We start from the raw sequence: 541,328 nt of genomic DNA on the forward strand, positions 1-541,328 counted from the left end.
ATAGCGGGATTCATGGGGGTAGTATCCACCACCGCGAATGACCTCACCACATCAAGGGTCTCTACAGGCATTGCAGTAGCGGTGGCTCCCACTATCGTTACAAACCACGTTCCGAGATCGAAATTTCGCTATCAATCTGTCCAGTTCCTGCTTGAGAAGATAGATCAAAAACTAAACTGGATGTCCTTCGTCGGTCCCGGAGGCGAAGCAGTCGACCCCTGTGCGCCTACATCCTCCTCCGCGCCCTTCCAGGGCCTCCATCGATGGTGGCCGACAAATAAGCCTGAATTCACTGGGACCAAAGATGAGCAGATCCCCGACAGATACCTTGAAAGGATGCCGGAGGTGAGTCTTGCAACGCTATATGATACTAGGTGAAGCATCAGGCTGACAAACATATCCCTCTAAAGCCCGATGAAAGTCTTCCGATCACTATCAACGGTCAAGATAACTGCTACTACTCGAGCGACGGCGCGCAAAAGACTTGGATCGAGTGTGACGACAAGCATTTTGAACACTGTGGTTTCGACCCGCAGATCAAAGATCCGGAGATACACTGTGATAACGGCCGTCGGTACCGTCGCGTGTTCTTTTGCGACTTTGATGAAGAGGTGCCTAAGGAATCATCCTAGCATTGGGCTGTCTGAAGAGAGTGGCTAGAGGCGCTGGGGGTAGCACTTGCCGGATCCAGGTCCTTCCAATTACACCCTTTTTGTTCATACCTGCTAGCATGAATGCCCGTTGTACTACCAGCCGCATTTCCTCTTAGCCATAGTTGATACTGTATAGGAACATGAGACTGTGAGACATGGAAGAGCCCGCTATTCATTCAGTCTTGGTGTTACTGTGATACCTAGGTACGTTACCCGACTTACCCAGGTAGGTGCTCTACGCAGTATCAGAACATGACGCAATAATCGCGCCACGTGCTGCCCGATCACATGATCACAGCACTCTTCACCCTTGACGTTCGCACTCACTGTTGGCAGGCCCCCGGTTGCTGCTTCCCCACTTGCACTTCCATCATACACGATCATCAGTCACTCACCAATATAAGCTTGGGCGCTAGTTTACTCGGCTCTCACCTTTGCCCGCACTTTCTTTCTGCTCTACAAAACCTGATCAAGCTACTGCCACTCAACCGCCCAACTTACACTCGTCATGTTGTCGTGGCTCCCTTTCCTCGTTTGGCTTGTCGCGTGTCTGGTCGCGCCAGGTATCGCGGCACCTCTCGAGGTACCTAGCCCGCACGCACTCTCGAACAGTACATCAATGGCAACATCTGATGGAGCGATGGTCAGTACTTCATTTCAGTGCTCCTCAACAAAGCAAGACTGACCTTAGTACAAGCATATCCGCGACCCCAGAAAACTGAACTCCATCCAAATTATCCTCAGGAAGCAATCTCGGCTCTCAGCAAGAACAGAATACTATTATCACTTCTATGAGGGCCCTTCTGGTATGGCCGCGCCACTCTGCAGCCTGGGATATGGCATGAAAGACTTCCACCCTGTCGAATCTATGGGTCCATACTACTACAAAGGCGACCCAATCAAGAAGCCCCCGTTTCCGCCGGAGGTGAGTCTGCAGACCACTGGCATGATCTGTGTCTTTTATCGATTCGTTATGAGCAGGTACTGACTTTACGCGGTATAGATGACTTTCCCTTTGGATCTCCCAGGCAAATATGTCGGCTGTCAATATACCTCAACAGGCGGCGATCCAGGCTGGCTTGACTGCGGCCCGGGTCGTGACATTCTGCATTTCGACCAAGATGAACGGTATTTAGAACCAGCCCAGGAATGCGACTGGAGAGAGAAGGCATGGGATCATCGCGGTTTCTTCGTGGATACTTAGGCTCGTCTATCAATAAGACGTTGTGCTCGAGGATGGCTGAGGCTGAAACATGCGCACAGCGCAGAGCGGAGATACTCTACATTGTGCGAAGGAATGCATGCATATGCCGCTCAGTCTCTCCTCCGTTTACTACAGTGCAATGTCTTCATACTTCCATACTACGTTTACCATTACTAGTGAAAGACCCTGTGTTTGTTTGCAACATTCCTTTGTCTCCCGCAAACGCTCGACCGCTGCTCTTCACAGCTCACCGCTTCTCTACCCCACTTTGAAGACTGATTACTTCAAGTCATCGACAAGCATTTAATCCACATCAAAGCTTCTCATCCAGCTCTCTTCCTCTAATCAGCGAAACACAAGACCCAGATCAACTTCCAATTCGCCATGCTCAACTGGCTTACTTCACTTGTCTGGCTACTTGCCTGCTTAAGCCTTGTATTAGCAGTGCCTGTCGACACGCCTGCCGGTAATGTCACATCTATAGCAAGGCGCAATACTGCGAGTGTATGTTTATTAGCCCTTTTGATACAATTTTGTAGCACTCTTGCTAATAAAGCTGACTACGCACTTCAGTATCCGTACTCCCTCCAGCTCATCCTAAGTAAATTCCCTGTTCGCCGATACAACTGGTTCATCTTCCAGGGACCCCAAGGAATCGCAGTGGATCCTTGCCTGGACCCTAAAGATGATCCAAACTTCGAGCGGGTCTACTTCGGAAGGGAACTCGCGGGCAAGGAGGACGACATCGCCCATCCGCCGTTTCCCCCTCTCAGTGTAAGTGGAATATTCTTAAACTCTTTGCTGAGTATCGCATGCTAACTCGCACTCTCTTATAGGTATACGCTGACATCGAGTATTCCGAAGACTGCCATTACATTGGTAGCGGCGTCGACGCTGGTCAGTTTCGATGCGGAGATTACTACATCATCGATTGTGCGAAAGACCCGCGCTACAACGAGGCAACCTTCAGATGTCCGGATGGTCGGGAATATCACCGCGGATATAACTGCGAGTTCTGAGGAGGCAGGCTAGATGGACCCGGGCTGATGGCAAGCGTATGTAAGGGTTAACCGTATGGTTCAAGTAGGCTTATCTAAGTGGTCATTTCACCCAACGTATGCACGTACGGTGAGGAATGCACTCGTCCTCAAGCAATATATTCGTCCTCAAGTAATGTATTTGTCCTTAAGAAATGTCCTCTTCCTCAAGAAGTGTAAGCGTGGAGATGGGCTCCCATGCGTATTCTGACGCGTTATCCGCCCTCTGACCATATCTTAGCGACTGCCGTTTGCTTCATCTGAGACTAACTGCAATCGGCTCCACACACGTGCTACTCTTGCGCGGTTGCCTACTTAACGCACTCACTTCTCACCACGAGCTTGTCGAGATATCGAGCTCCAGCGCCAATTCAGAATATCGCGTCTCTGTCCATACACACTTCATCAACTCGACAGAGCCTGCCTACGAATCAATAGCAACTATGTCCTCCTTAGTCACCTACCTCGTGTGGCTCTTCGTCGGCCTCGGCTTCGTTCTTGCCGCACCCGCTGAGCAGTTTGCAGACCACCCCACTGCCGTGAGTGCGCGATGGTGTTGAAGTCAAGCATTGTACTGACTGCGTTCAAGGGCCAGGGTCCGTATCCGTACTCCCTCCAGATCCAAGTCGAGGAGGTAGACACCAAGTACTACGTGTGGGACATCTTCCAAGGACCTAGCGGCGTAGCCGTAAACCCTTGTGGAGACACTCGCTTCGAGAAGGTCTATCACGGCGAGCCTGGATGGCACACCAACAAGCCAGACATGGACAGCCCTCCTTACCCTCAGAACTACTTGCCGTTCGTCCCCGAGGTGAGTTGGCTGCTATCCTTAGACGCGCACCGTACATGCACTGACTCACTTCTAGTTCGAGGTCCCAATCGAGTACGGCAACCGCGGCGACTGTGCCTACCACGCCACTGGCAAGGATGCGGGCCAGTTCCGTTGCGGCGACTACTACATAATCGACTGCGCCAAGGACCCTCGATATGGACAACAAGTTTCCTGCGGTAACCCGCGTCCACGCTACGCTGTGGCCTGGTACTGCGAGTTCTAGAGGTTGGATAAAGAACCTGATGAAGAGCGATCGTGAGGGTGGGCAAGGCGCAGCTTGAGGTGTGACTACAAGTCTCCTGCCTCCTATAGATATGGGAATACTGAGCCATTCTACGTAGAACCAATGAATGTATGAAGAACGCTCTCATTATCGCTCTCGGTCTCGCTCTAATCACCCTGTACGTCAAAGCGCGAAGACCTGTCGCCTAACTTGGTCGTTTGCACGTCCCCTTCCGCCCGCCTTTTTGCCTGCCTTAATTTTGCCCACTAGAGCCGTCAGGTGCTCGCTTCTTAGCCAAGAGATCATAGAATATATATGTAGCTCACAATGGCTCTCGCTCAGCCTCTATCCCTAACACAAAGCTTATCCTGAAGACCTGGACGAAACGCACAACAATATCCCCCTCAACATGCTCGCGTGGCTCACCCTCCTCATGGGCCTTTCCATCAGTCTACTGTTCGGCGCGACCACTGCAACATCTGCCCAGTTCTTGAGCCCCGAGGCGCAGGCTAATCGCACCGCACATGGTCTGGTACGTATGCATTATGTTCTGGGACGCGGTGCTCTACTGACCTTATGTTAGCAAGCTGATGTGTTCACAAATTCGGTTCAGATTATCCTTGAGCGTTACTCGATTGCGGACTTCTACTGGTCGTTGTATCTAGGTCCTTATGGTGTGAAGATGAATGCCTGCAAACCAGGAGACTTCAAGCTCGGCTCGCAGATAGGTGATTTCGACTACGATCGCAACGACATCGACAACCCCCCAAACCCACCCGCGGTAAGTGAATTCATCGATTGCAGCTTGGAATTGCACATGAAACTGACCACAGCGTAGACGGAGCTACCAGTTCCCGAGTGGATGGGCCGCAAGGACTGCAACTGGAAGACCAACGGTCACGGTGATGTCGGTCAGTTCGTATGTGGCGACTGGATGATCTACGACTGTGAGCGAGATGCGAGTTGGAACGATGGAGCGATCTCATGTACCGGCCAAGGTTGGTCGTACCATCGGGGATACGCCTGCAATTTCTAGGCTGGGGTACTTCGTGCGCTGCATAACTTGGCAAAAGAGTCTTCTGTCGCTTGAGTAATGTGGTGGACGGTCTTGGGATTGGGATCTTTCTGTCTGCAACAGGGCGGAACATTTGATTTCCTCTTAGAAGCCGGACAGCTGGTTACCATCTTAGATACTTGGTGAATCGAATTGGGTATCGCTTCCAGATACCTAGGTACGCATGCTTATATTCTACTCGCTTCAAGGTGTGCTAGTGGCCGAAAGAAAGCGCTTCCCTATTTGTTTGCTTGTATGGTCTCGGTGTGTGTTGTTCGTCTCTCGAGGGTGTCACTGCCTACGTGGCAACCAATCGGTTCACTTTCGCTTACAGTACATAAACTCGTCCCGCTGCTCGAGCCAACTCTCCTCTCCCTAACGGCTCTCAAAATCAAGAAGCAAGTAGCACGTTGACTTCTACGCCGTTAGACATGCGGACGCTCGCCACATTGCTTGTCAGCCCAGTCGCCATCTTCCTCGGCACGACTTCTGCTACCCCCGTCAAGTACACCGGCGTACAGAGATCCGAAAATGGTACCGATTGGCGCCCCTCAGTGGGTATCCTGAGTACCAAGATCGACTTCATCACTAAATACGAGGTAGGACTACTACGACTCCTCGGTCCAGATCCTCCTCCTCCGATCCTCCGGTACAGAGTACTATTGGCAAATGTACCAAGGCCCAGCCCTAGTATCCGTGGATCCCTGCGGCTACCCAGACCCCTTCAAGGTCGCGGAGTTTCAAGGGGTGTACCATTACGGACGAGACGCGATTGACAATCCTCCGCAAGCTCCTGCCGTAAGTCATAATATCTCTTGCACAAGCTTATGCCAGATCATAGAGATACGCTGTAGCTGATAGCACATTCTTAGATGGATCTCAAGTTGTTGAAGTGGATGGACCATGATGATTGCGTGTGGAGAACGCAAGGTAACGGAGACGTTGGGCATGTGGTTTGTGGTGATTGGTTGGATATGCCCTGCGAGGTGGATGGGTCGTACAACCAAGGCGTGCTGAACTGCCATGGGAGGTCTTTCCATCGTATGTACGCTTGTAGGTACTAAGCGCGGGTGAACGAGGTGCTGGTTGCAAGCGGGCCAACTTCGGGGTCGCATCAGTAGGGATCTTCCCCAGATTCCATGTCAAATCCTTTGACTTTCGTAGTCACAATTTCACATGTCGTTGCCCATGCTGTCAACCGATTGGTGGCGGACATAAGCTCTGGCTAGTATCTTGGTATTTCCGAATGTCTCCCCGCATCTCATGGATGTTTCCAAGGCTTGAACTGGTCAGACCCACTCATGGCCTTCTTTCCAGAGAGAACGGGAGTCGAATGTGGAGTGATTCAGGTACTTGACAATATAAATAAGCTTTCGCATTCGTCTATGGGTCCCGACGCGGCGGGCGCCAAATTCAGCGCCGAGGCTCCGAACTTGCGTGTGAATGGCCGTACCTGACTGATGGTAGAACTTGGCACTCACGACCAATCGGCACGCCTCTAGTCTGGCTCGTTAATGGGAGGCAACCAATCGGCCAGTCGTTAGTGAACCATGCTCGTGTAGTCCTCGAAATGCTCATGTGACGACATGAAGGGGTTTTGGTACCTAAGGCCAGAGGTTGTTGTTTAGTTTTCTGAACGAGAAGAGGAAGAGATATGCATATAAGGGGGATGTTCTTGCGCACATAGAAGGCATCGCTACCATCGCATTCCCTTACGCATCGCATTCCATTCTACCCAACATGAGGACTTCTGCTATCAAGACGGCGCTTTTTGCGCTGGTCGGACTTGCTGCTGCCGCTCCTAGACCTGGCCTACTTGGTTCACTCCTTGGAGCTGGAGGCAGCGCCCCCATTCCTCCCTCTGATGATCCATTTTACACGCCACCTGCTGGCTTTGAGTCGGCAAAACCTGGTGCCATCCTGAGAAGCCGACCAGTACCCAGCGCCCTTTCGCTATTCCAAACCATCCCTCTTAACTTGCAGGGTGCATGGCAACTGCTGTACAGGACCACCGACTCCCTCGGGAACCCAGTGGCTACAGTCACCACTGTCATGGTACCAAAGAACGCGAATCCCAAGAAACTGCTCTCGTACCAGGTCGCCGAAGACAGCGGTGGTGAAATCAACTGCGCACCGTCTTACACTCTCCAAACCAAGTCCAACACCACATATGCCGGAACCGGAGGCATCGAAGCAGCTCTTATTGCTGCCTCGCTCAACCAAGGCTGGATCGTGAACTCGCCAGATTGGGAAGGACCCAAGTCAACCTTTGTCGCTGGATTCCAAGCAGGCTACGCTACTCTCGATGGTATTCGTGCGGCGCTCGCGTCCGGCGCTACCACCGGCGTTGATTCTTCTGCGAAGGTCCAGATGTGGGGATACAGTGGAGGCGCTCTGGCTTCCGAATGGGCTGCTGAGCTTCAAGCAAACTACGCTCCAGAGATCCCCTTTGTCGGCATGGCCATCGGCGGTGTAACTCCCAACGTTGAAAATGTTTTCAACACCATCAACAAGGGACTCTTCGCTGGTCTTAGTGCTGCCGGCTTCTTGGGCTTGGGAAACGCGTACCCTGATTTCGGAAAGTACGTCCAAGACAGCCTCAAGCCAGAGAAGGCTGATGCTTTCAACCAAGCTGGTCGCCAGTGCTTCTACGCCGACGTCAAGACGTACGCGGGACAGGACGTCTTCACGTACTTCAAGCAAGGACAAGCGGTCTTCGATGGTATGTACCCGTTCTGGGAGACGTTAATCCTGACAATGACACTGACTTACAAATGTTCACAGACCCTATCGCGGAAAACACCATCAGGACCGGTGCGACCATGGGTCTTCACGGCACTCCATCCATGCCGATCTTCGTATACAAGGCCGTCAAGGACGAGATCTCGCCCATCGCTGACACTGATGCGCTCGTGGACCAATTCTGCAAGGCGGGCGTTTCCATCACATACGTCCGAGACTCTTTCGGCGAGCACTTCACCCAGGCGGCGACCAGCACCGGTGATGTTCTCAACTACCTCACCGACAGATTCAACGGTGTTCCCATCTCGGGCTGCAGCATCCGCAACGAGTTCTTGGATCTTCTCGATGCTGGCTCCCCTGGAAAGCTTGGTATTTCGCTTGTCATGGTTCTTCTGAACGCCTTAGGTGTTCCGCTTGGCCCTAACCACTTCTAGTGGTAGTCTATGGGCAGAAGAAGGATGGGAGTCGATGTACATAGTTGTGGTATCTTCTTCAGGTAGCGGTAAAACTCGTTCGTAGAATTACTCGCTAGCATCTCGCAGTTGAGTAGCAGTAGAGTCTTTCACCAATGTTAAGAGAGTAATCTGTCAGCAACACACCGCTCCGTTCAGATCATATCGGTGTACTCTTTGTGAAGTGCCGATGTTCCATTGATGGTCAAAAGTACTGCCATCATGATCGCCTTGGTCACGGCTGAGACTCAGTGCGGTGGATAAATTGAGTTAGCGGCGTTGTTGGCGAATGGCTGGGTATGTGGCTTTTAGACCTAGCCCGAAATCGGTCGTCGTATGGTCAACGCCGAGATAGGTGGTACCTAGACATGTTAACAGCCGGGATATCGCGCAGTTCAGTGCACCAAGAAAGTATGTATATCAATAGTTCAGATTTGGCAGAGTCGATGCCGACTTGCGCTCGGCATTTCATTCTCGGTCTACGTACAGAGACCATGGGCATATTCCATCCCAGGCCTCTGCCATCTTGTCCCTACGTAGACCTTCCAGTATTGCGAAACCAGTTTCCAACTCTTGCATTCTCTTTTGCGCATGTAGCGACCGTATAGATCAATTTAGATCTGGAGGCGCTCGACCTTGTCCTTGAGGGTGCGGATCTGGCCCATGAGGTCGGAAGCCTCGTTGGTGGTGATGCTAGCAGCGATGACGGGCCTTGCGACACCGCAGGCGCGGCCGAGAGCCATCTTGGAGGGGACGTAGACGTAGGGAACGTTCTTGTCCTCGCAGAGAAGAGGCAAGTGGAGGAGGATAGCGAGCGGGGAGGTGTCGGCCGCGAGGATGATCAACTCGCTGATACCACGGTTGAGTGTCTTGGTGGCCTCGTTGGCTCCCTTCTTGAGTTGGCCTAGGTTCACGAAGTCAGTCTTTGTCTCACATGCGGTTCGCACATCTCTTACGGTAGTGGGTAGCCTGCTGAACGAGGTCGAGGATCTCCTGGGAGAGAGCTTGGTCGGCTTGGGGCCAGGCGGCGCTGTTGTCTTCGGCCATCTTGTTGGAGGTGGAGGTGGAGGTGTGGTAGGTGGAAGGGTTCACTGCTAAAGCTCGTCCGAATGAGGATTCCTGTAATGTGTTAGCTATGCGACGCAGGTGTGAATATGCGACTGAAGCTCGTGTGAACGGTTGACGTTGTCGGTGAACGACGAGTGTCGAGTTATCGAAAAAGAAATAGCTAGGCGACTTACACTGCTTGCTCGCCCGGGATAAATTTGTGGTGGAGTTGCGGTGGTTTGGAAAATCGAGAAAATCAAAAAGTTCGTAGCTGGGATTATTACTTGGCACACCTCACGTGTGGCGCTAGTGACGAACTAGGTATAGGGCAAAACCGAGCGACGTCCAGCTCTTCGCCAACCATCGTCACCACTCCTCGACATCACAACCGCCCCCGTCGCCGCATCCACGACTCCCGTCCATCTCAATAAAGATCTCGACACCCTTCTAGACGTCTCGTCGAATACATACATCACCGCAAAGATGGTCTCCGAACTTTGGTGAGTGAACACGGAGCTCCCTTGTTGAGCATGCAGATAGCTCCAGCTTGCCTCTCTGGAGATAAGCTGGGCATGCGACTGTTGCATGAGCATCGGAGGAGCTTCTCCGTTATCACCTCATACGTACAATAGCTAACATGATGGATGCAGCCCCGTCTATGCCGTAAGTCCTCGGACCAACCTCCGCTTCGCCTCCCGACGCGACAGCACCGCGTCGACCCGTCCATCGTCATAGCTAATAAACAACTAGCCCTTCTTCGGCGCGATGGGCTGCACGTCAGCTATCGTCTTCGCCTGCTTTGGCGCGGCTTACGGAACCGCGAAGGCCGGTGTTGGTGTGTCAGCCATGGGTGTCCTCCGCCCTGACCTGATCGTCAAGAGTACGTGATGAACCGCTCGCCAGATGTCGCAATGTCCAGCACGCAGCTAACACACTTCAGACATTATTCCCGTTGTCATGGCGGGTATTATTGGTATCTACGGTCTCGTCGTGTCCGTCCTGATTTCCAACGGTCTCTCGCAAGAGTCTTCGCTCTTCGCCAACTTCATCCAGCTCGGTGCCGGTCTCGCCGTCGGTCTGTCCGGTATGGCCGCTGGTTTCGCCATCGGTATTGTCGGTGACGCTGGTGTACGAGGAACTGCCCAACAGCCCAGGTTGTTCGTCGGAATGATCTTGATTCTCATTTTCGCCGAAGTTTTGGGTACGTCGCTCGAAACTCAACAAGAAGCTTGCACTAACACATGCCAGGTCTTTACGGACTCATTGTTGCCCTGCTCATGAACTCCAAGGCTAGCGACGCTCACTGCTAGACGATTACGTACGTTCGATTGCAGATACGACAACACAGAACTGCAACACTCAAGCAACGGCATCGATACGCAAAGTCGTTCAGCAATCTACGCATATGACGCGCAATACCCACATGCGCGGCATGTCTCACGTCTCCATGTATTATTCGAACGGACGGACAACGAGGGCTTCGAAGTTGGGAAGCGAGTTGGTAAATAATGGCATCGGTCGAGGTGCACTTGCGATCCATTTGACGGCGTGTATTTTAGGGTCTCATCAATTTCATTCTGCGCTTGTAAACGAAATGCATTGGTTTCATTTAGACATTCTGCGCCTTGATCTTGCTTATACTCTGACTGACGTGAGATAGCCGTGCGCATGTTATCAAGTGATGCGATTACAACTCCATGCCACTCTCACGGCTGCAGGACGACCTTCGGATCATCGCGACCATACGAACGTCCCGGCGTTCCTGCTAGCTCTGCTGGCTCCCTACACCCCATCTCTACGGCTGCATTCCCGCCATACAGTTCGCTGGGCGCCACCGAAGGATAATGTTGCGCTTCCAGATTTTTCTCGTCGATAGCGCTGGGCGACAGCTCCACTGTCGCAGCCTGCTCCTGACGTCTTTTTCTCTTCAGCTTCCATGCTAACAGAGTAACAAGTACTGCCAATATAGCTATCGATCCTGCACCGACACCGATTCCTGCGCGCGCACCAACACTGAGCGTCTGCGACGTGGTCGAATTGTCTGATCTTGAGGAGGCTGGATCTGCGCTGTTGCTTGGCGATGAGTGTGGGACAGGTGGTGATGCGCTCGCGTTCGATGACGCTGAAGCGTCTGATGTTGGCGCGGATGTTGCAGATGTCAATGTCCATGACGAAGTCGAAGATGCAGTCTCGCCCACGGTCGGTGCCAGTGTAAACCGCTTCGTTTCATCACTACAACAGCTCGGATTTCCACAACACCAACTATTCTCCCCACACTTCCTCACCGGCGCGTTCTCGTCCTGCCACTACAGCCCATCAGCACCACCAACCATGGTCCAGCATAGAGTACTTCACTCACCGTACTATTATTACAAACACTCCCCAAGCACTCCGCACTTTGCCACGTCGGATCCGTACACCCATTTCGCCACCATAACTTCACGTTTGCGTTCGTTCCATCGAAAGCTTCGTAGTTCTGACATAGGCCGTTGCTTTCACATACATCGTCGGCGACGTTTGTTTGGCCCGCGCCTTGATGGTTGGTGCCGCAGCAGAAAGAGTGGCGGTCAGGTTCGCTGAGGCAGGGTTGGTAGGATATATCGGTTATTGGGCTGCCGTCGCGGTTGAAGCAGGTGCGGTTTGTGGATGCCATGGGGGATCGCGGATGGTGTTTAGGTTTGATTTGACGAGAAGAGAAGAGGCGGATGACGAGAAGAAAGGGCGGAAGTGGTCGCAATAACGTGTATTCTTCATCCTTGCTGTGTTATGATGTATTCGTTGCTCTGCAAGGGGCTCAATTTCACGACTTACCCTCTCACGGGAGCGCAGCCACTGTGCATAACCGCCGGAAGTTTGGTCTCAGCATATGCGGCTCGCCATTGGATTGTTCGTCTGGTCTTCAATTCTGTTTCCCTCCCATGCTCTCACGTTCCTGCTATGCGGCGTAGTGCTTGCTTGAAGTCCATGGGGCTCTTTTCATACTGAGATCTGCATTTTAGTATCCGGGTGATCAAGCAAAGACTAGATCGTTAAGAAGCAAGATACAAGGTTTTGGTTACCCATACTATTATCTTCTCGCGTCGCACTGTTCCTGCATCGATCCAAGTCCAATAGAGTGCACCCGCAGACGGTTGGGGCGGGAACCAAGAGCAGACTAGCGTGATTGACCAACATCACGAAGGGCTCCTCCTTGCTTTGCGCAGATCATCAACACACCATGATGTATTAACAGCAATGCGCCTACCAATCGATTTGTTGATTGATGATGAATTAGGAGACTTCGAGTGCTGCTTGCGTCGTAGATGACCTTATGACGCTGGATCGGGCTAGCTCCTTGGCGATCTTGTCTCCATCCCGCAGCCGCAGGAGTGTCCTCGCTATAACCATCGTCTTTCATCCCAGTACGACTCACCCACACCGTCGCGCGCCCGCATGCAACGACACTCGCTTTAGAAGACATCGACTGGACAAGAATCACACGCGGAGCAAGGGCATCACACGATGGATGTCAGATTCGTTAAGTATTAACAGCCATAAGAAGAAGACAGACTCCGCAAGCACCAGTAACAGTGGCTGGCCCGTGCCGCACATTTCACAAGGCCAGATTCGCACGTTGTCGACACTCAGAGGCCTGTAGCTTGGAGCCCATACTCTAGCTCGGGGTACTCCTTCTTCAGATACCGGACCATTTCATCATCATGATACTTCCAATTCGATCCTATGGGCGGTACAAACCCTTCAATCAGCGCCATTCGTGGTGACTCGAGGTTCAGATGCCGACCGGTGAATATCTGGCCCAGTCGCTGAGGTTGCTGAGCTGTCGGTAGGCGATGTAAAGACACTATCGTAAGATTTCTGAAAAAGATATCGAGCTGACAAGCGATGCCACGAGGAAGGATATACTGGTGTTTTAGTGAGGGCGCGCTGACGATAGAGACATCGACGTTGTAGTGGCTGAAACAGTCGCGGTCTATCGCGCCGTACATGGTTAGCCTGAACGTAGCAGACTCGACCAGGTAATTGGGATATGGCGGTACGGAATCTAGTCCAGAAGTGTTGAGTGCGATGACCCAGCTACTGGTATCTCCGACACGACGCTGGGAGAGCAGGGTGTTCCTTTCTTTCTCCTCCAAGGCGTCTTGACGTTTCAGAGGGAACATGTCGAGGCCTAACGATTCTGTGTCGACCCATTCGGAAGTGGTCAATTTTGTGGGGTGTCGTAAAAGATAACCCCTCTTGTCTATGAATGTCTCATGTGGAAAGACAGAATAGGCGCGATTCCAGGTGATAAGGTTGCTCAGAGAGGTCGATGAGGGCAGTAGCGCTTCGAGAACCGGAATCTCTCCTTCCACGATATTGACTTCGCTACACTTTCCATCGGAACTGATTCGACTCATTGTCACTCGAAGCTTCTGGGAGGGGTTAGCGAGACACGCGTGGATCATACGAAGTAGCCGAGCGCATTCGAACTTACTGAAAGCTCTTTATCCTTGGGCGTGGGAGTATCGAGACGTTCATAACCATCTTTCTCGAGGAAGGTGCGTAATGCATCAGCATTGGAGCCTTTCTGAACAAGGAGGCTATACAGCCCAATTTTACCGCCAGTCTTTACGACCGGCTTTCTCGCCATGAATTCGTATGCGAAATTTCGTCCTATGAGGACGTTATGTCGGGCTTGAAGAGCGCGGAACTCGATGGGAGAAGTGACGAAGTGCTTCAACCGGTCGTTGATGTTGAATTGAGTGCGCTCCACCAGCTTGACGAAGCCCATGAAAGGCTTTGTGGTCTTACTGAGCGAAATGACGTCGGCTATGTCGAGTTGCGCGAAGACGGCATCCTGGACTGGAGCATATCGAGTCAGTAAGTCCACAATCGGAGGTGTTTTCTTCGGTTGCCACCATGACTTGACTAGCTTGAACAGACTCTTATCCCTAAGAGATACGCCAGCCAGGGAAAAGATGAAGATGATCATGGGAGTCAAACAAGAAATGAAGGAGAACATATTGGAGACTTTCGACGTTGAGTTGCTCGTGGAGGAAGGTTGAGCGACAATTGGTGTAGAGTGTATACTGAGATGATCAGGGGCTTCTATATACAGGAGGGGAGTCTGAGCAGGAGCTGTGGCCTACCAGGCGCAACATCCTTGCCACTATATTCACTACGCAGCTCTTTCCTCCGATTCGAGAACCAACAATCCAAGAACAAGAGTGAAGAAGGGTGCTTACCGAGTATACAATGACGCGTTTTACCTTGAGCGACATCGCTACCAAGACAAACGCGATACTCCATCTACATGACCAAAGGCAAACGCAAACTGCGTCAAAGACGTCACAAGTACACTATCCCCTCATCTTCTCTCACCAAACACGAAGTCACGCTGGAAAGCAAGCGTCTCTCACCTCGGGAATTGCTCCACCCACAGAGATATAAAGTCGTCTCCCTCCGCGCCTTCCCTCCTCCTTTCTCTTCCTATCAACATAGACATTGAGGCAACTTCGGCAATATCCAGACTCTACTATATCTGATTCACTTCCTTCAATTCGAACCAACTTCTATATATCCTTTCCAACCTTAACTTACCAATTTCAACATCAACATCAACACCATGTCCAGTCCTCCAGGAAACCAGCCTTCCAGGCGCGGCGGCGCTTCCTCATCTGGTAGCCCATACAACGCTCCTCGCCACGGTCGAATCCCCTCCCGCACTGGAATCGAGCCCCTGTCCCCGCCTCAAGCCCAGCAGCCTTCTATGCCCAACCACCGCGCTCCACCAACAGTCCACCATCTTCGGGAAGAAGAGCCAAACCCCCTCCAACGCTGGAACGGCTCTTCTGTAAGCCCCTTCATGCGCTGGGCCTACGCGGTTACCGATGCCCGAGGTGCCGTTCGTCCAAACTACAACTACGATCCGGATATGAACAACGCCATTTACTTGAGCGAGACAATCGTAAGTACCCTTTCACTTCCTCTCCACCCGCACGCACACCTCTAGCAAGCCTCATACTAACACCACCCCACAGGACGACTTCGACCGCAATCCCTCCCTCGTCCACGAACTCGTCCTCCGCATCGCGAACCCAGACCTCGGCCACCCCTCCATGGACTGGATCCGCGCCAACCGTTCTCTCGTCGACATCTTACTTTACCGCCACTACCAGCGCTACGGCGGTCTGATGTTACCCCCGACGGCGGCAGCGCTCCAAGCCATGCAGCAGCACGAGGCCGCCATCGCTGCCGCTAGAGCCGCCGGTGTACATCCAGACAACTATCCACACATCATGTTCCCGGCCTTTGGTCCGCCGCCGCCGGGAGAGGGCGAGGTGGGCTCGCCTGGAGGGAAGGGAAAGGGGAAGATGACACCGGGGAAGCCGTCTGGATCGCCTCCGGGTAAGGGTAACCCGTTTGGTAGTATCGGAGACAGGGGTGGGTTTGGCCGTGGAGGTCCGAGTGGTGGTGGGGTTTACTACTGAGTAAGTTGTACACCTAGGATATCGTGTGTCGGTTGAGGTTCTCGAAGACCTTTGTGACCTCCTGGCTGCAGTGTAGCACTGCTTTGAAGGATCGCAAAGACTTTAAAGACCTCCTGGCTACTCGACACTACAACTGTTTGGACATTTTTTATGAAGCCTGGCTAACTTCGAGTAGTTCACCCGAGAACGAGATGGCAGGAAGAAATACAAATTATGTACTACAAATATGACTTGAGACGGCTTATTGCTGAGCGTTTATAAGATGGGATGGCGACATAGCTTGAATGAGATGGTTTCATAAATATAGACATGGAGAACTAGAAGTTGAATATTGGAATATCATTCGTATCATTACTATCATCTGACCATTACCAAGCTTTTGATATCTACAACCCACTCTTCTCGTTCTTCTCATCCCTAACACTAAGAGTCTCAACATTCTCCGCATCGCCAATCTCACGGCCGCCCACGTACTTGCTCTCCTTCATGTTGTTCATAGCATCTTCCTGAGCATCTGCCTTGCGGAAGGTGAGGTAGAAACCAATACCACCGAACATGGCAACAACAGCAACGGAACCATAGTTCCATACGAGAAGAGGGTCCTCAGACAGACTGACAAAGGCCTGGCCGAGAGCGGCGGAGACAGCGGAGGTGGAGAGGGCAACGGCTTGAATGGTAGACTTCATGTTGTTGGGTGCCTTGGTGTACGCGTACTCGAGCTTGGTGATGGAAGCGAGAATCTCGGACATACCGATCAGACCGTAGGGGAAGGCTTGGACCCAGACGGAGATGTCGGCGTTGCAGTCTTTGCGTTCCTTGCTGAGAGCGTTGATGTTGCTGCCGCAGGGTGACATCTTGTAGATGTAGTATTGGATGACGCAGGCTGACACCATGGCGAACGAGGAAAGAGCGAAACCAGCGGTGATCTTCTTGATGGGCGAGAGGTTGACACCAGCCTTGCGGAGAGTAGGGTAGACAAAGAAGTCCATGATTGGGATAAGGATGACGATGAAGATGGGGTTCAGCTTCGAGACAATGTCGTTGGGTGTCTTTCCGAGGTTCATGGTGTTGGCTTGGGAGACAAGGTTGTTGGTCATCTGGTTGTATGCGAGCCAGTAGAGGGGGTACCACAAGAAGACCTTGCAAGCGAGGATACCGCGCTTGACTTCATCAACCCAGGCATCGTCGAAGGTCATCCAGTCAGGGACAGTCTGGCCGCTGGCGCGGAGAGCAGTAGGCTTGATCCTGTCCCAGAAACCATCGTCCTTGAATGTGTTCTTGCGGGGCGACTGCTTGATACCGAGACCGATGAGCTTGAAAGCCTTGCCCATGACGGATCCAGTGGGTGGCGAGAGCTTGTAGTGCTTCTTCATCGTGATGAGAATGATGGGGCAGAGGAGGTAGCAGATAGTTGGTAGCGTGTAAGAGAGCCAGAAACCGACGAAATGCTGGATGACGTTAGTGTATGCACGCACTACAGTATGACAGTATACATACCTCTGAGTAAACCATGGCGATGGAACCACAGATAGAACCACAGTTGATCAGGAAGTAAAAGTAGATGTAGATACGCGCAGTGGTAGTGGCGGGGTCGACAATCTCCTTCTGTCCATTCTTCCTGACACGGACGTAGGCCTTTTGATCCTTGTACTGTTCGGCGATGAGTGGAGAGATGTTACTCTTGAAACCACCAGTTCCGAAACCCATAACGACGAGGCCGACAGCGAAGACACCGATGGCGACATTAGGCTTGACGATAACTGCGGGGATAGCAGACATGATCAGAATAATGTGGCCGATAAGAGCGATAAGGTTAGAGTACTGGATGGTTTTGTAACGTCCCCAGTACTCGTCAGCGAGCCAGGCACCACCGAGAGGCGTGATGTAAGACCAGAACTGGTTAAACATGGTGAGACCGGTGGAGGCACGTTGGCCCATGTCCAGAGCACCGGAACTGACGCCCTTCTTCAAGAAACCAGCACCAGTTGTAGAACCAGGAGGCAATGGCTTTTGAATGAAGTCTGGTAACAGTCAGTGTATGCCCAGATATACGAGCTATCAATCAACTTACTGACGAAGACAGCGCTGGTACCGTAGTAACTGAAGCGCTCAACGAATTCAACAGCAGCCACAGTCCATGCTTGCCACGGGATGCGACCAGCAACCCTGGGAAGAGTCGCCCACTCCTCCTCAGTAGGGAAGGGACCCAAGAGGTTGGTGTTCTCATCGAAAGAACCAGTGGAGCTGGTGTCGAGTGGGATAGGGTCCATAGCAGTGGCGCCCTTGGTGATCTCAAGAGACGCCTTGACGTTGGTGTTGGCCGCCATTGTGCTGGAGAGAACTTGAACTAAGTTCAGGTAGAACAAAGGTAACAAGGTACGACCGCGAAATTGAATGCGCGGGCGGTGGAATCAAGTAGACGCAACGGGCGATGAACTTGAGTGCCTGCGGTCCAGACAGGTGTACCATGCCCCTCTTCATATACACCCAAGCAAACTCCAAGACCGAAGCTCTGGACAAGAGTTGCACAAGGGTCGCACGCGACTATCGAGCGTGTCCACTCTCGCCATGGCATTTCGTTCGCTCGGTTCCCGCGTTATCATAGCAACATGCACATAACAGCCATCCAAGACCATGGAACGGCGCCTAGTCCGGTCGGAGGATCATACAAACCATACCTTCAGGCATACTGCCGCAATTAAGCGCGTTGGTTAGAGGCATCCAAGGCCATGGTAGCCCCAGGATCAGGATAAGATAGGAATGAGCGAAGAACCCACGCGCCAATACGAGCAACCAGCCTTGCTCCATGGGCGCGGCGGAACGTTCGAAAAAGACGTGCCAAGCTGGGCTAAGCAGGAAAAGATAACGCTCAGGGAAGCTTCCCATGCGGGCGCGCAGGACGCGCCAAGCCAGTATCCATCTCTTGGTCTTGTCACCTCCCCTTCTGGCCCTAGTCACGATTGCGACGCGCCTGAATGGATCTAGGATCTCCGCCCGGATGGTAGCCAAGGCCTTGGACGTAGGGTTATCAGTATAAGCGTTTCATCACGGTTACCTCCTTCTGCAATGGATCACGCGCGAGATGATGGCTGATGGGGCGTGGTTGCGACGGGGCGTTGGAAAGTTGGAGAGGTTGGTGTTGAAGCGGCGGGTATAATTGGTGTTCAGATAAACCTCACGCTATCAATGAAGCACGGACCTGCTAGCGGAAAACTGGCGGAAGGCGTGGCGGAATGATCACCGCACCAACGAACTTCTTTTGATTTGACATCTATGGGTTCTACTGCCGAGAGGATGGAGGTGGTGACATCCACTGAGGCGAATCACTATCAGATGCCGACCACCATTTTTCCAAAACTTTTGCCCTTATCTCTTCTCTTCTCGGTCTCACCGAAATCTCACTTGCCGGAAAAACTCGTCTCACTTCCAATCAGCCGTCCCGGATCAGTTGTAGCCATTGTTGGATCCTGCTGGTAGTCAGTGACATGGGCGTTGCAGAACTGATTTGGTGGGTATCCGAACCTGGATAGAACTCTTCCGCGTCTGGGCGAGGCACATGAGTGCTTGCACCTGATCCTGAAGGTGGTTGCTGAGGACGACTTGGAAGACCTTGAGACGGCGCCTGGCCTTGGCCTTGTTGACTTCCTGAAGATCCGCGACCACGTTGAGCAGTTTGTCCTTGATAACCCGGAAGGCCGACTTGCTGCTGCGGCATTGTGAAACCGCTGCTTGCTCCCGTCTGCGAAGAGTAATCTTGGTGGCTGGAGTACATCATCTGGCTACCAGTCCAGCCACCAGGATACTGCTGTTGGTAGGGCTGCATAGGATAGCCACCCATAGCCGGCGCAGCCATGTAAGGATTACCATACCCATACTGGTAAGTTGGGTAGCCATACATTCCCGGAGGTGGGTTTGAAGGGAACTGAGATGGCGTCTGTTGCATGTTTGGAGGAACATTTGGTCCTTGGTTGAAACGACCACCGCGGTCCGAACGTCCAACGAAGTCGCCACGAGGCTGCGAAGGCCGACCTCTTCCACGACCGTTTCCGCGACCATTTCCACGACCACGCTCAGCCTGAAGGCTGGCCAGTTCCCTCTCCAGTGTCGCATTCCTAGCTTCAAGCACCGCGACAGAAGTCGCGCGCGCTGGGACAGCTTCAGCTGGAGATGTGATGGACGGCCTAGTACTAGTATGTCCTGCTCGAGGGAACTCCGGACTCGGGTCGTCTCCTAAGGAATACAGCATGTACGATCCGTGTACAATGGCGTGGCGAATGAAGATACGGAGGCAGTGCAGGCTGCCTCTCTCAGTGACAGGGATGAACTGCGACATTTCCGCCGGTGTTAAGAGCTCTGAGTTGAGGAGGCAGAGGCGGAGACGTTCAATCGTGAACGGGAAGTCTTGGTATTGATCCTGGGGTGTATGCGTCAGTACTTACGATAAGGTGATGGCGGCGTGGCTGTTTTATGACCCAGGTGCACTTCACGTATTTTCCCACCGTTGTGTGGCTTGGTGTAAACGCAATGTGTGCTCTTGGGCCGACTGATGCGGAGTAAGTTGGCGTTCGGGTTACTTACAAGCCAATCCAGGTGTGCCCTTCCGAGGACGACCTGGCGGTTCCACTCCATTGTGGTCTTACGCTCCTCTGGGTAGACGCGCTGAAGGAAGGGAATCAGTTCAGCGTCGACCCAATCTTGGTCGATCGGCGCAGTGGAGGAGTTGAAGACTGCAGGGGGGGTTCGGCCCGTCATTGTAGCAAGAGAGTAGCTTTGAAGGTGGAGAGAAGATTGAGTCAAGTATCAAGTCGAAATGGAGGAAGGTCAAGTATACTTGGTTCCAGTCTGTCAAGTCCCGAAGGTGTCGTGTGTGGAGAGGAAGAAAGAAGTATACTCCTGACAGTATCAATAGATTATATACGCACTAGCAAGTGAAGGACCCAGCAGGTAGCCGCATTGTTCATCGATTTATCTTGCTCACTCCCTCCTTCACTTTGTTGTTTCGACGTCAGTGCCGCAGTCACCCGCGCGTTTTTGCTCACTTTGACGAGCACGCAATTGCTTGCGTCGGCGCCACGTTAAGTCCGAGCAAACGCAGTCCTTTACTGCGACCACTGCAACGAGCCTTATCTCCGGTTTCGGTGAAGGAGTAGTTGGAGAGTTGGTCTTTCACTGTTCTTGGCATTGGTGGGGAGGAGGTGAAGGACAATTCACGAGATTCGTTACATCAGTACAAAACCATGTCCTGAGTGAGAACGATCGTAGATATGGAGGGATGCATATAGCTTTCGTTTCAATGACCAATACATGACAAGTTTTAGAACAAAGAAATAACTTTGGTATCGAAACTACACTCAGAAGAGAAGACCGACCCTAGGAAGAAACTAGGAGTAGAGGACCTAGGTCAAGAGAGAAGAAAAGCAGAAAGAAGATAACCCTGGCCCACCCGATGCGGCCTTTTGCCCTTCATCAGACCCCAAATCTATCCCTACCTTGCATCAAAGCGCAAAACTCCGCCTCCCCCTCTCAACATCCTCAATCCACTCCCTGAGCACACCCATCCTATCCTCCTCCAGCCCCTCCGCATCCCTGCCCCCATCAACGTCCGTCTCTCCCCGTCTCCCCCTACTAGTAACCATCTCGCTCCTCGCAAAACTAACCCTAGACCCATTCCCTTTCAATTGGCCCAACCTACCCAGTGCACTTGCTTTCTAAGCCCCAGGATTAGGCGTCGTACTGCGATCCCTCCTGAGTAACCCCCTGCGCTCCGCGGTCTTGGGTCGCGGACTCACGCTACCAGATGGACTGCCTCCGCTCTCGCTAGGCGTGAAGCTACTGCGTATGCTCACCATGCCTTTACCCACACCAACGTTTTGCTCTGCGCCGCTACCCTGGTCTGAGATGGTGAATTGGGTTTCACCCAACTCCTCGTCTCTGCCGAATTTACTGTGGTCTTTGACCACGAGTTTGAAGAAGGCATCGGCCGTGCAGTTCGTCTTGAAGCTCTCTTCCGAGGGGTCGAACTGGACGGAGCCTTGAGGTGCTTTGATGTGGTCGGTCTTGTGGATTTCCTTTTTGCCGAGCGAGATGTGCACGCGCAGGTTGGTGCCGGCAGGGAAGCCGTCGGCGGAGAGGACGGTGATGTTGGCGGTGCCTTGTTCGGCGCCGCCGGGGCCGGCGTTGTCGCCGAAGCGGCTGTGGAAGCTTTGAGCGCCCCAGCTGCGGTGGCGGTTGTGGTTGTTGGAGTCTTTTGTGGGGGTGTTGGGCTCGCCTTCGATGGATATCATGGGTGTGTCGGCGGAGGGACGGTCGGATGTGGAGGGGCGTGCGAGATCTTCTTCGTCGGGGGCTTCACCGCGAGACTTTCTGCGCTTGAAACCACGACCTAGGAAGGTACCCGCGCGGACTACGTTGCCACCGACAAAGGCCGCTCCTTTACCAACTCCCTTTACGGGCGCGCCAATGACTTTGCCGGGGACAGCAAAGGTGCCGGAGAAGGTACTGGAGCCTTGACGAGATCGAACGACGTAGTCTGGCTTGAACAACATTCTAAGTCGGATGGCGCCTGACTTACCGTCGAGGGCAAGCGTAACTTCTTGTTGCTGGAAGGGCTCGAGGATTTCCAGGTTGATAGATGATTTGCCGAGGAAGTCAGCCTTATCACCGAAGTCCCAGTCGTAAACGTTGACGACGAAGTCAGCTGCTGTTCGACTTCGTACTGGTACTTCGAAGTACTCGTTCCATGCTGGGTGGAGCGTCTTCTTCTGCGTCTTGGTCTTGTACACCTCCTTGTCGTTGAGCATAAACTTGCAGTAAGGATCCGAGAAACCGTTGCGGTCCGCAGCTGGAAGATCTGCCGCATCGAGTACATCGACTCGGAGCGTACCCTGGTTGTTGAAGGATTCGCTGGGATCGAGACGCATCTTGACAGGAATGTACTTAAGCATGACCGTGATCTTGTTATCGCGTCCATTCTTGTCCTTGAGCGTGAACTGAGTAGGCGTGTGAAGAGACCTTCGTAGCGTATCAATCGTGTTTCCTGTCAGCTTAGCAATGACGTGATCTCCATGATCGTCGCCGTCGTTATCGATGTGCTCGATAATTCGGAGGGTGATCTTGGAAAAGTCGAGCTCGCGGATCATCGTGTCGCCAACTGCATCTCGTTAGCTTGGTACATCATGAAGGACTTCACACAACCCACCATCGTTGAAAGTCATCTTGTTGCTGCGGATCTTCGTGCTAGAATAGCTGGCATACGCCATGTCATCCATAATAACATCGACGTGGCCACCAGTTCTTGCGAATTCACCTTCAATGAGCTTGAACACAAGCAGACCAGATTCTACGTCACGTTAGCCAAGACTCGTAAATATGATGTAAGAATACGGGGTCAGGTTGCAGGTCAGGGTGAACCAACTGAACAAGCCAAACTCCACTGTATCCTCATAGTCGGCATGCGACCTACCATACTGCTGCAGATCGTCCGCAGTAAGCTTCAGCTTCTCGATCTTCGGCTTTTCGGGAATCGACTCTGCTTGCTGGAGCTCGTTCTTCTCAAGCTCCTTGGCCATGTCCTTCTCGTTCGACTTGAGTGATGAGATAGTACCTGCGGTCTCCGACCTGGCAATGGTCGAAGCGTTGGATACAACACGTTGGTGGCTGAGCTTAGACCCGTTGGACACAGGCCGGGCGGCGCCGTTGGATTTAGTCTCCTCCTCTTCTTCCTCGTCCTCTTCGGGGTCCCATGTGGGATATGTAGGGTAGAAGGAGCAGGTGTAGTTGAGAGTGCCCTTGGGCTGAGAAGAACCAGCCAATCGGAGAGCTCCTGCGGTAGGCTGCTTCTGTTCATGTTCGATGTACTCGCCATTCTCGTTTTGTTGAATATAGTCGCCAGCCGAAAGCTCGATATGTCCCAGGGGACGATCCTTGCCGAGATTCTCCTCGTCCATGACCTCCAGTGTAAGCTTCTCGCGGACAGTGTGGACAGGGACATAGACAACCTCATCCCAGTCAGGGTCGAGGTTGTTCTTGAAAACGACGGTTCGGCCCTTCTCAATACCAGAGAGTAGCACACGGACGTATGGATCCGACTTGCCCAGGGCTTCGAGGTTACGAAGTCCGCGCGCGCTCTGGAAGTGCAGTCGCATCACACCGATGGGAGTAAGATAACCACTGGAAGAGACAGCACCCTTTAGAGCAACGGGCTTCCAATCAAGCTTCATCTTCACGCGGCCACTCGATGTACCTGCGAGGTTGTACCACTCATGACCCTTGGCCATGAGCTCAAGCATGTCGTCCATCGTGATTTGGTAGGTACCAAGAATAGGGTCAGCTGCGAGGTCACGGTCGTCCTTGATGACTAGACCCAGCTTAGCCTTCTTGCGGTCGGTGATGAGCATTTCCTTTGTTGCGTCTGGCCAGATAGGTTGGTTTGTCCTCTTCATGACCCGGGACTTGTGAATCTCATGGCCATTCAAGAGGAGGACGGCGTATGGGCTGAGCTGCCCGATCATGCTCTTGCTACCATCCATATCCTTGGCCTGTTCAACAGTGAACTTGCAGATACCCGTGCGCGACTCTGGTGGAGGCTCCTTGGTACCATCTTCCAGCGTAGTGCCTTCCAGAACAGGGAAGAAGCGTACATCCGCTGTCACGAGACCACGGGCGCGACCTCCTGACATGACCTCTAGTTGCATGTTCTCGTGGTCAGGATCCTCCTCTAGCTGTTCTAGCGCAAAGGTAGCGGTACCGAGCTCCTTGTCCTTGCGAATGTCGTTGTAATCGAAAAGATTGATAGTAAGCGAATCCTTGAGGGAAGTTACGATGATGTTGACAGTCTCATTCCAGCGAGGATTGGCACTCTCGTGCACCGTCTTGGTACGTGCAAGCACGTTGCGGTTGTTGATGGAGACCGTGGCATAGGGATCAGGAGTACCAGAGAACTTGTCGGGGTTCTTGAGGCCTTGAGCACCGTGAAAGTGGACTTGCAGAACACCGATAGCTTGGTCGACAGGGTTACCCGCAAGCATCTTGGCGATCTCGATAGGGAACACGTTCGGGTCGTACATCATTGGGCCCAGGTTGGCGTGAATCTGCTCCATGATGAAAGTCTCCAATCCGGGGATGAAGTTGATGTCGAAACCAAAGGTCTCTCCACCCAAGGGCTTGCAGACGTAGTCGATGGTCGGGCGCTCCAAGAAAGACATCTCGACTTTCTCGATGTGAGGGAACGGAAGCTGTAGCTTAAACTTCAGGCGCATCAGACCGGAAAAGGCCATGTCTTCGACGATAACATCCAGACCCTTGCTGACTAGGCCCTTTCCGATGCGGATCTCTAGGACAATCTTGGGGTTAATCTTGTTCTTGATCTGCCTCGCGGTAAGATCAGCTACGTCGTTGGGTGTGAAGCTAAACTTCCAGTCCATAAGAACAATATCGTCCTGCGTTTTCGGGTATGTCTTTACATGCTCCAGTCGCGGGGGCTTCGTTCCGAGGACGAAGGTCTTCATCTTTAGACTGTCCAAAAACGCCGGGGTCGAGGTCGAGAGAACCTGGTCCACGGTGCCCACAATGGTGTCACACAGAACGGGCGCGTAGATGGGCCAGAACTTGACGAGGAAGCTGTTGATCCACTCCAAGCTCTCTGTGTCCGTCTCCAGCTTGTTCTTGGCCATCTCGCGGTTGAGGTCGTCGCGCGCATTGCGGCGCACGCGACGGATCGAGGTACGGTAGTAGGTGCCGCAGACGGCCATGAAGATCATGATCCAGCCCAGGCCACCACCGAGGATACCGACGACCCACGAGCTCAAGCACGCGAAGATGATGATGCCCGTGTTGTGGTACCAGTCGCCGAAGAACTTGTCCTCTATCCTGCCTTCCAGCCATGTCTGGTGGTCGGCCAGGGAGGCTTCTTCCTCCTCCTTGTTCTCGGAGCCGGGCATGCCGAATCGCGGCGCCCATCCGACGCGATCCCACCGCGCATCGTCGTCGAGTTGTTCGGGCGCGTGGCCATTGGCTTTGGCTTCCTCGGGTGTCTCTATGGCGCCCGCTTTGGTAGGCGAGGGGAGGTCGTATTCACCCGGGCCGTTGTCGTCGGCATCGGATACGAGGGCCGTCGCGTTCTTGTTGCGCTCGTGGTGGAAGTTTGCGGGGACACGCGCTCGTGCCTGGGCCCGCTTCTGCTCAGGACTCGCATCGGGGTCGAATTGAAAGGCAGCGCTGCCGCCCGCCTGCGCCTGATCGACGAGGGATCTCTCCGCCTGGTTCGCCGTGATGGAGGAATTGGGGTCTTTGGCGGCGTCGAGCAGTCCTTGCTGCTTCAGCTCGGATTCGCGCGATGCGGTAGCCATGTCGGCGATGTGGAGCGGAGGTCCGACCCGCTGACGTTCCGCTGCAGTTGCAAGATGGCTGGCGTGCAATTGAATGCTCGCGGTCGAGGGAGGGGCGTGACTTGGGTGAGGAACCCCAGGAAGGTGAGAATAGAAGAGAGAGCGAGCGGCTGGGAGGTGTTGGGGTTCTGGAAACCTGTTGTTTGGCTGGTTAGCTTTCCTTGGTAGACGGCGGCAGCTATGCTTTAGCGATACTGCAGCTGTACGCGGATGGCTGGCACTAACTCGCCGAAGTAATTCCTGGTTCCCGGTGAGAACGGGAGAAAAAAACAAAGGAAAGGCCGAAGGAAGGGCTATAGGTCAAGGTTCATGAGAAATTGATGAAGAATTGAATCGCACGCGGTCCTACTCGCAATCAGGAGCTCGCGAGAGGTGTTGGTTAGCAGCTGCGTCGAGCGATGACTAGCATCCCTCACGGCGATCCCCGAGCTCCCCTGCACAGCCACGCTTATGACATAGCGATCCACGCGTAATCAGCGACACGAACCATTCCGATGTTTTCCCATTAATCTACTGCCGTCAGCCATTCACGCGTCGATTGCAACAACCCCGTCTACACTCCCGTCTATCGTGACACTATCCTTCTGCAGGGCTCGCATGGCGTTCCCATTGATTTGGCTAATCAGTAGCTCAGGGTCCATCCCGCACAGCTAGTTGGTGCCAAACGCGCGCCTCCGCACTATCTCGAGCAACCGTTACACCCCATACAGGTAAGAAACTCGGCAGGTCTCTGTAGGTTACACGAAGACAACACACGCAAATTGAAGGTTATGATGTCACTGCAGGTTTCTACTTGTATACAATATCCCTACCATAACACGTTATACCTAGCAAGCAACGTCGCTAGTGTCCAAGGTTGTTTTCTAATTTGGACATATGGCACGTGAATGCTGTCCACCACCTCCCGAGGTCTCCTCGCGTACCTGGGCCGTGCACCACAAGTAACTGTTACACCGCCCCATCATCTCCGAACACTTTCCCTCCACCTTGCAGAAAGAAAGAACCGGAACAGGTATCTCTGTTCTTACCGCAACTTGTCAGAGCGAAGGCTACTGCAATACCTGCACAGAAAAACAATCGTGCAGTCTGCAGATCATATGCAGGTGCAGCCACGGGTCCTTAAACCGTGTGTCACACAATGTATTGAATTCGATACCAAGTCTATGTATTACTAGCGTTCCGGTGTCACCACACGTGCATCGTCAGTGTTGCATCGTGCAAGCTCTTTGCGAGCTGAAATGAACGTACCCGGCCCACTGCGCCACAGATCATCCAGACCAACCCATCCAACTCCATAGACCCCACCATCACCACCCACACGGCATAGCCGATGGGTCGAACAAAGCCTTCGAGAACCCACCGATCCATCCCACTTGATAAACTGTTCCTGCTCAAAATTCTTTAAGCAGCCTCATAAACTGGCCCCTAACACTCTGACTCCTGCTACAACAAAAATCTTAGTAAATGAAATCCTACAACAAAAAGCTTAAGCGACAGGATATTTCCGGCCAGACACACCGTCCTGCACCCCGGACACATACCTATGCACGCGGGGATCTCGCACCCGGTCTCTCTCTCGATCTCGATCTCGATCTCTTTCGCGACTGTCGTCTCTGTCTCTGTCTCGGTCCTCGTAGCTGGAGTTGCGCTTATTGCGGTCCCTGTCTCTATCCCTATCTCGGTCGCGGTCGCGGTCTCTATCTCGACTTCGATCATGGCGATCGTCCCACTCGTCTTTGACTCTATCGTGACTGCGTGTGCGGGCTGAATCGCGGGTGCGCTCGCGCGGGTATTCAACATCTTCCGAGTGGCGGCGGTGGGAGCGGCTGCTACCGCTTCCCATGGCGTAAGGATCGCGGTCGCGATGGTGTCTCTCTCTGTCGCGATCGCGCTCCCGTTCGCGCTCACGGATGTAGGGTGGTTCAGCGTCGCGAGGTGGACTTACAGGGTGTACAGTTTGGGGACCCCATCGCACGCTGCTGGATGGGACGGGTCTATAGCTTGTGCGTGGCGGCATGACGGGTCGTGAGAGGTAGTATTGTTGTTTTTGTGCTTCGCGCTGGGCTTGCGCGACTTGAGTTGCGAAGAGTGGGGATTGAGTTGGTACATATACATGTTGGGGAGATGTCGCTGTTGAAGTTCCTTCATACAGTCGGACTGGGTCGTGCTGGTTTGAGTAACGGCGCGCCTCATTGTAGGCGGGGAAGTAGCCCGGCTGCGATACGGGCGGCTCGTGAGATCGATGGGTACGCAGTACAGGATTTTGTCGCCGGGGAGATGGGCGATCTGGATCGGAGTCGGAGTCCGTTGTTGATAACGAGGATTCGCGTCGCGGTGGGTGTGGACGCTTATGGGCGGAATATCGGGGACCTGGTTGAGGAACAGGCGCAATGGGTGTGGCATCTTCGTCTGAGTACCCGTCGCTTCCGTACCCGGTGCGGTCTGGAATAATCCTCTTTCCGGCGATTCTAGTACTGAGAGGGTTCAGCATGTGTCTCACCCTTGAGATAATAGCCCCCGGCCTTCCATGGTCCTCTGCGGGCCTTGGAGATTGCTTCGAGACATGGCGCATGAAGGTCGGCCGTGGTCTTCCATTCCGGTAGAGCGGGTCTTCAAAGTAGCGGTACGCGCCGGACTTGTCATCGGCAGAATTTCCCTCGCTGTCCGTCGAAGTACGCGGTTTTGGCTCTTCAGCCGCACTGCCCCCATTCAGTTCCTCTTCCGCCTCCTTCTTAAGCCTGGCGGCAACGCTCTGATACCATGTCTCCATCGCATCATCCGGTTTCTCGGGGAAGCACTCCTTGGGTAGGATTTTAGGGAAGGTGCCCCCCGTTTCCAGATCGGGTATGTCATCTAGCTCCACCGCCTTCTGTAGGAAAGGCACATGCTCTTCTGGCCCTAGCAGCAACTGTATTGTCTGCCATGTCACAAAGCCGTCCTTCTTCAGCGCAGGTATGGTAGGACTCGAGTAGCCGTCGTCGTCTGGTGCTGGTTGCAGGCTGTGGAATGCGCCGAGTGACCGATATATGAATGCGACGGATGACGGCGGGGTGTCTGTGAATAGTACGTCGTAGTCGCCCCCAACACTGCGATACCAGGCTGCGATTTGCGACGGCGTAAGATCAGGCGAGTCGCTTGATCCGAACTTCTGGCTCTACCGTGGCGCATTAGCTTGAGGTCTCCCAGTGGACATCTGAAAGCTACACTCAACTCACAATGACGTAGGCGATGCCCTTCAACAGGCGATCCAGCAACGGGGTCCCGCATTTATCTTCCTTGAAAAGGTAACCCCAGAAATCGTATGCTTCGCGATGCGCCGCATCCGCTTGCGCTAGGTTCGCGGCGCGTTCGTCCTGGAACTCGTTATGTGGCATAGGTTCGGGTGACATTCTGTCGATAGGTGGGAGCAATCGCTATTAATGGGCTCAGGCATGCAAATCTTCGGCTCGATGCTCGGAGCTGATGCTCGTCAGGTTGCGATCAACCCCGCTGCGTGCGACGCGAGGATGCAGGCGTGTGGAACGCGACAAAACGGCGTCAGGAAGCCACGGCTGCTTATACCAGGTGCTGCTCGCCGCTATCAGCAGGCATCATCGCTATGTAAGATACAGGTGACTGGCCGACTGCGCCTCTGCACTGCGCAGGAACCGGGAGATTGGTGGGGGTTGTTGTTCGCGGGTTGGGTTGGCTGCGTGGCTGGTGACATTCTGACATCACCGCGGTAGGGCCGCAAGGCTGAGATGGCGTGAGGCCGCAATCAGGCACCATTTCTTGGAAGTAATAAGCTGCAGATGGGTCAGTTCTTTGGGTTGACATGGATCTTCTCCATACTGGAGATTAGCTTACTACTAACCACATCTTACTAGCTTCAAACACAGCGTGTGGTGAACTCAAACAACAACAAATGGATCATTATGGATTGTATTCAAGATGCATTTTGTCTATGATGATACGTGAATCATGGACATGCGTGACTATTACGCCCCATTACCGCCTGAGTCTTTTGCTCAAGTACGTTGCAATGCAGTCATCCCTCGTTACCAGTGGCTAAAGAAGACCTGTATCCTCAAAAAATCTATAAGAACTGTGAAGAAAATGTCGACAACCACTCTAGTGCTCGAGCAGCCTGAGCGAACCCTGGACGACGACGTTCTCGAGGATGGAACCCGGGGGAATGTCGATGGTGGAGCCCTCGGTCGCAACAATGATGACAGTGCCCTTGAGGGTGACACCACGGCCAAGGTTGACGGGACCGGTGATGGTCAGATGGTCAAGCTCGACAATCTTGGGGATGGAGGGGATGCGGGCCTGGAAGCTGGAAACCTTCTTGAAGTCGCTGCCGAGCTTGATCAAGGGAGCAGGGCCGAATCGGTTGGGGTCAATCACCAGCTGGCCGTGCTGCAGTGTGTACAGATCCGACTTGACGAGCATCAGGTCAGAGCAGGTCTTGACGGGCAAGAAACGTTTTCGGGGAACGTTGACACCGTGCGCGTTCTTGAAGTGCTTGATGGCGGCACCGACAGCGGTCTCGAGCTGGAGAACCGAGATGTCGGCCTCGCCCTTCTTGTCGGCAGGGATGGACTTGCCGTTGGGGATAATCTCCATGGCAAGCTCGTTGGCCTCAACAACGCGCTTGATGGCGGCGAGGTTCATCCAGATGTTGTTGGTGTTGAAGTACTTGAACTTCTTGATCGACTTGAACTCGTTGACGTGCTCCTTGGGAACCTGGGCGATTTCAAGCAGACGGACAGAGCCCTCGTAGTCAATGATGGTTCCACCCTTGACATCAGCCTTGGTCTTGTCTGTCAGCTCCATGATGTACTCGGCCTGAGAGTCGACCATGTGCTGGAGAATGCGGAGATCGACAACGGCACCCAAGTTGTCGGCGTTGGAAAGGAAGATGTACTCGATACCACGGTCCATGAGCTTGTCAATCATGCCGGTGTTGTAGAGAGACTCGAAAACGTCACCGTGACCAGGGGGGTACCAGTTGGCGATGTCGGACTTGTTCTCCTTGGGAGCGGGCAGGAGCGAGTCCTTGAGGATACGGGGGTATCTTGACTGGTTGAAGGTGAGGATGTCGATGTTGTGGCCCTCGTACTTCTTGATGATGCTGGCAGTGTCGGTGTCGGTGTTGAACGAGTTCATCAGCACGAACGGCACGTTGACATCGTATGTGCGGTTGAGGTACTCGATCTGTCGTACTGACAGGTCCAAGAAGGACATGCCATCACGGACCTCGATGACGGACTTGGGGCCAACGCAACCCATGGAGGTACCGAGGCCACCGTTGAGCTTGACAACCGCCAACTTGTTCAGGTATTCGACAGCCTCGGTGTTGGCCAACTCATCGTAGCTGACGACCTGCTCGGCCTTCGGGGGAGCGATGCGGTTCCAGTCAATGGCAGTGCCCTTGGCCTTGTCGTTGAGGTATCGGCGGAACAGAGCGAAGAAGTTGTCCATCTCAGTCTCGAAGTACTGTAGTGGGTCAGTATACGCTCAGAATGACGTATTCTCCAAATGCCCCTCCAAACACGTTCACAGCTTGTAGTCGCGGGATTGAACCACGCAAGCATATCGAAATGTATAGGTGGCAGATGAAGATGGAGGGGTATAGAAGGATTGCGACTGACCTTCTTCTCAGCGGGGTCTGTGACGGTGTCGGCGAGCTTGTTGAGCGCGTTGCGCATTTGCGAGGCGGCGACATTGGTGGATGTGTTCTCGAAAGCCTGCAAAGTCGTTGTTAGTTGATTGAAATCGAATTCGAGGTGTTGGAGTTGTTGAGACGGTACGTGTTGTCACCACGACATCACTCCCGCGGGGAGTAGGCGATGCGAATGCGGGGCCAATACTCGAGAGTGGCAGCGAACACCAAACAGATGGATCGCCTAGTCCGCTCGTAGGAAATCGCCTTGACGTCTGGCCGAACGGCGTATTGCGATCGACCAGCAATCGTGGCCGCTCAATGCCAGCTCTCCTCGGTCCCCACCATACCCATGTCGAGACAACGGGAAGCGGTGAGGATAGCTGCGTCCGCTGTGCAGCAACAAAACCAATGCAAGCAAGCAGCGCTGGAAAAAGCAAGACGCACGCCGGACAACTGCAGAAACAGAGAGAAAGAGTACTTACCACGTGGGACTGCGACTTGCCGTGATGGCGTTGGGATGAGAAGCCACCCTCGCCGCCCTCAGCAGCGGAGGGCTTCAAGTGAGATGGAATCGCGCGAGACGCCATTGTGTATATGTGAGGAGAAAAGAGGTTGTTCCGTGAGGAGAGAGTGGTGTAGGGGACAACAAGTGTTGGGGAGCTGGTCTCCTTAAAGGCAATGGGTCGCGCTTGGCGTTGAACGTGGGGCAAGTCGAGAACAAGCTATGGCCTGGTAACGAGAACAGGCTCGGGGTTTGATGGGGATGGTGAAGAGACGGTGTGAATTTGCCTTTTATACATGCAGGTCATTGCCGCTCAAGTACTAGAAGGGCAGTTACGACCGCAGCATCTCTGCATGGCAACGGCCACGCCACCAATAGTGCCTGCCCACGACGAAGTTTTGATACTTGCTTTCACACCATCAATGCAGCCATTACACCCATTGTACAATGGCTTGGGCTAGTAGCTATTTTCGCTCCAGCTATTCTGGTATCAGAATACAGCCCTCGAGCTGTTTCATCCAGCTTCTCACTCAGCTCTCACTCAGATCTGACCACGTTACTGTATCGTGGCTTCATAACAGTTACACTTCCAAGTCCTCACACCATCCCGCGTCTGCCCGAGCCAACGATGACTATCGAATGGCTGCGCGGCCGCCTATCTGCTCGACCTCACGATGCACAATTGTTGAATAACTTTTCGGAGAGCTATGTCGATAAATTGAAAAGCCCCTCATCTGGCCGCCGCGCTAGCAGGGGGCTGCAGTCAGCTTGACGTCGCGAGGAGACCGCTCTTCCGACTTGCTCCCCAACAGACTTCCCCGGCTGGGAAAGTTGCATTTTTTTCCACAGTGGCGACTGCGCGATGCAACGCGGAGGCGAATGCAGCGGGGTTTCGGATGATCAAGGGTCTTTTGCATCTGCATATTGCGGAAGTGACTTGGGATGAAAGATAGTGGCTGCAGAAGTGGAAAGTGGCAGTGGCGCAGGTACACGTCTGCATCGCTTGGACCACGTGGGGGATCTTCTGCTACTAAGTCGGTGTATTCACACAACAACGATGCCCATGCTACAACGCAGCCTCAAGAACGCCATCTCCACTACACATGCCCGGGTTGAAAGTTTGCGGGAATTTAGTTAGACCATTACTCGAAACCCGACAAGGCCTATTGACTGCATTGTGCCCAACAACAAGAATATCATTCGGGTGTACCAATGGCCCAGTCTGGAGGAACTCGCGATACCAGGAACCGAGATGGCAGAAGCTTCTAACAAACTTAGACGCTTGGCAGTTCCCGACTTCACGCCGTCAGGCTGTAAGACAGGGACAGCTATGGAAGTGGAGACCGAATCGGTACCGGTTGCGCTAACGTACCTCCCCTAGCACAAGTCAGGAACAGACATCGTTAGCTGTGCCCGTGGCTGGCGTCCGAGAAAACCTGCAGACGTTTCCACAGTCACGGCGACGCTTTGACTCGCTGCGGCAGTTTGCTAGTGACACCACCCCACCCTAGCTCGACCGTACGGGTCGTGTTATCTCGACGGCTGGCGCATCTGCAAAGGGTACCGCATGGGGCTTGCTAATTCTCAGCTTGATCCACGCGTTCTGGTCCGCCTCTTCTGTGAAGAATCTCTGCCTGAGCTCGTCGACCAACCATGCAAGCAGGCTTTCGATCGTTTGGAATGTAGAGCCAGATATCAACTACGCTGGTCAGTCGGTGTGTACGTTCACATTGTGCTGTGCATACCTCGAATAAGAAAGTTTCTAGCTGAGGGTATCCCTCCACACGAGAGTCAGCCATGTTGTCAACCCAGACATTGAGGACCACGGGCTGTTTCTGCAGTCTCTCATTGGAGTTGACGCCAATCAGGCACGGGATGCGGACGTTGCGCAGGTACAGTACGTTCGAGCTGGTGCCAGACCCTTCGACGCGCGAGGTGATGTGTCCAGCGCCTTCGCCAAACATACTGCCTTTCAGGTAGCAGACGTCGGTTTCGATCGCGTATACGTCTGTCGAGCCTGCCACATCGCGAACGCATTGAGAGACGGCATTTGATAGAGCGACGGTTGACATCCATGCCATAGAATCATCTTTGAAGCGTGCTTGTATCGCCTTACTGAGCGTACCGTAGTGCACAGTGCTGTCATCGACGGAGTCCGTAGAAGAAGCTGACGTGAATTGCTTTCCGAGTGTCAATGTGACACTGATCAAGGCCCGCTGCTTCTTCTCGCGTCCCCAAACATCTTTTCCTGCGTTGACGACGACCTCGAGATTCTGGACCATAATCTTGTCATAGTGTCCACTGGAGGCCACTTCGGCGTCCCACTGGGCCTGACGAACGACCTGGCTCATGACAAGAGTTTGGTTGGCAAGTCTGAAGAACGGTGTTGATTAAAGGGACAGAACGTATCTTGATACAGCAAACTGATCGTCTGAAACTTGTTTGACTTGTTCAGGATGTCAGTATAGAGTATCCGTGCGATCACATAGCAACTATGCTGGACGACAAAGCGCGTGGGACGATTGTCGGGTCTGCGATTGACAAAATGCATTGTTCTTTTCGAATTCCTCTAGATCACATCACCTGATCTGTGAAATAATTGCGCATGCAGAGGGCTGGAGGGCTGAAAGAGGGCTGAGATGGTACTCACCAGGCTGAAAGAGAGTTGGGTGAGGCTCGTGGTGGGGTATATGACGAGCGCCCTCCAGATGTCTGCCGCACGGACGTTCCCGCCAGAGCTCCGCAATCGAACATTCTAGCTACCCATCAAACTATAATTCAGAGCCTGTCCCTCGCACGCGTGGTACCAAAAGATTCGCAGTCACATTACAGAATCAACTACACGCACATACCTCCACCATGGCCGACGCACTAAAAGCCGAGGGTAACAAGCTCTTCGCAGAGAAGAAGTTCGCCGAGTCCATGTAGGGTCCCCGCCAACACAGCCTAGCGACGGTTTACTAACAATTCCCAGCGAGAAGTTCTCACAAGCAATCGAAATCGACCCCCAAAATCACGTCCTCTACTCGAACCGATCCGGCGCATATGCCTCGCTGAAGGACTGGCAAAAGGCACTCGACGATGCGAACAAGGTTACCGAGATTAAGCCAGACTGGGCTAAGGGCTGGGGGCGCAAGGGAACGGCGCTCCACGGCGAGGGCGACCTGGGTATGTATAGCATTCCTGGCAAATATGACGTCGCTAACACCCAATAGTGGCAGCTACAGAGGCCTTCGAGGAGGCGCTCAAGCTCGACCCAAGCAATGCTCAGGCAAAACAAGGCCTCGATGCCGTCAAGCGCGCAGTCGAAGCCGAGGCGAACGACAGCGGTGTCGGCCTCGGGGGCATGTTCAACGACCCCAACATGATCCAGAAGCTCGCGGCGAACCCCAAGACAGCCTCCCTCCTCGGCGATGCAGAGTTCATGGGCAAGCTCCAGCAGCTGCAGAAGAACCCGAACATGGCTGGCCAGTTCATGCAGGACCCCCGCTTCCTCTCCGTCATGAGCGTGCTACTAGGCATCGACATGTCTTTCGGTCAAGGTCCAGGTGCTGGAGGAGCAGGCGATGCAGGCGCAAAGGAGGCCGAGGAGGACGTCGAGATGCCCGATGCGCGACCCGCTCCCGAGCAACCGAAGAAGGCGCCCGAGCCCGAACCAGAGCCAGAGCCAGTAGAGGAGTCTGAGGAAGACAAGGCTGCGAAGAAGGCGAAGGCTGAGGCGGACGAGCTGAAGAAGAAGGGCACCGAGTTCTACAAGAAGCGACAATTCGACGAGGCTATCGAAAACTACAACAAGGCATGGGAGACACACAAGGACATTGCATACAAGACCAACCTTGGAGCTGCCAAGTTTGAAAAGGGTGACTACGAGGGCTGCATCCAGGCTTGTGAAGAGGCTGTCGAGTACGGTCGCGAGATCCTGGCCGACTTCAAGATCATCGCCAAGTATGTCATTCCCAATCTTACACCAGTCATTTGCTAACGCACGCAGGGCCTTTGCACGTATCGGTACCGCATACGAGAAGATGGGCGATCTCGCCAACGCAGTCAAATACTACCAAAAGGCACAAACTGAACACCGCACACCCGAAGTCCTCGCAAAGCTCCGTGCAGCGGAAAAGGCCAAGGCCAAGCAAGAGAAGGAGTCATACATCAACCCCGAAGAGGCTGAGAAGGCGCGTGAGCTTGGCAATGCCAAGTTCAAGGAGTCCAACTGGCCCGAGGCCGTCGAGGCATACTCCGAGATGATCAAGCGTGCACCGGACGACCCAAGAGGATACTCCAACCGCGCCGCCTGCTTCATCAAGTTGCTAGAGTTCCCATCGGCTGTAGCAGACTGCGACGAGGCGATCAAGCGCGATCCAGACTTCATCCGAGCCTACCTGCGGAAAGCCCAAGCCTACTTCACCATGCGCGAGTACAACAAGTGTGTCAACGTATGCGCGGAAGCCATGGAGCACGACAAGGACGGCAAGAATGCACGTGAGATTCAGCAACAAGAAGCCAAGGCTCTGCAAGCACAGTACTCAGCACGCGAAGGCGAGACTGAGCAACAAACTATGGAGCGTATCCAGCGGGATCCAGAGGTATGTCGCCCCATACATGATTCATATGAGAGCCCCACTAACACACCTCAGATCGTCGGCATCCTCCAAGACCCTGTCATGCAAGCTATCCTTCAGCAGGCCAAGGATGACCCCGCGGCTCTGCAAGAGCATCTCAAGAACCCCAGCATCCGATCCAAGATCCAGAAGCTGGTGCACGCCGGTGTCATCAGGATGGGACGTTAGAAGCAGTTTCTCTGATGGCACCCGGGTTCTCATGCATGCTCGTGCCAAATTGATCAAGCATGATTTTGCGATCATTCCACACATATTTTGTATGACTACACGGGAACTTTCTCTTTTTCTCTGCATAGCGTTTAGGTAATGAAATGTTTACGATTTCTCCTGTTCACATGTTACCTTATATGACAGATCGAGTGAGATGAATGAATATGCGTACAGGTATTGTGGTAAAGTAATTTGTTTGCCTTTTTCCGAAATCCACGGTACATATTATATATCTTCGTTGTGTCTCTACCATTCCCAAATGCGGTCTTCTCACAGATACGTTGGAAAAAAATGTGTAAGACACCGTACCCCCATCCCTATACTCCTTCCCAAACGAACCCAACAGATACCTTACACTCCCCTTAAGTCCACTTTCCTCCTATCTTCCATATACTACAACCCACTAATAAAATCTAACAATCGCAACAACGCACCATTCTCAACTCTACACCCCTCGCCCTCCCTCTGCGCCCTCCGTAACCCCTGCGCCAGCCACAGCCTGATCGTATCCGGATCGAGGTTGCGGAAGTTCTGCTGCCCGATCATGACGAAGGCTTGCGCGCACAGCGTTGTGCTTTCACTGGGAGAGGGTGGCGGCTTCGTGGAGCAGGATGTGCATTCTAGCGTGTTTGTTGGAGGTGGTGAGGTTGGAGTTGGGGGGTCGTTGCAGCAGGGTGGGGGACCGGTTATTGTGAGGGTGGTTGTGTTGGTTACTGTGAGGTGGGTGTCGAGGGATGGGGCCTGGGTTGATGTTGGGGATAGTAGCGAAGCGTTCGACTGTGTAGACGATGGCGAAGGCAGGTAGAACGATGATCCGCCCAAGAAGGAAAGGCCGCTCATGTCTGGGACATGCCCGCGGACATCAGGGTAGCTGTCTAGTTGCGGGTCGATGAGCTGATCTGGTTGGATGGATGTGAGTGCTAGCGAATCGGTTTGCGAATCGGTTAAAGCGGAAACGGGTGGTCTGGGTATATCTTGAGATGTAGGCGCGTTTCCTTCTCTTATATGTATTTCCCCTTCTACAACATCTTCGTTGCTGGTATTCTGTCGTTGGGATTGTTGGTGTGAGCCCATTGCACATCCTCCTGCTTTCAGAGCGGCGATTTCCGCTCGCGCCTCTTCAAGCAACTTTTCGGTCTCGGCGAGCTTTTGCTCGAGAGAAGCGACATGATCGCGCTGTCGAGCGCGGTGTCTCCTTTGATTCTCGCGCACGCGGTTCAGTGTGTGCTCTGCTGAGACGCGTGACTTCCTCCCGTTGCCGCGAGTCGCTGTCGGTGCGGCATCGGAGGTGTTGTGATCTGACGCCGATGAGGAAGTGGGTGATGTTATCATTGCTGTGGATGCTGAGGAAAGGTTTTTGGTGTGTTGAAGATCTCACGGAAAGCGCTTTAGAGAATTTGTGGAGGAATTGCGCACGGAGATGCTGGGCGGCTTCGAGAACGTTGAAGCGTGCCTGGGTGGAGGTGAGGCAGCGGGTGTAATAGCTTGGCGGTGACATATCGTTTTTGCGGGGATCTTGAAACACGAATGTGGTTGCTCCATGTTCGGGGTTGTCAGAACATGAGCACATGCGAAAATTAGGCTGAATGGATTACGGTAGTAACTTCGGTCAATATGAGATGCACATTTGTTGGGCGACTTTTGAAGTTTGCGTGAAATTACTTTTGACATTACTGACATGTGTAGGTTATTCCTTGCTGACAACCTTCCACGGTTTTGACATCAGACATGGGGAAATATATACGCCCAAATTCGATAATTATCTGTAACATCATACCAAGCCTCGTAGGAAAAGCTTGATCCGATGATCCATCCAATCTACATCCTTCGGGTTCGCCCCACCGCCCGCAATATGTCCCCAGATACTTGGTACAATCTCCACCGTCGCATTCTCCAGGCTCTTAGCTTCCTTCTCGCTGACATAAGGACGGAAGTACTGATCGTACTCGCACGGCATGAGCAGAACCTTTGCTTTGATGCTTTTGAGTGCCGACTCTAGATCCTCCGTCTTGGTGCACCGAGTGATGTCTCCGCGCTGCCACATACCCAGCATTACCAGAAGATCGTCACCTGTCCAACCTTCGTAACCCTGAATAGTAGCCACATCATCCCAGTCTCGCAGTTGCTGGAAGCCCATCTCCTTGTAGCATTCTTCGTCGAACCATTCGGCGCTCGTCAGCCACGCAGAATAAGCCTTTCCGAATGCCCTGATACCCCTCTCGGGACTCTTTGCGCTTTCTAGCGCTGCCTTCGGTCCCTCGAGGAATTGGAAGTTGTGTCTGCTAGTTTTGGCTGAGGAACATACGATTACGGCGTGCTTGATGAAATCAGGGTGCGTTGTTACCCAATGGTAGGTGATCTGGCCACCCATCGAAAATCCTAGCATGACGTCTACCTCTTTGATACCGAGCTCTTGGGTAAGAAGCTGGTACTGAGCATTGATGCAGTCCATATACTCAAGGGTACTGGGGAAGTCGGGCGTGTTTGAAGGGCTGGAAGATTCGCCATTGCCGAGAAGGGCGATCAGGATGATCTTGTGATTCTTCAGAGCGGCATTGGCATGTGTCAAGGTGGTGTCGAGACGGCCTTTGAAGCACGTGTGTACAACTGCTATCTTGCTGTTGTGCGGGTTGAGGATCTTGTAGGCCAACTTGAGTTTCGGCAGTGTGGTGTCATTGTGGAACTTGAAATCGGAAATTTCGTACGTTTGGAGAGGCTCGGAGCTGGCTTGAGAGGACATTTTGTGATGCAATGGAAGAGACGGCAGAAGCTATGGAGATGAGGGGAAGATGAAGTTTCGCGGGGTACTGTACTGAGGGCTCAGAGCGCGGATGCGATGACGATAGTATGGGGCTTTCTTCGTCATTGGCGCATGGCTCTGCCCCACTTGCGGCTCTGAAAGACCGCGGTTTGGTGTTCGTCGGAAGTCTAATGTGTACTTTATTCAGCCATCGGCCAACACCGGCTCTCATGATGCTCGGTGGAAGCATGGAAGCGGAGAGATGTGCTGATGGAAATGAAGATGGACAGTTCCTTCTTCTGTGCATCGTATGCCCTAGCAGCCAACGGATATATACTGCAGAGCCGTTCACTGCAGGTCTACCGAATTTGCAAGTTTCCTGCTGGGATGTTTGGTGGTTACTGCTTATGGGTTCATAGGGTTGCGCCACCAACGGCTTGTAGTCTGGTAGATGAGCGCTCATCTTAATCCTACCATGTCGGCACACCACTGCATATCGGTAAAGGCCATGTGGCCAATAGCGGACGACCAAGGCCGCTAGCGTCTGAAGTAAGCACCGGTTGTTCGTGTTGCATCGCGAGACGCGCTGAATGGAAAAGTACTTGAAGCGTTGCCAAAGGCACAATGCTTCCGCCTCGAAATTCTTGTCGCCGTGTTGTGTTGTTCGTTCGTGAAAGCGGAACGTCAAGGCCTCCGTTCCGAGTATATTTAGACGTCGGCCAGGTGGCACAGCCGAGGCTGAGGTACGCTAAGGAACCGCTACCCCTGTCGCGCCTTATCAACTCCAGTGTTGTTTCGGGCATAGCCCATCCTGTGGTCTTCCCCTTTGGGAGACACTCAATAGCCTTGCAAGCGAGGTATCGTTGAGCAGTTGGAATCTGTTGCTGTTGTCGCCATGTTCCTCAGGGGGTTGTCGAGGTGCGCACATGAAGAGGAGAGTGAAACACATGCCACGCACGTCATGACGATCTTGACAAGCTGGGGCCAGGATCTACGTACATAGAGTAAGACGTTGGGCATAGAAGACCGGGCAGTGCTGGTGGTGAGATGACAATGGAAAGCACATGGAGAAGTCATTGTCGATGCGCCGGATACAACAAGGTCAATATTTGAGCCGCACACAGACTGCAGGCGCTGCCGCCAAGGGAATTATATACGACCGCATGTGGTAACTGGGTGAATGTAGGACCGAGTGCGCGGCGCACAGACAGGATCTGGTGGGCTGAATGTGGGGTGTGTCGACGTTGGCGCTGCGAACACGAGACATCTGCAGACGGCCGTTTCTAAGCATAGCCGTAGCCGGCAAGCGACGCAGAATCGCAATTTCGCTGTACGGCTTTACGCAAATCTTGCTCGTGTAGAGAAAGCCCGAGGCAGCAGACGCAAAAGGAGTTTAGGATACCGCTGCAGGCTTGCAACGATAAGCGGGCGGCGCGCAATTAGCTTCGACCCTGGGCAATTTAGCTGATAAACTACTCCGCAACTACAGCGGCGGTTCCACGACGTTGTTGGGTCCTGGCTTGGTCCGCATTTCGTGGCTTCCCTCCCATCTGCCTTTCTTTTCACCTGTATATACCTGACGGCGGCATTGGTTCTTCGCATCAGGCCGTTTCATGTGGCCGGACCCTGTTAGAGAAGTGACAGACTCTCGGAACACTTTGGCCAGCCCGTCGCCGCCGCCAATAATCAATTGAGCCCCAGGGACGGCAAACACGACACACGCAGCCTCGACGCCAGGCACGCGATCACCCCGACGCGCCTCACCCGCCATTCACGGTGTACTCTTCCACCACCCACGACCCCTCCCACCACCAGTGATAGCACCAGTCTTGGTCTGCGGGCAGCACCATGGTGGACGCACAGGATGCCGGGAGTAAGCTCTTCTCCAAGAGCCGCTGGAAGACCAAGATCTTCGAAAAGACCAACGAACTCGCCGCCGCCACACAGCCCAAGACGAAGCCGCCCTCGGACGACCACGACATCAACGATTTCCTCAAGCCCTCGACCGACCGCGCCGCCCAGCAGCAAAAGGACGCCGCTGCCGCCGCCTCAGCCTTCCTCCGACCCCGCATAGACGTTGCGAGCGCCCAGCGATGGCCCGGCGCACAGACGATCCTGAACAGCGCAGCTGCTGCCGGAAAGAGCCCAGGGCCCGGCGGCCTGAAGACAGGCACGCGCAAGAAGGGCTTCACCGTGAGCTTCGTGCGCACAGTCCCCGAAGTCATAGGCCATGGCGGGGACGAGTGCGAGGACCCCGTTGTGGAAGTCGCGAAGAACAAAAAGGCAGCGACGATCCCGGAACCGGAGAAGGTGCAATCTCAGACGCCGCAGGACGATGCAAATCTGGGAGCGCGCAGCAATGGCATAGGCAGGACCCCCTCGCAGACCGAGTACAGGACGAACCTCACGAGAACGCGGACGAACCCCGGCGAGCTGTCCCCACCACTCGGCCAGAAGATGCAGATGGGTCAGATCAACACCCACGCTACGCAACTGCCACCCACACCGCCGCGCTACATGGGATCTATGGGCTTGGGGGACCGACCAAAGGGCCTCACCAGGGCGCCCACTGGCTTTGACGGAATACCAGAGCCTATATCTATCCCTCCCGGAAGGCGACCCAGCACCAGCGAGGACTCTGTGTATTCACAGGATTCGGACAATCTCTCACCTGTCATGTCGAGGAATATGTCAGTACGCGAACCCACTATCCAAGAAGAGGACGACTTCCAGCCAAAGCCACTTAAACGCACGCAGACTGGCTTCAGTACTCTGGGTGACGACGATCTGCCCTCGCCGGTGCATGCGATACCTTCGGTGCCCAAGATGCCAGAAAGACACTTGGCTGAGCAGGACGACGACGGGCCGAGTTCGTTCGCTGCGAGGGTGAAACAAAAGATGCGATCGGAAGAGGGCAGAACACTGCATGAGGCATCGCAACGGGCAGCCTCGGGTCAAAGACGGGACTCCGAGACGAGCTCACAGCAGTCCCTCGTGGGCACACCTCCTTCCTCATATGCTACACCGGCCGCAGCCAGAACACCTCTAGAGACACCACAGTCGGATTCCAGGGGATCTCCTCGGATGAGACTGGACACTGAGGACCCTGAACGATCGAGAGCCCGTGGGCCCTCCCCAGGACGGCCGGGAGCGCAATCACCACCATCCGCGTCTAGATCGCAATATGTCGCATTTTCCCCTTCACAGACACGCGCCTCTCCTGCTGCACGGTCTGATCCTTTTATCAATACGAACGTACAACGGATTCCTTCGATAAAAGAGAACGCTCTTTTCGGGGCCCTTGACGACAGCCCAAACCTCCCAACTCCACCCCAACTTCCCCCCAGTACATCTTATTTCTCGTCTGCTCAACCTCAGCTGCAACCTTCTTCACTTCCCCAGCCTCTCGCCATCTCAGGACCTCCCAGCCAGTTGCCGTCACGAAACGCATCTGGTGCCAGTACCAGCGCCAAACCCGCTGCTCCTCTCGCTCGTTCGGATACGAGATCTGCAAATGATTCCGCATACCGGGACTTTGCCGAGCGCATCACGCACATGAGAGGCATCTTCCAGCTGACAGCTCAGCTCGGAGGCAACCTCAATAGTCACTCGCCGATGCAATGGCTCAGGGTTGCTACTTGGTGGTTCTTGAAAGGACGTACTGGGATGGAGAACCTGATCAGGAGTCAACCCAAGTCTGCCGAACCGATACAAGAACGACTGGCTCAACCGCATGTCGACCTAGCCAAAGTGTGGTGGATCATTTCTGAAGTCCTTCCGAACCATCCCAGTTTACAGGGTTATGGCAACGCGTCCCCTGATGCGCAAGTCGACATGGCAAGACAAGCCGGAGACCCTGCGAGTGCGGAGGTGTTTGATATACAGAATGCGATTACCCACTACCTGAAATTGCTTGTGGGGTCGATGAAGAAGCATCAAAGCATGCCTCCAACGCAAGCTCTTATCCAGGGACAAGACCAGAAGATATGGGAGGAGTATCCGACATTCCCCGCAGACGCAGCGAGCGTGCTAACCTCCGGGCTCCCTGCTCCTAACGGCAGCCAGTTTAGTCTATCCCAGTACATACCCCTTTCCGACACCAAGACCGACTTCTGCTACTTCCGCATGTTCGTCAAAGCCTCGATCTCGACCGATGACCCTGCGACCGACCGCGTTCCGATGGATGCTGTTGTTTCTGTCATGCGGTCTAAAGACGAGTATCAAGTCAAGTTGGCCATCTGCAGCCAAAACAGCCTCATCAACCTTCTGGTGGGCTCGGGATCAGTACTTGGCTGGAAAGATGTCAACTGGAAGCAGCAGGTTTCACAACTTACTGTTCAATTGAAGCACGGATTTGTTCTGACACTTGCGCTGCACGAAAGTGACTTCCGTAGTCTCTGGTCTATTGTCAACCACACGAACCGAGTCGAGTCAGACCTACGAGAACGGAGAGATGAGCGCTTTGCTTGCAAATTGTACCTCCAGGAGGCGAGCTACCGGGATCCTGCAAACCCATCAGCATGGCCAGGCGATCGCATTCAAGGCTGCAAGCTGATGGTGTTCCAAAGGATTGAACGAAGTAGTGAAGGAACAGGAAAGCGGAAATTGCATCGAGGCTACCGTATGGTTCTGGTCACGCCGCAGCAAACTAAGCAAGTCAGCTTGATCAACCATGAGCTCGGAACAAAGCAGGAGCCCATGAACTTCGAATACGTCACCGAAGCTAACCAGGCTCCGGCGTTGAGACTACGCTTCCGGGAAGAGGGTGCGGATAAGAAGCTAAGGACATGTGCTGCTCACCTCGTCTTCCAGAGTGGCAGGGATCGGAACGACCTCTTTGGCACATTCACGTCCATGAACGTCGCAGAGGGCGAGACTACATTCGCCCAAGTAGCGCTCAAGGCCTTTCACATTGAGAGTGCGGATCAGTCAGAGGGCTTTACTTCGCAGGGTAGTCGCGTGCTTGAGAAGCTGCAGTGGGTGGAAGCCAAGGTTATGAACCTGGATCCAGAAGCTGCAGGATTGGAATCAGCACCTACTGTCAAAAGTGAGAGTTTGAGAATCATGTGTCGACACACTGCCGGTATCATCTCTGACCGCATGAACTTGGGTAAGTTGAGTCTTCTCGGACGAATAACGCGATACTAACGACTTCCAGGATCTGGCGAACTTCTAGTCCGCCTCCCAGTCGACGGAGCCGCCGAACTCACACTCCTCCGCGAAGCCCAACAAGACATGGCTGTAGCTGTCGACAGCAGCCGAACTGACCCCGCCGTCCCCGACGAATTAGCCAAGCTTCTGAAGACACTCACAAGCGCCTCGACAATCCGACGACTAACCTTCAACTCTTTCAACGACCTCCACACCTTCCAGTTGGCTGTTACCGGCTTCCACGTGAAATTCGACGGGTATGTCTACCCCCATCACTGTTTCTTCTGATACCTAGCTAACACCGTCCCAGTCTCGCAAACTCCTTCTCCATCTCCCGCCGACGCATGGTCGTCCCCATCTACAAGCAATGGACCGCCACACGAATCCGCCTGCAAATCGTCGAACAAGACAACATCATCCAACTCCTCGCTTTCTTCGAAGACTTCTCCCACGCCGACGCCATGAACTTCCAACTCCGCCTCACCGACACGTTCCAAAAGACTGACAAGAACGGTCAGTTCGGACTCAAGCTTGTCGATGCGAAGTTCGCTCTTCCGGTCGATGAACGCAGGGGCGAGGGCAAAATCCAAAAGGCGGAGGGCAGACTTACGGGTTGGTCTGGCACGAAGAGACGATTTGTTTGTCTAGATGAGATTGAGTATCCGGGCGAGCATGATGATATTCTCATCATGTTTGATTCTGCTGAGAGTAAGTCATGCTCACACCATTTCATAAGAGGGACAATGCTAATATGAATAACAGCACGCGATACCTTCGCTGAAGCCTTACCCGCTGCGACCATGGAGCGCAAATTTACCGTTCGAAGGAAGATATAAGCTCCCTTCCTTTCCCAGCTTGCTGGACTTGGAAGACTAGCTGGCTTGCATAACCACCACCCCACATCACATACTACGGATGGACATTTTCCTTTGTTACTACCTACCACCAAGCGCGAAGCTCGCTTCTCGATTTCCTTCTTTCTCTCTTCTACTCCACACCTTTCTGGACAAAGAAGACAGGCGCTTCTCTTTTCTCTTTTTGATCTCGGCGTTTTGGAGTAAATGTGACACGAGATATCACTATTGGCATGTAGGGAATTCGGGGTGTTGGCTTGTGAGGACTTTCTAAGCATTGTTGGCATATGTTTGTTAGCGGTTGTTTCGATATATACCAGAGTGTGTTCGCTGTCAAATACAGATGTTTGAATGGAAGCAGAGTTGTTCGACTGGATATCTCGACTGAGCAGTTGATTGATGCTGAGTTGGTGAATGTGTGAAGTATGTATTACGTGTATAGATAGTATGCTATACAGATGAAGCGACTGAGCTAGTTCCTAATTGCTCTTACGCTCACATCCGCTTCCCAAACTGAAATGCAAGCCGAATGAAGAAAAATGGAACAGCAAAACCCCATGCCCTAGTCCCAAACCTATCCAGGTATATAGCCAAAAATGCAGAACAAGTCGTGACGTCGTAAAAGAAAGAAAAAGGAAAGGGGGATATGCAATATATATGTGTGCTCGGACGAAGAGATGAGGGGAATCCAACTACTTGAAAAAGGACCAAAGGGAAAACGCCAGCCAGCCAACCCTACTCGCAAATCAAATAATGTCAAAAAGAGAGGTATCACACCGACCCCGTACCAACAGGATCAACATAATACCTACTCCCAATACTCCTGCGGATCTTCTCGCGCCTCTTCTCCGTCCGTCGCTCCCTCAATTTCTCTTTAACACCCGAAATACCAATGTACTGGACGTGGTATTTCTTCAAGCCGGGCAGACTCTTGCCCTGGCGCCAGGACCCCCTACCACGCCGACTCTGTTCGTACTCGATGGATACGGTAGAGACGTTATCGGGTAGAGAATTCGTGCGACGAAGATCGTGGCTTGAGCGGCGTTTGGAGATGCCGCCGCTGCGGTGGCGCCCTAGAGGTGCGGTGGGGGCTTGAATTATGACTTTGTCAGGGGAGGCGAGATGGCGGGCTGTACGGGGTGTGCGGAAGTGAGGAGGCAGGGTGATGTGATGCCGACGTTTGTTTGTGCCTGCGCGTTCGAGACCCATGGAGTTGCCGATTAGGAAGCCGCCGCTGCCGCGGAAACCGCCTTTGAGCTTGTTGCTGATGGTGCTGGCGCGGCGGGGACGCGAGGGTAAGGGTTCTGGCTCTGGGTCTTCGACGTCGCTGGTGTCGCCGCCGGAAGGGAGGCCGCTGTCTTCGTCCGAGTCGTCTTCTGAGTCGCCGTCTTCGAATCCGTCCCAGAAGCCGCGGGGGCGCCAGAAGGGGTGCAGGGTGCCATCTTCTTCGTTGACGCTGGGGACAGAGGGGTTGCGGTGGATGTGCTGCTTGAATGGGTCGCTGGTGTACCGTGTTCGGTTGTTGGAAGCCCGACCGAAGAGGGGGGTGATGAGGTTGTCGGAGTATCGCCGCGCTCGCTGGAGAACAGACAATCGACGCTGAGGATGAGAATCGGAGCGCTCTGGTGGCCCTGGTGGTGGGGGTACCAGTTGGTTCTCGAGTTCTTCCATGGGCGTGGGAGGGATGAACTTGATTATGGGTGGCTCCGGTGGGTCTCGGGGGTTCTTGAGAGGCGATTCTACACCATCAGGCTGAGGTAGGTCGAATTGTGTTGGGGGTGTCGAGGGCTCGAAAGTCAGAGTGGGCTGGGGGTAGGGCTCGTCAACCTCCTCGCGGGCTTGTTGAGGTGCCTCAGGTGCCTCTACGAATGGCGGGCTGGGTGTACTCCGCACCTCACGGTCGTCCTGCGGTGTGAGATAGGTGTTGCCCGTTATTTGACGCTGCTCCGGCAACAAGGAGTTTCCGCGTGACTGCTGTACAACGAGCAGTGAGTGGTTGTTGTGGGGGTAGATGCTCACAGCAGTCGCCTCGGTGACTTCGACCGTATCGGAAAACTGTGAGAACGGCGTCGATTGAGAGTACAGGTGCCGAGCATTGGCGTGCTCTTCAGTCCGCGAAGCAGACCGAGAAGCGGACTGGTCGAAACTGACGCGGCCATGGTCTCCAGAATCAGGACGCGATGCGTTGCTCCGGCGTTTCACCTCGTCCGTCGATGTGCGATCCTTCAAGATGGGACGCACTGCCATCTCGGGAGAGAGGGATGCTCGTTTTGCCCATGAGACTGGCCTTACGCCCTGACGCAGATGAGGTGAAGTGTCTTTCAGCGGTGAAAACTTCTCCAAGTTCTCAGATGTAGCAGGATTCTGCTTAGAGTCAACAAGAGTAGCTGACTCTGCAGTCTCACGAGCCGCAAGTAGTAGACGGACTCTATCCGTCAGCGCAGATCGCACACGAGTCTCTTCAACAGGATGGCTCGCACCCATGAAGACATCGCGTTCGGCTGGCCCATCTACGCCCTGATCGGGAAGATTGGGCAGTGTGTTTTCGAGATTTGCCGGCAGCTTCACATCGGTAACCACTTGTGACTGTCTTCTGTTTTTGCGCGATGTGGGTGACGTCCGACGTGGCTTTGGCGATAGTGTCGGTGATGGCGCTCGAACAGGTGGTGACGGTGCTGGCACAGGAGGTGATGGTGCTCGTACAGACATCCGTTTGACGGGATCCTCCATCGGTGCAGGACTTTCGGAGGGCCGCAGCTCTGTAAAGTTCCTTGGCTTCGAAGACAGCGTGCGTCTGGTGGCTTCCGGCGCCGAGTTGACTCGCTTGTGGTAGCTAACGCCTGATCGCGCGACTGTGCTGTGTCGACTGACTATGTCCGCTGCTGGCTGTAGTACGTTCCGTATCGATTCTTGATGGGCTAAGGTATGCGCCGAGCTATCGATAGTCCTCTGTCGCAACGACAGCGACGGGGACATGATGCGCGAAGAACCGACGTCCGAGTTGGTGCTGAATCTCGCACTCCTGTCGGCGATGTTCGTCCTCTTGTGCACCAGGCGATGGGGCGGCATGTCATCGTACTGCGAGATCATTGAGTTGCGATTCGAGTGGGTCTCAGAGCCAAGATTCGCAGGTGAACTGTAGTCTCTCCTGTATGCCATGTTCCGCCCAGAGTGTCGCAGTGTTGGGTTTCGTCGCGGTGGAGTGATATTGACGTACGCCGACACGACCGTCGAGGCCACTGATGCTGTGGAGAGTCGCTTGTTGGTGTTGTCGCGCTGCCTCTCGCCCGTCATGCCTCTACCCTCCGAGGGCCAGCCAATTGAATGCGCAAAGTTCTCGATGGAGGGCGTGACGGGACTGTTGTGGCTGGCTTCGACGCGTTCGCGCAGACTGGAAGCGCGTCGGGCGCGGGTGCTTGGGGTCGGCGAGGCGGCTTCGACGATGGTGACGGCGGGCGCGGGTTCTTCGACGTCCTTTGCGACGGGTGACGGGATACGCGCTGGAGCGGATGACTTGCGAGGCGTGCTGGAGGGCGTTCTGCGTTTTCTGCGAACCGTTACGTTCCGCATGAGGTCTGTGTTCCACTCCCGATCTGGGATATCCTCGACCACCTGGGATCCCTTGTCCTCCTCAGCACCGACCGTTGAGTCCACCAGTTCAGTAGTGGGGAAGTACGGGCCTTGCTTGTTCGTGGGCGTGACATCATGCTGGTCGTGCTCGAACGCCAGGCCCAGTCCGCGGTCTTCCTCGACGGTGCTCAGCCTGTCGTTGGCAGGTGTTGCGGCTCTGCTGTCTTCGCGGTCCGAGGAGAAAGGATCCTCTCTGGCAGTCTGGAAGGAATCCGCGCGCGAAGAGGGATATGTGTATATTGGGGGCCGTTCGAGCGTCGCAGTCGTGCCATTGGTGCCGTTGGAGGCGTTGGTTCGCGGTGGACTGGGATCGGGTGTGGGAGGACTGCGCGCATTGACCGGCGTGCTGAGAGACGATTTCTGCGATATAATCGAGTTCCTTACGCTGTCGGCATGTAGCGGTTGCTCGGGCATCTGTGCAGTTCTTCCGTCCTGGGAAGCTGTGGGCGGAGTAGGCGGGAGGCCGCTGTCAGCTCCCGGCAATGCGCCTGGAGACTGGAGCGGTGTATTGTGCTCGCTGTCGGCTATCGATTCCGTGTCGTCAGTCGCCTGTGTGGTATAGGAATAGTCGCGCTTAAGGGGCGCTGCAGCCCTCGAGTAGGTGCGGTAGTCGTCGCTACGGCGCGGCAGCTGTTTCGGCTGGCGGAGGTTCGGCGAGGCCTTGAAGGATGATTCTAGCATGGCATAGACGTCGGATTGAGGTTGTGACATGGTGGCCAGACGCCTTACAGTGAAGGCGCACTCGAAACTCTATCCCCGTCTGCCGTCCCTATCGCTGCTGGCCCGTGTACCGGTGCAAGGTGGCTCTTCCTGCGGTTAAGAAGAAGCCATGACCCGCGAGCGCAAGACGGCAGTTTTCTTCTACATGCGACGCTGATGTCGCTATCCACCAGTCGCAGCGCTCAAGAGGTATGCAGGCTGCCGTGGGCGCAGGGCGGTGGGTGGTGACGCAGGTAGCCTCGGGATTGCAGTGCCAAGAGAACCGTTCACGATGCAATTAAGCGGGCGCACGATGGAGACTCGACTGTCACGATATTTTAGGGCGGCCTCGGATCCAGCGGACAAGATACGGCGGTGCGATAGGGCGAGGGCAGCGAATTTGGAGACGGGAGGGTGGTGTGCGGAAGGAGCAGGTCACTGCGCAATAATCGATGCGCGCCGAATTGGTGGCTTTCCAAGCTTCGGGCGACGGCGAGGTAGCGGCTTGGGGTCCAAACGGTCTAAAGAATCTCTCTCCTGGAGCGGTCCTTGGGAAAACGGGAAGATGCCGTGGTGGCGACTATCTATCGAGAAAAGCAACAATTATCACTACGGGCATTACTATGGGAAGGCGCTGTGGTTGGAGACGGCCGTAGCAGCTATGCTTCACCATGAGCTCATTCGCTCCATCGCAGGGTTAAGTCCCCGATCCCACCAGTCATCCCCACGGAACACAACGCTTTTCTGCACTACACCTCCTCTCGTCCCAGCCTGCGTCTACGGCAGGCAACCCCTCTTTCCGTGCACCACGTATGTGACGGTACTCCCCGGCCTGCATCGACTCGCGATCATGTGCCAAAGTACCTTTGTACCTTTTACTAGAGCGTGGCTAGCTTGCATTGCAGCCCAGGCGCCTACTTGAGGCATCCAGACAGCCTCAACTACTTAGCTACCTATTCCAATTGCACAGGTTTCAGATGCATAAGCCACAGCACAAGTCTCGGTCACAGCCGTTGGACTATCTCCCGAGATCGGGTCCTCCCAGCGCACAGATTCTTCCTAGAGACCACAGTACATCTGCCGTGCCACGACACGTCAAGTGCACATCGCGACTAATACATGCCCAGGTGGTCTCATGGAGTCGGGAACAACTCGGCCAAAGCTGACAATGAGACATCAGACATCTTCATATCGAAGTAGAAGCATATGCGTGACGTCATCAACCTCTGATGGCATCTTTACGTGCGATACCCCAAACAGTGGAGTCTGGAGAAACCGCAAGATAAAAGATGAACACAACCAGAACTATGCATTCTCACAGTAACACAGAACTTCCTACAAACCATAGCAAATAATGACATCTAACAACAAAATGCACGCCATCGCAGTTACCGAATATGGCCCCATCACAAACCTGCAATCCATTTCCGTCCCCAAACCCTCCTCTCCCCAAGGCCACGACATCCTCGTCCGCCTCCGCGCCTGCTCTGTCAACCCCGTCGACACCAAAGTCCGCGCCGGCACCTACGACGACTACCCAGACTACTTTTCACGCACGCCTGCACTCCCGCAAATCCTTGGTTTTGACGGCGCCGGCACAATCGAAAGCATCGGTTCCGATGTCAAAAACTTCAAACCCGGCGACGAGGTCTACTACGCCGGTTCCCCAATCCGTCAAGGCAGCAATGCAGAGTACCAATTAGTCGATTCGCGGGCCGTGGCGCTCAAGCCAAAGAGTTTGGATTGGGGAGAAGCTGCTGCTATGCCGTTGACGTGGATAACGGCTTGGGAAGCATTGGTAGAGCGAATGGAGATACAAAAGGGTGAGCAAGCTGGTATTTTGATCATCAACGGCGCAGGCGGTGTGGGCAGTGTGGCTAGTCAGATTGCGCGTCGGGTACTCGATCTACCCGTTGTAGTCACCACGGCGTCTAGAGAAGAAACAGTCAATTTCTCGAAAGACGTAGGAGGTGCTACGCACACGATTAACCACCACAACGACCTTGCGGAAGAAGTGGAGAAGCTGAAGTTGGATGTACCCATCAAATACATCTTCATAACTCACACACCTACATCAGGGTACCTCGCCCCCGCCGCCACAATCTGCGCTCCTTTCGGAAAAGTGTGCTCTATTGTTCAAGACAAAGAGATGCCCATGTACGGCACGGAGTTCATGGCAAAGAGTCTGGCGTTTGTGTGGGCGCTACTGGGCACGAAACCGTATTATGGTGTTGATGTGGAGAGTCATGGGCGGATACTGGAGGAATTGGCGGGGTTGCTGGATCAGGGGACGGTGAAGTGTCATTGTAGGCGGAGGTTGAGGATGGATGAGCAGGGGCTGAGAGAGGCGCATGAGATTATTGAAGGGGGTAAGAGTGTGGGGAAGGTTGTGCTGGAGCTCTGAGTAGGGAGGAGTATGATATCTACGGGTGTTATCATGGGACCACCAGGAGACGATCTTATGCTTTACCTAGGCATCGTTGGAATTGTAGACATCTCGGCTCGCTGTGGGTGAGGGAGGAGGTGGAAAGGAGTGCGTTGTAATTTTGAGTGAGGAATAGAGATGGAGAAAGAAGAATCGGAGAGTGCGAGCAGGCAAGTTATACTATGTTCCGCATGCTACAATGTATTCTAGTCTCACGTAGACCAGTGGCTTCGTGGTTCTCGTGGGGCAGGCGCCTCGTGGTATAAGGCGAGCTACTCAGAATCTGCGAACCTATGAGGTGTGATAGTACTAGGAAGTTCCTGGTAGCTAGAGTTGAGGACCGAGCACACGGAGAACGTTAAAGTGGGGAGCTCGAACGATGCGCAGGCGCGGTCGCCCATGGGTACGCCCGCTTCAAAAGACGTCATGTAGATCGGATGCGTCGTGGCTATTACTACCGGAGCGGCGAGACGGTGTGGTCACGTAATTGTCAAGCACAGGCAAGATAGTCTGTAGATGGATTAGTCCAGGCCAATGCATGTCGTAGTAGTTGTGCACTTACAGTGATCAAGTCAAGGCCCGACCCACCCCACACAGAGGTAAGCCGGGGAGCTAGTATTGCGAGACAGCTCTGAATGGCGAGCGCAGCAGATGCTGAGCTTCTTGAACCATACCCTTCTGTTCTCCCTGGTGTTTACGAGAGCATCTTTAACCAACAAAGCGGCGTGACTGCCACTTCCGCCTGAGAATTACTCGTCGTCCATATCGTCTCCGTCGCGTCCAGGACTCCTGCTCCTGGCCCTTCCAGCCCCGCGTCCGCTTTGGCGCCTGTCGTGGTCGCGCGCCCGTCCTTTGCTGGCTGGCGGTGGTCGTACAAAGGCGAAGTCGACGGTAACCTTCTGCTCGAGGAATTCTTCGCCGTTGGCGCCCTTGACAGCGGCGTTCGCTTCTTCCAAAGTAGCATACTCGATGAGCACGTAGCCCTGTGCGATGTCAGTCCCCCATCGCTCTTTCCCTCCTCATCATAACCACCAATTTCAGGCGCGTACCTTGACGTAACCCGTCCTCCTGTCCAAGTTCATGTGCAGATTCTTGATGGTACCAAACTCGCCGAACATGTCCTGGAGATCCTCCTCGGTACATTCCTCGTGCACATTGGTGACAATGATGATCCAGCCCTCGATGGAGCGCACAGCTGTCGCGCCTGCCTGGGTGCGCGCGTCGTTGCTGTCGGTGGTCGGCTTGGCGTCAGTCGCGACGTCGGGCTGGTCGATGTCCATGGTTTCTGTGGTGTCGGCCATGGCTGCGAAATGTAATTGGTCGGTGGGTGGTGTGGAGTGGATATCGTGGTGAGGGCGTTGTTGAGCTCTCGGCGTCGCCAAATGTTTCCGTAGTCGAGGCGGTTCGCGCTAGTGGAAGAGCGGCTTCATCCCAACCTACGCGACCCAGGTTCGCTCTCTCTCTCAACGCGCCTGCCCTGTGTCTGGCCCCAAGTCCGACGCTTACATGCAGTGCCTGTTTCCTGCATACATCATGGCTGACGACCCCACCCCCCACGGCACAGTCGGAAAGAAGCAGATAAAAGGGCCACCGGCCAGCCATTCTTCTCTAGCAGTGAGCTAGGTCCAGCTACACCCCCGCCGACGTCACTCAATTGTTATATGACACGCCCTTGACCCGCGCCTTTCATCATGCTCCAGTTTCTCGACAATCTCGTACACTACGCCGATCCGACGCTCCCGTCCTTCTCCTCCCTCACATACTTGTACATTGTCATCCTAGGCTGCTCGCTTTTGATATCTTTCCGTTCGCGACAAGAAGAGGAGAACCTCAACTAGCATCATGTCCAAGTTCACAAATGTATGTCGCGTTCTTTATGTGATTCCTAGCAAAACTAATCATGTTAGATCGCCATGATCGGATGCGGAAGCATGGGCGGTGGAATGGCTCTGCTTTTCGCTGAGGACGGTGTCCATGTTTCGCTTTCAGACCCTTCAGAGCAGGCAATGGATGCAGTCATTGAGAAGGCTGAGAAGCAAGGCTACAAAGGAAAAGTTCAGAAATTCAATGGTATGCGGAATCCTTGAACGCTGATGCACTCCAAGACTAATGCAGTAATAGACTACGATTCCCTCTGCAAATCACTCTCCACTCCACGCTTACTCGTTTTCTCTCTTCCACATGGCGGCGTCGGCGACAAGGTCCTCGAAGGTCTGGAACCACATCTCGCCCGCGACGACATCATCCTAGACTGCGGAAACGAACACTTCCAGAACACAGAGCGGCGACAGGAGAAGTGCAAGGGAACTGGTATCCGATACATTGGCTGCGGTGTCAGTGGCGGATACCAGGCAGCAAGAGCTGGACCTTCCATGTGTCCTGGTGGTGACATCTCTGCGCTCAAGGAAGTCCTTCCGTTGCTGGAGAAGGTCGCAGCCAAAGACAAGGACGAGAAACCTTGCGTGGGTGTCATTGGCAAGGGTGGAGCAGGACATTACGTGAAGATGATGCACAACGGTATCGAGCATGGCATGATGAGCGCTATCTGTGAGGCCTGGGGCATCATGCGAAAGATGGGTATGGGGTACGAGGAGATTGGCGATGTTCTCTCTCAATGGAACTCAGAAGGCGAGCTGGTATGTTCACAACTCAAGAAATGATGGATTTACTGAACTGACTTGCGAATAGCGCGGCACTTTCCTCGTTTCCATTGGCGCAGATCTATCCCACAAACGCGACTCTAGCGATAAGCCCAACCAGGCAAACCAGAAAGATACCCAATTACCTCCTCTTGTCATTTCGGAAGTCCTCGACAAGGTGGTCCAGGATGTCACTGGCGAGGAGGGTACTGGTGTCTGGAGCAACACTGAAGCCATCGAGCGTCACGTCCCAGCGTTCACTCTCAATATTTCGCATGCTTTCCGCCTTGCATCCGCTTTCCGCGGTGATCGTGAGCAAGCCAGCAAAGCCGCCGACGGAGGCTTCCCTCCTAGTCAACTGAACATTACGGACAAGAAGGCATTCCTCGAGGATCTCAGAAAGGCAACATATGCGTCATGCCTCGCGAGCTACATCCAAGGCATGAATGTCATAGCGAAAGCAGACCAAGAGAACAAGTGGGAAATTGACTACTCTCAAGTCTGGCAGATCTGGCGCGGAGGATGTATTATCCAAGCAGACTACATCTCCGATGAGATTCTCGCGCCGGTCCTCAAGTCCAACCCCTCCCCAGAAAACCTCAACCTCAACTTCTCGACTCGCGTGGCCAAGGACGTCAAGAACTGCTTCCCTGCACTTCGTCGCATAGTCGCCAAGGCTGTGGAAACCGACCAAGTCGTACCTGCCATCAGTGCTACTCTGGAGTACTTCAAAGTTGCCAGCGGTACCGACCTGCCCACGTCATTCTACGAAGCCGAGCTTGACTACTTCGGTAGCCACATGTTCGACAAGAAGGGTGATACAGACGCGAATGTCAAGAAGGCAATGGAGGGCAAGCACCACTTTGAGTGGAAGCCTGCAACAAGCCAAAAAGAGGTATATGGTAAGAATTACAAGATCTAAAGCAGCCGGTTTGGATGTTTCTCTTTTTCATGATTGTTAAATAGCGTAGTTTCCATAGCAATAGCAAAGCAGTCTATTCCAAATTCCTACAGTTCTCTATAAGAGATGGAAGGCAGCACCGTAAAGGTTTGTGGTTGCCAATGCAACAGTTCGACAATACGAAATCCGTATCGTGACGAAAGGGGGTATCCTGTCCTAAATCGAAATGACGTTATTTCCGCCACTTGTACGAGCTCCACCACGTCCACTCCGCTTCCACTACCCGGCATGACGTATCCTCTCCAAAACACCATACTTTTCGTACAACAATTCGGAACCTACGGCTCGATCATCCTCGTATCCAGCTCAAAATAGCGACCATGTCGAAGGGATCGGCAGTTTGCACACCGCCCGAGTGGTCACCGTGGCTGCGCCGGGAGATCTGCACGAGCCCATGACCAGGATCATTCGCACAACAATCTTCCGACACCAGAGCTTTTGTGGAGAAAGGTGACGCTGCATGGTATGATGCGATATGAGATGGTGGGAGCTTTCAGTAGTATCGGTCCGCTTTCGGTAGATGCTTTGCTATTATAAGTAGCGAAGAGGGAGGAGGTATATAAGCTATCTCACATCACCACAGCAAGCAAACCCATCCGGCCAAACCTAAATATTTAATACCTCCTCAACGAACATCACGCATCACTAAATCCCGGCGTCAACCTAATAAACCACCAAAATGCGTTTCTCCACCCTCACAACAACCCTCGCGACCCTATCCCTCGCCTCGGGCCGCCTCATCGGCATCGCCGCGCCATCCACCCTCGCCCCCAACAGCACCTTCACGCTCACCCTCCTCTCAGAAGGCTACATCCAATCCGTCGCCGACGTCGCCGTCGCATGGGGTTTCTCGCTCGCCCCCGGCTACCCGGGCACGCTCGGATCCTACACTCAATCCGCATACCTCGGTCCTGAGAAGAGCAACCAGGGACAGGAAAACGTTACTATTACTGCGACTGTACCCGCGGGATTGGCTATGGATGCGTATCAGGGCAAAGATATTTTGTTGAATGCGGGGATTTACTCGTTGTATGGGGCTAGTGGGGGTGCGACGGTTACGGGGTTTAATGTTACGGTTAGGATTGGGGAGAGCACGGGGGGTGAGGTTGTGGAGAGTGAGGGACAGGGCTGGATTCAGAATACTGTGGCGTAGGGTGATTGGAGAAAGTAAAGGGAGATGGGAGAATCGAGCATGTTTATATGGGCATAGTTAGCGCTTGATGGGCATATAGTTTCAATCACACTATCTTGATGGGCTTCAGCATAATGCGCAGCTTGCATCTCGTGGGTTCAGGCGTAGTAAGCAGATGATAGCAAATAATTTGATATGATTTGTTGGTAGTGATGGACCGAAGCTGACGTTAGTTCATGTATAGCAATACGGTGTAAAGCAATCGACTTGAACAGCGAGGGCCTCTCAGGCTTAGCGCAGCTCCATGTGTTCCTTCTGGTTCTCGAACTCTACGTATCGTTAGCGGGTAGATCAGGCAGATTGGTGTAGTTTCAAAGACTTACCCTCTAGCCAGTCAACAACAAAGTTCTTAAGGAACTGTTGCGCGTAGACGACCTGCGGTGGTGGCAGATCAGGAGTAGTCTGGTTCTCAAAGATACCGTTCTCCTCCCAGTGGTGCACACCGTGGCTGATCAGATGCCATGGGCGCTCCGTTGTGCTGTTCCTGCTATCGGGGTACCACAATGGGGTTGCCGGCCTCCACGGGTCGGCGTTACCTCCGAGATGGGCGAGACGCTCGTAGTCGATGTCGTAGCCTCCGTACTTGTTCACACGCTCAATTTCCGGAGGGTGGTTGATGCCGAATTGTGCGCGACAGAAGAAGGTCAGGTACTCTACATCGAGGGTACGTGAGATGAGAGGCATAATATCAGCAGGCGTGTTTCCGGTCTGGATGTAACCCCACTCTGTGCAGACTTGGTAGCTCCAGCTCACAGCGCCGTAGTCTTCGATAGAAGTGTATTGCTGGAGCGCCGTAACGTTGAGCTGGGTGAAGTACGAGTCTTGAGTTCTATTCGAACGGCGCCATCCAGAGAGAGCTGTGCTGTTGAGCCAAGCAATAGCGTTGAGAGTGATGTTCTGCACGGCGGTGTCGTTGGTGTAGCCGGCCGCCGAAACGAGTTCCGCAACCGCTGGGCGTAGGTTCTCGCCTGCGGGCTCTTCTGCGGTAATGTTCTGGCAGTAGTTGAACCAAGAGGGCGAGTTCTCCTCGGGGTCCCAGTTGGTGCTTTGAAGACCATAGACACCAGTAATCTGGCCAGCGAAGTCACGGTTGTCGGTAACACCGCCCATGCCAAAGACATCCTTGAGTGCCTGAACCTTGGAGGTGTCGTTCTGGCGGATAAGAATGCCATCAACAACATCAATCAGAAGTTGCGTGTTCTTCATGCAGTCTGGAGGACCGTATAGCCTAGCTGGCTCAAAGTACTGCCAGTAGTCGTAGATCGCAACAGTTACACCAGAAGAAGAGATTGCGCCCCAGAAAGTCTCTGGGTATACAACTCGCAAGAATGCGGCCTGGGCACCAGCGTATGAACCACCATAAACAACCCATGGGGTGTTCGGCGCAGTCAAATCCGCATCGATGCCCTCGAATTGCACGTTTCGGGCAAAGTAATCAACCTCGGCAAGCGCTTGCTCAGTCGACAAGAACCGCATGTTCGGTGTCGTCAGATCGGAAACCGGGAAAGATTTGCCATAGTAACGGTGCTCGAGAATGACACCGAGACCGTTGGTAGCCTTGATGACCTGGTGGACAATTCCCTTCTGGAGGAAGGTGAGACGACCCTCTCCATCGGTTTCTCCGCCAAGAAGAACAAAGACCGGTCCGCCAGGCTTGTAGTACGTGTCGTCAAACCAGTACCTCAAGTTGAAGGAATCGTTGCTATGAGGCTCGTACCGTGTTTCGTTGTGGAAGAAGTCGACTGGCACAGAGATGTTGTACTCGGGGTATAGCAATGTGGGATCGGTGTCTTCGCGCTTGGTCAGGCTGCGACGCGTCCGTGCAGCTTGCACCTGATATCGTGTCAGCTTCATTTGCTTACCACCAGCTCATCTCCGAGGTATGAGATATTCGTCGCATGTTGATGTTCCATGCCGAAAAGGCCCTATCGGTCTTTTCATACCTCTCATGCATATTGCAGAAGGGCATGAAGCAATTGAATGCAGAGAAAGGCACCGTCCCTACATCAATGCAATAAACAGAAGAAAGGGTGCTTACCTGCTCTTCCCTCTCCACCGCATTTCTGGGCGAAAGCTTGAGCGCAGAAGCAGCCTGGAGGCCGCCTAGGATCGCTGCGACAGCAATTGAGAAACGCATGGTACCGGTAGGACGATGCGTAGTCGCTGGCAACGGCGCACGTCAGGCAGCGCTCGCCTATATATCTGCCCCAACACGAGAGAACAGAGTTATGACGCCGGTGATAGCTACCCGGCCATTCCATTATCATCTATGCGAGGGACAACCATGTTTAGGGAAGGTGGATAAAGTAGTGCGCCCGTGCTAGTGCAAGTACGATGCTCGATCAAGCAGGAGATACGGTGATCGGCAGCTGCTGGGCCGTTGGCAGTGGCGGACAGCAAGCTTTTTTGGCTCGGGTGCTTGGTGGGAGGCCTGGTAGCGCCATGTAGGATGCGACTGACTGCCTTACGTGCGGTAATGCGCGCTCGAAGCTGTGTTGTGTGCTGAGCATGACGCGGTCAAGCCTTGCTAGGATGTATCGTGATGTCGCGAGGTTGGCGAGGCGGCCCCGCCTCGTCACCAGCCGAAGTCTCCTCAGAGGCCAATCGACTGTACTAGAACCCTATTTCCTGCACCATGACAGTGCTTTCGTGCCCGCAATTTGCTTTTGAACCTTGCACATCGTCCATCATGGTTGCCTTTCGTCGTCCGACAGCATCTCGATTATCGCAGGAGATGAGACCAGTCGCACACTGGAAGCCAGAATTCGGCACAGAGGTTGCTCATCAAGTTGGATACATATCATTTCAACGTAACGAATTATCCGACATCACATACACGCTACCCAGCTCAGCGACGCAGCCCTCTTACTTTGTAACCTCCTCGATGTGCGACACAGACCCGTCCTTCTCTCCACGCGCAATACCCTGCTCCTTGACGTCCATCAACGCAGCCTCGCCAACATCAACAGCATCGGCGCCATCGAAGAACTTGGCGATTTCCTCCATGGGCGTGTACCTGGTCTCCACAATGCAGAAGTAGATGACGCCGATCTCAAAAGCGAGGAAGACGCAGTAACAGATGTAGTACTTCCACGCGAGTGCATCGAGCGCGATTCCGTTGACGAACTGGTTGAAGAAGAGAGCTGCTGTAACGCAGAAGTTGAGCCATGTGAATCCCTTGGCGCGAAGACCATATGGCAGGATTTCGGTAGTGTACCCAGCCATGATACCGGACTTGATATCGTAGAAGATACCGTAGAAGAACTGCATATCAAGGTCAGCATAGCGTTCTCGGTCGGCCCAAGGGTAGCAGAGTAGCAGGCAAAACTTACAATACTGACGATGAACCCTTTGCCGAGAGGGGCCCGAGGCTCGATATCGTACCGGGCAGAAATGATGGTGAAGATGTTGAACATCACGAATGTTCCGATCGTAGAGATAAGGTAGATCGGACGTCGACCAAGTTTGTCAACCAAGAAGGCAAAGAGGAAGTTCTCGCAGAGCGCCAAGGTCTTCATGCCGCCATTGATTCCCAGTTGCGTCTGGGGATCCGTGAGACCAACGTTGTCCATGACATACTTTAGGTAATACGAGATCAGACCGTTACCACTCCATTGACTGAAGAAACCAATAGCAGTGATGATAATGATCCTCTTGCGGTTGCCTTTGGTCTTCAGGAAGTCGGACCAGCTGGTTCGGTTGTGCTCCCTGTCGAGGGCAATGGCGGCGCGCACTTCGGCGTATTCGAGTTGAACGAACTCGTCGTCAGCATCTCCTTCGCCGTGCCAGCGGGCGAACATGGCGAGAGCTTCTTCATGGCGGTCTTTGTTGCACAGCCAACGTGGAGACTCGGGCATGAAGAAAATGAAGCCGAGGATGATAAGGGAGCAGATCGACTGCAGAAGAGATGGGAGTCGCCATGACCAGTCGCTCTGTGAAGTGTTAGACGGCTTGTTTGTGAAGAAGGGACAGTAGAATGCACAAGGGTGAGAAGTTAATGTACCTTTAGCTGGAGCGTTCCGTATGTCACCCACGATGCGATGAAGGCTCCAGAGTGGTAGCTCGCACCAGAGAGTGTGACCAAGATAGCACGATCCTGTGGATGAGCAATCTCTGCGATCAGCAACGGCGCGGATCCAAGAACGATGGTGTCTCCGAAACCCAAGATGAGTCTGGCAGCAATGAACATGCCGATGTTCTGCGCTCCAGTCTGGATGGCAACGGCGATCAACATGATAACGCAGCCAATCGCCACACCAATCTTCCTACCCTTCCAATCAATGAGGTAGGGGGTGAAGAAGAGACCGATGAGTGAGCCGAGGGACATGGATGAGTTGAAGAAGCCGAGCATAGCCCCGCGAGGCTCGCCGAAGTAGTCTTGCCAGTAAGTCAGAGACTGAAGACCATTCATCATGGATCCGTCGAAGCCATTGGCAGTATTCGTTAAGATGAGAACGACAATGTAGATGTAGAGTCTGCGGAGGTTGGCTCGCTTCCACCATGCGACTCTTGGATAGGCACGGCCAGCGAAGAAGAAGTGCCCTTTCGGCGGTTTGAGGGGCACAGCGCTCTGCGTGGTCTTGGGTGGACGAAAGGATACCATCTTGAAAGGTAGAAGTTGCTCTTGTGAAGGAAGACAGTGGAGCTGCCGCTGCGAGAAAAAGACATGAGATGCATGGGTCACTATTGCATATATACCCTCGACACCGCGCCACGTACAGTATCTTCGATACATGCCATCCCAGCTACTCAGATCTCACCCATCTTCCCGGGCACGCTTCAATAGCCAAAATTGGGTTCGGGATGAAGCCAAGTAGGGTGAATGCACATATTTGCCTTACCTTGTCCCGCAGTCAAGCACTCATTTCTCGTTTTGTGTTGTTATGCCTCGCGCCACCAAGGCGCTGCGGTCTTGATAGTTCTAGGCATCGTGGAATGAGGCCGAAGTGAACCAGTCTGGAGGCATGCCACTAAGCCCTTAGTCGAATGCGGGGAAACCAACTAGTCGTGCGAGCAACCCCATGGGGTTGTACCGGCTAAAGATGAACCTTATCAGGCCTTTTGAATGAGTTTGGACGTGAGACAGTGAGTATTGCCGCCCTGTATTGCCGGTGTCTTGTTGCCAATGCTCGGAATGTGGGGCTGTTCTCGGTCGCTATACCCAACGCAGTTCGTAGACGGTGTTCTGATTGGATCCTCATCTCGGATCAGATGACAGCCCAGCAAACTCCCAGACACTTCGTGGCTTGCGCGACTACCAGCGCTACCAAGAGCGCGTCTAGACACCACAGCTTCGGGAATTGCCACACCTTACACTCGAGTTTCATCTGTCCCGGGGTCGTTCCTTCCACCTGGGTCCTGGACCCTTTCACTGCGACATGTCGATCACGTTCACGACACATTGGTGAGCCTTCACGCATACGAACTCCCTCGAATATGCTGAACGTATCTCGGCAAACAAACCTTTCTGCCAACGCTTATACATACCACTAGATACCTTCGTAGAAGAATTTCCGCATCCCAAGGCTTGTTACATGCACTCTTGGACGGAAGCGTGACATGTTACCGACAAGAGATGGCGCAGGAGGGCCAAGGATCATTCACGCGACTATCGTGCGCATTTACCCGGCGGGCATAACATCTAACAATACAATACGGAGTCCTTAAGTCCCGCGCAGCAGCCCTGCACAGGGTGTAATTTTCGCGAAGCAACAGCCCGCACCCCTAATTCTGCCCTATAGCCCTCTTATAATTTATTATAGCGTGTTGCTGCTGCTAGAGGGGGTGTAAGATGCCTCTTTTTAGCTGTGCACGTAGAGAATCTTTATCAATACAGACCACAGTAGTCGGGCTTACTTACACCCGTTGGCTACATTCACCTGCGTGGCTTGGCCTATCACCTGGCATCGTTGTGCCAACCGTACGACTACCAGCACGTTATACGCCTTCGCGTGCACTAAGAATAGTCTATGATCCTTCTTCCTGGGTAGATAACTTGGTTCGTATCTTAGAGCATATTCTGGAGTAGCGCCACTACTAACATGGAAGACACTCCGGCAATTAATCCTATTATTGGAGGCTTTGCTCTAGACCCCTCGCTGGTCCTCGTCGATGGCACATACTTCCTCGTCAACTTAACGTTCTATTTGTTCCCTGGTCTGCTAATCTATACATTACAGGATCTTATTTACTGGTACTAGATTGGCAATGCTATTAACCGACATGAGCAGCTGAGCTTCTCTAAATCCTCCACCTTAATCTACGGTCTGGAAAATGAGGACTACCTCTACGCAACAGGCGGTCTCTACGCACTAACTATACGGTTCTACGATGGCACTTTCTACATCGTGTGCACGAACGTGGTGAATGACGGGGAGGAGGGCAAGGAGAGTGAACTGCAGAACTTCATCATCTCCACCACAGACATCCATGCCAGCAAGTGGAGCGACCCCGTCTACTTCGACTTCTACGGCATCGACCCCAGTCTATTCTTCGACCCAAACACCGGGAAGGCGTATCTCTGCGGTTCCAAGTCTCCAGGTCCGGAAACCAGGATCACGCTTTTCGAGATAGACGTCAAGACTGGAAAGAAATTGAGCGAGGAGAAACAACTGTGGCATGGCACCGGTGGCATCTACCCTGAGGGCCCACACATATACTTCCGAGAAGGGTTCTACTACTTGATGATTGCGGAGGGAGGTACGCATGAGGGGCATAGCGTAACCATGGCGCGAAGCAAAAATCTCGAAGGCCCGTGGGAGGCATCGCCCAAGAACCCCATATTGAGCGCTGCAGGAACGGATGAGTATATACAAGCGACTGGTCATTGCGAGGCTTTCGAAGATAAGGAAGGGCAATGGTGGGATGTTTGCCTTGGGATCAGAATGGGCGCGCCCAATCTATACGGGCTCGGACGCGAAACATTCCTTACAAGAGGGACGTGGAGTGAGGACGGGTGGCTCAGTTTCGATCGAGCGAAGATACACATCGAAGGCTTGAGTGTTGTACCGGATCCATCGAGAAGACTTACTGCCGCGCCTGGCGTCGACCTTCTCTACATCCACGACGCCGAGCTGTCGCGCTACAAGATCAGCAATCGGCAGATCACGCTCACCGCTTCTCCAGACGGTCTGAAGTCTGCTAATGCTTCACCGTCGTTCGTTGGTAAACGTCAACGTCGGCTGAAGGGAAGAAGCAGCGTCACCCTTCTACCTCCCGCATCCAGCTCTACACCAACCAATGCAGGACTGGCGGTATACAAAGACGAGCATCGCTTCCTCTCGTTATCATACATGACCTCGAACAATGACTCCTCCCCTACCGTTCGTCTCCACGTCTCGAACAAAGCGAAAAGCATCGATCGCGAAGAAAGCACCGAACTAGACACCGCACCCCAGACTCTGCATCTTACATTAGAGTACACAGAGACCGCATACAAGCTATCCTACCGCACCGACACTGGAGAGCCCAAGGAGTTTGCCCAAGTACCCACAATGGACCTCAGCGACAAAGATTTCGTAGGACCGATTATCGGTATATTCGCGGAGGGGAGTGGGGAGGTCGTATTTCAAGATTTCGTGATAGACAGCGCATCATCGCAGCGGGCCGTTTGAAATGTGGGTGGCGAACCTATAAACCGTGCGTGATGCGCGAACTGCTGATGGGTCTTGATTGTCGGTGAGAACTCCGCGCGAATTGATCTACACATCGTGCATTATCGTGGGCGAGACCCCGCGATCAGCATGGGACGCGGGTAGAGACGAACGACGTGATGAGCGGGGTGTTTACGGTAGGCTTTATTGCATTAGCGAACTATGAAGAAATGTTCACGACTTTTGTTCTCGTCTCTTGCATTTCTGGACTTCATATCATTATATTGTACATGTGCTGCAATGTGGGTTGCCGCTGGACGGTCCCAATCTTCTTGCGCGGCGGATTTGCCAGGTCCTAAATCTTTTCCCTGCAATATTCTCCGACGTGGGTCTGGGCAGCTGCGCAGTAGCTATCACCGACGTCGCGACGGGCGAGTGTGAATGCCGCTAGAGGGCGTGCCGCTGAGTCTTTTAGGAACACGCTTCGTCTTTCGCATGATCGCGCCGGAGACCCAACTGCCTATTTTGATACGGGTATGGCGATGCTGAGTCGACTCCATACTTAGGTTCGGGTAATCTTGAAATCCTTGGATATTTGTATCGCGTCGAAAGGCAGTGGCTCTGGTGCGGTGAGTTTTCGTTCCGAGCTGGCATCGTCGCCTGTGACGGTGATGTTTGTTTGATCCTTGTCGTGCTGCATCTGATTAGTCTTGACTTCTGTATCGCAAGATATTGAATCAGACTTACCAACTCCATCCACTGGGTGTAGTGCCCAGGCCTTGGTTGCTGGTGCGACCCCAGTCCACCAGTGTTCGACCGCTTGATCGCACTGAGGTTGTGGCTTCCTGATTGGCTCTTGTATGTTTTGCGCCACTGGAGATAGAAGGGGCGCAACATGGGAATGTTGATACAAAGACCAGCAAGCATGAGCTCGACGGTGCAAAGCATGAATGTGGTACCCGATGTGCCCGTGAGGTTGTTAATCAGATCTGCAATCTATTAGTCGTGTTTCTCTCCGTCGTCAGATCGAGAGTACTTACCGACGGTGAAGATGAGGACGAAACGCGCAATACTGATAACCACGCAGGCGAGACCCAAACCGAAACAAGCCAATACGGCAAACTTTTCCGTCTTTCGCATTTGCAGCTGCCACACACAATGGATTGGGATGACTACGATCATGAGATCGGTCGCCATGTTTGTCAGAATCAGACACTTGAGCAACAAGATCTGATCCATGCAGTGTCCAACTCGTTGAAGGGTCCATTGTTGGGAGATGGGGTCGCAGAGGAAGATAAAGACGAAGTTGAAGATGACAGCCCATGCGATGACTATGCCGGCAGTGATGTAGACTGCAAGGCGCAGTTGCAGTTGGAAGACGCGGTGGTAGAGGGCTAGTTGAGATAGCTTGAGAGCCGCAAGACACCAGATGTAGATCAAAGTGAAGGAAAAGGTTATCTGCATGACGACCGGGAGGTTGTTCATCACTATTAGGTGGTTAGTTCACCATCTCCACCGGATGTAATAGCCGCCAGAGCAGACTTACGCTTGGGAAATTTGTCAGAGGTAGGATCTAGGTCGTAACCAACGCCAATCGTGAAGACTGATTGGATGTTAATATGAGTTCTGCCCATCCACGAGGTTGATGCATACCGTAGGCATTCAGGCCGATAGTACTTGTCGACAAGAGCAGCGCAACACCGGCGAAGATGTCATCCAGTGCGAGTCCAGGTCCACGCATGCGTCCATAGAATCGAAGGGCAACAGTTGAGGCGAAGAGCAGCCACAGACATGACATCGCTATCATGGAGTCGCGACCGCTCCGGGCCATCGCTATATCGATTGTTTCCACCATCCTGACCTGCGGAGGCAAGACCCCGATCCAAAGCTATCACTCGAAGTCCGGAGAGATGCAAAGTAATGAACGGAGTACTAAAAGAGTGGGTCCTGTCGTGAGAACTGGAGAAAGGGAAAGAACGAAGAGATGAAGTCGGGGCGATGAGTCGGGGCAACAGTGTATTGTTAAAACCTGATCCATGTCTCCCGTCTCCTGTCTTCGTCAAAACTGTTTTGGCTTTCGTAATGATGGCATACCCGTTGGGTTAGCGGGCCTAGCCCGGCGGACCGAAAAGAGTTCCTTGCCTGTCAACGTTCAACAGTGGAGATCGTAAGGATCATTGCCACAAACGTTGGCCGAACACCTGAACTATTCCCTGCGGATGTGCGTTCGCGTTCCCCGGATACGCATGCAGCAATGTTGACCTACGCGAGGTGACGATCGTAATGAAGCGCCATCAATCTCGAGCAATCATGCAGCGTGAATCGTAACGAAGATACTGACTTGAGGCTTGAAAAGAATTGGTAACGTGCCGGCGGAGAGTCGCCGACGGTGAAACAGTCTAGGCCAGGTGTTGACCCACCACGCCAAGGGCCACTGCCGGGCGCCTCATCCGCTTGCCGTTATGACAGGCGGCACGCCGCAACTTTCCGACTCGAGGGTCATTGGCTGCATGAATAAGCAGGGGTAAAGCAGGAGACCTCATGTTCGGCTCCACACGTGTTGTCAGGGTTCATGACTGGCCTGAGTCGTATTCTGCCTGAGGCAGGAGGCCTGGCGACCAAATTCTCGAAAACAGATAGAAGAATGCAGGTTCCCCGATCTTTTCTACAGCCCTATCCCAGGTCCTCGGGTACCTAGACCTAAATGCGCCATCTGTGCGCATACATCGGCGAAGTTGTACCCCTTCTTATCCTCATGGGTCTGATAGTGAAGAATTTTGAGTCCCAAACCAGCTTAACTAAAAGAGACAGTATTCCCGCTGTGGACAGCGCGCATCTCCACTTGAGCGTGTTAACTTCCTTTCCACGTGGCGCTATGATCCTCCAGGGTCTTGGAGCACCAATGGTCGATCGCTGAATGAAAACCTAGTGGAGTCGATACGGGGCATCTTCGGCGCTGCACATGCGATGCTCGTTTTATCGCCAGGTGCGGATGCACTGCAAAACCCAGCGATTGGAAGGAGAAAGGATCGACCCTGTTGAGCTATCAGTCGCCTAGAGACACCACTGCGGTATATACCATTGCCCTCGCTGAAACATCGCCATGCAATCACGTTCTCCCCTTTGTGCAGTTGTGCCTCGCCAAACTGCCAAACCTCCCCAACATGGACGACCATTCGGGCCTTTCCCAGGGCTCCAAGTCAGTTTTCTCACTCGCGATGGTGGCTTGGCTCGTCCTACTCTGGGTCGGCTATAGAATTGCCATTGCATTATACAACATTTCGCCCTTCCATCCACTCGCCAAATTCCCTGGCCCGAAGATCGCAGCTGCCACCTACCTGTACGAAGCGTACCACGACTGGTGGCTCGGAGGACGCTATGGAAAAGTCATCGCCCGCATGCATGAGCAATATGGACCCATCGTACGCATAAACCCAGACGAACTACACTGCTCCGACCCTGCCTTCACGGATGAGATCTATGCCGGTCCTGGACGCCCACGCGACAAGTGGCAGCATCAATTGAACACTGGAGGAGCCGGACCTGTTTCGGTAACTGGATTTTCGACTGTCGACCATGACCTCCACCGTGCCCGCAAGGCTCCATTGAGCAAGTTCTTCTCGCGCCAACAGATGTTGAAGCTCGAAGGCGAAGTGCACGAATTTGCCGTAATGACGGCAGACAAGATGCTCACTTATGCCGGCAAGACCGCTTTCGATGTCAAGGAAGCGTTCAACTGCTATACTGCCGATGTCATCTCTCAGTACGCATTCGGTGAGCCAATGGGCTTTGTTGCACAGGAAGGTTGGGAGCCGAACTTCGCAACCTGGGTCAAGTCGTTCTTCAAGAGTGCCTATATGATGCGTCACAACGCGTTGGGCCGAAAGATGGCTCAGGTCCTGCCATTCATGGCCGATTACCTCGGTGAAGATATCAAGGCTGTCATGCGTGTCATGAACGTAACCATTCCTCAGTACATTAGCCAGGCTTTGAAGAACCCCGAGAATGGGCGTGTTTTCGCTGAGGTCATGGGCAAGAACAAGACCATGTCAGAGGAGGAGAAGTTCCGCTACAACGGTGAGGGCTTCAACTTCTTGCTTGCTGGTACCGAGACTACTGCTGTAAGTACCTGATGAATACCATGGTCAACGAGCCAGAGCTAACAGCAACCGCAGGCTATTCTTACTGTATTCACATACTGGAATCTCGCAAAGCCGGAGATTTACCAGAGACTGATGGCTGATCTCGCTACCGCTGGTATCAACACACAGACTGTGAAGTGGGTTGAGCTGGAGAAGGTGCCTTACTTCTGGGCTGTTCTGCAAGAGTGTTTGCGTATGATGCCCGGCGTGTCTCATCGATCCGCCAGAATCGCGCGCCAGGAGGACCTGCACTATGTATCCGCTGATGGCAAGTCTGACTGGGTGATTCCAAGGGGTACACCTATCGGCATGACATCTATGATCAACCACTGGAACAGGGAGCTTTTCCCCGACCCTGATGAGTTCCTTCCCGAGCGTTGGCTGTTGGAAGATGGATCGCAAAACTATGCGCTCCAGAAGAAGCTCATTGCGTTCGGAAAGGGAAGCCGCAGCTGCATTGGTGAGCAACTGGCGTACTGTGAGCTGTACATTATGGGCGCGTACATGTGCCTCAATGTTCTTCCGAGGGCGAAGCTTGTGGACACCGTGAAGGACGACATTTCGTACGACCACGACTTGATCGTTGCGCAAACGACCAAGGGTTCCATTTCGGTGAAGATCGCGATCGAGTAGGTCGGCCGCTGCGAAGATGAGGATGTTGGAAATAGATAGGAGACTAGAAATAATACCCGTTCAATCGTCACGATATGCGATGGGCCGAGCCGAGCTGACGCGTGATGTGTCCGCGCCGCGCGCGTTAGTGTTGGTAGCACAAGTTGACGCGTGTCGGAAGCTCCGAGCGACTTCCGAAGCTTGGCAAAAAGCGATTCGTGATTCCGCTCCGTCACCAACAGGCTGACTCAGTAGCGCGACACAAACTTCTGTCGAATGCGCCGTCCACGCGCCAGTTGCCTCTGCGGTCAGTATCCGCAGCCTTCATCTAATGCATGTCTCGAATGCGATTGCGCCTTTCAAACTCGTAAAGCTGGTGGTGCCACTGATATTCGATATTGCTGCCGACATCGCGCGTTTGGGATAGAGGTCACACCACTCGCGTGTTGCTGACACTGTCAGTGATTGCGGTCGCAATGCGACTTCTTCAACTATCCAGTACCCTTGCGCAGTAGCTGCCTAGCCAATGCAGCAGCAGCATGTATGCTGCCAGCTGCCGTATAGCCGAGTGCGATCGTTGTCTCTCGACAAGCGACAACCATCACCCACACTGCAAGCGAGCGCCCCTGTATGTCGCTCCATGGACAATATAAGCTGATAGTTCGCAGCATAGGTAAGGGGCGGTCTAGATGCCTAGGCGTCCAGTGTGTATTTGAACGGTGAGGAGCGCACATGATCGATCCAAGTTCCCATGGTTGGGTCCCGTCTACATGATCCTGAATTCGTAGATGTGGTACACGCCCCGCCTACATACTCGCATTCATCCCACGCGCCCCACACTTGGGGAGAAGCGTGGCATACTGCTTTACCTTACCTGCGTGTCACCAGCACGAAGCGCCCTTCATTTGGCATACCACCTCTTGAGAGTACGTATTGAACATCTTCGTGGCATCATCCATCGTGCTTCCGTTCAAAAATTCTCAACGGTGAGCGTGACTTTGCTGCACAGTCGATGAGCCATTTTCGCACAGACTACCCCAACTCCGGCAACGCTATATCTCTCGACAAGTCTAACCCCATAGACCCTAAGACCAATCACGGCCGAGTTTCAGGGGATGCCTGGAATTCAACCATGATGAATCTTCCATTGCGTTACGTGGAACTGGGTGAAGTGGTTGGCGATGGTTTCCTTTGACATTACCTAGGTACCTAAGTAGTTCCGAGGAGCTCGCAGACACGCCATGAGAAAACGAAAGCACCCCGCTAGCGAATGTCGGGGCGCGTAGCTCCGTTCAGCAATCCTGGTCGTGCCTTTTGGCAATCGGCAAGTGACATTGACAGCGCCCTTGAGTTCCACGGGTGGAGCGGATACGCGTGAAGCATCGCCAAGCATCGTGATCTCTGAATAAGCTTTCACGCACTTGCTTATTGGGTTGTAGTTTGCCATGGCATATGTACAACATGGCATATGCTCTACTATGCGGGACGTTCTATCCGCCATCTTCTCTTGTCTCTTCGCAGCAATCATTCCGCACCTGTTAACCTATTCTGTCTGGCGGTTCCTGTTCCGACGGCGCTTCCAAACTTCTTACTGTCATCTAGCGCTCGGAGACACCGCTTTTTGATAGGTGTCGCCTTCGCTTCCACCGCGCACACTGCACTTGAAGCCCTGTGGACAATTCTCAGTGGGTGACATGTGAAAGGGCAAGAGCGACACGCGGCACTCGCCCCTCGTCGCACAGTCGGCAGCATTGATCTGCAACGATCCGGATATCACCATGGAGCTTCAACCTACCATAAATCCAAGTCCATCGGAGAGGCTAGCATATGACGTGTTGTGCGGCATTTTAGTCAAAGACGGGCGGTTTCGAGAAGAGTGACATCTACACAGCCCCGTTCTTGGCAGGTCGAAATCCAGACGGTGGTCGCCGCTAACTACACGGCCAGCGGACCTCAAAATGCTCGCGCACTCTCTTTGACCCACGAAATTTCATCTTTTAGAGTCTCGCATCCCTCGAGTCTCAATGGTTCAGGATGTTTTCTCGCTGCACAACATCGTCGGCCGCGACGAGACGGCATTTCCGTTTTCCCTCAAGGACTACCAGAAATATGTATTTGGCGACGACCGACTAGCGCATCGCTTGGGCACGGACCTAGCTCGAGCCTTCATTCCCACCATCTCGAACCCTACAGACGACTTCGCAGTTGCCGTGCTATCCGAAAAAGTCCCCACGGCCACGCATAGCCTGCGCAACCACTTTGTGGCTTACCTCAACCGGCATCTGATAGCGAATAACGCAACCCCGGCCCTCAAAATCGACTTTCACGAGGCGGGGGTGAACGCACATGCGCGGAACGGTCCGGATTGCAAGAAAAAGAACTCATATCACATCGATGTGGATCGTCTGGGGAGCAGGACTCTGATCGTACTGGCTGAGATCCGAACGAGCCAAGACCGCGAGGACCGGATACGATCGTCGTTCGGGGAGCGTGGCATAACCACTGTCTTCGCCTATCTTGCATCCCTGAGCGGCTCCGCAACGACTGCAGCGATCTCATCTTTCTTGTCTCAAGTCGTCAGCCCATCCATGAGAGATATCGAGGACATTGCGCATGCCACCAAATTCGTCATGAACGAATGCTTTGTTCAATTCGTACTGGGGAGGGAGTACGAGGAGTTCTGCAAATTCATAAGACGACAAGACGATTACTTTGCGAGAGAACTGTTAGATCACGCTATCGGTGGTCACTACTACAACAATGAGGATTACGAACATAATGTAAAGTTTCTGATATGGGAGACCGAGGCGCGGGAAAGCGTTTAACGACGGGCTTGTGTGCGGTAGCACGGTAATGGCGAACGGCGACGGACTTTACGAGCGACCGCGATGATAGCGTTTTCTCGAACACTTTTTACATCCTCTCATATACCCAAACTGGTCATTGTCGTCAATTCTTGCAACTCCAGGTCCGATTTTCGCAGTCGTAACTGCTCATTTAGATTGTCCTCGCATGCGCACACATCCAACAAACCCACTATTGAGCAACACCTCAATGCATGCATCTTTCCAGATCACGAGGAGTAATTCTTTGAGCCATTGTCGTCAGTCTGCATTGTCGTGTGCGGTCTTTCATATCCCGACGTTGAGTGCAATTCTTTGTCCGCTTTCTGCTCCACTACAAACATCACAAGCGCACCCACTCCAGGCTACACACAGCTAAAACAACTTCTCTAATCTGTCAAAGTATAGCACGACGTCTGCGACGAATCTAGAAACATGCCGTTACAATCGCATGATTACACACCCAGCCAAGTGCACTCCAGCCCGCAAAGACTAGGAAGCATCAGCCATTCTCGGGACCTGCCCTCCTTACATCAAACTTGTTACTATGACGCCGACGATTCATCGAGCCAGATCACTGCGAGCGAAAGCCGCGGTTCGAGACATGGGAGCGAACATCTGGACTCAATATCGCAGTGCAAGAGCGCGTTCGAAGACAGCCAACAATCTTTGCCTCAACTCTTCAAATCGTATGCGGTAAGAAACATTTCCTCAACCAGAATAACTAGAGTCGCATCGCTAACTAGTATCAGCTCCACATCCTAGTAACCGTAATCGTTAGCCTTTTCCTCTTCGAAATTACCGTACGCCTACCCTTCCTTCTCGCCCTCACCTTTGCGATCCCCTACGTGCACATGATGCTCACACCAGAGAAATCCACACTCCACTCTGCAGCGTACGAGAGTGATTCAGAGGAAGGTCTTTACCGTCGCTCATCCACCTTCTCAAGCGTCCCCGGCGAGCCCGTTGCCCAACAAAAAGCTCCAGCAACAATAGGCCCAATCAACATCATCTTCCCCGGCTTAACACTCTTCTTGCCATCAACATGGTTCCCAAGTGCAACAGACCCTGGAAGACCCAGAAGAGTACGCCTACACACCACGTACCGCGAGTCGGCATATCAACCCCGACGCACATTCCGCGAGGCGTTGGGAGACACTGGACCCAGGCTATTGAAGAGATGGGGTGCGTTCGCACTGGAAACTTTGTGCTTCCAGATCACTTCTCGTATCATGATGCGTATCGCGCAGGCTGCATACGAAGCTATGTCTGGCCAAGAGGCCAATGACAACTGCGTGCATATTTACGTTATGCACGTCTTGCGCTTCTATAAAGACTGGACTGTGGGGCTGAGCTCCATTACTTGGTTTATAGTCAAGAGGATTTTTGGGAAGACATTGCTGTCGCTGGGGAAACAGACTGTGATGGCCGCTGGCGGCGTGAAGGATATAAGGCTGGAATATGAAGATGTGAATACAGTGCAGTTCTGAAAGGAACTGAGGCCTGAAGCGGAAACGGAGAAGAGCAAGAGCAGGATGATCATGCTATTGAGCGTATGACAGGGGTTTCTGTTGTTCGGAGTTTGGCGTCAATGCGCGGATCGTGTGATAAATGTTTGTCGTTTGGATTACTCCCTTTTGACGCTTCAATATGCTGCCAGCGAAATATTGAATGTTCGACTAGCATGTCTCTGACATACCTCTTCTCAATGTCTTTTCCTTCAATGTTAATCGTGCCCATGCAGTAACTCCACGCACAATGCTGTTGTGATGTATTTCCTTTGACCGATTTCATGATCAACAATAGAAATGCGTGTATTGTCAATACCGCAGTCATCATCTCTACAATCACCTACGTCCCCATCAATACCGTGTTCACGAACAAAACACTAGGATTCAATAAGTCTCCGCTATATAGCGGCACTTCATTGCCACATATTCCAAACCTCGAGTAACATATCTACAAATCCCCAGTTTCTCTCTTCTTCGCATATTCCCATTCCCACCGAGCACTCTTTACCTCCAAGAAGCATGAAGCTGATCACTCTCGCCACAGCGATAACGCTGCTCACCACATCCTCCGCACACTCATGGCTGCACTGCACCAACCACAACAACACCGGCATAAAAGCCGAGATGGCAGCCGCAGCACTTGAAACGCCACCTAGATCCCCTGATCCCCTGTACGTACATAGCATTTGATCGCACATACTAATAGCGGAAGCGACATAGCTAACCCTCCTACAGCATGCCTTATAACGCACACCTATGCCACGGCTGGCCGCGCGCAAAGCAGAACCCAGGCGACTGGAGAGACGAAGGCATAGAATGTTCGTGTACCCCTCTTCCCCCTTCCTTCCATATTCTCTCTGACAACTTCCAGATTTATGGGATCTCCCTGCCGCAGCATCGAAAGGCGACACGCACGCCTGCCACCCCCGCCAACGCGCGCCAGCGCAATACCTAACTCCTACGATCCCACAAGAACCTGATAGCAAGCCACCCCACCACGACGCGCCGGCCCCGATGGCGACTGCCGCAGCCGGGTCGTCCATAACACTCATGTTCGGCGGCAACGGGCACAGCCGGGGTAATTTCGGCGGCGTGGAGAAGGGCGACCCAGGAAGGGTCGCCGTGTATTGGGCTGGTAGTAAAGAAAAGGAGATTGTGGATGTGAAGGAATTCACAAAAGAGAATCTTGTGCAAGACAATGGGTTTAGTGAAGAGAGCTTTGCGTACCCGGCGGATCTGAAGATTACGGCGCCGCCGGCGCTGCAGGATAAGGGAAATTGGCAGACGCTGCATTTGTAAGTCCATCTTCTTTCCGTTGGTGCTGTGTTGTTAGAAGCGGGGACAGATGTGATCGGAGGAGTTCCAGTGCTAATGTTCCGGTATAGGCCAGAGTGTATGGAAAAGGGCCGGCATATGATGGTATGGGTGTGGAATTTTGACGGTGCGAACAAGTACAGTACGTGTTTCGATGTCATGATTGAATGAGAAAGAGAGGACCGCTGGGCGAAAGGATACATCAGATTGGTGACGCAGAGTCACGCAACGTATGTCCCTTTACCATTAGTGCTTTGCTTCTCTTTGCCCACTCGCGGTGCCTGCTTCCCCTCTCGCATGTGCAGTCGCATTGCTGTGTTCGACCAACTTCAACGGACGGTATTTTGCATCCCACATCTGCTCTCTGATCCACTCTTCAAGATCTGCATCGTCACTTGGTATATCCTTCTCTTGGGCCAGATCATCCTCCACAGCCTTCTTGATCACACTCTTCGCGATCTGGACGCTGATTTCGCGTACGTCTTCGACGTCTGGTAAGAGACCGGCTCCGCGGTTGTTCAGAACGGGAGCCTCCGAGGCAAGGGCTTGTACGGCTGCAACGAGGAGAGCGGGAGTCATGAGGCGGGTTCGGGAGAGGACAGCGCCGAGGCCGATGCCAGGGAACGTTACCGAGTTGTTACATTCAGCTTGGAGCGGTCAGCAACATCATTGGGGAACGAAAATTGTAGACTCACAGATATCGTATTCCTTGCCATTGTGTTTGACCGGTGGAAATGGCGAACCGGTTGCCACCAGCGCTTTGCCATCGGTCCAGTCGAATAAATCCTGCGGCTTTGCCTCATGGAGTTTGGTTGGGTTCGATAGTGGGAATATGACAGGGCGTTCGACGTGCTTCGCCATCTCTCGAACGACGTCTTCTGAGAACGACCCTGGCTTGGTCGAGGTACCGATGAGAACGTGTGGCTTCACCTCCTTGATGACGGACAGAAGATCGCCATGTTCTTTGCCCTCCCACTCCTTGTCCTCTCGCGCAAACGGAAGTTGGGCCGGAGTGAGCTGATCCTTCTTGCCTTGTAAAAGCAGACCAGGCTTGTCGACGCACCTATACTGGGGTCAGCGTGGGCTCCTGGACTGAGTGTGTAAAGCAGCGTACCAAATTTGGCGCCCGGCTTCTTCCTTCGACTTTCCGGTGTACTGGACGATGGCGTCTTGAATCTGGTCCGCGATCCCCGTGCCTGCCGACCCCGAGCCAAACATGACAAAGCGAGCTTCTTCCCATTTGGTTCCGCTTACTTTGAAAGCTGCCATGATGGCTGCAAGCGTTACGCAGCCGGTGCCTTGTACGTCATCATTGAAACATGCGATCTCAGGTGTGTATTTGTCCAGAATCCTTCGCGCGTTGTTCAATCCGAAATCCTCGAAGTGGATGTAGGCTTTGGGGTAGTGTTTTCTCGCAGCCTTCACGAACTTGTCGACGAAGTCATCGTATCGCTCGCCGTATACTCGCTCTTTTCGCATGCCAAGATAAAGCTCGTCGTTGAGAAGGTCTTTGTTCTACTTTCGTTAGCAATGCGCATCTGATTGGGGTTTCTCTACTGACATTGGTGCCGCAGTCAAGGACCACAGGCAGTGTTCGCGAAGGATGTATACCTGCGCACAGAGTGTAGATGACGAGCTTCGCTATGCTGATGAGGATGGCTCCTACACCCTGATCGCCAATGCCGAGTATCTGCTGCCCATCGCTCACGACGATCACATCGATATCGTCGGGATTTCCCCATTGCTTGATATCGTCCTCGACGCGGTCTGCGTCGTCGATGTTGAGGAAGCAACCTTCGGGTCGCCGGAAGATCTTGGAGTAGTCGGCAATCGCCTCGCCTTCGGTCGGGGTATAGATGACCGAAAACATCTCCTTGAGGTGGTCAAGGATGAGCTGCAACCGTCAGCCATGCCATGCCATGACCGACACCATCAACCGTCGCATACCCTGTAGTATAAAACTTCGTTCTGCTCCTTCAGACTCGTCATGAAGGTGTTCTTGGCGAGGTCATTCGGTCGGGAGCAGTACTGGGCGTATGCGCGCTTGACCTGCTCGTCGAGGGTCTGGACGTTGGTGGGAAGGAGCCCATGAAGCTTGAAGACATCGCGCTCTTCTTTGGTGAAGGCCGAGCCCTTGTTGAAGTAGGGTGTTCGTAGAAGTGCATTGCCCTACATAGTGTGTTAGCCCCATCGCTACTCGAGTGTGTGCATGCCATACAGTCAGGCTGGTTTCCTGTGGCCCAGATGTGGATAGAGGCAGATGGCCAAACTTGGCGCTCTTTTGCTGCTTTGTATCAGTCGACATGTTTGCGATGTGTCTGCTACAAGCGATGCGCGCAATTCGAGAGATGTGACTGGGTGATCGCTGGAATGCGGGCAGCGCGGAAGCCGACGACTTGATCCAGAGAGGCATACAATGTTAGCAGAGGCTAAATGTTAGTGTCGTAGAGAGCACAGCCTCATATTGGAGGTGGTATATCGTCCTCGCTGGCCGCGACAGCCTGTTGAAGAGGGCGTTGCGCGTCGCGGTTTCGGCATGATGACGTCGACGTGAAGCTATCAGGTGTGGGACCCTGCAGCGCAGAGGCTAGACCGTTCAGACGTTTTTGCTGCATGAGGAAGACACGCCGCTTAACGAGTCCATTGGACATGGGCATGCACAGATATCTGATAGTAGGCAATGAGAGCGCGAAGTTTGCCCAGGTGGTCACGAAACGACCCCGGACGGCTGTCTTTGCGCACGCGGCACGTGCTGGCACCTGCACCAGCGAACTGGGCTCTACACCTACAAAACAGGCAGTCAGTCGCAACCACCACTCCACTCCCTTTACTTTCTATTCGACTTGACCCCGCAGCGAACAAGAACATAACGGCATAACCCTCCCTTCCTCGAAGATTCAATGGACCGACTCTATCTTCCTCTATATACAAATCCGTCCGAAGCTGACAAGCCATCCAATCCGAATTACTTGCTCCAGGACCTCCTTTATTCGTTCGCTTTCTTGAACATGTTGTAATAAGGCGGGCTCTCTTCGAGCAACACCGCTTTTCATGCCTTCTCACTTGTGGAAGTCATCGCTTGTGTTGAATTACGTCGGGTTTGTCTTGCGAATAGCATCTACGTGAAGTCGCGCTAGTCGACTGCATTACCGTCTTTGTTGCACTGTATCAGTCTTGTAATCTTCTTTGCAAAAGTCAAGGAGAATGACTTTAGGATCAGCTCAAGACATATTTTGAACTACTTCACACTGCCAGAGCAGGCACGATTAGAAGGACTCAGTAAGAGCTTGGAAATTACAGTAACTCTTAGAGCATCCTCGAAGTGGCTCCTTCAGTGGAGATGTATAGACCCGTCACGACGGAGACTAAAGCTCCAGCTCCAGGCCGGCCTTTTCAAGAGCGACCTCGGGATGCGTGGCAGGCGGACGCAGTCTGGAAGGCGCAATCGCGCAGTCGCCTCCTGCCGTGAGCACATTAACCTCCTACCGGGTGAGGATAACAGCCATTAGCGGTCTAGAGGACTGAAAAGTCCAAGCTCAACAGGCTCAACAGGCTCAACGCGGGCGTGCTTGCTGTATGAAGTTTCTACGCTAGCTACCCGCGTTCTGGGGAAGCAGTCGCCCACAGCATATAATCCCCCGTTCCTTCTCCTTGCTAAAGATCCTCACCTTGTTCTCGCTCCTAGTCATCAACTGCCTCAAACTTTCCATTACACTCAGTACGGCAATCTCCATTACATCCAGCAACCAAGCACCAAGTCGCAAACATGAAGGCTACTACCATCATCGCCACTCTCCTCTTCGGAACCACCATGGCCGCCCCTGGAGCTGTAAGTTTTAATCCCCATGTACCATCATCCTGTTTGAGACTATCACTGACAGTCACTTCCCAAAGATCTCCCTCAAGCGCTCCTTCATCGAGGCCGACACTGGCGTTGATGGCGGCGGTGCCACAGTCGCCAATACTCTTACGGCATGTGTCGAGTGTCCATGCAACGTAAGTTATCTCCTCTGCTATTTATCGCAGAACGAACAATACTGTACCTGGCTGATGAATATGCGTCTAGGGTTTCTATGGTGGCTGCACATGTGTTGTCAACGGCTGCTGTCTCCAGAAGAACTGCACTTGGCCTCGTTCTTGAGGGCTACTTTGTCACTACAAGACCGAAATGGACGCACCCTGAGTGAAGTCTTCTGGGGTGCAAGTATGTGGATATACAAGGGATGGATGCACGACTTCACGGCAAACGACAGGATTTAAGGATCATGGATATATGTCTCAAGTTATATGACTAGGCAGTGACAATGCCTGAGACTCAATCAAGAGAATGTTTCCAACTTCGTTGTCCACTCGTCTTGTAATAATGGGTTGATGCAAACAGCAGTACCCACCAACATATTCAAGACGGTATACTGCTCGAGGTCATCATGAAAAGAGATGACAGCCAGACCAAAGACCGGACAACGATTGCGAGGGCGCTGACCACGGCCGTTGTCTAAGCCTTCCAGCCACCCTCAGGCACCTCGACATGGCCGTCACCATCACAGCAGCATCCCCCCGAGACGCATTCACAAGCGCCAGTAAAGCCCTGGAGGCGCCGTCAGTGAATCTTGATAATACTCCATGCGCCGCCCTTGCAGAGGAAAGGCCGACGACGAGGAGACTTACTCCACATGGACACTCGATACAGGCAACTTGCACAGCACCCTCGACGTTATCGTTGTCGCGAACTGCGATGGTCTTGAAGGAGCGCTTGAGAGAGACCTGGCAGGATGGTGTCAATAAAGTCTTTAGGCCGAAGGTATGGAGATACGTACAGCTCCAGGAGCGGCTAGGACAGTGGCAGTGTAGAGCAAGGTGCTGATGAAAAGAGCGAACTTCATCTTGACTTGGTGTTTCAAGAGTAAGTAGGTCGGTGTACTCGGTGGTTGTTTGGGAGGTGCTTAGAGGAGTCGAGGGAGTCAAAGTCGTCACTTTATGGAAAACAAAATCGGGGCGGAATGGCCAAGTGAAGTTGGAGTGAAACCGCAGCGGAGAGTGCATATTCGCGTATATAACTATACACTGGTGGTCTCGCTCAGCTTTCTCTCTCTGCATAGCTGGTACCAATGAAGCGTCCTTCCTGCCTTCGTGCAGGACCCGAACTGTGGCCAAATATCGATTTCCTTCTCAGCTTATCCTCATGCAATGGTCAAGAAACATGGCGTGGCTGGTGGAGTGTCGCATTTTCGTGTCAGTGGCTGGCTAAAAAAAAGTGAAAGTCGACTTCGCCCCACGCCGTCATCCATTGTCTCTCCTTGCCGCTAGGTCAGAGTAACGCTAATCCTACGAATGACCCGGTCTGACAAAGAAGGGCCAAGACACAGGTAGCCGAGTCTTTGAGCACAGCTGTGCTGACATGGCTCTCTCTTGTCGAGAGGAAAAGTAGCCACGCAGCCATACGGTGTTCTTCTCTATACGGCATTGTTGATCTGCCCATACTGAAAGCTTTAAGCACGCAGTGGATTAGTACCCGCAGGATGCGATCGATGGTAGCCAAGAAGAAGGACGCATATATGTGCATATTATTCGTTCGAGTTGCGCTGCGCCGTGTTGGTGCCTTGGCTTCGCCGTGGGGTCTGAGACAACCCGTCAGCATGCAAAGCTGCGAGTTACGACGAGTAAGAGCCAGATGTTTGGCCCGAGAGATCCGTACTGAAAATGTCAATGAGCGTGAATGAGGTGCGAGTTTGGCGACAGGCGGATGATAGTGCGTGCGTCATCGCCCCACTTTTAATCGCGTCCCCGACGCGCCCCTACCCGTATGTGGACGCGACTGCGCTTGACCATCCAGATGTCCTCAACCACCATCATCTCAGATCACTTCAGCCAACTCAGACACTCGATAGCTTGTACTATAAACGCAGTGCTGTATCTGCTTGCTGCATGCGAAACATTGTACAAGCTGTTCTCCAGTCTTATACTTCCGCTGAGCCTCCGCTGCGCTCTACCTGGTTACGAGACCACTTCGAATATTTTCAGGCAGTACCTCGAGGATAACGACTGCTTCGTCTTTATGAATTGCTTACCATGGTTGACCCTATTCTCGCGCGGGATGCGGCTTGCAGACGAAGACAATCGTCGTTGTCATTCTTCTCGAATTTCCGACATGCTATAGAGCAAAGTTCACCCGCTTTAGGTCTACGGAAGTCGTGGTGAAGTCGGAATGAACTCAGTAAGCTATATCGCACCATCAACTCTTGTCCCTGGACCTCGTGGTGAAGCTGGGAAATTGTCTCATATACTCTGCCCTTCACTTTGTTCGATCCTTGTCGCAGCTTTGTCGTGGTGAATTCGATGAACTGTCTCGCATACTACGATTTCACTTTCTTAAATCCTCGTCGCCGCTTTCAACATTTCCCCTCACCGACCACGCAACGAATTTTGTCCCAGCCACAGGAACGCCAGAATGAGCGCTCCGATACTCCCCGTTTATCCGCAATGGGTTGTGCAGACCCTCACACCCTACCTGCGCTACGCCTTCAAGCACTTGTTGCGTGACGATCTCGACATTGAGCCGTACGTCCAGCGAGCGCTCGAGACCTCTAGCTTCCAGCCCGTAAGTTCCCTCATTTGTTCACTTTGACTGCCGTCGGGGTGCTGATCCGATTCAGAAATCCTCTATCGACGGCGACGATCTCTTTTTTGAGCGCGTGTTCTTCGCGATCGAACGTAGACATCAAAGCCTCCCAGCCGAGCTTAATGGACTCACGGATAACCTGCAGCCTCTGGCGAGGTTTCTCATCCGGCGGGCGCAGCTAAAGGGACCATACGAGCTGCTACATCGCAATGCGCAGCCTAGTGAAGCATGGAAGAAGTACGAGAGTGTACGCCTCATGCAGATTGCGCCCGAAAACGCGAGAGGTATGTACGCGCTTTCACCAGATCTGCTACCACACCGTCACAAGCACAACGCTCTTCACCCCATTTAAGCCCTACATCCAACCCACACTGTTCACAGTTCCGCTCCTTCATCTCGGTAATGTCATATATACACCCTCAATTTCTCTACGCTGTCCAAATTTCAACTGCTACATAGGCCGTGGACTCTTTTGCAGCGAACTCTTTCTTAATTGTGGATACTTACGCGCACATCAGTGCCAAACTATTCCCCTTCATCTGTGGACAATCAACCAGGAGCTTCAACTTTCGCGATGACGGCAAGAACACCCACGAACCACGATATCGACCCTCGTTTGCTCTACGCAAACCCGGGCGACTTCACTGAACCCGGGCTCTCAGGAACCTTGACTATTCCCGAGTTGCAGCACTATCAACGTCGAAACCAAGAGATCGAGGCATTCTGGGCAAGAAGACAGGGTCAGCTTCCCAATCAGCAGCAAGGATTTGGACTACAACACCCGTCACCCGGCTCCCAGGGTTCTCTACAAGGTCGTCAACACGAAATGATGTCGCCAATTTGGCAGAGACAGTCCAGTGACATTGTGAACGGCCCAGGATTGCCGTACGCACCGCGTCCGGCTCTTCAGCAGCATTATTTTCCGGACTACTTACAGCAGGTCGGACAGCAGCGGAGTATGGGGCCACCCCAGCTTCCAACCCCTGCACCGACTCCTACGGCGCAGATGTATACACCGGCTCAGTCCATACAGCAGTACTCCCCACAACCGGGTTCTTCCCAGCCTATGGGCTATTCGTCTTTAGCACAGCCGCAATACCTCCAGCCACGCCAGGCGCCCACGGCACCAGAGCTCAAAATCAAGCAACACAGCTTCCCTACTGTGCCTCGGTCTCAGTCCACGCAGTCCGGAAATACTGCCAACCGTCGTCGCAATACTCAGCCTGGCCTCCCGACTCTTGCTAGACCTGCCGGCATCTCCAAGTCCGTTCCCCAACCCTCCGCAACTACTGCCACACCGGACTGGACCGACACAGCTCAGCTTGCAGCTAGTATGCCGGCTTTCAAAAGTCTCCCGAAAGCAGAGAAGGTAGCCAAAATTCTGGAGATCAACAGGGCTATCAAAGCCAAGAACCCTACTGCGCTCACGGCGATGGATCAGTTCCTCCTTGACCACGATCTCGCCAAAGAAGACGTCACGGTAGTGGGTGTGGTAGGGCCCGGTGGTAACATAGTGAAGCCACCAGGTCAACAAGCGATAACCGTTCCGGCGCCGGGCTATCCGACTCATCCGGGTGTGCATGCGACTCCATCGGGTATGCCAGCCTTCGCGCATCATCCGGGGTATTCGAACATTACTAGTTCGTTTCCTCAACCGTCCTATAACCCACCAACAAAATCTGCACCGGCCAGCAAGCGAGGGAGGAAGAAGAAGGAGAAGAAGTGAGACAAGCTCGAACAGCGCGCGAGCTGAATTGGCTATTATGATACTGATGTTCGTTCGCTAATTCTTCCTGTCACCTCGATTAAGAAGAAAATTGAACACCCTGGAGTCTTCGTTGGTGGTGAATTTTCCAATTCGCCCGCTCTATACCCATGCAGTCTACAAAACTGTTTAGGTTTTTCTTTATGAGGCGCTGTCTTAGTGCTTGATTTGATGGCACCAGGTTTTCAGGCTGTTATGTGCGAGTTCATACTGTAGGGCTGTCGGCTTGGGCACGCTTCCACGCAAAGTATAGCTAAACAAGGTTGATGAAGCAAATTACAAGATGTATTACTGATTGCAATATTGAGACGTGACTATTTGTGCATCGCGACTATCTAGCATACGCCCTCAACGCAGGCTCACCGTACATCTTCTGCGGGTAGGTCAAAAGTAGTGCACCGGCGATAGGAATGAGACCTTCAGTAGCCAATACATCATCAAGGTCGAGACCCTGAGCGGCGTAGGTACTGCAAACGCTCTTAACATCAATGCGATCCACATTGCCCGGTCCATCGTGCGTAAGCGCATCAACGATAAGCGCGTAGGTTAGAGGGTTGAACAGAACGCCGGCATGGCCGTAAAGAGAGCCACCTAGCTGCCCAAAGCATACCTTCTGTACCTCGTTGTTGGAGACGCCAACATTGCGCACGTCTTTGATGAAAGCGGAGGCGATGGTGCCTTGTTGAGGCTCCACAACCTCATCGAAGAGGGCGGAGTAGAAGGTCGTAGTGGGTACGTATGCGCTGTCGCCTCCGTCGCGTCTGAGCGACGCAATAAAATCGGAGGTAGCCTCTTGCTGGATAACAGAGGGGTCGCAGGGAAGGAGCGCGATGTCGCTGTTCGGTGTCAAGCAGATCGCGTTCGCGATGACAGTGCCCTTGAAGTCTGGAGACACGGGAAGGAAGTCCTTGACAACCTTGCGGGTTGATGGCCAGTACTTCAACACCCATTGTGTGTCTAGACCACCCTGGGACCAGGATATGACGGCGATGTTTTCCTTGTTGGTGCGTGAGACGGCACTGATGTAGTTGATGGCGTAGGCAACGTATTCAGAGTTGGTTTGCGCGTCCGCAAGCATAGCGCCGGGGATGTTGAGCCATACAGGGTCAGCATAGCTCTTGCCATTCAACAACTTCCTGAGGTTGCTGGCAAAGTTTGTGCCTCCATAAGCACCAGTTCCGGGTACGAAGATCACTGGGCGCTTCGCGCCGTAGGTGAAGCTAGGTGGGATGAAGAGTGCCTTCCGGAGCGCAGACTCGGAGAGTGTGTATGGTGCATCAGCAGCATCCTTCTTGGGGTAGATACCGACTGTGGCTGGGTTATTGTTGTCGATGCTGTTCTCGCCGAAGGGTAGACCACCGGTGAAAGCGGCCTTTAGCGTTTCGTCAAGGACAAGGCCACCGGCTATCTGGGTCGCAACAGCGGCGAAAAAGTCCGTTCGCGTGGTCGGGCTCGCCCAGATCTGGGAATGCCTTGCGACTGCCTCTTCGATGTTCGTTGGCCGCGAAGTAGGCTGAAGTTGCTGAAGGATGTCGAGCACCTTTGGGGCATCGCCGTCCTTGACTGCTTGGTCGCATTGGCCGAGAAGGCCACCAACGAGGGAGGTCAAACCAGATGTGAGTTTACTGAGCAGTTGACGTTCATCCAGACCCTGGACTGCGTCGACGGCCGGTGCTGGTGCTGCAATCGGTGCAGGTGCCGCAGCTGGAGATGGTGCGGGTGCTGCGAGCGACGCAGGGAGAACGCTCAGAAGAGCTAGCGACTTGATGGAGAGACGCATATTGACAGTTGCTGGACCTTGGTACAAGAAGCAAGCACGACCAAAAGATGAGGAAATGCAGGGCCCTGGTCGATCAAGATAAGCAAGCATACGACCCTTCTTTAACCACTCTTCCAACGCGAGTCGTGAAGCTCAAGATCGTCATCCTGCCCAAACGTTGCATCGCAGTCCACCACGAAATCTTTACATTGTCACCGCTCTAGCGTCGCCGACCAGGTGGAACAGTCGCGGAAGCGCATCTTGGTATATATCGATCTGCATAGGCCTTGTAGATCTTGCACTACGTAAGTCATTAGCGTACGGGACGGGCTGTGATCATGATCCCTCCCCTGAGTAAATCAAGAGCTGCTTTACTTGATCCGGTTCGAAGACTATTGAATGCGGCAGTTGAGCGCCACTGACATCGCGAACCCACTTTCCGCTTGGGCTCGGATTGACGCATGGCTCTGGCGCATTCGGCATTCGATCCACGCGAACGAACCTTCTGCACGTGTTAGAGATGCATTATAGTGATGGTGGTTGAGCAAGGAATGCATGAACATTGGCCGGTGAAGAGTGCGCGGAGAGAAGAGGAGTTGCGTCCACAGCCAAATAGACGGACTGGGTTGTGAAGATGCGATTGGCCGAGTCTTGCCAGCACACCTGGGCAACCACCTGGGCAGTCTCTTAACCTGACCACGCTCGACCTCGGCTCAGCATCTCGCCAAGTTATCGGCGATGAAGTTTGCGCGCTGTGGAGACACATGCAATTCTTCTCAAGGACGAGGAATTCTGTCCGCCAGATGGGTCTTTTTGACGTTGACAAAATGTCCGTGGGCCCACACTCCGCACATCAAAGCGCGGCCCAAACACCCGGTCCGCCCTGCGGAAGTTATCCCCGTACTTCTTCTTTTCCAGCCCGCACAATCTCTCCTTCCGATCCTCAACCACGGGGAGTATATTTCAGGCGTATGCTAGCGTATCACACCAGAACAAACTTGTAGTTCTTTCCAAGACCCCTCGTTCGGGCTAATCTGTAGCTAGAGCACCACTACTACTGCGTTAACATCTGGAAAGTTACTGAACCGCCTACAATCACCTCTACCCCGCCACAACTCCAAGCATTTGGTCTCGACTCTCTTGTCTTTTTCTCTCTCCCCCTCAATTCTGCGCGTTCCATGGCGCCTGATTTGACGAGCTTCTCGGAGTCGTTGAAGCCGTGGGCTGTCACTGAGTTCCCTCGGCTCGTTTGGGTGTGTATACTAACAATGTCGCAACAAGAGTTTATTTGAAGGTGTCTGTATGGTCAGTTGTATAGGATCATGCCATGCCTGCAGTGAGAAGGGCCTCGGGACCTCGGGAGTCGAACGGCCGTGAGCTCCATCAAAGTCTTGGATAGAAACATAATAGCAGCTTATGCCCTCCATTCAAAGACGCAGGTCCAGCGTACAAGAACCATCAGCCAAGACATCAGAGAGGATTGTTGTTGGATCGTGCAGCATAGCAATCTGGTCATTCTGCGATGCGGAGAATATTCTGTAATGGCGCTAAAAACGCGTGACGTCATTTTAAACCAGGCATGTTGGTAGCGTGATTCACAGCCGTCCCGGGCTGCACCCGTGGACGCGACATCTACTTCAGCGTCCCATCTTTTGGACGACACCGTGCTCGCCCCATGAGTTTCTATCGCGCGCATGCGATTGATGTCTCTTTTTTTCCACGTTGAAGAAGCCTGTCGCAATGCCACCCAGACATCTAAATGATGCCTACCGGCTTGGAGAAGCCATGAATCAGCTCGCGGAAGAGCTCGCCTAGGTGCGACGGGGAAGTAATACTTTTAAGCAGCATGCGATGTATCGGTGACATGGTAATGTCTGCAACCATCTGCATCATGATGTACCTGCCAATCATACTCTGATTGTCGCAGTCTTGGTAGTCACGTCCACAGGAACCGTAGCTACTACGCTCAAAGCGTCTTCTATGGCCCAGGCACAGACTCATCGCGACCTTTCACGTTGCACGTCGCACATCGACCCTACGAACGCACGCCCTCCCTATTCCTAATGTACCTTGCTTTATCATCGTGCAGGGCCGACACGATCTCCTATCTGGACCCTAATGAGTAGCTCGTTCTTTCAGTTACCGCTGCCTACAGCTCCTTCTACCCTACACCAGGCCCAACGGCACGATGCTGCTCTTGACGTCCTCAACACATGCACCCTTCCGCAGCTATTGGATCTCGATGACAGGCCCACATTCGTGCTCAACATGGACGAATATTCGAAGGGGTGTCGAAATCCGATACGACCGATCTTTTGCAATGCAGCACTCCGAGAGCAACACCAGCTTTTGGAGAAGGTAATTGGCACTTCGCCAAGCAATAGCGATCCCCTGGATGGTGGAGCAACACATGATGAGTTTCGAATATGGACGACAATCCTCAGCCGATTCAACGACTCCCGGGATATATTTCCCATCACCATCGAGTTTGAGAACTTTTTATGGCTTGGTGTTTCGATTTTTCCCAATTGGCGAATCATTAGCGCACACAAGCTTTTCCAGAATGAAGATATTCCTGAAGGGGATCCGCTGAGCGCATCAGCACCGCGACTTGAGAAAGAGGGGCACGGCGACCTCACTGCCGACGTAGCGAAGAGTTTAGCTTCTGCAGAGGCAATACCGACGCGGGAGATCATCGAGGATGTGCAACAACCTAAATTTCCGATTGTCTCCCTCGGGCAGGACCGTGACAAAAATGGCTCCTCGAGCATCTCAGCGATCACTTTGTCTACACCCGACTCGTCCGTACCCGACTGGACAGCACCGAACCCCAGAGGTGTTCTCTCGGATCATCTACAGTTTATAAGGGGCATCGACTGGGCAAACACACCATTGGGAGCTATGAACAGATGGTCGATCCAGTTCCGAGAGATCATCTGCTTAGTCATGCGCAACCCTCATCCATCTTCTGTCTTCTGGGGCGAGGACCTGACCATGCTTTACAATGAGGCCTATCGAGACGACGTGACGGGCGACAAACATCCGGCTTTGATGGGAACCGGTTTCTCAGGCCCCTTCGGTGAAATGTGGCACGCGGTTGGTCCTGTAATTCGCGAATGTGCTCGGACAGGCCATGCGCAGCTAAACCACAACCAGCCGCTACCCATCATGCGTTACGGTTACATGGAAGAGTCTTTCTTTACTTGGTCTTTTGTCAGTATTGATGCCCTTGATTTGGCCCCGTGACTATGTACCACTAACACATGGACAGGTTCCAGTCTTTGGTGGAACAGAGCGGGTCTTGGGATGTAAGTAATACTGCAAAACGTTGCCGTACCGCCTATCAGCGAGACCAAGTGGGCTTGAGCCAAAGATACTGGAACTGCTGACTGAGATGTGAACTGTAGTCTATCTCAATGCTTTTGATACCACGGTTGAGTCGATCAGCAGTAGAAGAATGTGGTTACTGCGATCCCTCGGGGAGCGTATGAACGCCACACGTACTGTCAGTAAGTGAACATGGACGATCCTTCATGTGAGACTGACGCTAACCGCGCACCCACAATTCAGAAGAATTCTGGATAAGAGTGCTCGAAGGCCTGAATCACAACGAATACGACGTACCCTTTGCGCTCTTATATACTGTTACCGAGGCAGACGACATTGAAAATAGTTCCTCGCATTCAGATGCAACGCCAACGTCTGTCAAGTCATGCGTGTTCGAAGGATCTATTGGCGTGCCGAGAGGGCATGCAGTGTCACCCGATAAATTCAGCTTCAAGCACCATGACGGCATCTTAACGCCCGCCTTTCGAGAAGCTACGCAGACCCTGGAGCCCAGCATGCTCAGCATCAAAGACCGCACGCTTCCACAACCACTGCTAGACATCATTGAATGGCGCGGCTACAAGGATCCTTGTAGAGAGGCAATGGTTCTACCCCTACGACCAACCAATGCAGACAACGTGTGCGCCCTGTTACTGTTAGGCATCAATCCACGAAGGGCATATGATCATGAGTACAGGTCTTTCATGGCCATGCTCAATAGACAGATCGCCACATCGTTGGCGTCAGTACTACTTTTCGAAGGTGAAGTGCGGCAAAGCAAAGAAGTCGCAGAGATGGCTACCCTACAAAAAGAACAAATGTCTCGACAGCTCCAACTCCAGACCGGGCGAATGCGACGAATGACAGAGCTATCGCCCATGGGCATGTTCCTATTCAACCCGGATGGACTTTTATTAGAGGCGAACGAGAAATACTACGAGATGACAGGTGTCTCATCTACAGGAGCTAAACTGCCTTGGACTATTGATATGATGGTGGGCGAGAGCAGACAAGTCGCGCAAGACATGTGGGACTGTACGCGATATTGTCGTGCCAATCACATGTTGCAAACGCTAACCACGAAGTTCAACATCCAGATATGATCACTCACCATAAGCCAGCAAGTCGTGAGCTACAATTCGCCAATTCGACATGCCAACCACGAGACATTGACGGTTCACTAATCGAGTATTGGGTCCTCTCTGCTAGTCAGCCAGAGCTAAGCCCCGATGGTGAGCTGATCAGCATCATGGGCTCGCTCACGGACATTTCGCATTTGAAGTGGGCACAGGGTCTGCAAGAACGAAGACTACGGGAGGCAGAAGAGGCGAAGCGTCAACAAAACGAATTCATCGACATCACGTCGCACGAGATGAGAAGTAGCAATATCCCCCCTATACTGATTGCATTCGAAATGTCTACTGACGCGTTTACCAACATTTAGACCCGCTTTCCGCGATCTTGATATGTGCCGACGATATCAAAGATACTCTGACGCAGTATAAATTCTCATGCACTGGCGATCGAAAGATGGCCCAGGACTGTATTGAGGCTGCTGAAAACATCACTCTTTGTGTTCAGCATCAAAAGTCGATCGTCGACGATATTCTCACGGTCTCAAAGCTGGACTCAAATCTTCTCCGCATCACGCCAATGCCAGCGCAGCCTATCATCGTTGTACAGCGGTCCATGGCAATGTTGGTAGCCTCTAGTCGAATATATACGGAAGCTGGGCTGACATGATCCTAACAGGTTCCGTCCTGAAATACAAGCCAAGAACATCGACTTCAAGTTCGTTCCGCATCAGAGTATCCGGGACCTTGACATTGACTGGGTCATTCTTGATCCAAGTCGACTCCTTCAAATTATCGTCAACCTTATTACCAATGCCATCAAGTTCACTATGGACTCACCAGTTCGCTCAATCACAGTTCATGTCTGTGCTCATGCGGATTCGCCAGACTTTGGCGTACCAGAAGGATTCCAATGTACGTAGATGCATTGGTTGAATATCCTGAAGGTGAAGCGCTAATTCTATGCGCCCGCCGTTAGTTGTTCCGCAAAGACAAATCGTGAACGAATTCGGAAACGGCGAGGGTTGGGGCTCAGGCTCGTTCGTCTATCTTCGATTCAATGTCCAGGACACTGGATGTGGTTTGTCGCCTCAGCAGATATCGCTGCTATTTGAGAAGTTTGCGCAAGCTGTGAGGAGCGACCAGCCCCGAACCATTGCAAAATCTAGGCTGACAGAGTTCTCAATGTGAAGTCTCCACGGACGCATATGCAGTACGGCGGTAGCGGCCTCGGGCTCTTTATCTCACGCCAACTTGCTGAGCTTCATGGCGGTCAAATCGGCGTCTCGTCGCAAGCTGGCGTCGGCAGTACTTTCGGATTCTACTTGAAATGCAAACGTATGATTGCAAAAAAGCCTACAATCCCAACGGATACAGTGAAGCACGCTCTGGATGCCGAACACGCGACATCTTCGCGCAAAATCAGTGCTGCAACCGCAAATCAGACCTCCACCGCGCCCACAACTGCTACCGGTGTTGAATCCCCAGTACAAGCGAACATCGTCCGGCCCATAGATCACAAGAAAGGCGAAGAGAAAGACAATCGACTCCACGTTCTTGTCGTCGAAGACAATCTGGTCAACCAAAAGGTACTGGTGAAACAGCTCACGAAAGCTGGCTGCGTCACGCATACCGCCGATAACGGCGTCTGGGCATTGAAGCAGCTCGCGAAAACGAAATTCTGCGTTGCTAATGGCATGCCACTCACCATCGTTCTCATGGACTGCGAGATGCCGGAGATGGACGGCCTCACTTGCTGCAGGAAGATACGAGAGATGGAAGAACGGAAAGAGATCACGAAGCATGTGCCAATCATCGCGGTAACCGCAAATATCCGAGGAGGACAGATGGATGACGCAAAAGAAGCGGGCATGGATGATGTTGTTGGGAAACCGTTCAGGATCCCTGATCTCCTAGCGAAGATGAAGGCCTTGTTGGAGAAGCTAGAGGACTGAAATGATGATTTATCTTCTCTAATATGAATCCTTGACGCATGCATGGTCCAGAGCAGTCACCGTAAGCACTACGCTGCCTCATACTACAAGGTCTTTTATGAGGAACGAGGTCGTATGCAGTCAGTGGACCAATACCATCGCCAACAAATTTTTCAATGCTGGCTGTGGTGGCGCTGAGTATGGCGACACGCTCAATACTCAGAGCATTTTCACCCGTTGTCGACAAACTTATAACATGTCGAGGCCACATACACCGCCCATGCTTTTCTCGACGTACGACCTCGGTCGAGGTCGTCCAGAGATGCTTTACGTTTGCAAATACCCCGAGAGACTCGATCAAGCTGCTGTCATAACCTCGACTCGCTCTTCTTGTTCATCTATGTAAACCCAAATTACCGAACACGAGTGTTGGAGACCTCTCGTAGACATTTCAAAAAGACAGCCAGGTGAAAGTCATGCACCTGAACTCCCCAAACGCCGACACAGCGAACATCATCTTTCAATCTGTCAATTTCGGATACTCAGACCAAACACAGACATTGCTTCCAACTGCTTAAACTTTCGGTCGACGAACTCGTAAGTTCGCCACCATGAATGGAGAGAAGAAGAAGAGGTTTGAGGACGGGAGAGGAAGTTTATATGCACCAAGGGCGGCGTTAAGGTAGCGCTAGTCAAACATAATGGTACCGACAAGATGGTATTGAAGAGGGGGGCAGGTGATGCAGCAGCGTCACGTTGCAATGGACGTCACCGGCTGATAAGCAGCGTACCTACCCAGTGTTTGTCTAGTACCGACGGAATGACTTCATGACGAAAGGAAAGAAGGGAAATCCAATCAAACAGGAAATGAAGAAGAGAATAGAACATGACAGTATGAGACACCCATCACCGACTTACCATTCCGTCCTGTGACCCATAGCTCACATCCAGAACATCGTTCTGTCGAGCGCCTCAGCCCACGGACCGGGGCCTCCAGTGCGAGCCTTACCCCAGGCAGTAACCGCCTCAGCTAAGATATCTGTCTCCAACTGCGCTTCCACCTTCTTCTCGTGCGCACGCTCTACTTCAATCTCATCAGCCGACTTCCTTGGCGCGTTACGACCCGGGCGTGCAGGAACAGCAGGAAGCCCGGCCTTAGCAGTTGTCAGCTCTTGAGCCTTGTTGGTCTCAATTGCTTGCCTGCTAGCAAGGTACGCCGCGTAGTGTGCGCTATCCTTACTTGGGCTGAACCAGTCGCGAAGGTAGGCTCGGCCTCGGTCGCAGAGCCTGTCAGCATAGTACGCTGGCGGAGCGTAGGATACACCGATAGTTGCTCGAGCATATGTGTAGCAGAGTTTGTACGTGAGCTCCTGCAATTCGCAATCTCCGTATCCGATTTCGTTGGCGATGACCATGTAATGTGTCGGGATAGCGGTTCCTTTGAGGCCGTGATGAGACTGCAGATAGAAGTCTGAGTAATGCGGCGAAGTGACGACTTGATCGACGAGCGTACCAGGCATACAGTTACCGTTCTTGTGGGCTAGAGAAGTTGCTGGGTAAAAGCGGGTTGCATGACGCTTTACGGCTATTACAACGGTGATCAGGGCATTGCCACAACCGGCACGCTTGCAAGCGTTTCTAATCTGCTGCAACTCGTCGTCGCGAACTTTGGCAAATTGTCCAGTGCTGACACCGTCTCGGTAGAAGAGAACCTTCTTTGGCGGGGTCTTGGTAGCAGACATGTAAGCTTGAATACGCTCGAGGACCATAGCTTCCAACGAGTCAATGATCTGGTATTGGTTAGCAAAGAGCCTCAATGATGATAATTAACTTGCCTCTGCCTTGCAAACTTTCTGAAGCCTCATCGAGCCGCGAAACTTTGTTGCGTGAGAGTCAACGGACCCAACAACGCTTGCAATGGAAGGGCAGCCAATGAGCGATCCACTGCCAGGGTGAGTAACATCTGCCCCAAGAACCAAGGTTCCCACCAATGTGTTGCAGATGCGAGATTTGGGGTTGTTGTCGACTTGCACCGTATGATTGCCACCTCCGAATTTGAGGTTCACTTTCATCATAACGTTGGCCATGTACTGAGTGATATCTTCCTTGCATCTTGATGTTTTGGTTTCGCGATCGTATTCGAGATTTGGCGCCTGGGTGAGGCAGAGAGACTGCAAAGACTCGTAGCGGTCCGTAACGTCCTTGAACGCTGAGTAGATGGGTATGCTTCTGCTTTTGAGAAGTAAGACTGCGAAGTCAACTTGAGGGTGGTCTGTCTTTATGGCCTTGATAGTAGCTCTCATGCCATCGCGGATAGCTTTGTCAGTCATGTCGCGCATGCCAGGGATTCTTCGAGAAGCCAGCCGAGTCGCGCCAGCGCATACGTTGTACTGCGTGAGCAAATCGCTCAGAGCTTTCTCATATGTCTTGATTGTGTTCTCCTCATCATGCATGCCAGATTCCACCAAGATCAGATAGTTGACTCGTTTCTTGGGTGTCGATGTGGCTGCTGGGGAGTCGACAAAGTTCTTTAGTGTCTCGAGGTTCCACTGCGCGTTCGTACTCGGTTTCGTATTGGCGGTGTTTGCACCGTAGATAATGTCCAGTGAAGGCATCTTCGCTGAAGGGATCTGCATCATCGTAGGCGTGACGAGTAATCTATCACACCCGGGCTAGAAGTGGTAAGGATTAGCTAGTATATCAATGTGTTCAGATTCGAAGGACTTACTAGTTCCTGCTGATTCTGGGTTGGATCAAGTCCCAGGCTAGCCATTCCTTCAATCTCAACCAGTCGTCGACTCTCTTTTGGCAGATGTGTTGCGTGGTTCAACATACCCTCTACCAAATTTTCTGGAAGTAGTCGGCTGTAGATCTGATACGGCATGATTCGTAGATACTCGCGGGGATAATGTACTGGATCAGCTTCCGTACCAACATTGATTGATTCCAGTTTCTCGTCGAACCCTTGTCCGAAGATGGCCTTCATATGGTCCACAACCCGTGTGCGTTTAGGATCTGTGACCCACTGACCTTGATCATTCTTGGAGGTCTTTTGAAAGCTCATCTCCTTAGCATTCAGTAAGGGGCCAAGGTCAAAGAAGGTCTTGATCCGATTCTGGGGTTTGTTGAGATGATCAACATGCTCTTGATCAGAGGCATCCGGTAAGCGATCGGGTTCAATGTAGACGCGGAGTGTTCTAAGTAGCCGCATTCGTTCGTCGTAGGGAAAGGTAGTGTCCGCCAGGAACTCGCCAACGGTGATAGGACGAAAGAATGCACTGGTCGCTGCATTGACGTTCAACAGAACCTTCTGCATACCGGGCTTGATTGTGTAGTAATAACCTCGAATTGTGCACAATGACTGTAGATTAGCGTTGCCGCTCAGACGTTCGGAGCCACATTTGACGAAGAACTTGTTACTAGACTGTTGGAATACGTTGGCAGTAAAGCTTTTTGTAACAGCGATGTTCAGCGCGTTGACGATAGGATTGAAGTTGAAGTCTGGGTCGCTGTTCTCGCTGCTAGCGTCGATGTAAGCATACATTCCGTCCAGATCGAGTTCACGATGGAATTTGATGAACAGCTGAATCTTCTCGCCTCCGTCGGCGATAGCATCTGGCATCCACACAGAACCAGCATGAGTATTTGGATCTCCTGGGATGACAGGGGCGTAGGTAATCGCTTCGTGGATGTTCTTCCAGGCCACGATGGTCTTGACACGATCCGTAGCGTAGTACTGCTTGTTGTCCTTGAGGATGGGCCATGCTTGCTCCATGGTCTTGAAGATAAATTTGGCTTTACGTTTGGATTTGCCGGCAGGGATTTTGAGGATTTCGTAAAGGAAGAATCTAGTGTCGGACTTGAGGTTCACTTCGAAATGATTGGTGAAAACGTCGGTGTTTGACTGCGCAAACTCCTTCCTGAGCGGGAACTGGGCTGTTTTTGCTTTGCTGACGACAGTATCGGGGGTAAACTTGTTGCTTGGGCCAAGCAGGGCTGTCTGTGATAGAGCAACTGAGTTGGCTGCATGTGTCTCTACAGGCTCTGTTCCGGTGATGTCGCGGACCTTGCTGAGACCGTCGATAGATTTGCCAGCGCCCTCAAGAATAGGTTTCAGAATGAGATTTTCCGAGTCCGTTGCAATACGAGCTTGAGTCTCTGGGTCAACCGGTGCAGGAACTTGAGCGTCAGGTGTGGGCTCTGAAGGTTTTTCCAAGGGCTTCTCGGTGTCGCAATATTTGAGGATAGTTAGTCGAGCCAGGTTAGCTTTCAACGCACCATAGATCTTGGTGAGTGGCGATTGCGTATTCGTAGGTAACGTGCGTCTGAGACATGTTTCATCCCATGCATCATGACCGCTGATACCGCAAATGACACAAGGATCGTCGCTCATATGCTTGAGGAGCGAATTTTTGGTGAGTTTCTCAAGTTCGCTCATGGTCGAAAGAGATGCTGAAAAGGCTGACTTGGAATGAAAGGAAAGTAGTGCGTACCAATCCGATCGAGAGAAAGTGAATCAGGTAAAACTCTGTACCCGAAGTCTTGATAGGTGACGAAGACAAGAGGATAGAGCAGTGTGCTTATGTAGTATTCCTGGGGGCTTTCCTGCTTGCCCGCACAATTGTTCGACAGCTTGCATGGACGTTGACAAGAATTGCCCTGAGGTTAATTGCTAGGAAGAAAACCATGCTTAGCAGACTGGGCATCTCGTACATCTGAGTTTCGCATACGGGACAGGAAGCCCACAGTAAGCTTGTCTGTAAGCAATGGAGAGCGTTTGTAGACGACGACAATCCACCGCCCGCCCAGTTGAATGCCCTTTCGCCGTCCCCACAGGCGCTTGCTGATGATCAGGCTGTGTAGTGACTGGCATCATGTGCGCGAAACAGGAGTCTCGTAAATCTGTATTGACATCGAAACGAGAAGCTTTCGCGTGAATAGCGATTGCAGCCCTCGAAGTGCGTCCGTCACTACATGGCGGAACGATCGGTTTTGCGGCGCAGTCCGGGGTAACGTACCGCGGTCGATAACGTTGTCAGTACCTAGGTACTCTGTCAATGAGCTACACGCCCATATCAAGAATTGAGCCTCTAGTATAGAACTTGGCAGGTGTTGATGTCGCGGTGGGACGATGCAGGTGTTGTATTGAGAGTCTCATCTCATCTTGCCACGGCGGCCAGTGGAAGGGGAGACCAAGCGCCCTCACGTGCTAGCGCATTTTACGCGACGCGTCAAACCTTCCTTCATCCCCACCTTGCCGTCCAGACCAATCTACACCACAACACGCAGCACCATCTCCGCCTGCCACAAACCATCACTCGGCAAAAGCACAGCACATCTACCTTGCATCCAGAGCCCACAAAGTTGCTGCGCAGAAAATCCTCAAAAAGCTAGCTCCACCATGGACCACCCACAAACCCCCCGCATCCTCGCCCCACACCTCTCAAACTTCCAACACCGCATCGTGCGCATGCTAGGCAAAGTCGTACAACTGCGCGGCGAGACAGCAGTTATCGATGCAGGAGGCAATGTTGATGTCATTTTGAACAGGGTGGGTATTTTGATCTCCGCTTTCATACTGTTCAAGCTAACAAGGACCAACTAGGATTCACACCTCGCCGTCGGTCACGCAGTAGAGATCATCGGCAAAGTAGACCAGAATCTACATGTCAAGGTACAAGCTGCTACGGACTTTGGGACGAACATCGGTATGTGCCCTCCCTTACGAAGTAGGATTCATGTTAACGCAAGAGTAGACTTCAATGCCGCAAACGCTGTTGTAGATGCTACACATCGGTACAAGGAGATCTTCTACGACGACAACTAGATAATTGCCTAGCAGAGCTGTTTGAAGATGAAACTAGTGGATCTGTTCGTCATCGACTGCTCATCATGTATCTTGAAGAAGAAAAGGAGAGCCATGATCAGATGTCATTTGTGTAAACCAATTGCAAGAATACAATACGCTATGTGTTCTACGCCCAATGTATGGTATCTTCCCGCCACGTAAATTGAGCGCCTCTTGAACGCCAACCCATTCCAGATAACGCTCGCATATTCATACAGTTACAGTCAACACTGGGTTCCCCTTCAGTTGTTTAGAGCTTACTTCGCACTCCCTCAAGTCTAAACTTGACGTCTTTGAGCTGTTTCCCAGTTGGCTTCCATGCCTCAAACATGCCCAGCAACTTCTCCACTTCATCTCCAAGTTCTTTCTTGACGAACTCTTCTTCTAGCAGCCCTCTCATCGCCCACGGTAGGAAGTAAGGGTTCGGGTTTGTTGTGGTGGCAGATGGCTCGTAATGATTCACCCTGAGCTTGAACACGTCCTCCTTCTTACTGTTATTTGCGAGCTTCTCGCCAATGATGGGGATGTTGATGCCCTGGAAACTGCCCGCAGTGTTCGGTCGCTCTTTAGTCGTTGTTGGTGTCGTTAGTGATGTTGTTTCGAGGGCGTGTTGGACGGCTAGGGAATAGATGGCAGGGTCTTCGTAGACGCGAGAGTGACCTTCGCCGCCATAAAGGGAGCCTGCGAGGGCAGGGGAGAGTTCGCGAATGAGGCCGTGATCGGGGAGACCCAGATTGCGTAGCTTCAGCGCGAAGCCAACTAGGTGGGTTAGGAAGTCTGGCGCATGGATGCGGCCATCGACGAAGACGGCGCGGTATATGTAAGGATGCGATAGCGTTGAGAAAGTTGACGACTGACGTGTGTTAGTGAGCGCAAAAACTTCTTTTCAAGAACGGTCTGCCTACTTCGAGAGAGACCAGCTGGTCGTCGATACTACCAACGTATAGTATCCGCACACCAAATCGAAGGACTTCGTCTAGAGCTGCGAGATACATCTGGCTAACAAGACTCTTAGGGTTGGAGAACTCAAACAACTCGGCAGCCGTAGGGCCAAAGTACTTCGTCTTGTACTCGATGAATGGGCCCATGTTGACACCGGCCATGGCGCATACTCCAATTCTTGTTGCGTTGACACATCCGAACTGTATGAGCTTCGCCACGAGCATCATGGCTACCGGCACACCCTGCGAGTGGCAGGCGACTAAGATGAAGTCGGCTTGCTTCAGATGATCGATCCAGTTCAGCAAGAGTTTCCACAAAGAGTTGACGCGCTCAGCAATGAAGCCCTCTCCTTCTAATGCTATCTGCTCAATCTCTGGACTGTATCCCCGCGCTTCGGTCCAGTCTTTGATCGCTGCTGCCGCTGCATTCGCGAATCGAATTGATGTACCCGTCGGTTGCCCTAGCACCTTTTGAATAATGGGTGCAGGGAAGAAGCCATGTACGCCAATCGCTACAGCCTTCTTGATCTTCGGCGGTGCCGGGTTGATATGTAGGTGAGGGGTCGCAGGCTCGCTTCCGAGGAAATATCGCCGGACCTGCTTCCAGAAGTTTGGTTGCTGGACCATTTGGTAGGTTGTCCTGAACTCTGGTAGCAGGAGGTTCGCCGGTCCTTGCTTGGCCTTCGCTGCCTGCTTGAGCGCTTGCTTAGCAGCAGTTCCTGTCTCGGGTTTCGCGTCGGGTTTCGTCTCGGGTTTCGTAGGCTCGAGCACTGGTGAGGCCTTCGTCGGCGTAGCGGGCTTACTTGACGTGGGAGTATCTGCTGGCGTGTCTTTAGCGGGAGGCTTTGTCTTCGGTCGGCCTCGTAATGATGCAAATGATTTCTTAGTCACCGGTTCCTCTTTCGGTGGCTGCTGTGGTTCTTTGGGTATCTCTGCGTCTGTTTTGGGTTGCTCTTGCTCGTTGAACTGCGCTGCTTCTGGGTTCGATTGTGAGGGGGTATCGAACACTGCGACCTCGCCGACATGTTTCTGCGGTCCAGCCTCTCCTGGCTTTTTTTCGTCTTCTGGCTTGCCTCTGTACCAAAACGCCCATGCGGACGTTTTCGAGGTTCCTGCAGTACTCTTTTGAGGAGTTTCAATAGGCGCATCGGAAGTTGTGGGTGTTGGTGTTTCTTGGGGGGCAGTGGGTTCGGGTTCGGCAGGTGCTTCGGGTAGCGTCTGAGGTTCGGTATCGACTTTAACTGAGTCGCTATTCTCAGTGGGAGGCTCGACTGGAGGTGGATTCGCCTGCGCATTCTGCGCACTACTCCACGTCCAAAACCAAGAGCCAGATGCAGCTCTCGCCAGAACTTTGGCAGTTGTAGATGCTATAGCCCTCGACTCTGTGTCTGGACGAGGTGCCGCTTCTTTCGGCGAATCCTTCCCATCTGCATCTGCGACCTGGTCGGTGTTGGGTTGGATAGCGCCAACATCTAGGCCCTTCGTTTGCGCGTCTGGCTCTTCTGAAGGTGTCGGTCCAGGAAGTGGCGTGGTGGAAGCCTCGTCAACGCTGGAGTGTGCCTCGCTTTTGACCTTGGCTGGATCTGCGTACCCATCGGGGCGTGACCACCAAGATTTCCATCCCCATGCACTAGCAGCTGCATCCACTTGTGATTTGGGTGGTTCGGGGGGTAACGGCGGTTCGGAAACTTGGGGCGCTGGTGTCTCTTCGACTTCTTGTGGCTGTGGCTTTGGCTTTGGGGCTTCGTCGAGGAGACCGTCTGAGGATACGTTCACCTGGGTGATGGAGGCGGGTATGGCATCGCCCTTGCTCGACTTGCGCTTGGTGAGGAACTTCTTGGGCGACTCGTCTCTTGGCTTCTTCGCTTCGTCATCAGGTAGTTCGCCTGTCGCGCCCCCGCTGACTCCGATGCTTTCCTTCGCGGTCTGGACTATGGCAGGCGCTTTCGACCGCCAACTGCCCGTGCCCGAAAGCCACCTCTTGCCTCGCGGTGTCTGTGTCCCGGAGGCTGTCGGTGTTGTGGCGCCAACTGAGGACGCTGACGCTGCTACCGACTGGTCCGAGGGTGCATCTGGCAGGATGTCACTACTGCTGGGAGTAGTGTCGGTCGTACTTGCATCGTGTGGGACTGCTGGGGCCTTGGTGGATGCGTCGGAGGGAGCCTCGGGGTTTGGCTTCGACTTCTTGCGTGGGTTCATTCCGGCAGGGAGGGTGAAGGAGCTGAGAAGGCGATGCGACCGCTGGAACAAGCATCAGCACGGGCAAGACACGTGAAGTTGGCAGCATACCTTCATCCCGAGGTGGACCAGGCGCGTCGTGCTGAACCAGCAATGACGCATGTGGGCCCATCCCGTGCACTAGTCCCGGATTAGCGTACCCTGATAGCGTGCATTCTGCCACCGCCTAGCGATATTGCCGGGCTTCCCAAATTTTGTAGCGCGAACTTTTGCCCGCAGTACCACGACGCCAAACCGCAGCAATGGCGATCCAAAAGAAGGTGCGCAAGTACAGAATTAATCCTGGCGATAGTTACTAACCCCCAAAAGCACGGAAAAGGTCGTCTTGACAAATGGTACAAGCTCGCCAAGGAGAAGGGCTATCGTGCGCGTGCCGCCTTCAAGTTGATCCAGCTGAACAAGAAGTACAACTTCCTCGAGAAGAGCAAAGTCTTGATTGATCTTTGCGCTGCGCCCGGATCATGGTGTCAGGTCGCTTCCGAGGTATGTGGCTATTTTATACACCATGCGCCCACATGCTAAAACCCCCAGGTTATGCCCGCGCATTCCCTCATCGTCGGTGTCGATCTCGCCCCAATCAAACCCATCCCACGATGCATCACCTTCCAGAGCGACATTACCACGGACAAGTGCCGAGCGACTCTGCGCCAACATCTCAAGCATCTCAAGTGCGACACTGTTCTCCACGATGGTGCTCCCAACGTCGGAACTGCCTGGGTGCAGGATGCTTTCACCCAAGCAGAGCTCGTTCTACAATCTATGAAGCTGGCTACAGAGTTCTTGGTCGAAGGAGGAACTTTCGTCACCAAGATTTTCAGATCCAAGGACTACAACTCGCTCCTTTGGGTGTTTAACCAGCTATTCACCAAGGTCGAAGCAACCAAGCCCCCGTCCTCCCGAAACGTCTCCGCCGAAATCTTCGTCGTCTGCCGCGGTTACAAGGCCCCGAAGCACCTCGATCCCAAGTTCCTCGACGCCCGCAGTGTCTTCGCCGAACTCTCAGACCCTACCCCGAACAACGAAGCCAAGGTTTTCAAGCCTGAGGTCAAGAAGAGGAAGCGTGAGGGTTACGAGGAGGGTGACTGGACACAGTTCAAGGAGGTGCCTGTCTCTGACTTCATCCAAACCACCGACCCCATCGCTATGCTGGGTGGCTTGAACAAGCTCAGCTTTGAACAGAAGCCGAACGGCGACATCGCTGTCGCGACCATCGACAAGCTTCCGGAAACAACAAAGGAGATCAGGGACTGCTGTGCCGATCTAAAGGTTTTGGGTCGGGCTGACTTCAAGCGACTTCTGCGCTGGCGTCTGAGGGTGCGCGAGATCTTCGGTTTCGCGACCAAGAAGACGAAGGCTCAAGAAGAAGCCAAGGCCAAAGAAGCGCAAGAAGGCGATGAGGTCGCTGAGATCGAGTCGATGGACGAGGAGATGCAGATTCAAGAGGAGTTGGAGCGACTGAAGGAGAAAGACTCCAAGTCGAGAAAGAAGCAGCGCCGAGCTGAGAACGAGCGGAAGCAAAAGGAGATTACTCGTTTACAGATGAACATGGCTACACCTTTCGAGATCGGTTTGGAACAGGCCGGACCAACTGGCGAGGATTCCATGTTCGGACTCAAGGCAGTCGACAAGGCCGGTGCTCTCAACAGGATCGCCAAGGGCAAGATGGCGCAAGTCATTGAACGCGAACAGCCAGAGGAGGAAGAGGAGGAACCGGAGACTGACGACGAAGAGGATCGTCTTGAACGAGACCTTGATAACATGTACGGCGAATACGTTGAGCAGAGATCAGCACGAGACGCCAAGTACAGAGCTAAGCGTGCGAGGAAACAGGACGACGATGGAGAGTGGAATGGTTTCTCTGACGGAGAAAAGGAACAAAGCGACGATGAAGAGCTTGTACAGTCCGACAGCGATTGGAGCGATGACGAGGAAGAAGGCCCAAAGAACCTCATCACCGACCTCGACAACGAAGAGCAGCCCAGGACAGGTCTCACCAAGCGCGCAGCACGATTCTTCGACCAGGACATCTTCAAGGGCATCGACGGGCTCGAGGATCTGGAAGAGGAAGACGATGACAGTGGCATCGACGTTGAAGGTGACACTGAGATGAAGGACGAATCTGCCACACCCGCGCCAGCTACTGAAAAGGAACTGAGCATAAGAACGGCTACCAAGACCGCCTCACCCTCAGCATTCGACGAGGAATCCTCAGATGATGACGACAAGATTGAAGAAGTCAAGCGCGATGAAGATCAATGGGAGCAAGACAGCATGCCCATGAAGAACGGCAGGCCAGACATCGACATCATCACCGCCGAAGCCATGACCCTCGCTCACCAGATGGCCACAGGCCAGAAAACAAAGTACGATCTCCTCGACGAATCTTTCAACCGCTACTCCCTCCGCGACGTCGACGGCCTACCAGACTGGTTCCTCGACGACGAAAACAAGCACTCCAAGCTCCAACGTCCGACCACCGCCGCCGCAGCCTCAGCCATCAAGGAGAAACTGCGCGCCCTGAACGCACGACCCATCAAGAAGGTCCGCGAAGCACAAGCCCGCAAGAAGTTCAAGGCCGCCCAGCGCATGGAGAAGCTGAAGAAGAAGTCTGCGCTCCTCGCCGACGAGGAGGGTATGACGGAGAAGGAAAAGGCACAGAGTATTGCACGCTTGATGTCGAGAGCCGCTAAGAAGAAGCCCAAGCAGAAGGTCAGCGTCATTGTGGCTAGGGGTGGTAACAAGGGTATCAAGACTAGGCCCAAGGGTACGAAGGGTAAGTATAAGATGGTGGATGCTAGGTTGAAGAAGGATGTGCGGGGTGAGAAGAGGGCGGCTAAGCGGAATAAGAAGAGGTGAAGTGGTGCGTGTGTATGAGTTTTTAGGTCTGCATCATAGGGCGCGACTTGGACTTCTTTTTGATTATAGCAATGAAGAAATGGTATGGACGGATATGTCCTGTCGATATGGGGCTACGTATGGCGTGATGGCTACAGGAAAAGGCACTTCTCAAGGTATGCGATCAGGGCAACACCGCTAATCATCAAAAGCATGGTCATAGTATCGTTTGTATGAAAAGGGTTCTTGGTCTGTCTTAGCAGCTGAGAGACTCAGTTTGTTTCAGTTCTCGGGGGGACTCAACATCCATGCTATCTGTTAAGCCCAATGTGCTCCCTACTCAAGCATCGACGACCTCCTTCATAACAGCCTGATCGCCCTTCTCATCACCCCTACCATGCATCTTCCTCGCCACCTCATCCGTAAGATACTGCTCGACATTCGGCGACAGCACCGCCGCAATAATGAGCAGCACGCCAAACGGAAGTGTGCAGAGATATACCGTGCGGAAAGACAGTGCATACGCACTCTTGACAGCCTGTCCCGTTGCCGCGATAATCTCAGGTGAAATACCAGGTACAGCACTGAAATCACCAGCCGTGATACTAGTGAACAGGGCCGGAAGTGACGTTTCGGGGAGACCAGCAGCAAGCGCAGCAGGCATGACCTTTTGCGGTATGTACTTTGCAGACTCGGTAGCGAGGATGGAAGAATACATGCTCGTAGCAATGGCTGAGAGACCCGTTCGGATAGCGCCCATGACACCAGTGACCAGACCGATGTCAGCGGGGTCCCAGAGGTAGGCTGTGCTGGATAGAGTGAGGTTCTCGATGTAGCCTGCGGCGATGGTGCCGATGAGGAGCAGGGCGGTTGTGCGTTGTTCTGTTGTCTCGTCCGAGGCGGCGACCGCGGCGACGAATGCGGTGGTTATAACGGCTGCGACGGTCATTTGGATCTTCATGCGTGGCAGGTAGCGGACACCGGCGCCTCCGAGGATCTGGCCGAGAAGAAGTCCTCCACCAACGGCGCACTATGTTTGTTAGAACAAGATTACCAGGATGGTATGATTGTTGGTTGACTTACCGAGAGCCATCCAATTTTGGTGATGTCTGTGGTAAAGAGCGAGGAGACCATCGTAGGCCAGATGATCGAGTTTGCGTAGTAGACAATGGCTGCCAGACTAGCACAAGCAACATTGGCATCGTACTCGATGTTCCTGAACAGACGTAAAGGAATGAGGGGATATTCCAGTCCTGGGGCGTAGGCCTCCCAGAAACAGAAAGCGACTAGAGTGGCAAAGCCGGCAAACAGTGCTCCCAGTACGTGACCGCTCTTCCATGGGTATGCAGAGCCGCCCCAGTTCATGCCGATGAGGAAGACGACGAGGCCAGTTGAGAACAAGAAGATACCCATCCAGTCAAGGGTTTTGAGTTGTTTGAGTTTCGATTTGCCGCCAACGTGAAGCATTTCCTGCGTTTGTTAGTCGGGTTTGTATTGGCTGAAATGGGCTTTCTTACATATGTTGGTGGGAAGTAGAAGAAGAAGTAGAGAACGATTGCAAGTACATTAACAATGCATCCGAGAATATAACACCATCTCCATTGCAGCTCGGTAGTCTGATAGAGAGATCGTGCTACTGGCGGACCAAATACGGCGAACGGCACTGATGTCGATAGCACGAAAGCGTTCACCGGACCTCTCAGTGAGTTTGGAACGAGTTCGCCGAGAATGATGTGGAACGAAAGTTGGCCGGCTGCAGCAAGACCGTTGATCGAGTTTGTAGCCTAGAACAATTAACATCATTTGTAGGCTGTAGTCGGTCGAACATACGATCAGCATATTGATGCTTTGTGCACTTGCACCAATGATGTTTCCAATGAGACCAAGGATCGACGAGCAGATGAAGAACCATCTACGACCGAAGATATCTGACAGGCGACCGACGAGTGTGAAACCGATGGCGAATCCAGCTGTCCAGGAAATACCGACCCAGATGATGTCGGGTGACGGTCCGATCGCTGCGTTGATGAGGCTCAATGTGTTTGCGGGAAGAACCCATCCTAGGTAACTGGAAACTTTTAGTACCTTCACCTCCAGTGATTGATGCAAGGACATACCCAGAGATTTGCGCAAGACATGTGGCCACGACAGTGCCGATGAAGTTGATGCTTGTGAAGTATGACTTGCCCAGATCGGCGGTATGGCCTCCAAGGGCTTCTTGAGCGACATGATCGTGGTGAAGGCCATGGCTGCTGGTAGTATGCTGATGAGTGAGGCTCTCGTTGGTGGTGGTGACTTCTTCGCGGTATTGCTTCTCTTCCGCCATGATGAATTGATGTTGGTTCGATGTTGACGGCCTCTGTGGAAGGTTGCGTAAGAAACGCAGAGGCTAGAGTTGTGCAACCACACTGGGCTCTGGGTTATCTTTATCATGCACAAAAGGCTCACGAATCATGGGTGAAAATCTGGGGTACCCCAGAATTAGGTGGAGACTTACCTGCCCAGGTGGTGAAGGCAGGTTCCAGATAGCCGGGGACACTGTCATGTCAGCGCCACGTTTTAGAAATCCGGAGTAATGATCTACTTTGTCTACACAAGGGCAAGTTCTCGTATACCGACTGGTATCTCGAACGTCTTCATCGGGCCAGAATGTTACGCGCAAGCCAAATCCACGTGCTCTGGCGTTGAGCAGCGGAAGCCCCGGAGTCGGGGGTGTTCGGTAGAGGCTGAATGCTGTGGTCTCGAGGAGGCTGATGGGGCAGTATCCGGATGACGGTAACCGGGAGTCCCGTGAACTTGTTGCCCTGGTGAAGGAAACCTGTGGATCGTGCAGACAGCTAGGCATGGATACTACGACATATACACGTTGTCGAAATGCAGCAGATTTCTATATGCAGTGACTAGATAATTTCGACTGCACAAAGACGTGTCCCCAACCCATGGTTGCAGGATCGTCGAATGCTCGAGAGAAGATCGTCTAACGTTTCCCGCGCTGCAGTAGTCTGCTCGGCCTTCTTTCGACAGTCGTTAACCGGGTTACGCTGCTGATCTAGCGGAACACGCATGCGGGGTCTGGACTCGTGCGGTCTACTTTCAGCTGCGATAGAGTCTCGAGCCAGATCAAGCCACTCGAACGTCTCACGTTAGTCCATGGCATAGTCGATGCCGGCAGACTGGATGGTGGAACACTCGTGACGGGAACACTGACGGCGTCTTATTCACCTGCACCTCGATACGGAGCTTTTCGTTGGCGCACTGAGCAGGTCTGGGATGGGCGACGCGACGAGGATGTAGGTTCGGTGTGACGTTCCCCGCATCTGCGTCCCGTGGGGAAATTGGAAGCTCGAGAGGATGCCGCCGAGCCTATGATAGCCCCTGGGAGGTGTAGCTGCCATAAACTATACGAGGTGCATGCTGTCCGATTTGTTTTGATGCAGTCATCTAAGAACAAGGGATTTCCAAAAGTGAACCTAGGATGGTGGGTGGGTGACCTCGAGCGGGTACTTGCGCCACAGAAACGTGATTGGGCGTGGTTCGCGGCGGGCTCCACTCAAAACTTTTGGTGATTCACATGTCGCGACTTGAACGCACTCGCGACTTCTCGTGATACTCGCATGCCCGACCGATAGCACCACTTCCGTCCAATATCGCACACCATGGCTTCAGCAGTAGCGCCGTCGCCCGCGCCAAAGGAGGAGCCCGCCGAAACCTCCGCGACCGAAGTCATCAGCCCCGCCGATGCTCTATACGACAAATGCGCGCAACGGCCTGCGGGCCAGATCTTCTTCCAGCGCGACCTCTCCAACATGCAGATCGCAGATACTGTGGCTCAGCTAATAGTGCTGCTGCAAGAGCTATGTGACCGCCATCTGTTGAAGCTCATGAGCCTCGAGGGCGAAATGTGCTGGAAATTAAGGACAAGGGAAGAAGCCGACAAGTAGGTCTAGACTCTCGCGGACATGGCATCTTGAACTCTTCTGACAGACATTCCTTCTCAGACTGCGACGACTCACACCCGACGAACGCCTCCTCTACTCCCACATCGACTCAGTACAAGCCGACGGCATCTGGTCCAAGTCCCTCCGAGCCAAAACAAACGTCACACAACAGACCCTCACAAAATGCCTCAAGAGCTTGGAGTCGAAGGACTTGGTGCAGTCGGTCATGAGTGTCAAGTTCCCCAACCGGAAGATGTACCTCTTGAAGCACTTGAAACCATCAGAAGACATTGCAGGTGGCCCATGGCAGTCAGAGGGTGACTTCGACATGGCACTGATTGAAACAATCTCGGGCATCGTCGCTCAGCATGTGGAGAACGAAACCTGCATCAAGGTGCCCGGCAATTGGAACGACTACGACACGACGGGCGACAGGACAGCTGCTATCGCTCAGAAGAAGGCCGAGGTTATGGGCGCCGTGCGAGATATAGAAGAGGCGCCAGCCGTGAAGCCATACAACCCCGCAAAGGACCCAAACACATCCAAGCTCGTCCACCGACACAACCCGCAATACCCAACAGCAGCCTCTGTAGCCAACTGGCTCAACTCGAAGGAGGTTCTGCGTGGCAAGACTGTAAGAGAGGATGATATGGAGCAACTTTTGGAGATGATGGTTCTCGACGACCGGCTTGAGAAGATTTCCGGTACAAACTACCGGACCGTCTTACGCGCCACCGACACCAAGGTCTACAACGGCTTTGTGGATGCGCCTTGCGGTAATTGCCCTGTTTTCGATCTTTGCGGAAACGAGGGTGAGATTTCAGCAAGGACATGCGTTTACTTTGGTCAATGGCTGGAGACCTCGTCCGAAGAAATTTAGATTGCCCAGAACGCAAAAGGCTATCCATGTCTTCGACGGAAGAGTTCAGTTGTTCAAAGAAAACCATGAGGAGTTTTACTATTAGCATAGCGCGGAGTTTGGGGTGTCAGCATTTACATGGACGATCGAAAAGGTATACCCATTATATTTCAACAAGTTCTCCTCATCTTACGTTCTCATAGAAACTTGATGCAGTTCCAGTACCTTCGAAACCCTGGAGTGTCTCGCAACCATGCATGGGGCGTTGAAACTGGTTATTGGAATGTTCCGCTAGCCTGTCGTGTAAAGTCCCCGAGATCACCAAAATCGCTCTCGGAGACATACGTGAGCACAGCTGACATCGACTGTGGAGACTTTTTCTCTATACGCCCGATCGTATACGCTCACTGACATTGTCTCCGAGCAAGAGGGTCTGCAATGTGGTGCTGCCGGACGATGCTCAGCCATCGTATATGTGAGGGATGCCGGCCCTCATGTTAATCGCATCACACACAACACACCAAATCAGATCCAATTCACATCCCGATATCCAGCTCATCTAAAATGACCCTTCCTACCTCTCGATACACAATGGCAAGTTTCCTCGACGCTGAATCCGCGCAAAAGTACAAGAATGCCGAGAAGGCGACTCGTCCTTACGTCAAAACCATCGTCCAACAATCAGGAATAGCTGCCTATCTCGAAACAGGAGCTGAAGCCAATATACTCGATTTCGCATGTGGAACGGGAGTTGTTGCACAGGAAATTTACGACACAGTACCAAAAGAGAAGTGGGAACAGCTGAAAGTGCTGGGCACTGACATCAGTCCTCCGATGTTGGAACATTTGAGAGCGCGAGGAGAGACGCAGGGATGGAAGCAACTGGATACGAAGATTGTGGATGGGAATGTGAGTTATCCGTGTCTGCGGACGCTCCAGCACTGGGCTGATACTAATGCTTTCTTCCAGACAGACATAACCCAAGCTCTCCCTAAGGTATCATACACACATATATTCGTCTCCTTCGCTATATCCATGCTCCCCGCACAGACACTCATGCATCTTTGCTCACTGTTGCGCCCAGGCGGATACATAGCAGTTGCAACGTGGTCAAGCATGTCATGGGATAGTCTTCTCACTCGCAGCATCGCTCTCACGAACGCGCCACAGCCTTACTCGCCCTCGCGTGAGGAACTGCGAGAAAAGTTCTGCGGACTTTGGGCTGACGAGTCATACTTGGCACAGCAGTTTGAAGCAGTGGGCTTGGGAAGAGTAGGGACCTCTAATGAGAAGAAAGCTGTGCGCGTTGGGACGCCAGATGTTTTCGTAGCGACTATGCAGTTTCCGCTGCAATATGTAAGGAGTACATGGTGGCAGGGCGAGCGAGAGGGAATCCTAGAAGATTTGAATGGTGTTATGATAAGTATCGTACAGAAAGAGGTTGGGGAGGATGGGGAAGTGGAACTGGAGTTTGATGGTGTTGTTGGGTGGGGGTGGAAGAGTGGTTAAGGGTCCATCTAGCTGTGCAGCGCGATGTAGTTTCCATTTATGACATCTGTAAACGACCCCATCTTCTTTGCCTTTGAGTATTTAACAAACCTTCACGGCAGCAAGGATTATGTCAGTGTCGTACAGCGGTCATGCCTCACTTTCAGATGATGCTATTCCTAGCGTCGAGGCGCACGTCCCGCAAGTGTTCCACCCCAATGTCGATCAGCCGGCGCGACATCTCGTGGCCTCCCAACAGAGTGACGGACGATAGATTGACTCGACACCCAGCGCCATGTCCCCTTGAGACACCCCCGACACTCCTTTAGTCCGCCTACAACATTCAACTCTCGCATTAGAGCGTCTACCACATTTCACCCACGAACATGTCCGGCGCTCGCCCACTCCTCTCCGCACGCGCGTCCTCGGACATCAGCGGAGAGCGCGACATAGCAGAAGATGAAGCCCTGCTCACAGGCCGCCCAACAGCACACACGGAGAAGGACGGGCCGCGATCATGGAAGTTCTGGAGGGAAATAGGTCTATTTGTCTGGGCTGTCATCGCAACCGCGGCCGTCATCGTTCTCGCCGTCATCTTCCAGAAGGCCGGTTCCGACTCCAAGGCTTCACATGCGAACGGGAAGAGGAACCTGATCTTCATGGTGTCTGATGGCATGGGCCCTACCTCGCTGTCGCTTACAAGATCGTTCATGCAGTTCCAGAACGGCGCACCCTGGAGTGAGCAGCTCGTTATCGATCAACACCTCATCGGACAGTCGCGGACTCGATCCTCTTCTTCCCTCATTACCGACTCGGCAGCAGGCGCGACTGCGTTCTCTTGTGCGCAGAAGAGCTACAACGGTGCCATCTCCGTTACACCCGACCACGAGCCATGCGGCACAGTGCTGGAAGCGGCCAAGAAGGCAGGATACATGACTGGTCTCGTTGTGACCACGAGAATCACCGATGCGACACCGGCATGCTTCGCCGCTCACGTAAACATGCGATCGGAAGAGGACCGCATCGCAGAACAGATGGTCGGAGAGTACCCGCTTGGGCGCGTCGTGGACTTGATGTTTGGAGGCGGCCGATGCCACTTCCTGCCCAACTCGACGGTCGACTCAAGCTGCCGCGCCGACAACAAGGATATCGTGGAACTGGCCAAGAAGAAAGGATACAAATACGTCGACGACCGCGCGGGTTTTGACATGTTGAAAACAGGAGCGGGCCTAGATCTGCCCATCTTGGGACTCTATGCCGACACAGATATTCCCTACGAGATTGACCGCCGCAACGAGAACGACATCTACCCTAGCCTGCACGAGATGGCCGAGGTTGCCATGAAGGCGCTGAGCGATGCGACCAGGGACAGCGACAAGGGCTTCTTCCTCATGATTGAAGGATCAAGAATCGACCACGCAGGCCACCACAACGACCCCGCTGCTCAGGTACACGAGGTGCTCGCATACGACAGGACCTTTACCAGCGTACTGGACTTTATCAAAAACGAGAAGACAGAGACAGTCATGGTCTCCACCTCGGACCACGAGACAGGTGGTCTAGCTGTAGCCCGCCGTACGTTCTCCCCCACCCCTACTGCAGTGACCCTCACTAACATTCACCAGAACTCCACGCATCCTACCCCGAATACCTCTGGTACCCCTCCCCCCTCGCAAACGCCTCCCACTCCGCCGAGCGCCTCGCCCTCGAATACACAAAGTACCTCCTCGCCGGCCCATCTGACGAGGACAAGGCCAACTTTGTACGGAGTTCCATCACGTCCGGTCTGGGCATTTACGACTACACCGACAAGGAAGTCGCTGATCTCGTTGCCGAGCCTATTACCTCCCTATACCAATACGCAGACATGGTCTCCCGCCGTTCACAAACCGGCTGGTCGACCCACGGCCACAGCGGCGCAGATGTCAATATATACTCTTCGGACCCCGAGGCTGCCAAGGCGCTGGCGGGTAACCACGAGAACACCGAGGTCGGAGACTTCTTGAGGGATTACCTGGATGTGGATGTGGAGGCTGTTACCAAGGAGCTTAGGGAGAAGGGCACGGGGTTGACGGTGCTGGATGTGAATGGTACGGAGGTTAGCTGGATGGGCAAGATCCCTGAGGAGGGGCAGAGGCTGGATGGACAGACGCATCTCGCGAGCTATGGAGGTGATCATAAGAAGAGAGGTGATGGTGGTGTTGTTCACGGTGAGGAGTGTGGCTGTGGACATTGATTTTGAAGTCGTTTGGCATGCTTCGGCGTTTTGGGTGCAGACGAGATACCGGTTGATATAGACTATTTAGCTCTCAGCGTCAAATTACAGTTCAATTTCAGCTGAAATTATCAGCAACCTGGTTGGCAAGCAACCCAGGTCTTCATAATCATTGGCAAAAGAGGAGATTCAACTCCTTTCCGTATACAAATTCACCCTGGATATCTCCCGCGATGCAGCACCACCAATCAAGCCAAACACTCGAAGAACCCCTCCGTCTGCCAGCTCCACCTACTCCCTCTACTCTGCTTCCTCCTGTCACTACTCGCATCACTCTTCTCTTTCCTCGTTCTTCTTCTTTGCGTCATACCAACTCCCATCTCCTCCCTGCCAAGCGTACCTTCCCTCCTCTCGCCACCTTCCGCGCCAGCTTGCGTGCCAGACTGCGTTCCTGATCTGATGCTCCTCCTCAGCGAACTCCTCGACCGTATATCCACATCTCTCGGTGGGTACTGCCAATCCGGCATGCCAATAGCTTCTCCTTCACCCCTATGCTTTCTTCCCTTCATCTTACTCTTCATTCTCCGTATTGACCCCTCGCCCACACCGCCCCAAAACCTACACACCAGTGCACATACATGCCACAAAGCCAGCAACATCGCGCCCGTCGCTGATATGCCACCTGCACTGTGTATACCCCAGTTGACGCGATTGCAGCGGTCCTGGAACGTAAGGCCCTCTACAAAGTGCCATAGTGGATAGTGGTGTTTGCCGATACAGAAAGCGAGGCCAGGCTTGATGTTGGTAACGTAGACGTAGATGTGGGAGGCGAGAGTTAGGAACATGATTATGTCCCAGAGGCTGAGGAGGAGGTTGTGAGCTAGGGGCTTGTAGGCCGGGTGGAGGCAGGGGTGGTACGTGTGCTGACGCGGGGATCGTGGAGATGAAGACGGTAGGTTGTCTGAGTCGCTGGTCCAGTGCGATGATGTGCGGTCGCGAAGTGTAGAGTTTTGGCTTGATGGCTGACGTTCGATGTCGTGTGCGGGTCTTTGCGAGCGTTCTTCTTCTTGTTCTCCATCTCTTCTTTCGAGACGTTCCAACTGCTGATTCCACCATGTGGAAAAGCGCTGCCGTAACCTTTTCAGCCATGCTTTTGTAGCTCTCCGCCTCTTACCCACGTCCCTCTCCCTCCGTACCTGATGGAACTGATCCGCATACCATCCAATACACAGCGAAGCGTGCAGCGCATCCAGCGGTACCTATCACACGTCAATATTGGCAACTGACACTGACGGTCAGTCCTGCCTCCCCGACCTCAATTCCGATCCCTACTCCCTTATCGTACCAGACTCTCACTCCTCAAACTCACAAACAGATAGATAAAGACCCAACTGAAAACTGCCGTTCGTTCAAAGAACATTCGCATGAGTTCCTTCTTCGCTTCTTTCGGCATACCATAGCTTTCGACTGCTTCGGCGGCAGCCGTGTGCGAGATGAGCTGCATGAGGAGTAGGATCGCGGTGCTGAGAATGAGTATATGTATGACGATGTGGGCTTCGAGGACGCGCGGGTGACGGTCGTTAGATAGAGAAGCGAGGGAGAACGGCGGGGAAGTGGTCGAGGTCATGGCGATACGGGAGAGTTGAGAACTGCTTCGGTCTTTGTTGTGGAGGTGATCTGACGAGACGTTGCATTTTTCTGGGATCGCTCGGGCAGGCGCTTATTCATGCTTGCCGCTGGAGGCTGAGGAAGGAGTGATTTGAGGAGGCTACGGCAGGAGCAACCATGACCCTGGACACAATACATGTGTACCTTTGAGGTTCCTTTTCTTTGCATCGAGGCGAGACCGAACTAATTATAACCTTTCCGAGATGTGCCTCAGAGGCGAACTCTACCTTGGACGTACACATCACATTCAACATGATGATTCGACGAAGTTCAGCGTTATGTATGCCTCAAGAATCTGATTCCGTAGAGATACCTCCCAAGATAAAGTTGTGTTCATACCGATGAGTTTCCCTTCATTACTGAGCTACTCTCCCTCAATACCGAATACCAAGCGACCATCACCAGTTAGGCGTACCTTCCCCTACCCACAACTCCAAACTCCACGCTAATACAAGGGCAAATAGCACTCTGGGCAAGCAAACAGTTCCCCACCTGCCAAATTGAGTGAAAGTAGACAAACTAGAAAGTCAATCTCATCATGCTGAGCAAGATCATGTGGGCCTGCTACACTCCAAACTCGTTACCAAAGTTGCCATTGCCGTACGACGTCGTCCAATCAGGCTGAGTGTCTAGTAACCAGGAGACCGAATCGAACATTTCGAAGCTGTTCGCACTAGCCATGCCATTGGGCATTTGCAGTGGCATACTTAGCGTGTTGATGTGTGGGTTGAAATTGGGCAAGGTATGAGCCGGGTTTTCCACGGCGCCAGGCGGTGGTGTAGAATTACTGGACGAGTCGGGATTCGTGGGGTTTGTCATGACCGTGTTTTCGAGCTGTTCCGCAGCTCCACTAACCTGCGCTTCTCGCCAGCGGAACGCGCAGTCAAAGACCACACTCATGCTCATCCGACTACGGATGATAAGGCCGAGAGGGTCATCTAACATTCCAGTGCTTGGTCGCCTCTGCTGCTGTTGATGCTGTTGCTGATTGTGCTGATTGAACATGGTGCTCATGCCTGAGTTACTAAGAGACGGCGACTGAGAGAGGCTGTGTAGGCTGCGGCCGCGGGAACTCTCTTTCCACAACTGTGCCAGAACCTCGGCGAATCGATCCAAGAGATCGTTCGACCATACTTTGGATTTCCTCAGCGCATCCACAGTCTGTAGAACAAATTGTCGACCTTTGTTCGCGGGAAGCTTGCTGGCAAAGTCTGAGTTGAGGAGCTTGAGCAAGGCGAAACCGGCTGCAAGAGCCATCTGCATGACGTAGTAGGGAACGTAAGGCAGCCTGCCCTCGTGTTGTATCTTAAACACACGCTCCAGATAGGCCGTCGCGGCGAAGTACAGCGCGACAAGGTCGTCCCGCCGTTCAAGCCGTATCTCCGGGCTGAAGAACGAGTACAGATGCAAATGTAAGGAGACGGCGTAGTGGTACAGTTCTTCCAGGCCTGTTTGAAGTCAGAGAAGTCCCCATGAATGAGGCTGTCATATATACCGCTGTCCACCCCGTCCAGGGAGCTGTTTTCTTCCTTCACACGCTCTTCCTTGAGACGATCTGCTTCCAGACTCATGTAGCTTGTGGCGGCGCCTTCGGCGAAGCGATGGCTGTTGGCGGAGTACAGGAGCTTATTGATCCTGCTCGCAGCCATTTCCTGGCGAAGGCGGACGAACAGTGTGGGTGGTATAATGCGCATGTGCTCTTCGTCGTCTACTTTGAAGTCGAGTGTCGAATCGTAAAGGGTTATCGAGGGCTGTCCGTTTCCTGTTGACACACTGCAATACGTTAGCTTTGGCAGTATGCTTTGATGGTACAAACTCACGTTTGCGCAACGATGTTGCAGACGGCCCACGTCCTCAGCCGATCGTGTATGTCCTCCCGTCGCAGCTGCATTTTCGTTCTGGAGAAGTCATCCGGGTGCGTCGGCTGATGCAGACCAATCTGCATGGCAACCTGCATCATAGCGCCACACAGTATGAAAGTCGGGTCGGTCACTGTCCGCTCTGCTGGGAGTGGCCAGGTACAGAGAAGACACAAGGCCTTGACTACATGGTGGTTCGGCTGATTTCGAATAGAGTCCCAGATGAGATCGCTCAGCGGCTTGGAGAGATCCTTCAGCAGAACCGGCCGTGGCCCATAGCGGCGTGCGGCTACCGCGATAATAGCCCAGAACAGCAGCTTGTGGTCCTGCGAGTAGTACTCCTCAGGCGAACGCACTTGATCTAAGAATGGCAGGAATGGGTGGTATAGCTGAAAGTATTCGGCGAACAGCTCGTTGACCTCACTGTGGCCCAGTCGCACTTCGCCGGCACCCAGCGAGAAGAACATGGGCGATCCGCTGCGCAAGTCGAGCAGAGACGTTGCCGCCACTTGTGTATGTTGCGTCTGTAGGAAGGCGTCGTCCTCCATCTTGGGGACTGGGCCGGGAGTGAACGTGCGGTTGTCTGACGTCTGCTGCGGAGCATTCAGGACAGGCTGGTTCGGCGTAGACTGGCCTTCGTACATGGCGAGTCGCTCTCGCAAGTATTCCATCTCCTTCTCCATCTCGGCATTCCTATTACGCTTGCCGACACGCTTGAAGTTGGGCTCGATTACGCATCGCAGGTTCTGTTTCTGACATCGCGCACAGCTGACGAAGGGATCTTGCTGGACGTTACACTTGAGCTGCAATGGCACCGTTAGCGGGATTATGAAACATTGACATCTGACAGCATGTCGTTGGTGGTAGCAGGGCGTATACAGGCGCGGAGCATCGTAAACAGTCACACGCATTGATCCCAGTGGCGCGCACGCGGGCGCCCAGGCTTGGGATTGAGCTTCTCCATGGGCGCATGGACGGCATGTAGAAAAGAAGAACTTACCTTCTGCTGGCGACACTCGTTGCAGGCGCGCTTCACCGCGGTATTGCGCCGCGACGACGACGAGGGCCGCGTATCACCGTCGCCATTCTCATCGTCGTCGCTGCTAGCCGAGCGCTTGAATCCTCTGGTGTGGGTGCTGTTGGGGCTCTGGAACGGATGCGGCAGTCCATTTAGTCCGGGCGTCGTTGGTGACATGGAATGCAGCATATTGTTCGACATATGCGACCGATATCGCAGGGAATTTAGGTTGTGAGGGTAGGTAGAAGTGGGGGTCCAGCAGAGGGAGTCCGAGGCCGCAAGCGCGTGCGAAACTTGACCGGCTGCCTGGCCACGACTCTGACTCCAATGCCGTGGGAGACTCACTCGATCATGCGCGCCTGACTGCTATCACAAGCTGCAAGCTCCTGCAGGAAGCCGCCGAACTGTGGGCTCTCAGACGCGGGCGAGCTTGTCAGAATTGGTTCTGACTCTCCAATCATAGCATCCGACCACCCATGCTGAATCGCGGCAAGCCTCGTTCTGGCAATCTCCACCGTAACTATCCGGGCCCTATACCTACGCGTTATGAACCGGTTTCTTGGACTTTTCGCGTTTTGGCTGGGTATTCCAGGACTAGCCCTGGTGCGCTGAAGATTCTCGATGTCGCATGCATATGAGCGTGAGAGCGCGCGAAATAGGACCATTAAGGTCTGAGGTCATTCACGTTTGCATTGTTATCATCGGACGTGTTGGCAGAAGATTAGTACATGCATCGTCAAAATGTGGGATGAAAAGATGAGAATGGGAACACTGATTCTTCCCGTCAAAATTTCGATCATTAGACACATCAGGTTGCAAAGCAACAGATTTCCAGATTGTGCTGATGTAATTTCTCGTCCGAAGAGGTTATTCAGTGAGGACCAGTGGTAAAATGTAAGTTCAGGGCGTGCTATCACTATCATGACGCAGGTTACAGGTACATTCAGACAGACCTGGGTTGAACATGGTGGTGTAGATTGTTGGCGTTGCCTTGGCCGCTGTTGAACCTCGCGCACAGGTCAAAAGATTCAGACACCCATACTAGCATACGAGATCTGAACAGCATGCAAGCCACCAAGTCCTCATCATAGTGTCACACCGCAGTCTGTCGGGAAACATAGCGTGTAGCTTGTGGATGTATTCGTGACCCTACTCAGCTACATCCTGGCGGAGTGACGTAGAAATCATCTTGATATCGTAAAAGCCGACCGAACCAGGAGACTGCCCATAATGCACATGAACACCGAAGACCCAGTTTTGACATGCTAAACCCCTTGACACTCAATGCAACCGCTTAACGCTTCTTTTGCTGGGACTCCTTGAGGACCTTCTTGACGACCTTCTGCTCCTCGATCAGGAAAGCACGGACGATGCGGTCCTGGACGCAGCCGGCGCATCGCGATCCACCGTAGGCGCGCTGGACGGTCTTCTTGGGGCGGGAGATCTGGGCGTACTCGCGGGGGCGGAGGGCGGGGATACCCTGGAGCTTGGTACCGCAGTCCTACAAACTGTCAACAACAAGGCTTTGTATCCTTCCGAGTCTGACTTACACCGCACTTGGGGGCAGTACCCCTCTTCTTGATGTGCAGGTAACGGAGTTCACCACCGGGGGTCTTGATGACGCGGACCTTCTGGCTCCTGGTGTTGTAGGGCGCGCGACGCCTCTGCCCAATGTCAGTCTTTGCTTCCAACGATCCCAAGATCCTCATTCGCCTGGTCCAGGGCTCGGGAGTGCGGTGCGACGTACGTAGGTGAGTCTGTTGGACGGCATTGTGAAAGATTTCCCGGGGAATCAGTGGGCGATTGTCTGTGTGCGTGTGAGCGAGAGGATGTCGGAGGTGGTGTCGCAAAGGGCGATAATCGTACCTGGGTCTGGAAAGGGATTGTTAGTATCGTCGAAGAAATTCGCAGGACGGCGAGCTTGCTTACCACTGTTGTCGTCGTTGGTTAGTGAGGCAGCGAAAATCGTCGTGTGCTCGGTTAGCCGACCTGCGCTAGCACGCTAGACAAGGAAGCCGGGCTCCACCATCACGTGATGCGCGCCCGTGCACGGAGGCCTGGCAAGAAGATTCACTAGACTATAATGCGAACATCTCCATCGCCACTCCACACAACGCGCAGAGGGTGTATCTCTGCTTCGTGTGCCCTGCCAACTATACGACTTTCGAGCTTCTGGAGACAGTCTGGAGACCCACGCGCCGACGCGACTTCCCCTTCTTCGACCGCGGCGCCGTCCGCAAAGCTCAGGATTCGACTCCTAAGCTTGTCGCGCGACCAACTGTGCTCAATCCACGAGTTCAGTATAGCACTGTGATCGCGTTATAGAGGTTAGTAATCCCCTTCAGCCTTTTATCTTGTAAGAGCCTCCCAGCTCCTACAACCTCGACACTCGATCCAAGAGGCGCATAATTCCTCCAGTCTCGCGTTTTCATCCCCTCTAACGGCAACAGATTTCTTTCCCTAATATCAGTCAACATGGCTTTTCCCCCACCCCCGCCGCCGCCTCCACCAGGCCCTCCAGGTGCTGGATACGCGCCGCCACCACCACCACCTCCGCCAGGTCCTCCGGGCTCCGGATATGCGCCGCCACCGCCGCCTCCTCCAGGACCACCAGGTGCGCCTGGTACAGTAGGCCCTCCCGGTATGCGGCCACCAGTCGACCCGCAAGTTGCGAAGTTTGCCCAGAAGAAGAAGGACTGGTTACGGCAACAGCGCCAAAGGTTCGGCGAGAAGCGCAAGGCAGGATTCGTCGAGACACAGAAGGCGGATCTACCCCCAGAGCATTTGCGCAAGGTGTTTAGGGATATCGGCGATGTGTCCCAGAAGAAATTCACCACGGACAAGCGAAGTTATCTCGGTGCGCTCAAGTTCATGCCGCACGCGGTTCTGAAGCTCCTGGAGAACATGCCCATGCCCTGGGAGAGTAGACGAGACGTAAAAGTCCTCTACCACACCAACGGATGTCTGACCCTGGTCAACGAGGTTCCTCGTGTGATCGAGCCCGTCTTCCACGCACAATGGGCAGCCATGTGGCTGGCTATGAGGAAGGAGAAGAGCGATCGCCGACACTTCAAGCGCATGCGTTTCCCGCCTTTCGACGACGAAGAGCCGCCCCTGTCGTACTCGGAGAACATCGAAGACGTTGAGCCCCTGGAGCCTATTCAGTTGGAGCTGGACGAGGACGAAGACAGCCCTGTGTACGATTGGTTCTACGAACACCGCGCGCTTCTCGATACCCCACATGTCAACGGGCCCAGCTACGAGACCTGGAACCTCGACCTGCCTCAGATGGCAACGCTATATCGTCTGAGCAAACAGCTTCTCAGCGATATTGTTGACAAGAACTACTTCCACATGTTTGACATGGACAGCTTCCAGACAGCCAAGGCACTCAATGTCGCGATACCCGGAGGGCCCCGTTTCGAGCCCTTGTATAAAGACATCGACCCGAACGACGAGGATTTTGGCGAGTTTAACGCTATTGACCGCATCATCTTCCGATCGCCTATCCGAACCGAGTACCGCGTCTCATACCCATACCTCTACAACTCCCTGCCGCGAAGTGTCAAGCTGGCTTGGTATTCTCACCCGCAGGTCGTCTACGTCCGTGCTGAGGACCCGGATTTGCCCGCTTTCTACTTCGACCCTGGAATCAACCCCATCTCTTCAAGAGCTGTAGCACCAAAGAACATCTCCGTAAGCCACGAGGATCTGGTCTTCGGTGAAGATGATGAGGACGACGAGGATGACTTCCAGATGCCCGAAGAGATGGAGCCGTTCATGGCTGACGAGGAGATTGCCACCCCAGACACTGCTTCAGCCATCGCGCTTTGGTGGGCACCCCACCCGTTCGACAAGCGATCAGGTCGTATGGTACGGGCACAGGACGTTCCCCTTGTAAAGCAATGGTACCTTGAGCACGTTCCTGCGGGTCAGCCCGTCAAGGTCCGGGTCTCTTACCAGAAGTTGCTGAAGACGTTTGTTTTGAACGAGCTCCACAAGAAGCCGCCACAAGCACAAAACAAGCAGAATTTGATGCGGACGCTCAAGAGCACCAAATTCTTCCAGCAGACCAAGATTGATTGGGTTGAGGCCGGTCTGCAGGTTTGCCGACAGGGTTACAACATGCTCAATCTTCTCATCCATCGCAAAAACTTGACTTACTTGCATCTTGACTACAATTTCAACTTGAAGCCTGTCAAGACCCTCACTACCAAGGAGCGCAAGAAGTCACGTTTCGGAAACGCTTTCCATCTCATGCGTGAGATTCTGAGGCTAACGAAGCTCATTGTTGACGCTCAGGTCCAGTACCGTCTAGGCAACATCGACGCCTTCCAACTCGCCGATGGTATCCTTTACGCTTTCAACCACGTCGGTCAGCTGACCGGTATGTACCGTTACAAGTACAAGCTGATGCACCAGATCCGTTCCTGCAAGGATCTGAAGCATTTGATCTACTACCGATTCAACTCTGGCCCTGTCGGAAAGGGTCCTGGATGTGGTTTTTGGGCTCCTGCTTGGAGAGTTTGGCTATTCTTCATGCGCGGTATCATTCCCCTGCTCGAGCGCTGGCTCGGAAACCTACTCTCTCGTCAATTTGAGGGCAGACACAGCAAGGGTGTTGCAAAGACCGTCACCAAGCAACGTGTTGAGTCGCATTTCGACTTGGAGCTCCGCGCTGCTGTCATGAGTGATCTCATGGACATGATGCCTGAGGGCATCAAGCAAAACAAAGTCAACACTGTTCTGCAACATTTGTCAGAGGCATGGCGTTGCTGGAAGAGTAACATCCCTTGGAAGGTACCTGGCCTGCCAGCCCCCATCGAGAACATCATCTTGCGCTACGTCAAGAGCAAGGCAGACTGGTGGATCTCGGTTGCACACTACAACCGTGAGCGTATCCGACGAGGTGCCACTGTTGACAAGACCGTCGCCAAGAAGAACTTAGGTCGATTGACACGTTTGTGGCTCAAGGCCGAGCAGGAACGTCAGCACAATTACATGAAGGACGGTCCTTATGTCTCTTCCGAAGAAGCTGTCGCCATATATACTACCATGGTGCACTGGCTTGAGGCCCGCAAGTTCCAGCCAATTCCCTTCCCAAGTGTCTCTTACAAGCACGACACGAAGATTCTCATCCTGGCCCTAGAGCGTCTCAGGGAAGCGTACTCCGTCAAGGGCCGACTCAACCAGAGCCAGCGTGAAGAGTTGGCTCTTATTGAGCAGGCTTACGATTCTCCGGGTACGACTCTTGCGCGCATCAAGCGTTTCTTACTCACACAGCGTGCTTTCAAGGAAGTAGGTATCGATATGAACGATAACTACAGCAACATCAACCCTGTGTACGATATTGAGCCCATGGAGAAGATCACTGACGCCTATCTCGATCAATACCTCTGGTACCAGGCTGACCAGCGGCATCTGTTCCCGGCTTGGATCAAGCCTTCTGACTCTGAAGTCCCGCCTCTTCTGACCTACAAGTGGGCCCAGGGAATCAACAACCTTGACAAGGTCTGGGAGAGCCAAGATGGAGAGTGCAACGTCATGATCGAGACTCAGCTGTCGAAGGTGTATGAGAAGATTGATCTTACCATGTTGAACCGTTTGTTGCGTCTGATCATGGACCACAACTTGGCGGATTACATCACAGCGAAGAACAACGTGCAACTCAACTACAAGGACATGAACCACGTCAACGCCTACGGTATGATTCGTGGTCTCCAATTCTCTGGTTTCGTCTTCCAGTTCTATGGTCTCGTGCTGGATATCCTCCTTCTAGGTTTACAGCGTGCAAACGAAATTGCTGGTGCACCAGAGAGCCCCAACGACTTCTTGCAATTCAAGGACAAGGAGACCGAGGTGCGCCACCCGATCCGATTGTACACCAGGTACATTGACCGCATTTGGGTCTTCTTCAGGTTCACCGCTGAGGAGTCTCGCGATCTGATTCAGCGTTTCCTCACTGAGAACCCGGATCCTAACTTTGAGAACGTCATTGGATACAAGAACAAGAAGTGCTGGCCGCGTGACTCTAGAATGCGACTGATGCGCCACGATGTCAACCTTGGTCGCGCAGTCTTCTGGGATCTCAAGAACGGCCTACCACGATCGGTCACAACGATCGAGTGGGACGACACCTTCGCTAGTGTCTACAGTCGCGACAACCCCAACTTGCTGTTCTCCATGAACGGTTTCGAAGTCCGTATCCTGCCCAAGATCCGAAACCTGACTGGCGAATTCCCTGTTAAGGACAGCGTGTGGTCTCTTGTCGACAACTCCACCAAGGAGCGTACCGCGGATGCCTTCTTGCAGGTGACCGAAGAAGATATTCAGAAGTTCAACAACCGCATTCGACAGATTCTGATGTCTTCTGGATCTACTACATTCACCAAGATTGCGAACAAGTGGAACACGACTCTCATTGCGCTCTTCACCTACTACCGTGAGGCTGCGGTGTCCACCGTCAACCTACTCGATACGATTGTGAAGTGCGAGACCAAGATCCAGACGCGTGTCAAGATAGGTTTGAACTCCAAGATGCCTTCGCGTTTCCCTCCTGCTGTGTTCTACACGCCCAAGGAATTGGGTGGTCTGGGTATGATTTCTGGATCCCATATCCTTATCCCAACAAGCGACAAGCGATGGTCAAAGCAGACAGACACTGGTGTCACGCATTACCGTGCCGGTATGGAATTACCCCCTATATCATGGAATGAAACTTATGCTAACTTAATAGGTATGTCGCACGATGAGGAGACTCTCATTCCAAACATCTTCCGATACATCATCCCATGGGAGTCTGAGTTCGTCGATTCCCAACGTGTCTGGATGGAATACTCCCAGAAGCGTCAAGAGGCACAGCAACAGAACCGCCGACTAACCCTCGAGGATCTGGAGGACAGCTGGGACCGTGGTCTCCCTCGTATTAACACCCTGTTCCAGAAGGACCGCAGTACCCTCAGTTTCGACAAGGGTTTCCGCGCACGGACCGAATTCAAGATTTACCAGCACATGAAGAGCAACCCCTTCTGGTGGACGAGCCAACGCCACGACGGTAAATTATGGAATCTTAACGCGTACAGAACAGATGTAATCCAGGCGTTGGGTGGTGTAGAGACTATCCTGGAGCATACTTTGTTCAAGGCAACGGCCTTCCCGTCGTGGGAGGGTCTCTTCTGGGAAAAAGCATCAGGTACGTTTTTCCGTGTACTGAGTACAGTCTCGGTGTTTCTTTATTCTTCCCTCTACACTTACTGCCACCATCGTATTCTCCAACTGCCCCTTTCCCTACTCCTCTGTCTTATCAAAATCACGTGTCGGCTGTAAGCCTGGCTCGCGATCTTGGTTCGCAGCAACAGATCTACCAAAGAACACCCTCATCACGTGCTGGCGCTGGTGCCTCACCTCCGTCACGTGCGGATGCGGGTGCCTGGAGAGATGCATGGGCATAAAACTCTTCCACTCCTCCCCTTGTCATTTACTCTTCTCCGTCACGATCACTCCGAATACCTCATGCTTCTGTACATAGAATGCTAACTTTCGTACAGGTTTTGAGGAGTCTATGAAATTCAAAAAGCTCACCAACGCCCAACGTTCCGGTCTTAACCAGATTCCTAACCGTCGCTTCACACTGTGGTGGTCACCTACCATCAACCGAGCCAACGTCTACGTTGGTTTCCAGGTCCAACTCGATCTCACCGGTATCTTCTTGCACGGCAAGATCCCCACCCTCAAAATTTCGCTCATCCAGATTTTCCGTGCCCATTTGTGGCAGAAGATCCATGAGTCCGTCGTCATGGACTTGTGCCAGGTCTTCGACCAAGAGCTCGAGGCTCTCGGTATCGAGACGGTTCAGAAGGAGACTATCCATCCGCGAAAGTCGTACAAGATGAACAGTTCTTGTGCTGATATTCTCCTCTTCGCCAGCCACAAGTGGAGCGTATCACCACCATCTATGCTTTACGACACCAAGGACACCATGAGCGCCACTACAACAAACAAATTCTGGATTGACGTTCAACTGCGATACGGTGACTACGATTCTCACGACATTGAGCGTTACGTCCGCGCCAAGTACCTCGACTACACTCAGGACAGTATGAGCATCTACCCGTCCGCTACTGGTCTCATGATCGGTATCGACCTGGCTTACAACTTGTACTCTGCATACGGACAATACTTCCCTGGTCTTAAGCAACTCGTTCAACAAGCCATGGCAAAGGTCATGAAGGCTAACCCTGCGCTCTATGTCCTCCGCGAGCGTATCAGGAAGGGTCTTCAGCTGTACGCATCCGAGAGTTCTCAAGAGTTCCTCAACTCACAGAACTACTCTGAGCTGTTCAGCAACCAGATCCAGCTGTTCATCGACGATACCAATGTCTACCGTGTGACAATCCACAAGACCTTCGAGGGTAACTTGACGACCAAGCCTATCAACGGTGCTATCTTCATCTTCAACCCTCGTACTGGACAACTGTTCTTGAAGATTATCCATACTAGTGTTTGGGCTGGTCAAAAGCGTCTTGGTCAATTAGCCAAGTGGAAGACGGCCGAAGAAGTAGCGGCTCTTATCCGGTCTCTGCCTGTGGAGGAGCAGCCGAAGCAGCTCATCGTCACTCGTAAAGGTCTGCTTGACCCTCTCGAGGTGCACTTGCTTGACTTCCCCAACATCTCCATCCGTGCCTCGGAACTGCAACTGCCCTTCCAGGCGGCTATGAAGGTCGAGAAGCTCGGTGACATGATTCTACGAGCGACTGGACCTCAGATGGTGCTCTTCAACTTATACGACGAATGGCTGAAGACCATCTCCTCCTACACGGCCTTCTCCCGTTTGATCCTCATCCTGCGCGCCCTGCACGTCAACCAGGACAAGACGAAGCTGCTCTTGCGTCCAGACAAGACTGTCATTACACAGGAACATCACATCTGGCCCTCACTAGCTGACGAAGACTGGATCAAGGTTGAAGTTCAACTTCGAGATCTCATCTTGCTTGATTACGGCAAGAAGAATAACGTCAACACTTCATCGCTCACCAGCAGTGAAGTGCGTGACATCATCCTGGGTATGGAGATCTCAGCGCCTTCGATGCAACGTCAACAGGCTGCCGAGATCGACAAGCAGCAGGAGGAGCAACAGCAATTGACTGCTGTCACGACTAAGACGCAGAACATCCACGGTGAAGAGATGGTTGTCACGACTACATCGCAGTACGAGCAGGCATCCTTTGCCTCCAAGACCGAGTGGCGGACGAGGGCTGTGGCTACTTCCAACTTGCGCACTCGTGCGAACAACATCTACATCAACTCTGAGGATGTCAAGGAGGAGGGTCACTTCACGTACGTCATGCCCAAGAACGTACTGAAGCGCTTCATCACCATCGCCGATCTCCGTGTTCAGGTTGCTGGTTACCTGTACGGAAAGTCGCCAGCGGATAACGACCAAGTCAAGGAGATCAGCACCATTGTCATGATTCCTCAAGTAGGCAACACTCGCGATGTTCAGCTACCTAAGGAGCTGCCCAACCATGAGTACCTGGACAATCTCGAGCCCCTCGGAATCATCCACACTGTCAGTGGTAACGAGCCGCCATACATGCAAGCCAGCGACGTCACTCAGCATGCTCGCCTCATGAACCAGCACCCTAGCTGGGATAAGAAGACCGTCTCAATGACAGTTTCCTTCACTCCTGGTTCCGTTTCGCTCGCTGCATGGGCCCTGACTCCTGAAGGCTACAAGTGGGGTGCTCAGAACAAGGACACCATGTCTGACAACCCAACTGGTTTCAGCACCAGCTTCGGTGAGAAGTGCCAGTTGCTTCTCTCAGACAAGATCCGAGGTTACTTCCTCGTACCAGACAACGGCGTCTGGAACTACAGCTTCATGGGTAGCACATTCGGTACCGTGGAGAAGAGGCCGGTCCATGTGCGTCTCGACACACCTGTACGCTTCTACGACAGCATCCATCGACCATTGCACTTCCACAACTTCGCTGAGTTGGAGGATGTCTGGGTCGATCGCGAGAACCAGTTTGAGTAGACGGGACGATGTACAACAAAAGGAGGAGTGTATCTGAGTAGGAGTATACCCTCTCACGGCGTTCCTAGGGATTTGGCGTTTTTGCATCATCGCATCATTGATTGCATGGATAGTGGAGAATGGGCGATGATTGAGATTGGGTAGCAAAAACGTGCATAGTGTATTATAATGTTTTCAGCGATATGCATACTGAACTTTCAATATTTCTTCCATGCCGTTGTGGTTACTGCGTTTGCTCTACCCGATATTACCCTCACTGTACTGACTTCTACCGATGAGCCAGCGTTTTGCTCCTGCGCTCCAGCACCTTGGGTTCCAGCAATGGCGATGGTGAGAGGAGAGGGTTGAACGTTGAGACTATTCCGCTACTCAGCATTGAAAACCAGCTACTCAAGCACCTGTAACTCACCCTTGCTCTTCTTATGCTCGAGACTGAACGCCAAATCCCCCTTGTCAGATGTAGTTGACGATGTCGAAACTGACGTCATAGATTTGGTCGCAAGCTTCAACGGCCGCTTTCCGCTTTCGGTGGGGTGTTCGCGCATCATGGCACTCGAATTCTTGAAGGCCTTGTGCGATGAGAGAGGTTGGACTCAGATTAGATAAGGTTGCGCTGTTGTTGATAGGGGATGCCCAGGTATGCCCTTTTCTGCACGGGGTGCCCCGCATCATCTTAAACCTTCGATACTTCCTTCCCAACGCAGTCAGCAACAAACGAGTACTTGCATTTGCTCTCTCAGCTTTTGTGGCTCAGCTCTAGTACTCGTACGATGGCTTTGCACCTAATTTCCTCGCAAGCATGTTACAGCCTCCATTCCAAAACTGTATTTTATCATCGCTATCCCACACTACTGCGGTAACCTAGAGGCGACCTAAAGACGACGAGCTAACTACACCTCCCGCATTTTATACAATTCATACGCAATGAGATACTCTATAAAAGATAGAAGTATTGTATATCCGAGAACTCCTCCACTCCATCATCCACAACCCACCTGCCTCGCTCTTTCCGGGTGTTGTATGACACACGCTTCCTTCCCCACCTCCCACCTTCGAATCCACATCCCTCGACGGCAAAGCTTTCGAAAGACAAGTCTATCGAGACGTCCTCAATACTCTGGAATGTTTTCACGATATCTCGCGCTGTTTCTAGAACCGCAGAGCAACCGGCTCGCTGTAGATCCAACCGTGCATAGTAAATCGAACGGAATCTTACGTCGAGAGTTCTGTGTTCTATGTTCTTATTGCTAGGGTCTCTTGCAATCATCTCCAGAAACAAGTTAATGCCGTTGCGCAAGCGCTCTCGATCTACATTAAACGCGAAATACCCAGATTGGAGGTTGATAAAGACAACGAACTTCCTGATCTGTTTGGCGATGGCACAAAAGGTGGTGTTGAAGTGCGCATTTTGGGGGTGCTTCTGGTTGTTGAGCATCTTTCCACAGGGCGCCAATTTGAAGGACTGGTTACAGAGTCGAATATTCATCGAGCCTGTGTCGATTGTTACCAGGAATGACTTTTGTTTGTAGAGTACTGTGTGAACTTCGTTGCTGATTTCCTTTGCGGCGAGCATTATGTTTAGGATTCTCCCGCATCCCGTGTCTTCGTCTCGGTGGGCCATCGGCCACCTTTTCCCGATATTCTCAGGAAGGTGATAGCCTATGATCATCTCGCGAAGCTCGAGGGGAAGATCCATGATGCGAAAATTCCAAGGCTGGCCGTGACGCTCGGAGCAGGCTTCTGGTGCCGTCTCGTTCCTACGGCAGGGTATTACCTGCGGAGAATTGCTGCATTGCAGTCCGGTATTAGTGAGATATTGACAGCGTCTCGACATCTTGTGATTGGGTACTGGCGAGATCGGTTTGAAGTAGATACGGTGGTTCTCGTTGGTTGAGTAAGGCGATGTCGATGGTGATGAGAGTGTGGTTTTCCTTTGAACGTAGGTAGAAATGAGAAGTATAGGGAATGAGATTTTCGCAGTACTTTATACAAATGGACACCGAAAACAAGAACATGACGCAGCAAAAAACAGATCACAAAACCATGGTTGCGCGCGACCACACCACGCTCTACCACAGTTCTGACACGACCCACAACTGGCGAGCCACTTAAGAATACTGCGATTCAAAACAGATCGGCAGACTACACTAAGAGAAAATAAGCGAAGCATAGAATCTGGCGTTACTATAGGCTCCAGAATGTTCAGTTTCCCTTAATCCCAACGCGCCTTTAGTACTCCTTGAACCTCATCATCATACCACTTCCATCCCGCCGGCACAGCGCACCCAAACTCATCCCAGCCATGGTCTAAACTGCTCAAGTCACCTATCCCCCAACCTGGTGGTTTCTCGTCGTCATCGAGAGCTTCGATCTGCGCCAGACTGATATCCTCGTACCGCAATGGAACGATGATATGGGCAGCGTTTGCACCATCTATTGGATCAATAAGGTATTCATACTTCAAACATGGGGCTGCGACCACGAATGTGAGAAGTTTGTAGTGAGACGGGGTAAAGCAGAGTCTCCCATGATGATCTTCTGTGGGCGGTGGACAGAACACGGTTTTGACTTGGAAACTTGCGTGAGTGGTCGTGATGACAGGTTTGGTCGGTTCGCGAATGCCGTCAGTATTCAGCGCTATGGTCCATGTATGATTATCGCCGATACGCCGATGACCATAATCCACAAGCGATGGTAATGTCTGCACATGCTCTGAGTGTGCACAGTTTTGTGCGTCGCGGATGTCCAGAGGCTCGGTCGGTAGATGGAGGATATGCTTCTTCGCCTTTAAGATCCGTGCGAGACGTTCTGAGGGACTAGCAGCTGCGTTTTCAAGGAAAAATGAGCGTTGGAGAATGAATGTTGGATACGGCAGGATGGAGTATGCGTGTGACCAAGTGATGATGTTGAGGGCTTCGGTAAACGAGGGGTCGAACAAGGCAGTGGAAAGCGCAGACTCGCAGGTGGCGTTGAGAACCAAATGGGGGCATTTGCACAACGGCAGTATTTCCGCTTTCTCGCGGCAGTTGTTGGCATGCTTCTTGTAGTAATCAAACTAGCAGTTGTTAGCCCCATACCTAAACCTCCATTAAGGCAGGCTCAACCAGAGAAGCGTACTTCATCGTGACCTTCGTGTTTCTTCGAAAAATAGGACTTCCACCCATCCTTTTCAATATATGCCTGCATTTTCGTAGTTGAAGAGCCTTTGCGAACAAATATCACTATCTGATGTTCGCGATGTTTGCGAAGAAAAAACTTTAGTGCAAAGCTGTTGCTGATGATGGCATCAGTTTCCGCTTGTATGCTGCGAAACTCGACTGGTGACTTGAAGTACCATGCCAGCGCTTTGTTGATATCGTACTGGGTTGTGATGGTGGTTTTGTAGACGTGACTTAGCTTTTGACACACACGAGATAAGGCTATGATATCCCTAATCTCGAGTTGCTGCAAGATAGAGTCTTGAACGGGGCCGTACCGGTCGATGAGACCCACAAGGTCGAACATATCTGAGTCAAGGAGTGCTCGAGTAGTGAGGAAAGAGGAAATGCGTGAGTAGCCAGGAGAGCAAAAAGGAGCGCAACAAGCAAAGGAAACTATATGCTAGTCTGGGAGCGTGAAGTAGACTTTGACGTGATCTAGAGAGCATGGAAAGAAAAAGACACTGCGTATGCGTCAACAACTGGCAAGAACACGAAACACAGACACATCTACAATGCATCACTCCTGCTTCAACCACGCCAAATTCACAGCACTCAAACACCCCTCCTCCCCCTTCTCCAACCACCCCAACAAATTCTCCATACCCAACCTCTCAAACCCAACATGACTCTCGACACTCGCGCCCGCCGTATGACTCAAAACCATAACATTATTCCTCTGCACCAACCTCTCATTCACATGGGGCTCATTAGCATGAACATCCAGCCCCGCCGCCGAAACAATCCCATCATCCAACGCCATATTAAGCGCCTCCTCATCCACCAACTTGCCCCTCGCAATATTCACAAGCCTCGCCCCCTTCTTAAACTGCGCGAATTCCTTCGTCGAAAGCAGTGTATCCCCCGAAAAGGGCGTAGCAAGTAGCACGCAATCCGACGACGACAGCAACTCCTCCAGGCTCGCACACCACCTCGCCCCAATTTCTTTCTCCCTCGCCTCCATCCTCACAACATCATAATAAGCAATCTTCATGTCAAAAGCACGACTCGCTTTCTCCGCAACACGCATACCGATGCGGCCCAGCCCCACAATACCGAGCGTGCTGCCATTGGGATTGTGCGTCACGGCCGCGATGTTCTGATTCGCGTTGCGGAACTGCTCTGGGTCGCACGAGCGCGCTGCGAGGAAGGACCAGGTGATTGCGCGGTAGCAGGACAGGATTAGTACGATGGCGGCGTCGGCGACGGATTCGGTGCATGCGGATGCGCTGTTGCAGTATATGGTTCCTGCGTATGAGGCGAGGTATTGCGTGTTTACCCAGTCGAAGCCTGCGCCGGCTGAGGCGTAGATTTTGCAGGAGGAGGGGAGGAGGTCGCTTGGGGGAGGGTTAGTGCGTGGGGTTACGAGGGAAGAGGGTGGTAAGGACGTACATGAGTTCCTCATCCCAGTTCCCCATTTCGCCGCCTGTGTTCCAGAAGGGTCGGTACATGCCTACGAAATCGCCCCATTTCTTCTCTTTGAGCGCTTTTTTGAAGTCTTCTCTACCCATCGAGTATGTTCTTATGATGTTGAATTTGTTGTTCAGCTCCGCGTACAAGTCATGGTTCCACCGGATATCGTCACCGAGATGGAGTATGGTTGACTTTGACGCAGATGAAGCGTTTGGTGCCAAAGGTGAGGTTTCGTATGGCGTTGCAGGCGCAGGCAGCCCAGAGTCTTGGGGTGTTGGCGTTGCCGAAGACATGATGTGTTATCGTATGTGTATATGCTTAGATGCGATGAATATGCGAGTAGAAAGACAGTATAAAAGCAAACGTATATCGAGGGCCGAAGTGCAGAGAGTAAAATGAAGCTGCCGCCGATTTCGCAGGACCGTTGAAGCACTTTCTCGCCTCTCAACCCGCTCTCAAGACCCTAAAGGTGATGTAAACCCGAGAACCAGACACTCGGGTACACTTGCTTAATATCGCAGCCTTCTAGATCTCCTTCTCTCCGACTGCTTACTCGCAGGTCTCCTAGTGTCCACTGCAAACCAGATGAAGAAGCGACAGGCAGATTTCTCAAAGAGGCTGTGATGTATTCGACGACGAAAACATTCAAAAAGAAACGATGTTGTATTACACAAGCACATATATCGCACGTAACGTGGCGTGCATGAAAGAGGACGTGGGGCAGCAAGCCGCTGGCAAGCGGTGAAGATAAGGTTATCGATACCAAGAGCTGCACTACGCAATCAGAGCCTCCACGTGGTATATATATGCGCCTTATCCCTGTCGCATTCTTACGTGTTTACCGACCAGCATCACCGGTGTGTATATGCTGACATCAGGGTGTTGTACTAGTTAGCTTTGTCCCACCATGTTATCGGAAAATCAAGGAAATGTAGTTGGTTGGTGGAATGGTTAGAAATACATTTAGAGTGTGTCGAGCACAAGGTATAGTTGCAATGCGGGAGTAGTTCCTGGATCTTCTATTCGCTGTATACGGCGAAGGAAAGGTGTTTAGGAAATACACCCCTAGCACAAGATATAACAAACCGCCTGTTCGTTCGTTCGCTCATGTAAGATGGAGTAGAGCTCTTTCCCTATTAAACGCCCATATATACGCCCGTCATAGCTTCGTGAAAACATTACTGTTTGAAACACTCCCTCAGAACCAGTTCACTAAAGCCGTACTAGCCGGATTCGACGGGTTGCCTCCATGACCATACTGAGTAACCATGTCGTCCCAGAGCGTCCAGTCCATGTCGCCGTTGTCCATCATAACGGCGTCGTCAACCTGCTGCTGCTGCTGCCCGTTGCCGCCCATGAGCATGCCATTCAAAGCAGTGTTGCCGGTGTTGTCGATGTTGTCGATGTTGAAATCCATGTTGGTAGTTGGAAGCATGCCGTCGCCAAACGTGGGGTAGCCATTCGCCTTTGTTGGTGGATGCGCGCCATGTGTGCCGTATGGATGTATTGAACTGGTGGTGTTCGAGCGAGGAGGTTGCGAAGTCATGGACGGGGCAGCAAAGTTTGGAAAGTCTACGGTTGTGCCGTCGTAGACTCCGCCAGCACCCATGACGTCGTTGATCACATTGTCAAGGCCGAATTCAAACAAGTCACCGAATTCCTTCCCAGGACTGCTATTGCTGTGACCTCGTGTGCCGTTTGCTGGTCCATTCGGTAATTGTCGTTGCCCACTCATGCCGTCTCCATTCTGCAGCGGGCTGTTCCGCGATTTGGCTTGCGTAGGGCTGTTTGGCCAACTTCCAAGTTCAGTGCTAGGCATGTCTCCCAACTTCGGTGCAGCAGGTCGCAGCATGCTGTCCAGGATGTCGGCATCTTGTTGTCCTGACTGGTTCATTTGACTCTGCGCAGATGGCATCTGGAATGAGAATGGGCTGTTACCAAACTGCCCGCTTCGAATCGCCAAGCTAGCCCGCTCAAGAGCCAACTCTCGCTCTCGCGCAGCCCTTGCTTTCGTGAGCAATTTTCTGAGCGGTTTCCACAGAGTTCCTTGCTGGCCTTTGCGGAGTGGCGACGCGTCGTTGAGCGGGAACCACCAACGGCCCGCCGTGGCTTCTAGGGCCCTCCATGCGCGCTCTACGGCTTCGCCTTTGGTGCGGACGCATAGCTCAGAAAGCAGAAAGGCGATGGCGTGCCATTGCACGTACGTGCGGAAGAGCCAGCCCCATTTCATAGTTCGCGCTTCGGTCTCGAGCAGCATGGAGTACTCCACATTCTCAAGCGAGGTAATGAAGAGCTTGTCCTTGGTTTCCTGAGGCAACGTCGCACCCCCATCTTTTCGCTGATATGGATGGTATACTATCAGCCACATCTTGCTCATGATGAGCCTGGAAATTGTCGCCGTAACCCAACAAATCGGAATAGTCATGTCGCAGTTCTTGAGGTATTTGTTTTCCATGGCCTGGTGGCACTCTGTTATCCACTTCTCCTTCTGCTCGATCGTCATGCCAGCGAAGTACTCGGTGCACCTAGCGGGTCCCGGAGGTATGTATGCGATGCGGCGCATGATGTGAGCGATTTCGAAGCGGAGGAGGCAGAAGGTCATGTCTGTGAAGCCCTGTCGCTCTTCGGGGAACTCGGTCATGTCGGGGTGTATATCTGTGTCGTTCACATTGAGGGGCTGCGAGGTATTAGCATCTATGTGGGGGACTTGAGCCAAAAAGGCTTACCATCTTGGTGTCAAACTGAGCTTCCACAATGGTGGGATCGCAGCCATGGTCTTCGGAGGATCGCGCGTCGAGAATACAAATCTGCCACCAAAGCCGCCTTCGCATCTCGATCTCGAATGGTGGCAGACCGAAGTGGCTGCCATCTCGGTGTATTCCGAGCGTCTGCGCGATGCGTACAACCAGACCAGTCAGCGTCCAGATCTTGCGCGCGTCATCGTTGCGCCGCATCAAGACGAGGAAGATGACAAACGACTGTAGTATAATAACCTCGTCGCAGTAAAGGAAGTTTGCCCTCGCCAAGGCCTGTTCCAGTCCGAATCGATATCGATTCAGCAGTGTAGCTCTGTCTTCTCCCCATCTTTCCAGACAGGTTTCCGTGGTGGAGCTTGTTACGGCGCCGTAGTATACGGCAAACAGGAGCGTTTCCAGCCCTTTGCTTACTTTATCGGGATGTGCGAAGGCGTCGAAGACGGTAGGCTCGAAGGTGGGAATGTGCAAGACCTTGACTAAGGACTCGACGTTCTCCTTGTAGACTTCCCAGAACTGGCGCGCTTGTGGCTCGGGAGGATGCAGCGCGTGCATATCGACGTTGGAGGAATTGTAGCCGAAGATGAAGCCCTGGTGCGAGGACATGTTGGACGATTCGGGCGAGTGTGCGTCATCGTCGTCGTCGTCCTCCTCTATGAGGATCGCCTTTAGATCTTCGACCTGGGATGCATCAGCGTAGTTACTCTCTAGTTAGCTCTTCGTACATACCTCGTTGTTCAGGGAAGCCCAGAAGGAGTTGTTGATATAGCGACTCCGCCCATTCTCAACCACCAGGCGTCCGAAGCGGCTCTCGAGACCCTCGACGCTGTTGTCTGTCGCGACCTTTGCGCCATGCTGTTTGGCAGGCCACTTTACGCCGCTGTTCCCGTTGGGGCATCCCTCTTCGCTCGTGCTGCTGTGTCGCTCCTTCTCACGGTCGGCGGCTTCCTGCTCGTGGCCCTCCACCTGGGCATTCAGGCTGGTGACGACGCCCTCCAAGCGCCTCAGCCTCTCGAGCAACTCGGCATCTGGTGGTTTCCTGCTCTTGCGCGGCGCACGTCCAGGTCCGGGGAAGATGCAGTCGATTTTGGCGCGTGTACAGTTGGAACACGGGTTCTTTTTGTCGCATTTGACTTTGCGCCTGCGGCAGGTTACGCACGACCGGGGGTTTGGCGTCGGCCCAGCACCACCACCGGGTGAGGGGCCGCTGATGCTGCCGCTTGGCCTGTGTGTGCCATTGGGCGGACTCTGGCTCTGCTGCGTATTGTCCGACATTGTACGAGAGGTGATGACACTGGGAATAGTCTCTTCTCTCACCCAGACGTCTTCTCACTCTTGACACTCGCACCTCCGTGTGGCTTGACTCTTGCGGCGAGACCCTGGTCGATTGTCGGTGCTGACCCAACTTCACTCTCCGACCACCGTTTACGAACCCAGTACGAAGCGGAACATTCCCGGTGGGGCATGCAGTCTCTGGCGAATCAAACTATGGCGCATCAACGCCCGAGCAGATCAGGCTGGTCGACCATGAAAGATTGGGAAAGAGACGGAAAGTCGATTGGTTGACTTGCAAACCTGCGGATGAAGCAGCGCACATTATGCCTTACGCCCGACTAAAACCGACGCAACGTCATTCACGGCTGGGACTGAGCATCTGATAACCAACAGCAGTCCTGTCAGGCGGCCCGTTGCAGTCAGATTACTACAAACCCCATATGCCTAAAGTGCTCTCTGAGTCATTCCAGTCAGGCCACCCGTGTGCAGCACATCGTTCGCGACTTAGTCCAAGTTGGAACTCAATCGACACATCACCGTAGAACTATGTCGGGGCCCACGGAGACCTGCCAATGCATCAAGCAGAAAAGTCGAAACAACACGTCACAAGGTAATTTGGAACAGGATCAGGGTTCACGATGTGCTACCAATGTAAGTCTGTCCGCGTCCCGTGGACTGCGAGGAATCGGTCAAAAATTCGGAGCCACCAATCATCTCCGCAAGTCCGCCTTAATCCGACATGCATGCGTCCAAGAACTTTTCCGAGAACAGACATGGCATATCCGTGCAGAGTGTTGCCTAGCATAGATTATCCAAGTGCTCGTGATGGGTATCGCGAAAAGCGTATCCTCCCTCGACTCCAATATTTTCCTAAACGCCTTGTAGATAGGCCGTGATCAAAAGGTTGCATCCCATTCTAGCACAGCGAAAGTATCCAGCCCTACCTCCGCTCACCGCGGCCTCCGATATTCTTCTCCTTCTTGCGCCTACTGTTCTCGACGGAGAGACGCGCCTTTTCCTCTGCCTCTTCCTCCATCTCCCGATCGATCGCTTCTCTGACACGCATGAGCTCTTCCAAGGGTATGCCTTTAGTATCCACCACCACACTAGGTGCGCCCTCCAAGTATCTCAAGTTTTCTAGCGCTTGCTCGACTAGCTTGTGCAGCTTGGCCTGCGAGTTCAGGTTGTCGTGTCGCTTTGTGTTGTGCAGATCAGGGTATAGAACACCATCGCCGTTCTCAGCTCCTTTGAAAGCTTGGAGGTAGGGAACATGGGCGGGTAGCTCGTTGTGGAGTGTCGCGCCTACACAAACGGAAGTTTCGTGGCACCATGTTCGTGCGACATTGCGAGGTGTATAGCCACCACCGCCGATGATAAGTAGAGGGCGACCGTAGGCTTTTACCGTCTCGACACAGTAGCCATGCGCTTTGATGTTGAGATTGAAGCGACCGAGCCGGTCGCCACCAAGAGAGTCGGCTCCCGACTGGAGAACAATAGCTTGTGGATTATACTTGTCAATCACGGCGCCTGTGATTGTCTTGAACAGCCATTTGTACTGATCATCGTCGATGCCATCATCGATGGGGATATTCAGACTGTGAGCTTTGCCGGGATTCCTGGGGTCTATAGGACCGGTCTCGTCAATGTTTCCCGTACCTGGGAAGAATGGGTAGCCGTGTTTGTCAATGCCGTATTTGTGGTACGAGAGTGTGAAGACACGATCTGTAGACTCAAACGCTTGCTCGACACCGTCGCCGTGATGAACGTCAATATCAATGTATAGGACGCGTTGATTCCGCGAAAGAAGCGTTTGTATCGCAATGACGATGTCGTTGACGTAGCAAAACCCAGAAGCGAGATTCTTCTTCGCATGATGTAAACCTCCGGACCAATTAATGGCGATATTGGATTGATTGTTGATAAGGTTGTATGCGGCGCTCATCGTAGCTCCAGTGTAGAGCGATACGTAGTTCCAAAGTCCATCGAACACCGGACAGTCGTTTGATTCACCACCGAAGCCATATGTTATGTACTGTGGATCTTCAGGCTGCGCGTTTTGAGGTGTGATCATGCTGAGATAGTCTAGATATTCGCGGTCATGGAATATAGCAAGATCATCCTTGCTCGCTGGTTTCGGTTCGAATAAGTCCATAGTATACTCTAGACCATACGCAAGAACAAGTTGTTTCGTCAGCGTCAAACGCCATGGCTTCATTGGATGTGAGCTGCCAAAGTGATGGTACTCGACGTGTGGGTTGTAGTGGAAGGACACGTTCCAGCCCTTCGGTCTTTCAAGGCCATGTTCCTCGGCTTCGCGAGCAATTACTTCTCTTTTCTCGGCATCAGTGAGCACCTTGAAATCCTGGTAGTTGGCGACCCAAGGATCTTCGGGAGAGAGGTACTCCTGCACGATGTTGCTGGGACCGCTGGGCGGCGCATAGTCGGTGACCCGCATATCGCGAAAGATGTGTGAAGAGTCGTGAGATCCCTCCAGAAAGTCCTCGCTAATGGAGCGTGTCTTTGGCGCACCTTCGTAGATCCAGCGATTTACCTCGTCTTTGGTGCTAACGAAAGTATTGATAAAGGAGTGGGGTCTCAGTTCCTCTTCCCGGCTGTTGTTCCAGCGTGCTAAAGTATCAGGGTCAGGTGCGGGGGGCGGAGCTCGATTGTCCTCTGCCGCAAGGTACTGCGCTTGTTAGTATATCTGCGAGAACACTGGAGCTTGGACGGGTCTCGAAACTGGCGAACACGATGTTCCGTAGCGAAAGTGTGGCGGGGGTCTCTGGATACGACACTGCACGCGTACCTTTGGTTTTTGTGGAGGCCGTTTCTGGGCAGATTGCGAGGGCTCCTTCTTAAGGCTGTAGTTTACTCTAGCTGCGCGACGTGTGTACGGATTTGGCTTCTGCCACTGTGGTCCGTTGAGAAGTGTAGCGAGCTTCGGGTCCACACTCGTACCAGTGAACTCGTGGCTATATGGCAGGTGGCCCTGGTCTTCAGTTAAGTCGTCCCCTCGGCTGGAGTTGTCAGCGTCGTCGGAACCAGGCTCGTTCGTGGTAGATGAGACGGGCTCGTATTCGGTGCCGTCGTCTGATTGGGTGTGATAGCGCTGCATCTTGCCGAACACGTAATCTAGCCTCTTTGTCAGCGGCTGTTCCTGCATGCCCGACGCGTTACAACACGGCTCCGATAGTCTGTCGCAACAGCTAAACTCACGATATAATCCGGTCGAGACGCGAGAAGAGGTTAAGAACTGGGATTTGAGTGCGACCAAAGTAGGAGTCTGCGGAAAGGTTTTTGCGCTTCGTCATTTCCTTCATTGCGACACGGCTCCTTCACTTGCAAAGCCATCAGCGCTCATCGATTTCCATCAAACTCGCAGGTGCAACGGAGAATACAGCGCTTGATCTTTCTGTCCGCCGTTCCGAGCTTGCTATCACCCGCGTCCTGGCTGCGCGCGGCATATCTCGTCACGAACATCGCCACACGCGTCGATACGCCAGGCCATCCAGCCTACCTGAAATCTCAACATGGCTATCGCAGAGGATGCGGCAACAGTGCTCGAGCAGTTCATACATGATGGTAACTTTGATCAGAGCATTGTGCGCGACTTCGCAACTAACAAGTAGCAGTTGCAAACCTTCCAGCAGAGATTACGCATCTCTACGAAGAAGTGCAGGCCAAGGACAACCAAATCCAAGAACTGAAGTCTGGCATACAGCAACGCGACGGCAGCATACAAAAATTCATCAAACTCAATGGCAGCCTAGTCGAGAACCCAAAAGAGGCTGGATATTCGAAAACCATCATGGCAAACTATGAGAAGGCACAGATCCTGCAAGAGGAGAAGATAGGGCTTGTCGACAAGGCTGCTGCGCTGGTATGTCATTCGTAACGAGTTTTGTTACATCTACTTACAATACCAGCTCGACCGTCACGTAAAGCGACTCGATATCAAATTACGAGACCTGCAAAACGATGGTTCAATACCTACTGACCCGGAGATGCCATCACTTTTGAGGAACTCTCCAGGTAACCTCGTGCCACCAGCGTCGCAGTCAAATACAGGGTCCAACACACCGCTGCTTCCTGTGTCCGGCAACGGCGGTGGTGCTCCAAACCTTGCCCAGGCAGCTGCTATCGCACGACTTACTAATGCGACGAACGTAGGCCTAAACTCCAGGATGAATCCATCACTGCAGAGCATGCAAACACAGGCGCTGCTAAATCAGCAACGACTCACAAACCAGCAGAGTGCCATACAGGCGAACGCGCGACAGGAGCGTGAACTCTCGGCAGGGAGCGACAGCAAGCGTCGCCGACCGACAGGAAGCATTGGCCCTCTCCCTGCAGCATCTTCAAACCTGGGCCGGCAAGGGTCTATAGGACCCGGGACCCCGAAACCGTCCACACCTGGATCGCGCGCAGGCAGCGTAGGACCCCGGCCGCAGAAGAACGCACTCACAGTAAAAAAGGCGAAACCACAGCAACCGCTGCGCAAGGCGGCCCTTACCGCCAAGTCTGGGGTCAACAAGAAACGCCGCAAGGGTGGGTCACGAGCATCGCCATCGACGACGGCGGACGATGAGAGCGTGGCAAGTGAAGCGGGCACCGAAGACGAGGACATGTCCGGCATGGGAGGCGGCGATGCTGAGGAGGACGAGTCGGATGACACCAAGTACTGCACCTGCCAGCGCGTTAGCTTCGGCGATATGGTGGCCTGCGATAACGATAATTGTCGGTATCAGTGGTTCCACTGGGAGTGTGTGGGCATCAAGGAAGAGCCACTGGGGGATTGGCTCTGTCCAGAATGCCGGAATCAAGCGCCTTCGAAGATCAAGAGAGCTCGTTAGGGACGGTTCGGAGTAGATCGAGGGTCGGCGGTTGACACGTGATTGAGGCGCGCACGTGTTGTGGCTTGGCAAGGGTGCACTTGCTCTATAGCGAGCGGGAGAGGCGTCGACTGGGAACAGCCACCAGCGAGACGCGTGGCATCATATGTTCTATTTCTACACGGTAGTCTGTATATCATAGACTGTTCTATACCCCATCAATTTGCGTACTCGCTGTACGAAATTAGTTCAGTCTCCACAGTGTTGGCCCATGATCGCCGGGCCAGACCCGACGGCCGGGATGGCCATGGCAATCTCTTCGTAAAACGCGGACCTCTATCACGACGTTCATGGTACCGCTGCCTGCCATAAGACTGGCAGGACAGGACTCCCAGGGCAGGCTGAATGCGACATTCACTATTACCAGGTCCCGCTATAAACACCACAGGGAGCGTCGACGGCTTCAGTGTTGAGCGCCCTTGCCATGCCGCCCGCCTGGCTGCTAGTTAGCGCCTAAATGCCCCAGCCAAGGCCGCGCGAAAGGGGCAGCATCACCGACATTGGACAACAGCAGCGGGCAGCCTCATAAGTGTCAATGGCCCCGGCTGCTGGGTTCCTGCATACTCGTAGTAATATTCTGGTTCTGATTGTCGCTCTCTTTGCACCGCACCTCGGCCTCTTTGACTAGACCGCTGGCGTGCATTCCACTCCCTTGGCTGGCTGACGTGCTGCGCTGCTTTGTTTGCATTCGCTCCTTCACCGCATCGCATTTCGGAACATTGCCGAACGCCCGTCGACTCCTACCACGCCTAGAGTTTCACCAGCAGCCCTCGCCGCCCGCCACGCTCTCTGCTTTTGCAAACCTTCGCTCCCATCTGAAGCCCACTAACACGCCCCGATACGGATACGATCCCTGTGACAGCGGCAACCCGCGGGGTGAAACGCGACGCAACCACGATGAATGCCATGAACACCCGCAATGGCGCCCTATCGCCCCTCTCCACCGACAGCCAAGAGTGGTCGCCCATCAACGGCTACCGGAACATTGGCGGCGACAATCCGTACTCGCCGACCATCCCTCCCAACACATACGGGCCCAGCAACCCCGATGGCGGCATGCTCAATGGTATGCGCCCTGGCACCGGCAATGGCAACCCCTCGCCGCCCAGCTCAGTAGGCCGATCGAGCGACGGTACGGGCCTGTACGCCTCCAGCATCAGTGAAAACACGCGGCCCATGATAGACCCTAGGAAAATGCAAGCGCTAGAGGAGACCATGTCGGAACATTTTAGAGTGCTCAAGGCCTACTTGGGGCCGTATCTCAATGACGAGAAGGGCAACCCGCGCCCGAGCCGGGCCAAGGACAAGCTGACCCGCCTGTCTGCTGTGCAGTTCCAGGAGCTCAGCACCGACGTATATGATGAGTCGATTCGCAGAGAGCAGGACCGCAAGCGGGGAGGCCCAGGAGCGCCTGGCAACGACACCCCCAAATACCTCCTACCCAAGAACAACTTCCACCCAAAACGTAACCAGGCGAGACAAAAGCTCTCCACACTGCCTCTCGAGCGCTTCCGTCAACTCGCGACCGACGTCTTCTACGAACTCGAGCGCAGATTCCCGCGCTTCACCGGCGGCGACATCCCCCCACGATCCTCGAGCCCCAACGGCAGCATCGCGAGTCGCATAAGTAACAGAGGGCCTCCGAGTAGAGGCGGCACACCGAACAGCATGGGCGGACGACCTCCGCCAGGGCCAGGCTATCGGGGACCTCCAATGGGCGGACCCATGGGCGGACCCCAAGGAGGGCCCCCAGGTCCACCAGGCGGGCTGCGGCCCGGTTCAAATGGGTCGGGTGGCTCGTTCGGGCGGCCACTGCCGAAGACGTTCCAGTCAAACACGATTGTGCCGAACAAAGGAACCCTGGTCGAAGATGACGATGACAGCGGAGCGGATGACGACGATGCGTTCAACCTGGAAGGTGCTGCTGCCAGGCGGCAGACGAACAAGAGCGCGAAAAGTATGAGCATGGCACAGGAAAAGATGACCGCAGATCTGCAAAACCAAGTAGCTGAGTTGCAGGAGAAGATTGGCTCGCTGGAAACCACCCTACGTAACAAGGACGACGAACTGCAGCAACTCCACGATACCGATAAGACACGCGACGGTGCTTCGGCTTCCGAGCGTGCGGAGTGGGATCAACTTCGGAATTCGCTTGAACAAAAGGTTCAACAGGCTGAGAATCTCAACTCTTCACTTCGTTCCGAGATAGATAGATTGCGCAACGAAAACGAAGACGTCGAGAGCAGCCTCCGTGCACAGATCGAAGATCTCCAGTCTCGAGCACCTCAGCAAGCGCATGACAACGGAGATGGTGAATGGCGACAACGATGTGAGGAGCTTGAACGAGAGTTGGGTGAACAACAGCAGGTCGCCGAAGAAGTACGAAGAGACGCAGCCATGTTCTTGCAGGAGATGAAAGAACTTTCTGCCCGCAGCGATGCCGCGGCCGAAAAGGAAGAGCAAATGGCGAATCAAGTGTCATCACTCGAGACGGAGCTCAAAGACTGGAAATCGAGATATGCCAAGGCAAAGACACAACTGCGAAACCTAAAGGCATCTTCTATGGGCTTACAACAGCTCATGTCCCTGAACCAAACCAACATCACCCGCGATGCTGCCTTTACGACGCCAGACGGATTGGTCAAAGATGTTCACATCACCAAGTTCCAGCTGAGCATTGATGAGCTGCTGCAGACTGCGAGAAGAGCAAACTCGGAGCAGACTCTCGAGAGTATGCGCCATGTCGTCAAGTGTGTACGAGCCATTACGGGCGATATTGACAGCACTTCTCTGTCACAAGTCCAGTCTCCCACCAGCAGTGTGAGCGGCGACCTCTTTGCAAGCCCTGAGAAGCAGCAAGCAAAGCTCAAGTCTCGTGTCAGCGCTACGGCCAACAACCTCATCACTGCTACCAAGAACCACACGGCATCTGGCGGACTGTCACCAGTCAGTCTTTTGGACGCTGCAGCTAGTCACTTGTCAACAGCTGTTGTCGAGCTAGTCAAACATGTCAAAGTACGACCCACACCAGAAGACGAGCTTGAGGCAGACGATGAGGAAGCTGATAGGCCGATGCCACTAAAGCCGGCTGGACACAACAACTACAGTGCGTACTCGCCGAGCAACACCAACGACAATACCAACAGCAGCGGTGCGACCTCGGCATACGGTCACCAGCGTAGTGGTAGCAGCAAAGGCGGCAGCAGTGATACTACCAGGTACAGCACCTACAGCTCTCCCTACAGCGGATACGACGGGCAAAGCGGAGCCATGAACGGTGCTAATGGCGCAGGCGATAGCGGTATGCTCGATTTCAAGGTACATTCCAACCAATACCAGTAGTCAACCTCTACTAACGTTGGCAGAACTACCTTGAAGATCAGACCGCACTCCTCGTCCAGAGCATACAGCCGCTTGTCAATCTCATCCGCTCGAACCCTGATTCTACGCCCGGTGACGAGCAACAAATCTACGAGTACATCCAGGACATCTCGCAAGCAGTCGACGACACTGGTAATAAGACCTATGATGCTGTAAACCAGCTTTCCAACCCTGCGTTGAAAAAGCACGCACTTCCCGTAGTAGAGGTGCTTGATGAATGCAGACAGAGTATGCTTGCTGTCGACATCAACGGAGGAGGTCGCGACAGGATTCCGCCACTTGCATTCAAGACCGCTAGAGCTCTCAAGGTAAGCGCTTCAACAGCAACCGTAAAGTTCAACATACTAATGGTAGCACAGGAGCTCGTACTTCGCGTAGACCGCATCGAGTCTGGCGAACTTACTGTCGACCAGACGCTCAAGACAGAGCTATAGTGTGAAACACCTACGCACACTCATTCAACGTATAACGCCATCACACTATATACCTTCAACGCAACTTATTTATTGGACTCGAACTTGCCGTTCCCGGTCATCTTGGATCTGGCACGGCGTTTACGGTGCTTTTCTTTCACAATGCCTTACGACATGCGCGCCGATCTCTGCTTTCTTGGCTAAAGTCGTTGGCAATGCTGGATACCCAGTCTTCGACTCAAGGGCAGGACACCAGAGCATGTAAAGATTGGACTCTTTACAGGAAATACTATTATTGTTTATTGCGGCGGTGACGGATACACGGGCTTCTGCCGGGCTCTAATGTGGGCATGACTTTCGGGCATGCGCTTCAGCCACCTTGGATAATCGGACTATTTTGGCTGAGTTATGAGGTACTATGATCATGGACGGACTGTTGTATAGTAATGTAGCCAGGCTAGGAAGAACCTTTAGGTAACAGTATAATCATAACACAGCCAAGAATGCTGAACACCCTGTCATATTGATAGTGCCTGCAAGAGCGTGCAATCAGACCTGTGGCTTGCACCTTCCCCCACTTCACTGCCACATTGGACCCCGTTTTCGCCTCGGCAATAATTGCCAACTTTTCTGCATCACACCTCCACAGCCTTTCGGTCCGTCCCCATACGCGCCTGCTTAAGGTGAAGCAGTCCGGCTATGTAGTACTAACCAAGAAAAGGATTGTACGCGATGACGTCATCATACAGCTGTTACGCGCGTGCGCCTTGGAGCAGAGATCACATGCACACAGCCACACGCTGATAGTGCAGTCAACGATCTACAGTAGCTAGCACTTTCACTCCATCTGAGAACGTATCCGACCTCTTTCATCGGTTCTGAGGTCTCCCCAAACGATACTCCCACTAGCAGCTGAAGTTCGGGATCGGACCATAAGGCAAAAGCGGTAAACATGGCGCAGCAACTGCAGCCAGCATGGCCTTCACAACGACCGCAATACCATGATACGATCCTCACCATCACTAGCAGCAGCTGTGCGGATCCATACGTACTCTGGGACAAAGGCACGTACTACATGACCTTCACCTGTGGCGGCCACATTGAGATCTGGTCCGCGGACTCACTCTTCGACTTTGAGAAGAAGTGCAAGAAGAACGTAATTTGGCGTCCTCCGCCAGACCAGCCTTACTCCGCCGACTTATGGGCACCTGAACTGCATTCCATCCACGGTCGCTGGTATGTCTACTTCGCGGCCGACGACCCCAAGCATGGCAACAAGTCGCATCGCATGTTTGTCCTCGCAGGACCACCCTCAGAAGAAGACCCTCTGGAGCCAAGTAAATGGAATTTCTTCGGCCGACTAGGCGGTCTCCCCGAAGAGCAATGGGCAATCGACGGTACAGTCGTCACACTAGGCGGCTCTATGCTCTTCGTCTACTCGGGCTGGCCCCTCGGTACCCACGCCGACGAGTCGCGTCAAGAAATCTTCATCATCGAAATGATCTCACCGACAGAATGTACAGGCCACCCGATCCGCATCAGCACGCCAGACCTGCAATTCGAGTTCTCAGGCACCAGCGGCATAAATGAGGGCCCGCAGTTCCTCTGCTCACCGGACGGCCGCTGGATGGGTCTTGTGTACAGTTGCGCGGGAAGCTGGACACATGAGTACAAAATGAACATCCTGTACTACACCGGCGGCCACCCGCTCGACCCACACTCCTGGGCCAAATCTAACAAACCCCTTCTCAAAGCCGCTCGCGACGACTCTCCGCCTTATGGTCCAGGTCACGGCAACTTCGTCCTAGTCAACGGGCCCGGCGGTCCAGAGGTCTGGGGCTGCTTCCACGCCACGGATGCGAAAACCGGGTGGGAAGGTCGTAAAGCCCGCATCATGCGCGTGGGATGGGGTCAAGGAGGTCCGTTCATGGGCTCGGGCGAGTGTGGGAGATGCTGCGGTGAAGTTGAGCATTTCATCCAAGGTTGTCCTGGTGGTACTTGTGGTGGTCAGGGTCATTGTGGTGGGGAGGGCGGTGCAGGTGGGGGATTCATGCAGCCGGGACATCAGGGCGGGAACTCGACGGATGATATTAAGAGAGAAGTTAAGAATTTGATCAAGGGTGGGAAGGGGCTTGTTAGTAAGTTTCTCAAGTAGGAGTAGGGGACGGGGATGAGTGGAGATGGCATGGTGTGATGGTGTTGAGGCGTATGAGGATCTGCGGTCCTCCTCGTGCTCACGGACTTGGGATGTAGTAGTATTATGCAGATTGAGAAGTGGTTTTCAGTATCTAGACTGATAAAACGATGCTTGTGTGAAACCTGAAGAAGCTGGTGTTCCCGTGCCAGAAGATGACATACATACCATCAGTACCTAGATGATCACTTTTCACTTGCGCTCAATCAAAATTTGATTATCTATATGCAGCCATGCATCCAATTGATGTCAATTGCGGGACGACTTCGACTCCGCTTCCGCAGCTTGTGGATATGCGGAGTATCTCTTGGTAGTGGAGTACCACCGAAGCCGCCGCACAAGGAACCACGGAATGCCGCTAAGAGAGAGTTGGCGTCGGCCGAGGAGTGGTCCGACTACAGCGGCAGCAGGATGCGGCAACTCTAAAACCACGCGTAGATGTAGCGCAATGTAGTAACTTGGGCGCTTTCATACCACGTCTAATCTCGTCGTCCTTGTTAGTCCGCGTTCCGAGTTCGGAATACGGACGTTCCGCAGCCGATGGCTATACGATCTATACGGCGGACCGAGTGGGTTCATCCCCGTCAGGTTGGGGAGACGATGCCATTGTTAAATCTAGAAAGTACAAGTACTGCTCGTCTGGTTGTTGAATCCATCATTCACAGTTCGAGCATCTAGTCTACAAGTAAACTCATACTACGTCTTCACAACCGACCTCACCACGATACGGCCACATCACGATATACCATCCAAGCCTCCTCCTTTACCCCCTCCCATCACCATGGCCAAAGTCCAAGGAACATGCGACCCCCGCTTCGCCAAAGTCAAGTCCGTCTTCCAATCCTACCTCGACTCGGGAGAAGAGCTGGGCGCCTCCATCTGCGTCAATCTTGACGGGAAAGAAGTCGTCGATCTCTGGGGCGGCTACGCAGATGAAGCCCGAACACGGCCGTGGGACAAAGACACTATAACATGTATTTGGTCGTCTAGCAAGACTATCTGCGCGCTGGCGGCTCTCGTGTGTATCGACCGGGGTCTTCTGGATCCGAACGAGAAGGTGTGCAAGTACTGGCCTGAATTCGCTGCGAATGGGAAAGAAGGTGTGGAAGTTCGTCACTTTCTTTCGCATGCGAGTGGATTGAGTGGGTGGGAGGAGCCCGTTACAATCGAGGATGTGTGCAATGTGGAGAAGAGTACGAAGTTGTTGGAGCAACAGGCGCCGTGGTGGGAACCCGGTACTGCGAGCGGCTACCACGGACTCACAATGGGCCATCTCCTCGGCGAGTTGATCCGTCGGGTAACCGGGAAGCCGATGCAAGAGTTCATCGCTGAGGAACTCTCTCGTCCACTCGCGGCGGACTTTCAACTTGGTGTTCCGGAGAAGGAGTGGCACAGAGTCGCCAATATTATTCCCCCACCACAACACCAAGAGAATATGGAGGGCATGGCCCTTGACACAAAAAGCCTCATGTTCAAATCTATGGGCATAAACCCCGGCATGGACGCTGACTGGGCCAACCAACCAGTCTGGAGGGGTTCAGTTGTTGGTGCGGCAAACGGATACAGCAATGCGCGCGCTCTCGTTCGTCTCATGTCCGTCATCTCCTTGGAAAACCCTTCTTTTCTCTCTGGCAAGACTCTTGATCAGATTTTCTCGACGCAGCAACACAAGGAGAAGGACCTCGTTATTCCGATGAATGTCCGTCTTGGACTGGGATTTGGGCTGCCAGCTGAAGGAAGCATAATGGCTGATCTGCCACTGGGACGGGCGGCGACTTGGGGTGGTTGGGGCGGAAGCCGGGTTATCGCTGACGCGGATAGAAAGATGACGTTTGGATATGTTATGAACAAGATGGATGCAGCCGGGTTGGGGCAGACGAATGAGAATGGCAAGGGTGGTATGGGCAATCCGAGAACGTCGAAGTTTATCGCAACGGTTTATGAGGCGTTGGGTATCGTGGCTTGAGAACGCATCTCTCGATCTAGTGGATGTCGGTGCCTTGCTTCTCGGAGCTTTGCCGCTGTTGCTGTTGATTGACCACTTGTTTTGGCCATTCCATCCATTCGGCCCAGTAGGATCCTAGAAAGTCATCTACTACACCTACTATGCTCGTACCGCAACCTGCCGTCCACCAACCTGTGTGAAGCTGTTCTAACAGTGCGCCAAAGTAAGCAAAGATGAGTAAAGCTAGTGGCTGCCGTTGTTGCTGCAACTTGAAGTATTCTTTCGGTACTAAAGATAACCAAACGAACGGCTGTTTCAATAGCGACAAAAGCCGTGAGTTAGTAAAAGTGTCAAGCAGACCTGGAGAGCAAGATTTAGCAACTTACAGCAGACCAACTACCGTTATATCCCCATTCCTCCTGTTGATATTCCCAGGTTTTCCGGAAATGAAGGACCCATGCACTCATCTTCCTCAACAGATACAGCGTCTCGTCGTATATTGCCTTATTTCCATCGTCAGCCCACGTTTGCTTGATGCGCACCACGTGCTGATCATCCGGTCCCGGCTGCTTGTCGGGATCCATATCATCCCAGTCCTTTAGATGGAGAGTTGATCGCAAAGGGCCCTCTTTGAGATGTTCGTAGATAGGGCCTATCACAGCCTGAATACCGCGCACAAGAGGTATCCATTCTGCACCCAAAATACGCGATGTCCGTATTGATAGGCTATCGTTGGTACTGTCGTTATCTTGCTGTTTGTCCGCGTTGGCATCTGAAAGTTTGGAAAAGGTACAGAAAGCGTAGAAGAACATTAGCGTTGAAGTAGCAAAGAGTGCTTCGGCGTTGTGCGGGCCAATCGTGTCGATATCTGCTCTAAAGCCGCTGAGAGCGACGGTGTGATGATGCGCTGCGATGTGGAGATTTGCGCGTCTGTCGTCAGGATTGAGATACGCAACGTGTAAAGCGGAGAGACTGATGAGACAGTGCATCATATATGCATGTTTGTATGCTATTTCTGGGAAGACCACCTGCCACAGCTGGGTGACTGCCGGCACGCCGGGTAGTATGGAAAGACTGGTGGCCATTGTCCAGTGATGCAATAGGGACATGTCTTTCAGAGAGAATGAGGGGATGATCTGGGTTTCCGAACATGGTGTGCTCGCTGCGAAAGGGTCGTTCTGAGGCGACGCTAGCTGGAATGCGTTCGGAGTTGCCGGTGTTTGAGCACGAGAAGACGCGTGTTCAATCGAACTTTTGGCGCGCACGGGAATGTGTTCTGGGTATACACAGGCAACCTCATGCCTCACGCAATGCGAACATCGCGGTTTTGCTTCGTCGCACTATCGCGCGTCAGAACGTAGGTTGTAGTACGACGTGCTTCGTACCTTGATCCGGCGGCGTTTGCACGTGGCACAGCCCGTCCGCGATTTCGAGTGCGCTTTTCTTTTCAGGGCCATTGGAATTGGCCAATTGCATCAAGGGATTGATATTATAGGCGAGGAAAAAGTAGTAGAGAGGCTTTGCGGACAACAGCAACGCGAACGAGAAACGAAGAACGAGATACGAGGAAGCTAGAAACGGGTTGGTGCTAACCCGATGTGTGAACCTCGGCCCACTCGGCGAGCGAAACTTTCCATCCCGGCGACTTCCCCTAAACACCACAACAGCAGATTGAAGATGCACGCACTGATGTCTATCAAAAATTCAATGCGATTTCTAGATACACAAGGTCGTCATAGTCGTAGAATACCTAAACGCCGTAATCATGCCACGCCAAACCCAAACGCGATACCAACGCCCGTAACATTATCTAAACTACAATGAGACAGCAACATTTCCTTTACGCCCTCTCATACAATCCAATAATCTCACTATCCAACTTCTTCACCGCCCGGTGATTCGTTCCGAACACGTCATCTGCGCGTACAAAGTGGAACAAGACCTGCACCAAGAACATGGGCAGCGTATCGAAAACATACATGTACACCTCATGCGAAGCCAGATACCCACTATGACCCTGTCCAAACTCGATGACACGGAAGATGCAGCGAGCGATAATGACAACGGCTGCGATGGCAAGGAGTTTGTACTGCCATGAATTAGTACATCGTTCGTCGACGAAGGAGATGAGAAGAAGGAAAAGCAACTTACCAAAGTCGGCCACGCATACTTCCCATACTTCGGCACCGTATATCTCTCAGGCGCACTCCTCATTCTGAAGTAAAAGATGGCACTAACAACGACAAAGAAGCCGAAGAACGCCAACTGCACAAACAATCCCAGCAGCATTATCTTCTGTCCCATATCCGCCATGTCCGCCTGCGCCATCATGCCGCCACCGCCAGACTGCATGAGAAACGCAACGACGTCGCCGCATACGAATATCTTGGTTACCAAGGTAGGTCGGATAACGGAGGCGTGTTCGGCGTTTACGAAGACGACGAGGCGGCCGTAGATCATGTAGATTGTTGCGGCGTAGAGGGAGGGCGGGAGGATGATGAAGAGGGATTGCATGATGTAGGGCATTAGTTCGGAGGGGGATTGCGCGGAGAGATAGCGGGCTGCGTAGCCGATTGTCATCACTGATTGAAGATTGTTAGCGGGGTGGGCTGTTAAAGGACGAGAGAAGGAGAGACGTACTTATTGATCCGATTACAAAGGCTGTATAGAACCAGGCGCGGCCTCGAATCATTTGGAAAAGGTGGTAGATTGTGCTTAGGCCGAAGAGAACAGCAAAGAGGATGGCGCCGACCTTGCTGGGCTCGTAGGGAAAGAGAGCGTACGCATCTTTGTCCGTTGATGTGTCGCCTGCCATTGTGATGCTTCGGGGACAAAGTATGGCTGAAGACGCCTAAAAAGGTCGACGCAGGGAGACAAGGAGTACGCCGTTCCGCAGCACACGAGCAGTTGTCGTAAACGAATGTAGGAGAACTGGAAGTATGTGTTGAAAAGCGACAGGAAGAAGACGAACGCAATGAATGTGTGGCTTGTAAAATCCATCATCACAGACATCATTCCTCCTTATACAACTGAGCCCATCGCAAGCTGCACCCAAAAGCGCAAGAAACCCATGTAGTGATCCACTCCGAGACGAATACGCGGATAGCCCTACGAGACGGAGGCTATGCACTCAGGAACGAGATGCGGGTACCCACTTCGCGTACCCTGAAACCCCTGCATCGCCCGCCCGTTACACTAGATCCGGCGCTACGACGATACGATATACGATGCACGTCTAGAAGATTGTATGCTTGGGTTGAGATTTCTATTCGATACCTCTAAGCCCTCCATGTGACGTTGTCACACCTGCGCCATGTGCCGGAAGTACCGGTAAAAAATTGGCACGCGGCCATGCTATCATGTTCCTCCACCACCCTATTACCGCCCTTCATTACCCTCTCTTCCGTCCCAGTCGTGTCAAAAAGCCTTCAATTATCCTTGCCTCTAAGTCGCGGCTGACTGCTGAGGTCGCCAGTGCGCATCGTCTATTTCCGCTTGCGTGAGCCCGGCGAAGGCAGCCGCATATTTGCTTGCAAGCCACTGCTCCACATGCGACATGGTCGAGTCCACCACAATTGAGGGCTGGCTTGGGGTATCATCTTCCGGAAGTGATTCTGTGTGTTCTTCATGGCTGTTGTGGTCCTTGGGCTCCTCTTCATCCACCGGTGGTTGCGATGGCGCAGAAGCGTGAAGACTCGCAGGAGGCGGCGAACCGTCCTCATGACTGTGGTGATATTCGGGTGCCTCTTCGTCCACCGGCGGTTGCGATTGCGCAGGAGCGTGAGAACTCGCAGGTGGCTGCGAGCTGGCCTCGCGACTGTGGTGGGGTTCGGGAGCCTCCTCATCCATCGGCATCCTTGTTTGCGCAAAGGAGTGAGGGTCGACAGTTTGTGCGCTCTCTGTGGTGGAGCCTTCGTTCCTTGCGCTGGGCGCAGGAGTTGATTTTGCACCAGCAGCGTCTTCGCATGGCGCGAGGTCGCTGGATTTCTTCTTCTCTACCGGATGCTCCGATTGCGCAATATCTTGAGGCTCCGCAGGCAGTACCGTCTCCTTAATCGGACTGCTGTTCTCTATGCCAGATGTGGAAGTCGATCCCGCACCCGCAGCATCTTTAGATGGTGTAAAGTCCCCGGATGCCCCCTTATCCACCGGACCTTCTTGTTCCGCAACATGCTGAGAATCTACAGGCTGTACTGTCTCCTTGGTGGAATTGCTCTCCTCCGTGCCTGACGTGGAAGTCGATCCTGCGCCCGCCACGTCCTTAGACAGCTTCAGATCCTTGAGACTCTCTTGATGAACTGGTGGTTCTGATTGCATAGTCGTGTGATGGCTCACAGGCCGTACGGTCTCCTTGATAGACTCACTGTTCTCTGTGCCTAATGTGGGAGTCGATGCCGCGCCGGCAACAACCTTGGACGGCTTTGAGTCCTTGAATTGCTCTTGCCTTACGGGTGGTTCTAATTGCGCAAGAATGTGATGGCTCGCAGATTGTGCGCTCTCTTGAATGGGTTTACGGTTCTCCGTGGCAGTTGCGGTACGCGGTCGCGTGTCGACAGCATTCGTAGACGGAGCGGCTTCTTGAGGAGGGTTGCGCCCCGTGTCATTCTCCGTAGGTTTGAAAAGCGCTGACCAGGATGTAGGCTGCCCGCAAGCGGGGCTGTTGTGTTCTTTGATTGATTCGGCGCTGCCCTCACCTGGTATCAGAGCAGACAATCTCGTTATTTTAGATCTGAGATAGTCCGCCCGTACCTCTCTCGATTTCACTTCAGCTCTTGCCCTGTCCAACTGTGCATCGGTAACAGCAGTTGCATAGCCTCTCTCTCTGTACGCATCTTGGATACTCTTGCGATCGTCGGTGCGCTGTTTCTGCTTCTGCTTTGGTCGCAGTTTCGCGCGCCCTTGCACCTTTGACCAGCTACCCGGGTCATTCAGAAGACTCTCCTCCATGGCCTTCTTCACGTCATCTTCACTATCGGTATGGAATGCTAGCTTTCCGGCTGACTTCCTAGCGGGTTTCGACGGCTTGGCCATCAAAACTTCGTACCTGTTGCTTGGATGCTCTTGAACCGTCTCTTGATTGGTAGGCGCTTCATCGCTAGGAACCGAATCAGCCGCAGACAAGTGGCCACCAAGGTCACCACCGTCGTTGATAACACTGCTGCCAATAACACCGTCGTTATCCTTGTCGGCGTTTCCAGTAACACTGTCACCACCGTCATCGGCCTTCGCGACAACGGATGGCGAAGACTCCTCCACCGTGATTGAGGCTGCCTGCTTAGTAGCGTCGGATTTTCCTGCCTTGCCATGTTTTTTCTCCCATCTCGATTGCTTCTTTCTTTGCTTCTTTAACTGCTCTGTTGACTGCTTCTGCTCGCTCTCCTCCTTCTCTTCCAGCGTTGAAAGGGGTGTAGGTCCACAAGGTGTAGGCGTAGTCGATAGCTCTCGAGATAAGCGCTGCTTTTTCGTTTGGGGCTCTTCCTGGGGTATAGCTTGCTCTGGGGATGTGTGTTGTTCTTGAGTTACAGACTCCTCTTGCGGTGTCGTGTCGTCCCTCTGTGGAGGTTGTTCAAGAGACACAGGAAGGTCTTGAGATGTGCACTTCTCTTGAGCAACTGGCAGCTCCTTCTCATCAGGCAGCTCCCCCGATTTGGCACCTTTACGTTTCCTCGGCTTGTTCTTCTTTTTCGGTTTCTTTTGCTCCGCTGCTACAGCTGCTACAGCTTCATCGAGGACTAATGCGTCGAAGTCCATCCCCTTCAGTAGAACACCCTGTCGAGCTTCTGTGAAGAAATATACCCAGGTAGTAATGGTTTCGATTGAGCGTGGTCGAGTAGCGTACTCTGGAAATTTGACTACATCATGGCTGTGGAAGTTCTGCACGAGGCTGTGCCATATGGATTCGCCACCAGGATGCCTCTCTTCGAGGTAATCGAACAATTTCTTTCGAGCTTTCGCGCCATCTAGGCGTAAATCGAAGATGACGTCGATGTTCTCAAGACGAAAGGAATCGATCCAGAGGAATACACTTTCGTTTGTAACCAGAGGTCTAGTATAGATCTCAAGCACCCTCATCGCGTTCCAAAGGTATTGGTCAACGTGGTCGAAATCTGGGGCTTTTATCATTCTCTGAAACGCTGCTATTCCGTCTCGCCTGACCCTTTGGCGAATCTTTGCAGGTGCCTGAGCGTATCTGTCGAACGAGGGTCTGTGCAACTTCAGAACCCCACTTACAGCGCACCACAATACTTCGAATGGTTGGAGATCGGGCCGTTTGCGAGTCAGAAAGAGGATGCAACAACGCATGTCATAATCGAGCATTGCACTCAGGTTTTGCCTAGAGTCTTGATACTCGTGGCTCATCTTCGTGGCCACGCGGAGCTCAAGATCTGGCAGCAGGCCGCGTGCCGCAAATAATGGTATGACACATTTGGTCATATGATCGGGGGGCAGCATGTAGTTGTAAAGGATGGTGTTAGGATCAGGTTTGGCCTAAGGATGAATGTACAAAGTCAGTAAATGGTTCACATACCATGCGTACATGAGGTATCACTACCTTCCATTGAACTTGGTTGTTGTTGATCTCGAAAGAAGCGTCCCAATAGCCCGTACATTGAGGATTGAAGAGTGACATGGGCATTTGACATTTCCGGATCTTTCGGTCCAGCCTTGGAAGACTAGGCAGAAGGTGGTACTTGACCATTGGGTACTATACGTTGTCCAAGTCCCTCGCATCGGCCTCTTCAATAGCCTCTGCTCTCAACTCGTAAAAGTTTAGATCTAGAAAGTCACCAGAGCCCGGAGCGGCCTGAACGACTGATGATTGTAGCTGATGAACGGACGATCCGGGAAATGGTGCAGTGGTATCCGAATCATCCCTCGGTTCCAGCGACGGGTGGGGCGGATCAGGCTCGATAGCTGATGCTTGAGGTTGCTCAGCGGTCGATTTGGGGAATGGTGGCGTGTCCGGATTATCCCTCGGGTCCAGCGATGGTTGGGGCGGATCAGGCTCGATAGCTGGTGCTTGAGGCTGCTGAGAGTCCTTGTTGGGATGCGGCTCGATGGCTCCGGCAGGTGTGCGCTGCGCCAACCTGAAGAGCGCATTGCGGTATTTCTCCTGGATCTTCAGATGGGTGAAGAAGTTGACAGGCAGTGGCCAGTAATTGTCGGCGATGTGATGGCATATAGCTCCCTCCAACCAACCCCGGTGGTCCAGTGGGACTGTTTCGAGGCAGTCCACGATAAGCTGACCTATCGGTAGCAGCTTCTGCTTAAGAACCTGAGCGTGCGTCTCGTTGTTGAGGGTCTGATTGTGGTCCTGTAGACTCTCGGGTGTCAACGCCTTCAGCTCCTTCAGGTCGTCGAGAACGGGTGACAGTATTTCGATTATTAGGCTCTTGTCGTCATATTGAATTTGCGACTCCATCTGCGCTGTGGAGCGGTCGGTATGGCAGGACACTTCTGTGGGCGATAGGAACCGATTGCGGTATAACTTGCTAAGCCTGAACGACTGGAGGACGGACAGCCTAGGGCCTGAACTGTGTATGACTGCCGGTAACGATGGGCTATGAATAATCGGTAATTCGGCGACAAAGGGAGTCACCGGACGTGGTGTTGCTGAAGACGTGGCGGCGGAAGCATCATTGCCATCCATGGTTGGCGGAAAGTCGCCTCCAGCCTCTTCGCTGCGGTAAGAGCGTTCCGAACCGAGTAGCGGCGTAGTGTCGCCTATGGCTGTTTCCTCATCAGGAGTTACCACGCGCCTACCAAAGCCCCACCTTATTCCGTGCATATCAGCGGCAGACATTAGTTCACAGCTTCGAGTGATCAGACCGAGCAGAGTGGAAAGAAAGGTCGATAGTGCGCAGGTCACGTATTTAAGCGACATTGGCTTGCTAGTTATGCGATATCGCCGGGCCACGTGGTGGGTTAAGAAGGCGCAAGTCGGAAGGAGCGGTCTGGGCGAGGGAGTCGTGGCTGTGATTGTGACAGCGTTTGTTTGCTCGACGGCCGGACTAGCAAATAGAACTGGTGGAGTCAGAACAAGCAAGCAGCGCGAGGAACGAGTTTGGGAATTCATGAAAAGTACGACAAAGAGAGAGGTAAAGGTGAGACACAAAGGACTGATATGTACAGGTCGGTTCCAGGATCATCTGAGAACAATGGAATGTATGTATACAAATAGTACAATGAGTGTGCTCAACTTCGCGGGCATGTCTCATAAAATCGTTGACTTACGCGCTCATTTCTTCGTACTGTGACGTATCGCTGGCCCTATTATAGCTTGCCTGGAAACAAGACTACCCTCCATGGTTTGGGTGGACCATCGACCTGGAGTCGTTCACAGCAGGATTGTCTAGGCCAGCTCCTAGGTCTGTCAAGGCGTCAATGAGACACCGCAGCGTGACCGTTTAGAGAAACCAACGGGACAGTGGTATGCCCTCTGCTAATCCGAGCATCATCGTCCTTCTCTCCAGCCGATGGGTATGAGCGCCGCCGCAACCTGTCCTACACCCCTCTCTGTCGCAAGCAGATTGAATTGCGCCGCCGCGTTCCTTGTGTCCTGGACTTCTAACCGTATTCCCTGGTCGTTGAGGTACTTGCGAACCGCGGGCGCGAGAGGGACGGTACTGGGGCCGGTGCCAATGATGAGTAGATCTGTCACTCGCTGTCAGTCCACGTTCGTCACTCGATCGTTGCAGGAGATTAGCAAACGCACCAGGCTTCGGATATAATAACTCCAACACTCCCCAAGCCTGCTCCTGCACTTCCCATTGTCCCTTCGCGTTCAGCAATTTGCCTGTCATTGCATCATCGCCCGTGCCTCCTCCAGCGACGGTGCCTTCTTTCCTGCCCTCGCGTAGCCAAGGCTTCCATCGATATGCCTCTCCGCCTATCAAGAGAATGCCGCATCCGCTAATGCGCATCTGGTTGTTGAGCGCGAAGCCATCGCCTGTGCACGCGTCGATGGATGTGGCGGGAGCGACGGTGTTCCGGAGGACATCGAGAGCACTGAAGTCGGTCTGCGTGTCTTCGTCGCTCTTTGGGCCGCGATCGCGCGTTCTTGGAGGTTTGGATTGGAGGAGGGCGGGGCGCGTCGTGTGCAGGCAGCGTGCCTGTCGTGCCGACGCGATCGCCGAGGGTCTGCATTTGGGTAGATTACGACATGACGTTTGGATCGTACATCTTGAGAATGCACGCGTGCACTGCAGTAGACTTCGTTCCATGGTTGTGATATGCAATTGATTGTTGTGGCGGGTGTATATGTACAGGCCAAAAGTTATGCTAGAGCTGATGATCGATGCTGTCATCGAATCCAAAGAGAGCTCGGGCCAGCCGGCAAGCGAGACATCTTCATCCATTGTGCCTCATCCTGCACTCCTTTTGTCATCGCATCCTTCAAGCCATATGCCGCTTCAGTGAACAATGTAACCAGCGTTGCAACAGAATCAAATCCCATGCGATGCGCTCATAAGCTTTCGTTTCATGAATGCTTTCCACCTCCAGACCACCCTATGCGACGGTCCTTGATCGTGGAGCAGGCAGTCGTGCTCAGGGGCTCTCATGCTTCCATCAGCGAGCATGTCGGATGTCGTAGTCTTCTTCTTCGTCGTCGGAGTCGAATGCCGATGGAAGATCCTCACAGTTCAGTCCCTCGAACGCGAACTTTTCGGCCAACGTCGGTTTCTTCTCTTCCTTGATGGACACCAGCTCGAACGACCTTGTAAGCTCGGAACTTGTGTTGACTCGCTTCAGTGTCTGCCTGGTAAAACGGACGGGCGAAGTCGTTGGCTACGAAGATACGAAGTCAGCGTTTGTCTCACACTCAGTTTGTATAGTGATATCCTTACCTTGGGTCTGGCACCCTGATCGCCTTGCTCACTCACAGTCGCGATGCTGGTCGATGAGTTCCGCTTGCGCTTGCGAAGATCTGGAATGGGCTGCGCGTTGTATCTGGGGTCTGGCTTTGGCTGGTTCACTCCCAGATAACACCATTCGGACGTCGGAGGGTTGAAGGTGGATGTCATCCCGCGATCCATGTACAGGTCTGAGGCCTTGAGCTCTTCAGTCGGTGTGACTTGCTCGGGCGCTGCAGTGAAGCCACCCCACTGCGAGAAGGCGATGGTGCGGCAGCCGGGAGGCATGATCGAGAGAGCCATCTCCGGGCGAAGAAGCTCTCGCAAGAACGCACTGCTGGCGGATGATGCTTTGCGCGCGAGATGGGTGGGTTGTGGGATACCACGCTCGTCCGTAGATGGTGCTGTGCCTGTCGCAAAAGGGATATACTCTTGCGCAAACATCTTGAGATGCCTTGCTGATGCGTGCAGTTTCGTGGTTGTCAGACTGAAAGATCCGGCTCGCAGCTGATCGCAATCTTTTGGGCTGGAGGTCGGTGTTTGGAGTAATTGGGAAGTGAGGTCGGTGGTAAATTTGCAGCAGAGCTTGAAAAAGACTTTTCGCCATAAGGAGTAGGACTACCTGGTGAAGGAGAAACAATGCGGGTGGCTGGTATGGATGGCCCATTGTCTGTTCTATTGTCACCCACGGTATGGGGTCGCCTTCACCTGCCAAGCCGACCAATAAGAGCAGGTCGAGATCAAAGCCATACCGCCACGTTCACTTTTCAGTGACAAGAATGTCAGTCGCCGTGGGATATTTGGAGACTCGTGGGGTGTTTATAAAAGAAGAGGATGTGTTGTGAGACAGGGGCGTCAATGTTTGTCGTATGGGTGGAAGCAAACTGCCACGCCTGACGAGGTAATCACTGGCGCCTGTTGTTTGCATGCGTCGTCGCTGCACACCACGACGCTGGGCATGGTCAAGACTATGGAACCACTTGAGGTGAAAACACGCAACACTGTCAGTCACTGCCCCCACGCCGTGGTTCTCGCATGCTGGTGTCTATGCAGCGTTAGTACGATTCACCCAGGGGTACAAATCTCTTCGTGAATAACTTTAGGGAGCAAGGACCTCTTCATTGAGCCTACACAAATAAGGGCCTTTTGCCTACTGGAATTAAGACTGGCAGACGAGTAGGACGCAGCAAGATGGGAGGGGAGGACTAAGGATTCCGCCTGAGTGCCTAGAGTTTAAAGGGCACCTCTAGAATCGAATTCGTTTCTCAAAAAAGAAGAGCGGGGTCTTCCGAGAGTTCTGCGCCCACGAGACGGTGTAGGCATACCTAGGTAGTGCGTCATCGGTCACGGGAAATCGCGTCACGCTCGTGCGCTCTTTCCGCGACTAACAAAGGCGCATTTCGCTGCCTGTTCTCGTTGTTTACCCAACCCCGCTTGACACCTAACCTGAAGACTGCGCTCCCCTCTCTACAGGTCTTCTCAGGTTCAACAGTGAAGATGCCTTCCGACGCGTATGTACCTTCACATATCTCCCTACAGCTTAGCTGACCGATGTACAGAGGCAAAGGCCAGAACTTCCAGACAAGCGACGCCAAGAAGGGCAACAGCAGTAATTCGGGTGGCAAGACGGTTGGCGATAAGACCAAGTTCGAGCCCATGCTCAATTGCTGCCAATTCCTCGAGCTGCCTGCTGGTATGTCCTTCTTTTGCCTATATAGCGCTTTGGTTGGCTAACTATTCGCAGAAATCCGCAATCGCATATACCACTTCGCCGAAGAAGGGGTATATGATGACGACGATGATCTAATACGACCGCTTCTGCTCCGGCGTTCCAAGATCGCAAGTGACAGCACTAGCGTGCCGCATCTACTGAGCACGCTGCGTTACCGTGCGCTCACTCAAGTCTGCAAGCAGATTCGGACGGAGTATCGGCCTATGTGGCTTCGTCAATCTCGCTTCTGCGTGGAACTCCCAACACTCGCTCATCTCATCAGCGCATACTACCCCAAGGTCGCAGATTACCAGAACGCTCCAAAGCTTCTGCTAATATCCTGGGACCACGGTCAGCTTGGCGATGAACTCGAAGAAGGTTACGGTGGGGATGAAGAGTCTATGGAGGACGTCCTGACAAACATCACCCTCCTGGCCCGCCTACGCGCACACTGCCCAACCTTTACTGTCAACTTCGCCTCCCGTCAGGTACTCGAAGACGATGTGCCCAACGTAGCGTGCTTCGAATGCGGACACAGCATCCATTGTGGATGCGGCATGGACTGCGATCACGAGGACACTTGGGATGAAGTGCTTTGGCAAATGAGGTGGAGTTATGGATATCTCGACGCACTGGATGCCTTCCTCGCCAACACCAACGAAAATTGGCTGAAGATGCTTCGCAGTACCACCATCCTACAACCTCGTGTAGAGTTCACTTTTCACGTATACACCCAGCGTCTCACTATCTACATTCGTTTTCTGAAAGGCCAAGCTCCCAAGGGGTTTAAATTGAAGAGCATGTACAACTCTGCTCTTGGCTTCCTCAATCACTGGGGTATGTTGGATCTCAAGGCTAGCGATTCGATCGACTATGTCATCGGCGAAGCATCTGGCAAGTTCACGCGCCACGATGGCGAATGTCCTAGCTATGTCAGCACCTACAACCAGATCCACCTCGACAGTTCCACCATCGCTGTCTGGAAGAAAGAGAAGGAGGCCAAGACATCCGCGGCTTGAGTCTTTGTGAACTGTGCACGACATACATCATTATGGTGCATATCAACCGTAATAAATGGTACAACGACCAGATGGCTGGTGTTTTGTTGTATCAGACATGGGAGAAGGAGACGTTCAGATGTACACTGGTTAACCTCACTTAATGCAATGCATGCCGTCTGGCTGATGAATAGATTCGTGTCTGGTCTTATTGCGTGGAGTCTTCCTGGGCCTCGACTCATTTAACGTTCTTATCGTGAACACTAGGTGCAACGTTGAAATACGAGCTCCTTCGTACTCTCCACAGGCAAGTGGCGCCCCGCTCGGCCGCTTGAGCCGGCCGAGCTTTGGCGCGTCCTGCACAACACCGCCGTCTCGCCTTGCAACATGTCCAGACAGTGTGCATGTTGCATAACCACTGAAGCTCATAGTATCAGTATCGTTACGAAAACGCTGAAGATGTCGCAATGATGCCGCTGAGCTCAATGAAGCACCCCGTCACGCGAAGACGCGACGATCGCCGTGTACACTAACTCACGAACAGCGTTTGCGTCGATGTTTTCCCGTCTTCTACCCCAATGAGCAAACCTCGACAATTCAGAGAACACCAGTTCATCAGATCCCGAATGTCCAACACGCATGATGAGCCGTTAGGGCTCTCAACAACAGACGCTGCGCGTGTTACGGCGTGGCGCGGGGTGGACAGGTCGTTGGCCCTGCGCCTCGGGCCGTTTGGTAGACAGTTTCTAGACAGGCGAAGGCTACTGCGTACTGTGATCTGGCTAAGTCGCGCGCAATATCTCTCGGTCACCAGTTCGCACGAGGCGCAGCGTCGGCATGCTGTCGTGCTCCCATGCATCACAACTCGGGAGCCTATCGCGTGGCTGGCACAGCCGAGCTGAACGCAAACTTGCTGACTACGGACAGTGTGACGCCCAATCAGACCCCATTGGCTATAACTACATCACCAAAGGACTCTGTATCCCTGCGGAGTCAGCAACTAGGCAGCATTAAATGGGAAGGCTCGGTCGAGAGCTGCCATGGGAGGCCGACGTCCCAAGGCTGACATGTCCTGCACTGTGTTGCTACCTGTGTATATGTAGCGTAGCTCTTTCCCAGGGAGGAGCAGCTGAATCCAAGTCCTTTGGTCTTTCCTCCTCGTTGGAAACCAAACATCTGGTCTTGTCACCACCCTACTAATCTTGCACATCACCACATAGACCACGATGATGGCCTCCGATACATCAGAATCTCTACCTATTCCTCAGCCTCCCCCACACCTATTCGTAGGCAACTTCGCTGAGATCGATCCGAACGACGCTCCAGGCTCCTTCCAACGACTTGCGGATATCTATGGCGAAATCTATCAACTCCAGTTCCCGGGACGTGACGGCAAGGTCATCGTCGTGTCCTCATATGATACGATCAACGACTGCTGCGACGGTGACAGGTTCGAAAAGCCCATTAATGCTACTCTGGATGAGGTGCGAGCTTTGACCGGAGATGGCCTGTTCACAGCTTATCCCGGCGAAAAGGTACACTTGACATGCCTGCTGTGATCGCAGATGTGCTAATAATTGCACTAGGCTTGGGGCGTCGCACACCGGCTGTTGATGCCTGTGTTTGGGCCAATGGGTATCCGCAAGATGTTCGATGGCATGATGGACATTTCGACGCAGATGCTGCTCCGGTGGGACCGTTTCGGACCAGATCATGAGATAGAATGCGCCGATGACTTCACAAGGTGAATATCAGCCATCTCTTACCAAATGGCGTTATGACTAACTACTTCAAGGCTGACCTTTGATATGATCGGCCTGTGCGCGTTTGGCTACAGGTTCAATAATTTCTACAGCAACAGTGCGCATCCTTTCATCAACCAAATGGTGGAGGTTCTGGTGGAGTCTGGCAGACGAGCCACACGCACGTCTATCGAGAACAAACTCCGAGTCTTCGCCGAAGCCCATCGCCAGGATAACGTGAAGAAGATGCATGATCTATGCGACCAGATTATCGCTGATCGAATCGCTCATCCTCAGCCAGATGCCAAGGACCTTCTCAACCCCATGCTTGAGGCAGTGGACAAGGAGACCGGAGAGAAGATGACGAAAGAGTCCGTGCGATACAACATGGTAACCTTCCTGGTTGCGGGCCACGAAACTACAAGCGGCACTCTGGGCTTCCTGTTCTACCACCTACTCAGAAACCCTGACAAGTATCTGAGAGCTCAACAAGAAGTTGACGAAGTTCTCGGAGACGGTCCTTTGGAGCTGAAACATGTCCCAAAGCTTGAATACATCAAGTTCGCAATCTACGAAGCGTTGCGTTTCCTCGGCCCCATTGCTATCAATGGAAAACATGCGCTGAAGCCTACGAAAGTCGCGGTAAGTCATCCTCACGGCTACTATAGTTAGCGTCTAACAATTTTAAGGGGAAATACGAAGTGCAGCCGAAGGACATGATCTTGATGAATCTAAAGGGACTGCATCACGACCCTAAAGTGTATGGCGATGACGCGGACGTGTTCCGACCCGAGCGTTTTTTGGACGGTGGTTGGGAGAAGCTTCCACCGAACTCATGGAAGGCGTTTGGTGATGGTATACGCGCCTGCATTGGCAGGACGTTTGCTGAGCAGGAGATGATCATGGTTGTCGCACTCATCCTACAGAAGTTCCAAGTTGAGCTCGCGGACCCCGGATACCAGCTCCGTACGTGCTTTCATGTTCTTGAGTATGACAGCGCTAACCTCGTGTACCAGATGTGTCGGTCACAATTACACAAAAACCAAAGGATCTCAAGATCAAGGTCCGCAGACGTCCTGGACGCACAATGGCTAGCCTGGGTGGGACTGGAGGCGGTGCAAACATTACCAAGGAAGCCAACGACAACAGATCTGGCAAGGCCAAAGAAGCGAATGTACCTACCAGGGATGCGAAGCCGATTACCATACTGTACGGATCGAACGCCGGCACATGCAAATCCTATGCTGAGGACTTGGAGACCAACGCCTCACGATTCGGGTTCAACGCGAACGTCGCCAGTCTCGACTCGGCTACTGAACACATCCCCAAAGACCAGCCAATTGTCATCATCGAGCCCTCATACGAAGGAAAGCCAGCAGACAACGCGAAGAAATTCGTTGCTTGGCTGGAGAACAATGCGACATCCAAGCTGCTTGAAGGAGTTCAGTATGCCGTCTTTGGGGTCGGTAATAGCGACTGGACCCATACATACCATCGTATTCCCAAACTCACCGACGAATTGCTCGAAAAGATGGGTGCTAAGCGCTTCACAGAGACTGGTCTTGTCAATGTAAAGGGAGACATAATGGGTCCCTGGGAAAAGTGGTCTGAGCAGATGTGGAGTGATCTGCGCAAGTCCAGCGGTACCACTACTAAGGTACTTGGTGGACAGCTACAGGCTGAGATCACGCCTCCAAAGTTCGCTACATACCTGGGCGGCAAAGACATCGGCTACGGTGTAGTGAAAGTCAACAAAAGCCTAGGTGGCGGCGAGGTTGGCCTTACCAAGAAGCACATGGAGATCGAACTACCACCGGGGACGTCGTATCGCTCCGGCGACTACATCGTCATCCTGCCGATGAACAGCATCTGCAACGTGAGGCGGGTCATGAAGCGCTTCGACCTATCGCCTGATGACAATATCGCCATCACAGGCACCAGCAAGACTTTCATCGCAACCGAAGTCCCAACTTCAATCTTCGATCTGTTAATGACACGTGTGGAGCTAAGCACGCCCATCTCGCAAAAGCAGCTACAGACTCTTGCCGAAGCCACACCAGAAAACAAAAGGGCCAAGCTATTGGAGTTAGCAAGCGACGAAATATACAAGAAGGAGGTCATACCCAAGCGCTACAGCATTCTGGATATCCTCGAAGACCACCCTGGTTGCAAGCTATCTTTCGCAGTTTACCTTGACTCGCTGAAGCCGCTATCTCCCCGGCAATACAGCGTCTCGTCCTCGCCCCTCGCAAATGTGGACTTCATCCAAACACCCGAAGGAACTACCGCCCAGCGTTTGATTGCCTCTCTGACCTACGACGTTCACGATGAGGCAGCATGGAGTGGAGATAACCGCCGCTTCCACGGTGTCGCATCCACATACCTAGCGCGTCAAGAGCCAGGCGAGAAGATTCGTTGCTTTCCGCGTCCAACGAACATCAATTTCCACCTGCCCACCGACCCGACTGTACCCATCATTATGGTTTGCGCAGGTACAGGTCTCGCTCCAATGCGCGGCTTCATCCAGGAGCGTGCAACCATCAAGAACGCTCGCAACGCGAAGGTCGGACCGGCGATCCTCTACTTCGGCTGCCGTCACTTCGAGAAGGACTTCATCTACTCCGAGGAGTTGAAGCAATGGGAGGCTGATGGCGTAGTCAGCGTACGCGGCTGCTTCTCCAAAGTCGCTCCCGAGGGCCAGAAAGCGCAACGCGTGCCTGATCGCATGTGGGACGAGCGGAAGGAGCTAGCTGAGCTATTCGGGGAAGGTGGCGCGAAGGTCTTCATCTGTGGTAGTGCGAGCAAGTTGGCCAAGAGCACCGCGGAGATGTGTATGAAGATCTATAGGGATACTTTCCCGGACAAGACTGAAGAAGATGCCCTGGAATGGCTGGAGAAGGTCAAGGAGACCAGGTACGTGAGTGATGTGTTTGAGTAGGGATGCTCTGGCAGTACACTAGGCTGTTTTCGGCATGTGAATCGCGCATTTCGGTAATGTATCTACGACATCTTCTTCTTGCGCATCTAGATAGATCGTTAATGATTACTTTTCGCACTACAATCGATTCGTTCTAGAACACAGTGCGAAACCTCTCGTTGACCCCATCATGAAAGCGATGAAACAAAATGGCTGACCTTGGTACCTTGGCAGCGGAACAATATGCACAGATGATTGCGGCGGAGAAATAAACAGCCAAGAGAAGCACCCGCGGAGTGAATCAACCCGAGTAGATGCCGTCGTGTGATGCGCCTAACGGCTGTTTTGCGGGGGAAGACGCACCCCGGACGATCACTTAAACTGTAACCAACAGGTACAAGGGCAGAGATGCACCGAATTGGTTGTTGCGTACAACGCACAACATCATGTGTGCAGTAGAGCGGAAGGTCTACGCAAATGAGACAGACACATGTAGCTACTTTGATTTGAGCATTTTCCGGGGTAGTACAGTGGTGGAGATTTCCCTCGCCTGTCCCAGGGTGTAAGTAATCTGTCGAGCTTGGTCCTTTAAGAGGATAGCTGAAACTTCGAAACGGGAGTGGCGCGCGCGCCAATGGCCTTGGGATGGCATGGTAGTGTTTGGAGTGCCTGGTATGATAGGTGGTATATTCGAAAACTGGTGTTGCAATTGATCGGCAGGACTGCGGCGAGGGCTATGGATGAGAAACGCGTGTGCCTGACACGGCCAGGTGGTTTACTCATAGTCCTCGCTGTTTTACATCTTGCTCCGAATTGGTAAGGGTGATCCGATGGAAGTCATATCGAGGGCTTGGTGTCATTTGGGAGGGAGGAGTGCAGGAGTGGAGCAGCGCCATGGCCTCTGGGTTGTATAAGGAGTGCGCATCTCGTCGGTCTAATAGCGGCGTCAACCTCATCGCATCCTCTCCTCACTCTTCGCTTCACCTGAGCGATCAAGATGGTTCATTTCTCTGGTCTCACGGCGGTGCTGGCGCTTGCCTCCCTTGCGTCCGCTCAATGCGGTTCCGGCACTCCCGACGCAAAAGTTACCGGCTCCGGCAGCTCCTTCACCGCGACCAAGGGCTCGACAAACCTATACACCGGTTCCGACTACCGTCTAGCTATTCAACGCGCTCTCGATGGCATCAGCAGTGGACAGCGTGTATCCGTTATCGCATCCGGTAACATCGGCGCTAGCACCATCACCATCACGAGCGGAAAAACGTTTGAAGGCTGCGGAACCATCACTGCTGCCCCCAAGAGCGGAGGAGGAAACATCGAAGTGACCAACCAATCCGGTGTCAAGATCCCCTACCTCACCATGGCCGGCTCGACGTACTTCGGCATGCGCTTCTCTGGCACCAAAGACCTCACCCTAGGCACCATCAACTTCAACCTCAAGGAAGGAATGGGTATCCGTTTCGACCGCGACCGAGCGGCCAACACAAACGTCAAGATGGGCACCATCACCTGCAACGGCGGCACGTCGCACTGCGTTGAGACATGGTAAGAATATGACTGCACAAACTGCATGCAAGACATACGCTGACTTCAAATGCTCAGGAACATCGACAAGCTCGACATCGGCTCGGTCGTCGGCAAAAATGTCGGAGAATGCGGTCTTCTCCTCCAAAAGGTCACCAACGCGAAGGTCGGCACCGTGGACTGCGACAACTGCGGCGCTGGCACTGGCTACGCGGCTCTCCGTTTCGCCAACGAAGCCGGAAAGGTCAATGGCGGATACGGAACAAACATCTACGTCAACCGCGTCAAGGCTCGCGGTGGCGGCCGCGGCATCTTCTGTGTCTCTGCGTCTGGAGGTGCGGAGATCGGTACGATCGATGTCGCCAACACGGGCAACAACGCGATTTTGCTTGAGAACTGCTATAATGTCAACATCAAGGCTGGTACTGTAAGTGGTGGTGGTGAGGTTCGTCTCGCGGCCAGGACCGAGTTTGCGAACAGCAGGGACATTGCCATTGCGCTGAAGGTTGATGGAACCAGTGTGACGGAGAACCCGTGCACTGTCAATAAGACCAAATGGAGCCTCACCGGAAACGGGGCGAAGAAGATCTGCACATAGGTGCTTCCCTGTTTCCCCATTAGGAGCATCTCGCGGTGCTGACGGACGGATTTGGACGACGTGTAGCAACTTCATTGTATATATTAAAAATCTCGAGTACATATAAATCCTCCTTCTTAGGGACTTTCGAGCAGGCGATATGGTTTGTGATCCGAGCAGTCATGTTCGCGATAATAAAACGAAGTTGATGCGAAAGCTGGGTCGATGGCTGAAGTGGAACCTGAGATTGCATGACACAAATAGGCATATAGGCAGCGCAACGCGTCAAGTGCAGTGTAAGTTGTGCATCAGCTACCACTAGAAGGTCATACGCGCCAAGAACAGGCGAACAAATTCGTTGGGGCGAAGGCTTACGTGTGACCGAGATTACTGCTACCACATTAACCAACCGGCGTCAACTTTGAGTACCACAAGGCTGAGCGGGATGGTGTACCTCGCTTATTTCCCAAGCTCTGTTTCCAATGGGCTTCATCGCACAGATTGTAGTTGCGACTAATGGGTGTTGTGTTGGCCCCAAGCGCCTCGTGAGCGGTCATAAGCTGAGTGCTGGAAAGGAATGTGTTGCTGAATACTAAAACCAGCCCGAGTCGCGTCTCCTCGATTGTCCAGCTCTTCAGCTAGTCCACCATTTTGTGATGTCGCGCAGAACCTTCTCTTTCATATTCCTGTTGCAACTCGCTTGCTTGCAGCCTGCAATGGCAGCCTGCTACTGGCGCAACGGCACACAAAACACAGACATTGCGTACTCGACACAAATTAACAACACCTCCGATCCTCTGAGCAACATTTGCTGTGCTCGTTGGGATAACTTACTGAGGAACGGGCTATGTCAGAATAGGGGTGACGGGGCCATCTGGCGAGAGTCGTGTACGAAAAGCAATTGGGGGGAAGGAGGATGCCAGGAGCTCTGTTCGGACGAGGTACAATCCACGCAGAATTCTTTGCAGGCCATCAAAACTGACGAGGATTAGGATTCTTTACAAAGGAGCAAGGATACCAAGGTGACACCTTGCACTGGTGACGTTGATTCGTTGACCTGGTGTTGCGGTAATACTACTCAGTGCTGCACGGACGGAAGCACAACACCGCGATACACCATAGCAGCGCGATTTGGCGACCCTATACCCACTGTGACGTCTTCATTAGTCTCTTCTTCGACCGCATCTTCGGTCGCGTCCTCCGTGGTATCTTCTTCTCCGTCGAGTACGCCAATAGCCACTGGTGACAGTGAGCTCTCTACAGGTGCAAAAGCTGGTATCGGTGTTGGGGCTTCGATTGGAGCCATCGCTTTGATCGGATTGGGCATCTTCATTGCTAAGGCGCTGCGCTGGCGCAAGAAGGCGCGGGATGCCCCTACGCCTTATGTTGCACCTGAAGAACAGCCATCAAAAGAGGTTTATCGATATGAGAAGGGTGGCAGCGAGGCTGCCCAACTGGCCAGTGCGGAGAGTCAACTGCATGAGATGCCGGGATCTGTAGGAGCTTCGGAGCTCGATCAGGTTCGAGACAGTAGGGTAGTCGGCCGTGGTACCTCGGCGGTTTGACGCATGGCGGATGCGCGTCGTTTGATGATATTGTGGATGGCGGAGTGTGTGGGCTGCGACTACGAAGGCTGAAGGCTTCGGGGGGCCGGTCACGCTAAAACGCTAGCTCGGGCGCTCAAAGAAGGGGCGGCTCGATCACATTGTAACTTGCACCATCTGCACCACCTTCGTCTTCTCCCTTGCTGGCACTGGCGGTATTTCGTATCGTATAGGATGGCATGATGCATAGCCCTTGGGAGCCTCGCTTTTCTATCGTCCATCATCGAGCCGACCAAGTCTAGCGATGACATCATACGCTGTCGCGATCGGATTTCCACCACAGCCGCCACCATGCAAGGAGATCCGCTCTTCTTGAAGCGCTGCATCTTCATTGGGGTGTTGAGTCCATCTTCTGATCTCGTCCACAAGACTACAAACAACTCCACGGTGGACGTTCATGGCTACTTGTTACCCCAGTAGGCGCGGGCCGGTAGCCGGGAGGGGTGTGATAGACCTATCACGAAATGAGATTCTGGATACACATTTTCGCAATGCGCGGTGGCTACCCGAGTTCAACCCCATATTGGCCAATTAAGCACTTCAACAGCTTCTACTGGACAGCTCGCGGTGCATGATGACATGCATGCTGCTAGTACTGGATGCCACTCGTAGGCCCGCCACACAAGACGGCCGAATAAACATGCGTGCTTTCACGTTGTACAACGTACTTTCATCGGTCATGTATGCAGCTCGAGATTTAGGTTACTAATCTTGCAAGGCTGCTGGTACTGATAAGAAGAACATAGGCCCATCCTTGGAAGGTAACTTCCTAGATAACGAAACACTTAATTATCGATGAAGAAGACGACAAAGGCGACAGAAATAAACCCGATCGGCCTGAAATGCGACATGATGAGCGCCGAGAAGAACGTTGCGCAGCAAGCAATCGAGGAGCAGAAAGCCAATGGCACGCAGGATTCGGGGAAAGGAGCATTAGATGTATGAACACAGCTCGAACTCACGCTCTCGCTAATGGTTTGCAACGATACATCAACGCCTCGTCTTCTGTGAACTTTTCCTTCCTCATGCAATGTTCATGGGAGGCATCCGCGCTCACTTTCCAGTTCGCACTGAGCAATGGCGGCCCAGCGTCCATTGTTTACGGTAGCATATTCGCATGGGTAGGAACCATGCTAGTAGCCTTATCGCTTGCCGAGATGTCTTCCATGGATCCCACAGTCGGTGCTCAATACCGGTGGTCTGCCGCCTTCGCGCCAATGTGGAATCGCTTCTTCGGTTTAATGCAAGGCTGGATTACCGTCTTCGCTTGGATCTGTTGCTGCACTTCGAACGCAGCGCTAATATCGAATATCGTCACCGCCATGGCCTCCTTCAATAACCCAGAGTACGTGGTTCAGCGGTGGCACACGACACTCATCATGTGCGCTTCGACAATAGTTCCGTTCATTGGAAACCTTTGGCTTCCTAGAATCATCAACGTGCTCGAGACAGCGGGAGCAATATGCCATGTCGCCTTCTTCTTTGCTGGTATCATTACCTTGGCTATAATGTCAGAAAAGAGTTCCACGGAATATGTGTTTCAGAACTTAACCCACGACATTAGTGGTTGGAGAAACCCCGCCGTGACCTGGGGTATAGGGCTAATCACTGCCGTATACCCGCTGGCTGGTGAGTCTCGATAAAATTCTGGCTCAACACAGCTGTACTGATGAGTTCAGGTTTCGATAGCGTCATCCACATGTCCGACGAAGTCAAGCAAGCACACACCCGGGTGCCGCGCTCTATCATATTCTCGGTCGCAATGAACGGTCTCATGCAACTTCTTTATATGATCACCGTTCTCTTTACGATTGGAGACGTGAATCGTGCTTCCGTTTCGCCTCTACCAATCATCGAAGTCTATTATCAGGCCACGGGATCTGAAGCAGCCACAAATTTGTTCATGTTCATGCTAATCTACATAATCTTTGTATCGTTCTTCAACATATTCGCCTCGGTTTCTCGTCTTATTTGGGCGTTCTCCAAGGACGAGGGGTTGCCGTTCTCGCACACGTTCGCCAGGGTCCACCCAGAGCTGAGGGTACCGGTTAATGCACTGTGCCTCAGCGGCCTCTGCGTTTGTATCCTGGCTCTTATCAACATTGCTTCGAGCACTGCTTTCAATGCTCTTATCTCCCTTCCCGCAATGGGCTTGTACCTATCGTACTTTCTACCCATATTGTTCCTTTTCTGGCGTCGGACGATAAGCGCGAGGCCTCTACCAATTCCATGGGGTCCATTTAAGCTTGGCGCAGCTGGCGCATACATCAACGCCGGAGCTTTGTGCTACATCGTCTTCACCTTTGTTTGGATGCCACTACCCACTATCCTCCCTGTGGACAGGTTCAACATGAACTATGCGGGACCGATTTTAGGGGCGATCATATTAGGCGCTGCTGTAGACTGGTCATGGAAGGGGAGAAAGAGGTTTCAAGTACCAGTTGCGAATCGAGCATTTCAGTGAATGGACTGAGAACCCTCTTACAGAGAAGAACCCACTCTTCTTACACGCACTCGATGCGATAGCTTAAGGCATCGTAATCCACCTCAGAGTCTGTTTCACTAAGACGGGCCCGCGTGGTATACTGCCTTCTTTTATCTATCCCGGCTTTCACCTAATCGGTTTCTACGCCTTGAGTACTTATATCATTCCTCCTCTTCTCTTAAGGCTGCATCGATTTACCCAACCGTATTCCACACTTGTTCGCGACCACGATGGCTCAACTCAACCAACCCTCGAACGAACCTGCTGGAGCGCGCGTGGAAGAACTCGGAGAAATCTCACCTTCAACAGTCCAATCCATGTCTCTGCCGCGCCCACCCCCGAATCCAGTGCCAGACCTCATGGATCTTGTCATCAATCGAGAGTCGCGCTACACAACGCACTCACTCATCACATCTTACCTCGGTATTAATGATATACGCAATGTTCAGTTAGCCTGCAGAAAGACGTCGGATCTGTACGCGAACATGAAGAAGACCCAGTGGAACATCAACACAAGCCTGCAGCCGTTCTTCAAAGACACTCCAAAGTTCCGCTCTGTGCAAGCCCAGACCGAGACTCTGATCGGAAGCAAATTCGCCGGAAAGTTCTTCCGTCGTCTGCAGGTCAGGAATGAACTTCAGCTCTTTACGCAAGCTGGGGAGAAGGCGGATGCTCTCATTAGCTATCTTGAAAAGGATGGGTACGCTCGAGACAAAGACTTCTCTCATGAACGCGTTACGCTTGGTGCTTCAAGGGTAAGTCTGCGTTACTATGCATCGTTATCCAAACAGATGTGACTAACTACTGGAAGTTTTCTCTTTTCACGAAGACATCGCCTAGTGACGGTAGCCAATTTTCAATCACTCTTCAACACTGTGTTCATTCACCCATCGACGGGGTCCTCAAACGCTGTATGACCTCTGCTACAGCATGCTTCATTTCATGGAATAAGGCGTATTGCCTGTTCCCGAACACGACCATCCTGAAGCGAACGTCATACCTAATGACACCTATGTCACAAGCAGAATCTTCACCCACGATTGCCGCGATAAAGCGCGACTACGAAGAAGGATTCCTCGTCAAGACTGGCGAGTGGATGGTCAACCCCTGTGAAGAGGCGTCGGAGTCACACCCGGAGTTCGCTTCTGCGCGGACCGCTGGTGACAATCTCTCATGGATAATCAAGCTTGATACCACCGATACCACCCCTGCTACAGCCCCAGACTTGCTACTTGACGATGCTCAGTTCTCCGTGGGTAGAAACTGGAGCTCGAGCATAGTATCTTACCTTGAGTTCAGATATGATGTACTCGCATCCTGCGCCCTACAACATACATACATCTGTCATTCACGAAGCCACTTTATGCCAGGCGGCCATGACAGGAAATTCGATCACAGGGATCGGATGCAGCGCCTCGTAAGGGTACTGAACGACCAGACATCCATGCAGCTCACCATGCTTGCCCGAGACGACCGGCCCCCTCAATATCGCACAATCACTAGTACGAGAGGAAGCGACCACATGGCTAAGGGTCACTTCAAGGTACCTCCGAACTGGAATTACTTCGACGCAGAGATCCAGGCCGAACTTCGGATGATAACTAAGCAGTTGCTCGCTACCGGCCCACCGAAATAGAACAGCCTCATACAGAGAGAGATTTGAAAAGATCTGCAGACGACATGAGGGTGTAATGTGAAGGGTAGAAGACCTAGCGCCCATGTAGACTTCACGGTGTTCGGCTTTTGCCCTTTATGAATGAATTCTGTGTCCAAATGACATCAATATAATCTATAATTGCTGGCTTGCACTCCTGTGATCTGTCGCACACCTGCTAGCCTTCGCATCCTTATTCATCTCTCAGAACTAACGTTAATTTATCTATCTAATCAACGAACCAGTCCGACTTCATCTCGATCCATAGACCCGCTTCATGGTTACAACGCGCAATAGCGCTGCCCACAGATCTCATCAGCCTTCGCTTCCTCGTCTTTCAGAACTACCTTGTTGCGATGCGGTGTCACCTCTACCACCTCGCGAAACGATGGCCTAGGTTCGCCTGCGCAATACGTTCACTCCACTGATCCGAATCTTGCCAAACGCCGTTCTCTGCAAGCCAGACAGCTCGGCAAAGAGGACATGTCTTCTCGTCATCCGGCCGCTGTTTCAGGAATTCTTTGAGACAGTCTCGACCGATCATGTGTTCGCAGCCTTGTATACCCTTGATCTTGACACAAGGATGAGCCGCAGCATTCTCCATGCAGACCGGGCAGTCTGTGTTTGTCGTACTAGTCGTGTTGGCGGCAGTGAGCGGCTCGGTATTGCGTGCGATGAAGTTGTTGATACGCTGCTCGCTGCTTTCAGTGGGTTGGTAGTCTGCTGGGAGGGGATGAGGCTCAAATTCGACTGGAAAACCGCCTCGTGTAGGGACTGGAACGTACCCAGATCGCCGTGGTGGGGTGGGGTGAGCATGAAAAGGCAGGTCTTCGCCTCGTCCGAAGCCACCGACATGGGCAGGAGTGTTACTGGTGGGTCCAAATGGAAAGTTCGCGCCGAAACTGCTTCCAGGTCTATTAGCTCTAGGCACATGAGCGACGTCGTTTCCAGAGAATATAGGATGGCTAAAAGCTCCCTCAAACGCATTATCGAATGCAGCACCCATACCGATATGAAGGGCGTCGAACCCCGGAATACCGCCTGTGTCGTTGAAAGGGAATCCTGGACCAAAGGCACTTCGCATGCTTTCACCTTGTGGCCCAGAGCCGAGCATACTGTCCAGTTCCGCCATGGTGTCGGCTAGACCATGCATAGCATCGTGATACCCGTGGGAACTGGAGTGTCCGATATCAGTATCGTATTCATCGTCATCTTCCTCCTCGATGAAAACAATGTGGGAGGGCTGACGAGAGCTTCGGGGAACATACGCTGTAGCCTGGCTGCGTGTTTGATGCGGATGGCCGCCACCACCACTACCGCCGCCGAGACGCTGTCCTCGTGTGCTGAAATTCTGACCCGCACGATTGCCGGAGCTCGATCTATGATTTCCACGACCGGAATGACTCATTCTCAATAGTATGTGTCGAAGGTTTCGTTCTGTGAGGTTCAGTGATTAATTGGTTGTGATTGAGGGAAACGCGCAGTGATGTGGTGAGTGCGCAATATGAAACAGGCGCGACTTAAATAGGCGACGGTCTGTGCGGTCGAGTGAATGAGAGATGATCTAATGCGAGTGAATTCTGGAAGCGTTATGTAATAAGTCAGCTGCGGGTTAAGTGAAAGCTGTGGGGGCATGCCAGTGCACCGGGAAGATGAAGGTGAACGGATGACCTTGTGAAGACTAGATAGATGTCTCACAGCGAGCATGTAATGTGTCTCTTCTACTTCTTCCCCTTCTTCTTTGAATCGCTGTCTTTGCCTTCTTTTGCGAAGCCACCCAAGACTAATGCCTCCCTAGCCGTAGTGTTGATGATGCGAAAGCGGTCAGGACCTAGATGTATACCACCATACCATCTTGTGACAACCACCATGACGTTCCAAACATCCATCAACTGCATTAAGTGCAGCATGCGCGATCCTGCAGCAGTCTCACCATCATCGTCGCAGTCTTGGTAGCTTGTATCGTTGGGGCCTTTGATCCGCCAGGCAGTCATGTTATGAGTTGCGCGAGCAGCCTTCTTGTCTGTGGCTAGGAGATGCGCGACGTACTGTCTAGCCTGTGCTGGTGACGATACAGGTGCTGCGCGAGCTAAGAAAACCGACTTCTTCTCGGTGAGGGCGGGTGCTACGATCCAAGGTGGCTCCGGCCCAAGGTCGATGGCCGGGTCGGGTGGCATATGCGATATATCGTCTTTTTCAACGTGCTCATCCTCGTGTTGATCGTGTAGTTGGATGTTTCCTTGCTCTTCCGCTTGTTCCAAAGCCTCTCTTGCCTCTTCGAGCAGATCGTAGATACATGCCTCGCCGGGCTGGTAGATCCTTGCCAGAACTTCTCTCACTACATCGACAGCCTGGCTGCCCATACCCTTGGGGACATCTTGTCCCACACTCTGAGTGCCTAGCACGGATGGCGGCGCATCCGGATAGTCTGCCGGAAATTCTATGCGCAGAGTTATCGATGGCAGCGACGGCAGACGTAGACTGTATAATCCTTGGTCTTCATCTAAGGCTGACAGGGTGCCTTCGTCGAAGATGGCGTTGAGCGAGGTGACCTCATCTTGGATGGCGTCGTTGGCGGACATATCTGTGATTGCCTTGTCCGATGGCGGGGTGAACGATGCGGAAGGCGCGCTAGCTTAGCGCCGTTCGCGTTCGCAAGCTTGGAAACATCAACACCCTCGCGACGCTCATGCCGACCTCCTTCCCCACCACGAACCCATTGTCGCAACCTCACGTCGCCAAAAATGGCGCCAAATGATGATGCTAAGCGCAAGTCAGGTCTAACGATTGCGCAGGTGAAGTTCAAGCAGGCAATGAAAGATTCCGATGCCGAAGATCGTTCAGCGCCCATTGCAGTCGAAATTAGCTCGCAGCTTTTCAACCACATTGATGCCGTTCTTCAGCAGAACTCGCCCATCAATATCCAGGTATCTAGCTATAAAACCGTCGATCACATGTCACCGGGAGCAGACTAATTCGCCGCTCGTAGAAATGCACAGAATGGATTGTGAAGCACGTAGCTCCCTCCAAGGCTCGGATCACCACCCTCGGCGCGTATCTCATCGCTGTCTCAAAGTCTGTCGTAGTAGATCAGAGCACTCCAGCGCTAGCGAAGAAAGCAGCGCGCAACCGGATGGATCTCTTGTTGATCGTCAACGATGCCCTCCATGCTGACAAGTTCCATCGTCGCGACACGACGAAGCAGAGTATTCTTGGCAACGCGTGTCAAGATTTTGTCCCTGACTTGATTGAACTCGCAGCGGCGTGTATCACTGAGAAGGGATCGCAACTAGAGGTGAAGCTGAAAGCTATTGTCAACTACTGGGCTGTCAACAAGCTCTTGAGCTCAGAGGGTCTGAAAGCTTGTCGGCACAAGGCAGACGAGGCCTTGTCCGTAGCACAGGGTCGCAAGCGCAACTACGTCCTTCCAGAATACCACGGCGACCGAAATGCCCGATGGCACGACCTCCCCGCATCGTACATGCTCGAGCCTATAATCCGAAACCCGAACCGCCCGATCCACGAATCTCAGATTAAGATACGGAAGTTTGACAAGAAGCCTGTCAGTTCGCACGTTCGCACTCTCCTGGACAACTTCTTCGAAAACATAGACCTAAAGTACCTGCCAACGGGCGATAATCCGACCGGGGAAACAACCAAGTATAGGCTTTCGTTGGATCCTATGGGCCAGCTGGTCAAGCAGGACAAGGAGACTGGCGAGAAAGTTACAGTGGCAAACGGCTACGGCTGGTCGCCAAAGTTTTGTCAAGACATACAGAAGTTCACCGTCCCGGAGACCATCAAGATCGCGCGAGAGGACATAGAACGCATGGAGGACATGGAAGACCCACCAGTCTTGTCTGTCGCGCGTCGCGTTGGCCCCGACAGTCGGCCCACTACTTCCTCGTCGACAGAGTCGGGCCCACCCTTTAGGGAGCGAAGAAGGGGATACAATCGTAGCCGCAGTCGCAGTCGCAGTCACAGTCACCGTAGCCCTGGGGGTTATCAGTATGACGACGCGCGCCGTCGAATGTCGCCCGACGGATCCATGGGTCGCCGCAGGGTCTCACCACATGGACCTTCGCGCCGAGAGTCTGAGAGCAGGGGTTTCGTCGAGCCACGACCATCATCAAGGACATACGACAGAGAAGGATCTCAGCCTGGCTCGCAGTGGAGTGGTGCGAACAGGAATACCCAGTCCAGCCCCAACAAACATCAGCACCAGGTTCCGCCCATGCTGCATCAGCCGCCTTTCAACGCGCCGCCGTTCCCACCACCGCACATGTCAGGCCAGTTCCAAGGCCAGTTTCCCATGCCAATGCCGCCATTCGGTGTTCCTCCTCCACCACCACCGCAGTTCCAAGGACGTGGTGGCTTCGTTCCTCCTCCCCCGCCCCCCAACTTCAACGGCATGTGGCAGCCTCCACCTCCCAACATGAACATGCCACCGAACGGTCCGCAACATGGCAACCAGGGTGGCAACCATCACGGAGGCCAGGGTGGAAACCGGGGCGGCAACCAATTCGGAAATCAGGGCGGCAACCAGTATGGTAACAACTTCGGTCCCGGCAACAATGGCCAGTATGGTCAGAGCCGTGGCGGATACCAAGGTGGACGTGGTTATGGAGGTGGGCAGCGCGGTGGCAACAACGGCAACAGAGGAGGCTGGAGGGGTAACGGACGAGGCGGGCGATATTGAGATCAGGTGTGAACGCATGCGACCAAATGGTGCATGCAAACATGCTTTCAGGTCCATTGCACAAAACTTTAGGATATCCAACACATGGCGGCATCCCTTGGAGGAAGCATGTACATTCTTAAGAAAGACTTTAGAGCCCTTCTCTGGGTGGCTTGATTATCTTATAGCTTGCCTAATCTACTCATTGTATACTTGGCCGTACGGTTTGATGTCTTGACAGCGGCACCGAGACTGGCATGCGTGAATCGTAGCATGCTCTGAATGTAGCGGACGAAGGTAATTAAAGAAATGCTCTACGTTTAAGCTCAAGTTGGTGGCACAAGCATCTAGGATCCCCAAGTTGATATGGCGGCTTTGAGTCAGTGATGCCGCGGCACTGCAGTCGGGAACGCGTTGCGACGCGACGCGTCCACTGCGGGCTCGTCATGCGCGGATAGTCCCGCACCATCACCGTTCACCACGCACCAGTCACCACTCACCCGCCTACGGCCCGGCGCACTATTACTCTCACCTCTTCCTACCCACAATGGAGACGATCTACCTCGACACATTCTCCAACGGAAGTTGCGCGTAATGGCGCGACCGAAAAGGAAACGCAACTCATTGAGAACCAACACAAACAAACGTTCACGATACGTCGATTCGAGCCAAAGCGAAGCCGGCAGCCAAAGCGACACTTTGTGGGCAGCGGAGAGCATTCTCGACGAACGAGTAGTCCGTGGTGTACGCAAATACTACATCCAATGGCAAGGGATTGACCCCAAGACTGGAAAGACGTGGGAACCGACTTGGGAGCCGGAGGAGAACGCCAACGACTTACTCGTCGCCCACTGGGCGCAGGAGAAGGCGCGCATCTTGGCAGAAGTCCACCAGCAATATCCAGGAAGCGACAACGGACACCCTGAGCAACCACAAGAGGCACAGGCATCGAGGCGCATTCGCAATCCCCGTGTGGTTGACAGCAGCCCGGAGCCCAGCACCGCATCCTCTACGCCTTCGACACCTCTCGACGATCGAGCCGACTCGGAGGGACTGCCCAGTGCCGCAGTGCCCGCAGCTCGTGCTTCGCCTCGCATCCAAATCGCTCGACGGGGTGACAGTCTCGAGAGGAACGAATACGTGCGCTTCACGCAGACGCCATCGTCTCAGCCAGCTCCGACCCCAGAGCCCACTCAGGACACCAATCTCGACAGCTCGCAGTTGTTCGCAGCACGCCCACGACCTCATCTGTCAGACATAGTCCCCGACTCGCAGAGTTCCAGCGGCGAAGGAAGCTTCGTACCCACGACCCAACGCACCGAGGACGTCAGCCAGCAGAGCACTGATACGAACGAATCGCACGTGGAGGAGGATCTTGCTGAAGATTCGGTATGACCAATCCTTCCCATACCCAGACATCAGTGTATTTGCTAACCAGTGTTTGCAGGGCCTACTTGAACTCATTGAAGAAGCAGCACAACACGCGTTGTCGCCTGCACGATCGATACCCGAGACGATACCCGATACCACCGTAGCAGACTCGCAGAGTCAGCGGCAGAGACCTGAGGCAGAGTCGCAAGGTTCTCCGAACACACTCCAATTCATACATATTTCCTCACAGGTGGAACACGAGTCGGGCCCAGAACCGGACGATACTCTGCAGATTCAATACAGCGAAATCGATCAGGGTGTTGCACAAGACGAGCATCAGAAAGTCGGAACGAACGAGTTCGGGGCGCCCCAGGCTGACCACGCCGCTTCGCAGACTCACTCAGCACAAAGCGCACGCGAGACTACCCCAAGCAAGGAGACCGGTACACTAGGCGAACACCCTCGTTTGGAAGCAGCGGCTACGGACATTACAAGGAATGCTTCGACAGAGACTGTCGACACAAACAAAGTCCCGACCTCACTCAATAAACCATCTACACTAGTCGAGAACAGCCAATCTCATCTCACCGAAAGGCCCAACGTAGCTAGCGATACACAAATCTCCGACGGTGGTAACGAGCTGTCGCAACATCAAGCTTTCCAGCAGATCAGCGTTTGCGACAGTCAACCAAGTCTAATTGAGCATTCGGTATTGGAAGACAACGAACAGTTCCCTTTCCAGTCGCAATACCCGTTTCGGCATTCTCAGCCTTCACAATCAGTATCTTGTATCAAGTCCTCAGAACAGCTCCCACAAGCTTGCGCGACACCGGCCCTCCCAGGACGAGTACTTGCTGGGGTAAGTGTGCCAAGCGAATCCAATCCGGCGCCAGCGCTCGACCCACCTCACCCATCAGTCCAAGCATCCACTGCACCCCATCACCAAGATCACAACGACACGCTAGTGGAACTTCTCGAACCCGAAGCTGCTTACAGCGTCTCACCGTCGGGCCAGCTTCAAGAAGAGCTGTCTCTGCGTGATCAACTGCTGCACGCGTCATCCAGCCCGGAGCGCGTACAGAACGCGCAAGTAGTACCTCTTGAGGCAGATCTGAGCACACAAGAAGATACATCTGAGAGCATACGAGATACTATCGAGGAAGAGGTAACACATCTGGCTAGCCCTGAGTCTCGTCACGACTCATCGCAGGAATCGCCAGAACGCCCTTCAAGATCGCGGAATCACGAGACCTCGCCGGTTCCGTACCCACCCAGCTACTCGCTGCAAACGCAAGCATCTCGACTTCCATCACGGCCTTGTACGCCTGTTCCTACCTCATCTCTCTCAATCATGGCGGGCGAGGGTACCGGAGACATCATTAGGCGGCAGATGCAAGAAGCCATCGATAAGCGCATAGCAGAGTCTCGCCGTACTCCCAGAAGGCGTCCCAGGTCTTCGATGACGCCCTCAGTAGTGGGAAATGCGCCCGCAGCTACGCCTACGCCAGTGAGCAGGCTACGTGAGACGCAAGAGCCGGCAGAAGGCACTCGATCGCCTTCCGCTGTGCCAGACCGCTCCCCTCTTGCGCAAGCGCCGACGTCGCTCCGGAATATCGCCTATGCTCCCAGCAACGTACAGCCAGAAGCTCCCACACTAGATAAGGTCATGGCTTCACCACCAAGGAATCATCCAGAGCCTACTATCGCTGAAGCAATAAAGCCATCAGAGCCTATCGTACCGGTACCAAGATCTCCCACATCTGACGAGATGGAGGTCAGCGACGCAGACGATGAAGATAGCGAGAGCCTCTTCAATGATGATCTGCAGCTGGTAGACCAGGAGTTCATCGTGCCCTTGTATATCTCGGGTCGACAAAGAGATACATACGCCCAGTACATCACCGCAAAGAGGGATCTGTTAGAGCCATTCCTGAAGGATCGTCACAGTCTCAACTCAGTCGAGGAGGTCAAGAATGTCCTATCCCAGCTACGCGCTATCGAAACGCACATGGACTTGGTATTCGCTGAGGCAGAATCGAACGCTTTAGATGGTGAGGCTTCGGCAACGCAAGCAGAGCACGCAGCTAGATTTGGCTTGGAAAACTCCACCAAATTTAGATTTCTGTCAGCGCTGTTCAATGAATTGCGGCATTGCGAGCCGCAGAAACACGTTGTATTGGTCACAGAGAGCGACAACGAGACACTCTTCCGCATCCTTGAGACGTTCTGTAAGACAACGTACATCAACTACATTATGCCTGGTAAAGATCGGAAGGCAAACCTGAAAGAGGTGGTAGGTAACTTGTTGGTCACCATCATCCCAAGCGATGCATCGCCCATCATACATGTTCCCGACCTGATCATCTGTCTCGACGGTGTGCAAGACGCAGCACAAATTCGCAAAAAGAATTGGGCCAAATCACCTAATTGCGATGTGGTACCTGTGCTTCATCTAGTCATTCCGAGGACTGTCGGCCATATTGAACGGTACATAACGTCCAGCCTGGATCCCATCGATCACATGCATACTATCCTAGCGAGCCTGGCGCATGTTCATCCTGATGTTGGAAAAGCCATCGATGAACGCACACCACGAGACGTTGAGTGCGCTGAATTAGTCTCCTACTGGATCAAGAACAGGATGGAAGGTGCTGATTGGCCATTGTCTTCTATCGGTAGTGTCAAGGACGTTATAGAGTATCAGACGCAACAGACGCAACAGACCTCAGCCGACGCTCCTATACCTGAACGTAGCAAACGTCCTCTGGATGACGAAGAGCTCGATCCTGCAAAGCGTATGCGGTTCACTCCCCAACCGCAGACAGTACCTGCTTCTGCGGTGGACAAAGAGCACGAAGTCACGCATATTAGCGATTCCATGCCTGGCACTGCAGCTTACGATTCTGATCTGCGAACACAGCTAGCCCATGCGAAAGAAGGGCTTCGGGAAGAGCGAGAGGCTCGTAGAGCAGGTCAAAGGGACTTTGGTGAGCATAAGGATATGTGGGACAGGCAACAGACAGTGCATGAGGATCTGGCAAGCGAGCATCGCCGTGTAAAGAGAAGACTACAAGATGCCGAGGACAAAGTCGAGACCTTGACCAGGAACAACGCCACTCTCACCGAACGTCTCACGGCGCGTACCACGGAAATGCGTGAGGTGAAGGAGAAGCTCAAGGAACAGCGGGAGACGGCCCTGCTTGGAGACGATGCACGACTTCAAGAGATCGCCAAGCTCCGCAACCAGCTCGACGAAGCGAACGAAAAGACAGAGCAAGCAGTGAAGAAGGCTGCGGCAGCAGAGCAGACGTTGGATTACATGAGAGAGAGCCTGCAGGACGCCCGATCCACCGCATCTACCGCCACTGCCCGAGTTGAAGAACTGGAAGCCCAGCACGTCACACTTACCAAGGCAGCTTCGGGTGACGCAACGAAGCGGAAGAGCATGCATATCGAAAGAGTCTACGATGACCAACAGCAGCGTGTCAAAAGGTTGGAAATGGAGCTGAGCATTACGAAGCGTACATTAATGACGAAAGACGACGAGATAGCTCGTCTGAAGAGTATGGGAGGTAGGCCTGGTGTCGGCACCAGAGGAACGAGTGCAACGCCTCAGCCCAAGACCAGGAGTAGAGCAGCTAGTCCCACTTTCACTGGCGGGCGCATCGCCAACTTGAGAAACAGCTAAGGCAGCTTGGGAATTCTTGAGGTTGATGGGCTCTGGATCTTGACCTGCTCTTGATGAATGCATTCAGACTTGGTGGGCATGTCATCTTGGTGGTGGTGTGTGCGAGATGGGCAGACAAGCCATCTTGGTCACGGCGCATGACGGCTAAGACTACCAGGATACTTTACTTCCTTTCCCAGCATGCCTTACGATGAATATAATTTCATTGCATACAATTCACTGTTCCTACACTATGTGCATGCACTTGTGTTCATGACCCCGCGCCGACGACACCGGAGGTCATCACCGTTTCGACCATCTTCCAGTCATCAGATCCGGGCCAAGAAAAGGTCACGCGTTGAAGATACTGCCCTCTTCACCGTCTCGGTCTGGCTGACTACAGCGTTGAGCTACGACGTACATGTCCTTCCAGGGCTCTTCCGCTTCTCCAGTCGCAAAATGCTAGACGATAGAGTGACCTCAACCACGACTCCGACCAACGAATTCTGAACAAGACACTTTGAAGTTGTCTGCAGCATTCACAGTCACAGACTTCGCCGCTCCAGTCACCGGCGAGGGTATCTTCACCACATACACTGTGCCGTCACGTTCCAACACTTATCCGGCTACAATAACCTACCAGTCCTTCTGACTACAAATCACCATCAATCACAGTCACCGGATCCTCACCACAACCCGAGAAGCCAGACTCCACTTCAGAAACACTTCCAAACAACGCCAAACTACATCTACCATGCCAGCTTTCCAAGGTGGCATTTTTGGGGGCTCAAATCCTTTCCGCCCTGGCGGTGGTCGTACAGGTGGCGGTGGAGGCCGACCAAGCCATCACCAACCGAACCCATATGATGATTACAACGACTCACCTCCCATGATGGGTGGCATGCGCAGTCCTGGTCCCATGGGCCGTCCCATGACAGGCGGCCAGACACACTCCTACCACTCATACCAAGACTCCGATGGCAACAGACATGAAGAAGGTTACGGTCCAGGCGGCCCGTTCAGCAACTCTGTTCGCGGCGGAATGGGTATGGGTCAAGGTCCACCACCACAGGGACGTCCATCCCCAGGAAGTCTTCTAGGCGGCCGAAACACCGGACCAGGCGCTTTCTCCTCTTCTTTCTGGAGCGGCCCCAACCCCTTTCGCAGCAACGGCGCCAACGGCGCACCAAACGGTCGCAGCGGACCCAACACCGGTCCCCGCGACCCTTCCTTCAGAATGGAAGTCGAGCCAGCACCTATGCCCCCGTCCAACGGTCTCACGAGCGAAACCTCCGAACTCATGGCCGAATTCATGGCCGAGAACACGCAGCCCTTAGGCGGACCCATCACACCCCCAAATGCGGAATGTCCGATTTGTCTAGAGCCGCCCAGCGCGTCGCATCTATGTGTTCAGATCAAGAATATTCCGGGGTGTAATCATCTTATTGGGAGGGAGTGTCTGAAAGAGATGTTGGTGAATCGCCCGGATGATGCGAAGAAGTGTCCGATCTGTAGGGCGGAGTTTCTGGCGGAAGATGGGATTTGGCAGGATTCGGAGCAGTTTCAACAGTTGGGACGGGGAGGTCCTCCTGGGTATGGGGGTGGTCCTCCTCCTGGGTACGGTGGTGGGATGCCGCCGAGACCTGCTGGATATGGTGGTGGTGCTCCTCAGATGTCTCCGCAGATGCCTCCTCAAGCACCTCGTCCGACACCTCAGCCAACACCTCGTCCGACACCTCGTCCAGCACCACCCAGTTACGCCAGCGCAGCTGCATCACCAGCACCTCCAGGCCCCCCAAGCTACATGGCAGCACCTCGTCCACCTCCAACACCTCGTGCTGCTCCTGGACCTAGTCCCCACGCCGCTCCCCCAGGTCTTCGCAACGCGATGCGCGGTGGAGCCAGAGTTCATGGCATGGGTGATGTTGGTAGAGGACGGGGTAACGAGCAAGACGATGGCGGTGGCATGCAAGGTGGTCCCCCAATGATGAACCAGGACAGATGGCCGCCTGAGCCACGTGAACCTGAGACCAACTTCGGTGGCCGCGGTCAACAGCTTGGCTATATGGACGAACGACAGCTTTGGTAGAGCGTAGTCACCATGGTGAACTACTTCAGACGAACAGTTCAGGCAAATTTTGATTTTCTGGCTTACCGAGCCCACAGTAAAGACGCCTGAACCTACTCGCGAAAAAGCTTCAGGTTTGAGCACGTAGCCAAGAAGATCCTGATGGTCAACGGTAGATTCGATGCCGTTGAGCGTCTTGGTTTGCTTTTCTTTGTTTTGTTTTTACTTGTGTGCGCGGACCGAACACATCAGAGCGTGGCATAGGGCTTGTATTCGCGAATGAGTTCCACACTATACGCGAGCTTGATATGGAATGGGTGTAGGCCCGATAACTAAAGTCAAAATTCCGGTCAACGCCTCAAGATTGCAGTAGGTGATCCAAAATCAAATCCAAGTCCACATCTCTTTTTGCAAACATTGGTTCATTCAAATCGTGGTACGCAGGGCGGTCGGAATAAGCTTTGCGACATACCCATCACGGTATCTGTCGCAATATTCGCGCAATTCGTGAAACCACACTAGACGATATTCCATATCGATTTATGTTGGTTGTGGGTGGGTGTATCAGGTACAACTGCGTCCGACCCTGGTGGCATCGGCTCATGCACCCTGCAGGGCGCGCCCTATTGATCGACCGCGAGATAAACTTACATGGTAGCGGTGAGCAGAAAAACATGGCTGTACTTGACGTTTTTCTTGTGTCGCATTTCGTGCTTGATCATGCTGTGCGCTGCCCGGTGATTGACGTTGCTTTAGAGTTGACTGGACCGGATCGACAGATCCACAGCGGGAATAATGGTGTTGGTGTTGTTTGAGGAAATGGCGCACCTGCAGCGACATGGACATGTTCAAAAGCGCGTGCTGACAGTATGAGCCTAGCGTTGGGTTGAGGCAATATCGTGCATGGGGAGGGTGGCTGTGTGCTTGATAGCAAGGTGCATGCAACCTCGGAAAGCACTTTCCGGATGCTGACATGGTGCAGGAAAGTCTGAAATCCCGTCCATGGAGGACCATGTGCCAAGTCTTGGGCCAAAATAAACAGGAAGGTGAAGTTGCCGCGGTCACAGCTGTGTGCCTGACGACTGGAGACAAATGACGGCTTTCAGCCGAGCCATCCGATTGAAAGCATCGGCCCCGCAGTACGGTCCCGCTTATGGCGCTGCCCCTCATCGATCGTCGAGGCCTGGTGATGCGGCGCCTGCATAGAACACGTTTGGAACAATGCGGCGTTTTGACATCGTGACGTTTCGGCGGCCTACACCGGTTTTTTTGTACGTAAAACGAGGCTTCTAGACCCCCTTGGTCTGCTGAAATGCCATCATGCCAAACTATGCATATGTTTGCAGCATCGTGGATGACCGAGGGCCATCGCAAGAGTTGCTTTCGACGTCTTATGCTGTGGGCCGGTGTGACGTGGGTCAGACTGCGCATGCAGCAAAATGCATGGCAGAGAATTCGAATGAGTTTCCGCATCCACGGTGGAGAGTCTTGGCTGCGGCTTCTTGCGGTTCAGCCCTCAGAAGCGGACGTTTAGTTGCAGATCCTGGTAGTCTAGAAAAAGGTCTCCCCGTTTCCTTGCATGGCGCCAGACGACGCGGCATGGGTCGTCAAAGAGCACCACGACGTCCCAGGAGACGTGCGCCAGCAACGTGGTTCTCTGGAAAGGTCTGACACCGTACCAGCGATATGCAGGTGCAAAGTGAGCTGGCTGGGCCCCGCGCGACAAAGAGTAAAAGACTAAATGTGGCCGGTAAATGGCTCAGTCGTGGCGTAGCTGCTGATGTTTAACCCAACGCACGGTCGTCCCACTATGAGCAAGGGCTACCTGGGCCGTCGTCATCTTGGAGCGCGAAATAGAAGCGAATATTGGCTTTGTGTCATTTGCTCCTCTCTAAAAACCGTATTACTGGCCTTTCCGGTGTGTGGCGACGTGCTCCGCAGCTGGGTTAATGCAGCGATGTTGGCTAAGTTAGTCAGGTGGTGCCACTCAAATGCAGTTGTATCAAACTATCTGCGTCACGCAACATCCATCCGGTGTACCGTCGAACAACACAGATTAGATACTTGCTATGAGCATCGTGATGTGTGCTATAACAGGTATTGCATGCATAGAGCTCAAAGTAGTCTGGCGCTCAACAAAACATTACACCGCTCAAACAGGCAAGAATGAAAAAACCTGGGGAAGCGCTACGGGAGCGCGATGGTCCAGGGGTAACAGAAAACAAATGGCGCATTCATGGATGGCTAACCGGCATGTATCACGCTTCTGTACTAGGAAACAATCTGCCCCCAATTACGTTGCATTGGTTCGGGCTGATCGAGATGCATGCATCGGTGTCTCTTGTGTGGAACTTATCGTGACGGCGCGATTCGTTCTGTTTCTGATTGTGCGGTGAAGCTTCCGAAGCCCTTGCGATCGTGATTGAATGGTGCCTCGATCCTAGCCCTCAGCCACGTATAAAGACATCATCTGCTGCCCATCTTTCTCTCGAAGCAGCAAACGCATCCACAGCAACTCTACAACCAATCTCGAGTTTCCAATCTAAACTCTTTCGCAACAAGACGGGATCGACACAAGAGAACTACCCTCATACAAACCTCGAACTACCTACCGCAGCCAATCAGCTCCGCCTACATTACGACCCACACCATCCACCTATCATCTACCATCTATTAGAATTCAGACATCATGCCTGCTCTTCCATTCAACTCGTCCGCTGCTTCGTCACCTTCATCTTCACCCACCTTGTCGCCTACCATGACGCCTTCAATAGTTCTCCATCCCGCATCGGGTATATTTGATCAACCATACTAAAGCCTCCCATCTAATCTCTCCAGCAGGTGTCTCATCACAGAAGAAGGAGCTTCTCAAGCCAAAGGAAGATCCTGCGCAGGCCTACCGCATTCGTTATGCGCAGTACCTCGCAGCCACCTTTGGCTTCTCGATGCAGGCTGCGCTCGCCGAGGCGGATTGCCAGCTCGCGCCGAGACGCTCGTCAAGTTCGAGCATGTCGGAAGCTGAGTCGTTACGCGCGATTTGAGCTGGGCGGATTGTGGAAGGGTGTTTTATGACTTTATGATGCATATATAGGGTAATGGGCATTGGGATGGGGTATTTGGCGCATATTGAGACAGTTTGTAGTGCACAATCAAAAGCGTTCTCTGTTCACCAAGACTACCTAATTGTTGTGACCGTCTCTTTCTTCGTGGTCACAAGTGTATGCGCATGGAAGTCTTCAACTTCAACCAGTCGGAAGCGTACCAGTTGATGCGAACACGCTGTGTTGTAGGAACCGTGCCTCGGTACGGTCGGATGCCAGAATTGTGGGAGCTGTGGGAGCAGGAGCGCAGAGGCCGCAACTGCCACCCCCACCACATACCAGGGATAGAGGTTACTAGTAACGTTACTAGTTGCTACTAGCTACTTAGTAATAGCTTATTACTTAAATAACTAGCTTAATATTTACTTTAAGCTTTTAATTTTTTTATATTATAAAAGCTAAAGCTATTTACTATATAACTTAAAAATCTTAAGTAATTTAAATAAGAACTAGCTATAATATATAGTATTAAAGTTTTTCTTACTAGTAATACTAGTAATGTTACTACTAGTAAAATTTTTAGTTTTTATTTTTCTTAATAACTTCTTAATTTTAAGCTTTTATTTTAATTTTTTAAATATATTAAATAATACTAAATTTAAGCTTTAAAATAGCTAAAAAACTAAGTAAAAAGCTATTATATTGCGTAAGTTATTAAGAGTCTTAGCAAAATAGTAGTACTAGTAACGTTACTAGTAACCTCCATCCCTGGCACATACCCGCCACGCCAGGTCCAGGTCTCCACGCACTGAGCTTGTCTATCGATAGGGAGACTCAATTTCAACGACATCTCATGTCCTGCGATGTCTTTTGTATCCAAAAGAGCCCTGTCGCGCCATCATCGTGTTCCGAAAAGCGCCGGTCGCTCGCTGTGTCGCCAGCCAAACGTACGCTCCCCAGACTACTCGGCCCAATCCTCCACGACAATGCTCACTCGGCCGCGCGACGACTGCTCGATGCGTTGCAGGTCTAGTGCAGTGTCTCTACGCGTCTCTATCAAGGCGTATTGGCTTGCGAGACGTATCATTGGCGGTGCCGCCACACCTACCGCCGCCCAAGCCTGAAGTGGCATACGTGGCAAACATCAACCTGTCATATGCGGCAGCGCTGCTTACTATCGTATCTCGACCCCGGAATCCATTTCCCAGACGAATCCTCCTGCTGTCCAAAGGAATATCATGGCTCCACACACATCGCGCAAAACGCGGGGTTTGGTTGCCTCAACTTCAACGGGCAAACATTTGGTACCGAAGAGTACTCCGATAGATCTCAACGCCAACAGCCGAGACATCTCGGCATCGCGGCACAGTGCCTCAAAGCCACACAGACGAGACTTAGGACCGGAGAGCGGAGGCCGGATTGCTTGGGCCCGTCAGCCAAGATTCTTATCGTTCGGTCAATGAGCGTTCGAGTTAGACCAGCCTCACTGCGTTCGCTGACTACTGGTCTTTGAAACCAAGTTGTGGGTACATGTTTGTCCGGAGCATCAGCTGATCACTATGTTTGTACCTGCTAATGCAATACTTGCTGCGACAAAGACATGTGCAGCCATTCATGTGGCGTGGTGGACAAGAGGTTCCAAGCCTCTCCACGCTTGGATGACCCACGTCGTTCGTCTAGCGTGCTAACCCCGCCTAAACCTGGTAGGACAAGCTGCCTATAACTACTCCCCCGCAAAGGCGTATCTTTGCTCTCTACCACCAACACTATCCGTGTTATCACATATACTTGAATGGGTGAAACTGTGCTACTTGCCGTCGAGGAGACTTCTCCTAACGTCGATGAACCCCCTATATGTGGTAGTAAGGATCCGCATACTGCACCAAACCAAAGGCAACTCCAGCCGAACCCCATCGATGGCGACACTTCGCCCACACTCCACGCTCCGCACACCCTCACCTCCGAGGAAGTTGCACAGACTCTGGGAGTCGACATCCAGTAGGGCTCACTGTTCATGCTCACCACTCGTGCTCCTGCTAACTATCGCAGCCATGGGCTCCCTCACTCTGAAGCGCAATCTCGCCTCCAGCTCTATGGCCCTAACAAGGTTAAGGGAGCTGAAGGGCTTTCCATGTGGAAAATTCTGTTAAGGCAGATATCGAACAGTCTCACCTTCGTCCTCATCATTGTCATGGCCATTAGCTTTGGCATAGACGACTACATCGAAGGCGGCGTCATCACCGCAGTTATCCTCCTCAACATCGTTGTTGGTTTCTGGCAGGACTACCGAGCCGAGAAGACTATCGAATCTCTCAAGAAACTCACCGCACCCGAAGCTACCGTCACACGCCAGGGCACAATGGACATCAAAGTCAAGGCCGTGGACCTGGTTCCTGGCGACATCGTCCAGCTCTCCGTTGGTAGCATCGTACCCGCCGACATTCGCCTCATCGATGGTGTCAACGCTTACACCAATGAAGCATTCCTCACAGGAGAGTCCGCTCCTGTCGAGAAGACACCATGGAAGACTTTTGACGAGGAAGACCTTGCCACTGGCGACCAGACCAACCTTGCCTTCTCCGGAAGTGAGGTGACATCTGGACGTTGCCATGGTATTGTAGTCGCAACTGGCATGAACACCGAAGTCGGAAAGATTGCTACTATGCTCCGTCAGAAGAAGGATGCCGGTCCTCAGTCTAGCAACATCTTCGTCCGAATTTGGAAGCGTTTCACGAACGGCGGTAAGACCATCCTAGGTCTTGTCGGAACCCCTCTTCAGATCACGCTGAGCAAGTTCGCACTTCTCCTCTTCGGTCTCGCCATTATCCTCGCCATCATCGTCTTTTCCGCAAGCAAATGGCAGGTTGGTGGAGAGGTACTCATCTATGGTATCTGTGTTGCCGTAGCTGTCATCCCTGAGTCGCTCATCGCAGTCTTGACGATTACGATCGCTGTCGGCGGTAAGGCAATGGCCAAAGCAAACGTCATTACCAGAGTCCAGTCGGCCATTGAGGCTGTCGGCGGTGTCACGAACATCTGCTCTGACAAGACTGGAACTCTCACCCAAGGTCGCATGGTCGCAAAGACGGCCCTCATGCGTGGCGCCGGCACATTCACCGTCGATGCCATCACAGACCCTCACAACCCCACCAGCGGAAACGTTGCTTTTGACGACCGACAGCTCAGTCTGAACGATTACAGGCCGGATGCTGTCGTCACTCGCTTCCTCCGTACCATTGCTCTTTGCAACAACTCCAAGGTCATACCGCCATCTGAATCCCGCGTCGACTCTCCCAGTGAGAAGAAGGCTGCGGCTCATGAGCAATACAACAGTGCTGATGATCGCGACACTGACGCGTCCACTATTGACACCATCTCACGACCACCCACTGCCTTTATGCAAGATGTAACGAACGGAGCCTGGACAGCGCATGGTGAGCCAACTGAAGTCGCATTGCACGTCCTCGCTTCTCGTTTCAACATGGGTAAGGAGAGTCTACTTTCCTCACTCAACATCCATCTCGCTACCGAGTTCTCCTTTGACTCCAAGGTTAAGAAGATGACTGTCGTCTACAAAGACAACCACTCTGGCCTCATGGACGTCTACACCAAGGGAGCAACCGAATTCATGATGTCGGCGCTCAACGTCTCGGATCAGGAAAGGGCCGAGATCTTGGAAGCTGCCGAGAGCATGGCCAACCAAGGTCTTCGTGTCTTGTGCATTGCTCACAAGACGCTACAGCCCGACACTGACATCTCGGAACGTGATATCGTTGAGGCCAACCTCAACTATCTCGGCCTTGTTGCTATCTACGATCCACCTCGCCTGGAGACCGCCGGTGCCGTCCGCGAGTGTAAGATTGCTGGCATCACGGTGCACATGCTCACTGGTGACCATCCCGGTACTGCGCGAGCTATAGCCAAGGATGTGGACATCATCGACGATCGTACTCCTGCCTCAGCCGTCATGGTCGCCAAAGACTTTGACAGGATGTCTGACGATGAGGTAGACGCCATGGAGACGCTACCCCTGGTCATCGCCAGATGTAGCCCAACCACCAAGGTTAAGATGGTGCAGGCTCTCCACAGGAGGGGCCGCTTCTGTGTCATGACCGGAGACGGTGTCAACGATTCACCCGCGCTCAAACAAGCCAACGTCGGTATGGCCATGGGCACTGGAAGCGACGTCGCCAAAGATGCCGCCGAGATGGTTCTCACTGACGACAACTTCGCTTCCATTGTGAAGGCCGTCGAAGAAGGCCGACGCTTGTTTGACAACATCCAGAAGGTATGCGACTTCGTTATTTCCCGTTCACTAAGACCACTTACTAACATTTGATGCTACAGTTCCTCATGCATCTTCTCATCTCGAACATCGCGCAAGTCATCCTCCTTCTCATCGGTCTCGCCTTCAAGGATCAAGACAACCACTCCGTCTTCCCGCTCTCCCCCATCGAGATTCTCTGGGTCAACCTCATCACTTCCTCCTTCCTCGCCATCGGACTCGGACTCGAAGAGTCGCAGGAAGACAGCATGTACCGGCCACCGCACGACAACAAGAAGGGTGTCTTCACAGCCGAGTTGATCACAGACAAGTTCATCTATGGTTTCTTCATGGGAGCACTCTGTCTCTTCTCCTTCGCCATTGTCGCTTACGTAGGCCCTGGTGGAGGTAACCTCGGCTCTGGCTGCAACGAAGGGTACAACGATACGTGTGAGGTGGTGTTCCGCGCCCGCGCGACAACATACGCCACTATTACCCTTCTTCTCCTCGTCACGGCCTGGGAGGTCAAGCACTTCGCTCGCTCGCTATTCAACATGTACCCCAACACTCCCTCCTCGGCCCCAGCCGGTCTGTCCGTCTTCACTACCATCTGGCGCAACCGTTTCCTCTTCTTCGCGGTCATCGCCGGATTGCTCGTCGTGTTTCCCATCGTCTACCTCCCCATCATCAACGAGAAGGTGTTCAAGCACGGTGCTATCACCTGGGAGTGGGGCGTCGCATTCGGTTGCGTCGTCATCTACATTAGCGCCATCGAGAGCTGGAAGGCTATCAAGCGTAGTCTTGGTATCTGGTCCGGAGCCCATAGGGTCATCTCTCGCGAGGATGCTGAGGCTCGTGCTGGACTGAACGGCGGTGTTGCTGTTAGGGAGAAGTAAAGTGATTTCTTTCTTTGGTGGATGGTGGATGGAACAAATTGTCACATGATTAGTATGGAGTGGGAATGGGGGAAGTTGGTCTCATGTCATCTTGGATTGACCCATAGTCGCTCATTAGTATGACTCACGATTGAATGGCACATACACGTTGTCAGAGCTTTACGATGAATACCATTGCAGTCACTCTTTTATCATCGCGGTCCTCGAGTGCAGATTTGATTTGATATTGCACCTAGTTCTATCAACCTCGTCGCCATGCAAGCATGGCAAACACTCAATGCTCGATACTCAAACACACTTCGTCCCCCATCCTCCGACTTCCATGGCTGAAACCGACAGTCTTGTAAGTGAAATTCCGTCGTTCAATCACAACAGCGCAATCATCTCCGTAGATTCCTCTCTAAGCCCTTGCTCATTCTGCCGGCTGGCCACCTCTTCCAGGTGCTTAAGTTCCTCTTCGCTCTCCTGACAAAGTCGAGAATATTCATTTGCCCGTTTTTCCAAGATCTTGAGCGATTGTTCTGAAGCCTTGCCCATTCGACGAGCCCTTACGAGTTTATTGCTCGCGAAATTGAATTGTAATCTATGGAAATTCAACTGGTTTCTCACGGTCTCGATCTCTTTGGCATTAGATTCCGGAGCTGTTGGCTTTGGCTGGGTGGGCGTGCACTCTGCTTTCGGGGAGTCCGACGACATAATGCCTGGTAAAGACAGCGATATGTATCGGTGGCTGATGATGAATATCGCCAAAGGAGCTTGATGTAGGAGATATCGTTTGTAAAGACTGAGTGGTGTACGCAGTATACTCTGTTCGCAAGATGCCGTTTAAATACAATGATCGCGCCCTGACCTCAAACGATTCACAGTCACTGTAGGATGACGGGTTATCACGCGAGTCACCTTTATGACCATAGTCGAGTCGTGGCATTGTGCACATTCACACAAGCTTTCTTTCCGCTATTGATAGTGTCGTGCTCCGTTGGGTTACTCACTGACTACCGACAGATTCAAACTCCATCCTCGGCATCGCCCACCCCCGATCCGCACCAATAGATCTCTTGCCAGACATAGTGCTGTTTGTAAAGGACCCAAGACTGGGAGGTACGTCTTCCGACTTCGTTCCCCAGCTGCTTTCCTGTGGACCTAAAGTCAACTCCAGGACACCGCCTTCCAAGAAGAAGCTGTGTTGGATCCAGTTCTTCGTGTAAGGAGCACCGTTGAGGGTAGCAGATTGAATGTAGATGTTCTTGTAAGCCGAGTCGAAGTTGACATTCCGAATCGTCGCTGTGTTGCCCGTCTGGCCATTCTTGATGGAGATGGATTCGAAGAATGGTGGTATGATGAAGTATACATCCTGACCGGCATTAGGGAAGAAACCCATCATGACGAAGGCTTCGAAAGAACCCATGGCGCCGCTATCGTCATTGCCCGGGATGCCGACAACGGTATCGTTGAACAGGGATGGGATGTATTGATGGGCGCGCTCAGCGGATAGAGCAGGGCGGCCGGCGTAGTGGTATAGGAATATATTGAGGAAAGCCTGTTCGTCGCCGAGGTAAAGGACACCTGATTCGTGCAGCCAGTTCATGCGTTCGACGAAGCGCTCGCGGCCTCCGAGAGTCTGGATGAGAGTAGCCATGTCTCCCGGAGCGAAGAAAGTGTAGAGCCATACTGGGCCTTCATATGTCTCGCCACCTGCGGGGTTCAGGTAGCAACCAGTGAAATTAAGTAGTGGTGAGCAGAAGATCGGATCCTGAGAGCCCCAGGTGCCGTTGAGGAATTTCGGTTGCAGGAAGCCTTCAAAGCCGGTGTCGGTGCCGTTGATGATGCTTCGTTGATCGGCCTTGAACATGTTTTGCCAGTTGCCGGAACGTTCCAGGTACTTCAGGTAGTCTGCTGTGTTGCCGAGTTCGCGGGCTAGTAGAGCAATGACGAAGTCGTTGTAGGCGTATTCGACAGTCCGGGAGATTGAGCGTGTCTCTGTGCCCACACCTTCGACATCAAGGTTTTCGGTAGGTATGTAGCCTAACTCCTTCCACGATACCAGACCACCGCGACCTGGACAGTTGTTAGTCAAGAACTGGTATCCGCCCACGCATCGAATTCTTACCCTCAACGTCCCAGTTGGGTGGTTCGACTTCCGCATCCTTTACGAGAGCCTCGTATGCAAGTTTCCAGTCAATGCCAGTCGTGATGTTCTTCAGATATGCGTCCGTAATCACAATATCGGCGTTTGAGCCTCCTTGTGTAAATCCTTTGCAGAAGCTCATGCGGCAATCTGGCAGCCATCCTTCATGACGGTAAATATCGAGCAGACTTCTTATCATGAGCGTTTGGCTGTGAGGATCCAGGATCGTGATCAGTGGATGGATCGATCTGAAACTGTCCCAGATACAGTAGTAGGAGTCGTAGTACGGTTCGTCAGACTCCCAAAGGGGATTTTCACCTGTGTAGTCTTGTGGACTGATCATGGATCTGTACACGCCACTCCAGAAAGCCTTGAGGAAGACGAGATCAACACCGCCGTCTTCAACCGTAATGACGTCTAGCTTGGAGCGCCATGCAGCCTCGGCAGCCGCAACGACATCATCAAATCCCCACGAGGGTATCTCGCGTTCAGCGTTCGCGCATGCCTGATCCTCGCTCACAAAGCTCATTCCAACTCTTGCAAGGATCTGATTACCCTGGGTGGGCTTCTCAAATTGCACCCATCCACCTGCTGGTGTGAGAACGGGTGATTGTCGCACATCGCCGGGAACGACATTCAGGCTGGTTGCCCTGTTTGTCGCACGCGTGTTCTGCCAAACGCCAGCATCTTTGATCTTTGCACCATCAAAGTCAAGGCAGAAATGCGACCTGTACGTTCCGATTCCAAACGATGGCGAGAACACTCCGCTACCAGTCATACGCCCGGTTTCGGCATCCACGGTGATGTTTGCTTCGCTCCTTGTGTTCGGTAGATCTGTTAGATCAAGCAAAATGTGCGGACTCAGCGTCGCGTTCGGCGCCGTCGGCGTTTCGGGAAAGGTGATACGATACAGAGCTGTGCGATTCGTGACCGTCGATTCCGTCCTGATGTTGTCCTTCAGTGTGATATCGAAGTAGCCAGGTCTGGCATGAACAGCCCCAGGTATACGCTCGACAGCTCGCTGTGATTCGAAATAGTGGCATCCGTTAATGTCGTCGTTCTCGCACCCGGCCTGCGCAAAGATTGGGAAATTGCCAAGTGACGGCGAGCCGCCTGTTCCCGAGTCGTGCATATGCGAGAAACCGTAAATAGGTTCTGAGTCGTTAGAGGAGAATCCTCCTTGGTTTTCGCCGATCACGTCGGGTCCCGCTTTGGCCATCCCTCGCAGCTGTCAGTAGGCGCTGACTTGTATCTGAGAGGTAACCACATACCGAATGGCAATGTCGCGCCAGGGAATACGTGCCCTATATTTGGTCAGCCGATCATCATCGTTCTTCCAAAACATCATAACCGTACCCCCATTGATCGTCCCGATGAGAGGGTCAACATATTGATATCCGCTTTTTTGTGGTTGCGAGGAGTTGTACTGCGCGCTCGTAGATGTTATGAATACGCCTAGCAATAGAGCTGACGCCTGCTTCGCGGAAGGAATGCCCATGATTGTAGCTGAACCGGAACACTCCTAGTGGAAGCAACCAAGGTAAACATCGACTGCGCAGATTCCTCATCGCGCTTCCCCACACGAACTATTTATCCTTCCGTTCCATCACGCTTGGCAGTGACGCGATGGTCCAAGACCATGCTACCTGCCATAAGCAATTCAGGTAGCATTCTTAAGTCATCTTGTACCGTCCATCATCTCCTAGCAGGGCGATAGTCTGGCTCTAAAGCTCTGGTGTTGCGGTGATATGCATGATTACAGCCGACTGCAGGTGGCTGCGGGGTAACGTCGACGGTACATCCATGCTGTACTAAATTGGAGCCGTGACCTCCGGTTGGTAGTGCAGGTGGGATACGGGGTGTATTCGAACGAAGGGTTGAGCCGGGGCCTGAGGTGGGACGTCTGATATTAGCCTTGCGCGTGCATCTCGGTACATTGTAACGCGTGTTGGAGGCACAGCCGGCGAAGACGACGTGTTCTCAGGCTGACCACGACGCGAATTTCTCACCCGGGAATGCAGAAGAAGGGAGTTCAACGCGTAATCGTCTGAGCAAGGAGAATCCTGATGATCGCATGGCGTTGTCCGTGAGCAACAGCTGTGTTGGTGTTGCACCTCAACTCGTCGGGAAATTAGGAAGCTTAGACCGAGTGCCGCTAAACCTAAGTCGCGCTCCACGTGAGATCACACACGTCATCAGGGCCCTTTTGCTCGATCTCACCTCCAACTTTGCTCCAACCTTGGGGTACTTCCACGTCCGCTCTGAATCCAACAACTCCAATTCAAAATGCCACGATGAACGCGCCAATAAACCCTGCACTCCAGACCAAGCGAAGCTCCAATCCGATTCCGCGATTCAACAGAAGAGCTGGAACACATGACGCTGGTAGGGCGAGGAAGCTTTCTGTGGATTCCAGACGCGTCGAAGAATGGTCGATTCAGACAAGCAGCGATACAGCGCCGTCAAACTCAACGTGAGCTAAAAACATACGAGAGTATGATTAGCCACCCGACTTAGCACGAATGATGCCACGGCCCAGAGCCATAAGAGTACCACCAATCGCAAAATGACATTGTAACGATGCCGCTCAGTCTGGTTGCGCAATCTTTTCGCTGCTGTTAGCAGCTGTAGGTTTATCGCTCGGACCACATCACTCTCCCCCCACTTAAACGCTGTGGATACTCGAGCAAAGCTGAGAACGTCGCGATCTTTGGAAGCAGTCTCAGCGATGAAAACACGACTCCCCATGACACACTGGAGTGGTCCTAATTATGAGTCTCAATCATACTCACATCCGAACTTCACTAGCTAGTACTTAAGGACAAGGTGTGTTGATGTTTGCCAGGAGTATACTTAGGCAAAATCTATACCCTGATACAGTCTTGGAAGTTCAGCTGTGTGCCGTTCAGCTATGCCTAAATGTAGGTGTAGTCATAGAGTAAGCCATGTCTGCCAGGCAAAAAGAGAAGCAGTGGGTAAAGGGCGGATGGGCGAAAAGATGGAAATTTTGGCAAAAACATACAACAGCGGGGATTCGCTAGTGGTCACCCACCTAACTACTAATCCGCCGGTACAATGCTTGTATATGGCTGAGCGGACGGGAAGCCTAATTCTCATTGTCCTATGGTCGTATGTGGAAGAACAGAAAAGTAGATGGCCCATGAAGTCGATGTGAGCGAGGTTTGGGATGAGCTTGGCAGGAGCCCCACCATGCTCGCAGCCTTGTACAGGCCGTTTCCTTAATGCTACGACATAACGAACTCTATCAACACTGTGATGTGGTAATGGTAAAACGCAAATATTTGTCAAGTTCGGATTTGCGCCCTTCCCGTGCCTTCATAACTCTATCTTCATCACACCCCAACCTTCACCGCCACCGATTGATTTGACCTTTCCCCCCGCCCTCAAACACGAACCAATAGTTGCATAACCCTCAGAACTCGGAATCACATCCGAGACCATAAGTTTGTGGGGTACAAGGATGAAAGCGACTACGCGAAACACATCTGACACGCGGCGACTTTATGCCAACAGGGCAGTATTTGCGAACGCCAACATGCGAGCCAACCAAGCCAGCGATTGAGACGATGATCGTGTGGCTTGGAAGCCTGAGAAGTAAGGGTCGTGTGATTGGGGACGAGGCTTGTTTATGCGATGGCGATGACGGGATATGGCGGCTAGATGCTGATAAACAGTCAGTGCAGGCAGTATAGGAAGGAGAGGTGTGAACGCTGTGTCTGAGGGTAGTTCTTTCTTCTAATCTGTCGCGGAGTTGTTATTCCGTTATCTTATTCTTGCGATATGGAGCTGCGATCTAGGCAGCTGATGCCCGGTCCTGAGCGCAACGACACCCAGGCGCCTCTTCTTCTCGGTGTATGCGGGAGTCTCACGCTCTTCGCTGTCATGCTACTCTCTGCACGACTTTGGTCGAGAGTGCGTCCTTTCTGGAATCTGCACATGGATGACTGGACGGCGGTTGCAGCGACGGTAAGGCGCAGTCTACCCCAAGCGCACTCGAAGCTGATTTCGAATGTCCACAGATCCTTGCGATAGCAAAATATGTCATCGTCTGCCTAGCATGTTCCTATGGCTTCGGCCAGCGGACAAAATACGTCTCGGCAGACTCGCGTCTCGCAGCCATGCGACTCGTCTTCTATTGTCAAGCTCTCTGGAATTTTTCCATCGGACTCGTCAAGATCTCAGTCGCCCTTCTCTTGCTCCGCATCAAGCAGACACGTCCCTGGCGCATCTTCCTGTCTTTTACGATCGTACTACTTATCCTCACAACTCTAACCTCGACGCTGTTTCAGTTTCTGCAATGCCGGCCATTCAGCATATACTGGGATCCCAGCATCTTTTTGAAGCAGAAAGTGGAGTGCTTGCCGCAAAAAGCCATCGTTGGGAACATCGTTGCGGCGAGCGCTGTGCACATCTCGACCGACCTCATATTCTCGCTGATACCGATAACCTTTATTCGGAAACTACAGCGGCCGCGTGGCGAAAAGATCTTCCTTGGTGTTCTGATGGGCCTTGGGCTGTTCGCTTCATCCTTCGCCATCCTGCGTACTGTCAAGGCCAGCATGATACCACCGGGTGGTGACACCTTTTTCATGACAGTCGCACCTACACTGTGGTCGATGCTGGAACTCGAGCTTGCGTTGATCGCTGCCACGATACCAACGCTCAAGGGTAGTAAGTGATACCTATGCGAACCGTACGCTAGACGACTTCTGACACCTACTTTAGTTATGCAGCGGAGCCTCGTAAGAACCGGTCACTACTTCTACGATGAGAAGACCGAGACCCAAGTGCGAAACCGGCTTGTGGACCTGGGATTCCTAGGCCCAAACAGCGACGAGTTTGTAGAGATGGGGCGGAAAAGGTCGAAACCAGATATGACTGATGAGGTTGTGACGTTCGGGAGTAGGCCGAAGCCTCGCAAAACGAAGGATGAGTATAGCTTCTCGGTCGATGAGCTTACTTTGGTGGAGAGTGAAGGCCACGCGACCACCCGGGACTTGCGGGCGTTCGGGCCTTGAAGGTTCCCCCAAAGACGAAGGAACTTATCCATCCAAGCACTCAGATCCAGCGCAGGCCAGAGGCCTCCCAACGCAGTTGCTGATTCGACCGCTACAAAGGCGTCGTCTGGTGGTTGAACAATGACACCATCCTCACTCACGCTTGGCCGTAATTCGCAAGAGTTTGGTGAGCGCATGGCACCGACATACAGCATGTCTACCCAACCACATCCTGCCCAATGACAGAGCAGATTCTGAGATCGATCGAGTCGGAAGATGGCCAGAGGAGGCAAGTGTGTATGACATGGGATTGGGTATGAAAGCGCGAGAGGTGATCTGCAAGTTTGAGGATATGCGAGAAAGCTGTGATATTATTATACCTAAATCGGTCGCGCACGCACAAAAGCAAGGGTATCTCTTACTCGGACACAAAACATCGTCACCCAAATCATTCCTTCTTCAGGACATCTACGATCCACTGGCAGGCATCCTTTGCCTCGACCAGCCCATACGGCATTGTCAGAACGAAGCAGTGCATTTGCTTCTCCCAGTGCACCCACTCGCCAATGACACCGTGTTCCTCGCATTTCTTGCGAAAGATGACGCCGTCCGGGCTTAGCACATCGCATCCAGCAGTTATTCCGTGCACCTTGATGCCCTTCTTCGCGAGTAGTGAAATGTCGGCATTGATAGGGGATATGCGGCGATCGGCGGCGTCCCAGTCTCCTTGCCATGCTTTCGCTGTCGCTCTGATGATCTTGGGTGTGAGGAGAGGGTCTCGAGGTGCCACTTTCTCGATATCGGAGTTTTCGCGAGTTAAATCGGTCGATGGGCATACGTTCATGATGGCGACGGGGTGTGGGAGATGCTTGATCTCGACGCCTTCGTTCTCGATATCCTCCCGTAGGGCCTCCAGCACAAGACACAGAGCAATATTCGCTCCCGAGGAGTCGCCCGCCAGTATAACCTTCTCCCCAGCCTCTTCCGCTTCGGCCATCAAAGCCCGGTATGTCTTTTGGCAGACAGGGAACGACTTGTGCGCGGGGTCATTGGGCGCAAGAGGTGTCGATACAATCGATATGGAAGTATCGGACATCTCTTTAGCTAACTTGGCGCAGATCTTGTAGTGTTGTGGAGAGGGCGGTTCCTGCCAACTGCCACCGGCGAAGTAGTATATCCGCTTCTTCGAGCTCTTCTCTGCTTTGTTGGGTGGTATGACATCGTATATGTGTATGTCGCATACGGTTCGTTCGCTGAGGGTACACTGGGAGAGGTTCGATTTGCTGGGCTTGAGTCGGATTGAGCCATCCTCGTGGTCTGCTTGACGGTTGCTGATGCGCGTTCGCATTAGTCGTACCAGAGACTGGACCACAGCCATGAGGAAGGTGCGATCATTGCGATGGGTGAGCTGTATCGAAGAGCCAGTCTTGGCAGTTGGGGTGGGAGTGCTGGCATCTGTCATGGTGGTCATGTTGAAGACCGTTGTTGTAAACGCGAAGACGGAGGGAGCTCCGTGGCAAGGAACGGAGGAATGCAGGACGCGTGGGAACAACGACGCTTGGGTGGATGCATCTCGTGGCGCAAAGAAAGAGGAGCGCGCATCGTCGATTACGGGACCTTAGCAAGCCCACGCGCGCAGGGCGACTCGTTCTCTAGTAAAAAGACGGCACATCAGGGCTTCAATGACGTCGTGACCCAGCGTTTAGGCCAGATAGAGAAGACCCTGACTAAAAGCGGGAAGATATGAACGCTTCCGGGAGTGGGTCGATCTGGAGGTGCTTGCAAAATGTCACGGCCATCACACAACGGTGAAGGATTGCGGTACGCGTTGTGCAAAAAGCACAATGACGAAGCCATGGGTCGCGCGTGCCGACTGTTCCATGCCAAGCCTGGATTTCTTGGGCAACACCAGTACCGTGCCACTCAACACTCAACGCGTCTTCAGTCTTCAGCGTCTTGTCAACCGTTGCGCGCTCTTCACAAAGACCTCTTTGAATCTGGGACAACGATGCATTCCATGAATGTCGCAATCGCAGCTAGGTCGTCAGATGAGGAATCGTTTCGACGGACTGCACATATCACGGAAGATGCCATGCGACCAATGCTATCATCTGCATAGCGCACGAAAAAGACATTTGGTTCTAGATCTTGTTTTCGACGTCGGATGCGGCGATGCCAATGCAACTCGTGGCTTAAGACCTCCTCCACACGTCCTTATCTGACGCGCAAGCTTGCATGATCAGAACCCAAAACACCTGGGCGGAAGTCTTGGTCGTACCGCTGAGTGGCTGTGCAGCAGGCGGAGAGTGCGATAGGAGGCAGGTTCCGCTCCGCCAGGGTTACAAGTTGCGTCCGCCGGCGCCAACTCCGTCTTGGGTGCTCTTGTCGCCTTGGTATCACTTCATGGATTCTTCTTATTGGCGACACTTCATCGCAAGGCCTTGGCCTACGTGCCTGGACCATCAACAAACAAATGAGCTGATCAGGGAACTGACCAAGGGAAGCCTTAAAGACTATCGTTGCCGTTGAGCCACATGTGGCAGCTGATCCACCACCTACTCCCAAGCAGATCATCCCTATTTCAGCGCTCCTCGGACGTCGATGGCTCCGCAACAGTCCCTTACGGATGACGAAATCAAGAAGTTCATTGACGATCTCGATCACGACAAAGATGGCAATGTCGACTACTGGGAGCTGGAACGCAAGCTGGATCAAGTACACAAGGAGATAGCACCCAAAGCGCAACCACATAACCTCCACCATGGATCTCGGGGCGACGAGGCTCGGCATGAATTTCTGAGGAATGTCATCGGAACACGAGACGACCACATCAACCGAGAAACCTTCGCAAAGACTGTCAAGACATGGGAGATACCGTCTTTGGAACAAGACCGGAAAGAAGCAAAAGATGAAGACGATTACCTGAAGCGGGTGCCCCTCCACCGGCGTGCGCGTGCTTACTGGGCAGTCAAAGGGCCTGAGATAATGTTCCTTGGCCTGGTACTTGCCTTAATGATAGGGTTTGGTGTCTGGCAATTCGTCAAGTACCTTACCTTCGATCAGTATACGCCTGCCTTCGGATGGGGAGCTGTCTTATCCAAGACTTGTGCCGGTGTGCTGTACCCGACCTTCTTCTTCCTTATCCTATCGATGTCGCGATGGCTCTCGACGTTCCTTCGGCGCTTCTACTTCATCTCCAGGTTTATCAACTGGGACCTGTCGCAGAGTTTTCACATCAAGATGTCCATCGTCGCATTGGTATTCGCAACGTTGCATGCTATTGGCCATCTTAGCGGCTCGTTCGTCTTTGGAAGCAAACCCAATCGACAGGACGCTGTTGCCAATGTCATCGGACAGGACGCTGTACCACGTTCATACACCGACTACCTTCGATCGTTGCCAGGGTGGACTGGTCTCACATCTCTCGGCCTGTTCTACCTACTCGCATTGATGAGCATGCCCCAGATACGAAAGTGGAGCTACGAGGTCTTCCAGTTAGCTCATCTACTGATGTTTCCCATTATTGGCTTCATGATGGCGCACGGCACTGCTCATCTACTGCAGTGGCCCATGTTCGGCTACTGGCTCGCTTTCCCTACTCTCATGGTTCTCTGCGAACGTGTGTGGCGCCTGATCCTCAGCTTCCGCCCTATTCATGCGGATCTTGAGTTACTAGATGACGAGACTGTTGCCATTACTGCGCAAGTACCCAAGACTCGCCCGTGGGACTACAAAGCTGGCCAATACGTATTTGTGCAGGTCCCGCAGCTATCCCGATTCCAGTGGCATCCGTTTACCGTGTCAACTTGCATCAACAACACCATGCAAGTTCACATCAAAGCAGACGGCGACTGGACAAACTCGCTGCGCGACCTGGCCAAAGAAGGAGGACGAAAGACTATCAAGATCGGTCTTGATGGGCCGTTCGGTGCACCAGCTCAGCGGTTCTATGACTTCGAGTACAGCATGGTCTTTGGGTACGTCAGCGCTCTATCTCTATAGGAACTTCGCTAACAAATAATAGTGCTGGTATTGGCATAACACCATTCTCGGGTGTACTGACCGATCTCCAACACCACGAGCTCGAGCGTGTCAAGTCCGCAAACGACTCCCCAGCCTCACCCGACGAAACGCCCAAAGAGCCTTCGCCGTACACAAACCATCGTCGAGTCGACCTACATTGGATGGTCCGCGACAAGAATAACCTCCTATGGTTCTCCGATCTTCTCAACGAAGTCTTCCGTCAGAAACCAAACAGCGAAGATCTCGACATCCGCATCAACACCTACGTAACGCAGAAGCGCAAGCAGATCTCCCAACACGTATTCCGATGGCTGCTCGAAAAACATCGCACAGATGAGCACCCGCAATCGCCCATCACTGGTCTTGTCAACCCTACACATTTCGGACGTCCCGACATTCGGGGTATTATGGAAGCGCACTACGACGATATGAGCAAGGTATTGGCAGATCGTTTGAACGAAAAGGATGGCAACAAAGATGATGAGATTAAGATTGGTGTGTTCTTCTGCGGTCCGCCTGTCATAGGCCAGCAGATTGCCGATCAGTGCAGCATGCTGAGTGCGAGGGCGAGGAACGAGGGTAGGAAGCTTGAGTATAGGTTCATGATTGAAGTGTTTGGTTAGCGATAGATGATGATACCTCAAGGCTGTTTGTAATAAATTCTCCATTTCCGACATAACGCTTCAGCTCAAACTTCACCAGGTGGCTGTGTCCAAATTCCGTGTGATGACAAGCCCTGGAGCATACAATGACTGTGTCAGGTGTAATTCTTCGTGCTTGCCATGTGTGTACCTGCCCACATGGCTAGCAAGGGATTGGGCACGTGCCCAGGCGCTAAACCGCGTCACCAAAGCCGACGTGTCGGAACCGTCGTCATTCACCGTCCGGAACACTTTCACTCAACCACCAAAGGCACTACAACTTGTTCAACCCCATAGTTGGAAGCACAGCGCGCTTTACAACTCGCTTCGAACAGATACCCCTACTTCGCGACCAAGACTCCGACCTTCCGCAACCCAAACCCACCCCGCGCACACGAGCGACCCCCTCACCTCCGCGAGTACACCCCCGCTTCCGATCAACACACAACATGGCGTCCTCAGCTTCAAAGCGCCTCTTCAAAGAATACCGCATGCTCTCGAACGACCCGCCAGAAGGCATTACCGCCGGCCCAGTCAGCGAAGACGACATGTTCGTGTGGGAAGCGCTGATCCAAGGACCCGAAGGCACACCCTTTGAAGGCGGCGTCTTCCCCGCTGAACTACGGTTCCCGAAAGACTACCCGCTTGCGCCGCCGAAGATGAAGTTTATGACGGAGATGTGGCATCCAAATGGTATGTTTGATGATGTGGACATGTTTGCGATTTTCCCCATCCCTAGACGCTTTCATGCTCGATCGAGAAGTATGAGCTATAAGGACTTGCGCTAAAACCACCAACAGTATACCCCAACGGCGAAGTCTGCATATCCATCCTGCACGCCCCCGGCGAAGACCCCATGCACTACGAACAAGCCTCAGAACGATGGTCACCCATACAAAGCGTCGAGAAGATCCTGATAAGCGTCATGAGCATGTTGGCGGAGCCAAACGACGAGAGCCCAGCAAATGTAGATGCGGCGCGTATGTGGCGGGAGAAGCGCGACGAGTACGAGAAGATTGTAAGGACGAATGTACGGAAGAGTCTGGGGCTGTGATGGATTTGAGATGGAGAATGGAAATCACGAATAATGGATGCATAGCGTAATAGGAGTCTTTGCGGTGCTGGGTATCTGGAGCTCATGTTCATATAAAGATATCATGGATCTTTCAGGAAGAATGGCACTACAAGCGATAAGGGTTTCGTGATGCTACAAGGTTGAACTTGTATCGCTGGCGAGAGAGGCCACGCTAATCTAGCCATATGAATACCAAAAGCACACAACCAGTCCAATCTACCACACCTTCCGTTCAGCCATTCTACCGTCAACTTCAGACAATCTCCAAACCAGAAGCCTCACCATATCCATTATACGCCACACCGCGGAAGTTCCACTTCGGACACTTCTCCTGCACATTGCCGCTCTTGTCTGTCGCCCGACTGTATATCGCAATATCCTTGCCCTTCTCAACCTTGACCCTTACCTTCCATAATGCCCACGCCCACTTAAGTTCAACATCCTTGGTATCTTCGCCCTCGTAGGCTTTGATCAACTCTGCTTCTGTCCATGTTGCCCCTCCATCGACACTGACTTCGACCTTGACAATGGGTCCATCCGCTCCACTAGGCAGTGCATAACCCTTGACTTCAATTGTCCCATCAGTGTCTCGCTGCACGGTACTACCCGATTTGGGAATTCCAACGACGCTGTTGACAGGCATGTCTTGCAGAGCATCGACCTTGCCCCAATACCCCTCCGCCTTTTCTTTCGAATCGACCTCTGGAGGAAGGACTTTATAGTCGTGCTGCTGGTAGTGACTTTTACTCTCGGTCAGTTGGACGGAGATGGAGTCAAGCCACTTGACGCTTCTCGCTCCAGCGATACCAGGAGTGACGACGCGCACAGGAGCACCGTGGTTTGGTGGAAGAGGCTTGTCGTTCATTTGAAGGGCGAGTAGAATCGAACTCTCTCGATCCATGGCACGTGATAGTGGGATACTGGCACCGTAGAACTCATCTTCTTGGGTAGGCGTCTGATAGCAGGAGAACGCCACATGCGCTTCGCTGAGCTTGTTCTCTTCGACCTTGACACCAGCCTTCTCCAGAACATCTTTGAGAAGAGGCCCCGTCCATTTGCAGTTCATGACTGCGCCATCGAACCAGTCAATTCCGGACACCTCTTTCAACTTTGTACGCATGGTGTGACGACGGTTTCCGGCGCATTGTAGTGCGCATATTACGGTGTGTTGAGGAAGTGCTTGGAGGTCTGCGATGGAAAGCGAGAGTTCATTGTTGACGAGTCCTGTTACGGAGACTTTGTGTGTGCTCGCATCGATGTGGGGAATGGGGCCGTGATTGCGGTCGTAGCCGTCTTTGGTGATGAAGCTGTTCACAGCGTTAGTATTGTGGCTGCGTATGAATCTTATAACTGGACTGTGGGTATTCTGGATCCAAGGGTCATGATCGACTGAGCCCACCGTCAGGACGCCGTCACCCGTGCGTGAACGGCTGGTCCCCTACTAGCGCCTCCCATCGTCTCTTCCCAACCCAGTATCCTTCACCCTCACACATAACTAACACTAGACGTACCTTTCAACCAGCTTCTCAAGCTCCGGCTCGCGATTCAGCGGCTCCTCAACCGAGTACTCAAGCTTCTAGCGCATTGTCAGCCCTACTCGACCAAATCCAGTTTACATATCGACATAGTCTACCGCATTAGGAAACCCATGTAAAACTCTGGGGGCGTACCTGGACCATGGTCGTGAATGCTGATTTGGCGGATATGGCGTGATTGAGGCTAAGGGAAGAAAAGGTGGCGGGGCACGCAGGCTATAAGGCACAAAAGCGGGGGCGGGGTAAGAGCGAGGTAGGAGCGACGAGGCTGTTTGCTGGTGCCATACGATGCATGTGACTTGGGCAGGCGCATCGGTGAGCGGCGGATAGGTGCGGCTCTGCGCTATCTTCTATGGAGAAGTCAGATAGCTGGGACAATGAGGATGGAATGAATGGGCACGCTATTTGCCGTCCTGCATGACGTTTGTTCCACAATATATTACGACATCTCTGTCTTCGATGACCTCGATCTACTGGCGACATACGATCTCCATCGGGGAGGATTGTGATCTGGGTAGTCTTCGAGTTGATATACATTTACATTTCTAGACTGGCAAAGATGCGGCCCTTATTCGTCCAGTGCTATGATACATGCTATAGCTTACACAGCAGCTTCTCAACTACAGCGCTGGCTCTGACGCCCAGTCCTCTTATGCGTAACTTTCTCCTTGGGTCTTCTCAACAGTATCCTTGATGTAGCGCACATATGCCGGCATCAGCGGCTTGCCCTCCTTGTTTTTGGACATGTCGTCCAGCGACCGTACACCCTCGATCAATACTAGCTTAGTTCTAGTCTCGAACGTCTGTGCCTCTTCTGACATGGGCATTTCAGCGCCGAGCACTTTGCGAGACGTCTTAAGAGCGTTCCATATGATAAGTACCTCGAGAAGTTCGTAGCAGTGGTCGGTGATGTGTTCCAAAAGTTTGGTGACGTTTACGAAATCAGTAGCTCTCGCGTCGGAGTTTCTAGATATAGCATCTAGTGATGTCTGGAACGTTTTGTCAGTATTGGTCCGCATATGCAGGAAGATAATAGGGGAAGATGTACCGTGTATCCGCTCTGCTGTAACGCGTGGACCAGGCGGCTAGAAAGTGTCTTGACTTCCTCTTTGTCTCCACCGTATCTGTCGGCGAGTACAGCAGCCATTTCTGTCGGCAGCGCAACCACAGATGGCCTCCCTCTGTAGTCGCCTTCGGCAAACTTGTCTGGTTTTCCGCGCGGTTTCACCGGTCTCTTGCCTACATAGTGTTCCTCATCCTCCATGAGCTCCACCACTTGCTTCGCCAGTTTGTGCGCCTTGATTGTATCGTCCTGTGCCCAATCGGCCAGAGCCGCTTTGTCGTGCACAGTCCTCAACACCGCACGCAAAACACCGTAATTGTTCAGCTTGACGCCGGTTTCCTTTGCTCTTTGCAACGCCTTCAGAATAAGATGCTGCATGCCTGCAAGGTTCAACTTCCTGATAACGAGCTCCTGCCACTGCCAGTGGACCTTGATCCCGGCCTCTTGGAATCCCTCCAAGCATCTGACAACATTCTCCCAGTCCTCCTTGGTTTCGCTTTGGTTACAAATCTCCCTGAGCCGCTTGTAACGATTCGGTAGCCTATTGCGGTCGAGGTGTTCAAGAGGCAGGGTGACCTCTCCCAAGGTAATCTCTATAGGTTCGGCTTCGAGTTTTGCGCGGCTCTCTTGCGAGTATACGAGCTTCTGTTGCTCTTTGGTCAAGTGTTCGGGGAGGAGGATTTGGGAGTTGAAGGTCGATAGGAGCTTGGATAGTTCGGGAGAAGACGGTGGGAGAAAGTTGGGAAGAGCGCCTGATGTTCGCATTAGTAGAGTGTATATACGAAGGCGATTCGGGAGTGATGCGGACCTCTCGAGCTCACCGCAGTGCGCGAGAATGCGCGTCTTGAGCCATTGGCGTAGAGGCAGATGTTTTCTGATCTCAGCAATGCCGATTGGCAGCCCCGCCGTATTGAATACATGGTATGGTGTGTGCTGAATGCCCTCGTCGCATGGCGTGGGCAAAGTCCAGAAATTTGGCGCAAACGCGTCAAACGCGCCAAGCCACGTCGGCGGCACTTTCTCTTTCTCCGACAGGGCAGCCACGACTCCAGCCTCAGGTGTGACACAGCCACATTGCGGTCCCTCTTTCCCGGCAAGCGAAATGTTAGCCCCTAGGAGGATCAACCGCTACAGCTGGCTCTTCCCTCGAGCGAACAAGACCACCAAAATGGACAACGAGCAAGCCACCTTCTGGCTGAGCCAGTTCATCGGGAAGAACTTGCGCATACACGCCAGTGATGGGCGAGTATTCGGAGGCCAGATGAAATGCACAGACAAAGTACGAGGTCATGACGTGTGGGGAGTCTTGCTGTATTAACTTGACATAGGACCGTAATGTCATTCTTGCACTCGCACACGAGTACCGTGCGCCATCAGCCGAGACGATTCGCAAGGCGGTGGAAGAGTCGGGAAATCCATCTGCATCTGTCGCTTGGAACAGTCGCTACGTCGGACTCATCGTTGTGCCTGGGCAGCATATCACCAAGATCGAGTTTGAGGAGAGTACGTTTGCGGGCCAGAAGAGCGCGGTGACGCTTTGAAGGAGCTGCTGGTGCCGACTATGGACGTGTAACTCAAGACGCGCGCGCTCACTGCGAGTTGCGGCCTGCGTACGCATGGCGCCATGCCTGGAGTGTCTTTGAGGGCGGGCGCAAGTCAAGTACGAAATTTGTTCGGACCAGTCAAATTGTGAGTATTGCGTTCGAGTGCTGCAATAGGGCCCGTGCTGACTATTGTAGGCAATGACAGTGGCAGAAGTGAAGGTGAACTGGTCGCCGCGGTATGGTAGCGAGCAGTGACCCATAATGCTATTGTCCAACTCCAACAATGGAAAAATAATAATGCTCGTTGCAGATTACAAGCAACTTCTTACTCACCTCTTGACAATTTTTATGTAACCCTAGAGCCTACATCATCCTCTTTCCAACACCAACACCATCACACCACACATCGACTTCCTCAGTACCATGCATACATCCTGCAACAGTCCGACGCGGGAGGGCTCGTATGCCTCAAAGCTCTCTCAGAAGTCACCAGTTACGATCGAAAATTCCGAGCCAGACGGCCACAACCCCTCCACAACCACACGATCTTCATTCAAAAATCCGTCCAAGGTCTCTAAGCCTAGAAGACGACCACCAAAAACTCACCTCAAGATCCTGGGTCCGGTTTCCTCTCACACCACTCCAGCCGCACACCAAGCCGCCGTCTCAGCATCACCGTTCCTTTCCCTCCCAGGCGAAATCCGCAACATGATCTACATCTACGCTCTCACTTCGGAGACAAATCGCCTACCCTACGACAAGCAGCACGGTCGATTCGACGTCTCCAAAATTGGTGCCGGGTTGATACAAACCTGCCACATGGTTTCGTGCGAAACCATGTACATGCCATTGACATTAAACACCATTGTGTTTCCTACTTCCACAGGAAGTGGAGACCTCGAAGCAGAACTGAAGAGGCTGTGCTGCATGGGGAAAATCATGCGATTAGGGTATGCATTCAACTGGCATGGAAGTTTGAAGTTCGAACTTATCTGGAGCGACAAGCACACAACTACAGTAAATCCGCTTCGATAACGCTCTCCACCGCCCTGGGATGCCGACTTATCTCCACAATGCTAAACCCAGCTTCCTTCAACAACCTCTCCCAATGCTCCTCCGTTCTCTCCATTCCACTCGTACAATTCATGAGCTGCAGGTCGAGCGTCGTCATCAAGTTTGTCGCATCCTTCTTCGGCAACACAACCTCGTAGATCAGGAGCTTGGAGTATCCGCGCTTGAACACAGCGGCGACTTGTGAGAACATGCGCACGCAGTCCGCGTCAGGCCAGTCGTGCGGTACGGCGTGGAAGAAGTAGGCGCGCGCATGCAATTGGGGCTGCGGGGTGAAGAAGTCGTAAGCCTGCTTCGCGATCCTCTTGTCCAAGTCTTCGATTGGCATCGCTACGACTTCTGGGGTATCTTGCAGGATCAAGACATCAGCGGGCAGATCAGGATGTTTGTCCAGCAGGCGCGAGGTATCGAGACCGTGAGCGCCACCAATGTCCACGAACAACGGCTTCCCGGTTTCGATTTCTGCGCCATCTACGATTCGCTTAGTGTCGTATACGTCGGTCCAGTCCATCTTGTGGTTTCGCAACGCGGTCATCAAACCCATGAAACTACTTCCCTTGCCCTGCGGATCCGCTGCGCAAGTGGCGAAGAAGTCTGTTCCGTTGGTCATGTCGCGGTAGTTGTCGAGTTGGGTCAGGTCGATGGGTTCGCGGTAGTTGTACTTTTTGAGAAAGCCGGGGAGGTTGCATCCAGTGGGGATGGTGTGGTCGATACTGGACTTGGGTTAGCTTGATGCCTTTGAGTTTAGAATGGGGGCTTGGGTTGTACGTACCCGCACTTTGTGATCTGGTCGGTATGCGATACCGTGTCGCCGAGAGAAAGCGAGTAGGGCGTGGGCTTCCAGGTGTCCACATCCGTCTCTTCCAATACATAAAGAGCAGCAATGTGTCTCAGAAACCTTCCTATAGCCCACAAATCAGCATTACACTTCTTTTCCGCAATGCGATACACTCACGCAATAAGTTTGGCTCAGCCTTCGTATTCGCCCACTCCAGCAATTGATCCAAGTGCACTGGCGCACCCGGATGCTTCTTGTCGGCTTCCATCCATTTCTTCCAGATACCGAGATCAAGAATAGTCTGGACACCAGCTACGAGCACGGGTGTCTCGAAAGACAATCTCCAGCCTTGCTCGAATGGTGTTTCGAGGCGGGTAAGTAAACGGCGCGCTGCTTCTTTGGCTTCGAAGCGCTCGGCATCTGTGGAGAATCGTGAGGGGTGAATTGCATCCAGAGTGCTGATGATAGATGTCATGATGTATACTCTAGATGGTGCTTGAGTTTATGAATGGGTTGATCAGCCGTTAAGAAGCCGGACAGTGGACAGTACTTAAGGAACGTCGACATGATTCATGCTTCTCTGTTGTTTACTACACAATTGCATGTTCACGACTCTTCAGGTCCACTTCCCAAAACACCCCAGTCATCCACGGGATGTCGCATACCGCGGACGGCAATAAGAGCTTGGCAGATGTGGGGTTGCTCAGGGAGTTGATCCTTAGCGTACGTTAACACATGCCCATGACTCAATTCGGGACACCGTCGTGGCTGCTATTGCTGGGGTTGGCCTTATCTTGCAGGTCATAATCTCAACGGCTCAAGTGGGATGATTTTGACTGTCGTGGGCATCAAGTCGCCGTCAGCTGTAACGAGCAGTTCTAGGTAGAAGCGAATGTTGCAAGCTATGTGTGTCGTCTCTATTAAATGTATAAAACCGCTGTTGACATCAGGAGCTTCTGCAGAAGCCGTGCATAACGTCCTCACCTCTCCGCGGAGCAAAGCTGTATGTCGTAGAATAGCGCCAAACGGCACGCTGTCGCGATAGCCCAAGGGGCACGTATCTCGCCCTGACATCGTTCAAACCATGCTCTTACTTCCAGGACGACCATCTTGACTCCCTCCACGCGCCGAACATCTCCAATGTGAAGGCACTGGAGAAAGCATGGGTTCCTTGAACAGCTCCGTGGTGCTCTCTTTGCTGCTTGTCTCGAAGTCTGTCATCGTCGTCTCGATATCCGTCATCTTATAGATCTCAAAGCCAGTCTTCTTATTTTTGATCTTCTCCAATGTACCAGTGTTGGATCGCGATCGGTTCGATTCTTTCGATACGTAGCCGTCTGAGGAGTGACGTGTCTTCCACGTTTCCGCACGGAAGAGGCTGTTGATGACGGGCGCATTGACTGCAAAGATGGATACGATCTGTTCGATATTGTTAGATATCACCGTAATGTGGCAACTCAAAAGCAGCAAAACTTACAGCTTCGCGCTGTGCCCAGACTGAGGAGAGAGCGACTTCCACAGAAGAGCCGATAGATAGGATGCAGCGAGCAATCGCCATCCCCATAACGAAAAGACCGAGAGAGAGGAGAAAGATGACGCGAATTTTGCTGTGATGCCGATTAGCTTTGGCTTCTGTCCAGGTCGCGCGTGAACTTACCGCCAGAGGCTGATCTTCGCATCTTTCAACATCCACAAAGGTACGACCAGCAGCAAAGCATCTACACTGTCGATGCGTTAGCTTCCAATCACTGGATTCCATATTGATGCTCACAGGACGTTTCCGACAGCGATCACGATGTTGATGACAATGCCGGCTGAACACTCCTTGCCTGGGTCAGGAAGGATCTGCCAGTTCCGCTTCAAGGGCAAACAGTGTGTTGTCTGCGTGATGATGGCGGCGATGCACGCAGCCACCGAGATAGCCGCTACGGCCTGTACATAGTAGTAGAGCCTAGTGCTTCTCCTATGCCGGCGAATAAGTACTAGTCATTTGGAAGCTGAAATGGACTTACGTCAAACGGAGGAAAAGAATGATGAGAGATCCTTTCAGACTCCAGACTAGAAAGATCAAGAAGTAGAAAGATGCGAACATGCCCTTTGCGCCCTCCCGCATCGACTTTCGCATTGCAGGTGAAAGCGCTTCACGCTGCTCTTGAGACATGGCTATAGGCGCACCCATAACGTCTGGAGTAGCATTAGTGGATTGATTCAGCACCCAAAGACTTGCGATAGTGAACTTACTGAGATACTCCACCATGACATAGATCAAGGTGAAAAAGACCCACGAGGTGAAGGCGAAAAAGTCTGAATAGGTAGGGGTACAAAGTCAGTATATGTCTCATATGCACTTCGTACAGCCAGAGCTTACCGTCCCAGTAGAATGCTCTCCATCCTAGTGTCTTCCATCTAGTCAAGAATCGCGCGGCGATGATGGCACTTCCAACCGCGTACTCGGCGCGGCACTCAATGAGTGTCGCATTAGGGTCAGACATCGTCGTAGGTCGTTGCAAAAGGAAGTGGACAAACTGATGCGCTAGAAAACGTTCACTCGTTAGGTTGTGCTATATGAAGCATAGATTCTTTGAAAAGATCATGGTTTAGGAGTAAGCACAGCATCTCTGCACAGTGCTTCATTCTCTCAATTTGGATAGGAAAGAGTCGATGAAAACTGGGGGAAGGATTTCTTAAGACAGGGGTCGGGTTCTGAGGAGAGGCAAGACTCGTGATGAGATGACATTCCTTTACCGAGCCTGAATATGGTTCCTTGCATGTCGATGCGACCCTTAACTTGTAGAGGCGGCCGTCAGCAAGGCCTCAATTGAGCCTATCACGAGTTCCTCGCTCTTGCTGCCTGAATCGCTTGGCCACGCATAAGACGGCGAATAGTCATGAGCCATGGATGATAGCCCGCTCGGGCGGGAGATTACTGACTCGAGTGGCGTGAGTTATAGGCGGGAAAGGCGGGAATAGGTGCGGCTCCCGTTGAGGCGCATGCCATCTTGGAGTCGCTGCGCGAACGCGGACGAACCCTTCCACTGGTTCCTCGCTTGCGACTTTCAACGCTCATCCTGCTTGCTTCAGGGCTAGTCTCGCATTGAGGAGCGGCCCCTCCCAGTATGTGCCGAAAGGCGGTGTCCTGAACCGCGTTCTCTGTGCATGATTGCCCGTGTTCGCTTGCACATGCCGACGTGCGATGGATTCGCGATACATTCCGTGTTGGCAGTACCTGACAAACGCCTGAGTATTCCACAACCTTGCCGAAGGAACAGGTATTGTTAGAGCGATTCATGCCAGGTCGCCACGACAATAATCGCTCACTCTTGCTGGCGCGGATATGCTGATGGAGAGTCGTGGGAGTGCAGGTGGTGTCCATAGCCCCGTGCAGCGCATTTTGCCAACCAATGGCAACTCAAATAGGATAAGGCATGTTTCGGCATCGCATCTTGGCCCCATATCCCACGTCGGCAATGGTGCAGCGCCGAACGCTGGAGGAGCCATTCCGGAGAAATGACCTTGGAAGTCGCACTGCTGGATTCGATGATGTGTAATCAGCTGCAGGAACTTGAGAGCTGCAGCGGCTGCGCGATGAGGGTGAACGTGGGCCGCAAGAGATGGCTTCCTCTTTACCTGCTTGTATTAGAACCGAGTGTTGGGGTCAATGCCCCCTTTTCTTTACCCCACAAGCTTCCAGTTCTTACAGGTGAATCACAGTCGATGGGTGTTGATAGCTCTGGCTCTCAAGCGGTACGTCAGTGGACTTCAGGTTTGCGCCTGCCTGCGCGTCCGGGAAACGCGCGAAGACGGATGCGGCTTAGCACGACGCGTGAACCCGAACATCGGAGATTTAGACACGTTCTCCACGATACAAGTGATTAAGGTTCACATCGCGATCTGACCTATCTCACGTGCGATATCAGTCATCATGACCATGCTTAGAAAACAAAGGAATTTATCGTGTGTTGCAGACGATGACATTCTCAGTCCAACAACCAGCCTAAAGGCGACATGGGCGCCCCAGCAGATGAATCTCTCAAATCTTACTAAGTCAAGCCGCATGCACTTCGTCGGCATAGCAAAATTGATATATCGAGCTTGCGCGTAGATGCCACATCACTTCAGCGCTCCCCTTCGATGTCCTCGTCCACTGGCACCTTCCTCTTCCTCTTCCTCTCCCCCTTCCCCTTCACTTGATCCTCAGGCGGAAGGAGCTTGACCTCGAGAAGACAGCATCCCCTACCAGCTTCTTCGCTACACTTCTCGCACTTCCTAGTATACCACATAGGCTCTCGGAGCTCGTTACCACTCGATATTACTCTAATTCTGCCCTCCTCGCTAGCTATTGTCTCGTTGGCGTGACTGCAGCTCTCATTCGGACACCGCCAGACGTATATCTTGACGAGCGGAGCTATATGGGGTTTGGCCTTGGTGGTTTGAGGCGTGTAATGAGACATGGCGAGAGCGCTTGCAGCTTTCTGTATGTAGGCTGTGCGATAGTATATTCGTTCAGGGTGTAGAGATAGTGTGGCTTTGGAAATGTGATTTGGAAATGGGGCGATGATACAACCACGTAAAGAAAAAGCTGGAATGCAAGTTGTGTGGGAGTTGGAATGCCCACAAAGAGTGCGCACGAGCCATTGTCATGCGCACAAAGACGATACGGTGAATGAAAGACAATCGACAGAACACCCTCCAGAACTCCAGACCGATCTAAGAGCTGCAGTCAAGGCTGAGAAGATCTTATATTCTGAAAAAGTAGATAGCGAGCTAGGTAAATCTTACAAATGTCGTTGAGTGCCGAAGCCATGACGAAGGACTGCGATGAAGCGCGAACAATCGACAACAATGCTTTGCCGTCCTTCTAGAACCCATCTCTTGCCCATTCCATCGCAAGAGCAAGACGTTTCTCGAAGAAGTGAGCACCTACGGCCCCTGGAGCATCCCAGTAGGTGGGTTCATCTTCAGCCTTGCGCCAGCCCATCTTCATGCGAAGGTCTTCCGCGTCCATGATCTCACCGAAAGGAACGATACGGAATTTTTGCATCGGAAGTACGTTCTCGTGCGCATTCAAACCACAGCAGCGCCTCCATTCGCGACACCAAGACTGCAAGAATGACCCCATTCTGACAGACTCGGGTTTCATCCCCAGCTCCTTGAGAATATTCTCTACGGCGACGGCATTGCCACGAAGACCTAGTACTACTACGAGACCGCACATGATAAGATCGCTAAGCGAGCTCTGTCCAAGATCGAGGTGCCATCTCACGGTCATGTGAGCGTAGCTCTCGCAGGTGAGAGCGACGAGGTTTAGATCATGGACGTGGCGGCGTAGATCTGAGAGGCTGCCGTAGTCCCCAAAATGTTCTTGAGCCAACAGAACGATGCAACGGATTCGCTGTCTCCAACTTTCGCTGCACATATCCAGGAAGCCTAGGAGCTGTGCAGGGGGTGTTTTTTCGATAAACTTGCCGCGTCGTTCCGGGTGGTACAGAAAGACGAGGTCATTTAGCTGCCATTCGACTCTGAGTGTCTCCGAGCGAAGCTGCCAGCAGGTGTACTGAAGCTGATTGGCTTCCCGTGGTTGACGCCAATCGGTACAGAAGTATGCCTTGTAGTCATCTTCGCGGTGGAAAATAAGGCCGTCTGACTCGTGAAGGGCGTATGTGTAGACTCGATCGCGCAATTCGCGGGGCAGGCGAAGAAAAGGGCTGGCATTGCTACACGCCATGGTGATAGCCTTATTGTAAGACTATTGGAAGTTATATCGCTTTTCAGTCCACCTCGTCCGTCCCACTAGAAAGAAAGCGCGGTTAACACAAACGAGGCGTAAAGCTGTCTAGTGCGGACAAGCTTTTAGATCGCGTTGGTTGCAGCATTAAACGCGCTCTCTGTAATGTGCTGGTTACAGCCCACAGTAATTGAGGTGAAACAAGAGCAAAAATCACTGTCGTACACCGATGGATGGCAGCAAAAAGAAAGCGAGTGTTGCATCGGCCGGGAATCTATCGTGTTGTTAGAACAATGGATCGAATGAAGTGGACGATCTAAGCTTACCGAACCCGGGGCTAGCCGAAACTGTCCAAGATGGATGGCAACGGCTAATTTTACCACTAAACCACCGATGCTGATGATCAGAGTGAAGGATTGGTTCACGTGATTTGATGGAAGTTCGGCTCACAAAACATTATATGTCCTCGAACGTCCCACCATGCTGCCTGCATAGACAACGACGGCATGGGATGAGTCTCTTCGTGGAGTAGAACGAGGGGTTGGTCAAATTTGCTCGCTTAAGAGCATGCTGCATGCAACTTTACTTTGACAAGGTTAGTGGCATCTTGACCTCCACTGTCTGCTCAGATATGGAGGCCCACGACAGTGTATAGCAGCATTCACAGAGATGACGGTGAAGATCCCTTCTCTTAATTTCTGCGGTACCTTCAAGTGATTTCGCTAACCTTAGTACACAATATGTGACCCCTCAGGCGTTCAGGTAGGTGCGCTTTATTTGGAGCTGTTCGAGTGCCCAATAATGGTGCAAGGTGTACGACAAGGTGTGTCAGCTGCTGGCGTTCAAGGATGCGATGCCGTGGGCGTATCCTGGGACGGGACGGCAGCCACCTTGGTACACGCCGTCCGATCCCGACGATCGGGGTCGCATGCGATGACGTCCGCGCGCGCATCTGATGGACGAAAAGTTGCTAACCGGTATCTAAAGATCCTTGCTGTATACTAACCCTGTAACACTTCCCTCTGAGTTACACTAGTCGTCTATTTGAATCTCAAGCGAAGGCATTGAAACGTGCACTGCTATCTGGTGGGTGAATTAATGCCAAGCACCTTGGCGCCATCTCGAATTCGGACGCCGCGGAACCCGCTCTCTGCCTCCAGACCCATTCCGCACTTCCGCTCTGCATCGCCATCCATGGAACAGCAGAACGTCTTTACACGTAAGCGTTGCTGACTGTCGTCATCGGTATTCGGTCTTTTGCGCGCGAGCGGTGTCGTGCTTCGACAAATTCATGACGCATCGCCCGGTACTTGAGCGCACGATGTAATCGGCCCTGATGGCGACCGGTACAACCTTTCGCCCGCATGTTCGTACAAGCAAGGTACGGCACGTACGGTGCTATGTACGACATGTACGAAGGTAAGGTTGTCGCGTGGAAAAGCGTAGGATTTGTGATCAGGCCAAACGGCAATCTGTTGAGTGTGGATACTGATTTCGCACAACAAGCCGGTCACTCGAAGGTGCGAACAGCGCGAGCATTAAGAGTACATCGATATTTTGGGGTGGCTCTCCACATTCCGATGGCTACAAATCTGTTTGTCCGACTAGTTGAAACCTCGCGGAGAGCATTTCCGACACATTGAGGCCCTGGTGGAACTGTTTTCACGGGTTTGGGTCGCTCTTCGGTGCTTCAGGCGTTCGGCCGAGCCCAAATCGATCCTCAAACCATCCGCTAAGAAGCGCTATCAGGACCAATTTCAGCTCCGCCCCGCTACAACAGCGCCCAGTACAGGAAGCAGGGACTTTGTCTCTAGTTGACCCTGAATCTAGCATCAGGGCAGTCTAGACTGCCGAATCTGCACTTGCTGCCTGGATAGCTTCTTGAACCAATCAAGATGACCGAATTTTGGCCGTATGCAGTCGTTCCGCAGCAGTCGGTGCCCGTGGCTTCCTGCCTCGTGTGAGCCCCTGCTTCGTCCGTTGGAGGAAGTAATGCACGCAATTGCGCCTGCGACGTAGTAAGCTCGGAGTCGCTAATGTCGACGCCCGACTCTCCCTAGACTTTTCTAATCGATCAGGACCCACAGCAGTCCCCATAGGCTCATGTATATCACTACAACCCCAATATTCTTTTGAGTAGTACCTGCTTGAAGCTTTCACCTCTAATTCCGGGATCCGATCTTTAGTCGCTATCATCATATCTCAGAAAGACGAGAATCCTGGACGGACTGTTCGATCAACGCCAAAATGGAGGGCCGTAGGAGGAGCAGCGGTATGAACATACCTTCCGGCGCTGGTGAAGACATCATGCGAACACTATCCCGCACATTTTCCGGCAAATCAAGACAAGACGATAACATCCAACGAGAAGACGACAGTGCAGACAGCGATTCCGCCAAGACCAAGGTGGATGAGTGGAGGCTGGCAAGCGATGTGAAGGATCTCCAGCAAAACGATCCAACCGATGGACGAAGACTTGGTGTTACATGGAGCGGGCTCACTGTCAAAGTGGTGCCTTCGGACGCACGTTTGCAGGAGAATGTGCTCAGCCAGTTCAACATTCCACAGCAGATCAAGGAGTCGCGACAAAAACCAGAACTGAAGACCATTCTCGACAACAGCTTCGGCAGCGTACAGCCGGGCGAGATGCTGCTGGTGCTGGGAAGGCCTGGATCCGGATGCACCACCTTACTGAAGATGCTCGCCAACAAGCGCAAGGGGTACGCACAAGTCGAAGGCGATGTGCACTTTGGCTCGATGGACGCCAAAGAAGCCCAAAAATACCGCGGAAACATTGTCATCAACACCGAAGAGGAGCTTTTCTTCCCTACGCTCACAGTAGGCAAGACCATGGACTTCGCTACAAGACTGAACATCCCACGTACTCTTCCGAGGGATTCCGCAACTCCCGAGGAGTATCGCCAGAAGTTCAAGTCATTCTTAATGGATTCTATGGGAATATCTCACACCGAGGACACCAAGGTCGGCGATGCCTTCGTCCGCGGTGTATCTGGCGGAGAGCGCAAACGAGTCTCTATCATCGAAACTTTGGCCAATCGCGCCAGCGTAGCCTGCTGGGTAAGTTCACCAACTATTCATGAAGCTAAGGATGATAAGCTTCTTCGGGTCCGCAATGATGGACGCTGACATGACACAGGATAATTCCACACGTGGTCTCGACGCAAGTACTGCTCTAGAGTACACTCGTGCTCTCAGATGCTTGACAGACGCGATGGGCATTGCTACAATCGTCACATTGTACCAGGCAGGCAACGGTATCTACGACCTTTTCGACAAAGTCCTCGTGCTCGACGAGGGCAAGCAAGTTTTCTACGGCACTCGCGAACAAGCTCGACCCTTCATGGAAGAGCAGGGATTCGTGTGCAGCGAGGGTGCGAACGTTGCCGACTTCCTCACTGGTGTGACAGTACCATCTGAGCGACAGATCAGATCCGGATTTGAAGGCTTCCCACGCAACAACATTGAGCTAGAGCAGGCCTACCAACGGTCTTCCATCAAGGCTGCCATGGAGCAAGAACTGTCATATCCCACAAGTGACGCCGCAAAGTCGAACACCAAGTCCTTTGTCGAAGCTATGGCGATAGACAAGTCGAAGCATCTTCCAGCATCATCCCCCATGACAGTCTCGTTCTATAACCAGGTGAAAGCCTGTGTGGCTCGGCAATACCAGATCCTCTGGGGAGACAAAGCGACGTTCATCATCAAGCAAGGTTCTACACTCTTCCAGGCAATCGTAAGTCTCACCATCCCTCTCCGAGCGACTATGCAATATCACAAGATGTATTCGAATTGATGGCTGACTCCGCTTTTAGATCGCCGGTTCGCTCTTCTACAACGCCCCCGCGACCTCATCTGGTCTGTTCGTCAAGGGAGGAGCTCTCTTCTTGGCTCTCCTCTTCAACGCATTGCTGGCCATGTCGGAGGTCACGGACAGCTTCTTCGGTCGCCCCATCCTCGCCAAACACAAGAACTTCGCTTTCTACAACCCGGCAGCTTTCTGTATCGCCCAGATCGCAGCCGATGTGCCGATTCTACTCTTCCAAGTCACTATGTTTATGGTAGTGCTGTATTGGATGGTGGCTTTGAAGGCTACAGCTGCTGCTTTCTTTACTGCATGGTAGGCGATAGAAGCTTATCTTACACATGAATCGTACTAACACGCTTTGACAGGTTTGTCGTATACGTCGTCACCTTCGTCATGACTGCCTTCTTCCGCATGGTCGGCGCCGCCTTCCCCAACTTCGACGCCGCTTCCAAGGTTTCGGGTTTCTCCATCACAGCTCTCATTCTCTACATCGGCTACCAGATCCCGAAGCCCGCGATGCATCCATGGTTCGTTTGGATCTACTGGATTGATCCTTTGAGCTATGGCTTCGAATCTCTGATGGCGAACGAGTTCTCCGGTCAAGACATCCCTTGTGTCAACAGCAACCTCATCCCGAACTTCCTTCCTCAATATCAGAACGGCGTCAACCAAGCTTGCGCAGGTGTTGGCGGAGCTAAGCCTGGAGCTACCTCGGTCAGTGGTGACGATTACCTGGAGAGTCTTTCTTACGCCAAGGGCCACATCTGGCGCAACGTCGGTATTCTGTTCGCCTGGTGGTTCCTCTTCGTGGGCCTCACAATCTTCTTCACACTCCGATGGGATGACTCGGCCAGCTCTGGAGGCGCTCTCCTGATCCCCCGTGAGAACAAGAAGAAGGTCCCACGCTCTATTACACCCGGCGATGAAGAAGCCCAGGCAAATGAGAAGAGCCCCAGAACCGACGGCGCTGACGAGAAAGCTACCGAAACTCAGGACCTGAGTGCCAACCTCATGCGCAACACCTCTGTCTTCACCTGGCGCAACCTATCTTACGTTGTCAAGACCCCATCTGGTGACCGCACGCTCCTGGACAATGTTCACGGCTACGTCAAACCTGGGATGCTGGGAGCTTTGATGGGCTCATCTGGTGCTGGCAAGACGACCCTCTTGGACGTATTGGCTCAGCGAAAGACTGATGGTACTATCCATGGAGAGATCCTTGTCGACGGCCGACCACTTCCTGTTTCATTCCAACGTTCTGCGGGCTACTGCGAGCAACTCGATGTCCACGAGCCTTTCGCGACCGTCCGGGAAGCACTCGAGTTTTCCGCCCTCCTTCGTCAAAGCCGCGACACCCCACGCGAGGAGAAGCTGGCTTACGTCGACACTATCATCGATCTGCTCGAGCTGCACGACCTGGAACATACATTGATTGGTCGCGTTGGAGCTGGCTTATCGGTTGAGCAGCGCAAGCGCGTCACTATTGGTGTCGAGCTTGTTTCCAAGCCTTCCATCTTGATCTTCCTCGATGAGCCTACCTGTAAGTATATGTTACCACCTATCGAGTACATCGCTAACACTATCTAGCTGGTTTGGACGGCCAAGCCGCTTTCAACACTGTTCGATTCCTTCGCAAGCTTGCCGACGTTGGCCAGGCTGTCTTGGTCACCATTCATCAACCGTCTGCTCTGCTCTTCGCCCAATTCGACACCCTTCTGCTTCTCGCAAAGGGTGGCAAGACCGTGTACTTCGGTGACATCGGCGACAACGCGGCTACCATTAAGGGATACTTTGAGCGATACGATGCTCCATGTCCTCCGGGTGCCAACCCAGCAGAACACATGATCGACGTGGTTACAGGCACACAGGGCAAAGATTGGCACCAAGTATGGCTAGACTCGCCAGAAGCTGCACGCATGCACCAAGACCTCGATCATATCATCACCGATGCTGCTGGCAAAGAGCCCGGTACCACGGACGACGGTCATGAGTTCGCGACGAGTCTCTGGACACAAACCAAGATTGTCACCAATAGGGCCAACGTCAGCATGTACCGCAACGTCGACTACGTTAACAACAAGTTCGCCCTTCACATCGGTACCGCACTGTTGATTGGGTTCAGTTTCTGGAAGATTGGCAACACCGTAGCCGACCAGCAGCTCGTCCTCTTCTCTCTGTTCAACTACATCTTCGTCGCACCAGGTGTTATTGCGCAACTACAGCCCCTCTTCATCGACCGTCGCGACATCTACGAAACACGTGAGAAGAAGTCGAAGATGTACTCTTGGATCGCCTTCGTCACCGGCCTCGTCGTCTCCGAGATTCCGTACCTCATCATCTGCGCCGTTCTCTACTACGTCTGCTTCTACTACACTGCTGGTCTTCCGTCGGACTCCAACAAGGCAGGCGCCGTGTTCTTCGTCATGCTCATCTATCAGTTCATCTACACGGGAATCGGCCAGTTCGTTGCTGCGTACGCCCCGAACGCTGTATTTGCCTCGCTGGTCAACCCCCTCATCATCGGAGTCCTTGTCTCTTTCTGTGGTGTACTGGTGCCGTATGCGCAGATCCAAGAGTTCTGGAGATACTGGATGTACTGGCTGAACCCCTTCAACTACCTCATGGGATCGTTGCTCGTCTTCACAGACTTTGACTGGGAGATCAACTGCTCCGAGTCGGAGTTTGCAATGTTCGATCCTCCATCTGGCCAGACATGTTCCGAATACTTGACAGCGTGGATGGCTGGACCAGGCAGTCGCACGAACCTCGTCAACCCTGATGCTACTTCCGACTGCAGAGTGTGCCAGTACACCAGAGGTAGCGACTACCTGTACACGGTCAACTTGAACGACTACTACTACGGATGGAGGGACGCGGCGATCTGCGTCATCTTCGCCATCTCGAGTTACGCTCTGGTCTATGTTCTCATGAAGCTGAGGACCAAGGCGAGTAAGAAGGCGGAGTGAGTGGGTGGCTGTGTGAATTTGCTGTTCGGCGCTCAGGAACCAAATTGCCTTCTGCTCACGACTGCATTTGAGTCCTTGGTTAACGTTTGGAGTCTTGGCTTTGTTTATCTTTTCTATTCATCTCTAAAAGTTCCATCTTTAGACAACTTTAGACCCTCTTTAGAATTAGCGCCTGATCCTAGAGCAGGTTCAAGTTTGCTACATGTAATATATTGTAATTCTTACCAACGCATCGCCAGCTACTTCATTTTGCATGCATCCAGGAGTGACAGGCTGGAACGACTGCCAATACTGAAGTATCACTTCAACAAGAGCTTTCGGAGGTGAAGGCAGGTCTCCAAGCCCATACTGAGACAACGTTCCAGTGGTGCAACATTTTTAGTGGCTTCCTACACGTGCACTGCGACGGCGCTAGTGAGTGAGAGAGTGAGACTCCACCACGCGCGCTCCGCAATTCCACCAACCGACACCAACGCGACTTTCTCCAAGCAACTTAACGCGTTTTTATAACGCGCCACGATACTCAATCACCATCGCGCATTCGCTCAAGATTCAGCGCGACCCTGCAATGCCCCCGAAAGCACGTACTCCTCGCGGCAAGGCCGCCGCCGCGGTCGAAGAAGCGCCTGTCGCATTGCCAATGAAGCGAGGTCGCGCCGCCAAAGCTAATGCTGTCGATGCTGCCGACGTCGTCGCCGAGCCCCCGAAGAAGCGCGGTCGCCCTGCGAAAGCACAAGCTGAAGAGCCCGTTGAGGCCGCGCTGGAGCCCAAGAAACGCGGTCGCCAGGCCAAGGTTGCGCCGGAGCCTGTCGTCGAAGAGACAGCAGTAGTAGCAGTCAAGAAGGGCAGAGGAAGGCCCAAGAAGGACGCCGTCACCGTACAGGAAGAAGATGCCCCAGTCAAGAGTCGTGGACGCCCCAAGAAAGAGGCTGTTGCAGAGCAAGCTCCAGCTACACCCAAGCGTGGCCGTCCAGCGCGCGCTGCAGTCGACCTTCACCGCGTCGCTGGCTCCCCTCGCATCGGCAAGAGGTCGTCTCCTCGCAACACCAACAAGGCCAAGCCTGAGCCCGTTGCTCGCCGCCTCGATCCACGTATGCGATCCAAATTGCGCACCCGACTGCCAGCCAAGAAGAGCGAGCCAGCTCCAAAGCCAGCTCCAAAGCCAACCTCCAGACGCGGACGGCCACCCAAGACTGCTGCCGCTGTTGCCCCTCCTCCGAAACAAGTGACCAAGTCCACGAAGCCTCTCGCCCCTCGCAAGATGCGCGGCCACACCGTGCGCCAAATCCCCGACCGATACATCGCGCAGATCGACCAATACCTCCACGATCTCATCGAAGCCGACGAGTCTCCTGCCGCAGAGGAGCAAGAGGACGGCGTAGTCGTTGAAGTTGAAGATGCCCAGGATGCGCTTGTGTCTTCAGAGCAAGATCGTGATCAATACCAAGAGGACAGCGATGGCGGTATCGACATGAACGGTCAACAAGACCTCGTTGAAGACGAGGAAGACATGCAGGCTGTTGCCGCGCTGCAGCAGCAGGAGAGAGAGGAGTACGCCGAAGACTCACCCGAGGAGGCAAACGACGACGAGTTCCCCGAAGAGCTCCCCGAGAACGACGAGCCTCAGTACCCAGACGATGGCGAGAACGACGAGAACATCGAGCCGGTACACGAGGAGGTTGAGATGAGCATGCACGACGTCGAGATGGAGGCAGACGCGGATGGCGACACCCTTCTCACTACCATCGACACCGACATTGTGGTCCGCGACGATAGCCCTCCCCTAGATGTTGAAGAGGAGGATGGTCTTCTCAACCCGACTCCCCCCAGGCCTTCCGCGGCTGCTGCTATCTTCAGCTAGACGACTTGTGTCTAGCTGGAGGGTACATGTCTGCTTCCGTTCTGATTTTGCATTGCTGAGCGAGCGAAGTAGCATCTTCATTCTGATATCACGTAGCTCCTGTACAAAGCTTTTCATTACTTGCAGGGCATACGGTCAATGAGGCGAACGACGGGGTTGTGCTCAGCCTGCTCATCCTCTTGACTACAGGGTTCGCGTTTGCGTTACGAGACGTCTATAGCGGCCTGCTACACATGAATATACACTACCAACAAACTCATCTTGCTTTTCACAGTAACTGCTAATGACTTGAACAGGTCATGCATCACACGACCACACATGACTATACTACAACTCACGCATTATCACGTTAACGCAAAGCATAGCAAACACTCTAGGACACACATTGAAACAACTTGGAAAACTTTACAATTACACTTGGGCTATAGTACTATCCTACCACCGATACCAGCTTTTAATTTTTACCTCCCCTCAACAACTCAATTTCGTCTCCGCCGTGCCGGGCCTACTTGGCCTACTCGTCTCAAAGACGCCCCTCCTTCTCCTCACCTCCTCACCCATCATGCGCCAATCCGTCCAGCAATGAAACCCCAATCGATCAACGTCGTAACTAATGCGCGAAGATAGAATTCCCCTCGCCATGCTCATGTCCATGACTGTGTCCGTGGCTGTGACCACCGCCAGAGGCGCTGTGGTTGTGCACGGTGGTACCGCTGGAGACTACCCTGGAGATCTTGGAGCCGCCACGGGCTGCGCCGCCACTGCTGGCGTGGTAGACGCTGCTAGCTGACTCTTCGAAACGCTCCATCTCACGGCACTTCTCCTCGTACTTGGCCATGTACTCGTCGCGCTCGCGGTCGGCGGCGTGACGCGCGGAAATGGCGCGTTCCTTCTGTTCGCGGGCCTCGTTGAGTAGAGTGCGGAGTGAGGTTATCTCGAACTCGAACTCAGCGGAGGAGTCGTCGTAGGTGGAGATGGTCTCGGTGATCTCCTCGTACTTGTGCTTCCAGGCGTTGAGGTCGGAGTGCGCGCGGTCGCGAGCGTACTTCAGGTTGGTGATCTCGGTCTGGAAGATGACGAGCTTTTCCTGGAGGCTGCTGATCTCGCCGGTGAGGTGGCCGTGCTTGCCGCGCGAGTCTTCACCCTCACGGTAAAGCACCTTGTTGCGCTCGGTCAGAGTGTGGATCTCAGACTTGATCTCGGTGATCGTCAACTCCGCGCGGCGCAGGGAGTCTTCCAAGATGTTAATGCGGCGGTGGCCGTCTTCCACCTTGCGGTGCTCGTCGTGGAGGTCTTGCTTGACTTGATCGCGCTCAATGACAACGAGACGGTGGTCCTCGCGAGAGCGGTCGATGGCGTCTCGGAGCTCTGTGCGCTCGAGCTCGACGTCCCTCAACTTCTCCTTGACGGAAACGACCTCGCGCTTGATGTGCTCGTACTTGAGAGAGAACTCATTAGCACGGGCGTCGGCCTCCTCCCAACCTTGAGCCTTAGCCTTCACCTCACGGCGGAGGTTGTCAATGGTCAGAGCATGGTCATCACGCTCTGTCTCAATGATGCGGACAGTCTCCTTGAGCTTGTGAAGCTCACGCTGCACACGGTCGTGTCGCTCAGTGAGCTCAGTGTACTCACGAGTTGTCTCGTCGACGCGAGATTTCGCGCGCTTCAACTCTTCGTGAAGACGATCCTTCTCGTGGAGGTGTTCGTCCCGCTCAAGCTCGAACATCTTGATACGGTCGGTAAGAGTGAGGACCTCCTTGCGAGTAGACTCGAACTTGGAAGTAGTCTCGTTGTACTTGCTCTTGAGCTCAGTGTGCTCACGAAGAAGTGTCCTGAGCTCATTGTGGTGCTTGTCTGAGTCAAATCGAGCGGAATCGCGTTCGCCTTCACAGATCTTCAGCCTGGAGTACGCAGCCTCTAGCTCCGCCCTGGTCCTCTCGTGGTCACCATGAGTGAGCGTGATGGAGCTTTGAAGTTCGTGTAGCTCATGTCGGGTGTTCTCCAGGTCGCGGTCGCGATCGGAAAGCTTCTTCTTGTGGTCGGTCACTTGAGTAAGGGCAGCGTTAAGCTCAAGAACGAGCTTCTCCACCTGCCTCTTCCTCTCGCCGTGTTCATGACCATAATGCGAGTGTTCAGCTTCTTTACGCTGGATCTCTTCCGTCACCTCTTCGACGGTAATGAGAAGCTCATCCCTCTCACGAGAGAGACTGTCTCGCTCAGCCATGATACGAGACCATGACTCTTTGAGCGAGGAAGCCTCTCGGGAGGCGGTAGACATGAGGTCCATCAAGGCGAAGAATTTGCCCTCAGCTTGTGATGTGAGTTCTGTAGACATCTTGCTTCGATGTGACTGGAGGAAGCTGCTTGCTCGACGAGAGGATGAGCTGGTCTGACGAGTCGTTCGACGTGTCAGTGATGAGCTGTGGCCGCCACCATTTGCTTGACTGGCGAATGAGAAAGATCGGTTGCCTGTGGGGGAGGAAGGCTCAGAAAAGACATCGCGAAGTCCACTGGCCTTGAGCTTCATGATGGTGAGTCTCTCGGGCGAGATATCGGCGGTGGTATCGAATGTGTCTGTCATTGTGATGATATGAGGTATTGAGAGAGATGTGAAGATGTTTGAGATGTATATGCTATAAGGGTGAGCGGAAAGTGGTACTTATGCTGTCAGTGCCGTCAACCAACATCCTGCCCCACGTACCATGGTAGCGTATCACAAGCGGCACATCAATACTGCCATCGGTATAGTCAGCTCCTCGCATTAACCAGCTGGTCGTGGCTTGCAGCTTGGAGGTGTATTCCCACATATGACGCAACGTTCTCAGAGCATTTGGCAAACTGGAGGAGCTATCCCAGCTGCCGTTCGATACGCTGCACTGTTACTGGAAAGGCACATGCAGCAACTTGGAACCATGCATGAGATAAGTGGGACCTCTTCATCAAGTGTCGGCGACTGAAGAGGTGAAGGTGACCATCGTAGCATTCAGCTTGAATGAGCACCGCCTAGGAGATCAGACCCGGCATTGCCATATGCAATGACGATCCTTTGTAGCGCAAGTCGATGAGAGGGATTTTGGCCTTGCCGCTCTCGCTTGTCGGGGCATTCGACTGCATGATGGATCGGCTTACGACTGGATGATGTGATGCCAGGCGCGGGTAGATCACCAGGGCTGGGTATCTCGATGCTGCAGATCGCAGATCATATATGGGGGCGGGCCGCGCTATAGCATCCTCGCCGAGTCGACAGCGCCATCGCTTGACCTCGCTTGCTTCTTTCGGCCGCTACATGACGCCAAAGCTTTCGATAGTCCTAAACGGGATTTCGTCTTTCAACGCGAGGGAAGAGCCGTGGGCCAATGGCATTGCCTGGCATGCTGGACCGGACCGCCATCAGGCAATCGGAAACGTCGGCCATGACCGAGCAATAGGATAGCGAACGCCATTGGAGGGGAAGCTACACCGGTGCACGCCTGGCCATTACCAGTGTAGTGTATCAGTGAGCGATGATCGAAGAGCCGGTGGTTGTAAGACGTAGCTCCAGATCGTGCGGCGGCTCTGAGGCATGGTTGACGCTAGCACATGACCCCGCCCTTGTCGATGAAGAAGCAACGAAGGAGCGGAGGAGTTCGCATCGCCAAACCTCCGTCGAGTCTGGAACAGAGACATAACAAACCTATCGATTCCAGAAACGTTGGTAGGAGATGTCCAAGTACCAGCACGAGCTTCAGCCGTGCTTCATGCATTTCCCTAATGCGGGTCTCGGTTCTGCACATCGTACCCGCACTTGCAGCGACGTCACAGCTAGACGAGAATTCGGGAAAGAGCGATCAGACCCCGACTGAACGCATCGATGGAAGTCTTCAGTAGTCTGCACCGATCCTGCACGTCCTTTCTCATACGTCTTGCGTTTTGGCTAGCGCGCCACGGCCTACTGAATCTCATGTCGTGCGCGGGCATTTCTTCAGTGCCAACACCGACTGTCTTCCACCGACATCTACAATGATGACAGGGTAATATGAGACACGATCTGTGTATCCCAGAATATGTGTTTCTTAGGAATGGGGCCTCTTTTCATCGCAAAATGTTTTATGAGAAGAAGTAACTTGATTGAGCCCATCTGTTTATCTGTGCAGCCGTAAAGGCAAGTTATCGATCAAGGAGGAAAAACAGTACCAGCATGTCTGACTTGGATGAGTATCCGGGACCTTCACAAGTCCTCTCAACGAATGGTCTTGCTGTACAGTATACGGTTGCAATATCATGAATTGAAGAAGTTAATATATTCGGGAGTACGCTCACGGTGAGATTCACACGGAGATGTGGCGAAGAGTACCCTGCGTTGCCGCTACACAAATTTGAAACGATGTCTGCTTTGAAGATCGAGTTCGTAAGAGCCGGGAAGGGCAAGCCCAGACGAACCGAAGGCTTACGTCTTTGTTCGAGCATCCGACTCCAGACGTTACCAGGCACCTTTTGCGCTTGTTCTCGGTAAGAATCGATACCTGAAAGAAGTCTGAAAGCGGTGCTCGTATCGCAGATATGATAAATGTGTCCAAAGGTAAGTCGAATGTGGTGCGTCAAGAGCGACACTTCGTTCTTTACGTTTCCGAGACCATCCATCCCTCTTTGCACTCACCTACCTTCCCGATACACACGCCGTCATGAAACTATCCCTCACCTCCACCTTCGTGCTTTCACTCCTCGCCATATCCATCGATGCTTACGAATTCAAAACCGGATCAGGAGTCTGTGCCACGCGTTACGAAAAATGCACAGAACCATGGGTTTACCTTTGCGAATGTAACTCGGGATGGATTGTAAGTCTTCCATGTCTTATACGAGGTTGTGCACGCGCTTACTGTTATCAATACAGGTGCAGTGTAGTGGTGGCGGGACCCGCTTAGATCCAACCCCTGTGAAATGGATGCCTCTTCTTAACTGTCCAAAGCCGGACAAGAAGGGAGGGCTGCAATGTGTTTCTGGGATGTGCACTAAGTGGCGGCCTGACCTGCTATCGATTTAGAGCTCTTCTCATGTTGTTGGTAGACAAGTGCCGGTGGGGTGTAGATGTATTGGCCAACTCAGACAGTAATTGGTTCGCTCTTACACCGTTGCACCTTGATGGGATTCGACTTATTGTTTGGGTTCGCAGTCGTGCTATCGACGTTGTTTCGTTGCCTTGCGTCTAGTACATAACGAGATACCTGATGCCGCTGTGAAGGCCACATGCATTGGAGACATACGGTACCTAGATAGATGGTATTATATGGGACAGACTTCGCCGTTCATATAAATTAACAAAGTTGCGCGAACATGTGATGTCATTACGACAGGACGCTGATACATGTAAGGTGGCATGGTGCCCAGGTGTGGTTGAGGAGATGGGGCCAAGTCTGATCTCCACGATCATTTGGGCTGGGCTGTCCACAGATCCGCGCTCCCGGAGTACGCGAGAATGAATGATGGGCGTGCTGCCACAAACGCTTTGAACTCGGACAAGCCGCATCCTGATCCAGATCGTGTTCAACACGCGTGACGAAGAAGGTACGGTCGCTGAACATCGTGTCGGTAGGGTTCGGCTTGAGTTCGGCCTTGAGACGACCCCACAACTAGCGAGGCTTGGGCTGTTTCATTTCTGCCCTTTACCGAGAGCCGCGAAATTTGGCGCACCTCTCAAAGATATCACGCTCACCCAGTCGTTGGAACCCAAGCTGCCCGACAATCGATAAAGAAACGCGTGTGATTTGCTTCGAGACACGAAACAGGACACTGAGGCAGGTATTAATCGCATGACGCGTTCAATGCTGAGAGCGTCCACTTCACTATACCAAAAGAATCGACGCGACTCGTTGTTATCTGTCTGTTCAGCTGCACTTTTGCGATCGCGCACGCCGAAGATATCAGAATCCGACTATGTCGCTGACGTCAAGGGACCAATATTTGTCACCCTGTACCGAGAATGAGTACCTCTGTTGCGAAGACCAATCCGATTGGGACAAAGAGAAAGACAAATTACGAGGCCGAGTCCTTCGTGTTACTCTAAGCCAACAGGTGCATATCTCTAGGTAAGTTGGGACGATTAATATATATAGATACTGAAGACTGTCGCTCACATCTTGATTAGTGACATCATGAGGTCATTAAAGCTTCATACGGGATGGCTACAGAGTCTTGAAATCGCCAATTACGCAGCCAATATCTCAGATGGTGATGTCCTTGACTTGGTCTCACGGAACAATGGGTTACGCGAAATCATGCTATTGAACATCAATCTAACGGACAAATCAATCATTCATATTCTCGGACATTGTCCAGATATCGTATCCATTTCAACTGGCGGTGACAGTTCTGGCGGAGATGGGCGGATCAAAGGCCATTTTGCGTCCTACATGAACAAGCAGGAAAATATGCACAAATGGGAGAAATTGACAACTATCACTTTTTGGGGTCAGCCAATCGACAGGGCACAAATTAGAGGCTTACTCAAAAAGCGACCGAACCTACGAATCGATCAGTTGCAGACACCCAGCCCCGAAGTAGTAAAATCGCTCACGGATGCCGGCATCTCACCTTCCAACAAGGAACTATCAGATACGGCAATTACCGAGGAGTTTGCTAAAGCATCACAAATCGTGCCCGTTATATCTTTCTGGAGAAACGGCAAGGTTAGAGGCCCAGACATGGCGGATTTGGTGCGGTTAGAACAGACTCGGTTGGACGCTATCCGGCAGTGTAAGGCTGAGCTTCAAGCTTGGGCTGAGTATGAGGCAGAGTCAGAACTTGAGGTGGAGGCTGAAAAGATCCCTGAAGAACCAGAGAGTTGTAGAAAGCGGACTCTAGACCTGGCCTCTCCATCATCACCACGGCCAGCTCGAAAGGTCGCAAGACGGGAAGTTTCCGATCTCCGTCACGAAGAAGATGCAAAGCAGGCCGACAGGACGAGTAGCACGAACGTCAATGAAGCGTCATCAAGTATGGAAAACACCTCTGGGAACGCCAACGCAGGCAGCAGCTCTGACGGAAGCGCCTTGACCAAGAGCGTCATCAAAGAAGAACCTTTGGTCGAGGATGACTTCGGAGTGAACTATGAGGCAGCCGAAACCCATGGAGGAGATGCATTGGATGAGGAGGAGGATGCTATGATGAGTACTGTAATCAAGAGAGACGATAGTGTATGACCAAAGCCGATTTCAATGAAGAGACATGTTCAGTGTTTCAGGTGGCTTTCACTCCAGTATTGAGAGCGCGCAAGCGTGCCTACAACTGAGACCAAATTGGGTGATGGCGCCCTGGAAGCGCTATTATGACATCATCGTTGTTTAGCCTGGACTTATCAGCAGGCTCTATTATCAACTCTATACGAGCGAGCAGATCCCTCTTATTCCACATTAAACGCTAATGACATTGTCTCTTTCGTGTTCCGAGAGCACGATGTGTGCAGACGCTTTTTGGTTTCAGTTGCGGCCAGGCATCCTCGGGGCCCATACTAGTTACCGGTACCCCCCGCCCAACGGGCCCGGCTGTTTCGGGAAGGTTCGCTCCTGCAGGCCGAGGAACCTCAACATGTCCACAGTCACCGGTCGCTCAACACCAACTCCCTATGAGGATACGGCACGGTTTACATGTCAGTGAACTGCTATCGATGCTAAGTTGACTCCATCCTCGCGCGCGACAAGCAGCACAACCGGGCCCCACTGTCTGATCTGCCCCCACGTCACACCTTCGAAGCCACGCACTTACCAACACCGAACGATGTCGTTAGAAGCAACTCGCAAATATTGGCTACTACTACCTGAGAACCAGCGCGTAGCATGTGATAGTGCAGATAAATGGCATTGGAGAAAAGAGAGAGAGAAACTGCTGCGAGGCCGAGTGTATGATGTTTTTCTGACGTGCGACATTCTGATATTACGGTATGTTCAGACGACGAAGAAGTCCATTGTCTGAAAGCCATGACTCACAGCTTCATTAGCTCTATGAAGACTGCGCTAAAGCTTCATACCGGCTTTCTGAAACGCCTTTGGTTGAGCGACAGAGAAGGCAATCTCTCAGACGGCGACGTGCGCGCGATTGTTGCACGGAATCACCTCCTACTCGATATCAACTTATATGCACCAAATTTGACAGACAAGGCACTTATCGCCATTTTAAAACACTGTCGATCTGTCGTGTTTGTTGGAATACACGGCTTGCCTAGCAGAAATGGATGTATCAAAGGCCATTTCGTTGATTTTATGAACATGCAGGAAAACCAGCGCAAATGGCCGTTGCTGAATGAATTGCGGCTGGATAATCAACCCATTGATGCAGCTCGAATGAGAAGCGTCACCAAAAGAAGACACGGACTAGAGATTCGGCAGAGCATTGCGCTTACTTCTGCTGTGGCTGAGGCGCTGTCCAACGCTGGTGTCGATATACCAGGCGCGGAACATATCGCAACTAAGTGGTGTAGAGGGCATGTCGTAGGCATAGACTGGGTGGCATTGGTGCGCAGAGAGCAAGCGAGGCTGGATGACTTGAAACAGCTTGCGACACAACTTCAAACGGAGATGCTTCAACGATTTCGACAGATGATTCAGGATGAAATTCGAGAAGAGCGAAACATGGCTAGACTTCTAGTCGATTCTGCGCACAGTGATACAGAAGAGCCTGGGTCAGAAGAAACTGGACCAGAAGAGAGCTGTTCTGAGGCAGAAGAATCTGGCGATGACGGTCTGGATGATTTTGATACTAGACGTCTAGGTAGTTATGAGGACACTACAGAGGAGGGAGACTCAAAAGCAGATGAACTCGAGGAAGAGGAAGATATCTTAGAGGAGGAAGAACCAGAAGCAGATGAGCTCGAAGAAGAGACCGGAGAAGAGCATTCGAATGAAGAAGATTGTTCCCCAGAAGAGACCGACGGGGAAGAGGAGGACGACAACGACGACGAAAGATATCAGATCGAAGAAGAGGCGCGTCCCTCAATCAAAGCCGAAAGGATTGCACAGACTGCAGACGAAGAGATCCCCAGGACAGAATCCAGATATTGGGCCCCTGTGGAGCGGAACACAGGAGCAACGATAAAACAAGAAAGCCGCCTTAGCGTAGCGAGAAGTTTACCAAGAAGACCGGCATCGATATCTGCCGATGAAGATAATGACATGCGCATCGCGAGTGGAACGCATATCCAAGACGAAAGGCAACAGAGCGACCGCAGTGAGGCGGAGTTCAAAGATGAGCTAGTCAACCAGGTCAAAAGCGAAAGTAGAATACATGCACAAGATTCAGCACGCTTCGGGAACGACATCGAACGCTCTATTGTTGTCAAAACGTATTATCCACGCACACCCATTTCACCCCTCGAGTTTCCGGGTTCTGTCACACTCAGATTTAGCAGTCCTCAGGATTGGGAGCGACGATGGCAGAGGGCACAGCGTCGCACAGGCATACGCATGGTCATTTTCGAACCAAGCTTTGCTGTCACAGTGTAAGTTGTCTTCGTCTGTCATTGAATTTGTTGTTAGCATACTGAATCTAAACAGTGCCGACATCAATATGCTAGCTTGGTCACCAGCAGCATTCAGTTCATCTATTTTTGCGATCCGCGTGGGCAACGGTGCCCTGATAGACGACCAGTCTATTACCAACCTCGCCGCGAACATGGCGCAGTTAACACAGGTGCAAATCGATTTGGCTCCAAATATTGGTGACCAATCCATCATGAGTCTTATCGAGTTCTGTCCGGCCATTGAATACATTGAAGTATGTGGGGATCTACTCACGAGACGATCCGGTGGTGTGACTTTGCGTAACCTCGACGCGATATTGATTGCAAATGAAGATAAGGCCCAACGTCTTCGTAATTTGGTGCTTGTAGATCAGCTGGTGGAAGACAAGAGCGTGGAAGCCTGCGAAAATTTGCGAGCAAATCTGAAAATTATACGTGGACATCAGACACGAAAGGGGATTGTGCCGGGAAGCAGGGCTTAGCGCGCGGCTAGATACGCAAAACAATGTCATTGTATTAGATACTATAGATTATCATACTTATCAATCCAACGCGAATCTTTGTGAGTCGCGGTCGGCCAACGGCACCACATTGTAGTTCAGACGCTGTACATAATAGTCGTCCTCAAGCTCGTGCGCTCGAGGTTTTCGTTGCACCTGGCCCAACAGGATTGGCCGGAGCCCTTTCTTGAAGTTGTAGAAGCAAACGCAGCCGGCCAGGAGAGCACTCGTCGAAAAGACCACCCCCACGCAGAGGTAGAAAACCATCTCATCCTTCAATAGAGTATCAGCAAGGAACGAGTGCCCGTAGAGAACGAGGAGTCTGCTGATCAGGTATGCGATATTTGCGGCATGCAGAAGCTGTGAGATGCGATGTTAGCGCGTGCCAGTCCTTTCGAGGTTGAGTGACCTACCAAAACAAACGCCAGTCCAATGCGACGCTCATGCCGGACAAAATATACCGCGATAGCCACATGTACAAGAGTAGCCGGGATGATCGAGATCGTCAATGAGAACTCGGGCTCCTGGAAGTGGACGTCGATGAAATCGTAGAAGATTATGAACGCGAAAACGAAGTAGGGTGTAAACTTGAGAAGCACGAGGTAAATCTGTGCTTGAGTGAGTATGGTCAGGTAAAGAAGATGACGCAAGTCTTACCTGGTAGACAGCGTATTTTGTTTGCATCTTCTTGTCAGGGCTGACATGCTGGTATAAAGCCCAAGAGAACTCACGGTATAAGCCCCTCGCTAACCAGCACATAATGGCACTGCTGACACATGTGACCACGGTACAGACCATCAAGCCAGGAGAGATCTTCTTCCAGAAAGGCCAATCAACATCTGCGAATGGAGTGCCGTACGTGTCGTGATTAACAAGAATCCTAGATACTGCATGTCTAGTCTCGCCATATTGAAGAACCGTCGAAATGGAAAGGCATATGTTGGCGGCGCATTGAACGAACACCTGGATGTGGTTCTTGATCCGGTATGCGTCAAGTGTCAAGATGATCTGGAAGAGACATCCCAATGAATTGACACACAAGGTCAGAGGGATGACATAAGATATCGGAACCTGGTATGCGACCGAGTTTACCCAATTCAAGTACGTGACAAGAATGACTCTAGGCCTAGTTAGACAGTCCATCTAGCGAGTGAGTTATGCGGGGAAATACGAACGTCTGTATCGTAATATTCGTAAACGCCTGAACTGTCGTAGTGCCAAAGAAGAACCATTCCAGTCTCGTCTCCGGCCGCCACGATACCATCGTTATTATGTTGCCCCGATCGAGCTGCCCGCACGCCCAAAGAGGTAATGGAAACGAGTTTGATGTGAATCAGCCACACCGGGGCAGGGTACAAGCGGTGGGTATGTGTGCGACGGGACAATCTTTTTAGCAGTCTCGAAGAATCATGATAACGCGTGGACAGAAGCAAAAACCTTCTAGTTCCATAGATAGTCTGGCATTTTCCGGGCTTGGGTCCGCTAGGGAAGCCTAAATACGGGAAAGGAGCTTCCGCACTACGCCGCATTCAGCCGAACGTCGACCATTGCAGCTGACATCGACGCTACGCCATCACAGACTTCCCACGGCGAGCATTTCCGGGACCTTGATGGACGATATGATTGAATGGTCTCGGATATTACTATCACGATACGAGATTGGTGCTGCGGGAGGTGTGGGGGGAGACTCAGGCTAGTCGCTTTTCCTGCTAGCGTGACAGCCTTCATGCAGGATGTCTCGCGTCTCATCAACCCGGCCTTGCGACACTCGAGGTTCAGGACAAAATCACAGCGATATCTCGCTTTCAATGTTGATGAGACCAGCTATCGCGATGTTTATCCGCCCAATACATCATGTCTCTGTTACGATGATTGACAGTCCTGTTCTAGACATGCCCCGCGCACGACGCGCACGCCGGGGGTCTTTTCGCCACCAGGGGCACAAAGCTTACCGAGAGCTGTTCGAGAGGAGTCCATGAGCCGTGAAATCTCGAAGGCCAGACGCATTCCAAGGTTTGCTTTTGAAACACTTATCGAACTCAGGGAGCGACTGAAGGATCAAGCGACCTCTACACCAAGGCAGTTTAAATCATGCAAAATCCCGTTCCCATACCTAGTTCTAACATCCTTCCTCCCGCTGCCCACAACGCAACATGAGAACTCTAGACTCTTATCCCGAATTAAGTTGGAAGAAATGTACACCACAACCTCCTGAGATTGAATACCAGCTCCATCCTCCTTTTCTCCTTCCGACCCCCCCGAACTTATGCGAGGCCAGATTCACACTTCATCCTGTCCGTGGGTTCCTATCAACTGCCCACATCTGGTGCTGCAATGGTGGATTAGACCCTTGTAGTACCCCCGACACTTCTAACGCTCCCTACGGCTACTATATTGCTTGCTCCGTAGACATTCCTGGAATTGGAGCGTACAAGTGGAACTCGCAAGTCTGCCATCCAATCCCACTAGCTCGTGATGTTCCCGACCAACCTCAGGCGCCGCAAGAACCCGCACAGCACCATGGCCATGCACCAGAAAACAATACACTAAAACGGAACCACGAAGACACAGAGTACCCCGATGCTACCGGACGAAAGATACCCAGGACCGCAGGGTATGCAGCGACTGTCGAACGAGAACACAGCGAAGAAGTATATGGGGTCGGCTCCGAGGGGAGTTCTACGGAAGACGAGACAGTCGAAGGAAATAAAGAAAGCGGAGAGGAGGAGGAGGAGGAGGAGGAAGAGGAGGAGGAGGAAGAATACTACCAACGCGAAAGTAGCGTCGAAGTCGAGCAATGCGTCAATGAGCGCGACTCATCCGATGATGAGTCAAATAATTGGGATCCCACAAACGCCATGAAAAAGGCCGAAGCTAGGCGTGGTCTTGTATATTTCGGAATCTTTCCCAGTCTCGGCAATCCAGAGGGTATTCTATTCTACGGCAATTGGGACCAGTGGGAACAACGATGGTATGCAGACGCGTTACGCACCGGTATTTGGAAAGTATACTTCGGACCCGGGTTTCGCGTGCAAAGGTAAGCGATTTCATACTTTATTATGATTAAACAAATGATGTACTTGGTACTGACGATTATGGCCGTGGCTAGATCACATCTTGAGGCGTTGGCATCGGCACCACCTGCATTTCGAAAGACCATTGTATCGATACATTGCAGCAACGCAGGGCCTCTGGATGACGATGACGTGATTACACTCTGTTCCATCAACCCTGGTTTGAAGGACATTTCGCTCGGTAGCGCGCAACTTGTCACCGACAGAGGCCTAGTTTATATACTAGATCTATGCCGATCTATAGGTCGTATCAGCATAAGTGGTGACGACAGATGCCACGGTTCAATCAGCCTTAAAGATCGGCAATTGCGTACCGCATTACGGAATCCCCAATATGGGAGAAGGCTGAAGCATTTGTGGCTTATGGATCAGCGCTTCACTCGCAAGCGGGCCAAGATCATTTCCAAGACAAGGCTGAAGATGGCTATAGTAGGGGGTGAGACTGTGGGGGACAGTCACGCTGCGCTGATGGTAGCTAGTATGACTGGAGGTTTCACCAGATTTGTGTACTTCCACGGCGGCGAGGTACCATACATTGACATTGCACACCCGTCGACGGTAACATGATCTCAAGACAGGCAACAGGTATCGTGATATGAGGATAGAGTGTTTCGAATATGGAATATACATGTGGTTGCATTCCAAAAGTCGCGCGAAGAACGAATATACCTCTATCCATACAAATATTACGCCATCTAATTAGCTGCGCCGTCGCGGCTTCGGTTGGGAAGTTCCAGCATTCTACGCCGTAACATCACCGCTCTTCGCTCGCTTCGCGTCCCTTTCCTCGCCAGCATTTGCCTCGGCGCGTCTTTTACCCTCGTCCTTCCTTGCAGTATCCTTCTCTTCCCGCGCAACACGCCGCGCCTCTTTGTCCTGCTTCTCCTTTTCCTTCCGAAGAGCCTTGCTCTCGAACTCGTGCCAGTCACCCTCCAGCTCCTTCAGCGCGTCGGCACGTTTCGATGGCGGGGCTTCGCTCGTGAAGAAAGGATGCTCGAGCACGTCGGCGGCGGTGGGTCGCGCATTGGGATCGAACAGGAACATTGCCTGGAGAAGCTCAAAGGCCATAGGACTAACGCGGTCCTTGTACTTCTCCTCAAAAGTCGACTGTTTTCGCTCGGTTGGCCGTAGCAGTTCAAACCACTGCATGTCAACAATGCCAGGCCAGTCCTGCACAGTGGGCGTGCCGAGTATGTTGTAAATCTTGTCCAGCTGATTGATCTCGCCGCCATCACCAGGGAAGATAGCGTGCCGGGTAAAGATCTCGACCAGTACGCAGGCAGCTGACCAGATGTCGACTGCTGGCCCATACTGTGTTTCTCCCAGCAACAGCTCCGGTGATCGGTACCAGATGGTAATGACCCGGTTGGTGTAGTCGAGCTTACTGCTTTTCGCGTAGAAACGTGCAAGACCGAAATCTGCCAGTTTCAGTTGTCCGGTATTGGATACAAGGATGTTCGCAGCCTTAATGTCTCGATGTAAAACGCCGCGGCGGTGGAGGTAATCCAGGCCTTCAAAGAGCTGTTTGGCCAGGTCCTTCTTGTGTGCTTGTTCGAGCTTGAAGGTCGGGTGGTTCAAAAGACCGGTAAGATCGTGGGAAAGGTATTCGAAGACCATGTAGCAGTCGTTCTTCTCAACCATGACTTCTCGGAGATTAACGATGTTGGCGTGATTAAGAGATTGCAGAAGTTTGACCTCACGGATGGCCGTAACAGGGAACTGGTAGTTGTTAGCGTTATGTCACTGCCTAGCACTGGGTGTTCTTACGCCATCGCGTTCGCCCTCCATACGAATCTTCTTGAGAGCTACCATATCCTTCGTATAGACATGGACTCCCTTGAAGACCTTTCCGTAGGTGCCGGATCCAACCACCGATTCGTTACCGGGCTTCCGGTAATATACAGACTCTGAAGCTGCATGTTCAGGAACCAGCGTAGGCCGAGGTTTCATGCGCTTCCTCATAACGATCTTAGTCTTGGGTATCTGAGGGGGTGGTGACTTTCGCGCTGGTCGTGTGTCAGGCCGTGGGTCGAATCGTCTATCGTCAGGTCGTCGGGGTGGGTATGGCTCTCTACGATCTCTCGGATCGCGCATATCTCTGGGATCGCGGTCACGGATATCGCGCGGGTCTCGTGCATCTCTCGGATCTCGCATATCTCTGTCTCGTGGGTCTCGGAAATCTCGCTCTTTGCCGCGATAGTAGGGCTCACGCGTGTCTCGTAGATCTCGGGTGTCTCTATCGCGAGGGTCTCGATAGGCAGGTTTTCGATCGTAGTAGTTGTCATATCGACGGTCTCGTTCCCTGTTGTCTCGGTCGCGGCCACTGTCGTAACCTCTGTCCCTCGCGTCCCGATCTCGATCGCTTCGTGCTTCTGAGTGACGTGGGGAAGCTTCACGTGCTGCTGCCGCTGCCGCTGCCGCCTTTGCTTTGGGGTCAAGAAGAGACTCTTTGGAAGCAGGCGCAGGCTTCTCAGGCTCTTCCACTCCAGGCTTTGCTTTGCTCGCTGGTGGCACTGGATTCTTGGTCTTCAACGAAAAACCAAATCCTGACTTCGGTGCTGTCGGTGCCTTTGAAGGTGCCATCCTCTTGTCCTCTTTGGAACCCTCGTCTTCTACACGCAGATCTTTGGACGGGCGGAAGGGGTTGTCATCAGCATCCACAGATGCAGAGTCGGCAGGTACTTGCGACGCGACAGCGGGCTGTGGGCGTGGCGCTTCAGTGGCTGGGCGGCCGCCTCGAGTGCCCGACGCTGGCGTCCATGACAAGTTGGAGAATTGGGTAGGCGCGCCACGCCCTCGTCCGCCTGGACCGCCAAATGGAGCGTTTGCTCCAGGACCTGACATTCGGCGGTCGGGGCCGTTGAAGTTGTTGCCGCGGTAGCCGCCATGTCCTCCGCGATGGGGGCTGTTCTGGAAGCCAGGTTGTGGGTACGGTTGGTTCGGGTAGTAACCTGGAGATTGGTTCTGATGGTAAGGAGATTGATTTGGGGTATAGCCATGTGTGGGAGACCTGATGATGTCAGCATGTGGATGACCGAAGGCCGATGGGATGGAAACTCACCCTTGATTGGGGTACGGTGGACCGTTCCAACCGCCTCGACCGCCGCCATGATAGGGCGATTGATTCTGAGGTGAATACTGATTTTGTGCAGGGTACGGTGGGGATTGCTGGAAGCCACCACGTCCCTGGTAGTGATACGCTCCCCTCATCTTGCCGTGGTCTTCCCGACTCTTGGACGTGTCAGAGTTGTAACCTGATCCCGGCGCGGGCGAGCCTCGACGTGAGGCGACCCTGTCTGTTCCTTTATCCAGGCGTTGACGCGGCCTCGATGTAAGAGAGGGCGAGCGGGACGGACGGCGTCGAATGGGCGGGCGGGGCGAACGACTTCTGCGCGGTGATAGTCTGGCTCGGTGGGTATGGGGCGGCGAATTTCTGCGAACTGGGCCTGGAGATCGCCTCCGGGGCGGACGAGAGGGAGATCGAGCACGTCTGGAATCTCGACTGCGAGTCCTTGCCCTGTCGCGTGTATTGTAGGGCTTGTAGGACCGTTCACCGCGGTTGTCGAAGGGTGAAATAGGTCTTCGATCAGTTCTCCTAGGCGACAGTCTCCGAGGCGGTGTTCCACGCCTAGATCTCCTGTCGAGTGAAACTGATCTTTTCCGTGCACGATGAGCCACCGGTCTGTAGTGTGTATCGGCAGAGGGCGAGCGGCGGCGAGTCGAGGTGGACGGGAAATACGTGTCGGGCGTGGTTCGTCGAGGCGGTCGATCGCGGTCGGAACGCTGAGCTCGTGGGGAGTATGCCCTCGCAGCAGGCCGGTCCGGCGAAAGTGCACGTCGTGGCCTCGATGCAGAGCGTATTGGGCTGCGACTGCCCTGCCGTTTCACGCGCTTGGAGGAGCCTCGTGGAGATGGAGAACGCGGGTGGTGGCGTTTCGACGATGGAGTTGTGTCGCGATGGTGGTGGTGATGCCGATGCGAGTGGGCAACCCTGTCTGCGCTGGCTTCCCTCTTCGAAGCTCGATGGCGGTCCTCCCCAGAGATGCTGCGACTGCGCCGACGCGCGCGCTCTCTGCTCAAACTTCTTTCGCGTGAACGTCCCCGTGCGTGCCTGGCCGATGAATGCGTGTGGGTGTCGTGTGCGCGGTGTCTGGGAGAATCTCTGGCAGCTCGTGGCACTGGTGACGATGTTCTGCCCTCGTTGTTCCTCTCCCGTGACCGGTCCCTAGATCGCTCTCTGTCCCTACTAGACGAGTCCTCTGGTCTCCACTGGTCTATATCCTGAGCCCGTCGCAGGGCAGCCATAGAGGCAGGAAGGGCATCAGAAGGCGCAAGGTTGCAGCATCAAGAGGTCCGCGGGTCAAAGTGCCACGGCCTAACCGAACAACAAGAAAGTCCGGCACCCTGCTCTCAGCCTTACGAAGCAGTAGTAATGAAAGCGAGAAACAACAAGAGAATCGGCTGCGACTGTAACACACTCCTCAATGCGCTGCCGTTGATGCGCTTTCGATGTTGCTGTCGTGGCCGCAGACGCTGCGCATGCAGCGCCTTCTCGCTCGTCGGTCTTTCGTCTGCCGCTATCGACAACGCCAAGCCCCGTGACAAGTCGCCCTCATCGAGTGTGCATGGAAACCCCTCCCTGCCACCCAAGACTCCAGCCTGCTCCCGGATTTCATCTTGGCTTGTCCCTTCCGCATCTTCAGATTTTGGAGATCATGTTGCAGTCCACCAGGTGTGCCATATGGCTTCACGACATCTACATAACGCATGCGAAGCAAGACCCCGCCACCCTACTAAAGACAACCCCTGACGACCGAAGCTGTAGAGAAGTAATCCTCAATATCAGGCCATGGCAACTCGGGCACGGCGATATCTTCAAACACCAATCAGTCGAGATATCCCATTATCGGGGGTTGGGCCGATCCAGAAAGGTGATGCGATCCTTTTGTAGTTTAATTGAGCTCGCCGCGATCATATTGACGTTGGGCTTTTCACGTTACCACGATTGGCATGCGAAAGCTCGCGCTCCGCAAGGGAGGGAAGATGGTGTAGTTCCCATGCTGGGGGCGCGGTCGACGCACCCGATAGCCTAGAGCTACCAGACCTGGATGCAAGGTATGGCACGGCGCCAGACAAAAGAGCCACAATATGTGAACCAGGCTCACTTGCCGTCCTGGAACGGTCACCAAAGACGAGCAGCCATATGAATCTGGACATGCTCTCGGAAAGGCCGGAGCATGTCGCAATTGAGCGGCAGTCGTATGGCGATTGTAGCCCTGGCCGGGGCTGGGAACTGGGAGTTGTAACGATAAGTAGAGGAGACACTGCCTTTACCCAACGCGGGGTAGCCACAGTATATGTTAAGAATAGTGCACGATGCGTGATTAGTACGCGACTGCGCGAGGGCGGTAGAACGACGCCCAAGCAAGGCCGTGGTAACTTGGTGACCCTGTGCCCTTCTCTGTCATCGCCAGTAGATGACCAATCCTCCCTCGATGCACATCGCATCATCATGTAATGCCACGCTATGATATGCGCAGTGGGTCGAACAGGGAGATGGGCGGCGCTGAAGCGGAAGCGCCGTTTGCTGTTCTGCTCAGGTGAAGCTGCGGGGACTGAAGGAAAGCCCTCGGGCCCCGTCACGGCGGTCTGTCACCCGTTCGCATCATCGCTAGAAATCGTGAATGTCGAGCCGAGCGCTGGTGGTATGGTCGATGCCATGCGTGGTCGGGGCGGCGTGTGTTGATGATGAAGCGTCGGGTAGCGAAGGGTCGTGGTAGTGTCGTAGCTCTCCTGCTGCTCGGCTGCCCGCTTGTCACGTGTCCACCTGGTCAGAGCGCGACGAGGTGTGGCGTCATCGCTAGGTTGGAACGCTAATCCGCATTCGACGGCGCAGGAATAAGTTATTCCCTTGTAGTCATACTGACCGGGCTCCGAACTATTCTCCTGCGCAAAGCATGCGCCAGGCCGAACATGTTTCCCTGGGCATTGTGTCATCCTCTCATCTCTAGTTTGCTGCTTCCTCAGTCTGAAAAGTCCCTTCCCCACTAAAAAAGTCCCGACGAATTCCCCGCGATTATGGACGCCGACACCCCCAAGCCCAAATCCGCGGTTCCCTCCCACATGATGAACGGCGGATCACCCCTCAGGCTCACCACCGAGGCGCGCGACAGGAAAGAGCGCGAGCACCTCTTCCATGCTATAGAGACTTCCAACCGAGGGCGCCAGCCAGTAAACTTTGACGGGCCGACTAGCTATTTCCCCACGAAGGCTTCGGTCGCGAACATGCACACTGACAACCGACATGTCATGGCGAACGGCCAGGTAGACGCCGAAGACCCTTACGAGGGCGCCGTTGCCCAAACACCACTTGCGACCAGTCGCGCCCATAGCCCGTACACACAACATCCCACCATCGACTTCGATGGGCTTAGCTGGCCCAGCAAGGGTACGCGGGAGAGGAAGGAGGCGACTGAGGAGGAGAAGGAAGCCAATCTGAAGAAGCTGTCTGGTGCTGTCCGAACGATGCTTGAGTGTCTGGGCGAAGATCCAGACCGCGAGGGACTGTTGGACACACCAGAGCGCTATGCTAAGGCCTTACTCTTCTTCACCAAGGGCTATGAAGAGAACTTGCGCGACATCGTCAACGGTGCTGTCTTCCACGAGGACCACGATGAGCTCGTCATTGTGAGAGATATCGAGATCTTCTCCCTCTGCGAGCACCATCTGGTCCCCTTTATGGGCAAGGTAAGTCCTTTGTCCTGTTGTACCTGCCCTAAGGAATGTTTACTGACCTCTCTGTAGATGCATATCGGCTACATTCCAAACCGTCGCGTCATCGGCCTCTCCAAACTCGCTCGCATCGCTGAAATGTTTGCTCGCCGCTTGCAGGTCCAAGAGCGCCTCACCAAACAAGTTGCGCTCGCCCTTTCCGAGATGCTACAGCCACAAGGTGTCGCTGTGGTAGTCGAATCAAGTCACTTGTGCATGGTCATGCGCGGCGTGCAGAAGACAGGCGCTACAACAACTACAAGCTGCATGCTCGGATGCATGCGATCAAGAGACAAGACCCGCCAGGAATTCCTGAATCTCATCAACAGGCGGTAGAAATGGTACTGGGTCAAAAAGCTTCGGCATCTAGTTGGGGTGCCAGGCGGCCTGACTCGTCGCATCATGTGCTATCTTTGCACGACTCTCTGCATTGGCGTTATATGGGATCGGCGTTTGGATGAGAAGTTCATCACTCTCATTAGGTGGGCGGGCTATTGTGGTGCATCACTAGACGCATAGGCCTTTCAACAGGCGTTTCCTTAACTCTTTTTCACATTCATGATGTACGATTTTCTGCGTCGATGTACGCAAACGACCCCCGCGATCCATTTTCGATATAACATGCATCTGTACTCGTACAGTAACGAGAATAGTCACTGCCGTTCAATTCATCGTCGGTAAATCGCATGCTTAACTCCGAACGCCGCGAGCTCCCATAACCTCGTTTACTAATCAAATGGATTTTCGCGCGCCTTGATGTTCGTCCGTTTTCACGGTATCGGCATCGCAGCGAGATCACCTTCCGCTCCGGAATACCACCGAGGTTGATTCGCGCCCAGCCAGCGATAACTCCGTCCTCATTCTGGCGATAAGTCCATCATCATAGCGATGTTGACGTTGGAAATGCATACCCACACCTCGTACAAGGCAAAGCCGAACAGGTCTGCAGACTACATTGAGATAGAAACACACAAAGTGGGTAGCCTTACGTCAACGGAGGCTCCAGGGTGTTCAGCTTTTTCGTAGGTTGACGTGCCCAGGAAATCTCAGATTGATGGGACGCCTTAGGTATGGACAGAATATAAGAGTAGACATCATGGGCGAATCAACTCTAGTCCGCCAAGTCAAGCAACTTCAGTCTCGTCACACGTTTCCCCTCTTCTCCGTCAGCGTTCAATACACAGCTAGCATACACCATGACATCACCAAGAGGTTTTGAACCGTGCTGCCTTAAATCATTCGACTGGAACGGTACACCAAGCGGTCACGAAGCGACAATCGCGAACAACCCAACCTACATTACCGGCTCCAACCCCAACGCAGCCGTCATCATCGCCCACGATGCCCTGGGCTGGAGATTCGGAAACACACGTCTTCTAGCAGACCATTTTGCTAAAGAGGTTCGTTCACGCTCATCTTAGCAATATGATATTCATCTTCTGTCCTCGAGATATAGTGCTGACGAAAATGCTACGCACTCTAGGCAAACGTCACAGTCTACATTCCTGACTTCTTTGGCGGAGAAGTACTTGATGTAGGTCTGCTCAAAGCAGGCAAATTCGACAAACTGGATATCGAAGGTTTCAAAAAGCGCAATAGTCGCGAGGTCCGCGAACCAGAAATCTTCGCATGCGCCAAAGAGCTACGCGCCAATGGCTTCAAGAAGATTGGCGCAGTGGGCTACTGCTGGGGCGGCTGGGCCATCCTCCGTCTTGCGACTGAGAAGTTGGTCGATTGTGTCATCTGCGCTCATCCGTCATTGCTCACCGAGGCGGATTTTGATGGCGTCGATGTGCCGATCATGTTCTTGCAGCCGGAACATGATAGTATGTTCCCCGAAGAAATGAGATTGTACGCGTTCAAGAAACTAGTCTTGGAGAAGAAGAACCAATCGGTTGAGTGGGTACATTTCCCAGACGCTCACCATGGCTGTTTTACCAAGGGCGACGAGGAAGTTCCGGGAGAAAGGGAGGCTATGATCAAGGCCAAGGACAGGTCGGTGACGTGGTGGAGGGAGTGGCTTGTTTGAGTCTGCCTCATGACGACTTCGAAATCTCAGTCCCACCTCAAATAATGAAGCAATTCAAAAGGTGCTCTGCAGCCTAGATCGGTTCGATGAACGCATTTGACTAAATCTCAAGGCATTATAGACTTCTAGGTTATCCACTTCTGACAGGAGTCCAGTCTTTCCATTGAATGGGGTGGTCCAGCTAGCCGTCTACCACTCATAATCTGCCACTTTGCAAAGTTTACTTATATAATCCAGATCAAAGTCCAGATGTCCACCAAGATATACACGCATATACCTACCACTTGCCTGTGCAGCAACTATCCGGGTCGTCATACTATCGCCCACAGTCACACCGTCCACGATCGCCAATTCCGGTCTCGCTTTCATAATTCTCTCAACGCCGCCCCTGATGAGAAGCATTTGATTCCATAGTTCCAAGTGCCGCAGTTTCTTGGCAAGTGTCAGATCCTCCATGACATCTACCAGACGACCGCGACATTTAACTTTTCCAGGTGTCCTGTCACTACCGGCTATAGCTATGCGCTCGATGCCGGGGCAGTTTCTGACGATGGAAATTATGGCCTTGTCGGTGAGGGTATGCGTGCCGAAGAAATCGATGTCCTTGAGATGTGGGACGGCGCGCGTGAGGTTGGCAACAGCTGCGTCGGAAACGCGCCCGTAGCCGCAACCAATCGTGTGCAGGGATTTGCGAAATCGGGGAGGGGCGGTTGCAATAGCTCTGATATGCTTACTAAATGATACTGTTAGCACATCGGGTGTCAGTTCGGAAGATCTGGCAGAGCTTACTCAGTAACGCAGAATTCATCAGTGAAATGTATACTTTGGATGCTAGTACGCTTAACGTCAGGCCATAGCATTCCCCAGTCTTCCTTCGAACGAAAGTACAGCGTCTTTGAGAATGGGATTTCAGCGGGGTGGTACGGTTCGTACACTGGCACAGACCGACGCGTCGGACAGGTGTAACCATCATGGAAGTATGTCTCCTCCTCAGGGTCGTAATCTAGAGTATCATCACTGTCGTCTGATGCCCAGGCTCTGCTGTCGTCGTCGTCGTCTTCGTCTCCATCATCGTCACTCCCCGCTTCACTCTTGTCGGAATTGTCTCCTTCTGGTATGTCAGACGTGTTGGCACCGGCCTGGACGGATCTCGAGGGCTCTTTGCGCGAAAAGCTGAGGCTCCACGGATGGATTGTAAAGTCTTCATCTACTTTTGGCAACCGATATCCCATATCCTCAAGAGTACTTTCTTCCCCCTCTTTTAAACACTTGCCTCCAAGCCAATTGAACGACCATACATCACCGCATGCCATAGTGATTCCGGTGGAGATGAGGAGATTACGCCATTTCTTGGAGATACCTTTGATCAGCGACTCATCCGTTCCCTGGTCATAAAGATAAATGGCTTCGAGGTTTGTGCGTGATTCGACTATGGCTGGCTGGTTGAGAAACCCAGCGAACTTTCCAGTTACAAGTCCAGTCGCGATTTCGGGTCCGGTGACCTTTATTATGGAGATCGAAGGGCAGTTCTTAAGAATATGAACGATGCCTTTATCGGTGACTTCTAATGCTCTGTGTAAAAGGACTTCTCTGAGTTGCGGATTGCGCGATGTAATAACCTTGACATCGGCGTTGGTTAAGTCCCAGCCACTGCAATCCATCTGCAGCACCTCGAGCGACCTGGTATACTGCTTCAAAGCTTGGATATGTTTCCTGTGAACATGATGGGTATCTGTACTGATTTACAATACATCTAGTGTTCTTACCGTTCCACGTAAAACTGCGGACCAAATTCGACGCATCGAACGCCAGCAGTGAGCTTCTTTGCATCAAACGCAGCTTCGGAATCATAGAATACGCGTTCTGATTCCGCGTAGTCAGCGCGCTGGTACGTTGGTGTGGATGACGCCATGACGCATTCAGAAAAATTGGAAGATAGACCAGAGTGAAATCAGATGGGGTTGTCATATATGATAAGTGCACGGGCCATCTAAACCCCTGGGATCAAACGTCACAGAGCGACATTTCGCTTTCCGCAATCCATGGATGATCTGTAACTCACTAAATCTTATTGATCCGTACGTCTGGCTACTAATAATATCGGATAAGAACAAGATCACGTCTCATCTACATCTGACGGAAGACCGGATAGACGTCGCCGACCTCCATAGGAACAATGCCAAATGAGACATATGAGTCGATGTTCTCAGGCTCTAGCGCGACAAAAGCTAGTCCTGCGTTCTTTTGTGCACTGCTTACGAAGAAGCTGCCAGCAGGCAGCGTGACATCTTGAACAAGTGTTTCCGTAGTAACAGTGTTCAAGATGGCGCCTTCATAGTATGACGAGCCGAGGCTAGAAGAGGTAATGTTGTATGCTTCGACCTCTCCATGGAAAACCTCGGGCATAGTTTCGATCTCCAGTCCTGACACCCTGAGACGCTCGGCAAGGTCAGCCCACGCGCGGGGGATTATGTACCCTTCGGGCCGAGCGCGAGTCATGTTGGCAGTTGCGGGCGTGGTGCTGGAAAATTCGATTGGGAGTTGAACAACCTCGCCGGTCCGACGATCGACCATAGTATAGGTGCGGTTCGAGTAGGTTGTGAAGTCTGTGATGACGATCTCCTCTTTGCTCTCGACAACCTCTGCAATAGCACCCTCGATTGTCTTCTTCACGTCCGCAGCTTCATCTCGAGCAGTCTCGAGCACACCGAGGATCATCTGCAAGCCAGCGACGGTTCGGCGTTTGAACTCCTGGCTTGCGATGCCGATACCTCGCGTCTCAAAGAGAAACGTAACGCATTGTGTGAGTCCCATGGCGTTGCGGCCGATCTTTGCATCAGTTCCCGCCTCGTCCAAGCGTGGAGTCGGGTTCGTCCGCGAGGCCGTCACGTATGGCTCTCCGCGCAGACCTCGGGAGAGGAGAGACGCGTTGATTGCGGGCGCAAAGACGGTCTCGGCGAGCGTGCGAATGGATGGATGGATGTTGAGGTTCTTTGCTGCGCTGTACATCCCATCGGCCGCGTTACTGTAGTTGCCAGAGTATCGCGTCCCAGCCCCATACTCATGCATGTCAATAGCGATGTGTGGTGAGAAGCTGCTGAACCATTGCTTGATGTCGCGGGTCTGCTGTCGAGCAAGCTTGGTGTGGTCGCGGTTTGGGTCGAAGTTTGTAGCCAAGGTGCGCTGGAAGTAGGCATTCCCGTCTGGATTGTAACGCGGCAGCACAATAATGTCCATCTTCTCAAGGAAGCTGGCGGCCCACGTCGGGTCGGCATCCATCGCACCGAGAAGGGCCAGAGTGGCTTCGTCGCCAGCGGGTTCGTTCCCGTGAACTGATCCTTGAATCCATACTCGCAATTTACCAGAGGTAGTGTACCCAGAGGATGCGTTCGATGCGGAGGTAGAGAGGTAGGCGTACGGGAACGTCTTGCCTTCTTCGCTCAGGAAGTCGGTCACGTCGTAGGTCATCCATGAGGGATTCTTCGCTGCAAGCTTGCTGATGAACTCCTCTGTCCAGTGTTAGGCTTCCAGAGCTATGATTGAGTTCATTCTCCATCGTTCACGTACCTAATTTGTATTGCGATGTCGCGCCTTCAGTTCCCTCTGACCAACCTGGATCAAACGAGGCGTTTGGCAGGAACGCGGGACTCAGAAGGGTCACATCTGGCGCTGGGAAAGCTGTCTGCTCCACAAGCTGCGAGTCAAGGTTTACATTGACATGGTTCTCGCCGTATTGAGTCTGCGAAAGCGCAGACGCTGCGAAGAGCGCAATTGAAGCTGTACGCATCTTCGTCCGGTCTCAGCTGAGGCTGTCAAATGCGCGCAGAGCACCAATTTGTGCATTACCACTCTCTTTGTATGGCTCTCCCCCATCTTTGGGCGATAGCGCTACGTCAGTCAAGACGCTTTTCCGCTGGTTGGAGTACTTTGCCAAGGAGAATCGACCTTGGCTGCAGTTGCTCCTGCCGTTTCTGGTGTCGTTTTCCTCGGAGATAGGCGTGTAGTGCGCCGTTGTCGCATAAGAACGGCATTTCTGCGGCTCTTGATGGAGCACGGTGGTGCTTCTCATGGGCTTCGCGTTGGTGATGAGGGCTTGGAAGGTGGCTGGAGAGGTGTGACACGCGAAGGGCGCCGACTGCTCGGAATGGTTCCGACACGAGCTTGACGCGTCGCGGAATATGCCGCACGTCAGTGGCACCTGCAAGCGTGGGAAGAAGACAATCTTCTACCTCGCTCGAATCTCACACACATTCTGGAACTTTTGGTTATACACAACTGTTACTGCAATCCTCGGTGCAGCGCACCCAACTACCAGGTGACTGCTTAGCCAACATCCCTGCCGCGACAAAAGGCTCTGAGGCTCCAATTGGATTCGGGCTTCCCATCAATCGTATTGAAAAAAGACTGGCACTACGTTTGGGTAAAAGGATGAATACCTGCCTCCTGGTCCGGAAGTTTACTTTGCGCTGGAGTTATCTCAATTCTCAATCCGAGACTAATGTAAACTGCGGGTCATCTGTTCATTCTTTTCCCTGTATGCGGTGCTATATCTCTGATGGGTGTTTCGCTTCAATCATGTTCCGGTACCGTGTGACACCATGCCATCTCCCCAGCTTCCCCGCATCATGGGACAATAGCCCGAAATGCCGATGCAGGTCCATGCAACCCGCAAGAATTACCTTCCACAGGCGACCAAGTCTGGATACCATCAACCAGCCAGAATTCAGGGGACACGAAGTGGTCACACGGTTCAGAAATGGACACTAAGAAGATTTCATCCGCGTCTTTGATCGCCAGCTCTCATTGTGTGGTAGCCGGCATGTATTTAATTGGAGCATAGCCTTTCTTTTAGAGCTCAGCCAAGAATCATGAGACTTTTCTCTTCTTTACTCGCATGCTGCGTCACGCTTTCTTCTGCGATCTCCATCACTTCGACCAAGAACTGGAATATCACGAATGATGTGGAGGGTTCAGTCCGTCTCAATGGCCTTGCTTTCCAACAACACGCCTTGACCACCTTTGGCGACTATCAATACGTCGCATTCTACAAGACAGCTTCGGGATACGGCAAACATCATGTCAACCTCGGTCGGCGCAAAATCAACCCTTCTTTGGGTGATTGGCAGTACTTCGCATTCACGGATTATGTGCAAACCACGCTCGACGAACACAACACTATCAGCATGGGCATTAGCGGCGACGGCAAGATTCATCTGAGCTTCGATCATCACGACGTGCCACTCAACTATCGTGCGAGCAACACAGGGATCGCTAAAACAATTCCCGAACAGTGGACAGCCAGCGCCTTTGGAGCGGTCCAACACAGTCTGCCTGGCTCAACCGGACCATGGACGCCGCTCACATACCCTCGGTTTGAACGCCTCGACAACGGCGATCTTCTGATGGAATTCCGTATTGGTCAGTCTGGCGCCGGTGACTCGTACATACATCGATACTCTGCAACATCTGCGCAGTGGAGCGCGGTCGGCAAATACCTCCAAGGTCAAGACAACAATGCATACATCAACGGCATCAGCAACCAGGGTGGAAAGCTCTTCGTCTCGTGGACGGTGAGGGAGACACCTACTCCCTCGACGAACCACGACTTCTACTTCGCCTTGTCAGAGGATGATGGCAAGAGTTGGAAACAGACTAATGGTCAAACTGTAGCAAAGCCGATAACGCCATCTACGCCTGGAATCAAGGTGTATTCAATCCCACAAAACAGCCAGATCATCAACCAAGAAGCCCAGTGCGCTGACCAGAAAGGCCGATTCCATGCCCTCATGCGCGACAATTCGACAGGGACGGCGCAATTCTACCATTATCTCCGAACTCCAGAAGGCAAATTTTCCAAGACCGCCATCAAGACGCCTGGTCTGTCAACGCCCCCATATCTTGCCTATCGAGGTAAAATCGCCGCCGTAGGCGACAACGTCTTCGCGATCCTACCAGATCAACCGAAGATGACTGTGCAAATTTGGGCCGCGACAGCCGCCGGAGCATACAACGACTGGAAGAAGTTGGCCGAGGTACCAAACGCTGCTGGTGAGCCGTTGGTGGACGAAGAGAGGCTGGACAAATTCAACGTCTTGAGCCTGTTCATCAGGCAAGGTGGGCCTTTCGGCACACGAAAAGTACAAGTCTGGGATTTTGCGCTCGCGCTTTGAAGAACAGAGTGCGCTTTTGACTCAGACTGGGGCTTGGTCTTCGTTCGAGCGAGTCGCCATGGCATATACCAATACATTAGTTCCAACAACACCAGCATTAGGACAAGAAGTTGAAGCTTTAGTGGCCTTGTTCCCGCACATTCTGTCTTGGCGCACTGACGCTCCTCATTTACTGCTGCTGACAGAACAAGATCGGAGCATGGAATGTTTCTCGGGAAGATTTCGCACCGCGCTAGCACGTCCGTTGACGCAATTGCACATCGGTCCCATCAATCCTAACCCAACGCTTAAAAGTAAACCTGGGCAACCGAGAACGCACGTTTACCCCAGGCCTGAATCTAGCTAGGTGCAGCGTAGCATTTGAGTGGTTTTGCGGAGAAGGTACGTACTTGGAAGCTCCGATATGCCCAATTCCCTCGATGCCGGCTCAACCTCATCATGCACCCACCGGCTGCAGTACACGGATACGAAAATGCTGGTACCCATGGGGTGATAAGCGGAGTAAGATGGAGGAAGACATGCGGGGCACGTCCACATCTGATTTTGTCATCACAGGCGATGCGAAAATTTGTCCTCTAGTCCCGGATGCATCCCGTCTTTCGAGAAGCATAAAGCTGGCGGTATATCCCTAATTGATCGGCATCGGACCGGAAATCATCTCACCATGCCTTCCCATCTCTCTGTACTCGCAGCCATCGGTGGCCTGCTCACGGTTGGACATGCCCAGAATTCGTCAGCCCCTTCAGCATCAAGCACATCGACGTACTCGCAACCCAATGTACCGACTGGGGTCCCGATTTCAGGCGACTACGATGAGCCGCTTCGACCTCAAGTGCATTTCAGCCCGCCTGCTGGGTTCATGAATGATCCGAACGGCATGTTTTTGGGCGAAGACGGGGTTTATCATCTTTATTATCAGTACAACCCGACCGAGAACATCGCAGGAAACCAACACTGGGGCCATGCGACCAGCAAAGACCTGTACACATGGACAAATCAGCCCATCGCCATCTTTCCTGGTGGTCCAACCGAGGGCGTTTTCTCAGGATCTGCTGTCATCGATCAAAACAACACTAGCGGCTTCTTCCCGAACCAGACCAACGGCGTAGTCGCCATCTACACCATCAATGTTCCCGAGAACCAGACTCAGCACATTGCCTACTCCCACGACAACGGATACTCCTTCACCAAGTACGAGAATAACCCTGTTATCGTTCCCGGTGGAACCAACCCCACTCAGTTCCGTGACCCGAAAGTCATCTGGTACGAGCCTACTGAGAGCTGGGTCATGGTCGTGGCTTACCCCATCGACTTCAAGATCGGCATCTTCACAAGCCCTAACTTGATCGACTGGACTCCGACCAGCAACTTCTCCAGCCACGGCATCACCGGTCTGCAGTACGAGTGCCCGAACATGGTTGAGATGCGTGTGCAGAACTCCACTAGCGACGAGTCCAAGTATGTTATGTTGATTTCCATCAACCCGGGAGCTCCTCTCGGCGGATCTATCACGGAGTACTTCGTCGGTAACTTCAACGGCACGCATTTCGAAGCTGATGACGCCCGAACACGCCTCACGGACTTCGCGAAGGACAACTACGCCGGTCAGTTCTTCTACGGTATCCCCGCCGACGAAGACCAGGTCACGCTCAACTGGGCGAGCAACTGGCAGTACACCAACGTCGTTCCCACTGCTGGTGAGGAAGTCGGCGATGGCTTCCGTAGCGTCATGACCGTACCCAGAGGGCATTACCTCAAAGATCTGCCCCGCCAGGGTCTGTCTTTGATCTCGTACCCGTCCAATATCATGTCGATCGTTGAAGAGGAGCTTGCTTCCACTGAAATCACCAGTAACGGCACTGCCTTCGTAGACTACTCCACCGTCGAGTCGGGCGCACTTTACTTTGAAGTCAATGTCACTGGACTCACTGGCGGTCCTTCGCTTGCGGGATCTATTAGCTTCACCTTCCAATCTTCGGTTTCCGGCGAGTCGATCTCAGGTGGAACCTTCCTCTCATCTGGTGATGTTTGGCTCGACCGTGGAAAGACTGAGGCCTTCCAGAGCCCTTACTTCAACGACAAGTTCACTGCCACCGGTCTTTACGACGATAGACAGGGTTCATGGAAGATCTCGGGTATCATCGACAGGAGCATTATTGAGGTCTTCCTGAACGAAGGCGAGCTTGGTGCGACCGCAGTCTTCTTCCCTACGCAACCGCTCGACACGATGATGCTGAGGGTGGCGGGCTTGAACGAAACAGTAACCGCCAGTGTTGGTGTTTGGTCTTTGAAGGCTGCTTGGTTAAACCAGGCCGATGCCAATGGCACAGTTTCCGGTAACACGACCGAGGGTAGCAGCGCAATGCTGGGCTCTGCAAAGCTCCTCTAAGCAAGTTGGCATAATGCAGTAGTATGTGTGCAATATTAATATCCTAGGCGGACTTACATCCCCAATAATCACTTAGCCCTTCTACGTGACGTCTCTACTATACCAAGGCATATCAGACCTGCCGTTTTGAACACTATGACCGTGAGAATACTGTATCATCTGACTTACTGCGGGTGCCACTTAATCCGCGACCCGATAGATTCTCCACTCCGCAACTCGTGATCCGGTGGCAAGGGTGACATGGTGGGGACCAGCCCCTTAGCGTCCGCCTCCACACCCGAACCTTAATGGCGGATACAACACCCAATATCGTTACATGCATGCTATTACTGTCGCATGGCTTCGGCATATGTCCCACTGCCGTCATTGTGAGGCAAAACATATGTTGATGCGGAAGAACTCTACGCCGAAATCTTCCGCTGCCACTGCGACCGTAAAGTTCGTCGACGGAGCAACTCCGGCTGTAATCCGGTTCGTTGGAACTCTACCAAGCGCCGGCGCAACCTTGATTCTTTGAACATCCTCATTCGCAGATGGTTCTTAGTCTTAATGTGGGTGTTGTGAGTGGTTCGTCGTCTAAGGCTTCGCCGCAAGGAAACGGTCGAGCGCCGAGGTAGTACCACTACATCGTGTATAGACTACCCCGCTTCCAGCATTATCCAAGAGCCAAGTGGAAGTTAGTGAGAAGATGGTGTGTGCGGGCGCGTTACCTGAATGAGGCGCCGAGATTGAGTTGACTGCTACATTTATAAGAGAGCGACGATGAGAGTATGTAGTGATCATCAACCGCTCCGTCCAATACCACATTACAATGCGTACGTCGACCTTCATCAGAGCGGCCGTCGTGCTAGCCAGCAGTTACTCGGTTAATGCCGATGTGACGACTACCATTGATCCAAAATCGAACTGGGGTACTTGGGAAGGATGGGGAACGTCGTTGGCATGGTGGGCCCAGCAGTTCGGGAACAGAGACGATCTTGCGGATATCTTCTTTACGCTGAAGCAGACCAAGTTCAACGGCGAGACTCTTCCGGGTCTTGGCTTCAACATCGTACGTTACAACGCCGGTGCCTGTAGCTGGAACACCATCGATGGTGAGAAGATGGTAGTGTCTCCAAACGTAAAAAGGTCGAGGCAAATGGAAGGCTACTGGTTGGACTGGAAGAGCAGCGACCCGGCCTCGTCAAGCTGGAATTGGTATGATACCTACCTCCTCCGTGTGCCACGGGACTATTTACTGATCATCGTTTGTGCTCTAGGACGGTTGATGTCAACCAGCGAGCAGCACTCCAGAAAGCGATCGCACGTGGAGCAGACAGAACAGAGTTGTTCTCAAACGCACCGATGTGGTGGTAGGTACAACTCATAGACAAAACGTGTGTGAGGTATTGACTTGTTCAGGATGACGAAGAACCACAATCCATCGGGAGCTGCGGACGGAAGCGAGAACATCCAATCGTGGAACTTGGAGCAGCATGCAGTGTATATGGCGACGGTCGCAAAGCATTTCAAGGATAACTGGGGAGTCGAATTCGAAACTGTCGACCCTTTCAACGAGCCGAGTGCGAACTGGTGGAAGGCCGACGGCACCCAAGAAGGATGCCACGTGGACGTGTCCACCCAAGCCAAGATCGTCGGTTATCTCGACACGCAACTCTTAAATCGTGGACTTTCAGCAAAGATCGCCGCCTCAGATGAGTCGTACTACGATCAAGCTGCCACCACGTTGAAGACAATCGGCAGTAGCGCACTCAGCAAGATCAACAGGATAAACGTCCATGGATACCAATACGGAAGCGGCGACCGCGCTGGTGTTCGCACACTGGCTACACAGGCCGGAAAAGCTCTCTGGAACAGCGAATACGGTGATGGCGTGGCTTCTGGCGAGAACCTTGCCAAGTACCTCTTCCAGGATCTTCGCCAGCTGAAGCCTACGGCGTGGGAGTACTGGCAAGTCCTCGACCAAGGAGGCTGGGGTCTTATCGATGCGGATAATGACGCGAAGACGCTGGGTACATCGACACAAAAGTACTACGTGCTTGCGCAGTTCGCCCGGCACATGCGCCCGGGTATGAAAATCCTCGATGGTGGCCGAGACAACGTTGTTGCTGCCTACGATGCTAGCAAGTCGTTGTTGGTCATCGTGGCCGTCAACTGGGACGCTGCACAGTATATAAACTTTGAGCTGTCAGGGTTCTCGGGGCGTCCTTCATCCGGCGCAACTGTCTCGAGGTGGAGCACCCAGATCGGAAGCGGCGATCGTTACGTGCAGCATCTCGATACCACAATCAGTGGCACAAAGTTCTGGTCGAAGTTCGAGAAGAACATGGTGCAGACTTTCGAAGTAACGGGGATCAAGTTGTAGAGAATAGCGCATACGATAGTGTGCCAATACGAAATTGTTCCGTTGATGAGGTCAAGCGTTCGTTCGTGATGTTGGGTGTAGGCCCGCATCGTGTTGTGCTATCCGATTCTTTGCTTTCTTCTAACCCATACCTCCTGGTCTTCATCGCCTGATCGTTGCTGAACTTCCCACACCTGTAGCCTATAGCTACCGCGGTCCGATCGACCGGTATGAAGATCGAACGACCAGTCGTGCTTCGGACACTGGATGCCTGAACTGAGCACGACGCCAAAGTCTTCGATATCGAAAGGTGTACCATTAGAGAGTGGATATGAAGAGTGCGGGCATTCCTGTGCGAGTCTTCGTCAACACAGGCCCAGCGCACATAGTGCCAATGTCGTAACGTACGTGGTTCACCGCGACAAATTTTCCTTTGTACTGGAATACCATCACTTGGTCCTTTGCATCGCCACCAACTTCGGGGTCCTTCCAGTCATCAATTGCGACCTCTGTGGCTTTAGAGCTGTCGTCGCGAGGCACGTGAAACACCCGGCATCCAGCCACATACTTTTCGCCGCACGGGCGCTGTTCGCCGACGCGCGTGGAGTCGTCGAGATCCGGGTACGACGTCACTGCGCCAGCGCAAAACCACGCGTTACCAGCCTGAGATGACCGAGAAAATGGATTGACCAGGAACGACATGCTGGGTGGCGATGACGCCGATGTGGGCGACGCGTTGATTGCACGCGACGATGTCCGATGGTGGGTGCCAGGTCTCCACTAGCACCACGCTAGCCGCAGTGGAAAGCGGCTAGACTGGTCCATGTCAAGTTGTCAACAGAGACTTCCGCTTCCACGCCCTGTGGTCAAATCTGGAAGTCTGATTCCAGATATGGAAAATTAGAGCGCTCAGCAAAACAGCGTGGACAATGTTTAAATACCGAGATGTCTTCAAAGAGCCCGCATGTGTACATTTCTACGCTCCTTGCATACCATCGCGCCTGTCTTCAAACCTCGACTAGCTGACATTCGTCGCTCGCATACAACTATATTCCAAATGACGAACATCCAAGACCCTTCAAGTTATCTTGCCAACGCGCGCATCGCCCCAGAAATCTTCCAGCTCCGACCTGATTATCGCGCCCTACTCATGGTAGTCACCAACATACCACCAGGCCCTTCCGACCCAGCAAGTGAGGCTTTCCTCTCTTTGGCAGAAGCATCAGCCAAGGAGGCACTGGCAAAGACTCCGGTCAACGACATTGCGCATGTCGCGCAATGGAAGGAAGCCTACAAAGCCTTCGGCGCAAAACCCAAGAAGACTATGAACAGTCTCGAAGCCCTGTTACGTCGTGTTGATGCAGGCCTACCGCGTGTGAATCGCTTGACGGATATTTACAATGGAATTTCCATCAAACATCAGATCCCTCTTGGAGGCGAGGATCTTGACAAATACCAAGGAAGCCCTTTCCTGATACGCGCAAAAGGCGATGAGAAGTTTGACACAAAATCTGGCGGCGAAGTCGTCATTGAGCACCCAAGTCCCGGAGAGGCAGTCTGGTGCGACGATGGTGGTGTGACGTGCAGACGTTGGAATTGGAGGCAATGCTCGAGGACTGCATTGAGCGACGGCACATCGAATGTACTCTTCATTCTGGATGCGTTGGAAGCCATCGATGATGCGAAACTGAATGCTGCGGCGGACGAGTTAAGTCAAGAACTGCAGAAGCTGTCCGCAGATGTAAAAGTCGAACGACGTCTCTTGACATCGTGAATACTCTCCATCATGCAACAGTTGCATTGTACTATGTATTTGCTACCTATAACACGTTGTAGTCTCTAACTGGTATTGACAAGGATGGTTTATAGACTGTTTATGATGATGTCCGCAGCCTGTCCAACGTTAGCGTATATCCTGCAACATTTACAATCCCACTGACCTTCTCTGCAATCGCATACGCTGTTGAGCTCGTATGTGCACTTGGTAGGAAAGGCAGAATACTGATATCAACAACGCGCAATCCGGCCGCACCATGCACCCTTAGATCTGGTCCTACCACGCCTCCCAGATTCCTCGGTATCATCGCAGCTGTGCAGCATGGGTGCAGATGCGAGAGTACCATGGAACTCTTTATGTAAGATTTGAGGTCTTCATCTGACTGAACAGCTGGACCAGGAGTGGCTTCAACCGCACCGTACCTGCGCATAGTCGGAGTATCCAGTACCTTACGAAGCCATTTGAGATGCGCAATGTGGATGGAGAAGTCGATGGGACTGGAGCCAGCGCGGTAATCAAGTATAGGCTGAGCTAACAGGTCGGTTGAATTGAGGTGGACAGTACCGCGACTCAATGGATGGAGAATGATGGGGCGCATCGTCGTCCCAGTCGCAAAGGGCACTTCTACACTGGGGGCTTCTGGGTTTGCGAGAAAGTCGGCAAGGACGTGAAGCTGACGTTTGTAGCCAGCAACAACGCTTGGGTCGGAGTTCTCTGGCAAATGAGCAGCCGCTGAGTCGCTATCAGCCGTCTTGCGCATTTCCTCAATAATTTCCATGTACTCCTCGGTCACGTTAGGAAGTGAGATGTACAGGGCAGTATTACTCATGGCCAACGTGTAAGGGCCTCGTGCTGGCGTCATATTGAATTCTGCTACTGCTCTGGCGGCATAAGCAGGATCAAGCATGTCTGAAGGCATATTGGAGAAGTTGCCAGGCTTCGTATCTATCCCACAGTCAGTGATCAGGGTGTCATCCTTACGAGCGACCAAATTACTCACAGTTCCAGGATATGCCGGGAGAAGAGTGATCTTGCAAGTTTGAGCCTACACCAGGAAGATCCAGTACTGCGGTGATGTTCAAGTCATTGAGGAGAGCTGCAGGTCCAATGCCACTCCTTTGTAGGATGGTAGGCGTGTGCATTGCGCCGGCAGAAATGATAATTTCGGCTTTGGCGGTTACATTGAACACTTCATCGTTAGAAAGAGATCGTATCTCTACCCTTGGTGGCCCGTGTGAGACGCCGTCAGTGTAGACAACCCTTATAACCTGATGCTTGACCAGCAAGTCGTAGTTTGGTCTACCCGAAACGTCGGAGTAGTGGCCCAGACCAGCGTGCGAGCGCCTGGCCGTGACTGGATGCTGAGATATGGGTGTCCAACACAGGCCTTCTTTGAACCCACCTGCGCACTCGTCCAGGGCCCGGATACCCATGTCTCTCCAAGCATCCCTCGCGAGGTGAATGTCGCCCCATAGAAAAGGTGGGAAACTCGAATGGATGGGAGTCGTGCCGCCATACGCGGACATGTCCCAAGTGAACCCATACTGTTCCACCACGCTTGGCGCAGGTGGAGTGAAGGTCACGCTCTATATGGAGTCAGCTCAACGTCAGACACGAGCGGCAACCATACTCACTTTCTTGAAGTAGGGAAACAGGCTTTCCCAATCCCACTTGGTCGTACTGTTTGCAAACTCAGGACCTCCAATCTGGGTCCAAGCGTCGTAGTCATGTCTAGATCCGCGATCAAAGTACTGGCCGTTGATGGCGCTACTGCCACCGACAGTCTGGCCAACGAGCAGCAAAGCCTGTCTGCCATTCATTTCCGGATTAGGTACTGAGTTGAATGTGAAGTATCCCGATTTGTTAGTTGGCCCGCCCCAAACGAGACTTGGCGGATCAAATGCCCCTGGCGCATATGCGACTTCGCCGTGCTCGACAACCAGCACTGTTTCTGCGATGGAGGTCAGTCAAAAGTACTTTGTAGACGGATGTGAGAACTTGCTCTCTGGGAAGGCCTCAGTAAGTCGATCAGCTACTGTAAGACCAGCAGTTCCTCCACCACAAATTACGACATCATAGGTAGGCCGAAGCTCTGAGATGTGGCGTTTGAAAGCAGCGCGTGGGAGCGCATTAGCGCAAGTGACGGCTAATCCAACTGATAGAATTCGTGGAATCATGGCTGTCCGTTCGAAAGGTATCACTCCGATCGTCTAGCGAGCGTCTTCTCTTATGTCGCTGCTATCGCGTTGCTATGCTGCTGTGCCACCCGAACGCTCGTGTCATTGGCACTCGATAGTGCGCGTTGGCATCTGCCGGTCGTGTGGACCGCTCGTGATCGGTATGAGGTGCTCATTGGTCCTCATTTCCGTAGTAAGTCAGACTTCGTAAGCGTTGCTGTGCATCGCAGCATGCGGTTGTGGTGAGATGCGTGCAGGAGCGAGCGACCCCGCTCGGACAGGAAGGTTCATTAGTAGCCTGACTCATGTCCGTTTTCTTGAGTGAGCATATCGCATATTCATCATGTCTTTGTTTGCGCAGCTCTACGCGGCGAAATGGCTACTCGTAGCGGTCATTCTTGTGGCCTATGCTGTGGCGACCTTCGTTCGCTACCGGCGCCTTCGAGCCTTCCCTGGTCCGATCAGCTCGGGATGGTGTGAATTGCTGCATATGCGCGCGATACTGAGTCGGCATTCGCATCTCTGGTACAAAGCCGTTGGCGATGAATATGGTGAGTAGATAGGTGGAGATCCCAAGGTCGCTGCGCGGGAGAGGCGCCGTCTCGCCCCTGTGCGGCCCGCTTGCCCCTTGCTGACAGCGCCGAACTACAGGACCCCTCGCTCGCATTGGTCCCAACGACCTTTTAACATCGTCGCCAGATCTGCTGGCCCATATGAACGCAGTGCGCTCGCCATACACTCGCACAGCATGGTACAACAGTGCCGTGCGGATGGAGGTTGGCAAGGACCATGTTTTTAGCCAACTCGACGAGGCTCAGCACACGAAGCGGCGCCAACAGATGGCGTCTGGGTACTCAGGCAAAGAGAATTGGTCCCTGGAATCTGACATGGACGAACACATACACCAGCTTCTGGACCTGATCAGATCAAAGTATCTTTCGACTGCTACGCGGCACGAGCCGGTGGATCTCGCCAGTAAGATTCAGTATCTTACTCTCGACGTGATCAGCAAAATCGGCTTCGGTAAAGCGTTTGGGGACATCAAAGCCGATGCTGACCTCGACGATTATATAAGCGCTGGTCGAGTCGGGTTGGCAATTATGGTCTTCACCGGGGCCCTTGGACTGACTCCTTACCTCCACTGGCCACCCATCGCGCGCATGCTCGGGCCCTCAGACAAGGACAAGAGTGGTTATGGAAAGATGAGAACGGTAGCTCGGGAACTCATCGATTCGCGTCTGGAGAAGCCCACCAATAGTCGCTCGGACATGCTCTCGTCGTTCATACGCCACGGATTGACACGCGACGATATCGTGACTGAGTCGATGCTCACCATTCTAGCAGGGTCTGACACAACTGCGACTGCTATACGTGGAACGATGCTCTACCTGATGACCAGCCATAGGGCGTACAAAAGGCTGCAGGCCGAGATTGATGATGCAGTTACTTCAGGTCATGCTGCTACATCGTCCGGTATCGTGTCTGACGAGACGATGAAGAGCCTGCCATACCTACAAGCCGTAATGCGTGAAGGGCTTCGAATTCACCCACCTGTCACTGATATCGCTCCGAAGAAGGTACCCGTCGAAGGCGACAATGTTACAATCAACGGTAAAGCGTATTTCCTTCCTGGCGGTACCAACATTGGGTATAACGTAATGGGCCTTAATCGAAACAAAGAGATATTTGGTGAAGATGTCGACTGCTTCAGACCGGAACGTTGGCTACTCGATGAGCACAACGACATCCAGCTTGAGCGCTTGAACGCTATGCGCCGTACTACAGACATGATCTTCGGGTATGGCAAGTACCAGTGTCTCGGGAAGCCTATAGCATGGTTGGAGATGAGGAAGGTCATCTTCGAGGTACGTTGTTCCAAACTTTCGTGCCGAGTCCCCATGCTGACTTGTGTCTAGTTCTTACGGCATTTCGATTGGTCTCTTGCAAGCCCAGAGAAACCGTGGAGATCTAAGAATTACTTCGGCGTCTTCCTGCAAGACCAAATGTGGTGCCACATTACTGAGAGAGAACATGGCTTATGAGGGCCTCTGCGTGACGGATGTGAGTCACGTGAAGAGTCGCAGGGCTTTCTTTGGCGTCGGCTTAAATTGATCCTAAGGCTTCTTTCCATGTGTTCGTTAACGACCTCTTTGCTGTCCAACCAGTCTCTTCGAATAGGGCGGAAAGTCAATTATTCCGGACACGGGTCTTGGGGTTTGTGATATTCTGTCCAACCTGTCCGGACTTCGACCAAGTTTCCGGTTGAATGACCTGCGCACGGTGCCTTATGCACGGCATATCGTGATGCTTGCGGGGTAATGTGGAGCGAATGTCTACCCCGGACTAGCCACTAATTTGCATCAACCGAGATGCATCAACTCGCCGGCTAATTTGACACATCATCATTGTCTTGACTGTGCTGACCGGCTTCGCAGTTGTATGTCATCGCATGAGACACTGCATACCTGACTTATGCAGTCCGATAGGCTGACACCTTCATCACGACTGTTCCCATGCGCTTCGCCCGGGCGCCCAAGCAACCATTACAATGCCAAGATTGCAAACAACCCTAGAATGATTCTGTTCGGCAAATGACTACCGGCTATGTAGACGGCGATGTATTCATATTTCTCATTGGTGGATCTTCAGGAACGACGCTTCCGTACAGCCTCATGGAGAGGCTTCAGATGGCAGCTGTTGTATATGAGCGAATGCATATGCGTTGCAAGCATGGCGCAATTCCCCAGATCCTCCCGCCATGAAGCTTCGAAAATCCTGGTTGGCCGCCGTGTGTTTCGCCACTCCCGTTCTCGCATCATCACCAATCGTTCATTCGCAGGCTGGCATATACCAAGGACGTTTCCTGCAGGAATTCGACCAAGACCTATTCCTAGGTGTCAAGTATGCTCCAAAGCCGGTGAGATTCGCTCCCGCTCAATTAGCACCGGATTCACCTACAACATACCACAATGCCACGCAGTACGGTGTTGACTGCACAGGATATGGTGGAGACACAAACACCCTGGTTGCCGCAAATTGGACAAAACTGGGAGAGGACTGTCTACACCTAAACATCGTCAAACCAAGGACAAATGAGACACATCTCCCGATATTGCTATGGATCTACGGAGGCGGATGGCAGCAGGGTGCTACTAGTGATCCAAGGTAAGCTCTCTGAAGTGACTGCATTCGGGATGAAATACTCATCAACGCCAGATACAACATGAGCTACATTGTTCAGCAATCAGTACTCAACAACAAGCCCGTCATTGGCATCTCGATCAATTACCGCATGGCAGCATTTGGCTTCCTGTACAGTGAAGAAGTTGAGGCTGCTGGCGCACAAAATCTAGGACTTCGCGACCAGCGACTTGCGATGCAGTGGGTCAACAAGCATATCTCCGCCTTTGGGGGTGACCCCGAAAAAGTCACAATCTGGGGTGAATCGGCAGGCGCATACTCCGTTGGTGACCACATCGCTGCATACAACGGCGACAACGAGGGCCTGTTTCGCGCGGCTATCCTAGAAAGCGGCAATGCTGTCGGTGCACCACTCAACGGCACCGACTGGTATCAGCACATGTACGACAATCTGACCGAGTCGGTCGGCTGCTCAGATGCCGAAGACACGCTCCAGTGTCTTCGTGACGTACCCTACGAGACCATCGCACCATATGGCTACCAAGGTCTCGAATGGTTCCACGTCATAGATGGTAGCCTGATACCTCGGTACGGCCAACAATCGTTGCGGGAAGGCAAGTTTGCGAAAATTCCGCTTATTCTCGGCACCAACACCGACGAAGGCTTTGGTGTGAACGGGGTGAACAGCGACTCCGACGCTATCAATCAACTAGTACACTCCAAACGCTGGAACGTCAACGAGACTGTCGCGGAGAAACTTCTCGAGCTGTACCCGAACGACCCTGCACTTGGCGAGCCATACGGCTGGGGCAATCGCACATGGCCGCAGTTTGGGTTACAATACAAACGTTACCAGAGTATTGCAACTGATCTGACCATGTATGCTCCTCGGAGATTGCTCGCGCAAAGCATGAGTGAGCATGTCGATCAGGTCTACTCGTATCGATGGGATGCGCCCAAGTTCAACAACACACCGGAAACAATCGGCGTCAATCACTTCTCCGAGGTCAGTACTATGCTATCAGTGGGGTGTGAGATGGACTGTAGAATTGACCCTAGAACAGATACCCTTCGTCTTTGGAAACCCAGAACAGCAACTCACTCCATTGGGCAATATCTCCGAAAACATTGCATTGTCGAAGCTCGTCATGCGCATGTGGACTTCTTTCGCGTACGATCTTGATCCTAATGGTCATGGAGGTAAGTTCAAATGTCTTTCATTGTGTGAGTAAGAGTACACTAACGCGTGTTGCAGTATCCCGAGCTCCCGAATGGCCGAGCTATGCCACCAATGCGACCAACTTTGTCTTCCGAAAAGACCAAAGCTATATCGAGGATGACGACGACAGAGCCGAAGGAGTTGCATACATCAATAGCCTAGTGCGATGAGGCTGTCTGCAAGTCAGTCCCAAGAGGGCCAGATAGTTCAAATACATATTGAACAACTCGCGATTTTGCCAAATCAATGTGGCCACACAAAGTCTCCTGGCTCTGTATGGCCTATATCAGCTATCATTTACTTCTGAATGTACTCATGCCATTCCTTTTTCTGCGCGCTCTTCCTGTACGGGGTAAGGTTGTAGAGTTCTTGCGCGAATGTCGGATGTGGCTGTTCTAGAGCCTCGAAGATGATGACAAGCTTCGGAAAGCCAGGACAAGCCCAAAGTTTCTCCTCATCCGAAAGTGAGAACACATCTGGCGTATGATCTGCAATGGCTTTCCGCAAATACTCGGAACGAGTACGCCACTGGTCGATTGCTCTAGAGAACTTCCAATCAACCTGCAACATGTGCAAAAGATCTCCAATGCGGACGCCATTCGTCTGGTGTACTTGGCCTATCATCTGTAGTCCGTCGGAAAACCTTCTCACTGCGTATGTTCGCAGGACTTTGCATGGAGGTTGGGTAAGATACATGTCGTGAACGAGCTGCTCGCGGACTGTTCCTTTGACCGTCTCCAGTTGTTCCAGATATTCCAGTATGTGAGGCTTGATGATGATAGTGTAGCTGCTCTCGGTTGATCGAAAGCAATCACCGAATAACTCAACAAAGTATGGATTCACCCTGAACTGGGACAAATCCATCCATCGAGCTTCGCCTGTTCCAGAGGAAAAGTCTGATAGGTTTAGGAACTTAGACTGCCTGGAGGCCATGTCACGAATAACATTAAGGACTGGCTGTGGGAATATACGTGCTTGCGTCCACAGCGCCGTGAGGAAAGGATTTATCACTATGTTTTGATCGCTACCCGGCGTGCCGTTGATAGCGTTCTCAAGTTTTGTGGCCTCATCCTCGGGTGGCTGCAGCCAGTCCAGATCCGATGGAATAGTGTCTCCGTATTCGACAGGTGGGCAGGGGTACGGGACGCGGTATTGCGTTTCCAACATGTGGACAACGATGTCTCTCCAACGTTTCGATACATTACATGCTTTGTAATGAGTTCTGGGCGAGGTGTGAGAAAGGATTTGCTCCAGTATCTCGACGACATCCAGAGCGCGGTGAGATTCGCTGTAGTGTGCATGTGGCGGGGCTGACGACGTAGCGGGCGCGACGTTTTGATGTGTGAGTTTGGGGTTATACAGCGCGATCCTTTTATCGATTGCGCGTAGAGCAGAGGTTCTCCATTCTTCGATACCTTGCTCCAACTGGTCAGCATTCTTGGGTTGGTTGGCGGATGCGGGATTCTCGGTGTCGACCATACTGGCTAATCTTGGACAATGTGTATTCAAGGTTTCTTAGAGAGAAAAGAGAGTTGAAGAACTTGTTGACTGTCCGCTGGAAAATCTGGTCTATATGTGCAGGTCGGTTTCTAGGCAGAAGGCAAGCACGTGATGTGGACCCTGCAGACCCGTGAACGTTTCCAAGGCTCTGCCGTACCGACCCAGAGTTCCAGGTGATGCCCACTCTAGTCAGTCTTACGCTTGTGCAATAGGTCGAAAGCGCGCTTCTCATACATCTCAAGCTTAATGTAGCAATCGTGTCTCGACAGACCGATGGGGTGGTTGCGTGCCGGTACCGCCAGCCCTGGAGGCATTAAGGCGGGAGTGCGGGGGCATGACGTTAGATTTCGCGACGAATTCTGAAGTCCTCCCGATCATATCTTTCTTGTATGGCAGATATTCTGTGGTCAAGAAGCTTCTTCGTCGATGCAAGATCGAACATCGTAGATGGGTGACAATACAACAAAACGTTAGAAGCGCTAGAAGCGGGAGGTACGAGAAGAGGCGCGTGAGAAGGGGCCGCAGACTGGATCCACGGACAACGTGCAAGAGACACAGCTGAAAGAGTCAAAGTCCTCTGCAACGCACGCCGTGTGTAGGACGCACCAACCTCCCCGCGCGCGGTCTCGATGCTGACGCTCTCGCTCAAAAAGCCGCAAGAGGCTTAGCGTGTGATGACCCTTATCGGCCGGGCGTAACAGCCTGCTCACTTATTCCACCATTCATGAGATCTACGATTGGCGAGAATGGAATATGATCCAGTTGGTGGCTACAGAGTCATACAGACGCAAAGGGTAATAGTCGCGCTATCAGCGCTTGGTACGATGCTTGTTCTGACGGTGAGACCGTTTAGATGAAGGTGTACCGCGGGGGGAGAGTGTATAAAGAGAGGAGATAGCGCTGTGATCAGCAACAGCAGCTCATAACCGTGGAAAACTTCTTTGACAATCATCTTTTGTTTCAAATCGTAACCGATCAATATCACGAGTCCAGCATAGACTCCGTGCCAGTACAATCATCATGGCAACAGGAACTTCTTGCTCAACAGAGTGCATCAAGGGCTCAATCCACGCCGGAACACCCAAAGGCACCATCGAAACACTCCACGGCCTCTCCGTCTACACAGTCGGAAACCGAACCTCACCCCGCGCAACCATCTGCATATACTCCGACATCTTCGGCCTAGGTCTCCCCAACAACAAGATCATTGCCGATGCCTACGCCGCCTCAGGAGAGTATCTAGTCTTGCTCCCAGACTTCTTCAAGGGCGATCCTGTCGGACTCAAAGTCGCTGATGCCCTGCTCCCTGTCGACGCGGCGGCGCAGAGTACCTTTGCGAAGTATACGGGTATCTTGGCTAGTTTGCCGACGTTCCTGATGTGGCAGCGGAGGCATGGGAAGGCTGAGTCGGATAAGATCTGTCTTGACTTTATGAGGGAGTTGAGGCGAGCGACGCCGAGCGAGAGGAAGATCGGAATGGTTGGGTTCTGCTGGGGCGGAAAGTATGCTGCTCGCACGGGGTTGGAGAGCAACATGGTCGAGATGGCTGGGGTGAAGAAGCCGCTTGTCGATGCGATTGTGGCTCTGCATCCAAGCCACCTGGCCGTTCCCGAGGACGTTGAAGGTCTCGTCGTCCCTACGAGCTTTGCGTGGGGCGTAGAGGATATCGCTGTGAGCTTTGAGACGAAGAGCAAGGTGGAAGAATGTCATGCGAAGGCACAGAAGGCGCGAGAGGAGTTCCCTGAGATCGAACACAAGGCGTATACGCCTGGCAGGCATGGGTTCGCGGTCAGAGGCAACCCCGACGATCCGCAGGAGAGGAAGGCGCTGGAGGACTCGGAGAAGCAGGTACTTGCGTGGTTCGAGAAATGGCTCTGAAAAGTGCTCTGGAATTCGGTAGCCGTATATTGGCATAGGTATCATCTCCGCGTATTCAAGACTCATTATATCCACCCTAGCGCCGTTCGCCTGTCAAGAGACCTTTGCTGGGTCTCTCAATTCCGCCTGTACTTCTGGGGAATGTTCTTCTCCACGACACCTCTGAGCTCAAGCCTCTCCCACTCCTCTTGTGCCGCCTCCTTCTCCTCATGCATCTTGAAATGCGCAATGTCCTCTGGGTGGTTCAAGTCCTCCTCCTTCACGTCGTCACCGCTGTGGTACTTCTCCCAATGATGGATCTCGTACTCGTACTCGTCGTCACCGTGGTGCCCTGGGCCCATGCCGAAGTCCGGGAGCTTGACGTTTTCCGAATCCTTTTGCAGGAATTCAGCCAAGGTGATAGAGCCATCCTTGTTGATATCGAACATGTCTAGGATAGTCTGAACGACCATTTGCTTCTTGGTCTCGGAAATGGAGGCGCTGGAGGGGTCTTCGAGACCGTAGGTTTTGCGGATGTCGACGGTAGTCCATAGACCAGTACTGTCGTAGTCGTGCATGTTGAAGAAGGTGGTTGCGTCGTAACCCGCGATGTGATGCTCCTCTGCGACAGTGTCAGTGAAGGGCCCTTCCTCTTTGTTTCATGTTGTGGGGATCTGGGGAAGTTCGTACCAGCCATGTGTCGCGTCGCCCAGTCGGCGTCCGCTGGGACTTCGACTTGCGCATGTTCGGCGCCGCCGTGCGCCGAGGCATTGAGGGCGCATGAAAGCAGCAGGAGCGCGCCAAGTGGTAGTTTGAACATGCGATCCATCGTTTGTAGAATTGTGAGACTCGAGAGAATGTAAAGGCTGAGTTGTCTTAGCCCAAATGTTGACGGCGGCCAGGGGCTCGGTCCCCATGAGGCCAACCGCCGACACTATGTCATAGGGGTCCCGAGGTCTCGAACTTAAGCTTTCCACGTGCAGCTCTCTTTCACCGCACCGCCCACGCCACAAGCCCGCCATGAACGTTCTGGTTCTCCTGAGCCTGTTGCTCTTCATTCCATTTCTCTTCTTCCTTGCATTCCTAGCCGCATCTTCGTGTATGGGCGACGGTTTCCGCGCACGATTCGCTGGCGTCACATTCAATCCTCGAAACGCATCGTTCGGTCGCAACTACACGCGAGGATTCGGGTCGGGAGCAGGCACCGGCGGCTGGGAACAAATTGAGATGGAAGACATGATGGGGGAAGACAGCGACTCGGAATGAGGAACTTGATACCCTCGATAAGAAGTATGGCTTGACTGCCCATCTCGGTGCTGTACAGGGTATCTTCATCTACACACTACCGCCGATTTGAGCCTTCTAGAACTCCAGATCCTGCTTCTTCGGCATCTTGCTACCACCAGCCGCCTCCCGCACAGCCTCCTCCTGCGCCTCGGTATCGCCTTCCATCGGTGGCAGGCTGTACTTCGCAATCACAAACTTCCGCCTACTCAACGTAAACGCCATATCCTCGCCCAAGTCTCCTGCTCCACCGCCGCCGCCCTTCTCATGAAACACCGGTAGTTTATGAACGGCGAACATACCCTGCGGTCGCTCTTCTTCCTTCGTCGTACCTGCTGATTGTGCGAGTGCTTGCGCACGCGAGTATGGGAATGGAGACAGCTCAACGACACCGTCAGAGAGGATCTCCATCCAGCGAACAAGGCCTGAGGATCTCGGATATAAGGTCAAGGGAATTGTGATAATGGCGGTCAGGCGCGTTTGATAATGTCGGAGCAGCGCGCGTAGAGCGTGGAGGAATTGGAGTACGGAGGTCGGGTGGGCCGCCGAAGGAGAATACAATGCCGGCGAGAGGAGAGACGGTATCACAACGCGATGAATCGTGTGTGGTGGTGTCGATTCGAGCTGCTGCCGTATGTTTTGCAGAATCGGAGGGAAGGGTGACGAAGTGCCTGTCGGTGGAGGTATGGGCACATAGTTGACCGCTGTCCCTACAGGGAGCGTGAGGCGTTTGGCGAGATCGAAGGTATGGCAGAAGACTATCTGCTCTTCTGTCGCACTATCGCCTTGACCTGCTGTCCTCTGCACATTGGGAGAGCCTGTTGAGAACTTCGTCAAAACTGCTCGATAGATGGTCTTGCATTCGCAGAGTATATGTACACAACGCACCTCTAGCACTCTCAAACTGCCCCAGGCCTTCATATCTCCACGCGATCTTCATCTTCTCCGCTCGCTCCTTCCCTTCCTTCCTCTTGTCCGACTTGTCTTCTGATATGCCTGGCAATTCCCTGCCCCACACTTCGCCCATGCCTACTACATGCACCTTATGGCCCTGCACCACTCCCTCAGCCGCGTAGAACCGCAGTAATGCGCCGGCATAGTCTGTCGTCCCGCTCTCACCTATGAGTATCGAGTTCCCCAGTGCCAGGCCAGCATGTCCTGCTAAGATGCCATCGAGCGAGGGTGTGCCGGTCGACGTGGTGGGGCGGCCATCGATGGGTGAGGGGCGGACGCCGGGGGGTGTTGGCGCAGGTTGTGCTATCGAGGGAGACGATGGCGCATTTGACGCGTCTTCGCCTGCCGGTGCGCGAGATAGCGCGATGTTGCGCTTGCGAAATGCCATTTGCGAGTGTCTTGGGCTGTGAGTCGCGACTTTTCGAAAATGTTAGAGGGGCTATCGATAAGCGCACATTAGCGTCAGACGTCATCCACCCAGCAGTCGCGACTGCTCGATCAACGGAGAAGGTGAATCGCAATCAATGTTTATGCTATTTCCAGTTGAGTACCTCAGACTGTCTGAGCTGATTAATCATCTGCCACTTGCTACTGGGACTTGATCCATCTTGATCCTTGCGCCCCGATACAGCATCTCGCCTCCATGGTTTCTGAGCATCACACCCATACTGGTTGCATCAAGGCTCTGTCGCTCAAAAGACCCAAACATACTCCAAAGAAGACCGCAATCTTCAGCTCAGCGCAGTCAAACATCTGGACCTCGCAATGTATCCCAGCAATCCTACCGTATCTCAGCATTGCGGCCGCTTCAAGATAATCTCAGATGCTCACGCTGTCCTCATTCTGGGCAAAGCTCTCCATACTCTGCCTTGAATGCTTCCATAATTAACTCCTTCTCTTCTTCTGGACATTCTGCAACCTCTATCTCGAGCAACTCTTTCTGGTTTGTGTAGAATGCTCGCGCTTTCTGCATCCTGGCTTCTGTGCGAGCACATTCTTCCTTAAGCTTGTCCTCCGCCTCTGACAGTCTGTCTCGTTCTGCTCGCGCCCTCTGTCTCCATAGGCGGGCGTATTTAACGCTGCTGTTACCAAGTGTCTTCAGCTTCTTTCTGACTTCTTCGTTCTCAGTTCGACTGTTATCCAGCAGCTTTTGCATCTGTTTGTGTCCCTCATGCAGAGCTGCCATAGCTCCATCGCTTGCTTTGCGCGCTGCCTGTGCCTCAGAGAGCTCATTTTCAAGCACTTGGATCCTTGCTATGTGTGTCTCTTTTTGCGCTGATGTGGCGGCCATGTCTTCATCAATCTTTCTTCGCGCATCCTTTTGGTCTTTGAAGAGCTTCTTCATCTGGTTCTACAGTCAACGTTATTCGCCTCAATATCTACAGATTATTGCGCTTACCCTGTCTGTATGGTGTGCTTCTTGTCTTGTTGTACCTGTTCTGCGTAAGCCACGCCCCCTGATGAAGCAATCAAACGGGATCAACCATCACTTACCAGTTCCTTCAATCTCTTCAGGGACACGATTCTTGACCGTGCGCATCAGATCCTCCGTGAGTGAGGTACCTCGGTCTTGGATACCGATTTCAGCCGGCAACAACGCTGATGCGTGCGGTGTGGAGGGAAGCCTAGTCTGAATAGAGCGCATCCGCGTCTCTGCATCCGCGCTAAATTTGGTGGTAGGGATGTTATTCAGTGCCGCCCCATTCGCGACCGACCTGACCGCCCATTCAGAATTATCCAAAGCCCACGGATACTTAAAGGGCGTTATCGCGCCCTTCAGCAAAAAGTAGTACTCGATCAAAGTTTTCAGCTCGAAGCCGTAATCGGGTCCTACCATATCAAATGAATATCCACTTTGTCGATATGCGGTCTTGAATGGATGGCAGAGGTCCTCGATATGTGGCAACACCACCGATAGGATTCGTTGTCCTCCAGATAGCACGTATACTCCCCCATGCGACTGGTCAAGCTCTTTGTGGGCCCATATTGACTGGCTAGCCGTATATCCGCCGATACGAAGCTGTACCAGGGCGATCTTCATGTACCACTGTGTCTTGGTTCGAGTCTGTGAGGCTGGTATCCAGACCAAGTCTTCTACCAAAGGCAATTTTGCGAACTCGTCTGGAAAGTACTTATTGGCGTAGTCTTGGATGTTCTGCAAAGTAACTTTGTCATTGGAAGCCATCTGCTCAAACGTAAGCAGCTGCGGAGAGTTTGGTGCATGCGCCTAGTATTCCTCGATGATGCACCCGTGATTGATGGGTCTTGCTGTAAATGTGCTTGTCAGGCCTTCAGATATGATGACTGTCGCAAGTTATACCACTCGAGCTTTAGGCAGTAGCATGTGTTCAGGTAGGTAGCGAAAAGGGAAGTAGAGAACGAGCAAAGGAGAGTGGGTCACCAAGAGATAACTTACCAGCAGGCAGATATCGAAGCAGCGTAGTTGACACACTTGGCTTAACCTCACCTGGGCATTATTGTCTCTGACTGCATGAGTCTACCAACGTCACTAGTGAGAGAACACTTCTTGGGCTAGTATTCCCTTGTACCACGCTATAAATCATCATTCTACCAGCTGAACAGCGTATTAGAATGAGATTTCAGAACCTCTACTCGAGTATTGCATAAGGACTACATGATAAAGCTCACTCGGAGCGCGACGCAAGGTGTGGTGTGCTCTTCTTCGTGCTTTCCTTCCAAGGTTCTCGTCGTCTGGCACTAAAGTCCCGACACGGCTAGCGCATACTGCTAGCGTCATCTCCAAGAAGGCCGGACAGCACTCGATACTTTCAGCATCTTCGACACAACTCGACCTTTTCCATCTAACTCTACTTCCAATACAAGGTCATGGCGGAGGATGAAGAGGTTGAGTCTGCTCTGATTCCAAATCTTTACAAACCGCCCGCTTTGCTACCGATCGCGCAACTCAAAGATCAACTCCTCTACACGATAGAGACATACCCTGTGACCATTGTCGTTGGTGAAACAGGAAGCGGTAAGATTTTCTAATCTCCCACAAAATGTCAAAGCTGATATGTGGCCTTAGGAAAGACAACACAGATACCAAAATTTCTGCTGGAAGCCGGCTGGTGCAATGGCGGCAAGCAAATAGCGATCACCCAACCCCGGAGAATAGCATGTACTAGCGTAGCCGCAAGGGTAGCAGAAGAGCTGGGTACGCCTCTTGGTCAACAAGTCGGGTACAGTATCAGATTCGAAGATGTCACGTCCGCAGCTACGCAGGTGAAGTTTGTTACAGATGGCCTGTTACTGCGCGAGATGCTCGTCGATCCGCTCCTTTCACGCTATTCAGTCATTATGGTCGATGAAGCACATGAAAGAAGCTTGTCTTCTGACATACTCTTGAGCCTACTGAAAAAGGTGCTGAGGAAGCGAGAAGACTTGCGCGTTGTTGTAAGCAGCGCTACGCTAGAGGCGGAACGCTTCCTTGACTTCTTCAACCCCGATGATGGCGAAAAGGTCCACGGCAAGAGCAAGGAAGAATTCGGGTACATCATTGGTATCGAAGGGCGAACATATCCGGTTGAGATCCAGTACCTACAGGAACCAACGAACGACTACGTGGAAGCAGCGATCGACACGGTCATGAAGATTCACGAGCACGAGAGCGAAGGCGACATACTTGTCTTTTTAACAGGTCGCGAGGAGATAGACGACGCAATCGACAAGCTAGGTGACCGCATTGCCGACATGTCTTCATCCAAGCAAAAGCTCATGCCCTTACCCCTCTACGCTGGCTTGCCAACAGAAGACCAAAATCTCATCTTCACAAAACCGCCACAAGACACGCGACGGGTCGTCTTTAGCACCAACATCTCAGAGGCATCTTTGACTATCGACGGCATCGTCTTTGTGGTGGACTCAGGATATGTCAAGCTTCGCGCCTACAACGCCAGTCTAGGCATCGAAAATCTCGCTGTCGTGCCCGTATCGAAAGCTAGTGCCACACAAAGAGCGGGTCGTGCTGGACGGACGAGGCCGGGCAAATGCTTCAGACTGTATCCTGAAAGCGTTTACGAAAGCTTGGAGGAAGCCACGTTCCCAGAACTCGCCCGCTCGAATCTCGCACCTGTGATCCTGCAGCTTCTCAACTTGGGAATCACAAATGTGGTGCGGTTCGATTACCTCTCGCCGCCGCCATCAGCACTAGTAACGCGCGCTCTGGATTTACTCTTTTCTCTCGGCGCGTTGGACGCTCATGCTCGCCTCACGAAGCCCCTTGGCACGCGTATGGCGGAGCTTCCGCTCGAACCGATGCTAGCTCGCGCATTGTTGAAGGCCGCTGAACCGGAGTTTGGCTGCTTGAGCGAAATGCTCACAATAGCCGCGATGATGACTCTGCAAGGCAATGCTTTCGTTTCTCATGACGGCGGAAAGAAGCAACTTGATGCGGCGAGGCGGAAATTTGCCGTAGCAGAAGGCGATCACCTTACACTATACAATGTATACGAAGCTTTCGTGAAAGCTGGAATGGGCAACACATCGTGGTGCCACTCGAATAGCTTGAATCATAAGTCGCTCGTCAAAGCAGTCAGCGTCCGAAAACAACTGGCTGCTTATCTGGATCGCTTCGGTGTCAAAGAAAATGTCCTCGCTTCATCAGGCGTGCTGAGGGTTGGCGGTACACCACTCGCCGAGCGCGTCCGCCGCTGCCTAACGACTGGGTTCTTCGCACATGCTGCGAGGATGAAGGCAGATGGGACATTTACTACTGTCGATGGAAAGACGACGTTATGGCCTCATCCGACGTCTGTGTTTTTTACGCGGAAGGCGGATTGGGTTATATACACGGAGATTCAGTCTACAAGAGACAAGATTTACATTAGGGATTTGAGTACAGTGGAGATGGGCTGGTTGACGGAGTATGCGCCGGAGTTCTACAAGATCAAGAACGGCGGTCGATGAGATGAGAAGAAAAGTAGCTTGCGGGTATCTATCAAAACTAAAGGCATAATTACATAAGGACATCATGACAGGACTGCTGCTTGCCCGCAATTACTTGCATGCGTCGACGAACAGCTCTCGCATGCCCTTCAGGAAGCCTGCTAAGTCGCGCGTTTCATTCAGTCTGTCCACCACCGTCTCGACCTCTTCGCGTTCGACCTTGGGCCGCATCTCCAGCACCCTGTAATCGCGCTCGCTGGTATCCAGTTCAAACCACGCCTCACGGTCCCACTCCCTCTCATCAACATTGGTATAGACGAACTTCAACCTGTCGTCTTTGCCCAGCCCCTCAATCCTCAACCCCAAATAGTTCTCCCAGAAGTCGAGTTCTGGTTCGTTGTACCGACTTTGCCCATCGAGGTAACGGCGGTGTTTGAGTTGTGCTTCCCGGCGCGCGGAGATGGTCTTTTGCACTTCGGCGATTTGGGCGCGCAGGCTGTCGCGGTGGGCTAGGCGCTCGTCGCGCTGAAGGGTGAGGGCGGAGATGGCCTCCTGCATTTCGGATGTTTCTTGGGACTCCTTGGAGATTGTCTGACTGTGCTGGGCTGTCTTGAGTTCGAGGATCTCGATGTCGCGCTTCTTCATGCGTTGGTCCTCTGTCGCAATAGTTAGTATGCGATCGATTGGCGCGCAGATAAATGTGATGTTGTCATACCATGGAGTTCTGCGACATTCATGCGGAACTGGTTGCGCTCTTCCAGTACTCGTCTGCGGCCATTCTCGATGAAAGCATCAAATCGTGTAGTGAACTGGTTCATGCGACTGCGCAGATCGTCGAATCCGAAGTTGATGCTGGGCAGTTGGTCGGCCATGGACGGCGCATCGTGCGAGGAGGCGCGCATCGTGGTGCTCATGGAGGGCTCGAAGGTCGTCATGGTTGCGGTCTGATTGAGATGTCTCTCGTGGAGCATGCGAATATGTGGTGGGGTTCGATGCGACGTTGGATGGTGAGGGCGGATGAGATGGTTGCTCCGTAAACAAACATGCGCGCTAATGCGGCAGGAGCGATAGCGGGGCGCACGCACGTGCCGACGCGACTTTTGGCGCTAGTGGAACTTTTTGGCGAGGTTCCAAGGTTACTTTCATCATCGCGTCCGGCGCATGCTCAACCTTGACAGACAGAATCTTCGCTCTCGCATACAGCCTTTTGTTTTCTGCGTACAAAGAATGAGTTTATACTCCAGCGTCGTTACGGATCGAGAACCTTTACGACAGCCCAATGGCTGACAGATCGCTCAAAGATCTGAACTACGGCCATCCCGGTGCAGCGACTTACGACCTGGGCAATAGAGAGTGGACGTTTGCCAGGCCATATACTACACGCCCATTCAAGCGCATTCGAACTTCGAAGGACGCGACTTCTGCGAGCAGTCATGCGACACCGGCATTTTCTCTCCCTGCAGAAATTCTAGCGAGTAGGACCAGCATACAGAAAGAGATCAGCAACAGCATCGAAGAACACCCTCAGCTCTCTGCAGCAGCCGTTGTCCTCCCCGATTTAGCTGTAGTATCTGCTGCCATATCATCCACGGCTTCTACCTACGATCCGCTCGTCGGCGACCTACTCTCCTTCGGTTCGATTACACCCAAGGGTAGACACGAGGCATGGCAAATAGCTGCATTGCCGACGGGAGACTCTGGCAGCATACTGCAGTTGTCAATCCTAGACAACGAAAGACACGGTTGGACAGCAGACCCGAAGTCATGGGTAGAAGGGCGGACCTTGAAAGACACGGAGAGTGGCTTCTGGAATGAGGAAGCGGCACCGATCCAGCAAGTTCACTTTTCGCATTCGGATGACAGCAGACCCTTTCTGGCTGTGCGACTGCCTACCCGTACTGTCCTCTTCCACCCAGACTACCACCGCCGACCACGCGCTTCCGATGTCTCACCGTTCTACCGCTTACCCGCCTCCTCGATCGAACTCCACCCTATACTCAGCATAAGTCAAAACAATACCGGTGGCTTTGCTCATGTCGACGTCACATTCAATCCAGACTTCCCGTTGCAGTTTGCACTCGTCGACCTGAATCAGACATGGAGTGTATGGGACATCGAGCATCGGCCCAGACTTGGCACGTACTCGGCTTCATGCCTGCTTCGTGGAAAGATCGATGGACTGGAAGAGGACGGGGACACAGCTTGCGAAGACGGTTGGGCGAGGATTCTCTGGGTAGCTGATACAACGACGTTGATGGTATGCAACAGGCGCCATTTGAGCATCGTCAGCATCAAGGGCAGGACAACGTCATACCTTCCCTGCCCAGAGCTTTTCAGTGAACGATCGGCAGACTGGATCTTGGATGTCAAGCAACACCCGAGTGATAGAAGTCGGGTTTTCGTCTTGACCTCTACTCGTTTATTCCTCCTTTCGGTCACTGCACCAAGTGAGCTGCTTCCGAGGGCTGGTGAAGCTGGAGCTAAGGTCCTCACATCCTGGCGGCACTACCGGGGCGTGGAGGATTTCACACTTCACATAAGCGTGCAGATGCTGTCGGACGATGGTAAGTTGCAGATCAATCGCGTGACAAAAATCTCACTGACAGCCTGACAGAAACATGTGTTATGCTCCACTCTCGAGTTAACAACTTGGTCCAAATGCAAAGCTTCCGCAGCAATACCTCCGATTCTTCCGGCCTCGTTACCACTTCGGATCCGACCCTGCTAGACCTACCCATCGGTGGATCCGCGCACATAAGCAACTTGTACATCGAGCCCATGCGATGGGAATACTCAAAGAAAGACTGCGTTTTCCTCCAACTGTTTGTGACGCTCTCCGACTTAAGTACGCGCGAGCTGGTTGTCTGGAGTCGGAGCACCTCGACAGGACATACCACCGAGAATGACCATGCCGTTGTAGACTTCACGCGAAGCACGATCAAACGCCCTAGAAACCTCATCTTTAACTCGAAACCACGCTACAAAGACGAGGATTTTATAGTGCCTAATGGATTGGTCGACAGAGGGTTACCAAGCTCCAAGATTGGCAGGCAGCAGCCAGAATTGCGCAGATCCTGGGACGGTGCTGCCATGCCGGAAACTCGGGACAATGCTTCTCTAGGCGAGATTCTATCTCAGTCAAAGAGCGCGGCGGAGCAGGTCTCAGGTACCATCGATGCGGTGGCCGTCATGGATCAAGTGAACGAAATGCTGGCGACTGGTGCAGACTTGCCACCTTTACCATTGGGTACTCTGTAAGTGAACTGGGTCTTGTTTGCGTTCTGAACTAACAATTGCAGGATGGAGTTTACGCACGCACAGTTCCATGTTGCAGACATTGACGAAGCTTCGTCCAACTTCCAAGAGCTGTTCTCTTCGCCAAATGGTCAAGATACTGTGGATGTTCAGCGTATCGCAGCTATGCGCGTACTTGGTTTGACCGACGACAGCGACCTCACCATTTCCGATGCATACGATAGTATACTCCAGACGTGGGTTGCGCCTATGCCACCCGATATGCCAATTCGCGTTCGGCAACGCCAAGAACTTCTGGCTCGGCGAATTGCTACGGAGTTGCTGTTCTCAAGCACGTGTATACGTGACGATCGGATCCAAGTGCCAGCTGTTAGCATACAGCGTGGGCAGAGTCAGGACAGTGCCGTAGCCTTGCCCATCTTGCCTGCAAGACCAAAGGAGGCTACCTTCAACTTCACCTCAAGATATTCTGCCTCTCAGCCGTTACCGACACCGCCATACTCATCTATACCACCTTCGTCTTTGCCTCCATCCTCTGTGTATGGATCGTCCCCACCCGAGATACCTTCCATGGAGCCAGCTTCGTCAGACCCCCTTAGTCGGCTTAGCAAGTATCTTCAAACTTCCAAAGACCCGGCTATCATTCCGCCAAACGTTTCTCAAGGTCTCGCGCATTGGGAATTAGGAAAGGATCCGCATGTGTACAATTGGGCCAGTATGGAGCGTACTCTTCGGGCCGAAGAACTAGATGAAGAGAGCCAGCAACAACGCGAGAAGGAACGCAAGAAGAAGGAACGTAGGGAAAAGCGCCAACAACGCGAGAACGAGCTCATGAGGGCCAAGACTGCGAGTCAACTCAACGCATATCCGAGAAGCTCTCCAGGGCCCACGCTGGGTGGTATAGGTAGCAGCAGTCAGGTACCGAGTCAGAGCCAAAGTCAAAGCCAGGTACCATTCCAGACTGGTGGCTTCATGATGCCACTAAGTCAAGTAGAGCGGGGCAAGTTTGGAGGAAAGCTAGACAAGAAGAAGAAAAAGAAGGGGAGGATCAGTGGATTTTAAGTTTCGGGTTGGCGCATCGTTCCGTTCATGTGACCCCGAAATACAAATGCTACATGTGCACAGAGCGGATGCCTCTCATTTGATGCCGTCACCGGTGCGGAAAGAAGGAAGCTCCTCCCCTCAAAGTGGGGTCAGAGGGGTAGCTTCCGCATTCCAACTACATAGGTTAGCTCCACCCCAAACCCATCGTACATACCAAGGATCGCATCCAATACAAGCAATCGATTCCACAAAACTATTACCCGAATCCCTCTGCAACATCAAAAGAATGTCAGGCTTCCCATCTCTCCAACCCGCTTTCACCGTCCGCGTCGACATCGATGCGCCGATGCAAGTCGGAGGCCAGCATGGCGCGCAGTTGGTCATCGTCCCGATGGTATCCGGTACAGTGAAGAGTGAACCGGGCTTTGAGCCAAAGCTGGACGGAGAGCTGCACGGTACCGGCTACGACTACATCCACAACGATGCCGATGGCGGAAACATGCGCCTGGACGTCAGGAGTCAGGTCAAGTGAGTGCAAAGACACTAACACAGCTTTGAGAGAACATCTAATGCTTATGGTATACAGGAATCATGACGGAACAATTCTGGCAATGTACTACAAGGGCACCGTGAAGCTCACGCCTGATGTCGGCAAGGTGCTATCTGGTGCTTCGGATGCTAAGACCACGGACTACGGCGACTCGTTCGTCAACTTCACTTTCGAGACTGGCAACGAGAAGTACAAGGACCTGCAGAACGGGACGTATGTCGCTGCCGGCCATTTCATCACAGGTGAGGGAAAGCCAGGTGTTGTGGTGGAGTACAAGGTTAGCAAGGTTGTGTACAAGGCGTAAGTCAGCACACGTGTTGGGGGTGAGTGAGGCTGTATCAGGTTATTACTTGGAGGTGCTGATGCCTGCTCTAGGGCGAAGACGGGTACGTCGCGACCTGTATATAATCCCAATTTATGATCAATGACAGTATCAATCCTGACCACGCTTATCTCTTGTCTCTCACCATGTGTCGAATCTGCTACCACTTCTTGCACGCGCTGGGATCCTGAACATCTGGTTGTTCTCTTCGTAGCTTCGTCAGCCCGAACTTGCTTACTCACCTTCACCTTGCTGATGCTGGAGGTAGCGTTTGCTCCCCGCCTAGCGCGTCAAACGCGACCTACAGCCTCTTCGCTCTTCGACTTTCCCCCACAACAACCTTCCTCGTTCGACTGCCTGATCGCCTTGAGATACTGCATTCTACCAGCTACGGAGCACGACCTGTGGCCAATACCGCCGGGTACTTGAGTGTACTATTCTAACGCGCCTGCGATTACACACCAATCGAGTATCGGTACCGCCCCGATACCGCCATATCCGCACGCGCTATGCAATACAGCTCATCAGCAAAGATGATGCCGAAGAAAAGGTACATACTCGGTGACTTCACCAAGTACGCGACAGGCAGACTTGCGACCCACTTCACCGCCATATCTGATATGGCACTCTACCAATTCTCCGAGAAGCTGTATCTGGACGAGAAGCACAACACACATCGACGCCACATGCTCCTAGTCGGTCACTATTCACGCAAAGCCAGCGGCCCGCCAGTATGGGCATGCGCTACAGGCGAAAGGATCTGTTACTATTCTGGGCCAGGAAAGCAAGTCACTCCATTGGTGCAGGACATACATTCGTCGAAGGTATATTATGATCCGCCCTTCAGCTATATCGGTGGCTCGCACGATTACAGCAGTCAGAAGCCCGGAATGAATCCAGAACGCAAGCTTGAGCGTGCAGTAGTTGATTCCGCTATCAACTTCATCTTCCTGTCAACTGGACGACTGGATCAGGTCTTCGATCTTGTGAACCCGGATATACTGGGCCACTTCAAACTCGCTTGTACGAATTTGGTCCGACACCAGAAACCTCTGGCAGAGGCGGGACATACTTCATACGAGCAAGTTTCACGAAACGCATTCTTCAGTTCACCTGCGAATGAGAGGCTACATCCCAATGAACCCATTGCGGTAGATGCGTCGAATCTGCAGCTTGTACATCGCAGCAAGAGCACGGCCTCGCCTAGTCTGGGTAAACGTCAGTTCGTTGACTTCAGCGACGATCGGACCGACGATCTACCAAGTGGTAAGCAGAGCGTCAGCGCCTATCTGAAACCTGGCTAACGTCGCAAAATAGTCTCGAATAAACGTACACGCCTGTTTGTAAGTTATGGCCTTCTCCTGGAGGTTCTCGGGTCATGGTAGTCGCTAACGCTCCATCATAGGAACAAATCAGCGACTATGAAACCGAGATACACGCCAAATATGAGCAGGAGACACGAGAACTCAGAGCTCAGCTTGATCAACGAGACGCGAAGATCGGTGCTACAAAGGCCAAGCTCATGCGCGAGAAGACTAAGCGACGCGATATACAGACGCAGCGGAACGCGTGGAAAAAGGAGTACAAGATCCAGGAGGCTCTAGCTGCGTCTACTGCTGAACATGCCAAGCAAGAGGAAGGAGGCGAGGATTGGAAGGCTATGTTATTCGATCAAGAAAGGAAGACCAAAAACTACAAGGTCAAGTACATTGCGATGAAGGAACAGAAGGAGAAATGGGAAGCAGAGAAGTTGAGGATGCAGGGTGATATCGTTCGTCTCCGATCGAAGATGCTGGGCCAGAGAAATACCCTCCAGACCCATGAGATCGGCCACGTGAAACAAGGAGCACGAATGGCCAACCATCATCAAGAGCGGGAGAGGCTACATCAGGAGCTAGCCAAAGAGAAGGAGGCGAGGATATTTTGGCAGAGAAAGCACAGTAGTCTACTGGCAAGTTCGCGAAACCGCTCACTACCTGCTACAACTCCGACTGGCCCGCGAAACATGACCGGTAGTATGCAGGTTGTTAGGGCGCCGCTCGACAACAAACGTATACAGGCAAGCTCGCGTACATCAGGATTTGGAGAATCTGTACCTTTACCACAGGGTATGCGCAGATGAGCTGGGGCTAATGGGTCTTGAGGTACTTTAGATGCGTTTGATTGGTAAAGACATGGCATTGGAAAGGCTCTTGATATGAGAAAGGTGGTGTCTGGCTGAGATTCTGGCTGCAAGTGTTGCGGACTACAACGTGCCCCTAGAATATGAAGTACAGAAAATTAACACGTTTGCCAACGACAATGTAATCTTGGAAGGTCAATGTCGTTCTGAACTGATGATATATGCTTACATCTCAGCTTCGCGTTAGCATGACTGAATATCATACATTCGTTCCCCTGCTACATAGGTCTTCCACGGACCATACGTTCATTGCAGAGTCATTCTTCGGTGCCATGGTTAAGTATAGAGACGATTATTTTACACTAACAAACTAATGTCATCAACTTACCAACCCATCAAGCTCTTGTGTTGACGATGTTTTTCTTTTCGAGAAGATCTATTTAGATAGATACATACATATATAGTTCGGAAGTCAAGTCGCTCATTGCGATAGGCTGTCAGCAGTACAATGGGATGGTAGCGGTATCAAAGTATGACTTCGCACACACGACCAACCTACCAATATACACACCCAAAAGTCCTCGCTGAAAGACTTCAGGCTCGAGCGCGAAGTCCAGGAGACTACATGTGTCGTCCACAGACTCATCCTCGCCCTCAACGACCGGTTCCCCAACCCAGCCAATCACCCAGCACCCCCTTATGACGAGAGCTCGGGTACCCACCCGCTCCTCTCTCTCCCTCTTTCCTTTTGCGCGGCACAACTTAGCGCACCTCCAAACACACACCCTCTCCACTCCTCGGCGCCTGCAGTGTGGCAGCACCCGTCTCCGCGATCAGTTGATCACTTGTTGAACCATCGGCACTATTCGTAGCGACAACCGACCCCGACTCAGCAACACGAGTCAGCCGGTTGCACGATAAGGATGCGTGAGTCGAGAAAGCATTTGCTTATGAAAAGCCCGACGGGATCTTGATAGGTCTTGGCTTGCGCTGCGTATCTGCCTCATGGATGCCTTATGCAATCCGTCGCAGTCGATTATCTACCGAGTAGTGCATGTCAGACCAGGATCCCCACGTTACGGCACCCAGCACAGTACCAAACACGCTCAACCCGTTTTATGTACGCTCGCGCTCCCGGCCGCCGCGAACGTGGGGAGGAAGGAAGGAAGGGGACAGCAAGGCGGCCGTTGTCTTAGTCGTACGTGTTAGTGCGGGATGACATCTCCTGTGAGCTATTTTCCGAATAGTGCCAACGGCGCTAGCTTCAAGGAGGCTGACTGTTGCAAGTGTGTGGACAGACGAGGAAAAAGCAAGTACTCGGGACCCATCAGAACTTTACTGTTTGCGATGGCGGTTGCAGTAGTTGCGGGCCTGATGCGTCCCTAGGTCTGAGGCTGTGGATGGTGATCGTCGCGATTCGATCTCCGGCATGTTGGTGGTGTCGTGGGGATCTGAATGGCAGATGCGGTCCAGGTGGTTGTCAGGTCTCGGCTGCTCTCCGCGAATGAGAGCGTGTTAGTGTCTTGGCACGAGGGCGCTCTTGCTGTGGGCGCCTTCGATACATGCTTGCGTTTTGGAGGGACGGTATGATGCTGGTGCATGAGTGTACGCATGGAGAGATCAATGGATGTGATTGGTATCAATGTATTACACTATTAGTCTTGGGACTATGCTACAGTCGACAAGTAAGTCGATGCTAGGATGCCATTGGAGGCAGGTATCTGAGGACTATGCGGTCATGCAACCAGTCGTAGGCGTCAACCAGTCGTAGGCGTTGAAACGGCCTATGTGTCATGCAGTGTCGTTATACATAGATGCGAAACTAGTGAACAAAAGAAAGAGTAGTGGACAAAAATATGTTGAGTCGCGACTTTGATGACGAAGTGGCCGTTGTGGTCGTGCCGAAGCGAGACGAGATAGAAGGATGCAGATAACCGAGTGTGACAGAGGCGCGTCGCGCAAAATTCCGTCTGATGAGATGGTGGCGCCTTCGATCGGCACCACCACATGCAAAACAAGTGGGTGACCCAATCCGATCACATTATGCCCTTGAGGCCGCGGAAACCACCAGTTTTGGAAGACGAAGGCTTCTTCTGTTCCTTCTCTTTGACCTTCTTTCCGATGTTCTGAGCGCCGCCTGTCTCATAGTCAGCCTCTGATGTTGCAGGACGTAATACCGATAACTTACCCCGACCGTATATCCGGACCTCCGATTTCGGGTCTACTTTGTCTTTTCTCTCCTTACTTGAGCTTCCATCGGTGTCGGCGGAGAAGCTACTCTGCCCGCTAGATTGAGGCTTCGGAGCCTGAAACTGATTGTGGAGAGACGCATCATATGCTGCGGAAAAGTTTGGTCCGTATCCGCCACCAAACCCAGGGTAGGGCGATGGCGCTGTTTGAGATCGTTGCGGCTTCCCCTGTTGTAGTGATTCAAGCCGAGCAGGACGAGGTGGTGAAGCGGCTGATCCTGGGCTGTGGACGGAGTCCGGCGATCGATATTCGTAATACTCTTGCTCCTCGCTTGGGGTGGCCTCGGTAGTAGATAGAGGTGTCAAATATCTCGAGCTGTAGTTGGTCGCCTGTCGGATGCTGGAGTTGCGACTGACCCGTGAAGTGCCGAAATCGATATGACCAGACTTGTCCCGGGGGTAGAGCTGTCCCATCTCAGCCTCTCGCTCCCCTTCGAGCTCATGGTACTTCATCTGCAGCTCGGTATATTGCTCAAGGAGGCGGTAATGAGTCTTCTTGAGTTGCTGCATTTTGGCGTTGCTCGCTGCAAGCGCAGAGTCGAGCATCTGCTGCACGGAAGACGGCAGTTGCCCTGGCTTGCCAGTGCTTCTGTCGGAAGATTGTAGTCGGGACTCGAGCTCCATAATCCGGCGCTCGTAAGCCTTGATCGACCGCTCGCGTTCCTGCTCACGGCTGTTCAATCGCATGTTTGCGATTTCGAGATCATTGCGCAAGTCGTTCCGCTCCTGAATGAGGGTGTGTAGCTCCTTCCTCTGGTCTTCGAATGCTATGATCTTATCTTGCGCACCCTCAAGCTCCCGCTTGATGTCCGCGTAGTCTTCAAGCTCGTATTCCAACGCTTTGGTCCGTTGTTGGGCTTTTAGTCGCTCTGCCTCAGCTCTCTCTACAATCTTCTTGAGTTGCTCATAGTCTGATTGCGTCCTTTGGAGCTCATATCGCAGACCGCCCTCGTCACTGTGCCAGGTCTTTTCGCTCTCTTTGTACGACCGAACCTTGTTGTTCAACTCGCTTTCCCATTTCTTGGACTGGCTCCGGCTCGTAAGCGTTTCCTTTTTGAGTTGGGCGTACAGCTCGTTTGCCTTGGCGAGTTTGGCCTTTAGTGTCTTGTTGGTGTTGATCAAATTCTGGGTCTCCGCCTCCACAGTCGCTTCTTTGATATGCTTCCGCTGTAGCTGTCCGATATGAGCAAGATGCTGCAATTTGAGATACCGCTCAAAGTTGAGGTCATTCCGAAGTAGCATGATCTCTCTTTGCAAAGACGCCATGGTGTGGTTTTGGAAGTCATGGTGGGTAGATTGATTGCCGGAAATCGATTGGGCGAAACTGTCAAGGCCGGGTTGATGTGCCACGAACCGCTGTGCGGATTGACCAGACATATCCGGCTTCTTTGTATCTTTAGTAGGCGGCAGTGTTGGAGAATCCATCATGTCGCGACCTTTCAGCAACGGTGAGGCCATGGACTTGATAGATACCGCAGACTTGATAGACTTGCTCCTTGGTGGGAGTTCAAGATCGGGAACATCTGGAGCATCGCTTGACGAAACGTTCATAGTCGACTGAGTATTCCTCCAGCTTGCGTCTGATTCGTGTACTGTTGTGCCGTCCTGATCGTCTAGAGTGAATTGCGAGGGTATTTCTGGGACAGGGGGTAAAGCTGCGTTGGGTGGTGGGCCGGGGTCCTCCAAAGTCGACGATACGGCAACGCAAAGGTCCATGCATTCAATGACGACGTCTGCGGGGTCGCTTTTCAGCCACCTGTTCTCGCTCAGCTCGTCTTCGACTGTGGTCGTGAACATGTTCGGGTGGAGTAGATGAACGCGACGGTAGGGTTCCGTCCGGCTGTGGATGAGATCTTGGTCCAGGTCGAAGTCGCGCGCGCCTGGAAAGTTGAGTGACTTGAGATACTTCCTTGGCTTGCGCACAAAGCTCATGAAGTTGAGGGGAAAGAGACCGTATAGGAAGGTGAAATAGTGCATAAGAGTCGGCGGCGGGCTATCAGGGTAGTCCATGGATGGCTGCACCTGCTCCCAGGCGTGTTCGGAGTCGGCGTCGGTTTCGTCATCCCCCTCTTCACTATCGTCGTCTTGCATGTCCATATCACCGCCTTTCTCGTCGGTGTTACCCAACTTGTCCCAACATAGTATCCGACAGTAGACCAGGAACATTTTCTCGAGGTGGTGATCAGAGGTCAGCGCTCCGCAAATGTGAGGCAGGAACATGATGAGGACGACGAGAGCGAGCTCAATGACAGTGGACGAGTTGTCTATGAGCAGGCATTTTTCAAGGTTCTGAATGAGCGGGGTCTCGAGGACGAGGTGGAGGTGCGGCGGCTGGAGGCGGACGAAGGCACTGAGCAGGTTCAAGGCCTGTATGCGATGCTGCTTCTGTAGGAGGAGATTGTCGAGTGTGAGGAGGAGGACCTGGATGTATTAGTGAAGACCATGATACTGAGTGAAGGTACTCACCTTAGGCATCTTGCGCCCAAAGTCGACCAGGACAGCTTCGAGCTCATGGGCCACAAATTCGTTCTCGGGCCTCACGGCATCTTCAGGTGAAGCAGGCACGTTGGTCCGCGCCAAGTATGCATCAAGTATCTTCTTGGTGAAGAGGGCGGACAAGCGCGCGTGCTCGCCATCTTTGTCGACCTCATTGTCGTACACCAGTATACTCTGAATAAAGGCCCTCGCATCTTCAATCTCGCTCTTCTTGTAGCCTATGCCGTCGATGACAGGCCTCAGTGCCGAGTTCCACCAGGCGGTCAGACGCGCCTCGCCCGTTATCGCGGGCCGAAGCAGTCGCAGAGCTGATAAGAAGGCGCCGCGCTTTTCGGGACTACTGGCGACGTGGCGGAGGTATAGCGCGTGGAGATCATCGTGAAAACGCTGGGAGTCGTGGTCGTCAATGTCGTCATAGCGCTCGAGGAAGGCTTCTATGGTCGCATAGAGCTCGTCGGGTAGAGGGTAGGGGACGGTAGTGGCCGAGAAGGTCGTGTTCAGAGCCTTCAGCGACTCGCGCATGGAACTGGACATGTTAGCGATTCCGTCTGAAGTATTACCAAGTCTACTAAGACAGCAGGTATCGCGGCTTACCCTGACATGGTGTCTTGTATCTCCACTTGCCGTGGTACAGATGCGCTACGGCAGGCGACGTGCACGTATATGAGTGTTTACGGGTACGGAGGCAACGTCTCGGATAGATGCACGAGGGTCCAGCAGGCAGTAGGCATGTCACTAGGCATGCAGGTCCGGTCTGGGGAGCCAAAGCTTTTTGACAGCGCGAGTGCGTGGGGTGAAGATGAGGGACCAGCGAGCCGCAGCAGAGGGTTCAATGGCTCCGCCTGCTCGCAATTGCTCGGAGGTGCTTTTGCGGGAGCATGCCTCAGTGATGCGCGGCGCTATCGACCAACCCCAGAGATGCGCCAAAACAAATCTCACGTCTCACTGCCGGCGTCCCAAGAGCGCGCAGGGCCTGTTGGGGTTGATGATGCTAACCCGAGGTGCAGCGCCCAGTCGCGGCTAGAGGCATGCGAGAGGTGCCCGGGCCCGTGCGTCATGGCCCTGCAAGCCACCACAAACGGCCTCGAAGCCACCATGCTTGCTTGTGCCCACCACCCCTGAAGCCATCCCATTTGCCTTCGGCCCACTCTCACCATTTCCGTGTGTAACTATCAATCGTCAATCAGCGCCCAGTCACACAATTACCAGACGCGATTGCTATCCTAGTCGCTCAAGGGAAGCATCGCGTGATGCATACTCAAACACGATCAAACATCGCCAACCTATCTCTGCCATCCTATCACGGCCTCCTGCCTATATCCGTCACTTCGGAACACCCTGGGCGGCCCTGTTCTCTCACGGATTACTCTACCCAGTTCTGCGCAGCCCAAGTGGACTCAAGCAACCTTGCCATCACGGCAGCCGCTCGCCGCACCTCCAATCAGGCGTGGCAGAGAGAAACCCTTCCAACTCGAGTCTGTACTCGTCACATAAAATCACCCAATGATTACATGTGTCAGTCATAGCTTATCTTCCGCTCCGGTCATACCTCTATATCAGAAATATTCCGGCACGGCGCATCAGGGCTCGGATCAGGAGCTATGCCACATGTGGCAGCCCTGCATGCACTCTACGTCAATCTTTCACATGTCCAACTGCAGCATACTTTACTCCTTCCAAACCAATCGCTAACCGAGTAGTTTCTTCGCTGTTCAGGAGTAGTTGAGGTCGATCGCTCTCCACTGGAAGCACAACAGAATAGACTTTGGACGAGTCGTGCCGTGGAGCTACGCGGGATGCGCCGAAGCTTCTGACTCTGTCCAGGCTATCGCCAATTACCGATACCGACAACACGGTAGCCTCGTACCCATACCACGATGTGCAGCCTTGCCCCGTAACTCCCTCTTATCGCAAGGATCCCGTCGTGCTTCCGCCAATGGCCTCGTGGTAGCTCATCCGCGCCATCCCGCTCATTACATTTTCCATCGCACCTTCTCTATCAAGGTCAGCGAATCCAGCGCTCTCGGCTCTGCTTCCGATCGGCTTCATACATAGTAATACCGCGCAATCAGGGTTCGCAAACGTGATCGCCCCCTTGGCCGCAGGCCGTCAGAGGGGCTACGCAGACCCAACAGCTTGGCCAAACCCTTGCGCTGGTCGATCATAACATGAGCTTGTGCACTGAGACGACATACCTGCAAACCTAGTCGAAAATCGCGTTATGCACATTGATCACTCTAATTCTTCCGGATTGTTGACCTAGACGACATGGGATCTCGACTCAATACTACAGTACTGCGCCTCAGATAGTCTCGTTCATAGTGCTTCAATATAGCACTATGTACTCAAACATGCGTCAATCACACATCTGCAACACCGTTTTGTACGGCGTCGCTTAACCGGCTAAGAGCGCACGCAGGCACATGCAGCATGGAGAAACGCTAGACGAGCTCATTTGTTTCAATGTGAGGCACAGTAAGCACGCTGCAGGTACAGTTCGGAAACTTTCCATCGAACACTTATGCATTGACTATCTGAAAGTGGTCCCTACCAGCTACTTGTCTGCTACGTCGGCACGGAGCCTACACTTCTACTCAAGAAATACCTATGAAGGCACCGCAACGACCTGGAACTGGTAGTTGCAAAGCGGCTTCGATTTCGTCACCTCAATACTTCCATACCCGCCTCCCACCATGGTGCTTCCATCCCAAACCTCCAACTGCACCTTACCTGGGACCAACGTCTCCAGGCCGGTGAACTTGAACTTGTTAAATCCTGGCTTGAGTTTCTGCGTTTGGTCCAGCTTCTTTCCGCCAACGTTGACAACAGCGATGAGATTCGTCTGGCCTTTGGCGACGAGTAGAACGCCTGACACGGCATCTTCAGCTGCCTTTTTGATGTCTGCGGATGGCGGCACCTCGTCGTTGGTGCACTTGCCATTGACAGTAAGAGTGTGGTGCCAGAAAGTGCCTTGGACAGGTTTGCCATTCGTGGGATACATGTTAGCTGTTGTACGATCGCCTTGCTTCCACGCAGCGATGAACGGTTTCAGAATCTGCCAGTAACCAGTATGGTCGTACCCTGTTATGACCTTGGTTGTGTTTTCGTTCAGTGGCGTCGAGTGCAGGTGTCCCATGTAATGGCCCTCGCCGGCATCGTTCCAGGTCTGAAGCTGCACCATATCAGGCTGGACACTGAGGATCTGACCGAACCGGTTCTCGAGGTTGTCTTCGCCGCGACGGTACCAGTTTTGCTTATAGTCCAAATGCTTCCATTGATAAGGTGAGATGCCCATCATGAACAGCTTCTTGGCCTTGTTGGCGGCGTCATTGAACACACGGTCAGTCGCGTCAGATACGGCGACTTTGCCTTCGTTTGTCGCAGGCCATGAGTTCCAATTGAACACACCGTCAATCGCGCCACGGTCATTGAAGAAGTTTGCGGTGGGGTTGTAGATTTCAGAGAAGCCAGGGACGACGAGGACGTTGCCCACCTTTCCTTTGAAATTGTTCCAATCGTCGTTGGAAATGGTCTCGCCACCAAATGTCGATAGGACAGGCTTGGTCTTGCCATCGGAAGGGTCCGTCATTAGAAGATAGGAAGGACGGCCCTTGTGATCGTTGAAGTACTGGGCGTAGTTCGTAGGTTTCCCCAATAAGCCAGGATGGTGATCCATGGAGAAGAAGAGGCTGAAACCGCCAATATAGTCCGCGTGATCGAACATGTATTTTACAGTCTGGTTGGACCAAGGCGCGAACTGATCTGTGCAATGTTAGCACGGTTTTCGATTGTACTTTCGTGGACGAAAAATACTCACCGAAGTTGAGCGCGAAGCCGTTCAGGCCAAGCTCCCTCGCTTCCTCAATGTCCTGCACAACCTCATCGAGATCGAGTTGACCGACCATGTAGTGGGCGACACTGTATGAGAGCGTCAGTATACGCTGATTTCTACGAGCGGTCAGACTTACATCGGCCTGTCAATGAGCATCCCCCGCGGTGCAACGCGTCCAGCGACAGCGCTGGCCAAAAGGCCAACAACAAAAGTAGGAACAAAGCGCATACTGAAGAAACACTCGAGTCGTGCAAGAATGTTAAGCCAGCGATGTGGTTGATGAGCGACAATGCAGCCGCTCCCGTCGTCTTTATAATTCTCGAGTGCTGAATGATGTTAGGCTTTTCGACCGGCAACCTGCGTAAGGCGACCGACTACACAGCCCGTGGCTGCTGGCAGCCTCGCCGTTCAGACTTGCAAACGGCACGAGATGAAAACTAGGCCTCCTGGCAGGGATGGTTACACTGATGGTAGTAGTTTTAGCCCCGCCGTCTTTTCCACTTTACCCGTATCCACACACACGCATACTTTTTGCGCAAGATGTCTTTCCTACTCTTGAACCTATATTCGTGAGTCTACGGTCAAGCAGGTATTTCCGCTTCCGTATTGGAGTTCAGATGGCAATGGGATCGAGGAAGCCGACGTTCCTGTGGTAATTACAACGCGAATGCGAAACAATGACAAGGACCGTCCCGCGCATGTCCGCAGCGCCACAGGACGATTAGGGCCACCAACTGTGGACCTGCAAGGCAGTATCGGTTTTTAGGAGCTGTCGTGTTTAGATCATCGAGACTGTTAGCCTCTGTTCTAGAATAACGCGTCCACTGCATCTCTACTCGGTGTTTTGCGCGACGGGCCGTGATTGTGGATGCAGTGTGGATGGAGAGGGGTTTTAAACCAATCGGCTACTGGTGCTGGGCATCATTGTTCCTCGGTCTCCCGATTTCTGCTGCACTACGGTCCGCTTTCACGATGGGGGCCGGTGGATTGATCAGGAATCAGATCATATTGCCGTGATTTTGCATGCTGGTGCCGCGATGTGCTGCATGGAATGTGGGCATCACTTAAGCGATTGTCCGAGTACGGGTGTATGATGCGACTTTACCTCGGCGAGCACCAGTACCTACTGTAGGTACTATCGGTTATCAGGCACCTCTTTTGGATGTTTTAATCCACCTATTGAGCTGTTGCGGTAGTCGCGACCTAGCCGCTGTATTACTACAAACTACGTCTTAGGGCCGGGAAGGTCGGCGAGTATGAGCCTCGGTCACTGAGAAGTGGAACGAGTGAGCTGTCGTGACGCAAGTTCTTCTGTTGACGATTCTTCTCATTCGTATTGTGACGCGCATCGCCAGATCCATTAGGACTGGAACTATGACATGAGAAGACGTCAGATTGGAGAAGTCAGATATCGCTTGGCTAAACCGAGAATAGACGTATATCGCGTTCTTCCACTTGGTGCTCTTCGTCCAACATCAACCTTTCCGTTACATTCTTCTCATATACCCTTCGATCGCGTGCCATCCTGTCTTATCGTCTACTGCTTGTCGCCCCTCTCACCCAGTCCCTCTTTCCCTCCTTGCACCTTTGTCTCGCCCCCAATTCCCGTCGTTCGAGTCGGCTGCGCCTGGTGGTCTGGTTGCTTCGCCGGATGGTCGTCGCCAGTCTTGTGCTCGTCAGGCGACGCACTCGATTGCTGGTCGGTGTTTTGCGTGTCCGAACGCATCTTGGCGTTGGGTGCGGCTGATGAGTTCTCAGAAGGGTCTGGAAGGTTGGAGGCAGGGTTGGGGGTGTCCATCAGCTTTGCATGACTGGGTGTAGTGGTGAAGGCGCGGAGTTGAGATACGACAGGGCGCTGTAGTGCGCGGAGGCGGAGGCTGATGGAGGACATGGTTGGTATAAGGTTGTATTTTGCGCTGTCTTTTCGTTCAGGGCGCTCGATCGTGTACTGCTGGATTCGTAAAGCCGATTGATATCCAGAAAGTCGTGTTGGAAAGGTCATAAAGCATGACGGGTGTTGTGGGTTCAATCGTTGCACGAAGATGTGATGTCATCGTGACCGCTTCGGCAGTGGCGAAGATCCATAATTTCCGTCAGAAGTCGTGGGATGACAACTATCAGTTCCCTGATATAGCTCTGTGCATCGAACATGTACAGAACCGCGATTGATGATCTGACGCGAACAAGACGCGTCGCACCGCCAGACAGGTGTGCTAGCCACACGTGCTTCGTGCATTAGCGCCGCCTGACTGTGCCACATCGGGTTGCGCGCGCCAACACTCTCAGCACTTGGGATGGAGCAGAGCCTCCCAACATGCAACGAAATGTTCAAGAAAGCATTTTGGAAACGAAAAGAACGACCAATCACTGCATCGCTTTCATCTGTCGCCAACAAAATGCCAGACTTTGTGCTTTTCGGAGACTCGCTCACCCAATGGAGTTTTAGCGAGGAAACGCAAGGCTTCGGGTTGTTTCTTAGGCAACAGTACCAGCACAAGGTACGCATCGTCAACGAAGGTAATGCAAATGAGTTCCTCCCACCATCTTTCACCCCGCATTTCGCGTAGACGCTTTCTCGTTTATCCTTTTCAAACCGAGTGATCAGGCGGGCTGCAAACATGGCTACTTCGGAGTCGTTGCCTAAGATTGTCTTGTTTGGCGCGTCCATGACCGAGTGGAGTTTCAAAGAAAAGACGCAGGGGATTGGATGGTTTCTCGAGAATCAGTACCAAGGGAAGGCAAGGGTTGTGAATGAAGGTACTACGGCATGATGTGTCAGCGCGTCGAGCAGCAAGAACAACATCGAAAGTCCAGATCCGATGCTGACAGGCACGATAGGCAAAGCAGGGTACAAATCCCAATTAATCTTGACGGTCGGCGCACTCACCAACTACGCAGCTACACGTCAACCCGTCTGAAAGCAGACTTTGCCCGTATAATAAGCAGCGCAACAACCCCAGAGGCAGCACCGACCCTCCTCTTCACCATCTTCCTCGGTGCAAACGACGCCTGCTTCATCGGCGAGAAGGAGTATGTTCCCTGGCCCACCTTTTCGGCGAACATACGGGAGTTCCTCGACACCATCCTCACGGAGCAGGCTATGGAGAACACAAAGATAGTTCTAATCACGCCCCCACCCATCAATGGGTCTGTGGTAGATACTGGAGAAAGCAGGTCTGCAAGAGAAATACAGGAGATCAATGAGTCACGAAAGGAAGGACCAAGGTACAAGACTTACATGAGTAAGAAGAGGTATGTAGATGGGCTTATGCAGATCGCGAAAGAGTACGAAGAGACGGGCAGAGTTGTTGGTCTCAACTACTGGCAGCACATAGTGGACGCAGTCATTGCAGAAGAAGGATGGGAGTACGATCAGGATGTGCCACCGGGATGCGGCCTATTGGGCGCAAAGACGTTCCCAGCGGGCTGGTTTACGGACGGGCTGCATCTCAATGTCAAGGGATACGGAGTGCTGAACAAGGAACTGTACGAGCTGGTGACGGCAAAGTGGCCGGAGTTAGCAGCCGAGAAGTTGTAAAGTCTTCCTTTGGTTGTGCATTTGTTTTGCTGGGTATCTGATCTGTCGCTGAAACCACGCTCAACCTCTGTTCAAAGTGTTACCCGAGCCTTTGGGGTTCGCCTCTACATACTCATCCCACGCTCGCTGCTTCATCGTCTCTTCGTCCGCGGCGACAAGATCGTCCTCGTTCGGTTCAGCCTGGATCTCAGACTGCGGGCCTCCACCCTCGATCATGCCACCCCGGCGCTTCTCTTCCTCTAGATATTCGTCAATCGTCATAGTTGGCAGGCTGTGATCCGGACGGAAAACGTTCTTCTTTAGGGTCTGGCGGCTATCCAATAGCGTAAAAGGCCGCATGGGTTTGCCGTCGCCGCTCAAGATGGGGCCGGAATATCTCAGGCCGCCATACTGACCATCGAGGCGTTCAGAATACCCGTCTTTATCTCTGCCGTCTTGTCGGCCGTCTGGCGCTTGCTGTTCCTGTCCCTGTGGGGGCGCGGGTGGGGCTAGCGAGATGATGTGCAGTTCTTGAGCCATTGACTCCAACGAAGCGAAAGTCTGATGCACCATGAACGCCAAGTTTGTCAGATGCAACTCTCGTACCACTTGTTCATCCTGTTCGGCAAGTTTGGGGTTTTGTCGCAGATACTGTTGTTGCGGGCCTTAGCTTCAGGTTCGACCCTTGAAAGCAAAGTTAGTGTGGACACGTACCTCTAGTTTCCGCTTCAATTCCTTCTCCTCCCTGAATCGCGAAATCTTTGCGTCCCGTCTCGCCGCGGCATCCCGCGTGTTGGCGGTAGAGAAGTTGTTCTTATCTTCCGCGTAGACTTCGAAGAGTTTCGCATCTGCCTTGCCAAGCACATCATAGGAATCTAAGAGCTTAAGAAATCGCTCATAGTGTCCCCGTGCCCGCAGTAGGTTCTGCTTCCGTAAGGCTACGTCGGTGTTGAAGATCTTCTGTACGAGTTCTGCCAAGTGGTAGTTTATCGCCATGTATCTAGAAGGGGTAAGCGAGGGCCCATGTGCACGGTATCTTGCGGTTGTAGCATAACACGTACTGTAGATCAGACGACGATATGTCCTCCAGGGTCTCATTTGGACTGAAAAGCGACACCTGCTCGGATATTTTCAGGCATTCTTCGTACGTGGCGATTGTCGCGCTAAGGTTTTCCTGGTAGGTCGGACTGTTTGCTTCGTACGACGAAGAGAGCTCTTCGCGCGCCCTCTCCGCCTTTGAGAATAGACCTCGTAGACTCTGCGGCTCGTTCGTCATGGTAGTGGCGTTTGAGCGGAAATTTGTCGTGATGTTGAGGAAATGGCAGTGGGGACACACGTGAGAGCGTGAGCAGATGCTGATGAGTCAGCATTGCCCCTTCCCAGTTCGCGTACCCCGCTATCGCCGCCAACACACCGCGTCTGTGAAAGCGGTAACACCACAGCGACAAACGCCTGGTATGCTACTGCGAAATATCTCCGGCATGTTCAAACGGCTGCGGCTGTTTGATTGGGTCAGCACGCGGCGTCGGGTACCTACACTGTTTGTTTGCTCTCTTGCCCGAAGCAAGACGCGCGACAGTTGCGCAAATACCAGCAACACGCTCTTGCCCTCGATTTTCAATCACACTCACCATAGGCTTTACCTCTCCAGACCTGTGATAAGCTTCGACTGTACCCACGGCATTGCGCCACGACAAGCATGACTTGGATAATATACGAGAAGGACGAACATTACCACTCCTTCGACGACTCGTCCTCGTCTTCCGATTCTGACATTGAAGAGACCGCTACCAAAGATGAGAGCCAGCGAGGCTCAGATGAAGACCCAGATGGCGATGATGACACCGCACGTACGCATGGGCCGAAGACCACATCGGAGAGGCGCCGAGCGCAGAATGACGTCCTGAAGGCCTTTGCTGCTAACATCAGCTCTCACTTGACACAGAAGGAAGTTGATGATGCTGCTGCAAAGACCGCCAACGAAGAGCAGCTGTCGATCCGCGACATACTCGCCAGACAAGAGGGCACAGTCCGCATCACGAACCCTCGCGACTATCAGACTGAACTGTTTCAGAGGGCCAAGAGTGAGAACGTAATAGCGGTCTTGGACACTGGCTCCGGCAAGACTCACATCGCAACTCTACTTCTACAGCATGTTCTCAATGACGAGCTCGAATGCCGGGCCGCAGGCGGCATCCACAAGATCGCCTTCTTTCTAGTCGACTCGGTCAACCTGGTCTTTCAACAAGCAAATGTCTTGCGTTGCGGCCTTGATCAGAAAGTGGAGGGCATATGCGGCGCCATGGGCGCATCGCTTTGGTCTAAAGCGACTTGGCAGAGCCATTACGAGAAGAACATGGTAATTGTATGTACAGCCGAGGTCCTTGTTCAGTGTATGATGCACTCCTTCATTACCATGGCTCATATCAACCTCCTCATCTTCGACGAGGCTCATCATGCCAAGAATAACCATCCTTACGCTCGCTTGATGAAGGACTACTACGTACACGGACTGGACCCCTCCCATCGACCTCGGATCTTTGGCATGACAGCTTCTCCGATTGACACAAAGGGACTGTCGGTCGATCATATCAAAGAAGTTGCCAATGACCTCGAGAAACTACTTCATTCCAAGATCGTCACTACTTCGGAGGGTGCTCTCGCTTCGAACAGTATCAGCAGGCCTACCGAGGAGATCGCAGTGTATGCACGGCTACAAGACCAATTTGAGACGCCTCTGCACCAAGAGATAAAAGCAAAGTATGGGGACATACCGGCATTCAAGAAACTATTCTTGGCCTCCAAGCGCTACGGTTCCGAGCTCGGACGCTGGGCGTCCGACATGTATTGGTCTTTTGCTTTCGCTGACGAGCAGAGCCGCAAGCTCGAAGATCGCGAGCACTTGAAGCATAACAAGGCTAAGCGAGATGACGCCGCGCAGGAGTGGGACGCCCAGTCCAAGCGCTTACAGGAAGCGGCCACATTCGTACAACAGTTCGATTTCGGTTTGTGTACCTTGAGCGACACAGATTTGAGTTCCAAAGTTCTGAAACTTCACCACTGGCTCCAGCTATACTACGAACGCGGCGATGAATCACGTTGTATCGTCTTCGTTGAGCAACGGCAAACAGCTCGGCTGCTTCAACTCATCTTTTCCCAGATCGGTGGACCGAACCTCCGCTGTAACGTGCTCGTCGGTGTCAACAATCGTGCTGGAGAGCACAACATTTCTTTACGGAACCAGATCCTTACGGTGGCCAAGTTTCGTCGCGGCGAACTCAACTGTCTGTTTGCTACATCTGTGGCGGAAGAAGGCCTTGATATCCCTCAATGCAACCTTGTCGTGCGGTTCGACCTCTATCGCACCATGATAGCGTACGTACAGTCTCGGGGCCGAGCACGGCACAGGAACTCGAAGTATCTCCATATGATTGAGCAGGGCAACGATGACCATCGCAGCCGGGTTTTCGACGTCAAGTTCGAGGAAGGTATCATGAGGAAGTTCTGCAAAGCTCTTCCCCAAGACCGTCAGATCGGCGGAGGCGAGGTTGACATGTTGTCGTTCGAAGACAAGATGTATCCAAGCTTTGTTACAAAGTCTGGTGCAAAGCTCACATATCGCTCGAGCTTATCAATCCTCAATCACTTCGTAGCGACGCTACCCGGCCCCGACAGACAGACCATGCTCCAGCCAACCTATGTTATCAATCCCGAGGTCAACTATGATGCTCAGGATTCTCAGCGGCGAGGGTTTGTTTGCGAGGTAATGTTACCGGAACATGCACCGGTGGTCTCGGTAACTGGCGACGTTCAAAGCAGGAAAACTATCGCAAAATGCTCTGCCGCTTACAAGGCATGCCTCATGCTTCACACCAAAGGCTATATGGATGACAACCTCCTCCCAACAACATGCAAAAGCTTGCCAGCTGGGAGAAATGCACTGCTAGCGCTTAGCGAAAAGAAGAAGGGTATGTACTCTATGTTGATCAAGCCAAATTTCTGGAAGGTGGATCGCGGAGTCGTCCCTACGCTTCTATACTTGACTGTCATCGACCTTGACGCTGGCTTAGACCGACCTCATCAGCCTATGGGTCTCCTCACTCGCATTCCATTCCCGCAGATGCCGCATTTTCCTATCTACCTCACGGATGGAAGGCCCTCCAATGTCGTATCCAAATCTGTCTCGACTCCGCTACCTGTATCGCCCGAGACGATAAAAGCTCTCACGATCTTTACTCTACGCATATACGAGGATATCTACAACAAGGTGTACGAGGAAGACGTCCAGAAAATATCTTATTGGGTTGTTCCAGTAACTCCGAGCCATGTGTCTTCTGTTTCGTCTGTTACCTCTCTCGATCAAATCCTAGACGTGGAGCAAATTCGCAAAGTCTGCAAAGAACCCACTTGGAAGTGGACACCCGAGACCAAGTCTGAGGATTTGCTAGATCGTTACTTCGTAGATCCAATGAATGGAGGTCGACGCTACTACTCCAACGACCTCGCAACCCATCTCAAGCCACAAGATCCGCCTCCTAAAGGTCTACCTCGCAGTGGACAAAAGTTCATGGCCACTATTCTGGACTACAGCGACAGCCGGTGGGCAAAGAGTAGAGACATATCAAAGTGGCACGCCTCACAGCCCGTTCTTGAGGTGGAAAAGATTCCTTTCCGTCGGAACCATCTTGCATGCGTCGAGGATAAAGAGAAGGGTGAGTTCGATGACTTGAAGACTTACATCTGTCCAGAGCCTCTTCACGTGTCTAATGTAAGAATCCCGTCGGCTTGTGCGTATGAAAACATTGCTAACAGCACAGCTTTCGATACGATTTGTGGTCATGTGCTACGTATTACCGGCTCTCATTCATCGCTTTGAGAGTTATCTCATTGCTCTGGACGCCTGCAAAGTTCTCGGTCTCAACGTCAGCCCTGCGCTTGCTTTGGAAGCTCTTACTAAAGACTCCGACAACTCCGAGGAGCACGGCGAAGAAAAGATCAACTTCAAGAGCGGAATGGGTCCAAACTATGAACGGTAGGTACTGGGATTATTCAAGATTTCACCTGCTAATATGGTACAGTCTTGAATTCCTAGGGGATTGCTTCCTGAAGATGGCTACCTCACTTTCGGTCTTTGTCCAGCAGCCAGATGAAAACGAATTCGAGTTCCACGTCCGCCGCATGGAAATGCTCTGCAACAAGAACCTGATGGAGACTGCAGTGGGAAAGAAGCTGGTGGTCTCCGCAGATGGAACTGAACGCGATATTCAGCTGTACCGCTTCATTCGCACGGAATCCTTCTCAAGGTATATACAGTATATTTACTCATTGCTATACACGATCTAATCTGCATAGGCGCACATGGTATCCTGAAGGGGTGAAGCTCATGAGGGGTAAGGGTTTGAAGAAGACTGAAGACGACTGGCTGAAGCTCACGCATAATCTTGGCGACAAGAGCATCGCGGACGTCTGTGAGGCCTTCATCGGTGCTGCTTTCCAGCAGCACTACCGGGGCGGGCGATGGAACCCCGAAGACTGGGACGAAACTGTTAAAGCTGTCAAGCTTTTCGCCAACAGTCAAGATCATATGATGTCGAGGTGGTCAGACTACTACGACGCTTATCAAAAGCCCAAGTACCAAGTTGCCGACGCCACCGCAGCGATGCTCAATACCGCTTTCAACATTGAGCTGGTGCACCCATATCACTTCAAGTACCCACGTCTTCTTCGATCGGCTTTCGCCCACCCCTCATACCCGTATATGTATGAGAATATACCCAACTATCAGCGACTCGAGTTCTTGGGTAAGTCTTCCTGCAGATTTTGTGCATGCAATTGAGCTGACCTAATGTTTTCATTCCTGCAGGTGACTCTCTTCTCGATATGGCGTTCATCATGCACCTCTACTACAAGTACCCAGACAAGGACCCTCAGTGGCTCACGGAACACAAGACGCCCATGGTGTCCAACAAATTCTTGGGCGCTGTGTGCGTAAAGCTCGGCTGGCATGTCCACATCAAGCAGAACACCGCTATTCTGAGCTCCCAAATCCGCGACTACGTCTTGGAAGCTGAAGAAGCAGAGCGAGAAGCGGATGGCGCCGTTGACTACTGGGTCACCATCAGCGAACCACCAAAGTGCTTGGCCGACGTGATCGAAGCATACACAGCCGCCATCTTCGTTGATGCAGAGTTCGACTTCAGCGTCGTACAGGATTTCTTCGACCGGCATCTCAAGCCCTTCTTTGAGAACATGACTCTCGATTCGTACGAGAACTTTGCCTCCAACCACCCTACCACACGTCTCAGTCGCCTCCTCGGTATCACCTTCGGCTGCAGCGAGTGGCGGATGGGTGCCATGGAGACAGAGACGCTCATCCCCGGCAAAGGCAAGGCTGTTGTCGCTATGGTCATGATTCATGGAAAGGTGTGGTTTCATTCCCTGGGCCAGAGCGGTAGGTATGCGCGTGTGAGGGCCAGCCATGGAGCGTTGGAGAAGCTAGATGGGCTTCCGCCTTACGAGTTCAGGAAGAAGTATAAATGTGATTGTGTGCACGAGGGAGAGGGTGAGGGCGAACAGGATGAGGTGGTGCTCAAAGCGAAGGAGGAGCTGATGAAGGAGGCTATGGGTCTGAGCATCTAGGCCCGGTTGTGGGATGTCTTTTCTTTTGATATGAGGCCATGAGGGATGCGCAGCATACGGGCTCAGCATCAATTTGCGATGCAGGCTATGCAGTATAGTGGATGGCCACGGCCTCCAGACTACGGAAAAGTACCATTGATTAATAAACACATGGAACCAACAGTCCTGACCATGATCATTGCTGTCACGAGGGCTAACCGAGCGACCAAGTTTGGTCTATACGTGGGCTTACCAAACTTTCAAGTAACCCACACATAGTCTGGGTTTTACTAGCCGTGAATCATACAGCAAGACAAAGTCAGCCGACATACTCAAACAAAGCATATCAAAGTGAAGGTGTGGAGAAATACTCTTGTGTGCAAGGAAGTAATATTGCGTGTAGACGCCGGAAACAGTTGCGTCTGAAAACGATAAGGGTATACACATCCCAACTATGTACAAGAATAGCAACGCCATTAGTTCATCCTCCGGTTTGACTTCATTAGTTCATACGCATGTCCTGTTCGTGCCTCCTCGTCCTCCAGAATGTCGCAATTATTATGCATAGTAGACTGAACCAAAAGCTTGGTCGCTCTGTAAAACGCGGACAATAGAACTACAAAGTGAGCATATATACGAACACGCCCATCATAGCTAGTCCGAAGTTGAAGGACATGTGCGAAGCTGCTCCTTCAGTCTCCGAAGGCTGCGCCGCGTCACCCGTCTGACTGGGGTTGTCATCGTTGCCCGAGTCGGTGCCACTAGGGCTCGTGTTTTCGCCGCCGGGAGTGTTAGACCCATCGTTGGACACAACATTGAGCGACAAGTCGTTAATTTGCTGGCCGTTGCTACCAGTGACCTTCTGTTTGACGTTGGTGTCACCGATATCCACCAGCGCGCCATTTGTTGGGTTCTCAATACCGTTGTCGATGAGATCCTGGCATCCAGGGCAGACAGCTGGAATCGTGAAGTTTTTGCTAAATTGCTCCGCGGTTATGAGGCTGCCGTCGCATTCGGGGGCTTTGAGCTCGGTGGACTGGGGGTTGGTCGCCTCAAGGGCGCTAAGATCGAGCTTGTTGAATTGGCTCTGGAGGTTGTCGTAGTCCTTCATGAGTGCGACAGAGCCGTCTTGGTCAATCTCGACTAAGCCGTAGTTTGCTTCCTCATGGGAGTACTCATAGACGAGACCACCAGAGAGCGCCCTCATCTGGTCGCCGTAAAGGGCCTGAACTTCGTCGAAGTCACGAGGCATGACACGGTTGCAGCCGTACTCGCTGAAAAAGACTGGGACAGCAGAGTCGGCGAACATGGTGGCCAGGCCATCGTATGTGGAAGTCTGATAGTTGTCGCCATTGCACCAGCTGTAAGAGTTGAGTCCGAAGAAGTCGGAGGATGACTCATCCTGGTCATGGATACACTGCATGTAGGCCCAGGTGTCTTGCAAGATCTCGCGAACATCTGCAGCAGAATATCCGACTGGGATGGTGCGGTCGGCATGGTTCTTGATGTAGTTCTTCATGTCACGCTGAACAGCCTGTGTTTTTGTCAGCTTATGTTGTCGTGAGAAATTGCCCAGGGTGATTGAACGTACCCGGATGTACTGGGGGTTGAACTCAGCAGTGCTCAGATCATTCATGACCTCGTTCGCAGAGAAGAAAGCCATGGTGTTGGGGAAACCCTTGAAGTTCTCGATGATACCGAACGCGCGAGTAAGGTAGTCGCTGTTGTAGGATGTCCATGGCTCCGCGCGGTTGATGCTCTCTCCGGGTAAAGGCGAGTTGACATCAAGGATCATGTAGATGCCGGCCGCGTTGAAGATGGAGGCACACTTGGAGTGGTCAAGCGTAGGGTCGAGATTGTAGACACGAATCGTGTTTACACCCAGCTTTTGCATGAGGGTTGCATCTCGCAGACATTTGTCGCCATCTGTGAGGGGATCTTCGCTGTTTGTGGGATTGTATGCTCCCTGACCTCCGGGTTGGTAATCGACACCAATGATCATCACCCGCTTGTCTGTGCCGGTGTTGATGAAGTCCTGGCCACGGATTTCGACTGGCTGGACGGCATAGGCGATGGATGAGAAGAGCGCGGGGAGCAGCGCGGCTACGCGACTGAACTAAGAAGAACGTTAGCGCGGCTCACGATGCAAGGAACATGGGTCGGATGCTGTAGGCATGGAACGTACAGAAGGCATGGTAGCGAAGGACAATTTCACAACAACGGCCGTAGAGCGAAAGACGTAGAGATCCTTGGGCGGTTGCAGCGACGACTGTCTCGCCTTATAATCCTTCAGATTGCCGCTTAGGTTGGTATCGCAATGTTATGCACCAAGACTAGTTGCAGTGGATCTTGGCCGCGGAGGAGCAGCTAAGACGGAATTGCTTGCCGGCTACTGTGCTGTGATTCGAGCGAGAAAAACGAACGGCGTGCATATGTCGCCCGCTGGGAATGATAAAAACCAAAAGTGACAAAATTGGCTGGGGAAAGAGGATAAGAGAGACAGTGGCACAGCGAACACGAATATGTGTCTGTTCCTCGCCAGCCGCAAGCAGGCAGTGGCTCCCCAAGACAGCGCTTTGGGAAGCTGTGCTTACTGCCTCATCCCATCTCGGCAAGGATGACTTCTAGATAGCAGGAGCGGGATGACCTCTGGACCCACGCCGCTGCCATTGCCAATGCGACCCGCCCGGAAAGCTCTGAAAGTGTCGACTCTAGCGTACTCCGGGTGGGCCGTGAACTCGTCCTGGCTTTACCGACACGCTTGTTCTTTGCCGTTCCAAGCTTATTCCCAAAGTATCAGGAATATGTCCAATCTGTGAGCCGTGTCGGAGGCTGGAGGTGTAGGATCGTGACGCCATTGTCAAAACAAGTGGCAAGGACTGCTGCACCCCAGCCACTTCCTGCAATTGCGCACCAATCATCGCGGTCAAAGCTCCGACATGCACCTTGGCAATGTTTACTGCACATGCGGGAGATATGGCGCGCCTGAGACTTGAGGACATGTCTATGCTGTCAGATCGCTACTAAGCTAGATTGTTTGTGGTTGAGGTCAATGTATCATCGCGTCCGTCTTCACTAACAGCGCCAGCTCGACCGCGGAAACAGGCGGACAAAATCGTATTCTATACATGTCGTCGGCTAAGGTAGTTTCTGCACTTGGGCTCAACGTCTACTCCAGGTGGATACAAGTGGGCCCTCTTAGCCGCGAAGTTTAGGCCTCGAGGTCCACACGCATGAGCTTATCCTACTCAGGCGGTTTTGAACGCCGAAGCTATGCATTTTGAGAACGCCATACGAACAAGGCCACAATTTGTAGATCGTTCCGACGCTTACCCACCAGGCGAGGGTCGACGTTATCGGCAACGATCTTGCGTCGGCGGTTGAGGCGCCAGCCTGAAGTTTGGCTACCTGGCGTGTGCAAAGCTGCGAACTGAAAACAGTGTAACAAGCTTTATGGCACTCTGCCTCATCCTGTCATGTCCACGTCTTGTGCCTTCCTTTTCATACCGCTCTCGCTCGCCTCGATCTGACCCCGAAACTTGGCTTGCAGCGCTTCGAGCAGGACCTCTTTGACCACCGCGAGACTGCCGACAGCGGCATGCGTGGCGCCCTCGATCAAAGCATCTGGATCTGAGCCGACGTCCCCCTTCATCCATATCTCTGTGATCTCGTCTCTTGAAGCCAGGTATCCGACTACACAGGCGGCAACAACGTCCTTGTGCTCTGCTGGACAGGGATCGAGTATTCTAGCCAGCTCCTGCTCTTGTTTTGACTCGGGATTTCGCGTGATTGCGGCGACACCTCCACACACCACATCGACGCAGTCTATGCCGGCGTCCGTTATGGCAGCGCTGGCGACCGTGATGCAGCCTGCTAGCACGTTCAAGAGACCCCATCCACTCCCGGCCGCGCTGCCCCCGCTAGCAGAGTCTCCCCACCAGCCATCTTCATCTCCTTCCAGTATGGTGACTACAACTTCGACCCCACTCTTGGGCCATCTCTCTCCGATGATGACACCTCGTAGCGCAGTCTCTAGATGAACTCCAAGATCGCGCTCTGCCGAATCGCGTATGTAGCCTCGCCGTTGTCGTGTTGCGAACGGCGCAAACTTAACCGTGGTTGTAAGGAGGAGCGAAGGACTGAACGGCGCGCTACGGGGAAGAGGCTTGGGGCCTTGTATAGAAGCCGTGATCTTGAGAGATGAAGTCGGCGGGATGAGAGTCGACTTGATCGCGGGGGAGGAGGAGGGTATTTCGAGATACGCGGAACCCGACGCTGAGGGTATGATGGATGTTTGGAGGACTGTGGACGTGTTAGAAGCAAAACATGTACAATGTAGGCATTGCAGACGATGTGCAGCTCGCTGACAGCTATTGGAACTCACATCGTTCCAGTTAAGCTCCACATCCGCGCGTAGGGAGACGCATGGGGTCATTCGGGCACTTACAGATCCTGCGAAGCTCATTCGCGCCTCTTGACCTTGTCGGCCTCAACTTTTCCAGGTACTGCGGTTCTCTGATTGTACGCGCAAACACCGGCGCACTGGTACCACCACTAGGCGCATTATTTCTTCTCCTGTCCGTGTTCATCGTGTCTGTGGTTATGTTGTGCTGCAGCGCTGCTGTACTTGCAGATGATTTCATGGTGTTCGGAAAAGTGGATGACTAAGCGCAGATCTGCCAAGATTTCGGGACCCTCAAGTTCAATTTTCTTGCGCGTCCGGTTCAACTTTCTTTCCTTACCTCACATCCGCGCTCACGGTACGTTTACGCACACCCCTCTATCCTCCCCCATTTCATGATTGATACCTTGAAATAGTTCTTGCGATCTTAGATGAGCTTTGAACATGCACCACCCTCTGATTCCAACTTTGGAGCTTCCGCTTTCGCATCAGACTTTGCGACCCTAGCTAACTCAGCTCAGATACAGGCCAGCGTTGTACCAGAGCGCGCGACGATGCGACTCGCAAACATGCAGTCATAGCTTCACCACTGCGACATGAGTTTATGTTCTTGGGCATTCAATCGATGCGCCAGCACGTCTACTGCTAACCTACAGCACTCCCCAGTACATACTGATTAGTGGTAAGTCTTCATCATTCCTTCTCACTCCGCTTTATATGATGATCGTATTATTTCAGTTCTGCTACTGAATCTCTTTGAAGAAAATTTATACCGCTTACCTTTGTCTGATATCACTTTACACTTCCAGCTCATAACTTCACAAATTGAAGGATCTCGCTGACATTGTAACCAGACACGCATTCTAGATCTTACCACCACAAGCCTACTGTCCATGGTAAGCACCCCGATACCTCTCCCGTTCCGTTCAAGGAGGAAAACTAGTCTATCCATTCAACGACATCTGTCGCCGGGTCACCCTCTCGCACCCTACCAGTCTCGGCTGGGATGACGGGTTGTAGAGTTGCACTGTTGGTTCGTCCAACGCCGCGTTATTGTGGTCTTTGAGCCAAAAGTCGCGGTAATCCGTCTTGGGCTGCCGCGACCCGAGGCCAGGCGATGGGGGATGATTTAACACGGCTTTCTGAGCACACAACAAACGTCGATACTATTACGAGATCGCTGTTTGAGCATCGCTAACGACGCTCAGATTGTTGAAAGGAACTATAGAATGATACAGTGGAAGCCGGGATTGTGGGCTATAGTAGATACTCGTCCTTCGAATGCATTCATTCAACTCATAATTGTTTTGGTCCCTGTTGTTTGATGTTTGCTCGTGATTCTTCGTACATGTGACAAGTTGTGGTTGTCGCAATGTGCTGCTTCCCTTTCACCACTGCATGACCCCTGTGAGACATAGGACGCAATGTCGAGAATACGAGGGTCTAAACTCACCCTCGCTCGTGTACCGTTACTATTCGCTGCTTGGACGTGGACAGCCACTCCTGCACATCATTGCTCTACAAGTCTGAAACGGCCATGCTAGGTGGCTTGGCTTAGCCTCCCACCTCGGGGATCTGACAAAGTGGCAGCACTCGAACGACCACCACCGTGCATCTCGTCAGCCCTGCGCGTCGAGTCGATTGATTCGGCAACATCCGCTGAGACGCGCGCGAGTTATCAGCAACCTATCTGGACGTCACCGTGGCCTTAGCGAACAAATCCTTGGCCCTACAACGGAGGTTATCAAAGACGCGCAACACCCCAAGCGCACGACAACACCAATCTGAAGACGGCTATCGAAGTGTGCAACCTCGCGAACACACTGAGCAGCGGCAATTCCCCTGGTGGAGATCAACAAGGAGTGCAAGGCGGTGCTTCGATCAGCAACTTGGTGATCTGGCGGGTCTTCGGTGACCGGGGTTCTCCAAGGGAGCATTCGACATCTGGCGCCCATCTCTCTGGATGTTGCCATTACATTCCTCTATGAAAGGGAAGATGCACCGCCATGCCTTTTCCAATGGGGCATATCCCTCACAAGGAGGGGGCACCTTTTCAATCCAACCTCACAAGTACGTCCAAGACCCGCCGGCACCCTGCGCCGCGACTCCTTTACGCTCAACCCCCAAATGAACATGGTTCTAACACTCGGTGCACCTTCAGATTCCAGCCACGGTCACAGCCTGCGCTCCGGCGGCGGAGAACACTGATCCAGCGCTTGCTGATCGTAGGCTCGCTGTTCTTTACCGCCCTATTCTTCTTCTTCCCCGACTTGCGACCGAACCTGGGCTCCGGGCCCCTCAGCTTACTCACCACGAGCGATGACGCGCAACTCGAGACGGTGCGATACTACGATCTGAACAATGTCCAGGGCACGGCAAGGGGATGGGAGAGGGAAGAGCGCATCCTGCTATGCGCTCCGTTGCGAGACGCGGCTCCGCATTTGCCCATGTTCTTTGGCCACCTGAAGAACCTCACCTACCCGCACAACCTTATCGACCTGGCTTTCCTCGTCGGAGATTCCAAGGATAACACCATTTCACTCTTGACGGAGAAGTTGGAGGAGCTACAGGCCAATCCCGATCCCAAGCAGCAATTTGGCGAGATCTCCATCATGGAGAAGGATTTCGGGCAAAAGGTCAACCAAGATGTTGAGAGTCGTCACGGTTTCGCGGCACAGGCTGGCCGCCGAAAGTCAATGGCGCAAGCGCGAAACTGGCTGCTAAGCGCCGCTCTGCGACCAACGCACAGCTGGGTCTACTGGAGAGATGTCGATGTGGAGACTGCTCCCTTCACAATCTTGGAAGATCTGATGCGACACAACAAGGATGTCATTGTACCGAGTATGTATGGCCACGCATAGTACAAGTTTGCATGCTAACATCCTACGTAGACGTCTGGCGACCGCTTCCGGACTGGCTCGGCGGAGAACAACCATACGATCTGAACTCCTGGCAAGAATCCGAGACCGCTCTCGCTCTCGCCGACACCCTCGACGAGGATGCAGTCATTGTAGAGGGATACGCAGAGTACGCTACTTGGCGCCCGCATTTGGCCTACCTTCGCGACCCCTATGGCGACCCGGACATGGAAATGGAGATCGATGGTGTTGGTGGTGTCAGTATTCTTGCGAAAGCCAAGGTCTTCCGTTCCGGTGTCCACTTCCCTGCATTCAGTTTCGAGAAGCACGCTGAGACAGAGGGATTCGGCAAGGTGAGCTATGTCATTACACCTCTCACAACAGAGCTAACACACAGCAGATGGCAAAGCGCATGAAATTCTCCGTCGTCGGCCTTCCCCACTACACAATTTGGCATCTTTACGAACCCAGTGTTGACGATATCCGACACATGGAAGAGATGGAGAAGGAACGCAAGGCAAAGGAGGCCGAAGAAGAGGCCAAGAAGGCAAAGGAGAATAAGATCAAGGAGAACTTTGACGAGAAGAAAAGCGACTGGGAGAAGGAGAAGGCGGCGGTTCAAGACATGGTCCAGCAAGCAAAGAACGAGGAGAAGGCGGCAGCCGAGAAGGCCAGGCAACAAGAAGCAGCAGCGAAACAGGAGTCGAACCAGGCAGACACCAAAGAGGACAAGTCAGTCGAAAAGAAGGAGGGCGAGCAATCGTAGTCGTTACAGCGCCCGCATAGTCTCAAGGGTACAGGACCTCGGTCAGCATCCATGTTCGCAATATTGGACCATAGTGGGTCGAACCACCACAGCGACGACAGTAACGATTTAGGCAGATTGGGCGCAGATCTGACTTTGTTTCTTTCGATATACTGCATGCTTTGATTGTAGCCTACAGATTTTCAAGGCAACACCATTTGGCGGAATCGGCCTTGGATGGTGGCATTTCCTCTCGGAGGGTGATTGGAGACGACGCGGAGGAATGTATACATTAGACAGCAGCTTCTGCATCACGGGCGTTGTAGGTTCAGCAGTAGATGAGCACTACGTTTGTTTGTAACAATATCAAGAAACATTATGAAATGCAAGCGGGAAAGATTAGCGCAACTCGCCATGCTTCTGTGTTTCGTCATGGCCGGCATCTGACGCTGGTCGGACCCCTGGCCTCAGCACCTCCGAAACTCCGCTAGAGCTAAGCCGCCAAATGTTCGGACGGTGCAACTCGACGCCTGGAATCGATTGCGTACGACTTGAGGACAGATTGTCGAGGGCAAAGATCATTTCACGCCCCAAATACCTCAATATCTAGATTATCACCAGGCAGCAGCAATTGGGAGGATGCGTGTCATCTTTCAAGTCGACTGAACCAGACATACAGCTGTCCATGAGCCCTCCACCATAAAGACACGACGCCGCGCACCACACTTTTGTCGCATACACACGTACACCACAACCTTCCCGCGCCATGTCGAGCACCGATGGCGACGATCATGTCGCGTCAACACTCCAGGAAACAATCGTCGACCTGGACCCCCGACCTATCACCGTCGCAGTCAACCCAGTAGCTCTGGTGGTGACAGAATGCATTACCGTTACGTCGGCGATGCGAAAGCATGCCCGCTGGGCACACTCCTCGGTCGCGGCCATACTGGGGAGCTCTTCGAACAAGACTCCGGCTGTGCAACGACGCGACCGCACGGGACAGGGCATCATAAGCGCGGGAGAGCAAGAGGAGGCTGTACCGAGCAGATGGGGCCTGCGGGGGAAGAAGGGCAAGAGCATGCAGGACAACCCCCTCATGTCTGCCTTTGCGCGCCTGAGGAACGACCTGAAGGGCTGCAAAGGTGAACGCTGCAGTTGGGACGATACATGGGCGATGCTAACGCTGCACCAGACATCCGGACCTTCGATACCCCCTCCATGCTCCACCCCTTCCTACAAGTCATCCGCTCCTCCTCCACCTCCGCGCCCATCACCTCGCTCGCCCTCATCGCTATAACCAAATTCCTGTCGTACGGTATCATTGGCCATGACTCTCCACGTCTACCAGAAGCTATGCAGCAGCTCTCCTCCGCAATTACACACTGCCGATTCGAAGCCAGCGACTCGGCTGCCGATGAGATCGTTCTCCTTCGTATCCTCAGGCTTATGGAAGTTATGATCTCAGGTCGCGGAGGAGAGGTCCTGGGTGACGAGAGCGTATGCGAGATGATGGAGACAGGCTTGAGCATGTGCTGCCAGGCGAGACTATCAGAGCTGCTCCGACGCTCGGCAGAGATTGCCATGGTATCCATGTGCCAGGTCATATTCCGCAGGCTGAAGACGCTGGAGATTGAATCGCCAGAGGAGCTGGACGCCATGGACGAAGAGTTGGAAGGAAAGGACGATCAAGATGGTCTGAGAATGGACCCAACCGCAAATGGCGAGGGGGACTCTGCGCAGCACAAGGTCGAGGCGCTCCAACAGCCAATCGATCCTGAGAAGGGACAGGAAGACAACGACAGTACCGCGAACCCTGCGAGTAGTACTCTAGATCTACCGGCAACCGCCGCGGATGGGCAGCCCCAAGCCCCTCTCGAGATCAAGCCTTATTCGTTGCCGTCCATAAGAGAGCTGTTTAGAGTATTGGTTGATCTGCTGGACCCTCACGACCGCCAACACACCGACACCATGCGCGTCATGGCCTTGCGCATCGTAGACGTTGCTCTCGAAGTCGCCGGACCGTCCATAGCGAGCCATCCCAGTCTGGCCAATCTCGCCAAGGACACATTGTGCAGGCACATCTTCCAGCTCGTCAGATCAGACAACATGGCCATATTGAACGAGTCATTGCGAGTTGCTGGTACGTTGCTGGCGACATGCCGGAATGTGCTCAAGCTGCAACAAGAGCTCTACCTCTCGTATTTGGTCGCATGTCTCTTTCCACGGGTTGAAATACCCATTGAGCCGGGCATCGAACCTTCTCTATACGAAGGTGTTCCAAGTGCACCTAGTCTGATCAAGCAGCCGCCGCAACAAAAGAGCAACTCAAGCGGTCGTTCAACTCCAGTGCCTGTCAAGGATCGGCAAAAGCTGGGGCTGGAGGGAGGCGCCCGAAAGCCGGATGCTCGAGAGGCCATGGTGGAGAACTTGGGTGGCTTGGTCCGGATACCTTCCTACATGGCAGAGCTTTTCGTCAACTACGACTGCGAGATTGACCGTGGAGATGTCTGCATGGACATTGTTGGTCTTCTCTCAAGAAACGCGTTCCCAGACTCCGCGACATGGAGTACTGTCAATGTACCTCCACTGTGTTTGGACGCACTGCTTGGCTTCGTGCAATCTATGGCAGATCGCCTCGACGACGAGCCTGTAACTGAAGGCTATCCAAGCGTTGAGTCACTCCGCGAGCAGCGGGCGCGCAAGGCGATCATCATCCGCGGTGCCACTAAATTCAACGAAAAGCCCAAGGCTGGTATCGCCTACTTGGCACAACAGGGAATCATCCGAGACCCAGATGATCCTAAATGCATCGCCGAGTTTGTCAAAGGTACTACGAGAGTCGATAAGAAAGTATTGGGCGAGTTCATCTCGAAGAAGGGCAACGAGGCGATCTTGAGCGAGTTCATCAACTTGTTCGACTTCAAAGGACTGCGCATAGATGAAGCGCTTCGACAGCTCCTGCACGCCTTCCGTCTCCCTGGTGAATCGGCCCTGATCGAGCGAATTCTGACAGAATTCTCTGAGACGTACTTCAATATGGTCAAGCCTGAGGGAATTGCCAACGGCGATGCCATCTATATCCTTACATACGCTGTCATTATGCTGAACACCGATCAACACAACCCCAACTTGAAGACGAAACGAATGCAGTTGGAAGATTTCACCAAGAACGTTCGGGGTGTTAACAATGGCAAGGACTTTGAACCTGAGTTCTTGCAAGGAATCTATGATTCCATCAAGAATCGCGAGATTATTTTACCCGAGGAGCACAGCGATCGAAACGCATACGACCACGCGTGGAAAGAGCTGCTAGTCAAGTGTCAGTCGACGTCCGACATCGTCATCTGCGACACCAACATCTTCGATGCGGACATGTTCGCTGCCACATGGAAGCCAATCATAGCAACCCTATCCTACGTGTTCATGTCTGCTACTGACGATGCGGTCTTTTCCCGCGTTGTGCAGGGCTTCGACCAATGCGCTCAAATCGCTGCCAAGTACGGCCTTACTGAGGCTCTCGACCGTATCATCTCGTGCTTGTCGTACATCAGCACATTGGCGCCCGATGTGCCACCAAGCACATCGCTCAACACCGAGGTGCAAGCCGACAAGAAGAGCGTTATGGTCAGCGAGACTGCTGTGCGATTTGGTCGTGACGGTAGGGCGCAGCTGGCGACCGTAGTTTTGTTCCAGGTCATCAAGGGTAACGAAGCATCGATAAGAGATGGGTGGCAACATGTAAGGTCTTCGATTTTGTTGTTCTTCTGTACAGTGCTAACAATAATAGCTTATTCGCATCATGGTGAACTTGTTCGTCAACTCGCTGATACCACCCTACTTCCTTTCTTTCCAGAAGACGCTCGCTCTAGCACCCATACCACTTCAGAACCCAGCACAAGTCATCGACCGTGCAGAGCGTCCAGCAGACACTGGCATCTTCTCGGCCCTGACATCATATGTGTCGAGCTTTGCCAATGACGAGCCTCCGGAGCCATCAGACCAAGAGATTGAGTACACACTTTGTACTGTGGATACTGTCAAGGAATGTCATTTCGAAGATATCCTTGCGAACATCAGCCAGTTGCCGGTGGAGTCTCTGCGGTCACTTTTGTCATCTCTACTTGAGCATCTACCTGAAGATGGTTCACCCAGAGTCATCGTTGTGAAGCCTGAGATACCTGGCGCAAGTCCGCGGACGACCGGCCCTAGACAGAAGGGTAAAGGTCCGCTGTACGACCCAAGTCTCGTTTTTGTCCTTGAGCTGGCGACTGTACTAGCGCTGAGGGATGAAGAGACGGTCAAGGAGCTTGCAAAGGATGTAACGGATGCTTTGGCGTCTGTCATCCGAGACGCTCCCAAGCATCACTACGTTGTCATTGCTCGGTCGGTGTACTACCTTTTGAGCCTACTCAAAGCGAGCAATGTAAGTCTCCACGCACTTCCATGAGATTCAATGCTAATTAATCCAGGACTATGACTTCATCCGTGCGCCAGTCCTTATGCATACATTCTCCAGTTTCAATGATGCTCTGTTGCATGAGTGCGCACAACCGATCCTGAAGGGTCTGACAGACTGCTGTAAAGGCCCGAATGCTCTGCGTAGCGAACTTGCCGGATCACCTGATTTCTGGACCATTCTCAGCAGGCTTTCAGGAGTGCCTGATGCTGCTGGTGACGTGTTCCAACTCGTCGAAGACCTTACCACTTCGCCTCAACCTGGCATCACTGCTGATAATTACGAGGCTGCGATTGCGCTTCTCAATGAGTTCGCAACTGCAGCTCAAGTTGGGGCTCGAGAAGAGCAGTTGCATGATCAGGCTGCACGACGCAACAAGGGCCAGAAGCCTAAGAAGCTTGAGAGCAACGAAGTTGTCGTACGTGGCAGCACTGCTATGAGCATTGTCTTCCAACTTTCCAGCAGGGTGCCAAACTTTATCGAGCAGTCTCACCTTGAGACTACTGAAGGTAGGAACACTTCTCTCTTCACCAAGCATCGAGGCGCTAACATCTTTTCAGCATGGACCGCGTACTGGTCTCCTATCCTCAAAACCCTCGCACATCAATGCCTCAACCCTTGCCGCTCCCTGCGCCAGCAAGCCTTCTCTTCACTACAACGTACCCTTCTTTCCAATGACCTCGCCTCACCCGAGCACCGAGAATGGACCGCGATCTTCAGCGAAGTCCTCATACCCCTCATCACCCAGCTGCTCAAACCAGAAGTCTACCAATCTGATCCACTGGGCATGAGCGAGACTAGGATCAGGGCCGCCACACTTCTGAGCAAGGTCTTCCTGCACTACCTAGTGCTACTTGACGGCCTCTCAGGCGAAGAGAATGAAGAAGGGGAAAAGAGCCTGTCTTTCGAAGACTTGTGGATTACAATAGTTGGCCTCATGGATCGCTTGGGCAATAGCGGACAAGGCGACATGGACGAAGCCGTTGCCGAGAACCTCAAAAACATGCTTTTGGTACTTAGCAATGGCGGATACCTCGCGCCACCTGACGAAAATCCCGAACGCGAGGAACTTTGGCACGAGACGTGGAAGCGCATCAACCGCTTCCAACCCAACCTCTTCGCTGAGCTGTTCCCAGAAGAAGCTGGAAAGCCTGCGAGACCGCGACCGAGTAAGGATGAGCGGGCGGCGAAGGCCGAGCCGGTGATCGATGGCAGAGAAATGGATGTTGCTGAGAGGAAGAAGGGAGGTAGCAGTAGTGGCGAGACTGCGGACGGTAGTGAAGATGGTGAAGAGGAGAAGGATAAGGCGGCTGAGAAGGAAGGCTAGCATCTTCTGTATCACTTTGGCGCCAGATGAGAGGGGTTATTGGTATGTGATTTTAGCATTGTTATCGCATTGCAGCATAGATGGTATGAGAAGTAATGAAGAGAATTACAGGACAACATACAGAGCATGATTTCCCCTTCGCTGCTTCGTGGTCTCATTGGTGTCAGAGGCTCGCATCACTTACTCGTCGAGATGGTCCACATGGGTACCTGGCAGTTAGGTAGATTGAGATCTTTAACAGTACGGCACAAGACTTCATACACATCAACTCATTGCACCAACGAAGAAGATAAACGGCATCATGATCGAAAAGCCCTGCTACTTGGCTTGGATGTATACACTTCATCAGTTTCTCGCAAAATCTACATTGAAAACTTCCCCATCCCCTAGCCCCTCGTTCACTTCAAGCATGAGCCATGGCAGCAGCAGCAGCGGGAGTCTCGGCGGGAGCTGCTTCTGCGGTAGTCATAGGCATCTCAGCAGGGGGTGCCTCAGCGGGTGCCTCGGCGGGTGCTTCGGCAGCGGCTGTCGTCTCTGCTGGGGCTTCGGCGGCAGATGTCGTTGCGGGCGCTTCTTCAGCGGGTGGTGCCTCAGCTGGCGCCTCCTCTGCAGGGGCTTCAGCAGGAGGGGCGGGAGGAGCAGCAGCGGGATCCTCTGGGGGTGCAGGTACGAAACTACCAAAGAGTCAGTGTCTGTATGACCGGGGAAACAAGCAGGAGCGTAGAAGCTGGGAAGACTTACGCAGCAGCATCCAGAGCAAGTTTGCCCGCAGTTCCGCCGACGACGTCGGTTCCATCAGTGCTCGATTCGCTCTGCTGGCTCAACTTGACATAGTCGGCCAACTGTTGCGTACTGGCAGGGTTGACCATCATAACCTGACCCTCCTGGCAATGCGGTCCAGTAGCACAGTACAGGAACATGGGGTCCGCACTAGTGATGGGCATGTTGAAGGTTCCGACATCTGTCTGGCCGTCCTCGAAGGGGATGTGACCGCTGTGGATACCGCCTTCCATGGGAGTGCATGCTGTATCGGCGGTTGATTGCGTGACGGTGTGGTTGCCGTTGGAGAACTGGAATTGGACAATGTCGCCGACTGCTGCGGTGATGGTGTTGGGAATGAACGTGTCCTGGGGTCCACCGACGATGACGGGGATGATCTGGCTGGCGCGGCGAAGTGGGTTGGCTTGTGTTTGGTTAGCAGAGAACAAATGAAGACATGTGTGTATGACGTACATTTGATGCTAGGCAGTCTGTTGACAGTCCTAAACGCCGGGCCTGGAAGCGCACTCGCCGTAGCGATCAAAGCGACAGAGAAGATGGTTGACTTCATTGTGTAATAGCAAATAGCTTGAGTTACAAAAAGGTATCGAGGGTATATAAATAGGAGCTAGACTACCGTTCAACGGTATACTGGAGAATCGAAAGTAGAGATTATGTAAAGACCGTTCTACGGTTTGCGTAGTCAAAAGAGCGATGCGAAGAGAATGAAGGATAGAAAGACACCAACTGAGCAAAAACCCACCTACAAGTACCTTTAGCTCATATACGCTTGCGTCCTCCACTATCACATCCTCCACACGCCCGAATCAACCCTTTGCCTCCTCTATCCACACCATGAATCTTGCCTACGTAGCTTACCTCCTGCCCATAACATCTCAAACGTTGAAAATGGCCTGAGGAATCTTAGGGCAGCCACAGGCCAACCTATGGCGCACAGCCATGTGGATACCCGAGCTGTAAGACCAGGGCGGCCAAGCTGTCGCATTGTTGCACGTAGCCTAAACGATGTTTGACAGCCTTGTTTGCCAAGAGAAGGCATGGGAAAAGCGCATGGGTGAGGCGGTTGGATGCCGTTTGAAGATAAGTGGGGAGAGGAGTGCCGAGTTGCATCATGGTCGTTTGGAAACCTCAAGTGCCTTACCAGGCGTGGCGCTTAGGCTTGGGAAGGCAGAGGCGGGTAAACGGCAGGGTATGTTTGGGCGATGGGTGAACTCATATCCTGAAGTGGTGATGCGCGCGCTGATGGATTTGATGGAGTTGTGGGTTTACGGGATGGTCGAGGTCTGGGAAGGAGCTTCGATGACGCCCTTCGCTGGAAATAGGACTCGCAAAGATTCGCAACACCAATATTCTTCCTAACGCATCAATTTATCATGTAAAAAACAAAAGCGCATTCACGATGCGATCGAAGCTGTGGATACCCAGGGGTCTGGCAAGCATGTCGCAGGAGGTCGGTGCTTGGTTCCTGCCTCGGTAGACGGCCTGGAAGCTGGAAGCGGGAAGCGAACGTTTGGGTCCACCGCGACCCGCGGTCTCCTGTGAGTCCGCGGTCCTCCGTACACCAAACACTACATGTCCGGCTTGGCTCAGCGCATGACTACTGCTTTTTTGTGAGTTATGCGATGGTGAATCAAATGGGTGTCTATACCGTAAGATGGATATAGCCTCCACTTGCCGACACCCGGAGATTCCTCTCTATGAGGCATGATTAGTATTGTCTCCATGACGACAGCAGCTGTGCACAGATTGGTGGGACTCTCCTATCTGCTACTTTTTGGACGTCGCGTTTCGCTCCAGTAGCTGCGAGCGCATCGTTCGCACTCAATCAAAAGCTCTTGTTGTCCCTGCCAGGTTTCTCGGCATGGATGGAAGGTTGAAATGGTTGATCCCGATGACGGTTGAAATGGTTGATCCCGATGACGGTTGCAGTATGTTCTCTATCCTCGAGGACGTAGACAGGCGCCAAAGCCATTCTCAGTATCGCTTGATTTTATTCTCGTGAGCGAAACCTTATCTGTCTTTCTCCTTGTGTAAAATAGGAACTGCTAACATTCTGGCCTGAGGCTTGATCTGGGTATGTAGGAGGCGCGCTGTTAGGTAAACAGAGAAGACGAGATGTAAGGAAGGTGAGTCGCCGTCACCCGACGACGACAAGAGGGATGGAAGCAGATCTTGGGTTGTCGATAGTCAGAGCTGACATGTATATGCACGTGACATTACTGTTCAGCTTCGCCGCACAGCTTTATCTCATAAATTAGACGCCCCGCAAAAAACCTCGCTTACAAGTCCTTGCAGCTTCTAAAAACTTCTTAGCTAATTATAGAGCTAGCGCATAAACTAAACTTCTTAGCTAATAAGAGCTAATTATATAACACTTATAGTAAGGCTTTTATAGAGCGTCTAAGAAAAAATAGCAAGACTTTTAGTAAATAAGTATTTTAAATTATAACTTTAGTAAAGTTTGCTTATTAGTACTATAACGCTACTATTTTACCTTATTATAGTATTAGATGTAATAAAAAGCGTAAGTTTTTCTTAACACTATTATATTTATTAGGTCTAATTTACGTATAGTGTTAATAAAGAAGTATAGTGTTATAAAAAATAACATTTTAGCTCTTTAGCGTAATTATATCTTGCTAATCTACTTACTATATTTTACCTACTTTATACCTACGCTAAAACTTCTATAAAGCTCTATAAAGTTCTATAAAGCTTTATAACTCTCTATAAACTTTTATACTAGTTATAGTTATATTTACTATACGCGTTACGTTGTAGTATTATAGTATTATAGTATTATAGTATTATAGTGTTACAGTATTACGTATAGTAGTGCTATAGTACTCTAATAGAAACGTTATAGTATTATAGAACACTATAGACTTCTATAAACTACTAGGCTAATAGCTAGCTACTAAGGCTTATAGTAGATAGATTAGCTACTAGCTATATAGTAGTAACTTTCTTAGACTTCTATAAACTTCTATAAAGTTCTTTAGACTACTAGCAACTTCTATAAACTTTTATAAAGTTCTTTAGACTACTAGTAACTTTTTATAGCTAGTTATTTTTATAGAGTAGCTATAGCAAAGCGTAAGATAAAGTAAAAAGTAGATAAATGTAGTAGATAGCACTAGAGTTACGCTATTACTGCGCCTAAGCGTATAGTAATTAGGTAAGCTACGCTTCTAATTAATTAACGTATTACTACAATTCTAGATATAGAATTAGAGAAACTTTCTCTACTAGTAGAGAATATAAGATAGAAATAATATATAGTATTATAAGAGTAGATTATTTAGTGTTATCTAAGGCGTGTGCTATTCTATAGTTATAGTAGTAAGGCACTTAAACTATATAATAAGTAGATACACGCTCTTTAGTGTCTTATCTACATAAGAGGTAATATGTTATTAATTACTACAACTAGCTTTAGTAAGAGCCTTATCTTCTACGCGTATTTAGTATTAACTAGAAAGATTATACTATAGTTAATACTACTCTCTAAGCTAGAGAATAAGTAGCTTAGTAATATACGTTGTCTTAACAGCGTAAGACCTTACTTAGTTAACGTAAGAACTTATACTTAGTCTTATAAGCTTATTAATAAGATTATCTATAGTAAGTATACTTATATATTAATAGAGCCTAAGCAGGTATTTAGTTATATTTTCTAGACTACGTTAAGAGACATAACCTTCTAGTTATAGATTAGAATTATTGCAATTAATAAGTACTATCTTATTATCTAGTAGAAAGCATTCTATTCTGCTTTTATATAGCTAGGTAAACTTTACAGCATTCTTACGTAAGACGTTAATTAGTTTAGTTATTTAGCTACGTTAGATCTTAACTCTACTAAGTAGGTATTAGACACTACTAGTTTCTACTATCTAGAGCGTAATGCTTATAAGACTAAGTTAATTTAAATAACTATTAATAGGCCTAACGCGTCTATAACTATTATAGAGATACTATCTAGCAAGTCTATATTATAGAATCTTTTTTTCTTCTTGCTACTACTATCTATAACTAGAGAGGCTGCTACACCTATAACGTAGCCTAAGATAATTATCTTTATTAATAGAAGAACCTAACTCTAGAACGCTGTAGAATAGGCTATAATAATACTTATGTATATAATAAAGAACTTTCTAGATAATTAACGCTATAGCACTAACCTATTAGCTAGAGATTAGTGCGTATTTAACGTAGTTAAGACGTATACTATCTATATCGCGTAGTATAACAAAGATGCAACGTATAATAAGTTTAAGTATTCTACTTCTTATATCTATATTGTCTTTGCGATAATATCTCTTAAAATAGATATAAACCTACTAGATATTATAAGAGTTGCAACGTAGAATATACTAATTACTAAGAGTATTATAGACTTATAGTAGTAAATTAGTTATAGAGAGAAAAGCGCTAGGTACACTAGCTAAGTATTTATCTTTCTTTTGTACTAGCTTTTTAACTATAATAGAGTTAATTAACTAGACGTTATAGTAGTTCTAAAGCTAAAGCTTCTAGCTTAAGTGTAATAGTCTTATTATTAGCTTTTATCTTTACGCGTAGCTAGTAGACTCTTATAGATAGTAACGCCTAGTAACATTAATATATCTATTAGCCTATCTACGTCTTAGTCTATAGATAATAAAGTAGTGTCTTAGGTAAGGTTATCTAAGAATAGTTATAAGTTCTAGTCTAAAACTAATAGATAAAGGCGGGTAAATATACTACTATCTTAGCTAAAGGTTATAAGCAACAGCTATTACTATTACAGGTTTCTTAAGTAGCTAGGTAAATACACTATACCTATAGACTAGCAACCTTATATAGCGCTAGAGGCCTACTATTCTAAGTATACTTAGTAACTAAAGTAGTAGATTAAAGAAGCTTCTAATATTCTTATTAGCTCTATAAAGCCTTATAGAGGTACGCTTACTAACCTAATATATACTTAGATTAGAGTATTTATAGTGTAGTAGGTAATAGTACTCTTATATAGAGAGAATTAATAATTTTCTATACTACTAGGTGTATATATAGACTAGGTTACGCGTATCTAGATTAGCAATACATTAGTAGATATAGATACTAAAGCTAATAAAGACCTAGCTTTTCTAGATAGTATTAACTAGATACTATCTTTATATATATAGTAGTATTGCGACATAGACAGCAAGGTAGCACTATTACTATATTAACTACGTAATATACTAAATACTTCTTAAGTAGAGTATAGTGTACTTCTAAATAATAGAAGATAGTTAAGAATAATAAGAACTTAGAGTATACTATTAGAATCTTAGTTATCTACGTATCTACCTTTGCTAGACTAGCGTATAGATAATAATATAGCTACTAGTATTATAAGAATAAACGCGTAGGTCTAAGTTAAAGCGTTTATTAATAGTCTAAATAGTAGTGTTATAGCTCTAGTTCTATAAGACGCTAGTCTCTAGATTATAGTAGACTATTTAGCGCGCATCTATTGTAAATCTAATTTAATACTTTCGCTAATAGTATCTTAAATTCGCAAAGACATAAGTTAGACTACGTCTACTACTAGTCTAGTGTCTCTTTTATTTCTTACTAGCGTAGCTAGTACTCTAAGTTCTTATATAGTAGCAAGGCGTTACACGCCTAGATTAAGAGGTTAAGACAGCTATAATATAGTGCGTACGCTATAACTAGCGTTACGTAAGAGATAGGCTACTAGTCTAAATAGAGTAGTAGAGATAGTAATAGTAACTTCTAGTTACGCTATTAAGATATTAGTAACGTTGTAGAGTAGACGTAAGCAAAAACTAATAAATAAGAGTAAAAGTGTATAGAAGATATTAGAGTAGTAAAGCAAGCTAGTATTATAGTTAGGTAGATAGACTCTACATATTAATTAGCTACTATTATTCTTATTTACTTAGAGGTTTCTAGAAGTTTACATAAGATTACAGAAAATCTAAATATATAGTTAGTTATTATTATTATATAATACGTACCTTCTCTTTTACCTTTCTATTATAGTGTAGATAGCTATATTACTTTACCTTTTAGTAGAGAGTTTAAAGTCTATTATTCTATTAGTCTATAAGTTTCTATAAGTTTGTATAAGACTATAAAACTATTAAATATGCTTCTACTTGCTAATAGAATGCCTATTACTCTTTTACTCTTACTCTGCTAACGCAGCCTAGATAGCTAGGTAATACGTTTTTTCTAGTTTAGAGTCTAGAGGCTACTATTCTATTAGCCTAGTAGTTTATAGTAGTTAGTAGAAGATAGTAGGTATTTATATATAGATAGCGTCTAGCAATTTACTATAAAATTAGCCTTAGCAGTAAATAGACGTAGGCGCTAGAATATAGCAAATCTTTTTAGCCTTTTTAAACTTTTAATAAACACTTACAACACTTATTATAACGTAAGTACTTACGCACTTTATGCGCTACTACATAGTAGTAACTAATAAGGCTTAATACCTTACTACTATAGCTAGTTTACTATAAGGCACTCTCTATAAGTACTAGTAGGTTTTCTAATAGTATTAATATAATATCTATACTAACTAGTATACAGCATAGTACCTAACGCGTAAGGTTAGTTAGTATAGGTTCTCTACTAACGTTATAACTACAACCTTTGTCTATAGCCTTTCTAGCGTTGTTCTACTATTACGCCTCTATCTCTACCTATAGTTATTACTTCTATAGCATTAGCTAAGAATAAGAATAAGAATACTAAAATAGATAATACTCTACCTATTATTAACAATAACAATAATAAGAGTAGTTTACCTATTCTTAGTAATAATAATAATAATAATAGTATAAGTAGAGAGAATAAGAATAAAGTAGCGTAGAAGTCTATTAGTAAGAAAGATAAGAAGGTTAAGTAGAAGAATAAGGTAGACTAGAAGTCTATAGTAGAAAAAGAGAAGAACGTAGTAGTAGTAAAGGTAGAGAAGAAAGAAGAAAAAGAGAAGAAGTTAGTTAGCGCTCTTGCGTTAAACACTAGAATACTACTCTCTAGTTCTCTTATCTAACCTTCTAGTAGCGTATTAGTAATAATACGTACATAGACTAAGCTAGCGTTAATAGAGAGTTAACATTATACTTACCTTCTTTTTTTCTATAAGAGAGAAGCTACTAGCTAGAAGCTTTAGCGCCTAGACTTATAGTATAAAGATAGTTATAATAGTTACGCGTTATAGACCTAGTCTAAGAAGGTAATAATAGGCTATATTAGTACTATTATAAAGATAGATATAGAGAAGCAGCGCCTTAGTAAAAACTACTATAAGTAATACTATAGAAATAACTATAAGTATTAGATCTACTCTAAAAGAGTAGAAATATATATTAAGCACGCTCTACCTATATATACTTATTACTAGTTTACACCTAGCCTAGGTAGCTACTCTCTTTCTCTCTAAAAGAAGAGTAGTAGCATGTTACCTAAGAGAGGTAATCTACTTTATAGTTACTAGCCTAGGTTTCTTCTATTAAAGAGTCTACCTAGGTTTAGTTCTAGTAGAGCTAGTGCTAGTAGCTTTACTACCTAAAATACTATAAGGTAGTACTTACTTTAGGTAGTTCTAATTAACTCTAGTTATCTATATACCTAGCTTAGGTTAGTAGAGAGGCTTAGTATAAGTATACGTAGTTATTAAGACTAGTAGAAAGAGCCTCTCTTTAGTTATAATAATAGCAGCAACAGCTCTAGTATTTAAGGTAGCCTAATAAGTTAGTTCTTAGGCCTTACGTACGTAGTTCGCTGTTAGCTCTAGCTAGTTTAATATACCTATATAGGTAAAGAGAGCTAGTGTCTAATAGAGGCTGTCTGCGTAGGTTACTTAGTATTAATAATAGTATAGCACGCAAGAGTTAGATAGTTTAATAGATCTAGTAATCTCTTACTTATCTATTTATATATTATTCTTATAGTGTTATATTATATAACAAAATCTAGATATAACTAACTATTACCTTTGCTATAAAGAGCTACGTTACAACACTATACTTAAGCGCCTTTTCTTAAATAGCAGTAATATATAATTAGCTAATAACCTAATATAAGTATATAGAAGTTTATAGAAGTTTATATTACTATACTTAGTAGTATAGTCTATATATAGTAGAGAGAGAGAGGTAGCCTATACGTCTCTAAGTATTTACAGAACGTTACTAGTTAGCCTATAAGTTTCTAGAAGTTTATAGAACGTTACTAGTTAGCCTATAAGTCTCTAGAAGTTTATAGAAGACTTATAAGCTAAAAAAAGCTAATAGTAATAGGTATAATTTAAATCTAAAGGTAAAAAAAATAGCAACTTTATACATAAGAAATCGCCTATCTAGTAGTTAAGCTAGGTATCTTAGTTAAGAGCTAGAGGTTACTAGACTAGCAAAGAACTAATATACTAAATAGCAGTACTATATTAAACTATTATTAATAGAGAATATCTAGATTTAAGGCTCTATATAGTACGTAAGTATAAGAAGCTAGTAGAAATATAGAGTTATAATAAGTAGAGACACTATATTAATAGCTACAACGCTAGCTTTACTAGTATAGTAATATAGTACGTAGGTATAAGAGATAGGTAATTAATAAAGAGTAAGAAGTAAAGAGTAATAAGTAATAAGCAATAAATATACTATTTTTTAAGACTATAATCTTACTTATAGCTATTAAGACTTTAGTCTATAGTAATTCTATACTATATAATACTCTCTATATTAATAACAACAGCAGTAACTACTTTAAAATATCTACTTCTAACTCTCTTCTATTTAGTCTTCTATTTAGCGCTTTGCGCGCTATACTTTTAGTACTACTACTATAGTTTGTTATATAGTAGTAATAGTAGCACTAGTAGTAGAATAAGCTCTACTAGAGTAAATTAAGGTCTAGTATAGTTAGAGAGCGCAGGTAAGTATAGCACTACTATAGAGCTAGTAACTATATACTAATAGTAATATAGCTTACCTTAAGACTACACTTAGCGCACTTAGCGTTTAGTAGCTATACTACTATTAACAATTGCGCTTGCGCCTACGCCTACGCCTATTATTTCTACTTCTACCTTTTTTACGCTTTTAGCGTATAATAATAATAATAATAATAATAAGAAGATAGATATTACGCTAAGCTAGGTAGAGATCTTAGTTACTCTTATACGCAACGTTACGTAGTAGTAGTAAGAGTATAGTAGATAAGTAATAATAAATATAAAATAGCTTGCTTTCTTCTTTTCTCTATAAAGTATAAGTAAGTAGTACTTTTATAGTGCTGCTACTATAATATACAGACGTTTGCTAGCCTTAGAGCGTTAGCTTCTATATTCTATTCTAGCTATTTAGAGTACTACTAAGAGAAATAACCTAGATATTAGGTTAGAGTAGGCGTTACAGGTTAGAGTTTAAATACTAGCTATAGTAAGAGAGTAGAGTTTAGTTAGTTAGAATTAAAGTTATTACTATATACTTCTCTCTATATATATTACTGTGTACTTATATAGGTAGTAACGCTAGTTCTAGTAGTCTATGTCTTTTTACTAGTAGACTTACGCTATAAGTAGTATATCTACGCTAAAATCTATCTCTTACAGCGTTAACGCTTTATATAATATAGTTGTATTACTTATAATGTAAGTATAAGAGGTAGATTTGCAAGTAGAGAAGGCTAGTAAGAGTGCATTACAGGTAAGAAGTTATCTAGACTAGTTATAGCTTATTTAGATTATATAGAGAAAGAGTATATTAAGAGTTAAGATAAGATATAGCTATAAGGTTATCTATATCTATATATAAGACTACTTTACAGAGTTTTAGTCTAGCTAATAGCTTACTAGGTTAAAGAGTAAAAGTAGAGAAGAGAAGAAGAAACTTATAGCTAGTTAAGAAAGAGCATAAGATAATTAACCTCTACAGTAATAATAAAGAGAAAGAAAAGCTTATAGCTAGCTAAGAAAGAGTATAAGATTATTAACCTAATTAGTAATAATAAAGAGTAGAAGCCTATTACTAATTACTAGCGCATAGTTAGAGATAAATAGACACTAGTAAAATTACCTAGAAAGTAGAAGCTATAAGTAGATTAGAGGCTAAATAAGAAGACTAATAGATACTAGCAAAATTACCTAGAAAGCAGAAGCTACAAGTAGATTAGAAGCTAAATAAAGAGACTAATAAATACTAGTAAAATTACCTAGAAAGTAGAAGCTATAAGTAGATTAGAGGCTAAATAAGAAGACTAATAGACACTAGTAAAATTACCTAGAAGATAGAAGCTACAAGTAGATTAGAGGCTAAATAATATTTCTATAGCTAGAAGGTCTATAGTAGTATTAAAGAGAGTATAGGTAGAGTTAGGTTTATAAGTAGCGCCTACGTTGCCTTAATAGGCTCTAGAGTAGTAGGTAAAGTTAAGGCTAGAAAGGTCTTAATAGCCTTAGAGAGAGTAGAGAACGCTAACTTAGCACTCTATAGATACCTAGCGTAACTTAGAAGATTACTACTAGAAAGTCTAAATAATATATTACTAGTAAACTTTCTAGCGTTAAAGCTGTAGTTAACGTTAAGAGCAATATTATTAGTAACGTCTCTAGCGTTAGAGCTGTAGTTAAAGTTAAGAGTAACGTTATTACTAGAGTTCTTAATAGATAGTAGAGAAAGGTTGTAGTTCTAGAGAAGAACTCTAGTAATAATAAGCTTCTTCTCTAGTGTTAGAGCTATAGTTAAAGTTAAGAGTAACGTTATCGCTAAGGTTCTTAATAGATAGTAGAGAAAGGTTATAGTTCTAGAGAAGAACTCTAGCAATAATAAGCTTCTTCTTTAGTGTTAAAGCTATAGTTAAAGTTAAGAGTAACGTTATTACTCTAGAGAAGAATTCTAGTAATAATAAGCTTCTTCTCTAGCGTTAAAGCTATAGTTAAAGTTAAGAGCAACGTTATTGCTCTAGAGAAGAACTCTAGTAATAATAAGCTTCTTCTCTAGCGTTAAAGCTATAGTTAAAGTTAAGAGTAACATTATTACTAGAGTTCTTAATAGATAGCAGAGAAAGGTTATAGCTCTAGAGAAGAACTCTAGCAATAATAAGTTTCTTCTCTAAAACATAGTTCTTAATAGATAGTAGAAGAAGGTTATATACATGCTTAATAATAAGGTATCTAATCTAGTAAGTATTCTAGCGCTAGAGAGTTAGTTAGAGTTAGAGTATAGTTATTAAAAAAGTAGTTAGATATAAACTTAGAGCTAGAGCTACTCTCTACGCCTAAGACTACTACTACTCTCTACCTCTCTTGCTACAAGTATTATAGCGTCTTACCTCTAACTAAATAGTTAGCTTATATAACCTAATTACTATACCTACTAGAGGCGTTTTCTTAGGTAGCTATAGGCTTAAAAAACGCCTAGAGGCTTATAACTAGCGTACTTAATAATAGTCTTACGTAGTCTGTAGTTGTTCTTAGAACACTACTTATAGTAGATATATATAGTAAGATTAATAATTATAAGAGAGTTAGTAATAAAGAGAAAGTAGTTAATAATAGCTTTAGTAGCGCAGCGTATAGGCTTAAGAGGCCTAGAGGCTTATAGCTAGTGTTATTAATAATAATAACTATAAAAAGGTTAGTAATAAAGAGAAGGTAGTTAATAATAGCTTTAGTAGCGCTAGTGTTAAGAAGATAGTAAGAAGCGTTATAACTAGTAACTTAATTACAGCCTATAAAGAGAGGCCTAGATATTAAAAAGAGTAAAAACCTTAATACTATTACTAGTATACTCTAGCTTGTTAGGCTTATCTCTAACTATAATAGTTAGGTTATCTATAGAGGCGCGTTCTTGCTGCGCTCTTCTAGAGAGCTAAGGTACTCTAGCTTATTAGACTTATCTCTAACTATAGTAGTTAGGTTATCTATAAAAGGCGCGTTCTTGCTACGCTTCTCTAGAGAACTAAGGTACTCTAGCTTATTAGGCTTATCTCTAACTATAGTAGTTAGGTTACCTATAAAAGGCGCGTTCTTACTACGCTTCTCTAGAGAACTAAGGTTAGAGACAACGTCTATAGTAGAGAGCTAGATACTAGTATTATTGCGCTAGCGCTATAAGTTAGTAAGGTTATTAGACGTTATAACTTACTTGCGCTAAGTCTTATAACGTAGATAAGCTCTTCTATATAGCTTAAAGACATACTATATATATTATATAGCTACGCTATATCTATAGAGATTATTCTTCTTCTTAAAGTTAATATACTCTTTAAGTGTCTTCTTCTACTTAGCGTAAGAGAGTTAGCAAGAAGCTTAAACTAGCTAGAGATATACTAAGTAAACTTAGAATTAGCCTTAAAGTTATTGTTATTAGTAGTAATAGACGCTGCGTAATTAGCTATATTTAGACCTAGTTAGAGGTGTTGCTAGTACTACTATTATGTTTTGCGCTAAGTAACGTTATTAAGTAAGCGCCTAGTAAATAAAGAAGTAACTAGTATAGCTATATAGTCTCTATTTATATATTAAGTCGCATAGCTACACCTTATTAAATATACTTAGAGTAAGTAGCTTAATAGTTAAAGCTCTTTACGTAGAAGCACCTAGCTATAGTAGAGAAAAGACCTACTAGCTAGCTAGTGTAGCGCCTACTAAGCCTACTAGCAGAAAATAGTAGGTATTTCTATAGAGAGAGATCTAGGTTTAAGTTATAGTTTATCTATTTTTTTCTATTTTTTTTTATTCTATAGCTAGAACGTAAAACTTCTTAAGACTTATAGGCTAACTAGCAACGTTCTGTAAACTTCTTAAGACTTATAAGCTAACTAGTAATATTCTATAAACTTCTTAAGACTTATAGGCTAACTAGTAATATTCTATAAACTTCTTAAAACTTATAGGCTAACTAGCAACGTTCTATAAACTTCTTAAGACTTATAGACTAATTACCTAGTAGTTTTTATAGAGGTTGTAGACAAGAGATTTACGCTTTTAGTAGTAACTACTATATTAATTTAGTAATTAGCGTATTAGTAAGGCGTTTATAAAGCTAGAGCTAACTAGTAATATTTTATAAACTTCTTAAGACTTATAGGCTAATTACTTAGTAGGTTCTTATAGAGGTTATAGATAAGAGATTTACGCTTTTAGTAGTAACTACTACGCTAATTTAGTAATTAGCGTATTAGCAAAGCGCCTATAAAGCTAGAGCTAAAGAAGGTAGCGCTATATATGCTTAATAATAAGGTGTCTAGTTAGTTAGACATAGCCTTATCTTAGTACTCTAGTTACTTAGATAGTTAGTTAGCTATAATAGCGTATTAGTAAGGCGTCTATAAAGCTAGAGCTAAAGAAGGTAGCGCTATGCATGCTTAATAATAAGGTATCTAGTTAGTTAGATATAGCCTTATCTTAGTGCTTTAGTTACTTAGATAGTTAGTTAGCTATAGTCTTATCTTAGTGCTCTAGTTACTTAGGTAGTTAGTTAGCTATAATAGCAATATATAGTTCTTTAGCCTCTTTAGCTCTATAGGTAATATTCTTACTTTAATAGCGCGAAGTAGAAGAAGACAGCGTACTAGCCTAAGGTAGTAGACTACTAAGAAGAAGAGGTAGAAGAGAAATAGTAGGTAATAGCGAGAACAAAAACGTGTACGCTGTACCTCTAGCAATATTATCTACTCTTCTAGTAACGTTATAGAATAGTTCTAGTTTAACTAAAAGAGAGGTATATTTAGTAGCTAACGTAGCAGGCTTCTACTTAATAGAGTTTCTTTAGTAGCTAACGTAATAGGCTTCTATGTAATAGAGGTTTCTTTAGCAGCTAACGTAATAGGCTTCTACTAATAGATAGTTATTTAGTAGCTAATAACGTTTACGCAGGCTAAATAAGTTAAGATAAATTAAGTATAACTCTCTATTCTCTTACGCACCTAGAATAATTAGCAACGCTAGTAATCTTATAGAAACTTCTAAGCTAATTCTTTCTAGTAAGTGTAACACTAGTAATCTTATAGAAAGTTCTAAGCTAATTGCGCTAGCAAGACCTACACGTAGCCTCTGCTAGCCTTAATATTAATTCTGCCTTAATATAGTTTTAACTACGTAGCAAGTAGATAGTAACTTTATTAATAATATAAACTTATATATACTACTATATACTTCTATAAACTTCTATAAACTTATAGAGTATATTATATATAGCTACGCTAACTAGAGGCCTATATAAGATTAAGCTAATTAATACTAGTTAATAGATATTTATTAGTAGTAGCATCTACTTAGCTATTGTAGCTACTGTAAGTAAGGTTAGCGTACTCGCTAATATTAATAAACCTATTATAACTATTACTAGACGTTACTACTAACGTACTATAAGGTAGAGACGTTAGAGTGTAAATATACTAAGTGTTAAAGGCATTAACGTTAGCCTTAAGACTATCTATACTATTCTATTAGATGTCTGCAGAATTATATATTCTACTACTAGCGTTAACAGAAGCGTAATAGCTAGTATACTTATCTAAGAATAGGTTCTAACTAAGAAAGAATATATTATAAATAGCTCTATTACTTATGTGCTTACCTAATATAGATTCTCTATACTAATACTTAAGTTTAGTGTAGAGTTTGCCTAGATACACGTTACAAAGAGCTTGCTACTAGAACATAATATTAAAGTTATGCGTAGAGTTCTTTTAGTTGCAGAGGTTAAGCTTATAACTATAGTTAAGGTACTTAAGGTATAGATTAATAGCCTTAAAGGTAGACTGCTACCTATACTAGTTTATAAGACCTAATAATAATATTAACTACTAGAGAATAGGCGTATTTACAAAGAATAGATACTATTAATAATATAGTATCTCTCTACTATAGTTATACTACTTTACCTCTAAAAATATAATAATAAGAGAATCTACTAAGCGCTATAGCATACTAATATTACTATACTTAACTATATAGCGTAGTGTTAAGAATAGCTTAACCTTCTGTAGAAGCTAATATATAGTATAGAAGTTAACGTCTAAGCTAGAAGACGTCTAAGCTAATAAGGTAAAGGTAGTAGATTAAACGTCTTTAACAAGCTCTATAAATTACAGCGCTAATAAGTAGAATATAGCGTTTCTAACTACCTTACGCTAGAGATTCTACTTAGTATTAACTAGTAGTAGTCTGTAGTCTCTTATAGCTACGTAAAAGAGTGCTCTAACCTATAAAGTAAACCTCTAGGTAATAACTAGCTCTATTAAGTAGTACTTTATATTGTCTCTAGTACTATATAAACAGTTCTAACGCGTTATATTAGTAATAAGAGAGTATATAGTGTAAAAACTAGAATTAGCTACTTAATAGGTACAGATAATAGTAGCTAACAAGTTTATCTAGACATAGAACTAGGCAGAAAGTAGTTAAATCTACTACTATCTATTATATAGTAGCTCTACGCAACGCTACTTCTATAAAGTAGACTATATATAGTTAGTAGTAAGCTAGTCTCTATAACATAATATAAGGTAATAAGTAAAGTTATTAACTTTGCTAGGCTTGTTAGTAGCCTTTAAGCCTAACTAATGCAAGAATATATCTTTATACACAGTATACGTACTCTTAATAGTACTCTTATTCTATAGAATACTAGTAAATTGCTAGTACTAAGTAACGTAAGGCAGTAACTATTTAATAACAGAGAAAGCTAGATAGAAAGAGTTACTATTGCAATTAAATACTGCCTTTACGCTCTCTAGATATAAGCGTTAGACTATATTAGTAATAAGTAAGCTAAATATATAATGCCTAATATTATTACCTCTAGTTAACGCTAGACTAGTTATAATATTGCAGAGAGAAAGAGGTATAGATAGATTATATATATTTTAGATAAGTCTATTAGTAGGTAACTTATTATATATAACAAAGGCTATATTAGTAAAAGCTTAATAGCTTACTGTATAACTAGCGTTCTTATATTGTTTATAATCTATAAAGTTAATATTATTATATATAATAACTATATAGAGATTATGTACCTACGCTTATAATTAACTCTACTACTAGAGTTAATAAATAATATATAAATAGAAGATTCTAAAAGATTATAGAAGTTTTAATAACATTATAGAAGTTTATATACTAGAAGAAGTTATATAAAAAGAGTGCCTTACCTACGCAAGTTAACTAATCTTGCCTATTCTACTATTAATATAATAGTACGTATAGTATATACTAAAGCTAGTAAGAACCTTAATAACGCGTTAGTGTACGCTAGATCTCTATAAATAGAGACTAATATAGGTAGACAGCGTGTTTAACCTCTTTTTTACGCGCAAGAAGTACACTATACTAGTAATAAAGTAAAGTTACTACTATAGCGCCTTATAGTTTTTTAAGGCCTTCTTTTACCTCTTATTTTCTAAATAGCAAAAGATAAACGCGTACTAGGTAGGTGCGTGTTTCTTAATAGCTTACATAGCAGCATAGTAATTAACTATATTAATACTTATACTAGCTTTAAATGTACTAAATACTTTTTCTTCTATAAGTTATAATAACTTATACCTATAAGCTAATAGTATATTCTTACTATAGATACTATAATCTAACTATAGAGTGCGCACTACCTTAAGCAGCGTTTGTTATTATCTCTTATAACTACTAGCTCTTATACTATCTATTATATACTACTCTATTACCTACGCGTAGACAAAGTTCTAGAATAACTATTTATATTATTAAAGAACTTTAACTACTTAAGTTAACTTACGCTACGTAGATACCTGCTGTATATATAGGCGCTAGGTATAATAAGTCTATTCGCTAGCATTATCTTCTATTACAGTCTTTTTAGTAGTATTTATTAACTTATTATTACTACGCTTATTATAGGCTTTGTTCTACCTATACCTTAGATATAGCGTAGGCGTACACGTTTAACTAAGATATTATAAGCTTAGAGACTAGAGAAAGAATAGTAGTAATAATATAGGTATTAATAGAAAAAGTAACGCGTAAGTAGGTAAACTAGGTATAGTAATAATAGATATTTTAGATATAGTTAAAAGAGCGTAACAAGCGCTATTAAATAGTGTATCTAATATAATAAAGTAATATTATAGCGTAAGTAAAGTATAGAGTTAAAGTAATAATAGTGTATTATTATAACGCTAAAATCTATATTACTAATATTAGTACTATTTTCTCTTAGACGCTTTATAGAGATTTGCGTTTAAGCTTACTTATTAGTCTAAAAGTTTTATAGTGTTTAATACCTTTATTTTCTAGGCTATAATTAGCTTAGTAGCTTTAAGAAGTTTTTAGCGCTGCGCTAGCGCGTTAGCGCAGCGCTAGCGCAAGGGTTAAACGCACAGAATCTTAGAGAAGCGTATGATTTATAAGATAAGCACAGCTGCAGGTTTCAGGAAACTGAAGCTTACGCCGCACCCCGCATTCTTTGCTTCCTAAGAATGTCTGCCATTCACTCGACCACTCGTTACCTTGCAGTTTCAACGATTTAGTTTCCCTGTCATGGCGAATCTCTCGGAATTGCCAGCTGAACTCCTCATAGATATAGTGCATTGGTGTTCGCACACAGACATCAAGCACCTCAGCGAGACATGTCGCCTTCTCCACAACAAACTGGTACAGCTTGCTTCTGCTCTCATCTGCTAGCTTTTCTGACCAGTCTCCAGCTACCGGAGCTTTTTCGAACCCTCGATCTAAGCACCCACAGTGCCACTGTCGAATGTCCCTACGAAGTTTACAGCGAGAAATCGATCGGGCGACGTGCTACAGGCCGAAATGCCATGGTATCTTCGAGATCTCTCGCTAGGGAATGGATCGTTATCGATAAAATCACTGCGAGGAAGCAGGAGCTGTTGGTGAGGACCATTGCCGAGAAACCTACCTACGGAAATTATGTACGTGAACTACACTGGACAGTTCTTGACACTTACCAAAACATTACCTATTCTCGAGAGCTTCTCGACGCGCAAACTCATTACTGGCGTAATCTTTATGCTGAGCAGGGTTGGGCTGCATGTACCTGCGGCATGCGCATGGTACGCGAACCTGGACCCGGGGTTCGACTTAGCACAACCGAGAAGCGAAGCCTGCTATGGAAAAGGTTCTACGATAAAGAAACCAGAAGGAGCCGGGATGGAAAACACGAAAGCACTCTCAGCAACGAACGGGAGCAATTCCCACCAGAAGATGGTAAGCTACCCAGGTATAGCTTTGATAATTGGGGAAGGATCTTGACGCTGTCAGAAATTGTTTGGCGAACATTTCGTAGCTTCGCGCATGTGATGAACGTCGACCTGTGTTGGCTCAGGTAAGACTCACGGATACACATATATCACTGGGCTGACTTTAAGAAACAAAGACCGTGGCGGGAGGCCACTTTGCCAACACAACTCTTCCATGGTGCTCAATCCATCCGACTAAGCGGACGAATGACGCGCGAACTTGTTACGAGTATTATCGGGGGTTCACGGCTCGAGAGCTTGAAACTGAATGACCTCAAGCTATGGGCGGAGCTTGAGCCAGCTTGGAATCCCAACCCCAAGTCATCCGCATCGAGACTTGCAAGCCTTGTCTCAGATACAGTGGAGCCTGCACTGGTACCGGCAGCTTCGAATAATCTTCAAGAGCTCCGCAGGTATATCGATGCGAATCGTGCTAGACTGCGGATGCGACCAAACGAGCAAGTACTGGCCGGCACCCTTGATACGCTCGCAGCCCGCCAAATCGCCCTGAATTCTCTTGATATCATTATAGCGGGGCCTGCTTCGGGTTGCCATCCAAGTCCTCAAGATACATCACTGTATCGCTCATGGGCACGATTTCTGGTGTCGGCACGCAACACTCTTTGCAATCTCTTCTTCGAACAATGTGAAGGTAGCAGGACGTCGTCCGGACCTCAGAGGGGCCGTGAGAGAGGGCAGACAGATGGACCACGTCCAATGGACTCGCTTTTTGTACAACATGTGCTGCCTGTTTTGCTAGGCGCTCCATGGCCGCATATCAGGCGCATGGAGATAAGAGGCGTGGGCCGAATTAAGCGCACGTGGCAACCCCATCATGGGCGGCACGAGGACGTGGTACATGTCGCGATACTTCCTAAGGCTAGAGAGCAGCTTCGTGAACTCCTGGACTACGAAGCAGAGTTGGTAATTGAAGAGCGGTCGTCTGCAGAGGGTGAACATGTCGATCCCGCCGATCCAGGTATTCCGCCCATTTATAGTCAATGGGTAAATTGGAAAGCGATCATAGATAGGCGTGAGGAACAGAACCGCAGCGACAGCGGAGAAAATGAGGCTGGCGGACTTGCGACTTGTCAGATCAGCCCTCACAACCAAATGGTATTTCGATGGCCATATCGGAGCTCGAAAGATCAGAAAAGCGCTCTTCATATCGTAGACACGAGGTTCTCGCCGTACGAGGAGGAGGATTTGGGAGGAGGACCCAACCCCGAAATCGAGAGGGCATGAACGAAAGCTCGAAGGTCCTCCACAGGTCTCAGCGCGAAGACGGTCTGATCTTCATATTTACGCTTTGGCATCACTACACGTGATAGTCATATAGTAGAATACCGACATATAAGAGTCTTCAAACACCCGTAAAGTCTGTCGTCGTGTTGGGGTGAAGAGCGCTCATAGTGAACGCCCGTGCCTCAACGAATTGGACGTAGCGCGCTTCGGCCGGAATTACTTTTCCGCCAGCCTGTAATTTTCTCTGAGCTCCCACCCACCCACCCACTCATCTTTAGTCCCAAGCTTCACGGGCACCTCACGGAAGACCAGCTCCAGCAGCCTTGGGGCCAGGGTCGCACTATTCACGATGCATTCACGCATGCTGCTAGCCCCACGTACGGGTGCTGCTGCATTGGACCGCGACCTCGGCTGAACGCGATCCATGAGTGCGGAGACCGCTTCCAACCGCTCTCCGCAACACATTGCCAAACTCAACTACCCAGATACCCTTCCTCATACCATATCACAAGATGCGGACAGTCTCGGCGCTAGCTTCGCCTCTGCGGAGATCAACACCTTCAACGGCCCGCCAGAGCGCGCGGAGATGCTTCTCGAGCTCCCACAACCTGCAGGCTACATGGGGGTTCATAGGACTGGGACGCATGGGTTAGTACTATGGCAGCTCACATGACTGTCATTTACTGACATCGTATACAGGTTATCCCATGGCGAAGAACCTCAGAGCGAAGATACCGGCTGAAGACACACTCTTCGTGCACGATGTCAATACCGCAGCTACACAGCAATTCCTCGAGGAGCATCCACAAGGCGTACGAGTGGCTGAGAACGTACGAGAAGTCGCTGAAAAAGCCGTACGTATACCTCTTCCACTACCTCCAGCACTCTCGTGATGAATTAATTGTTCTATCAATGATCTAAGTTGGGGGCCATTCGTGGCCCTTCTCCTGATTACACAAAAATTATAGCCAATCCTCTGATGCTTTATAAACAACACATCTTCTCGTCAAATACTTCGAGTGCAGTCCACTGACAGTGTTGCAGGAAACTATCGTTACATCCTTGCCAGAACCCAAGCATGTCAAGGCAGTCTTCAAGGAGATGCTGGAACCAGCTACTCTTCTTTCAGACAGCTCTATCAACAAAGAACGGTTCTTCATCGACTGCTCAACCATCGATCCCATGACCTCTGGTGAGGTAGCGGAAGCTGCTCACTCCACTGGTCAAGGAAAGTTCATTGATGCGCCGATGTCTGGTGGTGTCGTTGGTGCACAGGCTGGTACGCTCACCTTCATGATCGGTGCGCCGCCTGAGGCAGTTGAAGGTGCCACTAAAGTCCTGTCATTAATGGGGCGGAGAGTGGTTCACCTTGGTGGACCAGGTGCCGGTCTCAAGGGCAAGCTTGCCAACAACTATTTGCTCGCACTCAACAACATTGCGACGGCAGAAGCAATGAGTATGGGTGTGAAATGGGGTCTTGACCCCAAAGCACTAGCCGGTATGATCAACACAGCGACCGGCAAGTGCTGGCCCAGTGAGGTCAACAATCCTGTTCCCGGTGTCATTGAGGGCGCTCCTGCAAGCAGAGGCTACGAAGGAGGGTTTGGCATAGGCCTCGCCAGCAAAGATCTTAAGCTTGCATTGAAGGCTGCTGATGAAGCTGGTGTCAAGCTTGCGCTGGGAGAACCAGCCAGAGCGCTCTACGATGCTTGCGAGAAAGCCGAAAACTGCAAGGGCAAAGACTTTTCAGTAGTCTACAGGTATCTTGGGGGCAAGGAGTAGACAACATGACTTTGATGGACATCAATAACCGCTTCACACATGATCTCCTACCCTCGTGATGTACATCTGATGAACTGCACAGTCGTGCCTATCGTGAAGACCCTTGGAGAGTGAACAGGAGCTTCGTCGTCCTTGCCTGTGAAAGGTGTGCCATGCAGTGGTGGGAAGAGGGGAAAGCTCTGGTCAAAGTGAAAAGAAGACGGGAACAGCACTGCAACGCATGTCGAGACACGGAGAAAGAAGAGGTCTTGTTGTTACGACTAGAAGTGTATACGCCATAAAGTGACTTGAGACCCAGTACTCCATGATTCGTCCGAACATCAGCCCACAAATCGACAATCGATGCAGCAGCGCTAGGTGCGCTGCAGTGGATCGAGACAGTAATACATGGATGGAGAAAGTCAGTGATGAAAGATGCCCACAGCCCTTTGACCCCATAATCCATTGACATCCAGACCGCAGACCCAGAATGACAGACAACCAGTACAGCAAAATCCTGCGACCACAGTTTCGCAAAAGTAGACCAGACAACGCGAAACCAGGCTCAGATCCGTAGTGCAAAACAGCAGGGTCGCAGGACAAAATCAACGCAAACATCGGAAGTAGAAGGAAAGATCATGGCAGAGCAGGACGAAGGAATTGCAAACGCCCATATCGCACACAAGGGATGATGGATCATCCTGAACAGAATAGGCAGCTCAAAGGCTTGATGGCCTGTAATCGTACATGTACGAGTCGTATCGTATCGTCGTGAGTCATATCGAGCAGAGAGGTCGGAGAGTTCGTAGAAGTCGTTATCTGGAGTAGGGCTTGTTCATCAGCGCGATTTCGCGCGCAACTGTTGCCCACTCCAGGTCGCGGCGAAGAGGCTCATTGCGTCGTTGACGCTGGTACTCTTCCCACTTAAGAAGTTCGTAAGTGAATCGAAGGTGTGGTTGAATTATAACATTAAGTCGTCGTGCCCGAACAAAGCAGCTGGAACTAAGTTAGTCTGGGTCAAATGGAAGACAGCTCATTACTTACTAGGCACGAGGGAAGGATAGGCCCATCTCGTTCATGACTTCAGCAATACAAATTGTTGCAGAACGCGACACGCCGACACGGCAATGCACTAAAGTAGCGCCTCCCTCTTTCTTGCCTGCTTCTACAAAAGGTCAGTTATGCGAGTCTCAGCGTGGAGTCATGCCACTCACCAATGAATTTCAGGCAACGCTCAAACTCGCCCCAGAGAGGATCTACGCCATTGTCCTGAACTCGGTCGACCATCAGGAAGTTCTCGGCAGGCCAGTCGAGCTTCTTCTTGACGTCTTCGGGCCAAGAAAGCGGTTCTCCAACACTCAGGATGCGGTTAATGCCCATAGCGCGGAGGAGCTCCGGGTTGTTAGCGTGTCCAAGGTTGCCGAGGTACATGTAAGGCAAGATCCGACTGGGCAGACTGCCGTCGAGCTTCGAAAGCCAGCGTGGTTCGGAAAGATTCAGAACACTCTGGTTGAAGCGAGGAGAGTCTTGAAGGATTCGAGGTTGAATCGCTGTTAGAAGAGCAACATCTGAAGGGTATGCGAAGAAGTTGCGGCCTTTGTCGCGATGCATTTGAATCCAAGCATCGTGAACAGGTAGACCTTCTGCATACATGAAGTAAGCCAAGGCCAGAAGTGTCGTCTCGGTATAGCCATCTGTGCAGTGTATCAAAAATTTGCGTGGCGCAGCAATGTCGTCCATCTCTATAGCTTCGTCTTCTTCTTCCCGTCTTCGCTTCGACCGCCGGACCTCTTGTGGGTTCGCCAGCTCGTACATCCATTTGCACATTTCCATCAGGCCGTCAACTTCGCCATGCGCCCATGTAGGAGGCATGATGCTTCCGGATGAGGGAAATTCCATGTGCAGGGTAGACTTGCGGTGAACTCGTTCCAGACCCATGCGGAGAGCTCGGAGCGAGCGCGATTCGGGTACATGCGCAAGATCGGTCGCCTCAATCAGCATATCGTAGCCTTCTTCGCCCACGCAATCCGGATGTAGTGCCTGGTCAGGCGTTGGTCCCAGGAAAACGTTGTTGCTGATCTCAGTTGCTTTAGACATCGCACTCATCTCGTATCGTTCCCAATAGACTGTATGTTCATGTCAGCGGTGAGTCATCTTCTATCGCATACCAACTTACAGAAATCGGCAATCTCTCCTGTCATATCGCCCGTAGAATTGATAGCAACCAGCTTTGGGTACTTCTCCTGCATGGATGCAAAGGGATCTGAGCTTATTAGTTTTGTACACTTTACAGCAGTCACTGATCGTACCTGAGAGCATGAAGGTGTTGAACAGGCAATGCGGAAATCCGTTCCTTGCTTCATACTGCCTCTGCGCCCTGGAAATCTTCTGAGCAAGCGCAATCGTGTCTTGCGGCTTGGTTTTGTGGTCGCCGTATACTATGATGTCTGACACCATAGCCAGTTTGCAGGCCTGGATCTGGAAGTTGCGCACAGAAAAACCATCCTTGGGGTCACATTCAATGAACCTGGGTGTATCAGAAGACACCGATTCCAGTAGCTCATCCGGTGCAATTGCGCCCTTGAGCTTGGAAGCTGACAGGTTCCCGCCGGTCTTGACGACAGTAATACTGCGAATGCATCTAGGAACTTTTCGACCGCTTCTGCGACGAGAAGAGAAGAAAGCAAGCTGTATCTGATTCTCGGAGTGAAGACCATGCATCCACGGAAAGACTTGGTCGGGGTTCGGAAGCGGCTGCGTTGCAATGTGCTCTAGGGCCTCCGCCATGCGATCCGCGGTGATAGTGTACACGGGCGGGTCATCCGAGTAGAGTGAACAGTATGCATCTGGCGGGTATGTGATTGAAGAGGTTTCAATAAGACTGTCCTGGCGCGGGGGCGATGCTGGGGGAGTTGCAGGGAGACCACCAGGAGAGCACTCCGGGATGTGCTTGTTGGGAATGGCAGTAGGCGTACCACGAGAAGAGGTGTTGAGCGACAGGTGCGGTGGAGGTGTCGAAGAACGACCGGGCATAGAAGGATATCTGGCGACAGCAGCAGCCATGTTGACAAGTCCAAGGCTTGGGGATTAGAATGTGGTCGAAGGCACGCAACGTGTGAAGGGCCTGTGGTGGGCGAGGGATCAATTGGGCAGGCTCCTTGCAATAGCAATAGGCTGGCTAATGGTGATGGTCCCTTCCCAATCAAAGAGATGCAGCGGAGGGGTCAGAGGACCACCAATGTACAGCAGGAGCGTGCGTATCACGACAGAGTGGAGTGACAGGAGTGATCTGTCGCGCAATGATCAGTACACGGGACCGAAGGGCGTCTTATGCCTCGAGCTGTGGGACCTACCGCGATGAAAGTTTGGGGAGACGGCGCACGTTAGTTGTTGAGTTGATCAACAGCCGGGGTCAAAGAGGTAAGCACGAGGGCCGTCGAGAAGTTGCGACCCTTTGCAGGAAGGTACGACCTACAGCGCGACGGTGAACATAATGTGAGGACAGGTGAAGTGAAGAATTGCGGGGAATGGATTGAACTGAATTAAGTCGAGAAGAAAGAAGAAAACATGGAGGGGCGAGGGGCGTCGATGGAGGTTGTAGCCACGACGAGGGATATGGGCGTCTCTAGTGGTTCCCCGCTATCTGACTTTCCCAGCATTCGACAAGGCGCCGTTTTAATTCACCCAACCCAGCTTCGTGGTGCGCGCCACCATGCAATGCCTGCTCCGACAGCTCTGCAATCGTTGGCCCGTGTAGACGACACCGCACACGGGGCATGCACAGAAGCTGTTCCTGCTCCATGACAGCCGCTGGGATTCGGCAGCATCACGGCGCAGTTGTCCAAGGGCGATAAGGATGCCAGTGGGTGGGTCTGGCAGACTGGGCAAGGATGCGTGCGGAGATATGAGGGCACGCAGTGTGCATGCTAAACTAGCCACTATAGAGCTCACGTCCCGCTAACAAGGACGTCGCCGGCAGCGTGGAATCGGGCTGACAGTTAGTGTGCCATTCGCATGCGGATCCAGCATCATGCCCCACTGGCGTGCAGCTCAGCAATTGCCACCCAACACGCGAGCTTGAAGTCTGGAGCTTCATCGAGCGATTGCCGATCAACCCCGCGTCTTTTGGCGCTCTGGAGCCGCCGACGAGACTAGAGTCTGGAGCCTCCTCATGGCTGTCAAACGACCAGCTGCAGACTGCATGCGCTTTGGACGTACTATTTACACACGATTTACGAGGCCACACTGTTTAGTCGACCTCATAACCCCGCATTGCGTTGTCGCTTCTTATCGGTTTGCAAGGGAGGCAGACCAGGACCAGGTGTCTGTGTTCGTTTACTAGATCCGAGCCTACTATGTCTGCCCAAGTATTTGAGTCGTAAGCCCCGATGCATGCTGACGCACGATGAGAAAAACGTTCTGGAGCGCATCCTGTCGCGAAGCTCTAGACATCGGTTATCATAACATGTGAAGCGGATTCGTGTAAGATCTTTTGGGTTGGGTTGCTAACCTGCAGCCGGTCTACATGGTGGTGACTGCTCGCGTGCCTTCCGATACTCCTCTTGCTATACATACACGACCGTTGTATCCCGTTCAATCATGACGCCCAACTCCTCGCATAAGCTCAGTATCCAAATCCTCGTACGTTACAGATATAATGGAAAGGTATCACTCCGACAGGGTCCATCCCGCAATCCGCGCTCCGCAAGCCAAGACCTATCCTCATACATCAAGCTCGGCTTTTGAGTTCAGTATATCATCGACGATGGAGCGCTGGACAGCTATCCTGTCCTTATCGCCCGCGTCCTGCTCCCTCAACAAGACCGCGAGTACTTCGATCGGCGGGTCGAGATCGAGCCGTTGCGCTCGCTTCCAGCGCTTCAACCGAGCGATTCCGGTGCATGGCTACATAGCGCAAATCGTGTTAGTGGTGCACCAAGACGTGGGGGAGCTCTGAAGGCAGGGTGCTGGGTAGTAAACTTACGCCATAGTGCGCGCTCATGTCGAACTCCCTGAGGATCTTCTCGTGCAAGCTTAGAGCCCCCTGGTGCGCCCTTGGTGCGCGCCTTTGCTTCTCCTTCGCGGTCCAGTACTTCTTGATCGCTGCATCTGATATGCGCCGTGCTTGGTCCTCCTCTGGTGTACTCTCAACCTCCTGCGCCTTGACCTCCTGTTCTGTTTGCTCGATGATCGCAGCTTCCGTCGTTGTCGGCTCGGTATCTGAGATGTCGATTGTCTCCGGCTTGACGTCTTTTAGCTTCGCTTCGAGGAGATTCTTCTTTGCGCCTTGTGCTTTTACGCCGGACTTTGTGACCCTGTTCGTCGTGCCATGGAATGCGAGAGTCGACTGTTGCGATTTGGCCGCTGGGCCCGATGCTTTGCGTTTGGGTGCCATATTGATGTATTTGCGATCGATATTTGGTGATTATTAGGTGTTTGACGTCGTGATGGTTGCGTGCTATGATGGGGTGGTTGGGTTCAGTGACCTCATTCGATTTGCTTGGCGTCGATCGGGGCGCCTTCCCTGGTTGCTGCAGTGATACGCGAGATCGCGCAGACACGTGACCTCGCATCAATCTCCACCCCCACATCGTGCCGAAACCGCGGGATACTTTGCATGTGTTCTTAGGACTATACTACCTTTTTCTGGTAAGTTCAAAATTCCTAGACTTGTCAAGATCGTCAATCTTGTTAGAACGAACGCGTATACCTGAGTAGGCGTGAAAGTCCGCGACGAGGACGCTTGACTCATACATAGAATATGCCATGTTTGTTAGGTGTTCAGTCTTACTGACTATGACTTTAGTGCTGAAATTGTACTTCACAACCTATAGCCAACAATGACTTCCACGACACCCCCAGATGTCGCCGCCCACGCGGAAGCTCTAATCCCCAGATTCCATCTGACCCGCCTCTTGAATTCCGACCAAGCTGGCCGTCGCATCTCCCTTCTGGGCACCATAGACTCCAAACCCGGTCTCCTACTCGCTGAGCGCGCTGCCTTCGATACGAACCCTGAAATTCTGAACAGCTTCTCCACCTCGCTCCGTAACATCAAGAACCTCGGTGCCAATGACATCTACGCGTGGTTCCTCGCAAACTCCAACCCTAGCGACGAGAACCCACCTCCGGACTTCAAATTGAACCTAATCTATCCTTGTACAGAGAAGCACGTCAAGAAGTACGAGCAACAGCGCTTAAGGGTCGTCACCGAGACGCCAGAGATTTACGAAAAGTATGTGAGGCCGTACATGCAGGCTCAGCGCGAAAAGGGCGCGTTGAACTGGGTATTCAACATCATTGAGGGCCGGACTGAACAAGAGGATGTTATCTACCGTGAGTCGGGTGAGGAGGGCTTCTTGCTTTTGCCTGATCTCAACTGGGACCGTAAGACGATGGGCAGTCTGCACTTGCTCGGCATCGTGGAGCGAAGGGATATCTGGAGTGTGAGGGACTTGAAGAAGAATATGACGGAATGGGTGAAGCATATGCGGGAGAAGATGCTTGAAGCAACTGTGAAGCTTTATCCGGAGCTTGAGAGGGACGAGTTGAAGCTTTACGTGCACTGTAAGTTAATACCGGGAAGATTGTTGTGAAGAGTTGCTAACCGATGTGTAGATCAACCGACATACTATCACTTCCACATTCACATCGTCCATGTCTCGCTGGAAGCTGGCAGTACGCAAGCTACCGGGAAGGCATTGGGTCTAGAGAACATCATCTCACAACTCGAAACCATGGCTTCTTCTTCCTCATCACCTCCAGGTATGCAGGATGTGAGCTTGACGTATCATCTTGGCGAGAGGAGTGATCTATGGGAGAAGGTGTATCTACCGCTCAAGGAGGAACGAGAAGTCAAGGTGGATGGCTTCTGAGGAGAGTAATATACTCCTTGAAGTAGTATAGACTAGTGTATACATCATGCTACAGTCCATGCAGCTTTGTACCTTAGAATTCATCGCAAGACATTTCAGCGAATTGTCGGGATTCCCTCCTCTCGTTATCCTCCTAGAACGACTCGGCGAGCGTGATCAGACTGAAACGCAACTCGCCCCCGCCGGCCTCAGCCTCGCGCTTGAGGAAGCTACGTACGCCCAGGTCAAGAGCCTTTTCGCTCAGGACATCCTCGTCTGGACCCAGCGCACCGCGATCAAGAGGACCTTTCCGCCGACCGTCAAGCTCCCACAGATGGTTCTTGTCCGACTTGATAAAGCAAACGTAGTGTAGGTCGACGTCGGAATCGGCCTCAGGCGCAGCAGTATCACCACCCGATGCAGCGCTCTGATGTGCGCTCTCGAGAGCTTCAGATTCGTAGAGGAGGTCGGCTCGTTGGACAGGTTTGAGGGGTATCGCGTCGTTGACTAGCTTGGCCAGATTCGAGTCGGGTTCTAAGGCTTTTGTCAGCATGTCTGATGGCTGTCTCGGAACACGGCGGCTACTGACTGATGTGTGCACGGGCGGAACCGTTGGAGACACCGTGGAGTAATCCGATTAGACCACAAGCATTTCCAATAGTCTGCTTATACCAGATGACCTCCTCCTCTGGGCCATGTCCCTGGTATTCCGCCTTGTCCTTGTCTTCCTGCATGCGGAATGTCTCGTATGTCTTGCTGACGGGGAAGACGAGGAGGAGGGCGTGAGCAGGTCGAGGTACGAAAGCAAGTAGTTCGGGCTCGTCTATACTAAAGACATCGTGGAATGCAAGCTTCTCCGACAGACCGAGCTTGTGGACGAGAGCGGACATGACATCGGGATTGTTTTCTGTCGCGCGTTAGCTGGCATGCATGCAGTGTATGTGGAAATGTCCTACCCAGAGGAATGAACCTCTTCCTGCCCTTGGGCACATCTGGTGACGATTCGGACGCCATGGCTATGCTGTGTAAAAATGGTGTTGCGGGGAAGGAGAGCTCGACATGTTGTACCTAGGTAGACGTGGGGCGCAGGCAGCAAACGACTCGTCATCCAAACTCTCTTTGCCTTCCACAGACATACCATAGGCTACAGCATCGTCTGCTTAGAACATTGAGGGGTTTGGCTCTTCCTTTCGCATGCTGAGGCCTCGAAGGACTGCGGGCGGCATGAACGAGAAACGATCAAGCACGATCTACGCGTGGAGAGTAGTTCATAACACGAAGCATCTCAACCCTCGGCATAACAGCATCATCTTGAGGTGCACTCGACGCGATGCATGCGATGGACACGCGACTTGGGAGACGCGATGGCCTGTGCGGCGACATGGCGGAAGCTTCTGAGCCCCGCGCGGTGACGAAGGACCTGAATTTGACTCACGTGAATCATGCATCTTCGCCGTTGTCCCTCCGCTACGCCCTTTTCTCGCATATTACACATCGGACGACCCCAATTACCACGGACCAGATATTGCCAGGCTGGAGCATCCTTCATACCGCCTACACATCCCCGCAGATCCATAGTCACTGCGCCCAGTAGCTTTACGGCGGATTTCTTTACCCCACTACAGCCACTTGCCCTCAACTTTTTCCAGCGAACCTTTGCACCACTGCCCACCATGACCACAATCGACGAGACCCTGGTCACCTTCCTCAAGACGCACGCGCCCAACAACGCCGCCGACGAGACGGACGCTGTCAAGGCCTCGCAGGCCCTCTACCCCGAAGTCACCTACACCGACGCCGAGAAGACCGAACTCAGTCAATGGCTGATCACTGCCTCCCACATCGCCTCTTCCTCTGAGGATGCCGCCAAAGCCTCCGAGCGCCTGTCGTCACTCAACACACACCTCTCGAGCCGAACCACCGTCCTCGGCGCAAAGCCCTCCGTCGCAGACATCGCCCTCTACCAGAAGCTCGCACCAGTAGTCTCGAAATGGAGTGCTGAGGAGAGGACTGGAGAGCAAGGATACCACCACATCGTCCGTCATGTCGACTTTGTCCAGAACTCGCCTGTCTTCGGCCTGAAGCTGGACGACAAGGTCAACATTGACCAGGACAACGTCGTCTTCAAGATTAAGCCAGTAGACGCAAAGGCCGAGAAGGAGCGCAAGAAGAAGGAGAAGGAGGCTGCTGCTGCCAATGCCGCCGCATCTGGTGCTACTGCTACAACTCTGACCGGCGACCAAGGACAAGCTGCACAAGGAGGCCAAGGAGGCAAGAGCAAGGCGGAGAAGGCAAAGGGCAAGGCTGAGGCCGCTGGCTCCGCTGTAGCATCTGCAGTCGTCGGCAACGCAGCGGGTGGCTCAGCTGGCGGTGTTCCAGAGGGTGCGCCTACTGAAAAGAAAAAGAAGGAAAAGAAAGAGAAGCAGCCCAAGCCCCAGAAAGCGTAAGTCGTGTATCTATCCTGCGTCTACACACCATCTAACAACACGCAGTGCGCCAGTCGAGAAGCCCCTCTCTCCCGCCCTCATCGACCTCCGCGTAGGCCACATCCTCAAGGCCGAGACCCACCCCAACGCCGACTCGCTCTACGTATCCACAATCGCATGCGGCGACGCTCCCGGCACAGATAACACCTCAGAGTACGAAGGTCAGGTCGTGCGCACCGTATGTTCGGGTCTCAATGGCCTGATTCCCCTTTCTGAGATGCAGAACCGCAAGATCGTCGCAGTGTGCAACCTGAAGCCCGTCACTATGCGCGGTGTCAAGAGCTGTGCGATGGTGCTCGCTGCGTCACCACGCGTTACCGAGGGTGAGGACAGCCACAAGGGACCAGTCGAGCTGGTAGATCCCCCCAAGGAGAGCAAGGCCGGCGACCGCGTCTACTTCGAGGGCTGGGAAGGCGAGCCCGAGCCGGTGCTCAACCCCAAGAAGAAGGTCTGGGAGATGATCCAGCCAGGCTTCACTACAACAGATGGTCTAGAGGTTGGCTTCGATGTTGGCGTCGTACCACAATTGAGCGGCGAGGGCGCAGACAAGAAGACGGGTGTAGCTAAGCTGAGGACCAAGGACGGTCTGTGTAGCATTCCCACTCTCAAGGGAGGTGTTGTGCGATAGATGGGCCTGATGGCATACGACAGTCTAGAAAGAATTGTTGGTGCTCCCTATAGTAGGGTCTAGCGGATACATTGGGTGTTTCGAAGTAGATAGCATGCCACAAAAGTGAGCCAGTCGCACTCAATACATGAACAACGTAACCCCAAAGTCAGCTCAGTCCACCCAGTCTATCTTCAATGAGCCAAGGTATACAAAAATCTCATTCGAAAAGTCACTGTAGCCATCAAACTTCATAATCGTCAAGTTAAATTTCAATTCCTAATGCTCTGTAACTATCCTGGGTATACAAACACAATCGTAAAAACCCGAAGGTATCCTGCAGAAAACAATATAAACGCCGTCATGCTACATTACGACATCATCCCAGCTATTACGAGAGCCTAATCCATTAGGCTCACAGGGTACTCGTAGTCCTTCTCTGCGTCCGTCCCGTGTAGCCTGACCTGGTACAGGCATGTGTGGCTCGCACCCCAATTACTAGTCACACGTACCATGGCCTTCGAAACAGGTTCGGACGGCTCGCCAGCGAGGTCGAACGTCTGGAGGTGGTTGGACGCGTGGATGTTGTATTTAAAGGATCCGAGGCATTTCCAGGCGGAGCCATCGAAGCTGGGTGGTGGTGGGTCGCGGCAGGTAACCTGGCGGTGGGAGTAGTAGGGGTTAATGGGCGCGTCTGTCTGGACCCAGAGCTCGATGTCGCGGGGCGCGTTGGAGATGTTGCGCGCTGGCATCATGCTCATGGGGACATGTTCGATAGTGACCTGCTTGGGGATGACAGGACGTGGGATCTTGACAGTGAGTTGGGCCTGGCCGCTTGAAACGGGCGCTTGACCAGCAGAGCACCAGCAGTCGCCTGGCTCTTCCCACTTTGTCAGCGCTGCCATAGGTGGGTTGCGATTAGGAACGAAAGCCCAGCGGCGTATAAGTCCGTGGAGTCGACCACCTCGGTCGTTGTATGTGATGGAAGACATGTCAGGATCGACAACGGCGCCTAGACCAGGAGAAAAGTAGTTAGGTTTGGTGAGGTGGAGTTCGTAATTTGCGACAAGGTTGGCTTGCGCAAGAGAGTTGAGTCGGATTTGGTCCATCATGGTCTTTCGGGCCTCTGCTTGCACCATCGTCTTGAACTGAGCGCTCTGGGCTCGGATGGCTTCGTCGATCTTCTTGTCGACTTGAGCAGTTAAGTTCTCGTAGCGGCGCTCCATGAAGGTGACGAACTCATCACGAGAGACGGCCTGTGGCCAGCTCTCAGTGTGGCTGCGTTCCTGCTGGGCCGTGGTGTCGAAGAGCTCGCCGAGCTTGGTCTTGGTCTGTTCAATGTAGCGCGCCCACTCTTTGTCGCCCATGCTTGAACGTGTCTTGCCAGTCAGTGCCATCCAGAAGTCATCCGTGATTTCAGAAGTGCCATCCTCATTACGGCGAACAATCATGACTTCAGGAAGCTCCTGCTTGAGCTCCTCAATTGTCGTGCGCATATCTGCACGAACATCCTCCAAGCGCTGCGTGTGTCGCTTGTCGATGTTGGACATGCGGCCCCACAAGAGGTTGTCGTCGCCGTTGTTCTTATACGCTTGAGCCAATTCAGCCTCGGTGAGTTTGTGCTCGGTGGGGGGGAGGATGAACTCGGTAATCTTCTCATATGTGTGACTGACTCGAGCGCCCACAGCCTTCACCAATCCAGGCGTACGCACGGCTGATTCGGGGAACGGCGTGGCCACCATGGCGGAGGAAATAAGGTAGCTCAACAGCAGTAACCCGGCCAATCCACCAAACGCCCAAATCATAAGCTTTTTCCATTCCCATACCGGCTCGTCAACCTCATCTGGCTCAACATCGCCAAGCCATGCGTTGAGCTCGACCCTGTCCTTTTGGTGCGGCCGGCGTCGCTCTGACTGTCGCTGTGACTGCGATGGTGGGCCTTGTTGTTGAAGTCTAGTCTGCTCCTCGACGATTAGATCTCTTACAGATCCTTCATTTTCAGCTGACGGAGCGCGAACAGTAGGCCGCTGTACGTTTGCCCTGATATGGGACTGTCCTTGGATGGGTGCCTTGATGGCATTTTCGGCAGGAGTAGGAATCTGAGGTTGGACTGAGACCCTGTTACGGATAGAACTTTGAGATAAAACGGGAGTGGGTCCTTGGGTCCTTGCTCCATTTACAGTGCGACTGGCGGGCCTGCGATTCGGTACTGCTGGCCTGACGAACGGATCTTGTGCGCCCGAAGTAGCAGGCTCGTGAGTGATGCCGTTCGGCTTTGTGTTGTTGGTAGATGTTGTAAGGTCAGGTCTGCGGTTCGATGCTGCAGGCTTTCCGAAAGGCGAGCCCATGAATGGATCCTGGGACACTAGCATACCAGCCTCGTGGGCAAGACCGAACGACTTGGTGGTATTGCCGACAGACGCCGCAAGATCATCATCGCTGTGGTCGAAGTCATCACTGTCGATGAAGGAGTAGCCAGGAGTGACCTTTGACTTTGATCCGGGGTTGCGCACATTGTCGGGTGAGAACTTGTCACTGTTGCGGTTTTGCCTGATGAAGCGCGATTGGCGCTCACTTCCAAGTTCCTCGACACCTTCTTCCTCGTGGTTTTGTTGTTCGCTTTGATGGTCCTCCTCTTCCTCGTCGTCGGCGTACTTCTCCATCTGGTTCTCCATAGCCTGGGCGAATCCTGTGGCAGGAGCGGCGGGGAGCTTATCTGGGGCACCAGTACGACCGCTCGCGCCATAGGCATTTGATCTGCGACTGGCGACCTTGGTTAAAGTTGTTGTAGTACGTTTCGCTGCGGCGGAAGCTGTGGCATTGGTGACAACTGAATCTGCAACAACAGAGTTTGCCTTTTGACTGAGGCGATCTGAGCGACGGTTACGTCCTCCAGGCGTGCGCGCCTCACCATTGGCACGTTGCGACATGGCGGCGATGAGCTCGTCAAGATCGCGGTTGAAATCTGGAAGTGATGTGTCGCCAGCAAAATCGAAACCAAGCACAGGAGAAGGGGGCTGGATTGCTTGCTGAGGTTGTGTGAGTAGTTGGTCGTTGGAAGATTGGGTTGCTGGGGCGGTCATGTAGAAGAAAGAAAAGACGCCAGAGGACTGGAGTCGTCCAACAATAGCTGTGAACAAAGAAAAAAGACAGATTCGCGACAATGACAAGACAATAGACAACAGAATGGGTTGCCCAACTGCTGCCAAGCTGCAGCCAGCTGGCGAAAATTTGCGCGGTGAAGACGAGGTGAAGGTGAATTCAGGACGACACGTGCATACAGCCTCGCAATGCATGGGAGAGACATGGGCACATCGCAAAGACATGGGTAGGAAAATCGCGCCAACTTACACCTCGGCCAGAGACCCAACTTCGTCGCGTCCTATTTGCGCGATTGCGGGCGCGTTGCGTTCCAACTCTTGCTCTTTAACACTTTCGGTGACGGTATTGTTGATGGCGGGTTCCTGCAGTGGGTCCGTAAACACGTGGACAAGCCTTCACGCGTCGAAGCCGGCAGATGCGCTGTGGGACTAAACTCGATGGAGAAACTTCTGGCGCTCGTTCATGTGTAGATTGCGACTCGCGATCATGTTCCCAAGATACGGCGCGATGTTGTTCAGTGTGTATTGATGGGTGACAATGAGGTTGATGAAAGTTCGAGGTCGCGCTTTGAGGTGCAAGGGTTCAGCCTGTCCGCAAGCCGCCGCAACCGGTAGGTTAAGCGAGGCTGCACTCCATCCGGCGGTGTGTGACATGGCATTCTTTGACGCGAAAAACTAACTCTTACGAGACACAAGCAGACAGGAGCAAGAATAACAAGCTGGGAGAGATGGAGCACCCCTCAGAGACGACTGGGAGCTAGTGTCTCCGCTACCACAAGACATGGATGATGCATGAAATTTCCGGGCCCAGCTGGAAGCGGAGCACAAGACCCTGAGAGCCACAACGCTTATTGCGCCTGCTCGCATGTACCTGCGTCACCCAAGTCTAGTCCAGAGGATACGTCGTACGGCCATTTTGTGACTGGCGCATGTGGCCAAAAGACGGGGAGTGGCTGGTCAAGTCCACGCAGCAACTCATGGACTGTGGGTGGGTTGCTATCATGATCTACAGGGCTGACAAGCAACCCTCACCCGCAATCGGCCCACACTGTCACAGCCCTTGCTCTTACAACTCTACCAAATTCGATATGATTATATCGCACATGATAGACACTGTGTCTACCATGCTCGCAACACATGTTCCCAGCATTTTGGCAGAGCAGAACACGAGATGATGAAGCGGTAGCTGGGTGCAACCTGGGGACGTCTCCAATTCGTAACATCTGTCTGCTGCGCATACATGTGTTCAATTGAAATCAACATGCTAAACATTAGAAGATCGTGGAAGTCTATGGGAAACACATGTCTGGCGATGGCTATGAGCAAGCCAGACCATCCTTGCCGAATGAGGAAATCTATCCGCACGCGGCTCTTCTCTCTCGACTAGTGGCACAGCCCATGAACCCAGCATCTCGTGCTGCCGCGTTTTTATATATCTGCAACCTCGCAATCAAACGCAGACCTCGAATCGCATAAGAGCGACATACCCCTCAGACACATTCTCTACTTCCCATACCTCAAGTTCTCACAATGGTTGTAGGATCCGTTCTCGTCACCGGGTAAGCTACCCCTCCACCCCTCCACGCAGCTTCAAGACAGCATCATAGGCCATTGGTACTGACAATGGCTCAGTGGTACCGGCTACATTGGCTCTTTCACAGCCCTTGCACTCCTCGAAGCCGACTACAAAGTCGTCATCGTCGACAACCTCTACAACTCCTCCCCAGAAGTCGTCAACCGCATCGAGCTCATCTGCGGCAAGCGACCTGCCTTCTACCAATGCGATGTCACAGATGAGGCTGCGCTCGACAAGGTGTTCGAGGAGAACCCAGACATCGACAATGTCATCCACTTTGCTGCGCTGAAGGTGCGTCCATTTACCACCTACTGTCTCGCAACCCCAAGCTAACACCTTCCAGGCCGTTGGAGAGTCTGGCGAGATTCCTCTGACATACTACCGCGTCAACGTCGGCGGCTCTATTGCGCTCCTCTCCTCCATGGTGAAGCACAATGTCACAAACATCGTGTTCTCTTCCTCCGCGACCGTCTATGGCGACGCGACGCGCGTCCCCAACATGATCCCGATCCCCGAACACTGCCCCATCGGCCCGACCAACGTATACGGCCGCACAAAGTCCACCATCGAGGGTGCCATCACAGATACCATCGAGGCCGAGCGCAACAATGCGAAGAAGGCTGGCAAGGACGAGAAGGAGATCAAGAAGTGGAACGCTGCGCTACTGAGGTACTTCAACCCCGCTGGTGCGCATCCCAGCGGTATCATGGGCGAGAACCCTCTGGGTGTACCATACAACCTACTTCCCTTGTTGGCGCAAGTTGCGATCGGCAAGCGCGACAAATTGCTCGTCTTCGGTGACGACTACAAGAGCAAGGATGGCACAGCGATCCGCGACTACATCCACGTCCTCGACCTAGCGCGGGGTCATCTCCAGGCGCTCAACTACCTGCGCGAACAACAACCCGGTGTCAAGGCATGGAACTTGGGTACTGGCAAGGGCTCTACCGTCTTCGAGATGATCAAGGCCTTCAGCACTGTTGTCGGACGCGACCTGCCATATGAGGTTGCCCCACGGAGACAGGGTGACGTGCTTGACCTGACAGCGAACCCAACACTCGCGAACAAGGAGCTAGACTGGAAGACTGAGTTCACACTGGAGGATGCTTGCGCAGACCTGTGGAAGTGGACAGAGAACAACCCAGAAGGTTACGAGCAGCAACCACCAAAGGAGTTCGTCGACGCGCTGAAGAACAAGAAGGCTTGAGCTAGAGGAGTGAGGGTGGAAGGGCATGTGCTTTCTAGGAAGTGACACCGGCATTAGCATCTTAGAGATGAATGCTGCAGCGTTATATTTTACATAGATATGCTGGACGTAATAGTTGAACCAGACAGGGTAGAAACGCAAACTTCGATTTCTTGAACATTACGATACGAGATCCGAAATCCTACCAAATAGCCCATATCTATCGGTAGAGTGTTCTTGAACATTGATCGTTTGACCAACAGCTCAGACTACCCCAAGATCCCCATCATTATTAAACTTTGGAAAAAAAAAGGTCCAAAACATACCAACATCGACAACATGATAAAAGAAAAACAGCCAAGCCCTGCCGTACTCCCAGCGATGTCTCCGAGCATGAGTGCGGTATATAACCTTGTGCCCGCCGCGCTTTTCTCTTTCTCTCTCCTTGCATCTTTCATTGCTCAATTGTTCAGAAAGGAACTAGGAAATGCGGGATGTGGGAGGATAGCTTTTCACCAAAAACGTTGCGACCACGGTACCATGTGTCGAGACGCTGTTTCCAAGATGGAACTCACGAAAATTTTCGAACCAGAGACCTTTTTTGTTAAGTGTTCAAAAGCTAACGACGCAACTGCGATGGCAGTTCCCACCTCGCCAGGCTAGCCCTAGCATATATGGAGGAGTATATATAAAACATACCTCTTGTTGTGCTCTATCTCACTTCTCTATCACTTGCAATATCAAAACGTCAAAAAGACCAAAAGATGCGATTGAAGCTGTCATGTGGTGGAAGAGAACGGACATCCAAAAACAGCTTGTTTTGCTCTAATGCGTTTGTACCTTATCGACTCCAGAAACGGCGCCAAAAGCCAGTTCATTTTGATCCATGTCCACCTTTGCGGTCTCCAAAGTAGTAGCTGTCTAAAAGAGTGTTCTTCTTCTTCTCTTCCTACCTCTTCACACGTCCGGATAACTCGAGGGTTTATCCAAAGTACATACAGCACCTTGATCATGAGACTGCAAGAGGAGCAACACACCACACATGATGGCGTTCCCGATCATTTTCCTTCAATCAAAACAACTCAACAGAATGAATCATGTGTTTGAAGTGTCAGATTCGGGTATAACATTATCAAACATGCGCCACTACGGTATCCAAAATCCATCTCTCATGACAACTACATGGCTATGCGAACGCTCAAAACAAGGCCGAAGCGCAATCGATGCATTCGCGTGCTCATCTGCATCAAACTCATCACGTCCCCATTAACGCCTAAGCAATGTCCTCAATCGGGCAGTTTGGATGCAACACGTACACTACCTTGTCGTTGCCCTCAGCCTGACCTTGTTCATCAGCGAGTCCTTCACCCCGGATCAACATGAGGTATTGTTCCTGCGGTTTTTGTTAGCACATAGATCACCAAAAGCTTCATTTGGTTTCGACGTACCTTGACGACCTTCTTCAGCACCTTCTTGGCAAGTGCCCTCTCCCTCTCCAAGTCCTCTTGCGTCTCCATTTCGTTCTCCTTCTGCTCGAGGTACCATATCAGCAACTCTTCCTCTTCGACACCGTCTTGCGTCTCTTCTTGGTCCTCGTTGACACGCTTGACAAACATGTTCCGCATAGCGACGTACTTGTCGTGTGTGATCTTGGTCTTCTCACGCGGCGCAACGGCTGGAGTCGCTGTTCGATCTCGAGAGGCATCTTCCTGGTCGTCCATTGGCGCATCAGCCTCTTGTTCTGCTGCCGCTGCCGCGGCGAGCAACGCTTCATCATCGTCGTCCTCAACTTCCACGTCATCCTTTTCAACTGAGATGATGGATTGACGGAGAAGATTGTAGGCCTCCTTGACGAACTCGGGGGTAATGTCGCTGACGCAATTGGCCTTGGCGATAGCCTCTGAGAGACGGATCATACTCTCAAGTTGACGAACAGTGATACGGTAGCTGTTGCGACCAATACCACCTTGCGCATCGTCTGCTCGCAGCTCCTTGTATTTCTCGACGAGCGTTTCTCTTGCCTCATCAGTAAACTCAGGTCTGAATGTCCTTGCAAACCGGATGTAGCGCTGCAACTGCTCAGTGTTGAACTCTGGGTCCACAGCTTCGTCTCTGTGCTGGTGGATACCAACGATGTGCTCGGCAAGATGGCGGTCGACAGCCTCGTCGCACTCGTCCAACACGACGAAAAACAGATCGAAACGTGACATGATAGGAGCAGACATGTTGACGTTGGCGCGTAGCGTTGTCTTGCGGTTGTAGCGTCCACCGACGGGATTGGCCGCTGCAAGAATAGAGGTTCTGGCGTTGAGCGTGGCCTGGATACCGGCCTTTGCAATGGAAATGGTCTGCTGTTCCATAGCTTCGTGAATAGCGACTTGATCGGCGATGTCCATCTTGTCGAACTCATCGATAGCGCAGATACCGTTATCAGCAAGCATGAGCGCACCGGCCTCGATTGTGAACTCTCCAGTCTCCTCATCCTTGACAACAGCAGCTGTAAGACCAGCAGCCGAAGATGCCTTACCAGAGGTGTAAACGGCGCGAGGAAGGAAGCTGCAGATGTACTTCAAGAATTGTGACTTCGATGTCGAAGGATCACCGACGATACAGATGTTGATGTCTCCACGCAGCGCCATTCCCTCAGGTGTCTCCTTCGACACACCACCCATCAATTGAAGGAGGAGTCCCTTTTTGATGACTTGGTGGCCGTAGACCATGGGCGCTATCGAGTCGACCAATCGCATGAAGATGTTAGGCTTGTGCACCATGTCCTTGAGATCCTGGATCTCCGCAGCAGTCAGAGTACCAAGATACTCCTCTTGGGCTTCCTCACCGCTTGTCGCATTCGACTCAATCTGACCCTGACCAAGGGACGCGAGAATGTTGCTTGCCTGACCTGTCAAATGGTGGTTGGAGGTCTGTCCTGGAGTAGAGTGATCTGGTGAGACCATACACGCCAAAAAGGACATGCGGTACGTCAGGTCGCGAACACCGAGTGCTTTGAGACCGCTGACACCTGATCCACCGACATCGTTGCCTCGCGTCGTGTTCGCTGTATCTCTTTGGGCTTGTGGACGCACACCTGGTACGCGGAACTGGCTGACATCTGGGATGACGATCACTGTACCGGTGAAGATACACTTCTCACCAGCCTTCGCTCGATCCACCATCTCTCCTCTTAGGATGACGTCCATGGTTCGGGGCATACTGCCAGTGGGTATCTCTGAACTGTTCTCCTGAATGCGCACTTTCTGCCAATCTACAAATGTCGATTGGCGAATGTCGAGACGCCAGCCCTCCCTGTTCATGCAGGTTATGTTGGGACATTGTGTGGGTTCGGTGTACTTGAAGGTCTGTTCGATGTTCGGTACGACGGTGTTGCAGATTTCGCATACGAAGGTGGCCATTGAAAGCTCTGGCCGGACCTCAGATGTTCGTGTTGCCGTGCCAGAGATGGAAAGCAAGCTGCCGATGGACGTGGTGCGTAGCTGGCGAATACGTGAAACGAGAGGAAGGTTGTAGAAAGCGAGAGTGAACAGCTTGTCTGTCTGCTGGTTCGAGGTCTTCTCGTTGAGACTCTCATTCTGACTGGTAGCATTGCCGGAGTTTGATGTGCCTGCAGCAGAGGCAGTTGAGGCGGGCTGCTTGTGCTGGCGGAAGTACTTGGGCTCGTACTTTGCGATAAGGTTGTGGAGCGACCGGACCATATATGGCAGGAAGCGGTAGTATTCGCTCGCGATTGCCGCGGCAAGAATACCATCTTCGTGCCTGAGGAGGTGTGTGTAGTCGACGTAGAGGGTAGAGAGTCCGTACAGTCGCATGCCCCGTATTTGGGCGATGTAGTACTTGTCTGTGGTGGGCACGGCGCTCGATGTGGGAAGAGCTGAGGACGATGGATCTTCTGTGTAGCTATCTTCACGTCAGCATATTCGACAGCATGAAGACTGCTGCCATGGAGCTCACTTTTCGAGGAACTCCTGGAACCGCAACGAGAGCGTCTCTCCCGTCACGTCCACCACCTTGGGGATGTCTGTTCGCGGGGCGTTTGTGCGCCTGCCTGGTACTCGTGCTCCGATAATCTCGTCATCAGGGTCTCCTTCGACATCGCTGTTGGCGCCGGCGCTTTCAGAGGGGGGTCCGCGGGGTCTCGCAGACGAAGATCGCATCTGCGGTGTCCGTGCATCGTTGCCGTACGCGCTCGAGGGAGTGGGCGCGGCATCCGAATTGAGTGCGAGATCTAGTAGGGACGACATGGTGTGTGTATGGGTATCTGATGTGGGGTGCAGGAGTCTCGCGGGGACTGTAAACACGCGAAAACGCGGTCGCGCTGTCCGAATGGGGAAGTAAGTGTGGGTCTGTGCACTCCATCCAAGCATCACGCGAAGAACAGCAAGGAGCTTCACACTGAACACGGCCACACAAAGAAGAGGCAGTAAATCTTAACTCAATAGATGCTAACTAACGTCCAAAGGTATCTTACACACACTCTCACCCTAGGACACTCAAGATCAACCCCATGTTCCGCCACCACCTCTTCCAGCCCTCCTCTGCGCACTCAATCTCCAGTCGTCTTCACCTGCAAACTTGTTGTGCAGAGGCTGAATCCTCTCAGCCTTCTTTCGCTTACTCAACCTGTCTGTTGGCGCGACCTTGAAGAAGGTTGGCGCTGCTTCAACAAGCCACTTCGGCTCGATAGCACTGCAGAAATGCATGTATTCTTTCGTCGTCTCCACGAGTGAGTGGTATATAACGTGTTCAGCAGGCTTGCCAAACAGTGAGGAGGACGGATGCAGGTAGACCGGTGTGCCTTCAACGAGCGTCTTGTAACCCTCGGCAGGATCCTTGCGCGCCGAGTTGCGGAAGAAGCCCGAGCATAGCGCTTGCCGAACCTTGATCGTGTTGCGACCGCATGAAACGACTTGATGCTTGTGTCGCGCCATGATCTGCAGTAACTGGTTTCGCACGTCGCGTACACGCTGCATGTTCTTGGGTATAACGAAGTTCTCTTGACACCACGGCGTACTGAATCCACCCTGTTTCCAACCATTGTACACATTGAGAAGGGTGATATGATCGCCAGAAGGGTCGTTGAACTTCTGCTTCTTCTGGTCGGCTTGTTGTTGCTTGTCGCGTGGACGATGAAAGACGCTCTGAGTAGCGCTAATCATTGCAACAATGGTCAAGATCTCATCTGAGCATTGAAGCTCAACGGACTTGATGAGTGACTTTGACAGGGATGGATCCATCGGGAAGTCAGCCATCTGTCGACCGAGACGCGTTAGCAGGCCTTCGTCGTCCAGTGCGCCCAACTGATACAGCTCCTCCAGGGCTGTCAACATGGTGTTTGTAGGCGGTGGATCCATGAAGTCGAAGTGTAACAGATCGTTGATGCCCATAGCCTTGAGCATCAAAATCGTGTTTGACAAGTTTTGGCGCTGGATCTCCGGAATCGTAGTCGGCAACATTTCGTTCTGGAATGCGGCCTCGGTATACAGACGGAAACACTTTCCTGGTCCTGTTCTACCTGCTCGTCCACTTCTTTGGCGAGCCTGGGCTTGCGAAATCGGGGTAATCTGCAGACGGTCCATTCCTAGTTTTCCATCATAGGAACTCTGTTTGACAAAACCAGGGTCCACGACATAGTAGATGCCGTCTATAGTCAGACTGGTCTCAGCGATATTGGTAGCAATGACGACTTTGCGCGTGCCGTTGGGGGCAGGCTCGAAGATACGAGAGGCCACTTCCGACGGCAAGGCACCGTAAATAGGCAGAATCATCAATTCTGGTACGTTTGGACCCAAAGCTTTCATGCGCTCTGATATAATCTCGCACGAGGAGTCAATCTCCTCTTTACCTGTCAGGAACAGCAGAATGTCACCTGCTGGCTCCGTCAAGTGGATCTGCATGACCGTGACCAGCGCCGCGTCAAGGTAGTCGGACTCTGGCTCCTTACTGTACATGACCTCGACCGGGAAAGTTCGACCTGCAGAGAAGTCAGTATTTGTCTCACATGCATTTCGTGGAGCCAAAACTTACCTGGAATTGAGAAGATGGGACACTTGTAGAAGTACTCCGAGAACTTGTCGGCATCCAAAGTGGCACTCGTCACTATAAGCTTCATATCCGGGCGTCGTTTGAGTGTCTTCTTCAGCAGTCCAAACAAGACGTCAGTAGCGATTGTACGTTCGTGGGCCTCGTCAAGCATGATGCAGCTGTACTTTGACAGCATGGGGTCCAACAGGATCTCACGCTGCAAAATACCGTCCGTCATATACTTGATACGGGTATCTGGCGAAGTCTTATCCTCGAAACGAATCGTGTAACCAACCTCGTTACCGAGAGCGCAGCCAACCTCCTCAGCGACACGCTTGGCAACACTCATGGCTGCTACACGCCTAGGCTGGGTACAACCGATGACCAGCTCGTTACCGTAGCCAGCCTCGGCCAAATACTGGGTCATCTGCGTGGTCTTTCCGGATCCAGTGTCACCGACCACAATCAGGATCTGGTGCTTGGCGATAGCTTCCAGAAGTTGGTTCCTGAACTTGAAGACAGGCAACGACTCTCGTTGCTCCTTGATGCTCATGTTTGTACGTTTGCCAAAAGAGGTTTCCCTACTGTTCGTGGAGATCTTTTTCCACTCCGGTAACGCTTGGCTGGGTTCGTTCGTGCGGGTGTTGCGAAGATCGCTGGCGAATTGTCGTTGTTGGGCCATAGGATCGTTCCACTGGCTACTCAAGTCAACATTCGCTGCCTCCTTGGCAGCCTTTTCTTGGGCTTCCTGCTGTTTGAGGTCACGACGCTCCTTCGCTAATGTATCACCAGCCATAGCAGCGCGATTGAGCGAGCCATCAGGCGCTTTGACAACTCGAATCGGTGACAGCTCCAGTGATTGCTTCGTCTGACCCGCCAAGAAGGGTGGCTCTTCCTCACGGACTTCGATATCAACATCCTCCTCTTCTTCAAAACCACCTTCGCCGTTGATGTGCGCGTTGAAATCCTCGTCAATGTCGGGGTAGTCAGATTTTGGTATAACACCAGAAGCAATGAGTTGCTTTATCTCCCAACGTTCTGGTGAGGTCATGCGCTTCCGCATTCCGTTCTTGCGACTGTTGAAACCGTCCTCCACGACTGGGACGGAGCTGTCAAGCCCTGGTATTCCTCCGAGTCCCTGGGAGTTTGCACCTGTGCCGAACGAGGCTATGCGTTTGCCAGGATCAAGATCTTGACCGGTCCGCTGATCCACCTCTTTCATCGACAGCGAAATCCTGTTGTTCTCGTTCTTGATGACCTTGACCTTGACCTCTTGCCATCTCGATACGAGGTCGGAAGGGTGGTTCACCCGGCCTTCCATCATTTGTGTGACGTGTACCAGCCCATCGACCTTGCCCTTGACGCCTTGTAGATGGACGAAGCATCCGAAATCCTTGACACCTGTGACCTTGCCATCGTACACCTTGTATAACACGGGCTCGTCGTCAAGCTCAGGGGTAGGCGGTCGTCGGAATTCGTCTAGATCTTCGTCGCGGTACTTCTTGCGGCTTCGTTGCTTGTTGTTTGGCTTTACGGTCCGCGTGCGGCCAAATTCGTCCTCGAAGACCAGCTCGTCGTTCTGCGGTCTGCCTCGTCGCGGGCTCCTCGATCGCGAGCGAGAGTACGACCGGTCTCTCTGTCTGTGTCGCTTACTCCTGCTCATGTCGTCGTCGCTGTCGTATGGGCTCATGCTTCTTTTCCGCGACCTCTCCTTGGGCTTGCTGCTTGACCCCTTCCCTGCCAGTCCCTCCAGCATCGCAAACGTATCGTCTAATGCGTCGATCTGTGTTGCTTCCTTCTCGGGCTCGTCGTCTGCCACCTCGTATTCCACGTCCTTGTCCGGTATCGCCAGGCCCTTGAAAACGCGCGTTTTGCGGTCTGTCGCATCGGTGCCGTTTTGCCCGTTTGCGCCAGATTCCTTTGCTCCCTTGTTCTTGTACTTGGGATGAAGCGTCAAGATGAGACGGTCAATGCTCTCCACCAGGCTCTGGGGAAATTCTGCGCCCATGGCCTCCAGCTGGTTTTTGAAGTCTGTGACGCCTTTGCAGTTCGCGTGCTGATCGATAACGAACTCGGCGAGCGTCTTATCCGAAACACCGACGTGGTTCTGGATTTCGGAGGTGACCTTCGAGACGAGCGATAAGAACTCGAGGTTCGCGAGATCGTCCATGGCTGCGATTTGGCCCGTGGCGCGCTTTTCCTTGGAATGTTGGAGTGTAGGATATGGTCTGCAGACTACATCAACTTGTAAAGATGCAAAGTGAATGGCCCAACATCAACGTAGGCTTCCAGATGTTCCGTCTTTTTTTCTTGTATGAGGTGACCTCGCGCGCGGCGCGCGTTCGTTTGGATAGTCGGGGTGTAGGATATGGGGATGCCGCGGTCGCAGGGAGGATTCTGGGTGTTATTAGGTTTGAAGATGTCACGCGATAATGCTACGCGACTGTTCTTCTTCCTCCCGGTGTGGCTGCGAAAGAGTGGTGTGAATGGCTGAAGGTGTGTTGCATCGTCAAGAAAGTTGATGCGGCTCGGCGGCGATTTCGCGCTAGGCTCCAGTCCCCGCGCTGGCTCCGTTCCAAGATTCAACGATGTCCTACATCCATAGATCTTTCGACCACCGACATCCAATTCCTCGCCCGCATCGCTTAATCCTTCAGCTGTCTCAGCGTACCTCGTAATACTCACGATCACTGTCACGATGGTGTTTGCACGCATACACCAGTTTATCCAGAGGACGCACGAGAGAATGTTGCAGCAACCCTTGAAGACTTCGTTCATCCTGCTCCTCTTCAATTACGGAGGTTATCGATTCATCTCTTACTGGAACCCAATAATCGAACGAGCGCGCATAGCCAAGCAGGCGGAAATGGGACGAGCGGGCACAATGAGTGAGGGCACAAAGGCGCATACATACGCTCCGGACACTGCTGCAAGGACACGAGTGGAAGCTGGACAAAAATCTGGCGGAAGTTCGATTCAATGGATGAACGTGAATGGTGTACCCATCCCATTTATCGGACCCAAGTCGACCGATTGAGAACGACATCTTGCTGGTGTATCGACAAATGTTTGACTGGATCTCATCATAAGTCGAACGTAAGCCTTGGCTTCAGTGTGTCGCAACCATGGAATTCAGTAAAACCTCATCTCAACAACCAACGCACACCACAATCATGTGCTGCTGATGTCTGGAGGGGGGTTTTCAGGAAGTGCCCAGCTATCAGTGGGTTTTACAAGGTGCGGCCCGCACGGAATACTGGCATCATACATCACAGGGTTCGAGTGGAGGTACATGCTTGAGATATTGTGCTCTGGTATGGGGACTATAAAAACGGACAGTGCAACAAGTAAGAGGTGGAAACGTCACTTGATGGTGTTACGATAGCATCATCGCATAGCCGCAACTTCCATGTGACCGAGGCCTTTGTTACGTCTCCCACTGCGATTTGATGGAAGATTCGAGAGCATCTGCAAGTCTGCTTCTTAATACACCGACTTTCAGCAAGAGTGAGGGGTGGTCAATATCCTGGAAAGGGCCGTCGGCGTTATAAGGTGGTCCGAGCACCACGATGTTGAATTCGAAGCACAGGATCGCGTCAAATTGCATCATCTCACTAGCGCCGATCTCACTCCAACTCCAACATACCAACTGTGATCTGGTACTGCAAGTACAGTGAGAGAAAGCTCTTGACTTTACGAATTATGGCAAACATGACTTGGAAGGTGGGATCCCAAAAGACAACGGTTTTCACACCCAACTTCCTTCGTATACATCAACTTCGCAGTGTTGGACTTGCACAGTATCTTGTGCCTTGCATGCTCTGACCGTATGCGGCTGCAGCTCGATGCTAGTGGCATGCGGCTCAGCGTCAAGCTCGATCGGCTGTTATATTGTGTGCGATGGCGCAATTGGCTCGATATGGCAGTAACTCACGATGACATGAATCACACGTATACTGTACTAACGTAGTACATATAAGAGCATGTTTCTTCTCTCTAAGTATTCATCAATTATCTACCAATCTTTAGAAACCTTACGTTAACATACTTTTCCTTCGTCATTTGAAGATACATCATCCACCAGCATCCACTGGCAGCCATATTCCCCTGCCATACTTCTTGTCTTACCTTCCAGAGGCAAGTCTCATTTGAGTGACAATAACCTACTGCTGTGGGCTGCACAGTACTTGTAATCACACGAATATCCTACATATCCCAGCGACAACGATGGCGCCAGGACTCGTCGAACCCCACTACCAATCCACCGCTACATCAAGATCTCTCCCAACACCAAAGTCTAGCAACGCCCACAGCTACGTGCCTGGCCGTACCACTGTCAAGAAGCATGCCGAACCGTACAAGTACGAAGACCTACGACCACACTTCCCCAACATCACATGGCCAGCCTACACTGAGATACCCTACGCCGACAAAGGCCAACTAGGCGATCCCAACTTCAAGAACCTCCTCGCAACCGCCACAGATGTCTTCGAATACAATCCAAAGATCGGTACTGAGATACACGGCGTCGATCTAGCAAACCTCACAGATGCTCAGAAGAACGACCTGGCTCGACTGATCGCCACGCGTGGGGTTGTGTTCTTCCGGAATCAGAAAAACTTCAGCATCGATGAGCAAAGGGAGCTGGGAAAATACTTCGGTGAGCTGCACAAGCATGCCACAACTGGTGTGCCGAAGCGTGAGGGCTTGGAAGACGTTCATGTCATCTATACCGGCGAGGATAGCCCAGACCTAAGGGCTTTATTCACACCATCCTTCCTCTGGCACTCTGATGTAAGACTTCGAGACCCCATCAAAAAAGATACAAGTTTTACTGACCCGAAACAGGTAACATACGAACTTCAACCTCCCTCCTACACATCCCTCAAAGTCCTCACCGGCCCACCCCGTGGCGGCGGCGGCGATACCCTCTGGTCCTCCCAATACGCAGCCTACGACATGCTCTCACCCCACATGCAAAAGTACCTCGAATCGCTCACTGCTCTCCACTCCGCTGAGCTGCAAGCCCAAGGCTCACGCGACCTCGGCAGAACAGTACGTCGCGAACCCGTCACCACCGAACACCCACTCGTCCGGACGAATCCTGTCACGGGCTGGAAGAGCATTTTCTTCAACCCTGGCTTTGTAACCAAGATTGTTGGTGTGCCCAAGACGGAGTCGGATCATATCATCAGTTTCTTGACTGAGATTGTGGCGACGAGTCCCGAGGTTCATGCTAGGTTTCAGTGGAACGAGGGGGATGTTGCGATTTGGGATAACAGGGTTACGGTATGTTGAGCTTCTTTTTTAAAACGATGCAAATCTGACAATGGGCAGAATCACTCCGCTACATATGGTTTTGCACCTCATCGTCGTCACGCTGTCCGGGTAACTGTTCGTGCCGAGCGGCCGTACCTTGACCCAAACAGCTGGTCGCAGGAAGACGAGTTGAGTGAGAAGTATGGAATTCGCAAGGCAAACAAGGATGGGAGTGGTGTTGTGAACTACAACGACTGAACGGTTTGTTAACTCATGGCATGTCGGGCGAATGATTTTGGGCTTTATTGATATGAGCGTTCTTTAGCGAGCATGTGTTGGTAGCGCTAGTGTGCATATAAACCAGATTCTCACACCTTCTCTTCTTCTTTTCCTTCCTTTTGTATTCTTCAAAACTTGCTGCAGATTGTTCTTATGACTGGAGAGCGAGCTGAGCACAAAGTCCAACCCAAAAACCTATGTGTGAAACCAGAGCAGTTTCTTACATCGTGTTCTGATCCGCAGATGACATTCACCAAAACATGGAGACCATCAAAATGTCTTCCTCCGGCCAAGCAGTGGTAGTCAAAACCATAGAAACAAAGTTTCATGTTGGTGAAAAAACCGAGGCGGATTTCCGGCTTCATGACATCGCGTTCGGGTTTTGGAAAACATCATCCCTTCTCGTAAATCATCCACATACTATATCAAGTAGCCGCGACGGCTATATAAATCAGACTTGTGATCATTCACTTCTCTTCTTCGGCAGTGTTTATGTTCAGTATTTCCGAAATCTAAAGCAATGCCCGTTGTGTGTGGGCGGGGTTCCCGAAACCTGAGGACGAAAAATATATGGAAGAGAGCGAGTGCGAGAAAATCTCAGAACAATACACTTACGTTCCGCCTGCTGTGTTCAAAAGCCTTATCGAAATGATCACCTCTGCGTTCTCATGTGTGAAACTTCATCAATTCCTTTCACCCCACACACGCGGCTCTGTGCGTCATTTGAACAAGCTCATGGGTTTTTCCCGAGGTTGTTTTGGGTTAACGACCAAAACCAAGCTGAGCTATCAAGACGTATAAGAGTCTGTCTTGCGTCCTCTTCTTCTCTTCAGTATCACACACAGAGCTGGTTGTCAGCCCCAACCCTAAAATGATACCGTATCGACTACATGTGTGAGGAGAAGGTCTGTCTGAAAATCAGAACAAACCAAACCATGTCGGTGAACACCGTGATTTAAAAAATCACACGCGAAAAGCTCAAATGTCCGTTCCCATGGGATCAGGTTTTGGTAAATTAGTTCTGCAGATGTGGACACCTTGTATCGCTGGTTGAGATGTGATAGTGATGTCTTCAATGTCTGCATATGAATGCGGTCATTAGTCTACAGTCATCAACTACACGCATACATCAATTCAACAAGACAATACATGTATGACCGCCATTCCCTCGCCCACATTGGCATGCCGTGCCAAGACAAACAGCCAACAATTTGAACCGCTACCAACGCCAATCCAACCATACGCACCGATATTGGTTCGGATTATCCCTACGAGGGCCACTTGGGCAACGAAAATTTTCCCTGGTTTACCTGGGTGAACCGCCCAGTAGGCCGCCGCCGTCTGATGATGCACGTGGCCAGTAAGATCAAGACGAAGAAGACGAAAAAGACAATTTTCACAACACGCCAAACCTTGGCTGCAGTCGAGAGTGGTGCGCTTGACAATAAGTCAGAACCGGTGTGTCAAGAAAGTGGATAAATTGAAGATTGTTCGGATCGAAGTAGGACGAAGGACAGACGTGAGATTGAGCGCTTATTGCTCCTTTTCGTACCCTGCTGGCTTCTCCATGCCTTGCATTTCGTAGAAACGAGATGTGCCTGTGACGTGTTAGTATATGAATATTGGTTAGTGTACTGGCAACTTACAGCTGTATCCGTTCCAGTCAAAGTTGTCCTTGGGATTGCAAGAGCACTTGTGGTCGAGGCGGTATTGCTCGCCCGTTGGGCAATGTGTGAATGGGACGTGGTAGTAGGCAATGTCGTTGAAGAAGTGGATCTCGTCCTTTTGTAGTAGCAGACCAGCAGCAATGGAGTGCACGGGAGCATCGCCCCATCGTTCATAGAAGAAACCACCAGCATGGTCGAGCGAGGTGAAGAAGTCGATGTAGGCGTCGGAGCGGAGCCAGTTGAGGTTGCCGATCTCGAAGTTGGACCAGAAGTGACAGTGGTTGTAGGTCTCACCGCCGTCGTCACTAAGGAACTTCATGCCGTTGTCCTTGACAATGTGCTGGGGGTAGTGCTTGGTGAAGTTCTTGGTGGCGTCCCAGAGGGTAGGAATGGTCTCGACGTATTCGTAAAGACTGAGGGTGAAGCTGTACTTCTTCTTGTTGTCGGCCATGAACTTGAAGGTGTCGTAGTTGATGTCGCAGTAGAGCTCGACGCTGGGCTCGACGCGCCAGTACCACTCGTAGTCGAGCATCAAGGGGTGGCGGAAGAAGAAGCCAGACTCGTAGCGGCACATGTGTCGGTAGCTGACGGAGTCGCCGTAGATGATCTTCTTCTCCTTCATGGTCTCGCGGACCTTGGCGGCCTTGTCCTGGTCAATCCATTCGGGGAAGGACCAGTGCTCTTTGGGAATCTTGCCGTACTTGGTCTTGCCGGACACAAGAGCTGATGTAACCTTCTTGAATTGGTCGTCGAACTCGTCGTCGTTGAGGAAAACCCAATCGTAGTGGAACTTGCGGTTGAAGCGGTCTTCGACTTGGCGGATGGACTTGGCGATTTCCCAGACATCGGAGTTGCGGGCGAGGGTGACGAAGGTCGCGTTCATGCGGTCGCCGGGGGCAGTCGCGGGGGGGAGGCCCTCCTGCTCGTGGGGCGTGGTGCCAGGCGTGACTTGCTGGACTTCATCGTTGGCGACGGGAGCGTTGCCCTGGGGAGGAGTCGCGGGCGACTTGTTGTCTTGGTAGACTGGCCAGCTCGCGGAAGGCACAGACGACGAGGAGCCGATGAAGTAGAGGAGGACGAGGGCCTGGGTATGGTCAGTCGCTGCTTCCGCAATCGTCACATGATGCCGGCTCGTACCACTACGGCAAAGACAAGGTAGCGGATATACCGCTGGTTGCCGGCCATGGCGGAATGGCCCTGAGGCAGCTGCTCTTTGGGCTGCTTCTTTTCGGTGACGTCGGAGCCCTCCACTTTCGCTGCTCAATTGCCTCTGCTGCGGACGACGTGTGGGGTACGGAGGAGGCGCGGACGAGGTGTGAGACGTCTACGGGTAGCCCTAGGGGTGGTGCCGGACGGACGCTGTCGGCGCGTTGGTTCCCCGGAGTATAGGACTACAGAAAAACGAGCGGATGCGAGACGCGGGGAATGCGCATCAGCCAGTAGTCGAGGTTGAGGTGGCAGGCAACGTGAGGGATGGAGGACACGAGGTGGATAGGAGTCGTCGACGGGCGCCGTAGTAATGTAGCCACTTCGCAGGGAGTCGGATTCTTTGGGTAAGGCCGGGCCTGGCCGCCAATTGGGAGCAAGCCGCGATGGAGCCAACCTGGGTTCGCAGTACCACAGGCACAACCTCACCCACCCACTCCGTCGCCGTTACTGTACCCTGCGGCGTCATTCGCCTGTCGCGAGTTATCTGCCCATCTGCCGCCATTTATTTGTGGGTGCGCCCATGCGACTGCCGCCCTGCCAATCTGCCTTTACTTAGTAGCCCAACGTCACCACTTTCGCGTGTTAAATATCACTTCGACCGCCGCATAAACACCACCACACCAACCCCACCGCCGGGTTCCGCCCACCATGTCTTTCTTTGGCTTTGACCCCAGCGGCCCAAGAGACCGCGGCCACGCCTCCAATGCGCCCGGGTTTGGCCAGCACGACGCCTTCGCCGCACTGGGTGGAGGGGCAGCCGATGACGATGTGTAGGTCGCGTCTCACGTAGCCCACAGCTCCCACTTACCCCATCCACAGCATCGACTTCGAGGAGACATACGACGGCCTAGGCGACCAGCTCGACGACGATGCCGATGACCTCAACGACGACACCTTCGGCGGCGGCCCTGCCACGCAGCAGTCAGTCGGAAAACACTTCGACTTCGCCGGCCAGACCTCTGCGGTATCAAACACGCTGCAGGAGGAGCAGATGCTGTACCAGGCCCGTCAGAAGTACCCCCAGCAGCAGCAGCAGCAACAGCAGCAGCACCATCAGCAGCAATACCAGCAACAGCAAACCCAACAGTACCAGCAGAGACCACCCGTCCCCCAGGCGTCGAAGCCAAACCGCACTGGCTACGAGAGCTACAAGGACCCAGAATACATCCCTCAGCTAGAGGCGCGCGCCGATATCTGGGGTCTCAAGCCCAAGCAGCCCGCTGCGCAGAGGCAGCCTTCGCCGCAGCCCCCCGCCGCTTCGCAACAGCCCGCGCCCACCAGAAAGGCCATGAGCATGGAAGAGGTCGAGGCCATGATGCGCGCTCAGTCAATAGGCACCCCTCCAGTACAACAGGCCCCGCCCCCGGGCTTCCCCGGCTTTGCGCAGCAACAGCAATTCGCCCAGCAGCAGCAACAGTTTCCCCATGGACAGCCCCAGTACCCCGGCATGCCAGGACAGTTCGCGCCCCAGATTCTGCAAAGGCCTCAACAGCAGCAGCCCGCTCAACAAATGCCGCCTAGACAGCAACAGCAGCAGGTCCGCGCTGAGCTCCCCGACCAACCCGTCCGATCCCAGCCCCCCCAACAGCCCACCATCCTACAGCGACAAAGGCCCCAATCCAACGAGCCCGGCGCTCAGCAGCAGCGCCAAGCAACACCCCAGGCTCAGGCCCAGGGCACACCCACCCAGCCTCGGCAGATCTTGCAAAACCCAAACCGTCTGTCAGGACAAGGCCAGCCTATCGTTCAAAATGCTCCCCAGGGCCCTCGTGGTGTTCCAGCAGGACACAATCGCGGTCCGTCGTTCCCAGGAATGGTCATCACCCACCCCGAGCAGCTTCTTCAGCTATCTGAGGCCGAGCGTGCCGCCTTCCTCGAAGAAGATGCTAAGCGGGCCAAGCGAAACCACAAGATTGCTCTCCTAGCAAAGGACAACGGCCTGATGACGCCGCAGGACAAGAACTTCATCACCCGAATCCAGTTGCAGCAACTGATGACTGCGACGGGCAACTTGGAGGAGAGAGGGCCTGAGGCAGCCATTGCAGAAGACTTCTACTACCAGGTCTTCACCCAGATCCGGGGTGCTCCACGCCAAAACCCCCAGCAGCCAGCAAGCCAATTTGCCCAAACATACCTATTCCAGACCAACAACAGGTTTGGCAACCGCAGACAAGGCCGAGGCGGAGACAACCACATGCAGCGCATGGAGCAACAGATCCAGCGCGCAGTTGAGGCGGCCAAAGCAAGACCAAAGGCGAGGCAGCTTGTTGTGGAAGGTAGTCTTGGAAAGATTGCGTTCAGCAACTCCAAGACCCCTCGACCGCTGCTCAACCTGAAGCGGCCAGAGACGAACGATAAGCTGCCTAAGAACCACCGGTCCTCCATCGCTGACCGGAAGGAGGCTCTTCGCAACATCGAGGCAGTGTACAAGACACTCATGCAAATGGAAGACCACGAGCGGGCAATGCCACCGCCGATCCAAGAGAGCAGCCCTCCTGAAGCCATTCAGGCACATATGGAATGGCGTTCGAAGATCGAAGCACTCCACCAGCAACTGTGGTTGAACACAAAGATCATGGAGCCCATCAACCCTGCGTATGTTGTAATATTCCCAAAACCTATTTCTTGCTAACAAACTCTAGCACACCGCATCCGTTCATCTCCATCCTTTCACACGCCAAGGGAAAGAAGGTACTTCCACGACTTTTCCGCCACATTAACGAGCAGGAACGCATCACCGTCGTCACTATGATCGTTGTCCACCTAGATGCCCTTTCCGTGGTCGGCCGTGCTATCGCTACGCCCGAGGAGCCTTTGAGTGCAGCGATCCGAGAAGAGGTTGACCTTTTCTCTAGCACTGTCATGTCGCCTCTCCATGCGCACATCTCAGAGGCGCCGTTGAACATTGTCATCGGCCTTCTCGGTCTTGTGCTGGACCGTACCAACCTCCATACTGTGGCTCGAAGCAGGATCGGTCTCACTCTCCTTACGTTCCTCATCTCTCGCGCCGAGCTTCTTAAGCAGTCAGCTCCCGAGATGGTTACCGACTGGCAGCAATGGACGACACTTTACAATCGTCTGTTTGACGTCATCGAGCCTGTGCTTCCTTATTTGTTCCCAGGAACTATCAACGATACCGACGACATGTACATCTGGCAGTTCCTGGCTGCAATGGGTGTGGGCGCCAGTCCCGAGCAGCAACAGAGGTTGGTGCTCGGCGTCAAGGACCGCGTCATGGAGACGGTCTCTGTTAGCAAGGCTTTGCCCGCTGAGATGGCAAGCGCACGTACAGCCAACGTAAACCTCTTCATGAGGGCCATCGGTCTAGATGTGGAACTGCTTGGATGAACACGTTTAATGATCAACATTTGAGCCATACCAACGCCATCCAGACGCCACGCATCGCCCTATGCAGGCGGCCGATGTTCGGAGTACGAAGTTCATGCCCAAGGGGTTGGACGCCACCGCACTCGAAGGTGCAGCACCAAGTTACACACCCATCGCTTGGATGTAGTGTGGACGTTGCACAATTCTCGCAGAGCGAAAGATCTGAGAGCTGGCAACGGTGAAGTTGGGTGTGCGGGTGGGCGTTGATGTCGTGCTCATGATGATGAAAAGGCATCGGTCGGCGCGTTGACGACGTAGACGGAATGTCACCTTATGATAGAACAAAAGCGCCTTCATTCAATATTCGAATATATGCATTGATTTCATGCAACCTTCCTCGCCTGTCAGTGTCAAGACCCTTGAAAATGTCTTTCTTCCGCGCCCGTGCACTTGCGGTTCCCTCTCGTGACGACACCCTCTCGCTTGTCTAGAACGATGAACTTGCTTTTCTCAACGCCACCTGCGCAGCGTGCGGACTATTCTCCACAGCGCTCAATCATGCTTTGCGCAATCTCCCCTACGCCGCTGTACCAAAGAATGAAGTGGAGAAGCTCGATCATCCACGCCGCCTGGCGCCGGCCATTCGCCCTTGAACGCGACGGCTTGCGAAATCAGGGAAAATGCCGCACCGGCCTCACCAACAGCTTCAAAGCCTTGATGTTCGAAACATGAACCTCGCATCGGCGGATGCCCAGTCTGTTTGCTTGCCGAGATAAGTGGCGCGAAACCGCGATGAAGCATGTTTGTAATGATGGAGCATGTTTGGGAAGACGCGCATCAGGTTGGTTGGTCCTGGAGAAACTGCAAATCCGATCCCGCAACATGACAGTTAAGCTTCGCCGCGACTGCTTGTCTGACATCCCGGATGTACGAGAGACATGGGAAGACCTCCGGCTTCTCGAGTTGCGGGTTGGCGGGCCCTTTGTTTCATCCATGAGGCGACGCCCATTTAGCTTGTCTGGTCTTGGCATTGCGAAACACCGTCCCCCGGGCTTCGTCAGCTCACCCGTTCATGCTCGTTGACGGCATGACCGCGCGTCGTCAACTTCAAGCGACTCGGCGAGAAGAGGCGTACCTCTCCAGAACACCAGAGCAGCCACAATGGTCAGTTGAAATGAGGTGGCTGACAGAAACAACTTTCTAGCATCACCAGGCGCAAGCTAGCACTACCGTTCGAGAGCCTCTCGTGCGACTCTGACGTTTGTCGGTACCACGGTACTGAAACGTACCTGCAGTCGGAGCCCTGCCTGATGCTAGCTCTCTCCACATTTCTTCAACAGCGTCAAGCTGGACGCGTAACGACCCCCATTGCCTTATCGATACCTCTCCGAGGAGGCTCGAGATGCTGTTGGGCCAATCACATCGCCGTATCTAGACCCATAGTCCCCGTTTCGCACGATTAGTAGCCAACTAGACGGGCTTCTAGATTTCTGTGCCTGAAAACCTGACAGGAGCTAGGCTTGATGTTCCCCATGGATCATCGACAATGCAGCACGCGTAGCGTTTTGTCTGCTGCCGCGTGGATCTCAGCTTGGCCTTGAGTGTCGAGTTAGCGCTCCCAGATCATTCATCATGCGTCGGCATCGGTTCGGATTGCAGGCTCAGGTTTCATCCTTCTCGAGTTTCACTGTCTCTACATCGTTGGTCGCATAGACGTTCCTTCTTTAAAAGCACTCTTTTCGCACCCTCCTTGAGAACCGTGGACTACCATCAGGCCGAGCCTTCTGTTCTGTTTCTTTCGAGGAAGTTGTGTTTCGTTTCGTACCTTCCTTTCTTTACCCCATTCTCTTCTTTCCAAACGACAGGTTCTTCCAGTCCGGCTGCCGGTCAGCATTAGCTCAACAGCTCAACATGTTTTCTCTACGATTCTTATTCTTCGTCACTCTTTTGGCGGCCGTTGTGCTTGCCGCTCCCGCCCCTGCCCGCAAGAGGGGTCTCCAAAAACGCTCGTTCAAAGTTCCCAGGCAAATCAACAGGGCTCACCCGACTGGACCTAATGGCGCTGCTGCTATGAGGAAGGTGTTCAGGAAGTACAACTTCAAGGTGAAGGAAGACTTCATGGTCAAGGAGGGTTTCATCTCGTTCTCCAAGCAGAGCCAGAACGTGACCGCAGCTGCTGCCACTGGTGGCAACAAAACTGGCAGTGTTGCAGCCAACCCTGAGGACAACGCTGCTCTGTTCTTGTCGCCCGTCGATATTGGTGGCCAGACCCTGAACTTGGACTTCGACTCAGGCTCTTCTGATCTTTGGTGTTTCAGTACTGAGCTCGACCCGCAACTGATCGGCCAACACTCCGCTTTCGACGCATCCAAGTCTACTTCCTTCAAGGCCACTGCCGGTGCTCAGTGGAAGATCAGCTACGGTGACGGTTCCGGCGCTGCTGGTATCGTTGGCACTGACACTGTCACCATTGGAGGAGTCAAGGTTGAGGGTCAGACTGTCGAGCTAGCCAACCAAGTATCCCAGTCTTTCGTCCAGGACACCAACACTGATGGCCTCGTCGGTCTTGCATTCTCCAACCTCAACACTGTCAACGACGGTACCAAGAAGACCCCCGCAAAGACCTTCTTCGACAACGTCATGCCCAACCTAGACATGCCTGTCTTCACTGCCGACCTCGACCCAGATGGCACCGGTGTTTACGAGTTCGGCAAGATTGATGCTACGAAGTTTGAAGGCGATATGGCATGGATCCCAGTTAAGGCTGACACTGGCTTCTGGCAATTCGGCTCTACCAAGTTTGCTGTTGGCGACCAGCTCTTCGAGAACCCTCAAGGCTCCGACGCCATCGCCGACACCGGTACATCGCTCCTGCTCGTCGACCAGCAGGTTGCTGAGGCATACTACTCGCAAGTCCAGGGTGCCCAGCTTAACGCTCAGGTCGGTGGCTTCATCTACCCGTGCGGTACTGCGCTCCCTGACATGAGTGTCGCAATCGGCGACTCATACATGGCCAAGATCCCCGGTAGCCAGATCACTTTCGCCACAGTTGATGCAGCCAACACGACCTGCTTCGGCGGTGTACAAGGCAACCAGGGCGCCGGTCTGCAGATTTACGGTGACACAATGTTCAAGGCCCAGCTCGTTGCTTTCAATGGAGGAAACCAGTCTCTCGGCTTCGGTCAGAAGCCTGTTCCCAAATAGATGCGCGTATCTAGTGGAAGGAAATACAGTCCTACTCGCATGTACATAGTTCAACATTCTTTGCACATTCACATGAAAATATACAGGACGGCCTAGAACATATCATGGCGCAAATAAGCCACGAGTTAATGAATCAAGAAATCAAATCATCTTCAAACTTTACATGCTCCTTCCTTACTGTGACATTGCGCGACTGCAAAGCGCGTGTCCACGTGGACGCCAAGGCAGATACAACGAAGAAGGCGCAACCCTCGCAATCGACACTCACCATTTGCGCCTTTTTTACGAACAACAGCTGGCTAACGACTATTGTTACCCACATTACTTGAGATCGAGCATCCTTCAGACGCGATCAGTATGGAACTGGACCTCGGCCTGGACACATCGGAGCCAAGCGTCCTCGAATGGGCGAGAACGCAAGGCGTTTGCGTGAACTATGAGACAGAGTTACTGCACATTCGCCATCTTCAGTCACCACTAGACGATGAGTTTGATCGATATCTTCACGAACCCTCCGATGCGACCATCGACACGGCTGTCAGCGGGCTTGTCAAAGAAAAGCTTACGGTAAACAAAGACACTGCGTTGCTCCTCAAGGCAGCGCATGCTCTTCAAGATGAACTTGCAAGCGACCTGACGGTTACTAATAGCCGGACCTGGAGTCGCGATCTACGTCAAGAGCTACCTGTGCTAGGATCTGATCATGAGCTTGATTTGCTCAGCTTCGGTGATACACCTGTGCCAGACTTCAAGAACTCACAGATTCCTTCGGAGATCACGGTAGAAGAAAATGACGAGGGCTTTGGCTGGCCAACCAGGTATCTCGATTACCCTGCACAGTGCGACGCGCGGGTCAAAGCCGAAAAGCTCGCCATCTCACGGGAGGTGTTGGTTTATCTGCAGGACACTGTTCGAGACGCGTATGTTCCGGAAGACGGCCAAAGGCTGGAGGCAGAGAGCCTGATACGAAAACAAGTATGTCGTATTATTGTCTAATTCCGCTTGCTAATCGACTCAGAAGCCCACTATTCGGCCTGTGACACCGCCCTTACTTCCAGAATCGCCGCCACTGACACCATACATTCCATCCTCACCCACAAATCGTCTGCCATTTGATTCAGATACTGCCGACTCGGTTATCATTGAGGCGCAGGCTCTGCAGGAGCGAATTCTGGCAGCGGACGCTGTTCTTCGCACAAACTCGAATAGCAGTGATTCGATGCTATTTGATCTTACTCACCCCCCTCAATTCAGTCCTCACTTCGAACCAACCAGTTCGCCCATACTGAAGCGTCGAGCTGAGGATCTCAAAGTGGAAGGTCCTCTTACGCCATCGATGTGTTCTAGTTCGCCCATGAAAAGGCTAAAGTCTGTGTCTTTCGCGGACGAATCCTTACTCTACAAGCCATGGGGTGAGGATGACGAAGATAGGGTTGACTCTGACCAATTCTTCCATGAAATCGAAGAGCAGGCTAGGCGCGCCAACAAGAAAATCGAGAACGAACGACTGTCCGGCGCTGACACGATTGCAAGGGTCGATGTTCCATACATGGACTTCTCGCTGCCCATTGCACCATGGATACAGTACAGTCGGCGCAAGGGTGGAGATCATCTACCTGATGACACGGAACTGCAAGCGCAGACGAAATTCCTCTTACGCATCAAGCGAGAGGATCTGAGATTGGCGAAGTCCTGGCATGGGCTTTCGATCCCGGAACGAGAGTTGAAGTGGGGCTTTCTCACTACCAAGGTGTCTACTCTCAGTCTCGAAGAAAAGCTTCATGGCGAGTCGGAAGTTACTAAGATCGTCGCTGAACTGACTACGAGCGATGTCGCGACTAGCTCAGCGCAAGTGTGGAAACGCGAAGGCCTGCGTATCCTTGACGAAGATGAGGACGAGGAAGATTTGGATCCAGAGGAATACGATGAGCGAAACGACATGGAGGCTCTGTTACGCAAGCGAAAACTTGAAATGGAAGAAGAGGTCGTGGAGAAGCATCGCAGGCGCACCTCTTCGCAGCCAACTGCGCGTCCCCAGATCCGATCCTCCACAAAGATGCAAGAGAACCACCACTTCGGAGAACGCGAGCCAACAGAAGACCAGTCGGCGAAGACCCGATCGAAGAGGCTGGACCATGCCTCCCAGAAACCGCAAGCCGCCAAACAAGCGACTGGAGACCTGATGTTTGGTGGGTTCTCGGCAACAACCGCGCTTAACAAGTTCATGCAGACGCGAGGGAAGCCAGTAGATCGCGTAGAAAGTAGTACTGCAAAAGCGTCTGATTCTAGGGATCACGCTCAACCGAGAACGCACACCTTACCGGTTCGATCAAGGGGGTCTTCATCCGACCAGCCAGTGGATCAGGCTCAGCAGGCGCAAACCACCAACAAGCCGTTACCTATGCTCCCTACTGTTCCGAATAACCTGGCGCCTTGTTCTTTCGTGATCTCATCAACCTTCCTACAACAAAGGGGAATGCTGAAACTGATCGAATCCATCCATCCAAGCGCAGAGATGGTGTATCGAGATTACACTTTACCGCACTCGGCAGCCAAAGAAGCTGAAATCATACTGTCACCATCAACCGGCCTCATCTTCACTACTTTACAGCAGGTCAAACAAAGAGCTCTCCCTGGTCAGTCAGAAAGATCGCCAGTGAAAGAACGCATGTTGAAGCTCCAGTTGCGGTACGAGAGACTGGTAGTGCTGGTGAGTGAAGGCCTAAGCCGCGAGATGGAAGAGCTAGGATCGAGCCGACCAGATGACCCACGAGATACAGAAGCTCTGAGAGCTTTCGATACGTTCGCCAGCAAATTAGAAGGCGAAGTACTTGTTCGATATGTTCGTGGAGGGGAACAGGCTCTGGCGCGGTCCACTGTTGTTGAGATGGCAAACTACGGACTGCCATATGGCTCAGCAGACATTGGCGACATCAAGCCTGTGGCGCAAGAGACAAGCTGGGAAGTCTTCCTCCGTCGAGTCGGCCTCAACCCATTCGCTGCTCAAGTGATCATGGCATGGCTCCGCAAACCCTTGAACATGCCGATAGCTCCTTCTTCGACCCATCACGCGAAGACTGTCTCAGCATTTGGTCTCGCCCGCTTCTTACTGATGGGTGAAGAGGAGCGAATCCATTCATTCCAAGCTTTGATGGGTGGATATCGCGTTCTGATGAGGGTTAGCGAGCTAATCGACCAACGGTGGGTCAGCGCTGTGCATGGGTTTAGGATGTGAGATGAGCTGAGGGTAGTTGCGTTATTCATTGCGAGGGAGTTACGGGCATGCTATATTCAGAAGTCTGACGAAATGACTAAATTTAGAACGTTCGCTTTTCTTGTGATGCAGCACGAAACGTCATCTCAACTCACGGCCAGTCTGAGCTCCTTCACACACACGAGTGAATGTGGGGTAAAGCTTGGACCAAGAATGACGCAGAAGCATCTCGAAATGTCGCAAAGGCTGCGCAACGATGATTGTTGCATGTCAAACTTTTTCACGCGCGGCTTGCAGCCTTACTGCTATCTCAAGTACTTCTTTCTCGCATAGCTTCGATTCACGCGCTTGCGACACGTGAACATGTCTTCAGTCGGTGTTATCATCTCAGGGCGGCCTGTCTTCACCGAGCCTTCCTCCGTTATATCGCCGACCCAGTTCGCCTTCCAAATCCCTTCGCAGCCGTCCTTCTCCCACATCGTCGTCTTCCTGCTTCCGGGCGTCACCTTGCCAGATGGCACCGCCGCCGCCGTCTACGCGCAACTACCCGGTACTACCGACTTCAAACTCCTCGGCGCGATCGCGAACGAGAAGCCTAGCGCGATATTCAAAGTGAACGCGAAAGCTGGTGGACCTGCAGGTGGTGGCCTAGGCGACAATGACGATGCCATGGTGGACGAGGGCGTGTCAATGGACGCGTCGAATGGCAGCACCGCACCGCTGGCCCTCGGGATAAGCGTTGAACCAGCGCAACAAGTCGCCGCAGCCCTGGAGCAGAACAAGGCTCAAGAGGCCGCAGCATCGGCAACACCAAGCATGGGACAAGGCAATGAGTTGGTGCTGAGAGGACAAAGAAGCGTGGAGACCAAGGTGCTGGCGCAGAGGATCATCAAGAACTGCTACGACTTCTTGACAAGCTGGGGCTCGGGAGACACAGTGCCGTTGAAGGCATTCCAGGCATGGTGGACAAAGTTCGAGGGCAAGATCGAAAGGGATCCGGGCTTCCTGGAGAGGAGCGACGGAGGTTGAAGACGTGACTACATGGGTGGATTTACAAGACTGTAGGATACGAAGCTCGCATACAGCCTCTCAAAACGCCTTGTTGACACCGTCCCACTCTGGCTCCACGAGCCATGCCTCATACATCGCACGCGGCCACGAAACCTTCGGCGCCTTCTCTGGCTTCCGCTTTGCCTGCTCCACCACCGCATCACCAAGCACCTTTTCGATCCCCGCCCGCTCGTACTGCACCTCCAGTTTCTCTGTCAGTGACTGGAGCACTTCATAACCTTCGCCTCTCCGCCCGAAATCCGTAATAACAGCGACCCGAACAAGCCTCGAAAGCTCTCCGATTCTCTCGGCGATCTGTGGGCTGGTGTGGCACGCGATGGCTGTCCAGACATCGTGCGCCTCTGTCCCACCGACCCCAAAGCCAATTAGGAATTTGACTGCGGCGTCGGCGCCCTCGATCTCGAAGCGCTGCGGGCCATCATAACCTTGCGCAGTCCCGATATCGTGGAAAAGGCATGCGGTGAAGAGTAGATCGCGTTGATGAACGTCTGTGAAGTACTTGGAGGATTCGTGTTTTGCCAATCCGTAGGCGTAGAGATACACCCTTATGCTGTGGTTCAGAATCGCCGGATGTAGCAGCTCAGCTGCATGTGCATATGCGGCTTTCGATATTGATGTATCGAGGCTGTGCTCGGAAAGGTGCTTGTATGCTTTGTCGTCTGCATCTTGGGCTTCGGCGATGGCCAGGTCGGACGGTGGGCACATTGTTGTTATAGAAATAGAAGAGTAGTATGGAGATCCATGAAGGAATCACATCGTCGTGTTGTACTTTTCGTCAAGAAATTGCTTCAGTCACGCCTTCTCGTCGTTTGGTTCCCAATCGGGACGAAAGGCGTGAGTGAGCGGGGTCACCACAATACCTCCGAGAGGACACAGCTCTCGCACCTCCACATCCATGTACCGCCCACCCAAGTCCCAGAGCAAACAAAACGTAAGCCTCACGACTAGAGGCCGGTAACGGCTATCAAGAACGATGCCTAGTCATCGAGCTTTGCAAAAACATACTTGGCGTTCTTACTGGATATCTTCTAGCGGATCCAGAGGGTGGGTTATCGCATGCAAGGCTTACTGATAAGACCCGACCATACCACGACAAATTCGGAGGACTTGCATGGCCAAGAGAGCGAAGCTTGACTACGACTCGCAGAACTCACTAATCGAGCTGCTTGTAGAAATACCAAGACGGCATGACGACAGTATCTTCACAGTAGCTTGACAATGGCTTGATAAGAAGCCGTGGAGATAGGCGTTGTAGGTTGGCCGACGGTGAGCTTGGCATTGGAGCTGCATGAGTTGGAGGTCACGACGAGTATAAAAGGCCAATTCGAGTTTCTGAGGAAGTCGATTGTGATCCAGCTACTTACCTCCTTCATACGCAAAGATGAAGCTCTCTACCCAAGTCCTTCCTCTTCTCACGACTCTCACACTAGCTTCACCGATTGATCTCAGTCGCTCAAATGTCCACCGACTGTTCGTCCGACAAGACATCCAAACACCAATAAACGCTTCTCTTCCCAATGTCACCATCTTCGCAACCGGCGGTACAATCGCGTCTCAGGGAAACAGCAACACACAGACGACCGGCTATTCAATCGGCCTAGGAGTCCAACAGCTAGTCGATGCCGTCCCAGAACTGCTCAACATCTCCAACATTGCGGGCTACCAGATCTCGAACGTGGGATCTGGCAGCATCAATGAGACTATCAGCCTGAGTCTGGCGCATATGATCAATGCTGAGTTGGCGAAAGATGAGATTTCGGGTGTTGTGGTTACACATGGAACGGATACGCTTGAGGAGACTGCGTTCTTCTTGGAGAGCACCGTCAACTCTACGAAACCTGTTATTGTCGTTGGTGCTATGAGACCAGCGACCGCGCTGAGTGCAGACGGCCCGCTCAATCTATGCCAAGCGGTCACACTGGCCGGATCTCCAGCTGGAAGAAATCGAGGAACGATGGTGAGTAAATGAGCAAAGGCTGAACTAGAAAAGTCAGTTAACAGTACCCTTAGATTGTGCTCAACGACCGCATCGGCTCTGCATTCTACACAACGAAGAATAACGCCAACACCCTCGACACATTCTTCTCAACTGAAGCCGGCCAACTCGGTGTCTTCATCAACCAAGTCCCATTCTTCTTCTTCGCGCCCTCTGAGCCCGTAGGCCGCGTAGTTTTTGACGTAACCAACATCACCGACCTAGCCTCCGTACCAATCCTTTACGCACATCAAGACATGGATCCCAGTCTTTTCAACGCATCCTATGCCTCCGGCGCCCAAGGTATCGTTTACGCTGGAGTTGGCGCAGGAGGCGTATCAAGCAAAGCGGGTCTGGCTGCAGAAGAGCTCTACAACGCGACTGGTATTCCAATCGTGGCTAGCCATCGAAGTGCAGATGGACTCGTTCCAGACGGTGGCGACTTTACTATTGCGAGTGGGTTTTACAACCCACAGAAGGCGAGAATTCTGTTGCAGTTGGGATTGACGATGGGATGGGGCGAAGATGAAATCAGAGAGGCTTTTGCGCTGAGTTATCCTGCGCCGTGAGCAGGTTTTGTTGTTCTTAGCAAAAATGACAACGTTCATGAGGCAAAGCAACTGCAGCCTAACCCGTCTCGTTCACAGCTTTCCACACCTGTTGGTAGGCTCGATGTGGTGATGATGCCAAGACGGGTATGTCGGATGAGTGGTAAGCAGAGTATGTCGAGTGAAGTCTGCAGTAGGTTGCCTAACTGGCGAGAATCTGTCCTGGTCGTCGGTGGTTAGTTGCTAATCGTCCCAATGAGCTTGGATCTGTCGCGGGATGAGACCGTTAGGGAGGAATACGCGACGTCGCTGTCGCGTCGCTCACATGCAGTCGGACTACGCTGGATCGGGCTGATTATGCGACGGGCCAACATCGATCGCGTACGCGTTTACGGCAGATTGCGCGATGCGGCGTTGGAGTCGTTGGTGCACAGCCTACCGAAATTCAGGGCAAGCCAGATCTCACGTTGTTAGCCGCAGGTCGTAGGGTCTTGCACCACCGACGTCATGACTTGGCGCTACTTTGGGAAGTCACTCATCTTCCCCATAACTAGGTTCATTGCCCGGCATTGATGATAGCCAAGTCAAACCTAAAATCGCAATTATGTCAAATGATATCGCAGCAAACCGCTCTGGGCTCAAGGACTTTATTTCTTCTATAGCGACCATCTCAGGAGATCTTTCAAACATTACTGCACCGCCGTTCGTACTAGCCGAGAACTCGACAGTTGAGATACCACAGTACTGGGCGGATCATCCATATCTCTGGGCTGCGCCTGCGTCGGAAGAGGACCCTGAGAAACGCGCGTTGCTTGTGCTCAAGAACTTCCTAGGCTCATTACGAGGACAGCAATATGCGGGGCGGAATGAGGAAGATGGCGTCAAGAAGCCGTTGAACGCTTTTCTCGGCGAGCTGTTCCTCGGAAGCTGGAATACTGAGGAGCTGGGCGAGACGCGACTAATCTCCGAGCAAGTCGGCCACCATCCACCTGTAACGGCGTGCTATTTGTGGAACGATCAAGTTGGGATCCGGGCGGAGGGGTTTACGGAGCAAGAAATCACATTTTCTGGAAACGTCAGTATCAAACAGAAGGGATACGCCATAGTACATGTCGACAAGTACGACGAAGATTACCTCCTTCCACTGCCGAACATTAAGGTCAAGGGTCTCTTAGGCGGGGTTCCACATCCGGAGTTGTACGGCGAATATTCTCTCATCTCATCCAACGGATACATATCTCATATCAAATTCGAGGGCAAGTCTTTGTTTGGCTCAGGGCACAAAAATGGATTCCACGCAAGATTTTTTCACGCAGACAAGCCTGGTGAGACCATCTACGAAATCGAGGGAGCGTGGAACAGCACGTTTACCATCAAGGACGCGCGGAACGGTTCCGAGGTGGAGACCTTCGACGTCAGAACCATCAAGCACAAACCCATGACTGTGCCCGACCTCTCAGAGCAAGACCCATGGGAGAGTCGCAAAGCATGGGGCGATGTTATATCATCCCTGCACAAAGGCGACATGAAGGGCGTTTCGACTGCGAAGAATGTAGTTGAAAATGGCCAAAGGCAGATGCGGAAAGACGAAGAAGCGAAGGGCGAGGAGTTTCAACACGTCTTCTTCAAAACAGTACCCAACGACCCGATCTTCGATAGATTAGTAAAGCATGACCCGCAAGCTTACACTGTCGATCCGTCAGGCGGCATTTGGAAAGTCGACAAGGAAGCCGCGAAGCAGCGACAGCGCCCGTTCCACGGCAACCTCACACCATCAAACGAAAGGATGGGTGGAGCGCAAACGCAGGGGCGGACGCAAGAGGGCAGACGATCAATAAATGACCAAGATCAACAACGCAGTGGGGCTGCTGGCGCAGTGGGCACGGCAGCGACGTCTAACGGCTTTGCACCGGATGGGCCGGTTCAGAAGGTCGGCGACGTGAGCCCACGTGCCGACCAACGTCCAGATTCGGCAGTGGGGAGCAAAGGGGAGTCCCGCAGTCAACCGGCCAATGTGACGGAAGTAAGTGATGAGATGGTTGAAAATTTCTTGAGGGCGAAAACGAGTAATGTACAATAAACGGTGATTGTGAAACTTGGAGTTGGTTATGCGCTAGAGTTTGACCTGGATCATGTAGTTCTTGATACTTAGATCCCTTTAGTCAAAACGTTCTAAGGTTACATACACCGCCAACGAATCTCGCTTCAACTTGCATGTATTGATGGAGGCGAGCATCGTACATGAGCTCTATACCACGCAAGACATTAAGACACCCTAAAGCATCTGTGATATGTGCAAGTCTGCTGTGTATATCCTTTTTTTGTATTGTTTTGACTGGCTCGCGCCGCCATGAGGATGGTATCATGAATCTAAATTAGCTAATAACAAGGTCGTCCATATCGTTCACTGTCCACTCCAGTTGCCTTCTCCATTCCTACCGCCTCTCGTTCTTCTGGTTGATGTGCGTCTCCATTGTGATTTCTCCAACTCTGCATTCCTCATCAGACACCTTTCCACCACCCTTGATTCTCCAAGTGTTGAACACCTTGTCGCTCTTCTCGTTTTCCGCGGATAGATCATCGCGGAGCCGTACTGGCTGAAGATTGCCCATGCCGTAGTCCTGGTCGATCTCCGACTTCGTAGACACACCCTTTTCAGTCTTCAGCAGAGACATTGTCATGCTGAAGAGGCTGGGCTTCTTTTTCGATTCTCTGTTCGGGTCGTTGACCCATTGTGGTGTTCGCATGTTCGAAGGACGTGACGGGCCGAAGGAGGAGTTGCTGAATCCGAATTTCTCAGAAACTTGTCGCCAGAGGGGACGGAGAGTAGCGAGGGAGCCAGCCGTGATGGCGAGACCCTGTTCGATGTCCGACCAGATTGCGATATCAACAGTGGCCCAGAGGAAGTCGGGGTTCTTGAAATCCATAACGTAACCCATGCGCACACAGACTGCGACACTAGCACTGCAGGATTGTTAGGAATCGTTTGCTGAAGTAATGACAAGAAAACTTACACGCAGGCCATCCCAAGAATAGGAATCAAAAGGACCCTGGTCTTGACGGACATGTTCAAGCCCCAGATCAGGAAGAAGGGTAGAATAGCAAACGTGAAGTCGCTAATGACCGAGATTGCGCTGTACAGGAACGTAAGACCGATGATGACGTCTACGTTGATGCAAGTCCCTTCTGGATTGTTCTTGTCCCAGAAGAAGCTGATCGGGTGGCATTGGAAGAGGGTGACGAAGAAGAAGACGAGGCCGCACAGCACCGTGAGACCCATCGCAGCGTAAATGATGTACCTGAATGAGGCGTATGAAGTCAGTTACCGAATCTTATGGAACTAACGCAAAGGCAAGGCTTACTTGTGCAGTTTCTTGACAGTGACACGGAGAAGGAACAAGCCAATAGACATCTTTGACGTAATCATCGCCCAGCAGTATGCGATGTAGCAAAGCCACCAGTACTATACATACTGTTAGAATCAAGTTCGAGACAAGTTCAAAGGTTCGCACATACCCTCATTGCTTTGTACTGTTGCTCACCCGAAAGTGTGTCCATATGGCGTCCAGTGCCATAGTGGATACCGCCAATTGCGCAAGTTGCAAACATAACATGAGCACACAATGCGGCCACCATCCACCAGTCGTCTGCTCCGAAAGCTTTAACGATACGTGCTCGTACGTAAACTCGCAGGACAGTGGTTATGAATGCAAGAGAGACGAACGTTGAGCACACCTGCGGATGTCAGTTAATGGTCTCCACTTCGTTCAGCGTCTTTGAACATACCGCCTGCAGTTCAGGTCCTCGGTTCGCAAGTTCGTGCCTTGAAGCCATGGTGAAGGCGTGAATTCGGGCAAATCTGGTTCACCCCCAGGTTCTGAAGAATCCGGCGGGTTTTGGCTCCATATACCTCGTACCCGGGCCCTTGGGTATCAGCCAGGTTAAGTCAGCCCACAGTCAAGCGAGTCTCGATTCGATGGGTACCCAGGGGAAGGGCGGCTCGTGGGCCTGCCCTGTGCTACTGAATCAGGAATGGCAAACACCGCCGGCATGTCAGAGCAGGGCCCGCTTGCACGCCATGCTGATCAACGCCCAGACGTTGCGATATGTAGGACATCAGGGATGTTGTGGCGATTATTCCCGCGGCTTCGCAGCTGCTGTTCTGGGAGTTCTCCTACCACGTTATCCGCCTGAATCATAGACGATCATAATTTGTTGATGGAGAACTGCGGCTCGTGAAGCTCCCGCAATCTAGACTACCCGCGCACAATTAACGTCGACGGACTCTGTTCCGACAATCAAGTGCCCGCTTTGGCTGCAGACGTCAGAGTTTTCGGTGCTCAAGTTCCCGTCTTCAAGTTCCCGTGTGTGCAAGCCCAAGGATCCGCTCTAGTCCCACAGGCTGACCTCGATTTTGATTTCTAACATTGGTGAATGCCGGTTAAATGCCAAGCGTCAATGTCGCGTGGCACAGGAACAGGAGGGATCCGCGTTTTCCTCAGGGACGATAGTCAACGCATGTATACATGCGCAGGTGCATACTAGACGTGACTCTGTTGGGGACGAAATTTCCGGCGGGGCGTGCCAAGCGAGGCGATCTAGCACGATCTTGGTAAGACACGTGGAAGCTACAGGGTAGCGGAGGACGTCGGCGACCGTTAGCGGCAGATCGTGAAACTGTGCTTCGAGATACCGAGGCATGACTGGGTGATGATTGGGAGATGGGACACGACTCATCAGCAATGCATACCAAGGCACTTAGAGACGGCTTGTTCAGTAGCGGAACTGTCACTCGGGTCATCATTAACCCCTTGAAGGCGACGGAGGCGACTCCGAAACAGCACGTAAGGCTGTTGACATCTGATCGAAAGGGGAACGCCCAAGGAATGATACGAGCGATGAACGACGAGTCGTACTGACATCGTTGACAGATTCGGACAGATCAGTCCGATATGGAAACGAGCTGCATCTATCCGCTCGAAAAGACACCAACACGGACGATGCTGGCCAGCCATCCTTGTGTCTTTCACACCGCAGCACCTCTCTACACCTAGATAGAAGATTGTCCTGATAATCAGCCGGAGGATTTCGTTGGCCAAGTGGACACGGAGGACACGGAATGAAGCCCAACTGGCCAGGAACCATATGCGTACACCGACGATCGCATCCTAACGTAATGTTTCGGTTCATCACGAACTGCCCGACCCTCTACGAGTTCCCACTACTCAGGATTGCGTCGGCAGTAGCAGCTCGCCTTGACACTAACGTCAGCTACAGCAAGTGCTATCCTGAGTTGCTGCCCAATGATTCCCGCCTCGTCTTTTCGACCCAAGGTTATCAAACTCTCATGGTAGCCGCGCAGGGCCCATACGTTGTTCGGATGTTGCCTTGCCCGCGGTAGCGTATCATCGAACCCAAGGTCTGCTTTATAGGCCGCTGCCGCATCTTCTGTTCGGCCCTGCTCCAACAACAGAGCGGCATAGGCGTGTCGTGTCGGCTGCATCCAGGGCCATGGCTCGGCGTACACCAGATCATCGTCACGCTGGATGGCTGTTTCAAGGTGTCTGAAAGCTTCCTTGTAGTTGCCTTTGCGGTACTCAAGTTCGCCGTCCAACATTGCTATCCCAACTTGAAGGACGACATTAGACCTGCATGGGTTAGTATGCCCTTATAGCCCGCCATTCCGGATAGTTTGACTGTATGCACCGTACCTGTTTGGAAAGTCCCCACATATCCGAGATTCTGGAATACGTTCAACTGCTTCGACCAGAGCGTCGCGTTCCTTCTGTGCCTTCACGATGTCGCCAGTAACGGCATACGCAATACCTTTGCCATAATGCGTCATAGCCGTTGTCACACAGTGAAGATCTCTATCCGATGGCATCTCGAGTGCGATGAGATCTTGCCATTTCCCGAAGCGAACCAGGACATGTACACGAACTGATGCAAAGTTCTCCAGCCAGTCTGCCATGGGCGGACTTTCGATACGCAGAAGCGAGACAGGCAGTGAGGCTTCCATGCGGTCGACTGCATCTAGCGCAACCTTCAGTTGCCCCGCAAACATCGCTGCGTATACGAGCGAGTGATAGTTGTGCATCATGTAAAATGAGTAGAAGTTTTGTGCTCCATGCTCGGAGACATACTTCTCATCTGCAAGGCAGGCTTGGGTGTTAGCGTCTATGGCACGTCGATAGTCGCCAACAAGGATGTCCAGATGGGACGGCATATGTCTAAAGGTCTCTAGAGTTAGTATGTGCTTTACGGAGGCTTCTTGCATGCACTTACAGCAAATGTCCTCCGTCGGGGGTAAGATGTCTTAGCTGATCTGCACAGATAAGAGCTACTTCAGGCGTTGCTGACATCTCCATCAAATGAATGTAAAGGTGGAGAACTCCTGGGTGCAGATATGAGCCGTCTTGCTGTAAAGCCTTTTCGAGCACGGCCTTCGCCTCTAAAGAGCGAGCACCTGGCGTCGGTTGGCCGGTCTTGAGATCCCATAGATTCCATGCCGAGAGACAGACAAGAGAGTCTGCGTAGAGAGACGCCACGTCAAGGTCGTCAGAGAAACGCTCGTAAACACCCTCCATAGCTTTGGCATACTCTTCATTACATGCGTGGAACGCAGCTTCATCTAGACCTTTCGGCACGCGCACTTGAACGGCGTCGATCAGGGCTCTTTCCAGATCCGACGCACTGGATGCGTGTAGTTCGGCCTTTTCGTTCGCTTCATTTATCTTTCCTAGTGTGGCCTTGAGTTCTTTCTCGTCAAACAAGTCCCAAGGCTTGTTGTAGTTCGGTCCGAGGGCGAACGCGAGCTGCGCCGATCAGCTGGGTTTACAAGACATCCCTGGGAGACCATCAAAGACCTACACCCCAATAAGCTATCGCGCAATTCGAGTCTTCGCCGATAGCTCGTTCAAAGCATCGAGCTGACTCCTCATGGTGAAAGGCGTAGCACCAGACCAAACCACGATCGAACCATGTTTGCGAATTTCGGCTGGAAGTACTAATCTTGCGATGATAAGAACCCAGATCGTACCGGTAGGAAGTTGTGTCGCGCATCGTGGTTATCGCTGGGTAGGTGTATGGAAGGCGGGAAGCCGACGGGTCGGCCGGAGGTGGGGCCCGGGTGGGGGCTTTCTTTAGCCTCTCTGCCAAGGCTCAATCGGATCTACCCCTCTAGAGAGGTATCGTATCCTACGATCTGAACTATGAGCCATGGACAGCCTATAGAATTCACGTAGTAAGAGAAAGGCATGTGATGCCGAAAAGAACATGGTTTATCATGTGTATATGGTGCGTCTAGCTTTTGTGACAACGCAGAAGCTTCCTGAGGTCTTCCGATTTCCCGCGGGGATGGCCCCCAAACCAAACACCACTCGCAGGCCACCACCATCTCCTCGATGCCCGGCCTGTCGTGATCAAGCAATCGTTGACCGATGGACTTTCTCTTGCTTTTTGTGTGACTACCTAATTATCCAAGCAACTAGGAATCTAAGTTTCTTCGGATTGGCCCCAATGCTGTGCGCGTGTTGCTATCTATAGCGCCTGAAACTTCACTCATGGCTTCAGACGAGTGGGATCACGTAGATATCCGCTCTCTGTTTTCTTGGAAAGTCTTTGTTTGGTCGCCGATGCACATCGAGGTAATTGCGATCATGTTCGACATTATTTATACATTGGTGCAGCGCTGTGAGGGGAGTGTGAAAAAGGGGGCGACGAGGCAGTGTGCAAGCCCCGCGGGAAAGCGTGCTCCTCCCGCCCCGACTGTTTCCCTTCCAACATACGTACCTCTCAGTCCAAAACCATGTTTCCGACGAGCGCTATTAGAATTCATTTCTTCTACTGTAGATACACATAATGCGCAAGTTCTGGTCCCGTCAGCCTTTTAGTGAGTGCACGTTACGACGCAATGGAAGGAGGTGGATAATGGGGGCCAGAAGTTGCCCTTGCCGTTCGTGCATATTGTGAGGTCACACGGCTGAGGTTGGCACCACTGGCGGTCCAACAAGAATCTCTCGTCAAAGCCTCATGGGCGTGGCTGACTAGACCTGGGGCGCTTTCTATGCTGTTGTAGTTTCAGCTCTCTCAGCCATTTGTAGTAGCCTTCTGCTCCAAAATCGTCTGGATGCAATTCACCTTTCTCACCCACTGTGTGCTGAGTTTTTAGTGCACACACAACTACCAAGATGAACGACGGAAGATCGATTTCCCCCCAATTCAGTCGGTCGTCTGCAACTTCGACAGGACGATTCGGCTCTTCGCGACGACCTATGTCATTCCAAGCAGCAGCCTATAGCTTCGCAGACGATGTGGATGCTTCTGAAGAGCCCCTCGTACACTCCAACTCTACAAGTCATCTCAGTAACGCCCCTGCCACTGAGCGAGCAGCTATAGTCTCGAATCACAGCCCGGATGTCGTAAGTCTTGAGAAAGCAAACAAAACGTCTTATGGCCTTCGCAAAACCGTGTCCTCATGGATTTTTGAGATTTTCGCATTGATCGCAAGTATCGCCTCAATCGCCGCGATCGTCATCATTCTCATTGGTCAAAACAACAAGCCGATCACAGCCTGGACATTCATCTTCACGCTCAACACCTGGGTGGCCGCTCTGGGCACGGTAGCAAGGACTACTCTGGCATTTGCTATGAGTGCCTGCGTTGGACAGCAAAAGTGGAGCTGGCTTCGCCGAAGATCAGATTCTGTGAAAGCTTTCGAGAGGTTCGACGAAGCAAGCCGAGGACCCTGGGGCGGGTCTCGTCTGTTCGTTTGGTTACGTTTCAGGTAAAGACACCAGGTACCATCAACACGTATTGCAAAACTGATTTAGTTGCAGACACTGGGCAGCGTTGGGTGCTCTAGTCACCGTAGGTATGTCATATCTGGTCGACCTACACCATTCTTGATGGCAAGTTTACAGCACTTCGCTGTTTCTCCATGGGTACTTGTCAACCTGAGACGCTGCAAAATACATTAAAATTAGGCTGACATAACTGCGCTTTTGTAGGTACAGTCGCATTCGACCCCTTTTTCCAGGCGGTCATCTCTACCTACGGAAAACTCGATGACATAACGGTAGGCTCTAACGCCGTCGATATCGGATCGTTCTCTAACGCTACCATCGGTCGAGCTTTGAGAGTTAACGGTGGATACGTAATCGAGAATCCAGGCGGACCCTTGGGTGCTAGCAAAACACCGTCTGGCCTTGTGCAGTACACGTACACCGAGAGTCGGCCAGACTTTGGTATCGTGAGCTCTGTCAACGCAGGGTTCTATAATGCATCCACGAACACCCCCAACACTGTCGCCTTTACTTGCGCTACTGGTAACTGTACCTGGCCAGCCTTCGTCTCGGCTGCTGTGTGTAGTTCTTGCAAGGATGTCTCTGATACGCTCGTGTTCAATGGGTCGCGAGGCTCGAATGGGTCGACTATCCCGGGCGCCACAAATGTATTTTTCGAAGGGTAAGCATCCCCGTGCGAACTCCATGTGATATATACACTGACCTTATAAATCCGAATCCAGACCGTACTCCGTTTTCTCCATACCGGAGACTGAGATCAGGAACTTCAACGGGTTGTCGAAAGTAGACGACAACGATTGGTATAAGTATACTAGCGGCGGTGGAACAGGGACTCCCCTAACATTTATGACTGTAAAGACTGGGTCTACTGCACGCCAAACTCTGAAACATTCTGATGTGCAAACTCTGATGATGAGCTTCAAAATCATTAAAGCTGCTGATGACTGGGTCCAATCGAAAGTACCATGGGAGTCGTCACACCCTGTCGCAACAGAATGCGCGTTGTATTTCTGTTCGAACATCTACCAAGCCAGTAGTAAGAACGGTCTAGTCGAAGAGAACGTCATCGGGTCTTGGGCTGTTCGAGACCCTGACTCACACAAGATATATAAAAGCATCGGATCTCTGGATTCGGAAGACGAAAGGTACATTGATAGCACCGGGTACGACCTATACAACCCTAAGATAGATTTCCCGAGACACGACCTTCGGCTTCTCATTCCTCCCCAACAGGCAGGCGGCTTCTCTTCAATGGCGACGCAAGAGGTGAACATATCTCACGCGCTTCTTCGAAGTACCATCGACTATCTCCACGTCTTCACGAGCTATGCTGCAAAGTTCAATGGCGATCCACCACCCTCCGTGATCGCCTTTCCAGATAGAGCCGCACCGGCTTTCGTGGACGCGCTATGGAACTCGACCAACCTGACCACAACATTCGAGAATGTGGCCCGTAGTCTCACAAACCAGATGCGCAATACCTCCCCCGATCGACTTGAGGGCGTCACACAACGCTGGGTCACACACGTGCGTGTCGACTGGGCATACATGGCTTTTCCAGTCGCAATGCTCTCGATAGGAATCCTATACGTGATCCTCGTTATAATCGAGTCTGCACGACTGAGAATACCAGTGTGGAAGGAGTCCGCGCTTCCCACACTAACGTATGGATTCGATAATGAGACACAACGGCTGCTGAGGGAAACGGCACACTACAAAGGAGATAAGAAGGTCAAGACGAGTGTGAGATACGACCTGGATGAGCAGGAGGACTGTTTGAGATTGATGGCTGATTAGAAGATGGCTGGATGGTATTCTTCAGGCGCGTCGATGTTCGGGCAGGTACGATGTGTTAAGCGCGTTCTGGAATGGGAAAGCTCCAAATTCTTCAGGGCGGCAATTTTGGAAGGAAGTCGCGTTCTCATGATAATGACATCAACGCACAAGAGCTTCGATGTTTCAACTCCTTTTGCTAGCTGGCAGTAAACGCGTGAAGTTCGTCATAGCCCAAGTGGCACGCGATGGGGTGGCTGGTCGATAATCGCGCTAGCATCTAGTTACGTCACCCCACTTCGTTCCGATCGTGAGAGGACTCATTCCGAGCACTGCATCGCTCAGATCACGCCACGAAGTGAGTCAACGTATCAAACCTCCACCACAGCTTGAAGTGACCAATGCTCGCATCCAGGTGTATAAGCATTCTGAGTAAATATCCGAGAACTATTCCAACTGCAGGCTCCATACCCTACTTCGCATTGCCTCTCGAAACACAACCTCCCCTAACAACTCAACGCCGACCGAAAAGCATGCTGCACTCAGCCACCGAGTCAGCGAAGAAGATATTCGCACCAACAAGCAACTCCGAAGATCCCGGCCATGCAACCCAATACAACAAAGGCGCCCTAGACCGCGAGGACCTCCTCCCCTCGCCAACCGACCAATTCCACAAGTGGTTCCAGGAAGCGCAAGCCAACGACGTCTACCAGCCCGAAACCGTCGTCTTGTCCACCGCAGAACTACCCAGTGGCAGAGTCTCAGCACGCACGCTCTACATGAAAGAGCTGGACGAGCGCGGCTTCGTAATCTACTCAAACTTCGATACAAGTCGCAAGGCGAGCGACATACGAAGCAATCCTCACGCGGCATTGACTTTCCACTGGCGCGAACTAGAGCGTCAAATTCGCGTAGAGGGAACGGTAGAGCGGCTTACGAATGAGGAGTCGCAGGTCTATTACGATACGAGGATTCGCGGTTCAAGAATTGGGGCGTGGGCAAGTCAGCAGAGTAGTGTGATTGAGAGCAGGGAGCAGCTAGAAAAGAGAGTAGAGGATGTGGAGAAGAGGTTTGATGGCAAGGACAAGATCCCCGTGCCGGAGTTTTGGGGCGGGCTGAGAATTGTGCCGGATATGGTAGAGTTTTGGCAGGGACGGCCAAGTCGACTCCATGATCGCTTTGTTTACAGGAAGGTTGGCGGGGAGGACAACACCGAGAAGATGAAGGGGGCAGAGTGGAAGATTGAGAGACTGAGCCCGTAAGGAGGGAAGGCTCGCACTCAGGTCAGCTGTTTCCGTGCTAGGCGGAGGGTCAGGAATCATCGCAAGATCAAACACTAGATCGGATTTCAACGGAATTAAAGCTACGAACAGAAGCATTGAATATGCTATGGTATCATTCATTCCTTTTGATCATGCGATAAGTCATAAAGTATAGACAAGACGTTTCCCAACCGCTTAGACCTCTCCATATAACGCCGGAAAATGTTCATGAATTTTCATAAGAGCGACGACATGCGACAAAATCCAACAAGACCTCCAACTTCACACCGAGCTGATAGGCTTACTCGCCATCTGACTCCATTTCCGCAGTCTATGAGGGTGTTAGCAATACATCTCATGAATGGTCTGATTCCTTGGAACTTACGTTGTCGTGGAAGTTTGTTCCATGAGTGGTCTCGTTGATGTAGCCCTTCCTGATGACGAAGTCACCGAAGTGCTCACCCTCGTTCCTCTCCTTAGCGTACTGCTTGATCATAGGCTGCAGGATCTCAAGGATCTCTTCTTCCTTGATCGAGCTCCTGTAAAGCTTGTTCAGCCTTTGACCGTGGTAGCCACCACCAAGGTACATGTTGTATGCGCCATAAGCCTTGCCGACGAAAGCAATCTCAGCAAGCCATGGACGTGCGCAACCGTTGGGGCAACCAGTCATGCGCATGACGATGCTGTCTTGTCGTAGCCCAGATTCTTCGAGCGTGCCCTCGAGCTTGGAGATCAGCTCAGGTAGGTAGCGCTCAGACTCAGCCATAGCAAGACCGCAAGTGGGGAAGGCAACACAGGCAGAACTGGACAACCTCATTGCAGAGAAGTTGGTGTTGTCAAGCTTCCACTTCTTGAGCAGCTCTTTCATAGCAGGCAGGTCTTCGTCGGCGACGTTGGCCAAGATCAAGTGCTGGTTACCAGTCAACCTGAACTCACCCTTGTGTACCTTCGCCACCTCGATCAGACCAGTCTTCATTGGGAAGTCGGCAGTGTCTTCAATGCGGCCGTTTTCAATGAAGAAAGTGAAGTGGTTGAGACCAGTCTCGTCCTTCTGCCAGCCAAAGGTGTCGATGTTGCTTTGGAACTTGAAAGGTCTGGGCTCGTCGAACTTCTGTCCCCAGAGCTCTTCGACCTTTCCCTTGAATACATCGATACCCATGTCATCAATGGTGTACTTGAGACGGGCGTGCTTCCTGTTCTTGCGGTCACCGTGGTCACGTTGGACGAGCATGATCTTCTCGCAAGCAATGTGCACTTGGTCGGCTGCGACGTAGCCGAACATGCTTCCAGTTCGCGGGTAGGTCTTCTTGTTGTTGTGCGTCACACCCATACCGCCACCAGCAAGTAGGTTGAAACCTACGAGGTTGTCGTCCTCACCCTTAATGGCGATGAGACCAATATCGTGAGCGTAAACATCGGTGTCGTTGTGAGGTGGAATGGCGATGGTGATCTTGAACTTTCGCGGGAGGTAGAGAGGGCCATAGAGCGGCTCGTGGTCCTGGACAGCTTCACCAGCGATCTTGCGCTTCTCCTTTGTCTCATCATCCTCCAGCCAGATCTCGTGGTAGGCGGTGGTAGAGGGAAGAAGGTGATCGCTGATCTTCTGCGCAATGTTCTGAACCTGGCCGTGGTACTTTGACTGAGTTGGGAGAGAGCTGCACATGACGTTTCGATTGACATCACCGCAAGCCGCGATAGTGGTCATCAAGGCTTTGTTGATAGCCTGCATAGCCGGCTTGAGTTTACCCTTCACGACGCCGTGGAATTGGAAGGTTTGGCGAGTGGTGAGCTTCATGGTCTCGTTACCGAGCTTCGTGCTGATCTCGTCCATCTGTAGCCATTGCTTCGGCGTCGAGACACCACCGGGTAGTCGGCAGCGGATCATGAAGGAGTATGCTGGCTCGAGACCCTGGGCTTTGCGTTGATCGCGAAGGTCACGGTCATCTTGCATGTAGGTTCCGTGGAACTTCGTGAGCTGTTGATCGCTTGCAGAGATGGCACCGGTGCTGGTGTCGGCCAAACCCTCCTCAATGGTTCCTCGGAGGAAGTTTGAAGCGGCCTTCATATCCTCGTTGGTGAGCGGCGCCGGTTCCTCAGGAAGGTTCTCGACGTTGGCAACACCAAGCTGCTCCCAGAGTTTTGGCTCCCACTCAGAGTACGCAGTCTGGTACGCATCTGGGTCCTGGTCATCTCCAAGACCACACTCGGCCAAAGGCTTAGCACCAAGAGTGAGCAGACGAGCATGTAGGTCCTTTGCGGGCTTGTTGTAGTAGATCTTGTCCTCCTTGCGTGGCCAGTAGTGACTGTCACCGAGACCGAAAACACCAAAGTTGACTGTTGCAAGATCCAGATCCGTAGAGTCCTTGACGGTCTCCCAGAACGTGCGACCATTCTGAGGGAACTCTCCTTGACCAGCTACACTAGTCATCAGGATGACGTTCTGCTCGTTAGGCAGATCTTCGATTGGGAAGTCGTCCATAGCCATGACCATAGTCTTGAGACCACGAGCCTTGCCGCGATTCCCTAGACGCTTGGCTAGATTCTCAGCATTACCGTTGTCGGAAGCGAAGAGAATGGTCATAGGATCGCCCTGAAGTCCTTCAAGAAGCTTGCTGTAAGCATCCTTGGCCTTGCGCTTTTGCAGTTGCCTGACTTCGGTTCCGTAGGATCCAGAGATGTTGGATGAGAACTCAGGATGTCTCTTCATGACCTGAGACATGTAGTTGTCACGGGACAGGAACTCCTCTAGCTCCTTCTTGATTCGCTCCGAGTCAAGTTTGAAGTTCTCTTCACCCTTCTCCTCGGCGCGTGGGTCCCATCGGTACAATGGCCAGTAACCAAGGTCAACAGCCTTCTTGGTCTCTTGCAAGACAGTCAGGGGCGTGTCGTTCTCCTTCTCGTACGGCAGGTAAGCAAGCACGACGGAGGGACCGTTGAATTTGTCAGCCTCGATCATGGCCTCAAGAACCTGGGTGTAAGAGCTGTATACAGCGACCGATGCCACGTAAGCGTTGCCGAAGTTCATTGCGTACAGACCAATGTCCTTCTTCCTCCTCGCAGCGTCGGCGGCTGCGCGCTCGGAATATGGTGTTGAGTCGACGATGAGCATGTTGACATTTTCGCCAGAGGCAAGGACGTGGTGCACACCAGAGTTACCCAGGTCGTACGCCCAGGCGTCCGAGCCAATCAACCATGGTGATTCCTTGTAGAACAGCTTCTTTGATGACAACAGCTGACTGGCAGCGGGCGAGCCGTCAGTACCCAAGCGTGCGATGACCTCAGAGGCCAGGTCGTTAGCCTTGTCGGTATCATCGGCGTTCAGTGCCCACTTGGACAGCCACTCTCTGGGCGCTTGGGTGGTGAAAGCGTTCTCCTTGGAAGCAGCCGCAGCCTCATCCACGAATCGCTGACGATGTTCCTTGCGCGCTACTAGCGAGCCGAATCCGTACTCTGGGGTGGAGGAGATCTCGTTGGAGATACCGGCGTGCTGCGAACCAAGCTGGTTAGCAATGTGAAGCTTCTCACCAAAGACCTGGTTCAAGATCTTCATGTAGGCGTTCTCTAACCCTGGTTGCTCGACCTTGATAGCCTGGGGCTCCGGTCCATCGAGGTTGCCGATGACGAGGTTTTGTACAGGCGTCTCGCTCATCAAGTTTTGGTAAACGCCGCGCATTGCTTGGGACACAGTATCCTCGTTGATGTAGCCAAGCTGGTATCCGACAACCGTAGGAGAGGCGCCACCGGTCGACTTGAGCGACATCAGAAGGTCGAGCAGGACAGGGCCCCATCGAGTAGTCTTTCGTCGAACTTGCTCCAGCACCGCGATCCTCTTAAGCGACCGGGGAAGCAAGGGGGCAAGGGACGCACCCAACCAGGGACGGTATAGCCTGGCTGTGATGACGGCTGTGTTGGCGTATGCCTTGGTCTCCTCCACGCTGTCCAACTCGGTAGCCCAGACAGCAGTGTCGGCACCAAAGAGGAAAATGGCAGCCTCCTCGTTACCAGTGCCAGAGAAAGCAAAGGCATCGTAGCTTCGTCCAGTGGCGTCACGGATGGTTCCCCAAATCTGTGTGGCGAAGCGGTAGATATCCTCAGATGAAACGGGCTTGGAGATCAATGACTCCACTGTGGTTGCCGAAGATACTGACGCGCCGCTGGTGCTAGCATCGCGCTGCGACGAGCCAGAAGAAGAATCGGCGCGTTGGCTGTTCCTCTCCGATGCAGGAAGCGACTTGGGATGCTCGGGAAGGCTGACAGGCGCTGCTGCTGGAGCGGCATTGACAGCCTGACTCCGAGCGAAGGACAGTGTCGGGTTCCTGCCATCGTCGGCGTATAGTGTGGTCTCCTCCGACTTGGTGTTTTGGTATGCCGCCACCGCGTCCAGGTCGATGACGCTTCGGACCAGGTCGGCATCCTCTACCTCGACAGTCTTCTTGAAAGCGGTCGCGCCCGAATCGAAGAAGTGGATGACACCCTTGCCCGACTTGATGGCCAAAGCATGGGCAGTGAGAGCAAGATCTTGCAACTCCTGTAGTGTCTCGGATTGGATGAAGGCGAATCCAGACTGTCTGATGGAGGTGATGTCGGAGAAGTCAGGGAAGCCCGAGGGCGCCACTGATACGTGGAGGACGACTGGGTATTGTGCGAGCTTGTAAAGGTGCGGTATCGACTTTACAAGAATGGACGAGGTTGTGGTGACGCTGGTGAGCTTGCCCGAGCGGATGGGCTGGAAGACGGAGAGCAGAGGGTCGGCATTTTGGCGGACAGTAAGGACCTGGAGAGGTGGTTAGTACGCGCCATTCGGCTGCAGTGAGCATGCGAACACACCTCTGGCTGTGTCTTGCAAACAACGCTGGGCGCGTTGTGCTTCTGGAGTCCCCGCAGAGGCTCAGAGAACTCGGACTCGGTTGTGAAGGAAGGGACGACCGATACGATCACGTCGGAGGCCAGGTGGGCAATTCGGGCCACTACACAGCATGCAGGTCAGTATATGTGCATTTGCAGCCTCCCACTACTCTCCCATGGCGACATGATGGGGTAGAGCATTGGTGGGGCGAATGGTTGCGGGGACGTACCAGCCTCTCCTGCAGTCGAGATAGACCCCATATTGACTGCGAATTCAGGGTTGACGGTGACAGTAAGGAAATGTCTACGGGGGAGACGAGCAGTAGTAATACTTCGGACCGTCGGCGACAGTCCTCATAGTCAGCGGCAACGGCAGTGGAAAAATTCCCTTTAAGAGGTCATGACAACGCGTGCCGAAAGCACGCAATTCTTTAGTGCAAGTCAGGGTCTGGGGCGAGGGCCGAAGAGCGGCGAATCAGACCATCATAGATGCGCGTTCGGTGTAATCAATCAGCCTAGATCGCCTTGTAAAGCTCGACGCGAGCCTCAAGACCGAATTTCTCCCATGGTGCATCTCGTGGTGGAGCCCCGTCCGATGGCCGCTGCGATGCTTACTGTCCGCTGCCTGAGTGGCCAGGTGAGGCAGCCGCCGCCTTGCCGCATGGAGATGTGCCGAGGATCCATCCCGCTTATCGATAAGGCACCGGCTACCTCCACCTGTTCGCCTCTCCTGGCATGGCCGACACACGCATCATGGCATGAACCAGCACCCCCGTACGGCCAATCGTCGACACTACCCCTACCGTAATCGCCTACATCTGCATCTGATGTCGTGATTAGCGCACTTTTGCTGCAATGAATACCGCCTCCGGATTTTCAGATCCCCTTGTCTCCGATACCCCGCTGCCCTTCGACGAGCTGTGCACGCGCATCAATGACCGCATAGTCACGTTTCTCGACGCGACAGATGTGTCTGATCGCGTCAAGAATGTGCAGGAGCAGACGCGAACCTCGCTGAGGGTCATAGGAGAGGCTCTGGAGAAGTACAGGTTGGTGCTGACCATGTAGGCGGCGTGCGGAAGCTAGGGACTGACAGCTACGTAGTCTACCAGAGCTGTCTTTATCGTATAATGGCGGCAAAGACTGTTTAGTTCTTCTTATACTATACCTCTGCGCCATGCACAGGCGGGGTCTTACGCAGACCCCAAATCCCTCGTCCAGCATCGAAACCGCCGTACAATGCGTCTACATACAGGACGCACATCCCTTTCCCGAGGTCGAGGAGTTCGTCGCGCATAGTAGCAAGATATATTGGCTCGCCTTGCTAGAATACGCGAAACCCATGAAGGCTGCCTTCGCCGATTACTTGAAAGACACGCCATCTGTCAAGGCGATCCTGGTGGGGACACGGCGGACGGATCCGCATGGCCAACATCTGAAGTTCTTTGACCCGACCGACTCCGGGTGGCCAGCCTTTGTGCGGATACATCCTGTCATAGACTGGCACTATGTGGATATATGGACCGTACGCGCGATACACACACTGTATGATTTGCTTACTGACTTCTTCAGTTTATACGTTTCCTCAACATACCTTACTGCTCGCTATACGACCGCGGATATACCTCATTAGGTGGAACTACTGATACTCACCCAAACCCAAAGCTCGTACGGCAGCCGTCTACGCAACAAGTACCCCACACTGGGAATGGGACAGGCGCCTCGAAGCCGAAGTTTAGGCCGGCATACGAATTGGTGGATGACTACGAGGAAAGACTAGGCAGAGATAGGTAGACATATGTTGGTACTGCATTCCCACTGCGCCTGCATTGTTTTGTTATTTGGCGCGATGGCGCTCGTTTGCTGGTTGGTAGGAATGCTTTCTACTCCGCGGGCAGCGATCGCTTCCCTGGATACACCTGGTCACTGTGTTGAGGCATGACACTTGTCAGCACGAGCTGATTTGGTATATCACGTCTATTGTACAGCCATCTATACGTCGCATCACATCATCCCCACTCGCATGGTTGTTTCTGAATCCATCGTCCTTTACTAAAATTCGTATCCAACACCTATCCGAGCGCCATTCCACTGCCTTTTTCTTGCGTCGTTCCAATTGGACGGATATCTGGAAGGTATTTTGGTGCGACTGCAACGGCAGAGTACCCGTTGACAGTAACCGCAGTCGTTCACAATCACGGAAGCCGAACATCGTCACGACACACATGTAACCGTACTTGTGGGTCTTTTTTTCATGGGGCTGTTACGCGCGTTCCCTAGGTGCATGTGCTGAGTTGTGATCGCATGGCTATCAATCGATAGCGCCCCCGCGCGGTAACCTCGTGCGAAATCGGTCCATCATCCTGTGCAACAAGCACATGATATGCACATTGATAAACGTTTTTGGACATTCTGCCTGGTACGTTTGACTCTTCTATGTCAGTCGTACCCGAAGCTAACCTATGCGACGTGTACAGGGAAGCGACGATCAAGTTGTGCAGCAATCACACTATGGCCAGGGCAATGGATAGCATAAAGTTGACGGAAATATAGCTATTGCGTAACAGGATATATTCGAGCCCAATCCAGGTGTTGGCATGTTAGAGGCGCCTCTCTGTTCACCATGCTTTTCAGAATCTGTCTTCCCATTGTCTCCCTCTTGACGCTCGGAAACTGTTCAGATGCAATCCCAGACATGCACTCCGAACTTATCCCAGGACCAGGTTTCCCGTCTCTAGCGTCTCTGAATCTTACTACAGCTGATCTACTTGAGTGGCCAATAGTACGAGGCCCCAGCGGTGAGCACGTATTCTTACAAGTACCTGTCGCATTTTCAGGTGGACATCATCTAACACCCCGCAGCTCAAACCGCCACCTCAGACAATACACTGGTGTGCGGCCCGGAAGATGGATCCTACACAGACGTCAACAATCTCATTTCCTGCTTCACTTATCTTCGCATCCTCGGCAAAACTCTCTGTGAGTTCGACAGTAGAGAACCGAGAACGGTGTGTTGGCACGGGTTCAATGGCGTTGTTGTTGGTATAAGTACAACGGATCAGCGTGAGAGTAGTTACTGGTATGCTTATCTTCGCTCCTTTACCCCGCACAATCGACTATGGAACAGAAAAAACCTGACTTGTATGGCATAGCATCGATCTTGCATGGAGTGTCTTGGCTGTCATTGACGGCTGCACGAGACTTGATCACAGTTGCGCTGGTTTTGCGGTTGCCAATGGCAATGGGAACATCATGGTTGGAGGTACTAACGCCGATTACGAAAACCGTGCCTGGCTTTGAAGATCGAGGATGCCTCAATCGTTGCAGTCGTGTTCAGTTCTGGTGCCGGGGTCGATGTCGCGATGTTAATTCACACCAAAATCAGATTACGACCATGCGCATCATCCACAAGCATATTCTTTCAACATCAACGTTATCAACGCGTTGTATTCCCCGCAACATTCCTTAAGCTAACAATATTCCCCAGACTTGGCATTGTGATGCTAGATAGATGCAAATCTGGGGTGACCGGATTGAGCTAACTTCCTCCAACCAGGGGTTTCTCCGGACCGATGTGTTTCGCATGCATCAGCCAACGCTCGGCCACAGCCGTGATGCACGTCCAAACTACCCAATTGAGCTACACATTGGTCACGCGGAATGATTCATGTTACTCCATGTATTCAGGCGTTTTCGCGGCGACATTCGCCATCGAATCCCACCTAAGAGGGTTCATTATTTATATGAAGTCGGTGGAGATCAAGCCACCCCTCGAGCTTCACGGAGACGATCAGCGAAAATTATTGCGGTCCAAACGCCGACGCATTATACATAATGGAGCTTCGACGTGTATATGGGTTCTGCCAGAACGACCAAGCACCATCATCTCACATCGCAGCAAGTACTAGACATGAAGCTTTCTACCTCCTTTCTACTCGTTGCGGTAGCCGCGGTCACAGCATCGCCTACTCCAACTTATCAGGACACACCAGCAAGAGCCTTGGAGAAGAGGGCTAGCATTACAGATGCAGCTAATGTTGGTTTCGCGATGGCAAATGGCGGGACCAAGGGGGGAGCCGGTGGTCCTACTACAACTGTTAGCACTTTACCCCAGCTCTCGGCCGCGGCCAACTCCTCCGGACCTTTGAACATCGTAGTTCAAGGAGCCATCAGTGGTGCTGCAAAAGTACAGGTCGGCTCTGATAAGACCATCATCGGGAAGACAGGAAGTTGTATGCGATTAGCCTTCTAAGTTGCAAGAGCCCTGACTAACACTTTACAGCCTTGACTGGAATTGGTCTGACGATTCTGGGCCAGAAGAATGTCATCGTACGCAACATGAAGATCGGCAGAGTACCCGCTGAGTACGGCGATGCCACTACCATTCAACTCTCTACCAACGTATGGGTCGACCATTGCGACTACTATGGTGACGAGACTGTTGGCAAAGACACCTACGATGGGCTGGTCGATCTTTCGCACGCTGCTGACTTCGTAACCATCTCCAACACCTACTTTCACAACCATGTACGTCCTCATGTTCGTCTTCATAACAATATACATTGGCTAATGCAGCGCAGTCCAAAGGCACCCTGGTTGGCCATTCCGACAAGAACGCCGCCGAAGACACTGGCCATCTCCGCGTGACATACGCGAACAACCAGTTCTACCGCGTCAATAGTCGCGGCCCGTTGCTTCGATTTGGCACTGCACACATCTTCAACAACTACTACAACGAGCAGTCTACAGGCGTGAACACCCGCATGGGTGCGCAAGCACTGGTTCAAAGCTCGGTCTTTGAGAACAGTGGCAAGAAGATGGTATACACGGAGAGTAGTGCGGAAGATGGATATGCAGTCGTCGAGGACGTGTTGTTTGGTGGGCAGAGCGCCAATACAGCTCCCAAGGGTACACTCAATGCGCAAAGCTTGCCCTACAAGTACGAACTATTGGGCAGCGCGAACGTTAAAGCGGCTGTTACTAAGGAGGCGGGGCAAACCCTAGCTTTCTGAACAGATCGCATTTGGACAGGTCAGATATGATTAATGGCACGTATGTACTCTATAACCTCAGCCATTACTTTCTCCATTCAAAAAACTGTCCAAACTCTCCCGGTATAGGTCCTGCAAATCCTCACCCAAGTAACCTTCCCGAGCATCAACCTTTCTTATCAAATTGACTAAGCTCCCTTGGTCGCTCCTCCCTGTCAAAATGTCCTTCACATCAAAGTAGGCGAGTAGCGGACTATATCCCAAGTTATCAAAGATCGTGCCCCACGCACTTCCGTGGAGGTCCACGTCTGAAAGCTCCACCGAAACAATTCTAGAGCTCGACGACGACTCTGGGATACTGGTGGACGGGGATAGGAGAGCAAGTAAGACTGAAGAAGGGGTTCTCGCACGGTGAATGTATAAGGTCTTGAGCCCATCTCCGGTCGGGCGCCACATGAGCGATTCAAGGTTGCAGTATTGAGTGCCCTTCAGGCCAAGAGATTCGAGATTGCGACAACGCGACACCAAGGTGCATATGCCGTCCATGTAATCCGTATTTGGAAAACGCGTTTGCAGGTTAGAGTAGAGCGGGGTTCCGTGATCGTCGTTAACATACCTCTCGTCAAGGTCGTACGCGCGATCACCGAATGGCCCTGTGCCATCGATGTATTCCAAAAACAAATGTCGCAGTTGCATGGCCATATCGTCCTGAATACAAGCGCCGATGATCGCAATGTCGTATGCTGAGGGCAGCGTAAGTCGAAGATAAGTCAGCAAAGGAAGATGTACGCGTGGCGAGGAGAATATGCTCGCGATGTTGCTACGAATGAGCTGCAGGAAGTCAAGATCAAGCTTGAGGCCATAGTCTTCATCGTCTCGCTGATCAACTTCCAACGGTGCGCTACGCCAATTTTCTTCGAGCGTAATAACAAGGCGTTTCAGCGTTGGTAATTCAGAGAAAGCCTCTTCGATCCGAGGGACAAAGGCTGACGTGTTCGCGACCAAAAGGGCCAACTTTCCAGCCAGCCCAGGATTATTTTCGACGTCTCTCTTTTCGAACAATCCATCGGGGCTCAGTCTTGATTCAGACAACATGATTCGTAAGCGCTTCATGCAAGGCGCAAACTTAGCGCCTTCTTCTGTGATGTATTCTTGAAGTCTCGAGGTAGCTGTGTTCTCCCAGGTGTGGAATGTCGCATATTTATGTTGGAAGTAGAGACGGGTCATGGCGTGGTCGAAAGCTTTACAGACTAGCCGAATCTCCAGCTCCCGGTGAAGTACATGTGGGTAGTCATAGCCGCCGAGGCCACATATGTAATCAAAATCGTGGATAGGCCTGCTCTCATCCCATGAATACCGGGGTTCAGTCACGGGCCTTGCAAGGTAGGAGAAAATCTGGACTTTTCGTTAGCCTACAGTATCGAATCGGAAGACGAAGAACGCTACCTCATCAACGAGCTCAACAGAGAGTCGATCCCATACCGACATCTTCACATTGATGTCGTGCGGAAAATGCGGCAGAGGCAATCGATGGGGAGCGGCAGGCTGTATGGCCCGTGCACGCGGTCATCCCTTCCTCAAGTCTCCGTGGACCTTATCAGCCTATCATCTCGGACTTACAATCAGGTGGCTGCAGCTCCGTCTTACCACCTACACATACTGTGGCAGGCCTGAGAAGCAGAAAGATCCTATAGATCCAACCGCGTACTGTACCGCGGCTTTTGTTTAGCGATAAAATGAGGGGTTCGCCCCAGCTCAGGCGGCCGTCCGCCCAGCTTCAAACAGCATGTCGCCAACACCGTCCTTCAGGGTCAGGCTTGCTGAACTTCGCGACGTCCCTCGTGTCACGACGGTTGCCCTCGCTAGTCTACCTGATGACCCGGGGTTCGAATTCATCTGGAGGTACAGGCGCCAGTATCCTGATGACAGTCAATTCTTTTGGTTGCAAGTGTTCAAACACTATCTCTACCACCCCAAAATCACACTCATCGTGGCTGAAGAAGTCGCGTCAGTGGAGGAAAAAAGCGAAGATCGTGGAGAAGCAGTAGCGACAATAATCGCGTTCGCATTATGGGAGAGAAATGGAAAGAGTATGCTGTTACAGGCTCTGACGAACCTGTGGAGTAAGGGCGTGTTCAACGCGCTACACTGTGAGCATACACGCGCGAACCTCGATGAACACAATACTGAGCAATGACAGGTTACATCACCTTTATAGAGAACTGGGCCATAGGAAAGGAGTTCAGGCGGCGTGATGGCGATCCGAAGCGCATGATCGCCTTTCAGCAAGCGCTGAACTACACCCACTCGAAATATTGGGAGAAGATGTATCCTCAGAACTACTACCTCGTTCTGCTTGCAACCCATCCAGACTATCGTCGGCGCGGTGCGGGCACTGCGCTCACTCAATGGGGTGTTGATCAAGCTCTGGCTGCTGGCATTGAAGTAGGCCTTGAGGCAAGTCCGATGGGATTTCCATTGTACCAGCATATGGGCTTCGTTCTGTTGGAGAATCTGGTAATTAAGCCAGATGCGGATGACGATCCTGCGAGTATGCTGCTGAGGGTTATGGTATATGACAAGAACAACAAGTTCTCAATGGTCTGATTTTGGGAATCGCCTGCTTGCGATTGAGGAGGACCGTAACATGTACCTATTGTGTGTTGAGGTAGGGTGCTAGGTGGGTGCTGAGCCGCCGCTCGAACGGGGGCGGAGGTTCAAATAGCGCCCGAAGCGCCGACTGCCCACCAAGCTGCCAGCGCGCGGTCGCAGTGTTCCGTTCCCTCTCCAGCAAGCCACACAAATATCCAACGCGGACCGGGAACGGCGCAACAACAATCGCTTCCTACTTTCTCATAAGATTGAAATGGCGCCGAATTGTGCATGTTCGAGAAGCGGGGACGGACGGTGTTGTGGCTCGCAGCACCGTTCAGAATAAAGCTATAAAAGCATGGTCATTGTTACCTGCCATCCGTATCATCTATTCCATTCAGATCGTCCCTTATCATTAAATTGACAGCCTGCAAGGCTTCTTTTACTATTTATCGCCCGTCATGAGTATTGGAAGAGCAGCAGCTACACGCGTGTGCGGCAAGCCAGTGGGCCCTGTCGGGCTCGGAATGTTAGGTCCGTCCCACGCTGCCTGAGCATTCTAGACGCAACGTACTGACGGCAGACTCTCCAGGCTTGACTCTTCCTGCTCCATTTCCTCAATTCGAGCGCGAGCATCAAATCAGTCTGCTGAAGACCGCATTAGACCAGGGTGCAAACCTATGGAACGGAGGTCTTCACTATGGCACACCGGAGTCAAACTCCGTACATCTGATGCGCCACTACTTCGAAAAATACCCCCAGGATGCTGAACAGGTTGTCATCAACATCAAGGGCGCCTTCAATCATGGAACAGGCCCCGTAGGCAGCCCAGAGGCCATTCGCGCATCTGTTAAGCAGGCTCTGGAAGGGCTAGGGGGCGCGAAATCCATTGATATCTTCGAGATGGGTATGAGCACGTCGGAAAGTTGATCTTGCAGCAACAACTGATGAAATGCCAGCACGCATCGACCCCAACACGCCCGTTGAAACATCCATCAAAGCTTTGGCGGAACTGGTAAAAGAGGGTAAGATCGGGGGCATTGGACTATCTGAAGTCAATGCAGACACCATTCGCAAAGCTCATGCCGTTCATCCCATTTCAGCCGTAGAAATCGAGCTGAGCCTGTTCACACCCGATCCCCTTCACAATGGAATCATGGAAGCATGCTCTGAACGTACGTCTTTCCGCGAAAGAACTCGCTTTGAAGATCCGACGCTGACAACACCGATATAGTCGAGATCCCTGTGATTGCGTACAGTCCGGTCGGTCGGGGCTGGCTCACGGGAAGTTTCAAGTCACTCGATGATCTTTCGCCCAACGATTTTCGCCCGAAGATGTTCGATCGCTTTCGACCTGAAGTGTTTGATCAGAACTACAAGCTTGCCGAGGCCGTGGAGAAGATTGCCCAGAGCAAAGGCCTTAAGTCGGCACAAGTCGCTATCGCTTGGGTGGCGCGGCAAGGGGCGATTCCCATTCCAGGGTCTACCAACATCGAACGCGTTACCTTGAACAGCAAACTTTTAGAATTGACCGATGAAGATATGGAAGACCTTCGAAAAGCTCAGGAGACATTTCCCGTTGCAGGTAAAAGATATGGAGGAGCGCATGAGAAGCTGCTGAACGGTTGAATGTTGAGCCGAGATTGATGTTGTCATACTGCAGATTTCGGAGTTTAGACGGACGGAGATATTGCTACGTCGATTTACCTATTGCCATCAATTTCGTTGTCCTCATCATTACCCTTGCTTCACGAGGTCTCAATACCTTACTGCTACGTCCTAGTTGCAATGAGTTCAGCCTGCGAAGAATCTGAAGAAGTGACAGCCACGTCGCAAAACACGACTCATGCACATCATGGGTCGTGTGCAGTCTGTGCGAAGGCGAAGAGCAAATGTGTGAGGCGTTCGGAGGGCAGCAACTGCGAAAGGTCAGTCAATACAGCACGACTGATCAATTAGCATGAGTACTCAGTCCGGGGGATTATCTTGAAAGATTTCAGAAAGAAACTTAACATATTCTTAGATGTGCGCGACTACATAAGGTCTGCCAGACTCGTGAGCCAACGAAACGCAGAAGCAAGGCAAAAACAAGAACGTGAGTCAAGTTCGAGCGGCATCCAATTTCCGGGTTCACGATGCTAAATTGTGGGTAGACGATGCGCTCAATTGCAGCACCTCGAGGCACAGCTCGCAGATATAACCGAAGCTCTGGCCAGCAAGCAAGCGCCAGAGGCATGTACAGAATCGGGAGTGCATACTTCTGCTTTACAGCAAATAAAAGGATCACTCGAGGCACCGCTGATCATGACTCCAAGCACTACTGAACCTGTCGGTACTACAACTCCTGCTCGCGACGCGATGCTTGAGATGAACGAACCAAACACGGACGTCTTATTCGATCGTTACCAGAGACTGATGGCACCTCACATGCCTTTCGTGGTGTTTTCAACTGGTACCGATGTTTCGAGCTTGGCCAAGAACAAGCCGTTTTTGTTGCAGGCTATTAAGACAGTAGCTTTCTTTCATGATACCGCAGCCCAACAGATCATGGTAAAGGGTCTTATACGAGAGATCTCGGAGAGGGTGTTGATCAATGGCGAGAGATCACTCGATCTGCTACAGGGTATGCTAGTGATTGGAAACTGGTATAATCCGCATCTGTTCGCACCACCGAGCCACACGGTACTTCTACACCTTACCATGGCGCTCATCCACGACCTAGATATCGATCGTGCACCAGGGTTTTGTGAGAAGACGGCTTTGATGGCAGCGTCACAAGCGCACGGCGTGCCACAGCCGGCGAAAGTCGTAACGAACGATGAGCGACGTGCAGTTCTCGGAACGTTCTATCTAACCTCACAGATATTTACATCCTTCCGGAAGATCGATGACCTTAACTGGACTCCATGGCATACAGCTTGCGTCGATGTACTAACGCAAGCTCGAGAATACGAAAGCGACCTTTTGCTCGTACAGCTAGCGCAGAGTCAGCGCATCATGCAAGAAGCCATGGCCACCGACTGCGAGCATGCTCCGGTGCAACTATATGCTAAATCATTCTTGAGCGACCTCGACAGGACTGCGCTAGCGTCTGGAAACGCAGCGACGGCGATAGTGTCGCGTTTGCAGCAAGCCTGTACCCGAACTGCGATCTGGGAACGCTCATTCGGGAATCTTGCCACCCATACAGTCAAAGAAACGGACCTACGGCAGCGACTAGACGGAATGTGGCAATGTATGGACGCGGCCAAAAGATACACGGAGATATACCTTGAACTCCCCGTCGAGGACTATCTTGTCGTCCCATTCGGCGTTTTCGCGCAGTTTGCGTACATCTTCGTTGTGCTTGTCCGAGCAAGCCTGATAGAGATGGACGGCTGGGATGTCCAAGCCCTTAGAGAATTTGTTGACTTTTCGACGCTTCTGGGTGAGGCTTCTCGACGTTATGATGCTGTATCGCAGGCGCATCCTGATGGTCTGAACCTGAACAACGAAGCCTTTGCGAAGTGGTCTGCGAAGATCAAGTGGGCGAAATCTTTCTACGACACGAAGTTCTCGTGTTTGGCATCAAACGCACTGACAACAAATCAGCCTCCGTTTGAGGTCAGGGCCACTGACGCGAACAAACCTCAAGCACCGTACTCGGCTTCTCTCGCCCCTCTTGAAGCTCTAGAAGAGCCGACATCAAATCCATTCGCAGCTTTCGATGATTGGGGCAGTTTTGCTGATCCGTCAGCCTTCCTTGAAGACATGGACTTCGGACTGTCCAACGTGTAGAACAAAGAGGATGGGCCCGCACTTCGAACGCGGAAGTCAAACAACCCAGCTTCACGCGACATGCACGCGATATCATCGGTGAAAGAACGAGTTCCGACCCAATCATAGGCAATGTGGGCCGCTGGGTCTTGGCGGTTGTATAAGGTTAGCTTTGTCCTACGATCATACCTTCCATCCTCTTGCCCCGGAACTCGACCTGCAGCTGCACCCTCTTCAATATGGCTGATCGAATGCTTCGCCCCAATACCGCCATCATCTCGGCGATTTTCACCGAGTCGCAACCCAACTCCATCGAAATACTTGCTCACTCCTTCACCAACTGCACGTTCAAAGCGGAATTCCCAAACCGTCCCGCTGTCATCGTTCGTTTGGACACCGCAAGCGGATCGCTAGCCGTCGTTTCTGCAATTCAAGAGGCAGCTTCACTCAAAATACCGACTTATGTCCCCGAGATACTCAGCTACGGAAAGGTGGTGACGGAAAACCAGGGCGATATGCACTACATGGTCACCAGGTTCATCACGGAAACAGTGACTCTAGATTCTGTTTGGCCTTCTCTCAACCTCACGCAGAAGACATCTTTGATCGATGCTGTTGCAAATGCAGTCGGTAAACTTCAACAGCTCGACACTTCGCATGCGCTCCTTCAACAAATCCTTCCAAACACAGCTCTGGACGCAGTCGCAAACAGCAGAGATATTAGTATTGGCAGTTCATTCCTTGGTTTCGCTAAAAGTGTCCGCGAGTTCATCGCGCTGCATGTCGCTAAGCGTCAAGCCAAAAGATTTGCTACCTCTTCCATAGAGGACGCATTAGACGGCGACGGCATAGTCATCAGATCTGCCTTACCTGAGTTGGGTGACATACATCTTTCCTCTCGCGATCTTGGGGTGCTTGAAACAAGTCTGGTGCTTTCTCACAACGACCTCGAACCCCGGAACCTGCTAGTAAAGAAATCAGAAAGTGAAGACGGTCCACAGTACGAGCTTGCTGCCATCATCGATTGGGAGATGGCAGGGCTACTTCCTTCCGCCTTCGAAACAGCAGTCAAAGACGTCTCGTTGGGCAGTAACAATCAGTATCTCGACTATTATCTCATGTTCAAGGAAAAGACACGCTCCACGATATCTGGCGGGGAATCTTCCGAGAAGCTGATCAAAGCTATCCGCCTTATTGATGAGTCCTGGTCTCAGCAGATGAGAAGAAATGTCGGTGCAGAGACTCGAAAGCGTTGGATTGCTAGAGAGGGCCTGGAGTTGAGTGAAGACGCGTTCGAAGGATGGATTATGAAGCCTGCAAGGGGTGGTACCAAGCGTGAAATGCGTTCTTGCTCCAAGGCAGACAACAAAGAGCTTGAAGATCAGGTACTAAGAGACTTCGGTATGCTATAGCGAACGGTGACAAGCACTGTGTGGAGTGCTTTACCTTCTGGGATATACGTACGTGAAGCAGTGAGCTTGCCCTTGACGTCGGGTGTCTATATAGCGTATTTCGTTGCCAAAAGGATGTCGAATGTCAGAGTCGTCACACTACAGCTTTGATTCCCAGTTTATCAAATGCAGTGCCAACGTCCGCACACACACTTCCATGAAGGCATGTGGTGAAGATCTGTGGAGATTTTATGGTATAAAACATATAACTCTTCTCCTCTATTCCGCAGACAACAACTCCGAATCAACCACACAATAACTACTACAAGCTCAACCTGCACGTCCAACTCAACCAAATCGCATATCAAAGCATTTTCCCAGCAACACAGCAGCAACACAAAAGTACGTACCCCAGATCCCGGGTCTGTTTCTAGTTCCCTTCTCACTAACACACTACAGTGTCCGTTATCAAGCCTGAATCTACTCCTGTGGACGGTAACACCTGTGGGATTTGCGGGAAGAACTTCAACGGTTCATCTAACGACTGTACTTGCTATCAGGATTAGGCCGTCAGACTAGCTCTATCAGTCGCTGTAATGTCAAACATGGATAAATGTTCAGGGAGGGTGGATAAGCAGGATGTAGATCCTTTTTGCCAGTCGACCTGACTTTGTTGGTTGCGATACCACATGGAAATATGAAACAGTAAAGCTTGCACTATGACACATGATGATATGAAGTGATGGTTAATCTACATTTCTGGCAGATGCATCCTGGTCCTTTTCCTTGTTGCCGATGAACAGTGCCGCTAAAACTGCCGTGAAGGCGCAAATGCCAGCGAGAACGGCGTTCATGTTGCCGTATCCAATCTTGTCTCGTAGATACCCAGCCAGCAGTGGGCCTACAGTCAGCCCGCCGCTCCACACCATGCTGTTGATGCCGTAGAGTTGGGCGAAAGGAGCCTGCTCGAACATGTCTTTATTCGCCTTGTAGTAATTCTCCACGATAGTTCCAGATTCGACAATGCTAGGACTGTTGATAACCGCCAGACCGAGTCCGTTCATCGCTAGCAATGCAGAATAGAGTGCGATGATGTGGCCGTTGTCTAATCTCTCGACGATACTCGACTCAGTCGGAAGTCGGAGTAATACAAGCGTTGGTATCAGCCAAATGAACCCAAAGACTGATACTGGCTTCGTACCATAGTGATCGACACACCAACCAAAGACTGGACCCAGTAGGAAATCCGCACCGCCTAGTGGTAAGAAGAGCAATCCAGCCTTGAGACTGTCGAAACCCAATTGCTCCGAAGCTACCAACGGCACAGTAGCATCGAAAGAACCAAGAAGAAGAGCTTGCACAAATCCAATCCACACGGAGGTTAGCAGACCAGGATGGCGAAACAGCATGAGGATGGGAAGATTGCGGGTGAAGCGATTCGATGGTTTGGAGAGACGGTAGCGATCGAGCGGAGAAGGACCATTTGGTAGAAGAGGGGTTTGTTCCGTATCTTGTTGTTCGTTGCTCCGATCCGGTTCAGAGGCATGTGTCTCCGGAGTAGAGTATTTCTCAGCCACCTTCTTCTCCACCATGAGCAATCTCAAAATGAAGTCTATGCCAATCAACCCTATGGCCACTCCAAAGACACCTATGTATCCAGTCTTCGCGTACAATGAACCGCCGACAATAGGTGCGACTAGGGTGGAAACTGATATGAAGCTGAATATAGTTCCCATAGTCTTGCCCAAGTTTTCGCGGCCTACGGTCTCAACCAAGATAGCGAGGCCGATGGTCCACACCACACCTCCCGATGCTCCCTGGAGAAATCGTGCAATGGCCAGAACGGCGACACTACGCCCGAGAGCGAGAAGAATGGTCGAAAGTAGACATAGGATTAACCCGAGGAGGAAAGGTAGCTTTCGAGACGAAAACAACCTGTCAGCGAGGAAGCCTGCGATGGGTGAAGATATGCAGGAAGCTGCTGCATAGACTGCTAGGAGGTTCGATATCGTGCTTTGGATCTGAGAGTCAGGGAGATCGATGCGGTCTTTCAGCAGGAACGGCAGTACTGGTACGATGAGCCCGTACAAGAAAAGGTCCACGAATGCGCCCATTCCCACAGTAAAGACTATGAACAATGGGTGCGATCGCCATCGTATCCCTGGTGGTGGCATTGCATACAGAGTCTGAAAATCGACGACGTGATGAGATGCAAAATTGATGTTTGTCAGTTCTGGAAAGGCTTCTGAGAGAAGTTTCCGCACGAGCCTCATCAGCTCAGACGCATGCTGACGTCAGTACTCATGATGAAGGATGTAAGCGCCTTTTCTAAGTGCATCAGTGATCGGTAGAGAGAATTGATAGCTGTCAGCAGCAAAAGAACAATGCGCTCCATCAAGGATGAGGGGCGGCTCCAACCATGCACTCTCAGTCGTCCTTACCGCTCTTACGACTTAAGGGAAGAGAAAAGTTGTGTCAAACTGCTTAGTGACATATAGTAAGAGCTTTCGCGAAGTTCAGAACGCTGGAGATACATCGTATGTCGACCTTTGCATGAATTTCTGCAGGTGCAGAACTCCTCAGGGCCTGGTGTTCGTCGTCACGTGCGGACGCAGCCTAGCGTGCTTGGCGCGGATCTCGAATTCGAGCTCCCGACAGCTTCGTCGGGTAAGTGAGACCACGCCATACAACTCCACTACCCACACAACAGTCGCTTCAAGATGGCGGACAAGATGGAGGGCGTAGTAATGGGCGGCGGTCTCGTAGACCCCAGCAAATACCCAGTGCCCATCGAAACGTAAGTGCAAGATCATGCCCAAAAGGTAGGTCCCCTTGATGCTAATCGAGAAATATAGTATATACGTGAGTTGGACCACGAGCGCGCCAGCAACGCACTCACATTGCACTCGGTGGCGCGATTGCTGACAACACTAGGTCAACAACCTCGAGGAGCGCGTCAAGATCGATACCATGAAGCAAGCCTTGACACGGGTCTTCCAATACTACGGTCCGATCCTGGATGTTATCGCAAAGAGTAGTCTGAAGCGGAAGGGCCAGGCATTCATTGTCTTCGACAGTGAGAAGGCTGCGCTGGAAGCGGTGGAGGAAATGAACGGCTTCGAGATGTACGGCAAGGTCATGAAGGTGCACAGGGCGAAGACACACAGCGACGAGACAGTCAAGCGAAAGGCGCCGGAACTGTTCGACGATCACAAGCGGAAGCGCCTGACGCTTAGGGGTGCGCATCTCCTACCACTTCTGAGGAAGCTCTATACTGACTGCCATAGACTTCAAGCGCGCCGAAGAAGACGCGAAAGCGCAAGCCAACCCAGTCGCCGCCGAGAAGCCTCGCGCAGCCAAAACCGGAGCAGCCGCTGTTCCCGACGAATACGTACGACCCAACAAGACGCTCTTCCTGCAGAACATCCCCCGCGATGTCGACGAGGACGACCTTACGACGATTTTCGAGCGTTTCGAAGGCTTCAAGGAAGTGCGCTTGGTCTCGGTCAGGGCTGTGGCCTTTGCGGAGTTCGAGAACGAGCAGTTTGCGATTACAGCGAAAGAATCGACGGCCAACACCCCGATCGGCGCAGAGGGCAAGCCTATGAAAGTCACCTACCAGCGGCAACAGTAGGTTACTGCGTATGGATTATTGCTATGGATTTATGCATTTTATGATACCTTGTTCGGCACAGATACAGGCCGGCACAATAGAGTCTTATTATCAAAAGGCCAACGTTCACATTAAATGGCACAATGCTTATCTCTTATTTAGCTTGGTCGAAAACGCCCCGCGCGGGATGCCAAACGGAACCTGGACCACGGACTCCGTATCAGCCTTCTGGAAGGTGCATGTCTACATGCGAGACGTTGGCGAGCGAGAGCTAGAGAGGTGGATCCAGCGCCCAATGGGCCGCAGACGACACTACACGGACGGGCCCTACTAGTCGCCTGTAGAGCGCTTAGAAGATAACATCTTCGTTGTCCTCGTCGCCCAGCATGTCCTTGCTCTCGGCAGCATCTTCTCGCGCCTCACTCTCCGTCTCTTCGTTCTTCTGCTTCGCCGCCACCCTTGCGGCTTCCTCCTCGGCAGCATCCTTCTGCTTCTTGTTGGACACTTTCTTCAGGCGGTAGAACTCCTCTCGGTCGAGCTCGTCAAGCTCAGAGTTGATGTATTTAATGGTGTTTTCGGTACGGGGGATGATGACATGCTCACTGTTGGCTGTTAGCTTCGGCAGTTGTCTGGAAGGAAAGGATACCCACATGGCGTTTACACGGCGGTTGACCACCTTGATAACTTCGTCCAAAATGACAAAGGCAGTCTGTAGACTAGCCAGTTCCACCAAAGTCTCGACCGCTCTTGCGTATGTCTCTCTGCATCTTTGTACTTGCTGACCACCCTTGCCCAAACCCGTCAGGGCGAAGTCGTTGTTCTGCTCGACAGTGAAGCTTTCGAACTGCGGGAGGAAGACACCGGAGACGTTCTCTTGTTTCGTTCGTACGCGGAAGCGGGCTTGCTTTGCGGATTCTTGGATCTGGTAGCCAATGTCGCCGCCGACAGCGTAGGTAACTTCGGCAAGGGAGAAAGCAGCGACTTGCATGACTCTGCCCATCTTGCGCTTGGCCTCATCGATACGGCGCGTTATTTCTGGAAACGGTTTCAGTTACAAAGGCAGATGGTGGGGTGCATATAGCGTAGTCGTACCTCGAAAGCGCCTGCACATGGTCAGCAAAGCTTCACGAGTGGACTGGAGACGGCGAGTGCATACTTGGTCAAGGCCTCACTCTTCCGCTTCAGCAGGTCGTGGCCGGTCTGGGCGCCCTTGAGCTTGCCCTTCATCAGACCCAGCGACTGCCGCGTCGCGAAGACGGCCTCTCGTGCCTGAGGGTCGTGTTAGCATCAGATGTCCCGGGCATTGCATAGCTCGGGCTGGCGTACCCCGCTGCCAGACATGTTTGCGGCTCGAACAGTTGGTGGAGAAGGCTATGGGGCTAAAACCGAGGGTAGAGGCTGACAATGGCCGGAGATATTCTGGGAGGTGTCTCGGAGCCAGTCAGCGTGCGCAGTGCGGCCAGGTGAATCCAGCGGAACGTGACGCAGCTATGCCGGGGAGCTAGCTATCCATGGATGTGAGACCCGTGCGCGCGCGCCTACCAACACTGAGAAGCGGGTCCTCGGAATACACGTTGCTTATTGGCTGCAGGAGACGGCTGACCATCGCTCTTTCCTCAGAACTTTAACACTTCGACACGCCTCGTCAGCCGTCCAACACCGCACCCCATCGCCCTCCTGCCCACCGCGGGCAACACACGCCCTGGCTCTGGCGCAATCATGCCCGGCGAACTCCTCAGGACCGTCACCGCGAGCCTCTCGCGGCCCTCCAAGCGGAAGATGGAGCCCTCGGCGGACCTTTTCCTCATCACCGACCAGGACGTCGCGTACGAGCAGGACGTCCAGCGCAACGCCGGCAGCGTGAAGCCCTGGCTCGACTACTACAGCTTCAAGAAGTCACGTGGGAGCATCTTGGAGCAGGCATTTGTGCTCGAGCGCGCCGTCACGACGCTTCCGCGCTCGTACAAGCTGTGGAAGCTGTACCTCGAGCTGCGCACCAAGCACCTCTCAAAGAAGAACCCGGCCAAGTTCGCGCCCCACTATGTCAAGGTCAACGCCCTCTTCGAACGCGCCCTCGTCCTGCTCAACAAGATGCCGCGCATCTGGGAGATGTACCTCAACTTCCTCATGCAGCAGCCCCTCGTTACTACTACCCGCCGCACGTTTGACCGAGCCCTACGCGCCCTGCCTCTGACTCAGCACAACCGCATATGGGCCCTCTACCGACCGTTCGCGACGTCTGCGTCAGGCGAGACGGCCGTCAAGATCTGGCGTCGCTACATGCAAATCCACCCCGAAGACGCCGAGGACTTCATCGAGCTGTTGAAGGATATGCGCAAGTACACCGAGGCCGTCAAGAAGTACATGGAAATTCTCAACAACCCGCGCTTCAAGAGCAAGGAGGCAAAGGGGCCCTTCCAGTTCTGGACCGAGATGATCGATCTGATGATTGACCACGCCAAGGAAATCGACACCAGCGACGACAGCGGCATCGATGTGGAGAAGATTATCCAGAGCGGTATCTCCAAGTTCCCCGATCAGCGAGGCATACTCTGGGTCGGTCTGGCGCGGTACTGGATGCACAGGGGCGAGTACGAGAAAGCCCGCGACGTCTTCGAGGAGGCTGTCACCACAGTCATGACTGTGCGCGACTTCTCCATCGTCTTTGACACGTACGTGGAGGCTGAGGAGGCCATGATTGGCATCAAGCTCAATGAGGCCGCTGTTCGGTCGGAGAAGGGCAAGATCGACGAGGCTGCTGACGCGGACCTTGACATCCGGATGGTCCGCTTCGAATCCCTCATGCAAAGACGGCCCTTCCTGCTGAATGATGTCATGCTTCGACAGAACCCGCACAATGTCATCGAATGGGAGAAGCGCGTCGCTCTTTGGGGTGACAACAAGAAAGAGGTGGTCCAGACCTACACCGACGCCATTGCGGCAATCAACCCCAAGAAGGCACTCGGCAAGTTTCACGAGCTCTGGGCCAACTATGCCAAACTGTACGAATCAGGCGGCGACCTCAAGAATGCCCGTGTCATCATGGAGAAGGCTGTCAAGGTGCCCTTCAAGTCAGTCTCCGAGCTGGCTGAGATGTGGTGCGAATGGGCCGAGATGGAGCTTCGCAACGAAAACTTCGACAAGGCCGTGGACATCATGGCCAAGGCTACGCAAGCCCCTAAGCGGTCGAATGTCGACTACTTCGATGAGTCGCTATCACCACAACAGCGTGTACACAAGAGCTGGAAGTTGTGGAGCTTCTACGTCGATCTTGTCGAGAGTGTCAGCACCCTGGAGGAGACAAAGAAGGTGTATGAAAGAATATTCGAGCTTCGCATCGCAACACCGCAAACCATCGTCAACTACGCGAACCTGCTGGAAGAGAATAAGTACTACGAAGACTGCTTCAAGGTCTACGAGCGCGGCCTCGACCTCTTCAGCTACCCCGTCGCTTTCGAGATCTGGAACTTGTACCTCACCAAGGCCGTGGACCGTAAGATTGGCATGGAGCGATTGCGTGACCTGTTCGAACAGGCTGTGGAGGACTGCCCGCCAAAGTTCGCCAAGGTACTGTACTTGATGTATGGTGCGCTTGAAGAAGATCGCGGTCTAGCTAGACATGCCATGCGCATCTACGAACGCGCCACACGCGCTGTAGCAGATGAGGACAGGCTGGAAATGTTCAACTTCTACATCACCAAGTCGGCTTCGAACTTTGGTCTCACCTCCACGCGACCAATCTACGAGCGCGCAATTGCCGCCCTACCCGACGGCGAAGCCAAGGAAATGTGCCTCAAGTTTGCCGAGATGGAACGTCGCTTGGGAGAAATCGACCGAGCCCGAGCAATCTATGGCCATGCCAGTCAGTTCTGCGACCCAAGAACAAGCCCCGAATTCTGGAAGAAGTGGGAGTCTTTCGAAGTCCAGCATGGCAACGAAGACACGTACAAGGAAATGCTACGCATCAAGCGCAGTGTTCAGGCTCAGTACAATACCGACGTCAACTTCATCGCTTCCCAGGCTGTCGCTCGTGGTCAACAGAACGGTACACCCGCCGACGAAGACGGCGACGCTACCGATGCTGCTGGCGAGGATGCAATGGCCGCTCTCGAGCGTCAAGCACGCGCACCAGCTGGCTTTGTCGCCGCCAGTACCGGTCCTCAGGGTGGCAACATCAAGCCTACCGAAGAGGCAGCCGCAAACCCCGATGCGATCGATCTGGACGACGACGACCTATGATTTATGAACCAAGGTTCCTTTAAATGAGGGCACCTTTTGGGTATACAATTAGGTCAAGGGCGGGTGGATTAGGATGAAAGACTTGCATTTACATTGGCGTTATTTGAGAAAGGTGACAACAACACACCTGGCTATCTTCGCAGGCTACCATGCTACTCCGGAATATTTCATTGCTTTGCGTGTACATTCGGGTTGACCCAGTGCGGTCTCCCTTGCTTCGACCTCCACCAATTCGAGGTTTCGACAGTCTGATCTTTGTGTTTTACTCGACTTCGATCGATACCTTGACAATTTGTCTCGACTAGTTCACTTTCTTGCATCTACGGCGTTCTTTTACTTTGTGAGGGATTCTGCGCGAACGATGTCAGTGGCATCTTGCTCTGAAGAGAGCCCCTGGTGGTTGGGCCGATTTCTTTTGTCGAGTGGTCAAACAAACTGTATGTTCTTGGCAACATCTTCTCAGCTTCATCATGTCATATAAAACATCTAGCCAAAAACAAACACTATTCACTCTGCAATCATTGCCTTCGCTTCTGCCGTGACATATATAGTGTGTCTACGTTTGGGTCTACACTTGGATCCATTGGAGTTGGATACATACAACTAGATCACTTACGCGAAGTCACTGCAACACTAGGTCTGGAAGCATGTCGATATTCGTTTAATTTCGTAATCAGCATTGAAAGTTACTATCCATAAACTCTCGAGCCACTTCATCGCATGGAGCCTATTTGATTTCCTCTTGTAATACACGTGTACCGCATGTACGGAGCTCCGATACCGCACTCCCTGTGTCTTACTTTCCAAGAGCCGGATACTCCTTCTCCGTGAAGAACGAAGTGGGGACACATCCACGTGCTTTGCCACGCACGTTGTTCTCCGCTTAACTAAGACTGCGACATCGGTGGGAAGGAGCAGCCGAAGCTTTTGTCACCATCTGAGGCAGTTACACTGGATCATGCCCGCACATTGCATTTTGAGCAACAATAATCCGACACTGCAGTTAATCTTGTGCACGAGTACATAACAGTATGAGTTTCGTGCTCATTCAGTGATACAGGCTTGTCTGATTGGATCTTGTATCCACCTGGTTCACGGGCTTCTTCGTCCGTTCACAGAACTGGACAGTAGAAGCCTAACTGTTGTCCTGGCTACCCTTTTTTTTTGCTCGTGTCTACATACTTGCTACGTTCACGGGTTCGATTTATGCCCGGGTTTTGTTCGTTGCTTTTAGCATCGTTTTCCCGGGAGGAAGGAGAAGGGGAAGTGGTAGTGGTGACTCGTGATAGGGAAAGAGCCTTGGGACGCGTGGCGTGCTTACATCGAACGCGCACGCATCATGGGGTTCGTTGCGGACGACAGCAGAATGGTACGTTAAGTCGTAAGGATTTTGGTTATCCTGTCTTACATTTTCAATGAACCGCACTGAGGTTACGCGGCTGCGGGATTTAGGTTTCAAAGTCTCGCGGTGCAGTAATCGCAGCATTCGTCGGTTCGACGCGACACTTCAGAAGCAACATGTTTCTGCAGTGATCCCATGTGAAGATCTGTGTTACCAAGTTGGAATGATGTGTTACAATGGTAATGATAGTGATTTGGCGAAAGATTACCTCGGTAGGGGAGAACCACGCTTTGTTTCGTCTTGAATAGTAAGAGTAGGGTTCCTCCATCGCTGCTCATTACCCAAAATACGTTGCGTGTCACCTACTACTCGTGGCCTCACGCATGCTCACGCAGTGTTTGATAGCACCATTGACTGATCATGTCGTGATGACTCCGTTCCGAACCTGCATGGTCGGCAGTTGAAGCCCAACGTGTGGTTGACTTCTGCCAAACTTTGCACTAAACTTTCTCTCCTTCAGGCAGAAGGGCGAGTGAGTCCCTCTACGTGTTCACCGTGATGAAGGTCCATCCCAGTACCAGGTCGAACACATGAATATACCCCTTTAAGTAACCAGGCCCATCCTCGTCGATGTCTGGGTGTCACCTGTCACTACCTCAAAAAGCCTTCGTACTCTTATTGTGATTTAATCAATCTCGTAGAGTTCGTACTGTGCGACAACTGGTGGCACGGCATCCGGCAACTTGTGGCACGATCCGCGATATGAAACAGCCTGACAGCCGTGTGCTACCACGTCAAAGCATGACGAGGATGCGCTGGTGTGGAGATGAGTTAATCAGCGGGCTGGGCCCCATCGTGGCCTTCTCGGCTTCAGCCGCATAGCGTGCACTAAGCTGTTCGCCCTGACGATCAAAAGAACGATATGTGGTGGTGTGGTGATGTTTCGAATGGCACGGTGCTGATCGTGGCCCTGTCAAGATAGGTGGCGTTGCTGGCGCGTCCTCAAATGGATTGGTAGGCGCAGTCGAGTCATGGGTCCGCTTCAACTTGCTCACCACCATCCCACGAAGTGTTCAGGCACGAGATGACGAGAAATTTGACAGAAGTATGTCGTGATGAAGTCGAAATGTTGGGCTTTGAGTTATCGCAGAATATGTTGTGCGCAAGACGCAGCTGCCCAGCGATTCCTGTTTCAGAAGTGTTACAGACGCGAGGAGAGAAGTAGACATCTCAACCGCTTTCCGTGATGCGTTCCGTAGACATTCCATTACCATCATGAGTTGTATGCGGATTCTGATCTTGTCGTTCGCGACATGCGCATTTGGGTTGTACGCCTATGCGTCACCGCAATGCCCAAACGCGCCGCATCAATTCGCGGTCCAAGCTCAACTGCCACTCCAATTACCACATTGTCCATTCACCACCGGCAATTCAGAACCATTGCCGAAAGAGACGCCCCTTCAGCACTTACCGTGGTCGCACGATCCAGCCTGTGCTCAAGGGAAGCAGAAGAAATATTGCACACACACGACTTCCGAAACAAGAGGCGGACATGCTTTAAGCATTATCGCAAGACCTGTAGCTGCAGATGCGATATCTGCGGCCTTCCTAGCTCTGAACGGGGAACACCAGGGCTTGGATGATGGTCTCGAAGTTCGGGCCTTCCCGGGCAAGGGCAAAGGCCTAATCACCACAAAGGCTTTGGAGAAAGGAGAAACGATATTACTCGATACTGCGCGTATCATCGCGAGCTCGCATTTTCCTACGCAAGTTACGCGTGCGCAAGGCCAAACACTCTTCAGTGCCGCACTTGATCGATTACCTCAGGCAGATCGGAACTCGGTGCTCGCATTGGATCAGAGCCTGGGTGGCAGCAAAGTTGAAGACATCATGAAGACGAATGCTTTCGCATGCCAGCTCGCTGATGGCGAAGTAGACGACGCTTACATGTGTCTCTTCCCTTCCGTTGCCCGGATCAATCACGCGTGCCAACCCAATGCGCACGCGCGCTTTGTTCCGAAGACACTGTCAATGGAGATCAAAGCTCAACGGAACATCGCGGCTGGGGAAGAGATTGGTATCTCGTATGGTAAAATCGACTTGAAGCACGCCGACAGACAAACACTCTATCAGGAAGGCTGGAACTTCAAGTGCACTTGCTCTCTTTGCACTGCTTCGCAATACGACGTAGCTGGTAGTGACCAGCGCCGTGCGAGGTTCGCCCAACTCCGGAAGATGCTGGAGAACTTGACGGCAGAAACCTACAATGCCCAACAAATTGTTGCTTGGGAGAAAGAAGTAATGGAGATTAGTCAACGAGAGGGTTTGGATACTCTGCTCGCCCAGGACTATGAGAGACTGGCGTACGTGTACGCAGGTTATGGAATGATGGGAGATGCCAGACGTTGGGCAAAGATGGCGAAAGAAAGTTTATTGGAGTGGGTGGTGGTTGATGGAGGTCCGCGCAATCAGATAAGGAGGATAGAGGACTTACTCAAAGAGCTGGATGGCTAAGTCAGGGTTGTCATTTCGCGGTCTGATAGCTGGGGCTGCTGGCTTGGGCTACGAAGATGCCTGAAGACGGACCGGAAAGACTGTAAAGTTCATGGGAAATGTACCATTGCTTAGAGACTCCGCGAGTGTTCGCTGGTAGGCTTCCGATGTCCGCGCGCGATAGCCGTGCTAGTAAGCCTGCGGTGGCTGAACGTCTACAGGGCTGAATGAAGCGTCTTGCGATCGTGACGTGGACCGTGATACAGGTCGTGGTCGGGTCGGTCCATCGTCGTCCATAGATCTTCATTGCAGCCTCCGAATACTCCGAACACCCCATATTGCATCCCTGATCCGTCGACCGTGCTTGAATAGACGTTGTTGCTCATGTCACCCTGCCCGATCCAACCTCGAAAGGGTCCGGAAGGCTGGTCGCGAGATGACGTGAGCGCCAGATTGGGCAGTAGGCAAGTACACTGGGCGGTGGAATTTTGAGAGATGAGGCACCTGAAGACTGTGTGTTCTAATTTACAGCCGTAGTTCGTCATCACGCGGAGGCCCTGCCGTCGCCGCCAACAGGTAAAAAACTCTGGATGGTGCCGCAGGCCAGGGTGCCCAGATCTGCACGCACCGGGTACAGGCGAGCTCGAGATCGTGGGCGATCCTCCAACAGTCAAAACAGGCAACGGTCGAAGAGGTCATTGCGCTGAGTAATCTCCATGGAAAAGAAGCTTGGAATGATGGAGATAGACGCCACCGATGTGATGGGTTGTTTCTGGATCGGCGAAACTGATAACATCTGACCTATTGACCGACCGAGGGAACGATTGATGCTTGCTACCACATCCCCGCGATTGACAGCTCGGGGCGCTCGCGGCGCCGTTGTCAACGGTGATATGTCGCAGCGATGGCAAAGAGAGTTCGATGGTGGAAATGCAGGTACGTGCCGAAAAGGGGTCTGTGGTGCTAGACTAAGCGGCACTCGACCTATCAGATGCTAGCCGTGGCCTACTCCGCCTCGCATCTCAAACCTTCCACCACACCTGGCGCATCATCGCCTCGACTCTTCATTTGCTACGAGCCTCCCGTCCTCTTTCACTACCTACCTCATGCGGCTAAACGCAAGCAAAAGCATTACTGAACGACCCGTTGTCAAGTGACAAAGCAAAAAGCGAGGCGCGCATCAGCAAGCGCCATGTTCGCGTACGTGGATCTGAAAGAGCGCGTCCCTTGAAGCAAGTGAAGGAGGAAGCGCCGTCGCGCCTGAACGAAATAGACTTTGTCGTCTTTGTACCACTGCTTCCAACGTCGAGGCTGTTACACTTGCCTCGAACTGCTTGTTAGCTGCGTCACCCATGCCTCCGTATACGGGTCCATGGGTCTTTCGAAGACCAGGTTTGATTGTCCTGTTTCAAATGTCGGCGGGGTCTACCCTGTAACCATCGGCTTTGCCAGCTGAAGAAGGTTGTACAGGGCTTCGCCGCATAACATTGCGAATGTAGGGCTAGAGACTAAATATGGACCTGCATGTCCTGTCGACAGCATATGGGATACATTAATGCTCTAAAACATCCTTAGGTTCTCCACACATCCAGTTCGCTCATCACATATCTTCAGTTCATCGCGATCACTTGCTTTTGCAACCAGTCACTCCTTTACTTGTTTTATACTGTCTTTTGTCTAATATGGTGTCGAGTCGGTCCCTCCTTACGGTCTTCGCAACCTTGGTCGCAGTTGCTACGAGTCAGCAATGTTATGCCGTTGACGGTACAGCACTCGACAAAACATACACGCCATGCAACCCTAGCGCCAATCACAGCGGATGCTGCGCGTCCACCGACATCTGCATGAGTAATGGGTTGTGTATGGGAACAACAAACGAGTCGATCGGTATGATCTTCTCGCGAGGCTGTACAGACAAGGAAGGAAAAGATGCAGCATGCCAACAAGACTTGTGCCCTGGTGGTAAGTTCACAAACATTTGACTCATCTGATGTTCCCCAACTAATTCACTTCAGTCTCCAACGACTTCCTTGGTCTCAAGCCAGTAAAAGCATGGCAACTACAAACATGCGACTCCGGAACATACTGCTGCCGCAGCGCCGACGACACGAAGAGCTGCTGCAATAACGAAGACGCACCCCAAATCACAACAACCTTCAGCGCAACCCTCCAACTTCAAACCCCGAGCCCGACCAATGAACCCACAGCGGCCGCCGCAACCACTGCCCCACCTCCTAAGACCTGCTCAAGAGAAAAGAAGGAAACGGCAATAGTCGGCGGTGTCCTCACAGCTGTCTTCACTATGATCATCGCAGGCCTGGCTTCCACTATATTCTGGATGTACAAGAGGGAGAAGAGGCAGCGCAAGCTGAAGGAGCACTACGAGGAGCAGTTCTCGCAAACCAACGCGTACCGCAAGGCACTGGCGTCGAGCGCCGGATCCCTCAGAGGCAGCGTCCTGATGGAAGACTTGAAGCCCAAGTCCAGCCACGGTCCCGCATGATGAGTCACACACAAACTCAAAAAAAAAGTCTTTCGTATCGTCTTTCCACTTTAGCGTCGGTGTTTTTACGGGTACAGGCAGGCACGGTGATGATGGGACAGGGTAATGTTGAGCTCACGCCTGGTACCGATCCTTGGGTTTTGGCCCAATTTCCTTTGTTCATTTCGGCAGTTGCGAATACCCTTCAGGACTTCTCTTTCCTTTGTCTCGGCTTAGATATTGGGTCATGTAGCGACGACGGCTGGGAAGGAACAACACTTAGATGGTTGATGTGGAACACATTCTGAGATGTAATAGATATAATGCACGGGCATTTTCATCCTATAATATTGCGACGAACATGTCTATCATCGCTCAACTTCACCCAACTTCCCCATGAGCAGTGCCTCCACCTTCTCTCCCTTCTTCAAGCTACCTTCGCCTTGTGGCATACAAAGCAGCGCATTCGCACCTCTGAAGCTGCCGATGCGGCTACTCCTCTGCCCGCCCGTTGAGCTGGCGTATAGCAACCCATCTTCTTTCGTCACGACAAGCGCACGATGATACTCTGGACGACCCTTGTCCATCCTCACATCCTCATCCAATATAACTCTGATCCTTGGTAGTCCGAGTGGCTTTATTCCAGCTTGCTGATGCAACGCAGGCAATACGAATAGGTGGAAGCACACAACGGCTGATGCTGGATTGCCAGGAAGCGAGAAAATCGACTTGGTAACAGGTTTTCCATCATTGTCCTTTACAGGCACAGTAGCGAAGGTGGTAGGCTTGCCTGGCTTCATGTTGACACGGCCGAAGTGGATCGTGCCGCCGAGAGAGCGCTCGATGGTTGGTTTAAGTAAGTCGAGTTCGCCCATCGAGACGCCACCAGAGGTGATGATAACGTCGCACTTGCGCATCGCGTCACGGAGACTCTGCTCAAGAGTGCCGGGCCTGGGTTTGGTCAGCGACAGATGAATCGGATATTCTTTTCCAATTTTACTTACTTGTCTGAGACGATACCCAGATCGATGACTTCGAACCTATGGCTTCGTGCGGCAGTGATGAGAGTGGGACGGTTGGTATCGCGTACTTCTCCGAGTCGCAGCGGGCCCTCCCTGTTGTGTGGAATGATTTCATCTCCTGTGCTTAGGACTCCGACGACAGGCTTCTTGTAGATTGACACCTCTGTCGTACCCACAGACGCAAGGAGGCCAAACTCGCCACCCACGACTGTGACACCTTCGCCTTTCTTCAAAATGATCTCGCCTTCTTTGACATCGCTGCCGACTTCTCGTACGTTTTCGTTTGGCTTGATCTCATCAGTCAGTATCTCAATCTCCTTCTCTTCCTTTCCATCTTCGGTCAGACTCTTCAATACTGTATCCTCAACCATGACCACAGCGTCAGCACCAGGAGGAAGCGGGGCTCCAGTCGTAATCCTGGCAATCTCGCCTTCGTTCAATTCCTTAACTTCGCCAGGCTGTGCATGGGATATGATCGAAACAGGGTAAGTTCCCTTTTCGAACTTGCCAGTCGCTGGGATCTTGACCGCGTATCCGTCGACAATGCTAGCTCGGAAGGCCGGGACAGACTCAGTGGCTTTGACGTCCTCGGCAAGGACCGAACCACTAAGTCTCATGTCTACTGGCACCTTCAGTACTGCAGCAGCTGGGGTTTGCTCCGAGATTAGCTTGAGCGCATCTTCGACTGCCAACATAGGGTACGGCGACGATCGATATCTGCGAGTTGGTCCCGCGGAAGGATCATTAGACTGGGGACGCTCTTCTGGGTTCGTGTGAGCTTTGGGTCCTGCGTGACCGCCGTGACCATGCGAATGTCCATGATGGTGATGGTGATGATGTCCACTTCCAGTTCCTACCCTTATCAGTTGCAGCTTTTCCGGGGGAAATACCACATCACGTACCTGCAGTAGCGCCACCCGAAGAAATACCCGCGTCTTTCTCGAGCTTCTCTACACCACCGACGTGCAGCGGTCTCGACTCTGCACCGGCGGCTTGGATGCACGCATGGGGTAGTAACTTCAGAACTGCTTCTAGATTTTCTTTGGCACCTTTTGGCGATCCAGGCAAAGTCAACATCAAAGTCTTCTTTCGCACTCCAGCAACAGGTCTCGCCATAAGTGCAACTAATCAAACGTTAGCCTGGATGATCAACTTGGAGTTCAAAGACTTACACGGCGTGACGGCGTATGAAGTTGTGAGCATGCCATGTCTGGTTGTATGTGAGCCTTCACATAAGGTATCGAGAGAAATCACTTACATAAGACCAGGAGCATGTCTATCAATCAGCGGCGTAACTGCCTTGTTTCTATTAGCTGCGTGTCTTGGGCCATTTCGAGAATAAGAGCGCGCACCTCCGGAGTGACATCCTTAGTTGCGAAACCAGTACCTCCGCTTGTAACGATCAGATTGATTGGCTCCGGGCCGTCAGTCCAATATTTGATAGTCTTCTGGATTGCGAGAGTGTTGTCGGGTACTATCTCGGTTTCGCTGACTTCCCATTGGTCATTTCCGAGATCTCCGAAGACCTTCTTGAGGACTGGTATGCATTTATCGGTTGATGGGTCTTCGGAAGCTGTCTCAGACACTACCAAGATCGCTGCCTTCAACTTTGAACCTGTGGTGGCCATGTTTAATGTTGTCGATGTTGAGTCGAAGCGGAGTAGAGCGGACATCCCACCCTGTGGACATCGTGCACGGGCCATTGCTTACACGCCGAGTCGATCAGATCCACCAGTTCACTCAAGAGAATCATCCAAGAACATTGGAAACAGTAATCGATAAATGGTATTTAACGCCGATGCTCGCTCATATTACATGCATTATACAAGCGCCCCTTCCTATGTACATTGTACAACCTCTGCAAATGACCTTCAGTAACCTCTTCACCAGCTACACAAGCTGGCACTCGAAAACACTCCTCCTTGGCGTCCTTCTAGGCGGGATCGAGGTTCGATATAGTTCGTATGACTGTGCCCTGAGGCGAAAAAGCGAGAACTCTTCGCTCACTGGAAGTCCTTGGCGTTGCTCTGCATGAGCAGTCCGATGATGAGACCGAACAGTCCGAGAATGGCAGCGAAAATCTCGATGGTAAGGATCTTGACGAACCTATAACAAAGTTAGCATCGAAGCAGAGACCCAGGAAAGACAGCTACTTGCATTGCAGGGTCCGCAGCATCGGCCAGGGCAGCGCTACTTCCGTTGATGCCCACGCATACACCGCAGATCAGGTTGCACATGCCCACGGTTATTCCAGCCCAGAACAGCGCGTATCCAGTGAAGTAGTTGGATCCAGAGTACAACAGCTCAGGGTCCGAGAGCTGGTTCATCTTGGAGGAGAAGATGATGGCCATGATGACACCGTAAATAGCGACGACTTCGCAGAAGATGATGGAGATCAAGTTCTTGGTTCGTATCCGTGGCGCCTTGACACCTCCACCGACGATGGACACACCGGTTGTCCAGATGCCCCTTTGCGATTGTCAGATGCGATGCGTGTGTGTGCCTGACAGTCAGACGTACCATGCCGAGCCTACGACAGAGAGACCAATGCATAGCGCAATTCCGACACTAGCAAATGTGTATGGCGATATGCTCTCGAGGAAAGCTCCGACCTGGTATATAATCAGCCATGTCCGTATCGGGTTGGTAGGAACGCGTGCGTACGTTGAAAGCTTCGCCTTCGTTGTTGAAGAGCATGTCTGGAGGTCGTTAGCTATCGCCTACGCCCCTGCGCGCGGTACATACACAAGCCCACCACACCGAGGGCGGCGGTCGCACCGCCCGTTCCATAAGTAAGAGACATGTTGGGTTTAGTGGTCGTAGAGGCGGAGATGGATGGTGAAAGAGGCGGCTGGAGCTTCGTCGTGATGGACTCGCCGCGAAGCTGGCGATGATGCAGGCGGAACAAGCCGCGTCGCGCTAGCATCGAACGGCTTAGTAACCACCTCGGCGCGCCCCCATCATTGCTCCCGCTCAGGCGTCACCGAGACCAAACCACCAGCTCGTCGCAACTATCAGCACCATGGCCACCGACAACACCAAGTATTACGAGCTCTACCGCCGAAGCAGGTACTACATGCCACTCAAGAGGAGCGTAGCAGGAAGCGCTGGCTAACAGAGGACAGCCTGGGCGGCTCTCTCACGGACACCCTGGACAACCTCATCACCGAGCGCCGGATAGAACCCCAGCTCGCTATGAAGATCCTCCTCAACTTCGACAAGGCCGTTGCCGATGTGCTCTCAGAGAAGGTCAAGTCGCGCTTGACATTCAAGGTCAGTCGCGCACGGGCGACCAGTGAGAAGCATCGTGTGCTGACTTGAAACTCCGTAGGGACATCTCGATACCTACCGCTTCTGCGACGACGTTTGGACCTTTATCATCAAGGATATCAACTTCAAGCTGGACAACACTCATCAAGTCCATGCCGACCGCGTCAAGATCGTCTCCTGTAACGCGAAGCGTCCTGGCGAGGCCTAGACGACCTAAAGGGCGTTCAGAGATGCACTGCAGCAGACAGGAAGGAGACAATCGCGTTCAAGCAAATGCGATTGCGCAAGATGCAATCCACCGGCAGGAACAGCTGTCTCTCTAGAGACCTGTGTCATCATATGCTTTCGGCGTTACGGCTAAAATAGCCTTGGAAGGCTTTCACGATACCTCTGGCATGAACAGGAGTTTGGGACTGAATGCGTGAATCGCGTTGGTTTAACGCTGATAAATTGGAACAATTATGATCTTTTGCATATCTGGGCCATCGTACCCTTCCTGCTACACTCAGGTGATGACTTCAGGGTGGAGTGCAATTCTAGTGAACTCTTCTTGACTGATAGTGGATAGAAGAGCTGGGCAGTAGACTATGACTCCCAGTAGCATGCGCACTACAGAGCACTTGCCTCATATATTGCGTCAAGATGCGACCTGCATGTACTACTACCCCATATTGACTAAGCGCGGAAGTGCACCCGGTCGTACCTTGCAGATCATCAACTTGCATCCGTGAACATCGACCTCATTCCCCGCAGCACCCCAGTACGGCCGCGATCATGTCTATTCCGCAAACCAAGTCAGCGTGGCTGATGCTTGCCATCTCCAGTGGCGCTTGTGCAGCTTTCAATGGCGTCTTCGCAAAGCTGTAAGAAAACGTCGCGTCGCCCTAACCCACGCTGTGTACTGACGATGATGTAGCACAACCACAGAGCTCACTGCCTCCTGGTCGAGCTCCATAGCCCTGGCATTCGGGCTGAGTGCGTCAAACAAGATTGTTGAATATGCGATACGAGGGGTGCGTCCTCTCCACCTATCATGCCTGCTATTACCCGCACACAACTAACGCAACGCGCAGCTCTTCTTCGGTATGAACCTCGTCTTCAACGCGATCATGTGGGGGCTCTTCACGCGTGCCCTTACCCTCGCTTCCTCGACCGTACGCGTCAGCATCATAAACACGTCTGCGAATTTCATCGTCACCGCCGTCCTTAGCTTCATTATCTTCAGCGAGAACCTACCGGGGTTATGGTGGCTTGGGGCAGCCATGCTGGTAGCTGGCAGCGTGATCATCGGCATGAGAGAGGAGACTGAGAAGAAGAGTGTGGTAGCTACCACGGGAGAGGCCCCACTTCTCGACCGCGATGGTGACGCGAACACGGAGGGCTTTAGGGACGACGAAGACCAAGGCGATGACACAGTCGAACTCAACAGCGTGAAGAACACAGCAGGGGACAGCAGTGACGAAGACGGTGTATTGAAATAGACAGGACACCAATCCATTGCTGCGACTGTACAATCTGGGTCCCTCCTACTGGGTGACGATAACCAATACCGTGGTACCGCGCATGAGCTCCTCCACCTCACTTTTTCGTCACCGACACATTGCTAAAATCCCTCAACAGGCCGCCCAGCAAGGGTGCGATTAGCTTGCTAACAGGGTTCAGTGCTTTCACGAACAAACGCAGCACAATCTTGGTCCATCGCCGCTTGAGCCGGCACAGTACATTACCTCGCGCCGGCAGGCACACCTTTTCACTTTTCACTTCCCACCTGCAGTGCGCAATCGGTGGGCCAAGGAGTATTTCACTTTCTGGTTCGCTTGCTGCCCACTCTCTCTATATAAATTCCGGCGCACCCTTTCCCCCTCGACTTAACACTCCCCAAGCAGCCCCAACTCCACAGTCTTTTTACACCGACCTTTCTCCCTAAAATGTCGGACAGCCCAGTTCCCGTCCTTCTGAGGCCTACGGCCGCTGAATTTGTTCCCGGCCAGCTTGCGCATCCCAGCCCTGCCTCGAGCGAGCGCGTCTCTTCCCCTGCGACGCCGCCCCAGCAAGGCTTCAACGCTCAGCCCCAGTACCAGCTGCCGCAACATCCTCAGGGACTGCCGTTCTGCAGCCCTGGGTTCTACGGGTATCAGCCATACCCCCTATATGATGGCTACACCCACTACTACAACCAAGTCCACAACCCGTTTGACTTCAACGCCGGCCCACCCCCTTACTACGAACAAACCCAACGTCCTATGTGGGTCCATGAACACACCTCCTACATTGGATACACCGAAGGCACACCCGAGCCGTTCACAAATCAGCACCGCGAGGTCAACGGCGTACGGGCCGGTAGGATGCCGTACCAGAACAACCACCAGGACCGCCATCAGAATGGAAACGGCGCGGACCCCAACACCGGATTCAGGAGGAAGCCTAGGAAGAATAACCGCAGAAAGTACAATCATCGGGCGCGGGTACAGGACCAGAACCAGGAGCACGAGCAAGACCACGAGCAAGACCACGAGCAAGACCACGAGCAACAGCAGAAGCCTGGGGGCGAGGCCAGTGGAACTTATCGACGAAACCCGCCTCGTGAACAGGACTGAAGAGTCCTGAGATTTCTACAGCGACTACAAATTCAACGACACGATTGTGTCGACTATACGGGTGACAGGCGTTCGGGCGTTCAAAACTGGCGATGCATGTAATGTTGTGTACGATGAGAATGTACGTTTATTCAAAAAGCGAGGGAGTTCAGGCGCGGTAATGGGATTGGAGCATGTACAGCGGCTCAACACGGAGTTTGTCATGGCGACACGATATCGAAGGCGTTCTGGACTTGGTACTTTCATTCCTTTCTAATACTTGTCCTGATAAGAAAAAGAGGTGAAGCGACGAGGTGGTTAGTTTCCTTTCACATGACATTGAAGCGAATGTAGTTTTTTGCCTTTCTTGCATTTGTGCGATGAGTACTTTCAACTCATGTTACTAGCTTAGCTATGTACATCCCCCTGTATTAATGTAACCTCTTCAGTCCCTCAATCAATCCCTTGACTTCCTCGAGCTCCACACCCAATCCCTCAACGGCCTTCCTTTGTACTTCCTCGCTTACATCCAAAAACCTCTCCACCAGTTCTCCATCAACAAAACGCATGGGTTCCTCTTCTTCTCTAACGGTGTTCTTGAACGCGCGGAACTTGGCAAAGTCCATGTCTCCAGGTGCGGCGACGAGAGCGCCGAGATTGGATTGGAGCGTCATGAGGAGGTTTTGGTAGTCCGGTGAGATGAGACCGAAGAGGTAGATTGAGCCTTCGACCTGCATGGAAATTAGTATCCGTAAGTGATGAATGTGATGGAATAGACTTACAGTACCGACGAACGCTTTGGGAATGACTGCAGCGTCCGAGGTTGTCATGACATCAATCCGACGTATCCTGTTCACCATCTCTCCCAGTAGCATTTCCGAGCTAACATTCAACCGCCTCTTGTCATCGTCTGTGACACCGTTCGGGTCGCGGTACAAGACCATCAGGTTTCCTTCCGCGTCGCTTTCGAGGTAAGTGTTCGTGTCTACCTCCGCCACTGCTGTTGCCCAAGTAGTCTGGTAATGGCGCGCAACCTCTACAAGCTTGTCTGGTAGACCCGCCTCACCCTTTGTATACTCGACAACGGCGAGTGACTTCATCAGGTCAGCGATGGCGATCATGGTACCATTGACTGTAACATCGATCGGTGCAGTCGAGCATCTGAACGAAGCTAGCTTGACCAGGTCAGGAGAGCTCTGCGTTTTAAATTCGACATCGTATACTACGATAGTCTTGATGAGCGCGGCGACGATCTTGCCTTCGCAAATGGCTAGACACCTGCAACCGCCCTTTACAGCGATTTCGGTGACGAGCTTGAGTACGCGCTCAGGCGTTACCTCTAGAATGATTATGCGGCCACGTTCTGCAGTCGCGTTCTGATCGTCAAGGTATGCAGTGCCGATGACGAAGCGCTCTGCAACACCGCCAGAGCCGTCTGGCAGTTCGCAGCGCATGACGCATTCGATCAGCTCTTCTTCGTTGAGCGCATAAGTGTCGAGCTCTTTGAACTGGATCTCATCCACGAGCTTGAAATGGCTCAGCATAATCTCTTCGCCGTGTTTCAGTATTCTCTTAATAGTGCCGAGGCCGAAAGCTTTCAGACTAGGTGAGTATGCTATCCGTCGCACGGTCTCATCGACCTTTAGTGTTTGTACATGCGTTGTCCGTTCGGTGTCTACTAGAGCGATGCGGAGGTCTTCCGAGGTTGCGATGGCTACGGAGCCAGGGTACGCTTCCGAATCGAAAGGACAGACTGTTGTCGCTTTCTCTGCTGTAACAGCGGAGTATACAAGACGACCTTCTGAAGAGTAGATCAAGGATGGGTGTTCGCATGTTGCAAAGACGTTGAACAGGCCGTTACCGCGAGGTAGGGCACGGAAACTAGCTTCACGCGTGCCTAGAACGATGCTCTTCCTTCCTGATAGCTCATGTGTTGAAGGATCGTAGGCGTATGTGACAACATTGCCATCTGTTAATGCGGCAAAGAGGGATGGCGGTTGTTCCGGGAATATTTGAGTCAGTAGCAATGAGCGGGGAACGGAGTCTTCGGAGATCTGGACTGTCTTGACCGCTTCCAGGGTGTCGAGAGAGCATATGGCGAGTTGGGAGTTACTCCAGAAACCGATGAAGCATACAGAGCTCGAGACTGACGGAAGAGCAATACAGGCGACTTGGCTTTCTGAACCGAACTTCTTCTCTTTGACAACCTGTAGGCCGTCTGCCATACTCAGAGAAACGATAGTCACGCCTCCTAAAGAGACAAGAACATGACTATCGTTGATTGAAGCAGCGGTGATAGCCTGACCACCCATCGGCATCCATTCCGACGTTATCATTCCGCCGTCCAGATCGCAAATTCGGGCTCGTCCATTTGTAACCTGAATAACACGGCCTTGTGAGATGTTCGCAGCGGCTAGCGTCGTTTCATCCAAAGCGAGCGAAGCAAACTCGTCTACCTCTTCTACCTCGCCTTGCGGGTCGAATCGGAAAATGCGCGACTCGTTGACAAAGCTGACTAGTAAGGTGTCTTCATACTGGGCAGAGGCGGTGGATTTCAGACTGAATAGATCAGAGATCTGTTCCATTTCGCCCAACACACCAAGATCCTCCAGCCCAACTCCGCTTCTAACGCTCCGGAGACTTCCATCTTGATAGGCGCCACTACCGGTTACTATGCGCGCCTGGCCAGAAGAGTATTCATTGCTTTGCCCTTCACCAGATCTGTTGCCCATATCCATGATTGTAAAGTCAAGTATAGGCGCGATGTTGGAGAATGTCTGGACGACCTCCATCGACTTTTCTGCAATCTTGATGACTTGCGAGTCGCCCTGATGCGATCCCACAAAGACGTAGCCAGCATCGAGATATACCAGCGTAGATGCGCGAGATGTCTCCCCGATTACGTCAAGCTTCCATGATTGGACCTTGCCTTGGCTGCTTAAGACCAACATGAACATGTATAGGCGACCGTAGTCATCGGCGAGCACGAATCGCTGAGCGTCAATGCGTTCCCAAGCCACAAAGATCGTCGCCTCGTCCAGTGGCTCGGTCTGGAGTTCCCCACTTTCGTCGTCGTAGTATCCGATGGATGTTTCGCCGATAACTACCAGGCCGTGGGAAGGCTCCTCGACGGGTATCAGGTGGCTCGAGCCAAGCTCCAGTTCGGTCTTGCAGGTCTCGCCTTCTTGTAGGTCCACCTCTTCGCCGGCGTAGGTGAGTTCCCGTAACTTCAGCTTGACTTGGGAGTGTGTGTCTTCGTATAGTAGCGCCATCTTGGGCTTGTCGTCGAACGACCGTGGGCGCAAGAAGGCAGACGAGCGGACGAACATCTCAGGTAGTCTGACTGGTTGAGGGTCTCCCAGGTGGGCGATATCAGCCTCTTGCTTCCTCTTCTTTCCTCTTTGGACTAGCGGTATGACGGTCACGATGCCCTCGTAGACTTCGACAGTCATGAATCGCCCCGTTGGATCGATGTGACACCTCTCGCCCGTTTGCGACTCTCTTGCAGCATTGTCGGCCACGCTCGCGAATGATTTCTCCGTCTGTAATTGTTTCTTTTCGGGGTTCCATGACAGGGTGAAGTACATGTATCGATCGGTTCCGACGAAGAGGTGGTCGGTCGGCGATAGGGCTGGGCGGAGCTTCTGGAGCATGGTGACCTTGCCATAGATGGCTTTGGAGTGTTGGAGGGCCAGTCCATCGGAGGTCTGCGTATAAAATTCGAGTCTGTTGGATTTGCTGCAGTCGTATTAGCACTGGATAGATAGTGATGCATGTACCCGCGGACTGCTTACGCGACTACGAGGCAATCCTCCTCTGGGGCGAGGAAGTTGAGCTTGAGCGCATGCCGGACGCTGCTTGGCCGGTGGATGGGTGCAATGTAAGCCATGGCGATATTCTGTTAGAGCTTGTGGATAGCTCAAAGTACAGAACAGAACTATCGTGGTTGGCGGGCTGGAGACATCGGATGCATTCCGTCATTGAGCTGCACGGGCCGCGGCTCCACGCGACTTCGCGTTGCGGGGCGGCCGTGACTTTTGTGACTTTTGGACTTTTGGAACTTTGGGTGACCGCGACTCTTTTTGCTTGCAGCCCCGACGCGCCCACTTAAAATGGCCTGTACGTCCAGCCCTCGCTCTCCACAACACCAAAGCAGACTCCGCTAACACAATGGCCAACTCAGCGGCCATGGATATCGAAGACGAGGACCCCGTCGTGGCCGAGTACGACGTCTACATCACCCCCGAGATGGCCGAGCAGCAGCTGTACGTGCTGCAGTACCTGAACCGCCCGCCCGACCAGCCCTTCACCAAGGCCACTGAGAGCCAGCCCTCACAGCTGCGCCTCAAGAAAGAGTCGGGCTTCATTGAGGTCGACGTGCCCGTCAACATCCACCGCAACTACAACCGCGTCGCCGGTGTGCGCTGGGGCGAGGCCATGCGCAAGACCAAGGGCTTTGGCCAGAAGGCCTTCGGTATCGCCTCCGGCTTCGAGCGCACTATGCCGCGCAGCACCAACCGCCCTGGCGCCGCCGGTGAGGGAGGAGCCCCCGCAGCGCCCATTGCGACCGAGGACGACGACAACTTTGAGGAGTACGTCACCCACTTCGAGGACGCCAACGAGAAGGGCCACGTCCTCAACACGCAGACGTTCGGTGGCCAGATCATGCAAGACGACGGCAAGGGCACCAGCTACATGCTCGGCACCTTCCGCGACAGTAAGTAGCGTGCGACACCAGCCATCATCGCTTCAAGACTGACTCGGCGCAGACGAGCTCCACCTCACCCGCTGCAACGGCCTCGTTCAACTCCGCACACAGTTCCACCAGATCGACGCCTCCGCCCAGCTAGAAGCTGTCCAGCGCCGCCGCGAGAAGGAGTCACAGGAAGGCGCCAAGGTCGCCGAACCAAAGGCCTTCCTCGCCCAAGTCAAGAAGACGGGTGGTGACACTGCCGCAGAGCTGACTCAGGCCTTCATGAAGTCGACCAACCAAGAGCAGTGGCTGAGGCTCGACTACTACGACGAGAACGTACGTCCTTCCGTCTCGCGCTCCATCTCGCTGGTGACGAGCTAATCATGCTGTAGGACGAGCGAGCCTTCGATGCGTACAACGACCGCCTCTTCCTCGCAGACGTTGCATCCGCGCCCAAACTCCAGTCCAAGATCGACAACAACGAGTTCCTCGACGCCGTCGGCTCCGGCGGCAAAGCCAGCAAGAAGAGGCCTAGGCGCGACGCCGAAGACCTCATCGAGATATCCGACGACTCCGACGACCAGGCTGATGAGCCATCAGTGAGTTGAGCAAGTGGATTTCGCGCGTATAACACTGGCTGTTGCGCGAAAGAGCTTCTCGCACCACCATTATTATCCGACTTGGCCATTGAACATCTATCTTCCCATTTACCTACTAGATACCCCCAAAATATTACTGAGCTGTTACTACACAATGATGCTGCAGGCCTGCGAATATCGACATGTTTCTCGTCTCCTCACGAGGCTAGAACTATCTAGTGACACAATGCTAATTTTCTCTCTCTTAGTTTGATGTAGACCTGGGCTACCAGCCGATGGGACCGGGGAATTATCGCGGCAGACGCAGAGGTGTAAAACGCCTGCGTGGTCCCGGTGCGGTCGATTGGTACTATGCCGGATACCTACGATACGGCCGTGACCTTCGATTCGAGGCTAGATTTGGAAGTAGCTATCCATTATCTAGCGGATATGGGCCAGGAAACTGATGAGTGGATGACCGACATATCGAGAATAAAGACGCGATGCGGGAAGGGAAGGTAGCAGTCTCGATACCATGTGGGAAGCCTGGGAGCCTTGTCGTTGTTCGTCTCTGACCAGATATCCGTGAGGGTGACTGGTCTCTATGAGGTTGATACGTTCCATAGTCGGTTTATGATGTAATGGATCGCGCTGAATCCTCGTCCAGTGCTTTATTCGAGTTCAAAACATGTGAGTGGTCAATACGACATAGCCAGTCGTGTAACCATGGTACACACTGGCTTGGGCCGAATTTCTCTTCCACAGGCCTGTGCTCTGGTTTCCACAGCTTCTACCACCACGCCCAGTACACTATTTGGAGAACATTGAACATTAACGTCCCACAGAAAACATCTTCACAGAAAGCCTAGGCAGCTAAATCGCCTTTGACATCTTGCAATCCCACAGTTAAATATTAACGTAGACTCCAGCCAGCCTATCGAACTTCTTCTTCGTACGAGGCAAAAGCAGTTTACTGCATACCTAGCCCGCGACCATCTCCCAAGAACTAGATTAACCCATCGACTACTTCCCACAATGTCCCAACGCAGGCGCTATACATCTCGTACCGACGAAGAGATTCGCAAAGAGATGGATCCCGGACACGTTCCATATCGTATGGGCTGGCCGACACTTGCACCTCTGCCGATGGACACCGACATAGATGCGAGATGGATGATACCAGGCTCATATCAGATACTGCATGATGTGCAAGACATTCTGATAGCACATGGCTTGCTACGTGGGACTACCGCGTTCCACTTTGCGTTCCGAGTTCCTCGGGATGCTACTGAGGAGAACGACAATATTGCGCATTTGACGCTCTTCATACGGGTCGACATGTTGAAGCACGCTCATCAGGACATTGAAGATGCTATCATCAAGATCAGAGCTAGCTTCCGCGATAATTCCTGGACTGAGGATATCCAAATCGAGTGTATAGACTATCGAGCAAGGCACTCCTCCGGCATGATGTCTTTCCCTATCCGCCATGATGAGTATGACATACACCAGCAATGGGAAGCTATATCTCCAGATGTTTTGTCTTTGCTGAGCAAGCATGAATGGCTCTCAGTGGAGATTCTGCATCGAGGATTGATCGACGAGCGCCAGGAATGTTCACCAACAATTGTCATCACCACACCGACTGCGCGCAATCCCAAATGGTTCGACATTGTGGTGCCTTCGATGATGGCTGAGATTGCCAAGAGAGCTCCCGAATTCGGCATCGAAATACTGTGTGGGAAGACGATGCTGGGAACAAAGAGGCGAAATAGCTTGACCGACAGCGTCAACGGCTCATCCTACGCCAAAATAGCCGATATGGGATCCTCTCTTGGAATTTCGGGTGATGAGAAAGGTTGCAGTACTTTGGGTGGATCTGTGACCCTGTCCGGCGGCATTCGATGCGGATTAACGAGCTGGCACGGCGTCCGCGATGCACGCCTTGACAGCATCATCTCCAACATAGCCAACAAGGCTCTAGGTGTCGATGACAAGACTCTAGCCGACACGCCTCAAGCCATGGTATCTCCAGCGACGCTCGACCATCACGGCTACCTCGAAATGCTGCAAAATCATATCACACTTTATCATACTTACGCTGCTAACGGAGATGCGAAATGCAAGATGTTGCACGAAGAGAAGAGTGAAGAGCATAAGAAATGCGAAAGCTTCGACCGGCGTATTGGCTACGTTTACGCAGGCTCAGACCGTCGAACTGTCAAGGCCAACAAGTACGCATCGGATCCGGACACTGGCCGATCCAAAGAGAAGATGAAGGCGACGGAACCTACGCTCGTCTTCCCACTCGACTGGGCGTTAATTCGTATGGACGATACGACAAAACGCGACGTTACCAACAGACTACCTGATGTTTACTCTAACAAGACGATACTTGTCCCAACACAGCAGTGCAGGCAATGGTCAACCTTCAATGCCAACAAAGAAGAAGTGCACGTTGCCAAATACGGGCGCACGAGTGGCTGGACGGCCGGCACCATCAACGCCTGCATGATCATCATCAACCCTGATGCAGACGATGAGATCTCGGGTGATAATGGCATAGATGCGAAAAATGTGGCTGCATGTTTTGGCGTGGTTAGCAGTGACGAGAGGAGGGACTTCTGCGAGTTTGGTGACAATGGCAGTGTAGTATTGCACGAGGGATCAGGCACACAGCTCGGTCTGCTCTTTGGAGTGACTAGTACTGGACAAGGAATGTTTCTTCCTATGGACGTCGTGTTTGAGGATATTAAGAGGGTCACTGGTAAAAATGTTGTCAACCCGTCTTATGTCGGTAAGTTGGGCATGCATCCGCAGCGCAACAACATCAAGCTAATGGGATCTAGCTCCGCAGGCTGTGAGACTTGCTCCGCGCGATCTAACTTAATAGCATGGAGCTGTGTGGGTGCACTGATTCAAAAGAAGGGAAGGGCAATATGTCAGAGAGAACAAAAGTTTGCTGAGGTTTGGGGTATATGTTTCCCACCACGTATTACATGCTCCCACGCAAGCCAGGTGGGCGTGACTCGGGGATAAACTGCGAGGTCCATATAAACAAAAGGAATACGAAATGTTACAGATCCCGAAACACAGAAGAAACCTTCTACTTTCTGTCCTGTCGAAATGAAGACCATCAACAAAGGAAAAGACCATAGGACTTCCAAGACTCAAGAGGGATGCTGGAAGTACTACTTCTCTTATACCGTGATACTGCAGTACTACTAATGCACTGTTCAGTGATGAACAGTTTCAGTGTACTCAATATGCTCGGTTTCAAGGTCTCCGCCGCATGTTCCGAAAACGGAGCCAATTCACCGGGGCCTGCCAGCCTTGGCCATATTGTTCCAGCAAATCCTCACTCTCAATTGCGGTATCGACTTTATGGTGGTTTGGTAGCTCTGGATGGTGTGGTTTTAATGCCAGTGCAGCTTCCGTGTTTTGCGGCAATGTGTCTTCTGAGGTTCTTCTGATGTGCTACGCTCTCCCTACAGCCTTCAACGGGACATTCATACCGATCCTCGGTATGAATGCTTTGTACGTGATCGCGCAGGTTCTTGCGATGATCGTAACTCTTGGAGCATTCAGTGCAGCGATGCTTTTTCCTCCCTTCTTGAATGTGCCGGCGTTGAAGCTGCTGACTGGGACTACCATAATCAGGTTGATCTGAAGTCGTAGTAGCAGAGCTCGATGATTGGGGTGAATGCTTCTTGGAATGCTCCAAGCTGTCGTCGGACCGCGTGCTACATTGGGCAGGGGTGGATCGATCCTTGCCGGGTGATAGAAGACTGTCGACTGAATAATGCCGCGTGGATACAGAAATGTCAGATGTTCCGTCATCGATCTGCACCTCGTTAGAGGCCGATGGGTTGGTTATAATGATGTTTCGAGAGACATCCGAAGTTTGGAAGGCAATTCCCAGTGATGCTACAGTCATCAAGACCGATGGCTTGATATTGTCGGGCCCTTTATTGCTTCTTTCGAGTAAAGTATTCGTAAACCATCTATCTTGAAGAGGGTGCCACCAAAAGCGTTGTTGGAGGAGTCGAGGACAGTTGTTCAAATGATCATAATGTGCTGTCGGTATCGAAACAGCGCAAGGCTACCGTAGCCTTGCGCTACGTCAATCTCGAATATTATTGGATCTAGAAAATCTGTTAGAGATGCCCTCATATGTAAATAGAACGTACACGAACTGACTTCAGAGAAAGGTGAATAACACCGAAGGCTAGTAGGTAGCCTCAGACGCAGCCCAGGAGGGCAAGTGCGTCTGGGGTGACTTATTGCCGTCTTGTTAGACTATCGTACACTTCTGTCAAAGTAAAAGTAGCACCTTCTGGTGAGGAAGGCGCTTCCCTTATATACAGAGGGGACAAGCAGTGGGTAAATGTGCGATGGGGGTAGGGAGGGGGGTCTCAGGTCCGTGCGCGTCCTTCGATCTAGCGTCGACATGCACATGCATGCATGGTCAGCTACGCGACGCATCATCCAATCAAGCCAAGAAAACAAATGGAAGCCAGCTGAGGCCCCTCAGTGTGCCGCCTTTTTCGTTGGCCTCGACGAGCTTACATTGGATCGTCCTCGCTACAAGCTAATTGAGACCCCCCTCTTGTCTTGCAAGCCTGGCCCATGTCCTGCAGAGGCGTATCCTTGACGTAGGAACGATTCCGGTGATTATTACTGCAAGGCCTTAGGCTGCTCATAACTCCAGTGCATAGCCTCTTGATGAGGCTGAGAGCGAAGCTGATGCGCCTTCGCTACTGAATGCGTACCCGGGCACTTCGCTAAGCCTTGTGTATTGAGACCCTCGACCATGGACCGTATCTCCGTTCACAGATCATGCCCCGCGGTTTTACTAATTGCAGGCGAAGCTTAAGCAACGTTTTCGATAACTGACTTTAGCTCGTCCGAGGTGATATGCATACCCATAAATTGAGCATGATGAGGCCCTCGTTCGCCCCATATAAATACTGAGACCCCCGATGTGCCGCCGTACGTATGCTCTTGAAACAATTAGTCCAGCTATCCAAGAGCTGCTGAGACCCCCAACTGAACGATCATATTCCCGCACGAGCTATCTCTTTCTTGACATAATGGAACGCCTTGAGAGACCCTCCCTCAGGCTGTACACTCATGGTAAAGGTAAATATAAATGAGTCGTCACCGCAGCAGTGCGGTTTTGTTGTACTTACCTGCAAATCATACGCCAAAGGCCAAAAGGTTGTCCACAGTATTTCTATAGCCTCCAATGACTTCTAAACCCAGCACAACCTCCTCTTCCGGGAAGCCTACCAGTGCAGATGATTCTGCAAGTGGAGGCAAGGGAAATTCAGCGGCTAATATCAACGCCTTTCTGGGCGGCATGCCTCGTAAGTCATCGTCTTCCTCTCTAACTGCTGTGAGTCTTCTGTTAATCGAGCATCCAGAACCCACTATGGTGTTGCCTCAGAACCCTTGGACGGTGTCGTCTGGGCATTACACTCGCCCTAATGGATCTGTCGTGCATATCGAGCATCGACACCAGATTCGTAACACTGCGCTCAATAGAAGCGCGAGCTTGGAGGTTCTGACTGGAGGATGCAAAGGCGCTAGCGCACAGCATGGAGCGAAGAATGGCCAGTAGTACTGGCTTCATTGACGCGGTACGCGACTAGGTTCATGTACTTGTCTTGTCGCAGTGTTGTGTTGATGAACGGCGTTCTGAAAGAGATGGAAAGAGGAAGGACAACCTTGGAATGATCCAAAGCGACGATGTACCCATACCAGTCTAGTCCTAATCGAGCTCGGTGCTCACTCGACCCAGTGTTCTCTCCACATCTCCACCACGCTGCATCAAGTTCACGTGAATGCTAACTTTTATAACACGTCTTCATCTTTCATCTGTAACAGCTTACTTTCTCCCATCATCGCATCCCATACATTCTCAAGATCCAGAAAATCAGCATGCCGCCCGCAGCCCCACCTTCCTATCCCCGTCCCGACTTCCTTCGCGAAGACCTAACATGGACACCCCTCAATGGCCCATGGTCGTTCCTCTTTGACGACAACGATGTTGGCTTGACCCAAGGATGGCATTTGACCTCTCTCCCGGACAAGATCACCGTGAACCCCACCAACACCAATAGCGCCGAGAACACCGAAGCGCACAGCATCACAGCCAAGATAGCCGCTGGGACTCAAGAGCTGCTGCAGGGTAACTCATTCAAAAATGAACATACTGTACATGAGAAGAGGAACATCCAGGTTCCGTACGTGTTTCAATGCCCGGCCTCTGGCATCGAGGAGAAGGGCGTGCATGAGGTACTGTGGTACGAGAGGGTCATTGCAGACCCGAGAACTATGGACGAGAAGGCGGCTGGAAACCGTGTGGTGCTCAGATTCGGAGCCGTCGACTACGAAGCCAAGATCTGGCTTAATGGGCGCTTCTTTGGTGGCCATCGCGGTGGGCATGTGCCTTTTGACATCGATATCACGGATGCCTTCACGGAGGAGAAGGCCCAAAGACTCACCATCCGCGTATTTGATTCTGCACACGATCTGACACAACCGCGAGGAAAGCAGTACTGGAAGGCTCAGCCAGAGAGTATCTTCTACACGCCCAGTGGCGGTATCTGGCAAAGCGTGTGGCTTGAATCAGTGCCTGTTGTGGCGATTGGAGATGCAAGCGCGGGCACGCTATTCAAGAGCAATGATATCGAGAGCGGCAAGCTGGAAGCTAGCATCAAAATCATAGGAAGGCCTGCTGGACATGCATACAGCGTAGAGCTCGAAGCCAGCCTGGCAGGTGTGCCCGTCAGCAAGACAGAGAAGGTTGCTCTTCCAAGAGACTCAGACACTGCTTCCTTGAGCACCAACATGCGACTTTCCGACTCCCAGACTTCACAGCTGCCTCTTACATCCACTGCCCCACTTTCTGACGCGACAGCATGGCTCAACAACCTAGCCCTCTGGTCTCCGGAGGAGCCCACTCTATACGATCTGACTATCCGCCTCTACGACAATGAAAACAAAGTCATCGACCAAGTCCACACCACAACCGGAATGCGTTCTCTCCATTGGGATAACTCCACCTTCCGACTCAACAACCGCCCATACTTCCAAGCGCTCTTCCTAGACCAAGGCTACTGGCCCGAGACCTTCATGACACCTCCATCCTCCGACGCACTAAAGCTAGACATCGAGTTGACCAAGGCGATGGGCTTCAACGGATGCCGCAAGCACCAAAAGGTCGAAGACCCACTATTCCACTACTGGGCTGATCGTCTGGGTCTGCTAGTGTGGGGTGAAATGGCAAATGCATACGCATTCTCCGAGGCGTATGTAGAGCGCATGGACCAAGAGTGGCGGGAAGCCGTCTTACGCGATCGCAACCACCCCTGTGTTGTTGCTTGGACGCCAGTCAATGAGTCTTGGGCATACACTGATCTCCACACGAGCAAGCAGCAGAGAGACCACATCAGGAGCTTGTACTATGCGACCAAAGTGTTGGACTCGACAAGACCCATCAACGATAACTGTGGTTGGGAACACGTCATCACTGACTTGACCACATTCCACGATTACGCCGACGCGGATGAGCTTACAAAAACTTGCTCGACGCTAGACGGCATCATGAAGAAGCAGTCGAACAGACCAACGTTCCTTGCACCTATTGAGAGCTTGTCGGATCCCGGGTCGAAACACATTCCTGGTGCACCCGTTATTTGCACAGAGTTTGGCGGTGTCAACATTGCGCGATCGGCTGCGGGTGAAGAGGATAGGAAGAGGGACTGGGGTTACACCACTGCTACTGATCCCAAGGACTTGCTAAAGCGCATCGAAAAGATGATGGACGGGATTGTAGACGGAGGACATTGCTGTGGGTTCGTGTATACGCAGCTTACAGACATTGAGCAAGAGGTAAACGGAGTATACACACCGGACCGGAAAGAAAAGTTGGATGCCGCTGAGGTGAGGAAAGTGGTTGAGCGCGTCATGGAGAAGTACGCGCAAATGCATAAGTAGTTGCTTGGATCAAATGAGCATGTAGACAAATGCAAACATTCACTCAAGTTGGGAGGTAGTATCTTAGTAATTTTGTTTGTTCTGCGCACGTCTTTGGTGGCTTCGCATTATCATACATGAGTTCTTTTCAATCGTACATCTACCCTCAACCAGTAGCTGTTGGTATCCATCCATAGTTGACAAACACCTGCTGTCGTCATGCTGATATCTGGCAATCGCCCGACCATGGTCTCCAATGCACAATATCCGCTTCGCTATTCACAAGAGTATGCACTGAGTGTGCAACCAGATCATACGACACGCGACATGCGAGTGACTGGAATCGGTAATCTCCAGGGGGCGTGACTCCGGGAACGCAATAAACAGAAGGAAAAGGGTATCGTCCGTAGTGAAAACCGCAAAACTCCGCCCGTCCTGCTACCAATGCATGTCAAAGCAATCATCCGCCATAACGTACACCGCTCCTCAAGTATCGCACACTCTCATCTTCAAGACGTCGTGGCTGCTGATCCTCTCGGAGCGGAATGTAGTCCTGGTTCGGCTGGACGCGCCTCTCATACATCCTATTGTCAGGCACGTAAGCACGAGACGGATCAACAGGGTGTACATCATACTGTGCACCTCTCACTTCATGCGCATGCATTCGGTGAGACGGTCCAGAAGCATATGCATATCCACGGGGATCAGCAGGCGCAACCGGGCGTGCAGAGACATCGTAACCTCTACCACCACTAGAAGGTGGCTGGTAAGGACTGGTGGTCAGATCAATAACTTGCTCTCTAGGCGGCGGTGGCCTTGGCCCATAATTGGACGCCATGCGCTGGCTCATGTGGAATCCTGCTTGATCATCTCCGTAAGTCCGGGGGCGAGCTTCCTCACGGTATACGGGCCTTAGACGCTTGGCGTGTTGCTCGGCCTGAGACTGTCTGTCATCCGCAAAAGAAGGGAGCGCTTTTCGCTTTGGCGATTGCAGCTCGTTATATGGTCTGTTTGGATTCGCGTTATGGTTTCGGGCAGGCTGCTGAGAAGTTGCAATATGTTGTGGTGATGTCAAATCGACTGTCTCAGGCTCAACAGAAGGGAGCACAACATCTTGGTCTGATGGGCGCCTTGGGTGCGCTAGTGGTCTGTCAAAGGCACTGTGACGAGGTGATGGAGGCTGAACATATCCTTCCTGTACGCGACGAGGCGCAGCGTGCAAAGGAGGGTCGTTGTACTGTAACCTCGACGCACCACGATCTTCCTTGATGGGTTGTAGCTATGCGTGTTAGCTCAAGAAGAAGCCAAGGACTAGGATACCGTTTTCTCTCGCTCATAGAGCTTGGTTGTCGAACACTCACTTGGTATAGTTGGCCGTTGATCTCACGCACGATCGGCTGTGCGTTTCTCACACTCTGGCCAGCCTCGGCTGGTCTCGCTCGCCTACAGTCGTGAGTATTAAATTCGATATCAGCTGTCGCATGCACTTACGGATCGTTTGTCCTCGTTCGCAATGATTGGAAAGGCTGCTGCATAGGTGACTGGAAACGTGAGGTGCCAGATGATACAGGTGGCGGTGGAGGAGGAGCATAGCGCGGAAGGACAATGGTTCTTCTTGATGAAGGTCTCATGTTGCGGACATCCCCACTCGGGTAGTTAGCGTGTAGTTCCGGCTGTAGATCGCGCGCAGTAGCACGACTGGAAACAATTTCCATGCTTTGCTCGCGCTCATCAGGCGTGGCCATGGAGCCTTCATCGCTGCTAGCTTCATCATCATCGTCAAGAACAATGACTTCACGGAAGGTTTCCTCAAGTTCGTTGCTTTGCTTTCCATCTTCATCTCGCCACTCTTTGAGTTTCGCAAGAGAGACTTTCTCGACTTGGCCACGGGCTTCCGACCAGCCGTCAGTCTTGAGCAGCTTATCGTAGTCTGTGTATGTGTGGCGGATATGCGCGACAACTGCGAGTTGCACCCTACGAGCCAACGAAAGCTCCTTAGCATTACCTACCCGGTTAGTTCCCTCCTCAAACGCATGAGAAACAATGGCTTGTAGATCTGCCTCTGGTATCTTGGGAAACATCTCGCGAACGGCGCCGTGGATGTAACCCTTGGTTTCCTTCTCAGTGGCGGGATGCCCTCGTTGTACTTGCCGCGAAGAGTAGTCTTCAAACTCTTGGGCTATCCAGTTGGTTCTGTCACCTTCTTTGTCCTTCCGCAGGCCGCGTCTCTCATCGTAGAGATATCCGAACTTGTTGCAGGCAAGTTCGATGATGGTGAGAGGAAAGTGGTGTCCGACTCGGTGGACGTGGTGAGATAGCTTCTCGGGATCGGAGTGGGTTTTGTTCTTCGGCTTGGCCTGCGACGCTGTCAGTGAATGACCTGTTGGCTTGGGAGGGACCGGATGCTCACAGAGACGATGTGTACGTCAAGGTTGCGCTGTCGACACTGCTCTTTGCACCATTCTGTGAATTCGGGGTGTCCAGCTGGGATGAAACCGAAGCCAGTGGGGGCGTTGGACGCGTATGTCAGCTATTCTACAGTCAGTGGTGTTATATGACGATGAAATCGCGTCGCCGACGGACAATGGAATGTAGCTTCTTCTTCTCTTGGGTTACCGCTTCTAGCACGATCTTGTATGGCTTCTTCTTCTTGACGGCGGCTCGTGACTGATCAAGCGTACTGCCGCGCTGGGGCGGCTGTTGCGCACGCGGATGATATACTCTGGTCATGGCTCTGGTATGCAGATGATGTTCATAGATCCCACAGCGGACCAGGGCAATATGAGTCGCTACTGGACGAGTGAGCACCCTATGTGGCCTGACACGGCGTGTTCAGCGATTAATACGGTAAGCGCAGCAGTCACGATGTCGTGCAATTGTCCAGAACGAATCCGGATTGCGTATCTACAAGCCCCGGTCGATGCAAAGGCACAGGCGGGGTGTTGGGTGGTACGTGTTGTGGTGTTGAAGAGTTGGCGAGGTTGGCACTGGGAGCGCAGGTGGCGGCTGCGCGCGTCGGCGTTACCTTCCGCCGACCCAGCATCCGAGGTCACAGCGTGAAGTGCTGTGCTTGGGCTCCAGAACATGTCACAGCAAGCAGTTCTTCACGCGTATAGGCACCTATACCGGCACAGTCTCAGAGCTATCCAGTTCTCGAAGCCGGCTCGATATACATTGCGCGACCGCATTCGCCTAGCCTTTCGTAAAGGCTCCGCGACCGATTATGACCCACAGAGGATACAGAACACGATAGAGTTCCTGCAGTATGCGACTAGGCAGAACGGTCTCGAACACAAGATAGTGAAGAATCTGCTGTTCGTATGGTGGGTACAGAATCATGGAGGTCGCAATAAGCACAACCCGAAAAACGCCATGTATGTAGCCAGTTCTCATCCGTCTTCAATGCCATGCAGCTGACTCTTTCAGGACGCGTGAGGACCTCGAGGTCAAGACCACCGCGTACGATACCTTCAACCATAATATCCGCATGTTGAACGAGAGCATGGGCCTATGCCTTCCAGCCATGACTGTTCGCGACCCCAGTTGAAGCGACCCCGCTATGCCGACACCATTGCTACTGTGGTGCCCACGTCATCTGCGGGATACACAAACGCGAGTAAAGACCTCACATGAAGTCATCGAGGAAGTTCTCATCGCGGTTCTCGTTGGAGTTTTGCTCCAGACTCTCCTCTGTCATGACATCGTCGTAGGCATGATCTCTCCGCCACGCAAGCTCCTTGCGCTCCTTGGCTATACGGGCCTCTTCTTTGCGCTATAAATCATTAGTCGCGAGTCGAAGTCGCGTGTGCGAACCGAAACAGTGCGTCTGGGTCAGAACACCCGTGGTAGGAGATGTAGAGTGTCGGAGAGATTGCAAATGACAGGATAGATCATGAGAACGGACGTAGTTGGAAAAAGGGGTCATGCGAACATAGTACATGCAGAACAAAGCAGGATAACGAGACTTGGGGAATACACATACCTTGGCTTGCAGAGCACTTTGATCTCGCTTCCTCAACTCCGCCCGCCTCGCTTCTCGCTCCTCTCTTAGGTCGGGGTACTTCTCAACTTTAGTTTTGTTAAGACGGTTGACAATAGGATTTTCTCGCTGCTCCACATGTATGCGCTTCACCTAAGATGCCATCAGCAAATTGAGCAATAAGTTGCGGTCGAGCCAAGGGACGTGACGCAAGTGTTTTCTGCCTCATGGCAATGCGCTTACCTTTCGCTGATCCTTGAACCCAACTTGACCTACAGCCATACTCCCATCTTTCTTCAGGTTGCTCCAAGGCGTATACACAATCGTAACGTTGTCTTTCTTGTTGCCCTCAATACTGTTCGCCTTGGTTAGTTGCGCGCAGTCCACCAGCAACTCTTTGCTCATGTTTTCCCAATCTTCGCCCTCGGGTAACCGGACGTAGATATGGGCCGAAGAGAGGTTGTCGGCGTGAAACCAGACATCTTCGTCCCAGCCGTATTTGATAAGCTCTTCGTCTGTTGAGGTGATCAGTATGTGCGGTTGTAGTTGCGTGAACCACTGAGAGTACGCTGGCAGGTCAGAAATCACATACTCTCAACCTTGTCTTTGCCGACGTAGATAAAGGCTGACGGCGACACCGTGTTGGACGAGAAGTAGTACACCATTTTGCGGACAGGAACGCTTGATCTCAAGTGTTTGGTTCAAGCAGCAAGTGAGAAAGTTGCCGGGATCGTGAAAATGGAAGGCACGTGTGGGGTCTAGCGGGGTATCCACAGCCCTAGGTACTTGAGGGTCTGTAGCATGCATGCAATACATCACAGCGATCACAACTCGGGAGTGAACGTAATGTTTCTCGAATTGATTATTTCGCGCCTCTTGGCTATTTGTTCGGTCGTAAAGTCATATAATATATACATGAAGTGCGACGTCTTGCATCACCTACTTCGCACCTCTCTTGTTCAGAAGCGCATCCTGACTCTCTTCCTCTTCACCGGGCGCAGCCTCCACGTCATGACTACCAGCTCCATGCTTCAAGCTGTCCATAGGATTATCCTGCCGAGCATGCTTCGCGTACTGGTCGTGACCCTTTGCCCTTGGGTCGAAGCCCGCGTCATCCAGGTTCTTCTTCTCAATACTTGACGGTAGCTGGTCGCCAGTACCAGTTATGACTTCGCCTGTTTGTCCGCGGTCGTTCACACTGCGCGGTATGTCGAAAGCGTTATCTGCTGCATGTGCGAGATTCGTGTGAGTCTGATCTGGGTGGTCAGAGGGTGAAACCTGAATCTTGGTTAATTATATTGTACTTCACAGAAGCATATGATACCTGGATCCGATATCCGCACTTACCACGTTCATCTTGCCAGCATCGCCAGGAATGGTCGTGCCCTCTGCAGCCATGTCTTCTAGACGGCCTCCTTGGTGCGGGTCTGGTGCCATGATGTCTGATCTAGTTACGATTGAAAACTAGTTTGAAATTTGTAGACGCTGAGAAACTTGGAATTGTTCAGATGGTCAAATGAAGCTGTGTGTTGTCAACAGAGTAATTCCAGCAAGCACGCGAGCTCTCATTATAAAGCTCTGTCATTACGTGCCTGAGTACCAGTGGGCCATCTGTCGTCATAATGATGGTGATGTCAGAACACCATCTTGGTGTGAAGGAAATGTGCTGTGAGGACCGACTTTCCGATCGAGTACCTAGAGGGGCAAGATGCGCCAAGGAGCTCACGTGCGGAACGCGCCGCGTGTGGAGTTCTTTCCTACACGCGACTTGAACTGCATAAATCCATAGACTGTAAACAAACAACAAACCCCGCAACTCCGAACTTGTCTTCTCTCAAGGAACCTCAGACCTACACAGTACACCGACGATGCCAGCCGCCGAGCAAACCTCAGCCGACGCCCGCCGAAAGGCCGCTCGCGAAGTCATCGACATTCTTCATGAAATCGCAACATTGCTAGTACGAAACACTGCGCCTTACTGAAGCGCCCGACATCTGACATAAGCCCCAGAACACCCACCTGGATCGGCAGCAACTGTCTTACTGCGTATCGCTCATCGAGAACGGCGCGAACCCGGAGGCATTAGCGGTACGTAGCTCTGCGGCACAGCAAGGTGTAACAGCAGATCGCCTCGCGCGCGGTTCGCACTGTCGCTTTGAAGTTGAGGCTTTTTTGGCTGAGCACTAAATATACTGACTGTGCCACAGAAAGTCATATTGCAGCTACGCGAGGAATACCCAACGAGTTCAGTCGACGGTGACACAGAGGCCGGTGCAGCCGCGCGTTGAACCGATTAGACTCGGAGTCCGAAACTGCTCTTGTGCAGCCTTGCACGGCGGTTCGTTGTGTCAGCTTGTAACTTCACATGCAAACCGACAAAAGAGCGAGAGGGGGAGTTTGACCAGTAGCGGCGGTGGTTCCTTCCTTCCCGTGAAGAGTCTGGAACGCTATCAGTACAGCATCCAACTTCTCTACAGATCGGCGTTGCTAAGCCATCGCCTACGGTTCCGCATGTACATACTTGGCATGCATCATGCAACATTGACGGAAAGCCTGGAAAGCCTAATCTCCCCTTGTACATGGAGGGGCAGTAGCGAGCAACGCGGGGCAAATCTACCAGCGAACCGGAATCTGACGCCAAGGTGTTGATATCGAAAGGTTAATGCATCGTTATCAGTACATGCCGCTTGTCTTCCCACACGTCTATGGATCAGGAAACATGTCGCGATAAGAGCTTCCCGGCTTACAACCACAGAGTTTGAGGATGGTGTGCGGAATAGCCGGGTATGCGGCCGTATCAGTGAATATTAATCTATGAGCTCCAGGCGGGATGCAAGCCATCATGTCACCGGAGTTGGCCGCTATGCAACTAGAACTGCTAGACACTGTCATTGTGATCTACCAATAAAACTACTCTGTAATCGTGTATTATGACTCTGATGATCTGTATGATGACGATAACGACAAGAGCTCGATACCGAAACGGTAACATGGAAAAGCAAGTACGGAAAGCTTGATGCTTGCAACGATAACGATCGTTTGGGGTATCATCAACGAGAGGAATGGGGTATCATCCAGTAGAAAACTCGTCGCCGCGCCAAAATGAAAGCAAAACACCACCCCATCTGCTGCCCTAAAATAGAAAAATGTAGTATATGTCTACCTGCTGCCCCAAGTGGGCGAGCTCTGACGCTGGCGGAAGTTGCCCTTCGCGTCCGCAACCTTTTGTAGAGCCTTCTCGGCCTTGGCGTCTTGCTTGTTGAGGTAACCGTTGAAGATGGCAGGGAGGATACGCTTGGAGTCTGATGTTCTGTTAGTGATGACCTGAGGATATGAGTAGACGTGATCTTACTGGCATGGTCGGCATCAAAGACAATGCCATCTGCGCCTCGCTCTCCTGCCACCTTGACAGCCTCCTCCAACAAGCCCCCACCAACACCCTTGCCGCGGTACTTTAACTTCACAGTCCAAGCGCGTACAACGGCCTTGCCTCGCCTTCTCCTGCCACGCTTCTTCGCGGCATCATTATCGGCCCAACCCAATACCAAGGATCCGATGACGTCCTCACCCCACTTCACCACGATGAGCCTGTCATCGCCCAGCCAATCCATGTTAATATCCTCGGCCATACCGATGTAGCCACCGGTCATCCATCGAATGAAGATGAGGAAAGCCATTGTGATGCCTCCAATGGTTGTGGCCAACATCGTTTTGTCCTCGTACCAGCGTAGCATGTATTGCGCAGCAAAAGCCACAACCACAAAGTACGCGGCTAGTGAAACTGGATGGAACAGCATGACCTTGCTGGCGACCTGGCGCTGTTGTGCCACGGAATCTGCGACCAAGCGTAAGCCTTCGATTCGGTCCTCCTCTGTCTCAGCAGTGTAGGTAGAGAGTTGCGGCAGTTCATCCGTAGGCGACTTGGCCGGCGCGTTCGGTTCGGTCGACGACATGGCTTGGGATTCGGCAGGCGAGGGGTACGGATTGTACTGTGCAGGCAGCGTTGAGTAGGACAGCGATGTGGAGGGAAGTTCTTGGACGAAGTTGTTTAATCGAAACGACGTTGGTGTAGGTAGCGGCGATGGGAGGTCAGGATCAATCCTGAGGTTTGCGCTCAGCGACGTCAAGAATGCTGTTGTTGCGCGTTAGCTCGTATTCGTACCCAAAAATCTCGCGCGTCGAACTCGCTGCATGGTTGACATCACAACCCCAGTCGCGGCAACCGAGCACACGACCATCCCCAAGAAAACCAAACAGAGCCAAACATACCAGCACTCGTCCTAAATCCCGGTAAAGACGGTATCGCAGGAATCGCCTTTTCAAAACCCGAGTAATGGTTCACGACAACTGTATCCTGACCCAGAAAGTGTTGTTGTCTTGGAAACGCATGCGGACCCGGCGGAACCTTGAGATGACTCGGAGGAAGTTGGCGACGCATCCTTCTTATAGTATGACCCGAGGCTCAATGCTTTCCGAAATTCGATTACATATACAAGCGTATGTCAAACACGTGGGCGGACCAGCCAGGAAAGGGAAGACAGAGTAATTAAATGAAGTAAGGTGCAAAGTGCGGCGGGCACTGGGTACGTAGATGTGGAAAGGTTACGAGAGGCTAGAAGCAAGAGCCAGACAACCAAAAAATCCAGATCGCGAACAAGTGGGAAAACGTGCGTTAAAGTATTGGCTTACAAGCCAAGACACCTATAACACAGATCCTTTCAGACACACGATTTCCCGCGTTAACGGGGTCTTTCTTTCGCACGAAGCGGGTCCAACACAAACGCACAAGCCATGTCATGGTACGTTCCGCGCACTTTCTTGGTTGCGTACGTGCGGGTGGGAGCGAAGCGCAGGAGTCGAGGCGCTGCCCGGCTGCGACGACGATCTTCACAGGCCCACCCTGAGCTCACCTTTTTGACCCCCCCTGGTCCGCGGTGCTTCAGCTGCGAAGACAAGTGTATGCGATGGCTATTGGCTGGGGGCCGCAATAGAGATAAGACGCTTGAGGGCCAACAAGACTGCACACAAACGGACCTGGATCATGGGACCAATTCAACGGCCAGAGCGGTGTAGCGGGATTGGATAGGCTGCGGATCCGTTTTGGTGTGCGTCTGCATCTTTGTTGGTTTTTGATGAGAGGTGTGGTGGTTTCTATTTTTCTAGCTTGGCCTTGTACAAGCGGCTATCTGCAAAATGCAACACATGCAAGACCCGGCCCTTTATGCTGAAGCTTGTTCTTTCACAGAAGCCTGGATGTGTACACCTTCGTGCATTCTGATGGCACATTACTGCGAAGAATAAAGTGAATCTACCTAGGTATGCTGGTGTGGCTTTTCCAAGGGCAACTTGGAACATCCAGATTCCTCGTACCGTGGCCTATTCCAATTCATGCAACTCTGCCTCCTACGCCTCTCATTCGCCCCAAGGCAGATCTACCTACTACCCGCCGTTCGCTTGATACCCAAAATCTGTCATGATGACAGCCGTCACTCCATCTTCGTCATGCGAGTCCCGCGCCGGGGCTCGCTTGCGCTTACCCTGAACAACCCCTCCAACCCGTTCTCGGCCACTCATGCATCAATCTCAAACGCTTCCTTCGCGCGTCAAAGCGGACAAGCTGAGACTGCGCAAGCATGCGTCTTGTATTACCGTAGTTCGTTTCACGTTCGTTTGCCACGGCCAGCGGCTGTACATGACACCCCCTGCTTTCGATTGACGATACACAGAGACCCACTTTGCTTGCTTGCGCGTTGCTGCTGGACGCCGAACGGGCGTTTGTCGACATCGAGTATCGTGACACAGGCGTGGGATGCGCATGTTGTTTACTGCAAAGACGTGCTTGCTGCATGCCTCTTCTCTCTGCAAAGACGACTCCCCCACCCACCAGAATGACAAACTCCCCAATCCACTCCTGGCAAGTATGGCGACCTAGTGCGATAAGCTTTCCCCTCGTGATGAGGTCTCGAGGTATAACACCCACGCATCTCGCCAACCAACAGCCCCCAACTCCACATTTCAGCTTTCAGAAATCGGCCTAGATCGCTGCTACTAAACTCCCGCACGTCGCGCATCATATTCGCGTCTGCCAGCCAACCACAGTGCATACATTATCCTCTGGGCCCCGGCTTGGCATAACAATGCTGCGATCTGACGTGTGTGCTCTCCACATCAGTCATCCACTCGCAGCATCAAGAAGATCACACCTGAGGCATTGCATGCATGTCTTGCGTAAACACGCGTCGCTTCTCCACCAGACAGAGTAAAGCCGTTGGATCAGGATAAAGGCTTGTTTGACATCGCAGATTGACGTGCGGAGAATCCTCCATCGAGCGAACTGAACCGTGTGCTCGTTTCGAGTAACGGGGAATGCGCGCGTTTTGGGCTTGTCACCTGCGTGGTGCTTGTTTCGAAGTGTCAGGATCGCCGCACGGTACGCCAAGCGAAGGCTGGGGAAAGTCGAAATCGGCCAGAAACAAACACTATACCAGCATTGCGTCGGTCGGAGTTCGATGTTCGAAGTAAATGGTCTGCTTGAATGGAGCTCGTCCTTCGTCTTCGTCATCGGTATCCGCATATAAGCACTAGAAACAAACGTGGGGAAGGTTTGCTGATCGCGTTTTGTACATTTGTCCGTGATGCTCGCAGTTATTTACATACGCCAAACTCCATCACACTTTTTTGGCTCGTAGCTTCCATATACTGGTCTCGTCAATCTTTGGTATTGACATGACAACATTCAAGGTATTACAAAAAGGCGTACGAAACGCGTGAGAATCAAAGAGCAGAAGAACCGCCTTTCTAATCGGGCCGGAACACCTCATATCATGCGGACAGGAAGAGCCTGTAAACACCCGCCTGCTAATCGTCCAAACGCCAATATGGAAAAATAAGAATACCCTCATCGGGTTCGGGAACGACGCTCATTTCTTTTGTTGCGTGTTTGGTGCCGAGGCGACGCCTGCACCTGGCTCGAGCGTATGGTCGTGGTTGTCGCATCGGAGCACTCTCCCGCCCTCTTCTTGTGTGCACACTGCACTACCAGTGACCCACTTGTCTTCGAGGATCTCATCGAGAGTCGCGCGCTTCTTAGGATCGATTTCGAGCATTCTGCCTATGATATGCCTACTTTCTCTGGGTAGCAAACGTAGCAGGCGCCATGGCCCTTTGATCACTTGCGGTGGCTGCTGGCTCGTCGACGATGTTGAAGCGCGATGGTCGGCAGAATGCTCTGAAGTTTGGTGTCGAGACGCAGGTTCAGATATGACTCCTGATTGGCGGCGATCGTCACCTGCGCTGTGCTGGAGGTCAGTGGCCGACTTGGAAGGGCCTGTGATCGATCTCGGTCCGTCGTTGGGAGGGGACACAAAGAGTTTGTATGAATTGTCGGATACGCGCGGTGCTTTCCATGGAAATCGACGTAGCGTCATGCAGCAAAACATGATGGCAAGAGACCAGATGTCAGTCGGTTGCGGATCGTACTTGGAAAGATCGTAAACTTCTGGAGCGAGGTATGGATCCGAGCCGACAATACCTGGAGGGATTAGAAGGAGCTTTACTGAAAGGCATAACAGACTTACCACTCGCAAGTACAATCTCGTCTTCGAATGGATACTTGAACACAGCAGCACTCCCGAAATCGATGATCTTCATGATTCCGTGCTCGTTGACCACGACGTTGTCAAGCTTCAGATCCCGATGTGCCAAACCCATGCTGTGGAGGTATGTCACTCCGTTCAAGATCTGTAAGGTACAGCAGGTAACCTCCTCGCGACTCATCTTTCCCGTCATTACTATAGCGAAAAGATCATAAGGTGCGTATTCCATCACCACATAATAGGCGCCTTTTTCGTTCACCAAGTCCATAGTCTCGATGATGTTTCCATGGTGCAGCGTCGAGCCTATGCAGAATTCGGCAGTCACCTTCTTGTTGTAGTCCTTTTCAGACTCATACGAATGTCGGTTCCGGAACTGCTTGACAGCGAATGTGGTGCCATCGCTGCTTCGCTTCATGAGTCGGACTGACCCACCCGCTCCTGAGCCCAGCACTTTTCCAAACTTGCCGTACTTGCTCTGAAGGCCGTGGTCGTCAGCGAATGGTACGCTCATAGCCCCGTTCGTGATCGGTGGTGTCATCGTCCCTGACTTGTTCGACTTGATCTTCGCACTCTTGACCGACGGCGCAGGGGATTCTTTGCGCTTTTCCTTCTCTTTATCCTTGTCCTTGTTCTTGTGTCCAATCTTGAAGAAGCGCTTCAGTTCGGACATGGATCCATGATGTTGTTTGCCATTTTGCGATTTGCTGTCTTCCGCATCGGAGTGAGTCTTCTTCTTTCCAAATATACTCGTTCTTTTGCTCTCTTCCTTATCAGACTCAGTTCCTTTGGAGCGGGGTAGCTGATATATCGACGATGCCGCCGAGTTGCGCCCATCGCGTCCGCCATAAATGTACCGGGCCTCGAGCGAATCCAGGTTCCTCGATTGCGCCGCGCGTTTCGAACGTGCGTAGGTATCGTCCCTATCCCCCTGTGGTGTATATGGTCGGGAGCCAGGTGCTGGAGTCGAAGTTCCTGGCGTACGCTCTCCTCCGGATCCTGCCGGACTAGCATCCCGGGAAGCCGGATTTGAGTCGCCAGTAGGGCCCATTGTAAACGCAGGCCCGCGCTTTGGGTGCGGCTGGACTACGCCGGACAGATCGGACGAAGGGCGAGGTGATTGCGGTGCGGTCCTAGGAGAACCGGGAACTGGTAAGGAAGATTGGCTTTCGTTTGGACTTTGCACAGACGAGTCCATTGACGTTGGCGGAGCTTCATGCGGGGGCGAGACCTGAGGCGTCATCATGGCGGGATCGCTGGGGCGCTTCTTGTGTCCTTCTGCGTTGGCCCTCTCTTCGCGAGATGACGTGCCCGCCGGAGTTAGAGGTGGGGAGTGCATGGCGGATGCGGGTGACGATGGAATAGAAGAGCGGTGTCCTGAGTGTGCTGAAGCTGTCCGTGAGGCTGGAGATGGGGAAGGTGCCTTGTGGCTGTTAGCTTTGTGTTCAAACTGTGGGGTAGTGTATGAGGCTTGCTTACTCGTGAAGGCGGCAGTGAGACAGGCTCGAAGGAAAAGTTCTCCATACGCTTTGCCTGCATTCGTGATTTCTGGAGAGTAGACGACAGATTACGTAGGTCTTCCTCTGCCTGGGGGCTCAATGGGCCGTCGGGCTGTGCCTTGTCGGTGCCCGTGAGTTCCGCAACATCTCTTACGGCCTCTTCGGGCTCAATTTCCTGGTTGACCTCACTGAAGCGGACGGATTGCGCAGGCGGTGTCGACGTCATCGCGTGTGAAGTTTGGGGGTGTGGGTGTGGGTGTGGGTGTGAGGTGAATGTTCTGTCAGAGAGGGTCAGCTCCTCTAGTCCAGGCCATGACGAAATCCGCAGATGTCTAAGTAGGTCGAACACCTGGGCAGCTCTAGCTTACTTGGGTGGGTTCGTGATGCGCGTCGCCCAGAGATGCGTCCCAGCGCCCGTGCAGCCGAGAGTCTAGGGTCCAAATATGCGCGCGGAGCAGCCGGGTAAGATGATTGTAGCGATGCGTGCAGTGGTAAAGGTGGCCGGGGAGGAATGCTGTGCAAGTTTCGAGTCGTGTGCCTGACTACAAAGCATCCAGAATCGTCATCGGAAGCTAGAGTGAAGAAGCCCCGCGCTAGCCGTCGATTGCGTGCAATCAATTCGTCCGTAAAACCGCGGATGCTCGGAATCTGGAAGGGGCAGCAGCCGGGGGGAGTAATGCTCTGTATATACAAGCGGGCCAAACAGCAGACTCGGCGTCGGGCGTGCAGAGCGACGAGAAATTGATATGGGAGGGGTCGACGATGGGTGCTACCTCAGAGGCACAGGGCGCGCGGGTTGCCCTATTCGTAGCAACATCGGGAAGCTACGGCTAAGCCTCACCCATGCGGCGCCGCCTCAACTCCCATGTCGACAGCGGCTTTGGCATCTTCACCACACACGCCAAAGACTCTGTCCCGTCCCGAGGTCCCTCGGATCCCAACAGCTGCACCCGTGATACCCCCACCGCACCTCCTGCCTCAACGCCCTGCAAGTGTCCCGACCGTCTGCCTGTCCTGACGTCGCCGTCGCTGTACCTACCTGCTCCCGGCCGTGCTCTCGTCAACGGCCTCCCCGAAAATTTCAGATCCAGACCTGTTGAACAGAACCTTTCCAGAGTTTTTTCTGCCCTCCTCCAATCAGAGCCCGTGACCGCCTTTACCTACGCACGCTGTTTGTTTTTGGAAAGTGCGTCCATCTGCCCACAACATGTTCAGCTGGGCCAAGTCAACGTGAGTGCTACCCTCGCCTTCACACGTGCCTGCGCGACCGTGGCGCAGAGTACAGGGCGTGTACAGGACGCGTACTGACAAATGTAGACTAGCCGCGGTTGCCGGCACCCAAGAGCCCGAATACGGCCCCGATGCCATCCAGCCCGTGGGCAAGAAGGGTGGTGAGCCCGCCTACACCGAGCTGGCCAAGAAGGACCTGAAGTGGGTAACGCTCGACTACACCAACGTCGAGACGCAGACCTTCTACCTCTTCACCGATGCCGGACATAAGGGCTTCCTGCAGGTCATCTACAACAACATTGCGTAAGTCAAGTTCGCCAGATACCGCCGATCACAGCACTCACAGCTCGCAGTGGTCTACGAGTAACCGTGCAGTTCAACTGCAAGCTCTTCTACCCCAACAACGAGAAGCCTTTCCTCTGGGCAAGTGACCCCGTCTCAAACTACGGATTCGACGAGGACCAACATTCCTTCTACGCCGATGGCGTCTCGATCGAGCTCTCGGAAGATGGCAGCGCATACACCATCAAGGCGGCGGTGAACGACAACAGCATGGTCAACGTCAAGTTCACCAGGACTGCTCCCGGCTTCATGGGTGGAAAAGACGGCACAACCAACTACGGCACCGACCCCAAGGCGCCGTGGGGCTCCATGCACCACCACTTCTGGCCGCGCTGCAGCGTCGAGGGATCCATCATCACCAAGGAGGGTGAGGTTGACGTCAAGGGCCGCGGCATGTTGAGCCACGCTCTCCAGGGAATGAAGCCCCACCACGCCGGTAAGCATCTTGATACGCCTGTGAATACTCTGAACTAACAGTCATAGCTGCGCGGTGGAACTTTGTCAATTTCCAGTCGCCTTCATACTCCGCCATCCTGATGGAGTTCACCACTCCCGCCTCCTACGCGTCGACCGTCGTCCGAGTCGCCGGAATTGCCACCGACGGCAAGCTACTGTTCGCCAACACCGAAGGCGATGTGAAACACACCGAGACCAAGCAAGACGAGACCGGCTGGCCGGAGCCTACCTCGGCAAGCTACCACTGGGTGGGAAAGACCGAAGATGGCAAGGAGGTCACTGCGGACCTCGCTGGTGCTCTAGGAAAGAACATCGACCGCGTCGATGTCATGGCCGAGGTGCCGGGCTTCATCAAGACCATCGTCGCCAGCGCAGCTGGTACAAAGCCATACATCTACCAGTATGCGCCCAAGATGACCATCAAGGTCAAGGTTGGCGATGAGGTCAAGGAAGAGGAGGGTACATTGTTCACTGAAGCTACATTCATCTCGTAGATATGGTCTCAAACTTGGATATAAGGACCCACGACCCCAGATACATACACTAGTATTAATGCATCAGGGCTAGCACCTGGAAACTAATGAATAACGTTTGTCCCGCATATGACCTCTGAACTGTGAATTGTGAGCTATAATGACTATTACTCTTCGCATTCACCGCCAAACTGTGATGTACTCTACTCTCAATTTCGTTGCCTGTAAGAAGCAAATGACCTAACCCCGCCATTGGACCCCACCTCCCTCCCTTCGTCGACTCATCTTCACATGAACACGCGACCGCGTCTGAACGCGTGACGTTGCGGCCCGTGCACCCGCACCACCAACACAGCCTCGTTGCCCGCTTTGCTCGAGCACAACAACATTAACGCAATATGGTCAACGAAAGGCCTGGGCAGTCAGGCGGCCCATCGCGCCCCGCACCGGCGGGCTGGCCACGGGCATCAGGATCCACAGTCTCGGCATCACCAGCTGCTCCCAGAGGCCTAAGACCTGGACTCGGGCTGGGCAAGGGCTCCGGTGGTCTCGGGAAGGGGAAAGGTTTAGGGAAAGCCAATCTCAAGAGGCATACGTGAGTACCAGTTTGTGCGTAGGGCGATGCAGGAGCTCAATGTTTGCAGGAAGATCCGAAAAGACAACATCTACGGGGTTACGAAAGGTGACATCCGGTAAGTGGTCCCTGGTTACGAAAAAGGAATGACGTAGGCACAGAGCTACTGTCTTGAACTTTGCACTATTTCACTTTGCGCGATCCCACAAACCTACTGACATACATTTAGACGTTTGGCTCGGCGTGGCGGCGTGAAGCGCATTTCCGCAACCATCTACGACGACGTGCGCCTGGCCCTCAGAGAGCGACTAGCAAGGGTCAGTCACTCAGGAACTAGAAGCTGCATGCAATGACTAACAGTTTATCAGATACTGAAAGACTGCTGTGCGATCGTGGACTCCAGTGGACGCAAGACCGTCTCAGTCACCGACATTGTCTTTACCCTTCGACGAGTAAGTTCGATTTTCAGAAGCAGGGTACGAATGCTAATACTTGTGATAGCTCGGTAACCCTATATACGGCTTTGAGCCACACTTCCTCAATAACCGCTGAGTGTACGTTATCACGACTCATCTTGTGCGGCGTCTACGCAAGTGGCGCGCTCTGCTAGGGATGCTCAATGCTGAGCATGGAACGACCGTTTGCGCTTGACAAGCCCAATTGGCGAAGCTCAACCTTGGACCATGCCTAATGATGACGGTGTCTAGGATAGATCCACACGCATGTGTGACGAGTGGCACGGAGACGGATTTTCAGATTCAAGAGGATATGCATTTTCCTTCTTTATTAGCGATGATACCCAATGCCATGCTATATGCCCCACTGCCGTTCCCATGCTGACCATTCACCATTTCTCAATACCCTTTTTAAGTGCGTCCATCGCTTCTTCCCACTCGCCTCCATCTCTGCCCTCGCCCCAGCGTTCCCTGTACCACTGGTCCAATGCGTTCAACAATCTCACTACCTCCCCTCGCATCGCCGCGGCCCCACTCTTATTCCTCTTCCAGGCCTTTTGCACACATTCCATCGTCAGCACCATGGCATGATGCTTTAGAAACCGCTCCAACACCGCCTGCTCCTGCAGACCCGGCAAACCAAACGGATTATGATAGGGCGACTGCTCAAACGTATATCTCCATCTGACAGGCTTGTGTAGTGATCTGAAACACCAAAGGAACCAAGACGCCAGCCGACAGAAGACCAGGAAATGTGATTTGTGTAAATCCGACGGTACGGTGTAGATGTTCCCAAAAGGCTGACATGCTTTCCAATGATCCTGCATATATCCGTCGATCAGCCAGCCTTTGGGCGGATACGTGAAAGAGGTCTTTACACTAGGCAGAACGTTGATTTCCAAATGTCGGTTCCGAGACAAAAGAAGAGCGCGGTGTTGCTTTGGCAGTTCATCGATCCATCTCATGACAGGATGGAAATCCAGATTCCGGACTGCGAAGCTGAAGGTCGTGCCGGTGTAGTAGTCGTATGCTGCTTCGATCCTGATGGCGCGGCAGATGTGCAGCAGGGGAGGTAGGCGTCGTTGTCCGCGTTTGAGAATTGCGGCCCAGTTATCGGAGATGTGGTGCGTTGAGGGGAGAACGAAGGTGTATATCAGACTGCGTAGCTCGGATGGAAGATCTGATAACAGGCATGGCTTTGAAGCGTCTTTAGCTTTGATGGCATATAAATCGCGGTTATAGGTGATCTGGTCTCTGGCTTGTGGAGTAAGGAGGGATGGTCGTTTGAGAGCTTTCTTTGGCGTTGACGGAGCCTTTTCAAGTGCTTTCGTGGTCGTTGAGATTCTGGTCTTTTTTAGAGACGGTATTATCGACTCGTCGATGATGTGGGTCGTCTTCGAAGCCTTAGGGCTGGCCTTGGATGTAGAGGAGGATGTAGCGCGTGCATATGAAGGAGGTGCCATATCTGCAACGAAGTACTGGCGCGCTATTGAACCAAGAAGAAGTTGTACTTTGAGATCTCCATGGAAAGAGCACTTCACGCGACTGTGCCGCTCGACCTCGGGAGTATCGTGCAACCTCACTAGCACCAAATCTTTCGCTTATGCTGACATGTGTTGATTCGTATATCTCAAGAAGTTACAAAGGCTCCTATTGTCAGCGTATTGTTGATGCATACTGCCTGCTTGAAGCTTGGAGGTCGATGCGTGGCGATGCCTGTATCAGGCAAGCCACGTGACACCGTGAAAGTGGGGCTCATCATCCATCGCGCTTCCCCGTACTGCTCATGTTTCCATCGTGCATCACTCACCAACATCGCCACAAATTACAATTCGAATGCGCAACTTAGCGTGCAATCATGGCGGATGACATGGATGTTTCGACGTCATCGCCACGCGGAACGAAAAGAAAAGGCGATGACAGTCTACCACTTCCCGCGCCGCGCCGAATCAAGGCACTATCGCAAGATGTCGTCAACAAAATCGCGGCCGGAGAAATCATTGTCGCGCCAGTGCACGCGCTGAAAGAGCTGATTGAGAATGCTGTTGATGCAGGGTCGACTGCATTGGAGGTCCTAGTCAAAGACGGCGGCCTCAAGTTGCTCCAGATCACCGACAATGGTCACGGCATCGACGTATGTCTTGATCTTTTCAGAGTCATCACATGCTGACTTCCCTCAGAAAGAAGACCTGCCAATCTTATGTGAACGTTTTACTACTTCCAAACTCAAGGCATTCGAGGACCTGACTTCCATTGGCACGTACGGCTTTCGTGGTGAGGCGCTGGCGAGTATCAGTCACATTGCTCATCTCAAAGTTACTACGAGGACAAAGGAGTCGAGCTGCGCGTGGGAAGCGCATTTTGCGGATGGTAAACTTGCAAGTGCGAAGCCTGGCCAGAGTGCCGAACCAAAGCCTAAGGCCGGCCGACAGGGCACGATCATTACAGTACTTTCGTCCTCTTCCAGCGCCACGGCAATAGCTAATGAGGTGCTAGGTTGAGGATCTCTTCTACAATGTACCTTCCCGGCGGCGAGCTTTCCGTTCCGCTAGCGAAGAGTACGCGAAGATTCTCGAGCTCATCGGACGTTATGCTGTCCACTGCGCAGGCGTTGCCTTCTCCTGCAAGAAGGCAGGCGAAAACAATAGCATAACCGTACCTGCTTCTGCTACCGTCAAGGACCGGATTCGAACGATCCATGGCAATTCTGCTGCGAGCGATTTGGTAGCCCTAAACGTCAAAGACGACCGCTGGGGCTTCAAGTGCGACGGATGGGTCAGTAACGCAAATTATACTGCGAAGAGAACAGTAATGCTACTCTTCATCAACCATCGAGCGGTAGAGTCGCCTGCGATCAAGAAGAGTGTTGAGCAGACTTACGCCACGTTTCTACCGAAAGGAGCTCATCCGTTCTTCTATCTAAGTCTCGAAATCGAGCCACAGCGAGTGGATGTAAACGTGCATCCTACAAAACGCGAGGTTCACTTCCTCAATGAAGATGAGATCATAGCCGTCATATGCGACTCAATACGCGAAAACTTGAGTAAGGTCGATACGAGCAGGACTTTCATGACCCAGTCCTTGCTTTCAAACCCCAAAGTTCCTTTTGCAACGCCCATGAAGCAGATTATACCGTCAACCCCTGCGACAGGGGATGCATCAGACCGTAGCGGCCGAAGAGCGCCGCATACAGCGACCAAGAAGCGAGACGAAACCAACCTTGTCCGTACGGATTCTTCGGCACGCAAGATTACGTCAATGTTGCAGCCGCAAAAGTCCGTCGAAGAGATTGCGAACGACGAAGAAGAGATGGAATATGAGTTCGCGGAAAAGGAACCAATGGCGTGTCGTCTCACGTCCGTTAAAGATCTCCGTGCGGAGGTTCGAGATGCAATGCACAACGAGCTTACTGATATCATTTCGACGCATACGTTTGTGGGTATCGTCGACGAGCAGAAGCGAATAGCGGCTATACAAGGCGGCGTGAAGCTCTTCCTTGTCGATTACGGTATGCTCTGCAACGAATACTTCTACCAGGTCGGTCTAACCGACTTTGCCAACTACGGAAAGATACGCTTTAACCCGCCCTTGTCGCTACATGACTTGCTCAAGGTTGCTGCAGAACAGGAAAAGAAGAATGCAGGCGATGCGGCAGACGAAATAGACTGGGACGAGGTTGTTGAAGTAGTGAAAGGGCAGTTGATCAGCAAGGCAGCACTGCTGAGCGAATACTTCTCCATGGAGATTACACCAGAAGACGAACTCTGCTCTATTCCGCTGCTGATGAAAGACTACACGCCCTCTATGGCCAAGCTCCCCCAATTCCTACTGCGTCTTGGACCGCATGTTAATTGGAATGAGGAGAAAGGATGCTTCCAGACATTGCTGCGCGAGATTGCTTCTTTCTATGTACCTGAAAGTCTGCCTCTGCCGCCCTCAGCACAAGCCGGTGACGATGGTAAAGGCAAGGCTAAGGTCCTTGAGGAAGATCCCGAAATTGCAGCAAGGCGGAAGAAACTCCTGCGAGCGATCGAGTTTACCATCTTCCCTGCTTGCAAGGCTAGGCTCGTGGGCACAAAGGGGTTACTGCAAGGTGGAGTGATGGAGGTCGCGAATCTGAAAGGTCTATACCGAGTATTCGAGCGATGCTGATGGATGAAGAGCACCGAACAGGACAGATGTAGCACCCGCCTGTGCCGAAGCAGTAGCCACACCGGACATTGGCGGGATGAAGCAATGATACAACATAGTGAGCAAGCTGTGCGCTCTGATGCGAAGCGGGGTGGCCATACGAACGCCACAAGAGATACTATTACTAGTCTAAATGCGAGACATGCACAAGTAAGAAAGGCATTCATAATCGATGCGTTGCGACAGTCAATATAAAACTAGTAGCAAATCCAGATAACTCGCCCGCTACCGCGGAGCTAAAGGGAGGAGCTAGGATCTCGCGGCTGCGAACGTCACCACAACGCTTCGATCTAAAACTCGCTAATACGTCATAGATGTCCCTTCCATCGAGCAAAAGCCCCTAGCGAAAAGAATCGCAACAACAAATAAAAGCAATTGGCCGCCATGGATTTCCCAAGGATAGCAAGCTTTTCCAAGGACGACTTGTGGAGGGTAAATTCACTCGAAAGCGCTAGTGCTGTGTCGGTCCTTTCCAACTCGCCATGTCGCAATTAATCAATCGCATCCGCTTACCACGCGCTTTTCGCCCTCCAGCCCAGATCAACGCAGAAGAAGGCACGAATGGACACCCAGAAACGAATCGCGGGAAGACGGCGCCCAAGGAAGCGGAAAATGGCAATGGGAAACAGGAACAGTCTGAGATGCAACCTGTGGGGTTCTGGCATCCCGATCTGCGACAGGTGCGCAACCGCGCATTCGTGAAATGGATCATCACGACGGCATTCTTGATGGCATTCATCCTCTGTGTGCTATCGCTGTACTGGGCTGTGTTCTTCAAGGTCGAAAACAGGCTGAGCCATTTGCTGGTCTATGTCGTGGACATGGATGGAGCGGCGCCTTATGACAACACAGGAAACGCGCCATTTGTTGGACCGACCATCACGCAATTAGTACAACAACAGCTGAGCAGCGGTCAGCCGACACTGGGATGGGGGATCAGGCCTGGTTCAGATTTCAACAACGATCCATTGGAAGTCCGACAGGCTGTCTACAACTGGGATGCCTGGGCTGCTATTGTCATCAACCCCAACGCGAGCGCGCTGTTGTACTCTGCTGTTGCCAACGGAAACACGAGTTACGACCCTCTGGGAGCATGCCAATTGATCTACCAGGACGCAAGAGATGACACGAACTGGTTTGATTTCATGTTCCCCATTATCAGCCAGTTCATGACGCAGGCCCAGAGTATGGTTGGACAGCAATGGGCACAGATGGCTATGCAGAGGGCGAGCGACCCAGCAGTATTATCAAACATTCAGAACGTACCCCAGGCCATCAACCCGGCGATCGGCTTCTCTGAGTTCAACCTGCGGCCTTTCTATCCATACACTGGCATTCCCGCTGTGTCTATCGGACTCATCTGTAAGACGCCTTACAACTCCCACCTTGGCCGTGACTAATCAAATTCGCAGATCTCATCATCATATCCTTTTTCAGCTTTAGCTTCTACATGCCCATCCACATGCAATACCTCAAGCCCGAAAACCACCCACCGCTCAAGTTCCCCCAACTAATCGTGTGGCGCTGGTGCGCCACCATATGTGCCTACTTCATGCTCTCCCTCGCCTACTCCTTCGTGTCCATGGCTTTCCAAATCAACTTCTGGCATACCAACTCCATCACCAGCGAAACGCAGGTTACGAATATGATGGAAGGTAATCCGGTAGCGTATGGAAGCGGCACGTTCGTCGTGTACTGGATGCTCAACTTCTGCGGTATGATTGCGCTGGGGTTAGCATGTGAGAACGTGGCCATGATTGTGGGTATGCCGTGGATGGGATTATTTTTGATCTTCTGGGTCATTAGCAATGTTTCCACTGCGTTTTATGATATCGAGATCGCGCCTGGGTTCTACAGGTGGGGATACGCCTGGCCGCTTCATTCAAGTAAGTCATTTTCGACTCCGCACCTCGGTGATATCAATAGCTAACGTCAAATGCGTAGTTGTCGAAGGAAGTCGATCGATACTGTTCGATCTACATTCCAGAATAGGACTGGACTTCGGTATTCTGCTTGCGTGGGGAGCAGTCAACACGCTGTTCTTCCCCTTCTGTTGTTGGTTTATGAGTAAGTCTCTTCTGCACACCGGGGCTGTTACACATACTGACTTTGAACAGGATGGAAAACACAACACAACATCCATGAATATTGGCCTCTAGACTAAGATGGGAGAGCTTTTGTCGTATCCCAACTACGGCATCTTGAATATTAGTTCGCAGTTGTCACCACATATCATAATGCATATATAATAATACTCATACTCATGTTCGTTTCGTTTTCCAATTTGCACTTTGTTCTCATCTCCCGATTTCAGTGTTGCAGCATGGCAAATGTACAAAGATAATATTGCGGTATAACGAGGGTATCAGGTCTTAATAATCATAGTGGTAGCCGGAACAACTCCACGCTGCTCGTGTGTCGTATAGTATTCGTAATTCATAACTCGTCATGTACTTCCCCGTACACGTGCCACCTCAACTGCAGCATCTGTCATAGGTTCATGGACATCTTCCTTGCTCGGACCGCTTGTAAGAATGCTCCATAGCTCCAGGTCAGATCGTTGGCTCCCCTCATGTAGCCCGTCACGCGGTCGAACTGCTCACTCATGCTTCCGTCAGCATCGACGTGCGTCTTGATGACCTCGAGGAACTGGTCGCCAGTGGTGTGCAAGCGCTCAATGACAGAGTGGAAGAGCGCGTCGGAGTCACCGTAGGTACCAACATCGACGAAGAGGGAAGAAGTTGCAAGAAGGGCTTCAAAGAATGGTAGACCGGTGTTAGAGATGGTTAGGTTGCCGGCGACCGAAATGTGTGCTGCGGTGCGGTAGAGGACCTCAGCGGCTGATGAAGTGCACAAGAACCAGGGATTGCCTCCACGGTTCGAGGTGCCGTATCCGTCGTAAACATCCTCGGGGTATCGACCAAGGCCAGTGCCTTCAAAAGAATCTTCTTCCATGTCGTCACCCTTGTCCTCGTCGGTTGGGCGGCTATTGATTGGGAAACGATCGCGTTGGTCGCGAGTCAGAGCCAGAAGCGACATGAGCATCTCATCAGACCATGGTGGATATACAACATCACTTTCGAAATCCCCTGCAGGTAGAGCGTGGAGCGAGCCAAGGAGCAACCCACAGTCCAATCCGCTGCGCTGGCTGGACAGTGTCTCAACAAGATGGCCTTTCTGGGCATCCCAGAACTTGCCGAGGAAAGCCTCGATGTACCCAGCTTGCTCCTCGTACCAGGCCGCTGCACCCATGTCTCCGAATGTCCTTGCAAGGTCGGTGCCTTCCCTCAAGCTTCTTGCGCTGACCATCAGATTGAAGAAGTGCAAACCCTCAACTTCTTCCCAAAGATCGAAGCTCGACTGGTTCCAGAAGTGACTGACGTACTCCAGGTCGGCCTTTATGACACTACGTGGAGGCATCTCCACGGCATAGTATGGTCGGAAGAAGTCTTCAGCTGACTCTGAGCTCCAAAGCAGAGGATGTGAGGCATTGTATTCTCGTAGATAGTGCATGAGAGTCAACGCGCGCAGAGCCGGGCCATCCCGCTGAGGGCGTCCCCATGAGCCAGTAAACGGTGTTCCGTCTACGTGAAACTTAGGCTCACCAAGCCCAGAGAGATCGTCAAAGGTACCGGAAGGGTTTGAAGTATGCTGGATATCGCTCGAGAGGGAGGTATACGCGTCGAGGATGGTAGAGAGTGCGGAACCGCGAGAAGAAGATGGTTCGTCGGCGTAGACATCTACGAGGGTGTTCATAGTGATCGCAGCATCGCGAACCCCTGTTCGAAGTGTATTAGTAGACGCTCAGTGGTAGGTATAGGTTGGTGCCACTCACATTGGAACCAGTAGTCTGGCTCGTCCCGACTCGGACTCGCAATGACCGTGCCATCCGCTACGCCCTTGCCTTGTATATTACTGCCTCCGGGTGCGACATTTGCCAGGAGTTTGTCCAGAGCTATGCGCTCTTCCTTCTCGATCCACGCATCGAACGTGTCTTGCAGTGGTTGTTGCTGTTTTTGTGTTCGACTGGCGCCAACGAAAGTACTCAGCGGAGGGAGACGCGGTATTGAGAAGGCATAGGCGTGGTGGAGGAAGCCTGCAAGGAGGACTACGCGAGGAAGCATGGCAGCTGACTGTCGGATTGGCTGGGTAGGGCCGATGGACTAGGACACTGGAAGAAGTGTAGTGTAGTTAGCAGTTTATAACTAGCGCACAGCGGAGCAGAAAACAAAATGAGGAAGCAGAATAGAGATCTCGTGGAGTCTAGGTGTTAGTAGTCGATCAAAGAGACACAAGAGCCGCCCATGGCCCCCGAGGCCCCAGGCGTCCACGCTCTGCGCTTCGGCGGTCATTCCTTTCATCGGCCATGATTCTCGATCACGATGATGACGGTAAGTCGCGTGCCAGGACTAGCGGAGTGCGTGGACGAGTAGGAGGCGGTGGACGGGGTCGCACGGGCGGTCAATTGTCTTGTTTGACATGGCGGGTGATGTGTAAAATGCCACGCGAGCCGACGCCAACAACGTCACGCGACCCACTTCCGCGGATCTGGGGTAAGCATGCAAGGCACCTTCTGGCTGGGCGTGCGACACGAAAATATGCCGAGGTCTGCGCATAGTCGCACATGAAATTCGGATTTGTACACAAGAAGTAAATGATGTCGACAAATAATACAGTGTCATTCAATGACTGCTTTGCCCTTTGGTTGACTCGTGGCATGATACTTCTCCTTGTCTAGATCATGCCGAGGTACTACGGACTGCTCATCATCCAAACTAGCTGAAGCGCGTCAGCTCTGGCCCATGTCTGTCGGCCATCGGTTGGGAATCGTAAGAAAACACCATGATATGAAATGGCTATAACCCGTATCGACAACTTGAGATTGATTCCGACGTTCTCCGAGGTCCGGACGTATGAGGGGTCCAGTCGGCTACTTGCATGTAGCCGCAATGCATGTCGGTTGTTCCCGTCACCTCTGAGCTCATCAAAGTATCATCTGTCCATACCAGACACGCGAATTGTGCAAAGACGGTAGAGTTGTTCTCCATCACCGGTTTCTTTCTCTATTCCGCGACTGGAACTTGGCTCCCGGTCGTCCCGACGGTTCTTTGTCTGGAAGTATTGGGGTCTATGACGTTCAATTGACAGCTCCGACACTTCCCATCCAGTATGCTATCACAGCAAGCGCGAGTGTTGCGCAACGTTCGGTCGGCGCGAAAACCTGGCCAACGGATACCTTGTGCTACTTTCTCGGCCTCTTCACGATACAGCAACTACGATGACACCATTCAGAATCTCAAGATCGGATCACACACTCGCGTTATATTCCAAGGATTCACCGGCAAGCAAGCTACTGCAAATGCAAAAGAGTCGATAGCATGGGGCACGAACGTTGTCGGCGGCGTAAAGCCGAATGGTTCAGGCGAGCATCTCGGGCTGCCTGTCCTGCCATCTGTGAGGGCTGCAATGGAACAGCTAAGACCTGATGCAACGGGAATCTATGTCGCAGCACACCAAGCAACCGCTGCAATTGAAGAGGCGATCGAAGCTGAGGTGCCGCTCATCGTAGCAGTCGCGGAGCATATTCCGTTGCATGATATGATGAGGATACATTCCATGCTACAGTCGCAGTCCAAGTCGCGGCTCGTAGGTGCCAACGCTCCAGGAATAATCTCGGCGATTGGAAGATGCAGGATTGGATTTCAACCACTTCCCACATTCTCTCCCGGACACATCGGCATTGTGGCAAAATCTGGGACTCTCTCATACGAAACCGTCGGATCTCTGACAAGAGCTGGTGTTGGGCAAAGTCTTTGTATCGCAGTAGGGGGTGACGTGGTGGCTGGGACCAACTTCGTTGACGCGTTGAAAGTCTTCGAGGGTGATGTAGACACAGAGGCTATTATCATCGTTGGTGAATTAGGTGGTACAACGGAAGAGGAGGCAGCAGATTGGATCAAAGATTACAGAAAGCGCGTTAAGAACCCGAAACCTATCGCTGCTGTCATCGGAGGCTTTGAAGCACCGCCTGGCAAAGTCATGGGTCATGCGGGAGCTTGGGTTGGTCTAGGAGAGGGTAATGCAGCTTCAAAGTACAAAGCGCTGGAGGATGCCGGTGTGACTATGGTAGATCACCCTGCCAAATTTGGCGGTGTGATGAAAGACATTCTTGCCAAGTCAGGTCGCAATGTGAGGAAAATCGTATGTTGAAAGTGACGGGAGACCTAAGAAATAGACACTGACATCGACCAGGAACAATCAGCAGCTCAACAGCGTCGTTCGTATCACACTTCAAGCTTCACACGGCGGCCTATCATTTCCACCAGACCATCGATCCCACTCCAGCAAAGACGTTCTCTCCACCTTACCAAGGACCAGTCTACGAACCTTCTCGCGACATACAAAATTGACCTGACAACACCACCAGAGGGCTCGCCTTCGACACACTACCTAGGCATTTCCCCACACCGCTCAGCACGCAGTCCCTCAATCATAGCATCACCCACCGCAAACCCTGCCAAAATGAACCAACGCGTCCGCCGTTTTCCGTTCGACTACCGTTCAGGTCCCAGTAAAGAAGTCATCCAATCTGCCATCGCACACATGCAACTGGACGCCGCCCCACCAATGGCCAAAGCCCAAACCGTCGAGTTGATCAATAACCTCTGGAAATTGTACAAAGAGAAAGAAGCAATCGATACCCACGTCAAAGTCGCTTTATCCGTCGAAAGCGACGAGATACTCATCTACGAACCGTACTTGTTCTTCGACGACGCAGCCTTCAAATCCGGCAAAAGACAGGCTGATCTCCACGCTCTCCGTGACCAAGAGTCTGTTTTAGCAACAGATCGAGAAGCTGAAGAAGCCGGTATCGTGTACATACCGCTGGGGTCTCCTGAATTTCCGCCGGGGACTAGTCAGGCGGGAACACAGACGCCGCCGTCTTCCACAGCAGAAGAGGGACCGCGTAATCTGATTGGTACTTTGGTGAATGGCGCTGGACTGGCACTAAATACTATTGATACGCTTTCTCTGCGGCTTTCACAGCCGCCTTATTCGACTTCTGCTGCTAATTTCTTGGACACGGGTGGAAAGGCGACGTCCGCCACGATCAAGACGTCCTTCAAACTCATCCTGTCCGACCCCCGGGTGTCTGTAGTGTTTGTAAATATCTTTGGAGGACTGACGTTGTGCGATATGATTGCCGAGGGTATCATCATGGCGTTCAAGGAGATCGGGGTGGAGAAACCAGTGGTCGTCAGACTGAGAGGGACGAACGAAGAGAAAGGGCAAAAGGTACTGGAAGAAGCCAAACTGCCTATCCATGCCTTCGACGACTTTGAAGAGGCGGTCAAGAAAGTGGGAGAACTGGCTAATGCGAGCGGAACAAAGTGAGGACTAGCTTCATAGACACACGGATATATTTACATTGGCAACAGTGAAAATAGGGGGGGATATCAGATTAAAATACTCTACTGTTGACCACCCGGACAACCCAGTCTCCGCATTCACGCAAGAACGAATGTGTTGCCGCTCCCGCCGCTGAGAACAAGTCCCTGAAAAGTTCATTTTTCTTTCCAAAAGGGAGCCAGCCACCGTTTGTCCTTTCGTGCAATAGCGTACAAGCCTCCTCCCTGTACGCCTGTGAAAAAAGCTGAGAGAAAATTTGGGTGGTGGTGGTATCTGCGAACAAATCGAAATGAAGTAAAGCACGTTGGAACTCAAGCGCGGGGGGCGAGCCTCCAAATACCCAAAACATGCGCGAGACCGTAGGGTTCAAGGAAAATGGTGGTGAGCCTATGCAAGGTATTGGAAGGCGGTGCTTAGTATCGTTAGCTGTGCTCAGATTTGAATGTGTGAAGTGGAGATATACCCTATGATTGCCATGACACCCATACCAACAAGTGCTCTCCGTGTGACCTTCTCCTTGGTCAACTTCTGCTCGGTGGTGTAAGCAACCTTTGCAAGTTTGCTCATACGCTCGGCGGCGAGATCTTCCGCCTCCAAAACGTCCTCAATGCCACGCTTTGTCGACTTGGTGACATTGGCTGACGAGTCGCCTTCTAGCCGTTGTGCTTCTGCGACCATGCGCTTGGCCTCCTCGATCATGGCGGTAGGATCTTCTGGCTCGGGAAGCGCAGCATGGCTGTGAGGGACATCGACGGTGACGTTGGTGCTGGTCTTCTCAGTATCGCCATTTGTCTCCACGGTCTGCTCGACTTCAATATGAACTGTGCCCTCCTTGACGTCTGGCTCGGTCTTGAGCTCAGACACTGCCTCCTTCTCCTTCACATCGCCATCGACGGATGATGCGACTGACTCAGAAGGTGTGGTACCGTTCGCAATGATTGCTTGCAGAGCGCTTGATGGGGTGACAGCCTCATCGGCCTTGGTAAGGTCAGGCTTCATCGCGCTTCTTGTGGCTCGCGACTTTCGTGGAGTCGCAAACTTTCGGCTGCTGGGGGTTGCGCCTCGGCTAGGTGATACAGATCGAGCTGAGCGGGCGCGAGTTGTGCGAAGACCGGGTGCGGGGAGAGTTACGGGTGTGGCGTTTGCGACGTCAAACTTTGGGGGCATTTGGATATGCGTGTTTGATTTGTCCTTGTTGCCCTTTTCGATCGGCGCGGGGTCTAGAAGTGCCTCAATCCAATGGCGCATAGAATACTCATCGGACAACGCGAGAGCTAGAGGGACCTTTGTTTAGCGCGAGTTTTCGAGAACAGGTGAAGGTAAGTTACTCACCCTCTTCAGGCGCAATCCATACGCTTCCAGCAACCTCTTCGGCGCCTGCAGAAGGGAATGTCTTTTGGTACTTGCGCTCCAAATCCTCTTCTACGACCGAAGCCCATGGGAATGCAGCCTTGAACATGCCTGTCGCACTAATGTAGCCATCGCTGCTGCGTCGCTGTTTGTCGTGTTAGTCGCATCCTGAGCGAAATCTTGCGGCTTCTTTTTCATAACGCGTACCATCAGAAAGTAAGATTCGGGGAAAGCCGAGGTCTTGTTCAATGTGAAGATGCCGGATCCTGTCAAGTCCTTTGGCAGCGGAACCCTCAGATGCGCGTAATCAAACGTGCCCATGTTCTCCGGCTTGGTCGCATTGGTAAGACCGCTGACGCCGGGCTTTACGCCGAGGTTTGTCTGTCCTAGTCGGCGCCTCTCGATGAGAATCTCAACTGCGCGCATTGGTTAGATGACTGGTCGCAACGACGCGATGCGCAACGTGTACGTACTGGCTGTGGATTCGGTGGGCTCGAGAAGAGGATTCTTCCTCTCGGGCAGGTTGCGGTGGGAGACCATTTTGGAGGTGTTGCCGGTAGGTCTCGAAGTCTGGCCTGATGTGCGCGTAGTAATATAACGCGTGTTGGCGATGAATGGAGCGCGCAGCGCAAAGGTGGTTGCGTGAAGATTTGACGGTTCCGTCCACGTATGACGCGCGCAATCGTCAGTAACAATGTACTGCCGGACCGAGTCGCGCGACGAGTGAAGACAGCTGAGTGTCGAATCGAGACGGGATGGCGACGTGGGCGAGGGCGTGGTGAAAGCGCGCGATCGACGTGATGAAAGGTGGTGCGATGCGACGGAGGCGGACAGGAAGGAGCGATGGGTGCTATCCCTGTGCACTAGCGCTCCCAGAACGAAGACCCCCAGCCACCCCGGACAGCTGCGCGAACGCAAAAGTTTCGCGGCAACCCTTTCTAGTGTATTTGCAATGCTGGTAGTGCTTACCGATTGGCCGTGCCGATATTGTCATGGCATAGCAGGCCCGAAGAAGCGTCGCCTGTCTTTCCACGGGCTCAATGGGGAAAGCGGTCAAAGTCACGCGTTTCCGCTCTTCTCTCGTGACGCGTTGCTGTGGACAGCACCTGGGCATCACCCTTCCACCCCCAAACACGGCGAGCAATGCTCCCACTCGGTCAATGCAGCCTCGATTGATGCAGTTTGGAGAGAATGTCGGCGGCTAGGATGGCTCATTGGATTAGTGATCATTGGTCGCGCGCGGCAATACATCTTCACAACTAATTGAGGCGCCCAAAGTGACGGTATGCTCAATTCGCAAACCAGCTACAAAGACGATTTTTGTTCCACATCGGTTCTTGCCTGGGCATCACCTGGTACCATCCCTTTAGCATTATATCTCCGGGACGGGTTGCATACGCTACTACCGATAGCGCTAACCACGTCACGAAGCTCAAGCTTAAGCTCGAGAGCTTACCGACAAGTTGTCAGTCTGGTAGAAGCTCGCGACGCGACCCTGCAGATACCGGTGGCCTGTTCCAAAAAGAACAAGAGGGGTCTGGTCCATGCTCGACCATGAGACAGTTCACACGTCAAGAATCTTCTCTGCCTGAGGACAGGACCATGGCGGACATGGTCGTGTTGCAGCAAGAGTCTGGACAGCTGCGGCATATCTGAAGGGTCCCGCAAGCACCAGGAACGCAGCCAATCAGACACTCCGACGTGCTGGAGCGGTGAATGTGCCCCGCTAACCGCGAGGCTCAACACGAGGCCGCGCCCCTCATTCCTACAATTGACCCTTTGACTTCTCCACAACATTTCTTTTGTTGCCTTGCCCTAAACACCCACCCTCACCTCCACAGTACGCACCGATACCAGCCATGGCCGACCACGCAGACGACCTCCACGCCGAGCAGACCGAGGGCTTCAAGGTTGGCGAGAAGAAGACGATTGACGAGTACCAGCAGCTGGGTAGGTTCCACAACTTCTCCGGGGAGCTAGTTGCCTGCACACATGGCTAACACGCGCGACGACAGACCAGAACGACGAGTCGCTCCAGAAGTGGAAAGCGTCCCTTGGTCTTGGACAAGGCAAGGACATCTCCGACCCCAACGATCCCCGCCGATGCATCATCCTCTCTCTCGCTCTCGAAGTCGAAGGCCGCGATGATATCGTCATCGACCTGCGCGCACCCGGTGCCGTTGAGGCTCTCGAGAAAAAGCCCTTCTCCATCAAGGAAGGTGCTCGGTTCCGCATGAAGGCACAGTTCAAGGTGCAACACGATATCTTGTCTGGTCTGAAGTACCTCCAGAAGGTCTCACGCATGGGTGTCAGCGAGAAGCTTCAGGAGATGATGGTGAGCATATCCGCCATAGAGGAGCATATGAGCAAGCACTAACGGCCATGACAGGGCTCATATGGTCCCAGCACTGAGGAGAAGCCATACTACGAGAAGAAGTGTATGTACACGCCCATGTTATCTCCCACAACCCACTAATGCCTATTCTAGTCGAACCCGAAACTGCCCCCTCCGGTATGCTCGGCCGTGGCCACTACACCGCCGTCTCCAAATTCGTCGACGATGACAACCACACCCATCTCCAGTTCAAGTGGTCATTCGACATCAAGAAGGACTGGTAGTTTGCGTGCGCATGCGTTTGGCTGAGGGGGTCATTCATGCAGCGATGTAGCGGAAGGTGTCATTTTCTTTCGATTGGAAGCGATGGATATCCAGGGCAGCTTAAGCTCCCACGAAGTAACGAAGCGACGGCCGACCATCTAGATGGACCCAACAAGTCCGGCTGGATGGCGCAAAGGCGAATTGAACAGCAGAAACGTTTCACAATTGGTCACTGCAATGTGTTGTCTTTCATCCTTGGTCTGCGTATGTTTGTTGCTCATCGATATTGTAGAAGCGAAACCACCTGGCAGCTATCGTCTTCGCCTTGACCGTACGACCTGCCCACGCTCGGTCGCCGCTTCCAGATCCGATTTTCCGAGCCGAGATACTCAGGATGGAGATGTCCTGTTCCCATGGATCTGTCATGCGTGCTTCCGCGGAGGGCTCTTGGGCATCATTCTCCATGTCTGTGTCGTCACTATCGGGCTCCTCCTGACGCTCGCGCCTACCCTCGCACTCAGCGATATGGAGCGTTACACCTGGCTTAAGCGCGACTTCTGCCGCCGCCGAGAAGCATCTGGACAGGCCTTGGGCTGAGAAGGAAGATGTTGAGGCATGCAAAGCGATTGGATTCACCAAGACGACTCTTTCCTCTTCCTCGGCATCGGCAGCGACACTGGTTCCAGCCCGACCATATGCGGTCAAGTAGGCTAACAAGGCCTGCACAGACGCGCAGAACGTAAGTTTGACATGCCGTGTCGTGAGTAAGTTCTGAAGGGTTGGCGCAACCAACTGCTCCAGACCATCCGCGTCCCGATCACCGTGATTGTGCAGTGATGTTGCAAGATCTTGGAGGAAGCCATCCCGACTTGAGCAAATGATGAGTAGTGTCGGACATGTCTCTGACTGCGTGGTGACAAGGTAGCGGAGCAAGGCCGGGAGGGTTGGCGGGTAGAGCACTGTTGGCGCGGGCGCTGGCGACATGACAGAAAGGCTGGTTGTGGAAAGTTTGTCGGCTGTCATGTGTCGGTGCAGGCTGTCATCGGTATACTTATTCGGGGAGCACAGCTTGGGCTGGACGTGACAGGCGTGGAGGTGCCAATCGGCGGCAATACCCGCGCCCCGGGGCACCCCACTACGTCGGTTGGCCATCCATCAGAACACCCAGGGCATGCACGCCGCGACTTTCAATCACGATCACCAGGCCCAGAACCTGCTCCCTGCCTTGCCTGACTCTGCATAGTCGGCCTCCCGTTTGTGCGCAGAGACGAAGCGCGCACGCTCCGGACCGAAGCGCTGTCCCAGGCGCAAGTCGCGGTCATGGAGTCCATCAGTCGCATATCGAGCTTGCTGGAGACAGGTATGGCGCCTTTCACATTTTTCATACAGATATGCTGCATGCTTTCTGCTCCCCGATCTGGGCTGCAGGCCTTTTGACCATGTAATTGCTTGGTACCGCCGTCATGCATCCCTCGAACTTCGCTCACTGGTCTCTCTCTGCAGCTCGCGACCTCACCCTCGAAGCCGCCCGCGATGCCAGCAATGTCCGCCGAGCGCCGACAAAAGAGTTGCCCTCGGGCCAGCTCAAGAAGCTCCTTGACAGCAGATCCGAGCGCGATGTGCTCGAAGGACTGCGAAGAGTCGTCACTGTAGGAAGCCCCGCCACGGTCTCGAGACCAGCCCATTGGACGCTGTGGGACGTGTAGTAACTGACTACAGCACATCTAGATGTCCTATCGACAGCCGCCTTCACAAACGCTGCCCTTCTTCTCCCACGTGATCAAGAACGTCGCATCCCCCTCGCTCCAGGTCAAGAAGCTCGTCTACATCTACCTCCTCCAACATGCCGAACACGAGCCAGACACCGCGCTGCTATCCATCAATACGATACAGAAGTCGCTCACGGACACGAATCCTCAGCTTCGCGCCCTCGCTCTACGCGTCATGTCGAGTATAAGGGTGCCTGTCATCAGCCAGATTGTTAGTTTGGGTATAAAGCGCGGTTCTGGAGACATGTCAGCATATGTCCGGAGGGCAGCAGCTCTGGCAATACCGAAGTGCTACAGGCTGGATCCGAACACCGAGCCGCAGCTACTGGAATACCTTTCGACACTCTTGGGCGACAAGCAGTACTTCGTGACGGGCGCAGCTGTATCGTCTTTCTTAGAGCTATGTCCGGAGCGTCTGGATCTCATACATCCGCACTACCGTTCGTTGGTACGAAAACTAGTCGATATGGACGAGTGGGGGCAGTTGGCCACACTGCGGCTCATGATGATATATGCAAGGAAGTGCTTTCCGCGCCGGACGAGGAAGGTCAAGAAGGCAGCTGGGGTCACGACAAATAGAAAGCCTACGCAGTCGACGAAAGGTTTCTACGATTCAGAAAGCGATTCAGAAGAAGATGAAAAGGAACAAGAACAGGATATGGAAGAGATTGCTGTGCTGGATCCGGACCTGGAACTGCTGCTGAAAGGCTGTCAGTCGCTTTTGCAGTCTCGGAACGCGGCTGTAGTGATAGCGGTGGCAAGGACGTACTTGTATCTCGGCACCCCAGAGTACCTGACTCAGGCCATTGGCCCGCTGATATCCCTCTTGAGATCTGCGGGAGACATTCAGCACATCGCACTGTACAACATCGTGCAAGTCTGCCTGACACACCCGGAGCCATTCGTCAAGTACTACACACATTTCTTGGTGCGGTCAACCGATGCACCACACATTTGGCAGCTCAAACTGGAACTGCTTACTCTGATATTTCCCCATGCACCTCTAAGACTACAGAGCCTGATCTTAGCTGAATTGAGCCATTTCTCCCATTCCGGAAGCTTGGATCCAGCATTGGTCAAAGAGTCTGTTCGCGCAATTGGACGCTGTTCACAGAGCCCTGCAACAAGCCCGCAGACTTCAGCAAGATGTCTGAAGCTGCTGCTAAAGCACATAGGATCGGCTGATACTCATCTGGTAGCCGAATCGCTGGAAGTCATCCGACATCTGATCCAACGAAACCCGAACGCTCATCGAACAACTGTGGTCCGGTTAGCGAAACACCTTGATGCAGCAACGAGCCCTCAGGCACGAGCAAGCATTATATGGCTGGTTGGAGAGTTTGCAGGAATCGACCCAGAGAACAACATTGCCGCCGATGTCTTACGTATCCTTGTCAAAGGCTTCGCGGAAGAAGCTGAGCCGGCAAAGCTCCAAATCGTTCTGTTGGCAGCGAAGGTCTATGTGCATCACTTAACTGCAAACCCGCCTCCAGAGCCGAAAGTGGAAGAGCCCAAACCGAGTCCGTCGCTCATGGACGATTTCCAGGAAGACCAAGGCGGCTTTAGGGACGAGCATCTTGAGTCCGCCCCACAGAATGCGGAGCCTGAAGAGGAGAAGCCACACATTATTGGAGCCCTATACAACTACGTGCTCCTGCTCGTGAGGTACGACACCTCGTACGATCTCCGCGACCGCGCTCGCGTCTACAAAGCGCTTCTGGCGACACCAACATCGACACAACTCGCGTCGCTCTTACTTCTTGCGCCGAAACCAGTGCCACACATACCCAGCCCGAGTGAAACAAGAAAGGGCTACGTGCTCGGCAGCGCCAGTCTTGTCATCGGCGACGAAGGCGGTGTAGGTGGTTTACGAGGCTATGAAGACCTGCCCCGTTGGGTCAAAGAAGGTGACGAACCGGATCCAGCTCTACGCGACGAGGTCGTCTCAAACTCTTCCTCAACATACGTATCGGCATACGAGACCGCGAAAAACATGTCAGCGGCGGAAAGGTTAGACGCTGCAGCAGGTGGTAGTAGCAGGATGACGCCAGACAGCATGTTGAGCCCACGAAGTCTGAACGGTATGGGCGGAGATTCTAGTATGGGTGGTGCAAGTAAAGTACCACAGAAAGAAAAGACGCTGGACGATTGGCTGGCCGAGGAAGAAGAGGAGAGCAGCAGTGAAGAGGAAACGGACGAAGAGGAAGAGACGGAGGAGGAGGAGAGCGAATACGAAACAGACAGTGAAGAGGAGACTGATGACGACGAAAGAGGAAACCTCATCAAGTAGATATGGAGGTACCAAGCGAATGATCATCTTCCATGCCTGCTTGGCAGTTTACACATCATTTTAGGCCTTGTAGCCCAGCCGCTACCAAGTATGAAGATGGCTGTGAACCAAACATTCTATCAACGAGCGTGTACAACAGAACAGGTAGTGACAGTTCTCCCGCCTGGATTTGTAGCATCTTGCCAGAGCCGTGCCTCATCATCAACACCACTGTGCTTAGTCATTGCTGTCTCTATAGATACATCATCTCGCAGTCGCATTTCAAATGCCTCCTTGACGTGGTATCGGCTATGTGAATCCGGTGGTGCTAATTCGTTGCTCTTACAGCCATCGTCATCCCGGTTGTTGCTGCGGAAGCGGGAACTCAAGAGGCTAGGGAGGTAGCGCGCGAAGAACGGCCTCAGAGCGGGAGCGCATGCGCAAACTATGCCGGCATTGACTTCGGCAAAACACCACTGAAATTGTTCGACCGCCTCCCACGTGTAATCGGCAGAGACCATGAGAGGATTCAACAGGGTCGTTCGACGGATTGCGACGGCACAGACGCTACGAGTAAGGTCAGTCCGATCTTGTTCGACAATTGAGATGACCTACAATCCACCGGTCGCGAAAATAGCGCATACAGTGATCTTTTGTCTCCGCGGCATCTGTAGTCGTGCTACAATGGGTATCGGAAGTATCAATGTCAAGACATCAATTATAATGTTCAGGACGGAGAGCGCCATGTACTTGGTCAATTGATCGAGACATGTAGCCCCAGGTACAAGTCTGAGATCCCATGTCGCGGCTATCGGTCTGCAGCCGAAGATACTGACGAGATCGTAAACGGTGGCGTAGATTACGACAACTGCGACGAGGATCCAGACTAGTGTGCGGAACCATACTTGTGGCGACAGGCGTAGATAGAACAGCAGTATCGAAAGTTTTGAGAATGCAATGCTGGTAGCGTATAGGGTCGTGCCGACCAATGTCCACTGCGTGTTTCGTTAGTGTCGCAGCCGGAATGTTGCAACGAGTGTACCTGCCTTTTGGAAAGGAACCATGTACTCGTCTGTTTTGACTTCCCACATATGGTAGCCTAAGCCGGACTTCATATCTGCGTCACAATTAGCCTTGCAAAGGAGAGTGACGGCGATTGGACATACGCGGAAAATTGCACCCCAGCAGCGCAAGGCTGCAAACCATTGCACATACTACTATATCTGAACACCGAGAATTAGCACGATCACCTTTTTTCAAGATTCGTAGACCATTGGGGAGACCCACAATCGTTGAGACGGATACCCAGTTTGGTGACATACGCTCGTGTAAAGAGCTGTAGGATCACGGCTACCAGAGCAATCATCGTTGTCGAGACTCCAACGGCGGCGAGTTCTCTATGAAGGCTCGGAGGGTTGATTGTATGTCTGATTTGGCCAGGCGGTGGTACCGCCATGTAGACTGACGTCGCACTCATCCTCGCCAAACTAGAAAGCGAGCGCAGGTTGAGATACGCAGGGTGACAGTCGAGGCGAGAGGCGCATGCTTATAACCTCCGAACTGATCAAGCCAATCACAAATCCTACCTGCGCCTGATTATCGCATGGCACCGCTGGACTGGTTACCACTGTCAACAAATCTAGGTACTGGTAACCGCATTTCGCATGGTTCGTTTCCGGTAGGTATCTGCAGGGCGAACTCGCATCCATGAAGCTGGTGAGATCATCTTATCTCATATCCGGCATCGCTCGTTCTATCAACAATGTCTGCGACGTCATCTGCCCTCGGGTATGGATGAAAGGGATTTGACTGCACATTGTTCTACCGTCGACAATTGCATGAATTGTATGTGAGAGGAGCAGACGAGTACCAACGAATGAATCTTGAAGGGCATTGGTTTAGACGATATGATCGTGCGATTGATTGTCTGTGGAGCTGGCGCCCGGCGGCAATGCCAGATGGATCGCGCTAGTTCCGGGGATATCCCAAATGAGCAGCCACGAGCGGCACACAACTCCGCGCCCCACTGAAGGATCTCTAGTGCTGAGACTCTAAACGGGTCGTAGTATCCCATGTGGGAACCTAGTTAGGAGTTCGGCATATGATTATGCGGCGCGGTTGTGCTGGCGACTCGTGGCTCGCAGCCATGAACGAGGGTTTGCATATCGCTGTTGACTCGTGAGATATATGAGCGGTACGTTGCTGTCGAACTGATGTTACCTGACTTCTCTCATATCCTGGCTCATCAATATGAACGGCACCGCTAAGACCCTCCCATATGCTGTCAACACCCTTCCTTTTTTGGGAAGGGTCATCGCTGTAACTGGAGCCAGCCGTGGACTGGGTCTGGCTGTTAGCAAGTACTTGCTGATACGAGGTGCCACAGTCTCTATGTGTGTAAGTAATGTTCATGTAACAGATACATACGAGACGTGTGCTGACTTTGTACACTAAACTGTAGGCAACGTCGGTTGACAATCTGTCCAAAGCCACCAAAGAGATTGACGCTGAGCTTCCAGACGCCAAGGACCGGTACTGGACGTGCGTCGTAGATATCGCCAACTTAGACAGTGTTCGGTCTTGGATCGAGGAGACTGTAGCTAAATTCGGAAAGCTTGATGGAGCCGCAAACGTCGCTGGTGAGCTCAATTAGCTTTCTGGATACTGTATGTGTTTCTGATCGAGTCGTCTAGCGGTGGAGCAACGCGAGATCTTCCCTATAACCGACCTCGACCCAGAATACTTCGCTAGGCTGCTCAACGTAAACGTTGTTGGTACTTTCCATTGCTTGAAACAAGAAATGAAGGTCATCAAGGACGGTGGCTCAATCGTCAATGTTGGAAGCATCGCGAGCCACTACGGAACGCCTGGCACATCGGGTAAATACCGAGGTTTTCCAAATGCATACGAAACACACGCTGACTTTGCATCTCCACCCTGAAGCATACGTCGCCGCCAAGCACGCGCTCATTGGTCTTACGAAAGTTGCAGCTTTTGAAGGGGCGTCGAGGCGAATCAGGGTCAACGCGCTGTGCCCGTAAGTGACTTGGATGTCTGAAGACGACCTGAGCTAACTGTAGGCAGCGGATGCTTCAACACAGAAATGATGACGAAGTAGGCTCTGTTCTGTACAGATTGATCGTGACACATTCGCTGACTTCCGATACTTAGGCCTTTCAACTCAGCTGCTGGTGAATTCCATCTGAACAAAGACAACATTCCATGTATCTTGAACCGTGAGCTTCCAGAAACATGGGAGATAGCTGGATCGGTTGCTTTCCTGCTGGGCGATGAGGCCGCGCACGTTACAAAAGCGTCATGGTCCATTGATGGTGGGTGGGTCGAGAGTAACTACAGCTCGGGCTGAGAATGTGAGTGGTATGAAGATCATGGAGTTTGGGGTTCGGTGTATTGATGCAGCGTGCGCGGCTGTTGAGCTGTAGAAGTACACATTGCAGTTTTCTCGAAGTTGCGCGGTCGCGGTCGCGGTCGCGTTCTCGGGTTTCGCGTCGTCATCGTGGCTCAAGCGCCAGCCGTAGTTAGCTCAATGCTTATCGCTATCATCCCCTGGCACCTCCCTTGCTGCACCTTCTTTCCGACGGGATAGGGTCACGTGTGTGTACTCTGATGCTTCCAGCGTCTCCGTCGGAAAACATAGCAATGCGTCTTCGTACGTATCGTTCCGTGGGATGGCGCCTGGGACTGCATACAAGACTGTCTATATAACCAGTCCCCAGCTATCCAGCAACATGGGGAACACAAGCAACGCCAAACATCATCTTTCCCATCGACCAGTACAGCTGCAGCGAAATAGACACTATCATGCCTCTTCCATACGCAGACGCCGACATTACGCAATTGCAGCGCGATGCGGACGACAATCTGCTCACATACGGGACCGCATTCCATCCTGAGATCATCACCTCCACCGACGGCATCAACGTGCAGACAGCATCGGGTCACCGAATGATGGACGTTAGTGGCTTCAAGCTCGGGAATGTACCAAGTATACAATGCTAATTGTTTTATTTAGTTTACCTCTGGACAGATGAGCACTCTGATCGGGCATGGCCATCCTGAGGTCGTGAAAGTGATCGCGGATCATGCGCAACATCTCGATCATCTTTTCAGTGGGATGATCAGTCCCCCAGTCATCAATCTTGCGAAACGGTTAACTGGCGTTGCGCCGGCTGGGCTCGACAAAGCTTTCTTTCTCAGTACGGGCGGCGAAGCGAACGAAGCCGCGATCCGGCTGGCCAAATTCTACACTGGCAAATGGGAGATTGTTGGTCTGGCTGCCTCATGGCACGGCATGACAGGCGGATCGCTCGGTGCGCAGTATCACGCTGGACGTTCAGGTTACGGTCCAAACATGATTGGGGTAAGCGCATCTGCCTTAATTGCATGTGAGACGTGCACTGACCTTGTAAACCTACATTAGAACCTAGCACTGCCGACCCCAAACTCCTATCGATCGATCTTCAGACACGCTGATGGTACGCATGATTGGAAGACTGAGTTGGACTACGGCTTCGATCTTGTAGACAAACAGTCCTGCGGCTCACTCGCAGCGGCTATCGTTGAGCCGATCCTATCGAGTGGCGGTATGCTGGAGCTTCCTCCTGGATATCTGAAGGCCTTGAAGGACCACTGTACCGCTCGAGGCATGCTTCTCATTGTTGATGAAGCACAGACAGCACTTGGCAGAGCTGGCGATATGTTCGCATTCACACACCACCCCGAGGACGAAAGCGTAGTACCGGATATCGTGACACTCAGCAAGACGCTTGGAAATGGCATACCGCTCAGTGCTGTCTTAACTTCGAACCCCATCGCCCAGCATGCCAAAGACAACGGTTTCTTGTTCTACACTACCCATATCAACGATCCCCTTCCAGCTGCTGTGGGCGACAAGGTTCTCGAGATCGTCGTGAGAGACGAGCTCTGCGCTCGTTCCAAGAGGCTCGGTGTCAAGCTCCAAGCAGGACTCAGGCAGTTGCAGTCACGCTACGGTTGCATTGGGGACGTTCGTGGTCGCGGTCTGATGGCTGGAATGGAGATTGTTGGCGACAGAAAGACAAAGGTCGGTGCCCCGGAAGTAGGAGCCGCAGTGTCAACAAAGATTGCAGAGATGGGCTTGTGGGCTCAGCTAGCCACGATGGCATCGTTTGGTGGAGTGTTCCGGATAGCGCCTCCGATCACGGTTACGGAGGAGCAGATCGATCTCGCCTTGTCAATCATTGAGGAAGCGCTTGCGACGACTCCAGGTACGATGCCGCTCTACACTGATGTCGCCGCGCACTTGTAAGGTGGGCTAGTTTGTGTGATTGTAATTTGTTTTAGTTGGCTATGATGCTCAGAGCCCATATCCTAATGAGCGCAGACTTTTTGTTCACAATCAGTTACCATTGCCGCAGCCTCCGTGAGAACTCCGACGCCAACACCTAAAATCGCAACCGTAAAGTCATTCCTTCCGTAACTCCTGGTGAAAAGTCCTCAATGCTTTCGTACCTCAAGCTCTTCAACCGTAGAAAGACTCGAACCCTTCCTGAAATATCCAACTCTTCTTGATTACCTCATTGCGCACTTCCTCCAATCTTGTCTCCGTGGCCGCCTTTGCAGCTTGTACTGTCTCCAGCCTTGCTTTTGCAACTACGAGAGCCTTCTCATGATTCGAAACCGCCATCACGGCCTCGTTGAGTGACGTGGCGTGCGCATCCAGCGTGTCTTGGATCGCTGTCGCTTCCGTTTGGAGGTTCTCAATCTTGGTTTGTGCAAGGCGCTTGAAGCGGCTGCACTGAGGGGAATGTTAATTTCAGCGGTTCCAGGTTATCATCATGCAACTTACCACCAGCTTCGGATCCTCTTCACTGCCGTGCTCCTTCTCTCTCGTGGTATGTTCATCCGCAGACCTTTTTCTTTTAGTCTCACATGCGAAGATAGTTGCAGCTGGCGCATGTCCGTACTTCCGCTCTGCATCCTTTTGACTGGCCGTTGACTTCGGGAATGGCCTTGCGGCAACGTTGTCGTCTCTTCGCAGCATGGTACTGACCGCACCCATAGAGTCATTCTCGGGTGCTTTCACTAGCACTGCTGGTATATCCTCTCGCTTGACGAGTATACCTTCAAAATCCTCGTCTTCGTCGTCTTCTTCTGATCTCGGCTGAGTTTGAGCTTCTGTGATCTGAACGTTCTTTGGAACGACGAGAAGTGGGCGAGCTGTCTTTTTCCCCATCCGAATTGCCTCCTCCGCAATACTTGTGCATGCTCTCTGCAATGATTCGAGTCCATCTCTTGTGAAAATAGTACGGTCGATAAGTTTTTGTTCAAGGAAATAGTACAAGACTAGGAAGCGAAGCGACTTGCGCCACTTGATGCTACCAATGTTGTTCAGCTGGACGAAGGGCTCAAAATACTTGATCCCTTGCAACAGCGAAGTGTCGTTCCTTATCTGCGCTCGATGCATCCCTATTACAATACCATCAGGTAAACAGACGTCCACTAGACTGTGGCGGCCGTTTGCGGAGGGGGGACACACTCGGGCGTAGACACGGTCTCTTTCGTTGCTTTTTTGAGAGCCGATCCGCAGCCATCTCTCGGTCCTGCCCCGAACTATCAAGGGAAATTTGAGATCTGCCTTTGAGGCTTTGGGTAGGTAGCGAAACTTTGCCCGCCAATCTTCATCTTTTACAATTTCTCTTTGAAGCTCCGCCAGAGTGTAGTGGTCGGAAGACTTTTGAAGATTTCCTGATATGTCTGCCATAGCGCGAGCCCTTTTGGTGTGTCTCGCAAAGTGATAAGGTGAGGTTGTATGGGTTGCAATATGAACCGTGAAGTTGAGAGGATGCTGATGACCAGGTGAAGTAGTTGTGGGAAGGAACGTATAAGTAAGAAGATCTAGGTGGGGCCTCTACTGTACCTGCCAGCTGTCATAGGCTTTGAAGAATAGGTAAAGGTGAGCTCAGCAAGAGACGTGGCTATGACAGGCGCTTCGACACCTCCAGGGCCATCGAGTCATCACCAGCTCCCGTCAACCTCACCTTGCCCCGCAGTCAGGTCTCTTACACCTGCTTCCTACTGCGGTACATCGTCGCGGTAACTATCTCTTCCGCCTACATCAGCATAGCCAGACCATTCCCAGCCGCCGGGCCAACGAGGGTCCCGTGTTTTCTTGCCTTTGTTGTCTTCCCTACTTTCACGTTCTTGTTTTTTCTTCAGACAGCCTGGACACAGTTTGTCACTTCTAATGGGGGTGTCATTTACGACGTTGTTGCATTAATGCGGTATGGGGCCATCTTGGGCGTGTGGACATAACGTGAAAGGGTGTATAGAACGGAGCAACATGTGCCGGCATGTGGAATGGCAAAAGTTTGACATTTTTGTGCTAGCTAGCAAGCCAGAGTAAGATAATATTTACAGTAAAGAAGTCGCCAGCGAAGTGAACAACCTTTGACATCGTCACACCGTCATACCATCACGCCATCTGCGTCACCGCCTCAGGGAGTTGAGTCTTTCCGTGATAGAAAGCTTACGGGCAGTTGACGGTGATGGAAGCGGATCCAGTGGAGAAGTAACCCTCAGTGGCGACGATCTGGTAGTAGTGGCTACCAAGAGTCATGCCCTTGCTGGCCCAGGCGTCAAAGTGAGTCTTCATGTTGACAGATCCGCTGGAACGCTTGTTCTGGCGAACAGACCAGTACTGCTGAAAGGTCCTAGTTCCATCGATGGATGGCTGGTTGGTACGGGTCGACTGGGCGATCTTGTAGGAAGAGCCGTCGGCGGTCAATGTACCCTTGTTCGAGGCTTGCGAAGATGGGTCGTAGGTTCTTTATGGTGTTAGTGTATGCCTCTCATGCAGTCCGTACAGGGACATTGCTCACCCGAAGTTCTCAACGACGTAGTACTCGACGAGCGGGTTGCGAGTCCAGCCGTAGATGGCAAGGTAGGAGTTGCCGTTGGGGTTGTAGGTACCCGAGTAGGTGATGGTACTGATACATGGTCAGCAAAGGTCTCACACCAAGCATGCAGTTGCTTGGGTTAACATACCGGGCGGATCCAGGGTTCCATCCCTTTCCACCGACGAAGTTGCCACCGCTTCCCCAGTTGACGCTGTAGCTTCCGCCAGCACCGTTGGTGTAGGTGACACGGGAGCCACCATCAGTCCACCAAGAGTAGACTAGACGCGTGATCAGCTATGCTCAACATATTGCTTCATGATACGACTTACAGCAGCCGTTGTGAGTTCCCTCAGCGTTGGGAGTGCTCTGGCGGGCAACAAGGTCACTAGGCGAACGAGCAGCTACATCAGTGGCGGGAGCAGCGAAAACGCCAGTGGCCGCAATAGCAGCAGTGACGAGGGAGGTGAAAGAGACCATCTTGAATATGAATTGCTTGTGGTAGGAAGCGAAGGGAGATGTTTGATCGTGGTGGTGATCTACGAGGCGACTCAAGATGGCTTTATATGCCTTGCTCCACTACACACCGCGGCTTGGTTGTTCAATGGGGTAGCCCCGGGTCTGCTGGCGGAACCAAGACAAACATTCTCGCCATCACTACGGCCGTCCGTCTCTTAGCAGCTAGGATGTAGATCAAGTGCTGCGATAGGAGAAACACCACTATGCCGGGCTTGGCTTCTGGAAAGAAAGGCATGCGAAATGCCGGCGCAGCATCCGGTGTGATTAGGACGGTGTAGCTTAGCTGTCCTGCGGCGCGACCTTGGGTAACCTTAGCAAGTGCTGCAGAAGCGCACTTTAGCTATCCTTACTTAGTGTCTAGAATAGCTTAGTACTCTAGAATTTTTAGCTTATTTATCTTTAATACTACATTAGATTAGACTAAGATAGATCTAGATCTAAGATACGTAGAACTAAAATTCTTATTCTTAACTTTAGTATATACCTAGTATAGTCTAATAAACTTAGGTCTTATTACTAATACTATAGTAGTATAAGAGCCTCTCTTATTAGCTTAGCTATAAGTAACCTATGTAGAGATAGAACCTAGACTATACTTAGAGACTACTCTAGTAATATAGACCTACTACTTTAAGTTAAATATATAATAATTACTTTATAATAGATTGCAGCGTAGCTCTAGCAGAACCTTAGACTATATATAGTTAAGTCTCTTAGCTAACACGCAGTATACTTAATTACTGTCTAGTCTAGTTATAGAGTATACTTAGTCTAATTCTGCAGACTCTAGTTAGTTACTATTAACTTTTTGCTAATTAATACTACTACTAGTAGCACTATTAACTATAATAAGCCTTTAAACTTATACTTAGATAAGTTACTAACTAAGTAACCTTTTCTCTTAGGTATATATATAACCTAGGTATACTATAGCGCAGCTTATACTAGGCTCTTACTAATTTAATTTATCTTAGATAGATTATAGTTACTCTATTTAGCGTAGTTGTATACTATTAGACCTATCTTATAACATATTTATAGTATCTTCTACGTACGTAGTATCTAGAAGAGACTTAGAAGAATCTCTAATAAAGCGTATATAAGTAGGTAGCGTTTAGAGCAGTTAAGAGTCTAGTATATACTTAGTCTAGTTATAGTCTACATCTTGCGCTAATAATAAGTAAAGTAATATCTAGTTTACCTATATAGTAGCTAAGCTACTAGTATAAACCTCTCTTATACTACTATAGAACGCACATTACTAGCTAAACCTAGAGAAGCCTTCTAAAGACGTACGTGTATATTACCTAAATTATACTAAGTTTATTTCTAACTTATAATAGCCTAAGTTCTTAGACGTTAACGTTAATAGTAATTCTAGTAATTATTACCTAGATAATACTAAGATTAAACCTAATATACTAGTTAATTTAAATAGCAAAGCAGAAGTTAAGGCTAATAATAACTTTATTATCTAGAATTAAGACAGTACTTAGACTACTTCTCTAGAGGTATTAGTGCTTTTTTGCACAACTATAGTGCTAATATACTCTTATACCTTACCTACTAGTACTATATACGTAGTAGAGTTACTATATATAAAAACCTAATATTAGGCTCTCTTAGCGGTTAAGGTATAAGAGAACACTTAGTCTATTCTAGCGTTTTACTAACGCCTATAAGGCAATCTAGTACAGCTATAGCTAAGTCTAGAAAAAAAATACAAATAAGTTAAAGAATTCTAAGACTAATTATAGTATAAAAGTCTAAATTCTAAGTAATATTAAATGCTATTACTATAAATATAAGTACTAAAGTGTTAAATACTATAGCGCGCTTAGTTCTTAGGTATAAGAGTTATCTTACTCTTATTATAGTAAGAGTATAGTTAACACTATATATAAGATCTATTTCTATAAAAATAGAAACTCTATACAGCAAGAGATCTATAGGTATATAGTAATCTAGATTCTACTAGGTTTAGTCTAATAGTTATAGCTACTTTATAGCTATAATTAGAACCTTTTATCTTAGAACTTTATATAAAAAGTATAATACTAAGACTTGTTAGCCTACTATCTAGTAGAATATAAATATTATTATAAGTTAAGAGCTGTTTTATATCTTCTCTATACTATACTAATATAGAGACTTATCTAAGTGTAGACTAACTTTATAAGATAACGTCTAAAACTCTATAGTACTACATTGTATATGCCTATTAATATAACTTTAGTATTTAGTAGAGTAAGCATTTTAAAAGAAAGATCTCTTCTAAATATAACTTAGAGATACTCTTCTTAATATAACAATTCTAAGAAGATTATATATCTCTAGTAATAACTAAGTATTATATTATAGAGTAGAATAGAGTAAGAAAACCTATCTACTATACGTACGTGCGAGAGCTATCTTAGTTAATACTTATATTAACTAGAGATTACCTACCTTACTAGTAAAGAACTAATTATTAACTTTCTAACGCAATTTCTAGAACTAGGTCTATGTCTAAACGTCTTCTATATCTTTGTTCTAGTTAAAATTAAGACTAATTCTATAATTATTATAGTATTCTATAATAACTATAACTACCTACTACCTCTACTATCTAAGCTTCTGCTACTTATAAGAGAAGAGTTGCATTAAATTATTTGCACTATGCAAGAAGGCAATTAAAATATAAGTACGCATACACTATTAATTAAGTGCTAACTAAAACTAATTCTAACTAGTAACTTTGTTACAAAACTATTTTCTCTATAAACTACTTTAAGATAGAGGCCTAGTGTTAGTAGCTAAGCTGCACGCCTCTCTAAACAATCTTAATATACTCTAAGCGCTCTATTATAAGAAGAATTTAACTATAATATATTATAATAACAGAATTAAGAGTGTTAAGATGCGTTACTAAGTAGAGCATAGAAAGCTAGACAGAGTAAGTGTAGAACAGAAGTAATTCTAGTATACTCTAGACTAACGTTGCCTAGTATATTAAACACTTCTACTATAATAGAAACAACCTAGTTGTTATTACGTTCTTCTAGTCTTAACTTACTCTACTCTAAGATAGTTCTTAGCGCTAGTTCTCTATTAATATAAGTTTTAAGCGTATAGCTATAAAATCTATATAGAAGATTATCTTTACTACTTACTTAGAGGGCCTAGGCAAACGTATATTATATAGTTCTTACTTAGACTAATCTAATATAGTACTATAGTCTATATAATTACGCAGGTATACGTTAATAGAGACACTAGAAAGATATACTAGAAGGTATTTACTAGAGTGTTCTAAGAATAGCGCATAGTAGAATACTCTATAAACTAGTATTACTAAAATAGAACTAGAATTTAAATTATTATTATAGATATGTGCACTAAGCAGCTTAGTAGTACGTTACTACACTAGTAGAATATACTAAGATTACTTACATATTTATAGAATTTAGTAATTACCTTATATATACTGCTTATAATAGTAGAGATTAGTAATAGTATGTTACATATATTATTATGTTTTACGTAGTCTACTTTATAAGAGAGATTATAGAATTAACTTAGAGTATAAACTAGAATATAGAAAGCTTAAATAAGGCTATTAAGAATCTTATTAACTACAAGATATTAGAAGAATATAACTAATTTATTAAGAGTCTAATTAGTATATCTAGAATATACTAAGTCTATACTAGACTAATATTTTAGCTACGTTTCTTAATAGTAAAATTAGCGCTTAGGCAAAGAATAAAAGAGATAGAGGTATATACGCTGCAGGCTTATATCTTATAAAGTCTCTTATTAAGCCTAAAGTATAGTAGAATACCTAACGTTAAAATAGCAACAATTTAGAGCAGAATTATTACAGAATAAACTCTATAGGTAAAGCTGTATCTCTAGTAAAGGCTATTAGTAAGTAAGTTACCTTAGAGTATACTTAATAGACACTGCACTAATACTACGTAGTATAAAAGTTATTAACTATAGCAATAGTAAGGTATATAAGACCTATATAGTCTATAGTCTTAGATAGATATATAAGAACACTAGTCTAAGAGTACGTTTAAAAACTACTCTAGATAAGGCTAGACGTAAAAAGCGCAATAGGTAGAACGTTTAAGACTACTAAGCTAAGAATAGTCTAGAAGTAGTCTAAAGTAACGCACGCTTATTATTGTAAGGCTAATAGTATATTTCTTCTACTAGTATTCTGCGCAGCCTATCTAGAAGCTTATCTTAAGAGTTATCTTAGTTATCTATAGGTCTATTAGCTAGTTTCTAAGGCCTAGCCTAGAGATTAAGTAGTTAAGCGTAAGAATACACCTAGACTACTCTATAGTTAGCGTTAACTAACTAGTTTATAGTAGTTTAGAAGTTTAACTAATAATTAAGATAGATATATATACTTATACGTATAAGGCGTACGTGTAGACTAGTCTTACTCTACTCTTACTACGCTAACAAATATAGTTAATCTTAACTAGTAAGTTTCTTCTCTATAGAAAGCTTACTACCTATAGAAAGCTTACTACCTATTAGAAGCTCTCTACCTATATAAAGCTCTTTTGTTATAAATATATAACGTAGTTTAGTACCTACATTATACTAATAGGCGTCTAAGAATGTTCTAAGTTACTACTTAACTATAGGCAGGTAAGTAGCTATACCTCTATTCTTCTAAGAGCGCGCTCTTTAGACGCAGATAGTAGCTTAAGAGTTAGTAAATACTAAGAGAATACTTACTATATTCTAGAAATATTAGACTAGTAGAATTAAGAACTAGTTCTCTATAGTTAATCTATAGGCTTAAGCTTTACTAAGATCTACCTAAGTTAACACTATAAGGTAGTAGTAATGTAATACTAGTACTGTATTTAATTAAATAACGTTTATTTGTCTAAACAAAGTAATAATATAGGCAAGAGATAAAGAGATAACATAATATAGCTAAAGTTAACTAAGTATACTCTACAAACTCTATATTAATCTTAGAATATAGTAGTTATAAGAATAGTTGCAGTTAAGAATAAAGAGTACTATGTAAATTACACTAAGTTAGCTCTGCGCTGCGCGCTGCGCTTAGCTAAAGTTAAGAATAAAGTTAAGAATAAGGTTAAGTATAAGGTTAAGTATAAGGTTAAGTATAAGGTTAAGCATAAAACGTATTAGTAGATTATACTAAGTTAGATCTGCGCGCTATATAGTGTACTTAGCTAAGGTTAAGAATAAAGTTAAGCATAAAGTTAAGAATAAGACGCGTAGGTAGACTATACTAAGTTAGCTCTACGCGCTACGTAGTGCGCTTAGCTAAGATTAAAAATAAAGTTAAGTATAAGGTTAAAGATAAGACGCGTAAGTAGACTACACTAAGTTAGCTCTGCGCGCTGCGTAGTGCGCTTAGCTAAGATTAAGAATAAGGTTAAGAATATAGTTAAGAATAAGGTTAAATACCTAAACACACTCTAGCTAAATAGCTAGACATAACTTAGTTAGATCTTAGCAAAGCTAATTAATAGTAATACTAGTGTCTTAGCGCATCTATATGCTTTGCTTAGTATCTATTTCTATTTTTTATATTTACTTCTTATTCTTAACCTTATACTTAACCTTATACTTAACCTTATTCTTAACCTTAGCTAAGATCTATCTTAGTTTACTCTACCTCTATTATACTCTCTCTATTATTTACTATAGCCTGCTATATAAGAGCTTCTAAACTTATAGATTATATATATAGACTCTTCTATATATAGTCTTAGTATAATTAACCTATATAGCCTACGTATAAGAAGTATATAATATACTTTAACTAACTAGAGCTCTTTCTATTTCTGTACTAAGTAAGCAACATAATATTAATATTAGACTAAGTATAATCTAAGACTACTATTACTATAAAGAATCTAGATACTTTCTTATACTAGTATATAAAGAGCTAATTACACTACAACTTTAATATTAGTGCTAACTCTTCTACCTACAAGATATGCTTACAGAATATAAGTAGTCTAAGTATATTTCTATTAATATATAAACTTAGCTTTAGTAGAGTACATTTGCTATAAAAGTAGCTTATTTACACTATCTTATAAGAATTTATATGCGTATTAGTTATAGAGTCTACTAAGACTATACTTATTTTGCATAAAGTGTAAGGCTTAGAGAATAGATAATAAGACTAGCTAGTTCTAAGTAAACAGCGTAGTTAGCGCGTAAGTAAAGAGCGCTCTAAGAGTAATTATAGTCTAATCTAGTTAGGTTACTAGTTCTATATTCTAGAAAATAAAGCCTATTAGAGGCGCAATCTTCTAACTACACTACTCTCTTCTCTAGTCTTTCTACGCAACAAATCTAATATTAAGATTAAACCTAGTCTAGTTATTAACTCTAATATAGTTGTAGAGCTATATAATAGTATAGATATAAGTGTATATATATGCGCTAAAACTACACTTAGTTTAGTTCTTACTAATACCTCTTGTCTTTTAGAACTCTAGCTATAAGAATACTAAGTCTTAGGCTAATACTAGCACCCTCTTTAGCAACACTATAAACAAACCTACTAAGGTAAGTAGTAAGACTACACTTAAATATAACCTAACTAACTAGATACATACTAAAGAAGGTAGTCTAGAAGACACTTTAGGTAATATAAATAAAGAAGTTTAAGAAAGTGTAGAAGAGAGAACACACGCAGCTAATAAGAGGGATTTAATAGAGTCTACACTTACGCTAGACCTAGGTAGTTATACACAGAATAATATAGTAGTAGCTAGTTCTAAGGTTATAACTTCTTTAACTAATAACGTACTTAGATAAAACTTAGTTATATTATATATTAGAGATAATATTATAAGCAACGTAGTTGTATCTAGTAGTAAGAGTATAAGCTAGTGTAAGAGTACACTTAGTATGCACTTAAATACTGCACTAGATAGTTAACGCTAAGACCTACTAGTTAATGTAGACAAAAGTAGACTTACACTAGACCTAGCTAATCTATTTATAGCATTGCTTAAAGAGCCTAATTATAATAATAATACTAGAGATACCTTTTCTTTAAATAGTTCTAGAGTAAGTCTATACTTAATTCTATCTACTACAGTATTTAGACCTAACTTAGTAGATACCTAACTATAAAAAGGCTAAGAGTTCTCTAGGTATTAAGTTCTTGTGCTAGGCATATTAAACGTCTCTCTATAGTTTATTCTTAGTTTAATTCTATTAGACTTAAGCTAAAGCTTTGCAGAGTGTCTATTATTTAGTTACTTATCTAACTATTAAGTAGCTAAGTATTTTAAACCGCCTCTATAGTCTAAACCTTAGAACTAAACCTAGTCTAGTCTAAGTCTTATGTCTTAATAACTATAGCTAATGTACTATAAATCTAAATTTTAGTCTACCTTCTTATTACTTATCTCTCTATTCTATTTTAATTCTTTACTACGCGCATTTCTATATAGAGTTAGTGTATATTAAGAAGTTTAATCTAAGACTACACTTATACAGCTATTATAACCTAGATATATTCTTAAATAGTAGTTATATCTAGTAGAGTTAAGACCTAGTAGTCTAAACTAAGTTAGGCTATATCTAGGTAGGCTAATACACACATTAGTTAAGACCTAACTAAGATAGTTTCTATACTTACTATGTTTGTTTCTTCTGCTACTAGCAGCCTTACACGTTGCACACTTAATATCTATAATTCTAAGTATTTTGTAAGTTATAATAACTACGCAGGTCTAAAGTTATAATTAGCTAGACTATACTAAAATAGATCTAAATATACTTACCTTATTTGCTTTAAGCTCTAGTAATAAGAGGTTTAGGCTACCTAGCTAACTAAAACTAGTCTAGAATATAACTAGTAGTGTAGTAATTATAGTAGAGGTAGGTGCAGAATATAGCGTAAGAACTAGACTAGCTATAGGTAGAATAGAGATAGAAGCTAGATTATTCTTAGGCTTAGAGTAGTAGAAGAGCAAAGAAAGTATAATCTAAGATTAATTCTCTCTCTTCTCTTCTGCCTTAATATACTTATATAGCTTAGTATAATACTCTAATAAAGGTTAGCTATAACTAATTTAAGTATAAACTAACTTACGCCTAAGCTTGTGTGTTATAACTAGACTAGTCTTACCTTAAGCCTGTTAACCTAGAATATAGCTAGCTACAAGGTACTAAATATATTAGTTAGGTAGAATAAACTAAGTTAGTTCTAAGAGAACTTACGTGCTTAAGATGCACCTCTCTAAAGTGCTTTAATATTATAGAATAGTTTATAAACTAAGTCTACTACTAGTTAGTTAGAATTATACTTAGTTACTATATAATCTATAGTCTTATATTTGTAGTATACTAGCGTAAGTGCTGTAGTTCTAATATTTATATTTATAGTGCAGTTAAGAAGCCTCTTAAGAATAAATACTACCTTCTAGCTATTAATCTCTATCTATTAACATTAGTAAGAGTATACTAAAACTAATTTATATATATATACAGTTAGTAGAAATAGCAAGCTAATAGGCGCCTTATTATTAGTAGAGATAAGAATATTTTTATACCTTTTAAACAAAGGCTGTCTTATATAAGTATAACTAGATATAGACTAAAACTAATCTAAGTTTATATATAGTCTTCTAGTTTATAGACTCTTCTCTTTAGAGTAATAGTAAAGTTAGTAACTTCTACTTAGTCTAGGCTAAACTTCTACCTCTCTAGAGTTCTTAGAGACCTTATATAAGATTAACCTAAGATAATACTAGCCTCTACTTTATCTTTAGCACCTAGTTTAATACTTAAGACTACACTAAGATTAGTTTTACTAGAGCTAGGCGCGGTCGCTATTACGTTAAATGTAGTATAAGTATTATTAATGTTAAGAGTAGAACTAACTTAGTCTAGTTAGTAGTAGTAGCAAGTAGTATATTAATATATTTACTAGTAGTGTATATAGTAGATAGTAAGAGAGACAAAGGTATAACCTAAAAAGTAATATAAGATATTACTGTCTATTTACTCTAACTAGCGCAGACGCTAGTAGTGCTCTCTTACTCTTCTACTACCTAGTATCTACCTAGTATCTACTTAGAATAATTTCTATACGTGTCTATATGTAAATTAAAACTCTTTATACACCTATTAGTACTAGCTTTACCTATTTAGAGTAAACCTAAAATACTTTTACTTTCTTCTATCTTCTAATAATTTACTAATAATTAATTTAGACCTAGGCTACTTACTCTTCTTACTTATACGCTTACTCTTTCTAAAAGCTCTCTTCTTCTTCTTGTAGATAGGTTAGTACTTAGTATAGACTTAGACTAATCTCTACGCACGCTTCTACTTTACTAGCTATTACAATCTAGCAGCGTGCTACTAATTCTAGATTAAATATAGTAATAAGATAATAGTTAGAATCTACTTTAATGTCTAGATATACTAAAGACGTTAGTTTAGAGTACACTAAGTCTACACTATTATATACCTCTAGATATAGTAATATATATCTTACACTAATTCTAATATACGTCTACGTATAGTCTTAACGCTCTAGCTTTAAGTATGCTCTCTTTATTAACTATAAGGTTTAGCGCTCTCTTTTTATTCTTACTAGCTTTTTATTATTAATTAGTAAGATCTTACTAAGTCTACTTTGCAGTACGTACTAAACCTAGTTAGTATATATACTAGACGCGCTTAGAGAGGTTATATCTCTAGTCTCTATTAATTAAGATATAACTAAGTCTAAACTAGTAGCATATACCTTCTTATTAACTAGGTTATAAGATAGTATATCTTTTACGCTTTTAGAGATTTTGTTCTTATAGATTCTTAAAGTATTAATATTAATAGATTAATAATAGGCTTACTTATTAGTAGAAATGCTCTAAGATAGATCTATATTAATTACTATATACTAGTAAGCAAGTCTATAACGTGCCTTAGTATATTACTAAACGCTTATCTTACTTTAGTGTAGCCTAAGTTAATATACTTTACTATATTAGCTAGGTAGAACTAAACTAAGATAGGTCTAAATATATCTATTAGCTGTGCGTTTTTCTTATGTAGAAAATAGTAGTTAGATAGAATATAAAGGTTAACTAGTTACATTAGTAAGGTCTAAGATTATTCTAAGGCAACACTACTTACAACATACTATAACTAAATAATATTAAGAGTTTACTCTAGTAACGCTAAAGTTAATATTAGATATATAATACTTTGCTTCTAGTAAGTACTAGAAAACCTTTCTCTTATAGTTCTGTAAACAACGTTAGTTAGGTTTATACTTAGAATGCTCTAGTTATATACTACGTGCACAAAAGTTACACTATATAGCCTAGACATATAGCTTTTATAGGTAATATAGCTCTTCTATATAAAGTTAGCCTTATTAGAGTTATATCTAAGTATAGTCTAAGCTTACGTTTTTAGTCTAATCTATAAGGTTACTTATATTAAAAAGTGTTAGTTCTAGCTCTATGTTCTCTAGCGCAGGTGTAGAGTCTACGTTTACCTCTGCTTTTAGTAAATTACTAAATAGATTAGTCTAAGACTTAACCTTTATGCCTCTTAGGTAGGCATAGAAGCCTTTAATAATACTAATACTGCGTATTTTAACTACTTTATGCTAAAACTAAGTTAGATTATACGCTAGCTGTAGACTTATCTAAGATTAGTCTACCTAACTAGCAGAACATTCTATAAAGTCTATTATTATCTCTTAAAAAGACTTCTTATACGTAGAGAAGTTAGAACCTATTATTAATAGGTCTATAGTAGTAGTAGTAGCTAGCTGTAGAAGCGCTACTTAGTAATTAGACTAAGATAATTCTTAGAAAGAGATCTTAGCAAACACTACTTAAATCTTATTAGGTATTAGAGTATTAGCATCTAGATTAAACTAAGTATAGTCTAGACTCTCTACATTTAGTATATTCTATATATTCTAGTCTAAGGTAGAAAGATCTGTTTAAGCTAAGGTAGATAATACAAAACTAATATTAAGACTGCACTAAGTCTTCTTTAGAGTAGTTTTACCTAGAGTAGTACCTAATACTTTTATTAGATCTAACTGCAGCGAGACATATATGCTAGAATTAGAAAAGGTTTATAGATTAGTCTTAGTCTTATTCTTAATGCGTAGACCTAGGTTTAGAGACTTATATCTAAGTAGAGTAAATAATTGCGCTGCTAGTAGAGCTAGGTTAGCAGCTATAGTTAGTTTAGACTTAGTTTAGTCTATAGAAGATTACACGCCTAAAGCAGCTAGTAGATTCTCTACTAACATAAGCTTCGCTAACGTAGCACTGTAACTAGGTTTCTTTTAAAAATAATCTAGTCTCTTAGGCTTCTATTTAATAGCTAGTAATATAAAGTCTAGAAATAATATTGTTAGTAATAGTATACTATAGCTTAGCTAACTAGAGTTTCTATTAGACGCTATAATTAGATGCTACTAAGACTAATCTATTTCTAGAATTTAGCTATTCTAGTTAATATAGTAAAGTAGATTAGCAAAGAGAATAGATAGCTAGGTTAATAGACACTAATAGAAATTACTAAGTACGCTACTAGACGTACAGACTATATATTATAGTGCTTATTACTAGACTATACTAAGTCTACTCTTAGCTATGTAAGACGCCTTATAATAAGTCTGTAGAGGCTATAAGACTATGCGCCTAAACAGATTAGCTACCTAATCTAATGCTTATTTAATTTCTCTTAGACTAGACCTAGTAAACACTAATTAGAAGCTACTCTTGCTCTAGCTGCTCTTGCCTTTACTACGCACCTTCTTTTCTTTTTACTTTATAGACTTAGCCTACCTATATATTATTAGTTAAGATTTAACTAAGATAGTTCTTATATATATATAGTGTAGGTAATATATAATAAGTAAGAGCAAGGCTCTTATTAGTAAACTTTACTAAAGTCTTGTACTCTAGACTAAGCGCAGAGACTAGCTCTAGATAAACTAGTATTATTAGTTAGGTATAAACTAAGACAGGTTTTAACTTACCTTACTTCTTTCTATAGTAGGTCTTGTATCTATAGCTGTTTTTTAAAATTCTAGTAGCAATATAGGCAGCCTTATACTTAATAGCCTATTTAATGTAAGTAAGAGTATACTAAGGTAACTCTAATAGTTACTTACTCTATTTCTATATACTAGTAACTTAATAGTACCTTCTATAACTTTATTAAATCTTATAGTTTTTCTTATGTTGCGTAACTAATAACTATTAGCTAAGATAAATCTAAGAATATACTAATACTTGCCTCTTACTCTTAACATTACTCTTTTTAGAACTCTATATCTCTAAATAGTAGAATATACGCATTGTCTAGAGTAATACTAATTTAGTAATAGTCTAGAAGTAGAACCTTATTAAGTATTAACCTAGATACTACTACTTAGTTAGCTCTAAGCTAATAATTGCAGCAAAGCTGCTTTACATTATAATACGCCTTTAGTTTCTTAGTATGCTTAAGAACTAGACTAAAGTAGGCTATACGTATTAGTATAGTTTTATCTAAGTTTAGTCTACACTTATTATACTATTAACCTAAGTAGTCTAATACCTACTAAGTTAACTGTCTATTTATATAAAGAGAGTATAGCTAGCTATAGCGTACTATGCCTTATTAGTAATATAGAGATATAACTAAGATTATTCTACTTATAGCTTTTATATAAGTATTAACTATATATTTTTTTGCAACTATAAGTGTAGTAAACTTATTCTTTGTAAGGTTAGCAAAGTATCTTATCTTAAGATTATACTAAGTACTAACTTAGTAGAGGCATCTCTTAGCAGAAATGTTTTTACTAATATTTATATTGTATATACAGTGTAAAGTCTAACGTATAATAGTCTAGGTCTTACTCTCTTTATTCTAACTAGAGTTAACTAAGACTATTCTATATTAAAGTCTTATACTCTTATAATAGGCGTAAATAGTATTCTAGCTAGACGTAAAGAAAAACTACTATACTTGCAATACTATTACTAAAGCAGGTATTAGCTTAAGAATAGTCTAAGACTAGTCTAACTAAAGACTAGTCTTACCTAATTACTAATGTTCTTTATTTAGAGTGCCTTTGCTAGTATAATAAAGTTCTTAACATTACTATTACTATTTATATTACTTTCTACTGCTTCTAAATTAATATTAGATTTGCTTTCTTTATATTAATGCTTACTAAGAGCTATCTTAGATTATACTACACTAGGCATATTCTCTCTACTATTACTTTAGTCTACTATAAGTCTATACTTAGTTAAGACTTAGCTTATTATTACTTATAGCGCGTTTAGTAGATAGACGTTTATAGTAATAATTATAGTTAAATTTTAGTTTAGCTAAGGTTAAGAATAAGGTTAAGAATAAAGTTAAGAATAAGACGTAGAGCAGCTACTAAGGCGCTAGCGCTAGGCTGCAACTGTTTAAGAATAGCTAAGCTTATAATTAATCTAACTGTCTAAGCAAGTATTAACTAAGATTAACCCTAAGGATAGCTAAGCTACTCTCTATGTGATTGGTCTGTAACTTAAAACAAACGGTTACGGGACAAGACCGGGCGGTCATTAACCTACATGTCAATATCTCCGTGGTGGAGTGGGCTTCGGGTCATGGCGGCGCTACGACTGTCCTGGCAAGCACCCATCCACGTGTGCTCCCAAGCTCTATGGCATGCATATGCCAAGCTCTCCGCCTTTACAATCTTCCTGCGGTTAAAGAACGTCTTGGCGTGAATACCGAACAGTGGAGTTGTGAGTTGGTAATCTATGTGAAGCCGCGTGACACGTGTGGCGCTTCCAAGGCTAGAAGTGGCGGCAGAAGGCGCATCTCTTACACATTGTATGGTGATTGCTCGATATCCAAGAAGCTTAGCAGGCTATGCAGTACATCAGGCATAGTTCGTGAGGTGTTGGCGATGTCACAGCAACAGATGAAGGACTGCGATATTTTCGTGGGGCGTCCAAGCGCGCTGCCAAGCGACGTTTGCCTGCATCTTGCTTGAGCCGCATACCGCTTGTCTCCTTCTCACCGTTACTGCCCAGGTGCGCTCATGTTCTGGACCAGCATAATCAGCGAACATGTCGGCAGCACGAATCCGCAATCATAGTTACGAGATCGTAATGAGTTCTCCGACCCCTCAGCCCGGCTGCGCAAGATCACCGTCCCTGGTCCTTGAGATCTTGCGAATGTGGATCGATCTCCTGACTTCATATATACGGCAGGCTTTCCGAATCACTGCCCCTTGTTACCAAGAACGTCCAAATGAGTTCTTGCATACCATTACATGAGGCTGTCATATCCGTAAAGGACGCAGCGCCCCTTGCGTGATGCTAGGTGATCACAACACGACATTTCCCCGTATCCCGGAGAATAGTAGCCAGTCCTGGGGATCCGGGGAACTTAACGCGCCAATCACGTTTTACCCGCCATATTGTGCGCCATCACGTACGGTAAATGTTTACATAGCCGTCTGTACCCCGGATTCTACAGTCTAGACACCGCATAGCGGGCTTGCTTGCCCAGACTCTTGGTACTGTATAAGGTGTCTTGTCCCGGTGGGTGAAAGGCGAATGCGTGGAAGCTTGGTTGAACCGCCGAGTATGAAGGGGCACGCTGTGCAGGTTGGTACAATGGAGGTCAGATTGAGTGAAACATCACGTGAGCTGGGCTTTGCAAAGAGCCGACAGTCACGAACTGTCCACCCCAGTAGTTGACTTCTTGCTCTCCTTCGAAAATGCCATGACCTGTCGCTCTTCAACTAAGGCTCCTACAAGGTCTTGCATTCATGGAAAGCTCAAAATCTTGCTTCACCATGACTTCCTACAGGGTACTCACAGGCGCTCTGGAAAGGTTCTCACTTCACCTCGACAATGACAAGGACGTAGCAAACTCAAATTCACTGTGACTGAATAGCGTGTATTCTTCAACCTCTGCTACTAATCGGCCTTTTGCTATCACTAACAACACCAACAACCTCCTCAGTCCCCAATCTCCCAGTCAAATCTCCAATTCCAAGCCTACATCTTCACCAAAACCACAATCTAACAACCATGTGCAGACGCAACTTCTACCACCACACCGCATGCGAGCACAACACACAAGTCTACGACAACCCCTTCACCATGTGTGGCGCAGATCCCGGAAGTAGGTACCGACTACCGTGTCAAAACCCCACCAATTCCATAACCATCTTCTCGGGACACTGTAGGGACTGCATGTTGGATTTGGAGAAGAAGCTCGAAGATCTGAGGATCTGTCAAGAAGCAGGTTGGGTGTGGACCCCGAGGAAAGAGGTCTGATCAAGGGCACAAAAGCCGCTTCAGGGAGAGGGTGACCGGTTTGGAAGATATCTGGCGAAAGAGGTACCAACTCACGAAATGTGGAGTTTCGGCGTCAACAGGGTCTTGATATGTCCAGAAGTCAGTATCACAAGCAGGCAGAGAAATACAATTGTATGATATATCAGTTTTTTTCTCTGATTACTATGTAATTGCTCGGATCAATTTCATCTTCTTCGTTCGGTCACATTAACCACCGCAAGTTTGCTTGCGTTGAGGCATGTGCAAAGTGACGCAATCTGGGGTATTCGTCGTCTCCAGCTCTTTTAGCAGAGCCCGACATCAGTCGTTCAGCCAGTCTGACAAAGGAAATAAAAGAAAACTGGGGGTATTGCGCTCATAACCGGGTATATCTAGAAGCAAAAGGCCTCGCACTGAAATCGTATCCATCGTTCATAAACATATCCATCTCGTTCATTACGTAGTTTGTCATCTCTTTCATCCATTCTCGTGTGTTGTGTTTTTGGTTTCGTGTTCGTCGTTCAAAGATCAGGGTCTTCGCCGGTTGATACCTCCGGCTCTGGAAGCCACTCCCTCAACTGCATCATTCTGTTCCTCACGTGAATGATGAAGATGGAGATAGCAAGTGAATGCCAGACATCGCAGCCTTCCTGCATAAAGTCGTACATGGCGAGTAAACGTAGTGAAGGTTGTTCGTTCTTCAAGGTCGGCGGCGCGTAGCTCACAAATGCCATGACGGTGTGCGTTGCAGTGATACCATAGAGGGTCGGGACTTCAGGCACAATAGCATCTCCGCGGGCTGCTGCCTCATCGATCTGTAGAGTGTCGTACCATAGTTCGTGTAGCCGACCAAGCTTCTCGATCATCTTGCGCTCTGCCACGGCCGGGTGTACATGTCTCGAGAAGGTGACGGTTTGGAATAGAGGGAGCTGGGACCAGAGATGCTCGACTCTGCCGTCCTTCATAGCCCATTTTGTGTATGCCTTGACAGCCTTGCCGATCTGGAAGTGGGGAGCGCGCTTCGTCCGCGTCTGCCAGGCGTCGCGAGCGACACCGCCCAGGTCGAACAACTTCTCGAGAGCATGCTGCGCTGGACGCTGTTAGTAAGATCCTCTTAGCAACTACAAGATCGTAACATACCACTGTAATCAGTACCGCAGGCTGGCTTAATGAAGGCCTTGTCGATGTTCTCGGTGAATAGGTCTGCGGGGACAGTCTCGAGATCATTGATCCAGCTAATGGGCATCAGTGGCTCAAATCCGCGCATGCCCAGCTTCTGAAAAAGAAAGACCGCGTCCTCAGACCAACCAGCGTCACGCAGCTCACGGGCTTGTTGATCTTGTCTGTACCGCTCCTGGTCGTGGTTGACCTTCTTCTGTACGACCATGTAGGTGCCGTCATCAACGACCATGGTCTCTTCGTTCGCATCCCATAGGTCGGCCGAAGAGCCATCGTTGTCGTACTCTCTTGTGAGTGCGGCGGGCGAATGCGCGGCCAGGGTATCTCCTTCCAGGTCCTTGGACGACATGGCCGAGGCTGGTGGGGAGGGCGGTAGCAGCGTCGCATCGATATCGTAGTGAGTGCTCCGTGGGCTGAGTCCCCGGGTCTTGACGTGCGCTTCGGGACTCATGTCTCGTGTAGGCGGTGGTGTGGTGTGTTTTGACAGAGCAGCGGATCGAGTGGGCAGCGCAGGCACCTTGAAGGCGTATGGCTTTTCGCGGCGCTGTTGTGTCTTGCGCGGACTGACATAGTTCCAGAAGCAGTCGGACACTCCGCGAAGGAACGCCATACTAAGTGGTAGGTGGAAGCGGTCGAGCCTGGTCGCGTAAAAGAAGTGTCCCCGTCACGTCGTTGTGGGTGTGACGTGTAAGGAGCGTGGTGGGGGTTTGCAGGCGATATGCGAAGTCGCGGTGAAGTGAAGGTGAGGGTGAGGCTACTCGATTCCCCATGCGGCAGGTCCAGGTATAGTCTTTGTCCCTTTGATGCGCTGTTGACCTGCTGAGTCTTTCACTCACGGGGAGTAAAGACGGGGCAAAAAGGAGTCATAGCTAGTGAAAGTAAGGTGAACGGAGCGGCTTGTTCCTGCATGGCTCATGCAGCCCTGGACTCGGTCAACTGGTCTGCCACGCTGTCACATTATGTCTAACCGTATCCGACTAGCGTCAACTGCTGTGGATGCAGGTGCGGTGAAGATCTTATCAGATGGAACTTTGACACCCCACCAGATCTCTGCATCCCCGCCAAAAAAGCGTCGAGCCGCTTTCGGAAGACATTTACGTGAAGAACTACGTTCGCGATTAGTTTTCTTTTCCACAGCAGCAAAATGGCAGTCACAGAGCAGGACACCCAAGTTTCTACGCTTCGCAACATCCTCACCTCGGAGTCGGAGCCCCTCGCCCGCCGCTTTCGCGCTCTTTTCTCTCTCAAGCACCTTGCGGGTCTGCAGCCACCCAGTGCGCAGACTGTCCCCGCCATCGAGGCCATTGCCGCCGCTTTCGCATCGCCGTCAGCTCTGTTGAAGCACGAACTCGCCTACTGCCTGGGTCAGTCGGGGCACGATGCTGCCATCGCGCCCTTGAGGGGCGTATTGGAGGATAAAGAGGAGGACTCCATGTGCAGGCACGAGGCTGCCGAGGCACTCGGTGCGCTGAGCGACAAGGGCAGTCTTGAGCTGCTAAGGGCGTTGAGGGACGACGTCAAAGAGATCGATGTCGTACGGGAGACTTGCGACATTGCTGTGGACCGCATAGAGTGGGACCATGGGCTGCAGAAGGGGCAGGAGAAGTTGAAGAAGAGGTATGCTTATTTCGATTCCTGTGTATTCTACTTTCTTGCTGACTACTACACAGCGACTTCACGTCCATCGACCCTGCGCCACCACTACCACAGAGTACGGAGAAGGCATCGATCCCCGAACTTGAAAAGACACTGCTCGACACCTCGTTGCCCTTGTTCCAGCGCTACCGAGCCATGTTCGCCCTGCGCGATCTTTCCTCGCCGCCCGACCTCCCAACTGCCGTTCCGGCCGTACAGGCGCTCGCTCGCGGATTCACAGACCCATCTGCTCTCTTCCGCCACGAAATCGCCTTTGTCTTTGGGCAGCTGTCACACCCCGCATCCATCCCTAGTCTTACAGAAGCGCTCAGTAACACAAAGGAGGCAAGCATGGTCCGACATGAGGCAGCCGAGGCACTTGGAAGCTTGGGCGATGAAGAGGGTGTCGAGGATACTCTGCGTAAATTTTTGAACGACCCAGAGCAGGTGGTGCGCGACAGTGTGGTCGTAGCACTTGACATGGCAGAGTTTGAGAAGAACGGAGAGATGGAGTACGCGATCGTGCCGCAAGCTGTTGCAGCTTAGCGCAGCCCAAGGGATTGCATGCATACGGCGTTCGGGGTATCTAGAATTCAAAATGGCCACATAGGTAGAATTTCCGCTTCAGTTGTTGGTATTCCATCTGTAAGATAGCAATTAGCATAAGCTCAGCTCTTGACATGGACGATTGAACGTACTTGTGACCGCAGTCGCACTCGTAGAAGACAGTACTTCCTTCATCTGCGCTTCGCAGCTGTTGTGTGTAGTATCGCACTTCCTCTCTTCCGCATTTCTCGCATGGATGATTGATGACGCTGCTCGTCTGAACGTCCTCCTCGGATATGGTCTGGACCTCGGATCTCTTTGCGCGCAGCGACGACGGGAAAGCGGTGGGCTTGGAAACTGTGACGACAGTCTTCGATGATGTATCTGCGGTCGGTTAAATCTTCTACGCTTCCGCATGCGCAACATAGATGGCGCATACCTTTACATTGCGCTCCGCATGCCGCGCAGGTCAAGATGACATTCTGCTTGCCGGCAGATCCGTCGAGGAGATTTCCGCAGTCGGTGCAAAAGACAAGACTACCAATAGCCGACATGGTGGGTGATTTATCGATTTATCGTCTTGGTGCGGGTGATCGGTGTTGGAGTTGAGGAAAAAAGTTACAGGGAATCGCGACTTCCGCGGCTGCAGCCAAGCTAGGACGGAAATGGCAGGCGGTGAGAACGCGTCTGAATGTCGTGCACCACCACATGCATTCGATGCTCCCGGTGCATCGCATGGCACTTTTACAACAAGTTTGCTACCATCGGTTCACCAAGCAGCGACTGGCCAGCTACCGGAGCATAGCATGCGCGCACGCACGATGATCTAGCCGCATGCCCAACCCGTCCAATCCAGGTCTACCACCACACCTCGACTGCGCCTGTCCGCAAGTGCTCAACACCACAAGCGGCAATGAATGGCGACTGGCATCATGCCAACGGAGGCGCGCTCCCGTTCAGAAGGCCTCCGCCCACAGTGGATGAGGCCCTTCCGTATTCGCCCTTTACCTCCATCATCCCCTTCTCGCCCGGTGCGTCGCTCTGCTTCACTTGCGCCCTTTGCCCAAGCGCTTTTCTCTCACCTGGCTAATAACCACCAGAAATCATACCCTTCCCAACCGCCGAGCCTCCCACGCCACCCTCTACCCTAAACCCCGAGCAACAAAAAGCCGCGAAGAAGGCTGTCGGAATCTTGAACGCCGAGATCCAAGGCCAGTCCACCGCGCAGCATCTGCATGATACCCTCAACCAGCTTCGCAACCTTCTACTTCGCGATAGGCTGCCTGAGTAGTGGGTCTACGCTCTTGCCGTACCTGGAAGTCTCGTCTAACACCCACAGTCACTTCAAGCCCATGCCGCAACTACCAACCCCTCCGCCGGACAGTCCCGTCAAGAACACCAACGGAGATACTCGCAGCGCCATCTCTGATCTGAGCCCCTTCGCGCGCAGGCTTTACGACCAGACGGACGTGGCATATACGGGTAGGCGTCTTTGTCACTTTCCTGGTGCAACCACTAACAAGGACAGCACCGAATGTCAAAGCACCCGAACAGCCTCGATCAGAGTCAGCACCTTCCCGAAAAGCCCAACCTCCACAGCCGCCGCGCCCAGCGCCCACACCGCCCCAGGCCACCTCCAACGGCCATGCCTTCACGCAAAACATAGATTTACCCTTCTCGTCAAGTGCTCTTTCATCGGCTCCCAGCAGCACACCAGTGCGGCCTCCTGGTCCGGCCGTTATGATAAAGCCAAAAGCGGTTCCACGCGCCGACTACAAGTACATCGACAACATCGAGATTGGAAGCTTGTCGCAAAGGAAGGAGGACAACAGAGCCGAGAGCGGCGTTGCAGTCTTGAGACCCCACGAACGAGAGATCGCTGACGGGAAGATTGAGATTCTCAACTCTTTAGTCGCCAGTCTGAGCGAAGACAAAGATGATCTTGACGGCTCACTGCACTTCACCAGAATCCCAACTCCTGACGGCGAGTTCAACGTTCTCAAACCCCGCTCAATGGAGGCTCTTTCAGAGAAGATGTCCGGTGTTGTCAGTCTCGGCCGCTTCGATGCGCTTCCTGTGGACCTTGCCATGGAGATACAATCACTACTACACCCCGCTGTCGTGTGTGCAACTAAGAATGGGCTCTTTCCACGGGATGAGACTACCCCGGAGCTTACCGAGAGCATTACAACAGCCAAGTTCGCGCTCAAGTCATCCAAGCTCCTGCTGGAAACCATGATCGAGGGTCGTGACGACTATCGGATGCGACGAGAGGACATTATCGATTCCATTGTTGATCTCACGAAGCTAATCAAGAATGCCTGCATTGTGCCTGTCGTTCAATCTCGGCGGTCTGGGGAGGCTCAAGACCTTTTTACTGCAGCATCGGCTCATAGGCCAGATCTGCAGATGGTGCTGCGACTGTGTGGAGCAGTCCTTACCCGCTTTGCTACGCTGATGGGCAAATACAACCTGCCGGACCGGGCACTCAATACTTTGGAGTATCTGACGCTGGAACTGCTCGTTGAGCAGAACAGCGAGAACGAGAAGGATTCGGTGTTTAGTATCAAGAAGTTCGAGCATTTCCGCCAGAAAGTCATGGATGTTCTTGCCCAGATTTTCGCTCGATACCCAAGCCAACGACAGTCGATTCTAAATGGTATCCTAGGCAACCTGGAGAAGCTGCCCGACAAAAAAGCGAGCGCGAGGCAATTCTTGTCGGCTCGTGAAGTCCCGATTATGACGATATCTGCACTTTTCATGCGATTTGTCCAAGTAGTCGCAACGAATCCCAGCACTCGTCTTGCGTCACAAGGCGGAGACGCGGCTGGCGGCATGGTTGAAGACGATGTCAGCGATTACGAGCCTGGCCAAGCACCTTCGAAAGCCCCAAAGAGAGGCGCCGGCCGGACGCCGGCAGTGATTGCTCAAGACTTGACGGTGGAAGCTACCAGCACGGCAATGTATATTGTAACCCAACTGTGCGACAAAGCCTCGAATACTTCCAAATCAGGCGATAAGCCATTCCGCAACCTTCTGGACTTATTCATCGACGATTTTTGTAACGTCCTTGGTTCTCCCCAGTGGCCGGCTGCTGTCATACTTTTGCAGAGCCTCTTGGTTCGTATGGTCAACATACTCAAGGACGACTCAGCAAATAAACACTCTGTGGTCGACAAAGACATGGCACTCACAACAATGGCGAGGATCGGTTGTGGCGTGATTGATTTCAGAGACCAACTCAAGAAGATGAAGCAAAGGCTGGACATTTCGCAGTCGGATTTGTCGTCAAGACTAGATCGTCTTGTGAATGACGCTATGAGCGAAGACGTCAAGGAGAGGGTTAATGATGTGGATCTGCTAGCTTTCGATGGCCCGTATCGCATGGTTCTCGAATCACTGGTCGATTATCTCGATTTACGCCCCTCCCAGGAAGACCCGCATCTGCAGGCAGCGACTGGCTGTCATATCAGCTCGTGGCTGGCAGCTGTCATTAAGACCTTTTCAACAGTTCCAGAAGGAGATACAGATCACAGGCCGCAAGCAATACAAATTGTTCAGCAATGTCTGGAAAGCATGATTGCAGACCCCAAGTGGCTCAGTCAGAAGTAGTAAGTTTTCCAACTTGTTCAGGCTCGTTCCCCAGCTGACGGTGCTTGATAGCAAATTCCAATCTGTGTCAGATGATCAGAGCAAACTCGCCGCGGGCGTCATCACTTTACAAAGCCAGGTGTGCAGGTACCTTTCGCAGATCGTCAACTATATGCAGGCATACGCCCGGGACAAGAGCTCTTCGAAGCTTCGGACGAGGGGAACAGCAGGATTGCAACAACTGCTGGACAAAGATCCTCGGGTCATTTCCGAAGGACATGTCATCAACATGATCCCATCACTCAGAGACAGTTCACCGATGGTCCGAGAGGCTACGCTTTCGCTCCTGTCGAACTGCTTGGCCAAAGAACCATCTCTCGAGCGCCATGTGCTGCCACAAATTCTGGAAATGACCACAGATCCCTCAAACGGCCCCAAGAAGAAGGCCATCAAGCTGCTCAAAGAGATCTATCTCCGCTCCACTTCAAATGAGAATAGACTCAAGATTGCCGCTCCTCTACTCCTCCCTTCGCAGGATAATGAGAGTGCAATTTCCGAGCTGGGTCGCAACGTCCTCGAGGAGATATGGTTGACGGCAGCTAATAACAATGTCAAAACCGACGACAGTATGCACAGGCTCAACCGTGCTCAACGAGCAGCCTTCATGGTAGAACTCTTGGACTCTATCGAGCAAAGCGCTGTACATTTGGAAGCTTTCGAGAAGTTTTTCGCTCATTGTCTGTCACCTGAAGCGAAGGGTCCGGCTTCTAACCGAAAGATTTGCGCACAGCTAGTTGTGGACTTGGTAGACGAAGCCATTGCTCCCGGAAGCGGTACAGATATCAAGTCTCAAGCTCGTGTTATGAACACCCTTAGTGTTTTCGCGAAGATCGAACCGACCCTGTTTACGCTCGATCATCTGCGGCATCTGAAGCTATACATCAAGACCATCGCCACCATGGATGACGTGGCCCTTGTGCGGCCAACGGTCGTCATCTTTCGGCATGTGTTGCCGACACTTCCCCCACTTCAGCATGCTTTCGCAGAAGAGATTCGAGCAAGTCTTCAGCGCAACGTGCCTAAACTGGCTAAATGTGCATCCATGGGATGGCCTACAAGTAGGGATACTCTTCTTGACGTCATTCACTGCTTGTGGGCTATCAGCGAGATGCCGGGCATGGATACTGACAAGATTTTTGCCACAATCTGCTCTGTCATATGCAACCTTAGGCCACTTTTGGACTCAACCAAAGAGCAGGCAGCCCAGAAGGCTGATACCATCATGTCCTATCTAATTTTGATTGGTGCTTTTGGTCAAGTTTGCAGCCTGGATCAACAGGTCGAATCGTTCAACATCAAGCTCCGCGCGTCCCTCAACAAGCACGACGCAAAAGAATCTCTGAAGAAGCACCTGGAGCCAATGTTGAACCAGAAGAATCCACCTCCTCCATCTTTATTCCTATTAGACACGGTCCGGCCTTTCACCATGCAGATTTGGGAGCCGAAGATTCGCGAGCAAGCCTTGCAGAGTATGGGCGGCATATGCCAACAGTCGCCAGAGCACTTCATGCGCAGTGAAGTGGAGAAGGTGGTCAAGCTTGTCTTTGTTAACGAAGGAAATGACATCCTGAAGCGCATCGCACTGTTATTCTTCAGGCAATTCTTCACTGTCGCTGAGCGGCGCTCGGAAACTGGTGCGCAAATTGCAACCGGCAAAGGAGCTGCTAATGGCTCCGCGCGCTTGGAAACGTCTTTTACGGCTACCGGAAACGACCATGCAACGCTGCATCTGGCGCAGAAATTCTTAGAATATTTCGTGAAAGCTGCGTTGGAGAACAAAAATGAGTCTGCCGTCGTTGCCACAGATATCATCGCTAGCATCAGTCGCCAAGGACTTGTTCATCCAAAGGAGTGTGGTGCTGCGCTTGTCGCTCTTGCGACCTCGCCTTGGTCAAGCCTGGCTCGAGTTGCAGCCGACGAACATAGACGCATTCACGAGAAGCAAGAGTCGTATCTGGAAAAGGAGTACATGCAGGCCATCCACATGGCTTTCAAGTATCAACTAAACATGTTCGCTGATCCTCATGGCATGGTCGAAGCTACACACACTCCGAAGCTCGCGAAGTTGTTTGAGGCATTGAAGACGGGCAAGAAAGCCAGTCTCAAAAAGTTCATCAATAACTTTTGCAAACAAGTGGACTTCGACCTTTCAAAGCTGGATATGAGTGGCACTATACCGGAGGCTGTCTTGTACGCGCGCTTCTGTCTGGAGAATCTAGCTTTGCTCGACTTCCCTCACCTGGAAGAGCTTGCTGTGTTCCTTCATGCAGTTGAAGCGATGGTCCTGAACACCACAGGGCCCGCTATAGGAGTTATCATCGCGGATGAACTTCCAAAGCAAGACGCGAATTCAGTGCAAGCTCAGCCTCAAGATATGTTCCAACAACAGATGTTGGAAGCTAGTGGAGCAAACGGATTTCCATCAATGCTACCAGCGGCAGTTCCGACAGCACCTCAACCTGCTACTCCAACAATCAGCAACGACAGACTTCGTCAGATCACTGCAGCTTGTATGATCCTGCAGATGGTGTGGGAAACTCGCACTTTTGTTCGAAAATGCTACTCCATGAAGAGCAACGCGCCCATTCCGCAAAAGGATTACATCAAGCCTGCGCATCGCAACAACCTCGTTACTGGCAAGGAAATTTGGGAACGTTTCGACACGATCATGCGCGCTCTAGATAGCCGCGAGAGCATGGTGAAACAATGTTATGACTTTGCAGATTTACTGGATGTTGATCGCGAGACCTTCATTGACGCCGAAGGAGACGATGCACTTGCTGCAGGGTATGAAACGCCAACCGAGACTGGCGAAGACGGTACGCCATTCCCTACTAGTGGTCGTGGCAGGAAGAGGAAGAGCAATGTCAGCCTAGGGAACACACCGAAGAAGGCAAGGGGTAGGCCTGCTGGAGCCAAGAAGAAGAGGAATTCTCGCACACCGGATGGCGACGGCGACTCAGACTAGCAGCCCTGATCGGACAGCCACCGATTGCCTGCGAGAACATACATTCAATACGGCGGAACCAATACTCCATTACCTCAACAAGCACATCAGCATCGTCGGCTATGCCACGCGCACCGGACACTTCCTTCTTTACAAAATCATTTAAGCATGCTTTCGGCGTTCAACGGAAAAGGCATATCATCGATACCCACCAGCATATGGTACATGGACAGTGTGTGTTTAGCGTTTCTCATTTCGCGGCATCACAAGCTCAATAGCTTGGACGGCGATCTTCAGCATGTCATCATCGAAGCTATCCGAATCTAGAACAATATATTATCAAAAACTCCTATCGGGGTTTCGTGAAACGATCCACATGCGATGAAAGAGATTTCGTGACGATGAAATGACTTGTGTTCTATATGCGATTTTGCCAAATTGTCTCTCCCATTAATTGTGGACCCATCCCGTGGTGGTATTCTGCTTTTTTGTTGTCATGTTCCTACGCATGCAACTCGCGCGTTGACATCTTGTGAAGTCTTCATTGCGTCTCCTCCATATTTTTAGCATGCAACAAGAACTTTTGTCGCCCCGGTGATACAGCTGTTCCCCACGATATGATTGTCATGAATATGCTCCACCTCTACGTCCTTTCCACCTCGCCCAGTGGCAGACAAATCGTCGTCTGCGTCCCTCTCTTCCTTCTCCAGATTCGCAGCATCCGTGCCCTTATCCAGAGATAACGCATGTGATGGACCCACACGATGCTTCTTATCTTTTGCGTCCATCTCGTGAGAAGACCGAGGAGAACTGGAGTCGCTGCTATATCGCCGTTCGTCGTTCTCCACATTCTTCATGCGCGCTACACCTGCACTGTGCTCGTCTTCTGATCTTGTAGAAGCACTGCTGAATTCCGCTCCCGGTCCCGCATCGAGAGTCGCCGCATGTGCTATCACAGAGTCGGCTTCCGGAAACACGTCGGAAGATGGGTAATGCGAGGATACGGCATCCGCCTCGGTGGAAGCAGAATGAACTGGGTCAGTCGCGAGAGACTGCAAACGCGAATGCGAGCCGTTGAGAGATGTTTCCGGAAACGGCAGTGGTGGATGCGATTGAAGGCTTTGAAGGCGAAGCGCGCCGCTAGACGCTTCTTCTCGGATTTGTTTGCGCTCGTGGTAGGTAAGACCGGGTAAGAAGTCTGAGACGTCGATTACGCGAACATCTGTTGGTCCTCCCTTTGGTATTTGTTAACGGCGCGTGTAGGAGGGAAAGGCTAACTGTGGTACGTACGATGTCCATATTGTCTAGATTGGGCTTTTGCTCGCGTCTATCACAAAGTAGTGTTCGTTTTAGTCTTAGAATGACGCGATTGAATGCCATTGTGCGGGTTCGAGAACGCGTGATTTTGATGCGCGAAACCTCGTTCGACTTCGAAAGAAATGTGGTATATGCAGCGATCTTACAAAGACAGCGACGGGTAAAACAGTTGGATGAGAAAACAATTTACAGTAACGCGACAGAAACCAAGAAATAGGCCAAAAGCGAAAGGATCGCGATGTCTACTTCGCGTAGGAAAATGCTAGATTGATGCTAGTGAGTAAATACTAGATAAGCGCGAACGAGGGACTGAGAGTATGGCACCAAGTCTGCCTTCCTCAGGCGTTGTCGTGGCGCTGTGCCATCCCTTACGAATTCGCCCTCATTGTTCCGATGCTGACATTCCTTTGCTTTCGTTGGGGATGTAAGAGCGGGAGTGGGCGCCGCGGAATGTAAGGAGCTGGGCGAGCTTGATAGCTCGTGCGTCTCAAACACGTGAACAAAGAACGTATATGTGAATTGTAAGCAGAAAGCCTTACGGCGAGAAGCGTCGCATTGGGAAAAGAGATACTAGATGAGACTGCGATCATCAAGCTGGTCATTAGTATTAGACTTGTGAGTGCTGTACGGTTTTGCGAACTCTACACCACTATTTGCTGGAGGTGGATAACGTCTTTGAGGCCAACAATTTCCACTTGCTAGGAGACGTTCATTTCTACACGAAGTTTCATAGCACTAGGAAGGCGCTAGTGGGCACCCAAACATCTGTGGCATTCGACACAAACCCGAGAGGCGTGTTCATACGATCGGATGCGATATGTGCTAACAGCAATCTAGCAGCATCAAGGGGTACTTTAGTAAACCTGGTGTTACTGAAATTGGGGTCGACACTGTTACACATGTTCAAGGATCCCCGACGGCATGTGAACTGGAGTTGAGCAATCTTCATTGTGTAGGATCTTTCTGGTCTGTACCAGAGCACCATTGATCATCTCTCGCAAGGAGATCCAGCCCTCAATATGTTGGCAATGCTTGACTTCTCCGTGTCCAGTCATCTATTTCGGGTAGTCCTTGACGTGGTAGCTCTTGAGCTTGACGAACTGATCGAAGCCGAACTTGCTCAGCGTCTGGCCTCGCCCAGAGTCCTTCCACCCAACCCACGCCAGATCCTGAGTCGGTTAGTAAAGTGTCCTGTGTAGTCCTAGAATAACTTACTGGTGCGGGGTAGTCGCATCGGTTTACGAAGACTGTGCCGGCCTCCACGTCATCGGCAAGCTCGTGACCCTTGTTCACATCTTTGGTCCATATGCTAGCCGTAAGTCCGAATTGGCTGTCGTTCATCAATTTGATTGCTTCTGCGTCATTCTTGACCTTCATGACCGGGATAACAGGACCGAAAGTTTCCTCTGTCATTACGGTCATGTCATGCGTGACATTCGTCAAGAGTGTCGGAGCCACATAGTTGCCATCTGCAGGTGGGTTCTTGAAACTGGCGTTGTCTGGGGTAGCGTCCTTGGCACCCTTCTCCAGAGCATCCTTAACGTGTGACTGGATAGTCTCTGCTGATCGCTTTGAGACTACTGGGCCAACATGTGTGCTCTTGTCGAATGGATCGCCAAGCTTGTATCCGCTGAGTACGTCTTGAAGCGCTGATACGAATTCATCGTGTATCTTTTCATCGACATATACCCTCTCAACACTGCAGCAACTCTGACCAGAGTTGAATACAGCGCCGTCTACAAGTTCTTCCGCGGCCCATTTGACGTCGACATCGGAGCGCACATATGCGGGATCTTTGCCTCCAAGCTCAAGACCCACTCGCAGCGGTACGCGGTCATTTGCAGCCTGCTGAACCGCAAGGCCATTGGCCACCGATCCAGTGAAGCAAACCAGCTGAATCTTGGGCGAGCGCGCGATCGACTCGATCTGGACGATGGACCCGCTGTGGAAGATTTGAAGCACACCATCAGGCAATCCGGCTTCCTTGAAAATCTCCTGGATCTGCTCGGCACTGGTAGGCGTTTGTGGGGATGGCTTCAAGATGACCGAGTTGCCGGCGAGCAGGGCAGGTACTAGCGAGTTGATGAGGGTCAGATACGGGTACTGCAGGTAAGTCAGCATGTGCCGACCAAAAATAGCTTATGGCCTGCACGCACGTTCCATGGAAACAAGATCAAGACGGGCCCAAGCGGGACTTTCTTGATGTAGCGCTTGAAACCTTTCTCCGCCTCGCCTGGAGTATCTTGAAGTGTCTCGTCACTAATCTTTAGTAGATATTCGCCGCGCATCACCGCTGTAGTAACTTCCTTGGCAGTGTACGCGATAGGACGGCCCATCTGCTCAGTGATCTCCTTGCCCAGCACATCCTGGCGGTCATTGAGCAATTTCAGAGCTTTCTTGACAATCTCTTTCCTTTCAGCGAGCGATGTGCGTCGATAGGACTCGAACGCAGTGGCGGCTGTTTCAGGCAAAGATTGGAGGTCTGCATCTGAAAGGCCATTGCGCGTGACAACTGGCTTGTTCGTAATGGGAGAGATGGTCGTGATCTTCTCCAGCGACATGATGGCGTGTGTCTGGTATGTAGTTTATTTGGATAAATTGAGATGGAGACGCACGGCGTGTCGATTCAGTGGCGTCTTGGGAGCAGTTAATTTTGAGTTGAGGCTTTGCCCGCAGTCGCATCGGAGATGACGTATGACAGCGCTAACGCTAGCCCGTGCACGTCCCATTATAGTGGAGGCCTCTCATGGCTTCACGCCGAATAACGGACTTGGTTGTCCGCTATCGACAAACACCATGGCATGCTCTCCAGAAACTCAACTTGAACATACAACATCATTATGAAGCATGCTCGACGCGCGAGATGCTCGAAAGATGCGTCGAACAACATTAATTCGTCGCGTTGGTCGCCAGCATCGACGCGCCGACGCTATCCACGCAAGCCTGGTAATATTCCATCGCACGTGGACCTCCTATCTTGTGCAATCGGATGTGATCATAGCTGAAGTCGAAATACTGGAGTGCAGATAGTGCAAATTCGGGCCTTTTCTGATCACCTCACTAACATGTAGCCGATGTGTACGGAAGCGATCAGGCAGCGCCGTGTGCCATTCAACACAGTGCAATCATATTCGATGGCCGCCGCGCCCTCATTACTTGAAGAGAACAGTATAATTGTGCGGCGTCGCCGATTCGCTACCATTGCCAAATTATGAGAGTGCCACCCGCGCAGTGTGGAGATAAGAGCTACAAGACTTCGGCAGGTGTACCGGCGGTATCCTCTCGCTGGAGGCAAAGTCTACAGAGCCGGTTCCGCACCCACCACGTAGCGTCCCGAGTGACTTGTAAGACTGCCCAGGTGTGGCACCTAGGTATGCTGCCCTTCCGGGCCAGGGATGCCGTTACCTGCGCCTTCACGACTCATCCTGACTAATTACCTCCACCTTCCATCTTTCATCATTCTACTGTGGTCAGACCTTCGCAGGAGAAAGCAGCCGGGGAGATGTAAGAGAAGAGCCACCAACCCATCCCAATTCTGGTAAACAGCACATCTGCTCGACAGATTTCACCCCAAAGGCTCATGCAAGTGACGCGAGGTTCCATTCCGTATCGAAAGTTGAACTGACACTGGGAGTGTCCTGACCGTTCTGGGCTCGCCGGCAGTGGTGGCGAGTTTGGCTCCAACTTTGAGCGTCAGCATGGACTGCAGAAGATCATAGGTTGTACATGGTTCTACTAACGGTGCGTAGCTTGGCGGCATGGCCGGCCCTCGCTTGCGCTCATCAATCAACTCCACGCGTTGCATGCGGCGGCGGCGTCAAGAGCTGCGCATGCAATATCTAGATGTCACCAAAGCCAGCCCAATTCGGAGCTGGGGAGCCGTCGTGCCTTGCGTATCTACCCTTCCTGCTCCAGACTGCATGTGTATGGTAGCCTACAGGAACGAGGGTATTGAGCTCAGGCTGGACAGTCCCTTACAGAGTATCGTCCAGTGACTCGGTCTTGGGGCACAGACTTACAGTGGGGAACATGATAGGGCTCTGCACTCTTCCCTGTAACTTGCCAACCTACGCCCCTCCAGACAATCCGCGGATGTCGATCCGGGCTTTCGATGAGAAGGCTGTCAGCACGAAGATCTGGACTTTGTTGAGTAACTTCTAGGTTGCCACTATCCCAGCCACCTGGACCCTTCTTCCGCCCTGGATGTCAAAGCGACAGCGAAAAAAACGATCCGATCATGTACACGATGCCGGCAATATCAACGTTGACAGACAGTGTCTAACATGAAGTCGACAATAGAGCTAAGTCGAAGTTTGGGACTTGCAATCCACCAATATGCACCGCCTTCATGACCGTCTGTAACAGCTTGGCCTTCTGATCACTGTCGCGCCTTGGCCCTTCGATCTGTCCCTGGGGTTACAAGGCTGCTGGAAACAGTATTTAAATGATCCAATACAGTTGCTCCAGGTCTTTGTAGATACAGACTGGGCGCCGGACCGGTTTTCTCACACCAGGCGGGTACGCGACACTTATAGCGGTTTGTCATAAGACCCACAGCATACCGCCTATTAGACGCGATGAGCCCAATACACCGTAAATCATCGGGGCTGATCACCTGACCTTCATTAAAATTATGGAAATGAGCAGGCATATTTCGATCGGTAGTTGATGAGCTGTCAAACCCTCGTTCTGCTGAACCCCAAGTATGGTACCATTTCCTTGCCATTAGTGGGCAGGAGAAGCTTTGTGAAAGACGGTCGTCCTATATTGCTTGGCTGTACATGCGAATTGCCTCATGTTCGGTGGCTGATCTGGCATTCGAAACATCACAGAGACTACAATCATCATGGTAAAAGTCCCCTGAGCTATTCTAGTTGCTACATGCAGACTCACTAGGTTCCGGATCCGATCTAGTAACGAGAACCTTGATTTCGACTTGGACCTTGACTGAAAGAGCTTACTTCGTCCAGGATGAATGCAGGCCAAGTCTTCAATAAAACACTTCTAAGCCACCATGAAGAGCGGCACATATTTGGAATGCGGAGCGATCCGCTGGCTCCGTAGCGTTGTATCGCAAAGAGGGGATGCCTAATCAGCAAGCGTTGTCGCCCAGTAACGATTGTGGAGATCTCTCAGCTGGATGTTGACCACGAGACATCGTACAGGCAGCTGTGGGTGAGCTAGTCAGGTTCAACGCAGTCTCGCTGTAGCAGAACGCCCTCGTTACCAAACTATAGACACCCGCTCTAGCTAACAACTAGGGCGGAGTAGGCCGTACCGTGGGAGCAATCGGCGCATAGCACACGTTTTTAGCATCGCTGGCGCCACTCGCTTCGGAGAGCCGTTGTACATGCCAGGCATTTCCGCGTGTAATGTCATAACACAACGTGTTATAGACGAGAAAATTGTGCACACCAGGTCGATTCCAGCTTTGTCTTGGCAGGTGTATATCTGCGCTGCAGGTGGTAAACCTGGCTCGTTCATGTTTATGGAGAGATACATAATATGCATTACCGAAGTGAATGAGGATAGACTGTCATGCGAAGACTGTCTGGGTATTCAGCGCCGACGTAAGCGAACCTTTTGCGTGACGATTTAGTCATCAATTCTTTCGTCAGAGCTGGAATCTGGGAAATGGAAAGCGTCTGAAGTGCATCTCCGCGTTCTCTGATGTCGCGTAATTCATGTCTCCCTATGGCGACAGGTTCATGAAAGGAGGGAAGGTGATCAGCGCAGGCCCCAACAGATTTCGGATTATTCGCTGGGGTGCAGATGACCGGCAGGACAGCGGGTAACGCTGGATGTCAGGATGCATCGCGAGCTAGGGGACGCGTATTGGGGCTGCGACTAGGAAATGGCTGTCCCGCGATGGTCGCGTAGAAGGGAGTCTAGGCGATGGAGACTGCCAGGTCCCGTGCTGTCAGCGGCTCGCCTGCTAACGCACTGCTGCACGGGCGGCGGTCGCCAATCATAGCCCTGGCACCCTGTTCTGATCGCTCAGCAACGGGAAACGGGCGAAGGTGTGGTAGCAGGTGGGTCCTGGGCACGGGCAGGTACCCCAAGGTACTTGTTGAGCCGGCATCGGTACGCCGCCTTTCTTAACACGACGCCATATAGGGTCGGGATGGCACCGATCAACCAATATGGTTTTTTGATTACGAGTCTAACCTGCGGCGATGCCTCTGGGATGTAGCCGTAAAAGTCCGCGGCAACGAAGATCCAGCGGCGTTCGTGGACTGTGCTCAACGTGGAATGTTGGTGTGCAGCAAAACCCTGGCCGCGCAGGGGTGAATTGCTCGAACTAGAGATGGAGGAACGGAAGGCGAGTTAGACTCGAAGGCGCACGCACCCACGAACATGCGTGCCCTGTTGCCCATCTCGTTTGCAGCATGTGGCCAGAGACGTCTCTAACGCGCGATGCAGCTGGTCCCGGAGAAAGGACCTGGCTGTCCATGCCGATTCGGTATCCTCACCCTGCACCTCAGGCACTGGACAGTTCTGTGTTATAGCCCACTGCGTCCACTAAGGTTGAGCTCTGAGGCCGAGACAGTACCTAACAACCGAGTGCTATATGGTACCCCAGGCGCACTGCAGTGGTCAAAAGACGGCCTTTGGACAACTGACCTGCATATCTTTTTGACGTCCCTCGACGACATAACCTTGGAATTCCAGCCCTGTGCTGACATCTCTCAGCCTTGTTGCCAGCTCTTCGCCCTTCGCCACCCCTTGGACAATCTGAACTCCGACTTCACCGTCACTTCCCGCGTAACTGACGCTTCCCGAGCTATCCTCGAGTGGTGGAATTGTAGTGGAGACGGACGCTAGAACGCAGTTATGCTTTCCACGAATCTCCATCAATACCCCTCGGCGTTCAGCCACCTCCCCGCGCCGAACATGGTCGAACATCAACATCATCATCTCGCTGCCCAGCACATGGGGCAGTCACCACTCGACAACCTCGCGCACACTTCACAATACGCAGCCCTACAATTTCATCAGAACCGGCATGTGCTGCCAAACGGAAAAGGACTTGTCAAGCCTCATCGGTTACCGTACGCCAGTGGTCCTATAGCGCCTCGACACCAGCGAGAGATGCTCCATGAGCGGTCGGGACGAGGTAACTCAACGTCTGGACCGGTGCGACGCAGGATCAGCCGAGCCTGTGATCAGTGTAACCAGTTGCGAACGAAGTGCGATGGGAGACAATCTGTAGGTCCTCTCCCAGGCTGTGAATTTCTAAATCAATATGCTAACGGTATGAGTAGTGTGCGCATTGCATAGGTACGTTTTGATGTTATGGAGAGCTCGGCAACGGATGAACCGAGATGAGAACCATCTGCTTAGGCGACCAAAAGTTACTTTTGTAGTGTCTGCTAGAGGCTCCTAGCTACGGGGCTAAAACTGCCGTTCGCTTTCCATCACCCATGTGCTACCCCTCTGACAGCTTGGCTAACACAGTGTCAGAATTTGGATTGACGTGCGAGTACATACGTGAGCGCAAGAAACGCGGAAAGGCATCGCGGAAGGATCTTGCCCAACAGCAGGCTGCGACCGCCGCAGGAGGCACTGGTGCGCCGAAGTCTGAGGATTCCAGCACCCCGCAATCGTCGGAGAAAGCTACCGAGTCTGTTCACGGCAATAGTCCCAAGCTTCCTGAAGGCCAACGCTCTCTGCCTGAGCTACCTGGTCGATCGGCCAGTATTGCGACAACACGACCCGAGATGGATACCGCGTCGATGTATCAGAACAGGACGATGAGCATGGGTGCAATCGACACTATGCCAGAATCTGATATGCACCATCAAATGACCGAGAGCATGCAATCTATGCATCCCATGCAGCCGCCCCGATTACAGACTCAAGGGCTGTCTATGCACAACCCCATGCCCGAGTACACATCGATGGAGGAGTACCACCGGAGCCTTACCTATCAGTCACCACTCCAAATGATGCAACCTGGAATGCAGCCCGTTGTACCTTCGCACGGCCATGGAATGGAGTACTCTGACAGCCCCTACAGTATGATGAGCCCACAAAGCGCACATACACAAGCACCCACGAATACCTTCAGGATGCCCGAAGAGGCATCCAACATGGGTTACATGCCTCAATCACCAGTTGATGGATCGCCTGGTTGGATGCTGCCTTCACCTTCTACAACGATGTACTCTGGCGCACAACATCAGAATCCCTCTCAGCAGTTGAGATACCCTGTTCTGCAGCCGTTAGTACCACATCTCGCAAATGTCATGCCGATTTCACTAGCTTGCGACTTACTAGAGCTCTATTTCCAGAGTTCATCAACTGCGTTTATGCAACCAGTCTCCCCTTACGTACTAGGCTACGTCTTCCGAAAGCGCTCTTTCCTCCGCACCAACAACCCTCGCGTGTGCAGTCCAGCATTGCTGGCAAGTATGCTCTGGATTGGCTGCTTGACAAGCGAATCTCCATATCTTTCTTCATCGCCATCTGCGCGGAGCCAATTATCGGAGAAACTCATCAACCTGACCATCAGTCTCTTGAAGCCTCTCGTGCATCAAAATCCAGGTGGTTCCGATGCCAGTCCGACGGCTTTCAACGGCGTCGGGCCGATCAATGGTGTCACCATGGGTGGTTTTGGTATGCCCGCACAAGATTCCGACATTGGTTTGCGTAAGTTACCAACCCGTGTTCAGTTTTACGAAGTTTTCTTCACTAACACGATTACAAACAGCGGGAGCACCAGGAGGCCTTGACGACGTAGCAACCTACATGCACTTGGCCATAGTGATCTCAGCCAGCGAGTACAAGGCTGCATCACTCCGCTGGTGGAACGCCGCCTGGTCACTGGCTAGGGAGCTTAAACTTGGCAAGGAAGTGCCTGTGACACCGCCTCCCGAACCGAATGACGAAGATGCACCTGGAGACCTCGATGCGGAACACATGGGCGCAGGATACCCAACCAGTCAACACACATCCATGGACTTCACAGAAGAGCAAAGAGAAGAGCGCAGACGTATATGGTGGCTGCTGTTCACTGTTGATCGGTAAGCCATCCGATCTTTGTCAACCGTGACACTCGTAGCATGGCATTGCTCGACTTCTGCCGACGTTCTTGCGCATCCATCAGATCTGCCCTCCAACACACGCTGATCGCTCAACAGCCACCTAGCGTTATGCTACAACCGACCGTTGTCTTTATTAGACGTCGAATGTTCGGGCCTGCTGCAGCCACTTGACGATAACGTATGGCAATCTGGCGAATTCTTCGAGGACTCCGCTCAATCGTTTTCAGATTCCCCACTTCATCGACGATCTCGAGGGCCTGCCTTTGAGTGCACCGGACACTCCATTTTCGGATTTTTCCTTCCTTTGATGACAATCCTTGGGGAGATTACCGATCTATATCATGCGCGCAACCACCCTCGTTTTGGGACGAAGACAGACTGGGATCACCACGCGCTCGAGATCAGTCAACAGCTGGTGGTATATGGGCAGTCACTTCAAGAGTTACGAAATCGCGCAGTGAATGAGGCCAACGCTGAACGCGAACCATCACACCCCGACACACCATCCGGCCGGTCTGTCAACTCTACTATGTCCAGGGCGCAAGAGTCATTAATGCATGCTAAGATTGTGGAAGCGTATGGTACGCATCTCATGCACACGCTTCACATTCTGCTCAATGGTAAATGGGATCCTATCTCGCTACTTGATGACAACGACCTCTGGATATCTTCGCAAAGTTTCGTCGATGCAACTGGTCATGCGGTATCAGCCGCCGAAGCATTGAATGAGATTTTGGAATACGATCCGGACCTAAGCTTCATGCCATTTTTCTTCGGCATTTACCTCTTGCAAGGGAGTTTCCTGCTACTGCTCATAGCCGACAAGCTGCAAGGAGATGCAAGTCCGAACATCGTGCGAGCATGCGAAGTGATAGTACGCGCGCATGAAGCATGCATCGTCACCCTCAATACCGAATATCAGGTAAGTGGCGCAACCAGCCCGTCATTCTTACCTCAACCTTTGGCGGCCCCACTGCTCTGCCAAGATCAGTAATCATGCTAACACCTCGCAGCGAAATTTCCGCAAAGTCATGCGATCTGCTTTGCAGCAAGTGCGCGGCCGCGGCATGGACGAACACGCCCAACTTGCGCAACAGCGTCGGCGCGAAATGTTGAGTCTCTATCGTTGGAGCGGCGACGGCACAGGGCTCGCACTCTGAGCCGCGTTTGAGCCTCGCTTGGCCGACCCTTGTCATCCCGGAACCATAACACCGCCTTGGGCAAAAGTACAACAATACACGCCCTGTTACTTCCCTAAGGGGAGGTCAGGATTCCTTTCACTCGGCTGCGACTCGTTGTACATTTGGAATCATTTTGGGCCGCCACTTGGCTCACCTTTTGTGCGTTACTAGCATTACCCTATACCCTGACATCACTATGTTTTCCGTCTTTTCGATGTTACTTTCCTTTCCTCCGGCGCGGGCCAGTGGCTATGTGGCTGCCGCCTAGCTTCATCAGGGCTGATGCCCACGATTAGTGCGATGTACGATTTCACGTATACTGGATTTCGGCGTTATACCATAATGTGTTTGCCCCTTGAGATATTGGTGTGCGGACTGGCGGCGCGATCGTTGCGAGGGCGTTCTGGTACCAAACTTTATGCACGCCATCCTGGTGCACATGTTCCTCAAGTATTGTGCGTCATATTTCGAAAAGCGCAGAGTCCTTCGCGTGTTTTTGCCTGTAGCGTCGGGTACAATTACTCCGAGACATGATATCGCCAGCTTGCCTGCACACGTACGGAAGTTCCCTTCGTCTCCTTACTTCGCTTCTAGTACACAGTGGAGAATAGTGGGTAGTCAATAAGTTAGCGCAATAGCCACGCCTCGCGTATACACGCAACAAAACAATCCTGACTTAACAGCCCTTCACCAACTTACAGGCCAAATAGAGCCACCTAGGAGATCACACAAGTACAGAGCAAGCCCTGTGCCGTGCCAACAGCGAGTTAGTGATATTGCTACTATGATCGCTTGTGCTGGTCACTTTGTAGGGCCAACCACATATTGAATACATTGTCTCATGATGCTATAGCCAGGTTCGATGTTTCAAAAGTACACCCCTGCGTTCCGCGAGCCCCGAGCTTCCTCTGCGGGGCTTTCGACTGGATCAAGGACTTGAACACGACTAGATACTGCTTCGAGCATGACACCTACGCTAGTTAGAATTGGAAGTGAAGGAGTTGAATCATGGCCGTGGAGGTTGGTGGGCTGCACGTGTTGTTGTGCTGACTACCTAAGTACCGTGCCACCCAAAGTCTGTTGGCCAGTTAAGGTAGAATGTGATGCCATGGCTGCGTGGCGATACTCGGGGACAAGAGTGTTTGGCTGCCAGCGCTTCAACTGAGTATACCAAACACAGGTGACCCTGGTCAGGTCAAGGATTTGCAGAAAGTTGTGCGAGACCACATGTGGTACCTGGCGAGCGATGCCGGTACTTGGGCACCCAATGCGTTCTTGCCCTCCCGCTACCAAACCTTAGCTTTGCCATGCGGCCCTTCCTCGTCTTAGTATACCAGCGTTCGGCTTCCCGGTCCACGACCCTACCTGGTGGAACGTCAATAATCTCCGGCACGAGGGCGTGTCTTTACCAGTACCAAAGTTCTAACGCATGCACATTCAAAGCCCTGGTTAGAACAACGACATAAAGTTCGCCAGCTGCAAAGTATGGAAGCATTGCTGCGGACCGGTAAGACATGAGACTATTCAGGATATCAACGCGATTGGATAGGAATAAGTCACTTCCCTCGTAGGCAACTGTCACTAAGGCACAGGGTGCGGAGAGCATACACCGAGGCTACATCAAGATATGCAAGGAGTATTGCCCTGATATGCACCCCAGATCTGTTGAGCTGTGTTGGAATGCGTTGTTGGTCAATACCGTCTAGGGAGCCTGGAACTCGCCGGGTCAGTGACCGCCCGCATCTCCCGAAAGGCCCTGCTGCTTGAGCCCATGTAAGTAAATGCCCATCTCATGTAGACCGGAGAAGGGCATCGAACTCTGGCATAAGATGATCGGCTACAGTACAGTCAGATGCCCGGCTTGGGCTCGTGAGCCGATGCGATAGTTACAGCTGATGATAAGATCTTGTAGCGTGGGGAGCACATTAACAGGAGTGGGTTGTGAACAAGTAATTCACCGTCATCAGCATACTAATATTTGTGCAAGTGGTGGTGTGAACAAGATTGTCCTAGCCGCCTTAATACCTCAACTAAGAAGTTGTGAATGCCCTCAACTCTACGATTCCAAAACGAGAGTCATATGACATGCACGCTGCAAGCCCCCTTCATTGCAGGTAGACCTCAGCGCCGGAGCCCCTCCCTACTCTCCGCTACATCTGTGCATGACCCAGTACAAAGGAATAGCAGATCCAGGGCATAAGGAGACAAATCACGGTGACACTGCAGTCCTTCACGGTAGTGCTGCGTGTAATACCGAATCAATTTGGCCACCCCATCTCCACGTCTGCACCATGTGGCCAGGGCGAGCGCCACCTGCTCAACGTGCTTCTCCACATTTTAGGGCTTCCATGGAAGCTGCGACATATTGATGGGCTCATCTAAAGAGATGAAAAGAAAGGAGAACGTCTACGAAGGGCAGAAAGACCCCACACGCCGCACTGTGCACTACCGTACGAGTTCGCATGCGGAGAATACTGAGACAATGTCAAAGCGCATGGTACGCGCCCTGCGGGCCATGGGGGCTGCGTCTGCCGCGTGGTGACGTTGGACAATCAACGTGGATACCCAAAGTTCGGAATGCGGTGAGCGAGCAATGGATCACTGGCTCCTCGGTGTTCAAAGAGTCAGCCACGATCCGGAATTGCGGCCTGCTCTGAGAGAACGGGTCATTCTCTGACAGATCGTCGCGAGCCGTTGCGGCAACGGGCAACTGGAACCGGTTTTTGGTTGTCAGATATTACGGACGACCTCGAGTCTGCTATGACCCTTGGTACTATCCTAGTATGTTCTTGGCGTGCGCTCTTGGGCGATGTCGGCTGGCGAAGTGGTTCGGACATGCACGCTCTAGGTCGGTCAGATGGCGTGCGGCTGGCGTGAGGCTTGCAGGCGCTGCGCCAAATCCGTGCTGCTCTCTCTTTGAGATATTACTGAGCTCCGTCGACCCCAACCGGAATAAGACGACACGCGATGGTGGCTAAGATCGAACCACGCGGCGGAGTACGAGACGCACGCGATGACAACGTAGAGCGCTTCCACAGCTCGCCACACAAGTAGAAGCGACCGACACGATCGACGCTTCAGGATGTGGGGAACGTGGTAGGTAGGGGTTGCAGCAGCTCGGGCACATGGGTACCCCTTCACTGGTTGCAGCTCGGTTGTACCCACAAGTACTCCTCGACGCTTGCGTGCTTCGCTGCCATTTGTTTAGATCTCGGTAATCAACGGGCAGGGATGACCATTAAGGCAATGGCAAGGATGTGAACAGTGGACGGGCGACCGTTTTGGCTGCCGTCAGCTTTTAGCCTGATAGCGGGTCGACTTGGTCTTGGTACAGGAAGCGGGCGTCAGCCACATGGATATATTGACCTATGGTATAGATGCCTTGCCAGGTCGAACAGATTCGATCCCAGACCCTAGTATGGCGTAACGTTGAGGTAAGCGACGTCAAAGTTACTGCTGATGACCGATGAAGGTCTTGGCTATGTGGAGGGTCGTCCCGAGGAAGGCTGCTTACAGACAGCATGCCGTAAGAAGGAGTGTCACGTTTTGTATTTACAGCGTAATAGAGTATCTTAGAATTAAAAAAATTAGGCTTAAATAGGTAACAGCCCTCTACTAGGTGTCTTAAAAGTTATAATTAAAGTATAATACATACTCTATAAAAGTGTGCGCAAGAGCGTACTAAGCCTTCTTAGCTTAGTAGCTAATACTCTAGTAAGTAGCTTATTTTAAAAAAAAATTACTATATAAGTAATATAATTACTCTATTATTTTAAAATTTAGATAAAATAGTAATATAACTATAGCTTATTAGTTAAAGAACTATTAGAATAAGTTATAAAGTAAATATACTATATATTTTTATATATAAGTTAGTATATCTTCTTATATTCTTTTAAAGCTAGTACTCTCTTTATACTTATACTATATTAGAATCTTTTATAAACTTCTACTACTTAATAGCTTCTACTATAAAATAATTTATAAATAAATTACTAATAGTATTATCTTTTTTCTATATAATAGTAAGAACTCTTACTTTATACTTTAGATACTATAAGTGCCTTCTCTATTAAGATCTACTCTTATTAATTTTAACTTTAAAGCTAGTTTTATAGAATAGCTCTTTAACTTCTTTTACTAGAATTTTCTCTTATATTAAGTTTTTATCTACTTTAGTAATACTTAACTTTACTATTACTAAAAAGACGCGCGCTTTAAAGATCTTAGAGAAATATTCTTATCTAGTAATATAAATAGAAAGATATAAGTATCTATTATAATAGTTAACTCTCTTACTCTTATAGCTATTATTCTCTAAATATACTTAAAGAATAGTAAGTCTAATAAATAAAAAAAAGAGTTAGTAAAGTTATAGATTAAAGTATTATAAAAGATAGTAAGAATAACTAAGAAAAATTATAATAATATAAAAAAGAACTTTATAGCTTATATTTAGTATAAAGAAAGTGTTTTATAAATAAAGTAGATGTTATTACTTATATATAGTAATAAGTAGAAAGACTAAATATAATTATTATATAGTTTAATACTACTATAGAGGTTAAAAAAATAGTTATATAAGTTTAATATAGTATTATAAATAGCTATTAAAAATAATAATTATAGCTCTACTATTACTATTACTATTACTATTATAGAAATAAATAAGCTATATATTATAGATTTAGCGTTATTAGGCTAGTTAACTTATTAGAATTTTTAGGTTAGTAGCATTATTAGTAATTAGACAGAACAAAATTTTATCTCTACAAAGTGTAACACAAACCAGGGCTCGAGGCCGCCGAAGGAGTGTCACAACGGTGTAACCGCACTTTGGCGAGAAGCAGGGCACGCCGCAACCCTTCACAAGGTTATTGATCTTCACGTGTCAGCCTCACGTTGGGACTCTGTCTGAAGGAGTCATGATCCGTGTCGAGAGTTCGAGACCCACATGCCGTTGCGTTCGGCGTCACCGGGGCTAGGTTCGCTGTATCTTGATAGAGTTCAGCCCCAGAGTCCGTCTCGATGTCTTTGCCAGTCAAAGCTCGAAACCAGTCTCGGAGCCCGCAGTTACAAGACCAGATCACGCAGTCATTCTGTTAGCACCCCGAGTGCTCGAGGCTGGTTCCAAAAGCAGTTACCAAGGCTGCGTTGGCAGAAGGCGAAAGCCGTTTCAGGTCAAGCGACTGCGTGCATGCAGTTCAAGACTACTAACTATTCGTAAATGCACGAGGAGAACAGCGGCACGGCCCTAGCACCTGCAGAAAGTTCCTCTTTCCGAAATACTGGACGGCTGGCAGTTGTCGCTAATGCGAAGTCGACGCCAACAATCACCCGATGTCGTCTTTTATTGACGAAAATATTTTTATAACCAATCATCACCTCCAGAGCTAATAATTGGGTTGATAATGGTTGCATGGCTTTGGCCTGGAGCTCTCGGAACCGGGAGCCACATCTGGACTTCCGACCGGCCATGCTCGACTAGACCGGAGCTGCTGTAGATGCGCGGGATCGCGATGCAAGCGTCGTGTATACTTACGCGACATCGTAAACTTCGCTTCGCGCGTCTCCTCAATGGAACTTCCCGTCTATAGGCCAAAGGGTCTTGTTCACGTGCTGCGTCCCAGTTATCATACCGAGATAGTTGTGAAAAGGGAATCAGTGTTGAAAGATCGACAAGTAGTTCGGGATTGTACCCTGTGCTGAACGGCATCCTAGCAGCATCGGGAGCTCACCCGCCCGGCCAGCAGCGGGCGGCATGGCATAAGCCGAGCGCCTTGATGCGATTGTCTCGAACGCAAGATCCAGCCCCAAATCGAGCCCAAGGCCTTCGGGAAGACGTACGCGCATCTATAATCGGCAGGGCGAAGCTATAACAACAAACTGTTATCATGATGAACGTGAGGACGGGTCAGCCGTGGACGAATATGCCCTCCGTTATACTCTTGACCAAAACGGAACTCCACATACCGACGGCAGCCTGCAGATACCTATAGGTACTCGTAACTACTCATAGCTACCTGCAAGGTGTTGTCAGGCACCCCTGAATAGACTGTAACAAGTGGACAGGTTCGTGGACCGTCGGCCCTGGCGTCCTGGAGCAATTAAGGCCTTCGAGAAGCTTTCCGAAACCAGGCTATCCTTCAGAATTGGTATTATCATATCAAAGAGCTGTTAAGATGTCCTTTGCGCTTTTGGCCTTTGTCTTCAAATGTGGGGTATGCAGTACAAGCAGGGTTCCCGGCAATATTCCCCAGGTCTGCCAAGGTGATATCGTGGTATAGATTGTACACGAAAACTGTCCAGGTCAACAGGCGCGCTGAGTCCGCAGCCCCACACAGCAACATGACGTTTTCACACAAAGGTCGCACACCTGAAGACATTCGCGGCTTCTGCGAAGATCAACAGGCCCAAAAGGTTGATGCTTGGTGAAGTTCATGGCGACAGCAGGGCCGACTCTTCAGCGATGTTTGAAGCTTGTAAGGGGTAAGCTTCACGAGCTTAGCCGCGATCTTCCGGGAGCAGGCTGCGGCGACGAAGCGGAATGTGGAGAAGCTTGATCGCAATCGTGTTGAAATGGATCTTGGCATCTAACGTATCGCTACGTGCCGAGCATGGACATGGCAATTTCTAAACATCGGTCGAGCAGCTGCAAAAGAAATCCAGGGACAACCACACGCCTTGCTGCATCTACTCCGGGCTGAAGACACTGCGGTATAGTTCTGTACTATATTCTCACGCATCTTCCCGTACCCTGACGCGCTTATTGCATACCCCTATCGAGGCACAAAACACTAGACTCGGATCAGTTTCTCAAGAACGCAACGTGTCTTATACGAATCTTGAAATACGGAGTATAGGGGTATATGTGAGGTTGTGACTATAGTACTGCACGAGCTACCAACACTCGTGTGACCGCAGGTATGCAGAACAATTATGAGGTGATTTAGATGAAGGGCTTTCGACGCGTCTCGGGCCGAATAGTGAATAAAGGATGCCGCAGGTTACGTCTGGCGGCACACCGATGTGTGAAAAGGCTACTGCATTGTGCTCGACGGAAATGTTGCGTACGAGATCCGTGTTCTCCTATGTCACAAGTGGGTCAGCCTGGATTGCATCTGGCGCTCGATAGTTGGAAGACACGGCAGATGTCGACAACGCACTCACATTGATGGGTGTGTTGGAAACTGGACGTGGTCGCGATGGGACCTTGGAAGAGCTTGAAGCTTGGGCCGTGTGCTCTCATGACGTATTCGGACCACTCAGCCTCATGGACCCTCTCTCTCACGTGCGTTCCGTCTATCCTCCTTTCCAATTCATCTTTTTGTAGTGCTTGGAACTTTCAGCCATTCAATACAAGTTGCGCGACTCGATTAAATCGCATCTGCCTTCGACACGTGAGGAGTGAACTGTCCAGCGCATGGATGTGTTAAGGACGTGGGGAAGTCAACTCTCATGGTCAACACACAAACGTCGCGTTGTTTCGGGGCGCAAGATGAGTTCCTTCAGGAAGCGACATGATTCCATCGAAATTGGTACGTGGATCGTGAGCACGAGGAGGACACTGCCTTCATCCATCGATGGGATACAGCATCCACTCGTATTGGCGTGTTTTCGAGCCACCTCTTTTTTTCCCTTTCAATCTGAAGTCTTGCTACTTTTCTGGGCCAATTGATTCGTGTTCCAAGGTTTCCGTCATACTTCACATCTCGTACATCATGCTCAACGGATCTTGCTAGCCCACGAGCCGCACCATCATCTCCACAATCCGCACATGTCGAACGCCATCCTCAACATCGAAGACCTATCCCTACTCGCATGAGGGTCACCAGAGCATCTCTTACACATATATCACTCCTCTGACAATCTCCGTCGCATTACTCAAATCTCCCAACACCCATGAGGGACGCCACAACACCATTTTCCACCAATCGGTAAGCCACACGGCAACCACATCAAGCCACATGTCACCAAAATTAGCAAGAATTGCTCCCACTACCTTCTAGAAAGAGCTTGGAAGCATGCAGGAACGATCCTTGGTGAGCGGTGCAGGCGCTTAGGGAGATGTTGGTGGTGGTGGAGCAGGCTTGTATGTGGATTTGCGGACCGTGGCGATCTACAGCTTTGACGATGCTGCGCGTACGATATGTACGATGAGATTGTGTTGGTGGTAGACGGACGGACGGACGGGTAGAGGCGAAAGGAGGGATTGCGATGGCTTGCTGACTGCAGTCGCGGAGATGGACCGGTTCTTGGTAAAGTGAGTATTTGCAGCAGATGACTGGCTGGAAGCTTAAACGGACGTTTGGAAGAACAGGTTTTTCTCTTCAGCAACGCGATATGACGATTGCCAGATGCAGCTGAGATACAGCGTGCCCACCGTCTTCGTGAGCGAGCCTGCAGGCTTCAACCTTTGCTGTCTGCATACAGTTAAGCTTTAACAGATGACTGGTTTTTACTGGATCTTGGTTACTTGACATAAATGTTCTGCTTCCCATTTTTGCATACTGTACAGATTTCTGCGGCCACTTAGCGGCTACACTGTTTTCTCTTCCTCAGCCTAGTACATTGGTCGACACTGACGTCGTGATCCCATATACCTATTAGTTGCTGCTTGTTAGCTTAGCAGTAATGCATAGGAGACGAGGACGAAGCTGAATATATGAGGTTCTGGTAAACTTCCATTGGTCCCCCCATTTTGCATCATGATTACGGTATTCTACGCGACAATGCCATAGGACTTACCATGTTGTTCCAAGTAGGAAGATATGCGCGTGTTATCTCAACAGCTTGTAGTTTCGATGTTTGGCCAACCTTGCATGGCTATCGATACAGAGGTAGTCACGTAGACATTGTTTGATCCCCTTGATGTCTCAGAGTCATAGATGCCATGTGTCCCGATCGCACCTCAAATGAATCAACTGCAGCTCCTCTTTCCCTCCTCCATGATCCAGGTATAATGTAAGTAGTGAATCGTAAGCCAGAACCGGCGACGCCAGCGATTGAGTTGATTAGACGTGAGGGTCGAGCAACGTATGCAGAATACCAAATGACTTTGACTTGAGACATGACCTGCGGTCGGTTATGAGTGCATGGGGTCTTTTTCACAAAGGTTTAGCGTGTACCAAAGGTGCGCAGTCAGGGTGTTCAGTAGTATCTGCCTTGTAGCAACACGGAAAGAAACAGGTCTGGTAAGAGGGTGTTATAATAAAATCGAGGTTTAAGGACTGCGAATAGACATGTCATTACACGCAGTATGGTAGAATGATACCGTTTCAAGGGTCTATCAGAGGTAGTCTAGCATTCAGTCGACTTCTAGTAGTGCAGTGCGTTTCCGGTCATGGCGGATACTCATGCCCTGGATTAGATATAGCCCTTAATTGCCATGATTGTCTATGTCTACGAGACGCTCTTATCGCATTGGGTCCAAAACGATGTTGTCGATCAAGCGCACAGGTACCTGTCGACCTTCAGAGTCCAGCTGGCCTAAATCTTCACCCTCTTGCGGCTCCTCGACTGGCAGCATCTTCACTGCACCACTGAGTATGGCGCCTTTCGAATCATCGATTTGGTCAATCTCTTCCATGGTATCAGGGTCTGCGAGGCTAATGTAGTCGACCTCAAACTTGGCGCGTTTGCTAGGCTCCATCTGTTCTTGCTCGATCAATGTCATGTTGCCGTGGTCGAAAGCAGGCCAGAGGACGTCGTTCCGTAACCTCATGCCGTTGTTGTATTGTAGTTCTGCTTTGCGAAGCGCTTGGTTGAGGACGATGCCAACAGTACGACGACGCGCACCGAGGTAGACATTGCGAGAGGAGAGCGCAAGGCCGTCTGACTCTCTTGAAGTGGGAATGATACGCAAGCTGGTATCCAGATGGAAGTCCTGAATCAGGCGCTTGATGACGCGAGTTTGCTGGACATCTTTCTGCCCAAAGTAGACGCGATCTGGCGCGCAGATGTTGAAGAGCTTCATGCAGACCGTCGCTACGCCGCGGAAGAAGACGGGTCTTGACGCACCTTCGAGAAGCTGGCCAAGCGGACGCATCTCGACGAAGCTCCCCACACCTGGTATACTGCTATCCGGCGGCAGTGTGGGGTACATGGTCTTTGTGGTTGGTGCGAACACAGCCGTCACGCGGCCTTGGTTTGCGCTCGCCAGCTCCTGGTTCAGCTCTTCCAAGACTCGCATATCTGCCTCCCATGTCTTCGGGTACGAGGCAAGATCCTCATTCAGTCCAAATTGTGTAGGGTTCACGTAGATGGTAACGAAGACGTCGGTGTTCTCGGCGGCTGCATGTCGCATGAGCGAGACATGACCCTCGTGCAGGGCGCCCATTGTCGGAACCAAACCAACTGTGCGATTGTTGGAGCGGAGGGTTCGGCGATAGTCACGTAGGGGCGCGACATCGCGGAAGATTTGGGTCGCGGATACGGAGGGCGAGGTATTGCGTAGTGATGGACTTGTAGACAAGCATCGGATGCCAGTGCCTTTAGAAGCTTGTAGCGGACGCGCAAAGCTACTGAATAAGCATCTTCGTACTATGGGCACTGCACGGGATTAGTCATATGGGTCAATGGGGTGGGTTGAGGAGCATACTCACCGGCTGCGAAACGGAGGGAAGCCATTGCGGAGAGTTGCGGAAGTGTCGCGGACAGTGTTCTGCCTTAGCTATCGCGTCGCGCAACAATGGGGAAGAAGCGAGGAAGACTCTCTCGCAACTCGGAAGCGGACAGATCGCGAAGAGTCAGCGAGGAGGCAGCCATGGTGATCCAGTTGAGAAAGGTCAAGACGACTCGTTTCTGCGCTGAAGGTCCCATCATGGAGGGAGTGCCCGTCTGAGCCTAGTGCCCCACTAAAAAGATCCCAGGCTCGAGATTTCCGTCTCTTTCGCACCAGCACCCCGCCAGATCTGCCACCACACGCGACGATATACGACACCATGGCTGACGATGGCATGCTCCTCAACTTCTCCATACCGGACAGCGGCATACTATCGAAACCCTCATTCAAAGGCGGCAACTGGAAGGAGCGCCTCACTGCGAAGAAGGCGGCGCAGAACTGGCACACCAAGGCTACAGCACGACTAAACGGCGAGAAGGTACCGAAACAGGTGGTTGACAATGCGACAAATGTGAACCGCATCGAACTAGGCCCGAGGAAGGCACGTGTAGAGAAGAGCCCAGAGTTTCCCGATTCCGGCGACAGACCGGTAAAGCGAGCGCGCGTGAGCGGAGACTTCAGGCCAAGGACGACGGAGAAGACAGACGATGTCGACTTCAGACCCCAATCGAATCCGAATCCGAACCCCGCGAAAAGACCAAGCGAGCAGAACAATGCGCCAAAGGGTGGGAAGCAGGTCATTTCCTCGCTGTTCACCTACAATCCCACATCGAAGACGAAGCCCGAAGCGAACGAACGCCGCGAAGACGATGCGCCCGTAGAACCCTCGAACGCGCCACTCAGCAGCGAGCTAGACACCTTCACATCCCTTGGCATGTCCACGACCATTGCGGCGCATTTGCTGAAGAAGATGGAATTGAAGGCACCGACCGCGATTCAGAAGGCTGCCGTCACACAACTCATCAAAGACGATTCGGACGCGTTCATACAGGCCGAGACCGGTTCGGGAAAAACCCTGGCATATCTGCTACCTATCGTACAGCGACTCATGGAGCTCTCTGCGAACATGAGGAAGCGCAAAGTCGACGAAAGCGTGCAGAGAAACTCGGGTCTTTTTGCCATCATTCTGGCACCGACACGCGAGTTGAGCAAGCAAATCGAGCATGTGCTAGAGAAGCTTCTCGGCTGCGCGCATTGGCTTGTGGCTACAACAGTCATTGGTGGTGAGAAGAAGAAGTCTGAGAAGGCACGGTTACGCAAGGGCATCAACATACTCGTCGCGACACCTGGTCGATTGGTCGACCATCTGGAAAACACAGAAGCTTTGGATGTCAGCAATGTCAGGTGGCTCGTTCTGGATGAAGGTGATCGGCTCATGGAGCTTGGTTTTGAACAGGAGATCCAAAAGATCGTAGGAGCATTGAATCTGCGAATGCGCGCGAGGAAAGACGAGAAGTCAAGAATACCAGGCCTGCCAGAAAAGCGCACAACGGTACTCTGTTCCGCAACCATGAAAATGGACGTGGAGAGACTTGGGCAGATAAGTCTGAAAGATGCAGTACACATTCGAGCCGATCCATCAGAAAAGGGACCAGAAACAAGCGAGCCAGGAGGTGGCCATTCATTCTCTGCTCCAGCGCAATTGAAGCAGTCTTACGCCTTGGTGGCACCGAAGCTCAGATTGGTATCATTGATAGCCTATCTGAAACGAGCTTTCGCGCGGAAGGGATCTGTGATGAAGGCTATCGTCTTCATCTCGTGTGCCGATTCTGTCGACTTTCACTTTGACATGCTCACCAGCGAAATCGAAGGGATCACCGAGACCAAGAAGAAGGAAGAGGTACAAGAAGAAGAAGAAGGCGACAAGGTTGAGGAAGCCGCCGATGACGCAGAAAAAAAACCAAAGAAGACCAAAGCGATAACACAGGCAGACCCCACCAAGCTCACAGTAACAGGTGCGGAGTCACCCGTACTTTCT

At 51.5% G+C, this 541,328-nt stretch overlaps 185 protein-coding genes and 1 non-coding gene across 186 annotated transcripts in view; 102 read left to right on the forward strand and 84 right to left on the reverse strand.

Annotated features, from left to right (window-relative positions):
- Positions 1-3,337: 3,337 nt before the first annotated feature.
- On the forward strand, positions 3,338-3,949 carry J4E84_003999 (uncharacterized protein; the record flags this gene model as incomplete). Its single annotated transcript, XM_049386608.1, has 3 exons — positions 3,338-3,433; positions 3,484-3,705; positions 3,761-3,949. The coding sequence occupies 3 exons, from the start codon at positions 3,338-3,340 to the stop codon at positions 3,947-3,949; spliced, it is 507 nt and encodes a 168-aa protein (XP_049245378.1).
- A 409-nt stretch (positions 3,950-4,358) lies between these two features.
- J4E84_004000 (uncharacterized protein) lies at positions 4,359-4,985 on the forward strand (the record flags this gene model as incomplete). Its single annotated transcript, XM_049386609.1, has 3 exons — positions 4,359-4,485; positions 4,537-4,730; positions 4,788-4,985. The coding sequence occupies 3 exons, from the start codon at positions 4,359-4,361 to the stop codon at positions 4,983-4,985; spliced, it is 519 nt and encodes a 172-aa protein (XP_049245379.1).
- A 1,758-nt stretch (positions 4,986-6,743) lies between these two features.
- J4E84_004001 (uncharacterized protein) lies at positions 6,744-8,179 on the forward strand (the record flags this gene model as incomplete). The annotated part of the gene is made up of 2 exons (XM_049386610.1): positions 6,744-7,725; positions 7,788-8,179. 2 exons carry the CDS (start codon positions 6,744-6,746, stop codon positions 8,177-8,179), a joined length of 1,374 nt encoding a protein of 457 aa, XP_049245380.1.
- A 632-nt stretch (positions 8,180-8,811) lies between these two features.
- On the reverse strand, positions 8,812-9,244 carry SNU13 (RNA binding protein snu13; the record flags this gene model as incomplete). The annotated part of the gene is made up of 2 exons (XM_049386611.1): positions 8,812-9,101; positions 9,154-9,244. 2 exons carry the CDS (start codon positions 9,242-9,244, stop codon positions 8,812-8,814), a joined length of 381 nt encoding a protein of 126 aa, XP_049245381.1.
- Positions 9,245-10,009: 765 nt separating this feature from the next.
- Positions 10,010-10,554, forward strand: VMA3 (H(+)-transporting V0 sector ATPase subunit c; the record flags this gene model as incomplete). The annotated part of the gene is made up of 3 exons (XM_049386612.1): positions 10,010-10,124; positions 10,185-10,445; positions 10,493-10,554. The coding sequence occupies 3 exons, from the start codon at positions 10,010-10,012 to the stop codon at positions 10,552-10,554; spliced, it is 438 nt and encodes a 145-aa protein (XP_049245382.1).
- Positions 10,555-12,867: 2,313 nt separating this feature from the next.
- Positions 12,868-14,246, reverse strand: J4E84_004004 (uncharacterized protein; the record flags this gene model as incomplete). Its single annotated transcript, XM_049386613.1, has 2 exons — positions 12,868-13,656; positions 13,692-14,246. The coding sequence occupies 2 exons, from the start codon at positions 14,244-14,246 to the stop codon at positions 12,868-12,870; spliced, it is 1,344 nt and encodes a 447-aa protein (XP_049245383.1).
- A 603-nt stretch (positions 14,247-14,849) lies between these two features.
- Positions 14,850-15,714, forward strand: J4E84_004005 (uncharacterized protein; the record flags this gene model as incomplete). Its single annotated transcript, XM_049386614.1, has 2 exons — positions 14,850-15,191; positions 15,265-15,714. 2 exons carry the CDS (start codon positions 14,850-14,852, stop codon positions 15,712-15,714), a joined length of 792 nt encoding a protein of 263 aa, XP_049245384.1.
- A 386-nt stretch (positions 15,715-16,100) lies between these two features.
- J4E84_004006 (uncharacterized protein) lies at positions 16,101-18,041 on the reverse strand (the record flags this gene model as incomplete). Its single annotated transcript, XM_049386615.1, has 3 exons — positions 16,101-17,162; positions 17,212-17,735; positions 17,786-18,041. 3 exons carry the CDS (start codon positions 18,039-18,041, stop codon positions 16,101-16,103), a joined length of 1,842 nt encoding a protein of 613 aa, XP_049245385.1.
- A 1,150-nt stretch (positions 18,042-19,191) lies between these two features.
- J4E84_004007 (uncharacterized protein) lies at positions 19,192-20,466 on the reverse strand (the record flags this gene model as incomplete). Its single annotated transcript, XM_049386616.1, has 3 exons — positions 19,192-19,420; positions 19,485-20,128; positions 20,293-20,466. 3 exons carry the CDS (start codon positions 20,464-20,466, stop codon positions 19,192-19,194), a joined length of 1,047 nt encoding a protein of 348 aa, XP_049245386.1.
- Positions 20,467-21,422: 956 nt separating this feature from the next.
- On the reverse strand, positions 21,423-26,060 carry J4E84_004008 (uncharacterized protein; the record flags this gene model as incomplete). Its single annotated transcript, XM_049386617.1, has 3 exons — positions 21,423-22,864; positions 22,913-23,053; positions 23,177-26,060. The coding sequence occupies 3 exons, from the start codon at positions 26,058-26,060 to the stop codon at positions 21,423-21,425; spliced, it is 4,467 nt and encodes a 1,488-aa protein (XP_049245387.1).
- A 1,980-nt stretch (positions 26,061-28,040) lies between these two features.
- On the reverse strand, positions 28,041-29,488 carry J4E84_004009 (uncharacterized protein; the record flags this gene model as incomplete). The annotated part of the gene is made up of 3 exons (XM_049386618.1): positions 28,041-28,541; positions 28,600-29,253; positions 29,315-29,488. 3 exons carry the CDS (start codon positions 29,486-29,488, stop codon positions 28,041-28,043), a joined length of 1,329 nt encoding a protein of 442 aa, XP_049245388.1.
- A 721-nt stretch (positions 29,489-30,209) lies between these two features.
- FYU1 (putative UTP--glucose-1-phosphate uridylyltransferase) lies at positions 30,210-32,333 on the reverse strand (the record flags this gene model as incomplete). The annotated part of the gene is made up of 3 exons (XM_049386619.1): positions 30,210-31,577; positions 31,733-31,828; positions 32,229-32,333. The coding sequence occupies 3 exons, from the start codon at positions 32,331-32,333 to the stop codon at positions 30,210-30,212; spliced, it is 1,569 nt and encodes a 522-aa protein (XP_049245389.1).
- Positions 32,334-33,755: 1,422 nt separating this feature from the next.
- Positions 33,756-34,599, reverse strand: J4E84_004011 (uncharacterized protein; the record flags this gene model as incomplete). Its single annotated transcript, XM_049386620.1, has 2 exons — positions 33,756-33,947; positions 33,994-34,599. The coding sequence occupies 2 exons, from the start codon at positions 34,597-34,599 to the stop codon at positions 33,756-33,758; spliced, it is 798 nt and encodes a 265-aa protein (XP_049245390.1).
- Positions 34,600-35,107: 508 nt separating this feature from the next.
- Positions 35,108-37,038, forward strand: J4E84_004012 (uncharacterized protein; the record flags this gene model as incomplete). The annotated part of the gene is made up of 5 exons (XM_049386621.1): positions 35,108-35,172; positions 35,223-35,416; positions 35,464-36,193; positions 36,240-36,834; positions 36,886-37,038. 5 exons carry the CDS (start codon positions 35,108-35,110, stop codon positions 37,036-37,038), a joined length of 1,737 nt encoding a protein of 578 aa, XP_049245391.1.
- Positions 37,039-38,851: 1,813 nt separating this feature from the next.
- On the reverse strand, positions 38,852-39,820 carry J4E84_004013 (uncharacterized protein; the record flags this gene model as incomplete). Its single annotated transcript, XM_049386622.1, has 1 exon — positions 38,852-39,820. One exon carries the CDS (start codon positions 39,818-39,820, stop codon positions 38,852-38,854), a length of 969 nt encoding a protein of 322 aa, XP_049245392.1.
- Positions 39,821-41,668: 1,848 nt separating this feature from the next.
- Positions 41,669-45,807, forward strand: J4E84_004014 (uncharacterized protein; the record flags this gene model as incomplete). Its single annotated transcript, XM_049386623.1, has 4 exons — positions 41,669-44,930; positions 44,979-45,228; positions 45,282-45,679; positions 45,734-45,807. The coding sequence occupies 4 exons, from the start codon at positions 41,669-41,671 to the stop codon at positions 45,805-45,807; spliced, it is 3,984 nt and encodes a 1,327-aa protein (XP_049245393.1).
- Positions 45,808-46,596: 789 nt separating this feature from the next.
- J4E84_004015 (uncharacterized protein) lies at positions 46,597-50,166 on the reverse strand (the record flags this gene model as incomplete). Its single annotated transcript, XM_049386624.1, has 1 exon — positions 46,597-50,166. One exon carries the CDS (start codon positions 50,164-50,166, stop codon positions 46,597-46,599), a length of 3,570 nt encoding a protein of 1,189 aa, XP_049245394.1.
- A 1,360-nt stretch (positions 50,167-51,526) lies between these two features.
- On the forward strand, positions 51,527-52,558 carry J4E84_004016 (uncharacterized protein; the record flags this gene model as incomplete). Its single annotated transcript, XM_049386625.1, has 1 exon — positions 51,527-52,558. The coding sequence occupies one exon, from the start codon at positions 51,527-51,529 to the stop codon at positions 52,556-52,558; it is 1,032 nt and encodes a 343-aa protein (XP_049245395.1).
- A 770-nt stretch (positions 52,559-53,328) lies between these two features.
- RBM8A (RNA-binding protein 8A) lies at positions 53,329-53,880 on the reverse strand (the record flags this gene model as incomplete). The annotated part of the gene is made up of 2 exons (XM_049386626.1): positions 53,329-53,562; positions 53,629-53,880. 2 exons carry the CDS (start codon positions 53,878-53,880, stop codon positions 53,329-53,331), a joined length of 486 nt encoding a protein of 161 aa, XP_049245396.1.
- Positions 53,881-54,421: 541 nt separating this feature from the next.
- J4E84_004018 (uncharacterized protein) lies at positions 54,422-56,140 on the forward strand (the record flags this gene model as incomplete). The annotated part of the gene is made up of 4 exons (XM_049386627.1): positions 54,422-54,439; positions 54,487-54,649; positions 54,701-55,215; positions 55,268-56,140. The coding sequence occupies 4 exons, from the start codon at positions 54,422-54,424 to the stop codon at positions 56,138-56,140; spliced, it is 1,569 nt and encodes a 522-aa protein (XP_049245397.1).
- A 718-nt stretch (positions 56,141-56,858) lies between these two features.
- On the forward strand, positions 56,859-57,332 carry J4E84_004019 (uncharacterized protein; the record flags this gene model as incomplete). Its single annotated transcript, XM_049386628.1, has 1 exon — positions 56,859-57,332. The coding sequence occupies one exon, from the start codon at positions 56,859-56,861 to the stop codon at positions 57,330-57,332; it is 474 nt and encodes a 157-aa protein (XP_049245398.1).
- A 270-nt stretch (positions 57,333-57,602) lies between these two features.
- Positions 57,603-59,508, reverse strand: J4E84_004020 (uncharacterized protein; the record flags this gene model as incomplete). Its single annotated transcript, XM_049386629.1, has 3 exons — positions 57,603-57,640; positions 57,695-59,204; positions 59,410-59,508. The coding sequence occupies 3 exons, from the start codon at positions 59,506-59,508 to the stop codon at positions 57,603-57,605; spliced, it is 1,647 nt and encodes a 548-aa protein (XP_049245399.1).
- A 728-nt stretch (positions 59,509-60,236) lies between these two features.
- J4E84_004021 (uncharacterized protein) lies at positions 60,237-61,974 on the reverse strand (the record flags this gene model as incomplete). Its single annotated transcript, XM_049386630.1, has 3 exons — positions 60,237-60,635; positions 60,704-61,303; positions 61,375-61,974. 3 exons carry the CDS (start codon positions 61,972-61,974, stop codon positions 60,237-60,239), a joined length of 1,599 nt encoding a protein of 532 aa, XP_049245400.1.
- Positions 61,975-63,412: 1,438 nt separating this feature from the next.
- Positions 63,413-64,984, forward strand: J4E84_004022 (uncharacterized protein; the record flags this gene model as incomplete). Its single annotated transcript, XM_049386631.1, has 2 exons — positions 63,413-63,499; positions 63,572-64,984. The coding sequence occupies 2 exons, from the start codon at positions 63,413-63,415 to the stop codon at positions 64,982-64,984; spliced, it is 1,500 nt and encodes a 499-aa protein (XP_049245401.1).
- A 541-nt stretch (positions 64,985-65,525) lies between these two features.
- J4E84_004023 (uncharacterized protein) lies at positions 65,526-66,704 on the reverse strand (the record flags this gene model as incomplete). The annotated part of the gene is made up of 5 exons (XM_049386632.1): positions 65,526-65,657; positions 65,711-65,952; positions 66,004-66,450; positions 66,510-66,566; positions 66,617-66,704. The coding sequence occupies 5 exons, from the start codon at positions 66,702-66,704 to the stop codon at positions 65,526-65,528; spliced, it is 966 nt and encodes a 321-aa protein (XP_049245402.1).
- Positions 66,705-68,127: 1,423 nt separating this feature from the next.
- J4E84_004024 (uncharacterized protein) lies at positions 68,128-69,738 on the forward strand (the record flags this gene model as incomplete). The annotated part of the gene is made up of 2 exons (XM_049386633.1): positions 68,128-69,084; positions 69,139-69,738. 2 exons carry the CDS (start codon positions 68,128-68,130, stop codon positions 69,736-69,738), a joined length of 1,557 nt encoding a protein of 518 aa, XP_049245403.1.
- A 2,003-nt stretch (positions 69,739-71,741) lies between these two features.
- J4E84_004025 (uncharacterized protein) lies at positions 71,742-72,542 on the forward strand (the record flags this gene model as incomplete). The annotated part of the gene is made up of 1 exon (XM_049386634.1): positions 71,742-72,542. One exon carries the CDS (start codon positions 71,742-71,744, stop codon positions 72,540-72,542), a length of 801 nt encoding a protein of 266 aa, XP_049245404.1.
- Positions 72,543-74,590: 2,048 nt separating this feature from the next.
- J4E84_004026 (uncharacterized protein) lies at positions 74,591-75,370 on the forward strand (the record flags this gene model as incomplete). Its single annotated transcript, XM_049386635.1, has 3 exons — positions 74,591-74,742; positions 74,807-74,889; positions 74,943-75,370. 3 exons carry the CDS (start codon positions 74,591-74,593, stop codon positions 75,368-75,370), a joined length of 663 nt encoding a protein of 220 aa, XP_049245405.1.
- A 261-nt stretch (positions 75,371-75,631) lies between these two features.
- Positions 75,632-77,690, reverse strand: J4E84_004027 (uncharacterized protein; the record flags this gene model as incomplete). Its single annotated transcript, XM_049386636.1, has 6 exons — positions 75,632-76,032; positions 76,081-76,448; positions 76,500-76,900; positions 76,947-77,279; positions 77,333-77,554; positions 77,604-77,690. The coding sequence occupies 6 exons, from the start codon at positions 77,688-77,690 to the stop codon at positions 75,632-75,634; spliced, it is 1,812 nt and encodes a 603-aa protein (XP_049245406.1).
- A 4,143-nt stretch (positions 77,691-81,833) lies between these two features.
- Positions 81,834-82,356, forward strand: J4E84_004028 (uncharacterized protein; the record flags this gene model as incomplete). Its single annotated transcript, XM_049386637.1, has 2 exons — positions 81,834-81,983; positions 82,039-82,356. 2 exons carry the CDS (start codon positions 81,834-81,836, stop codon positions 82,354-82,356), a joined length of 468 nt encoding a protein of 155 aa, XP_049245407.1.
- A 477-nt stretch (positions 82,357-82,833) lies between these two features.
- Positions 82,834-83,730, forward strand: J4E84_004029 (uncharacterized protein; the record flags this gene model as incomplete). Its single annotated transcript, XM_049386638.1, has 1 exon — positions 82,834-83,730. The coding sequence occupies one exon, from the start codon at positions 82,834-82,836 to the stop codon at positions 83,728-83,730; it is 897 nt and encodes a 298-aa protein (XP_049245408.1).
- A 370-nt stretch (positions 83,731-84,100) lies between these two features.
- Positions 84,101-85,549, reverse strand: J4E84_004030 (uncharacterized protein; the record flags this gene model as incomplete). The annotated part of the gene is made up of 1 exon (XM_049386639.1): positions 84,101-85,549. One exon carries the CDS (start codon positions 85,547-85,549, stop codon positions 84,101-84,103), a length of 1,449 nt encoding a protein of 482 aa, XP_049245409.1.
- A 4,247-nt stretch (positions 85,550-89,796) lies between these two features.
- J4E84_004031 (uncharacterized protein) lies at positions 89,797-91,883 on the forward strand (the record flags this gene model as incomplete). The annotated part of the gene is made up of 5 exons (XM_049386640.1): positions 89,797-89,803; positions 89,977-90,271; positions 90,608-90,843; positions 90,908-91,059; positions 91,143-91,883. The coding sequence occupies 5 exons, from the start codon at positions 89,797-89,799 to the stop codon at positions 91,881-91,883; spliced, it is 1,431 nt and encodes a 476-aa protein (XP_049245410.1).
- Positions 91,884-92,803: 920 nt separating this feature from the next.
- J4E84_004032 (uncharacterized protein) lies at positions 92,804-96,300 on the reverse strand (the record flags this gene model as incomplete). Its single annotated transcript, XM_049386641.1, has 3 exons — positions 92,804-93,652; positions 93,851-94,534; positions 94,591-96,300. The coding sequence occupies 3 exons, from the start codon at positions 96,298-96,300 to the stop codon at positions 92,804-92,806; spliced, it is 3,243 nt and encodes a 1,080-aa protein (XP_049245411.1).
- A 963-nt stretch (positions 96,301-97,263) lies between these two features.
- J4E84_004033 (uncharacterized protein) lies at positions 97,264-97,689 on the forward strand (the record flags this gene model as incomplete). The annotated part of the gene is made up of 3 exons (XM_049386642.1): positions 97,264-97,413; positions 97,468-97,570; positions 97,619-97,689. The coding sequence occupies 3 exons, from the start codon at positions 97,264-97,266 to the stop codon at positions 97,687-97,689; spliced, it is 324 nt and encodes a 107-aa protein (XP_049245412.1).
- A 271-nt stretch (positions 97,690-97,960) lies between these two features.
- J4E84_004034 (uncharacterized protein) lies at positions 97,961-100,946 on the reverse strand (the record flags this gene model as incomplete). Its single annotated transcript, XM_049386643.1, has 3 exons — positions 97,961-98,563; positions 98,616-100,892; positions 100,941-100,946. The coding sequence occupies 3 exons, from the start codon at positions 100,944-100,946 to the stop codon at positions 97,961-97,963; spliced, it is 2,886 nt and encodes a 961-aa protein (XP_049245413.1).
- A 185-nt stretch (positions 100,947-101,131) lies between these two features.
- On the forward strand, positions 101,132-103,745 carry SPB1 (AdoMet-dependent rRNA methyltransferase spb1; the record flags this gene model as incomplete). Its single annotated transcript, XM_049386644.1, has 3 exons — positions 101,132-101,149; positions 101,199-101,372; positions 101,421-103,745. 3 exons carry the CDS (start codon positions 101,132-101,134, stop codon positions 103,743-103,745), a joined length of 2,517 nt encoding a protein of 838 aa, XP_049245414.1.
- Positions 103,746-104,064: 319 nt separating this feature from the next.
- Positions 104,065-106,050, reverse strand: J4E84_004036 (uncharacterized protein; the record flags this gene model as incomplete). Its single annotated transcript, XM_049386645.1, has 5 exons — positions 104,065-104,754; positions 104,808-105,194; positions 105,242-105,508; positions 105,555-105,792; positions 105,842-106,050. 5 exons carry the CDS (start codon positions 106,048-106,050, stop codon positions 104,065-104,067), a joined length of 1,791 nt encoding a protein of 596 aa, XP_049245415.1.
- Positions 106,051-107,380: 1,330 nt separating this feature from the next.
- Positions 107,381-108,542, forward strand: J4E84_004037 (uncharacterized protein; the record flags this gene model as incomplete). Its single annotated transcript, XM_049386646.1, has 2 exons — positions 107,381-107,661; positions 107,723-108,542. The coding sequence occupies 2 exons, from the start codon at positions 107,381-107,383 to the stop codon at positions 108,540-108,542; spliced, it is 1,101 nt and encodes a 366-aa protein (XP_049245416.1).
- A 1,853-nt stretch (positions 108,543-110,395) lies between these two features.
- J4E84_004038 (uncharacterized protein) lies at positions 110,396-112,245 on the forward strand (the record flags this gene model as incomplete). Its single annotated transcript, XM_049386647.1, has 2 exons — positions 110,396-111,584; positions 111,635-112,245. The coding sequence occupies 2 exons, from the start codon at positions 110,396-110,398 to the stop codon at positions 112,243-112,245; spliced, it is 1,800 nt and encodes a 599-aa protein (XP_049245417.1).
- A 2,211-nt stretch (positions 112,246-114,456) lies between these two features.
- On the reverse strand, positions 114,457-116,970 carry J4E84_004039 (uncharacterized protein; the record flags this gene model as incomplete). The annotated part of the gene is made up of 4 exons (XM_049386648.1): positions 114,457-115,340; positions 115,388-115,665; positions 115,713-116,554; positions 116,752-116,970. The coding sequence occupies 4 exons, from the start codon at positions 116,968-116,970 to the stop codon at positions 114,457-114,459; spliced, it is 2,223 nt and encodes a 740-aa protein (XP_049245418.1).
- Positions 116,971-118,063: 1,093 nt separating this feature from the next.
- On the reverse strand, positions 118,064-118,540 carry RPL34B (60S ribosomal protein L34B; the record flags this gene model as incomplete). Its single annotated transcript, XM_049386649.1, has 3 exons — positions 118,064-118,270; positions 118,320-118,433; positions 118,517-118,540. The coding sequence occupies 3 exons, from the start codon at positions 118,538-118,540 to the stop codon at positions 118,064-118,066; spliced, it is 345 nt and encodes a 114-aa protein (XP_049245419.1).
- Positions 118,541-119,244: 704 nt separating this feature from the next.
- On the forward strand, positions 119,245-126,805 carry PRPF8 (Pre-mRNA-processing-splicing factor 8; the record flags this gene model as incomplete). Its single annotated transcript, XM_049386650.1, has 3 exons — positions 119,245-123,454; positions 123,506-123,961; positions 124,317-126,805. 3 exons carry the CDS (start codon positions 119,245-119,247, stop codon positions 126,803-126,805), a joined length of 7,155 nt encoding a protein of 2,384 aa, XP_049245420.1.
- A 3,717-nt stretch (positions 126,806-130,522) lies between these two features.
- Positions 130,523-131,708, reverse strand: J4E84_004042 (uncharacterized protein; the record flags this gene model as incomplete). Its single annotated transcript, XM_049386651.1, has 2 exons — positions 130,523-131,339; positions 131,395-131,708. The coding sequence occupies 2 exons, from the start codon at positions 131,706-131,708 to the stop codon at positions 130,523-130,525; spliced, it is 1,131 nt and encodes a 376-aa protein (XP_049245421.1).
- A 4,675-nt stretch (positions 131,709-136,383) lies between these two features.
- J4E84_004043 (uncharacterized protein) lies at positions 136,384-138,558 on the reverse strand (the record flags this gene model as incomplete). The annotated part of the gene is made up of 2 exons (XM_049386652.1): positions 136,384-138,129; positions 138,250-138,558. The coding sequence occupies 2 exons, from the start codon at positions 138,556-138,558 to the stop codon at positions 136,384-136,386; spliced, it is 2,055 nt and encodes a 684-aa protein (XP_049245422.1).
- Positions 138,559-141,241: 2,683 nt separating this feature from the next.
- On the forward strand, positions 141,242-144,150 carry J4E84_004044 (uncharacterized protein; the record flags this gene model as incomplete). The annotated part of the gene is made up of 3 exons (XM_049386653.1): positions 141,242-143,653; positions 143,701-144,024; positions 144,076-144,150. The coding sequence occupies 3 exons, from the start codon at positions 141,242-141,244 to the stop codon at positions 144,148-144,150; spliced, it is 2,811 nt and encodes a 936-aa protein (XP_049245423.1).
- A 931-nt stretch (positions 144,151-145,081) lies between these two features.
- On the forward strand, positions 145,082-146,284 carry J4E84_004045 (uncharacterized protein; the record flags this gene model as incomplete). Its single annotated transcript, XM_049386654.1, has 1 exon — positions 145,082-146,284. One exon carries the CDS (start codon positions 145,082-145,084, stop codon positions 146,282-146,284), a length of 1,203 nt encoding a protein of 400 aa, XP_049245424.1.
- Positions 146,285-147,104: 820 nt separating this feature from the next.
- On the forward strand, positions 147,105-148,289 carry J4E84_004046 (uncharacterized protein; the record flags this gene model as incomplete). The annotated part of the gene is made up of 1 exon (XM_049386655.1): positions 147,105-148,289. The coding sequence occupies one exon, from the start codon at positions 147,105-147,107 to the stop codon at positions 148,287-148,289; it is 1,185 nt and encodes a 394-aa protein (XP_049245425.1).
- A 1,819-nt stretch (positions 148,290-150,108) lies between these two features.
- J4E84_004047 (uncharacterized protein) lies at positions 150,109-151,083 on the reverse strand (the record flags this gene model as incomplete). Its single annotated transcript, XM_049386656.1, has 3 exons — positions 150,109-150,357; positions 150,420-150,850; positions 150,909-151,083. 3 exons carry the CDS (start codon positions 151,081-151,083, stop codon positions 150,109-150,111), a joined length of 855 nt encoding a protein of 284 aa, XP_049245426.1.
- A 629-nt stretch (positions 151,084-151,712) lies between these two features.
- J4E84_004048 (uncharacterized protein) lies at positions 151,713-154,391 on the reverse strand (the record flags this gene model as incomplete). Its single annotated transcript, XM_049386657.1, has 1 exon — positions 151,713-154,391. One exon carries the CDS (start codon positions 154,389-154,391, stop codon positions 151,713-151,715), a length of 2,679 nt encoding a protein of 892 aa, XP_049245427.1.
- Positions 154,392-154,974: 583 nt separating this feature from the next.
- Positions 154,975-155,691, reverse strand: J4E84_004049 (uncharacterized protein; the record flags this gene model as incomplete). The annotated part of the gene is made up of 1 exon (XM_049386658.1): positions 154,975-155,691. One exon carries the CDS (start codon positions 155,689-155,691, stop codon positions 154,975-154,977), a length of 717 nt encoding a protein of 238 aa, XP_049245428.1.
- Positions 155,692-156,723: 1,032 nt separating this feature from the next.
- J4E84_004050 (uncharacterized protein) lies at positions 156,724-157,492 on the reverse strand (the record flags this gene model as incomplete). The annotated part of the gene is made up of 2 exons (XM_049386659.1): positions 156,724-156,923; positions 156,985-157,492. 2 exons carry the CDS (start codon positions 157,490-157,492, stop codon positions 156,724-156,726), a joined length of 708 nt encoding a protein of 235 aa, XP_049245429.1.
- A 346-nt stretch (positions 157,493-157,838) lies between these two features.
- Positions 157,839-158,410, reverse strand: J4E84_004051 (uncharacterized protein; the record flags this gene model as incomplete). The annotated part of the gene is made up of 2 exons (XM_049386660.1): positions 157,839-158,057; positions 158,117-158,410. 2 exons carry the CDS (start codon positions 158,408-158,410, stop codon positions 157,839-157,841), a joined length of 513 nt encoding a protein of 170 aa, XP_049245430.1.
- A 1,209-nt stretch (positions 158,411-159,619) lies between these two features.
- Positions 159,620-160,852, forward strand: J4E84_004052 (uncharacterized protein; the record flags this gene model as incomplete). The annotated part of the gene is made up of 3 exons (XM_049386661.1): positions 159,620-159,633; positions 159,682-159,815; positions 159,867-160,852. The coding sequence occupies 3 exons, from the start codon at positions 159,620-159,622 to the stop codon at positions 160,850-160,852; spliced, it is 1,134 nt and encodes a 377-aa protein (XP_049245431.1).
- Positions 160,853-162,060: 1,208 nt separating this feature from the next.
- On the forward strand, positions 162,061-165,511 carry J4E84_004053 (uncharacterized protein; the record flags this gene model as incomplete). The annotated part of the gene is made up of 5 exons (XM_049386662.1): positions 162,061-162,366; positions 162,418-162,575; positions 162,627-163,215; positions 163,263-163,539; positions 163,590-165,511. The coding sequence occupies 5 exons, from the start codon at positions 162,061-162,063 to the stop codon at positions 165,509-165,511; spliced, it is 3,252 nt and encodes a 1,083-aa protein (XP_049245432.1).
- A 976-nt stretch (positions 165,512-166,487) lies between these two features.
- J4E84_004054 (uncharacterized protein) lies at positions 166,488-167,612 on the forward strand (the record flags this gene model as incomplete). Its single annotated transcript, XM_049386663.1, has 2 exons — positions 166,488-167,035; positions 167,093-167,612. The coding sequence occupies 2 exons, from the start codon at positions 166,488-166,490 to the stop codon at positions 167,610-167,612; spliced, it is 1,068 nt and encodes a 355-aa protein (XP_049245433.1).
- Positions 167,613-170,894: 3,282 nt separating this feature from the next.
- J4E84_004055 (uncharacterized protein) lies at positions 170,895-171,659 on the forward strand (the record flags this gene model as incomplete). Its single annotated transcript, XM_049386664.1, has 1 exon — positions 170,895-171,659. One exon carries the CDS (start codon positions 170,895-170,897, stop codon positions 171,657-171,659), a length of 765 nt encoding a protein of 254 aa, XP_049245434.1.
- A 251-nt stretch (positions 171,660-171,910) lies between these two features.
- Positions 171,911-173,316, forward strand: J4E84_004056 (uncharacterized protein; the record flags this gene model as incomplete). Its single annotated transcript, XM_049386665.1, has 2 exons — positions 171,911-172,435; positions 172,633-173,316. The coding sequence occupies 2 exons, from the start codon at positions 171,911-171,913 to the stop codon at positions 173,314-173,316; spliced, it is 1,209 nt and encodes a 402-aa protein (XP_049245435.1).
- Positions 173,317-175,055: 1,739 nt separating this feature from the next.
- On the reverse strand, positions 175,056-175,916 carry J4E84_004057 (uncharacterized protein; the record flags this gene model as incomplete). Its single annotated transcript, XM_049386666.1, has 1 exon — positions 175,056-175,916. The coding sequence occupies one exon, from the start codon at positions 175,914-175,916 to the stop codon at positions 175,056-175,058; it is 861 nt and encodes a 286-aa protein (XP_049245436.1).
- Positions 175,917-176,078: 162 nt separating this feature from the next.
- On the forward strand, positions 176,079-178,033 carry J4E84_004058 (uncharacterized protein; the record flags this gene model as incomplete). Its single annotated transcript, XM_049386667.1, has 2 exons — positions 176,079-176,261; positions 176,324-178,033. The coding sequence occupies 2 exons, from the start codon at positions 176,079-176,081 to the stop codon at positions 178,031-178,033; spliced, it is 1,893 nt and encodes a 630-aa protein (XP_049245437.1).
- Positions 178,034-178,606: 573 nt separating this feature from the next.
- J4E84_004059 (uncharacterized protein) lies at positions 178,607-183,071 on the forward strand (the record flags this gene model as incomplete). The annotated part of the gene is made up of 4 exons (XM_049386668.1): positions 178,607-179,401; positions 179,460-180,136; positions 180,187-180,242; positions 180,301-183,071. 4 exons carry the CDS (start codon positions 178,607-178,609, stop codon positions 183,069-183,071), a joined length of 4,299 nt encoding a protein of 1,432 aa, XP_049245438.1.
- A 733-nt stretch (positions 183,072-183,804) lies between these two features.
- Positions 183,805-185,139, forward strand: J4E84_004060 (uncharacterized protein; the record flags this gene model as incomplete). Its single annotated transcript, XM_049386669.1, has 1 exon — positions 183,805-185,139. One exon carries the CDS (start codon positions 183,805-183,807, stop codon positions 185,137-185,139), a length of 1,335 nt encoding a protein of 444 aa, XP_049245439.1.
- A 2,737-nt stretch (positions 185,140-187,876) lies between these two features.
- Positions 187,877-188,159, forward strand: J4E84_004061 (uncharacterized protein; the record flags this gene model as incomplete). The annotated part of the gene is made up of 2 exons (XM_049386670.1): positions 187,877-187,910; positions 187,960-188,159. 2 exons carry the CDS (start codon positions 187,877-187,879, stop codon positions 188,157-188,159), a joined length of 234 nt encoding a protein of 77 aa, XP_049245440.1.
- Positions 188,160-189,951: 1,792 nt separating this feature from the next.
- On the forward strand, positions 189,952-193,319 carry J4E84_004062 (uncharacterized protein; the record flags this gene model as incomplete). The annotated part of the gene is made up of 3 exons (XM_049386671.1): positions 189,952-190,157; positions 190,209-192,447; positions 192,507-193,319. The coding sequence occupies 3 exons, from the start codon at positions 189,952-189,954 to the stop codon at positions 193,317-193,319; spliced, it is 3,258 nt and encodes a 1,085-aa protein (XP_049245441.1).
- A 988-nt stretch (positions 193,320-194,307) lies between these two features.
- On the reverse strand, positions 194,308-196,945 carry J4E84_004063 (uncharacterized protein; the record flags this gene model as incomplete). The annotated part of the gene is made up of 4 exons (XM_049386672.1): positions 194,308-195,377; positions 195,430-196,668; positions 196,719-196,751; positions 196,804-196,945. The coding sequence occupies 4 exons, from the start codon at positions 196,943-196,945 to the stop codon at positions 194,308-194,310; spliced, it is 2,484 nt and encodes an 827-aa protein (XP_049245442.1).
- Positions 196,946-199,586: 2,641 nt separating this feature from the next.
- J4E84_004064 (uncharacterized protein) lies at positions 199,587-200,486 on the forward strand (the record flags this gene model as incomplete). Its single annotated transcript, XM_049386673.1, has 2 exons — positions 199,587-200,139; positions 200,194-200,486. 2 exons carry the CDS (start codon positions 199,587-199,589, stop codon positions 200,484-200,486), a joined length of 846 nt encoding a protein of 281 aa, XP_049245443.1.
- A 427-nt stretch (positions 200,487-200,913) lies between these two features.
- J4E84_004065 (uncharacterized protein) lies at positions 200,914-201,936 on the reverse strand (the record flags this gene model as incomplete). Its single annotated transcript, XM_049386674.1, has 1 exon — positions 200,914-201,936. The coding sequence occupies one exon, from the start codon at positions 201,934-201,936 to the stop codon at positions 200,914-200,916; it is 1,023 nt and encodes a 340-aa protein (XP_049245444.1).
- Positions 201,937-203,066: 1,130 nt separating this feature from the next.
- On the forward strand, positions 203,067-205,111 carry J4E84_004066 (uncharacterized protein; the record flags this gene model as incomplete). The annotated part of the gene is made up of 2 exons (XM_049386675.1): positions 203,067-204,442; positions 204,490-205,111. The coding sequence occupies 2 exons, from the start codon at positions 203,067-203,069 to the stop codon at positions 205,109-205,111; spliced, it is 1,998 nt and encodes a 665-aa protein (XP_049245445.1).
- Positions 205,112-205,578: 467 nt separating this feature from the next.
- UBC7 (Ubiquitin-conjugating enzyme E2 7) lies at positions 205,579-206,183 on the forward strand (the record flags this gene model as incomplete). The annotated part of the gene is made up of 2 exons (XM_049386676.1): positions 205,579-205,822; positions 205,930-206,183. The coding sequence occupies 2 exons, from the start codon at positions 205,579-205,581 to the stop codon at positions 206,181-206,183; spliced, it is 498 nt and encodes a 165-aa protein (XP_049245446.1).
- Positions 206,184-206,457: 274 nt separating this feature from the next.
- On the reverse strand, positions 206,458-207,883 carry J4E84_004068 (uncharacterized protein; the record flags this gene model as incomplete). The annotated part of the gene is made up of 3 exons (XM_049386677.1): positions 206,458-207,547; positions 207,716-207,780; positions 207,875-207,883. 3 exons carry the CDS (start codon positions 207,881-207,883, stop codon positions 206,458-206,460), a joined length of 1,164 nt encoding a protein of 387 aa, XP_049245447.1.
- Positions 207,884-208,389: 506 nt separating this feature from the next.
- Positions 208,390-209,722, reverse strand: J4E84_004069 (uncharacterized protein; the record flags this gene model as incomplete). The annotated part of the gene is made up of 3 exons (XM_049386678.1): positions 208,390-208,728; positions 208,788-209,554; positions 209,611-209,722. The coding sequence occupies 3 exons, from the start codon at positions 209,720-209,722 to the stop codon at positions 208,390-208,392; spliced, it is 1,218 nt and encodes a 405-aa protein (XP_049245448.1).
- Positions 209,723-209,970: 248 nt separating this feature from the next.
- J4E84_004070 (uncharacterized protein) lies at positions 209,971-210,343 on the forward strand (the record flags this gene model as incomplete). Its single annotated transcript, XM_049386679.1, has 2 exons — positions 209,971-210,081; positions 210,131-210,343. 2 exons carry the CDS (start codon positions 209,971-209,973, stop codon positions 210,341-210,343), a joined length of 324 nt encoding a protein of 107 aa, XP_049245449.1.
- A 1,015-nt stretch (positions 210,344-211,358) lies between these two features.
- Positions 211,359-212,670, reverse strand: J4E84_004071 (uncharacterized protein; the record flags this gene model as incomplete). Its single annotated transcript, XM_049386680.1, has 3 exons — positions 211,359-212,130; positions 212,190-212,319; positions 212,373-212,670. 3 exons carry the CDS (start codon positions 212,668-212,670, stop codon positions 211,359-211,361), a joined length of 1,200 nt encoding a protein of 399 aa, XP_049245450.1.
- A 602-nt stretch (positions 212,671-213,272) lies between these two features.
- J4E84_004072 (uncharacterized protein) lies at positions 213,273-214,687 on the reverse strand (the record flags this gene model as incomplete). The annotated part of the gene is made up of 7 exons (XM_049386681.1): positions 213,273-213,614; positions 213,673-213,802; positions 213,853-213,918; positions 213,967-214,158; positions 214,208-214,379; positions 214,437-214,499; positions 214,564-214,687. 7 exons carry the CDS (start codon positions 214,685-214,687, stop codon positions 213,273-213,275), a joined length of 1,089 nt encoding a protein of 362 aa, XP_049245451.1.
- A 3,491-nt stretch (positions 214,688-218,178) lies between these two features.
- Positions 218,179-218,317, reverse strand: J4E84_004073. Its single transcript has one exon. It is a non-coding gene; the product is annotated as a tRNA-Gly (tRNA).
- Positions 218,318-220,167: 1,850 nt separating this feature from the next.
- Positions 220,168-224,712, forward strand: J4E84_004074 (uncharacterized protein; the record flags this gene model as incomplete). Its single annotated transcript, XM_049386682.1, has 5 exons — positions 220,168-220,998; positions 221,078-221,674; positions 221,754-222,058; positions 222,112-223,286; positions 223,334-224,712. The coding sequence occupies 5 exons, from the start codon at positions 220,168-220,170 to the stop codon at positions 224,710-224,712; spliced, it is 4,287 nt and encodes a 1,428-aa protein (XP_049245452.1).
- A 568-nt stretch (positions 224,713-225,280) lies between these two features.
- On the forward strand, positions 225,281-226,573 carry J4E84_004075 (uncharacterized protein; the record flags this gene model as incomplete). The annotated part of the gene is made up of 1 exon (XM_049386683.1): positions 225,281-226,573. The coding sequence occupies one exon, from the start codon at positions 225,281-225,283 to the stop codon at positions 226,571-226,573; it is 1,293 nt and encodes a 430-aa protein (XP_049245453.1).
- Positions 226,574-227,183: 610 nt separating this feature from the next.
- Positions 227,184-229,154, reverse strand: J4E84_004076 (uncharacterized protein; the record flags this gene model as incomplete). The annotated part of the gene is made up of 1 exon (XM_049386684.1): positions 227,184-229,154. The coding sequence occupies one exon, from the start codon at positions 229,152-229,154 to the stop codon at positions 227,184-227,186; it is 1,971 nt and encodes a 656-aa protein (XP_049245454.1).
- Positions 229,155-232,810: 3,656 nt separating this feature from the next.
- Positions 232,811-233,751, forward strand: J4E84_004077 (uncharacterized protein; the record flags this gene model as incomplete). Its single annotated transcript, XM_049386685.1, has 2 exons — positions 232,811-232,814; positions 232,889-233,751. The coding sequence occupies 2 exons, from the start codon at positions 232,811-232,813 to the stop codon at positions 233,749-233,751; spliced, it is 867 nt and encodes a 288-aa protein (XP_049245455.1).
- A 1,371-nt stretch (positions 233,752-235,122) lies between these two features.
- Positions 235,123-236,545, forward strand: J4E84_004078 (uncharacterized protein; the record flags this gene model as incomplete). Its single annotated transcript, XM_049386686.1, has 2 exons — positions 235,123-236,042; positions 236,098-236,545. The coding sequence occupies 2 exons, from the start codon at positions 235,123-235,125 to the stop codon at positions 236,543-236,545; spliced, it is 1,368 nt and encodes a 455-aa protein (XP_049245456.1).
- Positions 236,546-236,605: 60 nt separating this feature from the next.
- On the reverse strand, positions 236,606-237,827 carry J4E84_004079 (uncharacterized protein; the record flags this gene model as incomplete). The annotated part of the gene is made up of 4 exons (XM_049386687.1): positions 236,606-236,923; positions 236,977-237,171; positions 237,221-237,683; positions 237,739-237,827. The coding sequence occupies 4 exons, from the start codon at positions 237,825-237,827 to the stop codon at positions 236,606-236,608; spliced, it is 1,065 nt and encodes a 354-aa protein (XP_049245457.1).
- A 2,551-nt stretch (positions 237,828-240,378) lies between these two features.
- Positions 240,379-242,747, reverse strand: J4E84_004080 (uncharacterized protein; the record flags this gene model as incomplete). Its single annotated transcript, XM_049386688.1, has 5 exons — positions 240,379-241,356; positions 241,405-241,544; positions 241,637-241,972; positions 242,034-242,588; positions 242,699-242,747. 5 exons carry the CDS (start codon positions 242,745-242,747, stop codon positions 240,379-240,381), a joined length of 2,058 nt encoding a protein of 685 aa, XP_049245458.1.
- A 2,968-nt stretch (positions 242,748-245,715) lies between these two features.
- On the forward strand, positions 245,716-246,744 carry GCH1 (GTP cyclohydrolase 1; the record flags this gene model as incomplete). The annotated part of the gene is made up of 2 exons (XM_049386689.1): positions 245,716-246,384; positions 246,442-246,744. The coding sequence occupies 2 exons, from the start codon at positions 245,716-245,718 to the stop codon at positions 246,742-246,744; spliced, it is 972 nt and encodes a 323-aa protein (XP_049245459.1).
- An 860-nt stretch (positions 246,745-247,604) lies between these two features.
- J4E84_004082 (uncharacterized protein) lies at positions 247,605-248,437 on the forward strand (the record flags this gene model as incomplete). The annotated part of the gene is made up of 2 exons (XM_049386690.1): positions 247,605-247,808; positions 247,892-248,437. 2 exons carry the CDS (start codon positions 247,605-247,607, stop codon positions 248,435-248,437), a joined length of 750 nt encoding a protein of 249 aa, XP_049245460.1.
- A 785-nt stretch (positions 248,438-249,222) lies between these two features.
- Positions 249,223-250,349, reverse strand: J4E84_004083 (uncharacterized protein; the record flags this gene model as incomplete). Its single annotated transcript, XM_049386691.1, has 2 exons — positions 249,223-250,150; positions 250,204-250,349. The coding sequence occupies 2 exons, from the start codon at positions 250,347-250,349 to the stop codon at positions 249,223-249,225; spliced, it is 1,074 nt and encodes a 357-aa protein (XP_049245461.1).
- Positions 250,350-250,564: 215 nt separating this feature from the next.
- J4E84_004084 (uncharacterized protein) lies at positions 250,565-252,224 on the reverse strand (the record flags this gene model as incomplete). Its single annotated transcript, XM_049386692.1, has 2 exons — positions 250,565-251,946; positions 252,005-252,224. The coding sequence occupies 2 exons, from the start codon at positions 252,222-252,224 to the stop codon at positions 250,565-250,567; spliced, it is 1,602 nt and encodes a 533-aa protein (XP_049245462.1).
- A 1,081-nt stretch (positions 252,225-253,305) lies between these two features.
- Positions 253,306-254,607, forward strand: J4E84_004085 (uncharacterized protein; the record flags this gene model as incomplete). Its single annotated transcript, XM_049386693.1, has 1 exon — positions 253,306-254,607. One exon carries the CDS (start codon positions 253,306-253,308, stop codon positions 254,605-254,607), a length of 1,302 nt encoding a protein of 433 aa, XP_049245463.1.
- Positions 254,608-255,271: 664 nt separating this feature from the next.
- Positions 255,272-256,996, forward strand: J4E84_004086 (uncharacterized protein; the record flags this gene model as incomplete). Its single annotated transcript, XM_049386694.1, has 1 exon — positions 255,272-256,996. The coding sequence occupies one exon, from the start codon at positions 255,272-255,274 to the stop codon at positions 256,994-256,996; it is 1,725 nt and encodes a 574-aa protein (XP_049245464.1).
- Positions 256,997-257,807: 811 nt separating this feature from the next.
- J4E84_004087 (uncharacterized protein) lies at positions 257,808-259,361 on the forward strand (the record flags this gene model as incomplete). The annotated part of the gene is made up of 3 exons (XM_049386695.1): positions 257,808-258,193; positions 258,256-258,348; positions 258,398-259,361. The coding sequence occupies 3 exons, from the start codon at positions 257,808-257,810 to the stop codon at positions 259,359-259,361; spliced, it is 1,443 nt and encodes a 480-aa protein (XP_049245465.1).
- Positions 259,362-259,459: 98 nt separating this feature from the next.
- J4E84_004088 (uncharacterized protein) lies at positions 259,460-260,042 on the reverse strand (the record flags this gene model as incomplete). Its single annotated transcript, XM_049386696.1, has 2 exons — positions 259,460-259,690; positions 259,749-260,042. 2 exons carry the CDS (start codon positions 260,040-260,042, stop codon positions 259,460-259,462), a joined length of 525 nt encoding a protein of 174 aa, XP_049245466.1.
- Positions 260,043-260,397: 355 nt separating this feature from the next.
- Positions 260,398-261,114, forward strand: J4E84_004089 (uncharacterized protein; the record flags this gene model as incomplete). Its single annotated transcript, XM_049386697.1, has 1 exon — positions 260,398-261,114. The coding sequence occupies one exon, from the start codon at positions 260,398-260,400 to the stop codon at positions 261,112-261,114; it is 717 nt and encodes a 238-aa protein (XP_049245467.1).
- Positions 261,115-261,203: 89 nt separating this feature from the next.
- J4E84_004090 (uncharacterized protein) lies at positions 261,204-262,036 on the reverse strand (the record flags this gene model as incomplete). Its single annotated transcript, XM_049386698.1, has 2 exons — positions 261,204-261,233; positions 261,461-262,036. The coding sequence occupies 2 exons, from the start codon at positions 262,034-262,036 to the stop codon at positions 261,204-261,206; spliced, it is 606 nt and encodes a 201-aa protein (XP_049245468.1).
- A 73-nt stretch (positions 262,037-262,109) lies between these two features.
- On the reverse strand, positions 262,110-262,937 carry J4E84_004091 (uncharacterized protein; the record flags this gene model as incomplete). The annotated part of the gene is made up of 2 exons (XM_049386699.1): positions 262,110-262,478; positions 262,752-262,937. The coding sequence occupies 2 exons, from the start codon at positions 262,935-262,937 to the stop codon at positions 262,110-262,112; spliced, it is 555 nt and encodes a 184-aa protein (XP_049245469.1).
- An 899-nt stretch (positions 262,938-263,836) lies between these two features.
- On the forward strand, positions 263,837-265,210 carry J4E84_004092 (uncharacterized protein; the record flags this gene model as incomplete). The annotated part of the gene is made up of 2 exons (XM_049386700.1): positions 263,837-263,845; positions 263,933-265,210. The coding sequence occupies 2 exons, from the start codon at positions 263,837-263,839 to the stop codon at positions 265,208-265,210; spliced, it is 1,287 nt and encodes a 428-aa protein (XP_049245470.1).
- An 842-nt stretch (positions 265,211-266,052) lies between these two features.
- Positions 266,053-267,824, forward strand: J4E84_004093 (uncharacterized protein; the record flags this gene model as incomplete). Its single annotated transcript, XM_049386701.1, has 4 exons — positions 266,053-266,459; positions 266,511-267,441; positions 267,500-267,635; positions 267,691-267,824. The coding sequence occupies 4 exons, from the start codon at positions 266,053-266,055 to the stop codon at positions 267,822-267,824; spliced, it is 1,608 nt and encodes a 535-aa protein (XP_049245471.1).
- A 127-nt stretch (positions 267,825-267,951) lies between these two features.
- On the reverse strand, positions 267,952-269,133 carry J4E84_004094 (uncharacterized protein; the record flags this gene model as incomplete). Its single annotated transcript, XM_049386702.1, has 1 exon — positions 267,952-269,133. One exon carries the CDS (start codon positions 269,131-269,133, stop codon positions 267,952-267,954), a length of 1,182 nt encoding a protein of 393 aa, XP_049245472.1.
- Positions 269,134-270,174: 1,041 nt separating this feature from the next.
- On the forward strand, positions 270,175-271,032 carry J4E84_004095 (uncharacterized protein; the record flags this gene model as incomplete). The annotated part of the gene is made up of 1 exon (XM_049386703.1): positions 270,175-271,032. The coding sequence occupies one exon, from the start codon at positions 270,175-270,177 to the stop codon at positions 271,030-271,032; it is 858 nt and encodes a 285-aa protein (XP_049245473.1).
- Positions 271,033-271,148: 116 nt separating this feature from the next.
- J4E84_004096 (uncharacterized protein) lies at positions 271,149-271,840 on the reverse strand (the record flags this gene model as incomplete). Its single annotated transcript, XM_049386704.1, has 2 exons — positions 271,149-271,633; positions 271,702-271,840. 2 exons carry the CDS (start codon positions 271,838-271,840, stop codon positions 271,149-271,151), a joined length of 624 nt encoding a protein of 207 aa, XP_049245474.1.
- Positions 271,841-272,031: 191 nt separating this feature from the next.
- Positions 272,032-272,277, forward strand: J4E84_004097 (uncharacterized protein; the record flags this gene model as incomplete). The annotated part of the gene is made up of 1 exon (XM_049386705.1): positions 272,032-272,277. One exon carries the CDS (start codon positions 272,032-272,034, stop codon positions 272,275-272,277), a length of 246 nt encoding a protein of 81 aa, XP_049245475.1.
- A 96-nt stretch (positions 272,278-272,373) lies between these two features.
- J4E84_004098 (uncharacterized protein) lies at positions 272,374-273,637 on the reverse strand (the record flags this gene model as incomplete). The annotated part of the gene is made up of 2 exons (XM_049386706.1): positions 272,374-273,113; positions 273,184-273,637. 2 exons carry the CDS (start codon positions 273,635-273,637, stop codon positions 272,374-272,376), a joined length of 1,194 nt encoding a protein of 397 aa, XP_049245476.1.
- Positions 273,638-274,087: 450 nt separating this feature from the next.
- On the reverse strand, positions 274,088-275,086 carry J4E84_004099 (uncharacterized protein; the record flags this gene model as incomplete). The annotated part of the gene is made up of 3 exons (XM_049386707.1): positions 274,088-274,600; positions 274,649-274,683; positions 274,744-275,086. The coding sequence occupies 3 exons, from the start codon at positions 275,084-275,086 to the stop codon at positions 274,088-274,090; spliced, it is 891 nt and encodes a 296-aa protein (XP_049245477.1).
- A 1,010-nt stretch (positions 275,087-276,096) lies between these two features.
- Positions 276,097-278,175, forward strand: J4E84_004100 (uncharacterized protein; the record flags this gene model as incomplete). Its single annotated transcript, XM_049386708.1, has 2 exons — positions 276,097-276,244; positions 276,296-278,175. 2 exons carry the CDS (start codon positions 276,097-276,099, stop codon positions 278,173-278,175), a joined length of 2,028 nt encoding a protein of 675 aa, XP_049245478.1.
- Positions 278,176-278,265: 90 nt separating this feature from the next.
- Positions 278,266-279,089, reverse strand: KPR4 (Ribose-phosphate pyrophosphokinase; the record flags this gene model as incomplete). Its single annotated transcript, XM_049386709.1, has 2 exons — positions 278,266-278,810; positions 278,870-279,089. 2 exons carry the CDS (start codon positions 279,087-279,089, stop codon positions 278,266-278,268), a joined length of 765 nt encoding a protein of 254 aa, XP_049245479.1.
- Positions 279,090-279,433: 344 nt separating this feature from the next.
- J4E84_004102 (uncharacterized protein) lies at positions 279,434-282,471 on the forward strand (the record flags this gene model as incomplete). The annotated part of the gene is made up of 3 exons (XM_049386710.1): positions 279,434-280,718; positions 280,796-281,408; positions 281,454-282,471. 3 exons carry the CDS (start codon positions 279,434-279,436, stop codon positions 282,469-282,471), a joined length of 2,916 nt encoding a protein of 971 aa, XP_049245480.1.
- Positions 282,472-282,739: 268 nt separating this feature from the next.
- On the forward strand, positions 282,740-283,307 carry J4E84_004103 (uncharacterized protein; the record flags this gene model as incomplete). Its single annotated transcript, XM_049386711.1, has 2 exons — positions 282,740-282,981; positions 283,040-283,307. The coding sequence occupies 2 exons, from the start codon at positions 282,740-282,742 to the stop codon at positions 283,305-283,307; spliced, it is 510 nt and encodes a 169-aa protein (XP_049245481.1).
- Positions 283,308-283,858: 551 nt separating this feature from the next.
- On the forward strand, positions 283,859-285,447 carry J4E84_004104 (uncharacterized protein; the record flags this gene model as incomplete). The annotated part of the gene is made up of 2 exons (XM_049386712.1): positions 283,859-284,602; positions 284,731-285,447. 2 exons carry the CDS (start codon positions 283,859-283,861, stop codon positions 285,445-285,447), a joined length of 1,461 nt encoding a protein of 486 aa, XP_049245482.1.
- A 2,036-nt stretch (positions 285,448-287,483) lies between these two features.
- On the reverse strand, positions 287,484-290,794 carry J4E84_004105 (uncharacterized protein; the record flags this gene model as incomplete). The annotated part of the gene is made up of 4 exons (XM_049386713.1): positions 287,484-287,584; positions 287,636-290,117; positions 290,163-290,718; positions 290,787-290,794. 4 exons carry the CDS (start codon positions 290,792-290,794, stop codon positions 287,484-287,486), a joined length of 3,147 nt encoding a protein of 1,048 aa, XP_049245483.1.
- A 2,003-nt stretch (positions 290,795-292,797) lies between these two features.
- J4E84_004106 (uncharacterized protein) lies at positions 292,798-294,097 on the reverse strand (the record flags this gene model as incomplete). Its single annotated transcript, XM_049386714.1, has 2 exons — positions 292,798-293,954; positions 294,010-294,097. 2 exons carry the CDS (start codon positions 294,095-294,097, stop codon positions 292,798-292,800), a joined length of 1,245 nt encoding a protein of 414 aa, XP_049245484.1.
- A 1,464-nt stretch (positions 294,098-295,561) lies between these two features.
- On the reverse strand, positions 295,562-295,915 carry J4E84_004107 (uncharacterized protein; the record flags this gene model as incomplete). Its single annotated transcript, XM_049386715.1, has 1 exon — positions 295,562-295,915. One exon carries the CDS (start codon positions 295,913-295,915, stop codon positions 295,562-295,564), a length of 354 nt encoding a protein of 117 aa, XP_049245485.1.
- A 928-nt stretch (positions 295,916-296,843) lies between these two features.
- J4E84_004108 (uncharacterized protein) lies at positions 296,844-297,562 on the forward strand (the record flags this gene model as incomplete). Its single annotated transcript, XM_049386716.1, has 2 exons — positions 296,844-296,872; positions 296,923-297,562. 2 exons carry the CDS (start codon positions 296,844-296,846, stop codon positions 297,560-297,562), a joined length of 669 nt encoding a protein of 222 aa, XP_049245486.1.
- Positions 297,563-297,622: 60 nt separating this feature from the next.
- On the reverse strand, positions 297,623-298,817 carry J4E84_004109 (uncharacterized protein; the record flags this gene model as incomplete). Its single annotated transcript, XM_049386717.1, has 3 exons — positions 297,623-298,192; positions 298,256-298,541; positions 298,603-298,817. 3 exons carry the CDS (start codon positions 298,815-298,817, stop codon positions 297,623-297,625), a joined length of 1,071 nt encoding a protein of 356 aa, XP_049245487.1.
- A 423-nt stretch (positions 298,818-299,240) lies between these two features.
- DCL1 (Dicer-like protein 1) lies at positions 299,241-304,180 on the forward strand (the record flags this gene model as incomplete). Its single annotated transcript, XM_049386718.1, has 5 exons — positions 299,241-302,309; positions 302,359-302,573; positions 302,620-302,844; positions 302,894-303,342; positions 303,405-304,180. 5 exons carry the CDS (start codon positions 299,241-299,243, stop codon positions 304,178-304,180), a joined length of 4,734 nt encoding a protein of 1,577 aa, XP_049245488.1.
- Positions 304,181-304,775: 595 nt separating this feature from the next.
- On the reverse strand, positions 304,776-306,353 carry J4E84_004111 (uncharacterized protein; the record flags this gene model as incomplete). The annotated part of the gene is made up of 3 exons (XM_049386719.1): positions 304,776-305,693; positions 305,751-306,275; positions 306,345-306,353. 3 exons carry the CDS (start codon positions 306,351-306,353, stop codon positions 304,776-304,778), a joined length of 1,452 nt encoding a protein of 483 aa, XP_049245489.1.
- A 1,272-nt stretch (positions 306,354-307,625) lies between these two features.
- Positions 307,626-308,748, reverse strand: J4E84_004112 (uncharacterized protein; the record flags this gene model as incomplete). Its single annotated transcript, XM_049386720.1, has 2 exons — positions 307,626-308,461; positions 308,607-308,748. The coding sequence occupies 2 exons, from the start codon at positions 308,746-308,748 to the stop codon at positions 307,626-307,628; spliced, it is 978 nt and encodes a 325-aa protein (XP_049245490.1).
- A 1,776-nt stretch (positions 308,749-310,524) lies between these two features.
- On the forward strand, positions 310,525-312,185 carry ANP1 (Mannan polymerase II complex anp1 subunit; the record flags this gene model as incomplete). Its single annotated transcript, XM_049386721.1, has 4 exons — positions 310,525-310,631; positions 310,723-311,402; positions 311,453-311,772; positions 311,820-312,185. The coding sequence occupies 4 exons, from the start codon at positions 310,525-310,527 to the stop codon at positions 312,183-312,185; spliced, it is 1,473 nt and encodes a 490-aa protein (XP_049245491.1).
- A 745-nt stretch (positions 312,186-312,930) lies between these two features.
- Positions 312,931-317,950, forward strand: J4E84_004114 (uncharacterized protein; the record flags this gene model as incomplete). Its single annotated transcript, XM_049386722.1, has 5 exons — positions 312,931-313,309; positions 313,360-315,905; positions 315,955-316,590; positions 316,637-317,132; positions 317,184-317,950. 5 exons carry the CDS (start codon positions 312,931-312,933, stop codon positions 317,948-317,950), a joined length of 4,824 nt encoding a protein of 1,607 aa, XP_049245492.1.
- Positions 317,951-318,353: 403 nt separating this feature from the next.
- On the reverse strand, positions 318,354-319,280 carry J4E84_004115 (uncharacterized protein; the record flags this gene model as incomplete). The annotated part of the gene is made up of 3 exons (XM_049386723.1): positions 318,354-318,624; positions 318,692-319,133; positions 319,184-319,280. 3 exons carry the CDS (start codon positions 319,278-319,280, stop codon positions 318,354-318,356), a joined length of 810 nt encoding a protein of 269 aa, XP_049245493.1.
- Positions 319,281-338,865: 19,585 nt separating this feature from the next.
- J4E84_004116 (uncharacterized protein) lies at positions 338,866-340,003 on the forward strand (the record flags this gene model as incomplete). The annotated part of the gene is made up of 3 exons (XM_049386724.1): positions 338,866-338,869; positions 338,921-339,075; positions 339,266-340,003. 3 exons carry the CDS (start codon positions 338,866-338,868, stop codon positions 340,001-340,003), a joined length of 897 nt encoding a protein of 298 aa, XP_049245494.1.
- Positions 340,004-340,797: 794 nt separating this feature from the next.
- On the reverse strand, positions 340,798-343,045 carry J4E84_004117 (uncharacterized protein; the record flags this gene model as incomplete). The annotated part of the gene is made up of 5 exons (XM_049386725.1): positions 340,798-340,978; positions 341,027-341,147; positions 341,197-342,108; positions 342,159-342,245; positions 342,292-343,045. The coding sequence occupies 5 exons, from the start codon at positions 343,043-343,045 to the stop codon at positions 340,798-340,800; spliced, it is 2,055 nt and encodes a 684-aa protein (XP_049245495.1).
- Positions 343,046-344,704: 1,659 nt separating this feature from the next.
- Positions 344,705-345,377, reverse strand: J4E84_004118 (uncharacterized protein; the record flags this gene model as incomplete). Its single annotated transcript, XM_049386726.1, has 2 exons — positions 344,705-344,887; positions 344,967-345,377. 2 exons carry the CDS (start codon positions 345,375-345,377, stop codon positions 344,705-344,707), a joined length of 594 nt encoding a protein of 197 aa, XP_049245496.1.
- Positions 345,378-345,822: 445 nt separating this feature from the next.
- Positions 345,823-346,857, forward strand: J4E84_004119 (uncharacterized protein; the record flags this gene model as incomplete). The annotated part of the gene is made up of 2 exons (XM_049386727.1): positions 345,823-346,549; positions 346,601-346,857. The coding sequence occupies 2 exons, from the start codon at positions 345,823-345,825 to the stop codon at positions 346,855-346,857; spliced, it is 984 nt and encodes a 327-aa protein (XP_049245497.1).
- Positions 346,858-346,990: 133 nt separating this feature from the next.
- J4E84_004120 (uncharacterized protein) lies at positions 346,991-347,850 on the reverse strand (the record flags this gene model as incomplete). Its single annotated transcript, XM_049386728.1, has 3 exons — positions 346,991-347,370; positions 347,426-347,743; positions 347,793-347,850. The coding sequence occupies 3 exons, from the start codon at positions 347,848-347,850 to the stop codon at positions 346,991-346,993; spliced, it is 756 nt and encodes a 251-aa protein (XP_049245498.1).
- A 2,480-nt stretch (positions 347,851-350,330) lies between these two features.
- J4E84_004121 (uncharacterized protein) lies at positions 350,331-353,012 on the reverse strand (the record flags this gene model as incomplete). The annotated part of the gene is made up of 1 exon (XM_049386729.1): positions 350,331-353,012. One exon carries the CDS (start codon positions 353,010-353,012, stop codon positions 350,331-350,333), a length of 2,682 nt encoding a protein of 893 aa, XP_049245499.1.
- A 1,548-nt stretch (positions 353,013-354,560) lies between these two features.
- J4E84_004122 (uncharacterized protein) lies at positions 354,561-355,813 on the forward strand (the record flags this gene model as incomplete). Its single annotated transcript, XM_049386730.1, has 3 exons — positions 354,561-354,589; positions 354,663-354,897; positions 354,950-355,813. 3 exons carry the CDS (start codon positions 354,561-354,563, stop codon positions 355,811-355,813), a joined length of 1,128 nt encoding a protein of 375 aa, XP_049245500.1.
- Positions 355,814-357,065: 1,252 nt separating this feature from the next.
- Positions 357,066-360,048, reverse strand: J4E84_004123 (uncharacterized protein; the record flags this gene model as incomplete). The annotated part of the gene is made up of 3 exons (XM_049386731.1): positions 357,066-357,185; positions 357,241-359,704; positions 359,759-360,048. 3 exons carry the CDS (start codon positions 360,046-360,048, stop codon positions 357,066-357,068), a joined length of 2,874 nt encoding a protein of 957 aa, XP_049245501.1.
- Positions 360,049-360,303: 255 nt separating this feature from the next.
- J4E84_004124 (uncharacterized protein) lies at positions 360,304-363,998 on the reverse strand (the record flags this gene model as incomplete). The annotated part of the gene is made up of 2 exons (XM_049386732.1): positions 360,304-361,778; positions 361,832-363,998. The coding sequence occupies 2 exons, from the start codon at positions 363,996-363,998 to the stop codon at positions 360,304-360,306; spliced, it is 3,642 nt and encodes a 1,213-aa protein (XP_049245502.1).
- A 2,057-nt stretch (positions 363,999-366,055) lies between these two features.
- Positions 366,056-367,345, forward strand: J4E84_004125 (uncharacterized protein; the record flags this gene model as incomplete). Its single annotated transcript, XM_049386733.1, has 3 exons — positions 366,056-366,622; positions 366,677-367,117; positions 367,166-367,345. 3 exons carry the CDS (start codon positions 366,056-366,058, stop codon positions 367,343-367,345), a joined length of 1,188 nt encoding a protein of 395 aa, XP_049245503.1.
- Positions 367,346-368,899: 1,554 nt separating this feature from the next.
- On the reverse strand, positions 368,900-370,218 carry J4E84_004126 (uncharacterized protein; the record flags this gene model as incomplete). The annotated part of the gene is made up of 3 exons (XM_049386734.1): positions 368,900-368,964; positions 369,013-370,117; positions 370,171-370,218. 3 exons carry the CDS (start codon positions 370,216-370,218, stop codon positions 368,900-368,902), a joined length of 1,218 nt encoding a protein of 405 aa, XP_049245504.1.
- Positions 370,219-370,890: 672 nt separating this feature from the next.
- J4E84_004127 (uncharacterized protein) lies at positions 370,891-373,590 on the forward strand (the record flags this gene model as incomplete). The annotated part of the gene is made up of 3 exons (XM_049386735.1): positions 370,891-371,012; positions 371,062-372,837; positions 372,885-373,590. The coding sequence occupies 3 exons, from the start codon at positions 370,891-370,893 to the stop codon at positions 373,588-373,590; spliced, it is 2,604 nt and encodes an 867-aa protein (XP_049245505.1).
- Positions 373,591-375,480: 1,890 nt separating this feature from the next.
- Positions 375,481-376,773, forward strand: J4E84_004128 (uncharacterized protein; the record flags this gene model as incomplete). The annotated part of the gene is made up of 1 exon (XM_049386736.1): positions 375,481-376,773. One exon carries the CDS (start codon positions 375,481-375,483, stop codon positions 376,771-376,773), a length of 1,293 nt encoding a protein of 430 aa, XP_049245506.1.
- Positions 376,774-377,130: 357 nt separating this feature from the next.
- J4E84_004129 (uncharacterized protein) lies at positions 377,131-380,008 on the forward strand (the record flags this gene model as incomplete). The annotated part of the gene is made up of 2 exons (XM_049386737.1): positions 377,131-377,755; positions 377,895-380,008. The coding sequence occupies 2 exons, from the start codon at positions 377,131-377,133 to the stop codon at positions 380,006-380,008; spliced, it is 2,739 nt and encodes a 912-aa protein (XP_049245507.1).
- Positions 380,009-380,350: 342 nt separating this feature from the next.
- J4E84_004130 (uncharacterized protein) lies at positions 380,351-381,016 on the forward strand (the record flags this gene model as incomplete). Its single annotated transcript, XM_049386738.1, has 1 exon — positions 380,351-381,016. The coding sequence occupies one exon, from the start codon at positions 380,351-380,353 to the stop codon at positions 381,014-381,016; it is 666 nt and encodes a 221-aa protein (XP_049245508.1).
- A 60-nt stretch (positions 381,017-381,076) lies between these two features.
- Positions 381,077-381,763, reverse strand: J4E84_004131 (uncharacterized protein; the record flags this gene model as incomplete). The annotated part of the gene is made up of 1 exon (XM_049386739.1): positions 381,077-381,763. One exon carries the CDS (start codon positions 381,761-381,763, stop codon positions 381,077-381,079), a length of 687 nt encoding a protein of 228 aa, XP_049245509.1.
- A 676-nt stretch (positions 381,764-382,439) lies between these two features.
- On the forward strand, positions 382,440-383,602 carry J4E84_004132 (uncharacterized protein; the record flags this gene model as incomplete). The annotated part of the gene is made up of 2 exons (XM_049386740.1): positions 382,440-383,015; positions 383,069-383,602. 2 exons carry the CDS (start codon positions 382,440-382,442, stop codon positions 383,600-383,602), a joined length of 1,110 nt encoding a protein of 369 aa, XP_049245510.1.
- A 583-nt stretch (positions 383,603-384,185) lies between these two features.
- Positions 384,186-385,661, forward strand: J4E84_004133 (uncharacterized protein; the record flags this gene model as incomplete). Its single annotated transcript, XM_049386741.1, has 1 exon — positions 384,186-385,661. The coding sequence occupies one exon, from the start codon at positions 384,186-384,188 to the stop codon at positions 385,659-385,661; it is 1,476 nt and encodes a 491-aa protein (XP_049245511.1).
- Positions 385,662-386,016: 355 nt separating this feature from the next.
- Positions 386,017-387,415, reverse strand: J4E84_004134 (uncharacterized protein; the record flags this gene model as incomplete). The annotated part of the gene is made up of 5 exons (XM_049386742.1): positions 386,017-386,545; positions 386,596-386,880; positions 386,944-387,044; positions 387,098-387,316; positions 387,368-387,415. 5 exons carry the CDS (start codon positions 387,413-387,415, stop codon positions 386,017-386,019), a joined length of 1,182 nt encoding a protein of 393 aa, XP_049245512.1.
- Positions 387,416-388,802: 1,387 nt separating this feature from the next.
- On the reverse strand, positions 388,803-390,643 carry J4E84_004135 (uncharacterized protein; the record flags this gene model as incomplete). Its single annotated transcript, XM_049386743.1, has 4 exons — positions 388,803-389,229; positions 389,293-389,811; positions 389,867-390,396; positions 390,452-390,643. The coding sequence occupies 4 exons, from the start codon at positions 390,641-390,643 to the stop codon at positions 388,803-388,805; spliced, it is 1,668 nt and encodes a 555-aa protein (XP_049245513.1).
- A 4,048-nt stretch (positions 390,644-394,691) lies between these two features.
- On the forward strand, positions 394,692-395,420 carry J4E84_004136 (uncharacterized protein; the record flags this gene model as incomplete). The annotated part of the gene is made up of 1 exon (XM_049386744.1): positions 394,692-395,420. The coding sequence occupies one exon, from the start codon at positions 394,692-394,694 to the stop codon at positions 395,418-395,420; it is 729 nt and encodes a 242-aa protein (XP_049245514.1).
- Positions 395,421-395,721: 301 nt separating this feature from the next.
- Positions 395,722-400,526, reverse strand: J4E84_004137 (uncharacterized protein; the record flags this gene model as incomplete). Its single annotated transcript, XM_049386745.1, has 4 exons — positions 395,722-395,751; positions 395,806-400,194; positions 400,248-400,387; positions 400,496-400,526. The coding sequence occupies 4 exons, from the start codon at positions 400,524-400,526 to the stop codon at positions 395,722-395,724; spliced, it is 4,590 nt and encodes a 1,529-aa protein (XP_049245515.1).
- Positions 400,527-401,120: 594 nt separating this feature from the next.
- J4E84_004138 (uncharacterized protein) lies at positions 401,121-402,059 on the forward strand (the record flags this gene model as incomplete). The annotated part of the gene is made up of 3 exons (XM_049386746.1): positions 401,121-401,314; positions 401,370-401,790; positions 401,838-402,059. 3 exons carry the CDS (start codon positions 401,121-401,123, stop codon positions 402,057-402,059), a joined length of 837 nt encoding a protein of 278 aa, XP_049245516.1.
- Positions 402,060-404,313: 2,254 nt separating this feature from the next.
- On the forward strand, positions 404,314-405,277 carry J4E84_004139 (uncharacterized protein; the record flags this gene model as incomplete). Its single annotated transcript, XM_049386747.1, has 3 exons — positions 404,314-404,497; positions 404,548-404,792; positions 404,846-405,277. 3 exons carry the CDS (start codon positions 404,314-404,316, stop codon positions 405,275-405,277), a joined length of 861 nt encoding a protein of 286 aa, XP_049245517.1.
- A 1,765-nt stretch (positions 405,278-407,042) lies between these two features.
- On the forward strand, positions 407,043-407,863 carry J4E84_004140 (uncharacterized protein; the record flags this gene model as incomplete). Its single annotated transcript, XM_049386748.1, has 2 exons — positions 407,043-407,406; positions 407,457-407,863. 2 exons carry the CDS (start codon positions 407,043-407,045, stop codon positions 407,861-407,863), a joined length of 771 nt encoding a protein of 256 aa, XP_049245518.1.
- Positions 407,864-408,375: 512 nt separating this feature from the next.
- J4E84_004141 (uncharacterized protein) lies at positions 408,376-409,477 on the forward strand (the record flags this gene model as incomplete). Its single annotated transcript, XM_049386749.1, has 4 exons — positions 408,376-408,382; positions 408,441-408,755; positions 408,808-409,023; positions 409,083-409,477. The coding sequence occupies 4 exons, from the start codon at positions 408,376-408,378 to the stop codon at positions 409,475-409,477; spliced, it is 933 nt and encodes a 310-aa protein (XP_049245519.1).
- Positions 409,478-410,152: 675 nt separating this feature from the next.
- On the forward strand, positions 410,153-411,625 carry J4E84_004142 (uncharacterized protein; the record flags this gene model as incomplete). The annotated part of the gene is made up of 1 exon (XM_049386750.1): positions 410,153-411,625. One exon carries the CDS (start codon positions 410,153-410,155, stop codon positions 411,623-411,625), a length of 1,473 nt encoding a protein of 490 aa, XP_049245520.1.
- A 218-nt stretch (positions 411,626-411,843) lies between these two features.
- Positions 411,844-413,016, forward strand: J4E84_004143 (uncharacterized protein; the record flags this gene model as incomplete). Its single annotated transcript, XM_049386751.1, has 1 exon — positions 411,844-413,016. One exon carries the CDS (start codon positions 411,844-411,846, stop codon positions 413,014-413,016), a length of 1,173 nt encoding a protein of 390 aa, XP_049245521.1.
- Positions 413,017-413,741: 725 nt separating this feature from the next.
- On the reverse strand, positions 413,742-415,169 carry J4E84_004144 (uncharacterized protein; the record flags this gene model as incomplete). Its single annotated transcript, XM_049386752.1, has 1 exon — positions 413,742-415,169. One exon carries the CDS (start codon positions 415,167-415,169, stop codon positions 413,742-413,744), a length of 1,428 nt encoding a protein of 475 aa, XP_049245522.1.
- Positions 415,170-415,715: 546 nt separating this feature from the next.
- J4E84_004145 (uncharacterized protein) lies at positions 415,716-416,629 on the forward strand (the record flags this gene model as incomplete). The annotated part of the gene is made up of 4 exons (XM_049386753.1): positions 415,716-415,792; positions 415,851-415,857; positions 415,930-416,233; positions 416,283-416,629. The coding sequence occupies 4 exons, from the start codon at positions 415,716-415,718 to the stop codon at positions 416,627-416,629; spliced, it is 735 nt and encodes a 244-aa protein (XP_049245523.1).
- Positions 416,630-416,957: 328 nt separating this feature from the next.
- Positions 416,958-417,949, reverse strand: VMA8 (H(+)-transporting V1 sector ATPase subunit D; the record flags this gene model as incomplete). The annotated part of the gene is made up of 5 exons (XM_049386754.1): positions 416,958-417,210; positions 417,259-417,643; positions 417,701-417,711; positions 417,765-417,877; positions 417,935-417,949. 5 exons carry the CDS (start codon positions 417,947-417,949, stop codon positions 416,958-416,960), a joined length of 777 nt encoding a protein of 258 aa, XP_049245524.1.
- A 378-nt stretch (positions 417,950-418,327) lies between these two features.
- Positions 418,328-420,847, forward strand: SYF1 (pre-mRNA-splicing factor syf1; the record flags this gene model as incomplete). The annotated part of the gene is made up of 1 exon (XM_049386755.1): positions 418,328-420,847. The coding sequence occupies one exon, from the start codon at positions 418,328-418,330 to the stop codon at positions 420,845-420,847; it is 2,520 nt and encodes an 839-aa protein (XP_049245525.1).
- A 2,617-nt stretch (positions 420,848-423,464) lies between these two features.
- J4E84_004148 (uncharacterized protein) lies at positions 423,465-424,703 on the forward strand (the record flags this gene model as incomplete). Its single annotated transcript, XM_049386756.1, has 2 exons — positions 423,465-423,471; positions 423,772-424,703. The coding sequence occupies 2 exons, from the start codon at positions 423,465-423,467 to the stop codon at positions 424,701-424,703; spliced, it is 939 nt and encodes a 312-aa protein (XP_049245526.1).
- Positions 424,704-426,571: 1,868 nt separating this feature from the next.
- On the forward strand, positions 426,572-427,185 carry J4E84_004149 (uncharacterized protein; the record flags this gene model as incomplete). Its single annotated transcript, XM_049386757.1, has 2 exons — positions 426,572-426,644; positions 426,698-427,185. 2 exons carry the CDS (start codon positions 426,572-426,574, stop codon positions 427,183-427,185), a joined length of 561 nt encoding a protein of 186 aa, XP_049245527.1.
- Positions 427,186-427,532: 347 nt separating this feature from the next.
- J4E84_004150 (uncharacterized protein) lies at positions 427,533-429,814 on the reverse strand (the record flags this gene model as incomplete). The annotated part of the gene is made up of 6 exons (XM_049386758.1): positions 427,533-428,115; positions 428,169-428,949; positions 429,089-429,310; positions 429,359-429,396; positions 429,445-429,485; positions 429,539-429,814. 6 exons carry the CDS (start codon positions 429,812-429,814, stop codon positions 427,533-427,535), a joined length of 1,941 nt encoding a protein of 646 aa, XP_049245528.1.
- Positions 429,815-430,189: 375 nt separating this feature from the next.
- On the reverse strand, positions 430,190-430,989 carry VMA16 (H(+)-transporting V0 sector ATPase subunit c''; the record flags this gene model as incomplete). The annotated part of the gene is made up of 5 exons (XM_049386759.1): positions 430,190-430,292; positions 430,344-430,655; positions 430,707-430,798; positions 430,851-430,885; positions 430,932-430,989. 5 exons carry the CDS (start codon positions 430,987-430,989, stop codon positions 430,190-430,192), a joined length of 600 nt encoding a protein of 199 aa, XP_049245529.1.
- A 219-nt stretch (positions 430,990-431,208) lies between these two features.
- On the forward strand, positions 431,209-431,664 carry TOA2 (Transcription initiation factor IIA small chain (TFIIA 13.5 kDa subunit); the record flags this gene model as incomplete). The annotated part of the gene is made up of 3 exons (XM_049386760.1): positions 431,209-431,255; positions 431,312-431,459; positions 431,518-431,664. The coding sequence occupies 3 exons, from the start codon at positions 431,209-431,211 to the stop codon at positions 431,662-431,664; spliced, it is 342 nt and encodes a 113-aa protein (XP_049245530.1).
- A 566-nt stretch (positions 431,665-432,230) lies between these two features.
- Positions 432,231-432,937, forward strand: J4E84_004153 (uncharacterized protein; the record flags this gene model as incomplete). Its single annotated transcript, XM_049386761.1, has 3 exons — positions 432,231-432,319; positions 432,373-432,469; positions 432,530-432,937. The coding sequence occupies 3 exons, from the start codon at positions 432,231-432,233 to the stop codon at positions 432,935-432,937; spliced, it is 594 nt and encodes a 197-aa protein (XP_049245531.1).
- Positions 432,938-433,384: 447 nt separating this feature from the next.
- On the forward strand, positions 433,385-434,053 carry J4E84_004154 (uncharacterized protein; the record flags this gene model as incomplete). The annotated part of the gene is made up of 1 exon (XM_049386762.1): positions 433,385-434,053. One exon carries the CDS (start codon positions 433,385-433,387, stop codon positions 434,051-434,053), a length of 669 nt encoding a protein of 222 aa, XP_049245532.1.
- A 410-nt stretch (positions 434,054-434,463) lies between these two features.
- Positions 434,464-437,921, reverse strand: J4E84_004155 (uncharacterized protein; the record flags this gene model as incomplete). Its single annotated transcript, XM_049386763.1, has 3 exons — positions 434,464-434,763; positions 434,815-437,770; positions 437,827-437,921. 3 exons carry the CDS (start codon positions 437,919-437,921, stop codon positions 434,464-434,466), a joined length of 3,351 nt encoding a protein of 1,116 aa, XP_049245533.1.
- Positions 437,922-438,202: 281 nt separating this feature from the next.
- J4E84_004156 (uncharacterized protein) lies at positions 438,203-439,333 on the forward strand (the record flags this gene model as incomplete). Its single annotated transcript, XM_049386764.1, has 3 exons — positions 438,203-438,749; positions 438,802-439,061; positions 439,118-439,333. 3 exons carry the CDS (start codon positions 438,203-438,205, stop codon positions 439,331-439,333), a joined length of 1,023 nt encoding a protein of 340 aa, XP_049245534.1.
- Positions 439,334-440,338: 1,005 nt separating this feature from the next.
- J4E84_004157 (uncharacterized protein) lies at positions 440,339-442,193 on the forward strand (the record flags this gene model as incomplete). The annotated part of the gene is made up of 2 exons (XM_049386765.1): positions 440,339-442,100; positions 442,153-442,193. 2 exons carry the CDS (start codon positions 440,339-440,341, stop codon positions 442,191-442,193), a joined length of 1,803 nt encoding a protein of 600 aa, XP_049245535.1.
- A 3,053-nt stretch (positions 442,194-445,246) lies between these two features.
- Positions 445,247-447,307, forward strand: J4E84_004158 (uncharacterized protein; the record flags this gene model as incomplete). Its single annotated transcript, XM_049386766.1, has 1 exon — positions 445,247-447,307. The coding sequence occupies one exon, from the start codon at positions 445,247-445,249 to the stop codon at positions 447,305-447,307; it is 2,061 nt and encodes a 686-aa protein (XP_049245536.1).
- Positions 447,308-448,773: 1,466 nt separating this feature from the next.
- Positions 448,774-450,016, reverse strand: J4E84_004159 (uncharacterized protein; the record flags this gene model as incomplete). The annotated part of the gene is made up of 3 exons (XM_049386767.1): positions 448,774-449,643; positions 449,697-449,816; positions 449,870-450,016. The coding sequence occupies 3 exons, from the start codon at positions 450,014-450,016 to the stop codon at positions 448,774-448,776; spliced, it is 1,137 nt and encodes a 378-aa protein (XP_049245537.1).
- Positions 450,017-450,911: 895 nt separating this feature from the next.
- Positions 450,912-452,702, reverse strand: J4E84_004160 (uncharacterized protein; the record flags this gene model as incomplete). Its single annotated transcript, XM_049386768.1, has 6 exons — positions 450,912-451,058; positions 451,269-451,418; positions 451,509-451,780; positions 451,858-451,946; positions 452,209-452,543; positions 452,613-452,702. 6 exons carry the CDS (start codon positions 452,700-452,702, stop codon positions 450,912-450,914), a joined length of 1,083 nt encoding a protein of 360 aa, XP_049245538.1.
- Positions 452,703-453,133: 431 nt separating this feature from the next.
- Positions 453,134-453,553, forward strand: J4E84_004161 (uncharacterized protein; the record flags this gene model as incomplete). Its single annotated transcript, XM_049386769.1, has 3 exons — positions 453,134-453,223; positions 453,276-453,353; positions 453,473-453,553. 3 exons carry the CDS (start codon positions 453,134-453,136, stop codon positions 453,551-453,553), a joined length of 249 nt encoding a protein of 82 aa, XP_049245539.1.
- Positions 453,554-454,424: 871 nt separating this feature from the next.
- J4E84_004162 (uncharacterized protein) lies at positions 454,425-455,703 on the reverse strand (the record flags this gene model as incomplete). Its single annotated transcript, XM_049386770.1, has 3 exons — positions 454,425-454,567; positions 454,618-455,397; positions 455,535-455,703. 3 exons carry the CDS (start codon positions 455,701-455,703, stop codon positions 454,425-454,427), a joined length of 1,092 nt encoding a protein of 363 aa, XP_049245540.1.
- A 2,482-nt stretch (positions 455,704-458,185) lies between these two features.
- On the reverse strand, positions 458,186-460,582 carry J4E84_004163 (uncharacterized protein; the record flags this gene model as incomplete). The annotated part of the gene is made up of 3 exons (XM_049386771.1): positions 458,186-458,796; positions 458,843-460,280; positions 460,337-460,582. The coding sequence occupies 3 exons, from the start codon at positions 460,580-460,582 to the stop codon at positions 458,186-458,188; spliced, it is 2,295 nt and encodes a 764-aa protein (XP_049245541.1).
- Positions 460,583-461,563: 981 nt separating this feature from the next.
- SVF1 (putative cell survival pathways protein) lies at positions 461,564-462,878 on the forward strand (the record flags this gene model as incomplete). Its single annotated transcript, XM_049386772.1, has 4 exons — positions 461,564-461,586; positions 461,674-461,889; positions 461,940-462,364; positions 462,412-462,878. The coding sequence occupies 4 exons, from the start codon at positions 461,564-461,566 to the stop codon at positions 462,876-462,878; spliced, it is 1,131 nt and encodes a 376-aa protein (XP_049245542.1).
- Positions 462,879-465,744: 2,866 nt separating this feature from the next.
- Positions 465,745-468,038, forward strand: J4E84_004165 (uncharacterized protein; the record flags this gene model as incomplete). The annotated part of the gene is made up of 3 exons (XM_049386773.1): positions 465,745-466,020; positions 466,067-466,333; positions 466,383-468,038. The coding sequence occupies 3 exons, from the start codon at positions 465,745-465,747 to the stop codon at positions 468,036-468,038; spliced, it is 2,199 nt and encodes a 732-aa protein (XP_049245543.1).
- Positions 468,039-468,559: 521 nt separating this feature from the next.
- On the forward strand, positions 468,560-470,241 carry J4E84_004166 (uncharacterized protein; the record flags this gene model as incomplete). Its single annotated transcript, XM_049386774.1, has 4 exons — positions 468,560-469,439; positions 469,490-469,963; positions 470,022-470,144; positions 470,195-470,241. The coding sequence occupies 4 exons, from the start codon at positions 468,560-468,562 to the stop codon at positions 470,239-470,241; spliced, it is 1,524 nt and encodes a 507-aa protein (XP_049245544.1).
- A 326-nt stretch (positions 470,242-470,567) lies between these two features.
- J4E84_004167 (uncharacterized protein) lies at positions 470,568-472,201 on the reverse strand (the record flags this gene model as incomplete). The annotated part of the gene is made up of 2 exons (XM_049386775.1): positions 470,568-471,856; positions 471,913-472,201. The coding sequence occupies 2 exons, from the start codon at positions 472,199-472,201 to the stop codon at positions 470,568-470,570; spliced, it is 1,578 nt and encodes a 525-aa protein (XP_049245545.1).
- Positions 472,202-473,246: 1,045 nt separating this feature from the next.
- Positions 473,247-475,472, forward strand: J4E84_004168 (uncharacterized protein; the record flags this gene model as incomplete). The annotated part of the gene is made up of 3 exons (XM_049386776.1): positions 473,247-473,648; positions 473,703-474,278; positions 474,330-475,472. The coding sequence occupies 3 exons, from the start codon at positions 473,247-473,249 to the stop codon at positions 475,470-475,472; spliced, it is 2,121 nt and encodes a 706-aa protein (XP_049245546.1).
- Positions 475,473-475,874: 402 nt separating this feature from the next.
- Positions 475,875-477,377, reverse strand: J4E84_004169 (uncharacterized protein; the record flags this gene model as incomplete). The annotated part of the gene is made up of 5 exons (XM_049386777.1): positions 475,875-475,899; positions 475,951-476,761; positions 476,820-476,982; positions 477,045-477,253; positions 477,311-477,377. 5 exons carry the CDS (start codon positions 477,375-477,377, stop codon positions 475,875-475,877), a joined length of 1,275 nt encoding a protein of 424 aa, XP_049245547.1.
- Positions 477,378-478,696: 1,319 nt separating this feature from the next.
- On the forward strand, positions 478,697-479,456 carry J4E84_004170 (uncharacterized protein; the record flags this gene model as incomplete). Its single annotated transcript, XM_049386778.1, has 4 exons — positions 478,697-478,787; positions 478,853-479,172; positions 479,227-479,275; positions 479,326-479,456. The coding sequence occupies 4 exons, from the start codon at positions 478,697-478,699 to the stop codon at positions 479,454-479,456; spliced, it is 591 nt and encodes a 196-aa protein (XP_049245548.1).
- Positions 479,457-480,899: 1,443 nt separating this feature from the next.
- J4E84_004171 (uncharacterized protein) lies at positions 480,900-483,495 on the forward strand (the record flags this gene model as incomplete). Its single annotated transcript, XM_049386779.1, has 2 exons — positions 480,900-481,085; positions 481,165-483,495. The coding sequence occupies 2 exons, from the start codon at positions 480,900-480,902 to the stop codon at positions 483,493-483,495; spliced, it is 2,517 nt and encodes an 838-aa protein (XP_049245549.1).
- Positions 483,496-485,865: 2,370 nt separating this feature from the next.
- On the forward strand, positions 485,866-486,127 carry J4E84_004172 (uncharacterized protein; the record flags this gene model as incomplete). Its single annotated transcript, XM_049386780.1, has 2 exons — positions 485,866-485,871; positions 485,936-486,127. The coding sequence occupies 2 exons, from the start codon at positions 485,866-485,868 to the stop codon at positions 486,125-486,127; spliced, it is 198 nt and encodes a 65-aa protein (XP_049245550.1).
- Positions 486,128-487,296: 1,169 nt separating this feature from the next.
- Positions 487,297-488,782, forward strand: J4E84_004173 (uncharacterized protein; the record flags this gene model as incomplete). Its single annotated transcript, XM_049386781.1, has 3 exons — positions 487,297-487,473; positions 487,508-487,855; positions 487,916-488,782. 3 exons carry the CDS (start codon positions 487,297-487,299, stop codon positions 488,780-488,782), a joined length of 1,392 nt encoding a protein of 463 aa, XP_049245551.1.
- Positions 488,783-488,995: 213 nt separating this feature from the next.
- J4E84_004174 (uncharacterized protein) lies at positions 488,996-489,940 on the reverse strand (the record flags this gene model as incomplete). The annotated part of the gene is made up of 2 exons (XM_049386782.1): positions 488,996-489,271; positions 489,323-489,940. 2 exons carry the CDS (start codon positions 489,938-489,940, stop codon positions 488,996-488,998), a joined length of 894 nt encoding a protein of 297 aa, XP_049245552.1.
- Positions 489,941-491,002: 1,062 nt separating this feature from the next.
- On the reverse strand, positions 491,003-491,849 carry XYL1_3 (NAD(P)H-dependent D-xylose reductase (XR); the record flags this gene model as incomplete). The annotated part of the gene is made up of 4 exons (XM_049386783.1): positions 491,003-491,300; positions 491,355-491,462; positions 491,521-491,650; positions 491,702-491,849. The coding sequence occupies 4 exons, from the start codon at positions 491,847-491,849 to the stop codon at positions 491,003-491,005; spliced, it is 684 nt and encodes a 227-aa protein (XP_049245553.1).
- Positions 491,850-507,744: 15,895 nt separating this feature from the next.
- J4E84_004176 (uncharacterized protein) lies at positions 507,745-509,012 on the reverse strand (the record flags this gene model as incomplete). The annotated part of the gene is made up of 2 exons (XM_049386784.1): positions 507,745-508,313; positions 508,364-509,012. The coding sequence occupies 2 exons, from the start codon at positions 509,010-509,012 to the stop codon at positions 507,745-507,747; spliced, it is 1,218 nt and encodes a 405-aa protein (XP_049245554.1).
- Positions 509,013-509,546: 534 nt separating this feature from the next.
- On the forward strand, positions 509,547-510,583 carry LIA1 (deoxyhypusine hydroxylase; the record flags this gene model as incomplete). The annotated part of the gene is made up of 2 exons (XM_049386785.1): positions 509,547-510,019; positions 510,073-510,583. 2 exons carry the CDS (start codon positions 509,547-509,549, stop codon positions 510,581-510,583), a joined length of 984 nt encoding a protein of 327 aa, XP_049245555.1.
- A 78-nt stretch (positions 510,584-510,661) lies between these two features.
- J4E84_004178 (uncharacterized protein) lies at positions 510,662-511,137 on the reverse strand (the record flags this gene model as incomplete). The annotated part of the gene is made up of 3 exons (XM_049386786.1): positions 510,662-510,680; positions 510,736-510,967; positions 511,023-511,137. The coding sequence occupies 3 exons, from the start codon at positions 511,135-511,137 to the stop codon at positions 510,662-510,664; spliced, it is 366 nt and encodes a 121-aa protein (XP_049245556.1).
- Positions 511,138-511,496: 359 nt separating this feature from the next.
- J4E84_004179 (uncharacterized protein) lies at positions 511,497-517,202 on the forward strand (the record flags this gene model as incomplete). Its single annotated transcript, XM_049386787.1, has 5 exons — positions 511,497-511,614; positions 511,684-511,873; positions 511,923-512,065; positions 512,112-514,194; positions 514,247-517,202. 5 exons carry the CDS (start codon positions 511,497-511,499, stop codon positions 517,200-517,202), a joined length of 5,490 nt encoding a protein of 1,829 aa, XP_049245557.1.
- Positions 517,203-519,553: 2,351 nt separating this feature from the next.
- J4E84_004180 (uncharacterized protein) lies at positions 519,554-521,059 on the reverse strand (the record flags this gene model as incomplete). Its single annotated transcript, XM_049386788.1, has 3 exons — positions 519,554-519,667; positions 519,714-520,601; positions 520,655-521,059. 3 exons carry the CDS (start codon positions 521,057-521,059, stop codon positions 519,554-519,556), a joined length of 1,407 nt encoding a protein of 468 aa, XP_049245558.1.
- A 4,863-nt stretch (positions 521,060-525,922) lies between these two features.
- J4E84_004181 (uncharacterized protein) lies at positions 525,923-527,528 on the forward strand (the record flags this gene model as incomplete). The annotated part of the gene is made up of 2 exons (XM_049386789.1): positions 525,923-527,150; positions 527,212-527,528. 2 exons carry the CDS (start codon positions 525,923-525,925, stop codon positions 527,526-527,528), a joined length of 1,545 nt encoding a protein of 514 aa, XP_049245559.1.
- Positions 527,529-527,852: 324 nt separating this feature from the next.
- J4E84_004182 (uncharacterized protein) lies at positions 527,853-528,705 on the forward strand (the record flags this gene model as incomplete). The annotated part of the gene is made up of 2 exons (XM_049386790.1): positions 527,853-528,467; positions 528,559-528,705. The coding sequence occupies 2 exons, from the start codon at positions 527,853-527,855 to the stop codon at positions 528,703-528,705; spliced, it is 762 nt and encodes a 253-aa protein (XP_049245560.1).
- Positions 528,706-538,141: 9,436 nt separating this feature from the next.
- On the reverse strand, positions 538,142-539,355 carry J4E84_004183 (uncharacterized protein; the record flags this gene model as incomplete). Its single annotated transcript, XM_049386791.1, has 2 exons — positions 538,142-539,277; positions 539,331-539,355. 2 exons carry the CDS (start codon positions 539,353-539,355, stop codon positions 538,142-538,144), a joined length of 1,161 nt encoding a protein of 386 aa, XP_049245561.1.
- Positions 539,356-539,669: 314 nt separating this feature from the next.
- DBP7 (ATP-dependent RNA helicase dbp7) overlaps positions 539,670-541,328 on the forward strand; it is a gene marked incomplete at both ends in the record, with an annotated part of 2,520 nt that continues 861 nt past the window's right edge. Inside the window, one exon of the mRNA XM_049386792.1 lies at positions 539,670-541,328. This exon is cut by the window's right edge and continues 861 nt beyond it. Coding sequence (XP_049245562.1) covers positions 539,670-541,328 — 1,659 coding nt within the window.

The sequence above is a fragment of the Alternaria hordeiaustralica genome (genome assembly GCF_023758085.1).
Source record: "Alternaria hordeiaustralica strain BMP 2776 chromosome Unknown scaffold_6, whole genome shotgun sequence".
NCBI classification, from domain to species: domain Eukaryota; kingdom Fungi; phylum Ascomycota; class Dothideomycetes; order Pleosporales; family Pleosporaceae; genus Alternaria; species Alternaria hordeiaustralica.